General features: G+C 44.7%; 3 protein-coding genes and 1 long non-coding RNA gene across 10 annotated transcripts; 1 reads left to right on the top strand and 3 right to left on the bottom strand.

Annotated features, from left to right (window-relative positions):
• Nucleotides 1-19,093: 19,093 nt before the first annotated feature.
• ERRFI1 (ERBB receptor feedback inhibitor 1) lies at nt 19,094-33,908 on the bottom strand. Of its 3 annotated transcripts, none has more exons than XM_081308464.1 (4): nt 33,479-33,908; nt 22,754-22,885; nt 22,570-22,643; nt 19,094-21,741 (listed from the first exon to the last, which is right to left on the bottom strand). In XM_081308464.1, exons 2-4 carry the CDS (start codon nt 22,873-22,875, stop codon nt 20,558-20,560), a joined length of 1,380 nt encoding a protein of 459 aa, XP_081164590.1. In that variant the 5' UTR covers nt 22,876-22,885; nt 33,479-33,908; the 3' UTR covers nt 19,094-20,557. The 3 variants fall into 3 exon arrangements, with proteins under 3 accessions (XP_081164590.1, XP_081164588.1, XP_081164589.1); XM_081308462.1 differs by having other exon boundaries at nt 22,754-22,926; nt 33,479-33,899; XM_081308463.1 differs by lacking the exon at nt 33,479-33,908 and adding an exon at nt 32,805-33,460 and having other exon boundaries at nt 22,754-22,926.
• An 84,568-nt stretch (nt 33,909-118,476) lies between these two features.
• LOC308657098 lies at nt 118,477-120,775 on the bottom strand. The gene is made up of 3 exons (XR_014023848.1): nt 120,201-120,775; nt 119,891-120,023; nt 118,477-119,394 (listed from the first exon to the last, which is right to left on the bottom strand). It is a non-coding gene; the product is annotated as an uncharacterized lncRNA (long non-coding RNA).
• A 96,001-nt stretch (nt 120,776-216,776) lies between these two features.
• On the top strand, nt 216,777-234,150 carry SLC45A1 (solute carrier family 45 member 1). 2 transcript variants are annotated; one of them, XM_081308555.1, is made up of 9 exons: nt 216,777-216,896; nt 221,050-221,470; nt 221,988-222,080; nt 222,431-222,655; nt 225,530-226,266; nt 228,746-228,899; nt 230,373-230,549; nt 231,598-231,803; nt 233,766-234,150. In XM_081308555.1, exons 2-9 carry the CDS (start codon nt 221,074-221,076, stop codon nt 234,030-234,032), a joined length of 2,256 nt encoding a protein of 751 aa, XP_081164681.1. In that variant the 5' UTR covers nt 216,777-216,896; nt 221,050-221,073; the 3' UTR covers nt 234,033-234,150. The 2 variants fall into 2 exon arrangements, with proteins under 2 accessions (XP_081164681.1, XP_081164682.1); XM_081308556.1 differs by lacking the exon at nt 221,988-222,080.
• Nucleotides 234,151-240,742: 6,592 nt separating this feature from the next.
• RERE (arginine-glutamic acid dipeptide repeats) lies at nt 240,743-546,825 on the bottom strand. 4 transcript variants are annotated; one of them, XM_081305735.1, is made up of 23 exons: nt 546,459-546,825; nt 507,207-507,675; nt 477,877-477,947; nt 468,422-468,547; nt 416,328-416,433; nt 414,417-414,513; nt 401,344-401,448; nt 378,241-378,289; nt 370,253-370,377; nt 368,494-368,593; nt 341,077-341,175; nt 303,787-303,867; nt 251,842-252,004; nt 251,123-251,215; nt 250,494-250,693; nt 249,063-249,224; nt 248,470-248,583; nt 246,853-248,198; nt 246,506-246,728; nt 245,458-246,181; nt 244,228-244,374; nt 243,452-243,632; nt 240,743-243,280 (listed from the first exon to the last, which is right to left on the bottom strand). In XM_081305735.1, exons 2-23 carry the CDS (start codon nt 507,529-507,531, stop codon nt 243,247-243,249), a joined length of 4,671 nt encoding a protein of 1,556 aa, XP_081161861.1. In that variant the 5' UTR covers nt 507,532-507,675; nt 546,459-546,825; the 3' UTR covers nt 240,743-243,246. The 4 variants fall into 4 exon arrangements, with proteins under 4 accessions (XP_081161861.1, XP_081161862.1, XP_081161863.1 ...); XM_081305736.1 differs by having other exon boundaries at nt 245,458-246,178; nt 546,459-546,819; XM_081305737.1 differs by lacking the exon at nt 468,422-468,547.
• Between the last annotated feature and the right edge of the window lie 29,891 nt (nt 546,826-576,716).

Below are 576,716 nucleotides of genomic sequence, written 5' to 3'. Positions count from 1 at the left end.
GCTCCAGGGCCTTGCCCAGGGTGGCTTGGAGAGTTACAAGGAATCCTGGTCTGGAGGTCCAGCCGCCTGCCCAAAGCTCAGCCTCCCTGATTGGAACAAGAAGATTCTGGCAGCACAAGCAGCTCAGGCCTCCAGCCTCCTTGGGGCTGTGGCTTCCATTACCAAATCCAGAGGTCCTGGTCAGAGTGTCCCCAAGGGACCTGGTAAAGGGAGCTGTGTTCCAGTCGCTCACTGGTGTCACTGGGGAGGGGTCAGTGCTTATTGAGTCGCTGGTACCTGGCACCTAAAGGGGCAGGTTTGCATCTTGTGTATTTTCTTATACAAAAGGGATCACATGATCGCTCCACTGCCGCTGTCCACTCTCGCGGTTTTCCGATGGTTAGAGAAGGCCCGTCTGACATGGGGCCTTAGGGGGAATCTGGGAGCCTTTCCTCAGCTGGATGTGGAGGTCTGTGTGCTGCCTGCAGTCACTGGTGTCGTGCGTTGTCAAAAGTCTTTAGAGGTCAGGAGCTTGCCTGTCCTTTGCCTTAGGATTGCCATGAGAATCAAAGGCCATAGTAAAGGGGGAGCACGTCTCTTAAACTGTGAAGCATTAAGTGTGCAGCCGACTGTATCATCTTGGAGTCTGCTTGCCAGGTTGTTGGTTCCCTTAGGAATGAGAACATTGATGTCTGCAGCTTATTCTGCAGAATCATCTGGAAGTTAGAGAATGCCCGGCCTTTGTGCTCACCAAGGGTACAGCAGGAGGGGTCTGAACACACCGTGGCTGTCACCATCATCACCATCTGCACGTCCTGCGGCCTGCAGGGGCTCATTTGGGTTCCCCAACAAATCCTGGGCCAGCTGCAATGCCCAGATAGATGAGATCTCTGCAGGGCTGTGCCTGCCAGGCCTCTGCCACTCCGCTGCCCACAGAACTGCTTTATCTTGCTTTTTCAATTCTGCACTTTCCTTTTTATGAATGTATTTTGTTCTTTAATTCAGCCTGTTCCTAGAGGTTTTTTACCTGACTTCAAAATAACAGGGGGTCTGGGGTTGTAGCTCAGTGGTGGAGCGCTTGCCTCACACGTGTGGGGAACTGGGTTTGATCCTCAGCACCACATAAAAACAAATAAATAAAGGTATTGTGTCCAACTACAACTAACAGAATATTAAAGCAAAACAAAATAACAGAGGGGCTGGGGTTGAAGCTCAGCAGTTGTGTCCGCTTAGCGTGTACAAGGCCCCAGTTCCACCCTCAGCACAACAAAAGAATTAAAAGTAACATTAGAATGGAAAGTTCATTGTCTTTAAAGAATCAGAGTGTGGCGCACAGTCCTGTATTCCCAGTGACTCAGGAGGCTGAATTTGGGAGGACCACAGATTCAGAGCCAGCCTCAGCAACTTAGCAAGGTCTCTCTCTAAAACTCAAAAGGGCTGGGATGAGGCTCAGTGGCTAAGCGTCCTGTGTTCAATTCCTGGTACCAAATGCAGAAAGAAGAAGAGACAAAACTGGTATTAGAGGAGCTGTCCAGACATGGACCTTGGGCTGGTGACGTCAAACCTGAGGGCAGCGTTGTCGGCGCAGTGGGGATGGAGCCCATGCCTCATTACACAGGTCTTTGCTGAGTGCTTTTCTTTAAAGCCAAAAAAAGGACGTGTGCTTAGCTCAGGGCTCTCCTTTCCAAAGGAGAATAATATGTCACAAAGTTTACAGAAGAGAAAGTTGCCCTTTGGTCCGCAACCCAGGTGGACCGTGGGCTTCAGTCCTGTGTTCCTGTCCTCAGGTCTGTCCTCGGCCTCTCCTCCTGCAGGGCGGAGGCCTCCAGCCAGCCTGCCTGGAGCCCGACTGTGTGGTCAGCCTTGCCAAATGCAGACGGCCCTCCACACCGTCGCTGGGTAACCAGCCCCAGGAGGTGGGACGACCTGGAGGAAGCCTCATTGGGTGACTCTCAGACAGAGGCAGGGAGAGGATGGTGATGGGGAAACGGCTGTCCTGCCTCAGATGGGCCCTGCGGCTCAGCCTTCAGAGCAAATCAACGCAGGAATACAACATACAAGTTCACAGGCAGGAATGAGGTCACCCTCTTTTCTAATACTTGGTTATGCTTGCACATCCTTATCCGGGAACGATGGCCACTCAGCACACTTACAACAGAGCCAATTATCTCCGGATGGTGGATAATACTATGTCATTAGTCCGTGAGGCATCAGCTCGGTACCACCTGGGTCTTAAAACACTTTTTAAAAATTTAATTATACAACAAATATGTCAATACCGGCTCCCTGGAAAAGACTCAAACAATACATGGACATATAAAGCAAGACTTGAAAGGTCTCTGTCCTGCCCTCCCTCCTCTGTCCCTCTTCCTATTCTAGGGAAGTCGTCATTGGGGTCCATCTTCCAGTTTAATTTCCATGAATTTACAAACATCTAATGGGACAAAGCCACACAAGTTACATTTTTACATACACAGATGGTACATTATAACTTCATAAGTTACTCTTAAATAAATAGAGGAAATGCGCTATTGTGTATCTTGTTTTGCAAACTGGATTTTGGAAATGGCGTGCCCTGGACAACTGGCTGCGTCAGGTCCACACGGTCTGTGTAACAGTGACTAGAAGGCAGATGACGGAAAGTCACGGAAGATGATCCGTCTGAGGAGACTCATCTGGGTAGTTTCCAGCGGTGATTTACTTTCCTCTTCCTGGTGCAGAAGGGACACTTTCTAGGGAAATTTAGGTCACCGCACAGAATTGATGCTCTGCTGTAGGGAAAAAAGAAAAGGGTAGGGCCAGAGGACTCTTCCTGCGTCTCCCGATCCTGAGGTAACTTCAGCTGCAAATAATCTGAGCAACGTGGCATATTTGGGGTTGGTATGCTGGGACCCCCTTGAAATCTGATCATTTTTCTCTGGTCACGTTTACTCCCTGACTGCAGCCACGAGAGGAATCCACCTCTAGGATTTGTGTGATTGAACTTGGCCTCCTGGATAACCCAGGATGTCCCCCTCAGGGTTCCTCTCCATGACCATATTTGCAGTTCCTCTGCTGTGCCTGCTACCTGTCACAGGTTCTGGGGATCGGAAGGGGACATCTTTGGGGAGGGAGCATTAGTTTACATTTTAGGTTAAGAAAATCCACTTCTGGGTGGGGCAGAGCTCAGTGGTAGACCTGGGTTCAATACTCAGCACCAAAAGAAGAAAGACGTACAATCCCATGTTTTCTGTCAAAGAGTTTTTATGCTGAGTAGAGGTTGGAGTTTATTGAATGCTTTTTCATGTCAGTTGAAATCCTATGGCCGTCTGGCCTGCCTGCCTGCTTTCCTTCCTTCCTTCTCCTCCCTCCCTCCCTTCCTTCCTCCCTTCCTTTCTTCTCTCCTTCCTTCTCCCTCCTTCCTTCCTTCTCCTCCCTCCTTCCCTCCCTCCCTCCCTTCCTTCCTTCCTTCCTTCCTTCCTTCTTCCCTTCCTTCCTTCCTTCCTTCCTTCTTCCCTCCCTTCCTTCCTGCCTTCCTTCCTTCTTTCCTTTCTTCCATCCTTCCTTCCTTCCTTCCTTCTCCTTCCTTCCTTCCTTCTCCTCCCTCCTTCCCTCCTTCCCTTCCTCCCTTCCTTCCTTTTCCTTCCTTCCTTCTCCTTCCTCCCTCCCTTCCTTCCTTCTTCCCTTCCTTCCTTCCTTTCTTCCTTCCTTCCTTTTCCTTCCTTCCTTCTCCCTTCCTTCCTTCCTTCTCCTCCCTCCTTCCCTCCTTCCCTCCCTTCCTCCCTTCCTTCCTTCTCTCCTTCCTTCTCCCTCCTTCCCTTCCTTCCTCCCTCCCTTCCTTCCTTCTTCCCTCCCTTCCTTCCTTTTCCTCCCTTCCTTCCCCTCCCTCCCTCCCTCCCTCCCTTCCTTCCTTCCTTTTCCTTCCTTCCTTCTCCTTCCTTCCTTCCTTCTCCTCCCTCCCTCCCTTCCTTCCTTCCTTCCTTCCTTCCTTTTCCTTCCTTCCTTCTCCTCCCTCCTTCCCTCCTTCCCTTCCTTCCTCCCTTCCTTCCTTCTCTCCTTCCTTCTCCCTCCTTCCCTCCTTCCCTTCCTTCCTCCCTCCCTTCCTTCCTTTTCCTTCCTTCCTTCCCCTCCCTCCCTCCCTCCCTCCCTTCCTTCCTTCCTTTTCCTTCCTTCCTTCTCCTCCCTCCTTCCCTCCTTCCCTTCCTTCCTTCCTTCTTTCCTTCCTTCCTTCCTTCTCCTTCCTTCCTTCTGCCTCACACATGCTAAACACATACTGTTACTGTTGAGCCACACCCTCAGCCCTATATTTGTAGGTTTTCAAACGAACCACTTTTGCATTCCTGAGATAAACCCAAATGGGTCATGTTTTGTCTTTTTTATATATTGCCAGATTCTGTTTGTTAAGTATTTGTTTGGGGGTTTTGCATCTCGTACATAAGGTTGAGCTGGAATTTTCCTTTATATTGTCCTTGAACAATAATGCTAAAGTCATATCTTGAGCTGGGGAAAATCCTTCTTTACTGTAGTAAAATTGTGAAGAGTTGGGTATAAATTGTGAAGAGTTGGGTTATCTTGTTATTTGATGTTTGATGGAATTTGCCTCTAAGTCTGCCTGGTTTGGTGTTTTCTATGATGAGACTTTTTTTAAATTGAGCTGAAATTCATATAACATAAAATGAGCCGATTCAAAGCACGTGATTCAGTGCCTAAGTCAATTCACAGTGATGGAGCCGCCAACACCCCCACCCAGCTCTGCAACATCTTCATCATGCCCAAGGAGACTGTCTGCCCATCTATAGTCACCCTCACTCTCTCCTCAGCCATGGGGACCTCTTACTCTGTATTCTCTCTCTGTGGATGTAGTGATTCCATATATTTCATATTAGTGGAATCCTCGAACCTGGTCTTTGATGTCTGGCTTCTTTCACTTTATCACATTTCAGGATTCATCAACATGCCGGGCACAGTGTAATCCCAGCAGCTTGGGAGCCTGAGGCAGGAAGATCCCAAGTTCAAAGCCAGCCTCAGCAACTTAGCAAGACCCTGTCTCAAAATATAAAAAGGGCTGGGGGGGCTGGGGTTGTGGCTCCGTGGTAGAGCGCTTGCCTAGCATGTGTGAGGCACTAGGTTCGATTCTCAGCACCACATATAAATAAATAAAGGTCCTTAATTTTGAGATTTTCTTCTTTTCTGATATAAACATTCAGGGTCATTCTTTTATTCTTTATGTTGCTGTCAATTTGTGCTAGCATTCAGATTGTTTTCGATTGTATGGTTTTTCGATTCATCTAGTTTTCTTGTGGATACTGGTTTCTAACTTGATTGCACAGTGGCAGAGCCGGGTCTGTGTGATACCAGACCTTCAGAACTGGTTGAACCTTAGCAGTTGGTCAGTGTTTGCAAATGTTCCATGTGGGACTAGGAAGAATGGTTTTCTCACACCCACCAGAATGGCTAAGATGAAGAAGGCAAATAAAACCAAGCACCAAGGAGAGGAGCAACTGGACCCTCAGACATGGCTGATGGGAGGACAAATCTCCACTTTGGAAAACTTTTGGGCATTATCTGCAAAAACTAAACACAAGCAAAACAAACCCAATAGGAATATGTACCCATGGTCACCAAGAGACTACATGTACTAGCCATGGAGAGGAAAAGTCTAACAGAGGAGTGGATGAAAATTTGACATTTTTGTGGATGTGTAACCAACGTGATTCTGCAATCTGCATTTGGGGTAAAAATTGGGAGTTCATAACACACTTCAATCTAATGTATGAAATATGATATGTCAAGAGCTTTGTAATGTTGTGAACAACCAATAAAAAAAATAAAATAAAAAATCAATCAAAAAAAAAAAAGAAAATTTGACATTTGTTCACAGGATAGAATGAGGAAGAAAAGGATTTCTACATGTAGAAATCTCGAAAACAAAACCCTGAATTAAAGAAACCAGATACAAAAGAATGATGCTCTAGGAATCCGTTTCTGTAAAGTTTAAAAACAGGCAAAATTAACCTACATACAGCATTAGAAGGCAAGATGGCGGTGGCCTTCAGCATGAAGGTTGATAGAGTGGAGTTCAAGGAAGGGGATCTGAAAAAAATAAATAAATAAATAAAAAGGAAGGGGATCTGGGGACTGCAAGGCTCCTTCCCCCACTTCTGGGTTGCAGTGTGCTGGTTTTGTGAAAATTAATTGTTATTTGTTTTATATTTGTGTGTTACAGTTCAATAAAAAGTTCTTAAACAAAAGATGTGTGTTCCTTAATTGCTGGGTGCAATGTTTGTGTATTCATTAAATCAGTCTCGTTGATTCTGCTGGTCAAGCCATCCCTAATTTCTAGCCTCATTTCTTGTAGGCAATCTGTCAATCCCTAAGAGAAGTGTATTAACCTTCCCTGATAATGGTGAATCTGCCAGTTCCTTCTCCTAGATCTATAAATATCTATGAGATTTATGCCTGCAAGTTTAGAATCATGTGTCTTCTTGGTGAATATAAGTTTTGCTTTTTTTTTTTTTTTTTTCTTCCAGCACTGAGACAGGGCGAGTGCTGTTCCACTGAGCTACACCTCTAGCCCTGGATCTGTGCTCCCATTGTGTATTCTCTTGGTTTCACCAGGAAGTGACTTCGGCTTCCATGTCTGTGTTGCTGAGGTCTGGGAGCCCTTAGCTGCTACTCTTTATTCCCTTTCTTTGTTTCCAGCTTCTCTGGCCTTGGGTTTCAAGGCATTCCCTGTGAATAGCACAGAACTGAATTCCTGAGACATCTGGCCTGACCCCGTGGTCACAGCTGGGGGTGAAGGTGCGGTCCCCTCCTCTGTCTGCTGCTTCCCCTTTGGTGTCTGTAGTCTGTGAACCTGAACCTCGATGCACGCATTGCCTTTCCCTTCCCTCCTGGCAATTTGTGGACGTTTTCCAGGGCTTCAGGACTGAGCCTGGGTGTGTTTTAACCCTTGGAGGGAACCCCCCTCCATGGCCCCTCTACCTGCTCCTCTCTGCGCTCTCCTCCCGCTCCTGGAACCCTGGCTCCCTGTCCCAAGGTGCTCTCCACCTTCCCTGACCGCTTCTCCCACCCGTGCCCCCGTCGCTGCTGCATGTCGTTCATGATGGGTCCTCCGCGTCCTGTCTGGTGAACGTGCTCCCGTTGGTGTTACCAGTATTATACTTGGTATGTTATATCATTTCTGAGAGGATATATGATTTCATATTGTTATTTTATTGTCCAAATCTGCCTCCCTGTGTGCACATTCATTTCATTACATGAGAACACTGAATCTGTGTCCTGTGTCTGATGTCTGAACTCTGGGGGCTTCGAAGCTCTGTGTGCTGTCTCTGGCTCCGGTTGATCTTACGTACGACACTGTTTCCTGTGGTTTTGGGTGTTTTCTTGGGAAATGTTCATTTCCTTTACTTTTCACCTGGCAGGGATCCTCTGAGGTCTGCACTGGAGCCGATCTTCCCGAGGGCCTGCATCGCTTCTGAAAGTCTCCAAGGCCCCGGCATTCCCGCGCCCACATGAGCACCTGTGTGTGGCTGGGCTGTGTCAGCGCCAGTTCCAGGCAGGAAACCAGAACTGCCCTGTGCAAGTTCAGCAGAGAGGGGTTAGATACAGGGAACTGGGTGCTTATAGAACCCCTGGAGCCCTGGAAGGGGAGTCAGGAGGTCTCCCTGGGATGCCTGATGACCCTCCAGGGCTCCGGGGTCAGCAGCCAGTCTCAGGAGGCCCCTGCTGCTGCTGCAGTGCTGCCACCCTGGCAGGTCTCCCCACGGGGCTGCTGCTGGGGCTATAAGTTGGGTCTGGCCACTGCCAAGCCACAGTCCCTTAGTGGCAGCTGAAGGCACCTCCGCTGGCTCCACTCACCAGACCCCACGCAGGGCCATGCAGATGGCAGCCCCACCCACACCCACAGGCCTGGCTGCAGAAGAGCCTGGGAAACAGATTTTATTTTTCAGCCTTGATGAAAGGGGCTGGAAATGGGCGTTGCATCCTGCTGAGCTTATCTAGCACCAGACTGCCACGCGGCATCCCACTGCCTCTGCTCTGCTCTCGCCGGCCTATGGCTGCCCATCTCCTCTCGCGACTGTCCATCCTCTGCTCTCCACCAGGAGGCCTCTTCACTGGCTATGGAACCCTCATGTCTAATGCCTTCCCTTGTCTACTTTTACTCCAAGATGACCATCCTCTTTTAGCATTAACACAGTTTTGATTACTGGAACAAAAATAATCATGGAGACTCTGGGCAGTTTTTGCTTTCCCTCAAAAAGGGGAAATGTGACCAGCTTTGCTTCTTCCCCTTCCTGCCTTCCACGTGGATGTAATGCCTTGAGCCTTGGCAGCCATTCTGTGGTCATGAAGAAAAAGCCAGGAGAACTGCTGAGGTACTGTCCCTAGCTGTTGGACCAACACCAGCAGCCACTTCCTCCCAGACTTCTGATACAAGAAAAATAAATGCACTCAATTAAGGTACTGTTAGCTGATGCTTCTGTAATTTGTACTCAAAACTAATCCCAACCAATGTATGATTTTCTTTTTTTTCATGTGTCTTTTCTAAATAATATAGATATTTGTTGTTAATCTGAAAATCTCAATCTTTCTAAATGGGAATTTAATTCTTTCCCTTTTCATCATTATTGATATATATTTTTAAAATATGTATTTATTTATTTTAGTTTTAGGTGGACACAATATCTTCATTTAATTTTTATGTGGTGCTGAGGATTGAACCCAGCGCTCTACCTCTGAGCTCAGCCCCAGCCCTACTGATGTGTTTTGAGTTATACTTTATATATGCTTTTTACCATGTTTTCTTTTTATGTTAAATTTTCCCTCTCCTTTGCCATCTACTGGGTTGATAATTATTTTTTTAAATTCACTGTTTTTCTCAAGTGGTTTATAAGGTACACATTCATTTTCTGCTGTCCTGAGACAATCTTCTGATCTTTTTCTCTTTGTGCTATTACCTTTGTCTTCACATCCAAGGATGCTTAAGAGTCTCTGCACTTCCGGTGGCTGGGTTATCTGGGGTGGGCTTCTCCTGGTTGCCCTTTCTCCTGGTGGGATGAGTCCTGCTTTTTTGTGTGCCCTGTGAGCTGCGATGACATCCTGAATGTCTTGGGTGCTGCGCTGCAGCCAGCGGCCCCTGTCCTCTGCTGACAAGTGACGGATGTTGCTCTAACAGGAGTGAATTACTGACAGGTGACCTGACCTGGGGTGGTTTTGACCCAGTGCCAGGCTCGTATCAGGGCCGGTTTATTTCTGGTTTGCTCGTAGTTCGGGATGTGGCTCTCAATGGGGTTTCCACAGAAGCCCGGCATCTGCTGAGCGCCTCTGGCGCGGCAGGGCTGAGCTCCCAGCTGGGCTTCCTCTGCTGGTGGCTGCTGAAAGCTGCCCACGTCCTCTGGTCCCTTCCAGTTGTCTCTTCCCACCCCCACCCCAGATCCCCACCCTGGCAGTCTGAAACCCAGCTCTATGCAGTCAGCCCAGGACACGGCCACTTTCTGCTTGAGCACTCTAGGGACAAGCTGACCACCTGCAGGTCCCCTCATTTATTTTCTTTCTCTGAAGGGCACTGGTTGCTTTCCAGAACCTTCAGGAAGCTGTTGTGGTTTTTAAAGACCCTTTGTCCTCCTCAGGTGTAGTGGTGCAGTAGTGCCAGCCACTCGGGAGTCCAGGCAGGAGGCTCACAAGCTCAACGGCAGTCTGGGCAACTTAGTGAGACTGTCCCCAAAGGAAAACTAAAATAAAAAGGGCTGGGACGTAGCTCAGTGGGAGAGCACTCCTGGACTAAAACTCCAGTGCCGGCCCCCTCCACCCCCCAAAATTATTTTTTTGTCCTGAGTTTGTAACCGTCTTAGGCTGGGTGGTTAATCTGACAGACGTGTCCCTGTTACTACTTGAAGTAGGACAGACCGTCTAAATTTTTAATACTTAATGTTACTAATAACATTAACTCCTGTTAATGTTAATGTTATTAGTAACATTATAAATTAATGTTCCAAAGTGGTGAGTCTGCTCTTGGTCCGTTTTCTCCCTACTCCTCACCCTCTCACCCTCGAGTTAACCTGGGCCTTAGTTCTCCATCGCTCACCTCAGCCACCCGGAGTCGTGACTTACCTGGGAATGACGGGCGCTTGGCTCACCGTTGCCCACTGGACACCTGTCCTCCGACTTCTTGGGTTGCTTGGTCTTCCTGGGCTGTAATGTGTGTTAGCTTCCCATTACCACAACAAACACCTGAGATAAATCAACTCATCAAGAGAAAAAGGTTGTTTTGGCTTACATCTGGAGGTTTTAGTCCATGACTGATTTAAGAAATTCACAGAGTAAATCTAAGTGTGATGAACTTTAAGGTTTTGTATGCCTCAAAGTTCTTTTGAACTAATTTGACCAAGACTTTGGGTTCCAAATAATTTTTTCTTAGAACCTGATGATACTGCTCATTTTCCTCCAGCCTCCTGTGTTGCTGGAGCTCATATAATTCGTTTTCACCTGTAGGTAACTTTTTGTACTTTTAAAAATTTCTTTGAAGGTTTATTCCTTTTATTCTTGGGGGTTTAAAGTTTGGGGAAATGAATCTAGTTATGGTTTCATTTTCTTGTATCTTTCTTTAGATTGGAAAAATTTCTTCTATTATGTTCTAATTATTTATTTATTATATGCCACTATTCCCTTCTTCTCAGATTCTAAATGTCTCTTTTCTTCACACTTTTCGTCGCTTGACTCTTTTACACAACAACCTGTTCTTGTTTTATGGATATAACATTCTCATTTCTAAGGATTAACATGTTTGCTTGGGAAATGCTTGCATGAGGTTTACTCTTTATTGAGCTTTGTGCTTTTCTTGACATTAATCTTCCTTAAATGCTTGGTGATTTTTAATTTGGGGCTTGTATTTGTACCTGAAAATTCCTATTTGTTTACCTACGGATCAAAGTTCGGATTACATGATTTTGCCTTTGATAACCACTGAAGAGGATTATGCTTCTGGACACAGCATGTGATGTGGATGGGTGCCTTCCAGAGGGAGTGGCTTTCCCTTCCACCTATACATTCAGATTTCTTGCTATTCAGGGCCTTACTGTGCTTTTGTCACCAAAAATGCTCTGGCCTAGGGCACCTACTCACAGACAGTTTACTATGAGGAAGATTGGGGGAGGGTGAAGCTGGATGGCTACCAGTGCCCCCAGATAATCACCCTGAGGCTCAGGCTCCTTCCTGCTCCTGATTTCCATAAACACAGAGCTCTCTCAGAACTCAGAGCTACCTTCCCAGAAGCCTTTTCCTGTCTCCCTTTTAGCCTTTCTTTTCCTTTAGTCTTACTTTATTTACACACAGACACACACACACACACACACACACACACACACACACACACACACATATTTAGTTATAGATGGACACAATGACTTTATTTTTATGTGGTGCTGAGGATTGAACCCAGGGCCTCACACATGCTAGACGAGTGCTCTACCACTGAGCCCCAGCCCCCGCCATAGACTTATTTTACTATCAGCCAAACCCATCTGCGTCCGTCTCTCATGTATTCCTGAAGTGGTCTGGTACACCCATAGGCATTGTGGGTTTTCAGTTAGGATTTGTTCTTAATTTCAGACTGTCAAAAGTTTATGACGGGAGGTCATGCCTAAACATCAGATATCAGGCCATGGGTGTAATCCCATTCCCATATCACATTACATTCCTGGCTATGAACTATAAAATAGTTGTTCTGCACCACTCTGAATAATAAAGTACACTTTATCTTGGTTGAGTTTCATATTTATAGAAAAAGAGATCCAGGCTGGGGCTGTAGCTCAGTGGCAGAGCACTCGTCTAGCATGTGTGAGGCACTGGGTTCCATCCTTAGCACCACATAAGAAAAATAAATAAAATAAAGGCATTCTGTCCATCTACAACTACAAAAAAATAAAAATAAAAAAACAAAGATCTGCCAACATCAGGATTTATAACCACAGGAGTTGAAAACATATCCTTGTAATTAGGCTATCATTAGAAGAAAAACTTTCTTTAAATTTTCTTTAAACCCTCTGCTGAGTTTCCAGCTAGACCCAGGTATGGAGCAGTGAAGTGACAGCGATTCCAGAAGATAGAAATGGATTCCAAGTCAGCCACGCTTGTGTTATTACACACTGATGTACACATAATACAACAGTTTTATATGCAACTGAGGGTGGGGCGTTTATGTGTGATTCAGAAAGAATAATATGGGTTTGTAGAGATGGAATGGGCATCGGGGTGGGGATTAAGCAAAGGGCAGAATTATACTGTGTGATGGGTGGGTGGGAGACCTTGTCTGCCTGTACTAGGCTGTTCAGAGAAAACTGAACCCACAGAGGCCACCGTGTGATCAATCACAAACACACAGATCTTTAAGTAGACCACTTAGTTGGGGGGGGGGGGTAAATACATGGACAGAAGTTGCCCATAGACTATCCAAGTTTTAGAGGAAAATATTTTCAAAAATATTTTTTTAGTTGTAGATAGACACAATACCTTTATTTTGTTTGTTTTTATGTGGTGCCAGGATCGAACCCAGTGCCTCACGCATTCTCGGCCAGTGCTCTGCCACTGAGCCATGACCCCAGCCCTAGAGGAAAATATCTTATTTATTATTTATTTAGATAGAAATTTTTAATATTTATTTTTTAGTTCTCGGCGGACACAACATCTTTGTTGGTATGTGGAGCTGAGGATCGAACTCGGGCTGCTCACATGCCAGGCGAGCGCGCTACCACTTGAGCCACATCCCCAGCCCGGAAAATATTTTAAATGAACATTTCATCCGAGTAAGTCAGTTTCTTTATGAGAACCTTATCCATCTCATCCTGCCAGATGACAAACAGCAATCTATTTTAAAAGAAGTCGATAGATTCTTACAAAAGGAACAACAGAACTGATTCAGCATTGACTAAGTTTGGAAGAAAAAAAAAGTAAATTCAAAACAAAAACAAAAACAGATTTCTGGCTGCTGTCCCCAACTCTCCTCCACAGCTGATGTTCTTGGCGGGATCCTGGGTACTGTTCCTCTGTCCCACAGAGCAGTGTGCATCAACACGCCCCTTATGGCAGAGGCCAGGGCATTTCTGGTGCTGGTGACAGTGGCTTTCTTGCTCCACTCTGCATGCACAGGGTCTTTCCCAGCCCTTGGTGCTGGGAACTGCTGGCATGCACCCTCCTACCGCTGAGCCACATACCCGCCCGCCCAGCCTTCCTTTCAGAAGAGGTTTATCCTGGTGCTCAGCTCAGGACTCACAGGACACACAGCGAGTTCCTGACAACTGGGAGCTGCTCACACTGCAGACACCTGAAGCAAGTCCAGTCAGCCACAGCCCATCACAGGAGCCACCTCCCAAGACAAAGCCACATTGTGTGGAGGAAAATGGGCCACCTGAAATCTCCTGCCGTGCCAGCGAGGTTTGAGTTAGAGGGGCAAACAGAAAGCTGTGATGGAGAGACGAAAGGGCCTGAGAGTCTCCAGGAAGATGAAGTGTGGCAACGATCTGAGAGAAAAAGGACTGCGAGATGGAAGAGACTCCTGCTTTCTTTGGCATGTGGTTATCACAATTTGTGTTGACGGACACTGAGGAGCTGAGCTGCCTCTGGGCTGGCAGGGAGAGCCCAGCTGCACTATCTTCAGGGCTCTGGGCCCAAGTGAGTGAGTGCAGGCCACCTGGGCTCCTGCAAACAGCAGGCGTGTAATTAGAGGCTCCTGGGCCAGGACAGGCGGTAAGCAGACAAGTCTCATCCTGTGTCTGAGCCGCTGTGGGTGCTTGGAGCTGCCTCTGCAGCCCAGAGCTGGAGAGCCAGGCTCCCATTACTCACCCAGCTGCAGGAACTGTCAGCTGGCTTCTGCTCAGCCAAGAGCTGTGATCAAGTACAGAGCAGAAACACTGTGTACAAGGACACCAGTTCACCTCAGAACATTAGGACAGCCAGGAATTCAAATACACAAAGTACAGCTTCCTGCTCACTGTGCCCGAGGCAGCTCCGAGCTCAGCCAGAGGAAGGCTCGGCACTTGGGCTGGAAGACGCGACTCACTCGACTTACACAAGAGGGGGCGTGCAGGAGTCATGCAGTCTCAGGGGAAGGCACTGGGCTAAACCCTCATGACTATAACATGAAGAAATCATGTGAGGCGTGTGACTTAGATGCTTATTGACGTGGATCGTTAGTTATTTCTAAGGAATGAAGATGCTGCCTGTCTGTGTAAGAGCAGGGTGCCCGTACATTCCTCGGGACTGTTCCTTGGTGACGACAACTTGGCTACTTAGTGGGGGAGAAGAGCTGAGCCGGGTGTCTGCCTTTGTGCATGCTGTGCTAGGGAGCTCAAGGTGGGGTCACTTGCTTGGAGCTCCTGGGAGAGGTCTAGCTCACAGAAGGAGAGACGACGCAGGAGAGGCACGCCACACCAACAGCCTGACAGCACCCTCCAAGACAGGGGCAAACAAGTACTTGGAGCAGTTTCTTCCCATCCATCCACCCCCTCCCTGCACCCACCCCACCTGCTGCCATGGGGCCGAGGACACCAGGGACAATGATAGTTAAGAGCTGCTCAGGTACAGGAAAACACACAAGCACGTTTGCCACTCTGAATTCCAGGCAGGAAACATGAAAGCAGACGGGAGCTCGTCTGAACGCGTGAGCCATGACAGCAGGTTCCGGGGGCTCAGGTATGAGATACTGAAGTTCTGTTCATTCAGAGGAGAAGCGGGAAAACCCACACCTTCCCCGATCATTCGACTGCCTAGATCACATCATTTCTAGCAACCGCAGCAGTGAGAGAGGAGGCCAACCCAGTGTGCACAATCTGAACTTCTACCAAATTCCATTCTTCTCCCCTTTATCAAAATGAAGTCGCCAAACTTCTCTTAAAAGTTGTATGATTCACACGCAGAGAGTAAAAGAGCCAGAACATTTTGTCAAATGTCCTAGTCTGCAAAGACAACAAGTCCCTGAGTGCATTTTAGTTTGAACAAAACGTTTCCTCAAGGACAAGAAAACCTCGACGCTGTAGGACAGGGTTAAACAGTAGCCCCTTCCTGGCTGGTACAGGTTTCAGATGAAAAAGTGTGGAGCTCAAGTCTGTGGTACCTGGAGGCATTTAAAGGAAAACTCTCATGGATTTTCAAAGTCAGAAGGTCTTTCCTAGAACTAACACCAATCAGTCCTGCGGGAAACCTGGCAGATGGACGCCAACACACATGGGTTTCACCTTCTCTGGTGCAATGAGCTCACACATGTTTACATGGCAACGTCTTTTTAAAGTTTTATTGGCTTTTTACAAAATGCCTGGCAAAATGGTAACATTAATTTCTAAATTTTTAAAAGTTGGGCCAAAATTCATTTTAATAGTAACTTTTTCTCAACATGAGTATTGGACTGGTGTCATTTTCCTAGTTTTAATAATTAGAGGAGATATTATCATTGGGCAGATCTGGGTAACGGGTACAGGGGATCTCTCCTACTTTTGAAACTTCTTGTGTGCCCATAATGATTTCAAGATAAAAAGTTTTATAAAAACCCTTATGTATGAAACAATTGCTAGGAGCTTATTTTTAAGGAAAAAGCTCTAATATATACTGAGACTATGAGTTATGTGATGAAACTAAGAACCAAAATAGAGAGTAGTTCAAAATACATTTCGATTCTTGGGCTGGGGGCATAGCTCAGTGGTAGATCAAGTGTTTAGGCTAAATGAGACCCTGGGCTCAACACCACCAATACCAAAATAATAGTTTTGGGGTTTTTAAAAAATATATATTGGGGCTGGGATGTGGCTCAAGTGGTAGCACACCCGCCTGGCATGCGTGTGGCCCGGGTTCGATCCTCAGCACCACATACAAAGATGTTGTGTTCTCCGAAAACTAAAAACTAAAAATTAAAATTCTCTCTCTCTCTCTCTCTCTCTCTCTCTCTCTCTATATATATATATATATATATATATATATATATATATATATATAAAATGTATTTTTTTTTTAGTTGTAGGTGGACACAATACCGTTATTTATCTATCGATTTTCTTTAATGTGGTGCTGAGGATCGAACCCAGTGCTTCACGTGTGCTAGGCAAACACTCCAACACTGAGCCTAGCCCCAGTTTTTGATTCTTAAACAAGTAGACATATGAGTATTGTTCTCTTTATTCTCATCAACTATGACATTTCTAGCAGCCTCTCTGTAGTCCCTCTTTTTTTTTTTAATGTCCCTAGAAATGAAGGAGTATCCTCTTAAAGATAGTTCTTCCTTCTCCTAACATACTTGAGACCTAGGAAGAAATAAGCAGCAAACTGCATCAGCTTCCATTAGCATGTCTTGGGAATTTAATAAAAACAAGAGGACAGGAGACCCTGGATGACTGTGACCTGGAACCTGACAAAACCCACTGACCACTTGAGCCGGCCTTCTTGACCATGGCTTCTGTTTCCTTCCACGAAAGGTACCTAATGATCAGCCCCTTGGGCCTGTTCTGGCTCAGGCTCACACGTACCAATGACAGACATGAAACTCTTCATAGAGAAAGTGCAAGTCCACCCGGAGCCCAGGGTTCCTGACTTTAGGCCAGTACTTTTGCCAGATGGCACAGGTCTTCTCTGAGGGTATTTGATGATGGCCAGAGCAGCAGCTGACAGACCACGGTTTTCCTACTGGTGTCTGTCTCAGCAACAGCCAAGCATCAGGGGGACTGGAGTTGACCTGCGCGTGGGGACTCTTTAGAATTCAGCTTCCGTGGTGTGTGGTTGGAGAAACGGCAAACGGTTCCAGCAGTGTGCCGTTAGCATGGCGGCTGGGCACACTGGTTTAGCCATGAAAAAACTGCAAAGAAAATATATTCTTGCAAAATCAAGGAAAAATGCAAAGAGGAAACCAGAGATGGAACTAAAGAAAGATAACTACAAGACAAAGTAGTGCCGGGGGTGATGCCCAAACTACAAGAGGCAGATGAGGACCGCCACACAGTGCTGCATTCAGACATTCGACCCACAGTACTTACTGCCTCCCAGGGCCGGGCAGCACTGGCTCTAGGACGAGGACAGGGACAGCTGAGAGTCCCTGCCCCAGAGCTGACCCTCTTTCAAAGGGTGGATACACACCAAGCCTGTGGCCTGGGACCTGCTCCCCACTTCCCTGCTCCCTTTTAGAACACCGTTTTCCTCCCTCTCCACTGCCGGCCATGCTGATCTCTTGTTCTGGACCACAGCAGCTTGAGTCCTTCAATGTCCCCTATACATTATGGTTTCCCACAGTGTTCTCCACGCAACAGCAACTATCATGTTTTCTAAAACAAATTGCCATCAGGCCAGGCGTGGTGGCACATGCCTATAATTCCAATGTAATCCCAATAACTTGGGAGGCCAAGGCAAGAGGATCACAAATTTGAGGCCAGCCTTGGCAACTAAGTGAGACTCTGTCTCAATTGTTTTAGAAAGGGTTTGGGGTGTATCTCAGAGACAGTGACCTGGTGCTTACTCCCTAGTATCAAAAAAAAAAAAAAAAATCACCTTTCTTCCCTATTTGGGATCTCTGGAGTGGCCGCCACTGCTGTCACACCACCCAGCCCCCTGCCAGTGTTCTTCAGCTTTGTGAAGATGCAGCAGTCTCCTACCGCAGGATCTCACGGGCTTGCTTCCTCTGCTGTGGGTGCCCACACCCTGACTCACTATCCACTTCCCTCAGCCTCCACTCCAGCCCTCAGAGCCTATCTCTCAAAGGTAGGATGCTCTTTGTCACCTGTCACCCCCACTGCTTGTTATCTTTATAGCACTTTATCCTAAGTTACAATTCTGAACTGCTTTAGAGTCTGTGGGACAGGGAGGCTTTTCTTTTTCCAAGATCCCCCACGCGGCTGGTTAAGTCTGTGGGATGAACTCCCAATGCTCAGGGGTTCCCTGGTAAAATGTGGGAACTGACACCCAGCTTTCAGGTGACCTCCAACAATCTTCGTGTACGGGCCCTTACCCGGTGCCACTCACTGTGGTTTGTATGCAGCTGTCACAAGATAATTCTGCCACCCTGCTTTATCAAGAACACAGGGTCGGGCTGGGGATGTGGCTCAAGCGGTAGCGCGCTCGCCTGGCATGCGTGCGGCCCGGGTTCGATCCTCAGCACCACATACCAACAAAGATGTTGTGTCCGCCGAGAACTAAAAAAATAAATATTCTCTCTCTCTCACTCTCTCTTTAAAAAAAAAAAAAAAAAAAAAAAGAACACAGGGTCGTATTTTAAGGAATCTGTCCATATACAGCCTCAGAAGAGGGGCTGGAGTTCCGGCCCACACCACTCGAGCCGAGCCCTCACCTTAACTGAAGAGAAAGCAGGCTCAGCACAGGTGCCCAGCTGAGGTCATGGAGGGTGACCACCCCACCCAGGAAAGTGAGGGGGGTGTCAAGGGCACAGACAGTGCCAACAGCTGGTGGACAGATGCTGCCAGGGGCCCCCTGCTCAGTTAAAGCAACCTCAGATGCCAGTGAGCACAGTCTGCAGCTCCCTGCCAGGCTGCGGACAGGATGCTCTCTGGATGGCCCCAAACAAGCAAGAAGCAAAGTTGTGCGCCACAGCCATCCAGACCCAGCCCTGAGATTCAAAATCGGTCAGATTCAGTCTGAATGACAGGGCTTGTTCTTTCCACTGCATCCTCCTGGACAGAGACCCCATGGCCCCCACCTCCCTGGGTATAACTGCTTCGATAGTTAATACCAGACTCATTCAATTTCTTGATTCTTAAAGGTAAATTATAAGCAGCTCATTTCTACTATACATATTTATTTTATTGCAATTCTAGGGATTGCACCCAGAGGCACTCCACCAGTGAGCTACATCCCCAGCCCTTTTGATTTTTTTTGTTTTGAGATAGGGTCTCGCTAAGTTGCCAGGGCTGGCCTCAAACTTGAAATCCTCTGCCTTGGCCTTCTGAGTACCTGGGACTACAGGTGCACACCACTGTGCCCAGCTAACTGTACACTTTTATAATATCTAAAGACATTCAAATGATCATTTTACAAAATGACAGTAAATTTTAATGTATATTAAACTAAAAAGACTAATTCCCTTTTGTTTAAAAAATATAAAGCTATCAAACTGCTTAAGGTATTTTATAAGAGTTTAGGCAAGAAACAGTTTTGACGGTATCATAAATAGTATTATAACTTTATTAAAATGAAAAGACAATATTCAAAATAATGCAACAAAATGAATAAAATCCTTTGTCCAATACTGTACACATAATGCAGAAATCAGTGCATTTTTCTAAAGCATGTTTTAACCTTCATTTAGTTCATACTAAAATATAATAAGCTTTAAATAGCTCAAATAATATCATTCAGCAGTTTAAATTGTAAACAGCTTGTTTAACTGTTAAGAGACCACCGCAGTCGTGTCCCCCTGTTAGCGAGCACCTTCTCCTTACTGCCGTCTACACAAGCAGACACGTCAGAGGATGTGAAAACTCCAACACAAGCCGTGTCTCACTGAGTCGGGAGGCAGCGAGGCACAGCCGGAGGGTTGGGAAAGCAGGAAGGTGCTGACGTGGCCTCTGGCGTTAAGACGTGCTGTGCTATTGGTCACAAGTGTTTTACTTAAAAAGCAAACAATCCTAGGAAATACTGAATAGGAACCAGCAACACAAGGCCAGCTTGTGTTGTATCTGTTTATTAATACAGTCCTAAAAAACCCCCACAACACACCCCCCACACACAACAACTCTCAATCGCACGGCCAGCTGCTCCGCTGCTTTGCGAAACTTCCACCCTGAGTGCTGGTGGCCAGCGTGCCTTTCCAGCTGACTCTGTCCTGCGCCGCCGCTGTCTCAAGGCCACACCACAATGGGCCCTGTCAGCATGTGGAAGGAAGCAGGAGCTGTGAGGACATCACCAATTCTCTTATCTTTCTGTTTTTCAAGATGTGAGACATACACAGGTGACAATGGTTGCCAAATAAACTGCTATCCCTCCCCTAAACAGGACAAGAAATAAAACCTGGAAGTGCCAGGCCTTGGGGTGACTCTGAGACTCGGCAGGTGCAGGCACAGTGCAGCATGCGTGCCCTGCTCTTCCCGGAGAGGTGCTGCAAAGATAACTGAGATAGAGCGTGGGCCTGAAAGCCAGAGATCACCAAGCCGACTACACAAAGTAATTTTTTTATATGATCCTGATCTCAACAATACTGCTTTTTTCTTCCATTTGCTCAATTTTAAGCCCAAGAAGAGCCATTCCTCCAGCTCGAGATTTTATTATTCTGCATATATATTACTCTAACATAGTAACTAACTGGTTAACCTGCAGCTAAGGTCTACGGTTACACCACAAGTTTGTACATAGGTATATAATGTATGCATATCTAAAAGTTTCCCCATCCTTCCCTCCCACCATCACATCTTTATAAATTATAGACTTTTTTTTCAATGTTAACAAAATCAGGGGTTCTCAGAATAGCACCTCACAACTGCTCTAACCCTTTCTCTTTAAGACAGAGTTCAATTATTTCAGTTTACAATCTGACAGACTGTTCTCTGAACCTCGATCAAACTGGAAAACTGAGAACCATCTGCTCCCACGTAACTTCTGCTGAACACGACTCCCAAGCCTAGGGGGAAACCACATAGGACAAGTGTTTCCGCTTCCCGTGGCCGCCCAGGTCTGTTCTTGCCTTGGAGTCCAGCGGTTCTGCGGTGGAAGGCGCGCTGCAGTCAGCGGGCACTGGCTGGAGCCGAGTGCCCGTGTCTGCTTCCTCTGCTTCCCTGAAGAACTTCTCAAATCTGTCCAGGTATGGCGGTCTCTCAGGTAGTAGGTAATAATGCGTTGAACTGACCTTCTTCCCATTTTCAATAATGGGCAGGATGCAGGGAACCTTGTTGGCAGACCCCTCGCTGTTCTGTCTTTGCAGGGCTTTGCTGCTGACGTACTTGGGGTCGGGGGCAAAGCTCTGTGTCGGGGGCATGACCCCATTGAGGTACGATGGAAGGCTTTTAGGACTTGGCGTGCGGGAGTTACTCCTGGACAAAGGTTCTCTTGGTGGCACTTTGGGAGGCCTGTCTTCGTCACTGTAGGTGCTGGAAGTGACCTCTGCAGACCACCGTCTGTAGTCTGGCTTTACTGGCCGGGGAGGTATGGGAACCCTGGGAGGAATCTCAGGTTTGTCTTCATCAGAGTTAGGAGAAGCTCTGTGGTTATAGCTGGATACCCGAATGGCTGGCTTGTTAAAGGACCCAGCTGGGCCCGAATGAGACCTTCTTAATCTGCGGTGGGTTTGAGGTGGAGGAGGATTTGGATTTGAGACACCTCTGATTTGGTCAGATGTGTGGCTAAGATCTGCTGCAGAAACAGCTGGGGTGTCAAAATATGCATAGTTGATCTGTCCACACCCACGGAAGCTTCGCCTACCAGGAACATCATATTTGAAATCAGAAAGTGCACAGTCTTCTAGAAGGAAGTCTGTATCTGAGCTAGTTAGGAATTCCACCTCACAGTCTGTGTCGTCCAGAGAGAGGTCTTCGGAGATGGGCAGTGGTGGGAGGGGCCGAGAGCTCCGCTCACAGGGAGCTGCACAGGGGAAGGGGGAGGGGCAGGGCTTCATGGGTGTGAGTGGAGGCGTGGACGTGCAGAGCCCATTCACCGAGAGCTTCCTGAAGCCACAGACAACTGGATCCTCTTCACGCTGTTCCATACTGTCACTGGGGGGAATGATAAGAGGGGGCAGGCAGGACTTTTGAGATGGACCATTTTCCACAAAGGAGCAGCCATTCATTGGAGCCGACTGTGAAGTGTGCCCTAGAAGGAACAAGGGACGTCCATAAGGATCAATGACCCTGTACCTGCTGAGAGACAAGAGCTCTTCACTGCGACCCTGAGAACACCCATGCAACTGCCATGGGTGTAATTAGAGCCTGAGATGGGAACACACGTGACCTGGTTCAAAGAACAAACTATCTCTTCCATCTCCCTTGGACTTGTGCATGGCACACACCCACACATCTGAGACAAGTTTTGTGACGTGTGCAAAATTCGCAGAAGATGAACAGCATATAATTTACATGAGTACCATGCTACACCGGCTTTGCCATTTAAGACATGCGACACTTCAAGGCAACTGGGCATGAGAGAGAGAAGACAAGGTCCTTATGCCAGCATGTCACAACACTGAGTGAACAGACTCACAGTGTGTTCACCGGACAAGCAGCTCAACAAAAACCCAGGGAGCATAATGTTCACATTGAAAGTACCACACACACACAGTTTTTTATGTTTTAACATTTAGACTACTTTCATTTATTGCTTTCAAAGATGCATTTAATACTACTAATAAAGAGGAAATCTTGTCCAAAGTTCCTAAAGGTTAAGTATGCATCATGGCTGGCGAGAACTCATTCTTGATTTTACAAGATCACACTTCCATAATTTAAGTTCTCCTTAGGGATCAGTGACCCACGATAAAAGCCACTGAGTACAAGAGCTGGAGAAAAACAGTTAGCTCCACATCTGCTGCCACTAGGGGTCAGACCACCGTCGGACACAGCTCAGTTTTCCTCCTCACAAAACCCTGCTGCAGAGCCAGCCAAGGCCACCACTGCTAGCTCCCCTGACTTTCAGAATACGTACCAATGGACGGGAGGTGCTCCTGAGGAGAGCTCAGACTGTAGGCCATGGTTATTGGGTCAATATTTAAGAAGTTACTGAAAGGAAAGGAAAACACTTTGATCGTAAACAAGCAGCAATCACATCCTCTAGGTCACTACAGTCGCACAGGTCCACAGAGCACAGGGGCACTGCATTCTCTACTTACTGTCCAAACTCACTGCGACTGCCCCAGCAGGTCTTCCTGTTCCCCATGGCCTGGCCATTATGCAGAAATCCAGTTTTCAATGGGACTCTGATCTCCTGAGCAGCAACTCCTGCTGTTGACATTGTGTTGTATCTGGAAGCCGGGACTTTAAGTCAACCAGTAGCTTTCATTCCCTGAGGTTGGGTTGTGGGGATGGAGAAGAGTGAGAGAAAAAAGGAAACAACTCAGAAACGCGTTTCTTGGGACAGTCTAAACCTCAGCACGAGTGGGTTCACAGGGAATCTGGGGCGAGTGGAACAGGAGTCGCTGTAGGCGTCTGCCTCATTCTACTCTCAGGAGGGAACCCCAACACAGACACTAAGAATAGCAAGATTTGAAATGTTTTCACAAAAGGAGAAACAATCAGTTGCTGGGAAAACAGACCTTTTACTACAGAGCAAGCCCAGAGCTACACAACCAACCCCACAGATGCCAGGCACACAGCCTCCCTCTAAACCAGCGCACAGGCCTCGCAAGGCACGGCTGCCCCGGGCTCGAAGCTCAGGGGAATCTTGCAGATTCCTTGCAAGCTAAAAAGGTAATTTCAGAAGTCACTATTTTACACTGCAGAGCTAGTTAGCACTCACTAGACCCCCACATGCTTGACAAGGGAGTCTGGGCACCCCACTGACTAGCATTCATGTGGAGTCTGTATTTCAGGGTTGCCACAGAAGAGATATTCTCCAGATATTGCTTGTTCAAAAAAGAAATCATTATATATGAAGACACTAATTTCCATTAGTGAAAATCAAGTTCTGCAAGATGAGTGGCTCCAGCACAGCTTCATCCCTCCCTGTCAAAGACAAACTGAAAGGTACATTCTTTACATTCTCCTTTGTGAAATGCCCAGTAGTTCATGTCCTGCCTGGCTGCAAGGCATGGATTACAAAGGCTAAGTATATTTTTCTTAAAACTAACAGTTCCTAAACTTTAGGAACCCCCTTGTCGTATGTCACAGGTCCAGAGTCCCTGCAGCCTCTTTTTAGTTTTACTTTAGTATTCCGCTGCATCACAAGCATTAAGGAGCATCCGCTGCAGTTCATTTATTCACATGCACTTAGACAAAGAGTTTAGGCCTTTTCCCCTTGACACTGGAATGCTCTCAACTATCTGTGTGACACTTACACACTACAACACTGGCTCACTAAACATCTCTAGTCACTCTCTAAAAGCCTGCACACCTGCCACGCACTACAGCTGTGCTCAGGACGCACTACAGCTGTGCTCAGGACTCAGGATGACGGAAGGTGACTAGGACACCTCTGCGGTGGAGGGGTGCACAGGTTTAACTGCTCAGCAACTTAAAATCCATTATTTACAAATCTGTCACCTCCTATCAGTGCACAGGAGCAGACTGTGCCCCAATCACCACCCCTGCCAATTGCCTTTTAATCATCAGTGTCTGAAACATTAACAAGTGCTCAATAACTGAATGTTGAATGGATTTACAGTGTCCTCTGATTATCATACCAATTAAGTGGATACAGTGTTTAAGGTAGAGGGAATTTTAAAACTAAAGATCCAAAACCATACTCTGCAACATCTATTGTTTTTTTTAACATTAAGAAGGAATGTGGAGGGCTGGGGTTGTGGCTCAGTGGTAGAATGATTTCGTAGCATGCATGAGGCACTGGGTTTGATTCCCAGCAATATATAAAAATAAAACAAATAAAATAGAAGTATTGTGTTCATCTGCAACTAAAAAAAAAAATTTAAAAAAAAGAAGGAATATGGATATTGTAATTTAAAAAATTTCATCGACAAAGGAGCATGTGTCCCAATTCTTCTCAGGATAAATTTTCAGTGAAAATTTATCAATAAATTACCAATATCAATGATAAAAATTTAGAGTTTCAAATTTTATCTGGTTCTAATTCTCTACATTTGACTCTCCCCAATTAGCCGTTTCAATGCACTAGAGAGAGATTTTACCACAGGTTTAAAATATTATTTCAATCAATTTTTCTTTAAATCAGTCTCTAAAAGATATATGATTAAAAAAAAATCTGTCATTTAAGAAATCTAAATCACCAGGGAGTCTCTTGAAGTCCCTTTCAAGATTACTGAAATGAGGCAAATTCGTTATTTACTTACCCGCAGGTAAAGCTCTAAAAAAAAATTTAAAAACCAATTTAAAAAATGGCTAGCCTCTCCCTCTGTATGCTCAGCCCAGTGGTTTATCAGGCTTTTTCTAAGCGTTCTACAAGCACTGGCAGGACTACAGGGAAAGTGTCTGTGGTAACGTAAAAACGAAAGGCAAGATAGGAAGAAGAATATGGTATTTAAGTAGTTTGAAAGCACACGTTTGAAGATTGTTCATCCAGATTACAGGAAAAGGCTGCGGGGGATTCTGGAGGCCCAACCCCCACCTGTCGGCTAGCCAACAAGTACTACTAGTAATTACTGTGTGTCAGCCTCCTAGTGCCATCTAAATCTTAGCTTTCAACAGAATGATTGTGTAACTATCGCCTCTGCCGAAATTGCTTTGGAATTCTGAACCTACGTTTCAGTGGTCACTTAAAATTATTTGTATGTTCTAGAAAAAGTTATTTTTTACTCATTGTTTCCATCACCTACTTGTTAGCTTTCTTAAGAAAAAAATTTTTTTAGTATAAAAAGAATTGTGTTCACTGAGCCAGCTCACTTCTGACCACAATAGTGTCTTTGTGTATTCATAGAAGGTGACCTGCCTCTAAATTTCAATGGGGAATTGTGAATGGGCCATGTTATGAAACTGTCCCAACTGCCTACTTGCTTGCATGGGAGAAGCCAGGAGGGCAATGGAATTGTCACGTTCTCTTCTTTTGGAAAATAACTTCAAAATGTAAACCCCCAAAGAACAACGTGCCTTAGGTTTGGAAGAAAGGTTTTCAGAAACTGTTCTTCAGATGAGAATGAGACCACCTAAAAACCAAGTATCCAGCCTGTATATTCCTTGTGTGTGTGTGTGTGGGAGGGAGTTGGGGGGTATCAACCAGTTTGGTCAACCTCTAGCTAAAAAGAAATAAATTCTGCTCAAGTAAAATCTGAATAATGCTGCAGTGTTTCAAACTTTATCTGGTTCCTCAGAACTGTAAAACTAGTTCTGCTTTACATTAGGAAAGCAATTACAAAAACAAACCTAGGTGGGGAAAATCAATACTAGAATACAAGATGAGCCATTCTGTTATGAAATGCAAAAATAGGAAAGCAATGCTAATCCAGCAGCATGGTTTACACCAGGATCCAAATAACATTCAGCACAACAACTTTTCTTCTGTGTTTATGAACTAAACTTCAGCTTTTTTAGTGGGTCAAAAATTGAGGTAAATACCAACCTCAGATGTGAATTCTTTTTTTTTTTTCCTTTCTTTTTTCTATTAACATCAATTTTTAAAAAATTGGGTTGGGGGGGGACTTAAAATCATGTGTTTTTCAAGTCTCATTTTATTTTCTCTTTACCCTCCCCAACAGCCAAGTTTTGACTTATTTCACCTGACACAGACAGTTCCTGAACAGAGGATTCCAGCCTGGCTCAGGCTTCAACTCTGCATTTCCTATTGTCTGGTGATTATCTTTCCACTTGGATGGTCCCCTGGCATCTCAAACTCTACAAACCAAACTCCTCCTTCCTCTTACCTCCCTCCCTCCCCTCCCCTCCCCTCCCCTCCCACCAGCTCTAGTCCAGGAGGATCACACTTCTCCCAGTTAAGGCCGCTAAGCTCCACATACTGTCTACGTTCTTTCTCAAATTTACCCTCCTTCCACTCACTGGCACCACTATGCCTCCAGTCGGAAAATGCCCAACCCACACTACATACCAGCACCCAGTCAGTGTTCCTTAACTACCTCTCAACCAAGAGCCTCCCCTGCTCAGGAGCCTTGGAAGCTCCTCAGCCCTGCTGGCTCCAACACAGGCCTGCACGCCCCGGCCCAACCTTCCTTTCTAGCTCTGGCTTCTCTTTCCTTCTTTCCTCCAAATGCTTAGAATCCAACTTATGCCTTCAGGCAACTCTTCTTCTGCTGTCTTTGCCAAAAACCCTCCCTTTTATGAAAAGCCAAGGCAGTGTCTCTGTTCCTGGGTTATTTTGTGCTGTGCCCAGATTCTCCTCTCAGCTCCGTCTCCCAGGACAGGAGTGGTGTCTGACTTCTCTTTTCTTCCTGTGGCTCCTGGCATCACTCACTTCTAATACACACTTATTAATGACGCTGAGAAAATATCCACCTCATGCTTTAAAAAGCAATTATGTGAAAGTTTCACAGAGGCTGACTGTCAGCAAAGAACTAGGAAAAAGCAAAGATTTGTAAGAGATAAACTTAACCCATGCTGGAGAGAGAGGCTGCCAGTACTAATTTAACGAGTTTAGATCTCCTCAGTTCATTTCCAAAATCCAAAGCAGACAGTTTGCAGACTGAGTAAAAACGTCAAGCTTCAGTGGTTAACAGCACAGCTTCCTAAATTGGTTCCTGTTACTGTGTACTTGCTTAAAGCAATCAGGGGAGTATTTTCTGAAAACAATGAATTTTACCTTCTCTTACATACTATTCCTTCTGGATTACAATGCATCTACTGTGTTTTTGCTGCTAAATTTAATGTTACTTTCCTTTAAAAAAAAAAAAAAGTCAGGGGCTGGGGTTGTGGCTCAGCGGTAGAGCACTCGCCTAGTATGAGTGAGGCACTGGGTTCAATCCTCAGCATCACATAAAAATAAAGATATTGTGTCCACCTATAACTAAAAGGTAAATATTAAAAAAAAAAGTCAAACCAAATGCACACTGCACACCTCCTTTACTGAGGTGAAATCACTTGCCTTTAGCTTGAGGACAGTCTCTTTGAAACTGCTTCCCCCCCACACACACATACTCTCTCTCTCTCAGGCTACCTTACTGCAGTAACCTAGATATGCTTACCTTGCCACCAGATCTCATTAATAAATCTCAGGAGCAATCCACACAAGGAGGAGGGGCACATTTTTGTCATACAACTCATCCAGTTCTGCCCAGTGCTTCCTTATTTAAGAGTGTGATGTAATTTCCTTCTTTCAATCTGGTTCTAGAACCTGATTTCTGTTTATTCAGGGTGATAAATGGCCTTTTCAGCTGCATTTAACAATTACCTACCTACCTATTACCACAGCCAGGGAAGACATAAGGTAGCTACATTTACAAGTTTATAAAAAGAAACTTATTTAGGTCCTTCCCAAATATACCAATGTCTGCATATTTATGTTCAAATTTTATTATGATTAATGTCTGAAGCACTTGTAATCAGGCTATTGACACATTAAGCATAAATGTTAGCTATTTTAATGGAATTTTATTAATAAACTAAGCTTACTAATTTGATACTCATCTACATGTTCAGTTTTTATGATAGCTACACAGTTGAATAACGTGAATTTATTTGCTGAAAGAAAAAAGACACTTCGTAGATTTTCTAAAAATAAATGCCTCAATTCAGATTTCAGATTTTATTTTAATAGGCTATGATTTGGAGGTAGGGAAAAAAGGAAGCAAGTTAGGAAAATTGCCTTCACTGTACTCTGCTGCCATAGAAAAGCAGAAATAGTCTTTACATGGAAGACCTTTTAAAGTAAAATGCAATTAAAATATTCATGCATGAATTCAAGTAAAACTTTATGGTTTCAGCAAATATTAAAGCGTAGTTCAAAATGATGAGAATGAACATTTGTGTCTGTTTTTATAGCTCCATTCCTTGGAGGTCCTTTAACATCCTCAGCACATAACAGCCCATTTGTAGGTGGTAAAAATGTAGGCAACAAGGAAAATAATTTATCTTCAGACTATCAAAATTAAATGACATAATTTCTTTGATAATTTGGAAACTTTCCAGCCAAAAGAAATGGCCTATTCGTTCAACTACCATAATCAATAGTCTTGATTCACTTAGTCCCATGTGATTTTAATTGGGTAGCAGAAAAATAGAACAGAAATATATTCTTTTGTCCTTTGTACTTTTCCTACAAAGCACAAAAATCAAGTTAGTCATATATATATATTTTATATGTGTATATGTGTGTGTATATATACATACACAGAAGGTGGAAAATATTCTATTTTGACATACACATACAATAGACCTATGACTGTGAAAGGTTCATGAATTCTACTGCAATCACAATGAGAATGAGCACAATGGTCTAAGCTTGGGAAGTTAGTCTTGAAAGCTTCAAATTTATTTAACAAGCATTCAAGTCACCCAGTGGGTAACTCTAGACTGCTGGAATGAATACATAATCATTAGTAATAACTAACATTCACTGGACACTCATCTGCCAGGCATTGTTCTAAGGGCTTCATGTGTATATTAATTTATTTAATGCTCTCATCAACCCTGTGAAGTGGGTCATCTTACTACTCTTATTTATAGATGAGGGGCTTGAGGCACAGAGAGTTAAGGAACTTGCTTCAGGTCAAACATGGTGAGAGGCAAGGCCAGGACTTAGGCCAGGAAGCCCGGCTTCAAAGTCCAGGTTCTGACCACCACACCACTGCCTCTTCCAGTCCTTCAGGCTGTTCAAACTGGCGGGGTAAGATCTGACCAAGCATAACACTTCACCTTTATGGGTAGTGCAGATAAACTTTTGGGGGCATTTTGGTTGATAAATAGTTTTTCTGGGATAGCCTGTAGGCTATGAAAGTTCCTGTTTTTCCTGTAATCCTAGAGACTTGGGAGCCTGAGGCAGAAGGATCACAAGTCTGAGGCCAGACTCAGCAACTCAGTGAGACCCTGTCTCAAATTAAAATTTAAAAAGGGTCTTTTTACCACTGATGTAGCTCAGTGGTAGAGGGACCCTAGGTTCAATCCCTTAAAAAAAAAGAAAGAAAGAAAGAAAAAAGAAAAAAAAAAAAGAAAAGGTCCTGTTCTACTTCAACTCCCCCAAATTTTCCTTATTAAAAGTCATTAATTGTACATCTGGCCTAGCATCTAAATGGGTGGGTAAAGGTATCAGTCTGACCTTCTATTATGACCACGTGCAACAATTCTTTTGAAGCCCTCAATCTTTAATGATAGAGTGATGCCCCATCATGATGTAACCTGTTACAACATAGTATTTGATATAGCACAGGTCTGTTTTTACTCGTAATAGGGGTTACTACATATACCCAACGGGCCTTTTCTAACATACCCCTACAGCATGGATCCTAATGATGGCATTATAATCAGGTTTTATGGTAAAATCTGGAATTTAACAACAATAGAACATATTCGTAAAGCACTGTACGAATTACAAAGCACTTTCTCCAACATTATCTCACTTGATCCCCACAACATCCCTCTAAGAAGAGTTAGGGATTATAATCTCCAGTTTGCAAATGAGGAAACCAAGTGAGGTGAAACCTCCTGCTATGAGCAAAAGGGCTGGCAGGGCTCTTCTGCCCAGCACACACTCACTGCCTCTGCTTTCTACAGCATCTTCATGTCAGGAGCAACTTGCTTCTCTAACATTGTTTATTAATGGGGAAACTGAAGCAAATAGTTGCTAAGTGCAATGCTAAGTGCTAGCTAACTATAGAGATAGGAAGTGGAACTCAGTGTTCAGATCAGAAGCTTTTTTTTTCAGTACTGGGGCTCAAACCAAGTGCTCTAACACTGAGCCACATCTCCATATCTCAGCTCAAATTCTTAGCCGCCATGCATTAATTCTTTTCACAAATACTTATCAAACACTTGTTCTGGACTGGATACTATGCTAGGTGAAAAACAGACGTGGTTGCTGCCTGATGGAAATTTCTGATCTAATGAGGGAGGAAAATGACATATAAGCAATCAAACAATTCCAGCAATTTCAGATTGTGATAACTTTCAAGGAAACAGGGTACAGTGACAGGATAAGGAGGTAGAAGAGAACGTATTTATACAGGTGGTCAAGAAAGGCCTCACTGAGCAAGGGACTTTTCAAATAGAGTTATAAAGAATGGAAAAGCAGCTGTCAGTTGGGAGAAGAGCCTTCCACAGAGGGCTAAACTGTTTCTAACAAGCAATCTGTAACTAGGTAAGTTTCCTATCTGTGGGTCATTAATAAGAGCTTTTGAACAATGCTGTCTAATCCCTGCCATTCCATTTCCAAGTTGAAAAGAAGTCTAATTCCTGTAGCCCAAGTCCCACATTTTAAAGACATATTCACTGCGGTCTAGAAGATTGTGGTCTTTTTGTAATACTGCCCAATTTCTTTTTCCTATAAGTTTTTCCCCCCTCTTCATTCTAATACTAAAAACTAAACTTGGAAACTATAGAGGAATAAACAGAAAATTAGAAAGGAGGACATATCTTTTAGCGGAGGGTTCCCTTCATGTCACCGTGTCACCATTTCAAGTCCTCAGCCCATAGGCTGCTGCTCCTCCCTAGACAGACCTTATGAAGGTTTTCCCTTTGATTTACAAAGGGGCTTTGTAATATACTGCCCAATTTTATGACATAAAAAGTTGGATTTGTCAACGAAGACTCCTAATCTCAAAATCTTTTTTCCTCTCAACATTTGAAATCAGAATCTCACACTACCTTTTCTCTATCTTAACACGAATTCTCTATAAGTTAGCAATTTACATTTAGGAGCCTGAAATTTACCAGTTTTATGTACCTTTACAAAGCATGTGTTTATTCTGTGCAAATAATGCCAGAATACCACAACTGGACTGTGTTTATCTAGTAAGCTGGTTCTTCATTCGCTTTTACAAAGTATGGCCAAACACCTGCAGAGTGTGCTGAGGGTGCCCGGTGATGAGGTACCAATTCATATTTATTTAGATTATCAGCAGAGTTGCTTCTCTGGTAGAGGGAGCCTACGACATTCAAATTCCTGGGATTACCCTGGGCACCACCTTTCCCCTCCTCTGCTCACCTTTCTAAAGCAACTTGATGGTATGTTGACAATCAGGTCAGTCTCAAGCATGTTAGATTGTACCTGTAATTTAGGCAACTTGCTTTTAAAAGCTACTATTAGTATAAGCAGAAAGGAAGTATTATCTAGTTTAACTTCTGAGCAGCAGCAGTGAAGAGTTATTTTCACATAAAAACTCAAGACCACAGCATAATTAAACCTCACAAAAGGGTGAGCAGTATCTGTGAACTAAAAATAGGAAAAAGAATTCATTGAAAACAAACATTTCAACTTCAAATATGAATTTGGACATTTCACAACAGCCATAAAAAATAGATTTGCTTTCCAACCCTTATCAGTGACTAGTCCAATCCTGCTGAGCCTTAAAATGTAAAACATGCTTTCATGCATTTATTTATCAATATCAACTCTGTGCAAGGCTGCCTAAGATAAAAAGCTGTACAAGGCAGAGTTCCTGCCCTTAAGGAGTTTACCATCTAATATAACTGCCAGGTTATAAACTGATAGTTAAGACTTCTCTTGTCTATTAGTAAATGTCTACCAGAACACACAGTGAAAAGAAGCTCTGCAGGAAGTGAGGGAATGCAAATCATGTCTGAAATCCATACTAAAATCTATGTTTTTCTTTTTAAACCTGCTACTATCCAGAAAAGGGATGGGTTGATAATATACTTAGCAGGCTAGCAAGAAACCAGCTTTTAGTTGGGGCTTTGCAAAAATTTGGTCTTCTGCTGATATAGGTACCTGTCTTTGGTCTGTTTAAGTAAAATGTCTCTGAAAATTAATTACAATTATGTTAAGAAATACAACTTAAAAAAAAAAACAAGACTCGGTATAGTGAACTTAGATGTTTCAGTTTCAACAAAGATATATCTACTGCATCCTTGGAGATTTACAAAAGCTTGAAACTTTGCAGAACTCTTGTTCTTCAGGAGGGAAAAAAAGAAGAGCATTTTAAACCTCACCTTTCTTCACCTCTGACAGTTGCCTAGAAACCAGTCCTGCCCTACCTGTGTTGCAGGTGTACCTGAAGTCACCAACACATCTCTTTTAAAGCTACAGTCTCTATTCTGACTGCACTACTTAAGTTCATGACTAACAATCTATTCACATTTTTATCAGGGAAGAGACTGGTTTCTTTCAAGCAATGATGAAATCCTAATAAAGACCTAGGAAGCACCGATACAGCTCCAATCATGGTCAAGGAGTCGTCTAATTTGCACCAGGATGTGATATATAAGTACACGAAATTCCCGGCCAGCTTTCAGGTTCTCAGCACGGAATCCCGCAGTGCCCTTAAAGAGCGCGATTCTACAAGAGGAGGGAAAGAACACGAAACAACTCGGGTCAATTTACAAATACAGACCGAGGAAACGACCTGGGCGCCGAGAGCTCCGGCAGAGGGACGGAGGCCGGCCGCGACCGAGAGCCGGTGCCGCCGCCCACCGGAGCGTCCCCGGCAGGCTTCAGGGGCGCTCGGGTTCGACCGGGCACGCAGCCCCGGCGGGACAGAAACGGGGCGCGGGCCGCACGAGCCCGCCCCGCGCCCTCCGCAGGCACCCGGTGCCCGGCGGGGACGCGTACAGGGCCCCGGGGGCGAGGGGCGCGTCGAGGGTCGCCGGCACCCACGCCCGCGCCGGGGCGAGCTCGGGCCCGGCCCTCCGCACGCCGAGAGAAACGCCCGGCGCGGGCCCGCCCCTGCCCCTCGGCGCGTCCCGGAGCAGCTCGGCGTCGCGGCGGCCCTGTCCGCGCGCCCCACGTCCCGGCCCCGCGGAGCCGCCCGCGCCGGGCCCGAGAGGTGCCGCGCCGCCCGTCCGCCCGTCCGCAGCGCCGAGCGCCTTACCCCGGGGGAGCGGCGGCTGCCCCACGGCGCCCTCCCGCGCATGTCCGGCAGGCCGGCTCAGTGCCGCGGGCTCCGGGGCCCGGACATCGCGCAGGCGCCTCGCCGCTCGCTCCTTCGCTCGCTCGCTGGCCCTCCCGCTCGCGCCGCCTGCCTCGCACTCGGCTGCCGCCGCCGCCGCCGCCGCCGCCGCCGCCGAGTATTTAGCGTAAGCGCCGAGAGTGACGTCAGCCCACCGCCCCGCCCCCGCCGCGCAGCCAATCCGGGCGGCAAGCCGCTTAAAGGGGCGATGCCGGGCTGGAGCTGCTGCGGGGGCCCCCCAGAGGGCATTGCGGGAGGCCCCCGGCTCGCTGGAGGCCCCTGACTCTTCGCCTTCGCGGATCCGGGCAGCCGCCCCCGACAGCCTAGACGCAGGGTTTTCTCAGAAGTCTGCGCGCAGCCGGCCTCGCGCGGAATTTCCCCCAATTCCCCGCCCCCGGGGATAGTGCGTGCCGTCCTCTCCTGCGGGAGCCGGGCGGACGGGACGAGGAGCCGGACGGGGCGAGGGCAGCGCCTGCGAGGCCGCAACTCGGGACGGGGCGGGACGGCGAGGGACTCGGAGGGGCTAGGGGACGTGAGGGGCGGGGCAGGGCAGTAAGGGACAGGGGGGATAGCAAGGGACAGTGAAGGACGGGAAGGGATGGTGAGGGACGGCGGGGAACGGGGAAGGATGACCATGTAGGTCGGTGAGGGGCAGGGGAGGATTGTGGGGACAACACGGCACAGTGAGGGATGGCGCGGGACGGTGAGGAATGGCTGGAACAGTGTGGACGTTATGGGACTGTGAGACAGTGAGGGTGGGTCTGTGTAGGACACAGTGGGACAGTGCAGGACAATGAGGGACGACGAGGGGCAGTGAGAGACAGAGGGGCAGCCAGGACTCCTTGGTGAGAGCAGGGCCTCCAGGGGAGGGCAAGGGCTCTTCTGACCACATATTGGAAAAGGAGCCCGGTCCTGGTGCTGCTGACCTTTTCAGGCCGCCCACCACTTCCAGGGGCAGCCCCTGCTGGGTCCTGGAGGCCCTAGTTCTTCACCTGGTTACCTGTTAGACCCAAGCTGGCCTGGATGTCTCCTGGCACCAGGCAGCCGTGCGACGCCCCAGGACAGACCACGAACAAGCCAGTAGGAGGAGGTTTCTGGGGGCACCCGTGATGCAACTTGGGCTTATAGTTTAACCGTAAAATAAATAATACAAATGATAACAAACCAAGAGTGGCTAAAGTAAGAAAAAAAGCAAACAAACGGAAACCCTCCAGTTTTAACGAGAACAAATTTCCCAAATGGTACTTTATGGAGTAGAGGCCAAAGACTGCTACTGACCTCTTTGGTCTCCATAGAGCCCTTCTTGCACTTCAGCAATAATGCCTGATAGTTATACGTTTAGCACAACGTAATTGAGGTTGTTTAACATATGGAATGAGATTCTGGCCTCATTATCAAGTTAACTATTAACTTTGCACCCCGTGAAATGATCTGCCTTTTCTCCAACATTGTTTACTTACATCCTTTTAAATTTAATTCAAAGGCCTCATTTTGAATTCAAGGCCTTAAGCACCAAATTAAAAACGAAAAAGTATCCCTTTGCCCCCTTTCACTTGCAAGGACAGTTATCCTGTTCTTTCAGCGGTACCTTCTGGCCTAGAGGGCTGTGGGGTCATTTTCATGCCCAGGCTATTTATCAACATTGGAGTTATCCTGTCTTCCCTATATTCTTACTTATTGTATTCATTTAGTATTATAGGAATTAGTCACAAAGAATTGCTGATTTTCTTACCAACTTAACTAGGTTTTTTTGGTTCACAGAAAATCTATCCAGATTCCATCTCCACCTCCCTGTTTTATGTTCACCACTACCCATATGCTGTTAGCGGTGTGGGAAAAAAAAAAAAAAAAAGATCCGCCTGAGAACTTGCCCAGAACATCTTTTCAGACCTCACAGTACAGCATTTACTGAATGTGGACCTAGATGAGCTCCAGTTTCATTCAAAAGGAACCCTAGTTACGCTTTTTCAAGTCACCACAATACAGCTGTAATTTGTGCTTTGGCCTTATTGGCATGCTTTTACATTCCCCTATTCATAAAACAGTGATAATCACCAGAGCAACCATCAAACACACCCCTTCTTTAGAGAAAGAAGATCAACAGGATACTTACTATATAGAGGTGATCTGTATGATGTGCTAATGTTTTGGTAAATTATCAAAAATCACAAAATCATATGACTAACACATGATTCATTGATTTCTCTTCTGATCTATTTTAATCTTGGAAAAGAGACATTTGATTCATTCATTTTTGGGGAAAAACAGTTATAGCTGCTAGTTTACTGAATTTGGTTCATAATTTTGTTCATATAATAAGTCTTTCTCAGCTGTGAAGGATCACATGAGAAAACTTATGCTCCACACATCTTTTATCTAGTAATCGACTTTCTATTTTACAGTAACATTGATATGTCAGTAGTATCATAGAATGTTTGGGGAAGAGTCTGAAAGGAAAATGTGAAGCAACGTGAAGTAACTCTAGCATATTAAGTCTAGCAGGTGACCATTCATTAGAGATTTAGGCAAAATGCTCCCTTTTTACTGAACCTAAGTTTTGAGTAATGTATTTTTTAAAAAATATATTTCTCAGAGTTGATTTAATTTTGAGGCCATTTCTCACGGAATGGACACTGTTTTAATAGAGCATGACATCTAAAACATTAGACTCAACATCATATTGACCCAGATAGTTGTTGTGCAGGCAATCCCTTTTCAGCAAAAGAATTGCTATCCCTGGAGTAAGAAAAAGCTTGAAGCTCTGTCTCAGGAACCTGAGAACCACACTGTTGTCCTGAGGACCTTACTCCTTTCTGTCCTCACCAAGAAATTCCACAAGTCGTGTACGTATAAAGATGCCGGGCAGACCTTATCAAATGTACGACTTATATCCATGTTTTGATATTGGAATCCTGTAGAAGAGTATGCACATTTTGGTGTTTGTCTTTCCTAGCTGTGAAGGATTACATGAGAAAACTTATGCATTTCTCCTTGTTCATAAAGACATATTTTAAAACAAGATCCTTTTTGCATTACCCTTTTAGTCCCAGAGCTTTTATTTCTATCTATACATGATATAAATGTATAATACGCACTTTTTTTTTACTAGTCTGTAAGTAAGCATGCAATAAAATCTACACGCCCAATGGAAGAAATGTATTTCTTATAGGCTGTTTGTTTAGTGTACTGCATTGTTTTGAAAACAATTGTGTGTGTGTGTGTGTGTATATATATAATATCCAATAAATTGCGGATTACTTTAGAATGGACGTGCTGGTAAGAGCCCACCATTCATCTGTGAGTGCCACATCACAACAGAGTCTCCCATTGAGCTTTCCCCTTAGCAATAGTGGCAATACTCCATTTTTCCCTTCCTTTCTACTTGGTATACGTAGCCTGTGAGAAGACGGATGGGCTACTTGCAATTTATTAGTCTGTGTTTTAGGTGTCAGAGGCAGGGCTTAACTAACTTTTGTTTAGTATAGGTTTTGGACAGTCTATCTAGTTGTTTAGTTTTAATTGAGTCACCCTTCAGATACCTAATGTTGCTTTAATAAATATTTGATGCTTTTGACGGATGTTTTTCTAATTCCATCCCACCTCTGGAATCAGTAACTGTTAGAATTTTTTTTAGTATCCTCTGGATCAATTTAATTTAGATACATAGTCGATGTTTTCAAGATAATTTTTTTTTCAAGCAGAAATTTGACTTTACCTTCTGATTTAAATATTTAGACATTTTGTCCCGAGTAAATGCTGTATTTCCTATTAGCTGGCCAGTAGGGTGTGCTCTAGTCCCTTGCCAAATTAATTAATTAAAATTATTAATGTAAACTTTTGATTAAGAGATTTCAGAAATATGTTTCACTTGTTCATTGCCAGCAACACAGGTGAGGTGTGTTCATATAGATACCAGTGCAGATGCATGCACACCATATACAGAAAGAATGGTTACATTAAAAAAAGAGAAGGCTTCGAGATGCCAACTTCTTCAGCCTAGTCCTAAAATAACTTGGTATTGTTTCACCAAATTGGTCTCGTGGCAATGAAGAATGGGAAGAGGTTGCCATGATGAAGAGCTCATGCTCTCACGTGGGAGTGTGGATCTTTCTCTAGCTCTCACCAGCTGGATGGCTTTGGGCAAATTGTTTAACCTCTGTACCTTGTATTATGGGGGTAAGAGTGGTCCCTGTTCATAGGCTACTGGATGGATAAATGTGTGGGACAGTGCTTAGACACTGCCCAGGCCAACCACGGCTCAGTAATATTTTGTTTTTATTATTATTGTTATAAATTCTTTGAGAGATTTTTGAACATCTTTCATTGTAAGATTGTCAATTTCTTGATAGCTTATTACACACCATTTAGTCGTTCAGAATGTCGTTTCATTAAATCCAAAGAGCATAAATGATTCATAACCTAAAACGCCTTGCTTGACTCTGCAGTATTTCCTCTTCAGAGCCATAAAACCTTAAGACAAAAAAAAAAAAACAAAAAACAAAAAAAACAAAACACAAGGTCTCTGTAATAGTGCAGTATCAGTCACCTGCAGTCCTCAGGAGAGGCGCTAAGGGCAGGAAGCCTTCTCTGCAGCTGTGAAAGCCAGCTAGCAAGTACGAAATCTGTGAGTATTTACTTGTAAGCATCCATACCCATGTTTCCTTTTAAAAAATTAGATTTAAAATAAAATAAAGCCCCCGAAGAGCTTTTTGATATGAATAGCTTTACAATTTTCTCTGAAATGCAAGGACAATGGATAATAGTCAATGATTGGATATTGATTTGAAAAAGATGTTTTTTTTCCAATCCATGTCACAGAAGAATAAAACTGTGAGTTTGATGTTAAAATGAACACAGTTGATTTCTCGATTTCTCTTGGTTCTCTAATCCTTGTGCCGATCACACTGACTTATTTTCTTTGAGAAGTTGGTGGGTGCCTTTCCGCCCTACTCATCCTTTCAGGGATCTGGAATGATTCTACTTTCCAGGGTCTGAATGGGAGAGGTGACTGCTTCGACTGGAGTGATCACTAGAAGCTGGTTCTCACAGAAGAGCCCAGTTTGAGTTAGGAACAAGGAGATGGTGGAGTGAAAAGTTTAGGAATGCAGGACATTTGTTCAGAAATGTGTCGTATCTGTAGCCCACGGAGGGGTTGAGTGCCCCAAAGTAAAGCTGGGGAGCATCGGAGGGTTCCGTCTTCAGTGAGGGGGTCACACGGTACCCCCTCATTTATTCAACTGATATTTAATAAGCTTCCCACTGCCTGCCGCTCACTGTCCCAGCACTGGTGTACCCTGGGGAGCACAATGGATCAGTCTTCGCCTTCGTGAAATTTATGGTCTCATGAGGAAGAAAGATAGTAAATAACTAGCAGATATATGTCATTCTAAAAGTCAGTGTGCAATCAAAACTGCTGAGGACAGAGGACAGTGGGACAGTGGCAGGAGATGAGTTTATTTGACTAAGTGGGCGGGAAGGTCACCCTGGGGAGATGACATGTTCTGAGACTGAAGTCTAGGAAGGAGAGGTCCAGGTCAAGCCTGCAGAAAGCACATGTCAGGTACAGGGACAGTGTGGGGCAAGGACAGAGTGGGAGAGAGCTTGGTGTGTTGGGGGAACTGGGGGGAGATCATTCTGAACGCATTCAGGAGGCTGCCGTGTGTCCAAGTGAGAGCTGAGGGCTTGAGAAAGGGTGTGGTAGTTGGAAAGCAGACCAGCAAAAGGACCCCAGAAAGGCTGATCTGGCTTTCCATTGGGATCTAGAATCGACAGGACTTACTGATAGCGTGCACACAGGAGAGAAGGAAAGGAAGAGCTAGGGTGACTTCACCTCGCTGGCTTCGAGTGAGTGGATGATGGCGCCCTTTACGGAAGGGGAGGAGGCCAAGGGAGGAACAGTGAGTGTAGTTTGAAGATTAGATAATGGAAGAAGCTCCAGCTGACCAACAGGGGGGGGGGGATGCAAGATGTTTTCCAAACGATTTGTTCCACTGTGGCATGTGGGTAGAGATTGGCAACCTAGTTTGTGTTACTTGGGAAAGTTTTTGCAGAGATCCCAGCTGTTGGTGACTGGGATTCTAGGGGCTGAGGGCAGCTAAGGCACGGATCCTGGGGCTTTGGGACTCAGGAGAGCAGTCTCTTCCTGGTCTCAGACAGGCTGGTATTCAGAGTTTTCTACGATCACTCCTTTGGGGGCTACAACATTCTAGTGAACTTGAACTCAGGGCTTTGGATTAATACTCCTTTTATATGAGAGGATATGAATTTCAAATCAGTTACTAAGGTCAGATGGATATTAGTTGATACTTGAGTTAAAGGTGTCCATACATTTGTGACCATACTTTCTTTTGAGTTATTTTGACTTCTTCATAAAACTGTGGGATTAAACACATCTTTTTTTTTTTCCAGATTATACTAACCTTAAAATAATGATTGCAAATTGCTGATATCTTAAAGGTGACAGACTTTTTTCCCCTAAAAAAGGCATATTTGACTGTGAAATTAAGACAAATGCCCATTTTTCCTATGTTGTTTTTTTCTATTATGATTAAGTCATTAGTCTTAGCTTTGAGTAATGAAAACTGTTTGGGAAAATATGTGACCAAAACTTAAGTTTCTCTGACTTAGAAATGTGATCAAGCTTGCTCTCATTAAGTACTCCTGATGCTTCCAGACATGCATCAGGACAACCAGTGACTCTACCATTCATTATATAGTGGATACTCAGTAAATATGAGTGTCCACTACCTTTGGTTCTGATGGGTTCTACTCTTTCAAAGTAAAATTCAGATGTATCTCCAGTCACTTGAGGTTTCTGGTTGTTTCTATTTTTAATTTAATACTTCAATGCATTTGCCCCGCTCATTAAAGGATATGATCCTCATAACGATTATTCTCTCTCTCAGAGCGCACTGTACGTGGCACTGTTGTTGACCATCTTGGCCATAGGTGCAACCCTAAATGATGGAAGAGAAGACTTGGGTGAATACAAGCAGCTGATGTGAAAACACAAAGGAAGATTCATTAGATCAAGGCTCCAGATTCTACCACCTTAAGAATCTTTGAGAATCAGACCCTGAGCTCCTCTAAACTCAGAACAGAATCATAAACACAGAAAGCTTTATATACAAGGACCTTTGAGGCAGTGTTATTCAAAATAGTGAAAAACTGGCTTGTTACTAGGGCAAGTATCCAAGTAAAATATGGAATATCTATGCGTAGGCCCGTGATGATTTTATAAACAGGAAAATGTGCTCATGAGATTCTGTAATTAGGAATAGTAGCTAGTAACCACTAACACTTTTACAGCATTTACTAAGAACCAGGCACTGTATGAAGCTGTACGTAAACTAGTTTAACTTCACCATGTTGCAAGCACATGCTGTTGTCACACCCTGGTCACAAGGAAGGCGGAGGTTGCTCATGCACCCAGGGTCACTGTGGATTCCGGCCGCAGCAATGCCAGCTTTCTTTCAACCATGGCAGATTCCTCCCTTATCCTGTCTTGTGGAAAAAAAAAAAAAAAGAACAGAAAATTGAATTTGTGTCACCATCTATCCTCATGTTATCAGGTACATTTTTTTTTTAATTTGCTAGTGGCAGAAACCCAACTCAAATTTATAAATAAAAACAAGGAATTCCATGGAATAGTACCAGAAAAATCTAGGGGTGTAGCTGCAAAGACCACTTTATCAGGGTGTTCAAATGAGATCCTGTCCAGGCCAGGACTTTCTCCAAGATTCGGCTTTGGTCTCTTGTGTTGACTTCATTTTGAGGCTCCAGTGAACCCCAGGGCCATTCAATTAAAGTTAAAAGGAGCTTATTTGTGTTTAAATAAAGCCTTTGGTCTGCTTCTCACTAGTCCAAACTGAAGGCCAGGGGAGTGTAGTCCTGAGCACCAGCCCCCACTGTGGAATGGTGGGCAGAATCAGCCCATCTAAGGAGACTGGGGCAGAAGAGGAGAAATCGTCTCCTGGAGCAGAACCAGAGAACGCACCAGGGAGGAGGGAAAGGAGCCAGGCACGCGGGTGCCCACCTGTGACCCAGCTACTCGGGGGGCCGGGGCAGGGGGACCACAAGTTCAAGGCCAGCCTGGGTTACATGGAGACCCTGCCTTAAAATAAGACAGTTTTTAGAAGGGCTGGGGCTGTGGCTCATTGATGGTGCGCTTGCCTAGGTGTACAAGGCCTGAGGCTCAGCCTCCCGCACACAAAAAATACCAAAGGGGGATGGAAGGTGGCTGTGGTCAGGACACCTCGGCGTCCAAAAGTCCTTTCCTTACCTGCAGCACTCAGTACTTCACCTACACATCGTGGAGCGTCCCGTCCTTGACCTTGAAGGCGTTACATGGAGCACCTCCTCAGTCCTCCACAGCTTCTAGTCTCTTCCTTGTACACTGACGTGGAGGCCTCTCTAGGGCTGAGAGCTTCTTCTTTGATTTTGCCGTCTCATTTAGCTCCTGGGCTTCGGCTGTGAACTCTGTATGAGTGGCTCCAAAGTCTGATTGTCGGTCAGCCTTCTCTCCCACCTGACTCCCCCAGCCCTGTGCCCTGGATGTCTGCTGCAGACTGGCTTCCTGGAGAAGCTGCCTCTCAGGTGGAGATCAGCAGGGAGGACATTTCTCAGAGAGTGTTGAAGGAAGGGGGAGGAAGAAGAATCAGGAAGAGGCGGAGCTGCGTTGTGAACAGGATGGCCCTCCAGTCTTGTCCCAGTATGGATCAGGACAGTAAGGAAAGAGAGACAGAGAGAGACAGACAGACAAAGGGAACAGGGGCTACAGATAATCCCCAAGGGCATGCCCCCACTGACCTACTTCCTCCAGCCACACCCCACCTTCCTACAGTTTCCACCATCTCCAGACGGTCCAGCTATCAGTGGATGAATCCCCTGATGAGGTCAGAACCCTCATGATCCAATCACTTCTCAGAGTACCACCTCTGGACCAAGCCTCCAACACAAAAGGGGGACATTCCATATCCAAATCATAACACATTATTCCACTGTCTTCTATTGTGATCAATATTGATGAACAATTAGTCAGAAGTCTGTTGTCCTTTTTTTGTACTTATATACTTTTTGCCTGTGCCTTTCTCTCTGTTGCTGCATTGCAGTTGACTTACAATGGGACTGTGAGAATCATTTCCATTCTGAGGATTGTTGTCATTCAACAAACAATTTTTAGACATTATTCCTATTGCTTCTGTTTCTTCTTTCCATTCTTTTCTCTTTTTCTATAACTTGGATTAGATGATTAACAGGCCTTCTTACTCTGTCCTTGGTAACTCTCAACTCTTGGATTTTCTACTTTTTTCTCTTTGTGTGCTGGATTTTGTGTAGTTTCTTCAAATCGATCTTCCAATTTGCTATTGCTCTCTTCAGCTGTATCTGCTACTTTAGATGAATTTATAATGTTAATTATGTCTGTCATTTTTAGATGTTATATTTGAAATATACTTGATCATTTGGTAATCTCTTTTTCCTTATCTGATACTTTCTTTTATTTCTTTAATCATGGTAAAGATTTTATGTTTGGTACCTAATAGTTTCACTATCTATAACCTTTGTGGGTTTAATTATGCAGTTTGTTCTGTTTAGTTTTAGTAATTTGTTTCCTCATATGGTTTGTGCTTTTTTTTTTAAGGTACCAGATATTGAACTCAGGGGCACTTCACCACTGAGCCACATCCCCAGCCCATTTTTATATTTTATTTAGAGACAGGGTCTCACTGAGTTACTTAACACCTGCCTTTTGCTGAGGATGGCTTTGAACTCAAGATCCTCCTGCCTCAGCCTCTCAAGCTACTGGGATGACAGGTGTGCACCACTACACACAGCCTGTTTTGTGCTTTTTGATTCAAAGTTTATGTTATTATATTCTTTGGAAAACTTTATCTGTGGGAAATCAAAGATTGTTTTTTGTTCTGTTTTGTTTTGCTAGACACCCAAAGTCACTAATAGCTGAATTGCTTAAATAAAATGAATTTTTGGTTAGAAGATTTTGGGAAGGTCACCCCACAGATAATGTGGAGGATTTTGTGTGTGTGTGTGTTTTGGTTTGATTTGGGTCACCATACAGATAGGTGGGCTTTAACCTGTGTGAGGATGGACTTGTGGAAGGGAATTCTCAGAGGGATCTTTTTTCTTTCTACCAAAGCCAAGATATGAATGAGCAAGACTTTCCTCCATCTCCTTCTTCAGAGCAGACTTTCTCATGGTTCATCTGCTGAAGGTGCTGAAGGGTGCAAGCTGTATGCAGAGCCTTTCATATGGCATCCCATTCTGTGCCGGTCCCAAGTCCCACAGAACCAGCCAACTGTAGCTCAAGCCCAGGCATCAGCAGAGTTCTTCCTGTGAAGGGCCAGACTGTCCCTTTTCAGGCTGTGTGGACCACACGTCTCTGTGGCAGCTACTCATCTCTGTGGTTGCAGCATGAGAGCAGAACACAGGAACGAGTGGGCGTGGTTGGGTCCCATAAAGCTTTATTTACAGAAAGAGTGGCAAGTCAGGTGTGGCCCACAGCCAACATTTGCAGACTCCTGCTCTAGGCAGGCGCTCTCAGGGAGATGCCAGCTCCACCATTTTCTTGCCTATTTGGAGTCATGCTTTCCTGCTAAGCCAGGCTCTGAGGATTTCCAGTCATGCGCTAACAAAGACGCTTTAAATCATCTGCCTGAGGTGGAGGTGCTCTGTCCCAGGAGGGTTTCTCTGGAGATCTGGTCCACCTCATTGTCAGCAGTGGACACCAGGTCCATCTCACTAGTGCAGATTATGTCAGGCTTGCAGAGTGCCCAGCAACCTTTAGTGACCCCACTCGTCCACTAGGCTGAGTCTGGACGTCCATCACTGCAGTCTTGTTATTCTCTGACCTTAGCCTACTTTCCCAGTTCTTAGCACTGACTTCCTTACATTTATCCCATTTTCGGCCAAGTCAACATATTCATCCTGTCCACAATGAGGCTTTCTACTTTTCTTCTCTTTCCTGTTTTTGTCAGCCAAAGACGCCTCTCTCTTCATCTTAGAGGCCTCCTTGATTTTCATCTCCAGGGAGTCTCTGTCCTTCCTCCAGGGTAGCTAGGTGTGAAATTCCTCTGGTCACTCCTGCTGAGTTGCTAGCTCTACTAAGGACAAGTAACCTTCCTCACCCAATTTTATAGACTCCCTTCCTTCCTTTCCTCTTGGGCCATCTTGCACTATATTTTGAATATACCAGGCACCTAAATATATGCAGGAAAATGAATCTGTAGCATTTTGTAAGTTGGGGAAACTCACCGTTTGCCGTGCAGCCTGGTCCCTTCTCAGTTGCAGGTCTTCAGCTTTTCTGGAGGCCCCTCAGGTGCTGGACCCAGCCCCGGCATCCTTCAGTGTACGACCAGCCGCCCTGTGTCCTGCAGCCTGGGGGCCTCCTCCATGGGTGCCAGAAAGATAATGCCAGCAAAATAATACCACGCTCCAAGAGAAGTAGAGTCAGCAGTTGACGTGGGTTAACTTTTCTGTCAATAAACACTTTTCCACGGTGGGATTTCTTTCATGAACACTCAGTGATCCATCATCTGACTGATCCCACTCCTTAGACTTGTGACATAATATTTTTATAGTGTTATAATGAACTAACTGCCTTGTGTGTGATTTTCCATCTCCCTGCTTATTTCCTTAGGATAAATTCTAAGTAAAAGGAAATGTAGGGTCAAAGGGACCGGATGTCGTTAAAAACTTCTATGACCGAATTGCAGCCATATCAGTGGACGAGCTGGGGCACCCAGCAACAGAATCGTGAGCATTTAATGATAAGGTCTCTGACTTTGGAGTTTTTGGTTAGTTTCAGATTTTCCCTTAATTTGTTACCTTACTGTGGGAGGGGCAATTATTAGGGAAGTTTTTATCACAGTTCTTAAAAAGTTTATATTTCTCTCTCTCTCTCTCTCTCTCTCTCTCTCTCTCTCTCTCTGTACTGGGGATTAAGCTCAGGTGCACTTATCCACTGAGCTTCATCTCCAGTCATTTTTATTTTGAGAGTTGCTGAAGCTGGCTCTGAACTTGAGATCCTCCTGCCTCAGCCTCCAAGCCACTGGGATTACAGGAGTGAGCCACCATGCCTGGGTACATTTCTCTTTTGATACTGACATTATATACATATGTGTATATGCACACAAACACATGTAGACACATATATGCATACACACACACTTATATATACATTCACACTTCTATACATATGTCAATTGCCTCTTATGCTTCATTTAAAAAATTTTTAATTTGTTCTTTTTAGTTATACATGAGAGTGACGTGTATTTTGACAATATCATACATACCTGGAGTAGAGCTTCCCATTTTTGTGGTTCTACATGATGTGGAGTTTCACTGTCTCTTATTCATGTAGAAACATAGGAAAGTCACGTCCAGTCCAATTTCCTGCCTTCCCTGTTCCCATCCCCCTCCTTTCCTTTCATTTCTCTTTCCTTACGCTGCTTTTGTGACTTACCTGTTTATCTTTTCCAATGTGCATTTGTATATTTCTTATAATGTACACACGAGATGAATTCATTGTCTGTCACATATATTATCAATATCCCCCCCGCCTTTTAGTAGTAGATATCTCTTATTTTTGCTTATGGCAATTTTTAACTCTAATTTAAAAAAATAATTTTGGTCTAATTCCAGACACACAGGAAGGTTGCAAAATGAGTGACAAAAGTTCTCAGCTATTCCTCAGCCAGTGTCCAAGAGTTGACATTGTTTTCTTTTGTTTTTGACATTTTTTAACATTTTATTCTTTTCCTTATCTTTCTCTGTCTATATAAATTTTATTTGAACCACTTACAATAAGATGTAGATATGAAGCTATTTTATATTTTAAAGACAACTGCATAGGGTTGGGGCTACAGCTCAGCAGTGGAGCGCTTGCCTCCCATGTGTGAGGCACTCAGTTTGACCCTCAGCACCCCATAAAAATAAGCGAATAAAATAAAGGTATTGTGTCCCTCTACAACTAAAAAAAAAATTTTAATGACTGCATAGATTTTAAGATGAATTTTAGTTTTTTTAGAACAGTTTAGAATAACAGAAAAATTGAGATGACAGTACAGAGTCGGCATAGACCCACACCCGGTTTCCCCCACTGTTAGTGTGGCGAATTGGTTACACATAAGGAGCCAGTATGGAGACACTGTTGCTGGCTAAAGTCCTTGGTTTGTTCAGATTTTGCTGAGCTCTTTCCTAACATCCTTTTCTGCTCCAGGATCCCCTCCGGGACACCACATAGGCTTGGTCACCACACCTCCTGTGACGGTTTCTCAGACTTGCTTGGTTTTAATATCTGACAGATTTGAGGAGTACTGGCGGGTAGATTGTAGAGTGTCCCTGGCGTGGCCTGGATGTTGGTGTTTCCCCCAATTCCTGTGTCGAAACCTATCCCCCATGGCGTTAGGAGGCTGGCCTTGGGGAGCTGGGTCTGTCGCCAGGGTGGAGCCCTCACGAATGGGATTAGTGCCCTGGCGAGGGGCTAAAGAAACCAGAGCTCTCTCCTTCCCTCTTCCCTAGGAAGACACAGAGAGAAGGAGCCAGGAGAAGGCCCTCACCAGACTCCAAATCTGCTGGCAACTTGATCTTGAACTCTTCCTCTCCAGAACCCGGAGACATAAAATTCCTGTTTTGTTTACTAGCTACCCAGTGAGGGGGACTTTGTTACAGCAGACGATGGACTGAAACTGGGGTCCGTTGGAATCCATCGGATGTATTCTCATGGTTTACCTGGAGTGGCTGTTGGGGAGGAAGACCACCGAGGAAAAGTGTCACTTTCATTACAGCATTTCAAGGGTCTGGGCTAATGACACGATTTATCACTGTCCATACTGACCTTGCTGACCTTGCTGAGAAACACCGGGCCTCCTAAAGCTTCTATCAACATGACCAGTGGAGTTCAGATCCAGCATTCTGGACACAATCTGGGGGTCCCCATTATCTCTGAATCATCAAGAAAACTACACAACAACAGGAAGACCATTCTATGCATTGCGATTCAGGGATCTGAATTGGTATGTTGATAGGGATTCTGTGAAGGTAGGGTTCACTTTACAAGGTGGGTTTTGGGCAACGTCATCAAATAGGAACTATATGTTAGAATAGAAGGTCCTGAGATCTGTTCTTTAAAAGTGTTTTTGTGTCTGCCGTGAACTGCAAAGTTCTTTGCCTCCCTTCACGGGGAGGTGAGAACATCTATGTCCATATACAAGACGTAGCCTTGGGCTTTCTAGGATTATATAGCAAAGAATGCCTCTTACCAAGAAGTGATTTAGTTGTGTCTTGATGCTAATTCTTGTTTTCGCTCGTTGAATTAAAGCCCTTCGAATGTTTGACCAGTTACATTCCCACACCCTACCTTGGATCTTTTCTAGGGGCCCATAAGAAAATGTAGTAAAATAAATCCAAATGATTTACTTGTACGAAAAGAATGAATTTCCTCTTAGTTGTACATCCGACACCCACACGATACCTCATCTGTGATGCTGGGAAAGGACGTTGCAGGAGAAATTTGATGCCCAATTAGTGTGTTTTAATTTAGTCAGCCGCTTTCCATCTGGCCCTGGTTGTATTCTGGAGGCTGATCTAAAATAGTGTCAAAAGCGTTGTTAGGTTATGCAGTGGGGTCAATGGGAATGAAAAACATTTTTTAAAAAGAAGCATTTTATATATTTTCACAGTGTTCCCCCCCCCTTTTTTGTTACAGGGTAAATGGGACCCCCCCAAAAAAGGCTAACTCTTAACACTAATAGTGCTAACTATTTTGTGATTACACATCTTAATATAAATAATTTTAAACAAGGAAGAACTGTAAAAAAATAGATGGTAAGCAAATTGCCTTCTGTCTAGAGAGACTGGAAATGTATGCATATATGGTTTCTGGCAGATAGGTAAGTGCTGCTAGTTCTAGAACATAAGGCAGAGATTTGACTCTAAGTGCGTCTGCATGGTGAACAAGTAGACTTTAAAAAGTCGCCCTGTTTTTGCAGATAGAGGCAGACATAGATGGGCAGACACAGAGGAGAGAGAGAACTTCTAAACCTTCCCTGTGGTGGGTGCACACACACAATATTGAAATTAATAACTAATTCAAGCACCACAGAAAAATCCAAGAGAAATTAGCCCTATTATAAGAAAGTTCTCACTGAAGGCTCTGATTCCTATTGCATCTAAAATGCAGGGGATTCCAGGTGTGAAACATCTTGAACCAACTGATTCCGTTTTCCATTTGAGGGACCACTCCCTCTAGTCCGCGTCAGGTCAGCACCTACGGTGTTCTGTTGCGTCCTCACATTGGGGGGGGGGGTGCTCTTACCTGACCTGGCTGCTGTCCTTCACCTCCCTAGTCTAGGCTCCCTGCCCGGCTCCCTCCCCGCGGTGGCTTTGTCACACTTTGAGTAGCATCTGTACTTGGTTGTCTCTTAACACTTCCCCAATTCTGTGTGCTATAGTTAGGACCCGAGATGTCCCCAGACGCTTGAAGGTCTGTCCTCCAGCCTGTGGCACTGTGGCGAGGGGTGGGGCCTAGTAGAAGGTGAACTGGGGGGTGCCCTTGGATTGGGATCCCCACCCCTTCCTCTCTCTTTGCTTCCAGGCTGTCTTGAGGTGAGCAGGTCTCTTCCGCCCTGTGTTCCCACCACCATGTACTGTGTTTCCACAGGCCCAAAGCAGCAGGGCTAAGTGACTGTGCACCGAAACCTCGGCGACTGTAAGCCACAATAAACCTTTTTTCCCCTTATTATTTATTATCTTGGGTATTTTCTCACAGTGACAGAAAGTCCACTAACACCATGCACTTTGAAAAAAATTGGGCATTTATTATCTTCTGGGGTTTTTTTGTTTGTTTTGTTGTGTGTATGTGTGTGTGTGTGTATGTGGGCGTGTGGGTGTGTGGGCATCACACCATCTCAAATGATTGTGAAATGTTAAATTTTAATAGGAAAGTCTAAATGTGTTTCTTTTGACCGTTCTTGATTTCAGTTGATTAGGAATTCATTATATTAACGAGAGAAAGGTGATTGTGTACCTATAAAAGTTTTAAGTGTCTGTCTTTGCCAATGCACAATTCCGATTGTGTTTAATCATAACTACTCAGATATAATTGAGCAAGCCTCAGGCACAGAAGTTTACGACTCAAACATTCAGTCCTTCCAGGAACCAAACCAGAAGTTTCTCCATGTGTCGGTAGAACCTCAGGATGTCTGTGAACATTTTCCTGTGTTCCACTGTACCCTCTGGTTTGTTTCCCAGCCATGGAAAATGCCCATGCGAAAAAGTTGTGCAATTGCTAACTGTTAGTCACTTTATATTTCCTGTATTTTCTATTTAATTTCCCTGGTAGCTGGCAATAACATCTAGGATTTAAGTTGCTGAGGGGTATTCGGGAAAACCCACATAAATGTCTAAGATGAGGTTTGGCAGGCTCCGAGTCTTGGTGACCTAACACTGTTACGACCAGAGATCGCATCAAACAGAGGAGGCAGGAAATCCCGAACGCTGCCAGACGCCCACAGGAGCTCACTGGAGGCTGAGGACCATCATTTGTTAAAAATGGACTCTACACAGTTTTCCCTTGATGAAGCTGCTGGGATAGAAATCTGGGCCTGAATTTTAGATGCAAAGAGATTTCTTTAACCACAGGCATCTTCAGGAACTTTCTTTAGGGGGCGGGGAAGAAGGAGAAGAAGAGAAACCTTAGTAAAGTTCCTGTGAGGGGAGCCCCCGAGGAGCAGCTCTGCTCTGCAGCGGGTTTGGGAAGGACAGGCTGAAAGCCTGACCAACGGGGCAGTCCCCGAAGCCGTCTCGACAGCCGGGTTTCCAGCCTCGCTGTTCTCACACCCGGGAATTTAACGGCATAGTTCTTGACCTAAGACAGCTTTTTATAACTTTTTAAAATATTTATCTTTACTGGTTTTAAAAATGGCCTGATGGGTTCTGCCATTGGTCCCCTCCTGGATGTGGCCGAGGGCTTGTGAGTCGGGAACCTCTGCGGGGCCCTCATGTTGGTCTTAGTTGGTTCTCATCTAAGAATGGGATGATATTCTGTCCCAGAATTTGATGACTTTACTAGAGAGGCATGTTCTTGGAAAGGAAATCTCTTGTCCTGCTATTTATTTTTCTCCACTTACACCGCCGGGTTCTTTGTGCTTATCGACTTATGATGGGCTACCCTCTTTGATACTTTCTTCTATCATTTTGCTAAGTATCCACGTCCCTAGCAATGCAGCCGTGTGTCATTTAAGGATGGATCAGCAGTTGGAGGAAGGCGCCATTGCGCAGTTTGACCACTGTGGGGACATCTTGGAGGGCCCTGGCCCTGGGCTGGTGTAGCCAGCCGCTACCCTGGTGAAGGCGGACGTTGGAGCCTCTCCCAGCACAACGATTTACAGTAAATGCTTTTTTTAAATAGATGAGGGCACGCTCTAAAATACTGATTAGAAAGCATTATAAATGCATCCAGCGCAAGGAATGCATTGTGCCACGGTCTTAGGACAGCCGTGACATCGCAGGTAACAGGCATTTCCAGCTCTGTGGAAACCTCTGGAGGCCCTTTTCTTTTCTTTTTTTTGGTACCGGGGATTGAACCCAGGGGCCCTTAACCACGGAGCCACACCCACAGCTCTTTTTTATATCTTATTTACAGACAGGGTCTTGCTGAGTTGCTTAGTGCCTTGCTTTTGCTGAGGCTGAGTTTGAACACTCTATCCTCCTGCCTCAGCCTCCCGAGCTGCTGGGATTCAATCGGAGGTGTTTTCTTTGTGGTCTGTCGTCGACCTCACACTGTGGGGCAGAGCGTGACTGTGTCTGTCTGTCTGTCTCTGTATCGCCATCATGGAAGACATTTTAACTTTACTAATGGGGTCGTGAACCGAGCACTGTGTTTTTGTTGTTTAATGTCCTGCCACACGGTGCTTTAATCAGCTGACACACCCTGCTGTGGCACTGACTCAGATGACACCACGGTGGCCGGCTCCACCTTCTCAGCTTCTGCTCTGTGTCTTAGACCATGGACGTCCCTGATCTGGAAGGTCGGCTCTGTTCCTGGCTCTGTGATCCTGGGCAAGGCAGACGGCTGGGTCTTACTGCACAGCGGAGCCTTGTTGTGTTACAGGGTGTTTGGGTTGAGGTGGTCGGGCACGGACGCCCCCCAAACGCAGCCCCTGGATGCCTGGCAGGCTGACGGAGCCAGGTGCCCCAACAGGGCAGCTCAGGACAACAGTTCCAGAGGCCAGAAACCCAAATCAAAGGGTCAGCGGCCGCTCTTCCCAAGAGCCTGGGTGGGCCCTTCCTGGCCTTCCCCAGGCCCTCTGTGGCTTGGTCCCTGATGGTCTGCCCGCAGCTACATGCCTGCGACCTCTGCCTCCGTCTTCACCTGGTCTTTCTGCAAGGACACCAGTCACATTGGATTAAGTGATCACGTCCCAAGTAATTACAGCTGCCACAACGCGACTTCCAAATAAGGTCCCATTCTGAAGCTGGGGCGTCAGCGTATTTTGGGGGGATATAGTTCAAACTGTAACGTCATTCCTGCATGACGCGCCAAAGCGGGCCTTTCCACTCCTCCCCTGCGAACCTCTCTTCCTCAGTGTTTCCGTCCCAGCAAAGGTGGCATCAGGGACACGGTTGCTCGGGCCACACAACGCGCAGGAGTCCACTCCGACTGTCTTTCACTCACTCCCCACGTCCCATCTGCTGGGCCTGCGGCCCCTTCGGAATGTCTCCCCGTCTCCCTGCTTTTTGCCCCTCTGTCGCCCTGACCCTCCAGGCCGCCATGCTGTCTTGCTGGGACACCAGTCCCTCCTCCATGGTTTCCTGGCTTCCATGCTGGCCTGGAGTTTGCTTGCAGTTGTCCACAGAGCACTTGGGGGACACCCTTGGACGATGTCATTCCCCTGCTAAAGCCTCCCTGGCACCCAGAGCCTCAGGACTCAGCCAGGCTGCTCCCCAGGCCGCACCAAGCAGGGTCCGACCCCACCCCACAATGGTCTTCTCTTTGCTTTGATATGTTTGCTCCTGGCTTCTGGTGTGTGTGTGTGTGTGTGTGTGTGTGTGTGTGTGTGTGTGTTCACTTTGTTTTAAACAGCTTTATTATACCATAAGGTCCACCTACTTTAAATGCTCAACTCAATGATTTTTTAGCAAATTTGCTGAGTTGTGCAGCTATTACCACAGGCCAGTTGGAGAGCAGTTCCGTCACTCCCCCAAAACCCTGTTCCCACCAGCTGAGCCAGTAATTTTTTATTAGTGCCTTATAGTTATTCCTAATATTGGGGATCATTTGATATGATCCACAGTGACTTTTTAAATAGCTTTGAGGAGATACATATCTTCGTGCCTGTGTGTGTGAGTGTATGTTTCTGTGTTTGTATCTGTGTCTGTGTGTGTGTTTGTGTGTGTTTGTGTGTGTGTGTAATGTGTTTGTGTGTTTCTGCATGTGTGTGCGTGTGTGTATGTGTGTGTACATGTGTTTCTGTGTGTGTGTGTGTGTGTGTGTTTAAGACAGAAAGATGCTGCTCCTTCCTAATTACCTGGGTGCAGTTGTTTTGCCTTGGGCCCTGTGTGTTGCCGTCTCTCTGTCCAGATCTTTCTTTCCTTCTTCATGGCTGGCTCCGGTCATTCAGTTCTGCACTCAGAACTCTCTTCTTCTGGGCGGCCTCTCCTGACCACCTGTGGAAACACAGACTCATGCTTGTCCTTACCTGTTGGCTCGTCGATGTTGGTTTTCCTACTAGAACGCACGAGTCCTGTGAGCCAGACTTTGTCTTCTTCTGGCCACACGTCCCCAGAGCTGGAATCTTGTCTGGTCACGGTAGGTGCCCAGTCCCTTAGGGTGGGACCAGTACAGGAGTGAGCCCCGCCGTGACCCCACCCCGCCCCGTCGCCCCGTGGCCAGGCTTTGCTTTCCTTTCATTCTCAAGGCTCCTCTGAGTGACATTTTTACTTGCAGGTCAGGTCGATATTCCTACTCTTAAACTATTTCAGTTACGTGAACCTTGACCTTGCTTCAGGGAGGATACCAGGTCCATCTGTTGCCCTTCCTCCTCCCAGTTGTTGCTCAGTGGAGGCTGCTCCGTTGTGAAGTTCTAGGTACAGTTTATGGTTTTTACGGTCTCGTCCATGGACCGATAACTGGCTGCCGCCGGCTTGGCCTTTTGTTGAGTTAATCTGCTTGCTTCTCTGCACCGTCCATGCTTTTCGCCATCTATTTAATTCTGACTGGAGTCACAGCTGTCACTAGTCTTTATTGATCATGTCACTTGGCCAGTTCTGAAAACACTCTCCAGTGGCCTCTGAAGAGAAGCGTCAGCTTGGTGCTCCGTGGCCGCGAGGCTGCAGCCTCTGTCTTGGTCTTGAGGTCAAGGTCACTCTTATTTTTCATTCTTACATGTTTTCTGGGTTTTTGAAAATGTTTTGATTTCAAAATTTAAGGAATATGTCGATGTTTACATACTTGATCTTTGTGTTGTTTTCTTTTGACTTTAAGATCATTCCTGTGAAAAACCCTACACAGCCTGGCAGTGGTGCCAGGATTTATTTTTACTTAGAAAAATGCGTGTTCTTTTTCTGTCTTAAGTTTCCACATTGCTGACCTTTCCTAATTACCCTGGCACATTTGCTCTTCATAAACATGTTTCATTGACTCATCCTCCAAGTCTTTTAACATCCCTTGCCTTGCTATGGTCAGTTTAATTTGGCAGAAAATTGGATTTGCTATATATCCAGCCTAACCACCCTTCCCTGTTCTCGACCATTGGCTATTTTTAACTTCTGCTGGGGTTTGATTTTAAAACATTGTTTATGTTTAGTGGGGGACAGTGGGGGGGGGCGCAGGCGGGATTTCTTTCCTACACTGAAAGGCATCACTTTGAAGTTCTGTGTTTTCTTTCACACCCTGAAGTAATCTGATGGAACGCAATCTTGAATCTAGAGAGGAGGCTGACCACTTGTTTTAAATTTTGTACAAAACATCTTCTGACTTTTTCCTGACTTTCTCTTATGCTTGGAACCCATTGATTTAAGCATCAATTTATCCCACCAATATTTATTAAAAACACACTTCCTGGGGGCTGGGGCTGGGGCTCGGTGGTAGAGCGCCTGCCTAGCACGTGTGAGGTGCAGGGTTCCATCCTCAGTGCCACATAAAAATAAATAAATAAGGTTTAAAAAAAAAACAACTTGAAGGATTTAGAAGGGGTAAAATATTTTTTTAAAAAGTCCTTCCTTCCTGATGCCTCTCCAGGTGGCAGCGATGTGTGGGTGAGCAAGTGAAGTCCCTGCTCTTGGGGACTTCTGTTCAGGAGACAGAGGACACGTCTACCCCTACAGGGTGGTCAGTAGGTACGAGATAAAGGAGGAGGAGGACAGTGAAGTTGAGGGGCAGGGGACGACGGGGCTCCTGCAGGTGGGATGGTCCCCGACAAGCTGGCGTCAAGCCGAGATCCGGGTCACAGTGAGGGAGGAGCTGCCAGGGGAGGGAGTTGCAGACAGTGTAGCTGTTTGTGCCCAGGGAGCGAGGGCAGAGGTGGCAGAGGCAGAGACCGGCCACCTCGGGCCACCTGAGTAGGCCTCTCCCCATCGGAGCTGGGACACACCCGACTTTGCCACCTCACGCCTCCTAGACCTTGGCTGTTCTAACTGTTGTCTTCTCATTCCTGGGTGGTGGCTTCCAGGTCACGGCCCTCTTCAAGCCCCTTGCAGGCCCCGAGTTTGTCTCCTGACTTGCCTGGCCCACCACCCAGCCACGTGGGTCCAGACCATGCAGGTCTGATGACCGAGTATCCTGGTGCCTCGAGCAGTGCCAGGGGACACTGCGTTCCCACAGGTGTTTGGTTAGTGGCGGGCCAAGATGACCTTTAGCGGTCAACGAGCGTCCCTGACCCCTTTAACTCAGATCATAAATCACATCCTCCTCTTACTGGGAGGAGAGTGAGCAGCCATCTCCAAACATGTCGCCGTCTCTCCTCCTCTTTCCTGCACCTCCCATGTTTCTTAGCAAAAAATAGAGTTGGTGTTGTTCCCGGGACTCCCCTAGCGACATTTCTCTGTTCCCATGACCTGTCATTCCTGTTACCACACGTACCAATGTGTTTTCCCGGGGCTTGATTTTCTTCCCACATATTCTTCAGGACATTCGTCTAACAGGGCATTTGAAGGTTTCTAGCCCGTATTTAAACAAGGAAAAAGGGAAGCTAGTTGGTCAATAAGCTCTGAGTGTTGGCTTAGTCGCTAGCTCTGCTTGTCCTTGAGCGCTTACTGTATACCGGGCATGGCTAGGCCTGGGGGCCCTGGGGGGAGCTGAGCAGGAGAGACCCCACCCCTGGCCTTCCCAGGCTCTAGGAAATGAGGCTGTAACTCGGGGGTAAAGCCCTTCTGGAACCCGGTGGGGCTCTGAGTTTTATCCTTAAACCACAAGGAATCTCATTACATAATAAATGACTGGATGAGATTGTCCTGTACATCCCTTGCAAAGCCGCCCAGACCACTGTGGACGGACGCTGCAGCGGGACCTGAGCGGGCCTGGGGTCGCGGGAAACTTCCTTGCCGGTTCTCTCCTCCGGGACACTCTTCCTTTTTTGGTGATTAACAGGACCAGATTCTGTTTAGATCAGCGACGTGTCCGGCTTGGAAGGCTTTATTTTTGGACCCGTCTTGCAGCAGGGGATGTCCTCGTGGCACGGCTGCTGAGCTAGGGCTGGGGCCGCTCCTGCTTCATCTCTTCCTGCTCCTGCCGGGTAAGCTGCAGTCACGGAGTGACCACAAAGACTGAAGCCCAGGGCCCAAGGTGGGATGTCCCAGGCCTTGGGGCCACCCGGGGAGGGCTGCAGAGCCCGGGCTTTCCTGCCCCTTTCTGGGGTGGGAGCGTCCCCTGTGGGATTCGGCCCCCCAGCTGGCTTTCTGCTGGCTGAGCTGGGCCTCGAGGGGAGGGAGCGGCAGCCCGCTGGGAAAGGGCACCTCTGCTCAGAGTGAGGCCTTCTGACCGGGCCCACAGGGCCGGGCCTCTCTTCAGGGAGTTGGGCGGGACTCCACGCACCTCTTCCCGGGGCCTGGGGGGGGGGAACCTGCAGGAGGAGGCAGGTGGGGGAGAGCTGTCCAGCAGTGACACTGCACTCGCTGACCCGTCCACTGGCCAGGCGCTGCTCTGGGGGTTTGCGCGAGTTCCCCGTTAGGTGCTCAGCCACCCTCGGAGGCTGTGCCATTGGTGTCCCCAGACGGAAGCACAGAGAGGTGAAGCAACTTGCCCAAGGCTGAGGGGCCAGGATGGGCACCTGTGGTGTGGCCTCGCAGCTGGACCAGGTCCTGGAACTGCCCTGTCTCCTCCCTGCATGGCTGGGAGGTCCCCGAGGCCTGGCACTGGCTGCCCGCAGACTCCTCTCCGAGGACTGTGCTTCCAGATTCCATTCCCAGCCGCCGTGGGCGGATGAGGCCGTGGTTTGGGGACACTGTCACGTAGGTCCTCCTTTTAGGGTTTTGGGATCTCTACGGAATCAACTTTGCCCTTTGCCCTCACATCACGAGATGACAAAGTTCTCGCTACGTCTCTCTGTACCTGTTCCAGACGCTACTGGTCCACACAGAGCTGTGTCGAACACCATGTCCCCAGGCTCAAGTAGGGGTCTTCCAGCCCAGGTTCTGGTGGGGTCTCTCTCTTGCTGCTTCTAACCAATGAAAAGTGACCTGTTGGATCCATCTCGGGCCGCAGCCCACTGACCACTGGATTTGGTCTATTTGTTTATTTGAGGCGTGGGGATGGGGCCCATGGCCTCTGGTACGCTAGGCCAGCCCTCTACCATTGAGCTACACCACCCCTTCCTTAAAAACCTGAGACATGACCTCCCTCACTAGGTTGCTGAGGCTGGCTTTGAACTCACGATCCTCCTGCCTCAGCCTCCCAAGTAACAGATTTCTGGCGTGTGCCATGCTCTCAGCTAGTTTTTTTTTTTAAACCTCTTTGTGTGTTTCTGCTTCTGTTTCTGTTTTACTTGTTATTGTTTCCGTGTCTGGCCCCATACATGCCAAGCACGGTGTCTACCACAGCCTGCACACCCAGTCCTACTTGTTCAAGAGGAACACAGAATCCGTGTGTCCCGCTCAGCCACAGGCTGAGTCCAGGCCTGCTGAGAGGTTTGGAGACTTTTCGGTGACTCAGCATCACCGCAGCGTCTGAGCCTGTGACCAGGAGGCCAGTCTGCGACAGGAGCAGGCGCTGTGGGTGCTGCGAACCACGGGACGAGTTCCACGCTTTGCACTGTTACAGCCGTGAACAAGGGCGCTGTGTCGCCTCCCGATGCCCAAGATGAAAACAGGAGTGGCCCTCACCATGGACAGCCCAGAGTCCCGCTCAGCCACACCAGCGCTGTCCCCTCGCGAGTCACCCTGTGGCCCAGGACCTGGCACTGCACCTCACGCCTGCTGAGCTTCGGTCCAGCCGTCTGTCGGTCCATTCCTACTGCAGAACCCAGGAGTGGACGCTCGGGCTCTTCGTTTCTGTTTCTGCCATGATTCAGGTGCGACGAGGATGGAGCAGAAAGGACCGGGGGGCTTTGCCTCTAGAAGGGGAAAAACAACTCCAATATTTCAGTCACAAAGTCAGGAAGAAACTTTAGACCAACGCTTGAGCCCCTGGGTGCCAATCGGGGGAAGCCATGCGCTCTCACACACATTCCCGGGACCAGGGATGGAACTCAGGGGCACTTAACCACTGACCCAGGCCCCGGCCCCTTTTTTGTACTTTATTTAGAGACAGGGTCTCACTGAGTTGTGAGCTGGCTTGGGGATCACAGGTGTCCTCCACTGCGTCAGGCTTTCACTCAATCTCTACACCATCTCTTAAGGTAGGCATAATTAGTGCCATCTCGAAGATGAAGCAAGTGAACTGTCAGAGAGGTTAAGCAACTGGCCCAGTGTCACACAGCTGCTAAATGGGGCCGTTTGTTTGATTTCAAAGCCTGTGCACTGTTGCTTATTCCCATATTACTCAACAGCATTCATCGCTGACGATGAACACTCCTGGATTGAGAAGATACTCTGTCATTTTTTAACAGCGTTCTTCGCCATTGTTTCAGTGTCTTTATTCCCCCGGGCTTTTCCTTTATGTACTTAACTTTGTTACTTCCGAGGGTGGGGGAGGCCACCTCAGACCAGGCTGCCCCACAAATTACAATTCCAGCTTTACTTCCGAGTCTCTTGGGAGAAGATGAGACAAAGCCTTCTTCTTTGAGTCTGGTGGGGCTGGAGTTCAGCCTGCGTGCGTGGAGGTCGGCGCTTGGCTTTGGGGAGACCTGCGACCCGTCTTGGGCACAGTAGGTCTCTCTGTGGCTCTCCGCTGTCCTCTGCGGTTTCTAGCACAGGGTTTTCGTGTGTGGCTCTCTGCTCCGTCAGCACATTTATCTTTCTTTTTTTCTTATTTGGTTCTCTCTATAGTTTTCAAAGAGTTTTATTATTTAAATTATCTAATTTCAACTAAGTATTAGTTCATAATTTAATCAGCCTTTGAAAATTATCTTAACAACTTGCTAAACGGCGGCGTTAGACTTGAGCTGCAGTTTAGACGGGACAAAGTGACATTTACTGTTGAATGGGACACCTGGCTGGGTGTCAACTCTCCTCAGAGCACATTTCTACTGTGACCCTGGGGATGTATTTTTTTTTTAAATCTTTTTTTTAAACTTTTTTAATATTTATTTTTTTAGTTCTCGGCGGACACAACATCTTTGTTGGTATGTGGTGCTGAGGATCGAACCCGGGCCGCACGCATGCCAGGCGAGCGCGCTACCGCTTGAGCCACATCCCCAGTCCCCTGGGGATGTATTTAAAAGAACTGAACCAATGACCTGCAGGATATGAGTCCCAGCTGAGAGTCCTTCCTAGGTGCGACATTTTATATGTAGAACGTAACCAACTTTCCCTTCCCTTCAAGGGAAAACTAAGATAAAGTTGGAAAGAGAATTTTTTTGGTATTTGAATTTCTAAATCAGAGACAGGACTATACCTAAAAACCCTTTTTAATGTTTTCAAAAACAAGGTCACAACATTATCCGTACTCAACGTGAGTTCCTTGGTCCTCAACAAATGTAGAGCTTTTTCTTTTCTTTTCTGCAGTGCTGGGGAGGGACCCCGGGGCCTTCAGAGCTCATTCCACGATGGGAACGTGGTTGGGAGACAGATCCCCGCTCTCTCTGTTTCCCGTGAGGTGATCTCACTGTTAAAGGAGAGACGGTGACCGTGGATGGGGACGCTGGAGAGCCCCAGTGGCTGCCCAAGGCTGCTCCTTCAGTCCCTTGCAGCTAGCTGGTGACCATGGCCTTGGGTGCCAGCCTCCAGGGACGCCAACTGTCCCCTCGACAGCCCCACAGCTACTGTGCCTCTCGCCTCCCCCCGGGTCTCCCTGATCCAGCATCTCCCTTCCTCTTACCCGCCTTCCTCGCGGCTGCCAGCAATGGCTCTTTTGAACAAAACCTATCATGTCACTCTGCCACTTCCAATCCCCCATCTTTTCCCACAGGGAAAACCAACATCAGAGGACATAAAGCCACAGCCCCAGGATGAAGGCAAGTTCTGACCAGCGGCCTCACCTTTGGTCCTGGCTCTGGGTGCAGGCAGTGGCTCCTGCGGTCACCCCCCGGCTCCCCACCTGTGTCCACCGGACGACAATCCCATCGCATTCTGAATACCCCCAGGTTCCCGAGGTTTAACTACTGCACTTGTGTCTAATCATCTTAATGACTGCATGGCCCAGCTGTGGAGACCCAGGCTCCGAACCTGCTGCTGGATCCTGGTTCTGACTCCCGATTCCTGGCTGGGTCATCTGGGCCGGTGACTCAGACTCTCTGTACTTCCCCTCACCCGTCTGTCAAGTGGGGGTGACGATGCCTCCCACCTCAGAGGCAAGAGCGAAGACAATGAATCAGACGGTAGGAAGCGGTGGGAACATGGGCTGGGAGAGAGATTGACGGAGCACTTGACTCATTGCACGAAGAAACCATTATGTGAATGGTTTTATATGAGAAGATACATTAAAATATGTCATTCATTATCGATGATTTATGTGTAAGATAAATAATCGGATGTAAAAAAATGTTAAAAAAAACCAGTTGGAACAGATTGCAATTTGGTGTAGGGTTCTTAGGAAAATGGAAAACTTTTAAAATAAAGGAATTTTATACCCTTGGGCAGAAAATTAGTGCAGTTCTTGGCTTTTAGACATTTCAGTGGAAAGCGTTACTGATTGGTAGAGTCCGTAACTGGCTGATCCTAAGGAATCCAGCCCACGACCGGAGCTGGGGGGGAGAAGCAGAGAGTCCTGTGCCTGGTCCCTTATCACATTGTTGAGGACCACAGCCCAGTTGGGATGACGCATGGCATTTTTGCAGAAGTAGTGGTTGAGAGGTGACGCCAGGAGCCATTAAGATGATGACTTTTGAGTTCTCGCGGAGTTCCCATTGAGTTCCGGTTGAGCTCTCGCGGGGATTCCTGAAGAGTTCGAGTTGGTTGGGGAAGTGCCCGAGGAGGGATTTTCCGGTTGGTGGTTCCTGGAGGAGCCGCGTGGAGTTCGGGAGAGTTCCTGGGGAGCGTGTGTGGAGTGTGCTGGTGGAGTTCAGAAATAAAGTTTGTTCCTCTTGAGTGGCTCGTGATTTGTGCCCAGCCAGACTGCAGCAACACATGAATCAGGAAACTGGATTTGATGTTCTGCCCCTCCTTGCATGATGGATTCTAACTCTGACATGAAAGTTGATGCTGAAGTGAACAACTTCTTGCCTAAAACTTTTTTGTGCATCTTTTATTACTTCCCTCCTTAGAATAAATCAATCAAGGGAGAATCATCAGGTCAAAGAGAATGATTAAACTTTGGGTACTAATTGCTAGCTCACCTTCCAAATAAGTAATACTAATTTACTTCCTCATCAACAGGATTTCATTTCTTCCATATTTTGCTACCGGTGAATGTCTTGTTTTTTTTCAATCCTTTCTAATTTCATAGGATAGCAAAAGATTTTTTTAAAAAGGACACAATGAAGAAGGCCTATCTTCCTCTCTTGTTTGCATTTGTTTAAAATTAACCAGATTTTAGTAAAATATTTATGTTACAGAATCCACAATTTTTCTGATCTCAGGAGTCTAATATCTAAAAATGTTTGTATCTAATGCAATTCAGTTACATGCTTCAGGCATGACAAGAAGAATCACGAGGCCTTGAACTCCAGAATCTAGAGGTGGACTTAAGTAAGGACAACAGGAGCAACAATCAGAAGCAAAGAGACTGCATCTGGCCCTCAGTCTGCGTTCACTGGATGGATGTGTGGAGAGGCCCACGGGAACCAGGGGACCCGAGGTGACCGAGGAGACATCACTGTGAACTGCTGGAAGGTTTCACAGTGCTGGCCTGTCAAACAATCAGAGTTATTCATTTAATCCTTTTGTCACAAAAGATAGAAGAATGAGGAAGATTAGTAAGTGCTTTTGCAGTGGTGGGCTGCGCTGTTGAGCTCTCTCCTCTGGAGCTCTCCAGAACGCTGTCCCCAGGGGTTTATGCACACGTATCCCTAAAAGTAGGCCTGAGGATCTTGGTCAGAGATACATGATTGTCGTGGGTGCAGACAACCTCCATGACGTTGAAGGTAGACTCCAGGCCCTGCAGGAAGGAAGGGGTTAAACCTGGGACTGAGCAAGGTGAGGACCTCTGGGCCAGGCTCCTGGGAAATCTGGTATTTCAGGTTGGACTGGACTTTGACTATGGCTGCTCCTTTGTTCATGAGAAATAGCACTTAGGTCTGGCTGTCCCCAGAAGTGGCTTGTAGACAGAGGGTTCTGGACCTCCCAGCAGCCCTGCAGCCCCTGGAGCAGGCGTCACCCGCCAGTCCAGGGCAGCAGCACCCCACTCCCACCACAGCCACGTCACTGACGGGCCAGCTGGAGGATGTGTGGGAATGTGGTGATGTGGTCCGCAGATCTTTGGATATTTGTCTTTTTTTTTTTTTTTTTTACACAGAATCATTTATTATTTTCCCCATTTACTGTGCGATGAAGCTTAAGTAAAAGTGATACTGAAATTCCATTTGCACTCTCAAGTGGGCCCTCCCTCACCATGGTCACTTGTCTTTCTCCGGTGACAACATCTGCGGGAGTTCCTTTTTGCAACTTTTTTTTTTTTAAGTTCTTCATTGAACCTGTGACTAATTAGTCAAATAGGAACGGCGTGTGCTCCTGCTCCCCGGAGCACATTTTGTTCCTGGTCAGATAAAAGGAGTAGATAGCGCTGTTCACGCTGTAGCCTCCCTTCCCTGCAAAATCACAGACAAAGTCAGCATCAGGGCTCATCCCCTGTGGGGGGCCCACTGCGGGCGGAGCCTGAGCTGGTTATCTACAGGCTGAGCGCTGGCTCCCGCCCCTCCACTCACTCTCAGTGCTCAGGAACTGCGCGAGTGCACGCTGGCCTCAGCAGCCAGGCCGGGGACAGGGGGCCACCAAGCTTCTCTTGCCCCTCTGCAAGGTCAAGCTGCTGAAATAAACAGATGGTAGAATGCTAGTAGGGAAATGACCGTTTTATTAGGTTCCTAAGCACAAGGCTCAAAGGAGAGCCCGGCCATGCAGCCTCCTGGGCCTGACCACAGGAGCAGGCCTGGGCTTCTGGGGAGGGAGGTGGAGCAGGCTGAAGGGCTGCAGGGAGGAGGCGCCCGGAGCTGTCTGGTGACACGGGTGAGGTCCCAGGGAACTGGGGGGCATCTGACTTCTGACTCTTCCTGCTGTAAGCGGATCCTTCCCAGGCGGGGGGGGGGGGGGGGGGGCGGGGGCACTGAGATGGAAAAACCCCTCCCCCATCCGTGTCTATGTTTCTAGCGTTGATGGACATTTGTGCCCGATTCCCCAGCGGCCAGCCTTTCCATCTGCACAGTGTCCTGCGGGCGTCTGCAGAGCTCTGCGGTTCCTCTGAGTAACCAACGCAAAACATGCCAAAGAAATATGTCTGGGGTGGGATGTTCTGATCTCCCTCAATCCCTCCAGTCCACACACCATGTCGGGGAGGAGGAGAGGCTACAAGAGAAGTACCCAGGCCGGAGGGGAAGAGAGAGTGAGCGGAATGTAAATTAAATGAGCAATTTATGATTTCCTGGAAAGAGCCAGGGACCCGAAGTCTGACGACCCGGATGGTGGGCTTAGTTCTCTTCTTATTCACTGCGCGAAATTGCACAATTTCATTTACCACCTTGAGTCTGTTTTCTGTAAAATGAAATAAGAGTGCCCGCGTGGTCTGTTTCCCAAGGGTTTTTTTGAGAATCAAGTGAGATGCTGTATGGAGAATCGCTTGGTAAACGCTGAAGCTCTTCACAAAAGTGATATGAGAATCACTTGGAAAGGAAACCTGGGAGATAGGTGGGACAGGGCAGCCGAATTGGGAATTCACCCTGGAGCAAGGTTCGGCAGTTCCTGGGGAGAGTCTTGGGTAACTTGGACTCAGGCCTCACAGAAGACCCAAGTCTAGGCCCTTGTCCCTTGGACAACACCAACATGGCTGTGCCCCTCTGTCTTCTGGCTTTGCAGATAGGTCAGGCCCTGATTCCGTCCAACACTGTGCCCATAAACCTGATATCGGATACATGCAAGCTGGGAAATTAGTGAATAAATGAAAGCGCTTTTTCATAAGTAAAATCCTGAGTGAGGTATTAAATCAGACAGGGCCATACGTCGGAGGATACTGCAGGACACTTCACGGAGTCTGGGAAAGCCAACGGATGGAAACCAGGCTTGGTATTCGAAGCACTAGGCTTTGCCCAGCCAACGGCACTGTCGCTGAGATCTCAGGTAAAGGGTGCTTTTTCAGCCTTTCCTGACCTCTAGCCCAGACCAAGCGTCCGGTGATGCGCTTCCTGGGCATCCCCTTTGCTGACGCCTGCTATATTTTAATGGCCCCTTGGAACCAGACTGTAAGCTCCTGTGCACCCAGGAACCTGCTGAGCAGGCGCGAGCCATGAGGGAAAGGCCTGCCTCGTGCTGACTAGAGGGGTGTCGCCACCTCGCAGGACACATCCAGTCCTCCCTTGCTCACTGATCCCTTGCTCTGTGCCAGGCTCTGTTCTAGAGGCCGGAGGCCCAGCCGTGATCAACAGCCAGAATTCTTGCCTTCCTGGAGTAGACCTGGTAAGAGGGTAGACTGATGATAAATTAGAATATGTGCATGTTGTGTAAAAGGGCAGTTTTCTTTAGTCTATAAGGAGATACAGTTCTTTACTGTAAGTAAATAAATACTGTACGTTGCACCCAAAGGAATGGATATCAATATTACCCTCTTAGGTGGAGTTCTGCATTGGTGGCTACTTCTTGATGGAGGCAGGCAGAATTCCAATCCTCTTAGAGAAGATGGTAACTCAGAGTCAGTCCAGAGGCTAGGATGTGGCTCAGCGGTAGAGGATATGGTTAGTGCTGCCAAAGAAGAAGAAGAAGGAGGAGGAAGAGGAGGAAGAGGAGGAGGAGGAGGAAGAATTCATCCAAGAACTAATTAAGCTGTTTACATCTGACATTTGCTTCATTATGTAAGAAACTAACTTTATAGAAAACTTTTTGAGAAAAGAAAAGTTACCCTACTTCTAATCATGCCAAATCAAAATTTATATTAAAATCCAATTTCTGTATTTACTGAAGTCTTGGGTCACCATTCAGGTGCGTGCGGATTGAGGACCTACCCCCTGTCACTGCCTCTTCTAGACTGTTGGGTGATAGGTGCTTGAGGTCTCTTGAGTGCTGGACATTTTGCCTCTGCACAGGTTTGCTTTATGTTAGTCTTTCCAAGACTGTCTTTCTCTCCTCCCCAGGTGATCATTGTTTATTTGGGGGCTGCCTCTCCTGGTCTGTGATATCCGGTGCATTGGCTTCGTCCCTTCCATTTTGACTGTTGGAATATCCCTTTGTTTTCCTTCTCTCCTCCTCTCTTAGCCAGGGCAGCCAGAGAAGCAGTTCTTGGAAAAGTGAGGTTTCAATTTATATTTTCCCTTCTTCTGCAGCTTTAAACTGCTCTTTGCTTTGCTGGATTTCCTGGGGTTGGTTTCGGCAAACCTATCAGGGATGGCTGGCCAGCCCTGACCAGAAAATGTCACCAAAAGCCCATGCTCATTACTTAGGTCTATGCAAACCTTAAACCTTCCGTTTCGCGCATGCCCAGCGGGATAGTGCTCTTGACCCGCGATCCCCGATGTACGTTGTCCATGACTGACATCTCGGGGGAAGAGCCAGGGCAAAGTCTCGCTGAAGCTGGAAGACTGTGTGTGTGCCACAGGAGTCACTGTGGACAAAGTCAGATGTGCAGTTAGATCCGTCCTGGACAAAGCTGTTCCCTCCTCGGGGAATCAAGAGGGGCGAATGTTACCTGCATTCTTTTAAGTTTGTAGGCTTCTCTCTCAGGGGAGTAGGGCTTGGTGTGATTTCAGCCACATGGATGACAGGACCTAAGGCCAGGAAATGGTCCTGGTGGATAAGGTAAAACCGAGCCACCAGACGAGCTAACACAAAAGTCATCCTGAATCCTGAGTCTCAGAATCGTCCAATATGCAGGACTCGGAGGATGCAGGAAATCAGGCTAGAATGACACGTGTCGGGCTCTTGATCAACGGCATACTTTTGTCAACTTCATGTTATTAAACAGCCAAAGCAGGGGGTCACCTTTGCTGGGTAGAGGGAATCAAGGAGGGGGAAGGAAGGGGACAGAGATGACCTCGAAGGACGGAACAGCCAGTATCCTTCTAGACACCCGTCTCGGGATGGAAGTGGCTTGGCAGGGGCTCTCTCTGAGCAGCCAGGAGGGAATTTGTTTCCCAGCTGCTCGGGCGAATTTTCCTCGTCAGTCTTTGCTCCCACGGTCTAAAAGCAAATACCGGATCTCAGCGCCTACAGCACGGGTCAAGAACTGCCGCTTCCCCTGTGACTCACGGAGCCAAGAACCACGGCAGTAACTGCTGGCAGGTCCCCCTTCTCCTTGCTGGCTTTGCCCCCACCCTGTCTCGCAACCACACTGATGGGCTGGGAAAGGTGGGCCTGGACCGACACACTCATTTTTCTTTCTTTGGCTCCTGGGATTGAACCCAGGGGCACTCAACCACTGAGCCACATCCCCAGCTCTTTTTATTTTATATTTTGAGACGAGGTCTTGCTAAGTCCTTAGGACCTCGCTAAATTACTGAGGTTGGTCTTGAACTTGCAATCCTCCTGCCTCAGCCTCCCCAGGCACTGGCATTACAGACACGAGCCACCACGCCTGGCTTCATTTTTCTTATGTTGAGCTTCTTGAGTGCTACTGAGAGATCTTGGAAGATACAACTTAATCTTAGTTTCAAATTTGGGATTCCAGCTGGGATTCTGGCAGGCCAAGGCCACTGAACTTCTTGCTTAAAATCCCACCACATACAGACATCCCTCAGTGTATTCTGGAGGGATTGAGTACCCAAATCCACAGACACTCAAGTCCCTTACACAAAATGGCATGGTATCGGCATAGAACCGATGCACTTAGTATATAATTTAAATTTCTAGCTGAACTTCAATGCCTAAGACAAGGTTGGTGCTGTGCAAACAGTTGTCACACTGTCTTGCTTAGGGAGTAACAACAAGGAAAAAGTCCCTGCGTGTTCAACACAGACACGGGTTATTCCTCGGAATATTTTCTCTCTGAGGTTGGTGGAATCCACAGGTGTGGAACCCATGGGTGCTGAGTGCCAACTGTATGCTTTGAAACGGAATGAAACACGCATTCCTGGAAGGAGTGAGGATTACTTTGAGGCTTAGTTATTTGTTACTATTTCATGCTAAAGAGAAGGCCTGTATAAACCCTTGTCCATAAATAGAGTGGCCTCAGTCAGGCATGGGAGCGCACACCTGTAACCCCAGCTGCTGGGAGGCTGAGGCAGGAGGATGGCAAGTTCCAGGCCAGCCTGAGCAAGGGAGGGAGGCCCCATCTCAAGATAAAGTTTAAAAAAGGCCTGGGGGTGGGACTCAGTGGCAGAGAGCTTTCCTAGCATGCTCAGGCCCTGGGCTTAATTCTAGTGCCACCCCCCCAACACACACACACCCACAAGAATGACAACCTCTTGCTTCTAAGGCAGTTGTGAATATGGATTAATAAACGAAAACCAAGAACCCATGAAGGGGAACAAATGGAATGTCATTTCTGAGAAGTAGAAATCCTGCTTTGCTCCAGCTGCTCCTGCAATGTCAGCCTGTGACTTTCCGGCCTAGAATCTTACTTTGTTTCAGCGTCTGAAAGATGCTCCGCTGACTGTACACACTCTGAAGGCAGAGCCACCTTATTGTCCTCTTTCTGTCTCCTGCCTGCCGTGGGGCAGTGCGTGCACCCCGTTGCCCCTGTTGATGGGGGAGTTTGTTGATAAGGTGGATCTCGGGCTCTGCTTTTAAACATGGAAGGGACAGCTGGATGGTGACATGCTACCCAGCTATGAGTCATTTGTTCTGGGCTTTGAGGAAGAATTTAAAAAGTCAAAACAGAGTTGGGAAGAATGCCAGGTTGGCAAAATAACTAGAACAGAGCAAGGTATTAGTTTGTCAGAATACGGGGTTAGAGAGGAGGCCAGCCAGACTGCAGCTGAGGTATTGTTTTGGAGAATAACTAGAAAGTGAAGGTGGCTAGACATGAGGAGGGACTTACCAATGTCACATGAATAGCACGCCTCTTCCCCCTTAGTGCATGATGTGGGGCAGCTGCATCTTCTTCACCCGCTTCTTAGCAAAGTTCCTCTGATCTTGGCGGTGTAGAAGGGCGGGTGGGGGACTGTTAGCAGGATTTCCTCGTTCTTCCCGCTGAAGTGCATAGGTTTTGTTGAGTGGTGATTTTGTTCTGGAATTGGTTTTCAGGAAAGACGTTTGAGTGCATTTTGAAAAACTATTTGAAAAGTGATTAAGGAAATGAAATTGTTCTTCTGTGGAGATGATCTCGGAGGAGTCGATGGAGCCACTGGGGATGAAAAGCGTGAGTTATTTAAAATCAGGTCTCTAGTTTGGGCCCAGTGGAGGTGGGGAAGGGGAAGGTGCAGGTGGGAGCGATGCAGGGTTTATTTATTTTTGCTGACAGTGCCCTGGGACACCAGGAAGGGGGTAGGTAGATACTTGGGATCAGATCTGGAGCGCGTCCCCCCAGGGTCCTTCCCTGGGATCCACCCGGCCCCAATGCTTGGAATTCAGGGCTCCACAAACCAGAGATTGAAAGCCCCACGTACCTGTCCCTGCCTCCCCCCTTCCTTCCTTCTTTCCTATGTAGTCTTGCTGAGTTGTCTGTGGCCTCAAACTTCAGATCCTCCTGCCTCAGCCTCGGGAGCAGCCAGGGTCACAGACACGTGGTGGCACACCCAGCCCCGGACCACACGCGCTTCCGTACGCCAGGCTGGGACGGAGTGGGTCCATCTTCATTTGTTTATTTTTGCATGTGCTAAGCGGGAGCTCTACCGGCGACCTGGACCCCAGTCCTACATCCACAATGTTCATCTTTTCCTGCAGGTGTCCAAGGTCAGGCAGAGAGTGGACGGAATGGGAACCTAGGAGCGAGGTGGTCAGAAAGGGGGGCTGGGGGACCAGCAGTGAAGGGGTGAAAGGAGGGCAGTCGTGAGAAGAGGCTGAGGAGGTTGGGGCAGAGACCTACACCGGGAAGTCGGGGGACGGGAGGACCACAGAGCCTGTGGCCAGCCGGCTAAATGGTGTCTGCAAGTTGGGTCAGCCCTCCCCAAGTTGCTGGGGAGGACACCTGGGGCCTGGGGAGCAGGGACAGGGGCAGCCAGTCCAGCCTCTCCTGGAGGTTAGCATTTGACAAGTGTCGCTGCTCCCTGAGTCGGGACACACTGTGAGCAAGGTGAGTCGCCCTCGTGCTGGTGGATCTGGGATCCCCTGGGAACAAGAGGCACTCATCAAAGAGTGACCCAGAGAGGAGTCGCATCACACCCAGGTGGGTGTTGGACAAAAGCACAGTTCTGACCCCTGCCCTGGCCCGGGGTCACAGAGGAGCCTTGAGGAAGTGACCTTGGAACTGGGACCTGAAGGATGGGCAGGAGTGACGTGTCTCGTCCTGGTGGGCAGAGAGCAGAATCCTCCAGGCCCTGGGGAAGGCCAGGCACAGCCTGGGGAATGAGCAGAGGGTGGGGAACCCAGGTGGGGCCTTGAAATGCCAGGATTTGAGCCTCAGGACAATTCGGAAATGGCTGGCGTGTGCCAGGTCCCTACATCTGCTTTGCATTTTGAAGTCCAGCAGAGGAGCCCAGCTGAGAGAAGGGCAGTGTGGCCATGGCCCTGGCCAAGATGAAAAGAGGCAGGGCAGGGGGCTGAGGGGAGGGCAGAAGGCAGGAGGAGGGACGGGGACCAGGCAAGGTGCTGGACACTGGTGGCAAAGAGCCGCGGAGAAGGCAAGCTGGAAGAAACAAAGCCCAGGAGGGACGACCTGGTCCTGGAAGAGAAGCCTGGTCCTCAGGCTGGGGTGGAGCTCAGGGGCAGAGCAGGTGCCTAGCAGGCTCAGGGCCTGGAGAGGGGGAGGGGGAGGGGGAGGGGAGAGAGGGGGAGGGGAGGGGGAAGGGGAGAGGGGGAGAGGGGGAGGGGGAGGGGGGAGAGGGGGAGGGGAGGGGGAGGGGGAGGGGAGAGAGGGGGAAGGGGAGGGGAGAGAGGGGGAGGGGGAGAGGGGGAGAGGGGGAGGGGGAGGGGAGAGAGGGGGAAGGGAAGGGGAGAGAGGGGGAGGGGGAGAGGGGGAGGGGAGGGGGAGGGGGAGGGGAGGGGGAGGGGGAGAGAGGAGGGGAGGGGAGAGAGGGGGAGGGGAGGGGGAGGGGAGGGGGAGGGGAGGGGGAGGGGGAGAGAGGGGGAGAGGAGGGGGAGGGGAGGGGAGAGAGGGGGAGGGGAGGGGGAGGGGGAGAGGGAGGGGGAGGGGGAGAGGGGAGGGGAGGGGGAGGAAGAGACCACCCTGGTCCTCCAGGGGGAGCAGGAGTGGCTAGAGAATATCTTGGTGCCTGTAGGGTGGAGAGGGGAGAAATGGAGCTCTGCAGCCCTGATCCTCAGAGCAGGGCTCAGATGTGTTGGTGCATGAATGAAATATCCCACCTCAAGTATGTCTTGGGCATGTTTTGAGTTGGTTTTGCAGAGCTCTGCAGACACAGGAGTGATTCTGAAAAGCTGTCTTTCTGTAATTGATCCAATAGACAGCGGATGCGGGCTGTGCTTTTCCATCTGGGATTCCCCGTCTGCCTTGGAAAGAGCCTTCCCAGGAAGAAGAGATGGGGTCTGGCACCCGGCCCAGGCAGAGGCGACCCCAGCTGGCTGCTACCTGGGAGACTCCATCTGCCTCACCAGACAGCCCTGTGGGTGTGCTCCTCCTCCCCCAGAGCCCAGCCCTGCCGCCCCGTCAAGCTCTGTAGAAGCTTCAGCCATCTTGGCCCTCGTGGGCCAGATGTGTGTGACTCCCCTGCTTCTCGGCCAGGTAGTGAAATCTGAATGTTCTGTTCTTGCTGTCAGTCTACCTTATGGACTGAGAGAAGGAAGTAAATTTAAAACCTGTATATTCTTGGAATAAGTCCACGGCCCCCTAAAGGACAGGGTTGAACCAGTTGTTGGAAGAACGAGAGGCTAAGAGATGGTTCATAGAGGGGACATAGTGTCCATTAAAGCACGGGAGAGGAGGACATATATTTGCCCCTCAGTGTGCCTGGCAAAGTCCACATTTCAAGATCACCGTCAGAGACGGTGTTTAAATTCCCAAATGTCAAGGCGGACATCCTGAGCGCCACTAGGCCATCTTCTTCGTCCTGAGTTCGTGGAGCAGTTTGCCCTCCTCTGGGTGCACTGGTCACTGTGGGGTGGTCAGGAGAAGAGATCTGCTCAGAGATCTCTGCTTTATTACTTTGAAAAACCCCATCATTTTCTGATGGACTGGGTCCCTACACGGTCTGTAATTCAAATGGCGTGTTAATCTGCACCTCATTCCAACAAGGTGATCCAGGCACCGGGCTCTCGGAGCAAGCTGTGGATCTTTAACAACAGGCACTTTTTTCTCTTAACTAATAAGAAAGACACACAGAAGGTGTCGGGTCTATGAAGCCAACTGTGCACATCAAATGACCTGATCCAGGGAGGGAGTTAGAGCTCACTGACCTTTTAAAAATGATCTGAAAGGATGAGTTTCCCCCACCTCTCCCTTTTGAAACAAAGCTCTGGCAAACCGGTTTGATGGAGTACGCTCTAGAACTTGGTTTCTTAACACAGCAGATGCTTACCACAGAGTCTCTGATTCGGTTTATAGGTTCACGATGGCTCATATTCTTTTCCGGGCTTCAAGAGTACACTTTTGTCCCCAAATTACTTTCCCCTACCGATGTATCTTCTTTGAAGTTAGGGGCAGGAGTGTGGCATTCTGGTGCCACGTTGAGGTGCCCAGGAATGGCATAGTGCTGACCGGGGCAGCGGCTCTGCTTGGAAATTTTGAGATAAATGCAGCTGCAATAATTTTTGATTCAACCCTTGGCAAACCTCCAGTGTGTACAGAAGGGGGAACCAGCTGTGGAGGAGGCTTCTTCCAGCCCTCTAGGATGGCCAAGGAGCTCATGACCTCTCAGCACCCTGGGACGAAGTCAGCCTCGAGGGAGGAGTCCACCTACTTGTGCAGCCTGGCAGGCACGTAGTAAGCGAGCACTGACTGTGAGCGTCTTTAAGAATTGTTAGTATCTGGAATCATTCATTTCCCAGGGTTCCACTAGAGATGCTGCACTTCTCTTTAACACGCAAAATAATGTGTATGTAAGATCCTGCTGCAGGCCCGAAAGGGCAGGGAGAAATTCTTGGTGCCACTGTGTTTGAGCGTCACGATGGTGGGCCACATTTGTGTCTCAACACACGAGGCCTCTCAGATCTGAGACAGAAAGGTGTCCTGCAGAACAAGTTAAAGAGCTTTCATCATTGAGAAAGAAATTTTTAATTTTCTTTCAGCTTCATATTAGATTTCTTTTCTTTTTTAAAAAATAATTTTTAGTTGTAGACGGACACAATACCTTTATCTTATTTATTTAGATGTGGTGCTGAGGATCGAGCCCAGGGCCTCACATGTGCCAAGCAAGCCCTCTACCTCTGGGCCCAGCCCCAGCCTTCAAATCCGCTTTCTGCATCACCAGTTCTCCATGGTTCAGGGTTTTCTTGGAGAACCAGATAAGTTTAGCAGCTGAGAAGCCCCCACCTCCTGGGTCTGACTCCCCTCTGGGCTCCCAGGAGGATGAGGATTTGGAACTTGCCCTAGATGTATATCCTCCTCGGGCTGCGCTGGACCCTGGCGTTTCCTGTCCTGTACTGGGAACCAGCAGCTTTCTGAATTATCTCACAGGACATTTCCTGATCTGTGAATCTTTACAGCACAGAGATCATGTTTTTCCTTTCACCATCCTCCGATGCTTGGTCTCCAAGGGACATGTGTGTATTTCATTACAACCCCACGGTTTCCCGCGCTCGATGATAAATATGTGGGTTACAGTGTGCACATTCATACCGAACACCAAAGGTCACCAGTCAGATTTATGGCTTGTTACATCATTTTACTGTGGGTCTGATTCATTAGATCAGTTTATTTAGCAATTAAATAATATTAAATAAGGCGACTGTACCAACTTACACCAGCCCTGGGTTGGCTGACTCCACCACCTCCTCCCTCTTCTAATCTCTTCTTGATAAGGGCGATCTGTACTCACAGGGACAGGCCTTCACTGTGGGATGCAGCATGAACTCACGAGAGCCACTGTCTTACCAAGAGACAGTACCCATTAACAGTATTCTATCTCAGGGGGGCCATGGAGCATGCCTATAATCCCAGCTATTTGGGAGGCTGAGGCAGGAGGATCACAAATGTGAGGCTGGCCGCAGCAATTTAGACAATCTCAAAATAAAAACTAAAAAGAGCTGGATGTGGCTCAGTGGTAGAGCACTCCTGGGTTCAATAAAAATAAAAAGGCAGGGGGTTGTTCTATCAGAACCCTGAGTATCCCTGAACCTGGGAACAGGAGAGCCCCTCTTTGGTCAGATGGACCCCTACCTTTATTTAATTTATTTATTTTTATGTGGTGCTGAGGCTCGAACCCAGTGCCTCACATGTGCTAGGTGAGTGCTCTGTCAATGAGCCACAACCCCATTCCAACTTACAGTTTTTAACTTAAAAAAATAATTTTAGATTCACAGAACACTTGCAAAATAGTAGAGTGCCTTCCCACACACCTTTCACCAGCTTCCTCATGTCGCGTGCTAAAGCCAGAGTCCCGTGGTCAAGACCAGCAGCGTTCACACGGCACTACTAGGTTATCTCCCCACAGTGTCCTTTTCTGGTGCAGGATCCAATCCGGGCCCCTTTCACCCATCCTCACATCTCCGTGGGCTCCTCCAGTCTGTGTCTTACACAACTTTGACCCTTTTGAAGCGTACTGGTCATCTATTTTGTTGAATGTCCCTCAACTTGGGGTTTGTCTGAAGTTTTCTTACAATTAAAGTTTTGCATTCTTCACAAGAAAACCACAGAGGCCATACTGTGCCCTCAAAAAGCTGGCCGTGTGGGGGGCAGGGAGGGGAGGCACCAGGAGACACTCATCTAATTAGTTCTGGTGCTGGGTCTACTATTTTCCCTTTGTAAATAATAAATGTTTTATTTACTTGTTTTTAATTTGGTACTAGAGACTAAACCCAGGGCACGTAGCCACTGAGCCACATCTTCAGCCCTTTTTACGGTGAGACGGGGCCTCCCCAAGTTGATGAGGCTGGCCTTGAACTTGCAATCCTCCTGCCTCAGCCTCCTAGTCTCTGGGATTACAGATGTGCACCACTGTGCCCAGCATGAAAAATAACTCTTTTAGAGGAGATATTTGAGACTTTGCAAATATTCTGCTTCTCTTGAACTTTCCCCTATTCTCTTACTATTCAACGCAAGATCTCACTTGCAATGATTTCTATGCTTCTCTCATGGAAACCTTCTCTTGTCCCCCATTATTTCTGTACTTATTAGCTAGAGTTCTATTATAAGGGGGAAATGCTCTTTCTTCCCATTTATTTATTCAGTTATTTGTTTATATCCAGATGGACCCATGAGTAATTATTCTATTTGGGGGGTTAGAAGCCCTTATTATCAGTATTTTATTTTTGCTCAAATTTCTCAGTTTCACCATTGGAATCCCCTTTGCATGGGCTCTTGAGTCCTTTTGACATGACCTTTAGTTTTTTGAGGTTTCCTTATTTACTGGCACTCCAAGATGGTGCGGGTTCATTTTGTGTTCTCTGAGGAGCCCTGGGTTCACTTGTTGGAGAATGGAGTTTATAAACCAAGGTGGGCACGCTGCAGGGCTCGTTGCTTTGGGGCCCTCTGTCCACACATCTTGTCCCTTGTGTGTTTATTCTTCAGTGTGTGTGAATCACGAGCTGGTGCTGAGCCCTTTGAGTCAAGCACAACACTTCCGGCTTCCTCCAGCTTTCTCTTTCTTCTTAGCCACTTCTTTCCCCAGCAGTGAAACCAGGGCTCTCATAGCTGCAGCATATTTACTTATTTGTTCCATCAACATAGGAGCGTGAAGCGGTTTGGAGCTGTGGGTGCACAGCCCTGTGGGGACGAGCCAGCTAACCGGAGTGTGTCTAGTTATGTCCACCTTCCTTCCTGCTCAGCGCTGTAGAGAGCAGCAGCACCCTGGTTCCCAGGTCACTTAAGTCAGACTCTCCTCCGACCCTCCTCGGGGTGTTGTGCTATCCGATGGTGACGCTCTTGGGTATATTTTACTGCTTGTGTCATGTCAGGCTGCTCCACATCTTGGTTGGTGCAAATACTTTTCGGTGGTGTGTTTGGGGAGGGCAACGTAAGAAACTCAGAGCTAGGTGGTGATGTGTGTCCCCAGGATCACTGTTCTCCCTTGCTGCAGTTGGGTCTTGAAAGTCCCCTACAGGCCCATGTGTCGAAAGGCGTGGTCCCCGGAGGTGATGGTGACGGAACCTTTAGAAGGTGGGTCCTGGTGGGAAGGAGTGAGGTCATTGGGGGTGTGCTCCTGAGGGGGCCCTGGGACCCTGGCTCCTTCCTGTCGCTCTCTTCACTTCCTGGCGGCCACGAGGGGCGCTCCTCTGCTACGTGCTCTGCCAAGTCGCACAGCCCTGCCACAGCCCCTCGGCAAGAAGCCATGGCCCGAAACTGAGCCAAGGTGAAGTTCTCCTCCCTTTCCGTGGACGGTCCCAGGGGTTTGTCACAGTGGCGCAGCTGCAGGACACTCTCTCTCCCTGCTCCTCCGACTGTCCCTCTTTCTTTCACCCCTCCACCAATCTTTATGGTTTATCCTTTCCCCCTTTTGTGGTGTTGGGGACCAAACCCAAGGCCTCCCACACGCAAGGCGATGGCTGTTCCACTCAGCCACTTCCCCGTCCCTGTTCATCTTTCTTATTTCTTGAACACAAATTAGCAGGTCTGAAACACTTTCACGGGTCCCTTTCTTTCTTAAATGAAGCCATCTCATTTGGGGCTGCATTCTATAGTAATGGCAGTTCCCGTCCTTCAGCACACCTGTCACTAGCTGGAACTGAGTATTTGTGGGTTTTTTTTTTGTTGTTGTTATTGTTCTTTGTTTATTTTAAAGCAAAATGTACATGTGATAAAATGCATGGGTTTTCTTTTCTTTTTTATTTCTCTTTTCCTTTGGCTGACTTCGTGCAGGCTAGGCAGGTGCAGCATCGGATGAGTGTTGATAGATGTGCACACATGTGCAGGGCAGACCCCTAAAGAGATGTGCATCACACCACGGGTTCACACCCTCCCCTCCTGCCCCTCCCAGTCAACTCCTGCTCCAGCTCCCCAGACGACCAGTGTCCAGGCATCCCTCCCATAGCCCAGTTGTGCCTCTTCTAGAACTTCATGTGACGGCATCATGCAGTTTAGAGTCTTTTGCGTAAAGCCTGGTTCACTGGGCGTGGTCTAGAAGAGCATCCAGGGGTGGAGAGTACCCTAGTCCATTCCAGGTGTTGCCATGCAGGATGGCGGTGGATGAATGCACCGTAGCTTATTACCAACCCGTCTTTCAACTGCAGGGGCGAGAAGCGAAGGTTTTCAGTTTATGTGTAGTTAGCCTGATTCTTTCCACCGACACTTCAGCTTGCTCTGGTGTCGCAGTGACCGTGCGATGTGGACTTTACATTATTTTAAAGAATTTAGCTTTACACACTTTTGCTTACAGTGCTTTTCTTTGCCTGAGCAGAGCTCAGTGTTAGACGCTGCAGACTGTGTCTGTATAGACAAGGAAATGTCCTGTAGATACCGGATGGTGCAGATTCACCCACCAAAGCCGTCCTTGGTGGCCCTTTCTTGAGCCTTTCTGCTGTGCCTGTTACTGGCAGGCGTTTCGGGCATTTGGATAGTTGGGGGCCTCGGCCCTGGAATTCTCGGTGCCGAATCTCCATCATCCTCTCCCTGTTCCTTCCAAATCTGATGGCTCTGGAGGAAGGACCATGGATGGTTTCATGGCTGCCGCGTGGACTTAGGGTGGTGGAGAGCGTCCACAGGGGCCAGGCATGAATGGGAGTAAGATGGAAATAGCCCAGAGCTGCGCTGGCGGTCAGGCTGGTGCCAGCACTCACGTTGGGAGGCGGCTGCTGGCGCAGGTGGGAGCAGCGGCAGGAGCAGCCTGGGTGGGTGAGCCCTGCCTGGCCATCTCGATTGCCTGGGGTGGAGGGTGGTCCACCAGTGAGGCCGCAGTTCACCTCTCACAGGTGCACAAAGTAAGAGCAGAGACCTCGCTCTGCGCTCGGGGTGCATCGTGGCTCAGGGCGAGCGCTGCCTTCTCTGCCTTCATGGCTTGGCTCACCTGGAAGCCCTCCCTCTCCTTTCCGTCCTGTCGGCTTCTTGTTGTTGTTGTGTGCAGTCCGGGGGTGGAAAACCCCAAGGGCTCTGCCACTGAGCTACACCCCAACCCTGCTTTTAATCTGATGGAATAATCTATAAGAAACTTTTTGGTATAATACCGTCGCCTCTAAACTTGCAAATGATTCTTTTTATTTTTAAGTGTGAGCTGGAATGGAAATGACTTTCTTCGGAAACACTTGAAAGAAACATATCATGTGGAATCTCATTTTGAATGAATCAGAGTACAGTAAATCTCAAAATATCCACAAAAGGGCCCTGTGGCTTACTAAACAGGAAGAGGACTTGGACAGCCCCGGCTTTTACAACCCCGCCGCACCAGGCATCTCTTTCTGCTGCTCTGAAAACATCTTCATTCTTCTCCAAGCACCATGTTTCTTGGAATTATTCACCGGAAATTAATAGTATTCTGATTTTTAAAGTAATTCAAACCACAAGTGGCCTCATCATAGCTCTTAGCAGCAGTATAAAGCGCAGCCCGGCAGGCGGTCTGTGAGGGCTGGTCACTTTCCCCTCACCCCGCCCTGGAGAAGGGGATTTGGTCAGTGACAAGAAGCAAGATGAAAACGTAAGTTATGCTGGGCGGCAGGGAGGCTGGGGAAAGCCACTAGGCAAGGGCCGGAACATGAACACGCTGGGTGGAGGCCGCGTGAGATCAAACTAATAAATGAAGTGGTCAGAAGAGGCGTCAGGGAGAAGGTGGCTTCTGAGTAAGACCTCAGCAGGGCGTGAGTCATGTGGACATCTGGGAAGCCCAGGCCAGGCCCAGGGAGGAGCAAGTGCAGGCCTAGGGGCACGAGGACCATGGAGTGAAGTGGGGACCCGGTGCCCAAGGGGGGGCAGGAGGTGATCAGAATGGAGAGGGACCAGGCCACATCCCGGAACAGTTCACACTAACGACTTTGGCTTTTTAAAAATTGGGTGCCGGGGATGGAACCCACGGCCTTGTATGTGTTGGCCCGTGTTCTGAGGCTCAGCCCCACCCCCAGACCTGACCTTGGCCTTCACGCTGACTCGGGGAGCCATGGCGGGTGCTGAGCTGGAAAGCGACATGATTCTTTCATGTCTTAGCACCAGAGCAGAGAGAGCCGTTGAGAGGCTCTGCTGACCCCCAGTGCTGCACAGTCCTGGAGAAGGGAAAGGCCACTCCCAGAGCTAGGAAGGGTTAGTTCTCTCCAGACAAGGAAAACCAAGCAAGGGGCAGGGGTCAGAGGTGTGACAGGAGGGTCAGAGGTGTGACACTGCCTTTGGAAGACAGCACGGTTTTCTTTTCCTACCGATGGCTTCTCGTATCCTCAGGGTCCACTACACTGTGGGGAAGGGAGGGTATGTGGCCTCCCGAGTCTAGTGCTGGATTAGGAGACCTTGTTTCCAGTTTTGGTCTTGACTTCGACCTTGTAATATCCTCGGGCTGGTTACTTCATCTTTCTGGTTACTTCGTTTCCTCCATGGAGAGAATAATTGTTAGTTACATTATGGAATTATGATGTCAATTAATAATGTGGTAATAGCCCGATGACCATCGAGAACTCTGAGTGTCTTTGAAAGAGTCATGACATGGACTTGGTAGTGACATTGGTGTCACTGTTATAAGAAACACATGGTCTTTTACCATGGAAAGCAGTTCACGGGCAGGAAAAGCTGTGGGCGACCGGGAGGAAACCCGGGCGAAGTTGGAGAAAGATGAGTGGCGAGGAGAATGACATTTAGGTTCAGGATGTTTGATGTTTGGGAACAGGGATTTTGTAATGCTGCAAAATGCGTGTGAAGGGGTGGGCCCCTCAGCTGGGGGAGGAGGGATGAGAGTGTAAAGTTAATCACTTGCTGGACCCAGAATCCGGGATACTTGGTTAGTAACTGACTCCAATATTCCAATATACTCCAATACTCCATTTATATATATAAAATGGAGAAACAAGGAGACTATCAAAATGAGACAGCTAGAGGTGTGTGTGTATATATATATATATATATATATATATATGATTTTTTTTTACCTTTATTTAATTTATTTATATGTGGTGCTGAGGATCAAACCCAGGGCCTCACACGTGCCAGGCGAGCGCTCCACCACAAGCTACAGCCCAGCCCCAACTTTACATATTCTGTGCTTCTGAGCAGCGTGTTGAGAAGGCCAGAAGGCCGATCTCTAACCAGGTTCGATTTCAGGTATAATGACATATATGCTATCATCTACTCTCCTTCTTACACATTAGTTAGTCAAACAGTGCCTTGGAATGTCATCTACTGCGGCATCTCTTTGGGTGAAGAAGGAGGTGAACCAGGGTGGATCTTTCTGGAAGATTCAGGATGATGGTGTCCCCACCGATTAAGGGGTGGGCACATTAGAGGTGGCCTCTCCATGGTTCGGGGTTCTTGCTGGGACAGGCCCTGTGACTGCCGTGTGTATCCACCCAGCAGATAGGTGTTGACAGTCGGCTGTGCTGGGTGCTGCGGATGAGTAAGACCAGCCAGGACCAGGAAACTTACAATCTAACAAGGAAATAACTATAAAATCAGGTAGTTGTGACCTGTTTTAGGAGCAGTGACGAAGGCGCTGGGAAGGTCAAGGGGCAGGGGTCCCTCCTGGCTGGGAGGTTGGGGGTGCTTTGTGGAAGAGCTGGCGTCGGAGCAGGGGCAGCAGGGCGTTAAGCCTAGGGACCCACAAAGCCAGGTGGTGGTTGGTGGGGCCAGAGAGGCCTCAAGGCCAGGCAGGAGTTCATTAGGTGCAGAGGGGACACTGGAGGACATTACAGGTCAAGAGCCAGCCCCAAAGTCAGCAGGGAGGTGTCACAGCGGACCCCTGGGTAGATCTGGCAAGGCGGCTTCAGGAGAGAACCGGGGCAGGTTTTGGACTTGAACCTCAGACGTGGGTTTGCAGGCAGTGAAAGGTCCTAAAGACTGCTGAGCAGAGGGGTGACATCTGCAAAAGGGCCCCCAACCTGGTAGTGATGGACAGGAGGAATGAAGGGCAGAGGAACAGAAACAAGGAGACTGTCCAAATAAGGCAGCTAGAGGCAGGGGCCAGGACCCAGGGGGCTGTCCCATTTTAAGGAAAAAAACAAAATAGACACAACTTGGGATCACAAACCATGGGAAGCAATGCACATCAGGACTAGGGAAGGGGAAGGTGGGCAAAGGCGGCTCTCGAAGGCTGAGGCCGCCTAAGGCTGGAGAACGGAGACGCGACCTCCATGCGGCCAATCGTTATCAGCTCATGTGGAGAGGCAGTGGGCACCAGCTGGTCTGGCTGTCAGCTGGTACCTTGACCTCTCTGGGCGTGTGCCCGGTGCATGGAAACGTGGCCTTTCCCAGCACCTCGTCTGCTCTGAGCCATCTAATCTCCAGAACGTGACCAGATGTCTGGCTCTTGTGCTTCGATGCCCTGCCACTGGTTGTCCGTGTCAGCGTGGAAGGGAACGTTAGAGGAGCTCGGTGGGGAATAAAGGTCGGGGAGCTACGTGCTCCTTTCAACACGAGCTGTAATTACATTCACCACCCGGGGTTCTTGACTCACCTCTGCCCTTATTAACTCCACCCAGTGAGCTGCCTCTTGCACTCAAATATGAAGTCACTGCACTCACTTCACATTTAATTATTGGCAGAGCTTTAAAGACTTTTTTTTTTTTAAGGATCTGAGAGTTTGGATACCTAACTCTCAGCAGAGCCATGGAGGACTCCTAGGGAGACTTGTCCCTGCCAATCACTAGCAGTCTTGTCACCGAGCAGCGCCCGTGAGCTCGTCCACCTGGGCCAGCTGTCCCCAGGCAGCGAGTGCCTTGGACACAATGAACTCCAACCCCAGGTCAAAATGCAGAGAGAGACTGGGTCTTAATCTAAGTTGACTGAAACACCTGGCCAGAGGGGAGAAGCGAAGCAGAAGAGCCAGGCCCAGGACCAGGCTATCCATCAGAAGACGCCGAGAGCTTGTCCTGTGGCCGGGCACGTAGCGTTTCCACAGGGAATGGCGACAGTGCTGAGGAAATGTTTACTGAGCAGTCACTGTGGTGGGGAGGTTGTTTTTGGAAGAGGGCTCCTGCTCTTGAAGGTTGACATGCCATAGTTTCTAAGATAATTGAAAGGATTAGCGGGTGAGTACTTGGAACCATCTGTTGGTGTGGGGTGCAGCCTATCCTTGGTGATAATGCTTGAGTATTTTTTTTCCTCTGAATAACTGTGGTTTTTAAAGTACTCTCAACCATCAAATACTAGAGACATAAAATAATGGTTCTCATTGACTTTAAGATTCAATTAGATAGGGCTGAGGGTATGGATCAGGGGGTATAGCACTTGCCAAGCAAGGGTGAGGCCCTGGGTTCCATCCCCAGCACCAAAAAAGAGAAGAAGAAGGAGGAAGAGGAGGAGGAGGAGGAGGAGGAGGAGGAGGAGGGGAGGAGGAAGAGGAGGAGGAGGAGGAGGAGGAGGAGGAGGAGGAGAAGGAGGGAGAGGAGGAGGAGGAGAAATGTTCAATGAGACTATCACACATCAATCCAGCAAGCAAATTTTAAGAGATTTTCTAGGTAAATTGTAAAACTCATCATGTTTACATGGTCTGGAGACATTTTTATTGTTTATTTAGATTCCATTTTTCTAAGTATTGATCCACACTGCCCGTAACTTCCCCTGAACTCTCCTTATCTAAACATACAATAATTCCCCTCACTCCAATAGTGTTTTCCTCCTCTTTCACTCACTCCAGTCTTTCCAGTTAAATCTTATTACCTCTGTCCTTTCTCCTGAACCTGGACACCAGCCCAAGGCTGCTCTGAAGTTAATGATTGAAATCTGAGTAGACATCATTCACAGCTGCTTGGAAGCACCCTTGGGTCACGCATTTGCTTCCAGTTCTTAGACAACAGCATAGCACAGCTTCCCATCTCCAGCCAGCTCACCTGTCCACGGTGGTTTTTGCACAAGGAATCCCTTCCCAGGTCTGTGCTGGTAAACTCTGCCCCTCCCTCTGTTGGGAATCCTGACGGTCAGGGTCCCTTCATCCTGTCTCGGGTTGCTGTTCAACCAGAGCCCTCGTTAGGAATACACGGTTTTCTACTAAAAGAGATTTCTTTATTTTTCTCTAAGGCCTGTTTCAAACAGATTTATCTAAGCATAGTTCTTTTTCTCACCCAGATTCTTATGATTCATTCAAAAGAAATTTCAGAGCCCAGTCTGGCTTTTAAACAAACATTTCTAACAATCTGACCTATTTTAGTATCACCGTAAGGTTATTCCAGGCCAGTGAATAAGAATATGTTCACCAACAGCAGAGACTGCAGTTGCTGATTCCTGAAAGACAACTCAGATTTTTCAAGATTTTAAGTTTTTCTTCAGTGATTCACGATCAGTTTTGCAATTGGAAAGCAGTTTATGAGTCATGCAGTTTATGAATCTGTTGTCACTTCCTTAGAAAAGGGCTCCTTTTCCTTATGGCTCTCAAAGTTTAATTCACTTATCTGAGAACAGCCATTTAACCCCATTTCTCCAAGAAAGAGGACTTTCTCTATCGTTTCACCTTTACTCTCAGGTAGGAAGGTCTAGGCACTGGTCATGTCGATTCCACGAGCCTCCTCTGCCCGGGCTTATCATTCACAGTAGAATGGACAGTTGTATTGAAAAAAAAAAAAAAAAAGAATCCTATAAGGATACCAGTCTTCTTTCCAAGTTCTGAGTATGAATTTGTTTTCAGGACCTGGTTTCTCACTCCCAGGGCCACAGACTCTGCCTCCCATCCTGCACTGACATTCCCCAGGACAGAGCAAAACACAGCCCCCTCAGCTGTTCAGAAGATAAACTCGGTAGACATACATGGACACGGTCTTTGAGAAGAGAAGAGGCCTTCTTTCAGGCCCAGACAGATCATTTACAGTGTTTTTGGACTCCTTTTTTGATCAGGAAATTAGATCAACATCCTTATAGGGAAAAGTTCATGCGGGTCACAGGTGGGGCCCTTAGTTAAAGTGCCTACTTCTTCGTCCATATTAGGTAACAGGAACTGCCTGAAAGGCATTTATTTTTCATTCTGTGTCATTCAACCATAAATGACTCAGTTCTGATATTATTTACCCAGCTCCTGCTGAACTCATAGGAGAGGCCTCTGTAGGGCACTTGCGATTCCAGTCTTAACCCAGTCCCCGTGGGGCGGGCGGCCAGCCAGGCACAAGAAGGGGGCTCTCTCTAAGGCCACGTGGATTTTAATAACTGACTCACATCCCAGGGACTTCCGCCTCCCAAACGCCTCATTTCTAAATGAATGTAGATGTGAACTAAGTGATTTTACTGTCACCTGGTAAAGCTGATTAAAGATAAAGGGGATTTTAAAAAGTCACACTTGGGGCTGGGGATGTGGCTTAAGCGGTAGCGCGCTCGCCTCGCATGCGTGCGGCCCGGGTTCGATCCTCAGCACCACATACCAACAAAGATGTTGTGTCCGCTGAGAACTAAAAAAAAATAAATATTAAAAATTCTCTCTCTCTCTCTCCTCTCTCACTCTCTCTTTAAAAAATAAAATAAAATAAAAAAAAAATAAAAAGTCACACTTGGAACCACATGGGATTAGGGAGACTAATTAGTAGCAGCAATAATATTTACTTTTAAACCTTTTTTTTTTTCTTGTTGTTGATAATTTTGAGGTACTAGGGTTTGAACCCGGGGTGTTCTACCACTGAGCTACATTCCCAGACCCTTTTTTTTTAAATGTTGAGACAGGGTCTGTCTGAGCTGTCCAAGCTGGCCTATGCGATCCTCCTGCCCCAACCTGTGGAGCGCCTCTGTGCTTGGCCAGTTTTTTTAAAAAAATTTTATTTATTTATTTTTGTAGCTGTATGCAAACAGCATGTGTTTATATTTTTTTTTCATTTTTATAAAAATAATAAAAATTAGTGCTCAGGATGGAGCCCAGGGCCTCACACATGCTAGGCAAGCGCTCTGCCCCTGAGTCAGAGCCCCAGCCCCTGCTTGGCCAGCTTTTTAAACACTCAAATGGTCTAGCATTCTGAATGCTGTGAGATCTTATGATTGTTTTCTAAACTAGACTTCATTTTTTGGAGCCGTCTTAGGTTCACAGCAAAGTTGAATGGAAAGTATGAGCCCCCTCCCCCACACAGGCATCACCTCCCCCTGTCCGTGTGCCCAGCCACTATGGTCCCTTTATCACCATCGATGGTCTTACGCCCACACATCATTAGCACCCATGGTCCACGGTTTACATTAGGGGTCATTATTGGTTATATAACACCAATAATGTCGAGTCAATTTTGACCAGTGTAAAAATTGGTTTTATACACAATAGTTGAACTGCCCGAAGAACCTTCTGTGCTCTGCCTGTTTGAAGATAAAATATTTTTAGTTTCAAATTTAATGATATAAATTAAAATGAAAAGTTAACATCCAAAAGCTTTAAATAAAAATCTAAATGTTCAACTTAAAATTAATGGTTGTTAAAAAATCAGTCATGTTTTAAACTATAAAATATAAAATTAGCTATCACCATTAATATTAAGAATTAATAAATTCAGAACACACTTGAAATTTATCTTTGCAGTAGCCATGAAAATTATTGGTCAAATGCATCAAAGTGTACGAGAAGCTACTAGCCAAGTGATAGGTGGAACTCTATTGCCTGTATCCGGATATCATGAACTTAGCTGAAATTAAGCAAATAAACAAGAACAAAGGATATCAAATCTCTTTAAAAACCTACAAATATTAGAAAAATAAATAGCACATTTCTAAATAAGTCATGAGTCAATGAAGAAATCAATGAAGATCAGACAATATTTTGAACCGAATGAAAATAAAAACACGACGTAACAAAATTTGCGACCAGGCGGTTAGAGAAGTGCTTGCAGAGAAGCTTATGTCAGCTAATACAGCTTTTAGGAAAAAAAGGAAGGATCTAGAATTCATGACCCAAGCTTCTGTCTTCAATGGCTGAAAAAGGAAAAGCGAATTAAACTAAACCCAAGTAAAGAGTGAAAACTAACGAAAATAGAAAATAGCAAAACCATGGAGAAAGTTGGAAGTGATAGTTCTTTGAAAAGATCTGTAAGCCCCTGGTCAGAGAAACAGGATGGAAAATACGAATCACAATATCCAGAAGGAAGGCTTCTCACCGTACATCCTACGGGGGAAAGAGATGGTGGAGAGAGATTCTGAATAAACTGATACCAATGAGTTTCAAAACCTAAGTGAAATGCAGAAATTCTTTGAAAGATACAAACTATTGAACTGACTTGAGAAAAGTAGAAAATCTGAATAGCCTTTATCTCTGAAAGAAATTAAATGTCATTTAAAAATTTCTCACAGAGAAGACACAGGGCCTGGATGGCCCGACTGGAGAAAGCTGTGGTTGGAACGCTGTTCCCTGCAAAGCTCAAGTTGAATTTTAATTGCCACTGGGACTTTACTGGGATGTGGGACTTTGAAGAGGGGCCTGGTCACCAGGACTCCGCCCTCCTGAATGGACTAAGGCCACCAGGGCAGGGGTGGGTGTGTCCTCGTCCCCTCTCTCGCCCTGTCTTTGCCCTGTGATGCCTTCTGCCACGTTATGACTCAGCAAGAGGGCCACTGCTAGGTGACATCTCTTGATCTTGGACTTCTGGATCTTTAGGACTATCGGTAAGTTTCCATTCCTTAGACCTGATTTTGTCTGTGTTTATTTGGCTACACAAAATAAACAGTGACAGAAAATTTGCTAAATGTTCAAGAGGGACACAACTCAGTGGTAGAGCGCTGGCCCAGCGTACATGAGGCCCTGGGTTCAATCAGTAGCACCACCAAAATACCAACATTTAAGAAAGAAAGAAGACCCGTCCTGGTATGGCCTATGATCCCAGCCACTTGGGAGGCTGAGGCGAGAGAATCACAAACTTGAGGCCAGCTTCAGCAATTTAGCAAGGCCCTAAGGAACTGAGTGAAACTGTGTCTTAAAATAAAAAAATCAAAGGGGCTTGGGATGTAGCTTAGTGGTAAAGCACCACTGGGTTCAATCCCCAGTTTCAAATAAATAAGGAAAAAGAAAAAAAAAAAAGAAAAGAAAAACACCAATGCTCAATGAGTTTTCAGAATTTAGGAGAGGTAACACTTTCCAGCTCATTGTATGAGGTCTGTGTTGCCCTGATACCTAAACCAGAAAAATTATAATAAGAAAATTACAATATAGAAAATTATGATCATAGATGCAAAATCCGTAACAGGATATTAGCAGATCAAATTCTACAACATAAAAAGAGGATAGTATCCAGTGAGACAATTCAGGAATTCAAAATTGGTGCAATTTTCAAAATCAATCGATGTAACTGACATTAGGAGTTAAGGAGAAAAACTGTATGATATCTGTGCTGATACCTCTAAGACGACCTGTCTATGACTGAGATTTATTACAGTGAATGGACATAAAGCAAAATTAGCCACAGGACAATGTGCATAGAGTGAGGCTTGGAGGAGAGTAGGCATAAGCTTTTAAAATGCCTCTCTCTGTGTTTAATATCCCCAGGAATGGGTTGTGGCAACATGTGATAAATGCTGTCTACGGGAACATAAAAACCCAGAGCCCAGGGTTGTCACTGGGGGTTAGGCAACTCCACATGACACACACATTTCCAGGCTCCCAGAAGGAATGTAGGTGTTCAGCATCAACCACATTGTTTATACAGTTTGCTTGTGATATGTGCTAAACCATTGCACCTCTGGGAATGGTGGGGACCTCCTGAGTTCTAAGTCCCCAGAAGCCAGCAAAAGGCCAACCTTGCAACAGGCTCTCCAAAGTATAGCATTCTTAGCCCTGTTAGATTCAGACTTTTCTGCACAATATCTCAACAGATATGCCCTGTATGCAACCCTGTGTCCCCCAAAAGAAAAGAACTTTTGACAAAATTTAATACTCATTTGTAAACTCTCAACAAACTGGTATAAAAGGAAACCATCTCAAGCTAAGGAGGGACATCTACAAAACACTTACAGCTAACATATCCTTCATGATGAACCACTGACTGATTGTTGCCTGAGAATGGGATTAAGACAAGGATGTGCACTCTCACCTTTCTGACTCAGTGTTATACTGGAGATCTTAGCCCATGCAATAAAACAAGAAAAATAAATAAGTGATATATGTATTAGAAAAATGTAAAATGATTTTTATTCTTGGGCAACATGATCTTAAACATAGAAAGTCCTAAGGAATCTACAAAACAATGTTATTAGATGTAAAGAGTTAGTAGGTTTGCAGGATTCAAGGTCAACTAGCAACGAACAACTGAAAATACAATAAAAATGTATAATAGTTTCAATGGTCACAAAACATTCAAGAATAATCTTAAAAAATATGTATAAAACTTGCATGCAAAAAAACTAAAAAATATGCTGAAAGAAATTTTCAAATTTATAAACAAAGAGACTATGTTCATGGACAGGAAGACTTGAGGTTTTTTTTTAATATATATATATTCTTATTTTTTAGTTGTAGTTGAACACAATACCTTTATTTTATGTATTTATTTTTTTTGTGGTGAGGACCGAACCCAGGACCTCCACATGCTAGACGAATGCTCCATTGCTGAGCCATAGCCCAGCCCAAGACTTGAGTTTTTTAAAAATGTCAATTATCTCCAAATTTATTTGCATATTCAATGCAATCCCAATCAAAATTCCAGCAGGCTTTTTATAAAAATTTAAATTTCATATGGAAATGCAAAGAGCTTATAAAAGTCACAATGATTTTGAAAATGAAGAATATTGGTTCAAAGAGCAACATCACCTAATTTCAGAATTTAATATTCAGCTTTGGTAATTAAAAGAGTGTAGTATTTGTATGAAAATACACAAATAGATCAATAGAAGAGTGTAGAAAGTAGTGAAAACAAACCCACAAACATATGTGGTCAATTAATGTTTGACAAAGTGGCCAGGATATTTCAACTGAGGGAAAGAGGGTCTTTTTAACAAACTGTATAGGAAAAACTGGGTATCCACAAGGAAAACAGGAACCTTTGTGATTATCTCCCATCCAATACAAAATTAACTTGAAATGAATCATATTTCATTAATGTAAAAGTTGTAGATGAATGTTTAAGATAGAAATCTTGGTACCTTGGGATCAGGGAAGATTTCTCACCCAGGAAACAGAAAACATTTAAAAATTGGAAAACGAATCTCAGAGTTAAAAACTTGCCTTTGGTAAAACACTATTATGAAAACAAAAGTCATAGACTGGGAATCAGTATTTTCAGTATAAAAAGCATGTAGAAGATACTCAACGTCATTAGGCATCAGGGAAATGCAAACTAAAACCACACATACCCACTAGAATCGCTGAAGTTTGAGAATATGACAATACCAAGTGTTGACGAGAATGTGGAGAAATGGGAACTCTCATACGTTGCTGGCGGTAATTGAACATGTTACTATCATGGCCTTTTCTCATAAAGCGACTTTAATCAATTCCTAGGCATTTATCCAAGAGAAATGAAAACACAGGCCCCTATAAAGACTTACACATGCACATTCATAGAGCTCTTATGATTAATAATTTCCAAAGAACTAGAAACAACTGAAATGTCCACCCATAGGCAAATTAATAAATTGCAACATATCCATACAATGAAATATCATTTTGCAACCCAAAGGAATAAATTAGGGATTCACGTGGGTGTATTTTAAAATACGGTAAGGAAAAGAAACCAGACACAAAAGAGAAACCGCTATATGATTGCATCTATGTGAAATATTAGGAAAACCAAATTTAATCTAGAAAGCAGATCTCGGGTTGTCTTGGCCAGGGGTGGTTGGTCCAGACATATGGGGAAGGGAGCCAGGGGAGACTTTTAGGGTGACATAAATATTCTAGATCTTAATCAGATGATTGCTACATAAGTCTGCAGTTTTAACTACAGTGGTTAAAACTCATCACAGGGTATGCCTAGAGAATCTAAACGTTTTATATTACGCAAATGAAACCTCAATAAAGTTGAATTTAAGTCCTCAGAATGTTTTTCATTTTGTGAAACTGAAACTCTAGATACATTAAAGAAGGTCCTGTTTCCTCCTCTTGCCAGGGCCGGACAGGGCCAGACGGCTGCCATGCTACTTTCTATCTATGAATTTGGCTCCTCTGGGTACCTCAGATGAGCAGAATCATACAGTGCTAGTCCATTTTGTGACCGGTTTGTGTCACCCAGCACAATGTCCTAGAGGCTCATCCAATCACCCTTCTTGACGGGCCACACTGTGGTCTTCCTGGGGTGATGGTGCCTTCCTCCTCACCGCGTTGCCCTGCCTCTCCCTCCTCCTTCCCAGTCTCGGTATTGATGTCACCCTTTGGGACGCTGGCCCTCACTCCTGTCATTTTTTGGCATCACCATCTATTCTGCTTTAATGATTCCCATCTCGCACTGGGAGCCTCTGCTCCTTCGCCTGGGGTTTGAAATTGGCTGTGGAACAAGGAAGTCCATGGGCCGGGAAGAAAGCGTGTTGGAAGGAGGATTCCTGGCGGCCAGGGAAACTAGTCCTTTCACCAGGGGCAGAGAGAAGGTCACGGTCCACGGAGGAGGTGAAGACACTGCCTGGGGCCTTGTTTATACACTGAGCCCTGCTTGGCCGGCCCAGTAGATCTACCTCTGCAGACACACCTCCAGATCACAGCCTGACGCGCAGCTGAGACACCTGCTCCAAACCCTCCAGTGCCCAATTGTCACGGGCAGACAGATTTCACAACAGGTAATTATAGTCTGTGCTGACCGTACAGGGGCACCTGCTTCATTAATTTTTTAAGTCAGTGATTATCAAGGATGGAATCTGTTGTTATTTCAGTGTTTATCAATGGCCCATAATGTGCCAAACACTATCTTGATCATCAAATAAAGAAGCTGTACGGAAAAGCAAGATGGCCCCGGTTACTTGGAGGCTGAGGTGGGGAAGCCAGCGTGACTAGACCCGCGTCCCAGGAGCACAGTGTGGTAAGTACAGGGAATGTGTGTTTAGGACACGTAGACTAAACTACCTGTAGGAGGAAGAAGCAATCTGAGGGGTTCATTACAGCCAGGAAGGAGAGCTAGACATCATGGCAACCACGTGAAGCAGGATGCTGGAGGTTCCCTGGGGACATTCTGGGGACAAATTATAATGCCATGACATGAAATGAATCCCAGGTGAATGAAAGGACAGATTTAGCTAATCCTTTCTTTGTCTTCCAGGTCCTCAGGACAAAAAAACCTAAAAGCCTTTGCATTTAAAATGTAAGCCTCCCCCCACCACCACCCCGACCCCACCCCACCCCCTCCCCCAGGCCCCAACCAGAAAGGTTCTTAGATTGTGTAGCACATCTTCTTGGTTTTGGTTTCCTGCATCAGACCCCTAAACTAGAAGGGTGTCGTTGATGATTACTTGGCCCAGGGATGATGACCTATTTTGTACAAGGTCAAATCAGAAAAAAAAAAAAAAGAAAAATGTTTTTAGGATATTTTTTCCCCATTTAAAACCAAAATGGGGGGAAATCAAATCAAAATGGATTTGAGACTTATGGAAAATATGTGGACTTTGCATTTTAAAATCATGTTTTCGATTCAGTAATAAAATGTCATTGAGAAACATGGAATTTCATTGTTCATATCTGGGCAAAGCTGGCATGTAGTCAAATGGAAGGTTTTAAAAAAGTCTTTTATCTGGAGTTAGACCTTGGCCTGGGTAATGACCAGAACTGGCCAATGTTCCTTCCTTCCTTCCTTCCTTCCTTCCTTCCTTCTTTCAATTGAACCCAGGGGCGCTTAACCACTGAGTCACATCCCAGCCCTTTTTATATTTTATTTAGAGATAGGGCCTCCCTGAGTTTCTCAGGCTGGCTTTGAACTTGTGATCCTCCTGCCTCAGCCTCCTGAGCAGCTGGGATTACAGGCAGGGGCCACTGAGCCCAGCCAGAACTGGCCTCTGTTTTCTACATTGGCCATGCGGTCCTTGGTGCCTCAGGCTTTTGGCTCTGACCATTGCTAGTGAGAGATGCCCCACACCTCCCCTGTGCCTTCTGTCCCAACAGCAGAACATCCCCAAATAGGACAGCTAATGACTGATACGATATGTAATAATACTTTAGCTGTATTATATGGAACACATGTGACCATAATGGGTACACCCAATACATGCACATAAGAATGAAGAGCAGGCTGTAATTAGGGGGATTGTTACATGATTTGTAATGAAGCGTTTAAGTGCCCGTCATGTGCCTGGCATACTGCAAGAAGATGGGCAAAGGAGGAAGCAGTAAGAAACAGCTGTTGCTGAAGATGGGCAGAAATGGCCACCCCGTACACTGCAGATGGGCTTGCAAGATGGCGCAACTGCTTGGCAAACAGTGTGGCAACTTCAGAGGATAAACATGGAGTCACCAGAAATTCCACAAGGTGACATTGCCCAAAAGAAATGAAAGTGTGCGTCCACAGAAAAGCTTGCATAGAGATATTCCAGAAAAGTGGGAACCACCCAAAAGTCCAGCTGATGGATAGATAAGTAAAATGCACTGTATCCACAGTGAAGGGTTATTTGGCAACAGCAACTAGGGATAAAATATAAATACTGATGATATGTGCTTGCTACGGGCTGAAGATTTGTGTTCTTTCCAAATTCATATGTTGAAACCTAGTCTCCAGGGCATGTATGACATGGCGGGTATTTTGGAGATGACTGAGGAGTAAGGGTGTCTCATGAATGGAATTGATGCCCTTTTGAGAAACCTCAGAGCCCTCCTTCCCCCACCTACACAAGAAGGCACCTTCTGTGAAACGGTGAGTGGGCCCTCACTGCTCACAGAATCTGCTGACACCTTCATCTTGGACTTTCAGCCTCCAGAACTAGGAGAAATAAATTTCTGTTGTTTATAAGCCACCCGGTCTAAGGTATTTGTTATAGCAGCTCAAGTGGACTAAGACACGCTACGAAACAGACCAACCTGGCAAACAGGGTAAGTGTAAGAAGCCAATCACAAAAGACTCTCTTGTGACTCCATTTATATGAAATATCAGAATAAGCAAATCTACCGAGATGGAACGTAGACTCATGGCTGCCTGAGAGAGTCTGAGGGGGAAACGACTGGCGGCCTGCATTTCTTTTTTAGTGTGATGAACAATGTTCCAAAGCTGACTGTGGCCGTGGGAGCCCAACTCTGTGAACATAGCAAAAGCCTTTGAATTCTGTGCTTTAGGTGAACTGCATGGGCAGGCGACTCGTGTCTTAATAAAGCTGGTGTGAAAAAATATCAAAACTTTTTTTTTTTTTTAAAGGAGTAGATAAAATAGCTGAGATCCCTCTCCTAGCCGAGCTCATGGGGACTAGCAACAGCAAAGCCAGGGAACGGTGAGCAGAGTCTTTGGCACACGGAAAGGATCCCTTTCCTGTAGCATTGTCTTGCTAGTGAAAGGGCCTTTCAGGAAGGAGGGTTCAGTAAAGATATGGGTCCACACGGAAGAGCTCAGCAGATGTCAAAGGATCTGTATCATGCCGTGTAAATTATTATCATTTGAGGGGACAAGTACTGGGGATTTAACCCAGGAGTGATTTACCACTGAGCTACATCCCCAGCCCTTATTATTTTTTATATTGAGACAGGGTCTCTCTTAGTTGCTGTGATCCTCGCCAAGTTGCTAAGGCTGGCCTTGGATTTGGGATCCTCCTGCCTCAGCCTCTCAAGCCACTGAGATTACAGGCATGTGCCACCACATCTGGCCCATAGAGTAAAGTATCAACAAAATTGTCTGTAAACGTTCCCATACTTTTGAAATTAAAAGGTTTGATTTCAAGTGTTTGAGAATTAATAATAAAGAGGTTACATATTGGCACTTGCGTTGGTAGAAAACGTATTGAAATAGGACTTAGACCAAGAAGACTGTTGTGGCCTCTGTGCCAAGACGCCCTGAACGCATTCCATATAGTTCAAATAGCTAGAAAAAAGGTTTTCTGCTTTGTTTTTTGTGGTCCTGGGGACTGAGTCTAAGGCAAGTCCCGCGGCTGGTGTCCATCGACAGGTGAATGGATAAAGATAATGTGGCAATATGCACAATGGAGTTTTATTCAGTTATAAAGAATAATGAAACTTGTCCCTTGCAGAGAAGTGGATGGAACCGGAGACCATCCTCGTGTACAGTGAAGTAGGCGAGACCCAGAAGGTCACAAGTCATATTGTTATTTCTGCCCTCTGTGGAAGGTAGAGAGGGAAAGGGGGAGAAAGGGGACATATGGGGCTAGAAGGGAGCCTGGCAGGGTCCGGAAGGCCACGGGGAGGGCAAGGAGAGGCCCCGGGTGGAGGCCCATCGAAGGGGTTATGTAGGCTGGGAACAGGCCACAGTGCAGCCCCCTGTTCTGTAGGATCGTTAGGTACCAATAACCAACCAATCGATCAATAAATACCAGAAGAGGTGCCGTAGAGCAGCAAACCAGACATTCAGCATGACAAGTTGGACGAAGGACGGGAGAGTAAGTGTGAGGAAGTGGAAGGGGAGCGTTATGGTAAGACGCCATCATGAGACAGAAACAAAGGTAGACCAGAGGAGGCAGGCATTCTGTTATCAGAAAGAACCGGAAAAAACAAATACGCACTCCAACCTCATCGACAGAGAGGGGACACAAACGAACAACGCTGAGACCCAGTCGGGACAGGGAGACGGAAACGTAGAACCGTAGCAGAGCTCAGGCAGCAAGAGGACTCTGTGGGCAGCGCCAGGACCGGAAACTGCCCCATTCCTAGAACAGCCGCCTTATCAGCACCGACTCAGGAAGAAGGAGTAAGCCCCACTGTCTCTGCAGCCATTAAAGGAAGATAAAATCTCCCCTCCAGGAAATGTCAAGCGCAGATGATGGTGCAGACAAGCCGCTGAGCTGGGAACCGGACTCCTGCACCAACTCTTCCAGGACGCGGCTGGGCCTGCCGCATGCAGCTCCCGTCCCACCACTCCAAACCAGGCAACGGCGGCCCAGAAAGCAGATGCTGACCAGCTTTGCTCCTGAACAGAGCTGCCAGCAAACCAGCAGGAGGTGTGGGGAGGAGGGGAAGGCCAGGAGGGCCTCTTGGGCTTTGCCCACCAGGAGATTCATCAATAGATTCAAAACTATGTTGATAGGCTTTATCAATCGAGGAAAGCAAAGTATGAAATTTAACATCTGTCCGTGAGTTTAACAAACTTAGACCACAAGGAGAAGAGAATAGCCGTTAACACAATGAAGACCATTTATGTATCTTGTTTTGTTTCTTTTTGGTGGTTCTCGGTGTGAACCCAGGGCCTTGCACATGCCAGGCAAGTGCTCTACCACCTAGTCACAGCCATAGCCAAAATGGCTTATTTTTATTTATTTGCTTATGGAACTAGGGATTGAGCCCAGGGACGTCTACCATTGAGTGACATTCCCAGTCCTTTTTATTTTTTATTTTGAGGTAGGGTCTCACTAAGTTGCCGATGCTGGCTTTGAATCTGCCATCCTCCAGTCTCAGTTTCCCTGAGTAGTCGGGATCACAGAGCGCATCCCTGTGCCTGGCGAACACAGATTATGTTTAAAAATTAACAAAACCATGCTGGGGTGCAGCTCAGTGGTACAGCACCTGTTTAGCATGTGAAAGGCCCCAACACACAAAAACTAATTTTTTTTTTTTGTACTGGAGATTGAACCCAGGGAAGCTTTACCATCGAGTTACATTCCCTGCCCTTTTTATTTTTATTTTGAGACAGAGTCTTGCTAAGCTACTGAGGGCCTCACTAAGTTGCTTAGGCTGGCTTCGAACTTGTAATCCTCCTGTCTCAGCCTCCCAAACTGCTGGGATTACAGGCATGTGCCACTGCGCCCAGCTAAAATAATTTTTTAAAACAACAAACTCAATGGTAGAATATTAAAACATTCTCTTGAAAATTAGGAACAACTGAAAGACATCCAGTCTTACCACTTTGAGTCCATATGATAACAGAGATGCTGGGCAGCTCAGGAAGACAAGGAAGACAAGAACATGAGGGAATTGGAGAGGAAGACATGAAACCAGTCAGAGATGTATTTGAATGGCTTTCCCAGAAAACCCTCAGGAGGCTGGGGCCGGGGCTCAGCAGTGCAAGCTCATCATGCCCAGAGAAGACCCTAGGGAACACAGGATAGGCTATGAAGCACTTTAGATACGTGGCTGCATACAAAATCAGAGTGCTAAGATCGATCACGTGTCTACAGTGTTGTCGCACCAACAGCAATCTGCGAAAATAGGTAATAAACATGGTGCAGTTTGCAATCACACTTAGAAAGAAACACTGAAAAGCACCAAGACCTCGACGGGGAGCACCATACATTTGCCTGACAGATCTTAAAAGAACTGCACAAACGGTGTCCCGTCATGTTTTTGAAGACATAACCTCAAAATAAATCAATTCTCTCCCAGCCAACCTACAGACTCAATGTGATTTCAATCCAGACTCCAATGATTGCGTCTGCTTTGATTTGAATTTGTTGAACCGCATCCTTGATTTGCAGGTTACAAGATAGTGACATAAATAGAATCTCATTTTGTACAAGGCAAACATGAACACGTAAATGCTCTGGGGAAATCCAGGTTCCACTCCGTTGGGTTCTTATCGACTTCTAAGCTCCTTCTTGTTGGCAAAATTCAGATCCTTCTGGTGTGGGACTAAGGTCCCTGTTTCCTTGCTGGATGGCAGCTGGCCGCGATTCTGAGCACCTAGACCGTCCCTGCTGCTTGACACAGGACACATCCACACCAGCAAGAGTGCACTGAGTGCCCCTCATGCTTTGAGTCTCTGACTTCCTTTCCTGGGACCATCTGGAGAAAACTCTCTGCATTCAAAGGGTAGTGTGGTTAGGCGATGCCCACCTGAATATTTTCTTTTATAAGGTCAATGGATTTGGAACCTTCATTATATCTGCAAATCCCCTTCACAGCAGTACCTAGATTAGTGCTGGATCAAATAGCTGGAACAAAGGGTGTCTACACCTGGCGCCTGGGATTTTATTGTGGGGGGACATCTTAGAATTATGCCAGCCTTGCTGAGATTATGGATTGTGTGCATGCTTTTGTGTATTTTACAGTGGTGCTACATGGATTCGGGGTTAACCGGGTGCACTGGTACACACCTGTAATCGTAGCAACTCAGAAGGCTGAGGCAGGAGGATTGAAAATTCAAAGCCAGCCTTAGCAATTTAGGGAGGCAAGGCCCTAAGCAACTTAGTGAGACCCTGTCTCAAAATAAAAGGGGCTGAGGATGTGCCTCAGTGGTAAAGTGTCCCTTGGTTCAAATCCCCCCACACCAAAATAGAGTGAACCCTAATGTACACGTTGGACTTCAGCTAATGAAGTCCATTTGTAACAATGTGTCACACTGATCCAGGATGTTAATGACGGGAAATGGGGGGCAGGGGGCGTCCGGGAAGTCTCTGTACTTTTTTGCTCATTTTTTTCTGCAAACCTAAAATTGCTTTAAAAATAGTCTAGTGGTTAACTACAAAGTAAAACACCCCTGAGTCGGCCTACTTTGTCCACGCTGTAAGTGGTGATTGGCACCGAGGGTGTTGCCCGACTCTTTGTCATCAGCATGTACCTGCCATTGCAGAGCTCCCCGGCAGAGTGGCTGCCCCAGGGCTGAGGCCGGGAGATCCAGGCGGTGGAGACGGGATGGGGGTGACTGGGTTGGCTGTGGGCCTCATGCAGGGTGTGTGCCTAATTTTCTTCATGGAACCCAGATGTGCAGAGCTGGCTGGCCGCGGTGTTGCCCTTGCTTTAGTTGTGGAGCCAAGGACGGCCTGCGGCCTGGCTGCAGGAAGCTCTATCTGCAACCAGCTCCTGCTCCCCCAGCCACGTTCTTGTTTGCAGACCCTCTCAGCTGGCCTCCTGCTGGCTGCAGACCCTGCCTCCTGCATTCCTGCAGCGTGGATTCTCACGGGATGCCTCTACCTCTTTGTGGACCCTTCCTTGGATCCTTTGCAGGATGAGCGGCTCACCCGTCAGGGGGCTATTACTTTCAGTAAGACTGCGCCAACTTCTGTGTGCCTGAAGACAATAACCCTAGAGAACTTAGAGCTGAATCTCAAGGTGCATGGTGGGTGCATCCGTCTCCTTAAAAACCCAGAGCCTTTCTGGTGCCTCTGCGTACCCCGTGGTGAGCTTCGCGTAGATGACGCAGATGGCACAGGTACAGGGCACCCAGAGCATGCTCTAGTGGAAATCTGCACTCGAGATGTCAGGTAAGGTGCTCATGAGGCTGTGACACCAGTTGTCGGAGGTGAGTAGGGCCATCTTTCGGGGCAGGTGTGTCCTCTCCAGCCTCCATGCCCACTGCCTTCCTGACTTTGAATCCCAGGTCTGGGAAGATTCTATTCCAGGCCAGAGTCTTTCTGTCTGTGTAACTCGATCTTCGTGGAGTTACTGTTCCCCAGATTTAGGAACATCAGAAGCAAAGGTGAGGCCAAGTTTCCACCTCTAGCAACACGCAGGACTGTGAGTCTCAAAATACTTGTGGCTTTCCTTTGCCACAAAAACCTCCATAAAGGCGTTTAGCACCTCCTTCTCCAAGCACATGAACACAGCAGAGGCAGTGAAAGACCTAGGAATCCTTTTTGGAGCACAGTCCACAATCTCTTTCCTGGTATATATCTCAGTGGCAAATTGAGGAATTTAAATACTGTTGATATGCAATAGTCCTCCTTCACCGGCAGTTCTGATTTCCAAGGTTTTGGTTACCCAAGGTCAACCACGTTCTGAAATGATGAATGGAGATTTTCAAAAATAAACAATTCATAAGTTTCCAGTCACATGTGTTTCTGAATACCATGGTAAAATCGTGCTCCATCCTGCATGGACTGTGAATCATCCCCTTTGTCCGATGCATCCACAGGGTATATGCTACCCACAGGGTGGTTACTTTCAGTTATCAGATTGACTGTCACGATATTGCAGTGCTTGTGTCCAAGTAACTCTTGCTTTATTTAACAAAGTCCCCAAAGTACTAGGGTAGTGATGCTGGCGATAAGGATATGCCAAAGAGAAGCCATAAACTGCTTCCTTTAAATGAAGGGGTACAGTCAGGCATTTTGAGAGAGACTACATTCATATAACTTTTTATGACAGTATATTGTCTTAATCATTCTATTTTATTACTAGTTATTGTTGTTAATCTCTTAATATGCCTAACTTAGAAAACAAATTTCATTGTCTGTATGCGTATATAGGAAAAACATAGTACACGTAAGGTTTGGTATTATCTATGTTTGGGGCATCCACAGGGGGTCTTGGAGTAGGCCCCTGAGGATAAGGGGGGACCTCTGTATAACAGTCCGTCCCAATACCCTCATCTTGTTTTTATTTGTTTTAGCTCCATTTTCGGGGCTTTGGGTATTCCCGATGTTGCAGGTCATGTATGGCCAGAAATATTTCCCAATCCCAGAGTTTTTCTGAGATCTCCGTTTTCCATGGCTGGGTCAACGTAACCTCTACAGTCTGATTATTTAGATTCTTCTTGTGTACCCTCAGGGTTCTGGAATGTGAAATTCCCTTGTTATTCGCCCTAAAAACACAATGTTGAAACATTCCACCACCATCCAGTACACCCCACCGTGAAGCGGGGCGGGACTTTCTGATCTTGTTGCAGAGTTGACTAAAACCTACAAATTCCAATTCCTTGGAGAACGGGCTGTGTTGAAATCTTCACAGAAGGTCAGGGGTCTCTCCTCCCTCCCAGAGCGAGAAGCAGAGCTGCGGGCCGCAGTGAGGCCGGGCTGGCCTTTCGCGGTGTTTGTTCTGGCAGTCCCTCGGGAAAACGCCGCCTGTGGCTCCCCAGAGCCCCGGAGGGGCCCCCGCGGCCCATGACGGAATGAAAACCAGCGGATGCTCTGCCCTGTTTACAGGATTCATAAAAACAGTCTTTCTTAGAGCTTCCAGACGGACCTGAGGGATTCGAAGGGAACTTGAAAGGTGAGGAAGTCAGAGTACAGAGCAAGACCTCAAAAAACTATTTAACCAACTTCATAACCGGTGGAGACGGTGGAGATTTTATGGACACAAGTGCGCGGAACCCAGGGGTTGGGAGTGGACTGAGGCGTGTGTTTGTTTCCACCGGCTCCCAGTTCTGGGGTGAGGTCATTCCCTGAGGACGGGAGGGCAGCTCCTTCGGTCTGTGCCTGTGCTGCCTTCTGGGTCTAGCAGGCAGGAACGCTCCTGGTCATATCCCAGGCCCACCAACAGATGGGTGTCCATGAACCGCTGGGTGGCTTCAGCCTGGAGGGGTGGCTCTAGGCACTGGCTCACAGAGTGCTGGTCAGGGAGGACAAGGTTCTCCTGCAGCCGCGGCTGCTCCACGGGTGAAGTCTGCATCCCTTTGCCTCCTTCTCCAAAGCACCCACATCCCCCACCTCCCTCGGCCTCCAGGATCCGGTGTGCCTAGGTCAAGGATAATCACTAACCAATCAGAGGCTTCCTGGGGATTTTTCCAGCTGGATCAAGAGGGAAGATTCACCTTGCTCTTGGAATTGTTAGGATGGGGCCCTGGATGCTGGTCCTCTGTGTGGACATGGATCTGCAGGACGATAACCTTAGGAAGCCCCTAGCCCAGGCGCCTGGCTGATGCCATTGCACTGCCCCAGTGAGGGACACTTGGGGCAGAACAAAGTCTGCGTGTTCCTGGTGAAACTCCAACCCTGCCTCTCGGGCAAGTGCGCTCTCCTGGCCACCCTTAGCCCTTCTGCCCTAAGCTGGTTTGCATCGTTGACAGTGGAAAGAGTCTTAAAGTTGCAGGAAAACAAGAGGGAACTCTCCTCTGTGCTCTGGGAGACGAGGCCAGACTTAAGTGCTCCTCAGAATTGTTTGAAACTTGAAAGTGCACATCCTCAGCGTGTGTACAGGTCTGCCCCTTCTGGTGTTTTATATATTTTCCGTATCCGTGTTCTCTCCCCAGCGCAGAATTCTTTCTTAAAGCACTGTGACGATATCACAACGACGAGAGCTGGCAGTTACTGAGTGTTAATTATGTGCCAGGTACTCCCTCAAGAATGTCAACTCTTCATCTTCACCAAAACCTGTCAGGGGTATAAAATCCAGCCCCCTTCCATGGATGAGGAAGCGGAGGCACAGAAGAGCTAGAGGTTTTCCTCCAGCTTGCACAAATTATACGTAGCAGAGATAGAGGACTGAAGTCCAAGCGCTCCAAGGACTCCAACCTTAATGTAGAAATATGTGTTGAGTGGTGAAAAAAAATAACTTATTTAGTTATGACAATCTTGTTGATAACCAAATTATATATTCTAAATTTTTTAAAATAAGTTTTGCAACTGAGGGGTCCAGGACACACCATCTCAAAATACACCTCATGGGTGTGTAGATCATTTTGAGCAGAAGCCACGTGAAAACGTAAACGCAGAGTGTTCTCTCTGAACTCCCCTTATTTGCTGAAAGCCCCCTTCCTGGACTTTCCAACCTGGGAAGAGCATCCTCATCTCAGGAGACAGACCAGAGGACAGGCCCGTCCCAGACAGACCTTGTCACAACTGTCACGTCTTCTCCCTCCGTCCTCCTGGGGCCCGCTGGTCTCTCCTGGGTCACTGCCCGTGTGCACTGACGGCCAAGTCAGCTGAGGGGTGAATGAGGTCTCTCCTCCATCCATCCCGGGGCACGGGGAAAGTTGGAAATGCCCCCTGAGGTCTTTCACCCTGGGATTGGGTTGACCTCTCAGGAGACTCTGGCCAGGGGTGGAGCAGTCCTGGACTCACACTTGCCGTTTCCACTCCAGCAGGACCCTCCTGTGAGTGGTCGGGGAGCACATCGGCATTTTTGGACGAAGAAGCTGGGTGGCAGCTGGATGGCTGTCAGCCCCCAGGAGGGCCTGATGGAGGAAGAGAGCAGGGCGGAGCCCTGGGGCTACTTGCTCAACTCTCCACATTTTTCACTTTTCACTGGTGGTGCTGGGGCCGGGCCTGGGGCCTGCTGCACTGACATGTGACCCTCCCCGTCTCTGCGTCACTCCCTGACCTCCTGACCTTCTTTTTTTTTTTTTCCCCTTAAGAACTGGGGACTGAACCCACGGCCTGGCAATGCTAGGCAGGACCCTGAGCCACATCCCCAGTTCTTTTTATTTTGAGAAAGGGTCTTGCCAGGTTTCTGACCCTGACCTCAAATTTGCGGTCTTCCTGCCTCGGCCTCCCGAGTCGCTGGGATCCCGGCGAGCACCACCTCGCGGCACCAAGGCCGGTCACTGATAGTGCTCGATAGACCAAATGCAACGTGGTAAAATGCTGTCAAAACACAATCGCAAAGAAATTAGTTGCAGGCCAACCCGGCTCTTATTTTGGTTTGCAAATCTGGGTAGCCTCTGCTCCACAGAGAGGGGAGGCCTCACTGGGCCAGCCGAGCCCGAGTGGGATCCGAGACAGGACCATGAGGAGAGCTGGTGTTGACATCAGGCTGCGTTGCTGCGGGGGTGCACGCAGAGGGATTCCTTCCACACTAACTCGGGAAGGCCGAGAAATTGGCCTGCTTTGGGAAGAAAGTGGCCTGTTTTGGGATCTGTTTCCTTAAGGTTTCCATTGATGGAGTGGCACTGAGCACGAGGGAGCCCATTTGGGTTTGGTCTGGTCCGTGGGACCCAGGTACAGGAGCTCAGTCCACAGCCCCGGCCTCCCAGAGTGCTGCTGGAACAAGGCTTCACCCCGCTTTCTAACCATCCCCATCCCTGAGGGAAAGGGAAAGTGGGAGAAGGTTGACAGGGGCCTGGGACATTTCCTGCGATGGCCGGAGGATCTGGTTGAGGCCCAAGGTTGTCTCTGGAGGCTGAGCCGAGTGCTAATTTCCTACCTGTTATCATTTCCCTCTTGAGCAACTAGAAAAACCACTGTCCCTCCGTCCTGACCAGAGGGGCACAGGGGAGTCAGAAGTCCTTGACCCTCATTTCCTGTGCATTGTGAAACACAAAAGCAAACACTGGAGGGAATGCCGAAGCTCCAACAATCGGCCCCATTGTGGCAGGAATGGTGGTTTCTTTTCCTTTTTACACAACTCTTTCCGGTGGAGAAGCCCAACAAAGGGAAAGGCTGCCAGTGGCTGCCTCCAGCGCCCGTTGGAAGCCAGATACGTGGCTGGGACTTGGGGACAGCGTGGAGGTCCCTCCCAGAGTCAAGGCTGAAGTGTCCTTGGGCTGCTCAGAGCCTTCTTCTTTAAAGGAAACCTTGTTAAACTTCAGCGGCCCCAGGATTATTCTACAGCTCCAGAGGGGATGAGGGATTCGCCTAAGGTCCTCCCGTGTTCCTGGGGAGTCTGGGCCTCTGACTGGCCGTGGTCCTGAGCCCGCTGGGCAGCCCTGGCAGCCTCTGAATTTCTGCCCACTGAGAGCCCGTCGGAGAACAGTGTCCTGCTGATCTATGGCAGGGGCTGGGCCAGAACTTTCCTCTGCAAAGACTGCAGAGAGTGGACAGCAGAGCCCTGCGAGCGTTCGTCCCCCTAGGGAGGTCCAGGGGCTCCGTCAGAGCCCAGCCCCTGCGGCCTCGGACTTCACCTCCTCGTTACTGGATCGGAGGTTCCCCAAGGACTGGGAAGAGCCCACCCTTCTTTCCTTCGCCCGGCAAATGCGTGCCTGGAACCGTGTTCTTCTCTGGAGATGTGTGCACAAGGCCCCGCCGCCTCCGACCTGACCCATAGTGGATGGGCAGTTACGGCCACCCTCCCTAAGCGCTGCCAGGGGCCTGGAGACCGTCCAGGGAGAGCTCCTCGGTGGGGCGGGTGTCTGACCCAGTCCGGGGTCAGCCACCGTGGAATGGAGGAATGTGTCCCTGGGCCGGGGAGGCCTCCCTTGACCACCTGGCTCCTCCCAGACGGACTCCCCGGGGTTGTGAATTGCGCTTGGAGACATCAAAAAGAAAATAACACGATGCCTTATTTATATGATCCTTGAGATATTTTTACTCATGACCACAATCCTACCAGGAAGGTACAAGTTCAGCACAGAAACCTCTTTTTCCAGAGCCCACAAGGTCCCTGGCCAGCCAGCGGCCTCCCTGCCGGCAAGCTTCTGCGTGTTTCTGACAAGGACATCCCCCCCCCCCCGCCCCTGCCCCGGGTCCTCTGACAACCATCAACCACGGCCCCTTGTGTCCCGAGACCCTCCCAAGTTTTGTCACTTATTCCAACAAAATTCTTTATGGCGAAAGGGCCCGATTCATGGTCACGCATTGGGCAGGGTTGTCACGGCCCCTTCTCCGTCTTTCCTTTATGACCTTGGCGCTCTTGAAGGACTAGGAGAGTTACATTAGATCAAAATTTTAAGAACCTTCCTGTAACTGGGGCTATGATCTATCTTGCTTGAAATTTTAACTTTCCCGACATTACCTCCCTCTCAAACACTCAGTTGGGAAGTGGTACGTTTTAGGGATTCTAAAAATAGATACCACCCAGGACACCCACAGGCAGCTGGGTGAACCCCGGCTCTGTGTAGGGTCGCAGCCCCATGTCCTCAGCTGTGGCAGGAGCACCCCGAGGTGGCGTCGAGCGCGTGCCTCCCACCAGGACACGTCGCACAGGGTTCTGACCTGCCTCGGCACAGGCATCCGCTGGGCATCCTCCCTGAGGACCGGCTCTTCCCCCTCGCGGTCACGGTGTGTCCTGAAGCCCCTCCTCAGCGACCTCTAAGTGTTCTCTGGACACATCCGTCTAGTCTGCTGCTCAGACCACTCTGCGGTTGGTGACCTCTTCGAGCGGCCCCGGCCACCTGGTCCTTTGCTGTCCCACGTGGAATGAACCTCTCTCACAGGGGCTCTCTCCCAGTGGAGAGTGGTCTTTAGAAGCCAAGGTCTGGGGATGAGGTGAGCTCATCGCAGTTGAGCAGCCACTGCTCCGGGGCCTCCTGGTAGCCAGAGCCAGAGGGAGCCTGTGGATCCACACACTGATTTCTGTGCCTGCTTTTCTTGAAATCTTTGAGTGCCCACCAGTGCCTTCAATTGCATCTGATTCCAACGGGCAGGGCTTCCTCTGGTTTATCCTTTCCTTATTTGTATCTCGTCTCTCTGACATCGAGAGCCCGGCTCCAGTTACTCCAGCAGACTCACTTATTCGACCCAATCCCTGTCGCTGCCCGTCTTCCCCTCCCCCTCCCCGAGGACACCCCCCCTCACTCTGCTGGGCTCTGATGACCTGTCCCGGGTCTTTAATGTGCACCGATAGCTCCTGAGCCGGCGTGGACCCTGAGCCCCCCACCAGCTGGCCCATCTCAGCCGAGCTCTCCTTGCTCACTTGGGGCTGTGAGTCCCCAGGGCTGGGCTGCCCTCACCCTGCTTGAGGTCTGGCACCCCAGGCCAGAGCTCCCCTGGAGTGGACTCCTCCTTCCCTCACTCGGGCTCTGACACTCCCCACAGCCAGGGAGAAGGGAAGAAGGGAAACAGGAGGGAGGGGGACCCAAGGCAGGAGGGGAGGCCCCTGCACCTCCTCATGGCTCCACTGTGGCTTGGAAGCACTGTCACCTGTCCTAATGTCCGATTCTGGGTCTGTGCTGCGGGTGCCCCTGATGGATGCCCTCCCTGCAGGCCCCCTCTCTTTCCACCCACCACACCACCTGTCAGTCCCCCCACCCAAATCCAGCAGCCGCCCACCTTGGAACCGGCTCCAAGATGGAAAAACGGGACGGTCCAGTTTGTCAACATCGTTGAGATCCAGTTACCAGAAAAAGAATGGAGAGCTTTGACTTCTCCCCGGAGCGCTGAGACCGCAGGCACAGGACGCCAGGTATCTCGATGGGATTCCGTGCAATTACGAGACCATCTCTGAGAGAGGGCAAATGCAGATCTACAGCCTTTTGAGGTTTTTGTCCAACTTAAGAAATGAGAATTAGCGTTATCTTCTATCTCGTATTCTGATGGTTTGATCCTTTAAATAAGTGTAGATATTCATTCCTTCCACACTTCAACATGACTAAAACTAATTAAGAAAGTCAGAAAAATCAAACCAAATTAATACTAAGAATACTTAAAGATTAAACTGTACAAACAGACCCTAAACTTAAGGGAAGCTTGAATTAGTACTGTCTGACACATAAAATAAAATTTTAAAAACCTTCCTATAACTGGGGCTATGATCTATTTCACTTGAAATTTTAACTTTCCCGACATTACCTCCCTCTCAAGTATTCAGTTGGGAACTGGTGCCTTTTAGGGATTATAAAAATAGACGCCAGCCCAGGACACCCACAGGCAGCTCTGGGTAAACCCCTGGCTCTGTGCAGGGTTGCAGTGTCTCCATCCCAACCCCATGTCCCAGGTCCCTGGGTCTCTGTATGAGCCCCTCTGAGATAAAACCCCTCCAACATTAGAGGAGCCTCCTTTGGTCATCTGAGGCTGAGTCCCTGTGACAGATGCTACGGTCAGTATCACAGCAAAGTCGCAATGCTGGTGTCTTCATATTTATTCCAAGTAGTCTCCAAACACCACTTCAAAAAGAATCAGCATTGGGCTGGGGCTGGGGCTCAGTGGTTGAGCGTTTGCCTAGCATGTGTGAAGCACTGGGTCCGAGCTTCAGCACCGCATATAAATAAATGAATAGAATGAAGGTCCATCAATATCTCAAAAATATCTTTAAAAAAATCAGCATTTTACTTAAAACTTTTGGATTTCACAAAATAGCAAAATGAGATCAAAAGCAGACCTCTATAAGCACATTACAGAGCACCTCTCAGGGCCTGCTGGTCCTGGCCCTGTTGCTTTTCTCCCCCCAGGCCCCCCAGGGCCCTCCCAGGCCTGATGCAGGGCTCTGGGTTCTGCAGGTGCAGGGCTCAGCTCCCCTCCCAGGGAGGCTTTGCCGGCCTTCAGAACCTCCCGGGGGCTGTGATTGACACCTTCCCCATGGTTCCAGGGGTGCAAGGTTTGTCAAAACTGACCTACATGCTTATTGATGTTCAATTTGTCTTTCAATAAAGCTGTTTTTTTAAAAAAATATGACAGTGGCCGGACGCGGTGGCACGCACCTGTAGCCCCAGTGTCTTGGGAGGCTGAGGCAGGAGGATCGAGAGTTCACAGCCAACCTCAGCAATGGTGATGTGCTAAGCAGCTCAGTGAGACCCTGTCTCTCAATAAAATACAAAATAGGGCTGGGGATGTGGCTCAGTGGTCGAGTGCCCCCGAGTTCTATGCCCGGTCCCCCCCAAACAATGACAGTGTACAAAAAGGCCGACACCCAGTACTGTGGTTGGTAGACCCAGGTTGCCTGGTTGAGTGTGTCCCCTGAGAGTTCATGTGCTGAAACCTTGGTTCTTCCCTGGGCCCAGGGGAAGGGGTCAGGGCCGTGGTGGAGCTCCCCTTTCCTGGGGAGCGTTGAGCTGTCTCAGGAGATGGCTCTCCTTTGTTTTGTGGCCTTCCATTCCCTTCCAGCTTCCACCATGTTATGAAGCAGCATGAAGCCTCAGGAGACTGAGCTGTGAAAACTTCCTTCCTTTATAAATTACTAAGTCTCAACACTCCTGGGACAGCAACAGAAAATGGACTAAGGCACAGGTCAAACTGGCACTGGGCTTCTGCTTGGGAATGAGGAGGGCCTGAGCCAGCGATCGTTTTACTTATTTAATTTTGGGGTGGGCTCAGGATCAACTCCAGGGTCTGCGCATGCTAGGCAACGGCTCTAGTACTCTCCCCAGCCTCCAGTAATTCATCTCTAACTGCCGTGGGTAGCCTCTAGGAGCTTAGCTGCCTTAGGTGAATTAACCACCAATCCCCATTTTGTGTGTTTTTTTTGTGTGCGTTTCAGGAAGGAAAAGCTTTGCTTCTATCCTCTTAAGTTCAATTCTTGGGGGCCTGCAAATTAATCTAGCAAAAGATGGATTAACAGGAGATAAGGCACATGATTTTTTAAAAATATTTTTTAGTTGTCAACGGACCTTTATTTTATTTATTGACAGGTGGTGTTGAGAATCGAACCCAGGGCCTCACATAGGCCAGGCAAGCGCTCTGCCACTGACCCCAGCCTCAGCCCAAGGCACGTGATTTTTATTAGCGTTTACATGCACGGGGTTATGCAGAAAACAGTGAGACTCAATGAGACAGACAAGGGAAAGGGAGTTTGGCTGCATGATGATGCATCATGGGGAAGCCACCAGGAAGCCGTGGGGGACCGTGGAAGACAGGGTGTTTGATGCCTGGTGTCACTCTTCACCTCTGGCCAGGGGTGCCCTCCTCTTCCTGGCCCAGGGTGCAGGGACACCCACCCACGGGTATTTCGTGCCTGGCTTCTGGGCAGTGAAGGGGAAGACAGAGAGCCCTTCCCGCCTCTGTCAATGCTTCAGCTCACGTGACCCTCGTGCCAAGGTGGCAGGCTTTGGGGTGGCACATTCTGCTCCTCCTCCCAGGGAAAGCCACACTGAGCCTTCTAGGACTCGGCTTCCCACTCCCACCCACCCTCAACTGTGTTATTGTCACCTTGCAGTGGCAAGGAGGTACGGGGACCTCCTGGGACTCAGCATTTAGGTATCTCTGTGTCTTCTCATTTTTTTTTTTTTTGGTACCGGGATCAAACCCAGGGGTGCTTAACCACTGAGCCACCCCCCAGCCCTCTTTATATTTTATTTAGAGACAGGGTCTCACTGAGCTGCTTAGGGTCTTGCTGTATTACTGAGGCTGGCTTTGAACTCACGATCCTCCAGCCTCAGCCTCCGGAGCTGCTGGGATCATAGGCGTGTGCCACTGTGCCTGGCTTCTCTGTGCCTTCTAGAGTCTGCATCTCCCCTCTCTTCCCTGGGGGGCCCTCCCTGGCGCCATCAAACTCTGAACCCACTTAAAACATTCTTCTTTTTCCTCTTGATTTTGTCTTTCTGTTGGGTTCATTTTTTTTTTTTCAGAAAATTTGGACCATAAGTTTTTATGAACGCCAATAACTTATTTTTTTAAATTCCAAATACACTCTTCTGCCTCATGATATTGCCTATAAAATGTTCCCGACTTTAAAACCCTTTAAGTAATCCCTAAAAAGAAAGAAAGAAGGAATCTGACTCAAGAGCCCTGAAAGCTGAGGCCACCAGCTGAGGTCCTAGAATGACCCAGATGTGGAGCTGGGAGAGAATGAAATAAAATAAACCCCTTTCCAAGAAGTTCAGCCTTGGAGAAGGGCACTTGTGGAGAGCCGCGGGCCTGCGGCCATCTCTCCCCTTCTGTTTTGGTTGGCCGCAGGCCCTCAGCTTCCCTCCTAACCAAAACAACGGCCGAGATAATGAAGACCTTTTGCATTTTTCCTTAAAAAGCCTCGCGTCTCAGTTCGCATTTAAACTCTTCCTTTACCAGGCATCTTTTAAAAAGTCCGTACTCAGGTCTGAAGACCCTGACCTCTGGAAATCATCTTGAAAACTCCACAGCGGGTGAACCTCAGGATCCAAGGCCCGGATTCCTTGAGCCTTCTTTGTTAGAAGGAGGCAGCTCCCGGCGAAGGCCGAAGGCGGAGGAAGGCTGGCTGGTCTCCCTTTTGCGGCCACCTGGTCCTCTCTCCTCCTCTGGACCCTCCTCCTCCCCAGAAGCGAGGGTTGTTCTGGTTACGCAACCTGGTGCTGGCACTGGGGGTGGCAGGGACGGCGGTGGGTTCTCGGGTCTGTCCCATGGCCCCCAGCACACACTCCTTATGGGGAACATTTGCAGCCAGGACCCGTCACTCCCTTCCCATAGCGGTGACGGAGCTCAGAGTTGTGTTCATTCTCCACACACCAGCGTATTTTTTAATAAGTATTTTAAAGCAGATTGTAGCCTGGGTATCATTTTATCCCTCAGTGCTTCAGCAGGTACCTAAAGAGCCGAGGACCACCCTCGGGCCTCAGAGCTGTCCCGTTGTGGTCCTGATACAGCCAACAGAAATCTTTGAACAGTAACTCCAAAGTTCAGAGTGGACCCCAGCCAAGCATCTGGAGAGAGGTTTGAGGCCGCTGCTGGCCTGCAGAGCTGGTGGCTGGGAGATGGGTGGGACCGGAATGGGGATGGGGACAGGGGAGGACATGTCAGAACCCACTGACCCGTGTCTGTCTGTCACGGCTGCTGCTTCACCAGCCCCCCAGCCCCACAGAGGTCCTCTGGGCCACCTCTCAGAGGCGCGGAGGAAAGGGTTGGGGGAGGAGGGACTCCAGCCCGACGGAGGGGACCCCGTTCTCACGACTGTGTTTGCTGGTGACCAGGGGCTTGTGCTATAGACCCTCAGCCTGACCTCCCCTGGGTCACTCTGGGTTTACTTTGGGGGACCTGCGATGACATTGGTCCGCTCTCAGGGCTCCACAAGTCCAGGGGGTTGTAGACTGTCTTGTTGGGGTGAGCAGGCCTGAGGTCCCCTTGGGCCCCAGTCATCCTCCGACTCAGGCTGATGTGGTGGGGAGCAGCTTGTGGTCCACTGAGCCTTCAGCTCTGCTTTCTTAGTCACTGGATGTGAATGAATGGTCCCAAGCGCGGGCAGTCAAGTTCTTGGATAAAGTCCATGGATAAATAAGTCTTCTCCACCTCCTCCTGAACCGCCTCGCCGTAAGATCTGGTTAAATGCTCCATTCTTTTTTTGGGGGGGGTGAGCAGTGGGGTACTGGGGATTGAACGCAGGGGTGCTTAACCACTGAGCCACATCCCCAGCCCTTTTTATATTTTATTTAGAGACAGGGCTTCGCTAGGTGGCTGAGCCTGGCTTTGAACCCGCAATCCTCCTGTCTCAGCCTCCTGAGCTGCTAGGATCACAGACACGGGTCACCACACCCAGCTAAATTCTAAGGCAGATAGGAAGGAGCCCTTCATGCCCAGGTCGGGGCAGAGGAGACGGGTCAGTGTGCCCTGCAGGCGGACTTCCTGAGGGCCAGGTCTTGGTCCTCACTGTGCCCTGGGATGTTCGTCATCTGGGTTTGTTTCCAGCAGGCTCCCCCAGCCACCCAGGCCTTTCCTACTAGAGAATGTTTATCAAAGCCCCAGTTTCTTGAACAAAACTCAGCTTCCGCCAGGCCGCTTCCTCATCCAGGAAGAGAATCGCCGGGGGGCGGCCTCCGGGGCTCCCCCAGCTCTGCCCCCACCCCCAGATTCCTAATGTTCTGGAAAGTCCATTTCCCGAGGTTGCTCACTCCCCGAATCTGAATCGGTGTGTGCTTGAGATCCAGAATACGGAGCGAGGACACAGGAAGCTTGTGTGGGTTCTCTCAAGATCATCATTTAAAACAGTGGAAACATCTTTAAAAGAGCTCACAGATGGTCAAGAGCACCCGGGGCTGGGCCCTGGTTTGACGGGAGAAGGCGGACTCAAGCAGAGCCACAGCTGGGGAGGGAGGCTCCTGGGCGCAGGAGGCCGCTGGTCTCCTGTAAGCCAGAAGGAATGTTCTGGAAGGCTGGGAGCAGAGGTGTGGTGGAGGCCCTGAGTTTGGGAGTGGGCTGGAGAGGGGCTCTGGGAGGCCAGCAGCTCTGTCCCACACCCTCTGGAGAAGCAGGTGCTTGGAGGTTTCATTTGCTCAGAAGGGAAGAGGCGATTCCATAAAAGGAAATTCGGAGGCTGTGGGCAGGTGGAGTGGACACCAGACACCCGAGACCCTGCATCCCTGGGCGGCAGGCAGCCCAAGGGCATTCCTTTTATTCCCAGCAAGAGACACCAGCTTCCTCCTATGATGAAAAAGTCAGAGTTTCTGGGCTTAAAAAAAAAATCAAATCAAAACAAAACAAAGCCCTGAACCTGGAACATAATAGAATCTACTTTCTAAAACCCAGTTCTGTAAACAATACCCTGAAAGGCCAGAGGGAAGGTTATCAGTTGGGCGTGTTTGTGTTTCATTTCTCAACTTACCACATCCCAAGAGCAGATTTACAGTCCCACCGAGGGACTGCGGGGGGATTGGGGGGATCAGGGAAGTGCGGTCATTTGCATTTTGAAACCCAGAGCCGTCTGTTTCCACAGCTGCCGGTCCCTGCTCTCTGGGGACCACAGGCTTAGTTCATCTTGGCCGAGGGACAGCATGATGGATTCCCTCAGTCTCAGAAATCATGCTTCCGTGGTTCAGGACTGCTGGCCAGAGTCAGGGACCCGGGGAGAGGCAGCTGCAAAAGTTGGTCCTCCACTGTGGGGGCGGGAGACGTCAGCCAGAAGGGACGAGGAAGACAGGTTGTCCTGCTGGACCAGACGTTCGTGTCAATAAAGGCAGAAAAGTGTCGAAAGAAAGGAAGGAAGGAAGGAAGGAAGGAAGGAAGGAAGGAAGGAAGGAAGGAAGGAAGGAAGGAAGGAAGGAAGGAGAAAGAAAGAAAGAAAGAAAGAAAGAAAGAGAGAGAGAGAGAGAGAAACTTCTGTTAACTTCCAGGTCCCCACGCTCGGCTCAGTCCCCCCATCAGTGGGTCTCAGCTGAACCTCCATGCAGCTAATACACACTTGGAAATCACTTTCGTTCCCAGTGACTCAGGAGGCTGAGGCAGGAGGATCACAAGTTGGGCAACTTGGCAAGAGCGTCTCAAACTAAACAACACAAAGGGCTGGAGATGTAGCCACCCGTAGAGCCTGCGCTTAGCGTGCACAGGGCCCTGGTCCATCCGCAGCACCTCTGGTGACAGCACAGTTAAGGAACAGAGACGCTGAAGGAGAAGCCTAGCAAGAGAGGAGTACAAAGTCCTGCAAACTGGCCCCTGGGGCGTTTTCTAAGATTTCTTACTTCCTTGGATCAAAAGCAAAATCTTTCAGTATTGAAAACCAAAAATAATGACGACATCCGGTTTTGCTTGTCATTTACTAGGAACACAGATGACCTCCCACCCTGTTGGTCACCTGCCAGGGGTGCCCATGACTAGCAGTCTGATGTCTTCTGAGCATTTAGTGGCAAAATTCGAGATTTCTGCACAGTGGGTGCTCCACGTTGGAGGGTCCCCATCTCTGGGCTCAGCCAACGACAGGTGGGCAATGCTCAAGGAGATATTTCTTGTCTGTACTGACGAGGCACAGACGTTTTCTGGTCATTAAAAAATACAGTGCAGCAATTAACCCCATGCACTGAGGCTGTATCAGGCACTATCAGAACTCCAGGGATGGTGGGAACCTGGGGGAGGATTTAGGTAAGGGGCTGGAGCATGCAGGGACTTGGCATCCCCTGGGAGGTCCCAGAACCCACCCCCTCAGGCACTAGGGGTGGCTGCAGATATGAAAACCTCAGCCGTGTGGACGCCAGTGTCGGGGCTGGGTGGTGCTCCAAACAGACCACAACAGCTCCACGTCTTGAAGAAACGTAACGTGCAAGCATTCCCCACGGTTCACAGAACCAGCTTGCATTGATTTAATTTAATTTTATTTTTTGATGTCATGTATTTAACTTTGAGTTGACATTCGCCACAAAATACATCGCATTAAAATTTGCTGCTGAATCACACGGTCCCTCACGCAATTGATCTAAAGCCAACTAAACAGTACAATGCGTCTCCTTAAAAGAGATGGGGCTTAAATAAATATTTTTATATAAAGTGGAGGTTTGTGGTCAGGGCAGAAATCAAGCCTCTGCGGCGAGAAGGGAGGGTGTGAGGATAGGGCCTCGGCCCCTGGCCCTCGGCACCTGAGCTCTCTCGTCTCACCCTCCGGGAGAAGGCTTCCCGAGGGTCCTGGCCTGGGAATCGGGTCAGCAAAGGCACAAAGGAATAGGAGATGAGGCAGGATCCCAGGCTCCGAACCTCTCAGGGACCCGGAGGCAGGAACCCGGAGGCAGACTCTTCAGAATGGAAGTCCCCATTTTCTCAAGGGTGTGACAGTGTGGCCAAAGTGCCTTCAGAAAACTCTGCGAGCCTCGGGCCGGGCCCTGGTCCCTCCGCCTCTTCCCCTGTAGCTGCTCCCAGAACGGCTCCCTGAGGGTCTCTCCTCTGTGCTCTCCACCCACCCAAAATCCCACGTGCAGGCCCACCAGAACCTCAGCCTTCCTCTAACCCCGGGGGTAGACACAGCTGCCCCGTCCCACTCGATGGGCCTCACCGCCCGGCCACTCCATCTCCCGGCCCTTGTGTGTGATGGACCTTGCTACTTGCCTACGTGGTGACCGTTCTCCACTGTGGCCTAATTATCAGGGTGGCACAGTGCCTTTGCAGGTAGAGGTGGCCGGTGACATGGTTCCGAGTTGTATAGGAAGGCTGCCAAGGGTTTCTGTAAGTCCCTTGCTTTCATGATTACAGTAACACCTTATCCTCCTTCTCTTGGTCTTCATCTTCCTACTTGGAAATAGGGACATGAGGCTGGGACTGGGGCAGCCATCTTGAGACCATGAGTTAAAAATAGAAACATGCTCAGGAGAGTGGAGGGGCAAGATACTCAATGTCTAGGATGGAATGCCCGGGAGACCCAGCTTGCCCCTAGCCGTGGCGGCCTGGGCAGGAGGACAAAGGACGACCTACAGGGCATGTGTGAATTTTAAAAATCATCAGGCGAGTGAACAAACAGTTAAATGAAATATGTTCTGTCTTCCGACCTTGACCATACACTTCATCGTGATAAAAGGCTTAAAATGTGTGTCGAGCTGTGGCTTTGTGTCTGCAAAATGTTAAAGTCAACTAAATGTTCTAGGGCACTCTCCTAGACTCCAGTGCAGATCAGTTGAACATAAACTGTGACTCAGGAACCCACCGTGCCCTGTATTAGATGAGAACCATCAACAAATAACCCAGGACTGGGCCTGGAAGTTTGATTTTCTACTTTCAGTGAGCCTTAAATTTGGGCTTATCCTGCTGTGACTGATGTCTTCTTCAAGACAGAGAGCAAACCCTGCTTGCCCGGGGAAGCCATGCCTGCGTCCGCCCCGGTCCTGGATGAGGATGTTTCTACTTCATCCTTCATCTCTTCATCGGGGCTCTGGAAACCAGCTCAGCCAAACAATGATGGAAACAATTCCCAGGTCAAGGCTGGAAGAAGCCCTGCGCCCGACATGATGGACGAGCGCCTTCCCTGTTCTCCACGGCAGAGCTCGGTCCCGAGGAGGCAGACTTAACAGGTGCCGTCAGGCCGACCACAGGGCTCTGAATTCCCAGGAGGCCATTCTCTGGCCTCGCCCCAGCCGGGAGACTTCTATCTTCCTGTGGCTTCAGACTCAGACGTGCATTTCCCACTGCCCTTCTCCAGTGAGTTGCCGAGGAGAAGCTTCCAGAACCGTCGTGGTGTGGGAAGCTCTGCTTCAGGAGAGGGGCTGCAGGTTTGCAGGGCTCTTTCTGCGTCCAAGAGCCTGACCTCTCAGGAGACTGTTCTCACGGATGCTCCAGAGCCTAGAGAGTTCCACCAGCCGGCTCGGCCCACCGGCTTCCTTCTGTGCGCTCCAGTATCTCCCCGCCCCGGGGCCACCCCCGGTCCACATGGGGTTCTCGTCTCTCTTGGGAGCCTCCGTCTTCTGCTCTCTGGGTTGGTTCAGTTTTGAGGCAATTCTCAAGGCGCTGCCCAGGCTGGGCTCCAGGGCTCAGTCTCCGAGCAGAGGGGACACGCCTGCTCTGAAGTTGTCTGGCCTCACTGTCCCCCTCGGTCCCCTGTATGTGGCAGGGCCCTGGCTCTGCTGTTGAGGAGGCTCTGGGGCCCTGGGGTCCGTCCAGGGTGGACAGCGGCCGTGGAGATCTCCCGTGGCGCCAGCCCTCCCTGGGTTCCAGGAGAGAGTTCACGGGGAGAGGAGCGTGTGTGCTGGGGACTGAACGGGGTCCCCGCCCCCGGATTCATAGGTTGAAGCCTCACCCCAGAAGGACTGCACTTGGTGACCAGGCCTTAAGGATGCCATGAAGTCACATGATGCTGGAGGGATGGGGCCCCGATTCCACAGGCCTGGTGTCCTCGTAAGCTGAGGAAGGGACACGTGGGCACACAGAGAGAAGGCCACATGGAGAGAAGGGGGCCCACTGCAAGGCAGGAAGAGGGGCCTCCCCAGGACCTCGACCTTGGATCTGCAGCCCCCGGAAGAGTGAGGAAAGTGATTTCTGTCGTGTGAGCTGCGGTCAGTCCAGTAAAGGAGGAGCGCGGCTGGCCCAGAGCTCCCTTCTCGCTCACGTCAGTGGGGGAAGCACCGCCCGGGGTGTCCCCTTGCCAAGGCGGTGTGTGAGGATCTCGGCTGCAGCAAGGTTAAGACAGGCTGTTCCATCTCCCTTCATGCTTTTCCCTGCACCCTGGTCACTGACTGCATTTGACAGTGAATGTGAAGGAGGCTTTTGGGGGGGGGGGGCAGGCGAGAGGCATGTTCTGAGGGGAAGGGGTGAGGAGCGGGGATGGTCTGCTTGGCGGGGGAGAGGACAGTTGTCCTGGCTCATCCGTCCACCAGCGATGACCTCTGGGCCTCACTTAAACTCTCGCAGGCCCAGAGCACAGCGAGGAGCACGTCTGTTCTAGAGGTAGTAAAACTGAGGCTCCGGGGGTTAGAGGCCCGCCAGGATCCGTGGGGAGGTCAGAATCAGGAGTCTGCCCTCCCAGGGAAGGCGGGGTGGCTCCTGTGTGCGGGGTGGTGCCGGGACGTTTTAGGAAACGACTGTGAGGGGCTGAATTATCTCGTGTACTTCACAGAAGCCCCCGGGGACAGCATCTGGGGACCTGTTCCTCCCGAGGGCCAGGGTGCGAGGTCCCCCTGCCCGGGAGGTGGCCCTAGGCCTGGATTCTCGGGAAGTCGATCTGTCACACAGCAAATGTCTTCATAGAACAGACTCATTGTTTTGTCCCTCTGGGTCCTTTCTTGGTGACAGAAGCGGTTCCCCGTGGCGTGGCGTGGCGTGGCTCACCCTGGGTTCCCCGTTGCTGCTTGGAGATTCCCCTCCAAACAAGAAGCACAAGACACAGACACACACGCTGAGTCTAGACAAAGCCCGGGGAGTCCTGGGCCCAGCTCCCGTGGTGAAGAAGGGCTCAGGCAGGGCCAGGAGGAGGAGGCAATGGCTCCCAGGAAGGTTCTGGAGAGGGAGGAAGTCAGGGGAGCTAGGACTGAAGCAGGGGATGAGCCTCCTCCTCCTCTCCTTGGGGCCGGACACAAGGCCGGGTCTCACCCTCCCTGCCACAAGTGACCCCTGAGGGGGTTCTGGCCTGCCCTCACTCTGCCTTCCCAGCTGGGGCGCCGGGCTCCCTCCTCCCCCTGCCCCGCTCTTGGGCTCTGCTGGCCCTAGACAGGTTTTCCCAGCAGCTCTCACCCGGGGGGCGGGCTGCCATTTTCCAGCACTGCCGAGTGGGTGAGGCTGATTCCAGGGTGCAGCAGGGTGGGGTGCTCCCAGGACAGCACCCGAGAAGCACCTGCACAGTCAGACAGCTGAGGTCCGGCTCTGGTTGTCTGATGCCCGTGGCCATCTCTCAGTCAGCCCTGCCTGCCTGTCCTGCCCTGGAAGACAGGGCCCATCGGGACGAGGGGTAACCAAGAGCCACCAGGAACCACGGCTTCCGCAGGGAGCAGCAGGGACTCCCAGGGGATGCAGAAGGGAAGTCTGAGCCCGAGGCCAGGCTGAGGCCAAGGGAGCCCAGGGCTCCAGCAGCAGTGTCCTGGACACACACGTGCACACACGCACACACACACATGCACACACACACACGCACATGCACACGCACGCACGCACGCACACACGCACGCACACACGCACGCACACACACGCACATGCACACGCACGCACGCACACGCGCACGCACACGCACGCACACGCACACACGCACACGCACGCACACACACGCACGCACACACGCACGCACACACGCACGCACGCACACGCGCACACACACGCACGCACGCACACGCGCACGCACACATACACACGCACACACGCACGCACACATACACACGCACACACACGCGCACGCGCACACACATGCGCACGCACACACACGTGCACGCACACACGCACACACACACGCACACGCGCGCACACACGCACGCACACATGCACACGCACACACACGCGCACACGCACACACGCACACGCGCGCACACACGCACACGCGCGCACACACGCACGCACGCACACATGCACGCACACACGCACACACAATGTTCTCAGGTGGTTCAGGGGGGTGAGAGGCCATTCAGGGGTGGGGGGAGACTCATCACAGACACGAGTAACACTAAATAAATCCAAATGGAAGGCAACTCTTTGGGACAAACAAAAACTTGTAAAAGAAGGGAAACAGGACCGTCATTGGCTGCTGACTCAACAGTACCCAAGGTTCTGATAGGGTGAATGTTGAACACCCTCTAACCAGAAATATCAGGGCAACTATATCCGAGAAGACGGGGTGGGGGTAAGAGCCCCAAGCCCTCAACGTCTGTCGGAGGAAGGGGACGTCTAACCTGGGGGAATCCAGACAGGTGGTAAGGCTGCTGCGACCTCACGGCCCCACGTGGGATGGCAGGCGTCTGCACAGAACCCACCCAGCCTCCCACACACTCACCTCCTCCCCAGGTGACCGGTACCCACTCGTGCAGCGCAAGTGGCGCTGTGCAGGAGCTGTGCAGACAGTCATCATACTGTCGTGACGAGGAGTAATGACAAGGAAAAAGCACATTCAACACAGATGCGTTGTTTTCTCTAAATATTTTGAACCAGGGTCGTTTGCATCTGTGGATAGGGAGGGCCAACTGAAGTTAAAAATATGGAAGTCATTTATCAGGATGTTCTGCTAAGAGTGGGAAGTGCTCAGGAGAATTGGCTCCTGAGGGGGCTGGAGACCGTTTTGTTGTTATGTTTCTGCCTTGTGGTAATAAGCCTTTTACCCTACTTGACCAAAAAAATAACAACTTGATTTTTGCTTTGATAAAAATAAAAGTTACAAAATGTTTGCCTTGGTCTGGGGCTGTGGCTCAGTGGTAGCACATTGGCCTGGCATGTGTGAGGCACTGGGTTCGATTCTCAGCACCGCGTATAAATAAATAAAGGTCTATCAACAACTGAAAAAAAAAATAGAAAAATGTTTGCCTTGTGTTCAGATGTTCCCAGCTCTTGTTCAGCTCTTGCGGTGCTGACCCCTAATCCCGGCAACTCTGGAGGCTGAGGCAGGAGGATCACAAGTTCAGGATTAGCCTGTGCAATTTAGTGAGACCAGGTCTCAAAAAAAGGGCTGAGGATGTGACTCAGTGGTAGAACGCCCCTGGGTCCAATCCCTGGAACCAAAACAAAACAAAACAGCCGGGCACAGTGGCACACACCTGTAATCCCAGCAGCTCAGGAGGCTGAGGCAGGAGGACCGTGAGTTCAAAGCCAGCCTCAGCAACAGTGAGGCATTAAGCAACTCAGCGAGACCCTGTCTCTAAATAAAATACCAAAAAGGGCTGGGGATGGGGCTCAAGTACCCCCGAGTTCAATCCCTGGAACTGCCTGCCTGCCCCTCAACCCCACAAAACCAGGATATACATCAAGAACGACGCTAATGTGAATTGCAGGCTCTAGTTAATAATAACGTGTCAGTACTGGCTCACGATTTTAACAAGTGGGCCACATTGTTAACAAGACGCTAATTATGGAAGACAGTGTACCTGGGTGGGGGGTGGGGGACCCTGTGCTGTAAACCTGAGATGAATAAATAGATCTGTCAAGAGGTCAATACCTCAGTGGAAGTCAGTAAGGCGAGAACAAAGTACCAGGTACCGTCACGTCAGGGAACTTGGTAAGGGGACTCGGTGGGACCCCTACTCTGAGTCCTCCGGCAGTCGGGTCGAGGAGGAAGGGTGATGCGGAGCTCCTGGTCTCCAGGAAGGAAACAGACCTGTGCTTCAGGGGCACAGGCAGCTCCAAGAAGAAGCTGTCCTGGGGTTTCCTCCTCAGGGACACAGTGCGCTGGGTGGGGCTTGCCTGGGCCCGGCTGGGGTCCCGCGGTGGCCGTCGTCCTGTATCAGCCCCTGCGAAGGCTGCAGCGTAGCTACCCAGGCAGGCGGCAGGGCCGGAGGACTCGGGGAACCCTCCCAGAGCAGTGCCCCTCGGGCTGGACTTGGTTAATAGCTGTTTGTTCCTCAATTTCAAAGCCGAGGGGAGGCCGGGCCCAAATTGCTGTGTGTTCTTCTGATGATCCATGGACTGATGGGATTCCTTTGTTCCCTTCCTTAAGTTAGCAGAAGAAACCAGGATCTGGTACGTGTTAAAACTGAAGGGACTGGGGCTGGGGTTGTGGCTCGGGGGTGAGGCCCTGGGTTCGATTCTCGGCACCGAATATACGTAAATGAATAAAATGAAGGTCCCTCGACAACTAAAGGGGAAAAAATGAAGGGACGTTGAAGATGAGGGAGTTTCACTCTCTTACAGTCGAGGGGGCTCAGTAAATGCCAAGGGCTTGCTCACCAGCCCGCGGTGCCCCCCCCCCGGGTGCTGGGCTGCTCTTACCAGCTCAGTGATATGTGCCTGCCCCGCCTCTACCAGAGGTCACTGCTCAGGGTCGGCCAGATTCTAGAGCGTTCATCACTGGGCCCCGGAGGGGGAGAGCAGTGCGTGTGTCAGGAGGCAGGCTGGCTGCCGCTCCCCACCACCACCCACCTCCTGGGAAGGCACCTGCTGTCCGGGTTTGCAGGGTTTGTGCAGCCACGAGGAAAGCCCCATCTTACCTGATGCAGGTGACCTGGGAGCAGAGAAGCGCATGCAGGGGTGGAGGTCAGTGGTTAAAAGGACCCGGAATGGGGCTGGGGCTGTAGCTCAGGTGGAGCACTTGCCTCTCACTATGAGGCCCTGGGTTCGCTCCTCAGCACCACATAAAAATAAATAAAAATATTGTGTCCATCTACAGCTAGAAAAAGTTTAAAGGGAAAAAAAAGAGGACCAGGAAGTTCTGACCCCTGCCCCGCTCAACAGCCTCCATTCCCCTGCCGAAAAATCTTTAAAAATTCAGCCTAAAAGGACAGTCTTGTAATGGCCTACCTGCCGAGCTTCTCAGTGGCAGAGGGTGCCCCGAGCCCTTTCTGCAGATTCCGGGGTTAGGTCGTCCGTCCTGCACTCTGGGCCTGTCTGGCTGATGTTCTTTGTGTATTTATTTTGCCTCGTTGGGGAGAGCGCTCGCTGGGGACCCTTCTGGTTCCACACATTTCTTGGTCACCAGGGATGATAAAGAGGAAGCCATCGAAGCTGTTCTGAAGGCGGTGGGCCCTGCTCTGAGCATCGGTTCCCCGCTAGGGGCCTTTGTGGCCGTGGGATGACATCCTTAGTGGTGCTGGAGGGAACCCAGGCCGCAGGCCCAGGCAGGGGCTCTGCCTCTGAGCCGCCCCAATCGGGCAAACCCGGCTGTGCACCCCTTTCTGAGAGCGGCTCCAGAGCAAATGAACGCCTGCACCTTGTCATCCCCCCCCCCCAAGACGACTCGCTCACAAGTATCTCGCAGACTGGAGGTCTGGCTGGCTGCCGGGGAAGATGGACAGGGCCCTGCCCTTGCTCACGCCCCACCCCGCCTCCCAGCAGGCCACAGGACTGTCATGGCTGCACCCAGTGCTGGGGCCTGTCGCTGGAGCATCCGCGTCCTCTCAGGACACGCAGTAAGCGCACACACACACACACACACACACACACACACACACACACCCGGAGAAGCGCAAACCTCCTTTTGTAACTGCTAATCGCATGCTTTTATGAAATAATTCTGTTGTCAGAAGTGAGAAATGTGAATTGCATTTATATATATATATATATAAAAGATGGATTCAGTCATACTTTTTAGTTATGTATTTTATTTATTTTAAAAAATTGGCAGGGGGGAGTACCAGGGATTGAACTCAGGGGCACTCGACCACTGAGCCCCATCCCCAGCCCTGTTTTGTGCTTTATTTAGAGACAAGGTACTGTTGCTTATTACCTCGATTTTACTGAGGCTGGCTTTGAACTCATAATCCTCCTGCCTCAGCCTCCCGAGCTGCTGGGATTGCAGGCATGCACCACCACAACCGGCTTCAATCATCTTTTTTTTTTGAGTTCTAACATTTCAAATATCTTTAGACAGCAAAGGAAGATGTTTCATTGTATCTTGAAATAGAATATATTCTTTTAAAAAGAAAGAGGTAGACATTGTGTACATACGGAACTTCAAAAAATTATATGTGTATTTTAAATTTTTTAAAAGCATTTATTCTTTAGATGTAGCTAGACACAATACCTTTATTTAATTTATTTGTTTTTATGTGGTGCTGAGGATTGAACCCAACACCTCACACTATGCTAGGCGAGTGCTCTACCCCTGAGCTACAACCCCAGCCCCAAATAGAAATGTTTTTCAATAATCATTAAAAGAAAAGGAAAAAAACAGTAAATGACATAATACTCAATTATTAAGAAGAAACCGTCTAGCCTTTCTGACCCTAATCCGAGGAAGACTGTGTTTGGGGAATTTTGCAGCCTGGGAACCAGAAGGGTGGAGGGGCTCCTCACCCTGCCCTTGAGAGCCCCCCACCGTATTCCCTGGTGGATTCACTATGTTCTGGTGGCTTAAACAATTTGAAGACAATGTGGATTTTATGATGAGGTTTATATGCAATTGACCCTGCGCTCTTCCTTTTCTGACGCTCTGCGGCTGGTCTGTGCCCCCAGCCAGGCCTTGGAGGTTCCTGGAGACCCTGGAGAACCCGGGGCTGAGGGAGAGGCCAGTGTGCCCGGTCCAGCCAGGAACAGTTGGTTTGGGCCTCTGCCCCTATCAGAACGCGGTTGCTGGGGGTCGGAGAGGTGGGGCGAGGCCTCTGGGCAGCACAGCTGGGCAGTTTGGCTCAGGAAGGGATGGAGCCTCTCCAGGCTCTTTGTCTTGGGCAGTCACTTCTGCCTGTGTCCCTGTAGCCTTCAGGGTGGCCACTTGCCCTTGTCCTCCTCTTGGCGAGCACACTGCCCTGATCCTTCATGCCCTCCAACCACCCACCTTATGTTGCTTTAAACAAAATCCACTGCGTCGTAGAGGAGACTGGGACTGAACCATCAGGTCGGTCTGCAGTGGAGGAGGCCCGCGGAGGAGCCCGTCTGCCGTCCCAGCCCCTGATGTTGTTCCTTCACCGCCTTCGCGTTCCCCAAGCAGCTGCTGCGTGAGGCCTAGGCCAGGCTCTCTGTCGGCCAGGCCGGTGCTCCTGGTTGACAGAGTGCTCAGTGGGCATGGTCCCCTGCGATGAGGAGTGGACATGGGTGGGGTCCTTGTCCCCGGTTCCTGGCACACATCTCCTGCGACCCTCGGAATCTCCAGAGTGGTGGGGAATGTTTGCAGGCTAAGGAGGGGACTGGGCCCCTGGGAGGCTTCTCAGGTTGGGGGCTGGTCACCTGAAGACCTGGGCATGGCTGAGGGGGGGGCTTCCTCTCCACCACCCCCACCTCTGGGGAGAGGAGAAGGGCTGGACACTGAGTTGATCACCATGGTCGACGGCTTCGTCAATCACACCTGGGTCCTGAAACCACTGTAAACCCCTAAAGCTTCGGGTTGGAGCACACCGAGGTGTGGACCCAGAGAGGGCGGAGATGCTGTGTGACCCTGAGTTGCCTCTCTTCCATTTGACTGCTCCTGGGTTGTGCCCCTTATAATAAGACCGCTGACAGTAAGTACAGGGCTTTTCTGGGGCCTTTCAAACAAATCCCTGAACCTGGGGAGGGGGTTGTGGGAACCCCTGATTTATATTATACTGGTAAGAAGTATATGGGTGGACTGGGACTTGGGGCTGGCATCTGAAGTGGGAGGAATCTGGGGGGACTTGAACCTGTGGGGTCTGTGCTAACTCTGTGTAGTTAGATCAGAATTGAGCTGAATCGTTGGACACTCAGCTTGTGTCTGGAGAATCGGGGGATAGGTTCGTGAAAGGAAAAATAAAAGAAAGAAAGGAGGAACCAACTCCATACATTTGGCGTCAGATCACCTGGCAGTTACGTTGCGTGTCTTCTGTTTTATTAATTGATCATTTGTTTTCCACAAGTTGCATTAATGTGGATCCATCTGAAAAACAGTTTCTGCCCAGGCGCTGAGCGGTCCCAGACCCTGAGCTCCTACAGACGTGCCACAGGAGACCGGCTGCAGCACCTGCAGACCACCCTGCTCTTGGCGTGGCTGGAGGGGGAACCAAGGCTCAGGCCCCGTGAGGAGCTCACCCGGGACCAGGGAGGGGCGGGAGGCTGGGGTGAGAACCTGCATCACTGACGGCTAACCCTGTGTTCTTTGCACACACTGCTTCTCTGGATCAGAGGAAGGTCTGGCCGGTTGGGGAGAGAAAAATGTTGTAGCACTGCCTGTGCACACATTATAGACTGGTATTGTCAACCCCCAAAATGCCTTCTCCTGACCCCGGTCCCCCGACCCCGGTCCCCCTGACCCCAGAGAGGACAGCCGTCCCCAAAAGCTCCTCGGAGGTACTTGAACGGATGAGCTCACGTGCAGCCTTCCGGAGACCCACACACCCAGTGTGGTTGACAAGAACCAGACAAGAGGTCCCAACCCCAGGAGAGGGACACTCAAGTGACTCTGAGTATCAGGGGCCAGAAGAAGCCTCGGATCAGGCTGGCTGGGACAAAGAGCACAAGACTTGACCACCAGAGGTCCCAGTGGGCTCTTGGACGCCACCATAGGGGTCACAGGGATGGCCATGTCCAGGACCAGGTGGGATAGGCCATTCTTAATAGAGGCCAGAAACCGAGGCCAGAGCCGAGGGTCAGGGGCAGGGTGTGCCCGTCTCCATTCACAACACCGGAGGCTGCCCCAACGGCCCCGACTCCAGATCCCACCTGGGATAAGAGAGAAGAGGAGGGCGAGGGTGGGCAGGGTCCAAGCTGGCCAGAGTGTCTCATCGCAGAACAGAGTGGACTCTCCACCAGATGTCCACGGACCCGAGCCAGGGAGTCACGTCAGACTTCCAGTTACCAAATGGCTAATGGCTGAGCCCAAGTCTCAAGACCACCGTCAGTCAGGGTTCGCCAGAGACACGGAGCCTACAGGACAGATTTATCAAGAGACGTATTTTAAGCAGTTGGCTCCATCGTGGTCAGAGGGGCTGCCCCATCTAAAATTGCAGGGCAGACCTGCAGCCTGGGTCCAGGTGGGTTGCAGTGCAGCTCTTTGGCTTGGTTTTTAATTGTGGTTATTTTTATCCATTTGGGCAGCTGTAATAAAGCACCACAAACTATGTAGCTTATGAGCCACAGATTTTTTTTTTTTTTGGTACCAGGAATTGAACCCTAGGGCACTTAACCCCTGAGCCACATCTCCAGCCCTTTTTACATTTTATTTAAAGACAGTGTCTCACTGAGTTGCTTGGGGTCTTGCTAAGTTGCTGAAGCTGGCTTTGAGCTTGGGATCCTCTTGCCTCGGCCTCCCCAGGCAGCCTCCTCCTCCTGCCTACCCTTCCCCACTGAAGCTGTACTCAGTGCACATGAACTCCCTGTTCTCCTCCCCACAGCTGTGGTGACCACTGAGGCAGGATATCTTCCCTGGGGACCTCGGGTTTGGCTCTTAGGCCCCCAACTGACTGGACAAGGCCCACCAGGCTTGAGAGTAGCTTCCTCTCTTTCTGGCCAGTGGATTGTAAATGTGAACACCACCCACCAAATCCTCTCACGGCAACCTCGGCCACATTGACTAAATAACACATGCGATCCACCACTGAGGTGATGTTGCCACCGTACCCAACCAGACATCTAACCAGACTCCAAGGTAGAGGCCGCAGGACTCCAGTGTGAGGGGAGCCCTGCCTGCCTCCACTTCCTTTGGGCCTCGAGCCTGGGTCTTCTCCCCACAAGCAGGACAAGATCAGGCCCCCTGGAACGGCTGACCTGGGGCCGCTCCTTCTCCAGACTCTGGGCAGCGTCCCAGCCTCCTGCTCTGATCCTTCTCCTTTTGATAGGAGATGCTTCCACCCTCTTCCTCCTCCGCCTGCTAACAGGTTGTCTTCCACCTTCCCTCTGCCACCCCACGTCGTGCCTGCTGCTCCAAGGCTCCATCTCCATCTACCTCCTGGTTCCTGCTGCTGCCGCCGCCGTTCTCCTCTGACCCTTGGCAGGTGGGCAGCTTAATTCCCGTCATGACGTGGCCATGGCTCTCGTCAGGAGTGGTGGCCTCTAACCCCAACTGCAGAGGCTCCTTTGGTCCCTTCTTGTCTGAGACGCCTGCCTGGGACCATCCAGCTTCGCCCTCCTCATGAACCTCCTGCTCTGACCTCCCCTTCTCCCCATTCCCTCTCTCCCCTCTCCCTGTCCCTTTAGTGCAGAGGCCCTGGTTTTCCATCCTTGGTCCCCTAAGGCCTGCGGAAGTTCCTCTCTGTGTCCCGCCTGCGCACTGCTGGCTCCCAGGTGTGTCTCTCCAGCCCCCTGGTTCTCTGATCTTCTTGGATTCAGAACATAACTTCCTGCTGCCCGGTCCTGACGCTCTCCACCTGGATGAGGAGGGAGCTCTGGAGGAAGAGGCTCCCTGTTATTGCCCGCCAGTCTCCCGAGCTCCTGGACTCAGTGTGCAGCATGCCCTTGGCGGGAACCAGTGGCCCCTGTGCCTCCTCCCTGCCCAGCCAGTCCCCAGGTCTACGGAGCACATCCTGCTGGTGCTGCTCCCAGGCTGGGACCTTCGATGGCTCCCCGCTGCTGGAGGACCAAGACCAAACCCCTCAGCTCGAGCTCTGGTGGAAACCTCCAGGTCAGCGTCCCCTGCAGCTCCTTGCATTTGTTACCCTACAGCTCCTATAGACAGAGGAACACGACACTGAACACAGATCCAGACGGGGTCCGGGGCCGCAGCACGCACACTTTAAAGGGCGTGTCGTCTAGTCAGGCATGGTGGCGCGTACCCACGGCTCAGCGACTCAGAGGTGGAGGCAGGAGGACCCCAGATTGGAGGGAGACCCTGTCTCAAAATTAAAAATAAAAATTAAGGTCTGGGGACATAACCCGGTGGAGATCCCTGGGTCCAATCCCGATTCTGGGGTCTTCAGTGTCTCTTCAGAGCCGTGCAACCCTCACTACTATCTAAGTCCAGAAGGTTTCAACACCCAAAAGAAACCTGTGCCCATGAGCAGCAGTCCCGCCCCCTCCCCGACTCCTCCGTCCAGGAAGCCACTCATCACGGTCTGTCTGTGGCTTTGCCTGTTCTGGACACTTCACACAAACGGGATCACACGGCGGTGGGCTCCGGGGTCTGCTTTCTTTCCTTCGACACGTTTTCAAGGTCACCCAGGTCGTGCAAGTGGCAGAACTCCTTCTATGAGCAGACACTGTTCCGTTCCATGGACAGACACTCTTCATCCTCACCCGGCCGTTGATGGACATCTGGGTTGTTTCCGCTTGGGGTCGTTATAATGGTGCTGACAGACACCCACAGGCGAGTCTTTGTGTGGACGGACGTTTCCAACTGGCCTGGATACAAGCACACCGGGGAGCAGCGTTGCTAGCAGGAGGGTTTACTCTGGGCTTACTTGGGGGGACCGCCAGGGCCGCTCTCCACAAACCCCGCACCGTCCCAGCATTCCCAGGGCCACGGGTGAGGTTCCATTCCCCCCGACATCGGTTTCCGTCTGTGCTGCCGTAGCCCCCGGGTGGGTGTGCCCTGGCTTGTCTGTGTTTATAGGGCTGCCAGCTAAGAGTGGCTCTTGTATTTTCTACGGGTTGTAAACACACTCACGCACACGGAGGATACGCGGCAGAGTTTGCACGTGGCCCACGAAGCCTACGATGAGTACAGTCGGGTCCTTTAGGTCTGGCCGTCCCCGGAGGTCTCCAGTCCAGGTGACAGGTGGCCTTCTCCTCTGCTTTTCCTACCTGGCCTCCAGTGGGACTGCAGGCCTTTCCTTTCCACCTCCTGTCCGTGTCTTTTTAAGGCCCAGGTCAAATCTCCTTCCTTGGGAAACCTTCCTGGCTCCTTTGTCAGTCGTCCCTCCAGGGGTTTTGTGAAGCTTCCTCCCACAGGGTGGTGGCACTCAGCACTGGGTCTGCTTTCTCAGCCTGGAACCTCCTGGGCCCTTGGGGACAGAGATTTGCCTTGTTTCTTTTCCTCTTCCTGCGTCATGTCGAGTGCTGGGTACGACACTTGCTCGTTGAATGAATGACTGAAGAGTGAGACAAAGCCCCCAGGGAGACCCCCAGCCCTGCGCCAGACACCAGGGCACAACCACCAGCGAGAAGGAAGCTTCCTGCCCAAGGAGCTGGGCCCCTGCCCCAAGGAGCTGCGCCGGCCGTGGCTGTCTCAGCCAACCCTCTGAAGGCCAGGTCAACGGCTGGCAGACCCCACAGGCCACCTTCCTCCAGCCAGGGGAAGTCTCCGGGTGACAGCACTTGGAAGGCTGTGGCCCCTGTTGTAGACAGCATGGCGGGATGGCTGGCTCTCCCCAGTGGCCGTTACTGTCCTCCAAGGAGCTGTCGGGCTCCTCCCTCCCCACGCTCTCTGTAGGGTCCCCCGGTGACTACAGCAGCCGCTCAGCTGGCTTTGACCCATACAGTGTGAGTAGGACCTCGGGACCTCTGAGGGCAGGCACCCCGAGGACTCCTTCCCTCCCCAGTGGCGCCGCGGCTGCAGGGAGTAGATGACAGATGGCACCTCCCTCTGCCTGGGAGACCCTGCCAACCGGAGCTTTCCAGGACACGTTGGCCACGCTACGTAGGAACCGGGACCTGATTTGGCCTGTCCTGTGGGAGTTCACCGGAGGGGAGTGACCCCGATGCTGTAGGAGGTGGATTGACCTGGGTCCTGCAGGATGGGTGGGGCTGGGGGGCAGAGGATCAGGGCAGCAAGGGCCCGGAAGAACTGGCGGGCAGCAGGCTGCCCAAGGAGCTGGGGGGGGGACTCTCCTTGCAAAGACACATCCCCGGTTTTCTTCCAGGGTAAAACCGCTCAGAGGTAAGGGTTCCGAATCCCCCTCCTGGGAGGAGGCCTCCCCAGCGATTCATTCTAGTTCCGGGGACATGCAGCGACCCTCGTCTGTAGCTTTTTCTTTGCTGTGGACAGGGATGAAATATTTCTGCTCTGTTTGGATCACAGAATCATCCAATTCTGGTGCATGGACGAGAGGAGGGCATCAGCGGTCAGGTGTCCTCAGCAGAATGATGGTCAGGGCACCTTATGTGACCTACGTCCTTGTCCAAGAGTCACCTCCAGGTCGCGGTGACAGCATATCACTGTGCTTTGTGCATGAAGACCAAGACCAAGAGCTAACGACCGAGTGCTTCTGGTGAAGCCGGACCAGGATCCTTAGCAGGAGTTTAAAAGTGTCCTTGTCCCCCCAACCCAGGCCACACTCTTCTCTGTCCCTTCCATGGACTCACATCGCCTCTGTACCCATGAGTCAGGGGACCAAACTGGGGCGGCATTTCAGGAAAACACTGAGATGAGCGTCCCCCGTTGCTTGGCCAGGGAAACCCTCGTTGTCATCTGACTCGTGGGGCCCACAGCAAACCAGCGGAGCCCACTCCCAGCAGGCCCCTGCGGCTGTCCGTCCAGATGCCGCTCTGGGCTTCCAGGGACCGAGGGAAGAACAATGGCTACGCTTCACCCACAGATGACTAAAGAACCTTCTCGGGGCCAAGAAGTGCAGGTACAGATGTTTTCTCTGTGTGCTGCGTTTTATGGGCTGCAAACTCCTATCAGGGGTGATAAGAGGCTCCGGGCGATGGGCTCTGCTGACTGGAGACGTATTTCATGAACTCCAGCGTGAGGCGCCTCGGGATGAATCACACACAGGAGCCCGCTCCCCACCAGAGGACGCGTCTGTCGGCCTGAAGACGCACGCGCACACCCAGATCCTAAAGCTGCTCAGGCCCTGAGGAGGAGGTGGCCATCAGACAGATCAGCTGTAGACCCCACTTCCCCACTGACATCAAAGCGCTAAATCCCATCGGAGAGAAGAAGGGCTCCAGGAGGAGCCTGGGGAGCGTGCAGGGGGCCTGGCCCACGGTCCTGGGCAGCCCACCCTGCTCTGTTGAGATTCCCCTGTGGGCATCCTGGGCTGAGCCCTCTCCTCCTACCCTACCCAGAACCCCCCCCCCTGCACTCCGGGTCCCTTCAGAAGGGCACTCCCAGGACAAACTCCAACCATGGTGGTGCGTCACCTTAGCCACGACATGGTGGCTGAGGCCTGGCCTGGCAGGGCTGGGGGTGTTGAACACTGGGAGGTGCTGGATTTCCGAAAGCTTTGTAAGTATCATTCCACAGCCTGCATCTCCTGTCCCATGAGCACAGTCCCTCTAGGGTCTCATTCATCTCTCATCCCCCACTCCACCTGCACGTCATGAGAGAGCGCTTGGGGCGGGAGGTGAATTTTCCACCAGAGAGAGGGTCAGCCTCTGTTATTTCGTCTTCTTTGAAATGGATGAAATCGAAAGCTCTTGGAAGCTCCTGGGACGGACACTCCTGAGAGATCTAATCGAGGCCGTCATGTGAGATGAGTCAGTGATGGGGAATTTTATAGGTAGAGAAGATGAGTCACGCAACACTCAGTGGCCAGGTCACAAGGGACTCCCTGTGGCTCTTCCTCTGCCCTGGAGGGGTCCCAGCTTCCCTCTGAGCCTGGCTGAGTGGTGCCCCCAGGCTCTGGGGGGCCTTCCTGGCCTCTGCCTCCCCCTCTCAGAGCCGTCACCGCCTGGCTGGCTGTGGTCTTTGCTGGTGACTCTTGAAGTCAGGCTGAAAGACTGCAATGGAGATGTGGGGTTTAATGCCATCAACAGCCGGTGCAAAACCCCAAAACCCGCCCCGTCAGGGGGGATGGTTCTTCTGAGCAGAAGAAACAGGAGGAGAAATGACAGAGAGTGTGAGAGAGAGAGAGGAAGCTCCTGGCATGTCCCCAGCATTTCACCCACAAACTGGTTTAGGCCAGTGAGACAGGATGTTCTGCAGAGCAAAGATCATGTGACCACCGTGAGCAAACAGATGGTGCATCATTAACAAACTGCAAGGCGGCGGTTCCCAGTCTCTCCAGGGTGTCAGCGACCGAGGCGATTTAATTAAAAACATAACAAAAATAAAATAAGAAGTGACCAGGGCCAAAGTCTCCTCCTATTCAGACTTAACCTGGTCAAGAATGTGGAAGGGGCGGCCCCTCTGATGCCCGGCCACCACCTGCCCCTGGACTGTGACTGGTCTGCAGACCGTCTGCACCATCAGTCCTCCAGTTAGTTACGAGCATCCTGATGGTCACTGTGGCTGCAGTGGGGGTGGAGGGTGGCTCCAGGACAAGATGGGGACGGCTCCCTGCCCAGCAAACAAACTGAAGGGAGTCCAGAGCCTCAGGACCAGGAGAGGGTGTGCAGGGAAGCCTCACTATGCACTAGCAGTGGCCAGGGTCACCCTGGGTCTGAGCAGCAGCTTCCAGCTGGGCCAGGAGCCTGTGCAGGAGCTGTTGGAAGACCCCGAGCCCCATCGATGGCGTTATCCCAGCAGATCTCAGGCCTCCGGGTCACAAAGCCATGGCCAGAGGTGAGTTGTGGGGACTCAAGTCTCAGCAAAGTCCCTGCTCCACATCGGCCCATGGTGGTGGACCGCTCACTGAAGTCAGTTCAGGTTGTCACCTGGAGTCACCTGGAGGTCTGGCTCAGCACTTCCTAGGGGGAGGAATGAATGGGAAGGCAGGAGAATGCCCAGGATCCCCAGACAGGGCTCTGCGCTGCTCTCCAACCAGGGCCTTCGGCTGAGGGAGCACTGGGCAGGGCCGTCAGTGAGTGAGCCTGGGCTCCCTGGGGGCTGCAAATGGAGGAGCAAAGAGGACAGGGACAGACAGGGGCAGGGAGGAGGGAAAGAGCCCAGACCAGCAGGAAACAGGGAGAAGTTCCACAGAGTCACAGAGCGGGCTCAAAGCTAGTGGAGGGGGGACAGGGGAGGGGGGCAGCTTGCAGAGAACCATGTGGCCGACGTCATGGGCTTGATCCACAGACAACGAGGAGCTGGAACTAAGGCCACGAGAGGGTTGGCCCTCCCTCCATATCCACGGGCGCCCGTCCAGGGATCTACCTAATGCTGGTCAAAAATATCAGGAAAAGAATCGCATCTGTACTGAGTGCGTGCAGACTTTATTTTTTGTCATCATTCCCTAACAACCCAGCGCAACAGGGGTCTGCCAGCACGCACACGGCCCTGGGAATGACACAACCCAGGGGTGACTTAACGTATAGCGGAGGGAACCCGTAGGTCGTGTGCCAACACTATATCCATGAATCCAAGGGACTGGAGCATCAATGGATTCCAGCATCTGGAGCCTGTCCACCCGGCCATAGACAGTGACTGAGTGTGTGTTGAAGTGTCCTTTGGCAACTTCAGTAAGAATCTGGAGGAGCGGTCTTCACTTCGCCATCTCTGAGATCGGCTGCGGTCCGGATGTAACTTGGATACATGATGTGTGCACAGTGACGCCTGCGAGAAGCCCAGAGCTGACCCAAAGGCTGTGGAGAGAAGTACGCACCTGTCCTCGGGAAGGGGGGGCCTCTCGTGCAGGGTACGGGAACACGCAACCCGCTCCGCCGTCTCTCCACTCGGCGGTGGTGCCTCACCTGCAAGACTTCAGGAGCAGCCACCGGTGCCCTTCTCTAGACGTGGGGATGGCAAACCAGACCCCGTCTAGAAGGAGAAGGCACATGGACAAACTAAGAGCTGGACTTTGTCAGTTATGGATGTTTCAGGTTGACAGGGTGGGAAGATCCCCGTTGTTTCAAGTGTAAACTGAATGACTAGAAGATTCCAGGCCCACGATGATTTGAGAAACAGCCTTCCAGGAAGAGGGGCTGCTCGTGCAAAGGGCCTGAGGTGGGAATGAGTCTGGTGTGTTTTAGGAAACAAGGTCAGTGGGGCTGGGGTGTGGGGAACAAGAAATGAGTGTCAGGGATGTTGACAGGAGCAAGATCAAGTGCCTGTTGAGAAACCTGGTCATTATGGGCCTGCGGACAATGCAGCATCGGGGAATCTGTACAAAAAAGCAATTTACCTCCAGTCAGCAGACCCACGAGCAAAGAAAGCTTTGGCCATATTGTCACAGAGTCAAAGGAATATAAACTCACACGTCTGAAGTTATAACAGACTGTCCAGGGCTTGTGTTTCATGCTTTATGGTTGCCTGCTTTAACCAACGTCAGCCAACCCCTGCAGGTCTCACAGGCTTAGATTCTAGGACTTCTGCTCTTCTTAAGTGCTTTGCTGCAAATGCCAACACCAATTAATAATTCTACAGCCACAATTAATAATCCTACGTGCGTTATAAAAAATGGCAGCTTCTTTGCGCCAACATAACACAAACGCTTTCATGGTGTGTACGCACTTGTACGCACCGAGCATGACTGGAATGTCTTCCCCAAGGACTTGAAGTTTAACTCATAATGACCTGAGAGAGAAAATACGCCTTATTTGGGGAAGTTCTGTTTGATCTAGCTGTGGAATCCAGACAGATGGAGCTGTGTTTATTAACCAGCCTCCACAGAAATGCTTGGCCCTTGGAGAGATGTCAGAGCTGTACGTTTCTTGCTGCAGGTGTTCAACCATCCCGGTGAGCTAGACCTCCAGACAGAAGCAAGACTGGGTAGGATCAGCCATGAGCAAAAGCTTCCGTCACAGGGGCTCTATTCCCCCTCTGTGGGCTTGCCAATTGCAGAACTGGGATGCCACCAAAAACTCTGATGCTGATCATCTATCTGTAAAAACCCATGTCCTGGGCTGGGGATGCAGCTCAGTTGGTAGGGTGCTTGCCTCTCATGCACAAGGCCCTGGGTTCGATCCCCAGCACCACCAAAAAGAAAGAAAGAAAAGCTCATGTCCCTTTCCTCTTTTCCAGTAAGGCTTCTTCTAAGAATCCCTTTAAATTTTCCCACCTTAAAGTGATCATTTCCTTCAGTATTTTTAAGAAGATATTATTCAGATAATATTGATATTTGATATATATTCAAATAATACTGATACTTAAAAATATCAAATGTAACACCTACAGGAATAAGAGTCTATAATCGGAGTCCTGGACCCAACACTCAGAGCAAGAGCAACTCACCCATAACTTGCCCCTACATCAAACACTTGGCAAAGAGGGTTCATGAGCCTTCTCCACTCACTCCCCTGAACCCAGAGGTAACTACAAGTTTAAATTTTGTGTTTATCATGCCATTGCTTTTTTTTTTAAGTTGTGTGATTTCTTTCCAAATGTTTAAATTAAAGTATAATTCATATGCAAAAAAAGAGCAGATTTTAAGCATATAGTTTGAGGCATTTTGAAAAATGTTGCACCCCTGGACCTACAAGCTCATGCAGGAAATGCATCATGCATTCCTGTCACCAGGAGCCCTTTATGGCCTCCAGCCATATGGAATATGTATATGTTAGCATATGTATATATTATACATAGATAGAAGATGTATATATAGAGATAGGATATATAGGCATATATTTTCTACATATATATTAATATATATATATATATATATATAAAATATGTGGCAGCCATGCCTGTAATTCTAGCAACTCTGGAGGCTGAGGCAGGAGGATTGCCAAGTTCAAAGCCAGCTTCAGCAACTCAGCAAGACCCTGTCTCGAAAAAGGAAAAAAATGGCTGAGGATGCCCAGGACCAAAACAAAGTAGAGTCATAAAAACGAAGAGCCATGGGGCAGAGTCTGGGAAAGAAAGAGTGTCAAACATGAAGCCCCTGTGTCCTCACCCAAGTCCCCTCCTGGCCTCGGTGTGGGGCAATGTGCAGGGCGCTGCTGAGCCAGGAAGCTTGGCCACGCTCCAGCTCCAGGTGCTGGTGGTGGCCTGAATATACGGGCAAGACTGCTGGGCGGTATGCCCGTCACTGCTCCTGGTCTCCGAGGATGTCAGGTGGCACCAACCCTCCCATGGCTTGGCTGGTCTTGATCACTTGGCCAGCCCCGCCTTAGTCATCTCATTAGCATAGACTCAGATGTGGTCCAAGGGGCCCACCATGAGTCGTTCCATTAATAGGACTATCAGGTGTGGCCCAAGTGGCCCACCAGGAATAATCAAGGCATTCCTGTTCCTCAAGAAATTTCAAGGGTTCGAGGCAACCTCCCAGGCATTGAAACAAAAGGTAGGACATTTTTTTTCCAGTACTGGAGATTGAACCCAGGGTTTTGGGAGCCAACCCCACCTCCAAAGACTAACTTTCCCATCCCTGGAGAAGAGCCGTCCAATGGTGAGCCCTGCTGACTCACATGATCCTTACCCACCAATCAGACCAGCCCTGCTGACTCACATGATCCTTACCCACCAATCAGACTAGCCCTGCTGACTCACATGATCCTTACCCACCAATCAGAAAGCACCTCGTGCCAACTGTCAAACCTTAAACTGTTAAACTGTCATAACTGTCAAACCGCCCCTGGCTCTATAAATAAGCAGAGCTGTTCCTCAATAAAAGGGCACTTTGAGGAGCTTGTCCAGTTGTTCCTTCACAGGGTGCCTACCACTGAGCTACATCTGCGGCCCTTTGTATATCTTGTTTTGAGACTGGGTCTCGCTAAGTTTTTCTGAGGCTGGCCTCGAACTTGTGATCCTCCTGCCACCTTCTCTGGGTCGCTGGGATTACAGGTGGGTGCCACGCCCACAGCAGGAATCTCTTTTAAGTAACTAAATTCTCAGTAACACAGTAACATGGATTTTCCAATGTTTTAACAACACCCTTGTTAAAACGTTGCTGGATCCTTTTTGCTAATCTTTAAATGGATTTTCCATCTGTGTCTGTGAATGAGGTTGCTTAGGACTTTCCTTTCTCTACCTTGTCCTTCACTAGTGTGAGTTCTTAGAATGAGCTGGAGAGTGTTTTCTCTCTCTGTGCTGGAAGGATTCTTGTTAGATTGAGCAATCAGTTCCCTGAAAGATTTGCTGTGAAATCTGACTTGTGTGGTTGTGGCCAGAATTTCAATACCATTTCAATTTCTTTAATAATTCTAGGATCATTCAAGATTTCTATTTCTTCTTTTTTTTTTTTTAAGAGAGAGGGAGAGAGGGAGAGAGAGAGAGAGAGAATTTTTAATATTTATTTTTTTTAGTTCTCGGCGGACACAACATCTTTGTTGGTATGTGGTGCTGAGGATCGAACCCGGGCCGCACGCACGCCAGGCGATCGCGCTACCGCTTGAGCCACATCCCCAGCCCCTCTATTTCTTCTTGAGTCAACATGAATGTTATATTTTTCTAGGAATATTTCTCTTGGATATAATTTTCAAAGCTATCCATGAAATTATTTCTTGTATTTTCTTTTTATTATCATTTTTATTTTTCAGGGTTTTTTTTTTCTTTTTTTCTTTTTTGGTACTAGGGACGGAACAGGGCCTCACACATGCTAAGCACATGCTTTATCACTGAACTACACCTCAAGCCCTCCTATCAGTTTAATCTCTGCTGTGTTTATAGTTAAATATCAAATGCTGTGGTTTGCATGTGTTTGTTCTCCAAAGGCTCATAAGTTGGAAGCTGGGTCTTCAGTGTGGCCATATTGAGGTTGCAGGACCTTTAAGAGGTGGGGCCTTGGGAGAGGCCTTTAGGTCTTTGGGTGTTCTGCTCTCAGAAGGGATGAAGGTGATTTCCTGGGACTCCCATTTGGTTCTCAAGAGAGTGAGTTATTATAAACTTGAACCTGGCCCAGGTGCAGTGGTGCACACCTGAAATCCCAGTGTCCCAGGAGGCTGAGGTAAGAGGATCTCAATTTCCAGGCCAGCCTGGGCAATTTAGCAAGACTCTGTCTCAAAATAAAATAAACATCAAAAGAGCAAGACATGTAGCTCTGTGGTTAAGTGCCCCTGGGTTCAATCCCCACACTGCCAACACCTAAGTGAAATGAAATAATACTGATAATAATAGTAGTGAGCCTGCCACATAAGTCACACTCTTCTTCCCCATCTTTCTCTTGTACATGCTGTTTGTCATGAAATCATCACCAGAGCCTAGCTGATGCCAGCACCATGCCCTTCAACCTGCACAACTGTGAACTAAATCAACCTTCTTCTTTATAGAGCTACCCAGCCTCAGGCATTTAATTATAGTAATGCAAGGTGGACTAATACACCTATTTTCTTCTTTAATATCTTCTCTTTTCTCATTCTTTGATATGAATGGTTCCCCCCGTTTTTAGTTGGAGTTAGCTTATTGATATTCAGCCTCTATTGTTTGCAAATAATATGTGTATTTAAGACTATGGGGCTGGGGATGTGGCTCAAGTGGTAGCGCGCTCTCCTGGCATGCGTGCGGCCCAGGTTCGAACCTCAGCACCACATACAAACAAAGATGTTGTGTTCGCCCGCCCAGAACTAAAATAAATAAATATTAAAAAAAAAAGACTATGCATTTCCTTCTGAACACAACTTTCCCTATAATATAAAAGTTCTACATGGTTTTATTATTGTTTTAGTATTTTTAAGTTTCCATTACAATTTGTTTGTGAAACATGGATTATTTAGAATTCTGTTTTTAAATCCCACAATATGGAAACATCTTAATTTACATTTTGTTGTTGACTTCTACTCCGTTACATTTTGGTCAGGCTAGGGATGTAGATCAGTGGTAGAACATTTGTCAACCAAGTATGAGCCCTGGGTTCATTCCCAGTACCAAAGAATAATTGTTTTAATCACATTTTGTTCAAAGAAGTGATAGGTAAGAAACCTACTGTTATAAAATGGGTTGGGGGTGGGGAGGGCTTAATTTGTGTCCATTTGAAAGATTTTTTAAATCAAATTGTCCAAACATATTCATTATTTTTTGCTCTAATTAACCTACCAATTGCTGAGAGAGAAATAGTCTCATGTCTTTATGGTGAATTGAAACACTTTGCATTATATTCTCAGAGTGTGAGTGTGTGTGTGTGTGTGTGAGAGAGAGAGGGAGGGAGGGAGGGAGGGAGGGAGGTTGACGTCGTCACTCCAGTTCTCTTGCTGAGTGCTTTCCTGGAGTGTCTTTTCCCATCCTCTTGTCCTCAGTGTTTCCGGTTCACCTTGCTGTGTGTTCTCCCAGCAGTTTCTCCTGGTGGGACGGCCTCTGCCTTTTAACTCGTGGGTTTAACCCATGTATGTTTGGTAGGTTGTGAATATTGTAACGTAGGGTTTCCCTCCATCTTAGCACCAGGGTGTTGCACAGCGAGGCCAAGTTTGTCCCTCCCTGCCCCTCACCAGAGCCTGTGCCCTGACATTTGGGGACATTGCTATCTTAGGCCCTCCCTCAATAGTGCATCTATTAACGTTTTTGCATCTTGAGAAAATGCTATTCTCTGGTTAAGTATAGAGAGGAAACCAAATCCTTGGGAAATGGGTGAACTCACATAATCCACAAAGCTTTTCTCAGAAACCCCAACAGGCAGCGTGGTGCTGGGGTCGAGTCCTCCTCTGCCCCTTCCAGCTGCGTGATTCGGGTGAATTCCTTAAGCTCTCCAACTGTTTCTCCTTCTGGAAACCAAGAACGATCATACCTGGACTCTTGGCAGGCAAGAGAGAGTCTGGACACAGCAGGTGCTCAGTGGACGTCCCCCTCCCTTCCCTCACTTCCCCGGCCGGTGGCCCTGACGACAACGAGAACATCTCGTAAAGACCACAAATGAGAGGCAGCGGCACGGGTCTCACTTGGTAGAATCCTTCCTGACTTTGGTGATTCATGCAACACCAAAAAGATTCCCAAGGTCCCAGCTGACAAAGACGTGGCAAATGCACGCTGGCCACCTCTCACCGCCGTCTCTGCTGGTGCTCCCTGTGGAACTTCCCTTCTGAACTGCGCTGTCTGTGAGGCTGAGAGATGGCAAGGCTTGGGGCACTGCTGGGCCTGCTCTCTGTAGGTGGCCATGTGGGTGCAGCCAAGGCCACGGGTTCGAGTTTGACTTGGTCTGTTGACCTCCAAGGGTTTCGAGCTTTATTTGATCTGTTGGCTGCAAAAGTCCTCGGCCCTGGTGAGCTCAGCCAGGACCACGGCCGCCGAGGTGACCCATGGCCCCTGAGGTGACCCGTTCTGCGTCCTCTATCAGGAGTTAAGAGTGTGAAAAGTGGTCGTTGGCCATGAACATCTGCATTGGGAGCTAAATTCCTTCTCCTCTGCCCATCTCTCGGGCGAGGTGTGACTCAGCTGCTGGCTAGTCACGTCACCTGCCGGTGACTCTGGGGCTTGGAGTCGGTGTGGAGGCGCGGAAGGCAGGGTGGGCAGGCGGGGCTGGCTCGCTGGGCTCTTCCGCTGCTCTGTGTGTGGCTGGCGGTCTCCACAGTTATGAGGCCACAGCAGTGTGCTCAGGTCAAGAAAAGACCCTTGAGGAGGACAAAGAAGGACAGGAATCATGACCAACTCTGCTGTTTGAAGAAATCATCTTAACAATCCAGAAGGTTCTCGTGCTCCAAACTTTGTTTCTTGAGGTCTGATTTTTCTCCCTTCATCATTTTGAGAATCGAGTTGCTAATGGAGCAGCCTGTATGTGTATTGCCAAAGAAATACTGGGGAGTAAATGTATAGCTCATTATCTTAGTAGAAGCTATCTTGTTATTCCCACCACCCCGCCCCTCGTGAGAAAAATGTAGCCTCAGGCCGGGGCTGCAGCTCAGTGGTAGAGTGCTTGCCTAGTGTGCACGAGGCCCTGGTTAGATGCCCAGCACCACCAAAGGAAAAATGAAGACAGAAAATTCAGTCTCTACGACTCAAATATAAGGTCTTCAACAAATGTCAAAATCGGCCAATGGATGGATTTAATCTACATTTTAGCAGAAATGGATCATTGCTTCGCAGTTTTAAATGTGTACACCGATGCAGGGTTAAACCAGAACTGCCATTTACACCAGCCTTTGGTGGCAGACGCCTCTGAACCTATGTGAAGTCAAGTTTCTCTCGTTGAAACAGAAACCAACAAACTTGGGCTGGGGATGCAGCTTAGTGGTACACCCTCACCTAGCAGCCTGAGGCCCTGGGTTGGATCCCTGGCACGGAAAACCAAACAAAACCCTAAAATTTTTTTTTAATTAATATTTAAATATTTATAAAATGCAACATTATGTCAACATTGTTAGTTTACAATTTATAATCCATAAAAGTCTCATCACTTTGGAAGGCTACGTACAGGTGACCTCTTCTTCCCCAGCACAAATCCCCAAATTGCGTGCTGACAGCCCACTATAAATGAGTGGTGTGGAGCCTAATAACTTCAAGAGCAAAATTCTCACCATTGTTTCTTGTATTTCCATGGAAAGAAGGAGAAGTGAGTTACGGTGGAGTCTGGGTGCATTTTGATGTGCCTGCTAGGTGTGGGCATGGATGGGGGTCGGGGGCACACCCTGAAAGAGTCCTTAGACTTAGGGGGTTTTAAAAACGGTCCTGAAACAGACAAATATTATATAGATTGTAATATAAATGCATATGTGCATTACATAAATGTATCCTTTTGCATGCTGCCAAAGATGGCACGAGGTCCACAAGTGGAGACTCAGGATGACCCCACACTTGAAGACAACACTGTTAACGTTTTAATTTAAACATACTTTGCTAGATGTTTGCATTAATCACAGTCCATTTTACAACAGTTTTATCCTCTCCCAAAAGAAGGCTTTCCCCCAATAGTCAGGGCCCCAATCCCAGCCCTGTTTGGTATTTTATGAGGAAACCAGGAGCCAGCGGCAGTGGCCCACACCTGAAGTCCCAGCCACTTGGGAAGCTGAGGCAGGAGGGTGGCTCCAGCCGAGGAGTCAGAGACAGGCTGCAGAGGACAGCAGCTGGTCCCCCCCCCCCCCCCACACACACACACACGGCAGGCAGGAGCTCTCAGAGGGGCTCCAGTCAGCCAGGGGACAGGTGGCCAGGCAGGAGTCCACTGCAGAGACCCCAGGATGAGCTGATGGTGGTAAGAACTACAAAAGCCGGGAGAGGGGCAGGTCACAGGGAGAAGGAATCAGATGTGGCAGCAGAGTGGACGCTGGAGGAAGGAGGGAGGGGAAGGGCTGGGGACTGCACTGGGCTTCCTGAGGACTCCAGGCAGTGGCCAGCAAGGGAGAACAAAGGCCTCTGGGTCACTGAAGCGCAGGACATGGTGGGAGGCCAGCAGTTCAACCCCAGTTTGACCGGCATGGAGGGTGGACTTAGCGCCAGTTACCAACCCAGAAATGAGAGGCCAGAGTGGGAGAGGAAGAGTGGACTCCAGGGAGAGCTCAAGAAGGGCCAGCAGCCCTCCTCCCCTCCTCCCCTCCCCGTCCTCCCTCACCCTCCCTCCCTTCTCCTTTCCATCTCTCCACCACTCCCGTCTCTCTTAGCGAACCCTGTTTTTAAAGATTGTTCCATGTCTCCACTTTGTGCTGCTGCCGTGTGAGTATTAGGGGTAACTTTTAATTAGGTGCAATTTCAAGTTCACCGCGAAGCTGCCACCCAGCAGGAGCTCCCGTGCTGGTCCAGAGGCCCAGCTCTCCTGGGCTCAGACTCCCTCACACCAGCACACACATTTGTGCAGGTTCTGTGGGAACCATGGAGGGTGGACGAGGCACCGGGGCCCTGGACACTCAAACACAACCCCATCCCAGTCCCTGTTCCAGTTCCACCGAGCATCCCAGTTCCATCCCCTGTGGCTTCTCCCCTGGGCCCTCATCCAGGAGGGCAGGGCGTTGAGTCACGGGAAGCTCCTCCGCCTGCGCCTTGCGCAACTGGCCTCCTTATCTCCCGGGCCTTAGGTAACCATGGCTCCTGCCTGCTCCCCCGGAAGTGGGCCGTCCTCTGGGCACCTCCCGCAGCCGCCGGCCTCTTCCTCCACACCCTTCTCGCCAGCTGCTCCTGTGCTGCAAGTAAGAGCAGTGTCCAGGGATGCGGCGCGTGGCCCGCTGCAGAGCCTGGGCACGGGGCGACCACGGCGGCCTCTGTACTGCAGGGCGGGATCACCGGGGCAGCCTCACCCTCTCAGTTCGGTCGTGACAAGGCCATCCTATGGCGGCTACCTCTCGGGAGTTTTCTGAGGAGTAAACAGATCTGTTATGAGGATGAAATTTCCATATATGCAAAATGTATGTAAATGAGCATATGCTAATGAGTCCACTAGGAGACGTGCTCGGGATAGTGCCTGGCGCGCAGTGAGTGCTCGGTAATCAGGGCTCCTACATGGGCATCTAGTACTGGGCCTGGCACGTGGGAGACACTGGCAGGGCACTGTGGGATGGCAGGGTTCCGGCGGAGGAGCATTGGGGAACCTCTCAGCAGTGGGAGGGCACAGAGCAAGGGTGATGGGGTCCAACCCAGCATTAGAGACGGACAGGCCACCTTTTCATTCTGCACATTGTGGAGGGGTAGAAGAACCAAGAAAAGACTCATGAAGAAGGAGGAGCTCCAGACACCAGGACACGGCAGTGCTCTGGCCTGACCGCGTGTCTGAAGTGCTGGAGCACAGCTCAAGGCGCAGGCTTGGTGTAGCGAGCTGTGTGTGGACCTGCGTCCCCTGGTGGGTCAAAGGGGAGAACTTCAGGTTGATCCATCTCAGGGACAGTCCACTTTGGGCATCACCATCCTCACCATCACCATCACCTCTTCATGAGGTTCTAGGTGACACGTCTCACCGTGTCCCCTCATCTTTACTCCAGTGCCCACGACTTCCTGTGCAGGGGAGGAAGTGAGGCCAGAGAGCTTCAGGGCTCGGTGGGCAAGGGCCTGGGAGGGCAGACAGCAGGCCTGTGAGGAGAGAAGGGGAACCTTCCCCTGAGAGGAGGCAAGAATGGAAAGGCAGAGGAGCAGCGGCTCAGGAGGCCTGTTCCCCTGGTTTCCGCATGGGTTCCTGAGAAGGAAGATGGACAGGGGATCAGAGGCCATCTAAAGACCTCCCACAGCAGGAGCTGGGAGTTCTGCCAGGAAGGAGTGAGAGGTGAGTGGCTAGAGCCTGTGACTGCGGGCCTGTGTCTTCTAGAGCTTCCTGTGACTTGGGAGCAAGACGGAGAAGGGGCTGGGCAGGAGCCCGGGGGGAAGGGGTGCTGGGTGATGTGCAGCCAGCACAGGTCAGGGGTGCTTGGCTCTGAGGGGGTGTGGGCATAGATGACACTCCACAGTAGAGAGGTCTGCTGCCCAGGAGGTCCCCTGCTGGTGAGTCAGTGTCCTCTGTTGATTCAGGAGGGAGTTCATGCCCTCAGTAAACTGGCAGCAGTTATGACCCAAGGCGGGAGGTCCAAGGCCAGAACCTTTGGACGGGTCCACCTGTGGGGAGGAGGGAGGAGAGGTGGCCGGGAATAGCCCACGAGAGAAGTGTTCAGAGAAGCCGGAGAGAAAACCCAATACCTCTGTGCCCCAGAGGCCCAGGGAGGACAGCCCTGGGAGGCAGGTCCCCAGGTTCACAAAAGAGGTCTCAGGGGACAAGGCCACCCTGATGCCTGAGGTCAAGCGATGAGGGACTAGCACTAGCTAATATTTAAAATGCAGAAAACATAAAATTTGTCTGGATCAAAAACAATGCTTTCTTTCTAAAGAATGGAGGCCAAGCTGTCCCTGCCTGGGTCACATGCCTGACCCCTCCCTGCACATAGAGGAATAGGAAGGGCAGCTGCTGGTCCCCAGCTGACCAACTTTGTGGGAATGGAGCCCTGAGAACCTGCTGTTGAGAAGAGATGCTCAGGCGACCTTGGCTGACCCTGGGACCCAGAGATGGGCTGATACCCTGGACTTGGAGCACCTGACAGGATTCAGTGATGTACATGAAACCAGGTCACCGGGACAGGGCTTGGGAAGCCCGGGCTGTGTCTCCAGTGTGTGGCTGGCCGAGGTCCTGCCCCACATCAGGGAGAAGCACACCGCTTCCTTTCCGATGTGCACCTCCCCATTTTGAAAGTTCTGGGGTCCCAGAGGTCCAAACCTCTCTTTTCTGAGCCCTTCCCCCATTCCCCTCCTGAGCTTTCAGTGACCTGCTTCATCCTGAAAATGTGAAGGGAAAAACTCCACAAGTAAGCAGTGCCTATATGTTAAATCGCACTGGGTCCATCCACCCGAGTCACACACCAGGCACACCCGTCCTGGACATTCACACCGAGGACCTCACCGCCCTTAGTCACCTCCCAGCCATCCCTGTCATCAGATCACAGTGCCTGTGTTCAGGCGGCCTTTATTTTACTTAATAATGGCCCCCGAGCACAAGAGCAGGGACGCTGGCAATCAGATAGGCCATGAAGCGCTTCCTGTGAGAGGAAAAGGGAAAGTTCTTGACTTAAGAAGGAAACCATCCATGAACTGAAGTTGCAAAGATCTGTGGGTAAGAAGGAGCGTCTGTCCATGATGCGGCGAAGAAGGGAAAGAAACCCACGCCCCGTCGCTGTCCCACCTCACGCTGCAAACGCTGTAGCCACTGTAGGGTGTAGGGTTTGGTCAGGATGGAAACGGCCCTAAACTCTCGTGGGTCTAAGCATCTGGGGAAAAACAGCAGGTCCAGGGTTTGGTACTGCTCCCGGGTTCAGGCATCGTCTGGGCTCTTGAAATACATCCCCCTTGAATAAGGGTGGACTGCTGTCATTGGACTGTCCCTTGGTGAGGGAGGGAGGAACGGAGGCTCATGCAAAGTGGCAGAGGGCAGCCTTGGCAGAGTGCTTCTGCATGCCTGAGGGGGAAAGGGTGGGGGGCACACCAGGACTGGAGCGAGGCCTTTCTGCACACGGCACCTGGGCGGGGAAGGACAGAGGCTGCAGACACCTGTGGGTTCTTGACCCAGGGAAGGGCATTTCTGGGGCCAAGTCCTTGGAGCACTCACAAGAGCCTGAGATCCACAGGACCCTCAGCTCCAGCAGTGCTCAGCCCCAGAAGCCAGGGCAGCAGAGGCCTGGCCACAGTGCCCCAAAGTATGCTTCCTCTTGGATGAGCAGCTGGATGGACAAAGTAACCAAATAGTGATTGATATTGCCGGACATCAAAGCCAGATTTAGATTTAGAAAAATAATGCAACCATTCTTTTGCCCACACTCCAGAGACCAAACCCCCCCTGCCCGGCCTGAAGGCACCTGATGCAGGTCCCCCACTCTGATGCTGTGAACTTCAAGTGTACAAGTTGTTTTTAACAAGAGTCATCAGAGAGCCAAGCTATCAAATCAATCTAAAAAAGACAGGTGCATTCCTCCTGTGTCACAGCGCACACACCAGCTTCCAAAGGGCTGCCAGGCGAGGCAGGAAGGGGACTCGCGGGTCATTATTTTACACCTGACGCCAGAAAGGCTCTGTAAACAGGAGGCCTGACGCGGGTGGCTACCTCGCTGGCCCACTCCCTGGATGCTCAGTGATTACAGGCCGGACAGCACGTATTAACTGAGGTGAGGTCATGGCTCCGGAGCCGTGTGACTGTCATCTTTGCACCAGGAGAGTGCCTTTCCCCTTGGCCTCCTGCCAGTCTGGCAGCACGCTCTGGGCTGAAAGAGTGGAGAAAGAAGCTGTTTTATGCTTTGCTAATAGAAGCATCCAAGAACTGAGAACTTTTGGTTTTTCAAATTTCACTGAAAGATCCTTGACTTCAGTCCGGACCTGGCTCTGGGGCTGAGAGCCACGGGGATGGCCGCTGCAGGAGATGCCGCCACCCAGCCCAGTTCCATCAGGACTATTGATATCCTAGGTCTTCTCCTTCAGGACTGTTGTTTGACATTTGCCTTCTGGCAGAACCAGGGCCCATGGGGAGGAGTTGCAGGAAGGTGACTTTTGGCAAAATGTAGGAAGAATTTTCTTAGAGCAGTCCAAAAATGAAACAGCTCAACTCAGAAGACAGAATGGCCCCAGCCTGCATGAGGTCCTCCTGAGGTCCCTTCAGGGTGGCTCTGCCCAGTGCCTCAAGAGATGTGTACAGATCAAAGATGGCCCTGCTAAGATGGTGCCGACTCCTGCCCCACGCGGCTCCATGTGCCTCCCCTCCATGTGCAGGCAGTCATCGAATCTTCAAACAGCCCTGCAAGACGGCACTGCTATCCCTGTCCTTTTACAGATGAGGAAACCGAGGCAGGAAGCAGCATAGGACCCGCCTGTGTTCACACTGCTGGTGTGTGCGAGGGAGTCAGGATTAGGGCCCAGGCATCTGACTGCCCTGCTTGTTCCTCTGTAGACCTTGAGCATCCTTAGCACAAGCCCCAAATCTGAAACTCTTGAATCATGGACCCGACAAGTGGAAAATTCCACACCTGACCTCCTGCGATGGGTTGCAGAATGCAACAAAATTAGTAAGAACATTGTATAAAATTACCTTCAGGCCATGTGTACACACTAATATGAAACATAAATGAAGTTTTCATTTATCCCCAAGATATCTCATTATGTACATGCAAACATTTCTAAAATCTGGGGGAAAAAAATCCAAACTCTACAACACTCTGGTCCCAAGTTTTCGGATGAAGGACACAGCCTGTACCGTGATGCTAATCTTCTCATAAGGTGTTCAAGGGTCACATGACCCTACAGTGACCAGCTGTTCTTCATAAGAGGAATTTAAAACCTGGGGCAGGGAGGGAGGCCCTGGATCCAGAGTCAAGGCAACATCAGTCACTGATGCGCTCAGACTCTTAGAAAGGAAGCCCCCAGATGGCCAGACCCATCTGTCCTGGGCACAGGACAGAGAGCAAGTGGCACAGGAGACCCTGAGGTCCAAGGGCTCCAGAGCTCAGTATCCTGTTGACTGCGCCTTTAGGCCCCAGGTCTGCGAAGTGCTGTCTGCTCGCTCCTTCAGGCGAGTCCGACTTACCCTGCAGGGTCAGGAATCTGCCTGACTTCTCCCTGAGCCCTCGCCTGTCTCTGGCCTCCGGGGGAACAGCAAGAAGCCTGGGGATCTGGAGAAGTTGCTCCCCTCGAGTCCGCCTTCCCCTTGGTTGTGAATAGGAGTCAGGGGCCTCCTCCCTGGGCTCTCGGGAAAACTGAACAAGCTGATGGGAGAAATGGCTGAGTTCTGAGGCCAGTGGTGGATTCGGGCTTTGCCCACCTCTGTCCACAGACTGAAGGTCCCGAGCTCGGCCCTCTGGCATTTGGTCCATGTGGCTACACTGGGCCAGCTGAGAACCTTCTTCAAAAACAACAAAGGGCAGGGAGGAATGCCCTGTGCACATTTTGGGCCTGCAGTGGGAAAAGTGATCAGGGACCACCAGAGACCCTCAGGGCCACTCAGTCCAGCACTGCATATGGGCGTTGTGCTCAATGATAGGACTGTGGGTCCGTAAGGTCATACAGGAGCTGGGAAGTTCCCAAGGCCAGGTGGTGCTGTGGCTACTGCAATGTCTTAGCATGACGCTCTCCTCGGGTCTCTGGTGATCCTGGTGAAGTGAGCCCGTGGCGCTGCCAGTCACACGAGTGTGCATTCAGTAAAGTACAGGCACGTTTTCAAGTCAGACTTGAAAATGAAAACCGACGACTGTTGCTGGTTGATGTATTGACTTACCCTTGATTGTTGTTCTAGAGTGGACACCTACCTGCCTGTCGGGCAGGTGTCTCCCCCAGGAGAGGGCATTGCTGTCACAGATGGCAGCTCCCTGCAAGTTGCTGCCCCCAGACCTTCAGGGGGACAAGACGCACAGCAGAATGGAAGCTCCTGCTGCAGGCTCATGTGGGGTCTGTGTCCTAGTTTTTAACAAAAAGTTGGAAAAGTAGAAAGAGAAGAAAATTTAATAACAGGCAACACCATGCGACCCAGAGGCATGGCGGGCCCCTCCTCTGGGTCTGTGTATGTCCTCATGGTGCCGTTAGGCAACAGCTGTCTGAGGTTGGCTTGAGAGGAGATCTGACTCAGAAAGCTCAGGTCGCGCTCAGCCCCAGAACCTGCTCCCTCCCTAAAATGAGAAACAGCTAGAACATTCCTAAAACTGCAAGCTGCAAAGTGCTCTGAGTCATTGCCGAGGGAGGGAAGAAAATGTGCGTGTAGTAAAATAAAAAGACTTTCTGCGGTGGGCTGAGAGAGGACAGGGGCTTTGGCTGCCCAGCTGAGGCCCACAGGGCTGAGAGCTGGGCTCTGGGGTGAGGACAGGCCACCCGCTCCCCTTACACTTTCACTCCAGGGCCCACGTGGGACATTTACCAATGCCCTGATAATAGATTCTAATCAGACCAGTTGTCCTAGAGGCCACAACTTACACAACATGGGCTTCCCTGGGGCCCGGCAATCTTCCCCAGGACAGGACCATCGGAGCCAAGAGTTTCTTCCATCTAATCCCGGGTTGTGTTATCCTTACAATCCTTCTATAAAATAGGTTGAAATAACTTTTCTGAATTTCTACTTGGGAAAATGGTCGTACAGAACATTTTGGTCATTTTTTCTAAAATGTGCCGGAAAAGTAGGGGAAGTTTTTGACCACAGAATTAGCTAGATCCTTCCTGACTAATCCCTGGGATTGTTACCCAATTGCATCTTGAAAAGGAAGAAAACTTCCTCTTCATCAACTATTTGCATCCCAGTTACTGCACCTGCTGCAAAATTGGAGATTCCTGAGGGCCAAAGAGAGCTCAGGTTGAAGCTTCTGTCTTTCTTTCAAGGGATCCTGGGTCTGACACCAAATCTTCATTCAGAGTAAAGGAGGAAATTCAAGCTGGCCTTGGTGTCTGAGGGTTCTGCGTTTACAGATTCAACCAATCACAGATGAAGGGTGTTTCGGGGGAGAAAAATTATCCCTGTAGCAGACACATCCAGACTTTGTATTGTCATTATTCCCTAAGCAATACAGCACAACACCCTATAATACAGCATTTGCATTACGCTAGGTGCTGTAAGTAACCTAGAGATGATTTAAAGTGTCCTGCAGGCATGTGTAGGTTCTATGCCACACTGCGCCACCTTATATCGGGAATTTGAGCGTCTGAGGGTTATAGTAGGATGTTAAGAGATGACTGCACCTTCATTGCTATTTTCACTGTCTTAGGAAATTGGACCAGAAGGATTTTAAGGTCCCGTCCTGTTGTATGGCCTTCTTTAAAGCCTTTTGTTATTTTTTGTGCAATTATATTTCCTTTACTTTCATTCCCCACACTGCCTGGCCCCTCTCCTGGCCCTTCTCCTGATGATCTGAAATAACAGAATTTCTGAAATCCCTGTCACGCCCGCTCTGCGAAGGCAATTTTGCATCCTGGGACTCAGCACATCAGGTCCATCGCAGTACGGCAAATAATAACGACAAAACAGCACTTCAGCACATGCCCGCCTGTCCATTGCTTCCAACCGCCACTCAGAAATTTTTGTTTCCAAATGAGCACAGGCTCCGCAGCCTGGTCTCAGGGACAAGGAGGAGCCCCTGTTGTTTGAGCACCGGGCTTGCAGGAGCAGAAATCAGACGTGTGGTGCCCCAGGAATCACAGATATTCTCAGAACTAGAAAAGATCCTGAAAATCATGTTGTCCTATCTCTTCTCGTTGGGGAGGGAGTCAAGACTGGGATCAGGTGACAGCTGGCCCTGGGCTCTCATAATACGACACTGACCTGGACTCGCTCCGTTCCTCGGAGTGTCCTTGCAGAACAGGGAGCTCGTCCTCCGCTCTGTAATGCACAAAACCTAAAGTGCAGAACCCAGAGAGTCCACGTGTCTCCAGCAGAGGTGAGCGCGACACAGGAGAGGAGTTAGGCCCAGTCGAGCCAGGTCTTCTCACTGCGTCACTGCTAGTCCCCAGCTGGGGGACGCTTCCAAAGCAGGAGGCAGGCCTTTTTCTTCTCCTCCAGGGTCTCCCTCTTGACCTGTCAGGATTGTTTAGATTTGCTGCTTAATGGGGTGCTTCTTAGGACATGGGGCACCTCACAGAGCTCTCTGGGAGTGCAGACCATCCCAGATGCCCAGAGCCCTGCTATGACTCTGTTTGGGGTACCTGTGGCCACTGCAGAACTTAATATCCTTGGGCAATGTCCCCTCTGAGTTCAGGGTCCCCTCTGAGTGCAGGGTCTCCTCATCTGCACTGGCCACAGGCCAAGAAAGCTGGACCAGAAATGTGCAGCCTCACGTACCTGCGATGACTCCAGGAGTGGCAGAGACACAGATACAGGGGAGGAAGCAAGTCAGCCTCACTCCCTGCAGCCTCTGGGGACAGCCTCCTCTGGGGGCCTCTCCAGTCCCCACTGTCAGGAGCCCCAGGGGGGAAAGAATTTGGAGGAGGACTCTAACTTAGCTGTGATTGAAAGAATTCCCAGGTTAGAAGGCAAATGATAAGAAATGTGTGTGTGTGTGTCTGTGTCTGTGTGTGTGTGTGTGTGTGTGTGTGTGTGTGTGTGTTTCTGGGAACCGAACCCAGAGCCTCAGGCCTGCTAGCAAGTGCTCTGGCACAGAGCCACAACCCAGACTGATAGGATTTCTTTCTACCTATTAATCTGTGTGTGTGTCTGAATAGGTGTTGGTACTGGGGACTGAATCCCATGGTGCTGTGGCGTCTTAGCATAGCAGTCTCCTGAGAGATGAGGAAAGGAGTCCCATCCCCTCGTCATCTGAATCTTTCATTTGGTCCCTGCCCATTTTCCACTGAAGCTGGCCCCTTCTGGTGACAGAGGTGCCCCATTTCATGTCTGCTGAGTCTCCGAGTGACTCTGAGTTCCCCGCTGTTTGCCAGACTGAGCTGGTGCTGAGCACTCAGGTATAGTGGGGCTGACGGAATGAACCCTCAGAGACACAGGGCAAGACTCAAGGCCACGAGCCCTGAGCCTGGGGGTGGGGGGCGCCTACACCTGGAAGCACCACCTGGCAGCAGCCGAGCCTGAGTGCTCAGCAGGCTCGGCCAGATCCTGAGCACAGCCCTAGGAGACGGTGCTGTTGTTACTCCTGGTCCTTGGATGCAGAAGGTGAAGGCCAGAGATGCCCTGGCCGAGACAGCCAGGAAGCAGAAGCAGCAGCCAGCCGAGGTCTGGGGGCCCCGGGGCCCTGAGCTTGGGCACCGCACCTGTGTGGCTTCTGCCCCGCCCCCAGGTGCCATTGCCACATGCCCGTGCAGGTGAGTCACGGGGCAAGATGGTTCAGCGATAGCGAGTGGGAGATGAGGAGATGCGGTGCAGGACTGGAGCCGGCGCCCGCCTGCCTCCTTCCGGTGTCCTCAGCGCGAACCAGTTTTGCTTGGGGAGAAGCTCAGGGCTCTCCAGGGCCCCGGCTGGTGCTCCTAAAAGGGAGGTTCCTATTGGCAGCCTTGGGAAGTGGGAGTTTTCTTTCTGGTGAGTAAACACACGGGGGCATGAATGTGGAGACACAGCCCAGGGTGCCCCCAGCTCAGCCCTGCTTTGGGCTGCGGAGCCTGGAACAGGGCGCACCGACGGGCCAGCAGCGGGAATCCTCGGCTGAGGTGAGGAGGCCTCTGGCAGGGCGGGCTGGTCGCTGGACCCATCTCATGGCTCATTAGCCGGGTGGCCGGGCGCCCAGAGGTGGGTAGAGAGCACCAGGTGGCTTCTCTCTGGAACATCATGAAACCCCTGTAAAGCCTGGGCTTCCCTTTCAGGGATCATGGCCAAATTCTTGCCCTTGAAATTATTTTCCAGGCCTTTCTACCAGGAAAGATGTTTTTCTGCGGGGGGAGGGGGGCCATGAGAGGGTCTGGAGGAAGAGCCAGGGAGAGTAAACTCTCCTCGGAGAAGAGGGATTAGTACTGCAAGGCTAAGTCCAAGCACAGAGGCCCTCCCTCATTCATGCCCAGCAAGAAATCACAACCGTGGTCAGACACTTCCCCTTGTTGGCCCAACACCACCTTCTTTTCCTCCCTGACACATCCCTCTGCAGGACCTGGGGACAGCTAGAAATCTGCAAGCACCAGTGGACCCAGGGCCCTCTCCAGCCAGGAGAAGACCGCTGAGCTGACCTGGTTTGGCCACAGCAGCCCGGGTGGGGGGCACCGTCCGGGCACCTCGTGTTCCTGTCCTCCTCAGCACCGCCCAGGCCCAGCGGTTAGGCTGTGGAAAGTCAGGGACTCTGAGTCACCCTCCTCCTTTCAGCGTGTTTCTGGGAATGTGAAGCACACTGAGCGACGTGACATTCCTTAGCTCCCAGCAGCAAGTCAACCACCCACTTCCTTTCCAGTCATGCTGCACGACAGGGAACAGGACCAAACAAATTGACATGAAAGCCACATGCCTTTAGGACAGGACGGGAGCGCAGGGCCAGGGCCTCCCTTCCCTCCAGAGCAGAGCGCGTACCAGCACCGCAGCTGTCCCTGCCCCTCCAGGGCCAGGAAACCCTCTTCTCAGACATGTGACGCCCGTCCTGCTGTTCCAGAACACACTTCACATCTACAGACACACCCATCCTGGGTGACAGGCTTTGCCATGTGTGAAATTCTTTGTCCTTATCATCTCGGAGTAAGTCACAGGAAGGTAACGCCCATCTCCCTCAAGCATTTGGTCTGGGGGTAAAGTTCTGCACATCTGAATCCTAGAAAGATGTCATCTATTGACAGGACCCTGAGCACAAGAGCTTGGGAAGGGAGCTGGGGGCAGCGGATGATGAGAGGGTGAATGTGGGGACATCTGCCCTCAAGAAGGACCAATGTCACATGGAGACAGAACCTCAGGGGCATGAGGTGCACCAAGGACCAGGCTCAGAGGACAGGGAGTGAAATCCAGGGCACACGTGTGTGGGGGGGAGACAAGCTCCAGGGGCGATGCCTGCCGCCTGCCGCACCAGGTGGGGTCAGCTGGGACCTGGAGAATCAGCCTCTGTCCAGGGTCTGGGCGCATTTCACCAACGGGTGGGAAAGGAGAGGGAGATAGGAGCAGAGCCTGGGGACAGCTGGAAGGTACGGTGGGGTGGGGTGCTGTGAACAAATGACCACATTAGAACAGACCCTGGAGCCAGAGTCACAGGGCCCGGGAACCACGCTAGGACAAGTCCAGATATTAAGCAGAGGGTGACACGCCCGAGACAAGCCTCGGAAAGGTCACCCTGGGGTGATGTTGAAATTTGGCCTGGCACAGGTGGAAGGTGAGGACGTTAGCAGGCCTCCTCAGTGCTGCAAGTGGACAGGACAGGGCTCGAAGGTCAGCGGCCACGGGAGCAAGCAAGATGGCCACCATAACAGCCCCGAGGCTCCTCCCAGCCCCCTTCCCGAGCCCCGAGCCCCGTGTGTGACCGTGCTAAGCACTGACCTGCGCCGTCACATTCCTCCATCAGTCACGACCTTAAGTGGCAGGTCTGCTATCTCTGCTATCGGCCATCTCACAGATGAAGAAACTGAGTCTCAGGGAAGGGAGGTAACAGCACGGGGGCTGCTGGGCCAGGACTGACGCGGTGCTTGGACCCCAGCCACACCTGTAGAGGGGACGCAGGGACTGCTGGAAACCCAGTTAACAGGGAGGTGCTCTGGTGTTTACCGGTGCCTCAGAGGACAGAGGGCATGACAGGGGCCACAGGCAGGGAGCTTGTACCTGGGTAAGACCGGATGGCACTGGACCCCCGCAAACACCAGCTGGGGTGCTGACAGTCCGAGTGGCGCTGCAGGCGCAGGTCCCTGTGAAAGCCAGGCTCCCGAAGACGCCTCGGTTCAGAGGGGTGTGCAGGCATCGTGGAGAAGGAGGGCAGGCGCCAGGCCTGAGGGTTTGCCGTGTGCCCGCTGCTGGCTAAGGGCTCACCATGCCTCCCTGTGACAACCGGTGACATGGCCCTACCCTCCTCTGCAGTTAAAGATGGGGAAACGGAAGTTTGGAGTAGGAAGCCTCACCTAAGGCCAGGGAGCCCGGGGTTGGTCCGCTGCGCGGAGCGAGCCTCACCCCAGCTCCTCGCAGGCAGAGAGCGGCCACAGCAGAGTCCCCGGGCTGCACCTGCCCTGCGGCCCCCACTCCCTCCCTTTGCTCCTCTGTGCTCCCTACACTGCCTGCCATAGGGCGCAGGGATTTTGTAATAGGTGGAAAAGCCAAAAAGGTGGACGTATAAACTGGTGGATGTTTAGAAGATAATTTGCAGCTTCTACTAAAAACGGAAGATTGGGCACATTGTTTGACCCAGTAATTCCAATTTTAGAAAATAAACAAGCAGAGACTAAGGCATAAAAATATCTAAAGCAGGAGGTTAGAGACAACCTGGAAATACATTCCGTGTCCAATCACTTTCAGGTGAATGCACTACATGGTGGCACAGGGATGGGATGGACGTGGTGCTGTGGTGTGAATGTCCCTCCAGAGCTCACACTGAAATGTCATTGTCATTGTGATAGAATTAAGAGGTGAGACCTTTAAGAAGAGATTAGGACTTGGGGGCCCTCAGGAATGGTTGTGGCTTGATGATCTCAGCAGCGGCTCCAATAGACAGGATGAGTGTGGGCTGGTTTCTCCCTGCCTCCCTTGCGCCCTCCGCCTCTGCCTTGTGCTAATGAAGCTGCAGGCCCCTGTCCGAGCTGGACCCTGCTCTTGGACTTCCCAGCCTCCAGAACCTTGAGGCAAACACTACTGTCTATAACTTACCCACTCTGATATCTTGTTATAGCAGCAGAACACAGATGGAGACACACTGCTCGGATATGTGAATACAAGAGGAAAGTGTGTTATAAAACCTTATCTCCCGGGGATCTCGCTCTGGTAAGGAATTCCTTCATCTCAGTACACTCAACTATTTGGCTTTGTAGAGAAAGAACAATGCAAATGTTCGCTTAAGGCTGCCGAGCCCTGCGCCCCTTCACCCAGGCCCTCATCAACAGGCAGACCCAGGCTGGATAACCTGCAAACCCCCAGGCTGAGTCTTATTCTAGAATCTTCCTTCCGCCTCCCTATATACATTTAACGACTCTTCAAACATCCCTTCGACAACACCCTCCCAACCTCAGGCCCCCTCCTCCTTCAGACCTAGGGGCCTCCCTCCAGCCCCACTGCGGTTGACCATTTGATCCACACAGTGATGCGCTACTCCAGCCGCCGCTCAAGAAAGTCTTCTTTTAAATGTTGCAAATTACAGAGCAGCAAACATCCACCCATGCTCCTGTATAAACTCGCTTTTTAAATTTTCATTCGAATTATGTCCTGGGTAGAAATTCCCAGGTAGGGATTCCCGGGCTGGGGGTGGGGTTTCTTTAAGCATCAACAGGGTTCCTCCGGGTTCTTCTCAGACATCAAGACCTTTAGGTCCTGTTGAGGGTAAAAAAAAAATCTGAATTTTTGTGCCCTGATTCTTCTGCTGCTCTCCCACCTCTTAAATTGGGTTGGAATGTGATCTTTTCATCATGAAAATTTATTTTAATTTTAAAACACTCTGCACCTTCTTCCCTCCGTGTTTTTTTTTTTTTTTTTTTTTTTTTTTTTTTTTGTCTTCCTCCATGTTTTATTAGCTCTGCTTCTTACCCGCGTTGTTGCTTCGGTCATAGAGACCTTTTTCTTCTAATTGGCGGGCCCTCCACAAGTTTACAATGTGGCGATTTCTCCACAGTGGACTTAAAAAGAAAGAAGGAAGAGGTGGGCGGGGTTGGTGCTTCAAGGGAATTGAGAACATAAATAAATAACAAAAATAAACAGGGGTGTCATCTGTGTTCATCTGTATTAGCATAATGAGTCATTCCTCTTTTAAAAAAAAAAAAAAAAGACAAAAGTGTAACAGGCACGGGTCCCCAAGTCTGGAGGTATGGAAGACCTCCTTTGAATTGGCTTACGGCAGATTTTGGTGAACTTTGGACTTCCCTGGAATTTTCAGGAAGCTAAAATCATAACTGAACAAGTCCTTGGTGCATATCCCGCCTCTGGGGCATTGCGCCTTTCTCCTCCTTTCTCTGGAATGATTCAAGAACCCTGACCAAAGGTGTCAAAGTCATAAGTGCCTACCAACGTCAGACGGACTGTTTGCTCTCTTTTGAGCTAAGCAGGGAGATTGGAAACTTGGATCTTTTATGTAAACCAACCACTTCAAAATAAAACTTATCTCCAGGCCAAATATGCCTTTCAGCCACAGAACTTTTCCCCAAACCAGTATTATACTGGGAAATGCATTTTTTTAAATGTTCTGGGAAATACATTTTGTATCTTTTTTTGTGTGTGTACACAATACCTCTATTTTATTTATTTATTTTTATGTGGTGCTGAATATCGAACCCAGAGCCTTGCACATGCTAGGGGAGCGCTCTACAGCTGAGCCATAGCCCCGGGAAATGCATTTTTTAAACGTTCTCTCCTCTCTCAACCTTCTGACTTGCTGTCTCATCTTCACAGATGAGACAGAAGTCACCAAGTTTGCCTTGACTTCTGCTACCAAAAAAATCACCCACACTTGCGCCATCCTGCCTTCTTTGCCATCTGCTCAGCAAAGCTTCCTAGAAGGAGCCCTGTTCCTCCTGCCCCAGGGCCTTTGCATGTGCTTTCACTCTGCCCAGAAGGCTCTCTGCCCCACCCCACTCCTTCCCAGTCTCAGGTCCTCAGGGCTGCCTCAAACCTCTCCTTAACTGTGTACCTCTCCTTTAGGTTACTCTGTATCTTTGTTTATTTTCTGTCCCCCCAACAAGACGAATGCAAGCAGAGCCAATGTCTGTAATCCTCCACAGTGATTGCTACTCAAACAGTGAGTATAATCTGCACAGTCAAGATAAGGAGCCGCCTTGGAGGGGCTGGAGGGCCACCTCAAGCTGCAGAGCGGTGCCCTTGGGGAGAAGTCCTGTAAGTGATGAAGTAAAAAGGGAGCGTTAGCGCCAGGGGAGGTGGTAGCTGCCTGGAGAGACCACATCCAGCCAGGCCTGTGGACCGCCCTCGAGATATGGGTCACCCTCTCCTTTCCACCATCATCTCCTGGGCAAAACCTCTGCCAGCTCTTTGGTGACCATTCAAAAGTCATCCAATCATGTCCCTTCCACTGTGGCTCTACAAAAGCACCCAGAACTGCCTAACAATCTAAATAAAGCTGTACCGCCACCCTGCTCAGAGCTCAGCTCGGCTCACCTTCCCAGCCACGAGGGCCCGTCCCTCCTGGTCTGGGCAGCCCCAGGCCACCTGGCCCTGACTGCCCCTCCCCAGCCCTCTGTCCCAGCCGCACTGGCTACTTGGAGGAACCTCAGACTGGCCAAGCTCGTCCCCACTCTGGGCTGGTTCCCTCCACTGGGAAAAGGCTTCCCCAGGTCCCCTGTGCTGTCCCTTCTCCCACCAGGCCTGGGAGGCACAGGATCACTGCGGGAAGAGCGGATGGATCACTATGACTCATTGTCAAGGGGAGAAACTGGGGTACAGTGGTGGGAAACAGAATGTTCCCCTGCGAGGTCCGTCTGGCCCACGGAGGCATCGCTGGTGCGGCTTCCAGACTCACCTTGGCCTTTTGCAGTGACTGAGAGCTACTCACGGCTCAGCAGACACAGGAAATGACAAAAAGGGCCACCAAAGTGACTATCTGCCATGATCCAATGATGGGGCACTGTGTAGTTCCCAGAAGCTCTTTAAGAATCCCTAATTCACTACCTCGCCTCACACTTATTAAGCACACACGAACGGGCAAGGCAGGCGTGTAAGAAGCAACAACCACCAGAACCTATGTTGGCCTGCGGATGGAGTGAGCCCTGGAAAGCAGTCGGTGGTGAGATATGGCTTTCAGTTCCAATTTTCTGCTCCCCGCCAAGTCCTGGCATTGGTAAAATATGAAAATGAAAAACGAAAAGAGGTGGGGTAGGAAAATGACCATGATAATATCTGTTACTTGTTTCCTCTCCCTGGTGACTGGTCCGGCTGGATGCAGGACCACCAGCTGGAACTACATTTCCCAGCCTCCCTTGCAACTTCAGGGTTATCTGGCCAGGTTCTGGCAGGGTGAGGAGCAGTAAGCTGGGCAGCTTCCTGGGAGGGTCTTAAATCTTGAGCATGATCCCCTTTAGTTACTTTCTCTCCTCCTCCAGGGCTGCTTAATGGGGACCTACCTTCAATCACTGACAGGGAACAGGAGCTTCCTGGCCAGCCCACACCCTCCAGCTGTTACAGGAAGTGGAGAATGAATGGCTATCTCAGTTGGGATTGCATTCAGGGCCCTCAGGGATGTCAGCATTGCCTTTTTTTTTTTTTTAAAGTGATTTGAAGCTTTTTTTTTTTTTTTAAAGAGAGAGGGAGAGAGGAGAGAGAGAGAGAGAATTTTTAATATTTATTTTTTAGTTCTCGGCGGACACAACATCTTTGTTGGTATGTGGTGCTAAGGATCGAACCCGGGCCGCACGCATGCCAGGCGACCGTGCTACCGCTTGAGCCACATCCCCAGCCCTCAGCATTGCCAGCTGGAAAGCTTGTCCCAGGTGTTGACATTTGAATTGTGCCTTCAAGGAACAATTGAACTTCTCCTGGGGAAAGGGGGAGAGTTGCAAATCCCTGGGAAAGGCCGGAAGCTCCGTGGCTTATCCTGACCTGCAGGTTCTTGGACTCTCCTGGTGGTAACGTGCCCAGATTCCTGGCTCACACCACCCCTACCCAACACCACCACTCAGACCCTGTGGATCTGAACCCACAGGGCAGGAGCCAAGGAAGAGAACATTTTATTTAGTGCCTCCATCATCCTCATGACCAGCAAGTCTGCTAAATGCTGGGCTGGACCCTCTGACTGTTGATGGAAGATACAGGATCAGAGCTCGGAACACCAGATTGAGCTAAAAGTAAATAGCTTTGGAATTTGACTGTAACACTGGTAAAGTCGCCTTAACAGCAATGGGCTGCTGCTTCTTTTCTTTGGGGAGACAGATGACACAAATTCTTTTAAAATTTCAACAAAAGGTATTTTTTTCCAGAAAGTGCTCCCCTGCCCCCGCATTTGAATACATTTCAAGGGTCCCAATAATCTGTTCTCTGGGCCCAGGGGAAGGCACTCCAGGGCAGCGATTTCAACGGAGCAGGATCTGCTCACGTCAGAGGAGACCCTCATGAAAGCAAGAGGACTGAATGGGCCAACCAGGACCCAGGGAGCAAGTTCTCCAGGGAGCAAGGAGCCAACTCTCAAATGAAGATGGAAGCCCAAACTGGGTAGAGCTCAAGGCTGAGGAAGAGGTGGGTGGGGTACACGTCAAGTGACCAATGAAGGGGACAGAATTCAAGGCTGAGGGAGGTGTCCTGCTCGTTCAGAGGTTTCAGGTTGTGTTTGGGGCGGGGTGTGCAGGGACGACGCGTCCAGTTCTTTGAGTGGTGAGTTCATAGCGGCAAGTGAAAGCACCTTGAGGAATTCCGGTGCTAGTTCCTGGAAAGCCTCGGAAACCCAGGTGGGGTCGGAGCTTGTCCAGGTGCACGGCAGTGGGTGGCAGGCCTCCTCCAGGGAGAGGCCGAAAAGAGACGGGAAGCAAGACCTGACGGAACCCACCTCAGAGGAGCAAAGAGGAGCCCTTGAAAGAGGAGAACGGAAAAGAGAGACAGAGACAGCAGCACCAGGAGCAGAAGGTCAAGCCAATGAGCCCAGAGAGGTCATTGAATTGGGCACCTCAGGGAAATCTCTAAAAGAGTCTTTTCCTAACTCTGCAATGCATACCTTTGTTAGTAAAAACACAACTGAGAAGTTAGGAATATGAGCACGACATCTGCAATTCTTGTGTATACAGCCACCCCTCTGTATGGACGGGGACTGGTTCTGGGACCCCTCCACCTGAGGATACCAAAGCCTGAGATGCTCAAGCTATTTGCATAAAGTGGTGTAGGAGGTGCACAAACCTACACAATCCTCCTGTACACTTTAAACCTTCAGACGGCCTCTCAGACATTATACAGGTGAATGTTGCTTATACCATGGTCCACCTGTATTGGTTAGGGAATAATGACATGCACATTTAGTAGAGATGAAATTTTTTTCCTGAATATCTTGTATCTGCAGGTGTCTGAATCCACAGCAGAGTCCATGGATGCCCACCCATTTGGATATAGTTAGAGTGGCAAAGGCAGTATGGCATATGCTCTTGGGAGGAGAAAAAGCACAAAGGTCCTGACAGCGTTCGTTCTTTTTTTTTTTTTTTTGGGGGGGGGGGGTTCTGGGATTGAACCCAGGGTGGCTTTGCCACTGAGCTCCATTCCAGCCCTTTTTATTCTTTTATTTTGAGATAGCATCTCATTTGGTTGCTTAGAACCTCACTAAAGTCCTGAGGCTGGTCTCAAACTTGCACTTTTCTGTTTTCTTGGTTTAAATTTTAAGTTTGAAATGATGTAAATGCAAAAATCCCCCACTTTTAAAAAGACTACGTTGAGGAGAGTGGCAGGGACCGAGCCATACAGTGGTGGGGCAACCTGGAGGCCCACGCTTTGGAGAAGTTGGAGGGCAAAGAGGAGGAAGAGGCAGGCGGGGATAACATGAGGGAGGGGATACTTGTCGAGATACCTGGAGGGGTGGGTGCTTGGTTGGACGTGCTTGGGGGCAGAAACGACTGTCCCTGGGAGGAAAGTCAGGGAAAGAGAGGGTAAGAAGTGGGAGGGAGGAGATAGGGATATAGTTCAGTTGGTAGAGTGCCTGCCTCACACAAGGCCCTGGGCTCAATCCCCAGCACCACCAAAAAAAAAAAAAAAACCAAGCCGGAGGGGAAGGCCAAGCAGGTTGAAAATGTAGGCTCCCGCCCAGAGGTGAGCCTTGCAGTGAAACGGGGGATGCTCTCTGGAGTGAAGGCAAAGGAGGTGGGAAGGAGGGACATTTACCCCTTGCTGAGAAGGGGCTCCAGCAGAGACCGGGCGGCTGGACCCCCGCCACAGGAACCCATTGCCTTTTTAAGGTGCCCGTCGGGTGGTGAGTCTGGACGGCTGGAGCACAGCGAGCACTGCCCCGCCCCGAGCACCACGCCCACACCGCGCCCCGTCCACGCCCGCTGCCCCGCCCCAAGCGCCACGCCCACACCTCGCCCCGCCCACGCCCGCTGCCCCACCCGAGCACCACGCCCACGCCCGCTGCCCCGCCCACACTGCGCCCCACCCACGCCCGCTTCCCCGCCCCGAGCGCCACGCCCACGCCCGCTGCCCCGCCCCAGCACCACGCCCACGCCCGCTGCCACGCCCCGAGCACCACGCCCACGCCCGCTGCCCACACCGGACCACGCCCCCAGCACCACGCCCACACAGGGCCACGCCCACGCCGGACCCCGAGGCGAGACCGCAGGGGGGCGCGGGCGCAGGAAGTGGGCTTTGGGCGCGGGGCCATTCCTTTCCGCTGAGCCAGGCGTCTTCCCGCGTTTATCAAAGTTATTTTTACGCGTTGGGAAGTTTTCAAGTGAGCACTTGTGCGGTGGCACCTCCTTCCTGTCGCGCGGGTGCCTTGAGGACATTTACAGGCCTATTTATAGTCGCGTTTATTTTTACTCGGGACTTGCGCCTTCGCCTGCGCTAGACCGCGCCGGGCGGCTGGGGCTGAGCCCGCGGTCCGCCCTGGGGAAGGGCTCGGAGGCCAGGGGCAGAAAAACGGGGCTGTGGCCACCGTCCTCTCCCGCGGTGCCTTTTGGTCGCAGCAGAACCTGCTGCTCTTGTGCCCCCGCTCCAGCTGCAAAACCCCAAGTATGGGGGACCAGGGTGAGACGAGGGGGCGCGAAACCCCGAGTGATCTCGATAAGTTACATTTTAGTGTAATGTTTTTTAAAATTAAGATTAATGCAAACAACTCATTCTGAACAAAATATCAAAAATTTGCATGAGACACATGGGTGACAGAAGGCAAGCAGCCGGTTAATTGCCGTCCCCATCAGACCCCACCGCTACACAGGCCCAGGCCGGAAGGGCCAGTGGGTGGTGTCCGTTATTGAGGGCATAGCTTAGAAAAATAGGTTCACCTGGGATTGACCTAGACTGCCCTTGCCTTGCCCTTTGATGGACAGGAGGGGACCCCGGGTCCTGACACCAGGTCTGGGCAGCTGAGACATTTGGGGCTATCAAAAATTAGTGGTGGAAAGGATTTTAACCCATCCCCAAGAATTTGCAGTTTAGGGCTGGGGGTGCAGCGCCGTGGTACAGCACTTGCCTAGCCATGTGCGAAGCCTGGGTTTCCAAACCCAGCACTGCAAAAAAAAAAAAAAAGAGAGAGAGAGAGAAATTTAAAATTGCAGTTTAGACACATTTACACACACCACACACCGTGCCTTGCCCCTTCTGCCCTATTTCCCAAAGGCTCCTGTCTAGCTGTGGTTCCTACTACCATTTTCAAGAAAGACACTTGGGATTTACAGACAATGGAAGTCTAGAATCCCGGCCTTAGACCACTCTACTCGCCCTTAGAGTTCCCCCTCTGTAGGCAGAGCCGCGACGGTAGACTTTGGTGGAAAAGCATGATTCAGATTTTGACTCACCCTTAAGGTCAGGCAGAGACATGGCCTTCAACTTGTCTCTTTGGGTCTCAGTGCAGTGACATGGAATTCCACTTCAGAGAGACAGCCTGCGGCATTGAGAAGGACTTGGACCCACCCCAGGAGGGCCCATGAGGGACCACTCCCTCTCTTCCAACTGTGGCATTTGATGGGACTTCTCTCTGCCTCAGAAGCCTTGTGTGTGTGTGTGAGTGTGTGTGTGTGAGTGTGTGTGTACACACACTGACTCTCCCCTAGCCGCATGTATTAGCCACAGTGAGTTACACAAGTCTCCAGAGGCTGCTCAGAGAGGGCAGAGCTCCTAGTCCTAGAAGACAATTCTGGCAAAACCCCTGGATTCATGTTTGAGTGTTCATTGCCCTGGCCATGTGTCTGGCCTGCTTGGGCCTGATGGAGCCTGTGAGAGTCATTTTGGGGACTCTCGACCGCAAGGCACAACTCAAGACTGAGTACACCCATCTTGGTTTTTTACATTTGCCAGAGTGGCTCAATGCTGTCTGTCCTGTGAGTCAGGGCCTTTTGAACTTACTTTCCAGTTATTCCGAGAGTCCACGGTGGGCGCCTGGCACGCCTCTTTCTGCTCTGTGCTGAAACATCCCCTTGCTAGCAGGATCCCTCAAAAGAAAGGAACTGAGTACGACACCCCTCCGTCTGGTTTTCCTTTCACCCTTTCTGGAAAATGGGTCCGTGGGGGGGGGGGCTGGATCACAAGCCATAATAAAAGATTCTCAGCCTAGGGTGGCAGGCTGGGCTCTGCCACTTCACAAGCACCCGAGGGCAGCCTGTGTGTGTTTGTTAGTGGTTGAAGCGTGGACCTACCAGGAGGACAGGTGGAGAGGCATTGAAAGAGAGGGTTGGGCAGAAAGGACTCATTGTCAGGAGGACCAAGAGCTCCCAGCCAGGCCCCACTCAGCCTGGACACCTCCCACCGGCCTCTGCCTGGGAACCCGGGACCTGCCCACCTCCGCAAGCAGCCAGCCTCAGGTGGTCAGTCCAATCCTCCGTCCCTCCTGCCCTGGAGGAGGAGCAGGGCCACCCTTGCTGAGAGCTGCCTCCTTGTGCTGGCCCTGGGCATCATCTAAGGTGCTGACCCATCCTGACGAGTGGGCAAGGTGGACTCCTGCTGAACCTGGACTCCACCTGGGCTGCTTAGAACAATGCTTCCTCCTCTTGGGGTTGTTCCTTTATGTTTTATTAATGTAGAGTGTTCCTCGTTGAGCAGCAGTAATGTCATAAAACTCTTCAAAGAGAGACAGCAGGTCTGCGCTCTACCTGCCTACTGCAAGGATCTCTGTGGTTTCAGCCTCATTTGCTCAGGTGGGTTATGAAGTTAATTCCACGTTATTGCCTTTACACTTCAGGAGATGGGGTGGGTCTGCTCGAGAGGCCATGTTGCAGACACTGGGCTTTTTGAAGGAGGCCCTCCAAACCAGCTCCCTCCTGGTGTCCTAGACCAGTGAGTGTTGGGGCTGCAGGAAGGGGCCAGGCCTGGGGCCACGCTTCACTTCTGTGCCTGTGTCTTACAGCCTTCAAGGGCGGAGGCCTGGGTGTTGGATGAGAGCCAGTCAGGGACCCTGGGACTGAATCCCCAGACAGGCTGTGGAGGCTGGGGTGGGCGGGGAAAGCCCCTCAAGGGCAGGGAGTCTCATTTCCTCCATCAGAGCACTCAAGGAAGGGCTTTTTAGGCAAACTGGAAATGAGAGATTCTTCCTCTTACATGATTTACCACCTTCCCTGATAATGACAGCCACATGATTTATTTATACACGTACAAATCATCATGTATCTCAACCTTGCTAGTTTGAAGTGGGGAATAATTTACCTTTCTGTTGCATAAAGGGTTTCACGGAGCAAGAAAGATCAGAGGGAAGCATTTAATCTATATAAGAGGAAAGCATGTTTGTCGGGATTTCAGAAGCCCTCGCGTGCCAGGAGGGGCTGCTTCTGCTTCCTCCAGCAGGGTTCTCATACACTTCTAAGGATGATACCACTAAATGTCTTTAAAAGCATTAAAGGGGACCAGAATATGCCCCCTAAAACATTCCCCCAGGGCAGAAGGATTAGTTTAAGCTGAAGGCCACTGAGAGTAAAGCCGGCCCAGGGGAACTCCCTGCCTCCTGCACATCAGCCAGGGAGAAGCCTCCTACCAGGACCGCGCTGGAGCTTCTGCACCAACCTTAGGGTAACCCTGGCTTTCACCAGCTCCCTCACGGGGTATCCTCCCGTATTTACTGTTCCTAGAGACCACACTCCTTTCCTCTCCCCTTATCACTTCTCCATATTCATCTCTCCTTGTTAAAACAATATGTGAGCCCTCCCCTCGGCCCAGTTCAGCCACATCTTTGAGTCTTGGTTTCTTTTCTGTGAAGGCCTCTGAGCATACAAAAATTGAAATAAATATGGAGGCTTTTTCTCTGGCTAATCTGTCTCCCTCATCTCCTTCGCATACCCCAGGGACAGAACATAAGAGGATGGAGGAAGGCTGTCTCTGCTCTGCTATGGTATTCTCTAACTAGAATAAAGATCAGAGCTCTGTAATTTAATCTGATCTATAAGATTTTGTCATAGTATATGCAAATAGGTCGAGGGGAAAACATTCAATTTATTATCATGATCATTACCACACAGTAGATCCATTTGAAACCCTTTAGGTTGTTTTGTTCTTGTTGGGCGTCGAACCCGGAGCCGTGCGCAGGCTGGGCAAGAGCTCTGGCAAGGTGCACGCCCCAGTGCCTGAAGAATTCTTTCTAGACCATTCTGAAATGTCTCGGCATCTGCTAGGATATCCATTTCCCGAGTCTGGGGTCAAACAGCTGAGAGACGTTTCCCAACTGCAGTGGTTGGCAAGTTTCAACAACCCACTTGGAGTTTCCTCCCTTGGAGGGTCTTCCCAGGGGATCACGGCCTGGCCGCTGGGCTGATCCATGCTGAGGGCCAGGCCCTTACTCCTGACCCAGCAGAAGAAAATCTGTGCGTGTGGGAAGAGAGCGGCTCGGCTCCCGGGGTGGGGTCGGGTGGCCAGCCCCCAGGGAGGCCCCCACCATCCCTCACCCTCGCCTCCTCCTCCCTCCTCCTTACCAGGGGCACCGTGCCCAGAGCCCAGGCCCTTCACACCTCTGCACCTGGAGGAGCAGAGCCCCTGGGATTCCATCCTACCCTGGACCCGGGATGACAGTCCCCGGGACCAACAGTGACCGTGGGTGAGGAGAACGACAAGGTTAGCTGTTTCCAGGCCCTACGAGCAGGCACAACAGCTGGGACCAGTGTGGGCTTCTCGAGAGGGGGAAGGGTTCCCAGAAAGGACTTGTTCACTAGTGGACAGATTGTGGAGTGCCGCAGTGTGGCGGCACTGTGTAGGCGCTGAGAGGTGGGGAGGAAGGGCACAGAGTGGGGAGAGCCCGGGAGCCAGCACCGTGGATGCCACGGAGAGTGGGGAAACCAGCACTCTCAGATCCGGGTCATTCTGAGCCCAGGACCAGACCAAAGAGAGCAGAGGACCGCCACAGAAGAAAGAAGAGAGTCTAGCTGCTCCCGGGAGTGGAGATAATGAAAGTGTGAGACCTCTGGGGTACAGAGAATCGTTTCTTGGCTCCTGAGTCCCTTCTGGAGGAAATCTTCCAAGCCAATAGCATTGTATCTGTGGAGGAGGGGGAAAACCTCCTCTACTCACTTAGGTTCAGTGATGGGGGTGTGCAAATTAGACCAAGAAAAGACAGAGTAGCAGGTGAAAGGCATGTAAGTTTTGTTGGATGTTAATATTTTAACCGAAGGTTAAGGGAGTCAAAGTCAGAGTCAGATGAGGGTGGGGTCCCAGAAAGGAAGAGGGCCAGTTTGAAACTGCATCTTTCAGAGAAGCAGGTCCACAGAACTTTCCCTAGGAGAAGGAAATGAGTCATGGGACTCCGTGCTCCCCACATAGCCCTGGAGATGTGTCGACTTCCTGGAGTGCCCCTACCCACCCCACGCCCCCACACGCCGCCTGCCGATTCTGTCCCTGCAGGGCCACCGAACGTGTGGTGTCTCGAGGAGCGGAACAGGAGGGCGGCAGGGTGCAGGATGAGGGAGGCCGAGGAGCAAGCACTAGCAGTTTCCAGAAGGAGTTTCTTGCTGCTGTGTGGAAACTGGGTTGTGTGGGCTTCTGAGAAGATCTTGTCGGCCTTTCGAGCTATTCTATGTTGCAAAAGAACTAGTCCTTGAGAACGGCCGCCTTGCAGAGGGGCTGCGAGCCGAGCAGAGAGGATCCAGGCCTGGGATTAAGGCCACTGTGACCTCAGGGCTCTCGGTGTCGCAGGATAAGGGACAGGCTCGGTGTGTTCTCCTCTGTAGTAGGTAGATTTCAAAAAGCATCCCAGGGGCTGGTGCTGGGGCTCAGCAGTGGAGCGCTCGCCTAGCATGCGTGAGAGCCTGGGTTCATCCTCAGCACCACATGAAAGATATTTAAATAAAGGTATTGGGTCCCCACGTTCCCCAAAGAATCATCTCAGGAGAGCAAAGCTCCGCAGGAGGAGAAGCTTAAAACCCTCAGGGACAGGAGAAGGCCTGTGTGCCCCACCTAAAGCCCGGGACGGAGCCCAGGGACGGAGCTCGGGAGGGCCGAGGTTTCTGCAGGCTTTGCCGTGGCACACCTGCCCCCACACACTGAACAGGTGGCACCGTGGGTATCATGGCGGTGCTTGACCCAGGTGGAGGGCGCGGCTTTCCTCCTAGAGGACTTCTGCCCCTCCTGTGGGCTTTCGAGTGGTCCCAGAAGGGAGCCCAGGACCCAGTGCCCGGGATCTCTGCTTTATGAATGGGTGGAGGAGTCTCCAGGCAAGGGATCTGGGGCTGGCTGGTGACACAAGGAGGGGGCCACAGAGCAGAGTCCTAGGGCCCAGCTGGGCATGGGGGCAGCAGTTGTCCTAGAGAGGAGAATTGGGTCTCTACCAACACTTGAGGAGCAACCAGGTGTAAGAGCAGGGACTCCTTTTGTCTGCACTCACAGTCTGGTCTGTAGTTTAACATAAGGAAGATCTGCCCAAGTGCAGCTGGAACTGGCTGAGTGAGGTAGGGGGAATTCAGCTTTGGCAAGGCACTTGGTGGAGAGCATCCTCTGACCATGAGATTTTATTATGCTGGTTCTAAGTTACGTTCAAATAAGGGGGGGGGATTTTTTATTAAAATATAGGTAAATGAATCCAGTCACTGGACACATGTTTCTAGGGCTCCTACAGTGCACTGGGCATTAGCCCACAGAGTGAAGAGCCACAGATAGAACTCCTGGGTCCCTGTGGAGTTTGGGATGGAAACCTTTAGTTCCCTCATAAGTGTTGGTCAGCTTTCCGCTACTATCACAAAATACCTGAGATAATCAATTTGTAAAGAGAAAAGGTTTGCCCTGGCTCATGGTTTCAGTCTGTGGTTCCCGGGCCCCACAGCCTTTGGGCTGTTGTGAGGCTGCACATCATGTGGGAGGGAGGACTGTGGAGGAGCAAAGCTGTTCCCTTCCTGGCCAGGAAAGAGAAGAAGAGGTGAGGTCTGGGGTCCCACAGTCCCCAGAGGCCCTCCCACAATGACCTAAAGACCTCCCACCAGGCCCCACCTCTTAAATTTTCCACACCCTCTCTCTGGAGCCAAGCTGGGGAGCCAGCCCTTAATTCCTGGTCCTCTGGGGGTGTTTAGGTCCCCACACAGCACTTCCCTGTGAGCACATTCACCTTTATCTGGGAAGTGCCCGTCAGGGATGGGTTCCATGGTTCCCTGTCAGCTGCTGGAGTGCAGAAGAGGGGACTGAATCAGTTTGTGTCACAATAGAGATGAACCGTGGTCTCCAGCCTTTAGCAAACCACCAGAAAGCTGGACAGGTGGGTCCCTGTCCCTTGTCACTGTCCCTGTAACTCCAGGAAAACTTCCCCTTCTGTCCTAAGAAAAGCACAGCCCTGGGTTTCCCGTTGGGGACCCCCCCCAAGGAGGGCGGGACAGGAGGCTGCAGGCCCAGGCCCAGGCCCTCAGGGCTCCCTCCAGCCTCCAGGTGTCTCCCGGAAGCCCAGGCCGGAGTCTATGCCACAGGAAGCAGCAAAACCCAAACCAAAACCACATGATGCAATTCCTAGCCTGGGCGCCGGCCATCACCACCCCATCCCGTCTCGCCGCCGCCTCCTCCTCCACCGGCTCTGGTTAGCGGCTGCTGCTCCTTCTGGAGGAGTGTAAAGGCTCCTCGGTGCAGACAGGAGCTGGGCTGGGGCTGCGTGGGGTAGATTGGCCCTGCCCCCGCCCCCAGGGGTGGAGAGGGCCCGCGGGATTCCCGAGGGCAAAGGACAAAGGACGGAAATCAGCTAAGTAAAGGGGAGGACTGGCTGGGGGGGGGGGGGGGCACTCACAGCCTCTTCCCAGCATAATCTGTCCCGATTGTTTTGTTGTGAATTCTACTGCCCCGGAGCTCAAGGGTCAAATTCCAGAGGGGAGGGTCTGATTGACAGCTCGAGCTCCACCTCGGGGAGGTGGGCATTGACCCACACCAGGCCAGGGGACAGGTCATTCCTCTTCTGTTCTGGTAGGGGACATAATATCCTGGTGGCCACCAAGGAGGAAAGGAGGCGATGTCCTGTTCAGGGTGGGGAGGGGGCGTGGGGGCGAATCTGAGCCTGCGCAGAGGTGGGGCTACTGTCCAGCAAATGCCAAGTGGGCAGCTGGGCTTGGAGAAAGACCGCTTGAGGACCCCTGAGAGGGACGGCTGGGCAGGACGCGATCCAGGGCCGGGTGTTTCCAGGTGCACCGGGAAGGGGTCAGTCTCAGTCTGTTCCCCGAGATGGGGTCACCTATAAGCAACAGGGACCTCTTTCTTACACTCCTGGAGGTCGGGAAGTCCAAGGTGGAGGGACCTTCTCTAAGGAGGGCTTCTTGCTCTGTCATCCCATGGTGGACGGCGGCAGGGCCAAAGAGCATGCGCGCCCATGAGGACAGAAGAGGACCAGACACATCCCTCCATCACGGGAGGGTGTGGGGGGTGTCTTCTCCCACAGACAGATGAGCCCACCCCTCAGCGGGCAGCGTTCACCTGTCTATGGGAGAAGACACCCTCACACCCTCCGGTGACTTTATCCCCACCCCTCAAAGCCATTGCATTGAGAATTAAGTTTCCAATCCATGACTGTTGGGGCACACGTTCAAATCATAAAGCACAGAAAGATCTTTAAAAAGAAAATAGCATGAACTGACTTTCATTTAAAGGATGGCGTTAGCTGCAGGGTAGAAAGTAAGTCAGGGATGCAGCCAAGAGAGCAGGTGCGCTTTGTGGGCTAGTGGGACTGGGTTGTGCGTGGGGTTGGGCCAGCCTGGGGCAGGCTGAGGAGGCAGGTTACTGCAGGAAGGAGGAAATGTGTAAATCAATGGAAGTGTAAATGATGTGATTCAGCAATCTGTATCCGGGGTAAAAATGGGAGTTCATAACCCACTTGAATCAAACTGTGAAATATGATATAATGTTTTGAACGACCAACAATAAAAAAATAAAAAATAAATAAATGATAATCCCATCAAAAAAAAAAAAAAAGAAAAGAAAACGGGTATTGCTGATGGAGACAGACTGACCGTCAGTGGAAGGAAGAGCAGCAGCCACCATGGGTCCAAGTACAGGAGCCAGACTGTCCTTGGCAGTGGGGAGGAGCCCAGGGTACCAGGCACCCAGGCAGGCAGCCCCAGGGACAGGAAGGAGCAGCAGATGCTGGGACCAGATAAGCCATTTACATTGAAAGTCTACAAGACTGTGACAGGAAAAAGACGGGTCCACAGGGAAAGCCCTAGAAGACAGGGCCAGCCATCCACCTCAGGGATGGCTTCTCCCCAGAGGGAGGAGGAGGCAGGGGCCTGAGGATCTTGGTGAAGCAGTTCAGAGCCTGTGTGAGCCTCCTTCAGTGAAGAGCTGGGTGGGGGTCTGGAGCAGGAATTCTGCCGTTTAGCTGCAGCCACACTTGCAAGGCGCAGGGGGCATTGGTAACAGTGGATAACAGACTAATCACAGATAAGGAACCGGCCTCCTGTGAGCAGGGAAGGTGGTGAGGGCATCCAGGGTGGTATGCTGTGCAGGTCTGTGTGCATGGATCCCGAATAACGTCCAAGATACTTTATTTGAAAAGAAAAGAAATCGTAGGATGGTACGAATGGTGTGAGCTATTTGTGTGTAGAGAAAAACAAGAGCATAAAAATGTGAGCTTGTATGTACATTGAAATTTTTAGAAGGAAAGAAAATGTTAATAGTGGGCCAGGTGCTGTGGCACATGCCCATAATCCCAGCGACTTGAGAGGCTGAGAGAGGAGATTGAAAATTCAAGGCCAGCCTCAGAAACTTGGCAAGAATCTCAGCAACTTAGTGAGACCCTGTCTCAAGAAAATAAAAAAAGGACTGAAGATGTGGCTCAGTGGTAAAAAGCACTGCTGGGCTCAATCCCCAGGACTTAAAAAATAATGTTAGCAGTGTTCACATGTGAAGAGCATGGCTAGGACCAGGAAGGGACATTTCTACCCTTTTACCTATTTGATTTCTGCTTCTATGATCATATCTAACTTGTATAATTAAAATATCAATTAGTCAAAAAAATTTTTTTTCAAAACCAGAGCAAATGTCATACCTTGTCATTGCCCAAAAAAATCCACAACAAACACAGACTTAAAGATTAAATGGAAAACATTCCCTCAATGCCGGGCACCAGCCAAGGATCTCATCATCACCACTGTCACATAGCCCCAGGGTCCGGAGCTGACTGGTGCACTGAGCCCAAAGCAAGAAGCAAAGGCCCAAGGAGCAAAGGGAACCGTGAGGCTGCCATGGTTCACAGACATCACGGCCCTCTGCAGAGAAGTCCAGGAGCATTCTGGAACTAACGCACTCTGGGAAAGAAGAGAGCTGGTCGTGGTTGCTGGACTTCAGACAGATGTATACAATCCAAGCGCATTCCTTCACAGGCACAGTGTCATCATTTTTAAACTACCATTTACAAGAACAAGAAAATCTATGTAAACAGAATGAACATAAAAAAGACTTAGAAGACTTTTGTAAGATAAATTATAAAACTAATTACAAGATTGTTGTTTATAAATTATGTGACTTTTTTTGCAACCCAAGGCCTCGTGCATGCAGGCCAGTGCTCTACCCTGAGCTACAGCCCCGGCCCACAAAATTTATGATGTTGTTTAAGATGTAGGTATTAAAACATAAAAGACAGAAAGCTGTACACCATCTTCATGTCTAGAAATATTCAATGTTTTATAAAGATATCAGTACGTCCTAAATGAGTGTTTAAATTCAACATAATATCACCCAAAAGCCCAAATGGACACGTTGATCCTGAAGTTTAGATGAGAGGGCCAACAGCACAAACGAGGAAGAGCATTTGAAGAAAGACACCAAGGAAATAGAGGAGCATGCTCCCTAGATACCAACGCTTACCATAGAGTCACAGAAATCAAGACGCAGCCTTGGTCCAGAAACAGAGCCCAAGTAAATATACACGCGCTTTTACCTGATGTGACAGACACAGCATCAATTATTGACACAAGGATAGGCTGGTTGATAATGGGTGCCAGACAAGTGGTTATGCACGTGGAAAAAAGAAATTAGATCCCTACTTTGTACTTCATGAATTCCAAGTGAATTAAAAGTAAAGCAACATTTGAAAGCATCCTGAAGATAAGTTAGGAGGAACAGTAAGAAAGTTTTCCTTATCCATAGCATGGAAAGTAAAAACCACAAATTAAAAAACGGGCAATTTATTAAAATCTAAAACTTGTGTCAATCAAACAAGAACAACCATGAAAACCAAAGGATCATTCAAAGCACAAATTGGGTTTTCTCCAATCTGTGCAGTTCATAATTAACAAACGATTCACATCTGGAATCTACGAAGAACTCCTACAAGTTAATTAAAGAGAACCCAAAAAGGAATTGGGCAAAAGCTAGAGAGTTCACGAAGAGGAAGCCCAAATGACCCATGCATAAGAAACTCAAGTTTCAAAATAAAAGAGAGATGCACCTCAAAGTCACAGTGAGGCTCGATTTCACACCCATCACCTTGGGGGAAGAGTTGGGTCGGCAAGAGCAGAGCCCTGACCCTTGGGAGGGCCTTTAGCAACAGTAAGGCCGAAGGTGTGCCTTCGTCATAGCAGCAATGCCACGTCCTGGAGACTCCCTCGCCCAGGGACCTGAGGAGGCTGACAAAGCAATATTCTACCCTTCTGTTTTTGTACTAGCAAAAATTTGAGAATGACCTAAATCAAGGTCAGCAAGCCAGGACGGAATCCTGTCACTGCCTGAGTTTGTAATAAAGTTTCATGGGGGGCAGGCCACGCCCATTCCTTGCCTATTGTCCAATTGGAACGTGGCCACGCCCATCTGTTTGCATACTGTCCAATTGGAACACGGTCACACCCGTCTATCTGCATACCGCCCTAGCTGCTTTCCTACCATAGTAGTTGAGCCAAGAACTTAAATCAGAGACGGAATGGACCCCCAAAGCAAAGCTACTCACAGTCTAAGGGTCTGAGGCTGTGGCTCAGTAGTACAGTGCTTGCCTAGCAAGTGTGAGGCTCTGAGTTCCATCCCCATCACAGAAAAAAAAAATAAGATTAACTAATGAGTTAAGATCTATACAGTCTGGCTGTGCTGTGGCTTGAATAATTTCCCCAAAGTTCATTTGTTAGAAACTTAGGCCCCAAATTCAGGCATTGATGGTATCTGGAAGTGGATCCTCACTGCCACCTTGATCTTGGACTTCCAGGAATAAATTTCTGTTCTTGGTCAATTGTCCAATCTGTGGTATTCTATTATAGAAGCAGGAAAAATGGACTAAGATGAACTCTCCATGGAAACATTTTGCTGACCCCTGATCTAAATACACCCTGGGGAATGTAGATAAATAAATGCTGGTGCCTTTTTAAAAGGTAGATACTAAGAAGCAGTAAAAACAGAGAGCCATAGCTACATGTATTGGACATGGATAAATCTCAAACACATGATACTATAAAAAGCAAGTTACAAACGAGACAGCATGAGGCCATTCCATAAGTTGTGAAGTTTGAATACCTGTGTAAAATGATGTGCACCTTTATGGATATGAGTGTTTGCAGCAGTAGAATTAAAATGTAGATGGAAATACCAAATTCTGGAAAGTCATTCCCACTGGGAAACAACGGACTAGCTTCAGGAACCAGGGAAGGGGTACACCTGGGGCTTTAATTATCTTCAACATTTTATTTCTTTAAATGACATAACCTGCAAATATGGAGAAATGTTTAAAAGCTGGGTGGTCACCCATATATGTTCACTCTAATTGTTTCCTGTATTTTTCAATGTGCTGGAAACATTTCTTAATTTGAAAAACCAAGGCTCTGGTGCCAGATATCCCACTCTGGCTGTATCACAGGATAAGTTTCCTCTTCTGTCTTCCACAACTGCAGACAGTCTCTTCTCACCTTTAGAAGACTGAGATTCCCCTAGAGGGTCTACACTATCCCCACATCCCTTCCAATGTCAAAATTTGGTAATATGGATAAACTGACGTGGATAAACAACATGTGGCAGATCCACACGATGGGATGTTATTTGAAATAAAGAAATTAAGTCTGACCTTGCTACAACAGTGGTGGACCTGGGTAGCACGGTCCAAGAGTTCCCCGGTATGGGCCCCAAATTCAGGTCCAAAGACCCCCAGTGAATGCCTGAAACCTGGATGGGACTGAACCCTACATATACACTGTGGGTTTTTTTTATGCATACACACCCATGATAAAGTTTAATTTATAAATTAGGCACAGACAGGGATTAAGAACAACCAACAGTGAAAGAGAGCAATTCTAACAATGTAATGGAGTGAAAGGATATGAATGTGCCCTTTTCTCTCTCCCTCTCTCAAATATTTGCTCAACGTAGTGAGCACTATGTTGCCCAGGAGGACTTCTGATGCCCAGGCTCCAGCAATCCTCCGGTCTCAAGCTCCAAAGAAGCTGGTGGTACATGCCACCATGCCCAGCTTGTACTGTGTCTTGAGCCTGCGGTTGACCCAGGGTGACTGCAACCACAGGTAGGGTGTGGAACGGCGGTGAGTGAAAGAAGCCAGACACACAGGCCCCACAGCACAGGATTCCATTTACAGGAAACGTCCAGGATGGGGCAGGTGTGCAGAGAGTGCAAGCAGTGTGGTAGTTCCCAGGGCTGGGGGCGATGGGAGGGGGGGAGGCCTGATGGCTAAGGGGGGCAGAGGGTTCTCTGCAAGATGAAAATGTTCTAAAGCCATTTGTGGTGGTGGTCGCACAGCTCTGAGTATATTAAAAATCCCTTTACATGAGTGAGCTGTTCATTATATGAATTGTATCTCAACATAACTGCTAAAAATAAAAGCTTCCGTTTAAAAATAACTTGGCAAAGTGTATTCATTCTGTGAATATTCTCTTTGCAGCAGCAGGGTCAGTAACGGATGGCGGCCAGAACAAACTTCTTAAAAGCTCAGGTTAAGCCTTTCAGAGGAGCGAGGGCAGCCGGCTAGACAAGTTGGGTGTTGCTAAGGAACAGCGGCTACACTGAGGTGGCCTTTTCAACTGCCCAGATTTGGATGTGGAAGAGAGACAGAGGATTCCAGTTCCCCCAGGGCAAGTTGATGGAGGGAAGGAGGCGGAGAAGGGTCCTGCCCACTGAAGCGACCAGGTAGTCCTCTACAACTGAAGGCAGAAGAAGCAAAATTCTGCTGGTGGCTGGCACCACCACTCAGAGGAAGGAGCAGCAGGAAGCGGGGTGGCCACGGAGGCCTGGGTTTGGGGCGTCCTCCGTTCCTCTCATGAGGACACAGCAGCTTTGGTTGTCTTCACCTGAGAGAATTTGCTCCCAACTGTAACAGTGACTTGGTGCCGGATGTCAATTTTATGGCCTCTCCTTGGGTGTAACAACTGGAAAGTGCTCTCGGAAATCGGCTGGGAATCTGGCAGCGCTTGGCGTCCGTTCTCCTGCTGCGGGACTGGGAGGTGATGGAGAGCTCGCAAATAATTGCATTATTTCTGCAATAAAGCCTGATACATCCACAATAAAAGTTAATGATTAGGTCCCGGCTTTCGGCCGTTTCACAAGAGTCTAGACTGAAAACGCCAAAGAGATCTTTGTGTTTCCTCTGTAGATTCACCTGTGGGGCTTTAAAGTGAACTCGGGGCCAGCCTGAAGCTGTGGGCTGGTTTGTTATCAGGTTTTTCTTTGGTCAACCAAACAGCCCCTGTTAGAAAGGCTCTGTTAGGACTCTGGGGCCGGTCTGGGCTGTGGACTGTCTTGAAGATTCAAAAGCTACAGCACTGAAACCACCAACGGCTTAGGCGGCACACTCTGGGAATGCGAAAACAGCCCTCTTTCTCTGAGGGGTTGGACTTCTCCTCTCCTTCTCTAAGCACGATAAATGCCTCCTTTTAAGTTCCCTGCAGTCGAGCTTTTCATTTCACAGAAGAGGGAGCCAAAGCTCAGAAAGGTCAAATGACCTGGGCAAGGTCATGGCCCCTGGGGAGTGGGTGCACTGGGGACTGATTTAGGACTTCACATGGCGGTGTAAGACCCAGAACTCTTCTAGTCAAAAAGAGCACTCCAGTGGGTCACTCACTGAGCCCTCGGGCACTCGCCTAGAAACCCGGGGTTCTGGGGTGACGGCTGTAGTGCCGGCCGCCCTCCCGGAGCTGACCACTAGCAGGCAGGAGGCTGGGCGAGGAGCAGCAGTCCACCAGACTGAGGGGCGCCCCGGAGGCTCTTCTGAAGAGGCGACATTGGAACTGAGATGGGACCAGGAGGCAGCCCGGTGAGCAGGAGCTGAGACAAGGAGACTGGGCTGTCCATGTCCAACAGAAAGCCACCAGGGCTCTAAGAGAGACAGTGACAGGCTGGACTTCCCGCTGGCAAAGCCTCCTTGGCTGAGTGGCCAGGGGGACAGGGGGATCGAGGGGGGACTGTGGAGGCTTCTGCAGGGTCCAGGTGGGGGGTTCAGGGAAGCTGGAGAGCAGAGCACAGACTCAGGGTCCTCAGGCTGGGGCTGGTGGAGCCCGCCCAGGGGGTATGCAGAGCAGCAAGTGGTCTGGGGCCTGGGTGGCCTCTTTCCTCCTCAGAGAGAGTTTCTGAGTCAATCAGAGACAGCCGGGGCTCTGCCCAGCTTTTCAGATTGGAACCCATAGGAGGGGACATATTTGACATCAAGACCAGACTAGATGACAAAATGCTTAAGCATTGTATCATAGTTTTTTCTATTTAGTTTACAATCAACAGTGAGAATACCATCACCCTCAGAGGGTCCTTCTGAAGTTCTCCCCTCCTTCCCGACAGCCAAACCTGCGCAGGACTCAGAGGACTCCGGACAACAGGCGCGTGGAGGCCCTAGTTCCTTAGGTCTAGGTTTTTCATTATTCTAAATCCATTTGCTACAGCAAATAAAATAAAAGATATATATCTACCCCAAACTTTCATGAAGCCAAGAACTATTAATGGACCTGCCCCGCAATGTCCCTCTGCTTCCCAACCTTGGCCCGGCCCCACCCCACGCAGCCCACTCAATCTCTTTGGCTGCTTCCTGTCCCCCTGCTCCAGGGGCCTCTTGGCCACCCTTCTGTCCTAGAGGTACACACACCAGTGTGGCCCATTCACTCTCAGAAGGGTGGGTCCATAGGCTGGCTTTGGGCCACTTGGGGTAAGATTCTGGGATCCCACAGAACCAAAGTCCAAGCTAGAAGTGCAGCCTGGGCTCCTTGACCGTGGGATGGAAGAGGGTCAGAGTGGCCTAGGAAGGCATGACAGCCAGGGCAGGGTCCAGCCTGGGAGGTCCATCCAGCCCGTAGGTCCCCCCCACTGTCCTCTGTAATGAGAGGGACAGGTCAGAAACTGCCTTAGTCTTATTGGAAAGCTTGAAATTGTTGCGTGCATAACTGTCACAGCTGGATGTCTGACATTCAGATGTAAAAGCCTTGCTGCTCTGAGATCAAAGGGGAGGCCAGGGGGCCGGCTCTGTCTCCTGCATCCTCGAGCCGCCACCGGCAGCCCTTATCAGCTCCCGGGATGCCTGAACCCTCAGCCCTGTTGAGAGAGTGAGTGACAAAGTGACAATAGGAAGAAGATAAAAATCCACCCCACCCTCTGCTCCCGCATCAGACCCGTCTGGTCTCTTGTCCCCGTGCAGGATGCCAAATGCTGACACCACACATTTGCAAAAAAGTTTATTCCCAAGGTGGCCAGGGGCGAGATGGGAGGACGGGTCTCAAGTCCGTCTATGGGAGGCTGGGGCGGGGCCTCACCGGCTTGGAGGTTGGTTCTGCGCGTGCGCACGGGCGCTTCCGCGCTCAGAATTGTGACCTGGGTAAGGAGCCCCGGGCCTCGCTGTGCAGAGCGAGGGCTCCGCCGCTGAGCTGCTTCCCCAGCCCCTGAGGGGTGGTCTACACCAGGGACACTGGTGATTTTTAAAGTCAACCAGCAGCAGGCAGCTAAGGGCTGGTGAAGTGGGTCGGGGCGGAGGGCTTGCCTGGGTTCCCTGGGCTTTGCCACCTCGCGTCGATGACCGCGGCTCTCGTGGCTCTCGTGGCGCGTCTTTCTGGCCTTTCCCTGTGTGACTTACTTTCTTCCTTTTACCTACCCACCCCATACTGGATATGAGCCCTGGGGCATTTACAACTGAGCCCTTTTTGTATTTTATTTTGAGACAGGGTCTCTATAAGTTGCCCAGGCTGGCCTCAAATTTGCTATCCTCCTTCATCGGCCTCCCGAGTCGCTGGGAGTACAGCTGAGCGGCACTGCACTCAGCCGAAGTTCTGCTGTTTTCTTGGATGAATTAACTCATCCTGGTGGTTGCCTTGATTGGTTCATTCATCCCCCATCCATTTATTCCACAAATATTCATCGAGCCCCCAGAGATGTACAAGTTTTGCTCTGAGCTGCTGGGGCCAAAGCAGTGAGTAAGTCAACCGAGTCTGGCCCTCGGGGACCGGAGAGACTGGCATCGAGCAAATGTGCAAAGACATCAGCTAATCTTAGATCCAGCCAGGCCCTAAGGGTGATTGAAGAGGAAAGAGTGTGAGTCCTACTGCCAGAGCCTTGAGCCACCTGCAGCAGGTGGCTGGGAAGCTGGGTCCCATGGGCCCCTGTGGTTTGAGATCAGGTCTGTCCATCCTCAGAACAACGGGAAATCACAGAGTATTTTCAGCCAGGAAGCTCCCCCTTGGACTTGGCTTCTTCTGCTGAGCACAGTGGAATGGGCAGCAGAGGGGACCCTGGAGATGACCAGAGGCTATTGGGGTGATCCAGGCAGCAAGCCAGGCCTCCTGGTAAGGAGAAGGAGGCACCCCCCACAGAATGGCATGGACGGATGAATGTGTTCAAGAAGAACAATCAGCAAGATCTATTGAAGGATGGGGAGGGAGGGAGCTCAGGGGAGGGAGGGAGCCAGGCTGTGTCCCCAGGTCCTGGCCAGCAGGGCTAAGGAGGGCGCCATCTATTGAGAAAAGAACCCTAGGGCCAGCTCTGGGGCAGACCTGGAGTCCTCTGGCATGTGGGTGCCTGTGGAAAGGCAGAGGAGCATGGGAGACGCGGCTGCTTCGCGGGTGAGACAGCGTCTTGAGATGCACTGGACACTGGGGGTGAGGGAGAGGGGGTGGCGGTGCCAGGCCTGGTACCCCCAGACAGTGGCACTGATTTATGGCAAATACATGTCCCCACCTGTCCTCTGCCTTTTACTTTTGTTTTGGGTGAGGACAATTTAGCTCACCTTTAAGAAAACAGTTTTCCCTGCATATTTGACTAACGCTAAAGTAGGACACATTGAAGCAATATCCTCAAAGTAAATTCTTCAGTTTCCTCAGACATAATCCAGAGCCAAAGCTGGGCTCACACTTCTTCAAACACCAGGGAAGCCTGGGTTTGCTGGTGATGGACTCCCACGCCGTCCCCGTCCCCAGATTTTTCTATTTCTGGTGGGACTGAGAGCAGTTTCCATCTGGACGTCCACACTGTTACCTAAGAGCTGTGCCAACTGCTTGGATCGCTTTTTAAAACAATCACCAAACAACAATTTCTGTTGTTCCCAGTACAGCTCTGAGCCACAAAAATTAATTACATCACCTAGGAAATTAGTCCTGTGTTTTGCATCCAAAGGTCAATGTTCACACTGAGAAGTGGCTTAGTGCTTTCCAACACAGGGCTCAGCACATAAATATTTATCACACAGAGGACAGGAACTCATTGTACGCGGCGTGTTTACCTTATCAGGCAGTTACCTGGGGCAAAGAGTCCACCGTCTGCTTCCTGTCCCAATTTCTCTTGCCCAAGACCTTGGGCAATTGTTTATTTGACAGAGTGTTCTGTCCCATGCCTGCTCTTCTGGGAATCAAAGTATGGGATGCTGAACAAACAGATTACCTGCCCCTGCATACCTGATTTCTGGAGATGGGTGCATTCTAGGCGCCTGCTAGAGAGATCCAACATTAGTTACAACAGAGAAACAACAGGGACCACGCATTTCTCCATCCACGACTTTTGCTCGCGTTGGTTAGTGTTTCTAATGCCGTCAGAGGATTTTATGGAACCATTTTATCCATCTTTGGACAGTGAAAATGAAATGCTGTAAGGGGGGAGACCCGTGAACAATGGTCACAGGCAGGGTTGGTGGCAAAAACACAGGCTTCCCTTTTATTCTTTTTTCTGTGTCTGTGCAACGTGGATGTTAGAGAAACACTGGCCAAGTTGGCAGGAACCTGGCCGCATATTGATTTTGGCCGCTCTTAACTTTTATTTCGCAAAGTCTCATTCTAACTAACTCAGGTCATTGTTACATAAGGAAGCCCGGCCGGGCTGTGCGCCAGTTCAGCTCAGCATTTTCTACCTCCTCACAACGATGCCAGCAATGAATTTCTGAACCTTCAGAACAGAAATCTCAGGTTGGGGAACAGCTGACAGGCCAGGAACCTCTGTCCACACACTAATTTTCAAAGAATCAGAACGTATTTTAAATCTCTTATTTGAGCCTCTTCTACTTGCAAAGTTTTACCAATTCTAAAAGTTTCCTGGCAACTCTGCCTTGTTATACTCTAACTTGAATTTAATTCTGCAAGTATTTATATATTATAACTTAATGCATGTGTTTTGCATTTAATTTCTTAGACCGTTTGCTTCTCCTCTTTTTGAATTGCTTGCTATCCTTTGCACAACCCCTTCCCCCCCATTTTTTTTTTTTTTTTAGTTCTGGGGACTGAACCCAGGGGCCTGTTACCACTGAGCCACACCCCCAGCCCGTTTTATTTTTATTTTGAGACAGGGTCTTGCTAAGTTGCAGAGGCTGTCTTTGAACCTGCGATCCTCCTGCCTCAGCCTCTGGAGTGGCTGGAATTATAGGCATTCACCACCAGGAACGGCTGCAAGATCCTTTTGGCTGTATTCTATGAATTTTTGACCACAGCAAGCTATTGAGCCAATGCCTTCATTGCAACGTCCCCTCTAACTGTGTGAAACTGATACCATAGAGTTTCTTATCCTAATTGGAATTCGTATTTCAATGCCACATTTCCCTAATTCAAGTTGACCAACTTGAAATGAGTTTGGGAGCTTCACAATCCCTACACACGTGGGAAACGCAGGACGGTCACTCTGCAGAGCATAGCATGGAGTTCTGAGCAGGTCGATCCTGCAGCTGGAGCGCTCGGGACCCCCACTGTGCTGGTTCTACGCTGGGTACATTGTGAGGCACCCACCAGTACAGAGGTCTGTGCCTCGGGCCAAAGATTTCCAGGCATTCTCTTTTAAACAGTAGTTCAGACAGGAAGAGAAGTCCCATCAATCACCAGCACCTCAGTATAAATTGGTTTACAGGATTGCCCAAGGTCACCAAGCCAGAGGGTGGTGTCAGAGTTCCCACCCAGGCAGTCGGGCTCCCGTGTTCCAGAAGGCGTCTCCCCACCACGTCATTGTTTGGGGAGGAGGGCACGTTCATTCCAATCGCCCTGCCATTCCCCAAACATGCTTGGAATTACTTTCTTGGGATTTGATAAAAAATTCGAGGAATCTCATTTGAACGCAGTAAGCAGCGAGGAGAGTGCTCATGGATACTTCTGTCCCCTGGCCCGTCTCCTCATTTGGGAAACGTGTTTCACAAGGGTGCCTCTGGCTCTGGCCATCATGACCTGGAGGAGTCCACCCAGCCACTTCCGCCGGTGGGGAGCGTGGCTTCTGTGCGCTTCTCCCTAACGTGGACGTTCAGACTTGCCTGGCCTCCCGGGCAGGGTGGCCGCGTGGATTATGTGAAATGGCAAAGGATAAAGCACAAGGTGGATTGGGATGCGACTTGTCCTTTTATGTCACCCGGTGACACTCGAGGGAAACCGGAACAGCCCTCTGGCCTCACTTGCGCTTACTTGCTTTGACCCCAAGTTTCAGAGCTAAGCAGAATGGTCCCACCCACTTTGCTGTAGATGACACCTCTGATGCGGGTGTCACCATGGTAACGGTTGCCTTGATGGTTTTCCAGGAACTTGAGGCAGCTCAAACCAGTTGAAACCACGGCTCCTTCACTTGGGTGGGCTGGAGTTCCAGGGTCCAGCAGGTGACCTTCTCATGTCAGGAGGTCCCAACCTGCTCTCTCAGAGCACCCAGTGTGGCCACTTTCTGGACTCTCTTGGGAGCCCTGAGGTTAGATTGCACAAGCACAGACCACCAGGGGCTTCCCTCTCGCTGTCTCCAGTCACCTCTCCCACACCTCAGTCGGTTTCTGTACCCAATAAACCTTCTCCCTGGGAGGTGGTTAGGCACCGGGCTCCTACTGCCTCACGTTTGACCGCCTGGTGAGTAAGCTCTTTTGCAGAACTGGTGTCCTGCAGGTGACAACACAGTCCTTGGTGCATAAAGTCCTCACTGCAGCCTGCGGTGCCCCCTCAAGTCCACTCTGCCTAGGCTCTGTTTCTGGAGACACAGGGGTGCACGGGTCCTACACTCAGGGAGCGCACGTCTGGTGTGAGGTGGACGTGGAGACACGTCAACTGGACACAGGAAAAGCACCGCCAAACAAATCTGGGCAGAGCCAGCAGCCAAAAGTCCAGCAGGCAGCTCACCACCTAGGGCAAGGGATGCTGAGCCTAAAGGACACTGTTCGGGGTTGAATTTTGTACCCCCAGAGATACATCCAAGTCCCAACCCCGTGAATGTGACCTTATTTGGAAAGAGGGTGCTGCAGATGTAGTTCCTCATGGTGAGGTCACACCAGGCCCTTAATCTCGTCTCAGCAGGGCCCTTAGAAGAAGAAACGCCTGCGGAAAAGAAGGCCATGTAAAGAGGGAGGCAGTTCCGCCACGTCTCCAGGCCCAGGGCGCCAACCGCGTCAGAGGCTGGAAGGGACGGAGGATCCTCCAAAGATTTCAGGAGGAGCGAGCCTCAGACTTCAGTCCCCAGACGTTGTCTTAGGCCACTGACTGCATGGTACTGTGTTACGGTGGCCATGGAAAGCCCTACCCACACAGGAGCAGCCCCGGAAGGGGAGAAAAGGGCCTGGCCAAAGGGTCAGTATTTGCAGTGGGGAAGAAAGACCTTAGCAAGTGAAGGGATGGAAACAAAGCCCACAGAGTCCAGCCCATCTTCCCCTTGGAGCCTGGACAGGGGCCGGGCCTGGCCAGGAACCTGGCTGCCTGTAACCGTGACGGCCCCTGGGCTGAGGGCCCGAGATGGCCGCTGGGGGGCGGGACCTGGAGGCCGTGCAGGGAGCCCAGGAGTCTTGTGCGGAGGTGGTGACGCCCGTGGGCTGCAGCAGGGGGTGCAGTGGGACGCTCTGGATCTTAGAGAAAACTAACCCGACAGGGTGCCGGGGCTGGCGGGAGAGGCCACGCGGGACGTTGAAGTTCAATAGTGCTCTAATGAAGTCGTTTTTTTAGGCTGCAGGATGGTGACAGCTTCAGACACAACCTGGGAGGTCGGGCGGTGGGGACGGCCCTGGGACGGGGACAGCTCTGTCACTTCTCCCACTCATCAAACTTGGCTCCAGGTGACTTGGCTGTTTCCAAAACCTGACCCCTCATCCTCCTCAAGAGTGTCCTGTTCCCAAAGGAGAGTCACTGTGTCCTTCCGATGGACACACTGGGTGACACGTGCTGCCTTGAGGAGTAGCGCCCGTCGGGAGTGCCAGGGTTCAGGGTGTTGTAGCGCCAACCCCCGGCGTTAGAGTGGAGCCGGCACCCGGGCTTCAGGATGGTGCCAGTGCGCGCCCGCAAGGCGCCCGGCATGGCTGTCGAGGCTGTCGATAGAAATAAACAGTGAATGTATTTCCCCTCCCATTCAACTGGAATTTCAGAAGCTCACCACGAGCTAAGAGTCTCGATATTCAAAACTGGGGCTGGAAATCCGTCCCCGCCCTGCACAGGGCCCTTCTCCCTCATGACTCGGGTTTTCTTGGACTTGGAAGGTCACTGAGAGCAGGAGCAGCTCTGGGGTGGCCGCTTCCATGAAGCGCGGGGGAGGTGACTGGCCACGAGGTGGTGGGGAAGGCAGAGGCCGCCGCTGGCCACAGAGCTTCCTTAGGAACAACCTCGTCCCTCCCAGGTCCCCTCGCCTCTCCCTACCCCGGGTGACGGTCACCCCACGACTTGATCTGCTCTCCACAGAGCGGGACAACCCCAGGCTGCCCGGTCAGCGCCCAGTCCCACTCCTGGGCTTCAGACGGGGACCCTCCCCTGGGGCCCTGCAGTCAGAGGCCGGCAGCTCCCAGCCGGGTGGGCGCTCCCCGGGCTTCTCCTGGGCTGCGGGCACCACCTCCCCCGCCCCTAACCACATGTGGCCCCTGTCCCCGTGCTACGGCCCTGGCCCAGGTGCCACTGTCTCTGTTGCTTTCACGGTGGCCCCAGGCTCACTCTCCTGCTGTCCCACCGCAGCCCCAGGACCTTTCAAGGATGCGAATCTGCCCAGAGGAAACGAACCTTGGACGTGTGCCCGCGAGATCCACTCCCTCAACTCGCCTCTCCCTGCAGCTGCCTGCCTCGGGGTCCCCTGCGCTCCGGTCCTCCCTGAGCCCAGGGCTGAGTCCCACCTCACTGTGGCCGCTGCCTCTCTGTCAAGAGCCCCCTCTGACCTTGGGGAGCCCCTCTCAGAGCGCCTCACCCGCCTGCAGGTGCCCAGTTCTCCGCTTCCTTTTTTTCTTCAGCCAGTTTGACTCTGAGCCCCGTCCTGCCCAGCAAGCGGAGGCTAGTGCCCTTCCTGTCCTGGGGCTCCTGGCACTCTCCCCGTCCCGGGCCAATGTCCTAGACAGAGAGAAATGTGACTCCCTGCGACTAAGGCCGTGCTGGGCGGCTCCCGATGCCCCTCAAGCCCACGCAGCTCCCAGATGGACTCTTGGCCCAGATGGAGCCCGAGGTGCCACCAGAAGGGGGCCCGGGTTTCTGTCCTCCTGGAACCTAGTGTCCCCCACTCACCTGTCTCGGGGACTCTCCCAGTGAGGGGCAGCCAGCTGTCTTCCCCACGAGTCCGACCTTTCCAGAGTCCAGGGAGTGGGTGGCTTCCAGACAACTGCCGCCACATGCACCTCCCTGGGGAGGACCCAGGATGGGAAAGGGGGAAAGAGGGAACCCAGCACACGGGTGTCACGGAAAGTCATCTGAGTCCTTCGTCCCCCCGTGAGTCCTGGGAACAGGCGTCCCTCTCATTGGGTTGACTCCGCAGAGTGCCTGGTCACGGAAAGTCCTGACCTAAGGGAGCCTATCACGGGCAAGGATGTGGCAGACCAGGGCACCGACGCTGTGGCAGGCTGACCCCACAGCGGGGCAAGCACTGGGGACTGTTGAACACAACCAGGGACATTTAAAACGTCCTGCTGTCCAGCCCCCACTCCAGCAGAAGCTGGAGGTGCCTTGGCCCTGGAGCAGGAGACACACAGAGGTCGTCCTCCGCTGTGAAAACCTGGGAAGAACCGAACGTCCATCAGCAGGCAGCAAAGCAAACAGGTTACAGTCGTCCTTACGGGGAACAGCACAGAGCCACCAGCTCCCGGGTTCCTGCCCCTGGACCCCCTCGTGGGATTGTGTAGAGCCGCGTGCCCTGCATACTCTTTGAGTCAACGTCTAGAACAGTTCATCTTTCCTGAAAATACTCGAAGAGGCCATTTCTGTAAAGGAGCATAGACATTTAGAATTGGTCCTTCCATCGCTCTTTCAACTGTGTCCAGCGGAATACCTAAGTTCCTGTCCCCTACACACACACACAAACCCGTTTAACGTGAGAAGTTTTTTTCAATTTCAGGGAATCAGTGGTACAGAAGTCAGGAATGCTGAGATAAATAAATTGGCAAATTGCATCTCTAGTGGATGATGGCAACCCAGGCACACAGAGCTGTGAAATAGCCACAAGAGAGGTGCAGGTGAGCCAGGGCCAGGGGACATGGGACAGCAGTTCATACTGCAGATGAAAACGTCCATGAGGGGGCTGTTGTGATGGACCAAGGAAAGAGAGAGAAGAACTGCAGATGGGTTGCCTGTTTGGGCTTTCTGCAGCGCTGGGGCGGAGCCCGGGCCTGGCCCATGCCTGGCTCATGCTCTACCCAGAGCTACCCTCCAGCCCAGACGAGACTTCCAAGTGCTGACCACTGAGGAAAGCCAGCGGCTGAGATAGGAACAGGGAAGACAGTCGGCCTAGAGGTCGGGTCTTGGGTGGACATGTCAAGGTGTCCGGCAAAGTCCATGAGTTTGGTTCCAGCAGAAGGAAGTGCATGACAGGGCAGGCCACAGGTCCCAGCAGCCAGCTCCTCGGCCCCCTTGACCAGGCCCTCTTCATGCTCTAACCCCGTCCACCCTCCTCAAATCCCTCCACGGGATGAGGAAGCCGAGGCCGGGAGCTCAGCAGCTTCCCCGGGGATCCGAGCCCCTTGTCCTGGACATTGTGCTCATCACCACGCCCCAGTCACAGCCACCAGCTCTCAACTGGGAATCACAAACCCAGCCATAACTGATGAGAGATGGAGAGTGCATTCACTTTCCAAGAAAATGGTTTGGGAGAGTGCGGCCACAAGGCCGAGCCCCCAGGCCACTACCTGGTCAGGGGCGTGGAGAGCCATCCTGAGGAGGAGGTGCTGTCTTCTACGGCCCCTTAGGAATGCGAGGCCCCTGCTCTTCTTGGCTGGCCCTCAGGATGCAGTTTGGATCACCCACCTGTGAGGGAGGAGACCCACTCGCCAGCAAGCCTGCGAGGACCCCTGTGGCCTTCGAACAGCGAGGCCCCCAAGGAAGCAGCTGCTGCTGTGCATGTGCCACCTCCTGGAGGCAGTGCTCTTGGGGACAAGACAGGCAGGAGCCATACCGTGGCCTGCAAGGTGTCCAGGCAAGGCCACAGCTGGGTCTGGGCCGTGTGTCTGGTTCCCATCCCTAGAGGGAGGACCCTCCTCCAGGCCCTGGTCCAAGAAGAAGCCGACCACGGTTCAGCTTCGTCCAGGAGAGAGAGGGGACCCCCAGCTACTCCGCTAAAGCCACCGCCTCTGCCACCTTCAAGCCCAAGAGCCATCTCACCTCTGACCCAGTCAGTCACCCGAGACCCCTGCTGTGCATTCATGCAGAGTTTTTACACAAGCACCCCAAATGCCCCAGCCCCACCCCCCAAAAATCATGTTGAAGAGCCCGTTTGCAATGTCAGAACCTCATTTGAAAATTCTGATTCCAGTAAGTAGTAAAATTTGAGCCCTGATTCTTTTTTTTAATTTTTTCTTTTTTTGTGGTACCAGGGATTGAACCCAGGAGTATTCTACCACTGAGCCATATCCAGGCCCTTTATATATCTATATTTAGTTGTCAACGGACCCTTATTTTATTGATTTGTATTTGGTGCTGAGAATCCAGCCCAGTGCCTCACACGCGCTGGGCGAGCACCCTGCCACTGAGCCCCAGCCACAGCCCTGGCCCTTTGGTTTTCAGACAAGGTCATACTGAGGTGCTCAGGTTGACCTTGAACTTGGCCTCCCAAGTTGCGGGGATCACAGGCAGTGCCACTGCACCCAGCTAATCTGGGGAATTCTTGTTAATTTTTTGGTATAATGACCTTTTGTGGGATTTTTGCTTTGTTCGAGTCCTTTCCTTCGAGAGGTAGATACCGAATACTGCACTGATGCAGTAACATCTGGAATTTGCCTTGCGGTAGGAATGAGGGAAGGGAGGGGTGTCATTCCATAAAAGATCATGATGCCATTTTGTATGGTGGGCATTTTCCACTGTAAAGAGTCTCTGGTGCTTTTCAATAGGTTTTAAAGCAAATGTCTGGTGTCGCCGTCCCTGGGTTGTCTAACTCCCATTGCTTGTCCAGGGTCTGCTTCTCTGTGCCCAGGATGGTTGGGGACGCCGTTGCCATGAGCAGCCCCTCCAGACGGCACCCCCAATCTGCCAGCAGCTTTTCTTCTTTAGGAGAATATTCTTCTCTAATGGCCCCAACTAATCAGATTAACTGGTCTTCTTTCTGTCCTTTCTGTTCTTAACTTTTTTTCCCAACGTGAGAAAGAGCCCAAAGTGGGAAAAATTATAGCCACGTTGCCATGCGATTGCAGAGGCTCATGTGCCAGAATCTCTAGTTGGAAGCAGGGGATTGTCCGCTTGATTCTTTTCTAAAAAGAATGGTCTAAAAAAGGTGGCCTGTCCCCCCTTTAAGAAACACTATCCCCTTCCAGCTGCTCTTAAAATCCACCCTTGCTGGCTACTCTCTGTTTTCCATGGAAACCTTATCTGTGGTCTCAGCTATAAACTGTTTTAGAAACCAGAATCCCTCAGACCTCCAAAGGACCTCATATGTGACCAGCACAAACCTTTCAGAAAAGATTCAGGCAGAAAACTTAAGCAAGCCGTCGGTTTTTATCACAATCTCTCAAAAGGTTCTCATCATGAAAATTAACATCTTACAACCCTCCCATCCCAGAATACCCTCCTCACAAACTCAGGGGCCACGGGACACACGGTTGCCGCTTGTGCTGGGCAGTTGGCGGTGGAGAATGTTCTTGCTGGTGTTTGTGTTTCTCTTGGGAAGGAACCAGCTGGTGGTTCCATGATATTAGAACTTTGGTTTTCAAAACAGCAGGTGTTTGAAATCGTGTTTCCCTTTCTCTCTTTGTGTGATAGGAACAGTCTCACGACGAAGGTGGAGACATGTTCAACACACAATCACTCATTGAAACCTCAACTATTTCAAGAAGGGCAACTATTCCTGAACCTGTAGATTAAAAATTAAAACTTGAGCCAAGCATGGTGGCACACGCCTGTAATTCCAGCAGCTTGGGAGGCTGAGGCAGGAAGATCGTGGGTTCAAGGCCAGCCTCAGCAATTTAGTGAGGTGCTAAGCAGCTCAGTGAGACCCTGTCTCTAAATAAAATATGAAATAGGGCTGGGGAGGGGGCTCAGTGGTCAAGTGCCCCTGAGTTCAATCCCCGGTACAAGAAAAATAAATAAATTAGAACTTGAAAACTGCAGGTGTATTATTACCTGCTGGCAGAGAACAGAGGGGTTAAAGCTCCCGTCTCCTGATCTGGAAACCCAGACGGCACTCAGGGTAGCAGAGCCGCTCCTCTTCTGGGCCACGGCCTCCGCATCCTGATGAGAGGAGTGCTCTGGAGAACAGGAGGGAGAATAAATCTGGCCCTTGGTTTGCTCTGACTGAAGTATGGCTCCCTCCCCGCCTCCCCGCTCCTCCCTCGCAGGAAGGGCCCGCGGAGCTTTGTGAGCACCATGGAGACATTCGGCCATAAAAGTGTCTCCTCTCATTTTCAAGGTAAACAAATGTTATTCCCACCAGGAAACAGACCACATGAAAAGAAGCGCCGGGAAACTGCAGGAGCTGCCCAGGCAGGCATTCTGCTCAGTTTCCAAGTTCATTACCCTCATTAGCCAAAGTCAATGGACAAAACACAAGGCCCACGGACATGGTGCATTCATATTTCAGCTCGGAGGGTAAAGTCGCTGAGCTGATTTTTCTCCTGTTCACAATGCATTTTCCATTCTTTCTCTTCCCGTAAGTGTGTCGGGTAATACAGTCCCCGCACCCTGTGTTCCCGAGCCCTGCTGACCTGGAACTCATCGATGACGGGGAACAGCAGTGGCCCAGAGTTTCCCAGTGCAAGGAGTTCCAGATGAGGACGTGTTATTTACCCCGATTTCCTCTTTACACATTGTTCACAGGTATGAAAAATCGCAATGCACCTCATAAATATGGACAAGGATCATGTGTCAACTCAGCAAAAGGATTCTGTGTAGATGGGGACTGGGGGAAACTTGGCATCCAGGGGAGGTTAACTCCCTTGAAGGTGCAGAGGACGCCGTTTCTGGGAACTCTCTGGGGCTCTGGAGGCCTGGAGTGTACTAGGACCTTCCCTCTAAACTTAAAGGCCAGCTGCTGCACTTGGGGTCACCTGGCATTAGATAAGAAAGGCACATGATCAGGAGGCCAATGGATTTGGAGGCCACATATGCTGCATTCAGAGGACATATTCTGCCCCACATACTGGGTGACACAAGAAAGCCACCAGATTGGAGGGGGCCAGAGAACTATAGTAGACCCTTCAGCGGGACCAGGCTAGAGGGCAGAGGCTCTGACCCTCAGCACTTAAGACCCACTGAGAGGCATGGGTCTCACCAGACCCCACAAGCACTGGTTTGGGAGGATGCTGTGGTTAATAGAGTGCATCAACTTGACTGGGCCTTAGGGTGCCCAGATATTTGGTTCAACATTATTCTGAGTGTTTGGGGAATGAGATTAGCATTTACATCAGCAGAGTTGGTCTGGAGCGTGACCTTGGGTCTCCAGCTTTTGACGGCTGATCTTGGGACTTGTCAACCTCCATAGTCACGTGAGTTTACTCCTTAAAATAGATCAGTCTCTGTCTGTCTGTCTGCCTGCCTGTCTCTCCATCTCTGATTCAGGTGCTGAGGAGCATTCTCCAGGAGCTCAGGTAAGGTCTCGTGTGGTCGCCTGACCAGAAGCGTGTGCAGGAGGGAGCTGCCCTTCAGGAGGCAGGAATGACTAGCTCGGTGCCCTTCTCCCTGGAGCTGAAGGAGGCGTGTCTGGGGACCCTGTGGTGCAGGTGGCTCTGACTCTTCTTCCACCCTCTGACTCTCTGTTGTTTTCTTCCTGTCCCTTCTGCCACCTGCCAACTGCCTTGGAGTCTCCTAAGGACACAAGGAGGCAGCCACCCTGAGACTCCGACCAGACTCCTAACGTGAGACCCGGGATGCGCAGGTTTGTAACATTGGCTGAAATGGCCAACGCTGTGGAGGGAAGGAGGCTGCTGCTACTCAGGGGCAAGACCTCGTCTGGAGCTGGGGCCTCCGAGGCTCTGGTGCTGTAGACAGCCGTCCCTAGCTCTGCAGGCCCTGGCCACTCAGCTCCACCACCTCCACTGTCTCCGCCACATTCAAAGGCGTCCATTCCATGACCCATCTTTACTGCAGTGAGTGTGTGCTGTGCTGCGACCAACCAGGGCCTTCTACGTGCGGGGCCAGCACCCTACCACTGAGCTGTCCCCAGGTCCCTACAACTGAATTTTTGAAGATAGTTTTATTATTTTGCTTTGGATGCTATTATTAATTTCAATTTCCCATCTTCTTTTCTTATTACCAATATTTCTTCCAAATTTCAGTCATGTCCAGACCCTTCAAATGTTTATAGCTACAAAACACTGCCCCAAGAATGTCCCATCCAGGAGACAACTTTGTCCGGGTAGGAGGACAACATGACCACAGGTCTCCCCGGAGTGAGACCTGAGTCACCAGGCCAGCGTGGAAGTAGGAGCTACAGGAGACGCTGTCCCAGGGCAGAACGGGACTGTGCGCAGGTAGGTGTGAGGCGCATCTGCCTTGTTCCTCTGCTTCACTGTTGCGTGGCGCACATGTCCTGGTAGCAACTGACCTGTTAGCCCACGGTGGGCCTCCGGTGGACAGCAAGACGTCTGTCAGGGCCACGGCCGGACCCCTGAGGGGAGGAGCGCCTTCTGCCTGGGGTGAGCCGGTCAGTGGGCCTGGGGAGGAGACGCAGCGGGGCAGTCGCTTTGGGGAAATCATTACTGACTTAATTTTGTTGTCAGATAAAAGCTGCACACATTACGGTGTGCGACCAGCCTGTGAGCACACTCTGGGGTGGCTGGAAACGAATCACCTCTCGTATTTACCATATTTTTTTTTTTTTTTGTAGTGAGAAAACTCAACATATCCCTCAGCAGTTTCCGAGTGCACAGTGTGTCGCTAGCCGTGGTCACTGTTGAACGCAGGGTCCCCTCCCCTCGTCCTCCAGTCCCATGGAAGTCGTATCCTGGGACCATCCTCAGCCACCCGGCCCCAGCCCCTGTCAACCCCCTACTCTCCGCTTCTGAGATCAACATCTTCAGACCCCACACCTGAGTGAGATCCCGTGGAGTCCTGACTGGGGGCCCGGCTTATTTCACATGGCACAGTGTCCCCCAGGCTCATCCATACTGTCACACGTGACTGCGTTTCCTTCTTTTTCTTGGGCTGAATGGCATTTCTCTGGGTATGGGTGCCAAATTTTCTTATCCATTTAGGTCGATTCCACATCTTGGCTACTCAGGACCTGGGAGTGCAGATACCTCTTTGAGATACTAACTGAATTGTGTATGCAGGAGTGCTGAGGGCCATTACCAAGTAGGAATGACGCATCGATTTCCTTGCCAGCGTACCCCATGTTAAATTTGCTGTGACCTTGCATGTGTGTTTGAGGAAGATGACCCTACTCAAGGACGAGGGTGGATCCAGGATTAGGGTGTATCCTGCAGTTTGAGGAAGTATAGTATCCCGGTCCTTGGGTTAAGGGCGTTCCCAGTTTAAGACCTTGGGTTTTAGGGAAGTTCGATGTTGAGGATTATTGCTGCTGGAAATAGGGCGTTCCTGCTACCTGAGCTCCCGTTGAGCTCTCGTGAGATTCAGAGAGCATTTTGGGAAGAAAGCCTCATGGAGTAGGTGAATTGGGTGGCAGAAGAACTGGGATTGCCCCAGAACGTGTGTGGAGGCCGGTGTGAGTTCGGGAATAAAGAATTGCTGTTTGAATCTACAAAGCTGTGTGGTGGCTCGTGATTCTGTGCCCAGCCAAGACTGCGGCACAGGAGCAGGATTGCTGAATCACACTGTAGTTCTATTTTTAATTTTGGGGGAATCTCCATACTGTTTTCCATAATGGTTGTACTCATTTACATTCCCACTAGATAAAAATCTTAATTAATGTATTGACTGGGCCGCTTTCACGTAGACCAGATAACAGGGACCTAGACAAGATGGAAGGCTTAGTTCTCTTTCACACAAAGACCAAAGCATGCATTGACTGGGCTGTGTTGGTCAGCTCTCCATCACTGTGACAAAACACCTGAGATAAGCAACTGAAAAGGAGAAAAGGTCTGTTTTGGCTCATGGTTTCGGAAGTTTCAGTCCAAATTGGTGAAGTGCCATTTTTCTGTGTAACATTGGAAACCAGGACTCCTGTATGATTGAGGGAAGAGTGTGGGCAGGAGCTGGAGGAAGGGATGTCATTTGAAACCATCCCTGTTGAGACTACTGATAGGGAACCTGGTAAGACCACCCACCCAGCTAGTGGAGTTGGGGACCGTGGGGTCACCCCAATGGCAGCAGCCAGGAGCCTCCATCAGGGTGCAAAGCGAGCCAGGTGTGGTTTTGAGAAGGCAGACGGCTGTGTTTTCCAGTGAAGGTCTGTGAGGGCAGACAGCACAGTCCTTTCCACACGGATCTAGAATGTAGAATGGAAGAAAACGCCTGTGTTTGTCCTTTCAGGCCCAGGGCGCGGGACTGGGGAGAACCGGCGCTCCCCAGAGTCTCTCCGACAGGTCTTATTAGAGTTTGTGAATGAACGTGTGTGTTTATTAGAGTTTGTGAATGAACGTGTGTGTTTTTAAAACAAGCATCACTCGGAGGAGGACAGACACGGTTGCTAGTTCAGAACGTCACCCCGAGATGAGCAGATGCCGCTCAGCGCTGTGCAGGGAGGAAGGGAAGGCGGGTCCCTGCAGCGGGGCACCGGAAGGCCACGGCCATCAGTGAGCTTCATGGCTGGTGACGGTTCCTGTGTATGAAGATGGCTCCTCCTCGCGGGGCATCAGCTCCATCCGAGTTAATCTGGGAAAGTCTTATTCATACTAACTGTGACGTGTGTGAGTCAGAGGGTATTTGTCACCCAGAGACTTACACTCTCGTCCGTCAGCCAGGACGGCTCCGTGGCAGTGTGCTCTGCGGCGGCTCCCGCCTCCTTGGCCATCTCTGGATGGGGCTCTTGGGGTCACGGTGGTAGGAGTGGGGTGACCGTTTCCAGGAGGCCAGCCTCCTCCCAGGTTTGGTCAAGTTCATCAACTACACACCAAGCCCAGAGAAGGACGCCCTTTTCCCCGTGAGCATCTCATCTGCTCCTCTGGAACCAGGTTCTTGAGAAGCGATCGTGACCACAGCCACAGCAAAGGCCCTCCCTCTCTGTTGGGTCCCCTCTGAGGCCCTGGCTAATTTCCCGCGGGGAGTCCAGTCGGGGGCTGCTTTCGAATGCCTGCTCAAGTTCAAGCGTGCTCAAGACTGAAGCTCGTGTCTCTGGCACGAGGCTTTCCCCTGAGAGCTCAGAGCCACACACACACACAGTGGCTCTCGCTGCTCCGGTGCAGAGACTCCTGGACGCCCTGCCCAGTGTCCCTGGGAGACCTGCACTCGCAGTCTCCTCCCGAGTGCTGCCGGCTTCTCTGGCGCCCACTGGTCGAGAACAGCAGCACCTGGCACTGACCGAGCCATGGCAGAGCAGGAGTCAGGAGAAAAAAACAGCCTTCGCCACGGGGGAAGTGACCCCAGGAGGAAAAATCGCGTTTGCCACTTCATCACGGATGGAACGCCACCCACCCCACCAGCCACCGCGTTCTCAGGGGAATCAGGCAGAATTGCGACGCGTCTCTGAGGACGGAATGGAAAATGCGTGTCAGCGGAGCCAGGATCTGGCCATTTGTGGACATTATTCATTTCACCAGCTGCATCAACTGTACAGATGAGTCATTCACACCGTGGAGATACGTGAGGTCCCTAAACGTTGGCCCCCAACGTGAAAGGTACAACTAGGGACTCGAATGAACTTTCAGACGCGAGGACTCCGATGGACAGGTGGATACAGGTGGACAAGCTCTGTCTCCTGTTCCCTTCTGTGGATCTTACGTGTTGTCAGAAGGAAAACTCAATGAGGAGGAGCTAAGCGTGGACAGAGACAAGCCTAGCCCAGCTCACGAGGGGCCAGACAGCTCACGGCCAGAGTTCGTTCTGTCTTTCTTTCTTTTTTTGGTACGCGAGATTGAACCCAGGGGCACTAAAGCACTGAGCCACATCCCCAGCCCTTTTTATTTTTTATTGTGAGACAGGGTCTTGCTGAGTGGCTGAGGCTGGCTTTGAACTTGTCTCCAAGTTCAAAGTTGCTGGGATCACAGCGGGGGGCCACCGCGCCCGGCTCAAAGTGGACTTTGATACTTTCGTTTATTTTTGTTCATAACCAGTCGTTGGCTGGTGGCCTCCACTCTCACCCCTGATGAACCCACCCACAGAGCAGAAGCCCACTCAGGTGAAGAAACACATGACCCCCCCCCTGCCCCCGTCATAAAACAGCTGAGCTCATCCGGCATCGGGAGTCTTACCTGTCCACGTGGGGGTCCACCGTTTTCAGTGGGTTCGAAATTTTGCATCAAGAACCATCTTTTGAAGAATCTATTCAAGACTCTGCTGGACCCAAATCCTCTCTGCCTCCTCTCTAGTTGGCTTTGAGGGCTTCTGCCCACTCTCCCCGGGGGGCACATGTCACAAGCCATGCAGGGGCACGACCCACCCATCAACATGCCCAGCCCAGAGGTGGAGAAGCTGAGCCCAGGGTCCACCCTTGACCGACAGAGGACGGGAGCTGGTGGGTGCCTTGCTCACTCTCCTCCTGGAGGAGGCTTTTCAGAGGGTCCTTGTAAACGGAACCTCCTGGCCCGCTGGGTGACACCTGCTCACGTTGGCTCCCACCTCCGCTCCCTGGCTCACCGCCCCCCCCCCCCCCCAGCGTGGCTGCTTTGGAGAGAACCCAGGCAGAGCTATTTGAGTTATTTCAAGAAAAGAAAAATACTTAATTATTACTTCTAACAACATTTTAATTTCCTACCCACAGAAATTAGATTTTAATATTTCATTACGATTGTAGCCGTTAAGCTTCTCTGTCTGACAATGACAGCGGTTGGAACTTTGCCTTCAGTGATTAAACAGCGCATCTCGGTATGAAGCGTCAGGGGCAGGAGACGGGAGCCAAGGGAAATGGACGTTGGGGCTTCCAGTCCTGCCCTGCCCCTTCCTGTGTGTCCTTGGGCTAGTTGCTTTACTTCTCTGAGTCACTCAGACTCATTTGTGAAATTATCTTAATACAATAAAGCTAGAAATTAACAGCAATTAAAAAAAACTTTCAGCTAGAGACTTAAGAACTCTTAAGTAAATAGGGAGATAAAAAACAAAACTCAGAATGTCTTGAAAATGATGAAGACGCATCCAGATGGGTGTTGTGGAGAGAGAGAACCCAGAGGAAGATACAACATCTAATCCCTGCATCCGAAGAAAATGGCGCATCCTTTGAAATGCACCAACACTTGCTCAGGGGCCTAGCATTCTGTCAATTTTTGCCAAAGCTCACGTACATTTGAAAGGACTGTGTGTGTTGCATTTGGAGACAGAGTTCTATAAATTTTCACATTAATAAAATCTCTGATGTTCTTAATACTATTTTTTTTTTTTTTTTGCCGCTGAGCTACATCTCTGGGCCTTTTTATTCTTATTTTATTTTTTTATTTTCAGACAGGGTCTCACTAAGTTGCTGAGGCTGGCCTCGAACTTGAGAGCCTCCTGCCTCAGCCTCCTGAGCTCTGGGATCGCAGGTGTGTGCTGCCGCACCCTGGTGGTAATTGACAGAACCGCACTCTCTCCCGTTGGCTCAGGCTGGCGTGGGACATTCTTCTCCACCTTTTCACTGTCAGTATTTTGGCATCATGTATTTTAGGTGTGCGTCTCGTTAGCGGCACGTGGGACTGTTGTGTTTTGGTTTTTTTCAATCCAGTCTGACGGTCTCGTCTTTCTGCAGGTGAATTCCACGTTTCACATCTGACGCGATCACTAGTATCCTCGTGCTGAGGTCCTCTGACTCAGTGAGTGTTTTTAATATGCCCCACCAGCCCTGTGGCACTTCTCTCCCTGTCACTTCTTCCTTTGGGGGTTAAAATTCTAAAAAAAGAAAAAAAAATCATTCCACCTCCACTGCCTGCAAAAAGCGCCTCACTTCCCTGCAGAGTCCTTGTCGGGGCCCTGGTGACTGTCCTCGCTCTCTGCGTACTAGAAGCACTAACTGGGCCTCTTTTCTCTTGCTGTTTGTACGGTCCTCACCTAGTGTGGTTCTGTACCTGTCATGACGTATCTTTTGACCCCAGTCACGCACCGTGGTTTATTCCTTTAGATCCACCCACGGACTTTGCTTTTGGTTGTTGATGTTGCGGCCCGTTCCATCCTGTATCCCTGAACTTTCCTCTAGGGTCATTTTCCTTCTGCCTAAAGTTTTCTCCTTCTTATTCCCTTAATTTAACCTGAAAGTGTCTTTATTTTGCTTTCATTTTTTGAGACTTATTCTCTCAGCATCTGGAGTAGAACTGAGCACCATCCCTGTCAAAATCCCTTTTTGGCAGGACAAGTCCAATCCCAAAATCCACAAGGAATTTTCAAGGACCCAGAATAGCCAAAGCAATCTTTAAAAGAAGAGCAGAGAGGAGTCTCCCTTCTTGATTTCAAAACTACAGAACTGAGCCAGGTGCAGTGGCACACGCCTGTAATCCCGGCAGTTTGGGAGGCTGAGGCAGGAGGATCACAAGTTCAAAGCCAGCCTCAGCAACTTAGCAAGACTCTGTCTCAAAATAAAAAGTAAAAAGGACTGGGGATGTGGCTCAGTGGTGAAGTGCCCTTGGGTTAATCCATGGTGCAAAAACAAACAAACAAACCCCAAAACTAAAGGAATGAAGACGGTGTGCTACCAGCATACAGTAGGCACACAGACCAATGGAATCCACTTGACAGCTTAGAAATAAAACATACTTCTACTGCCCATCAATTTTCAACAAGGGCACCAAGACAATATTCAACAGGGGAAACACAAGTCTTTTCTTTCTTTATTTTTTATTTTTATTTTATTTTTGGTACCAGGAATTGAACCCAGGAGCACTTAACCACTGAGCCAGATCCCCAGCCCTTTTTAAAAATTTATACATTTTATTTAGAGACAGGGTCTTGTTGAGTTGCTTAGAGCCTCACCAAGTTGCTGAGGCTGGCTTTGAACTTACAATCCTCCTGTCTCAGCCTCCCAAGCCCCCGGGATTACAGGCATGTGCCACTGTGCCTGCCTTCAAGTCTACATTTTAATAATTTCTTTTTTTTTTTTTTAAAGAGAGAGTGAGAGAGGAGAGAGAGAGAGAGAGAATTTTTAATATTTTATTTTTTAGTTCTCGGCGGACACAACATCTTTGTTGGTATGTGGTGCTGAGGATCAAACCTGGGCCGCACGCATGCCAGGCGAGCGCGCTACCGCTTGAGCCACATCTCCAGCCCCTTTAATAATTTCTAGTTAGATTTCTTCCTGCATATTTTTTAGATTATGGAGATTTATTTTTCTACATGATTTAAAATAAACTTCTAAATTAACTATACAATGTTTGGAAAATAAGATCTGAATTATATCATTTCCGAGCAATTTATCAGACTTATCTGTAATCTAATAGTTGGTCAATTTTTAAAGGATGTCCTATAGGTACTTTATATGCTTGGGAAGGGTGTACAGAATTCAATAATTGAGGGGGATGTGTGCGTGTGTGTGATCTTCTTAATCATATTATTCAAAGTTTTAGTCACCCTTAATTTTTTTTGGCCACTTGGCAAAATAAATAAATGTATTCATTTAAAAACTCTTTATTTTAGCTGGGCACAGTGGCACATGCCTGTAATCCCAGCAGCTTGGAAGGCTGAGGCAGGAGGATCACGAGTTCAAAGCCAGCCTCAGCAAAAGCAAGGCACTAAGCAACTTGGTGAGACCCTGTCTCTAGATAAAATACAACACAGGGCTGGGGATGTGGCTCAGTTGGTTGAGTGCCCCTGAGTCAATCCTGGTACCCTATCCCATCCCCCCCTCCAAAAAAAATATCCTCTTTATTTTATCAGCTTGGGTTAGAGAAGGGACACTATATTTTATTCCTATGTAATCAGTTCCTTTGATGCCGTTAACTTTTTAGGATTAAAACCACAGGATGAAGTACAGCCAGCCCTCCGTGGCCAGGGTTCCCACGTCCCCGGCTCCCACGGCTTTGGGGGAAACGTGTGTGTGCACGGGACACGTGGAGACCTCTCCCGCCATCACCCCTGAGCGACTCGGCGTGAGGCTGTTCACAGAGCACGCCTGCTGTGGGAAGGGTGGCAAGCCACGCAGGGGACGTGCAGACACCGCGACTCTAGAAGGGAGGGAGCATCCCCGGGTGGACTCCAGTGCCCTCGGGTTCTGGCACCCTCCCCAGGGACGTGAGGGACGACTGTCCCCATACATGAGGCCTCTGGCTCTTCCATTCTCAAACCAGGTGGCTGAGCTTTCAGCAGGCTTCCCCGGGCCTTGGCCTGGATGGGACCCTGAGGGCAGAGACGCTTGGCCTTTTCCAGCCGGCAGGGACCAAGTCTCGAACTGACCACACGGAAAGCTGAGAGAAGCCCCGGGGGACTGCAGGGCACTGGCCCCTCAGGCGGGTTCTCTGGGCATAAGGTCACGGATTTGTAAGTCGGTTCTTTTAAACATGCTCGAAAAAGAAAAACCCTCAGCCTAACAGGCACAGGATGAAATCTAAACAGAGACTCTGCCTCTTGTCTGCTCGGTGCCCCTGGGCGGCGGGAGAGGACAGGCGGGCTCCTGCAGGGGGACTGGCCAGCCTGCAGCCTTCAGACCTTTCAAGTCATCTTGTGGAGGATCTGCCACTCCAGGGGCCTGACCTCTGTCCTCCGCCACACGTCTGGGTGTCCCCAGGTTTCTCCTGCTGTCCCAGCTGGGCCTGTTCCCCCAGGTGACCTCGTCCCCTCTGCCCACGCTCGTGGGTCAGCTTTGCCACTTGCCGTCTGGCTGGTGTCGCCGGAGCGCTGCTTCACGGGGATTTTTACAAACTTGTTTTGGTCCCAGCTCCAGCCTCCGCCACAGTCCAATGGGAACGGGGCCTTTGATGAAGTTCCCCTCTTGAACCTGGAAAGTTGGCGCCCACAGGGGTTAGAAGTGAGTCGGAAAGTCTGCGCTGGGCTGGCAGCGTCACCCTCCTGAAGATGAGGCTCCCTCACAAGGTTGTTTATGGAACGCGGAGACAGAGCTGCGCTTGCTGGGCCCGAGTTGGACCCTGGCCACACGGGTGGGTGAGAGCTCATCACAGTCCCTCCCGCCGTCCTCCTGCGAGCCACACAGTCCAGGAGCAAGGCGCCCGCGGCCGGCTGACCCTGATTCCATCCTCACCCTTCACCTCCACCCAAAGTTCCTGGGATTGACCCTTTCCAGAAAGATCCAGTACTAAGACCCTCAGAGTGGACGGGCAGCTTGGAGAGAGCTGTCAGAGCAGGGAGGGTGGATTTCACCCACTCGGGCCCGAGCCGGCGTGGACGGAGGGAGACCAACTCCTGAGGGACCACGGGGAGCCAGAGGTGCCCAAGGAGGGGCTGACTGGAGCCCAGACCAGCCTCAGCTTGTCCCAACCCAGGCAGAGGCCAGAGGAGGCCCATAAGGGCCTGGAAACATTATTGTGGAGGGCAGGGGGCAGAGGAGACTCGTGTGCAGTGACGTGACCATCACAGGTGGCCTCACTTCACCAAAGGGCAGACTGTCAGAGGGCCACTTCCTGGACAGGGAGACAAAGTCAGAGGCAGGATTGTTCCCAGGCGTGGCCAGGGAAGCCGTGGGTGGGAAGCCTCTCCAAACCGAGTCACGGTCCCAGACCACGGACACCGGCAGGTCCCGGTCAGGCTCGGCCCAGGAGGCCTCTCCGGGGGCGTGGGTTCTGGGAACTTCGCCCCCTCCGCAGCAGCAGCTCCGGGAGCTTGTTTTCTGGGTGGTGGGGGTTAGGGTCGCGCTGGAGTCGCCTCCGAGCTGCCCTGGACTCTGTAGGCGAGGGGCGTGAAAGCAAGCCACCTACCTGCCCAGCCCAAAGGGACAGAGGGACGGCCAGTCCAGCCACCGCCACCAAAAGGAAGCAGCGCCTCCCGCTCAGGGAGAGGGTGGAAGGGCATCTGCCAAGCCCTCGATTCCTTGGGTCTTCAGGTCACAGGGAAATGTGACCCTTGTGCCCAGCAACCCCCAAGAGCCGGGGGGAGAGCTCTGTGTTCTCATGCGGGCTCCCTGTGGCGGGATCCCTGTGGCGGGATCCCTGTGGCGGGATCCCTGTGGCGGGCTCCCTGTGGCGGGGTCCCTGTTGGGGGTCCCTGTTGCTGCTCCCGTTGGTGTGGCCCTTGAATCTCAGCTTGGGCCTCGAATGGTGAAAATGGAACCTCACTGGGGTGTTTGGGAGGGAAGAGAGACCGACTTGCTTCTCAGCAGGGGTTTGCAGGACTCCTGGGACCACCTTCATAGATACCCTTTTGGCCCACGTCAGGGTCATGGCACCCACAGCAGCTGCAGCCCCAGGGCTTCCCAAGGACAGCAGCGCCTGGTGTTGGGTGGGGGCTCCCGACACCCCACAGGCCAAGGAATGGGCCCCTGGTCAGTGATCTGTAGAGGACAGGGCGCTCACCTGAGCTCCTTCCCACAGCGATCTCAAAACATCAGCCACAGGGTGGGTTAGGCCACCTGGTCTTCACGACTCAGGGCAGAGCTCAGAAGGTCTGCCCTCAGATCTCAAGGGACTACTGTGCGCTGGCCAAGGAGGGGCCGGGACCTGCTCACCAGCTGAACGCAGAGGAGGCTGCGGCCTCACAGAAGCGTGTCCTCAACACCCACATTCTCGAGATGGCTCCAGGTGATGACGTAGTCCCTGCCGGTGGGGGACTCACAGAAGGTGCTCCCTAGTGACATGATGCAGGTCCCTTTGGCCTCTCGTCAGTGGGATAAGATAGGAAAAGGTCACAAACCATCTCCAAAGCTTGGTGGCTCCCCCACCCGATGCTCTCCTCCAGCCGTGACCCAGGGATCCATCTCAGAGCTGTCCTAGATCCCTGCCCGCAGGGACTTGAGGGGGGTCCTCTGCCAGCCCCAGAGCCCCTGGAGCTGACTGCAGTGTGGTCAGAGAGATGGGGAAGGCCTTCCTAGAGCCACGGAAGGTGCTAACTGGGACGTATCAGGCTTCCTGAGACGTAACCCGACTGAGTTCTTACCAACCACCTTGAGTCCCACCTGTTGTCCAGAGAGAATTCTTAGGATAAAGGAGCCGAGTACGTGAAGACTGAGTGCATCTAGGTCACCTGGAGATGACGGTGCTCATTGTTGGGATAACAAGGAATCCTCTGGCTCTTCTGCCCCGGTGGCCAGTCCACCCCTGTTGGCAAAGGTGCTTCCCCTGCAGAGGCCCCCCCCCTGCTTCCCGGGCATTTTCTCGGGGAGCCAGCAGATCAGTTCACAGACTTCTCCAGCCAAGGGGGGACCTCCTGGCGGCAGCAGCAAGAGGCCCCTGGGCCTCACTTGGTGAAACCTGCCGCAGGAGAAATGGCAGGCGGTTTGGGACTCAGATCTGTGGCACGTTGGGCAGGACTCATCGGTGTCCAATAGCCACCCAGAGTGACCTCAAGATTACTTGAGTTGACAGTTTCCAAAACATAGGCCCTGGAGCAAAGCCTCTAATTTTATTTGAAAGAGACAACGGCTGCTAACCAGGTGGCTCCTGAATAGATGAGTCCGACCCATTGAGCTCAGTTGAAAAACAAGTTAAATGGGGTAAAAAAAAAAGTCTCTTTGAGAAAGAGAACAACGTGGGCTGTGTTGGGGCCATGAGCGGAACTTCTCCCAGCGGGAACGACGTTTTCATCAGAGAAAGAAGGAGGTTTCCAAGAAACAGGAAAATAGTCCTGATTCAAGTTCAGTAAATAATGAGGTGTCCGTTGGCAACCTGTGCCCCAGCCCAGCCCAGGGTGGGGGTGGGGGTGGGTGGGGGTGCACGGTGGGAGGCCACTCATGGGAGGAGGAAACTGGCCAGCAGACAGGAGGGACATCACTGTGGGGGACGGAGCGGAGATTTGTGAAGTGGGAGGGTCCCAAAGTCGCCCTCCTTGGTCAAGTTCAAATGAAGACAAAGTTCTCTGCATTCAGGGTCTGATTCTGGATACGGGGCGACATGAGTGCCCAAGACCGAGCAGAGAAAGACCTGAATGATGCTGGGGAGATCAGAGGTCAGGAAGCAAAGCTTTAAGCTGTGCAAAACAGAAACGAGAGCCCGAGTGCCCCCAATTCTGTCAATTCTAGTGCCCCGTGAATTATTGAGGGAGCCCTTCCCGGGCAACATGAAGTACTTAGTGGGACTCTTTTAAGCTCCTAATTATGTCAGAGTCCTTCTTGAGTCATGAGAAGACTTGGGACTTGGTTCTAAATCACAGCTCCAGATTTTAAAACAGTCAAGGCATTTGTGAACCCAAGAGTCCAAAACGGCAGGCTTCCCACGCACGCCTGGCCTCTATCACAGGACACGGAGCACAATGTCCAACACTTTCTTTCAAAAGTCTGTCCTTCCTGGTGGTCTTTAATTCTTTTTTGTTTTATTTTGTTACTGGGGATTGAACCCAGGGGTGCTTAACCCCTGAGACACATCCTCAGCCCTTTTTTTTTTTTTTTTTGAGACAGGTTCTCACTAAGTTACCTAGGGCCTCACTAAGTTGCTGAGGCTGGTCTCAAACTCACAATCCTCCTGCCTCGGCCTCTTCAGCCACTGGGATAACCAACATGAACCACCGCGCCAGCCTCTTTAATTCATTTTTATGATAAAGTTGCCCTTGATCATTGTAAAATCCACATACCCCAAAAAGAGCATCAAAGTGCCTGAATTTAAAAGGTTACTATCACCTTCCCACCCCAATGCCACTGCTCAAGGGTAGCCACGTTTACCGTCCAGCGAGCGCGGTTCCTGAGCACGTCTTTATGTGTAAACAGCGTCCATGAACACGTGCCTCCTTCCCCCAAGCTTCCTATCCAGAAGCAGAACCGGTGTTCAAGCTTGCTGTCTCTTGAGCTCCATGTGATAACATGTTCTTCAGAACCACAGTCTAAACCAGGAATGTTCCCGGGGGATGGAGTCAGAGCCACTTGCCACCTCTCTCCAGCCCCGTAGTTGAGCTGATCGTGGTTGGAGGACCCAGACCCAGAGCCAGCTGGACTCTTCCACTCCAGGTCACTGAGGACGTGTAGGACCCACGTGTAGGGCATAGGCTTAACCCCACCTCTGGGGGGAGCGCCCGGGGGTCCCAGGAGTGGTCATTTCAAACCATTCTAGGGTTTTGAAGATCTTTTAGGAAAACCTGAAAGGATCTATGGAAGAGAGATTTCATTTAAAACCAGTAGGACAAACAGGACTGTGTGGGAAAAGAAGTTTCCAGAACAAAGGAGCGTTCAATTCTGAATCCCCCAACACTTACAGGGGTCGGCTTCTCACACTGTGGTCCCTGGGCCATCTGCCACTCCAGAAGTCACCAAACAGAACCTCCTGGGGACAGTCACAAGCATTTCAAATGCCCCTGAGCTAGTGGTAGGCCACACTGACGTGGGAGACCGGGTGTTTCAGGCCGTCATGATGGGGTTGTCCTCCGAGAAGACTGGATTCCGGGTAAAGGTACCAGGGAGGGGGCTCACAGGCGATCAGGTCGTTAACATGGATTCATGCCTCTCTGTGGAGATGGCGTCACTCTTGAGAGTCAGTGGCTAGACGTCCAGGGTGTCCCTGACCCTCCGTCTCCTCCTCACACACTGAGAGGAAGCAGCACAGATCCTCGCCAGACGTGGACCCTGCCTCCCACTTCCCAGCCTCCAGAACAATGAGCCCAAACCTTCTTTTTTTCTAATGTTTTCTCAGGGCATCACAGTTATACATCATCGTGGGGCCCTTTCTGGCAGAATCACACGTGGAATATTCCTTTTAGGGTGCCAGTCTGCGTGATAAGACATGGAAGAAAGACGTGTGGAGTCTATTGCTGGTTCTGCCGTTAAAGGGCTTCAGTGAACCTTAGGAAGACATCCATCCCCCTTGACCTTCGTTTTACTGGGTGTTAAATAAGGCGTAGGTACTTGTTCTAGACAAGATGGAGGAGACTGAATTCACCTTCCTACACGAAACAACTTCAAATAAAAATATAGAGAGAGGAGCCAATGATTTTTGTGTCATTAAGCCACAGGCAATGGAGAGGGGCTCCCAGGGACAGGAAATGAGGGAAGACACCTTACAGTCGCCCCAGAGCACTGCAGGGAACAGGTTTCCAGGCTGCAGGCAGGGAAAGAAGTTCCGTGAAGATCTGTGACCCCCCAGGTGCCACTGCCCCTGGAACAGGGGGTCTGGGCAGGCAAAGATGGAGGGACGTTTGCAAGAAGTGGTACCAGAGAGGAGACAACCGCGCTAGAGCAGAGCACCCTGCGTCGGGCCCAAGACCCCTCACGTCTCCAGCATGGTATTAAGCAGTGCACCCAAGGTCAGGCAGAGGACCATGTGAAAAAATTAAGAACATTCCAGAAGCTTACACAGGGCCAGTAACAGTTTCTGTTGCATCGTCTAGATGGTTACCCTCGCCAATCACGGTGTATCAGGGAGAAGACCTCCGAAGAGTTCTGTCCCTGGGGTAAAATCAACCTTAAACAAAAATACTGCCCCAATCCCACTTTTATAAAGCTTATAATTAGCACCTAAAAAACTCAATTGTTTCCAAGTAACTTGTCACTTACCAAAGTGACATAACATTGTATCCCAAAAGCTCCTAATATTTTCAGGCATTCAAAAATATCCAGCACCCACAAGATAAAAGACACACAATATCTGGCATTTAATTTAAGAAACTATTTGGCATTCATAGAAGCAGAAAAATCTAACCCATTATGAGGAGAAAGAAAAACCAACCCGTCTAAACCAGTAATGCTCAAGTGAGGCTAATTCCCCACCACCTCTTACCTAGGGACATTAGTCAATTTCTGGAGCAATTTTTAATTATTGTGACGGAAATGCCCCTGGATCTAGTGGATGGAGGTCAGAAATTTGCAAAATATCTTATAATGCACAGAAAAAAAAATAGTCAGTCCGAAATGTTAGTATTTCCACTGTTTAAAAAATCTTATTCTAAACCAATTAAGAAATGATATAGATTATTAGTAAACAGAACCATTAACCATTATAACTTTAGCATACATGTTCAAGAAGCTAGAGAAGAAGTACACATGTAGAGATATAAAAGACCTAAAAAGGACACAAATTGCTGGGCATGGTAGCTCACACCTGAAATCCTAGTGGCTCAGGAGGCTGAGACAGGAGGATCAGGAGTTCACAGCCAGCCTCAGCAACTTGGCAAGGCCCTGTCTCAAAATAAAAAATAAAAAGGGTTGGGGATGTGGCTCAGTGGCTCAGCACCCATGGACTTAATCTCTAGTATTAAAAAAAAAAGACACAAATGCAACTTTTAGAGGTAAAAATTATCATGCATGAGTTGAAAAGTACACTCAATGGCATTATGGCAAATTAGACTTTGCAGATGGAAGTTAAATGGGATGAAAGCACAGCACTAGAAGCTATCCAAACTGGAACAAAGGAAAAAAACTGGGAAAGAAGTCACAAAATGTTAAGTGTGCTACAGAACAACATCAGTGTAATTGGAGTTTCAAAGTGGGAGGAGGGGAGACGGAAAAAATATAAAGGAAATAATGGTTGAATATTTTCAAAATATTGTGAAAACTCTAAGATGAAGTCTAAGAAGCACAAAAAATGTCAAGCACTGGAATCATGAGCAAAACATCAAAGAACATCATCGTCAAGTAGCTTAACACCAGGGATGATGACATGGCCTCTATTCTTTACCACTAACTCAGTCTCAGGTGTTGTGTTATAGTGATGATAAATGAACTAAGACAGATGAGAGGAGGGTCTCACAGCCTTGACCAGCCAAGGCATACGTGCAGAAATCCATGCAGAGGAAAAGAGGATTTCTGAAACTACAATATGTAGTTTTTGATGTTGTAAGGTCAGTCCCATCAGCCAACAAGTGGGGAGTATTCACTGAGAACCGAGTCTTTGCCAAGCATCCAGGGACCAAAGACAGTCATACCCCAACGTTGCATCATTAAGTGCTGAGTCATGTAACACAGACAAGCAAGTTCAAAGTGTAGTCCTAGGTGGAGGTGGGTCTAGGTTATGGGAATCCGCTAGGTTATGGGAAGCGGACGGTGGAGGTGGGTCTAGGTTATGGGAAGCGGACGGTGGAGGGCCTAGAGAAGTAGGCAGAAAGCTTATGCTTGATGATGTGGGAGGTTCCCATAGAACATTCTCAAGCAGATCCTCAGGAAGCGTGGAGCACAGCTCATCCTCTGGCTCATAGGCACACGTGTGCAAAAGCACAAGTTTTCCTTGGTGATCACTGAAGAAGCGGAGCTGGGGAAGGACATCTAGAATTTGGCTTTGGCCATGACAAATTGGAGGTGCCTCTTGGACATCTAAGTGGAGAGGTCAAGGAATGGTGGGCCCCGTCAGCCTAGGCAACAGAAAGGGTCAGGGTAGGAGGTCCCAGCGTTGGTGTGTGGATACAGTAAATGGAAGTGGGTCCAGGACCGTCTTAGGCCTGCTCCACTTCCCTGTTAGCATCAGGGAAGACCCTGAGAGCGTGTCCGTCCCTGACAGAATCCACCTGGACACAGCCCAACCCGTAGCCGAGCCCCGGGCCGCGGTGCTAACTCTCAGCTGTTCTTTTCACTTGGGCATCTCACCCAAATGTTCAACTCGGTGATGATAAAATGAAGTGTCAGAACTGGCAGGACGCTTCTGAGGCTGTGCTTAGAGAGAAATGGACAACTGGAACTTCTGACGTTAGGGCAGAGGAAGGGCCCGGAAAGCTACAACCTGAGCTGAATTCAGCCTCAAGAAGTCAGTAAACACAGCTGACCCCAAAGGAAGCCCAAGGGAGAAGGTGGTACCCGTAAAAGCCGCAGGTGGTGGGTTAGAAGAGAGGCAGGGAGAGGGCCGGCCAGGCTGGCTGGCTGAAGAGCTCTCTGTCCAACCCCGGCATCCAGAGCAGAGTCCCACGGTCAGCCTGGGACTGGGAAACGGTACTTAGTCCTGGTATCATACACAAATGGCATATTGTTTGTGTACACATGATTGGTTGGCTAGGGCTGCCATAGTGGAGGCCGCTGGGTGACTTCAACACAGAATTTATTTTTTCTTGGTCCTGGGGAAGCCCAAGATGAAGATGTGGATGGTTGGTTTCTTCTGAGGCTTCTGCTTCTGTGTGCGTCTCTAATTTCCGTTTTTTTTTTTTTGTTTGTTTGTTTGTTTGTTTGAGACAGGGTCTCCCTAAGCTGCTTAGGACTCATCACACAGCTGAGGCTAGCCTCAAACTTGTGATCCTCCTGCCTCAGCCTCCCTAATCACTGGGATTACAGGTGTGTGTCCCACCACTGGGCCCCTAATTTCATATTCTTATGAGGACATCAGTCGTATCAGACTGGGGCTCACCCTAATGACTTCGTTTTACCTTAATTTCTTCTCTAGAGATTCTTTTCTCCTTCAGTGCCATCCTGAGGCCCTGGAGGTCAAGACTTTGACACAGGGATTTGGGAGTTACAGCACTCAGCCCATGGTAGAGATCACACTACAAACCTTGGGCTGGAGATAGAGCTCAGTTGTGGAGTGCCTGCCTTGTAAGCACAAGGCCCCGAGTTCAATCCCCAGCACCACATACACACACACACACACACACACACACACACACACACACCCCTTGTAGACATAAAAAGGTCATGAAAGGTATAAACAGCTGGGCGTGGTAGTGCACACCTGTGATCCCAGATACTGCAGAGCCTGAGGCAGGAGGATTGTGAGTTCGAGACCAGCCTTGGCAACTTCATGAGGCCCTAAGCAATTTAGTGAGATCCCGTCTCAAAATCAAAAATAAAAAGGGCTGGGGATGTGGTTCGGTGATTAAGGCCCTGGGTTCAATGCCTGGTAGTTAATAAATAAATAAATAAACAAATTCAGGTGCCAAAAAAAATTAAAGGTGAAGTGGATGCTTTCTGTGGAAAACATGTATCAATGAACTAGCACAAAAAGAAATGGAAGATCTGAATAGTCTGGAACTATTAAAGAAACTGAATTCACGATTTTAAACTTTTTCCCAAAGAAAACTCCAGGTCTAGCTAACCCCCTGGTAAGTTCTTCTAAACTTTTAGTAAATACTGTGCCAACCCTACCCTGCTTCTCTTCTGTAATAGAAAAAGAGGGAGGAACACTCTGATTGGTTCCATAAATCTGTCACGTCCTTGAAATGAAAACCCAATGGATGATTTTTTTGTTTTGTTTTGTCTTCTGTGGTCCCTGAGCCGAGCCCAGGGCACTCTACCATTGAGCTACGTTCCCAACCCTCTTGTAAATTGTGAGGTAGGGTCTTGCTAAGTTCCCAGGCTGGCCTTCAACTTGAGATCCTCCTGCCTCAGCCTCCTGACTAGTTGGGATTCTGGGTGAGTGCCATTATGTCTGGCTTATTGGGTGTTTTTTAAAGAGAAGATGAGAGGGGCTGGGGATACAGCTCCGTGTTGAGAATTTGCCTTGCTTGTGCAGGGGAAGAGAGAAAGAAAGAGGAGAGACGGAGGGAGGGAGGGGGAAAGAAGGAAGAAAGAAAGAAAGAAAAAGAAAGTTACATAACTGCAGATGGATATCTGCAAGATACTATCAGGTCAATAATAAATAGGAAGGGGCTGGGGTAGTAGCTCAGTGCTCGACAGGCATGCGTAAGGCGCTGGGTTCGATCCTCAGTACCACATAAAAATAAAATAAAGATATTGTGTCCATCTACAACTAAAAAAAATATGAAAAAAAGAAAAGTATATTACAGCTAAATGATATTTTTCTAGAATGCAATGTTAGCTTAACATTTGAAAATTAATCAGGGTTGGGGTTGTAGCTCAGGGCAGAGCACTTGCCCTGCACATATGAGCACTGGTTCCATCCTGAGTGCCACATAAAAATGAATAAATAAAAATACAGGTATTGTGTCCATCTACAACTAAAAAAAAAATTTAAAAAGAAAATCAGTTAATGCAATTTACTATAATAGCAGGAAAAAAAGAAGAAACTCTCATGAGCATATCAATGAATTTCTTTTGAAGCCTTTGATTAAATTTAATACCCATTCACGAGAAAACTTCTTTTTGAATATTTAATTCTGCCTATCCAATAGCATGGGAGACCTTTCCATCTTCTAAGATCTCCTTCAATTTCTTTCTTTAGTGTTCTATAGTTTTCATTGTACACTTTTAGAAAAACGTCTTTCACCTCTTTTGTTAGATTGATTCACAAGGTTTTTTTTTTGGGGGGGGTTGAGGCTATTGTGAATGGTGTGGTTTGCCTAATTTCTCTTGTAGTGGATTCATCGCTCATGTGTAGAAATGCATTTGATTTATGGGTATTGATTTTATATCCTGCTACTTTGCTGAATTCAGTTATTCTATAAATTTTCTGGTGGAATTTTTTGGATCTTCTAAATATAGAATCATGACATCAGCAAATAGTGATAGTTCAAGTTCTTCTTTTCCTATGTGTATCTCTTTGATTTCTTTCATCTGTCTGATTGCTAGGATTTCAAGGACTATATTGAATAGAAGTGGTGAAAGAGGGCAGCCCTGTCTTGTTCCAATTTTTAGAGGGAATGCTTTCAGTTTTTCTCCATTTAGAATGCTGTTGGTCTGGGCTTAGCATATGTAGCTTTTACAATGCTGAGAGTGTTCCATGATCCCTAGTTTATCTAGTGTTTTGAACACAAAGAGGAGCTATATTTTGTCAAATGCTTTCTTTTGCATCTATTGAGAGAATCATATGGTTCTTGTCTTTAAGTCTATTGATGTGATGTAATACATTTATTGATTTCCATACGTTGAACCAACCCTGCATCCCTGGGATGAACCCCACTTGATCGTGGTGCACTATCTTTTTAATATGTTTTTTGTATGCAATTTGCCAGAATTTTATTGAGAATCTTTGCATCTATGTTCATCCGGGACATTGGTCTGAAGTTTTCTTTCCTTGATGTGTCTTTGCCTGGTTTTGGTATCAGGGTGATACTAGCCTGGAAGAATGAGTTTGGAAGGGTCCCTCCTTTTCTATTTCATGGAATAATTTGAGGACGATTGATATTAGTTCTTCTTTGAAGGTCTCATAGAACTCGGCTGAGAACCCCTCTGGTCCTGGGCTTTTTGTTGTTGTTGTGGGTAGGTTTTTGGTGGCATCTTCTATTTCCTTTCTTAAAATCAATCTGTTTAAGTTATGCATGTCCTCCCAACTCGGTTTGGGCAGATCATGTGCCTCTAGAAATTTGTCGGTGTCTTTGAGATTTTCTATTTCACTGGAGTATAAATTTTCTTTTTTTTTTTAAAGAGAGAGTGAGAGAGGAGAGAGAGAGAGAGATTTTTTTAAATATTTATTTTTTAGTCATCGGCGGACACAACATCTTTGTTTGTATGTGATGCTGAGGATCGAACCCGGGCTGCATGCATGCCAGGCGAGCGCGCTACCGCTTGAGCCACATCCCCAGCCCTGGAGTATAAATTTTCAAAATAATTTCTAATGATCTTCTGAATTTCAATAGTGTCAGTTATGATATTTCCTTTTTCATCGTGAATTTTTGTAATTTGAGTTTTCTCCCTGTGATCTTACCTTGATAGGAATAACTACAAAAAACCTACAGCAGGTGCCATGCTTAAGTTTTCACTAAAATTAAGATTGACAAAATCCTGTCCACAACTCCACCTCTATTCAACTTTGTTGGGGTAGCCCTACACAGTGCAATAAAGCAAGAAAGAAAGGAAAAAGAAAGAAGGCCTAGAAACAAGGGGGTACATTATTTCACAGACATGTCTATATATAGAGAAAACATGAAAGACTCTATAAACAAATTGTGAAAATCAATATGTGAGTTTAGCAAGTTTGCTTGATATAGGGTAGATATAGAGTTGCTATGTTTCCCTTATCAGCCACAAATAATAAATAAATATTTTGACAATGGTACCATTTCCAATTGCAGCAAAAAATATTAAGTACCTAGGAATAAATAAAAGATACATACATCAAACTACAAAACATTTCTGTTAGAAATTTTTTTAAAGAGAGAGAGAAACAGAGAGAGAGAGAATTTTTAATATTTATTTATTTTTTTTAGTTCTCGGCAGACACAACATCTTTGTTGGTATGTGGTGCTGAGGATCGAACCCGGGCCGCACGCATGCCAGGTGGGTGCACTACCGCTTGAGCCACATCCCCAGCCCCTCTGTTAGAAATTTTTAAAGACTATGTAAATGGAGATGTATAGATAATGTTTATAGACTGAAAATAAGCAAAATGTTCAATTCTCCTCAAATTGATCTATTGTTTTGAAATTTTAAGTTTAAACGAGTTGTTGTTTTTTTTAACATGTGTATCATGAATGTTGAAAGACTGATTCCCAAACATACAGCCAAGGGCCAAGACAGTCAGAAACATTTTAGTAAAGTATGGAATTTGGGGCCTCACTGTACCAGACATACCAAAGAGCGAGGTACATGTGGGCAAAATAGACCCAATTTAGGGCCCTCACTTATGAGAAGGGGGCACTGTGGAATAGTGGGGAGAGGGGACTCTCCCCATGAGGGTGCTCAGCCAGGGGGGTATTCGTGTGGAAAAAGACAACTTGACACCTCATACCCCAAACAAAACAAAAGTCAGTTCTAAGGAAATCATACATCTAGCACGATAGGTGGAACAGTGAGACTTCTAGAAGGTAACCCTGAGTAAGGAAAGATTTCTCCCCCACCCCTGTCCCCTGGCCCCCGATTTCTTATTGGTGTGTTATAATTACACACACTGGTGGGATTGGTTGTTATAGAGTCAAACGGGTGCACAACATAACGGTATAATTTGGCCAATCCTCTTCCCAGTGTTTCCCCCTCCCTCACCTCCTCCCTCCCCCGGCTCTTTACTGATCTCCCTTGATTTTCATGAGACCCCATCCAGGTAAAGAAAGACTTCTTAGGGAGGACACCATGAAATACCATAAAGAAAACAATTCGTTGGATTTAATTAAAATCAGGGACTCGCCAAGGCTCCATAACTGAATACACATCAGATCTTAGGAATCCATAAGACAAACGACAGCCCCACTAGCAAAGGCTCCATCAGGCCCGTCCCAGAAGAGACACTGAGCGGGCAGCGAGCATGTGAAGGGTGCTCGCCCTCCCTGGCCACAAGGAAATGCAAACCGCCGCTGCCCGGGTACCCCTGAGTAGCTCCACCAGGTGCCCAAGAGCAAAAGACCACTCGGAACTGCAGCCAGGGAGCGGCCAACGATGGGGGACGCCACCTGGCACTTCCTACTAGAGGTGACCGCGTGTTCACTGCCCAGTGCCACTCTGGCTACACACCAACAGAAACACCTGCGAATGTCACCAAAGGCATGGGCAGAGCTCCACCGAGGCTGTGTGGGTCTTAACTCGAAGGTGGGACGCCCGGTGCCTGCCAACAGACAGGTATCTCCATCTAAGCCCGTTCACCTCGGGAACACACCGCTCTGCACACAACACGGACGCAGATACCTCAGAACCAAGAGAGGGACCAAGAAGCCAGACGGAAGAATGCATACTCGGTTTCATTACATGAAGATGAAAACGGGGGGGGGGGGGGGGGGGGGCGAAAGCAAGTCCTGGAGTGGGGACATGGTGGCACACGGCTCCTCGGGGCTGCTGGCACCAGGAGGCAGGAGTTTGAATCCGAGCATCACCGAAGCACTGCTGGGGCCTGCAGGGGCTGGGCAGCAGGGCCAGCAGATTCCCGTCTCAAGCTCCCAGACTTCCGCCAGCACCTTTGGTTATAGACAGACCGGTGTGCCCCAAGTCCTGTGTTGAAGCCCGCCCCCCAGTGTCCCAGCACTGCAGACAGGGCCTTTATGGAAGCCATTCAGGTTAAGTGAGGTGACAGGGCAGGGCTCTAATCTGATAGGGTGAGTGTCCAGTGAGGACCAGAGTCTCTCCTTTCTGCCAGGTGAGGACCCAGCAAGGAGGCAGCCATCTGACAAGCCAGGAAGAGAGCCCTCACCAGAGCCCAGCCATGCCGGCCCTGGTCCTGGACATCCAGCTCGGGAACTGTGAGAAATGGATTTGTGTTGCCTAAACCTGGCTCCCTGGTGTGGTGCTGTGGCAGCCTGAGCTGGCTAGGACAGCCACCAAAGAGGCACCTGCAAAACCCAGCTCTGGGCACCCCCAGGACAACCCTCAGCTGACAGTAAGCAGATGCCAAACCCCGTCCTCCAGGGGCAGATTAGAAGGTGCTGTGAGCCGAGAGTTTGTGCTTTCCCCAAATTGTGGCTGGAGCACAGTCCCCAAAGTGAGGGATTTGGAGATGTGACCTGGTAGGGTGATCAGGTCACAAGGGTGCAGCCCTCATGAAGAGGATTATCACCCTTACCAAAGAGACCCGAAGATCTCCCTTCCACAGCCAGAGGGTGGCTGTCTGTGGGCCAAGAAGCAAGACCTTACAAAGCCAGACACTGTGATCCAAGTGATTCAGGAGGCCGAGGCAGGAGGATCCCAAGTTCAAGGCCAGCCGGAGAAAATAAAAAACAAAAAGGTCTGAGAGTGTAGTTTAGTGGTAAATATACACCCTAGATTCAGTGCCAAGAACCACACACACACACACACAGGCGGCAGTGGGCTGGGGCTGGTCCATGCGTGGTGAGTGCTGATCTTTCTCTCAGGTGAGGAGCACGTTCCGTGAAGGCTGGCAGAGGGTTGCTCCAGGCGCCAGAAAGCCGTGCAACCTGGGAGGGGGGTCCCCATGGAGCTCCATGGTCCTGGAGGACCTAGGCTCCTGGCCGCTGCCTCTGCGGTTCCAGGAGCTGCCCCATAGTGTCCCCAGATGGGGCAATGCAGAGCGAGGCGTGGAGCACCCGTACGCCTACGGACGATCTGTTCCCTGAATCGCCAATCCAGGTGGACCCTGTTTTACCTGGCAACACTGCCTCCCCGTGAGGCCCTACCCCAGCCCACAGACAAGGAGTCCCCGCGCCAGGTGCCAACCACTCCGGGTTCCCCTGCCTGGGTTCTGGAACCTCCCCTGCCTGTGGAGGCTGAGGTCCAGTTGCTTTAGTCCACCCCAGCCCCATCTCCCAGCCCTCTGCTCCTGGAGAGCAGGCGTCCACCCACCCGGTTCTCACAGGAAGACTGGCACGTTGGCTCGTGGTCACCTCACCGGAGGGCGCAGGCCTCTGCCCTGCGGTCCTGGGTTCGGATGCCTGCTCCATCCCTGGTGGTGGCATGGCCCACCCCTCCCCACGCCTGGTGGGGAGGACACCCGGGCCTTAGTTACCATGAGCGCGTGAGGCGCAGGCACCGAGAACCTTCAGCCCAAGCCGTGGCGCGAGATCCGCTCTTGAAAGTAATGTCACTCACAAAAGCCCAGGCGCCCGTGGTTTGCAGAAAAAGCTTCACAGTCTAAAGAGACCCCAGCTTCAGACCCGAGTGCTTCCCTCTGGTGTCGGAGGCCAGTGCAGCCCAGGAAAGGCGGGCCTCTTCCACCACCTGGTGGCCGCCCGGGGAAGGAGGAGAGCAGCCCGTGGCCCTGAACGCCCGGCCCAGCAGGTCTGCACAGGCTCCTGGGTCTGACTTGGTCTCTAGGGTAAAGCTCTGTCTGTCCCAGTCTCCAGGATGGGCTGGGAGAGTGACCAGGGGTTCTTGGGGCCTGCAGGTTGGTGGGGTCCCCTGGTACACTGGGGCCTCTGCGATTTGAGAGACCCTCCCTGCTTGCCTGGGGTTCTGAGAGGAAATTGGCGGGACTCTGCCGGGCCCCTGAGACCCTGACCTCCTGGCCTGACTGTCCTTCCCACATTAAGGCTAAGGGTCCCCCATTGGGTCAGCCCCCCGCCCCATGGGTCCATTGTTCTACCTCTTCCTTCAACTCTGGTCTCCAGTCCAGACCCATCAGCAGGACAGGGGAGGCCTCCTCCATGCAGGGGAGAAACCACTCTCATCTCTCCTTGAAAGAGTTAAAAACGGAAGGTTCTGGACTTGGAAGGTTAAAAAAGGCCAAAGGAATTTCACGACTCTTTCCTTTCCCAGTGTGCCTCCATCCGGGCCCTTCTCTTACTGCTTCCCGGGTGCTTAGCCTCCTCCCTCCCTCCCCCCTCCCACGGCCTCCCTCCCCCGCGAGAGCTAGGAAGCTGGCCCCTCACCTGGGCGCGGGGGCCTCGTTTCCCAGCCTCCCTGTGGCTGCGTGTGGCCCTGTCACCCACGGGAGTGTGGATGGCGCAGCCTCCTGCCCTGCCTGCTCCTCCCTGACCACCAGGAGCCTGAGCTCCCCGCCCATCAGGGGCACCCTGGAGGGCCACCTGAGCCACAAGTAGCCTTGAGCGCTGAGGCCCGTCAGTGCTGCTGTGAGCTGCCCGCTAACTGCTCAGGGTGGAACTGGTTAGCACCAGCTCTGGGCAGTCTCAGGCACCTTGGGCCTGGGCCTGTCTCCCCTGTGGGTCATCATCGGTTGGACCCAGGGCAGCAGAGTCTTCAAGGCCGCCTCGGTGTCTCCAGCAGCCAGGGTGCCCCAGAGGCCCCTCTGACCCAGGCACCCCGTGGCTCCCACAGCCCTCAGCCCCCGGCCTTCAAGCCGCCATCTTCCTTCATGGGGTGTCAGGTTGGCACCTCCCTCTCTCCTCCCCTCCCCTCGGACCTACCACCAGGTCCTGTGGGTTCTGCTTCCTAAACACCCAGACAGCCCCCATCCCCGGCCCCCCACCATCCGGTCCTCGCCCACCCGGCCACTCTGCAGCCCCCACCTGGTGCAGCCACCTGGTCCCCAACAGCCTCCGCTCTGAGCACGATGACCTTTTTGAAGTAGGAATAGGACGTGTACCAGCAGCGTCCCCATGGGAGCCCCGGGGCGGCTTCTGGCCCTTCGACAGGACCACAGGGACCTGGTCCAGTGGCAGAGCACTTGGCCCGCCTGTGCCAGGCCCTGGGTTTTGATCCCCAGCCCCCACCTCCCCAGTGACTGGGGCCTCTGCACCCCCCCTGGCTCCCTCAGCTCTGAGCTCGCCAGCCCTCTCCCAGCAAGCTCTGTGCACCTACCCCTCGACCTGGAACCTGCTGCTGTCCCTAGTCAGTCTTTAGTGTGCCCCTCAAGTGACACTTCTTCAGGGGCCCTCGGCCAGCCCAACAGAGTCAAATCCCCCCACTGTAAAATGTCCCTCGGTAGCAATTCCTGTGGCAGTAATTTCACTGCAAGTGGCAGAACTACTTGGTGTATCCTCATCTGATCAGCCCCCCTCACTCCCACCCCAGGGCCTTTGCCCTCGCTCTGCCCTCTGCTGGCAGGACCTCCCCTCCATGTTAGTGGGCTGGCCTGTGTCACACCTGTCCTCCAGTGTCAGGTGAGGACTCGCTGACAGCTCAGTTTAAACCACGCCCTCCCTTTCCCAGCCCCCTGCACCCTAATTCCTTTCTGTGGTGAGTTATCTTTTAAAAAAAATGTTTTTAATTGATAAACACATGGACATTTCATTATTGTGACACATCATGACATTTGGATATGCGTCCACACTATGGAGTCGCTGGATCAACATGTATCACCAAACGTGGTTTTGTTCCTATTTGTGATGAGAACACTTAATTCCACTCAGTGGTTTCCAGGTGCACAGCACGTTGTCCCCACAGTCACCAGGCCCTACAGCAGCTGTCCCCACCTCAGTCCTCCTGTCTCGCCAAAATTCTGTGTCCTGGAGGGACTCGCTAACTTCGGGGACAGTATTTATTTTATCTCCTTTAACTTGTGTCTTCACCTCTGAATGTCCCCCACAGGACAGGACTTATTGTCCCCCCCCCCTTCCTGCTGAGTCAGCCGCGGTGCCTAGAACAGGGCCTGGCCCAGCCGTGGGCACTGACGGGTTGAGTGAATGCGGTGCCAGTCCGGGCCGCCGTGTCGGTGCAGTGCAGCGGGCACTGTCCGGGGACCACGGTATTTATTTGCCATATTTATTTACGGGATATCCGTGAAAACCGGAGAATGTGTGGACTCATTTTAAAATCAGAAGAAGTGGAAAACAAAAATCCACGTGCCCTCCCAGGCCGGGAAGGTGTCCTGGGACCCCGGCGCCCGCCCTCACACCCACCCCGCGGCGAAGCCGACTCCAGGGGCGCCGCGCCGCCCGGTTGGGGCGCGGGTGCGGACCCGGGCCCGAGGGCCGGCGCGGGCGCAGCCGCCGGGCGCTTTAAGGACGCTCTGCGGCCGCGGGCGGCGGGATGCAGCCGTGACGTCACGGCCCCGCCCCGCGGGGTGATGCTGCAGCAGCCGCGGGCCGGGGGCGGCCGGGCGGGGACCCGCGCTGCGCCCGGGCGGCCAGGAGCCCAGCCGCGGAGAGGGATGCCCCCCGTCTGACCCCAGGTACCGCGCCCGCCCGCGCCGCGCTCGGTCCCGGGCGCGCCCCGGCCCCGCCGCCCGACGCCGCACCTTTGTTCTGCCCGCTGTGGCCGGGCGCCGCGGGGACCGCAGGCCGGCGGAGCGGGGCCGCGTGGCGACAGGCTCGTTCCCCTCGCGGAAGCGGGGGCCGGGATTTGCCGGGGCTGGTGGCGGTCTCCAGCCGAGGCCTGTCCTGTCACCTGGGCAGGTGTCGCACTCGGCCGGGCCTGGCCACCTGTGCTGACCAGGACACCTGCCCCCTGTGACTGTCACCCACCTCCGCAGACACCCGCGGCCTCGCAGGTGCCAGGTGCCAGGAGCTGGCCCCGCGGGGACCAGGGTCAGGTGCCCAGCGGCCGGTCCAATGAGCTCTGGGCCAGGCTCAGGGACAGGCGCCCAGGCCGGCCACTGCTGGAGCTGGAGAGTGGGAAACGGGTCAGCTCAGAGGCTGCCCAGCACCGGTTGCAGGGTCCCCGTGGTCAGGGTCCCCACCGGCCTGGGCGGACCCCAGCACCTGAGAGAACCGCGGGAAGAGGGGGCGGGGGGCAAGGCCCCAGGCCCAGGGTGGGAGCCCATTTTCCCACAGAGAAGGGGAGAGAAATGGGGGGAAAGGGTTGGGGCTCACAGTGGGATGACTCCAAGGGTCTAACTTACATAGGTATTGCTTTTTGGAGGGTGGGTACTGAGGACTGGACCAAGGGGTCCTTAACCACTGAGCCTCATCCCCTCCCCTTTTTTTGTAGTCGTAGATGGACAGAATGCCTTTATTTGCTTATTTTTATGTGGTGCTAAGGATCGAACCCAGTGCCTCACACGTGCTAGGCAAGCGCTCTGCCACTGACCCCAGCCCTAGCCCTCCAGCCTTCTTTATTTTTATTTTAAGACAAGGTTTTGCTCAGTTGCTGAGGCTGGCTTTGAATTTTCGATCCTCCTGCCTCAGCCTCCTGAGTCACTGGAATTATAGGCATGGGCCACCACACCCAGTGCATGTTACTTATTTTTGTTAACCATGTGCCACTTAAACTCCTCATAACAGTTTGAGGGATTCATTATTAACCATCCTCTGTACCTGGAATCTCAGTGGGCTGATGTCTAACATTTGGGGAGTTCAGGGATATTATGCATTTTCTTCTGACTGAACAAATGGTCATTAGTGGCCTAAAGATCGTAAGGTGGATGTTTGTATTATTGTGATAAAATTCTATTTCATTATTTTAAATTGCATTTTCACTCATTTTATATAACGTTCAAAAATGAATTTTTAGCAGTGTGCAGTGGTGCATGCCAATAATTATCCCAGTGACTCAGGAAGCTGAGGCAGGAGGATCACAAGTTCAAGGCCAGCCTTAGCAACTTAGTGAGGCCCAAAGCAACTGAGAGAGACCCTGTGTCAAGATAAAAAAAAATAAAAAGAGCTGAGGACATGGCTCAGTGATTAAGCACCCCTGGTTTCAATCCCCAGTACCAAAAAATTAAAAAGGGGGTGGGGGGGTTAAAAATTCTTCTTAGGATAAACTTTTATGAACAGCTTTCATTAAATATATTTTTTTAAATAAAAATGGTAACACCCAAAAAGAATGGTAATACCCTCAAATTTAAACAGGAGCAACGCTTAGGGAAGACTTTTCAAGTTCGGGGTGACTCTGTTAGGTGCTGGCGGGTTTATCTGGTCAGGCTGCTGGCCTTGGGCTAAAGCTGGGGATGGTGCCGTCATCTCGAGCAGGTGGAGAAGTGGGCCGTCTCCATAGTCCATTGTGAGTTGGCAGGAGAGGTTTCCCCACTTATTTCAAAATGTACTTCTTCCACCTGCTGTTTAAAGGGAAATTTTTCCCAACTGGGACCTCGGTTCCCCATCCCAAAATTAAGCACGTGCAGTTAAGTTCTATTTATGGGGTGAAACACTGACACAGAAGACCCAAACCAGACAACGAGGAACACAGTCAGCTGAGCCTTCAGAACATCTTGATCTTGAGTCAGTCTTCATGAATGAAATTTTAAATGAAGTATTGCTTGCCTACACATAGTTCTTAGTTCCCTCTATTCTTGTTTTGTAGGACAGCCTGGCATTTTTCTAAGGTCACAAGATGAGTCATTTATAGAAATGAGAGTGGAGCCAGTTTCTGGCCATGTCACTCCCAGCCACCTCAGTGCAAAATCCCTCTCTTTGCAGACTTCACGGCCCCTCGTCGCCAGCTAATGGCTTCCTCACTCACCATACCCCATTGTGCCCAGCAGTTGATCTCCTCTCCTCCCCGCGAACGAGTCCCCTGTTTAGGGATCCTTCTCTGTGCTTTTTTACCTAACTCGGGACAAGAGCGGTGTCTGTGTTTTATCTCTATAACCTCAGTATCCTCAGTGTCAGTGCTCAGTCAGATGGAGAGGACGGGTGAATGGCTGGATAATCGGATGTTCGGAAGGTTGAATGGGTGGATAAGTGGATGGAGGGACAGGCAGGTGCATGTGTGAATGGTTGGGTGGGTGGATAAACAGATGAATGGAAGGGAGGATGGATGGATGGATGGACAGATAGATGAGTGGGTGGGTATTGAATGGATTGATGGATGAATGGAGGGATGTAGGGAAGAAGGATGAATGGGTAGATGGACGGTGGATGAACGGATGGAGAGATGAGTTGGTAGGTGAATGGATATAGGATGGATGGATGGGTGGATGGATGGGTGAAAGGGTTTCTGGGTCATTGGATTAGCTCAATGTTCTGAATCCTGCTCGGGTGTCTCTAGGTCCAATCACGTCCACCACTGATGTCTTCTGAAGGGAAGAGAGGTGATCCCTGAGTGTGTTGATATCAATCTGGGGTGAGGAACTTCAGAGTGACTCACAAAGAAGTTATCCACTAGCGTAGGGTGATGGGAAGTGGTATAGTCACATTAATGTCAAAAATAAGGGCCTTCTTTCTGAAACTTAAAACTAATTTTGGAAGAAAGCCTGTAATGTCTTGGTAAGTGACAAACATTGTCATCAAGAAACCTACCAAGGTCGGGAAAGCTGTCAGGGTTGGGGGTTACTTCTCAGGAAGAACTTCAAAGGAAATGAGGTCCCCAACTTTTCAGAGAGGCCACAGGGGGCCTAGGACTCATTCTGATGTCCATACCTGTCTCTCCCTCTGACCTCGGTAGCCTTCTCCCTGTGACTAGCTAAAACACACGTCAGCCACAGGAGTCCATTCCTTTAACTTGTAAAATCTAGATTCATTTCAAAACAGTGAACAGCATCTGGATGCTCAGGGGAGGGTCTCTGTGCAGTACAGATGGTACTCCCCTGGGCGGCTGGAGGACAGGAGGGGGGAGTTGGGGGGTGCCGATCCCCTCCCTACCTCGGGGACACTGTGGAAACTGTTCTCAACATAAACAAATCAAAGATGGGAGTCTACCTCTCACCCCTCCACGGTCCTTTATTGTTTGAGGTGCTAGGGATCCAACCCAGGGCTCACACACGCCAGGCAGGTGCTCTACCACGGAGCGGCACCCCAGCCCTCCTCCTTCGAGAGCATTTGAACCCCTGAATAGAAGTCTCCAGACTTGACGGACAGTTCTCCTGACTGACGAGTTGGTGCTGAAAGGACATGGCTGTGTTCGCTGGTCCAGCTGCTTGGAGTGAGAGGCCCCTGGCCTCCTACAGGGACTGAATACAAGGGTTTGGGAGCAGAGGGCACGCTTGTGACTTTCCGTCCTGTGAAAGAAGGCTGTCCCCCCTCTCAGAGTGTCCGAAGGTGGCTCCTGTCCTGGGCTGGTCTGCCCAGCTCTGGTCCCCTGGAAGTGGGCCCTGGGTCAGGCTTCCCACGGGGCCTTCAGGTAGCCACCAAGCCGCTGGCTGCCCTCACCTCTGCAGGAGGGTCCTGGCGCGACTGTCCTGGTGGAGCCGTGGGGTCTCCTGTGGGGCTCAGGCTTTGTCCCCCCCGGGCGGCTGAGCTCACCCACAGGATCCGGGGCCTGCACCATCCTCCTGGGCAGGCGGCTCTGCTGGTCGGGGTAAATGGGGTGCTCAGTGTGGACTCAGATTCTCCCGAGTGCAAAGGACCAGTGGGTGGGGAGACAGCCACCGGGGCCACGCGGGAAGTGGACTCCTATAATCGAGGCCCCATGAAGTGACCGTCGTGCCCCATGGGCTTTCCCCACAGGGACGCCCATCAGCCCTGCCTACCATGATCCCCCCCGTAAGCGGCACCCCTCCGGGAGAGGCCCTCTTCCCCAGCTTGGCGCCTCAGGACGTCTGGAGGTCTCAGATCTCTGGCTACTCGGGGTCTGTGACTCGCCACATCAGCCACCGGGCCAACAATTTCAAGCGACACCCCAAGAGGAGGAAGTGCATCCGTCCGTCTCCGCCCCCACCCCCCAACACTCCGTGTCCCATTGAACTCGTGGACTTTGAGGACCTGCACCCCCAGAGGTCCTTCCGGGAGCTGCTGTTCAACGGCTGTATCCTCTTTGGTATCGAGTTCAGCTACGCCATGGAGACCGCCTACGTGACCCCCGTGCTCCTCCAGATGGGCCTACCCGACCAGCTGTACAGCCTGGTGTGGTTCATCAGCCCCATCCTCGGTGAGCCCCAGCCAGCCCTGATGGCACATGGCCTCTGGAAACCTCTGGAGGCTTCCGGAAGCCTTGGTTCAAGTAGCTGGAGGTTCCAAAGGGAGAGCAGGAATTACGTTCCTCTCATTAGTCTGGGGCTGTAGAAGGCCAGCGTAGCTGATCACGTCCCACATTTTAAGTTCCTTCATCTAAATCAGACACTAGAACAGGAATTAGTCCACCCCAAGAACGAGGCCCTCTTGGACCAAGCTATCATCGGAGAATCCAAGCAAAAATGCGGGTGGCATTTGGGTCTGTGTGGTCCAAGAACTTCTTGGATCCCCAGTGGAAATTTTAAGGACATTCTGAGCGATTCCCGGCATTTTTCTGTCTTCCAGTTGTAGCTCCGGTTCTGTGGCCTCCTCTGGGCTCCACCCTTTGGCTCTTTGGGGACATTTGAGTGCAGGAATGTGACCGGCCATCCCCGGTGTCCCTAGGTCCCGGAGGGGGGGGGGGACAGCGATGACACTGGCCTGCTCTGTTTCAGGATTCCTGCTGCAGCCTCTGCTGGGTGCCTGGAGTGACCGATGTACCTCAAGGTTGGGAAGGAGACGTCCTTTCATTCTTGTCCTGGCTCTAGGTCTGTGGTCTCGGCATGAAATAAAATGACACCAGAACCAAACCAGAGCCCAGCAGCTTCCCTCTAGGAGAATCTGTAAAAAGTCTCTGCCAACACAGTCCCTAGTGGCTCCTGGCCCTCAGTGGTGTGGCCGCCGAGAGCCCCGACCCTGATTCAGTCAACCCTGAGGATAAGTCACTGTCACCTCATTCCAGGGGCAAAGTCACCTGAGTCTGCAGCTGGCCCGTCCCACCAGCTCTGCTTGAAGTTTGATTTTTGAAATTCCTCCTAGGATTCTGGACTTAGATAGTGAACTACAGGGGACAGAGCTGGTGGGTGTCTTCTCTGGGTGACTTTGTGTCTCTTTCCAGGGGCGTTGCTGGGCCTCTCGCTCTTGCTAAATGGCAGGGACATCGGTACTGCCTTGGCCGACACGGCCACCAATCACAAGTGGGGGATCCTCCTGACCGTGTGCGGGGTGGTGCTGATGGACTTCAGTGCAGACTCGGCGGACAACCCCAGCCACGCCTACATGATGGACGTGTGCAGCCCCGTGGACCAGGACAGAGGCCTCAACATCCATGCCCTCCTGGCGGGTGAGTGCCCCCTGACTGCGCGGAGCCTGCGGAAACCTGAGTCAGACTGTCCACTCGGGGGCCCTTCTTCACTCCCCAATTTCAAAATAAGTTGGGGAAATTCAAATATAGGCTAAGCATTTAAGTGACTGAAAATATGTATCTGGCGGTGGGGGTAGGGAGCAGTGGCACATGTCCGTAATCCCAGCAGCTCGGGAGGCTGAGGCAGGAGAATCTCAAGTTGAAGGCCACCGTCAGCATCTTAGCAAGGCCCTAAGCAACTTAGCAGGTCCCTGTCTCAAGAAATAAAAAGGGGTGGGGATGTGGCTCGGTGGTTAAGTACTTCTGGGTTCAATCCCTGGTACTAAAAAAAGAAACGAAAATGATATATCTCAAACAACATGTAACCACAGTAGCATACCATGGCGACACACGTGTGTGTGTGTAGATCCATATCTCCAGTCCTCCTAAGGGGTCCCAGGAACCCCTGCCATACCCAAATCCACTGCTGCTTAGGTCCTTTGTATAACCGGCACAGTAAGGGCTGGGATGTAGCTCAGCCCTGGCCTGTGCAAGCCCCTAGGTTCATCCCCAGTAGAGCAAAAAAATAAAATAAAAAGGCACAACGTTTACATATAACTTCTGCACATCTCCCTGTCAACTTTAATCTTCTCTCAGTTGCTGATGGTGTTTTACACAATGTAGGTGGTAGGTAAATAGCTGTTATACTGCATCATTTAGAGAATGATGAAAAGAGGTTTATTCATGTTCAGGACAGACACAATAATTCTCTGAATATTTTGAATCTGAGGATGTGGAACCAGTGGATATGGAGGGCGGAATGTATCTGTGCCTTTAAATGTAGACACATAAGCACACATGGCAGTCCATTTTCGTGATTTGCAGCAACTGTGTTCTTACAAAGTCAACGCAAACGCTGAATTAGCAAATACTGGATCCTTGCTCCCGGGAGGAGTACAGGGCTGGACTCCTGTGAGCTTCCCCTCACAATATTTTCATCAAATCGGTCAACACGTCACCTAGTTTTTCATGTTTCTGTTTCAAGACGCTTTATTCCAGCGCTGACTCACTCACATTGAACTTGGGGCCAACAGCCCTGCGACGCACGCACGAACACTCATGATCACCTGGGAACACCAGGCCGCTCTTCAGCAGTCCTCTTGGGGCCTGTTTTAAACAGAGCAACAGCAGGGAAAATATAAATCACAAAAATGCAAACCCTGTGGCACCGAATGCAAGAGACGCTGTCCACGGGTGTGGGCCCACCCAGAGGTGAGGACACCCGCTGCACCGCAGCTGGGACCTCACGGTTCTGTGCACATCCTCGATGACTGCAGAACCCCGACGAGCGGTGCTTCAGAGTCTGTGAGTCCACGAGAACACACCCCACAGCCAGGGAGGCCCGAGAGTGTGCACGGGCACCGGCCTCCGAGCGCTCAGTGCTAGAGCAGGAAACCCTTCCTCTGGGCGTCAGGAGGGAGGTGCTGACCCCTGCGGCAGTTGCCCTGGACAGCAGTACATGTCAGGAGTCAGCATCGTTGCTGGTTGCCTGTGTCTGCACCCCTGAAGACTTCCTGGGCCCTAACACAGTGACCAAGCAGGCCGCTCGGTCATCCAAGCAGCATGTGGGCATCAGCGGGGCTGGTGGTGCACACCTGTGATCCCAGTGGCTCAGGAGGCTGAGGCAGGAGGATCACAGGTTCAAAACCAGCCTCAGTAACTTAGCAAGGCCCTAAGCAACTTGGTGAGACCCTGTCTCAAAATAGGAAATAGAAAGGGCTGGGGATGTGGCTCAGTGATAGAACCCAGGTACCAAAAATAAATAAGGGAGAATAACGAAATACCAAAAAAGGGCAAAAAGCAAGACAGAGGCAGAGGAGGGATGGAGAACACCACCTGGAATGTAAAAGTCAGAGGGAGGCAAATGGAAGAGCTCAGCTCTGTGGCGTGTGGCTCCTAGCACGTGTGCAGGGCTGAGCACGGGAGCTCACACTTAAAGGTAATGAGGCCAGACCCCAAGAAGCCATGTTCCAGATCGCGAGCTGGAAGAAACCAAGGGAACTCTCCTCCCAGCCAGTAGATGGTTCAAAATTCAGCTGAACTCAAAACAAAATAATTAACACTTCCCCGAGATTTGGCGGTGGAGGGGCGGGGTGCTGGGGCGGGGCAGCGTCCCTTGCTCTTGCTCTTGGGCTCAGATGCACAGAGCCTGGCTGCAGGAATCCGCACTTCTGGAGGTCTCTGCTGCTGCCGCCGCTGCCACTGTACCCCTCCACCCCACCCCCGCCGTGGCCTGGCTCACATCTTCATGCTGGGCTCTGGGAGCCTCCTGGCCATCTGGCCATGCCCTGGGCCCTGGACTGAGACCTCCACACCCCTCTGTTTTCCTGTGCTGGAAGATCCTGAGAGCCAGGTGGAGGAGAGGTGGGGCCGTGACAGGTGACTTTCCTCATGGTGACCATGTGCCAGGACACGGTCAGGGAGCACCTGAGCAAGCTCGTCTGTGTCAGCCTCCTATGACTCTGAGGCCAGAGGGGGCTTGAGGGAAGGCGTGACCTGGCGACATCCACTATGTGGCCCTAACAGCTCGTGATGAGTGGGGCAGCAGGAGGGCAGGGGCCATGTGCTGCCCGCTCCGGAGCCAGGCCCCAGGATACCACCAGGCAGGTGACCCCAGCAGGCAGAGGAGGGAGTGTCCCTGAAGAGCCACCTGGCAATGCCACTGCCACCTTTGTTGGGGTTTTGTGGGACAGACACTACGTCTGGGTGTTTGGGACAGACGGTGCTATTTCAGTGTCCCAAGAAATGGGACCCCGTCCTCAGGGTCTCCCTTGCCGCTGGCAGGAAGCAACCAAAGCCCCCTTTCTCTCCCAGGTCTCGGAGGAGGGTTCGGATACGTGGTCGGGGGAATCCACTGGGACAGAACTGGCTTCGGGAGAGCCCTTGGGGGCCAGCTGCGCGTCATCTACATCTTCACTGCGGTCACCCTGAGCATCACCACCGTGCTGACCCTGATCAGCATCCCAGAGAGGCCCCTGCGGCCCCTGGGAGAGAAGCGGACCGCCATGAAGAGCCCCAGCCTCCCTCTGCCCCCCTCGCCCCCGCTGCTGTTGGAGGAGGGGGCTGGCGACGCCCTGCCCGCCCAGGCCACCAGCTTGTACGCCAGCTTCTCCAGCCCCATCTCCCCGCCCAGCCCCCTCACGCCCAAGTACGGCAGCTTCATCAGCAGGGACAGCTCCCTGACGGGCATTAACGAGTTCGCCTCTTCCTTTGGCACCTCCAACATCGACAGCGTCCTCATCGACTGCTTCACGGGCGGCCACGACAGCTACCTGGCCCTCCCTGGCAGCGTCCCCAGGCAGGCCATCAGTGTCAGCTTCCCCCGGGCCCCCGACGGCTTCTACCACCAGGACCGGGGGCTGCTGGAGAGGAGGGAGGGTGCCCTGACTTCCGGCTCAGACAGGGACGTGCTGAGGGTGGGCTCCCTGGACACCCCCAAGCCCAGGGCCTCCGGGATTCTGAAGAGACCCCAGACGTTGGCTCTGCCGGATGCAGCCGGAGGAGGTGGCCCCGAAACCAGCAGGAGAAGGAACGTGACCTTCAGCCAACAGGTGAAAGCTAGCAGTGGGAAGCCAGGGGTCAGGTGGCAGTGGGGGTCCCCCTCAGCAGTTAGATGACAGGAAGGGGAGCTGATTTGGAAAGAGCTTCCCGTCCGGCCAGGCGGGTTTCCCAGGTCCTCCTGTCTGCGTGGAGGAGCCTCCAAGTTTCCTATCTTCACTTCGCATGTTGCTGCATGAACCCCAGCCTGACGGGGGTCCAGGTGAGACCGCAGGGTCCCCACTGCCAGGTGGCTTAGCAGGCTGCGAATTCCACACACTGCTGGGTTTGTGCAGAGGCCACGCAGGGAGGACGCCCCTCTGGTGCGTGAGCACAGGGTGTCTTCTGCTGGTTCCTGGCAGTTTCCCTCAAGCCCAGCCCCCCGCCCATCTGTGCCCCGTGAATGTGGTACCAACAGGCTGAGTCTCCAGATAAGATGACCTGGAGTATCAAACAGGGCTCGGAGACTCACCGACTGCAGCGCTAGTCTCTCCCAGGGTCTCGTGTTAGCTAACCACCAGGGGTTGCAGAAGCTCTGGACTCCCCAGGGCCATGACATCGTCTGTAAAGGCACAGAATGTTCCAGAAGGTGGTTTAGGTTGCCTTTAGTGTATGTTGGATTGGCCTCAAGCCCACCAAGTGAGACATGAGGTTTTACCAACTTTCAGAATCCATGATCCTAAGCCTGGTGGTGCATACCTGTAATCTCAGCGGCTGGGGGTGCTGAGATAGGAGGATCTCAAGCTCAGAGCCAGCCTCAGCAACTTAGCAAGACCCTGTTTCGAGATTTTAAAAGGCTGGGGATGTGGTTCGGTGGTTAAGCACCCCTGGGTTCAGTCCCTGGTACAAAAAAGAATCTATGGCCATGACCCTGAGGAGGCTACTCCAAGCCAAGGGAGGGAATTCTCTTATTTAAGTGGACACAGGGCTGCCCACTGGCCTTGGGCGTTACGGGAGGAGAGGTCAGGAACTTGGGGTTTGTGGACTTGAGTCCTGTGAAACCATCTAACCTGCACTGGGCCAGGTGGGCTGGACGCGGCCCTGTGAGAAGCTTGCTCAGGCCACAGGGCCTGAAGGGAATCCAGGCCGACTCCACCCCATCTGGGTCCACATGGGACCAGGACCATTGGTTTCTTAGGCAGCTTCCCCCAGGAGCCCAGGTCCCTTCCCTGATCCCAGGAAGGCTTCCCTGGCTTAGTCAGTAGTTAACTGGACACACCCGAGGGGGCCGCCCACTCTCTCCTCCCAGTGAAATGCTTGGGCCTGACTGGGCCTCTCCGGGCTTCCTCTGCTGCATTATGGCTCTTGGGCCTTAAAGCCGTTGCTGGCTGGCTCGGTCATTGTCCCGTCTGGGGGAAGAGCCCTGCAGAGGCAGGGGCAGTCCTGGCCAAGTCCTCCCTGTGGGCAGTGTGGGCAGCATTGGGAGCACCATTTGAGCCCTTGCATGGAAATGGTTTGAAGGTCCAAAGGTCTCCAGAGTCAGGAAGGCCTGCTGTTAGCCAAAGCAAGGGGTTTCCTGATTGCTCCCATCAGGGGTGCTGTCACCCTCATCTCTGGTGACTTCAGAGTGACGAAGCCAGTCTTATGTCAATGCCGGGGCCTCCAACCTGTCTCTCCAGGTTGAGCGTGGCTTCTAAGCACAGTTCCTTGGGTGCGCTGGAAACTCCTGTTGAAATCCCTTCCCTCCTGAATCCCTTCTCATCCTGAATCCATTGCCGTTGATGCCCCAGCTCTTTGAGGAGAATAAAAACCAGGAGCTAAAATAAACACATCCAGGCTTAAGGGGGGACATGGTATACGTAGCCGTCTTCCTCGGGCAGGTGTGGGGGACAGGCTCTGGGAACCAGTGGTGTGGACGCCCCATGTCCTTTCCCCACTACAACCGCTGGGCGCAAACACCTGGACTCCCCTGTGGAGCCAGAGCAAAACGGCTCAAGTTCAGAATGATCAGTTCTCCTGGCCGGAGTCTGTGCCCCCAAACCAGGCAGGGAGGGGCAGGCGGAGTCAGTAAGCAGATGCCCCCCGGGAGGATCGTTCTTGGGTCCCAGAAAGAAACTGTCCCCCATTCCTTCTGTTTCCATCGTGTGGACAGGGGGCACCTTAGCCGCACAGCGAGTCCCCGTTGAAGGCTGGGGCTGGGGGCAATGTGATGTGCCCGCCCTGTGCTCAGGTCGGGGACTCCCTCCTGTGCGGACAGGGTTCGGAACAGGTGTCCCCATCACCTTGAAATAATGGACCTCCTGGAAAAGAAAGGCCTCGAGCTGTCCTGGGTTGATCAGATCCATGTTTTCTTAAGTGGACTCCGTGTTTTCCCAGGGCTTAACCCCCCCCACCATGAGGCACAGAGCTCGCATGCTGCGGCACTCTGGGATCAGCTTCGGGCTCTGTGGCACACTGCGGGCCTTGAGTTCCTTCCTCTGGTGGCTGGTGCTGGGCTCGTGCCCTGTGCCCAGGGCTGGCCCACTGACCCGGGCTTCTGCGGCTCCGTTATAGGTAGCAAACATCCTGCTCAACGGCGTGAAGTACGAGAGCCAGCTGACGGGCTCCAGCGAGCACTCAGAGCGGCCTCTGTCTCTGGGCAGCCTCTGCTTCACCATCTGCCACATGCCCAAGGCGCTGCGCAACCTCTGCGTCAACCACTTCCTGGGTGAGTTCTTCTCTGCCCCTTCCCAGGAGGCTCTTCCCTCATTAGCCCACAGGCGACAGCAAGGGCAGAGCAGGGGGCTTTTCTCCAGGGTGCTGCCCTGCGAGGTCCCCATCAAGGTCCCCATCAAACCTGGTGTTTGGGTCACACTACTTCCCCAGGGCAGGGCTGGACACCTGGGTCTCCACAGAGCCAAATCCTCATTCCCAAAAGCTCTGGGACAACTCAGAGTGAAACGACGGGCCCCACCTTCCCACAGTGTCCTCCTCTGCCCTCCGCCTGCTGCATCAGCCTGGTCCACCCACAGATGCTCTTAAACCCACAGGGCTTGACCTTGGAGCAACCGTGGACTCGCCTTTTATTCTGTTTGGTGTCTCTTTGCTGTTGAGTTGTTGGGCATCTGAGGATGATTAGGAGCTTGAGGATGGGACATGGATCAGCAGGACCTTCTAGAAGGCCATCTGGTCATGGGCAGGAATCATAAGAGTGTCTATGACTTTGTCGCAGTGACCTCACTGGGTGTCCTATGCAGCCAAAGATGGCATCAAGTGTATGTGCATGAGCCCTTTTGCCCAGTGTGGCTTGCAATAGCTGAAAACTGGCCAGGGGACAGAGTGTCCAGCAGTTGGGGGTGTGAGTATGTCACAGTGTGGCCATGCTGTGAAGCATCTTATGGCATTAAAATGAGTCTGTCTCACAGTATTTGAAGATTTAGGAAGTTGTGGAAATTTCTTAGGGTTCGAGAGACCCAGTAAACACCACCTTCCCCCACAAAGAAGGGATGACACCGAATCAGAAGGACAGAGCTCTTAAGTTCTATTGGTGATGAAGCACGGGGTCCATGTCACCATTTGTACTTCCTAACGTATTTCTCCCGGTAGCCAGAGCACCCATGGCATTGACTTGCGTTATAAAAATACACATTCATCTGACCTTCGAGGCCACAGGGACTCCTACAGAGCTTTAACAGAGGTGGTCCCTGGGGGTGAAGCTATGGTTTTTTTTTAATATTTATTATTTTTTAGTTCTCAGCGGACACAACATCTCCGCTGGCATGTGGTGCTGAGGATCAAACCCGGGCCACACGCATGCCAGGCGAGCGCGCTACCCCTCTTGAGCCACATCCCCAGCCCTTCTGTAATTCTTGAGTCTATAAAAATTGCTTGTTTTGCCAGTCACGGTGGTGCACACCTGTAATCCCAGCAGCTCTGGAGGCTGGGGCAGAAGGATCACAAGTTCAAGGCCAGCCTCAGCAATTTAGCAAGTTCTTAAGCAACTTAATGAGACCCGATGTCAAAATAATAATTTAAAAAATGTGGAGGGGCTGAGGATGTGGCTCAGTGGTTCAATCCCTGGGACCAAACAAGACACAACAAAAATCACTTGTGTCTTTTGTCATCAGTAAGAATGGCCTGGTTAAAGGGCCAGGCCGCAGCTTCTGCAATCCAGGGCCACGGCCCTCTCTCCTCCTCCCAGGCTGGCTCTCCTTTGAGGGGATGTTGCTCTTCTACACGGATTTCATGGGCGAGGTGGTGTTCCAAGGGGACCCCAAGGCCCCGCACACGTCAGAAGAGTATCAGAAGTACAACAGCGGAGTGACCATGGGCTGCTGGGGCATGTGCATCTACGCCTTCAGCGCGGCCCTCTACTCAGGTAGGCGGCCGCCACTTCCCCAGGGCAGACATGAAATCCAAACTCGGGGCGCGGGGCGGGTGGCACACGCTGTCTCTTTTCAGTCCCTCCGTAACTGCTGGACCCGCAGGCCATACTGTCCTGGGCACTGGGGGGTAGAGGCCAACCTGCGGGCAGCCCGAGGGGACAGGTGCCTGGCTAGCCCTGACTAAACCCAGGGCCAAGGGCCAAGTGGGGACCTGGGATATGCCTGGCCGCCCCAGGGCTGTGCTGCACAGACCCATGTCCTTCCGAGGGGCAGCAGATGGAGGGGCGGTGGGGCTGCATCAAGGAGCCTGTGGGCTGGGCAGGGGACACTGGTGGGTGAGCCCTGGGACTGGGTGGCATGTTGATTGAGTCGAGGACAGTGCCCACCCTGTGGGGCCTGGCTGCAGTGGCCACCGGAAGTGTTCTCTTAGGGTCGGCTCCTGTCTGCAAAAGCCACACACAGGTCATCCCAGCTCTTTAGCCAACATCTGTGCCCTCTTGGCTCAGAAACTGCCTTCAACGTTCTGTAGCTAAATGGCCAGGGTTCCATTCCTGGCCCAGAAAATGGATAAATCTCACTTGCAAGTCTCTGGGCTGCAACCAGGGTGTTGGTGCCCCATAGCCAGGTGGCCTCAGCTGTTTAAATAAAACAGACCCTCGTTGTCCTGCCGTCTCTGGGTACCTTGTGGCAGTCATAAAGATGGTGGCCAGCCAGGGGATGGGCTGTTGCTGTCCCCGTTGTAGGAAAGAGACAGCAAGGAAGAACATCCACGCACGCACAGGCTCAGCTTCAGCCCGAGTCCCTGAGTCTCTGCTGTGATTCCGCCCAGAGACCCCTTCCCCTGCAGAAGCCCCAGGGGTCTGCTGCCAACCATGTGACAGTCCTGCCCTGGGAAGCCCCCAATGAGTGCTTTCTGGTTGGGGCCAGGTGACCAGCCACCCGGGGTCCCTTCTCCACCACCTCAGCTCAGCCCTGGCGGTGGTGCAGGACGTGGTCTGTGGGGCCAGCACACGGTGGCCGCTCACCCTCTCCCACCCGCAGCCATCCTGGAGAAGCTGGAGGAGTGTCTGAGCGTCCGCACCCTCTACTTTATCGCCTATCTCGCCTTCGGCTTGGGCACCGGGCTGGCCACACTCTCCAGGAACCTCTACGTGGTCTTGTCCCTTTGCATAACCTACGGGGTCCTGTTCTCCACCCTGTGCACACTGCCCTACTCGCTCCTCTGCGACTACTATCAGAGCAAGAAGGTAAGTGCTTCTTTGCTTCTTGGCTATGCTGCCTGGGAAATGTCCCCGGGATGGGTACACGATCTGCAGGGCCATTGCTTGAAAATGGGGACCATCAAGACACTGGCGGTGGGAGGGAGTCCTTCCCCGTGTGCTCGGCCTCCATGACCCGCCCAGGTTGCACCGCCCCGTGAGCCGTCCCTTGCTTCCTTAGCAGGGGCCTCCACATGACCCACACTCTGTGCAAGGACCCTGGGAAGGACCCTGGGTCTGGGAGACCCCGCCCCCTGTCCCCTTCATCAGGCTTCCAGGTCCCCCGTTCACACAGCAGTTCACAGTCAGGCTCACGGTGGGAGAGCCCAGCGCCCAGAGCTAGCCCCCCAGGACCAGTGGCAGGTGATGGCAGGATTTCTAAAAATCTGCAGAACAAGGTGTCGACATCTACAATACAGACCAGCTGGGGATCACGGCCAGGCCGCCCCGCAATGGTGTTTGAAGCCAGGGGGACGAGGGCAGCCTGAGCCGTCTCATGGGGGTGGCTGCTGGCTTATTTGGGCAGGGCTGAGGTGTCACACCCAGTGGTTTTTAAAATCCTCACAGAACTGTGTGCCCACGACCACAGCCAACCTAGACCATGTGTCACCCTCAAAGAAACCCTGTAGCCATCAGTCCGCTGGCCTCCAAGACCACCACTGGTCGGCGTTCCAAGTCGATGGTCTGGGCTCCCCGGGTGTAGCAGGAGTTGCTGTGTCACCCTCTTTTATGGCCACAGGACGCTCCCACCGTGGTGTTTTTTGTTTTTGCAGTAACTTTGAAAATTTTAAATACTGCATTAAAAATACTACCTGCTCACTGAGTTCCTGACGCCCCTTTAATTTGGGGCCCCAGTCTCTGGCCCACCCTGGTTTGTTTTAAAGGTTTTGAGGTTTCTGACAAGTTCGGCCAGGGCCGCCCCAAGCACAGTGCTTTTTACGAAGAGTGAAATCCCCCAGTATCGGGCTCCCAGGAACCACAGAGGGGAGGCTGGTGTCTTCGGGTGGTGGCTGCGACAGCTCCCCGTCAGCTTAGTCATGCCACACGAGCTGAGCATGACAGCCCTGTCCCCTTGTCAGGCCCCTGGAACTCTGAGCCCCCTTCACTGGAGTAAACCATGTACCAATTTTGGGCAAAGGACTGCCCTTCCTCTCAGGCAGGGGCACCAGGGTCAGGGGTTGCCCTGATGGGATTCAGTCACAGTTGCGTGGATGCGGAGCCTGCGTGGCCACAGCCTCCAGGGGGCTCCTGTCTGGGCTGGAGTCCAACCCAGCACCCAGAGGACCTTCTTTGCAAAGACAGGTGTAGCCCAGGGAGCTCCAGCCTTCCCCAGGACACAGTGGTGCTGATCACAGAGCACCTTGATGTGCCTTGTCCGTCGTCCCAGAGTTGCCCATCGGTGCTTGGATGCTGTCTATAATGTCACACACCCCTGTCCAATGGGGAGGCATCCATCTGGCACACAGGTGGCTGTTGGTGGCCTGTGCTGCCCGCAAGTGTGCGGCCCCACTGCCCCTCCTGCTCTGCTCCTCAAAGTCCACCTCTCACCTCCCCAGGTACAGTGCTAAGGTGGGGAGGGAGGGGGAAGGGCCCCTCCAAGCTGCGGCCTTGGGGACCTCCAGACCAAGGCCAAAGGCCACAAGGGACATCTTAGGGCGTGTTCAGGCAGGCTTCGTGGCTGAGGAAGATGAAGGGGGCGCAGGCAGAGTGGCCGTGGGGCTGGGCAGTGGTCCTTCCTGGGGAGAGCAGGGGGCACGCTTGGCCTGTGGGAACTCAGCCCTCCACCCATTAGTACTTGTCCTGTTCCCGGTCGCCATCCGTCCACATACGCTCAGCCTTGAGCACTTCAGCCTGAAAAACGTGAGGTCGCAGCGGAGCAGGCGCGGGCCTCCTCACCGCCCTGCGTGGCTGGCTGGGGCGGGTCTGGCTGATGCGTCCCTCTCCGGTCAGTTTGCAGGGTCCGGAGCAGACGGCACGAGGCGGGGCATGGGCGTGGACATCTCTTTGCTAAGCTGCCAGTACTTCCTGGCCCAGATCCTGGTCTCCCTGGTCCTGGGGCCCCTGACCTCGGCTGTGGGCAGTGCCAACGGCGTGATGTACTTCTCCAGCCTGGTGTCCTTCCTGGGCTGCTTGTACTCCTCCCTGTTTGTCATTTACGAGATTCCTCCCAGTGACTCGGTGGATGAGGAGCACCGGCCCCTCCTGCTGAACGCCTGACACCCAGGGCTCAGCTTTGGGCTTCCTGCCTGGGCCTGGACGTCTGCAGTGGGCTGGCCACTAGACACCAAGGGCCTGGGAGCACGGGACAGGCTTCCTGTGGGGGTGTAAATATGTGGTCCAACAATAAAAGACAGCAGCAAAGCTGCAGTTTCTAGTGGCTCTCTGAGGGTGAGAGGTCACGGGGACCTGGGCCACTCTCCTGGGGACTGGGGGGGGAGGGCGGTTATTGAAAGTTGCAGTGAAACTCAGTGGTTCTCAATCGGGGGTTCCCCCCTCCTCGTCCCAGGAAGACCCTGGAGACAGCTACAGCTCAGCTGGGTGCCACATGCTGGTCAGGGGAGCTGTGATGTCTACAGGGCACAGGAAGCCCCAGTGACAAGTCCTGCAGCAATGCTGAGGAAGATAGCGTACATTCTGCGATCCGGTCGCGCTTCTTTGGGGTCAGAGGCCTCAGTCCCTTCATTCACCCTTCCATTCGTCTTCTATCCTCTTTCTTTTTCTTTCTTTCTTTCTCTCTCTCTTTCTCTTTTTTTTTTTTTTTTTTTTTGTATCAGGGATTGAACTCAGGGATGCTAACCATTGAGCCACGCCACAGCCCTTTTATATTTTATTTAGAGGCAGGGTCTCACTAAGTTGCTGAGGCTGCCTTCGAACTCGTGTTCCTTCTGCCTTGGCCTCCTGAGCTGCTGGGATTCCAGGCGGCCACCGTGCCCTGCTGGTTATCTGGACCTTAAGTGTTCCCCAAAGGCCCCTGTGTCAAGAGCTTGGACCCCAATCCTGGGTGCAGCTGGGGGGGTGGAGCCTCTAAGCGGTGGGGCCTCCTTGGAGGAAGTGAGGTCACCTGCCCTTGAAGGGGAGCTCTGGGACCCCGCACCTTCCTCTCTCCCTTTGTTTCCTGGCTACCAGGAGGTGAGCAGCTTCCCCAGTGGCCATGACGTACTGTGCCATCACAGCCTAAAGCCACAGGGCCAGCTGGCTGTGGACTGAAACTAGGAACCAAAATAAAACTTTGCACCTTTTAAGGCATTCAGCAGTGATGGGACGCTGACCCAAGAACACACCCCAGCTGTCCAGCCAGTGCCCTGGGTGTGGGCAGGGCGGGCACTGGGCTTATGGAACTGCCCAGGGGAATAGGAAATGCCATTCCTTCCAGGTTAGCATGAGGTCGCGGGTTCAGGGATTGGCAGAGCAACAGATCCCCACCTCTTGGAACTGATGTGCAAGGACCAGGGTCACTATCGCACTGGGCTCCTAGGCTCCAGGGTAGTGGTACATGCTGGGAGACGCATGAGCAGTTGCGGGTGGGTGGGCCTGATAGCGACATCTCTGATGAGATGCTGATGAAGAGGGAGCCATCCCTTGAGCGGGAACTTGCTTGTCACATTCGAGGGAACATAGGCACCAAGATGCCCCCAAAGTGGGAAATGCACCTACTCAGCACCCAAGCTTCCTCTGCCTTGTTGGTAGGGCTGAGGGCTGGGGTACAAGGGCAGGCCCCTCTCCCCGTCCATCCTCCAGTGCCTGGGTTGGTAGGGAGAACATGCAGGCGGCACCCTCTGGAGCTCAGACAGTTGTCCTCCATCTGGCCTCTGGTCACCTCTTCACATCACACGCCCAACTTCCTGAGGCTCCTCCCCAGACACCCTGGGCAGCCTCTGCTCCCCACACTGTGATTACTGGCTGTGAGAGGGTGACAGCCAAATCCTGGTGGTGCCCAGGGCACTAGAACTGGGCCTGGCATAGGATAGTGCAGCCCCTGGCACCCGAGGGCACGAACCTGAGGTTTTACACCCACACACACAGGGGGCCTGATCCTGTGGCCCAGCTCCCAGGAGTCTGGAGTTCAAGGAGGTGCTCCGTCACCTTGATGTGACCAGGTTGGTCACATCCTGCAGCCAGTCATATGTGACCAATCAAGCGGAAAAGCCATAGCCACAGACTCCCGGCTTGTCAGGGCCTCGATACCTCAACCATGACCTCCTCACCTGGCCCACAGCCTCCCCCAGGCTTCTCCCTTGGTGCCACTGCCTGTGGACCCAAGGTGGCCCACCACTGTGCCTGCCACTCCCTGGCCCCAGTCTACCCTCACACGCAGCCTCCACCCTGCAGCTGGGAGGGGGACCTGCAGATAGCTGAGCTGTCCCTTCCCCCTTGGCCCCTGGGGAGCCTAAGCAATGCGGGGGGGGGGGGGGGGGGGGAGACGACTCCCCTCACTGCGCTCGGCCTCTGCCAGGCCCAAGCCTCAGCAAACACCCGCCTCTCTGCCCATCAGGGTCCGATTTTCCCACCTAGACTGTCTCAACCGCCACCTCCGCAGGCGCTTGCTGGGTGGGCAGCTTGTCCTCTGGCCCTCGCATCTCATAGTCCTGACTCCCCCCACACACACTCCCCAAATCCCCTCCCCCCTGCCCCTCAGGCGGGGCCTCCTGTTAGTTGAGGCTTTTCCTGGAAGCAGGACGCAGCCTCCCACGCCTATGTTGCCTAGAAGAGGACAAGGCTTTCTGGTGTTGGGTGGCTGTCCTCTGGGCTGGTCTGTTTTTGCCCACAACTGGTTAAACCTGCAAGAGAGGAGTAGGAGCCCCCGACCTACTGTCGGCATTTCAAATCCTGAGTCCTCTTCCTAGAACTTTCTAAGTAAACCAAGATTTTTCCACGTGGGAATAAAACAAACAAACAAACAACAACAACAAAAAAACCAGCCTCTGTGGTGTACTTTGGCCACCTCTCCGTCTGGGTCATGGCCTCCCCCTGCCACCACCACTCCTCCCCATCCTGGGCCGTGCCCACCCCTCATCCCCCACCTGGGCCAAGGCCTCTCCCTCCAAGCCATGCCCACCTCAGTCCTGGCCACAACCCCTGCGGTCAGGCCCCTTTCTGAGAGTCTAAATGTGGGGGGTGCTAGGGAGGCAGCACAGGGCCACCTGCAGAAAGCCGCACTGGACCTTCAGGCTGTTCCGGGACTCTGGGCAGCACACTTGCTGGAGTCCATTGTCACAAGATTGCCCTCTCCCTAAAATCAAGCTGCGACGGGACAGTTCGTAAGTCCTGACTACAGGCCCGTGGCACGTAGTTTGCTTCATGCTCCAACCATGCTGGGAAGGGGCCTCGCCACTCCATTTCATAGACCGGGACCAAGACAGCACACCAGGTTCCACGGCCCCCATCACATCACGTAGGGTCACTTGCTCATGCCTGGCAGGGCTGGGATCTGGAACTGAGGGTGCTGCCTGCAGACCTCACCCTGCCACCAGCTCCCGGGCAGCAGCCCCCTCCCCTGGGCTGCCCACCAGGTCCCTCAGCTGGGGGTCTGGGCACACCATCAGGCTTCACTCAGAGGCTGCTTCTCATTCCATGGAGAGCAGGGAGGGGAGGGAGAGAAGCCTCCTTCTCTGTCCAGTGGCCCTAAGGTTCGCCTTCTCAGGTGGCCAGAAACAAAACCAAAGCCGCACCCACAAAACAGGAAGCTGCTCCTGGCCTCCTCCTCATCAAACCTGAGTGCCAGCTGCTCCCCAGAACGCTACGCTGCCTGCCTTGGAGCCCCCCGCAGCCCACATGCAATGGAAACTGAGGCCACAGGCTGTGTCGGCTTTCTGTTCCCACCTTCCCTCAGCCATAGTTGGGATCCTGGGGCCGGGTAAAGCAGCACTCGATGCTAAGAGGCTCTGAGGGAATGGAGAAGGCCCCAGAAGACAGGCACCCTCAGACAGCAGGCACCCAGGCTTTGTAACCACTGCCATCTGGTGGCCAAGACCGGGAGTGGCCATTTTTGTGTCCCAGGACCAGTGGCAGAGCCTTGTGGATGACTCGGGAGTGAAGGGGACCTGGGAATGACCTCCAGTGGCAAGGCACATAGAAAACCATGGCCTTAAAACAGCCTGGTGGCCTTAGGAAGTGTCCCTGGTTGAACAGTTCTTGTAATAAGTGCCTTAAATCTAGTTCACCACCCCAGGCCTTCATACCCAAGGGTTCTCCAGAGGCCACGCCGACTCTCCAGCAACTCAGGTCCATCCCAGGAACCACAGGGACCCCGAGGGCAGCTCATCCTGCAGCCTGAAGCAGGCCAAAACCGAGTCACGGGAGCACAGTGGAGAGGACTGCTCCAGGGTCCACTGTGGGACAGCCACTTCCCCTGGCTTGGGGCCTATTAGCTTGCCCCCCAGGGGTCTGGGTAACAGCTCCTATTCTGGCTCCAAAACTGAGTTTAGAAACCTGGCTGGAGCCTTTCGGATTGGCCAGGGAGCCCCTGTATGTGCCCCGATATCACACATCCCTGGGTCCCACCCGTGTAGTCAGCACCATGGGTGGTGAGGGGTCCTGTGGTGAGAGGTCCCCAGGTTTCCTCTCCCTTCCATGCAGCAGGGCCCTGGCCTGCCCCTCACCTCAGCAGTTTGCATCCCCAACTGTAAAGAGCTCTGTGGTGCAGACCCTGGAGGGCCCAGAGGCTCAAAGCTCCAAGTCTATCTGGGACGCCATTGCTAATCTGCGTGGTGCATCCCTGCCCTCTAAGTGACCTTGTTTTACTCAGGGCACCCACACATAGTGCCACAGACATTTATTAACAAAGCAGCCGTGCCCTCATCTACACTCCTAAGCCATGGTGGGCTCTGAGCCTCACACCACGCCCAACCAGGCACCATTTCCTGAGCCTCCGCCTGCAGAAACAAGGGGGCTACGGAACTTACAATCCCAAGCTGAGGACCCACTCCTAGAACAAAGGAGCCGAAAGGCACAGAGGGACCAATCTCTTGGGCGACCAGAGGTGAGGACTGGCCTGCCTGGGGCAGGTGCTGGGTGACAGCAGCACCCTTTACCTCCTCACTGGGCCAACAGATACCTGCCCTCTTCCTTAGACTGAGAGTGTGGCTGGGTACTGACAATGGCCTGAGGAAAGGCCATGCCTTTTTACTCGGTTGGCAAGATATTTGTGGGAGTTTATGGAGCACAGTATGATTCAGTCCTCTTCTGACTCCAATGCTGAGTCTCGGAACCTGGCTGGAGCCTTCCAGATTGGCCAGGGAGCCCTGGTGATAACTGTGAGACCCTGTGTGTGCCCTGATCACACATCCGTGGGTCTCACCATGTAGAGAGCACCACAGGTAGAGAGAGGTCCCCAGGTTTCCTCTCCCTTACGTGTAGCAGAGCCCTGGCCTGCCCCTGATCACATCAAGATGATTAGCATTCCCATCTCCTCAAACATTCATCATTTCTCTGCATTGAGAAGCTTTGAACCCTTCTGGTTATTTAAAATAAGGCTCATAAACTACCGTAAACCACAGTGTCCCCGTCATGCTTTCGAACCCAGGAACTACTCAAGTCTGTGGTGATGCTATCCAACCTCCCCTCCCCTAGTCTCCAATGAGTCTCTCTACTCTCTGCTTCTTTTTTAGCTTCGATAAATCAGAACATGCAGTGTTTGTTTTTGTGCCAGACTTATTTCCTTTCACATCAGTTCCATCCATGTTGCTGCAAATGGGAGGATTTCATTCTTTTTTTATGGCCAAATTCCATCCTACAGGTGATTTTTCTTATCCATTTACCATGAGTGGACTCCTGGGTCAATCCTCTCTTGGCTACTGTGAACAGTGCTACAGTAAACATGAGAGTGTGGGAATGTCTTTGCTACACTGAGTTTATTTCCTTTTGATGCATACCTAGTGGGGACTGCGCAATCACCTGGTTCTATAAAGAGTTTGGAGAAACTTCCATGCCGTTTTCTGCAATGCCTTTTCAAGCTTCAGTCTCACCATCGGAACCACCTTGGCAGAGACTGGCAACGATGCCACCTGAATTCTAGCTCCACCCCCACTCCTCGGCAGCCCCCCCAATTCCACCAGCTTATGAAGACCCAGGACATCATCTGCTTGGACCTCCCAAGGAAGCCAATGTACACAGCATCCAGGCCCATCTGGCAACACTTCCCAATGTCCTGAACTGCGCAGCACCTGACACCTGCTGCTTCCCAAGCCTTTCCCTTTACGCCACAGAGCCTGCCTGGTTGGAGAGCAGCTTGCCAATAGTAAGTTCTCTGCACTGCTCTTGCCACACCTTGAAGACCACCCAGAAACCCATGGCCATGTCCCAGATGGAAAGGCATCCATGTAGATTTTCAGGGATAGGCTGACTTCAGGAAAATGCCCCAGACAGGCTCTGAAACCACAGCATGAATCTATTCTGACAACTCCTGCCCCCTCGTGGCCACAGCTACCCACTGCACCTTCCCTTCCCTGGGCAATACTCCCATAGGGAACTAGAATAGTCTTCTAACCTGGAGCTAAGACCAGAGCAGGCAGGGCACGGTGTAGAGAGAGGGATCTAGGCAGGATAGGTCCCAGCAAGAGGTCCTGGTAGATAGTTCGCTCTCCTAAGAAGGTAAGCAATCACATGTCCATACGCCTTGGTGGGTGTCCGCAAGTTACAGACGTAGGGGTGCACGGCAGTGGCTGGAGACAGTGGTATTCTTGATCCCCATCTTCCTGCTAGGGAAGCATTTCCCAGATAGCAAGGGGACTCATTAGAGAAATCCTTCCTCCAGGCAGCACAGACCTGGACCTTTCTGGAAGCCTCTCTGGGAAGTGAGAGAGTCCTTGGCAGGAGAGACCAGCAGACTCCCTCCACCCCTTCCCCACCCTGTGGTTAGGGCAGGGCCACAGCCAGTACCCCCACCACCCTCCAGGAATGAGACACGGTGTGTTGCTGGACACTTGGTGTTGTAGTGTAGCTTGGTTTTATTTATGTCCACAAATATTTCAAAAAAATTACAAAATACTCAAATGGAGAGAACACAGAAGTCACGATTTCTGGGTGTCTACTCTGTATACACTGTGTTATCTCATGGCAAACTACTCATATATACATTTAGCTTCAAGATATATATAAACGTAGCAAATCAGAATATACACTCTGTTCTGCTTCTGCTGCAGTGAAACGTGAAGCTCAACCTTGACGACATTGAACAAGACACATACAAAACACAGAAAGCAAAACCGAACTTCAAATGAAAGGAAGGAAAATCCAAAAGGAAACCAAGCGGTCGGGCTTCAAAGACACCACACAGGTCTGGGGCCTCCTAAACAAACTCTAGGTGATCGGGCAAGGGCTTCAGATTGTGGGTTTTAATGGAAGAATTGCAGTGTTCCACCTTGGGATATGGGGAGAAACCCGAAACATAACAAGAAAACACCTTCAGACAGTTTTTAAGTACAGACTTCAAAGTACTTCACTCTTTCTCTTCTTTGGAAAAATGGGTAATACAGGAGATAAACAAGTTAAACCGAATGGTAGGAGTTAGGTTCTACCAAAGAAAGGAGGGTGTGGGGGAGACAAGAGCAAAAGAGGAGTGTCAAGGGAAGGGGAGGGCACCCAGCAGGAAGAGGCCTCTCAGAGCCAGAGGAAGCCCACAGGGCAGAGCGCCTGGGTGGTGTGTCACCCACCCAAGAAGGAATAATGCCTGCGTGGCAGCCAGTCGTTTGATGGCAAAGGGTTAATTTGAGTTTGCCTCCCCCTAAGGAACTAAAATTGAGGCAGAAATGGAATGAGAGAATATGAAACAAAAAAACTACAAATATTTAACAGTTAAAACAATCCTATCTGTCCCGACTCAACACCCAACAGGGTTTTTGATAGAAACTGGAGAGGGCCTTGCTGCAGGTCTCAGTCAAGCCCCTGACCCGCCCCTTGCGGCCTGGGTTCTGGGTACACATTGTCCACTGACCCACAGGCAATTCTGAGATGTGCACCACACAATGGGCCTCGAGAGTTTGAGAGGATGGGAAGGGGTCCTGCCCTGGCAGGGGTGTGGTCCACAGATGCAGGTCTCCCACCCTCTGTCTTGCAGGGATGGCTGTGCTCTGGAAGGGCCCAACCTTCTACCAGTGGTACCTCCGGGCGGAAGCCTGCTTTCCCAGTCTGATGTGAGTCACCCTGCATGGGGCCAAAAGAGGCAGGCTGCCACTCATAATCATGTTAATGGCCCCCAGTGTTCCTCACTCAAGCAGCCTCAGTCTGCAGTAATGACGACTTGACTGGATCCTCGCAAGGACATCCAAATGGTGACGTCACAAAAGGGCAGATTTTGAACAGATCCCATTGGGAGGCATATGTCCTGGCTCTTTCATGTGCTAAGTTATATGGAATCATTTTCTTGGATTTTCTAGAATGTTTTTGTAATCTTCAAAGTATTAAAAAGGCAATTTATCCAGAACAAATGTGTGTGCATAGAACTCTGTAAGGAAATCTACCATCGGACACATGTAAACATGTGCTTTCTATCCCACAGAGACAGGACGATGATGACACCAGGGAACAGAAAGCCAACACAGAACTCCCACACTCCTGTACACAATGAAAGAGGCTCGCTGTCAGACGTCTGCGCCGCTGGCAAAGCACGTGCGGGAAACAGACGGAAGTGAAAATCAAAGCAGCAAAATAGTCTGTAACATTGTCCCTGCAAACCCCTGGACGCTCACTGCTGTGACCAAACCTAGTCCAAGCTTCTGCCTGTTTGTAATTAGTTAACGCCCATCTGCTCCCTTTAATTAAAGGGATAATTATATATAACTTTTTATTAAAAAATCAACTCTGTATTCTGTCAATAGCTGGTAGGAATTCACAATTAGTGACATGGCTGGAAAAAATAGATCAGAATAGTAGTTTGTGGAAGGAAAAAAAGGCTGTTCTAAAATTATTTATTTACAGACATAAAAAGCCATGCTGCAGAGCTTTCTCAAATTATGAAGATTTCCTACAATGTATTAAAATAAAAGATTTTTTAAAAATTATAGCTCTTGGATTCCAAACTCATATGCCACCTCTCTGCAAGCCCCGTGGGTTCTGGCACCCACGTGTCCATCGTGTCTGCACGCACAGTGAAGGGTGTGAACGGATTCTAGCACCTACTGAGAAATCAAGGGAAGAAAACTAAAGCCGAACCCCAGGACGGCAGGGAAGCTCTCTGGACGCTCAGTCCAGTCCAGGACTCACTAAGTTTCTGGGGCACTGTCATGCAGGGAGACCCGAACTGGTCTCAGGGAATCCTCTCAACAAACAACACTATTATGCAGATACATTTTAGTTGCGGGGTTTTTAAATATATAACGAAATCTTTAGAAGATATTCTTTTTGCTTTTGTAGCTCCTATTGTATGTAAAAAGTTCTGTTTCTCCCCCCCCCCAAGAACTGGGGTTTCCACAGCCAGCGTTAACAAATAAATAACTTATAACTGCTTGTCACCTTCTTTCTTCAGTCGACTGGAAAGAAGAAAAGAACACTGGAATCAGGCCTGGGCAGTGGCAGGCAACAGCACCTCACAGGCCATAGGCAAGTGGCTGGAGCCCGCCTGCCTATTCACAGGAACCCCCATGGAGGGAGCCTGGGCTCAGACACAGCACCCCCCTCTTCCCTCCTCCTTCCCACCTCACCTGTAATAATCTTCCTGACTTGGCAGGTGGCCACCATGCATGTGGGGGTGTCCATGCAGCCACTGTTGCTCCATGGCCAGTCTCTGTAGCTCGGCCGACTGGGCATGCATGGCCTGTAGCTGATGGGCTGCTGACATGGGGGGTGGGATGGCCCCAGGCAAGTCTCGGGGGTACGGGGTGCCTGCCAAGCACAAAACAGTCTCCACTACAGAAACAACCAAAGGAGTGGCCAGGATAAAGGTGGCACAGACAGTGACCAGCAAGGAGGTCAGGGAGGATGAACCTGCCCAGCAGCCTCATGCCACTGGCCAGGGACAGTCAAGTCGGCCCTTTCCAAGCTCTGTAGAAAGTACTTCCCAAGGTGTGGGGCAAGAGGCTGCTCAGCAGTCTCGGAGACCCAGGGAAATAGAAGGCCCTTGGTCTCCTGTCAGACCCTGCCAGCCTCCTATACTTCGCTCCAGACCTCAGTCGAAAGCATCTTCCAAGAGGCCTTCCTTGAATCAGCCTAAATTAGGGGGTCTCGGTTACTCTCCCACCAGCCCAGCAGTTCTGGCTCCCTCCTGCAAGACTGAACTGGCACGCATTTATGACCTCCTCCACCCAGAGCCCCCTGAGAACAGAAGTTTGCCTGCCTTGTCCCCATGAGGATGCTGTCCACAGAGGGTGCAAATCCAATTTGTTCAATATATAACTGAATGAACAAGCAGGGACAGCTGATCAGACTGCTACTCCACTCTCCAGTGGAACCCATATATCCTCCCCTGGTGAATTCTTACCAAACACTGGATGGCGCAGCATCTCGTGCTCATGGGGAGGCTGTCCCAGCAGGGGGTTGGGGAGGGTGCCAGGGGGATAGGGGAAACGAGCCAGGTGAGGGCCAGCAGTCAGGGGGTCAACCAGGGGGTGAACTGGACCTGCCGAACCTAAAGGAAATAAAGGATACAAGTCCAGATATGGGTGATGTGTGGCTCCTGGCTGGTAACCAGTGACTTCTCCCTCACCCAAGCTGGCTCCTGGTCACCAAGGTTGGAAGCACCACTTGGTGGCACATGATTCTGACTGAAGGGATTGCCCCACCATCTTGAGGGTGAGCTCCAGAGAGGAGGAGAGCAGGGACAGGCCAGCCATTCAAGCATACGTTTCCTCCCCTGCTCCCCAGCACCCTTCCAGCAACACCACATGTTCTATTCAAGACCCAGGACCTACAGAGCCCACTGGTCTGGAGCCTCCCCTGTGAGCCTGTTAGGGCTACAGCAAGTCACTCCTGTCCCACCTGCAGATGGGGTGTGGTTGGACACAGCACTGCTCCATCTCCTCTGCCGGAAGCGCACGCCATGGCTCCCTTACTCCCTTAAAGGCAGTCTCCTGACCAGACCCCTCTGCAACACCCAGCAAGGTTGTTCCTCCTGCCTGGGTTCCCTGGCAGCTGGCACTCACCCTCGTGCTCTCGGCAGCAACTTCCCTCTTCTACCTGCCTTCAAGACTGCTCTAAGCCACCACTGCTCCAGGCCAGCCTCTTCCAGGTGGAAAGAGGCAAAAGGGTGGGGACCGGCACTGTGCTGGGCGAAGTGCTCCATGGGGTTGGGGCGGGGTGCAGGGGGTCCAGAGTGGCCTTTCCAGAAGCAGTGCCCCCAGCACTCTTTCCCTCTCCTAGACTTACTTTGTACCCAACACTGACCTGCTCAAAGACAGCAGAAGCCAGGTCCCATGGGAATGTTCTGCTTGCCAGCAAGTGCTCAGGGAACCCAGACAGCTTCCCTCCATCCCAGGCAAAGGGGCCAAGAACCCAGACTTTCCCCAGGAGGCCGCAACAGAAGGCCTGGGTATGGAGCAGCTCTGGAGAGCCAAGGGAGGGGCTGAGCTCAGCCAAACTCCTAGGTGGATGCTGGGAAGTCGGGATCCTCCAGGAATCATGGCCTCACTCAGAGAACACTCTGCTCCTAGACAATGACTCCCTTCTTTGCTGAGACCCTAGGCCCTCCCCATGCCCCGGCAGGGGAACCCACCTTGGTGGAGGGGGTCCTGCTGGTGGAGGTGGAGGTGGGAGTGGATGTGTGAGTGCTGGTGATGGTGTGGAGTCACGTTGAACATCTGAAGTCGTGCCAGGGGGTCGCTGGTCAGTGATGCCATGCGCTCAGCATGGATGCGCTCGGCTGCCAGTCTGTCAGGGTAGCTCATCTCGGGCCGCAGCTGGGGGCCTGCTAGGGCCAGTCTCTCCCGCTCCAACGGGTTCAGGCCGGGATGGAAAGAGGCAAAAGGGTGGGGACCGGCAGCAGGTGGGATGGTGAGGGCACTGTGCCGGGCGAAGTGCTCCATGGGGTTGGTGGCGGGGTGCAGGGGGTCCAGCTCTGGGGGCTTCACCTCAAAGCCTGGCTTCATTCTCTCACGCAACTCGCGCTCCCGGATCTCGCGCTCCCGGATTTCCCGCTCCCGGAGCTCGCGCTCCCGGATGGTGGGGTCCACATTGTAGAGGCCGGGCATGTGGTAGGCCAGCAGCGGGTCAGTAGGATTGAGGGGCATGTAGAAGGGGTGGTTGCGGTTGGTGGGTGACATCACGTGGGGGCGAGCATACTCGCTCAGTGTCCGGAGAGCAGGTGTGTCGGGACCAATGTATGGGGGTACGGCAGCTATGGTAGTCGGTGGTGGTTCAAAGGAGGGCCGCATGTGGCCAGGACCGCTGAGCTGGGGGTCGCCAAGGCGGCCTTCATGTGCTGAGCTGGGTGCCTTCTGCTGAAGAAAAGAGGGCAATAAGGGGTGGAGCCACGTTGTTTGGGCGGCAAGCTGCAGGGTCAGATGGGGCATCTCCTGTAGAGCCCTGGCAGGCGGACACCAAGTCACTGCTGAGTCAGCCTGGCCTGCAAGTGCTGGGCTACCTGAGGGGCTCCAGGACAGGCCACATCACCAGAACTAGGGACGCTGCTAATAGCACTTGTCCCTCCAGCTGCAGGAGAACACACCAGGCAGCACTGCATACAGCCAGGCTGCCAGGGCACAGCGGCCATGGCACAGCCACCCATTGGGCCCTCCCCGCCCACCCAGCCCTCTGGCACTCACAGCAGCTCGCTCTGCCTCCCGTTCCCGCTCGCGCTCGCGCTCTCGCTCCTTCTCTTTCTCCTTCTCCCGCTCACGCTCCTCCCGGGCTTTCTGTTCAGCCTCCCTCTTGGCCTTCTCGATGGCCTCCTCCCTCTTCTTGGCCAGTTTGGACCCAGCCAGGGGCATGAAGTACAAGTCTGTCCGCGCACATGAATTGTAACCTCGGTCCAGGTGTTTGTAGAACCTACGAGAGACCACATCTTTAGTCAGGGGATTGTCAAGATCTCTCCCCGTGTGGGGGGCCTTTGCAAAGTCCCTCCAGATGCTTGGCTGGGCCCACTCACACCCTGGTTCCTGGGAACCAATACCTGGCAGACTGGCTGGCATGGCTGGGGGTGTCCACCACAGTGGGCTCAGGGGACGGACTTCTTGGGGGAGGAGGGGGGCTCTCAGGCTCCTCAGCATCGTCGAGAGCCTCCTCTTTGATCTGGACAGTGGGAAGTGAGCAGGGCGCCCCTCCTGGCACACTGCCTCCTGAAGAAACTGTAGCAGGGCAGGGTGGCTGGGTGGACGTACTAGGTCCTGCAGGTGGGGTTGAGGTGGGGGGGCAGGTAGGTGGGGTAATGGGAGGAGGGCCACCAGGGACAAAGGGGTGCTGAACAAAGGGGGGCTGGGTGGCCACCTGGTGGAGGCTGGCAGGGGGGTGAGCAGCAGCAGGAGGGGGCAAGCTCTGGCTCTGGGTCAGCCCAGGGGGCTGGGCAGGAGAAGAGGGCAAGGGCTGGCTCTGAGGCATGAGCTGCAAGGGTGGGGGGTGGGCTGAGGGTGGGTGGTGTGTGGACAGGGAGCTGAGGGGCTTCAGAGCCGGCGGTGGTGGCAGGTTGGCATTCAAAGAGAAGGGTGAGGGCCCTGAGAGGTGAGGTGGGTGCTTGTGGGCCTGTGGGGCTGGAAGCTGGGGGATGGGTGTGGTAGGTGGGGGCTTGATGTGAGGCATGGCCAAGGGTGCTGGTGGCAGAGGCTGTTCCCTTGGGGGCTGCTGAGGTTGCAGTGCTGACTGAGAGGCTGGGAGCTGCAGGGTGGTGTGAGGGTGAGCTGCTGCTGGGGAGGTCCCCAGAGGCGTTTGTCCTTGGGAGGCCTGAGGAGGGAGGCCAAAGGGCTGAGGAGGGCCTGGGTGCTGTAACAGGGATCCAGCCTGCAGGCTGTGAGGGCCAGGCGGACCCTGACTGTGCAGGGGGGGCTGGGTATGAGGTGGTGCAGAGGCCTGGCCGGCCGGCCCCGTCAAAGGCTGCAGTGTGGGATGTGGTGAGGGCAGCCGTGGCGGGTGCAGGGAAGGCGCCTGCTGGATGTGGGCATGGGCCACAGGTGCTGCTGGAGCCTGTGGCTGGTTAGGAGGCTGCGAGGCTGCAGGGGAGCCCTGTGGAGGAAGCGCAGTGGCAGAGGGTGTGGGTCCTGGGGCAGGAAGCTGGGGTGCTCCTGGAGGGGCTGTGGGGGTGGCTCCACCAGGCGCCTGCAAGGCTGGAGGCTGAGCCTGCAGCATCTGCTGCTGGGCTGATGAGTCCGAGTCACTCTCATTGTCCTGAGGGCTGGGGATGCTGGGGGACGTGCTGCGATTGTCCTGGTCGATGTCTTTGGGGTCACTGCTGCCCTCATCATTGACGCTGCGGCTGTCTGAACTCTCTCCTTCACCCTCAGAGGGCGAATTAGGCCGGCTGATCTCCTAGAGTGAAAAAAGGGAGGGATGGAGACACTGGGAAGGCAGAGCTCTCTGCCCCACACAGTAGCACCTGGCACACAGCCTGGCATATGATAAACAGCAGCAAGCTTGGCCTCAGGGCAGTCCCGTCCTGGCTGGGCCAGTGTCAAGGGCCATTCTAGCACTAGCCCCCTCCCCAGAAGGCACTGCCTCTCCACCTGGAAAGCCTGGGCTAGAGCTTCTACAGAACTTCGGCTGCAAGCTAGAATTAGCAAGGCCTGGCTGCCAACCTCACCTGTGTTTTTGTCTTCTTGGAGCTGGTCCTCTCGGCCTCCTCCGTGTCAGAGGCCACCTTTTCCCGCTGGCGCTTGGCACTCTTCAGAGGGGACGATGCTTCTTCCTTTACCTTCTGCAGCAGAAGGCCCATGAGGGGCAGTCAGGCCAAGGGAGAACGTCCCACTGGCCTCAGTATGGAAATGACCAGTTTGCGAAAACTTTGTTCCCTCATTTTGGGTTCTGTCTCCAGAAGCAAGAAAGCTCTGGAAGGGGCAGCTTAGGACCAGGAGGGAATAAATATCTAGGGATGGGAATACTAGGCTCTAGGGGCAGGGAGCCTTCCCAACAACTCAGCATCCTCTGCCTGAGGCCTTGGGGAGCTTGAGGCAGAGATGACTCCAAAGGTTGATGCTGGGAACTGAGTGGGACATCCCCTTCCTCCAGTCCCCGGGCCTTTGTGTGCAGCCTGTAGGCTAGGGCAGTACTAGTGCCCAGAGGCTCCACACATGAGCTGCAGCCCCAGGTCTGAGGAAGCCGAACGCAAGCTCCAGCAGTCCCATTTCAATGGAAGGGAGGGACTACGTAGTTCCCCTTCTACTCCCAGCTCCTGACCTTGGCTGACTTCTTCACTGTTTCTGCTTTGCTGTCATTGCTGGAGGTGCTGGCAGCGCTGGGAGAGTTCCGGCCACTGGAGCGAATGTCTTCATTGATGGGCGAGGCACGACCATCAGGGCTGGCTGGCTGCTTCTTCCGACCACTGCGTAGTGTAGACATCTGTCCTCCCAAGACAGAGGCCAGTGAGGCTGGGATACCCAGGCCTCTGGATACTCCTGCCACAGGCAGGAGCCTGACAAGCAGGCCTCACAGCAAACTCTTGCCCCTGGCATATGACAGGCAGCCCTCCTGTCCCTCCACTGCACAGTCAGTGTGGAGCTGAGGAAGCAGGAGGTGTGAGTGGGTGGGTTCACACAAAATTGAAAGGAGAGTCATTCTCAAACCCAAAGCATCCCAGGGGCTCTCCTGAACTCCTTGTGCTAGAAATAAATGCTGGGCCATCTACTTTGACACACAAGGTCATCTTTACAGCACCTCACCTTTCCATTTATTCCAAGTAACTGCCCACTCTCCCAAACAAACCAAAGGCAAATCATGTACTTGTGGAGTTAATCTGACAGGCTGGAAAGTGACCCAAAGAGATGAACTGTCATACTGCAGCTCAGCTCCTATGCCTGCTGAGCACTGCAGCATGTTCCCGTAAAGCCAGGAGGGTTCAGCAGGGATTAGGGTGTTCGCCTGCTCCCTTCTGGGTGCGTAGCAGCCAAGCTGACTGCTCTTGACAGAAGAGGGTGGACAATCCCACACGCCAAAAGGGTGCCTGGGGAGGCCAGTGCTAGAGGGAAAGACCCTTTGATATCCTTAGTCCTAAGCCAAAACACCCTCTCTCCCACAGCCCCAACCACATTTCTAACCCAGGAAACAAAGCTTCTTTATGAAAGGGCCTATGCAGTAGGTAAATATACCAGAGTAGGAAAATATAGCAGAAGTTTCCAAAACTGGATCAAACATTTAGCTTTAAAAAGGAGAAGGGAGAAGATGGGAGGGGAGAGGAAAGGTTTTTCAAAAGTTTAAAATAGGCTTGGGGATGTAGCTCAGTTGGTAGAGTACTTGCCTCACATGCACAAGGCCCTGGGTTCAATCCCCAGCACCACCAAAAAAAAAAAAAGTTTAAAATAGCAGAGCTATGTCACACTGGAAGTGACTGGACCATGGGCCAGTGAAGTTCTGAGGTACTTGGACAGCTGGCACTGAGGCACAAACCAAGACCAAAGAGCTCTCTGTAGAGCTAAGCTCAGGATGAGTCCCCCAAAGCCCCAGCAAGAGGACAGAGAGCTCTTCCTACTCCACAGGCAAACCTACTGCCTTCAGCACAGGCATTACCACAATGGGTCTGTTTCTCTACCTAAAATAGAACTACATTTGCTCTCACAAGGGGATAAGCCCACAGCGCCCTTGGCACTGGAGACACAGGTGAAGGAGACTCACCGAGCCCCGACTCCGCCGCGTCCTCATGCTATGCTTCCCGCTGAGCCCATCGTCCTCCTCCTTGACGGGTTTGAACATGAATGGTGGGGGGTCCACGGGCTTCTCAATGGGTGGTAACTCACCGTACTTCTTGAAGTGGATGCGGCACTCAGTGCAGAGCAGGATGTTCTCCCGGCCCCCGTGGTGCCAATCTTTGGATGCTGTGAGGGAAGCGGGTTAGGGGTGACAATCCTGCAAACTACCTCACCCATGGTGCCACCAGAGCCACACAACACAGGACTGTTACTCAGAGAATCCATGTTCTGGGGCATCCTCTGCACCTGGTTTCTGGGGCACCCAGGAGGAGGTAGCCTCAAGTTACCAGGAGCCAGAGCCCCCATCATGCACCCCCGGGACCAGTCCTTCCTACCCACCATTCAGTACAGAACTCCACAATGACTGCTAAAAATACAGGCAAAGTCAAATAAGAGTTTCAAGTTTCTCAAGTACAATACAGACATCACATCAATCACTTCCTCTGGCAGGTTTCCAATCTGATGCATGAAACATTCAGAACCCGTGAGTCTGGCCTGGCCCGGCCCAGGGAAGGAGCCCATCCCCTGCCCCAGGGGCACAATGAGGCCACTTACTGGTGGTGAAGCAGTGGCGGCAGGCGTATCCCTTCAGCTCCTGTTCACTGTCCTCACTGTCGAAGTCATCCTCACTGGCTGAGCTTAGGTCCACTGAGCAAGGCAGGCGTATGTGGGGAGAAGGGAGATGCCATCATGCTCCACCAAGCCTGGGACCACCCTGGAACCTCTGTCCAGCCCTGGGCTCTGGGCTACCAGTCAGAGTGGCTCCACAGGCTGAGGTGAGACAGCATTCATGAAGGATCACTTTGAATTCCTCAGGGTCAATCACCGGAACCAAGACTTGCATGTGAGGGGTGGTACTCAAGGGCCTGCCCTGCCAGGTTTTTGAGGGCTGATGTCACACCTGAATCCTGGTGTGGCAGGCACTGGTGTCCATACTGGTGAAATCTAAACATGCACACAATGCGTTCCCTGGCACAATGGGACATTCTAAGGCATTCTGTCCCACTGAGCCCACACCAATCCTACTAGAGAATTTTTGGCTGTCAACATGTACAACATGGTGACCCCTTGCACAGGTGTCCTGGACAGGGACATAACTGCAAGGTACTGCTGCTACATCCTAGCTTTAGAAGAGAGAAGGCAAAGCCTCACTGTCACATCAGCAAGGGCTGCACACACACTCAAGCACATGCCTCCCACGGCTGCCTAGGCTGTCAACTCCTGCGGGTGCAGAGCTGAATGCGCATGTGAACAGTCTCTCACTATCCACTTACAGAATTCACTGGACGGGGGTCTGGAGGGTGTGTTGACTGGGGTGGATGCAGTGCGAGTCTTGATCCTCCTGAACACAGCCTGCCTACGGTGCCGACGATGGGCTCGGGAGCTGGCTGCTTCAGGGGTTTTCTTCCAGTAGTAGTAGAAGGTGATCAGCTCCCCCTGCAGGAAAGAAAGGCCTGCTGTGAGGGTAGCGTGCAGAGGGTGACCTTTCTCTGCTCAGTGCAGAGACAGGATGGCAATGGCTCTCCTGGAGACAAGAATGAAGACCAGTCTGCCCCTGGAGCTGGGAGGAGGACCTGGTATGCTCTGGGAACACAGCTACCAAACGGCCCAAAGGCTGCACTGACGGGGATTGTCTTCCTCAGCCCAGCAGAGCACAAGTTCCAGTCTTGCAGAACACCCACTCTGGAAGTGTCTGCTGGGTATCAACTACGGGCCAGACGCCACCACAGTTCTACGTACTGCAGACAAATAATAATGAGAGACAAAAAGGGAAGAAGGCTCCTACCCGTGTTCACGTGTGTGTGCGCATGAGTGGGTGTGTGTCTGGGTGTGTACACATGGAGATGTTTTCTGTGCAGCATTTCAGTGGAACCACACAGGCAAGTGTGTGAGGAAATGCCTGGCTGGTTAGAACCAACCAACCAACCAAAGAAAACAGCACGTCAGCTGGAATGCAGGCCAAGTAGATGGTCAGGAAGAAGAGAGACCCCCAAAACCAGGGAGGCTGCTCTTCAACCTCCCTCCACCATCTGCAGGCTCACAACTGGGCAAGCTGGCACAAAGTCCTGAAGGCCAGAACTGGGGCTCAACAAAGGAGGACAGAGGACAAATCCAGTGGTGCTGATGCAGAGATAAAATGTCACCTTCTGCAAAGTCAGCTTTTGTGGTAAAAAAGAGCTTTCCGTCTAAGGCCCAACAGAAAGGGAAGCAAAGTGTCACTTTGAAACAAAGCTAATCCAACTTTTTTGAAAAAAAAGGGGGGGGGGACTTGTGGCAGCCCCACTCCTTCGGAAGTTCTGCAGGTACCTGACTCACACACACACAAATGGCGCATGGAGCCAGCCAGCCCTGGCTGACTAAAGATCAATTTTAGAAAACAAACATCCCAAGATAGTCTCTTTACCTGGAACTTAAAAAAAGAATGGCAGTGAATAAGCCTATATCACATGCTCATCTCCCATTAAATTAAAGTTGTAGAAATTTGGTTAACTTGGCAGACTCCCAGATAATAGGAAAGTAGGAACCTGGGCCAAAGCCCCCAGCACCTCCCTAATGCCTGCATCCCATGAGCAAGGCGCTGAGAAAAAAGAGAAGGCAAAGCTCCCGATCTCCAGTGAGCCACGGTCTACCTGCAAAGACACACGTTGGAAAGACCAAGACTAAAGACGAAGTGGCAAACCCAACAGCGAAGAGTGAAGACCACACACAAACTCCTGGGATCTACAGAGTACTCAATCAGACTAGGTTTCACTCAATACCCCAGAGTGGTCTTCGAACACAATCCAAGAGCAGTGGGCAGATTTTAGGCAGGGAATGGCTTCTGCAAGGCAGGTAATCAGTATATGCTGAGCACTTCCTCCCCAAAGCTGGGTTTTATGCCCGCACATTTTCTTAATGGACCACAGCTGTTTAAGCCTCTATAGAGCCTGTATCTCTTGGAATTATGAGTGTGTTCCAACCCTCAGAGCACTTAACTCTAAGCAAAATGCTAGGGACTGCCAATACCTACCCAATGGTACACTACCCCAGATCAGGGAGGCCAGGGACCAAGCCATCAAGGACAATCACACTTGTGCACATGTGCCCCATGCTTTAGTCTTAACAGTAAGGGAACTGGAGAAGCTGCCCCTGAGGTTCCTGACTTGTGTCTCCACTACATGTTACTGGACAAATGCTGGTTCCAATTGCCGTGACCCCAGAAGATGGTGATCTGTGAACCTCCTGGCTCCTGTCATTTGCTCTCTAAGACTTGGAAATGCATTTATCTCCAACAATCCCTTGGTGTTGCTAGGAGATTAAGGGATCTCTGTTGACAGAAAACTGACCTGACTCTGGTTTTCCTATGAGAAAAAATGAAACAGAAGTCCAGGCAGGTCACAATCACCCTTCAAACACTGTGTGAGAGTGGCACACTTCATTAGTCCAAGTGGGCAGCTGGTCCAATAGATCAGCTGATTCCACAGCTGGAAAGAGTCGTGAGAAAAACCCTGAGTGGTTCCTTCCATCTCCTCCTTTAGCTCGATCACGTAAGAGTCCAGCAAATGACAGAAGCCAGGGATGCAAGGAGGAAATGGAAAGCTTTAAGAAGAGGAAGAGAGTAAAACGGGAGGCAAAAACCCAGGTAGGCAGGTGCTGGCTGGGGTGGCCAAGCCTCTGAGTGCTCCCTGAAGGCTGGAAAAGCAGCAACTTGCCTGGACTAAATACTGCATCTCACAACTGATACAAGTGATCGCCTCTACTTCTCAAATGTGAGTGTTCTGAAAGAGTCTTGAGTGATTTTAAAAGACAGCACAACCTGCATATTAAAAAAGAAGGCAGCGTTCAGTAAGGCTAAGAAACTGGCCCAGCGACAGACACCAGGCAGAAAAGAAGGTTCTAAGAAACCCAGCTTGGAGCCAGCTCAGCACTTGCCACCTGTACTTCTGTACCATGTCCCACTCACAGGTGAGGCCACCCCGACCCAGAAAGAAGAAACACAACACTGGAATGAATTGCAGCTTCTTGTCAACATGTAAGCAAAAGCTCTTAAACAAAAATCAGGATGCAGAACAGACGTCAACATCTGAGTGCCAAGGATCAAAATGACCAGGCAAGAAGGACCCTCTTCCACAGGTCTGAAATCACCAGTGATGAGAAGAAGAAAGAATATCAACTTTACATTTGGGAAGAACTTGCGTACACTGTTGGTGGGAACATGACATGGTCAAACCACTTCTGGCAGTTCCTACAAAGTTAAGCAAATGCCCATCATGTGACCCAGCAATTCCACTCCTACCCATTTGCCCAAAAGATATAAAAACATGCTCACACAAAGACCTTTACACATATCTTCAGACAGTTTATTTCTAAAACAGTTCCAAACTGGAAACCACATAAATGCCTGCTGACAGGAGAATGGAGGCCTGGATTATGGCACAGCCACTCACTAGAATACTATGTGGTGATTAAAAAGGAACACTGCTGCTAACAGAGATGATTTCAAAAACACCCTGCTAAATGAAAGCAGCCAGACAAAAAAGGGGGCTTGCTACAGGATTCCACTCTAGATAAAGACCATGAAAAGCAAATCAGTGGTTGGTTGCCTAGAGCCTAGAGGGAGGGGGATAAGAAAGTGCTGGCAAGGGACCCAAGAAAAAACACTTATAGGGTGACAAAATAGTCTATAAATTGATGGGGGTATAACAATGGATACAGTTGTAAAAATTTACTGAACTGTGCACTTAAAATGGGTGCATTTTTAATGTAAACACACCATATATGGCACTTTATCAATTATGTGTCAACAAGGTTGATAAAACAACAAATCCAGGCCAGGTTTTATTAGCAGCCTCTCAGCCACTGTAATGTCTACCAAGGGATTAAACACTGGAATGGAGCGAATCTGGGAGGATTAGAAATAGCATATTGGTGACTGCATGGGTGGCTAGGTCTTGAGCACAAACAAAAGAACATGTCGGAAAGCTTGGGTTCTCCAAATAGGGAGTGAAGCAGCTCACGGCCTCACCAGGAATGAAGTCAATTGAACTTTAATCAAACATGCATAGTGTGTGCTGCAGAGACCCGCTGCACATAAATTCAGGGAACAAAAGCTGTTGCAGAAATCAATAGCTTACTGAAACATTAACACAGGCAATCATTGATCAAAAGGCAGCTCCACAAAGGCAGCCTTGCAAATTAGCCCTGCTTTTGCTTACAAGCAAACACTGAGGTCTGAACATCGTCCTCGACACCAGTGGCCTATAATGATCATTTTGTTCCAGACACTCTCACCTCATTGCACAACAAGCACTCGCAGCCAACACATCTGACACCTCCGTACCAAGTGCACGCAGCACAATGAACTGAACTGGCAGAACACCTGGGGGAAAAGAGAAGCCTGGGGCACAGCACCCTGCCCACAGGCACTGTAGAGCCACTCTGCCAAGAGAAGGGCTTGAACCCCACTGGCCTATGTTTAGTGCCTTCTTCCTTTCCAGCTCCTTGGTGGGAAAGTGGATTGTCCCTACAGATCATATGTGAAAGGCCACTGGCAAAGGTCTTCCCAGAACCCACAAGGAGGTTAGGGAAATAAGTGCCATTAGGTTCCTATGATCTTTCCATAAAAAGAAAAATGAAGGGAGTGCCGCCACACAGAAGGAGAAGAAGAATCGAAGGCTAACGGAGGCAGCACCTTCTGGGCAGGCCAGGGCTTGAGGAGAGAAGCAGAAAGAGCTATCGAACTCGCGGGACACAGTCAGGCTGAGGGCTGACTCCAGGCCAGTGGGGGTAGCTCAAGGGCAACTGCTCCAGTAATCCACAGGCTGCCTCCTCCTCCCACCTCTTGCTGTGCCCTTCTGGGCCAGGCTGCAAGTCTACCAAGGTCACCCACCAAAGCATTCAAATGACAGTGCTCCCTTGGCTGCCTGGGCAATCTGGGCTGCAGCAGCAGGGACCAGGGCTGCGCATCTTTCAGAGGCAACCTATACCTGTTTCAGGCACAAGTCTATTGATATGGCTCAACCTGGTACAGCCTGACCTTGGGTAAGCGACAGGCTGGCAGTACATTCCAGTGGCAAGACAAGTGTGCACCTGGCAAGACAAGCATGGAGGCTGAGTAGGAGCTGCCATCCCTGCTACAGGTATAGGCCCCACCGGTGTCCTTCTCTTCTCTTAAGCAGGTCAGTTTACCTGCCTGCACTTGGTAAGCCACACTGCCCACAAATGCAATTGCTATTTAATCTCCCTCAGGCACTGCAAAGCTAAGAAAACCTATAGATTGTTCTGCCCAATTAAAAAACAATTGCTTTTAAAAATAAGATATATGTCTTCTCTCTCTGAAGGGACTGTGAGTAAGGAAGATTGTAGAACAGACTACCCAGGAGGCACTAGAAGTATCCCAAGTATCAAAGGCGAAGAGCTCCTGTCCCCAGCAACAGGCTCAGGGAAAAAGAGCTTCCCTGGCCCCTGGCTGTCTTGTGCCTTAGGTTCAGCACTAACTCCTCAGACAAGACCCTTTGGCAAGGCTGATGAGACTTGAGTCTAAATTTTCTTTTGTGGAGATGGGGGAAAGAACCCAGGGTCTTGTGCATACTAGACAAGTTCTCTATCACCGAACAATATTATACCCCAGCCCAAGCCTAAATTTCTTTTTTGGTAATAGTATAACAACACATCACTATTACCACACCATGCAGAGAAGTATGGAAATTCCCAGAGGAAGAACCCAGGAGTGGTGGAGGCGGGGCCTGGGACCCCAGCAGAGTCCTAGGTGTTTACAGCCCGCCATCTAAGTGAGGTCTCCTCTTACAGGCCAATGGGGGAATCACACTGCACACACACTCTCCTTTCAGTTCAGTGTTCACGGCCTTGTTCTTCACGCTCCATTCTCACAACATGGCTCTGTGACAACGAGGAGGAGGAAGAGGAGGAGGAGGAGGACGACGACGAGGACCACCACCACCACCACCACAACTGCGGCTGCTGCTGCTGGCTCATAGCTCAACAGGAAGCCCTCATCCTGTCTCCTTCCAGGTTCCTGCACCTTCATGCTGAGACACAACTGCAGCCCATTTCTTCACTACCAAAGGGCACCCACCTTTTCTGGCCAAGCACCACCCATGCGAAAGGACAGGACAAGAGAGGGAGGGACAGGCCTGAAGGCTGCTGTAACAGGATCATGAACATAGCTTTTTCATAATGCTATTGCACAGGTTCCTCAAGCCCACCTGCCCTTGCCAGCTGTGCAGACTGATTCTGTGATGGGACAGGACCTACTGAAGGGCAAGGCTGATGAATGCACACCTTTGCACACATTCACATTAATATACTCCTTGGCACAGGTTGGAAAATACGCATTGGAAGAAGTTATCTTAATTCCTTAAGATGTGGTCATGTGTTCCTATGCTAAATTAAGTACTTTATTTTTTTTTTAAAGAGAGAGTGAGAGAGGAGAGAGAGAGAGAGAGAGAGAGAGAGAGAGAGAGAGAGAGAGAGAGAGAGAGAGAGAATTTTTAATATTTATTTTTCAGTTTTTGGCGGACACAACATCTTTGTTGGTATGTGGTGCTGAGGATCGAACCCGGGCCGCACGCATGCCAGGCGAGCGTGCTACCACTTGAGCCACATCCCCAGCCCCTAAATTAAGTACTTTAATGTGAATATGTAGAAAGAGCAGCTAAATGCAGCACCTTAAATCTCAGCACTCACGTGCAACTAGTTAGAACCCAAGTGCTGCTCCTGTGCTAAAACCCTATTGATTGATGCCAATGCCCCCTGGGTGCCAAGTGGCCCCACTGCATATGAATGGAGTGGTAGTCCACCACTGTTTCCAGCTGTGTTTTTCAGGGAGATGTTCCAGCAGGCAGTGACTACAAAGTTACTACACAGTGATTACAAAGCAAGGCCCCAAACTAAGCAAGGAGGGGAGGCAGGAGAAAACAGGGTGCAGAACTCTTCCTAGCCTCAGACCCAGACCACAAAGAAATGAGCTGGCTCCGGGAAAGGTGCACAAAACACTCTCCTCTGTGTGAGCTGCTCCAATCACAGTGCTCCTCTGCTCTCCACAACCATCTATGCCTGGGAATTTTAGCTGCTTTGTTTCTTGGTAAAAACTACTAATTTGAATGTAGTGAAGCAAGCCAGTAATAGTTCCTGGCAAGAGTTTTAGGCAAGTCATTCTTTCCTTCCACTCCCTGACCCATTCAAGGGCTGGGTCTGACAACTGTTCACATCTGAGGTGAGAAAAGCTGGGTATGGGGTGGAACCAGCAGCTATGGCCTGGAGCAGCCACCTTTTATAGATCTTTTTCCCGCATGCAACCGGTTGTCTTCCAGTAACAACTCTAGTAATTAAAGCAGAGTTCTCCTGGGCTCCTTCTTTTGTTAACCAACTGAATCGAATCCCCTAATCCCTAAAGAGCCCAATACTGTCAGTGGCTCTGCTGCTAATAGTTAAATACCACCTCTGTGGTCTCCAAGTGCATTTGGGAGAATGATGATCTGCTTGAAGGCACACACAGAGAAGTGGCACTCTAGAATCAAAGCCTCCTGCCTCCAAGAGACAGGAAGGGCCACTGATATAACACTGTTGAACAGGCAGCCCAATATTGGTGAGGTAGCCTGCTTCCAGGCCAGGCAGACCCTCCTCACAGCCTTCTGGGGGCAGGCAAAGAGAAGGGAGAGAAAGTTTCTTGTGTTTGACATGTTATAGACAAGACCAAGCTAGGGTGCCCACAGAGATGTTCCTGAACCAGGTGCTTTTTTTTTTTTTTTTTGGTAGATAGACACAATTTTATTTTATTTACTGAATATTTTTTGTAGTTGTAGAAGGACAGAGTGTCATTTTATATGTTTATTTTTATGTGGTGCTCCAGATTGAACCCAGTAATTCACACTTGCTAGGCAAGTGCTCTGCCACTTAACTGTGCCCTGCCCATTATGTATTGATTGACATTTTATGTGGTGCTAGGATCAAACCCAGTGCCTCACATGTGCTAGGCAAGCGCTCTACCCCTGAGCCACAACTCTAGCCCTGCAGGTGCCCTTTTGAAGAACTCTCCCTCACTCACTCCAGCAACCAAACAAAACCTAGTTAGGGCAGGTTTTTGTTTTGTGTTGTTTCTGCAATCATTACCACTACATTTATACAATGCAAAGGAACTGAAACAACCCACCTTATAATTTTAACCAAAACTTCAATGAGATTTCCTAAGTTCTCTCGTCTTGGACACCATCCTACTTCTGGCCTCACACCTCCAGGCAGACTTAAGGTCCTACCTACAGCCGTCCCCTGGGCTGGCCTGACCCTCCTGCAGAGCTCAGTCTTCCCAAGGCCAGGTCTTACCCTTCATTTCCTCTCCAAATCACTGAAGCCTTCTTGGGTCCTAATAAACAAAATGCCCAATTGCTTCCCCACTTCTTCCAGACCCTTTCCTCTGTTCGAAGAAGACCCTGGTAATGAATTCCCTACCTTTCCAGGCCTTTGGCTTATGGCAAACACCTGGACCAGTTAATAACAGCACTTTCCTTCTGCTGGCAGACTGCAGCCCAGTCACCCCATCTCCTCAAGACCTAGGCTCAACTCCCAGCAGACAACAGCAGATAACCACCCCTCCCGCAACCACTGGAGGTGATCATGGTGACATGCTTCTCCCTATACTTGTCACTCTTGTCTCTGACTGGGTATATACAGGCTTTCCTCTGGGCCATAACCATGAATGAGCTGTCAAACTTCCCATAGTCAGTATCTATTTCACCTGTGAGTCCTCACAGTTCTAGGACAATAAGTAAACATTTGATGGAAAGAGTATTTCCTGAGGATCAAAATTCACCTGAAATTAACTCTAAAAGGACAAATTTGAGAAATGGACATAGAATTGCCAACTTACCTTGCCAAGTAGGAATGACTGCTTTCTAGCAGGCTGTGATGGTATGAGCCTGAAGCCCCAGCCCTGGGGGGCCTGGGCAACAGAGTAGGTGGAAGGGAGGAACAGATTCCTGATCTCATATTATTTCATAAAAGAAATATCATTCTATGTCTCCAAAAAAGCAGAAGAAAATAGACTTAATCTCCAAATAAGAGCTTTTTAATTTGACTATATGAAGTGTTACCAAAAAAAAAAAAAAAAAAAAAAAAAAACACTACTTTTTGTTTATTTCTCATGGGCCAGTGAAAATGTAATCCATGCCAAAGTGCTTGGAAGCAGTGTTCTGAAGGTGTGGAATCACGGGTTGTGAGTGTGGGCTGGTGGGATTGGGAACCCTCTGCCAGCACCATCTTCACCCAGTACCTTTATTTGCAAACAAGTAAGCAAACCACATTTTACTGGGCTATAAAATCTACAATGATAAAAGCTAAGCACTATAAGTATGTACTTTCCATGTCAATATGCTTAGTCTTCAGAGACACCTAATAGATAAACTCCTGCTTTACAATGAATGAGGCAACCAATGCACAGAGAGATGAAAGTCACATGGCTGAGCTCATACTGTTTCAAGTGGCAGCCCTGGGCTCTGGTCCCAGAGTTTGTATGCTCTTGACCACTCTGCTGTGCTACTTCCTGTAAAAGGTTAACCATAACATTTTGAAGTGCCAAGGGGAAAGGGACATCCTGATTTTCTTCAAGCCAGAGTTCAACACAATAGCGTCTTAAATCTCTTACCTGGGCCTTCAACAGTTGCAGCTAAAAAGCACAAAAGTCCATTCGCTGTGTGTCCCCGACTGTGACAGCAGGCTGCCAGCCTTCCCACTGCTGGGTAAAGTCCTCCACTATAGCACTTAAAAATTACAGAACTGTACCTGCTTAAATCAACTTTGAGGGTACCAAGATTAGAAGCACATTTGGTATACACTGGGCAGGATAAAAATTATGCACAAGCCTGGGCTCTCCATATCAAGAAAAAACTCTATGGGCATTGAGTGTGGACAGTCAAGCAAACTCCAGAAGCCACCACCAAGAGCAGCCCCACAACCTACTCAGCTCACCTCAAGCCAGCTAGCAGATCATGTGACAGGAGAATGCTCTGGCCTCCTTTTGGCTCCAGGTAACTTATGCTCCAGAGGTGTGCCAATGAGTGAGTATCTGTTATGGCTTAGACATGTGGTGTCTCCCCGCCCCCAAAAAACTCGTGTGTGACAATGCAAAAAAGTTCAGAGGTGAAATGACTGGGTTATGAAAGCCTTAACCTAATCAGTGCATTAATCAATCTGTTGATAGGGAGTTCTCGCTCTCTTTCTGCTTCCTATTGCCATGTTCTGAACTGTTTTCCTCCACCATACTGTTCTGCCATGATGTTCTGAATTGCCTTGGCCCAGAGCAATGGAATTGGCATAGACTGAGACCTCTAAAGCCATGAGCTCCCCAAAAAACTTTTCGTCTTCTAAAATTGTTTCTGTCAAAGTCTTTTGGTCACAGCAGCAAAAAAAAAAACTGACTAAAACAGTAGCTCACTTGCCCCTAGATCCAAAAGCAGTGACGCCCAAGTTTAGAAAAGGCACAGTTCAAACACACACACACAAAGCCTCTTTTCAAATTACTTCCTGCTCAGAGTATAGATCTACCTACCTACCCACCCACCCATCCATTCACCTACTTACTTGTCACTGGGAATTGAACTCAGAGGTGATTTACTACTGAGCTATATTCCCAGCTCTTTTAATGTTTTACTTTGCTAAGATCTTACTAAATTGCTGAGACTGGGGGCTGGGGATATAGCTCAGTTGGTAAAGTGCTTGCCTCGCATGCACAAAGCCCTGGGTTCAATCCCCAACATCACTAAATACTTATTTATTTATTTACCATCATCTGTTTTAAACCGATGATGGTAAATAAATAAATAAATAAATAAATAAATAGATTGCTAGGGTTGGCCTCAAACTTGTGATCCTCTTGCTTTATTTAGCCTCCCAAGTCACTGAGATTATAGGCATGTGCCACCGTACCCAGCTTAGGAGCATTTATTTAAAATAGTTGACTTCAGGGCTGGGGATCCTCAGCACCACATACAAACAAAGATGTTGTGTCTGCCGAAAACTAAAAAATAAATGTTAAAATTCTCTCTCTCTCTCTCAAAAAAAAATAAAATAAAATAAAATAAAATAGTTGACTTCAAATAGTGCTCAAAACCACAGAGGTGTTTGGGAGCCACTTGGGTGGGTTCCCTAAATCTCTGCACCCTTGCTGCCACCCCCTTCAAACAGTTCCATTAAATCCACTTGTCAAGCTATAAACAGAATTTTTTCTACTTAACATATCCCAATCAAGGCTATTGCAGAAATGGTCTATACTCCATGCTGAAACAAAGGTCTCCCACCAAGAGTGGCAGTCGTCCAAGCCCCTCACATGGACACCCAGGGCAGTTCTGACATAGAAAAAGACAAAACAGAACTTCACAAAGGGAACACACAGAGGCCTTCATTTTTGGTTTTATCAAACTGTTTGTTGAAATAAAGACTGTTAACATTTTAAACGTAATAAAGCCAATCCTAGGAATCTCATTTTCTCAGAAGACCTCCCAGACCCCAAGAATTCATTTGTTGACATCAGGTTTTTCCCACATCTGAACACTTTATTATTTCCTGAATTCATTTTATTGGAGTTCAGTGACAGGGCAAGAGGGATGTCACTGCCATTGGCTCCATCATCACATCACCTTTCTTAATGCCTTTTTGTTCCTGTTAAAAAAAAAACAAAAAAACAAACAAAAAAAAACCCCACAATTCTACCAGCGAGAGAGAGAAGAAAGGAAAAAGAAAAGCCATAAAACTGTTAAAACCACCCTTCTCCATCCCGTAAACACTATTCTATTTATTGGCCTTTCATTATATGTGCAATCTTATTATCCCTGCACAGCATCAAAGTGACATCCGTCAGGGTCACCCTATAAAATATACATTGGCAATGTAACATTTAATGACGAGAGCGGGACGAAAGATGAAGGATGTGTGCCGGCGGCAGGACGTGTTAAAGGGATCATCAGTTATATCTGTGCATTTCCCGAGGTGATAATTGAATGACAAGGGCTGGAGGGAAATCCATTTTTGAGCTCAGAAAGGATAGTTAGGAGAAAAATGTTTTTGTATTGGAAGCATGTAATGACTGCCAGGAAATGAGAACAGCTACTCCAACAACATTGCTTCTTATATTTTATGGTTTTTATGGATGCACAGCAAATGATCATGTACAATTCATTTCAGCAAGCTGAATTTTAAAATAAAGGGCGGACTTACTCATTATAAAGAAAGGTAGGAAAGTGTACTTACTTTTTGTCACAGTATCACATTTATTTAATAAAAAGAACAGAAGCAAAGATTACTCTTCAAAGCACAAAAACACAATCATGGTACCACATTCTCCTTCTCAGATGAAAAACATCTCTTTTGCCTGAATTTGGGATTTAATCTAAGGCAAACATCTTATGAAAATATAGGTAAGCCTGCAAACCAAACATGATCTTGTCTCATACAAGGGGCCAGAACAATTGTTTCATAGGGCCCTTTAGCACAGAAACTCCATGGAAGAGGGTGAGGGACAACAGCCATCTTCACACTACTTTATGGGCTGTACTGTGATCCTCAAAATTAATGCTGCTGTCCTAACGCCACTACTCCAGAATACGATCTTATTTGAAGACAGAGTCGTCTTCTTTTTTTTTTTTTGTACTAGGGATTGAATCGAGGGGAACTTAACCCCTTAGCCATAGCCCCAGCCCATTTTCTATTTGATTTAGAGACAAGGTCTTGTTAAATTGTTTAGAGACTTGCTAAGTTGCTATGCCTGGCTTTGAACTAATTTTCTTACCTCAGCCTCTCGAGCCATGTGCCACTGTACCTGGCTGAAGACAGGGTCTTTAAAAAGGTAGCTAAAATAGCTGGGCATGGTGGCGCATGCCTGTAATCCCAGAGGCCCAGGAGGCTGAGACAGGAGGATTGCTAGTTCAAAGCTACTCAGCAAGACCCTGTCTCTAGGGGGCTGGGGATGTGGCTCAAGCGGTAGCGCGCTCGCCTGGCATGCGTGCGGCCCGGGTTCGATCCTCAGCACCACATACCAACAAAGATGTTGTGTCCGCCGAGAACTAAAAAATAAATATTAAAAAATTCTCTCTCTCTCTCTCTCTCAAAAAAAAAAAAAAAAAAAAAAAAAAAAAGACCCTGTCTTTAAATACAAAAAAGGGCTGGGGTTATAGATCAGTGGTTAAGAGCCCCTAGATTCAATCCCTAGTGCCTAAAAAAGGGAAAGCTAAATAAAATGTGGTCATCTGGATAGGCCCTAATCCAATCTGACTAGTGTCCTTATAAGGGAAGACCATAAACAAAACAAGAAGAAAGCCATCTACAAGCCAAGATAGAGGTCTCAGATGGAATCAACACTGCTAACACCTTGATCTTGGACTTTCAGCCTCAATAACTATGAGAAAATAAATTTCTGTTGTTGAAGCCCAGCCGCCCCCCCCCCCGCCCTGCTTCTGTGTATTCTGTTACAGCAGCCATGGAAGGCTAATACACAAGCCCAAGGACAGGGGTTCCTGGTTAGCATCAGGACAGGAGGTGTGCAGAAGAAGTCATGCCCACTAGGGATGTTGGTTAGCTGCCTCATCTGGAGGAACATGGTGAGAATGTTATATACAAACACACACACCATGATTTAGAAATCCATGACATAAAACCTTCAGAGCGTTGGGTTCTAGTTTATGGAAACATGTGTGGACCCTAATCACAGATCATGATTCGGACTTTGAGGTTCTCTCTGCTTGGACCATGTCTAGTCTCTTGAGGTTCTTGTCCGGCTGACTGGCTCCCCATGTAACTGTGTGGTTGGCACTTTCACCCCATGAAGACTGCTATGGAGAAGGCACCCTAAAGGGACACACAGATGGTCACTTTCTGGGGACTCTGTAGACTCAGCTTATCCCTTAGCAATACCCTAACCCCAAGGAACTTCGGAAGATGATTCTGCCACTTTGGAGCTAACTGCCCTACCCTCTTGGCCACTGAATATATCTCAAAAAAGCCAGATGGTTACAGATCTCTGAAACAAACTGAGCCAGGGAAGGCTCTAGGGCTGACAAGAGTCACTTCTAACGCAGTATGCTACAAACATCAATTCAGCACAGTTTAGGCTTGCACCTTAACTACTGGCTACTCTTGCTCTACTGACAAGTCACTGTTGTCAACACAGGAAATGAACCCTCATCTGCCCTGGCTGGCATGGGGCATGGTGACCCGAGCCCTCCCATCTACTCTGCTGTGTGGAGACTAGTGTTCCTTGTAAGGCAGTCTCGCCCCCTTCAGGCCACGCATGGTGAAAGGTTACTCTCGGGAACGCCATCACCAGGAGCTGCTGCAGAGGGAAGGACAGTGGCAGGTGAACTCTGCATTCTTACTGCTCAAACTTGAGATCTCAGCAGCAACTCTGAGAAAAACAACAAACTTCATTAATTTAGGAGCTTTAAAAATCTTAACGAGTTTCCAGTTGCAAGAAGACTCAGAGTCTTGTTTTTCTTTACTTCCTAACAGAAGTCAAAGCCCTTTGCCATGAAGGAGAACAGGAAAGTAGATATTTCCTTTTGAGGCAACTTCGGACTTATGCCTGTGGCCAAAGAACCCCATTCTGCTGATGAAGAAACACGAGGCAGGGCAAAGAATAGATCTTCCAGAGACATCTTTCCTACAAGCCCCCAATGCTACGTTGACATCTGCCAGGACTTTGGAGTTGCTGCCAGTCCACTCCTCCAGCTCCATCAGTTGTCCTCCTGGCCAGCTTGTGGGGCATTCAGTGATAGAAGCCCATCTTCTATCACTTGTGCAGGCTATCTTTCCTTAACCCAGATCTGAGAGTTTCTGCAAGCTTTTTCTCATGAGTAATTGCCCTCACTTAGCTTTTGGTGGCTCATACATTATCTGGTAGAACACTAAACTATATCTACGTCTCAATTATCCTTCTCTTCTTCCAATTGGACACAAGCTGCACATTATCAGGAGATGTGACCCCTCTAAATCCAGCATCCTGAGCAATAATTAGAACAACATCAGATGCCAGATGAGCACATGAGATGTATCACAGCCACAGATATCCATGAGAATTATAGTTCACAGGAAACGGATTAAAACTGAGAAGTCATGGATATTCATAAAAATGATAAAATTCTAGAAGATAGAAACTTGGAAATCTTTTAGTGATGTTTTCCAAAACTGAGATAAACGTAAGTAGAAGGAATTTTTCACTATGAACTAAAAGTCTTCAAGATTATTGTTCCCAATTTGCCTTTCGGCACACTGAAGACAGGATCCCTTGATTCACCTAATTGCTAAGGGCTACTCTCAAAGATGAAAACGAGGGGCTGGGGATGTGGCTCAAGCGGTAGCGCACTCGCCTGGCATGCGTGCGGCCCGGGTTCAATCCTCAGCACCACATACAAACAAAGATGTTGTGTCCGCCGAAAACTAATAAATAAATATTTTTAAAAAGATGAAAACAATTTCCCCACCCTAAGGGATTTTGAGGTGTGAAGTGACAACAGGTGCCGTACAGGCAGAGCTGCTCTGTGTGTTTGTGTGTGTGTGCACACGCACACACTGACCCACACTCCACACTAGCCCTGATTTGACACTGCTGCAGGGACTGCATCTTCATTTGAATTGACAAAGCTACTCGAGTCTAATGAAACTTTGGCAATAAAAGACTAATGTTTTCTCATTTTCTGCTCTGAGAACCTTCTGGACCTGACCTAAGTATTCTCAAGAAGGTGGTTATAGTCAAGTCTTACTCTAAGAGTTTGTGAAAAGACAGGCAGGCCCAACACTCAAAAGTAGGAGGAAGAAGTCCACATTCCTAAGTGGGCTCAGGTACACACTGGCACTCTACAGGGGACAGCTCTGAGGGATGCTGATAAGCTAGCTGTCCTACCAGGTTAAACAAAGCAAAACAAAATAAGGACAGTTGACTGGGCTGTGGCCTAAAGTACCAGTAGTGACACACCTCTGTCCCTGGCAGTGTCAGTACTCCTGCCAGCTTGGCTAGAGCAATCGGTACCCACCGCTCTACCCACAAGTATCCTGGGTGGCACTTACAGCTCCTTCTACAGAGATGAGGAAATTCTCTTCCCAGCTTAGGCCTTATGGCTGTGTGTATGTGTGGTGGGGCAGAGGACAGGAGCAGGTATGCTACTGGGGAAGACAGTCCCTGATGTCTAGCCTTTCTCAACTGGAGTTCTTCAGCTCAACCACAAGATTCAGAAAATGACTCAGAAGATTCTCCCAGGAACAGAACAAACTTAGCACCATTCTAGATACATAGGAATGGATGTTACTATGTTACATATAACAGATGCTTTGTGGTACTAGGCCAGGCTTTCAACCAGTGTGGCCAAACAGGAGTCCACACATCCAGGTCAGCACTTAGTGCTGCAATAACTGCCTCTCATTTGCACCCAGTAACTGTGTTTAGGACAGATCCCAACACTACCATGAGCTAGAATCCACTTTTGGAATCCAAGTTCTTCTTTCCAGTCTTCCGCTCATTGTATATCCACAGAAGGACCACGAGCCTCTGTGAGGCTCCTTCCTCATCTGTAAACTAGAAGTAGTTCAACATTAGCTCCCTCCTCTAGGGGTTGTGGTAAGGATTAAGCTGTCTCAAAGGGTCTGGCACTTATACGGAATAAACAACTGATACTATTTTTATTCTATCTCCATTTGGGAAAAGTACCAGATACTCAGAACTGAATTCACCTTAAAGGGCTATTTTAATTAACTGATTAAAAAAAATGATATATATATATATATATATCAAAGAGCAGTCTCTGCATCTACATCCTTTCTCTATCATTGTTGAGAGCCACAGCCAGGTCAGAGGAAGGAGGCATCTCAGTAAAATCAAGAACAGTTAGGGCATACAGTAAGACAATACAAAGGTGTAGCCCATGGTTCATTAAAGAGGGGTTGTTAAATATATCACAATGGAACCATCATGGGTGAAGATTTTAAAAAGATAGAAAAGGAAAGCCCAGGAACTCTACCAGTTGGCACATTACCATTATGGACGTTGGTACAATCTTGTTTGCTTAGTCTAGGAGAAGACATCTTGACATCAAGTAAAAGAGGAAGTCTCTCGAGTTCGTCAGACAAAGGAAAAACGTTTAGAGGAGGAAGGGCTATCAGGGGAGAAATTACAACGGGAGGTTGCTACTAACCCCTTTCTATCACCAGGTGGGGGCGCGCATGGGTGTCCAACCAACAGCTCCGCCTATGGAGACAACATATGCTGAGTCACCGTCAACCGCCTATGGAGACAACATATGCTGAGTCACCGTCAACCCCCGTAGTTGATAGATGGAATCCTGAGACAGGACCTCAAAAATAGCGGGCACCCGAGGCAGCAGGAACCGGTCCTGCAAAATGCCAGGCACCATCTTGACCTGGCCGTGGCTCTCAACATCTCATGTTTCCCCCAAAATTACAGGTATATCATATGGTCAAAGAAGAAGGGAATGAGTCAAGACAGTGTATGATTAAGGTCACTAACTGAAGGATCAGCATCCACTCTAAAGAGCCCACCAGAACCAGCAGAATGGTGTGTATCCAGCAGCCTCATGGATGCTCTCTGATCAGCTCCAGCTTCCATTCTGACCTCAACAGCAAAGAATGACATACAGTATCATTAAACATTTCAGTAAGAGTAAGAACAAAGCCAAGAAAATGCACCTGCTAATCTGTAGCTGGCTACTCTGAAGTTTGCGAGCCGCCCGCATACTTCAACACAGAATTAGCTCTGATGCACAAATTGGAAAGGCTTAACACAAGGGATTCATATCATCCCATAATTTAATTTTGTGACACAATCATTTCACTCTTTAAAAAGTGTCAAAGCCTGGTACTGTGGTACATGCCTATAATCCCAGCAACTCCAGAAACTGAGGAAGGAAGATCACAAGTTTGAGGCCAGCACCAGCAACTTGGCAAGGCCCTCAGCTACTTAGTAAGACCTTGTCTCAAAATTAAAAAATATAAAGGGCTCAGTGGTAAAGTGCCACTATTCAAATCCTAGTACCCCATCCCCCCCCAAAAAAAATATCAAAGAAGCTAGGCATGGAGGAGCATACCCTGAGGACCCCAAGTTTGAGGCCGGCCTTAGCAACTTAGCAAGACCCTGCCTCAAAAAAGTAATAAGGGCTGAGGATGTAGCATGCTAGTAAAGCACCCCTGGGTTCAATCCTTAGTACCACCAGAGGGCGGGGGGGAGATCACAGAATACATACTCATGTTAAAAATCATGCCTAACTGCAATGAATTCCACTGTCACACTTTAAAAATGTTCTCTTTTGAGAACGGGGGACACAGTAGAGTATCACAAACCCCAGAATGAAAATGCTGGCTTAGATTACTAAATCCTAAGGGAGAGAGATGGTCTAAAAGACTCTTCAGGAATTTAAGTTGAAACTACCTATATTTCTGATGCTAAGGTGAGGATGGGAAATACACACAACTTGCTGCGTAAATCCAGCTGTTGCTCTGTGACTCTCTGAGTGAGCATGGCTCAGGTGAACTAGCAGGCATATAGAATTCGGTCTCTCCCTGAGTGATAGGTATCCTCCTGCTGCTGCCCCAGCTTTTCCCTCAGGACACGATGCCAACTCTGTGAGGTTTCCTCAGTGGCAGACAGACTGTGCTGATGCACCCACGTTATCATGCTGCTCTGTGCGCACTTTATATGGCACCTATGTCCTAACACGAAGCTGACAAGCTGAGTCAGGATCCTTTCCTGGGAATGCAAACAATAATTTTAACACTGACTCCCAGATGGCAGAGATAAGAGGCTGTATACTAATCAGACAAGAGAACTGGCCTGATGAACCTCACTTAAAAATACTCGTCACATATGATTTGGATCAAAAGGCTCTGATGCTACACTTGGCAACTCTGAAGGCATCTTCTTTGCTCCCTCTTGTCACAGAGAACCAGAGTGTTTGACACACTCGTACCACCAGCTCCAGAAGCTACTAATAAAGACATCTGGTCCATGCTCAACAGCCTCTTAGTTCTAAGAAGTCCAAGCTAAACTTTATGCCTCGTGCCATGGGCAGGACGGAGAGTGGAACGTGAGCAGGCCTCCTGGAATAGAGGTAATGCCATCGGCCGCTGATGCGCCAGTCAGGGCACATTTCTCCATCTGCGCAAACCACAATCCCCCAAATAGCAGTCTACAAAGGAATTCACAGCATCATTTGAAAAGGCCCAGTTGTTCCACCTGGTCACCTCTACCGGCCATAGAGATCTCTGTCTTTTGTCTTCCTTTCCTGGAATTCCTAGCAAGACTTGGTCAAGTGTGGCCTTGGGCTATGCTACTCTTTAGAGGTGATAACAATAAAAATAGGTGACTGCCTAAACAACCATGAACAGATTTCTTTTTTTTTTTTTTAAAGAGAGAGAGAGAGGAGAGAGAGAGAGAGAGAGAGAAAATTTTTAATATTTATTTTTAAGTTCTCGGTGGACACAACATCTTTGTTTTTTGTATGTGGTGCTGAGGATCGAACCCAGGCCGCACGCATGCCAGGCGAGCACGCTACCGCTTGAGCCACATCCCCAGCCCATGAACAGATTTCTTAAGCAATAAAAAGATTAAAATAAAAGACAAATTTAAACATTAAAATTAAGGACATGCTGGGCATGTCCTATAACCCCAACAATTTAGCTTGGACTTCTTAGAACTGAAGAGGCTGAGGTAGGAGGATCAAAAGTTTGAGGACAGTCTCAGCAACTGAGCAAGGCCCTAAGCATCTTAGCCAGACCCTGTTTCAAAATTCAAAAAATCCCCAGTACCAGAAAAATGAAATCTTGCATATCACTTGCATTTGTTTCCCTGAACAGATGGATATGGACAGCATCATGTTAAATAAAGCGAGCCAGAGAAGAACTACATGTTTTCTCTCATATATATATAAAATCACGAAAGAAGAGGTACCAGTAGAACAGAAGAAGGGGGCAGGGGTGGGGCTTGGGCTGTAGCTCAGTGGTAGAGCACTTGCCTAGCACATGTGAGGCGCTGGGTTTGATCCTCAGCACTACATAAAAATAAACAAATAAAATGAAGGTATTGTGTCCATCTACAACTAAAAAATTTATAAAAAGAAGAAGAAGAGGGAGGGAGGAGGAGGGGCAGGGATTGAGTTGGGGAAGGTAAGTACTGAGGAGTGAAACTGATCAAATCACACTATGTGCCATACCAATATACCACAATGAACCCACCAGTCTGTATAATATGCAACAATTAAAAAAAAGTTTTAAGGGAATATCTAGAAAGTAATCAAAAAGATAGACAATGCAATTGGAAAAGGTACAAAAGATGAAGATGTGGAGCCAGAAGGATATTCCTGTTCTATGATTCTGTTTACATGAAGTTCAAACCCATGAAAAACTCCACAATAAAGCAGTGTGTGTATGCATGTGTGTACAGATACAATACGTATAACAACGTGTATAGACACAAAAATCTGAGGCAAAACTGTAAGGAAGAGGAAGGGCAGTACAGCAGAGGGCGCAGGAGGACAGGGCTCTGGGGCCTCAGTGGTGTGGCAGTGAGGGCAATCCCTCATGCTCCTGTTTTCATACCATCCACAGCTTTCAAGAGATTCCTTTGTAACTCAATATTTACTAAAAAATTATTTTTTAACACCTAGAGATTATCAAACATTCCAATTCTGTCACTGAAAAAGTGTTTCTTGTCTATACAGAGAATATAAAAATTATACTCAAGAGATAGCAGATTAAGGGGCTCCAGCTTTCCTTTGTGACCTCACTTCCTGAAATGCCTGCCCTTCTTAAGGTGCTTTCTAAGTCCCCACAGCAAGTCCACTGCAGACTCACTCAGGCTTGGGTTTCCTGTACCTACCCGGGTGCATGCGAGCTCCTCTAATCCCAGCGTGAGTTTAGGTCTGTCTGAGACTTCCCTTCTCCTTCTCAGGAGCACTGTATTATCTTAAAGAAGCACACATGCTTACTAAATAAAGCAAGGTGTGAGCTGGGAGGGGTGACATGAGGCCCTGCCCACAGATTAAGTCCTCCAAATTATCACATCAGCTTAAAAATAAGCAGAACTGTACTTCTAGATATGGCCCCAAATGACAACTTTACAGACATCAATAGTATTCAATTCAACTATAGGACAAGCAGGCGCAAAGGGTAGGAGGGTGTCCGCACACTAATGTCAACTCACACTTACTACTCAGTCCAAACCCTGGAAGGCTAAGTGGGTACTGGGAGAGACAGGTGCCCCCCTCACCGCCTGCCTCTGCTGCTGTGGCATATGACATGTGGCTCCTCCCTCACAGTAGTGGCAGAGGCCTCCAGCCTCTCCACCCATTCTCTTTCAGACTGTGGCTGGGTGCTCAGTGGGTACAGCTGCGTGGGTACAGCTGCTTACAAAAAGCCAAGTGGGGGGCAGACCAGCACCAAGGGCAAAGGACTCCCTGGCTCCTGACCTATCATAACACCGAAGCCTTCAGAGCCTCTACCACCCCTCCTGCACCTGTGCTCACCCGCCATTGCCAACAACCATGAAGAACTTTTGTTGGTAACTGAGGCTTTTGCAGTTAGTTGCAGGGTTCATGCCCCTCGTGAAACTGAGGACACTGACCCCTTCTGGGGCCAAAAATCACTAATTTTGAGAACTGTAATAAAAGCTGAAAACTTGTTAGAATAAAGGAGCCATTCACCTCCTTGGTGAGCCAGCAGTCTATGTTTTAGGTTAAAAACAAGTCTTCTCAAGCCAACAGGGGCTCCCCTTCAGGTGGCAGCTCTCCTTCAGGGGCTCCCCTTCAGATGAGGGGAAACTGCCAGGGAGGGTCCCAAACAATCTCATGGCTGGGCTTCCTCTCTAAATGGAGCCCCAACTGTACATCCAGATAAAACATCCCATCAGCTGAGTGTGCACACAGGCTTCTACTAGTGAGGAGTAAGTCACAGCTACTTCTGCAAACAATCCCCCTCCTCCAGCCTTTCAATGGCACAGGGTGTCTGTCCCCCAAGATCTTATTTCACCCTTCTATAAGCAGGCCTGTCAAGATACAAGCCCAAGGCAACTTGCAGGGTGAGGGTACACCTAGAGCTAAAGACAACAGTAGTTAGACGACAAGGATATAACAAAACTTGTTGAGCATGCACAGAAAAAAGGAAATCCAGTGCCAGACACTGAGACCCAAAAACTCGAAAAAGCTGCCCCCAAGACCTGCAGAGCCAAGGCATAGACAGCGGCACTTGCACAAAGGAGCCCTCCCCACCCCACCTTAGCATGACCTCTGACCCTCCGTCCCCTGCTCCAAGTGGGGGATGATTGAACACAAGCCAGGCAAGCTGAGCTCAGTGCCACCCCTAGTTTTAAGAGGTAGTATGTTCTCTGACCTTCTTCCCTGGGTTAGGCTCTTCCTGGTCCCCTGCACAATAACCACAGTTACTGCAGCCTAAACTACTGTAATAACTAGAAATACTGTTTTGATTCCCAGCTGCTATTCTTCATTCAGAACCTGGAGAAGGGAGGAGAGGTACTACTTCAATGGCTCCCCTTGGAAGCCCAAACGATAGTGAAGCTAGAACCCCAGAAACCTAAGTCTAAAATCTTACAAACGAATTCCCTTCTGCCTAGTAAATACCTTGAACTGTTAAAAAAAAAAAAATACATATATTTACCCAACTAAACTAGGTACAATTTTGAGTTTAATTTTCACAGAAAATTAGCTTGTCCATGAGGGAACTCCTGGTCTTCGTTCCTATCTCCCAAACTTACTTCCCCAAGTTAATAGCATTTCCACCCACCCAGTGGTACACACCCAGACCAGGAATTTTCTCTCTTAACCAGCTACATTCAGACACTGAGGATCCTACCCCTAAACCTTCTCTTGGCTACCTTCTTGAAGCCTCTCCAGTCACACCTTAATCCCATTTTTAATCACCTCCTACACTGGGTATCTCAAATTCTACTCTTAGCCTATCACAATCTTCATTTTCCATATTGGTCTTAAAAATAATTTTTTTTTTAAAAAAGCACAAATCTGACATTACTTCTCTATTTGAAATTTTTCAGTAGCTTGTGGTGTTTTAGCATAAAAATCTATTAAGGTCTTGAAGAGCATGAACCTTGAAGCCTGGATGCCTGAGAGCAAACAGGGGCTTGGCTATTCCCACTTTTGTATGTTGGGGTAAGTTACACATCCTCTTATCCAGGCGGGCAAAGCTTCCATGGTGGCAAACAGAGGTCCCCAGGGCATGGCCATTAGTGTAATGCAGCTTGCAAGGTTACTTGGTCTCACCCCTGCCCCCAATACTGATACTTCCCTCTGCATTCTCCTTTCTGTTCAATATACTCCAGCCACATTTATTTTCTTTTAGCTTTACTGGAGTTTCAAGCTCATCCTCTCTATATAGGACTGACCCTTGGCCTAGGGCAATGGAGACTCTTCTGATTCTGTATCTTCTGGCCTCACCTGAAGTCAGAATTTAAATGAAATCTCCAGGTATACCTTTTTAGAAGTCAGGTTCTCTTGTCGTAACCGCTCATATCACCTACCCAATGCTTTGTGTTTGCATTTATATACCTGAGGCATTGTTCACTTTACCTTTGTCACAGATCTGAAATCTCATAATCAGAGATTGTTTACTGCTGAGGTAGGAGCATTCTGTAGACCTTCAACAAATATTTGCAAAATGAATGAGTATAAGGATATCTAATACCAACTTGTCTATCTTTTAAAGAAATAACCTAAAAATCCATTTACATATTCAAGAGCACAACATCTCATTTTTTTGAGGTTAAAAAAAAAAATCTCATGGGACACTGTAAAAAATACAAATCAATGAAATAGCATACAATTAAAAAATCTAACCAAATTATTTTTAAAAACATCTTTTTAGTCTCATATTTTTACCTAACTTAGGTGCTAAATATAAGTAACAAGTTTAGAAAAGACTTCTTCCTCTCCCCCTGGAGTGTTTATTCTTACCTTTCTGAAAATTCAGCTAAGATATAACATTCAATCTTCCCCTTCTCCACTGAGCACATGCTTTGAACACAGTTGACATCACCTCCATCCTTCCATTTAGCAGCTTTAATGATGGCCCCAGGTATTCCTAACTCCAACCAGCAAGGAGTCTGTCTATAAGGGATGTGGAGGCCCCACAGTCATGGCATTTAAACCAGCACACCAGAGCCAATACTTGCTACAAGGGTGTGGTGAAAGCATTTCTATGAATTGGGCCTACTGCCTGGAGAATTACCACCTGAAGAGATGTTTGCAATGAGCTTCACCCACTCGTGAAGCAGTGAAGCAGCTCTCCAACCAATGCCAAGCAACACTAACAGAATGACGTAACATGAAGCACCACCTCAAGGGTTTCTATTTCATAGGAAATGACAGAAGAATTTTAAACTACATAGAACATGGTAAAAAATACAGTCTGGAAGCCAGATTGTGGTGATGCACATTTATAGAGTTCCAACTATTCCAGAGGCTAAGGTCCAGGAGATCCACACCAGATAGGGCAACACAGTGAGACCCTCATCTTTAAAAAAAAAAAAAAAAAAAAAGTTTGACACTATCCAATGAAGTTGTTCACTAAAAAAAAAAAAATATGGTTTATCATCCTAAGAAGGAGTATATGGTGGATAATTCATTAGCACTCCTGGGATGGAACCCAGGACCTTGGCACTCTACCACCAAGCTGCAACACCAGCCCTTTTTATTTTGAGTCAAGGTATCAGCAAAGTTGCCCAGGCTGGCCTTGAACTTGTGATCCCCTTGCTTGATTGAATAGCTGGGATTACAGGTTGTGTGCCACAGTACCCAGTTGTTAGATTTATTCTTTTTTTCTTTCTTTTTGGTCCTGGAGGTTGAACCCAGGGACATTAAGCTTAACCAGTGAGCCACATCCCCAGTCCTTCTATTTTCTTTTTTTTTTGGAGACAGGGTCTCGCTAAGATGGTGAGGCTGGCTCCGAACCTGCGATCCACTATCACACCCAGCTGACTTATTCTTAAAACAGAACAAAAAGTTCATGCTCAGAAAGGATTTCCATAGGAATTAGTCCAATGTTCTCAACACTCCCCCTATCCAAATGGGTACTGTTTTTCCAGATACTGTCTTATACTTTATGTATTACTTTATTTTACCTTTCCAAATATTTCTGTGAATTTTTAAAGTATTATACTCCTTAGGTTTACCAACAGTTCTAGAAGGATCCAGCTATGCATTATCTGCTTTAATAACACCAGAACAGCAATGGAAGATCAAACAATAACTCTCAACTCTGATGTACCAAAAACTTGACAAATATATAAACCAGAGACAACTTATAAGTTTACTGGCATCAAATTAAGTATGGATTAGTGGTATCCTGATAAAAGTGAAAACTGTACGTGGTATTGTGAAATACATATTTGGTTTTAGCCTCCATATGACTACTAAAAACCTTGAAATTTTTGAAAGGGCATTGCCTGTTTCTATGTTAACAAGCTTACTGAAGGCCAGAAGCCCTTAGGTAGCTTCCGGATAGGGGCTGGTCACCAGAAAGACTAAGGAGGGATTACAGAATTGGGGCTTTCAGTCCCACCCCCAACCTCCAAGGAAGACACAGGGTTGAAGATGAAATGGATCACCAATGGCCAACAATGGGATCAATCTTGCCCATGTAATAAAGTCTCCACAAAATCCCAAAGAGGCAGGGATCTGAGAGCTCCTGGATGCACATGTACATGTAGAGGCTTGCAGGAGTACGAACAGAAACCCACCCTTGTGCCAGGAGGGTGGTGCACCCAAACTCCAGGGGGACGAGAATTCATAATCTCAGGATTGTTCCAGACCTTGTCCTGTGTATCTCTTCATCTGGCTGCTTATGTGTCCTTTAAAAATTTAATTAGCCAGGCACAGTGGCACATGCCTGTAATCCCAATGGCTTGGAAGACTGAGTCGAGAGGATTTTGAGTTCAAAGCCAGCCTCATCAACTTAGCAAGGTCCTAAGCAACTTAGTGAGATCCTGTCTCTAAATAAAATACAAAAAAGGGCTGCGGATGTGGCTCAGGGGTAATGCACTCCAGGTTCAAACCCCAGTACCAAAAAAAAAAAAAAAATCATTTAAAATATCCTCTTAAGGGGCTGGGGATGTGGCTCAAGCGGTAGCGCGCTCGCCTGGCATGCGTGCGGCCCGGCCCGGGTTCAATCCTCAGCACCACATACAAACAAAGATGTTGTGTCCGCCGAAAACTAAATAAATAAATATTTTTTAAAAAACTATCCTCTTAAGAATAATCAGTAAATATAAGAATAATGCTTCCCTGAGTTCTGTGAGCCATCCTAGCATATTAATCCTAACTGAGGAGGGGGTTGGTGGGAACTCCAATGTGTAGCTGGTTGGCCAAAAGTTTCCCACATTTGTGACTGGGTTTGTAATGCGGCAGTGTCGGGGGCTGAGCCTTCAATTGGTAGGATCTAATGCCATCTGCACAGAGACACTGTCAGAATGAAACTGGATCAGGATACCTAGCTGGTTTCTGCTGCTGCAGTACTGCTTGCTTGCTTGCTGATGAGGAGAACCGCCTTCCTCCCCCAATTATTGGAGGTCACAGAAGTCTCTGTAAGAGGTCTACTTTTTCTACACATGATATACACTGGAGTTTAAAATATCTCAATAAAAGGTGTTAAAATATAAAAATAAAAACTTTCTTCATTTTCTGTTTACAAATCTGAGGCAACAAGAAACTTCAGAGAACAGGAGCTCAAGTCCCCTCTTCTCCAGTGAAGACTGACAGCCACCCATCTCCATTGGGGACTTCTGCAGCAATTCTGCAGTGCAGTCCAGGAAAAACTCTTGGTTTCTCTATGAAGGCCCCTGAGAGCTTAGAAGCAGCAAGATGAGGCTGCATCAACAGAGCCAAATCCAGTGTAAATCCAATGTGAAGCCGCACATCCTCCCTTGAGCACAATGCTGTAAGCTTCCCATGATTATCTAAGGAGCTTAACAGAAAGTTCCACATACACTGTCCACAACTACAAATCATACAACTTTGACTCTTTTTACGGGGTGGGGGGTGGGGGGGTGTACTGGGGATTGAACCTAGGGATACTTAACCACTGAGTCACATCCCCTAGTCGCTGAAATTACAGGCATGCACCACTGTGCCCAGCTTCCCCATACTTTTTGAGATAGGGTCTCACTAAGTTGCTGAGGCCAGCCTCAAACTTATGATCCTTTTGCCTCAGCCTCTGAGTTGCTGGGATTACAGGTGTGCGCCACCATACCCAGCTTGACTAAAAATTTTTGCTTTTCCGAGTCTCAAAATGTTTAGAGTTTGAGCCAAGCATGGTGGTGCACACCTATAATTCCAGGAACTGAAGAGGCTATGGCAGGTGAATCACAAGTTCAAGGCCAGCCCAGGCAACTTAGTGAGGCCCTCAGCAACTTAGTAAGACCCTGTCTCAAACCCCAAAAATAAAACAAAATACTGGGGATATCAGTGGTAAAGTACCCCTGGATTCAATGCCTTCTGACCAATAAATCCTCAGAGTGTCCTGGTAATTAAGTAATGCTATCTCTACTTTATAGATGGGAAAAGTAAAGCGTGAAGAGATCAAGTAACTTATCCAAGGGCAGAGGGAGTAGAAAAAGAACTTACATGCATTCCCATTTGCTGGTGACGTAAGGTAAGAGTGAAGGTAAGGTGAAGAGGCTACTGCAGTAAGGACCTCCTCCTTCGTCACAACTCTCCCCCCACCAGTGCCCGAGAGCAGGAAAGAACAGTTAAAAAGTGAGAACGGGTCATGAGCCCTGAGTCTCAACCCAGCCACAATCACCTAGACTGTCACCAAGATGGAAGAAGAGAAAATGTCAACCTGCTCTGTAGGCCATAAGACCTGCTTCAAGTGTATTTATCAGAGTGCCAGTTATTGTGCAGTTCCACTTGTTTCTGTTTGCTTTTCTTAGTAGACCATGAGCATTTCAAAGATAAAGAAAATCTCATGCATGTTTTTATATCCTCCCATCTACCTAAAATGTCTTTCACCAAGGAACTCAAGTATCTAAATAAGTAAATGCAAATTAAAAAAAAACAAAAACATAGTTTTAAGGGCCAGTTCACAAGCATTCTATGTGGGAAGTCTGTTAATAATAGTTAATAATATTAAGCCGATAGATAAGGTGTCCAGTATGCTCCAGACAGAGGCTGCCTATTTACCCCTCCCCCAAAGAAATGAGAGTATTAGGAAACTAAAAATAAGCTTAATAATACCAAAGAATGAGCAATTTCCTCTTTGGCCCTGTTTGCATTACTAGTTTAGGAAAAAAAAGGAACCTTTCCGGCTCAGCTGTGCAGGCATCTGAGGACACTGGAAGCTGAGGGAGGAGGGAAGGTGGAGGAACAGGCTTCAGAGCTAAGGACTTTGAACAAGGTGTGTTGAGACAACGCCAAACCCGTGTATGCAGGTGAACTTCGTAAATTCTTCTGTGGAGATTTCAGACCTCTGAGCTTTTAAACAGGGAGGGGGACCATCCTGTCAGTACAAAGCCGGGGATGAGCAGAGCAGGAGGCATTAGGGGCTCAGCTGGCTGAGCTGACAGGGTGTGTGGACAGAACTAGATAGAAAGAGCCCTGAGAAAATGGGGTGGCAATGGAGAAGTGACACTCAAGACAACGAACGTTTCCAGTATTTATTATTCTGTTCTGAAAAAAGCCAAGGGGAGGACTGCCTCCCTCTTCATGCTTAAAGATAGCCATTCTGTTAACTCCTGTCCAGTGGGCTGCAGGGAAGAACTGCCTGCCAAGAGCGAGCAGAAGCCTTCAAACCAGTGTGGAGTCTAACGACGAATGAGAAGGTACAACACAACCCACAGAGCCAGCCTCTTGGCAGCAAAGGCAATTCTCTCACCCCTCCCCAAGGACACACCAACTACCTCACCACAAAGGCCTCAGGAGAGGGGCACGACTATGCTGCGAGTGTCTATTCGCGGATAATATTTCCATGTGGAAGCTGAACCCCAGCTTCAAGAGCTAAATTTGGTGTCTCGTTTGCTGTCCATGACAAAACTGAAAAGCTGAAGAAGCCAAACAAGAACATGCCTTGGGCGCTAGGAAAACTCTGAAGAAGCGCCTGTCCTTTTGGAACCAGCCCCCTATTATCAAATCCTTACTCTTGACTAAAATGATGAAATTGGGAAAAGCACAACAGAATTCTAAGGAATGCACAGCTACGGGCTGGATTTTCACTTCCTTTGTAGTTGTGTGTAACAATGAGAGCAGGCAGTCTAATAAAGCTAGCTTACTGTTAACAGTATGCAGTCTTGCCACCACTCCACTTTCTAATTTTACTCCCAAAGCTATAGCCAAACTCAATTACTTTAAAATTGTGAATTGAGGTGAAATTCACATGACATAAAATTAAACACTTTCAAGTGTACAGATCAGAGACACTTCATAGGATTATGATGCACACAGCATTGTGTATGTCTAACATCTCTAGCACACACCCTATACTCTCCATTACACAGTCCAAATTCATTTTTTTAAATGACATCAATTGTGATAATATCATGCTTTCTCTACACACCATCAGTTTTCTCACTTTCAACAGCACCTTCACATCTCAAAGGTCATGGAGACCATTACCACAAACACATTTTCCAATCAATCATATGATTTTATTTATTTATTTTTGGTACTGGAAATTGAACCTAGAGGCACTTAACCACTGAGCCACATCCCCAGCCCTTTTTATTTTGAGACAGGGTTTCACTAGGTTGCTTAGGATCTTGCCAAGTTGCTGTGACTGGCTTTGAATAATCCTCCTGCATCAGGCTCCAAAGTCACTTGAGATTACAGGCATGGGCCACCATGCCCAGCCCAATCATCTGATTTTATACAAACCTAGTAAGAGCGCCATCTTGGGCAAAATATGCTTTCCCTGGGAGGAAATACAAGGAACTTACTCTAACTCAGTGTCTGCTAGGTGAAAGACACCATATCAGAAACACACAACAATGTGGCCAAGGTCAGGAACTCTGTAGCCACAGCGCCCAAGTTCAAGCGTGGATTGTGTGAACTGTGTGCCCTTTAGGCAGGTCAGTGTGACCTTTCAGGCCTCAGTTCCCTTGTGTTCAATGTAAAAACAGCAATAGTGCTTGCCTCATGGAGATGAATGAAGGATCAAGGAAGTGTCAGTGCCAGAATGTCTTGCATGTGGCAGGCACTTAATTAATGTTACCTACAATGATTACTTGTTTTTGCAGTGCTGAGACTGAGCGCAGGCCCTGGTCCACAAGAAGCAAGCCTTCTACCACTGAGTTGCAGTCCTATCCCACACAGTTACCGTTCTTATTGTGGGGGAGGTTGTGTATGCCCCCATTTCACACTGAGAGAGCGAGTGGGGCAGCTGAGCCTTGAACCCAATCCTGAGTTCTGTTTGCTCAGCAACTGTGCCGCTACCACAGAACAAGGCCTTACTAGTCACACATACCAAACTCAGCAAAGGTGAAAATGTGAAAAACCTCATCACGACTGAAACTCTGTCACCCAAACGATGGCTAATCCAACTTGGCTGTAGTTTTAATCACTACCAGCTCCCCAGTTCTCCGGGCCTTGAGGTTCATCCTCTCTTACCCACCCACTGCCACTGTCCTGCCATCAGTGGTGGCTCATCGCCTGTCCTGCCACCCTCCCTAAGCATTTCCCCTCCGATAGACATTCAATATCCAGATCCGGAGCTACTACAACTGCTGTCATTTGTCCATTTTAAATCCAGGCTCTCGGGCTGGGGATGTGGCTCAAGTGGTAGCGCGCTTGCCTGGCATGCGTGCGGCCCGGGTTCGATCCTTAGCACCACATACCAACAAAGATGTTGTGTCCGCCGAGAACTAAAAAATAAATATTAAAAATTCTCTCTCTCTCTCTCTCACTCTCCTCTCTCACTCTCTCTTTAAAAAAAAAAAAAAATCCAGGCTCTCTGTTGTCTGACAGGTGCTGCTGCCAGAATAATCTTTTAAGAGACTGACTTCAGCCTTCAACTTTAATTCGGCAACACAAATATTTTTTGAGCACTAATGTGCAAGGCACTATGAACTATGGTGGAGAGCAACGTGGGCAAGAAAGTTCTCGCCTCTAGGAACTTGCTCCAAAGGAGAAGGCCCAAGAAATGACTCTGAAAGACAAAGCAGAGTCACATGAAAACCTCAGGAGAGGTTCCTTGTTGTTGTTTTTTTTTTTTTTTTGGGGGGGCGGGGGTGCGGTCTGGGGGAGATCATAGGAAATTACACCCCCTTTAGCTAAAAAGGATTAATGATGGAAACAGATGTGGTTTCCACACAAAGAACAGAAGGACAGGCTTCTGGACAGGGAACTGTAGGAAGAAGTGGAAGGACAGGAAGCCTGAGAGTGTGGTAGAGGAAAACAGCAGGAAAGAAGGCCTGGAAGACTGATTTGGGCAAAGGCCACTGGCCACCAGAGAGTTAGCTCTGACTGTCAGAGCAACCTCTACAGCTGCCCTCTGATCCAAGGGCAGCTGCACTCAGTCTCTCAAAAGACCAGGCTCTCCCGTCGTCACAGCGCTTGCCCAGGCCCTGTGGACTCTGCTCTGCTGGTTCTCAACACCCCACCCCCCATCACTGAAAACCAGCCACACTCCTCCTGGACTCAAGACTCACCTTCTCCCTCAAGTGTGCCTCAACCACTCAACTCAAAAAACATCTCCTCTCAACAACTGCAGTAAATGCAGTTTATCTACAATTTATGTAGCAGTTAATCATCTACTGCCTCTAACGGGTTATCAGCCATAAAGTACTTTTCCTTTTTATTATTTAACATGTATGTTTCTGCCTTGACTCCCCAGAAGTACTATTTAGAGTATTAGAGTGGAGAGGAGGTGCTTCCCAAATCCGGATGATCACCAGAAAACACCAAGGAGCTTAAAATAGATTTAAACAGGTAGCTTTGGTCACTAACTGGATTGCGAGCATCCACCTCAGGGAAGCTAGCACAGAGCCTTGCCATCCCATGAATAATCCCTGTCACTAAAGATATCCATGATTTGCACTTCAATATCCAAACATCAATACCAACATGCACTGAGGAGTCCCCATTCTCGACAACCTCACCTCTACTTAACACTGTGAGACATTCTGTAAATGTGATGGGTTCACGGGTGCTGTAATCTGCACCTATCTTTTTGTAAGCAAGACTGTGCGACTTTTCATAACATTTTCAGATTCCCTCGGATGGGCTGCCCATTTTCCTACTGAATTAACTGTATCTATTATAGATCTATACAAGTTCCTTGTGTATTTTAGATACTAATCCTATTAGGTGGTAAATATTTTCTGCCACTCCTTCATCCCATTTATGGCTTCCCGAAATTTTAAATCTTAATATGGACAAATATATTATAGTTTATTTTTATTTATTTATTTTTTAGTTGTAGATGGACACAATACCTTTATTTATGTCTATGTGGTACTGAGGGTTGAACCCAGTGTCTCATATGTGCGAGGCAAGCACTCTACCACTGAGCTAAAATCCCAGCCCTCGTTTATTTTTGAACTATATTTTCTACTTCCTTATGAATCCTTTCCTACTCTGAGAACATCAAAATGTTCTGTTTATGCTTTTAAAGTAATCTTTCCCCTAGTTCTAATTTATCTAGGATTAATGATCTAAATTTATTTTTATTCCATATGCTAAGCCACTCACTCCTGAGAGTCATTTCGATTCATTAGTTCCCACTGATGCCACACAAGTCTGCCTCCATCCCACCATTTCCACCCTGCTAGTCAATAACTTCACAAGTCTCATGTCACAGGGTAAAGCCTACCTCCCATGTTCTTTAGTCCACATTTCCTTCCTATTCTAGGATACTTATTCTATCATACAAGTCCATCTTGCTAAGGGCTAGGGTGTAGCTCAGTGGTAGAGTGCTTACCTAGCATGCTCAAGTACCTGGGTTCCATCCCCAGTGTTGCAAAATGAAAAATTTGCCAGTTCAAAAACAAACAACTTAAAATTGTGACTGAAATCACATTGGGTTGGGCATGGGGTAGTGCACACCTGTAATCCCAGTGGCAGGAGGACTGCAGGTACGAAAATCAGACTTAGTGAGACCCTGTCTCTATGAAAACATAAAAAGGGCTGGGGATGTGGCTCAGTGGTTAGGCACCCTTGGGTTAAATCCCTGATACAAAATAAAAAAAGAAAGAAGAACTCATGTTGAATTTATACAATAATTAGTCTTTATAATGTTGAGTACTTTTACCTATCTATACTAGCCCATCATCTTTCCCTTTATCCTGGTCTTTTCCTTATAAGGCCTTTTATTTATGTTTTGTTTTGCTTTTAAATTAAAAACATCATTTCCTATGCTTAACTGTTTGGTTTTTTTGTTGGTATATTTTCTACTTGTCCATAGGAACACCACTAATTTTTTGGAAATCTTTCAACTACAGCAATTTTTCTGTTTCCATTTTTCTTACTAATAAAGCCTCTATGATTTCTACTTGGTTAAACCCTAACAAATTTGGTCCCCTAACAAATCACAACCTTGTCTCTTCAATATTTATTTTTTAGTTATAGGTGGACACAATATCTTTATTTTATGTGGTGCTAAGGATCGAACTCAGAGCCCCATGCATGCTAGGCGAGCACTCTACACTTGAGCCACAACCTTACCCCCTTCCTTTTCATTTCTTATGTGTGTCACACACACACGATTTATGTGTTACGTCTATACAGAAGTTGGGAAGTGCGGACTAATAACACCAGTTATGACATCAAGCATCCTTATTTTGTTCTTTATTTTAAATTAAGTACTTCTAAAGTTTTATCTTAATAGAGATCTGTCTCCTAGGCTGAGTCTGCTACAAGTCACCGTTTATGAAGAGCACGAACGAGATTTAACGATACAAACGATCATATTTGTTCCCCAGTGTACTAAATTATGTGGCAAATGCATTTCCAAAGACACCACAATGGAATCTCTCTCCTCACATTTTCTTCTTCAATGGATTTTTCTGCTCCTCATTTAAAGATGGGACTTGTCCTTTCCCTTGAATTTGAACCTGCCTTAGTGACTCAATGAAACCAATACAATGTGGGTGGAGCAATGCCGATTTTTTCTTTTTTTAAATTATCAGGCCAGGTAAGAAATTGCCAAGGAACACAGACGGCCATCATAGGTTTAAAAAAAAAAAAGCCCAAGTATAGATATTCCAGAACTTAACACTTGCTGTGACCTGTTCAGAATTCCTGAGCCACAGGATCCATGAGCAGAATCAAATGGGATGCTTTGCCACTAGGCTTGGGGTCATAAGTCACTCAGCAGCAGAGGGTTGGAAGACATGTTGAGAGCTTTTGACACACACCATCCCTGCATTCCTGGTCAACTCTGTAAGTTCTGTTAATTAAATATTTGTCACAGTATATCTGTAAAACTGCCTGGAGCTGGTGCAGGGAGAAGAGTACATGAATTATGGATCAACTTTACCTTTGAGCAGTTATATAGAATCTCCATCCTTGAGTAAGTTTTGCAGATTCTTCTTGTCACCTTTTAAAATTTCCTGCCATAAAATTTTTCATAGTAGCCCTGTGTGTGTGTGTGCGTGCGCGCAGAATTCTGCCTGATTGTCTGGGCTGGGTCCTCTGTTTCTCTTACAGTTACTCTCACTCTATTATGCTGGCATTTTTGAAAATTCAGCATTTGGCAGGGGTGATGGTAAATGGGGACTGAACATAGAGGTACTTAATTACTAAGCTCACTCCCAGCCCTTTTTATTTTTTGTTTTGAGACAGGGTCTCACTTAAGTGCTAAGGCTGGCCTAAAACTTGCAATCCTCCTGTCTCAGCCTCCCGAGTCACTGGGATTACAGGCATGTGGCACTGCCCCCCTCACCCATGCTTAAATCTCAGCTTTTGATGAAAGGTGGGTCTCACTAATGTTCTTTCTTAGTTCCCTTTATTACTTCCTTTAGCTGTTGTTCTTTTTCTGTTAAAATTTTTTTTTCTTAATAAAATAGCGTTTTTACTTCTAGTTTTTAAATCGGAGAACCCTAGAGATTCTAAACTGAGAATATTAGTATTTAGCTCCCTCTCTTCCACAGTAATGGTTAACTATACTACTTCACTAATTATGGAAACAGCTAACCTTAGATTCACAGGAGTAAAGGGAGAGGAAAGAAAAGCCCATGGATAACCCCAGTCAGTCAAAAATGAAGCATGGTTAGTGATGCACTAAGCTACAACCCAGGGCACAAGGAGGGCAGGGCATGAAGAGGGCTCCAGTCAAGTAGATATGGCAGATGCTGTCCCTAAAACTTCCTCCCCATCTTACCCCCCTGGAGAACGGTAACCAGCTCTGGCTAGTGACCACAACATTGCCAGGGCTGGGGAGATGGGGGCCCTATCCTATCAGTCACCTGCTTCTTTATTATTTTTGTTTGAGGGGTAGTGAGGGGTAGGTTTTTTCAAGTTATCATTAGGTTTTCTAAGAACAAGGAGAGCTACAGGTTGGGTGAAGACATTGAAAAGACTGAAAGTGGGGTCAAAGATGAGTGGGGAGCACGAGGTGGGTGGGCACTAGGTGCGGACTTCAGAAATGCACCCACCCTGCAAGAGACACATCTGGGAATGAAAACTTAAATGTTCAAAAATAGAAGTTGGCTAGGGGCTGGGGATGTGGCTCAAGCGGTAGCGCGCTCGCCTCGCATGCATGCGGCCCGGGTTCGATCCTCAGCACCACATACCAACAAAGATGTTGTGTCCGCCGAAAACTAAAAAATAAATATTAAAAATTCTCTCTCTCTCTCCCCTCTCTCACTCTCTCTTTAAAATATATATATATATATATATAGAAGTTGGCTAGAAACAGTTCAATGTCTTTTTTAAAATGTTGATAGAAGCCAGGTGTGATGGCACATACCAGTAAACCCAGCGACTGGGAAGCTAAAGCAGGACAATCTCAAGTTCAAGGCCAGCCTGGGCAGAGACCCTGTTTCAAAACATAAATAAGGCTGGGGATGTAGCTCAATAGCTAAGCACCTGAGTTCAATTCATGGTACCAAAAAAAAAAAAGGGGGGTGGGGGTGGGGGTGGTTAGATATACATGCTTTACAAAAAAGGCCATACACAAGTAAGTCTAAAAACTTACACAGCAGAATGAGGTCTGTTTAAAACATTTACTGATATATGCCTGAAAACAGTCTAAAGAAAAGAATATGGACCACAAAGTTAAACTCGCAGGCATCTCTTAGTGTGAAATTACTAGTCAGTTTAATTTTCTGCCATGTAATTTCCTATTCTCAAATGGGAAAATAACAAAAAACATACCTCTCTTTCTTCAATACCTACAAAAATTAAACTTCAGTATAGAGATTTTTAATAGCAGTGGGCTGTTAAGTGAGTCTGTAAACCAGGTTAGTAATTTTAGTTTATTTATTTTTGGTACTGGGAACTGAACTATATATTTCCAGTCCTCTTTATTTTGACATAGGTTCTCACTAAATTGCAAAGGCTGGACTGGAATTTATGAGCCTCTTGCCTCTGCCTCCTGAGTTGCTGGGATTATAGTCACGCATCACTAGGCCGGGCCACATAAATATTTTAAAGGGACTACTGACACAATTTTCAAAACAAAACAAAAACTGCATGTTGAGGTTTCTTTGGGGATAAAATCTCAACCTACCTTCAAATGATTCAGGTGGAAACCACCAACTCCCACCCCCACAAGAAAAAGAAAAAGTAATGTGACAGTGTTAACATCTGGAGAAGCTGGGTAAAGGACACACAGAATGCTTTACACTATTCTTGTAGAACTGAAGTTTGAAATTATTTTGAACTAAGGACTAGGGCTACGCACAGAAAAGCCCAAACTTTTTATTTTTTAAAGAAAGAGAGAGAGAATTTTTTAAAATATTTATTTATTTATTTTAGTTTTCGGCGGACACATCTTTATTTGTATGTGGTGTTGAGGATCGAACCTGGGCTGCACGCATGCCAGGCGAGTGCGATACCGCTTAAGCCACATCCCCAGCCCAGAAAAGCCAAACTTTTTAAAATTACAGAACTACCCATTTAAAGATGTTAGTATGTCTGTGTCTATGTGACAGAGTACAGTTGGGAATAATTTGCAGAACTTGAAATTTCTAGTCCACTTAGTCCAAATGGACTCTTTTAAAACCTAAGAGGGGGCTGGGGAGGTGGCTTATGGGCTGGGGATGTAGCTCAAGCGGTAGCGTGCTCGCCTGGCAAGCGCGCAGCCCTGGGTTCGATCCTTAGCACCACATACAAATAAAGATGTTGTGTCCGCCGAAAACTAAAAAATAAATATTAAAAAATTCTCTCTCTCTCTCTCTTTAAATAAAATAAAAAACCTAAGAGGTACTACTTACATTTAATTTTGAACCAAATTTTCAGCTCAGGCATCACACAAGTCTGTGGGAGTATGGCTAAACAGAACCGTGCCACAGATGTTCTAAGAGCCTCCTCCATTTTCACAACAAGTTAAAAAATAAAATCTGAAACCCCAAGATGTGAGCCCCAGAGAACGATGTCTGCAGAGCTGCCATCAGGAAACCCACTTCACAACAGGCTCTTCTTTCTGGGGCCAATTTCTGTTTGACGATTTGCATATTTAGCCCCAAACCTAGAACTGACAACACTGTGCTGGTGGTTACAGAATTCTGTCTTTTTGTGTGATCAAATTGTGGCAGGTTCCCAGGACATAACCCAGAAGGAAGCAGGGCCACATTTTTCTCAAGAAAAAAAAGACTGAACAGATTCTTGGAAACCAATCAAACGGAAGTTCTAATCCCAGCTCCCTCTGCTAGTTTCTGAGCTGGCTCTCAACAGCCAGGACACACACCTGTATGTGTAAGGGACTTCAAGGAGTCCCACTGAGAATAAAGACCTCCATGAGAACAGAAACTCACTTTACTCTCAAAAGAAGCAATGAGCAAACACTCAACGTTGCCTCACCCCCAAGCAGGCCCCTGACCAGGGCAGGCCTGTGCAGGAGCCACTTCTGGTATCATGGTGCCTCAGGTTCTTCATCTGTGCATGTGCAACAATGCCAGCCAGCCCCCTCACGGGCCTGTCAGGAGGACCAGAGAAATGATGTCTACAAAGTGTTCTCAATTGCAAGGATGAAAAGAGCTATAAATACGAGGTCAAAGCAGTATTAAAAAAAAAAAAAAATTAAAGCTGTAACCACTTCTTTCTTTTGAAATGGAGAACCACAGGAAGATCAAAGGAGAGCCACTACCTGCTGACTGCTGCAGGCCTTCTCCCTTCACCTGGCAGAAGCCCCAGAGAAAGAGATCTACCATGATTTTTAACTGGACTAACAAAATCTCCAGACAAGCCATACCATGGTTTCCTGAACACCTTAAGTAGAAGCACTGGAAAACCAACACAGCTTCACACAGCTTGTCCCACTCTGCATTAAAGTTAAAAGGCAGCCTGGGAGGAAGGGACAAACATTCGGGGAATGTGGCTCCCGTGCTGCCCTCTGCAGAGGCCTGGCACAGTGACTGTGCCAGGCTGTGGCAGCTTGTGCAACAACATGTTTAACCTTGGCTCTGCCGCCCTCCTTAGCCCTGAAGACTGGGACAAGAAGAGAGAAATTAAACGTATGGGAAATAAACCCAATCAAAGCCCAGCACTGATAACAAAGGGCACCGAAACATTTCTACTGTATCACATCCCACAGGCTGGCCTCGAGCCCAGAATTTTCATTACAACTTTTCAAAGAGAGGGAGACGAGGAAGAAAAAATATTTCATAAAAGCATTATCAAGGCCCCAACCCAGGATGCTCTGCTGTACAACTAAAATTTGTGAGAGGTCAGCTTTTCAGGGAGTCAAAAACCCAGCATGTGGAAACCTGCCGCCTTCTATACAGTGGGAGGGGCTCTTAAAACGACTACTGTTCTGCACTGAAGTCTGGCTTCACAAACCATTAAAGGTTTCTGAACCACAGAGAAAGGAGGGCAGAGTTAAGGAAATAAATCAAAAGTTCCTCTGGGATGCACAAATGCCTACTTGGACAGGCTTTCAGCACAAATACCCCCCACGTTAAACAACAGGGAAGATGCTTCAAAATAAAAGCAGGAAAGAGATTCTTGTTATAAGCAATATACTTTTTGATGTAAAGGTTATGTCTGCTATAAAAAACGACCCCTGCTGTGAGTGCGGGGGGGGGGGGGGGGTGGTTCTGGAGCAAGGCAGGGGTGAGGAAAGATTTAAAATAAGGGTAAGTGAACAAAAAACCAGAAAAATGTTCTGTTTGGGGGTGCCCAGTGCCCAATGAGTTAAAATGCCTGTGATGTCTCGCAGGTAGGATGTGAGGCAGGAGAGCTATGACACTTGTCCCTTGCCATTCTTGTCTGAGAATGGAAATCACTTTCCCATGGCCAGAAAATGCTCTTTTTTCCCTTGTGCTGCACACAAGGGAAGACCTGGAGAGGAATCTTGCCTTCTTGAAGAGGGGCCTCCCATTTCCTCAGCAAGTACCTGTGATCTCAAAGCCAGCAGAGGGAGTAGCGCTGAGAGCAGGAAGGGGCCAGTGACTACGAGGTAGACTGTGCGCATCTTCTCACCTGCACAAGACTGCCTTAGACTGGATCAGCTTGTGACAGCAGCCAGGTGAGCCAGCAGGGAGGAGAGGAACTGCCCCATCTCTGCCAGGATTCAGTGGGGTTCAAAGGCTTGGGGATCCAGAAAGAAGAAAGGCTCAGGGAAAGGGTGAAAAATCCAGTGTGGAAAACTGTGCACTCCAGAGCAGTGTTTCCACCTTAAAATCCAGGGCTCTAGGTTGGTCAGTGACAAACATTTCCAGAGAGTTTGTTGGAGGTGCGGAAGAAGGCAGAAGAGCTTTCAAGAAGGCATTCAAGCTTTTACTTTCAACAGCTGTTTTAAAACAAAAGCAGCAAAGAGATGAAGACATATGAATCGCTGCTGTATTCTGCTTTGGCTGTAGTTTACCAAAACACACAGGACCAGAGGAACCACCTAGTGCCAATATCATCATCAGGGACAAGGGTCCTATGGTGCATCTGGGGTCATGACTGAAGCAAATGGTCTCTGCCTGCAGGAAAGAGACTACTATTTCAGGCATGAGTATACCCAACCTGGGCACTGCCAGCCTTTGCTCAGATCTGCTCTGGGTGTCAAAATGGCAAAGTCAATGGTCAGTCTAGGTATGTACGACTGTGCCAAATCACAACTTTAATTAAATCCTAACGTGAAACTTTTCTCAAGATGTGCTCAACTCATCTTGGTAGATGAGTAGAGCGCTTGCCGAGCATGTGTGAGGCACTGGGTTCAATTCTCAGCACCACATAAATAAATAAAATAAAGGTCCACTGACAACTAAAAAAAAAAAAAAAAAAAAAAAAAAAAAAGATATGCTCAACTCAACAGAACAAAACCTCTGCTGAAACTCAGGTTACCCTAGAAGTATGCCCGGATGCACAGCAGGTGCTGAATTCCTACTGAATTCCTGCCTGCCAATCTAGTGAAGAAAAAGGCCAAGCAAGGGATGGGCGTGACCCTGGCTCTGCTGAGACCCTCTCTACCACTTTCTCCTTTCTGTGGATGCCAGATTTCACAGAGGGACAAATGATAAATGTCTCAATCTAGGACCTAGGCTTACCTAGACTGATGTTGCAGGTTCCTGAGGCATGTGTGGACAAGAGAGAGCCAGCGGGGCGGGAGATGAGCCAACCATCCTGATCCACAGGTAGAGCAACTTATGTCCAAGGGCATTGTATGGAAGATGAAGTAAATTCGGATTTCAGCTTATTAAAAAGAAAACGCTTCAAAGAATGAAACTGACCAAAACTACCAGGAGTTCAGGAAAAATAGGAATGCCATAGAGGATTAGGCACTGGGAAGCAGGCAACAATACTTTGAGGACATTTTTGTCAAGGCATTCAAACAAGTTTTTTTTTTTTTTTTTTTTTTTTTTTGGTACTGGGGAATGAACCTTGGGCACTTTACCACTGAGGTACTTCCTCAGCCCTTTTTATTTTTTGAGGCAGGGTCTCCCTAAGTTGCTGAGTGTTTTGTTGTTAAATTGTTGAGAACGGCCTCAAATTTGCAATCCTCCAGCCTCAGTCTCCCAAGTTGTCGGGATTACAGGCACATGCTACCATACTCGACTTCAAAAAAGTTTTAACATTTTAAACACTTGCCCTTCAAAAAATTTCAAGCCACAACTCCCTGAACCTCCCATTACCACCTAATGTCCACACCACAGAGTTCAGAACTTGGTTTCACTCCAACTTGCACTGTGGCAATTAAACAGCCAGAGATCCTCAAGGAACATAACCATCCCTCTATCTTCTCACCATGCTCCACAAGCACAGGCAGCGTCTGATAACTGACCAGTATAAAGAACAAACTACAAGCTTCTTACATTCACAGTATCCAAACATTCTAGCTCACTGATTTCTAGAAAACTTTCATAACAAATAAGCATGACTTGCCAAATATTAAAAGCAGAGTAAATAGTAAAGAGAACACAGTATTATACAAAAGAAAATAGTACAGTGGAATTTAAATCTAAGAAAAATACTCTGGACAAATGAGTCCATATCCCTATTTGTAAACTCGTAATCTCTTTTTTTTTTATTATTATTATTTTTTTAAAGTCATAGACTGACAGAATGCCTTTATTTTGTTTTTATTTTTATATGGTGCTAAGAATCAAACACAGTGCCTCAACATGTGCTAGGTAAGTGCCCTGCCACTGGGCTACAGCCCCAGCCCCCTGAACATGTAATCTTTTTTTTTTTTTAATTGTTGGTTGTTCAAAACATTACATAGTTCTTGACATATCATATTTCACATTTTGATTCAAGTGGGTTATGAACTCCCATTTTTACCCCGTATACAGATTGCAGAATCACATCAGTTACACTTCCATTGATTTACATATTGCCATATAGTGTCTGTTGTATTCTGCTGCCTTTCCTATTCTCTACTATCACCCTTCCCCTCCCCTCCCCTCCCCTGAACATGTAATCTTAACACAAATACAGAATGAGCACAGAAAGCAGCTTTACATCCTTTAGATGTATCGCTCCGCCTGATATCTGGTGGACAAGAAATGGTCCAGAGAGTTACATGAACTTTTCTCCTGAGTCATCTGGAAGGTTTACATGGCCAAATAAAATAAGAGCTTTGGGTTTTGTTAAGCAAAATGTAGGTACTCTAGTCAACAGCACAGAAAGAGTACAGCTTCCCACCCATGCCCACCAAGTGGCAGATGGGAGGGAAGCCATCTTGGACCTTCAGACCAACCCATCTGGCAATATGAAAACAGAGGCCAGATGAGTCTGGCCAAATTCCTGATCTACAAAAATCATGATATATAATAAAAATCTTTGTTGTTTTATGCCATCAAATTAATATATTTAGATGTATTGAGTTTTTAGAGGTGTACTAAAGATGTTATTTAAACCCCACATTCTGCAGAAAGCACCCAGTTAGTTCATTGACTCTCTGCTTCGTTTTGTGAAACCAGCCACAATCTTCTCATTGCTCCATAAATTCCAGATTCTTTAAAACCATAGCACCTCCCTTGGTAACTTAAGGCCAGCAAACCTCTGACCTGGTTCCATGTGTCTCATTAGAACATTTCCGAAACAGCATTTGTGGGAAGGAGAACCAAGTTCTGATCTTCAAGGGGATGTGCCTAGATCAATAATCACCAAATCCCAAAGGCACTGGATATATCTTGCTCCAGCCAGCTGAAATAATCAAACACATGAAAGTCACCATATCTCGCCAAACTAAAAAACAAATCGAACTCATATACAAGGACAAAGAGGCATGGCAGCGGCTGTACATGCAAAACCAAAGCCTCACTAAAGAAAATCCTCACCTTAAGACTGTTCAGAACACGCTCAATGATGTTGCACTCATACAGAAAAGACACAGGAGAAAACATTCCAGAGACTGTTCTCAAGATAATAAAATGGCATATGATGGTGACTCACTAACAGACTGAAAGAAAAAAAAATCCATAAACAGTCATAGGAAGCTTACAAAGCTGCAGAGATCTGGCAACCCTGAGCTTCTCCCCCTTCCCTTCTCTCTCTCCTCTAATTATTGTTTTGATGTCAAGCCATTAAAGACAATATTTTATTCTTGATCGGCTCAATAAAACTGCTAAGAAAAATAAACAGGTTTTAATCTTTAAATAATCTACAACACAGAACCGCTATGCAGAAGTAGAGCTGACAATTTCAACTCTTTACACTTAAGTGGAATCAGTTATTACGAGACAGAGTATGGCACAGAACAGGAAGGCCCAGCATGGCAGAGTGAAACCCCAAGTTCTAGTCTTAGCATCTTGGGACACTTGAGTTTAACAAGGATTTTCTGTCTATTACATAAAGTCAAAGTCCTTTCATTGGTCTTAAAAACGATTATATCAGGCCTGGAGTTGTGGCTCAGTGGTAGAGCCCTTGCCTAGCAGGTGTGAGGCACTGGGTTCAATTCTCAGCATCACATGTAAGTAAATAAATTCAGGGGCTGGGGATATAGCTCAGCAGGTAGAGTGCCTTGTATACACAAGGTCCTGGGTTCAATCCCCAGCACCACCACCAAAAAAGAAAGAAATAAATAAAAGTAAATAAGTTTAATAAAGGCCCATCAACAACTAAACAAACAAACAAACAAAAACAATGATATAGCCCTGCAAACCAACACAATGAGCCAAGGATGAGGAAATCATTTCCTTGAACACTAGGAGTTAGTTTTACCTTAGGACTGATTATTATATCTCTGTGGTTATGATGTACTCCTAAACCATTAGTATCAAGTGTGAATACACACATATTTCATTTTTTCTCTTTCCACAACACATAGTTCATTTTTAACAAATATTAAGTAAGGGCCTGTTATAGAACACTAAAAGTAACACAGAGGCATAAAAATGCAGTTCCTACCCAGAAAGCCTTGTGCTCTACTTAGTTACGTATATGCATCTGTGTGAATAGAAATGATTGGACAAGAGGAAGCAGAGTCAAGTCCAAGATAAAAATTAATAGGTAAAGGGCAGAACAAATTGAAGAGATAAGCTGGCCCTCTGTGTAAACAGCCAAGTGGCCCGCATAAGGGTGCATAAGACTTTCAAAACTGTGCAGCCCCAGCAAGACTTCTGTAAATGAGGTGACTAAGAACCTTCCAGAGAAGCACCCAGCCCAGCTGGCCCCTTTCCTAGCTGTGAGCTCCATGAGAGACCGCACTCTCTTACTCATGCCTATCCTAATTGGCACAAGTCTGGGGTTATCAAAAAGCTCCCCCCAAACTCCCAACTCTGCCTACTGTTACGGTGCAAACACCTCAATAGTTAGATGCTGGGCATCAGGATGCCACAACTGAGAGGATTCAGAAGATGATTTAAGACAGTTGCACAAAACAAAGATTCAAATTTCCAAAATGGGAAAAAGAAAATAACAAGGGCTGTTAGTAGTAAAACTTACTTGGGGGTGGGGGTGGGGGGTATGTAGCTCAGTGGTAGGGCACTTGCACAAGGCCCTAGGTTACCTCCCCAGCACTGCCCCTCCCCCACACAAACACAAAAGGAAACGGGACATCTTAAAACAACTACAAAAAACAAAACTTAGCTTAAAGGATTTCTGGTGTTTCAAGAAATTTCTTTCCCCCTTGTTTTTCAATTAATAGTTTTCAAACTGTATACAATGGGAAAATGTTTAATTTGAGGTGGAGGGGATGTTTTCAGACTGAGGTTCAAGTTTTACTTCTCAAAACAATAATTTTTACTCCAGTCTCCTAAGTATTATCAAGGACATAACTTCAAATGAGATTAAAATGAACCAATTATTCAGGGATGATCATTTCAAATATATTTTAAAACTCAATATTAAAGAGTTTTCTAAGACAGATTTTTTTTTTTTCAAACTTAGTTTGCAAACTCAGTTTTCAAAGTCAATATGTGTTCACAGCTCTTATAAGGCTTAAAACAAACAAACAAACACACACACACACACACACAACAAACATCCACCTAAAAGTCATCCAGGTAAACAAGATCCAGGCAAATAGTAAGAAATACCAACAACAAATAACAAGAAATTTCTTTCCCCCTTGCTTTTCAATTAACCTTGTACACATGCTGTTCAACAGCACCTTAAAAATCCAAGGCATTCTTCATATGGGTGCAATTGCCACAAGCAATAAATTTCACATAATTACACGCCCACATGCCATTTCCACTAGTCCTCATATGTAGGATGAAGCCAATACATGCCTACGACCCTGCCACAGAAAACAGCAAATATCCAAAGCCCTTGGTTTACAAAACCACAAAACATTTTAGTATCTCCTCTTCTTTCCAACATCAGCACCAGGAGTTTCTCATATACAAACTATTTAATCGGTTCACTTATATAAGTCACCTCTCTTGGATCACCTTAGTTAAGACTGGACCCCCACCCAAAGTATCCATATAGCTTAGACTATCAGAATTAATAGATTCAAGCCTGTGTCCCTCAGCACTGCAATTTCTGTAAGATCACAGTACTTGCTGCCAAAATGCAGTGCCTGTTTCTACTGGTAATCACGTTTGCCTTTAGTGGAATATTCCAACTCTTTACATTTAGGTAGAATCAGTTATTACGAGACAGTATGGCACACAAGTCTCTCCTTCTACTCATCTTGTTAAACCCTCAAAGTGCTTACATTTCTTCTCACATGGAAGGGGTGGCAGCAAAAGAAAGCAACACCTTAAAATACTTTAGAATTAAAGCACACGAAAGCTTCTTATTAATTAATAAGAGAACATCATCCTTTCCAATAAAAAGTTTTGTTGGAAACTGAAGTAAGGTCTGACATGGTCTAACACACTGTCTTCATGCTACAGAGTACTGAGAAGTGCCAGGGTTTTTATATGAAATAAGACAGGAGTTCTGGGCTGGGGATGTGGCTCAGGCGGTGGCGCGCTTGCCTGGCGTGCGTGCGGCCCGGGTTCGATCCTCAGCACCACATACCAACAAGGATGTTGTGTCCGCCGAGAACTAAAAAATAAATATTAAAAATTCTCTCTCCTCTCTCACTCTCTCTTTAAAAAAAAAAAAAAAAAAAAAAAGGAGTTCAACTGTGTTTCTAGGGGGAAATGGAATAGAGATGGGAAAATAACTCCATTAAATCTAGGGCTGGGAATGTAGCTCAGTGGTAGAGCACCTGCATATGCAAGGCCCATTCTTAGCAGCACAAAGAGAAAAAGAAAAAAAGCCTTAAAGAAATTCTATTATGGAGAATGGAAATAAGCCCAGATATTTTTGAGATACTTTGTAATAATTTGAAAAACAAAAAAAAAAAATCAAAAAACCAACCCCTAACAGTGATACAATTTACAACTTAAAAGAATGAATGTGCCATAGCAGATACATACTGGAAGTCTGCGTTACTGTAAACAGCAGCTGCCCCTTTACTTTTACAGTAGATTTGAATCACCTGGGGAGCTTATTAAAATGCAGATTCTGGCTCAATGGTCATGGACAAAGGGCCTGAGAGTCTGCAATTTTCACAAGCTCCCAGGTGATGGTGATAATACAGCCCTGAGTACCTCACTGGGGGCAGCTAGGATTTTCAGTTGTACTAGAGGCAGGAGATTTAAAACCAGAGATCTTCTAAAGCATTGTTAAGCAGCTGTAACACTTGTGTCAGTTCTCAATAGTGTCAACTTCTTCCATACTTTGTTATGTAACATTAGATTAAGCATTAATGAGGCTGGAAACTTGTTTATCTAAGGTTATAATCTGAAATTAAATAAATTTTATGCTGTACACTCACAATGAATGCTAGAATCATTTTTAACCTCTCAAGATTAACAGAATCTTGATTACTTGGTCTTAAAGCCCTTTCTCAACAGTATTTATTCTTTGTTGGGGAAATATGCTCTATGTAAATGACATTTTTGCCTGGAAAAAAGAACAATTAATATCCAGTAGTTATGCACATATTTAATAGAATTCGACTCACAGAAATATGGCTGAGAAAGATGGTTGGTTTTCATGTTATTTCTCAAATTAAAAATCTAAATCTGTAAAACTTTTCATCCCATGACCCAAAGTTAATAAAAACATCAAAACCAACTGTCCCTTCACTGGGCTTTCATTAGGGAAAAATCAAGATAAAAAGTAGACTTCCATTCCCAGAAGTCAATTTTCAAGTCACCATTTTTACGCCTTCTTCTAAATCTGAATCATTACTGAGCACCCCCCCTCTGTCCTTATCCGTAGATGTTGCTCATCCTGTCCCTGGCTCCACAGCTCAGTGGTGTTGCCCTCACTTCTCTTCTCAAAAAGCCTTCAGAAATGGGTCCTGTTTCCACTCTTTGGAGGTTGTTCAAGGTCCCCCAAACTCTACCTCCAAGCCAAAATTTTGGCCCAGGTTCTCCTGAATCTGTTTATATAATCTCCTCTGCACATGTGCTGTCCCTGCTGGGCATGTTTTACAATTTCCTGCCTCTGTGCTTTTGCTCATGATACTTCCTATGGCTGCACAGTTGCTTTTCCTTCACCCTCCCAAACAGAAGCCCATCAAAAATGAGCACCACCATCAAAGTCCACTTTCAACATCTTGTTCTGAAACTAGCCCTTCAGGAACCCACCAAGGCCCTGACATTCTTCCAAGCACTGCAAGATATGTAAGAGGTCCACCTTCCTCCTGCAATGCCAGCTCCCTGCAGGGCAGGGGGACATTCCACCCATTAAAGCACTTATCCTAAACTTTAGAAATAAACAAACGATATAAAATGTTTAGTTCTGAAAATGGAAAGTGAATGAAAATGAATTTCTAGTAAATATCAACTGTCATCAACTGAGCTTACAAAACCTAAACTTAATCGCTACTGGGTTAAGTGCTCAGAAATAAAGAGGAGAGCCAAGGCGCACACTTCAAGTCTTTCTTCCCCTCAGGAAGCTAGCAGTTTAGGGCACCTCTCCCCTGCCAAATGGGCAGATCAAACTGTTCACTGCACTGGTGTTCACTGCATCTGAGACAAGAATAACAGCACTGAAGAGAGGTGCTCCCAACTACACCCCAACGCTGGAAACGGCACACAGCGCTGTAGACAAAGGTCATCATCCAACCTAGGTGACAGACAAAGAGAGACCTGTTCTCAAGAGTAAGAGAAGGCCTGAGAAATACTGATGGTTTTGCAGAAAATGGCAATAAATGCTAAAAGAAAAAAAAATAGTACATATGTGTGTGTGTGTGTGTGTATTTTTGGATCATCCATGATTTTTTATTATTCGTAATATTACCCTCTAGGTTTAAGATCTGACCCTATCAGACCTCCTATGTTTTCAGGTTTTATCTTAACATCAAAGGCCATGTAACTCATCTACCCAACAAAAAAGCAGCAGTGCTCAAAGCAGAATCCAGGAGCCTGATTCCCCAGGGTCATCTTAGAAGGCCAGTGAGAGAATACTCACCCTGATTTAAACAAATATACTCACACCCAAAACTGAGATGTGGTTTAGGGCAAAAGGTGCCTTGAGGGAGAATTATGCTACCAAGGTGGACCTGAGATGTTCAGCTGGCTCCTTACCACATTCTGCTACTAATTATACATTTTATAAGCATATGAAAGGGAAACAAACGGCCATAGAGAGGAAGAAACAGCGTGGGTAGAATAAACTACAGGGTATCTGTATAACCATGATACTAAAAGACCTCAACTGCAGCATTCCCTTGGGTACCATGAGGTTAACTTGCAATACCCATCCAACTAAACCTCCATAAACAGTTGGTTTTCCGCAACCGTGGCCACTATTCCCACTTCAGGGCATAGCAACATTCGGAGAAAAGTCAGATATAGTATCTGTATAATAAACACCAGAAACCAAAAGAGCTAGGAAACTGTTTATGGCCTTGCCCACCAGGATCCCTCCTCTAACCTAACTGTATAAGATGAACTGGCAGAAACCCAGTCCCTTCAACCCAGCTTCAAGGGTGAGGAGGAATGTTCCTAAACTAAGGAGGGCCCTCTCCACTCCTCCCAGCTTTTCAATTGAAAGGGTTTGGCAGAACAGATTAACGAAAACAAGTAGCTGCTTTTCTTATTCAGACCCAACATGGAAGAACAATTGCTTTCAATTGTTCTTATACATTTTTTACAGACATTATCTCACTTACATTCTCCAAACAATTCTAAGGAGTAAGAATTATCACTTCATTTTATACATACAAAAATTCAAGGACAGAGAGGTTGAATAACCTTGCTGAGGCTCACAAGAAGTCACTGGCAGAGGAGGCAAGAACCATCACTTTGTTCTCAGGCACAGCAAACGCTAAAGGTGTGCAAACATTTTGATAAAGATGGTAGCACCTATAAAATTCTCATGTACAGAACTACAATTTCAGATAAAATAATTTCCCAGTCCTTGTAGGGATGTGACCTGAACTTCCCACTGCCCTGCTCCAAGCAGACTGCACAGTTCAAAGAGATCATCAAGTACTATATTTTCTGGTAAGGCCAAGAATAGCACACAGGGCTGCTGGCCCTGCTCCATGCCAGAACAGGCATGTTCTTTTGGATGTTGATGCCCTTCTGAAGTTTCAAGTCACTTGAGAATAGCAAAGAAATGAGTTAATAATTCTGGTAGACAGAGGTGAATGTGGGAAGTACCTAGATTAAAGGGATTTACTATAAAAAAGAGCAAGACCATAAAAATTCTACAAAGGAAATTTTGAACCAAGAACACTGGTATCTTCTGGTTTTTCTCATCTTCTAAAGCAAAAATGAAAACCACCTTTGACCTCCCCTCCCTGAGGGCTGTGAATGATTAGCCTGGCTACACTGATAAGTAAGGAAATAGAAGATGAGTGCCTCTCCCAGCTGATTACTAACTATACTTACAGACTTCCCCTACTACCAAACTCCTCCCTTGTAGTCCAAAGAGAGCAGGACACTGAATGCCTAGCACATCAGCCACAGTAAACCTTCCATTTCTGCAAACCACTCTCCCATTTACTCCACTGATGATGCCCCCTGAGTAAGACGAAGGGGCCAGAAGGGAAAGGATCGGTCACCACCAGTGAGTAATGGGGAAAGGTCTCAGGAAAGACAACCAGAGAGGCAGCTCACAAGGCTGGTGTACCAAGAGCAGCTAGAACAAGAAAAGGCTGTTTGCTGAGTAGGGTGTCATCAATGAAAAGGGACACCCAAGAGTGAGAAGACAGATTAAAAAGTTAACTTTATAATTTCTAATTAGAAAAACAGATCAGAAGAGCCTTATCTAGGTTAAAGGTTAGTCAGGTCTATTTCCACCACAGAGATAAAATGCTAGATAAAACTGTCTGGCTTTATTTTTTTTTAATATTTTATTTTTTAGTTGTAATTGGACACAGTACCTTTATTTTACTTATTTATTTCTTTTTATGTGGTGCTGAGGATTGAATCCAGGGCCTCACGTGTGTTAGGTAAGTGCTCTACCCGGTGAGCCACAACCCCAGCCTGTCTGGTGTTTCTTAATGATAGATGTAGACTTTTGATTTAATGTTTAATTGTGCCACTCTAAGTACTTTTTAAAACCAGAAAGATAAAAACGATTTTCAAGAAATTTCTTGTATAAAATTCTTCATGGTTTACAACTTTAAGCAGAGCATAGGGATATATAAAACTTGACTTGAGAGGGGACAAGCTGGCTGTTCACAACTTCAGGACAAATTTACTCGAATGGACTCCTTTTCACTCAGCCAAACCAAAACTCCTACACTTAACTCAAGCCATTTTAAAATTTAAAAGTATGTATGAAGCACAAACAACTAAAATCCCCAGAAAACTTTATTTCACTGTCTCACAGTAATTAACTCTTTCCAACCTGTTTTGGAAAAAGAAAAAATAAGTTGATTACAGAGATTGGTTCCATAATACATTTTATTTTAATACTTATAAATGGTTCTCTCTCCCAACCACTCTCAATGACCCATCCCAGCATATATAGACGCACAAAAATAAAAATAAAAGTTTAATCTAATTGATGTAGCCATCAATTGTAGTAGGCTGTACTTAAAATCTCAGAACCTTTCTTTCCCATTATGCATCATCATGAGGTCATCAAGGTACTGTATAGTGAAGTATCCAGAAAGAGTTCTTAAAAAAAAAAAAAAAAAAAAAGGAAACAGAAAGAAAGAAGAAACAAAATTGAGTAAGAGAAATTGCTAAAGGATACCAATAGACAACAAAAGCAGACCAACAAAAATTCTACTACCCACTTTAAAATGGATATTCTTCCTCTATCTTCCACTTATTAAAAAACAGCCCAGTGTATATGCAGATTAAATATCAACTCCCCTCTGTCCAACCCTACCCCCAATCCCAAAAAAAGTCCTGAAGAATACTTCCAGTTATTGGGTCCAATTGGGAAGGAATAGGAAATGGGAAAGTGGCTGGTCCTGTTCCTTCCTCAATGGACCCTATTCTCTGACCTAGCCAGAAGTCCACTCTCCCTTCTCAACCCCACTTATATTCAGGAGGGTTGCAATTACAGGCTAATGAAACTGAATTCCTTCCAGCATTACCTTCGTACAATTTCATTCTGAAGTTTCCTTAGCAAAATCTCCTCCCCCGAGCTTATCAGGAGTATTGTCAGATATGATCCCCAGCTTTGTGAAATACCAAAGGAATTTTTTAAAAAGCTCCGCTTAAAAACTTATAAAAACCCTTTGCATTAGTCCAATGAAAAGTGCATACTTTTAGGGCTAAGAATATTAAGAGTTAAAAACTACTCTTCAAAAGAGCAACTTTATAAGAAGGGGGGGAATCCTAACAGAATTCAAATTACAGGGAATCACAAACCCCTTAATTCTCTTGTCTGGCTTGGTTGATGAACTTTGCCAATTACCAAATCCAAACTAGTGATAAATGGCATTTCCTATCCCAGCCACTGTGGTTAACATTAGGCGTGGTAACATGCCACAATCCCTCCTCCAATTCACCCTCTGCTCCCAAAGGCTTTTCTGTTGCTGCAGTTACAACACAGTTCTTGCGGGTGATGAGCATAAATATGTCACCTTACCATCTAAATTCACAAGCTAAAATTAAAAGGAAGTGGGACCAATACAATTCTAGATGCCAGCCCGAGTCTGAGCACCGCACAGGGTTAAAGGAAACCATTTCCTAAGATCAAATGCAGAGAAGCAGCAGGAGCAAAGAGGGAAAAAAATCAAGTTACATAAAGTCCGATTGTACTCACTGTTTCCTTATTGGGAAGCAGCTCCTTTCTAATTCTGAAGAAGTTCTTGCCGTACTGCCTGAGTCCCTTAACGAAGCGCTTCTGTGATAAAAAGAAATAAATGGGATGTAAAATCAAAAAAAAAAAAAAACAAAAAAAAACCCAAAACAGGATGTCAGCAAAGCAAAGATATCTGCAATCAGCAGAATAACCACCACAAAAAAGTCTCAGCTAGGGAATATTGACTAGGCTGGAAGAATATTTCGGCAACACAGCTGGGACCCACCCGCGAGCGCGGGCCTCGGGCAGCCACCATCGAAACCCCAACCCGGGCAGCACATTTAAGAGAAAGACATACTCTCTATATAGCTAAGATTGTCCCCCATGCTACCAGACGTAGTCTGGCCCACGAAGGTCTAAACAACAAATATGCCCACGTTTCAATAAAACACCACAACTGCTTTCTGCTGGAGAACGAAGCTTCCTAGAAGTGTTGGGCAGAAGGGAAACGGAACCAAACCTGGTGACTCTTCCAGAAGGGCACCCTAGGTGGTTGAAAGGCCCGGTTCCTTAATCCAGGAATTCACCAGGAAGGCACCGACATCGCGGAAGCCGGCTGGGAGCCCGAAGCCCAGGCGGCCTGCCCCGCCATCTCCGACATTAAAAGCCACTCCAAATAAAGAATCGCAGCACCCCTTCCTTCCTCCAGACGCCCCTCACCGCCCCCCTCCATTTTCACAGCAGTCTCAGACCCGTCCCTGAGCCCAGCCGGGAGACTTTCACTTTGTCCCATTCCTCCCGAGCAGTCCCTCCCGCCCCGGCCCCCACCTCAGGGCTCCGGGCCGGTCCCGCGCGGCCGACCCCGGCAGCCACAGGTAAGCGCACGGGCCGGGGGCGGCGAGGGGCCGCTGCCTGTCACTCGGCGCGGCTCCACAAAGCGCAGGGCGGAGGCGGCCGCGGGCTGCTCGGCGTGTGACCGCGGCGGGGCCGCGCGGCGCGGGGCGCGGGGGGCGCGGGGCTGGGGCCGCCGCCGCCGCCGCCACCACCACCACCGGGGGAGGAGGCTGGAGCGCGGCGCGCAGAGCCCGGCGCGGCCGCGGGCGGCTGCAAAAGGCGGCCTGGATCGCCGAGCCGCCCGCCGGGCCCCGCGCTCTGGCCCCGACCCCGCCCCCGGCCCGACCCCCGCTGGGCAGCCAGAGCCTCCTGGCGGCGCGCGGTATCTCAGTGTCCTCCTTCCGAGCAGCAGAACGCCAAGGCAGCAAAGCACAGAAACTTCCTCCGACCGCGGAGAGCACAGGGACCCGGCGCCCGTGGGGCTGGGGCCCTTCCCAGGCCGCTGGGTCTCCAGCCCACGCTCGGGGAGCACCGGGTCGACAGCGCCCGAGCCGCACGCCCACAGAGCCTTGGCTGCCAGGCGCGGGCCGGCCTCCACGACCCCCGCATCCCCTTCCGGCCGGCGGTTGTGGGCGGCCGCTCCCCGCCGGGGCCAGGCATTGGCCTACACTTCGAAAGGCGCCCTTCCACAACTAAATCACCACGGAAGCTTCCCAGCCAATAAATCACCTGTCCACTGAGGAAAGAGGCCCTCCCACTCCCGGTGTTTGAGACCTGCCGGGCAGATTCAGGGAAGAGCTAGATTTCACCTGTAAGACCCATTAGCAACCCCCTACTCCAGTCCCCGAGGCTTTGCGTTTTCTTTGCCAAGATATGACTCATCATTGTCAATTTTCAATAAAGTTCATATAGTTCGAAGGAAATATCTGTCAAGGAACCAGAAAGACGCACGCTGTCCTCTTAAGAGGACTAGATGGAAGTATTATTCATATGATCAACAGGCATTCCCGGCCTTGTGCATACAGCATCTCCAGGGAGATGAGGCAAGAAAAAGATGGCCCTGCCCTCAAGAAGCCTCCAGATTTGGGCCTACAAGGAAAGCAACTCAGGAACAATAGGGTGGTGGGTGGAGCTGCGAGAAGGAGGCAGCACCTTATTCTGCTTTAGAGGAAGTGACAAGGAAGAGCTTGAGCTTGCCAGGTGGGCTCCAGCAGGGCTCTTAATCAGCCAGGAAGGGCACACAGAACACTCCAGGAACTGCAAGGACGAGGAGTGCAGAACAGATAAGACCGAAAGGCAGGGAGGATCGGGATGCAGGCAGCCATTTAGAGCTGTGGTCCTGTCAGAAATGTTGAAGCACAAGCTTTCCCTGAAGAGAATGGATAAGAAGCGCTCCAGTGGCAGTGTCCTAAATCTGGATTAGGAACAGTCTAGATTAAGAGACTAGTGATATAAATCCAGGTGTGAGATTAGGACTTTAACTACTGTCATCACAATTCCTGCTTCTTCATCCATTCTTTAAGAATTTGTTGGGTCTGGGGTTGTAGCTCAGTGTAGAGTGTGAGGTACTTGGTTTGATCCTTAGGACCATATAAAAACAAAACAAAGGTTAAAAAAACAATTTAAAGGGCAGGGATTGTGGCTCAGTGGTAGAGCACTCACTTAGCACATGCGAGGCCCTGGGTACGATCCTAGGCACACATAAAAATTAATAAATAAAGATATTGTGTCCAACTACAATTTAAAAATAAAAATATTTTTTAAAAAACAAACAGGGCTGGGGATGTGGCTCAAGCGGTAGCGCGCTCGCCTGGCATGCGTGCGGCCCGGGTTCGATCCTCAGCACCACATACAAACAGAGATGTTGTATCCGCCGAAATCTAAAAAAAAAAATAAATATTAAAAAAATCTCTCTCTCTCTCTCACTCTCTTTAAAAACAAACAAACAAGCAAACAAACAACAGGGCTGGGGATATGGCTCAAGTGGTAGCACGCTCGCCTGGCACGAGTGAGGCACTGGGTTCAATCCTCAACAACACATAAAAATAAAATAAAGATATTGTGTCCACCTAAAGATAAAAAATAAAAATAAAAAACAAACAATAAAAAAAAAGAATTTGTTGAGCAACTAGCATGGGGGTGGGTTTAAAAATAATAAAAATACCATGGACCTTTATTAAATTCTTTTTTAGGAATTTCTGAAATATGTGAAGTTTATCCAGGCCAACAAGCATAAAGTAATGAGCAGCTGATCTGAGTAGCAAGGGGAGGGGGCCTGAAGTGGCCTGTGGGGGCCCAAATGCCTTCACCAAAACACGGAGACATAGGCTAGATCCCTGAGGAGAGACAGCATATAGAGGCATATAGAGGGTCCCTCCTTGAAGGACAGAAGTGGCAAATCGAGGTGAGTTATGGAGTCAGAGTCTACATGGAGTTGAGGTGGGTAAGCTTTTTTTTTTTTTTTTTTGTACTCGGGATTGAACTCAGAGGCACTTGACCACTGAGCCACACCCACAGCCCTATTTTGTATTTTATTTAGAGTCAGGGTCTCACTGAGTTGCTTAGCGCCTTGCAATCCTTCTGTTTCAGTCTCCCCAGTGGCTGGGATTACAGGCATGTGCCATTGAGCCCAGCCATGGTGGATGATCTGGCACGAATCAGGTGATAGAATCCCAGAACCACGCAATCAAATGTGGGCTTGATGCCAAGGGACATATAACAGGTTCATCAGGAGAGGCCAAGACAAGGAAAGTAAAATGTGAGAAACACTGATTCTGGAACATCAAGGTAATGTTGGAGAAGTGGACAAATCAGAGTTAAGATCTTGTTTCTTCCATTTATTAATGATGTAATTCTCTGAACATCATTCCACTCAACTAGTCATTCAGCACCTTCTATACCACCAAGCCTCATGTATTAATTCAAAATCCTCCCAATTTAAAAAGGGGGTTCTGGGGCTGGGGATGTGGCTCAAGCGGTAGCGCGCTCGTCTGGCATGCGTGCAGCCCGGGTTCGATCCTCAGCACCACATACAAACAACGATGTTGTGTCCGCCGATAACTAAAAAATAAATATTAAAAAATTCTCTCTCTCTCTCTCTCTCCCTCTCCCTCTATCACTCTCTCTTTAAAAAATAAAATAAAATAAAAATAAAATAAAAAGGGGGTTCTATTATCAACCTCATTTTATAGACAAGGAAGGTGAGACATAAGATAGTTAAGTAACCAGATCAAGGTTACCTAATTTCTCAGAGCTAAAGCCAGAATTCAAACTCACCTTCCTAAATCCATATGTGTCATGCCACACTCTGTAAAATGCAGACAATTGTGGTGACAATTTCCTGTCATGGCACCATTATCTGAAATGACACACTTTCCAGGGTTCCAACATCAACTCAACCAACGGCTTGGTATTCTTCCTAAGAAAGGCTGCACAAAGCCCCACTGTTCTGTCCATCCTAGTGCTGTTCCCTGGCCAGGCCTTGATCCCCATTTCCTAGTGCCATGCCTAGCCCATCTCCCCTATTCAGTTACAATTCTCTGCCCAGGAACTTTGCAAAACAACAGTACCACACTATCTTATCACAGCTCCTACCTAAGAATAGCACTTTGACCTCTCAGTAGGATAGTGTTTACATTCCTGAAGCCCTGAATTCCAGCCCCTCCAGGACACTGTTCCTGCCTGCCTTTCCAGGCAGATGTCCACCCAATAATGTCAACTGACTACAACGCAGGTACCTTCAAAGTTCATCTCAAACTAAGCTCAAATCCTTCACACTCTAAAATTAACACCGTAAGCCCTCCCTTTTATTTATTTGCATAAGATTTCATTTACTCAGAGTCCATAAAATCTGCAAAGGCAGGAATTATATCTTATGCCACTTTGCCTCCCTTGGCACCAGGCAGCTGGTGTTCAGTGAATTTCTGAAACATAGTGAAATCAACAATGAGATGAAGAGGGCCTGGTCTAGGGTAGTCAGAGTAAAACTGCACTAGTAAAAGCTGAAGGATCCAATCTGAACCATGATAACAGAGTGATCTCTTGATTCCCTGGCATCAAACAGTCCTGATTTTCCTCATACCACCTGCCTTAGTTCTCTACTCAACCTCTCAATGTTTGAGTCTCCCCAAAGCTTTGGGTTAGACTTCCTCAATATGATTTCCACTGTTCCCAAGGCTCTAAACATCATCTAGGATATGAGCTAGTATGTCTATGGCCAAATCTGTGACCCAAGCCCCTTGGGAGCACTCAACTGTCTCATAGGCGTCTAAACGGATACTTTCAGAAATTTTACATTTGACATCTAGTGGTGAGCACAGTCCTGCCACAGCTGTCCATACATATGAAGGACTATGCTACCAAATGCACAACCCCCTTGGCCCCAGAGCACAGGGAGGGGGGTGGGGGGGAGTGAAAGCTTCATGTGGCTGGTACTGTTACTTGTCTATGGAAAGCCACAAGGCCTCAAAACCTGCAAAACATCTGCTTCTCAGAGACCAGCCTTTACCTTGTGGTTTACCAGAAATGCACAGTAGTTGCCTTTAAAATTGAAACAAAGACAAGCCCTCAGAGCGTCAGTGATTGGAGCAGACCAACATCTGAAATAGGCTTCTATCACAGCAGTCTCCTTCCCTCTGTGCATTCCTCACTTCAAATGAAGACCTTGCTGTTTTCAAAACTCTTAATTTATACCATCAGCTTATGAACAGGCAGGTACTACATGCTTCTAAATGGAAGACCAGTGTGTTTCTTAACAGTTTTCTTAAGTAGTCGGCTGGCACTCAGTATTTCCAACACTGAAATTGAAGGCCTCATGCATTATTTCTATGTCTATTAGCTTCCCTTGCCCTAACTGTGTATAGATATTAGAAGGCCAGGATGCCATGAGTAAAAGAAAAAAGAATGTGAGCATGGAAAGGGGGCAAGCCAACCAGCTTGGTCACCTGCCGGGCTAAGAAGCCCTGCTTCATGCTCTGCAGTCTACAGCTCTCAGACCACAAGCAGAGGGCCTGGAAAGCTGGCCCCTGTTTTTGTGACATGTTTCATGTCCAACCAATCTGAAATGTGGACACAGTGCAAGTCCTTTTCTATTTCTTATCCCCATAGCCAGGTAAGATTCAAACAGATATATGTATTTATTTATAGCAAGGTGACATTCTTTATGTTACAACTTAGTTTATGACTGTGCTCCAAGTCTCAGAAAAACTGATACAGTATTCCACTACTGAGCTGAAAACTGTCACCATCTGAAGTTATCTACCCATCAGTTTTCAGTAGAGAAAATTTAACTCCTGGCTTGTGGGGGGGAAAAAAAACCAGCAAGTATCTGAATCCTGTTACTCTAGGATTTTAATATAATGTATCTGGAAAGCTCTAATCCTTGATTTTTTTGGTAGAGTGGAAAGTACATGAGGTTTAAACTCAGAAGTTATGGAATCTGGGGCTGGGGATGTGGCTCAGGCGGTAGCGCACTCGCCTGGCATGCGTGCGGCCCGGGTTCGATCCTCAGCACCACATACCAACAAAGATGTTGTGTCCGCCGAGAACTAAAAAATAAATATTAAAAATTCTCTCTCTCTCTCACTCTCTCTCCTCTCTCACTCTCTCTTTAAAAAAAAAAAAAAAGTTATGGAATCTAGTCCGTCCTCTGTTTCATAAAGGAAATTCTGACATGGCTGTTTAGACACAACCACTTTTGAAATGAGAAATACATAACGGGAATAAAAGTCATTTGGTCAAAATGCAGGAATATTATCTCTTATAGCTGCTAAATTCAGAGGCTCCCGGTGCTGCTCCACTCCCCCACCCCACCCTGAGCTGTGCCTGTGGCCATGAGCCTCACTGGCCCAGCAGCTGCTAATTCTTCTCTCTGCCTTGGGGAGCAGGTGGGCCTAGACTACTGTCCATTTTTAATGTGTCATGATATGAAAAAGTTAAGGAAGAGCTGCCCCATACAGCAGTAAAAGTGGCTCAACACAACAGTGTCAGGCTTTACCTGCAACTCCCTGTCTACCATCACCACCACTTTATGAGCTGGGAACTACTGATATCTCCATCTTACATATGGGAAAACTGGCCACAGGTCACAAAATCCTTGGCCCAGGGTGGAAGGATCAGAGGTGACATGTGTAAACAAATAGGGACTAGGGTGGTGCCTAGGAATGGACTCAAAGGTACAGATTGGGGGTGTGATTGGGTGACTGGTGTTTGTATTTCAAGACATTGTTTCTCATAAATGGACAAATAAAGGTTAGATTGTCATAATAATTTATTCTCATTTCAATTTATCTTTTAAATTAGACATAAAATAAGTGCTCTGTGTAACTCAGGAAAATTATTCTGAATTACAAATTGGACAGCAGACGGAAGAAATGCGAGGCCAAGAGTAATCCCTCCAATGGGTAAATGTGCCTATGCCCCTTGTCCATCCTAAAACTCCCAGCATGGCTCATTCTGGTGTCATTTGAGGTGTGGGATCCCAACCCTGACTGCAGTGGGAAGAGAGCAGAAGAGAGCAGGCGAGACTATAAAAACAGCTAAGAGATGCCTCTGCATTAACCCCTGGCTGAGAGCTTTCAAAATTAACTCCCTCTGGTGAATTTTAACTAGTGTATCACAGTCAGAAACTCACCGGGACTTCTGGAGAGCGACGTGCACTCAGTCCTCTTACATAACTGTTTAGAAAACACTGTAGGTATTAAAATGATTCCCACTGCGAAAATGGCTCCTTCTGCTCTGCCCGTTTTCTGCACAGAATTTATGTTAATGACTTATTGGTTCTTAGGGGACCAAAGTACAAGCAGATCTGCAAGCAAGCAATCTCCCGTCCCCCCACCAACAGACACACACAAGTGTAAGCCCAGCAGCCAGGCGCTGAGGAAAAGTAATACATCCATGGCTCTCTGAAGGCATAGAGCAGCTGAAGAAAATACAGATGTGTCCTAAGTGAGGACCTGTGTTAAAGAGGGATGGGGTGGAGAACGAGAGCCCTGAGGTCAAGTGGAAGAAATACAAGCCCTTCCAAAGGGTGTGTTCACGATGCCTGCTTGTTTACCAGAGTGGCAACCCACTGAATGAAAGCCTGCTACAGCTCTCCCATATAATCCTGTTTGTGACAGACTCCCATCATCTCCTGTCGAAAACACATTTCTCTCTGGAGGTTACTGTTGATACTGCTTTAAGATATATTGTTTGATTTTGGTTCTAAATATTTATACACTATGGGGACCTGCATGAAGCCCTACTTTTTCAATAAGCAGCACCAGAACTGGTACAGGAGGAGACTGTTGCTCCTGACTTTTTTCTTCACTTTAAACACACTTTTTACTTATTAGTGTAATTGCAGGGCAGCTAGTTAATAATTCAAATGAATTAGAGGGCTGGGGTTGTAGTTCAGTGGTAGAGCACTTGCCTAATATATGCAAGGCCCTAAATTCATTACCAGCATCACAAAAAAAAATAAAATAAAATAAAAAATAAACCAGTATTATGATGGTTTGGACATGAGGTGTCCCCAAAATCTCCTTGTTAACACAGGAGTATTCCAAGGTAAAATGGTTATATGTAACCTAATCAGTTCCTCCTACTTTGAATGGACTAACTGGGTGGTACTTGTAGGTAGGTGGGGCATGGCTACAGGCGGTGAGTCACTGGTAGTATGCCATGGAAGGGTGCATCTTCCCTGCAGCCCCTTCCCTCTTCTCTCTGCTTTCCAGCCACCACATCCTAAGCTGCTTCACTCTGTCATGCTTCTTCCCCATGATGCTCTGCCTCACCTTGGGCCCACAGCAATGGAGCTGACCATCCAGAGACTGAAACCATAAGTCAAATTAAACTTTTCCTCCAATTTGTCCTGGTCAGGTATTTTGGTCACAGCAACAAAAACCTAATTAATATAACCCATTAGAATTTTAAACATAGCAAACAGGATCATTTTAAATACTCAGTACAGTCTATTGATGATTCTCAAATTTCCCTTTGACCTGACATCTTCCCTTAGTTCAGACTTGAACCCACACTTTGTATTCAGAGTAATATCTTCCCTAATCCCAAGGACAAAACAATCTCAACGTGGACACCAAGGGGTCCTAGACCACATCTTCTTCAAAGCAGCCTGGTCATAAACCCAGAAAACGGAGATATTCAGTGTTTCTCAAGTTCCCCACGCTCAAGCCTCAGTGCAGAATGATAGATAGTCCTGGTGGCAACAGATGTGCTTTCCCAGTACAAAAGAGAAGTCACTGGACCCATTCTATTGATAAAGAAACTGCAGCTTAAATTGAATATTCTGTCCAAACCCACAGCTTGTCATCGCTAGGGCCAGGATTCAAGTCCAGGTCTAATAAGAAAAGCCATGCCAATTATCAAAAGGCTGTGCCCGGCACAACACATGCAGCTATTCAGTGTTCTCATGTCCTCTCACTGCTAGACCTTCACAAATGCCCTTGGGCTGAGCCGCTGCAGCAGTGCCCAGGGCCCTCAAGGCTTCCCTTATCTTCCATACTCACTGGGCTGCAGGTTATTACCCTTTCTTCACCAATGAACAGAATAGTCGCCCAGTGCTCACTTGCTGTAGAAACCCAGAGATCACCCGTGTGGTCCTCCTACACCCTTTCTCTCAAAAGTTTCCCCTCAATTGCTGAGTTCTTACAAAGGACGCTCTCCTGGAATCTCCATAAATGTTCTACCCACCTAACAGCCTTAAGGGCCCCATGCCTGCCACCTTGGTCATTTTCAGGCCCATAGAGATATCCCATAGATCCTGACCTCATCACTCCCCGTCAGAATCTATGATAGAATGGGGGCCCATGCACCTTGCCATAATATCTCACAACCCTCACACCCAATTTAGTGTGTCCTTTCTCAGCTTCCTGTGTCCCTAATACTATGAGATGCAGCAGACTTCTGCTGAAAGAATGCCTGCCTTACTCTGTCCCTGTTCCCACACCCTTTCCATTACTTTCACAAGTCACCACATCCTCTGGATTCATTGTTTTTTTGGGTCTTGTTCACCATGTTCCTTTCTGACACGGTGGTGGGACAGGACGTGACTTTGCCAACTGCAGGACCACAACATTCCATGCCAACAATTGCACTCGTCTCCTCTCCAGCCTCGATGTCTCTCCATTCACCTCCCCCAATATCCCAATTTGGGGCATCCAGTATATTAATGTGTCCTTTTGTTTAAAGACCTGCAGGGACTCTAGTGGGTCTAAATTATTGGTTGGTAGGTAACAGCTTCCATCACTGGGTTCCCCACCACCTCTTCAACCTTGTAGTGAATCTGCTGCAGTGCCCCATCCTAATTTCAGTTTCTAGGTTCTTATTATTGCTGTTCTCACTCACCCAAACTAGAATGTCTCTTCTTCACCAGGTGCAGTGGCACATGCCTATAATTCCAGTGACTCAGGAGGCTGAGGCCCTAAGCAACTTAGTGAGACCCTGTCTCAAAAAAAAAAAAAAAAAACCAAAGGGCTGGGGAGATAGCTCAGTTGGTACAGTGCTTGCCTTGCATGCACAAGGCCCTGGGTTCAATCCCCAGCACCTAAATAAATAAAAAATGAAAACTTTAAAAAGGACTGCAGATGTGGCTCAGTAGTCAGGCACCCCTGGGTTCAATTCCTGGTGCCAAAATAGATAAATTAATTAAAAGTCCCTTCTTCTTTTTGTCTACTCAAATACGTCAATTCAACAAATGCTTAATAAGCACTAATGGCAGTGAAAACATTGTATTAAAAGAATGGTACACAAGCACTTTGTAAGAGATAATCCAGTTTAAATGCTCCTTCCTCCATGGGCTCCACTGGGGTCCACTCTCTCCCTTCTCTGGACAAAAACCTGTGCTTAGTTATGAATAAATACTCTTATTATTCAAATGCCTTTGCATTGCCCACCAAACTATAGATTCCTTTGCAGAAAGCGCAAAGCCTTCCATGTCTCTTGTGAATCTCAGCATGCCTAGCAAATAGTAATCAAGCAATATGATACCTGCTGGAAAACTGGAAGTGATTTTGGCCCTAGAATCTTTACCCAAAACATGAATATGTACTTGGTATGATGGAAACTTCAAATGAGGTTTCAAAATAGGATTAACTGCCTGGAATCTAGATGCAGAAAACACTTTTGGTACCTACTACATATGAGAGGAATTATAGGATGTTCTTTTCCTTTACAAAAAAAACTTTAAGGGAAATTTTACACACACACACAATCAGTCTCTCTCTCTCTCAAGCTATTCAAGCAGAAGTACCTATCAAACTGTGTGCTGTATCTGTATCAAAATTTTCCCAAGAAATGACTTGGTTCAGAGTGCATCATCCTGCCACCCTGGCCTTGGTCACCTCCTACAGTGCTTCCCATCCTCAAATGTGAGACAGACATCTGGCCTCCACCATCTTTCAAGCCCACCTTTGTGCCTCCAGTTCTCCAAAGAGGGGAAAAGCAGCAGTGAGGCAGGGCAGCCTCACTCCTATGTGAGATAAGAGGACATCCAAAGAGATCTTTCCAAAGAGGTCCTGTGTGTTTCATCAATTGTCTTACATATTTTAATACCCACAAGATTATGTGCTACTTAATGACAGTGGCCCAAATCCAAGCCCCTGGGTGAGTTCTTTCTGGGTCGGTGAGAGCAGATGCTTAACCATCAGAGAGGAATAATAACAAAGAGTTCTCTTCCTTCCTTTCCTTCTTAATCTTCGAAAGGCCAAAGAGTACAAAAGTAACAAGTAGGATTCGGTAAGACTCCTCCCCTCCTTGACTCCGGAGCATACCCACAGTGCCTGGTTCCTGGCTGAGACCCTTGTTTTATGGTCCCACCAGATCGGATTAGCAAGAACATGAACACAAGGGGTAAATGAAGGTGAACACAAGGGGTAAATGAAGGTGAACAACAGTAGCCCCTTCCCTAGCCCCCAGTTGACCCCTGTGGTAATGTGCCCAGAAATTTCTACAAAACTGAGCAGCTCAACTCCACACTCCCTCCCTGCCGCACCTGTGATATTAGTAGATTCAGAGAAAGAACAGGAAGGGAGCCTTGCAGCACCTGAACTGGTCAAAACTCTGGTCTTACAGATGAGGACCATATATTATTTAAAACAAAACAAATGGCTGGGGATGCAGCTCAGTGGTAGAGTTGCTTGCCTGGCAGGTGCAAGGCCCAGCACTGTGAAACAAAAACAAGTCCACAAATTAAAGCACATTTACCCACAAAATCTTTATTATATCTGTGAAAACGTACTTTCCAGAGGTGGCACCACAACACCAATTACATCCCTATGCTGCTCTTATGTGCTGATGCCAATGCTCTTCCACTGTCAGGAGGGTGTTTCCTCCTCTGGAGTCTGGGTGGGTCTTGTAACTGCCTTGGCCAGCAGAATGTAACAGAAATGATTCAGGGTGACTTCTGAGGCTAGGTAAGCAGCAATGTTAGCAAATGTAGAAATTCCACTAGCTAAATACTCAAACAGGCAGAAGCCCTAGCGACTCCACATAATTGCCCCTGTAAAGGGTATTACAAATAGTGAAAGTTCACCTTTCTTTGACAAAGATGATCTTAGCACACAGGAAAGAGGAATAAACTAAAAAAGGAAACAAGGCCTATCTGTAAGTTGCAAGGAAACAAAAAATGTAGAAATCTTTAGTGAGGACGCCTTTTGTAAAAATTGTAATTAAAAGAATATAGCCAGGCGTGGTGAGCACACCTGTATTAGTAGTGGCTCGAGAGGATCATAAATTTAAAGCTAGCCTCAGCAGACCCTATCTGAAAATAAAAAGCAAGGGCTGGGGATATAATTCAGTGGTTGTACACCTGTGAGTTCATTCCACAATACAAAAAAAAAAAAAAAAAAAAGACTACAGATGTCAATGGCTGCCAAGCAGAATAGAATGTGAGCCCCAAAATGTGGGCAAAATATTTAAGTTTTAATTTTCTAGTAGCCAGATGATCAAAAGAAACAGCTAAAATTAATTATCTCTGCATGGACTACCACATTCCAGGCGTTCAACAGGCATATGTGGCTTGTGGCTGCTATGCTGGAAAGTGCAGGTCCAGAATAATCCTAATTATTTAATAATTATTAAATAAAAAAATTAATTTAATAAATTATAAATAATTATTTAATAATCCTACTTCCTTTTTGTAGACACCTAAAGACTCAAAGCACCAAAAGTCTTCTTTTCCTCCCCCCTACCTCCCCTGTGTGGTGCTGGGGATTGAAACCAGGGCCTTGTGCATATGAGGCAAGCATTCTACCAACTGAGCTATGTCCCTAAAAGTCTTCTTTTCTAAAGAGGTAAATTAATTAAACTGTTAAAATTATGGGCAATGATATAAATAAGATAAATAAAACCAATCAGGCCAGCTATTTCAAATTAAGTAAAACTTGCCTTCCAGAAGAACTTGACCAAATATAAAAGTTCTCATGATCTACCCACTTCCCAAAGCGAGGAAACTAGGACGCTAAAACATGCCACAGGCTCACTTGAGCTCCTGGCATAGAAGGGATTCAAGGACTTCATTTCCCCTTCATAACCATATGACTTGGACGGCGTTCTTGGCTGAACTCAAATCAGTTAAAGAACGATCTCCGAAAAGAGAGGAAAATCAACTGTCCCTTTAGGAAACAGTGCAGGGTGGGAGAGGGAACAGTAGCTCAATTACAAAAGGTAAAGCTGAAGAGGAAGATCCCTGTCCAGCCAGAGGTGGCTGTTCCTTGCCCATTACCAGCACCCTGCTTTGGTCTCATACTGTCTCCATTCAGGAAGGCTATCACATTCAACAGAGTCCCTGGGAACCTTGAGGCTGTTCTTTTGGCCTCTGTTTGGAACAACAGTGCTCCCATAATAACCTTGTTCTTGCTGAAAATATTGGTACTAAGGGAGCATGAACACAGCTGTGTGTAAATTATACACAGATTAGATCTGTATATTTGTAAAAATACAAACATATTAATAGAGCATTTACATATACAGTTGGATACACTGGGCTGCACACATAGCAGAGTTTGAGTTCCAAAGTATTTTCTTAAAATTTAAAAAAAAGGAATGCTGGGGGCAAGCTAAGTCAGGCTAAGACTTTTCTGCTCCCACCCCACTTGCTGCAGAAGACACCCCCCCACCCAGAAATAGATTCCTCTTCATCCTCATTTGCAGTATTGAAAAAATTATTTTAGACATCTGAAGTAAAAACCTCAACAAGAACTGCTAGATCTCACTTTTACATAAAAAATAAACCAATAAGATAATTTTTACTGTGAAAAGGTTATCATTACAATTGGGAGAGGGGCAAGAGAAGGTAGTCTAGACAAGAGCAGAAAGTGAGAAGAATGTGAAAGAATCAACAAATGGCAGCCCTCTCTTCCCCTTGCACAGATACACACATGTGAAAAGGAAGACCCACTACACCTGTTTAACACAGGACAGTGAAAGGCAGAGTCTTTGAATTAAAAAAAAAAAATGTCTTAATAGACTATTTTTTGGAGTAGTTTTAGCTTCACAGAAAAAAACTGAGCAGAAGAGATTTTCCAAATACTGAGGTCTTTGGATTTTTTAACAAATTTTGAAAAACAGGGTGAAGAGAAATCAGCATTTTATACTTGTTGAATTAAATCAAGAAGACAGGCAGACAGCGGGAAAGCCTGCCTGTCTGTTGGGCTGCAGGCAGACCTTGGGCCACGAGTTTCTTTTGGAAACACAGTATCCCAAGTACCCCAATTTATCACAAGAAGGACTAACTTTTAGAATATTGAGTGTGCCAGTACAACAGTTAAAGGGGGAGGATGGTAACCATTCAGCCAGGTAAAAGTATCAGCCTATACATATGTGGACAGAAACATAAGCAGCTCATTAAAGACTATTCTTTTCGTGTGTGTGTGTGTGTGTGTGTGTGTGTGTGTGTGTGTGTTTTGCTAGGGATTGAACCCAAGGCCTATGCATGCAAGGCAAGCACTCTACCAACTGAGCTATATCCCCAGTTCTCTAATTCTATTTTTAATAATTTTTGCAAGGAAACCCTCCAGTTGATATTCCTTCTCTCTTTATTTTTCTCTTGATGTGGTTTCTATAAACTCCTAGTTTAAAAAGAAATAGTAACAGTGATAATAATAATAAAGGTTATTTCTGAGGCTTGGGTTTACTGTGCTTACAGTTCCACCAATAAATCATCTCCCAATCTGGACTTGGAAAAGCACTGGCCTCGGTTTGATTGCTCCAGCCCCGGGTTGCCAGGCAACCAACACAAGGGGGAAGTCTGAGAACCGCTGACAGATAGCCAAGTGGCTGAAACAACAGACTTCTCTCTGTCAAAAATGTGTTTCAGAGAGCCACTTGCCCACCTCTGCTCTCTGCTAAACACTACATGATTGTAAAATCAAAATCAAAAGACCACTGTAATAAAAACACACTTCCTGCTCAATTACAAATTGTTAAAAAGCTATGAAGAGGTCCAGATCAGACAGTGTACGGCAACAGAAACATGATACTGTAAATGAGATAGAGTCGGCAGCATGTAAGAAACCTGATCTAAATGTAGCTCTGTGGTTTCAAGTCAGGGAACCTGGTGCATGGAGGAAATGAGCTGCCTGAGAAAGCACCAGAAAGAAAAGAAAGAATGTTAAGATGTTAAAGACACAAATCAAATTCTAAGTAAGTAGCCACAGGTCAAGATTACTTAACCATAAAACCAATAACATACTGAACTGCTGTGAAAAGCAATCTGGAGATTGAAGATTTTTCTCTCTCAGAGGGACTTCAGGGGTAGAAGGAGAGAGAAGATCAGGGACCTTTGGGAGACATGCACCCCGGTAGTTCCAGGTGCCTTCCATAATGCTGAGCTGTACACTGGACTACAGGCAACATTGGTATCCCTATAATAATTCCTGATAATAATCTCACTCTGAGATCTGAGTCTAAGGTAACAACTGAATCACCTGTGGCATGTACCTTAAGCCAGGAAAAGTGTTATAGTCTCTTCTGTGCAGTGTCCTTTCATGAAACCACTGTATTGAACTTGTCATCTTGGATGCTTTGGAAACTATCTATGGCATCTGGAAGAGGCATAGTTCTTAATCTGTTTTCTACTGCGGACCCTTCGGTATTCTGGTAAAGCCTAACCCATTCTAAAAACAGTTTGTAGATGCCTAAAATAAAACACATGGAATTGCCAAGGAAGTCAGTTATATTGACATATCGTTATCAAAACATTTTTTAAAAAGTGCTCTAGAGGGGGCTGGGGACGTGGCTCAAGCAGTAGCAAGCTCGCCTGGCATGCGTGTGGCCTGGGTTCGATCCTCAGAACCACATACAAACAAAGATGTTGTGTCCACCAAAATCTAAAAAATAAATATTAAAATATTTTTTTAAAAAGTGCTCTAGAGTAACATATGTGCTATATTAACATTTAAAGGTAAGACCTAGGGCTGGGGATAGAGTTCAGTGGTAAAATGCTTGCCTAGCATGCACGAGGCCCTGGGTTCAATCAATAGCACCACAAAAATAATTCAGTAAAAAATAAACAAAACAAAAACAAGGTCTAGCAAAGGGTTCCCCCCCTCCCCCGATGTTTTATGTGTTCTTGGGGGAGGGAAGTTGTTTTTGTCTATTCTTTTTCAATAATGTGAGCTCATATGATGAACTCCTAGAGGGCAAAAGCAGTAGTCTGTCATCATTTAATCACTAAAAAATGTACAGCCCAGTTCCCTGCCTTGGCTCCCAGGATGGTCTTTGCCATACCACCGCCTACCCCAGACAAAGCCTGCTCCCTTGGGTTCCCCTAGGGCATCCACAATTAAACTTGGCATGCAGGATTTGTAAGTACATGGTCTGAAAACTAGGAAATGCAGACATGAGAGACTTATTTTAAGGGTATAAGGAGTCAAATCGTTCTAAGAGAATTTATTTCTAAACTCTCAACTTTCATATGTACATTCACTTTCCTAATATCACCAAGAAAGTACACACTCTTGTGAGAGGATACTATTCCATCTCCCATCTATCTCTCCAGAAACAAATGCAACCCCTTTCCCCTCTCCCAAGTGGAAGCTACTAAGGAGCACTGTCCCTGGGTCACCTCATGAAAGGGCACAATTTAAAGCACTGGTGTTGGTTCCAAAATGCCTAACTAAGGTCTAAATAAGAAAACCTATGGGCTGGGGATACAGCTCAGCTGATGGAGTGCTTGCCTTGCATGCACTAGGCCCTAGGTTCAATCCCCAGTACCTCAAAAACAAACAAACAAACAAACAAACAAATAAATAAACAAACAAAGAAATAAATAAGAAAACCTAGCAAGTCAGAAATCTTCCACTTCTTTGCTATCAACAAAACTGAAAAAGGTCACAGTGAAATGATATCTGATAGATTAGTGAAAATAATGACTTGATGACAAGTTATATTTTGACATTATTATGGAAGGAATTCAAATAACTGAATGGCACTAACAAAACCATGTTTCCCATCTCCTTATTCACATAAATAAGATAAATGAACAACAGAAATAAATTTGACATAGAACATGACCTCATTCTAAATATAAATAACATTCACCCAAGAACTAATGTGTTTTAAATAACCCATCCATCTTATTTCCAATAGATACTGAGCAAAAAGTGAAATCATATCAACATTTATAATATTTTGTTATTTTGATCAACTGTGCACTAGAAGGTATTATAACAATATAATATGAAATTTTTTTTTCTAGAATTTACAACTGTATTGTTCATTTACAGCTCTCCTGCTAAAGGAAAGTATAAGCACGTATTTGACACACACATATTTGTTGCAGGGAAGTATAAAAGGATGATCTGACACAAGACTCCCAGCATAAAATGCACTGCCCTAAATAGACCTCTGGATGAACTAGCAGGGAAATGGAAGTTCAAGGAAGGAAAAGATAAGATGCATAATTTGACTGCTAAAAAACAAAACAAAACCTCATTCATGTATTTTAAAAACAGATGATAATGGGTATAAATCCCTATAGTATTTGAAATTCAATGGATATATTTAAAAAGAATGATTGGATAGTTATTTTATTTACTTTTTAATATTTTATTTACATTTTAGTTTTCAGCAGACACAACATCTTTGTTTGTATGTGGTACTGAGGAATGAATCCGGGCTGCACCCATGCCAGGCGAGCGCGCTACCGCTTGAGCCACATCCCCAGCCCCTGGATAGTTTTTTTTTTTTTTTTTTAAGATGTTGATGGACCTTTATTTTATTCATTTATTTATATGCAGTGCTGAGAATCGAACCCAGTGCCTCACACATGTTAGGCAAGTGCTCTACCACTGAGCCACAACTTCAGCTCCTCGATAGTTTATTTTTAAATGTCAACACTGATCATATATTAGGCATTTCATCCTTAGGAAAAATATTTTAACTTGGGAGTGGGTATGTTACTTTAGAGAAAATGCTTTCAGGAGCTTCATGGGAAAATTTTTTTAAACTTTGTATTTACTGAACATTTTCTGGAGCCCCACATATGCTTCCATGCATCAGCTACACCATTAGAATGTTTTTACCTAAGCCAAACAAGGGTTAAACCTGGCATACTTTCTAGAACCAAGACACTGCCCAGGGAAGGCCCTGCACCCAGCTGTTGCTCCACCAAGGCATGGCTGTTCTCAGTCTGAATTCTAAAACTGATTCTGGGGCTGGGGATGTGGCTCAAGCGGTAGCACGCTCGCCTGGCATGCGTGTGGCCCGGGTTCGATCCTCAGCACCACATACCAACAAAGATATTGTGTCCGCCGAGAACTAAAAAATAAATATTAAAAAAAAAAAAAAGCTGGGGATGTGGCTCAAGCGGTAGCGCGCTCGCCTGGCATGCGTGCGGCCCGGGTTCGATCCTCAGCACCACATACAAAGATGTTGTGTCCGCCGAGAACTAAAAAATAAATATTAAAAATTCAAAAAAAAAACTGATTCTGGTACTTCTCTGTTTAAATAAAGAGCTCAGACTCCACAGTGTGCTAATCAAAGTGCTTTATCACGCCAACCTCTACTCTTGCCACCACAGGCATTTGGATTAGAAGGCCAAGCTAAAGTGGATTCAGAGGTCACAATTCAGCTCAAGAGGAAATCAACTGGGGCTGGGGATGTGGCTCAAGCGGTAGCGCGCTCGCCTGGCATGCATGCGGCCCGGGTTCGATCCTCAGCACCACATACAAACAAAGATGTTGTGTCCGCCAATAACTGAAAAAATAAATATTAAAAATTCTCTCTCGCTCTCCCTCTCTCTTTAAAAAAAAAAAAAAGAGGAAATCAACTGTCAAATCGTGTCTGCAATGGACATAGAGGAAGGAGAGAGTGGCTCTACTACACATCTGCCAACCCTGCTCCACATGTACTCAAGGCTAGGCCCCTGCTGTTCCTGGGCATGACCTGTCTGCTCTGTACCTGTATTTCCTTATATAAGACTTCTACTATATCTGGGAACCTTTCTTGGGTGGGACTATCTGACTTGGATTCCTGCATGCTGCACTTACCAGCACTGTGACCCTGAGCAAATTTACTAACTGTCTCCTACCCAAGTTTTCTCTTTTTCCTCTGGGTTTCCATCCACTTTTTTTTTTTTTTTGGGGGGGGGTGCAGGAGGCATACTGGGGATTAAACTCAAGGCCACTCAACCACTGAGCCACATCCCCAGCCCTATTTTGTATTTTATTTAGAGACAGGGTCTCACTGAGCTGCTTAGCACCTTGCTTTTTGCTGAGGCTGGTTTTGAACTTTCAATCCTCCTGTTTCAACCTCTAGAGCTGCAGGGATTACAAAAGTGTGCCACCGTACCAGGCTCTATCCACTTCTGTACCTGCCTTGGAACTTCCCACATTCCACCCTCACTGCCATTAAGGTATCATCCTCTTGTGGCAGAGAGGTCTTGCCCAGTGCCATCTGGCAGAGAGAGGCCTTTGCACTGACAGTTATTTAATACATGTTTCTTCAATGACACTTCCTATTATAGTATGAGTACCCAGGCCTTGGAGAGCTGGAAGAGCCTGCCTATTTAATAACACTGTTACTTCGTAGAGAGAGGATCAATACTTCCCCAAGGTACAGCAACTGGTCGGAGACACACAGTCCACCAGATTTATCAAGGTTTACCACCACTTCTGTCTTTCTGTCTTTTCAGCCTGAACACTCTAAAACAAAATAATTACATTTCTGTGATGGGAGACATTCTACAGACAGATGAGGATTATTGAAGAAAAACAGACAACAAATGTTCTAAAGGACCCTCACTCCAGCAGTGCATTTCTTTCTTTTGGCTAACCTGGGGACAGCCCAAAGGAGTCAGCCTTCTCCGGGACAGACCCCAGCTGTACTAGCTGCAGGCAGGCTGGGGACTGTGTGACCTGCTCAACACAAGCTAGGCTGACTAATGGCAGGAAAACAAAACCTTGTGGCTTATTATAGAATCAAAGATATGTTCCTTACAAAGACTAAATGAATTACCCACACATTAAGCTACTTCATGTCTTCTGCGTTTTAGACCCTCAGCCTGCTTGATAAACATATCACCCTGAGAAAAGAAAGTGAAACCAGTTACATTCAAAGGGAGTTCCCTGGCTGCAGAGCCCCATTTTGGGTTTAGTCACAGCCTCTCCCTCTCTTTCTCCTTCCCAGAAGAACACTCACTCACTCACAGCTACCATTAGATTATCAGCAAAGGTATTACCAAGAAACAGATTCTTCACTTTTAACCTTTTTTCCCAAATCTATATCCATGAAAAAAAAGCACCTTATTTTGCTGTTAAAAATATTCTAATGTGATGCCCTTCATGCTGAAAAAGGTTCATTTAAGCATGAAAACACATATATGCCTATGTCAAAAAAAACTACATCATTTTTATTTCCATAACAAAGTCCCCATTTCTCCTTGCAGCCAAATTCAGCCTGTTCTAAATTCTTGAAAGTTCTTGAATACTAAAGCCATTTATTTATCTGGTCCTGACAATGAGCAGTTTATAGCCAACTGAGACATGACCCCAATGGGGGGGCAAGTAAACTGAATTACTAGAAAAACACCTATTTGACTGACTTAGCAGTGATATCATTTGTGCAGACACAGAAATAAAAGTCATGGAACAGAAGCTGCTGCTACCTGGAGGAGGGCCGAGCAGCCCCAGTGAAAGCAGCTTGTCTTCCTCACAGCATCTACTTGAATGCACCCTACTGAGGTTGTTTTGTGTATGTGTCTGTGTTCCCCACTAGAATGCAAACTCCCTGAAAACAGCATGTCCACACCTGCCTCTAGTCTCAGCATTTAGACAGTGCCCAGGATTCAGGGCAAGCCTGGTCACACTCAGCACAGCCAACATCACACCTTCAGTCTTAGTTCTGCACTCAGTTCATCAACTCAAAGAACTCTGTCTCCTTCCAACATTCCTCTACCTTCCGCCTCTGCCCCTTCATTCAGCGCATCTCAATTTCACACTTAATGAGTCCGCTGAGAGTAAGATCTGTGGGAAACACACAGGCCCTCAGGAAGCACATCACCTGACAAAGCAGCAAGGAGGGACCACTCTGTCTCTACTCATAGCACAGGTTTCCTTCCTTCTCAACCCTTTCCCTGCACTCCCAGCCCAATTCAGACCAGAACTGTTTCTGACAACGTGGCAACCCCTACTGGCTCTTCACTCCACAGCCTCTAGGGACATACTGTCCTCTCTCTGATCTCCAAAACCCAACAACCCCCCCCCCCCCACCTTGGCTTCCACACAGTATCCTCCTCAACTATAGTCACAGGGCCGGAAGTTCAGTTCTGTCAACAGCAGCAATCCAGGGAGACCAGGTGGATCCTAGCTAGAAATCTCCCTCTGCACCCTACCTTTTGACATCAACTCTCAGGAATACAAAAATCTTGCCAGAAGCCCTTGTGATGCTTTGTCTGTGGCCACCATTCTTGGGGCTTTTTATTCCAGCAGAACCACCTACTAGAACCACACCTAAGACATAAAACTAAAGATTCCCCCTACCGCCTAGCAACCACTAATCCCACAACATCCCTTCTTGCCTCGGACCTCTTGTCCTCAACTCCTTTGCCACCTGGGTCCTGATTTCCCAAGTGCTCTAAGCAGCCTCTGTGTGGGACTCGGGATCAATTATGCCAACGGTGTGATCAATACTCAGCTTCGTGGCATCCTGAGAAGGCTTCACCACCCTGATCCAGGACAATCACACAGGCTACATCAAGGATGGCCCAGTCTTATCATTCATTCCCTACATGACTACTACATACACATGTGTGTATGTATACTTACTCTTCACTTCCTAAAATTAAGCTATATTGGACTCAAACTTTCCCCCCTGCCTTCTGGCATTCCTTTTTGTCTTTGTCACTGGCTAATGACCATGTTCTGCCCCTCGATATAAGCATTCCCTATGAGACTAGTCTCAAGGGACCTCATCTCATCCCTGGTCACCTCATCAGCCCCCGGCTCTGCAATTAACTAGCTCTAGGACCTTGGGCAAGCTAATTACCCTCTTCAAGTCCAGTTTTCTCAACTGTGAACTTCCCTTATAAACCAGAAAGCTTCTATTTTGACAGCTTCATTTCTAACTGCTACAGCTTCTAAATAAGTTCAAATCCAACACAAGCTCTGTTGTTCTCCCCTAAAGTCAGCACTTCTTTATTTCCCTTCTTGTGAGGAAGGCCCAGCTTCCTCCCCATCCAGCACTGGAATATCCTCTCTTTCCAGCTTCTGTGCTGCTACCCCATTGGATGGCCTCCTCCAGAAGCCACATGATACTGAAGGTCTGCAGTGGGGGGAAGACAAGCTCTACCAACCAGTTGCTCTGTGGCCAGGAAAGATCTCTCTTCTGCCTGTGACTGGCTTCTCCATCTTTAAGATGGCAACATGTAAGTCAATTCAAGTCACATGCTCAGAACAGTACCTGGCACATAACAGATACCTCATGGCTACTTGGGAGAGCCTCTCATCTTCATCCCTCTTCTTATTTCCTCTACCTTAGTTCTCCTCCACCTGGGCTGCACATTAGTACCCCAGCATCTCAACCACACCCCAGATAAATTAAATTGGAACCTCTGGGGTGACCCAAGTTCACTTTGTGCATTTAAAGTTACTCATGTGATTCCAGTGCACAACCTAGGAGGTTGTGAGCTGCAGGGAAGGGGTTGGAATCTACATTAAACATTTAACAGGAAATGAAGAATAATTATATACATTGTTTTGAAAACATAGGGAATGGCAGGACTGTGGCTGTCCTTGACACAAACTCAGTTGAAAAACTGAGGTAGCAACATGGTAGTAAAGCAAGAGCTCTCTACATCTCTCTCAAGGATCCACAGTCCTTATCCACTCCAATGGTCCCCACCAGAGCCTGTGATCTGACTGGTCTGGAGGGCAGCTAGGCAATGAAACATCTTCAAGTTCTGAGAGTGCCTCTAAGATGGCATCAGGTTTGAGAGTCACCAATTCCCTTCTCCATCCACTGCTGAGGGCCATTGCCAAGTGGGAATGACGCATCGAAATTTCCTTGCCAGCGTACCCCACGTTAAATGGACTTGCCTTGGAAATTCGCTGTGACGTTGCATGTGTGTTTGAGAAAGGTGACCCTGCTCAAGGACCAGGGTGGATCCAGGTTTAGGGTGTATCCTGCAGGTTTTAGGAAGTATCCCACTCCTTGGGTTTAGGGCGTTCCTGGTTTAAGTTAAGTTTAAGGCGTTCTGGTTTAAGACAATCTTGGGTTTAGGGAAGTTCCAGGTTTAAGGTGTACCCTGCGGGGGAATAGGGCATATCCTGCTGCCTCAGGCACGCCCGATCCTTGAGTTCCCGTTGAGTTCTCAAGAGATTCAAAAAGTATTGGAAAAAAAAAGCCTCTTGGAGTAGGTGAATTGGGCGGCAGGAGAACTTGGATTTCCCCAGAACGTGTGTGTAGAGGCCAGAGTGAGTTCGGGAATAAAGAATTGCTGTTTGAATCTACAAGGTGTGTGATGGCTCGTGATTCTGTGCCCAGCCAAGACTGCGGCAATCCACTTCAACTCATCCTAGCTGCCAGACTGATCTTCAAGGACAGACCCAGTCCTGGCACTCCTTGTCCTCAGATCTTTAATTTGCCATTTCCCACAGACTGAAATAAATGCCCTCTGTCAAGAGTGGGAGGTTCTGGAATTAGCCGTCTTCTACACCTGTTGCCTGCAAGCTCCATTTAGAAGTGACAACCCACTCCAGCCAACTACCTGCATTCTTTCATGCCTTTGTTTTCCCACTAGCCTCTGTATCATCTGTCTGGTGAAAGCTTATCCACCCTCCAAGGTTCCTCTCAACTAATAACTTATTTCATGGGCAAGGTTAACCCCTGGGGACTCCAGCATTCCTCAAGGAGTAACAAACACACAGAAGTTTCCATTATGTGCTGCCATCTTCCTTCTGAGTTATCTGTGGTGACAATGACCAACGTGAACACTCATCCAAGAACACCACAGTTGGGCAGCTAGCCTCCTGCCATACTGACAAGCAATGACAAGCTAGTGGCAATTCCTTCAGAGATCTAAGCAGAACAAACCAGCCAATACATTCCCTTTCTTTTGTATGAGGGATCAGTGTTTCTTTTTCTTTTTGGTTTTTTTTCTTTTTTTTTTTTTTTTAACCAGGGATTGAACTCAGGGTCACTCAACTACTGAGCTACATCCCCAGTCCTATTTTGTATTTTATTTAAAAGACAGGGTCTGTCTCAGTTGCTTAGCACCTCACTTGTGCTGAGGCTGGCTGTGAACTTGTGATCCTCCTGCCTCAGTCTCCTGAGCTGCTGGGATTACAGGCATGTGCCACCCACCGCACCCGGCTCAATGTTGTTGTTGTTTTCAAGATTTTTTTTTTCAGTATCTTTATTCTATTTGTTTCTTTTTAATGGGCTGCTGGGGATCAAACCCAGGGCCTCACACATGCTAGGCAAGCACTGAGCTACAGTCCCAGCCCTTAAGATTAAAAAAAAAAAAATTAAGTTGTAGATGGACACAAAACTTTTATTTGTTTATTTTTATGTGGTGCTAGGAATAACCCAGTGCCTCATGCGTGCTAGGCAAGCGCTCGATCACTGAGTCACAACCCCAGACCCTCAATGTTGTTTTTTAAATCTTATTTCCAGCCAGGTGGGCTAGGGAAATAGTTTAGTTGGTAGAATGCTTGCCTCATATGCACAAGGCCCTGGGTTCAGTTCTCAGCAACACCCACACACACATACACACACACATACACAAAGCCAAATTAAAAAAAAAAGTTCACCTGGATAACAGAACTAACAAAAACAGGAACAGAAAATTCATTTAAACTGGGCACAGTGGCACATTCCTGTAATCCTAGTGGCTTGGGAGACTGAGGCAGGAGGATCACAAGTTCAAAGTCAGCCTCAGTAAAAGCGAAGCACTAAGCAACTGAGTGAGACCCTGTCTCTAAATAAAATACAAAATAGGGCAACTGTGTTTCCCCCACCACCGCCCAAAAGTCAACTAAAGGAAGAGTTCTGATATGAAGAGTGGAACAAAAGTCACAATCAGTCAGCAGAGTTTTACACACCACAGGTGTAGAAATGCAACAGATTTAATACATTTAGTGTAATTTGAAAAATGCCCCCCACTCCCGTGTATAATCTAAAGTTGGTCACCTAGAAAAAAACAAAAATGTTTAGTTTTTCAAGTCAAGCTGTAAAGACACTCAGGGGCAAGGAGCAGGTCCCTTCCACTCAGAAGGCTGGAGTATCCAACCTGAGCTTGGAGCAGCACTGAGCAGCACTGGGACACAGCACAGCGATTGCCAACTTCCCGAATGGGGGAGCAGCTGGCTCCCACATCTCACAATGTGGCCTGAGAGCAATATACACCTGATAGGACACTGGACATGTGTGACAGGGATTTTAAAAAGAGAAGGAAAGGGGGTGGGCAAGAAAGAGGAGGAGGATGGGGAGAGAGAGAGAGAGAGAGAGAGAAAAATGTGGGCTGATTATGAAATCTGAGTTCTACAAGGGAGTCCAGCTACCAAGGTCAGGCGGCTCTGGGTCATAGACTTGGAAAGTAACTAAGCTGACATGGAAATCAGGCTGACTCAAAGGATGATCTGAAAACATCGCCTTAAGTTCGGCTATTGCTAAAGACTGAAGGATTTCACTTCCATGGACTAGGGATTACAGGCATGTGCCACCATACCCAGCAACTTTTAAATTTTTATTATTTTTTGCCTGTCCCTTCCATATTAGTTGTTTGGTGTATTTACTAGTTAGTTCTTGCATTCCTGTTGCTGAGATTGCCTACAAAGATCAGTCCTTTGCAAGGGAAGAAAACCCTAAGAAATAGTATAACATAGTAAAACGGGCGCAGGGAGCACACTGGCTTTTTGAGGAAACTTGAGAGCAGAGGTGTACTGCCTGTGTGCCACAGCCTAAGACACAGAGCCTTAAGAAACAGGTTAGCAGACTGCTCTGGGAAGAGTGCATCTGTCAGGCTAGCAGCCAGATCACCTGCAAAGCACCTGGATCACCTGCCAAGCACCTTCACACCCTCTCTCCCCTCACTCAGTCTCTCCCAGCAAAAAATGAGGTGGGGATTTTTTGGTTGTTATTTTGTTTTGTTTTCTTTAATTGGAATCTAGAAAACAAACCCAGACAACTGGGAGGGGTTGGTTGCCCCTTCCAAAGGAAGCTACTGAGAAAAAACAAAGAATTAAGCCACAGATCCCACACTCAAGACTTCCTAGTGGGAAGCATCCAAGCAAACCCAGTGAGCAAATGCCCACACAGGACAAGAAGTACCCTGTTGACCAGACTAACTCCCAGGCCTTCCCCAGGAAAGGGACACTCTTCATTCTAGGGCACCTGTGAACACCAGAACAAGGGGGTTGGGGAGAGAACAAATCAACACTGCTGGGGAGCATGAAACCTGGCCAGCATCTTGCTCAGCACATGCACGGTCCTCCAGATGTTAAAAATAACCACCAAGGCCTAAACCAAGTGAATGCCAATGGATAGGAACATTTGGCCTACTTGGTCAAACAACAATATTAGAAGGCCTTTCTTAAGTTGATCCTCAAAGCCAGGGTTTTGACCCAAAGAAGAAAGACTTTTAAAAATACCTTCTCTCAGAGTATGTCAGCTAAAGTTCTCAATTGTCCACCCTTTAGTTTCTGAATTAAAATTTGTCAGGAAATGTCTAATGACACAGCAACCGCTATTCCACAATACAGGGACGGTACCTGCCCTTATCTGTCCAAGTATTTTTCTTTTGCCTATGCAGGAAAAAATGTGCTCCTCTCACAAATGTGAAACTTACAACAAACATATGAGGCAGACACTGACTACGCAAGCTACGGAAGGAGTCAGAATCCCACACAACTAAACCATAAAAATGCCACTGGAAGGTATTCTGGGCAGAGGACTCAGCTCAGACCTCAAGGCCACCTCATTAATTCCATAACAATAATGTAACTCTGTGGCCTCACAACTTCCTCTGCTCATCCACAATTGGGCCTCCATGTGCTTCTCCTGAGGGCCTCTACATCGAGGTTCCCTTGCTCCAGAATGCTCTTCCCTGTATCTTTTTAAAGCTAGCTCTCTCTTTCGTTTTAGGTCTTTACTCAAAAGAGACAAGATTTGGAGGCTATCTTGCCAAACTAATACCAAATACAAGGAAAGCAGAGAGACAGACCCTGGGTCTCCACCCTCAGTTGGTAAGATCTCTTTCTACGGACATCAAGCATACTCTGCTTCCTAATACCTGGTACCTGGCTTTATAAATGCGGAAAACAGGTCTGGGGCGTAGCTCTGTGGCAGAGCGCTGGCAGAGAGCGCTTGCCTAGCACATGTGAGGCACTGGGTTCAATCCTTAGCACCACATAAAAATAAACAATAAAATAAAGCCATGCTGTTCATCTACAACTACCAAAAAATAAAAAATAAAAACTTTTAGGGGCTGGGGATGTGGCTCAAGCGGTAGCGCGCTCGCCTGGCATGCGTGCAACCCGGGTTCGATCCTCAGCACCACATACAAAGATATTGTGTCCACCGAAAACTAAAAAATAAATATTAAAAATTCTCTCTCTCTCTCTAAAAAAAAAAAAAAATGTCTTAAAGCAGTTCTGAAACATCTGTCCCAAGTATCTGTCCCAGGGCGACATTAAAATGTATTGTGGGGGCACTGGGGTTGTGACTCAGCAGTTCAGCACCCACCTAGAAATAAATAAATTAAAGGTATTGTGTCCAACTACAACTAAAAAAAAAAATGTATTGTGACAGGAGGCATGACAAAATGTCACTGGGGAGGATTAAAACAGAAAAAAAGGCTGGACTTCAGTGAAGAAGGGGGCTACCAAGTCTTTTACTATTTCTACCTAAGAGAGGCTTCAGATTTAAGGCTTAAGTATGCCAGAAGAGAGGAGGGAGGTTAAATGAATAACATCATCACATGCTAGGCTCCCACTCTTTTTTTTTGGTGGGGGCGGGGGGCAGGGAGGGTGGGAACAGGGATTGAACTCAGGGGCACTCGACCACTGAGCCACATCCCTAGCCCTATGTTGTATTTTATTAGAGACAGGGTCTCACTGAGTTGTTTAGCACATTGCTAAATTGCTGAGGCTGGCTTTGAACTCAAGATCCTCCTGCCTTTGCCTCCCCAGCCTCTGGGATTACAGGTGTGCTCCAGGCTCCCATTCTTTATGGCCTGTTTCTATCCCCACCCCACCCGTTGAATATGCCAGTCTAATATGTCTCACCAGTGAAGATGGAAGACTCCAATGCCACTATACATAGAAAGTTCCAAGCACACACATTAAAACTGACTTTCTGTTGCTAAGAAACTGCAGAAGAAAAAGATTTTCCATCCTCTTCATTTATAAAATAACCACTTTGTCTATGGGAGAACAAATGCAATCTTTCAAGTCCTCTTGTGTTTTGTTCACATTTTTTAAATGAACAGAGAAAGAAGACCAAGTGACTTAAAGTATATGCCATCCCCATTTTTTTACATGCCTTGAAAATGAGATGGAAAACATGGTTTCAACAACCCACTGCCTGACTATTTATGAATCTTTCAAGCTGAAGATTCCCTCCCCCATGTACCCCCCTCAAGCAAAATGAAAAAATATCCCATAAAAAGTAATCTTTGATTTAAAAAGATTATCCTGAGCAGCAAGGAATAATTTAGGGCAAGCTTCTATTCAATATGGAGCTCCTTCCCAGCTCTCTGTTCTGCTCTGCACAGCCCCAAGGCCTAAGCACACACACATGCGCAAACATGTACCTAGTAATTCTGTGTGAAGCCTGGGAAGTGGCAAAAAGCATTGTGGCTTTAAGAAAAACATAAGGATGGTAATAATAAATTTTTAAAAACATTACTGGTTAAAAGAAAGCAAAAAAAAAAAAAAACGATCTTGTTTAAAAGAGAGAGAGAAATGGTCACAAATATTTCTTTTTTTTTTTTTTTAATATTTACTTTTTCGGTATAGTTAGACACAATACCTTTATTTTATTTATTTATATGTGGTGTTGAGGATCGAACCTGGGGCCTCACATATGCCAGGCAAGCACTCTACCACTGAGCCACAACCCCAGCCCGGTCACAAATATTTCTTTGACCACAGTATGGAGAGGTTGCCTGGAATGTCACAAAGCCACATATACGAACAGCAAGGTCACAGCTGAACTGTAGGTTTAACCTAGGGGCAACTTCTGTTGAATGAAATACTCAAGCAAATTCTTAAAATACCTCATTCCTTCTAAAGCTTGGCCTATCTCATTTACACAAGGATTTTAAAAATACATTCTCTTTCCAGCTTGTTAAACAGTAGAATCTTTCTGCAAATTAATGGACAGAATTAATAGCCTTACACCAACTTTTCTGCACATATAATTGATTTTTAATTCGCTGTCTCATTTCCTAAAGAACTTGACAATAAACTCCACTCTATCTACACCATCGACTTCTTTAAGCAAGGGTTTGGTTCAAAGGCTGATGGGAGTTAATCACAGCAGAGATGGTCCCGTTTCTTTCTTTTTTTTTTTTGGTCCCGTTTCATTAACACTTGAAATAACAGGCCATATTACCTGGATCTACATTTAAAAAAAAAAAAAAAAAAAAACACCAAGGACTGATTTTTACCATGAGTCACAATAAGAATATATAACATGGAGTAATAGATGTATTACAAATGTTTTAAGTAATAGATCAACATTTATACTTCTCTTAATTTTTCCAACTCTCATATATAAGAATTTAGTTCTTCTTTAAAAACAGTTATCAATTTCATTTCGAAGAAGGGTAGGAGTAAAGAGAAAAATCTACTTTGATTCATTTTAAAATTTACGAGGGGCTGGGGATGTGGCTCAAGCGGTAGCGCACTCGCCTGGCATGCCGGCCCAGGTTCCATCCTCAGCACCACATACAAACAAAGATGTTGTGCCTGCCGAAAACTAAAAAAAAATAAATATTAAAAAAAATTTTTCTCTCTCTCTCTCTAAAAAATAAATAAATAAATAAATAAAATTTACTAGGTCCTGGGTTAGTGTGTAGGTCAGTAGTAGATGAGTTTGTCTGCCCTTCCCCCAAAATTTACTAAGTATCTATTTCCTGATTCATGGAATATGTATGTCTGTCTTTCAGATTAATAGCAAAGTTTCCAAGTAAAGTTGCAAAATTTTTCACGCTAAAATTTCTTTAGCAAGATTTTAATTTAGGGCTGGGATGTAGCTCAGTTACAAAGCATCTGCCTTGCACTTGAAAAGTCCTGGGTTTGACATCTCCCCACCCCACCCCCCGTTCCAAAAAATAAAAATAAAAGAAATGTTATGCTTCAATTTTCATGTATGCAAACCTGTACATATAAAATAAATTTACAATAACAAAACCATAAACAAAGATCCGATGATCACAAGAAGTAGTAAGTAAACCGTACACAGTGTGTTAAGGGTGATGTTTTCATCTTCAGTGTTTTTATAATGACACTCTTAACAATAGGGGAATTTTACAAAAAATTTGTTAAAAGAAGAAAATAAATGGATTCATCTCTTAGATGACCTATATGATAGGATCCCCTTATCATCAATGTTTTTTGTATGACTATATAAAATGGCCAAAAACAGTTCCTCAAATAGATATCATACAACTAAGCCTTTTCCCATATGATGGACGTGAAATTTTAAAACAAAACATCAGGGCTGTGGGGATCTGAAACCCATGGAAGGCTGACTGCAGGTGGTGAAAGCCTCTCTTCCCCTTTGTCATCCAGCTCCTCCTCCACATTCACCTCTACACCCTCCTGCTGCTCTACAACCTTAACTTTGATGTTACTGTGAATTATATTTTCTTTGGTTGCCACACAAACAGTAAGTAAAATTCACTGTATTTTTACTCCTAAGCAGCTCTGTCTTTGAGCATGTCCAGATGCCTGGCCTAAAAGAGTGAACAATGAAAACAATGTTTTCTCAAGCAAACATTCCCAAAAGGGTACAACAAAGGCACTGAGGACCTTTGGGGAGACCCCTTTCAAATGGCTGTGCCACTCTGCCTGAGTAATTCCCCTACTAGCCACACTGGTTCACTGGATTACAAATACTCAGGAAATTAGTTCACCATGTCATGTCAATTTTGAAAGGATTTTCATTTATATTTATGATAAACTGAGCTTTAAACTGAAGGAAGGTTTAGATGTTTTAAAATTTATGAGCTTGTAAATAAATCCATGTACATAGCCAATTAAGGTTTATCACCACTGTGGATTACTATTTTGGATAACAATTTCAGAGTTGGGCTGGGGATGTGGCTCAAGCAGTAGAGCGCTCGCCTCGCATGCGTGCGGCCCGGGTTCGATCCTCAGCACCACATACCAACAAAGATGTTGTGTCCGCCGAGAACTAAAAAATAAATATTAAAAATTCTCTCTCTCTCTCACTCTCTCTCCTCTCTCACTCTCTCTTTAAAAAAAAAAAAAATTCAGAGTTTATTTTTACCTAGGTTGTTCACCTCAATGTATTACATCAAAAGTAGTATTAAAATATTTAATGGACGGCATATTTCAAGATAAAAGCTACTGTTAGCCAAGATGAAATGGAAACAGTTTGCTTTATTATTGTAAGCAACAAAACCTTCTGAATCTTTTTTGCAGCATCTGAATTTTTTCTGAAAGCTAAAACAACATGAAAATATTTTCAAAAACCAAGTAACAGGCAACAGGACAGGAAGCAAAGGGTGAAAAACCCGCACAGCTCAATGGAGCACCCAATCTTACATCCTTGCAAGTCAGGCCAAACTCCACAAGGACAGTGCAGGTCTTGAATTTTAAAAAGAATTCAATTAGCATCCCTAGTATTCCCCTAATCAACAGCTGAATGCTAATTAAGAGCACAGCATCAAGCAGCAGTGGAATCCCAGTGCAATAAGCAGTAACACAACAGCAGCCAACACTACCTTCAGCCTGCATGCATAAATAAACAGAATTAATAACTATCCAAGTATAGAAGGGTGACTTAATCTGTTTCGATTAGGTGCAGTTCAGCCCAGGGCCTTTGTGTTATATTTAAAAGTGTGCATCATGTTTAATTAAAAACCTAATAATCTAATTTCTGGATTTTTGCTTTTTAAGTTCTGATCTGCATTTCGTCCTTTTTCTTAAGTTCTACCAATTTGGATGGTTTTCTGAAAAGGAACAATACTTTATTTTATTTACTTATTCTTTTGATAGCACTAAGCCACTATCACTGAGTTACATTCCCCCCAGGTAGGCCTCAAACTTGCAATTCTCCTGTCTCAAGCCTCCTGAGTAGCTAGGATTACAGGCATGTGCCACCATGCCTGGCTGGAACCATATTTTTAGCATAAATGCACGTGAAATTGGTTAACTACCAATAATAGAACACTTAAAGGCAGCATCTAGCCATATCTTCTGGCTCTATCCTTGCCATACCCTAGCATTTGAAAAGCTTCATGAATTCCCCTAGGGTTTCTTCCAGAATGTTTCCCTGGTCTGACCAGTGTATTTAACCTGAAATATACACTACAGGCTAGTTACCAAGGTATTTCTTGCAGTCACTCCACAAAAGCAGAATTGTTTTGCAGTATCTGGTATAGAATCTGACAGAAATTAGCACAAATTTGGCTTCAATAAAACAAGATTTAAAGAATCTTCGCCCCAAAGCAACTTCAATTAGAAACACCATATCCACACACACACAAACTGTCAGAGCAGTTACTGAGAGAAGATGTGAGATGAAAGGCTTCCCCTTGTGTAGTTTTGAGTCTCAGACGACATAGTAGTGATCTGAGAGACTTAGGAAGAAACACTTGAGTGACGTTATGATGATGCTCACAAAAATAACAATCATGATGGGGCTGGGGTTGTGGCTCAGCGGTAAAGTGCTCACCTAGCACTGCGAGGCCCTGGGTTCAATCCTCAGCACCACATATAAATAAATAAAATACAGGTATTGTGTCCAACTACAACTAAAAAATAAATATTTAAAGGTCCCTCTTTACCTTGGTAAAGGTGGGATGATGAGTAATTTGAAAAGCATTTTCTAAAAGTCTAATTTTTAAGGTCAGTTTCGGCTGCATGTAAAAGTTTTTGATGTTAATTCAATAATATTAACTATTACAAGTTTTAAAATGCTGAACTGAGGAAGACCTGAGTGAAGAAATTTTAGGAATGATAACCTTAAACAAAGTGCCACCACTATTCTTCAAGCCCCTCAGAGGGAGAGACATTAACCTCACCTTAATAAGTCCTTACCCTTAATAACTTTATAAACTAACAACCAGCTCATGACCGTGGCACAAAAGTTGTCATGAGGAAACGGGGATAAAGGGTCATTAAAAACAAGAGGCACACAGCAGAAGAGAGAGTGACAGCCGCAGCGGGCCGATCCAGCTAGCAGGAAGGGTCAAGCTCTAGTTTCTTCCAGGGGCAGGGCCCTGCCTGTCAGGAGGCACAACTGGCAGGCTCTCCTCTCACAGGGCTGGCTGTTCTCATACAGGTTCTCACACAGGCTATGGGAAACAACCTGTGGAGGGCTTTGCTGGTGCTGGTTAGCTAGATCAAATTAACACACCAGAGGCAACAAAGTCTAAAAATAACTAGGACATCCAAAGTGTATAGAAAACTGTGAGGATAAAAGAAGATAGGTAGGCCCTTGTACTTACTTGGGTGGACACACTTGTTTATGTCTGTGATTCCTGGGGTAAGAAAATGTGGTGAAGTCATCAGAAGGGGCTGCAAGAACACAGCAGGTGTTTCTTCGCAACCAAGGTAAAGAGGGACTGCCTTGTTGCCACATAAATCTATTCAAAGATTTGGATATATTCATCAGAAGCCTCCTTCAGCCTATCAATTATTTAATCACTCCCTCTCATTCACTGTGGAGGTTTTAAAAAGCAAGCTTAACTTCCTTCAAATAAGAGAATCATTTGATCCCCAGGCTCTGCAAGGGCTGGGTAACTGCCAAAACATTTCTCAAAACAAGAAGCAAACATGATAAAAATAAGCCCAAACCAACTTGAGTTTACGCAGTTAGGGATCATTATCCCATGCTTGGAATGGTTGCCACTTTGGAGTCCTGTTTTGTTTTTCAAAATAACACTGAGTTCTTTCTGGTGCCTGAAGGGTCCTCCCAGCCCCCCACTGCTAAGTCTGTGCACAGCTGCACTGGGGACTCGGTCAACATCTTGGCCTGATATTAGCAAGTGCTGGAAGAAAAGGAAATCAGCTTTCTCTAAGCAGGAAGAGAGGACTTTGTGCTGTGTATTTAAAAAATTCCAGAGGGAAGGAAGGTCATGAGAAAAATGGCGGAAGGGAGAGGACAGAGTCAGTACAGGAGGCCAGAGTACGAAGGAAGGGACAGAGAAGGGGCAGGGAGGAGGTGCATGAGAAGATACCAAAAAGACAGACTGACCGAAGTGAGAGGACGCTCAAGAACTAAAGGTGAGCAGGCAGGGGAACAGCTGTTGTGGTATCCAAGCACCAACAGGATGACCAAGGCAGGCCAAGAGGAGAGGCAGACATCCTTGAAGTATTACTTACACACTCATTCCCTCCTTTTCCTTGTATCTTTCTTCACAAAAAATTTTTGTGGAGTTTAAAATCTTACCAATCAAACTTCTACCCATGTAAATAGGTTTCCAGAGAAGATGTTAATATTAACTTCTCAAAACATCTGAATTTAATGTTTTCACTTTGGTCATTTTTGAACATTAAAAAATGTTCAAGATGTTATAATCTCTCTACTAATCATGTAAGGCTTGTAATTTTAAAGCAGTTACAAGGGTTTCACCCAAAGTATGATCAGATTTCAATCACAAGGGAAAGGGGCTCTATCACCAAAGCCTCAGTCCATCTCTGCTAGTCTGTCCCCACTCCTCTCAACCTTCACCAGCACCACTTACTGAAGTCACTGGATGAACACATTCCCTTGGCTCTACCTTCCCTATACATCCCAGGCCCACCCCTGCTATCCTGCTCGCCCTCCTTGCTCCCTGGAACTCAACAGTCTCAGAAACTGCACATGCACAGCAAAAGACAACACCCTGCCACGGCCTACAGGCCACACGTGATCTGCCCCTGGGACAGCCACCCACTCTTCACTGTGCCCCAGCTACCTTCCTGCCCTTGTTTTTTTAAGTACCAGAGACTGAATGCAAGGGCACTTAACCACCCTTGAGCCCCATCCCCAGTCCTTTTCATGTTTTATTTTGAGACAGGGTCTCACTAAGTTGCTTAGGACCTCAATAAGTTGCTGAGGCTGGGGTTGAATTCGTGATCTTTCTGCCTCAGCCTCCCAAGCTGCAGGGACTGCAGTGGCCGCATGACACCCACTGCACCACAACACCCAGCCTCCTGCTTATTTTAAACATACTCCAAGCATGCTTTCCTCTTGTGAACCAGAACTCTCTTCTTTCTGACATCCAAGAGGCTTCCCCCCTCACTTTACAAAGGTCTTGCCTTAACTTCTTTTACGAGGCAGTGCCTCTGCCCAGTTGTTCCCCATCCTCATTACCCGACTCTATTTTTCCTTTGTCCTTTTCTACCACTTGAAACATACTGAGTTAGGATGGTCTCCCCTCTTAAAACATAAGACTCTTGAAGAGGGACCTTGTGTTCTTCTTGACACAGCTCCCAGCACAGCACCTGGCACATGATATGCACTCTATAAATATTGCTGCATAAATGAAATGAGCAGGATCAAGAAAGCATACACACAACTTCTAAATACTCTTCCTTACCATGTTTTATAAAACAGGTGAGGAACTTGTAGTCAATATGTCAATCATGGCCAGCCTTCATTTTGATTGCATTTACCTGAAGGGCAAATATCAAGCAATAACACTCCCACTGAAGACCATGTTTGCAAAAGCACAGGAAATCTCTAAGCCTATCACAGCAATACCTTTGAAAAGTCACAAGATGGGGATGTAGTTTCATGAGTACTGTCTGCCAGGCAGGAATTAAGGGTTTGCAAGTCTGTGTTTGTGGACACATTTCTTTCTCTCCAACTCCTTTAATAGGCCACAGCAACAAAATGGGTACATAAAATCTAGTGTATTTCTTTCTTTCTTTCTTTTTTTTTTTTAAAGGAGGAGGAGGAGGAAACAAAGGGAGGGAGGGAGTAAAGCCCAGGATTTATTTTTTTTTTTTAAGAGAGAGGAGAGAGAGAGAGAATTTTTAATATTTATTTTTTAGTTCTCGGCGGACACAACATCTTTGTTGGTATGTGGTGCTGAGGATCGAACCCGGGTCGCACGCATACCAGGCGAGCGCGCTACCGCTTGAGCCACATCCCCAGCCCAAGTGTATTTATTTCATTGAGTCTATGCTTCCTTCTTTTTGGGAGGTGGTGGGGTAGAACTGGGGATTGAACCAGAAGCACTTAACCCCTGAACCACATCCCAGCCCTTTTTTGTATTTTATTTAGAGTCAGGGTCTCATTGAGTTGCTTAGTGCCTTGCTGTTGCTGAGGTTGGCTTCGAACCCGTGGTCCTACCTCAGCGTCCCAAGCTGCTGGAATTACAGGTGTGCACCATTGTGCCTGGCTGGTCTATGCTTTCTTGTTTTGATGAATGACCTTCAGTAGGTTAGGGGTTCTGTAAGCCCTCAAAATAAAACCAAGTCACCAGGGCCACTACTCAAATTAGATTCTGTATCACCTGGTTTTGACATGTATGATCTTAGAATACGGAGTTACTGCCAGTTGGCTTGCACCAACACCAACAACAAACCATATTAACTTTTATAAAAGTAACAATTCATTTCTCCCCTCCAAGAAGCTTGGGGCTATCTTTCCCAACATCTGTGGAACCTAATCTTAGTAAAGTCAAGTCTTCCTGTGTAATTGCAAGGCTTGAAGGCTCTTCCCTTTGACTGATAAATGCCATGGGCAGTCTGTCTTCCAAATAAATCCCTGTTCCCCGAGCAGCAGGCAGGTCACACATGGAGGAGAGAACACCCTGATGGCCCAGAACCAAGGGAAATGCAGGTCCATGCTCACCACTTCATCCTCAGTCCAGCACTTCTCGATCAGCTTGGGCACAGGCTTCTTTACCAGGCGCTGCAGGGCTTTGCCAGCATCATAACCACTTTCATGTAGCTAAGAAAACAATAATCTTAATTAGTTAAGGGAACTAAATAGCAGAATTGAATGCAAATCAATAAAAGGCAAGTCCTGTGTTTACTCCAAAAGAAGAATCATGGAAGGGCCACAGAGACTTTTTTTTTTTTTTTAATATTTTTTAGTTACAGATGAATGCAATATCTTTATTTTATTTATTTTTATGTGGTGCTGAGGATCGAACCCAGTGCCTCACATGTGCGAGGCACGCGCTCTGCCACTGAGCCACAGCCCCAGCCGCCCACAGAGACTCTTGAGCAGTCCATCAGCAGGTAACCTGTTCTCATCCAACCACTGCTCACTGCTGTTCTTCAAGGGTACTTTGGTTTGGATCTAAAAAGTAACTTCCCCCAAGACCCAAGTGTTGAAGACTTGGTCCCCAATGTGGCACTTCTGGGAGGTCGTAGGTCACTGGGGCATGCCATGGAAGGGGACTGTAAGACATTGGTCTCTCCCACCCTCTTTCACTTCCTGACTGCCACTGGGTGAGAAGCTTCCTCCACCATGCTGTGCTGCCTCCGCACAGGCCCAAAGGCAATGGGGCCAAGCAACCATATACTTATACTTGAAAGTATAAGCCAAAATAAACCTTTCCTCGTATTAAGTTGATTTATTTCAAGTAATTGTTACAGTAATGAAAAGTTGACTAATAGGGAGAGAAATAAGGCAATAATATGAATAGCATTAAGAAGGACAAAGCAAACATCTGATAAACATGTGGCCTTGCAGAGTGCTTGGCACATTCCTTGCACTCACTGTCTTCCTTACACCCAAAGGAAAAGTATTTTCTTATTTAAGTTTATGAAATAGGAACTCTCACCATTTCATTTGATAGCTGAGAAAAGTGAGGCATAGAGAGGTTAAGAGGCTCTTCACTCTGCACCATTAGGTGACAGTCCCAAGACTCAGATCCAACCAGCTGGGACTCCCACTCTTCTCCCATTTTCCCTAAAGCAGCCTAAGGACACCCTAGATTATGTTCTTTACTTTTAGCATTAAGTTTTTCAACTGCAGTAATTCATTAAAAAGCATTTAAGGTGCCTAAAATATAAAAGTTTTTGAAGAAAACAATTTTGTTAACAGTATGCTAATTTTTTAGCACCGATGAATAAAGATGCTGGTATATCTACTCATGGCCTTTAGACTTTTGCAAAGACACTCCTCCCATGGCCTGTAAGCCCCCTTCTGTCCTACTTGCCGACTCCCAACTTGCAGATGATGAAGGGAAACAGCAGGTAGAAAGATTCTCTTTTTTAATCTACACCTCCAAACTGTAGCTGCCTCCAAAATCCTCACTAGGAATCTCCTTTTCATCATGCCTCTAGCCCTCTGCCGCCAGAAGCAGGTGGGTTTTGTTTTTGTTTTTGTTTTTTGGTGGGGGATAGACTCGTACATCCAGTGCCTAATACAGTCTGCAACATAAGGTGAGCCTCCTGAAACAATTGCCAAACCAAGAAATGAAAGAATAAGTAAGTAAACACCTCTGACTATTGTACCTAGGCAAACTCTCAATTCACTGGAACTCATTCACCCACTAGGATTCAGGCAATGTAGTGGAAACTAGGATATAGCAGTGAAAAATCTACTTTCAGAGGTATGCAAACTGGAAAAAAACCAAAACAAACTCTATGCCCAATCAAATAAATAATAAATAAATTGGGGGAAGGGGTTGGCGCCTGGGGATGTGGCTCAGTGGTTAAGCATCCTTGGGTTCAATCCCTGACACCACCATCATCACCACAAACGCACGTGTGTGTGTGTGTGTGTATTTGAGCCAGGCATGATGGCACACACCTGTAATCCCATCAAACCAGAAGGTTAAGGCAGGAGGATCACAAGTTCAAAGCCAGCTTCAGCAATTCAGTGAGACCTTGTCTCAAAATAAAAAAGGGCTGTGCCCCTGGGTTCAAACCTCAGTGCCAGAAAAAAAAAAAAAAAAGGAGGCAGTCTTATCTCAATTTTCATCATTTTCTAGATTAGAGAGTAACCTTCCAGAGATACAAAATAATTGATTAAGTTCTAAATAAAACCATTTATGTTTCACATAATTACCCACATCAATACTGTAATTTGTAAAATCTGATTAAAACTATGGTATAGTTCACAGGAAAATTTTTAAATTTTAGGTGCTTGATAGCAGGAAATTTCTAATATAAGTCCCACTCTAAAAGCAAAGTGCTGAGTGAGTGAGTTGAAATCACATATCATTATCAGGAGGAGCGGCTGTGAACTTTTTGCTGTGCTGCTGCTAATGGCCATCAGCTGGAGGGTGGCTACTGCCTGCATAACCCCCCAGCTGAATTTCTGGTGAGGTACTCAGTGGAGAAAAAGGTATTTCCCTTAAACATATCCCAGTATTCACATTTTGTCTACAAAACTCTCCCCCGAAGAAGCCACTAAATTGACGTGATAACCTGAACCTCCTTCCTTTCCTTTGGTCCACTGTCTGATAGCACTCTTAAAATATTCCTGTTTCTGACCTCCCCATGATATAAACCTAATAAACACTTTCCCCCCTACCCTAACTCAAAGATGCATGTGCAAAGTACAAGGTGGGATTACATACCAAAAGTGAAGGATGTTTCTGGAATGAGTAGGGCTGGCACAGCACTGTGCTACATCAGTGTTTAGGAGGGCTGGTATAAAAGCTCAGAGAAGCAGCTGTGCTATGGCCACATGCCCCCTTCCCAGGAGTGACATGGACCCTGCTAGAGGGACACCTTCTTACTGTTAACATACACCAATTTCTACCTGCCAGGAATCCTGTCTGAGAAAACTCTGGCCACCGAGCTTTATAACTTTAAAGGAGTAACAGTATTTCCCCCTTATCCATGGAGATTGTGTTTCGAGACCTCTAGGGGATGCCTGAAACCTATATACACGATGTGTTTTCTCATACATCCACACCTATGTTAAAATTTATTTTTAAAATAAGGCACACCACCAAGAGATTAGCAATAACTAGTAACAAAATAGGACAATTATAACAGTGTACCATAACAAGCTGGGCAAGGTGGCATACCCTTGTAATCCCAGACTCAGGAGGATCAGCTAGCCTCAGTAATTTAGTGAGGCCCTAAGCAGTTTAGCAAGACCCTGTCTCAAAGTAAATAAAAGGGCTGGGGATGTGGCTCAGTGCCCAGTACTGATGATGATGATGATGATGATGATGATGCTGATGCTGATGGTGATGGTGGTGGTGGTGGTGGTGATGGTGATGTTATTTAAAACCTGTGAATTTTTTATTTCTGTAATTTTTCACTTAATATTTTTGGACTACAATTAACTGTGAGGAACTCAACAGTGGAGATCGTAACTGCAGGGGTGTAACTACATTTTATTAAACATGCTGGAAGCGCCAGGGCCTATGCAGCTCCCAACAGCAGTCAGTCTTCAGAACGCACTGGGACAGTGCCTGCAGGCCAGGGCTTCCTTCACCCTGCAGCACTGGTTGTGCCATGCTGGCCTGTGCTAGGCACTCTTTCAATGGCTGGGGCAAACACAGATGCAACACCAAAGATAAAGAACACAAAAATGTGAGGCCAAGAAAAGTGTACCCTCTGAGAATCAACAGGAAGGACTGTGCTACAATGACACATGGTTCTAAATGCCACACCCAATTGGAGGGTCCTAAAAGGTTGGGTTCTACTATTTTTGCTGGGTGCACAGTAGGCCCTTCTCAAAAAGGCTTTCTTTTCTGAATGACTGTGAAGATCTCCTGTCTTCAGAGAGGGACCAAATTAAGGTCAAGGAAGAACTAAACTGGACATTTCAACTTTATTCCTCACATAAGTTGGTACACCTACCAAAACACTAGCTATCTTATATCTTCAAAGAACTGGCATTAAAAACATTTGTTCTACCAATATAGCATCAAGCTCTAAAGGATTTAAATTTCACTTTGTGAAAAATATTAGATTGGTTTTCAATTTTAAACATCTGCTCAAGATCACAGAGATGATCTGTTTCATCAGGACATTTGATGAAGGCATCTCAGTACAGCTAAAGTCAAAGGTTCTTTAATATGAATAAGACTTTCTACCGTTTCCCAAGGGAAGACTATTGCAAGAAATTACAAGGAAGATACTGGGGGGCTGGTAGGGGTGCTTCTTATAGCTTCACTTTCTAGCCATGGAAAAGCAATTAAAGCAATACAATTAAACCTTTCTGCCTATATTGTAGCCAAGTCAAGCTGGGAAAATCTGAAACACAGTTTGTAGAATGTAGAGAACTGTACATATTTAGGAGCTACTGAAAAGATCACTGAGATCTTACACCATCCCCATCACTCCACCAACCACTGAAGAAAGATCTCATTTAGCAGAAACTGCTTGCAACCTCATTCCCCTGGGTGTGCAGTGTTTTGTTTTTATCCAAAGAACAAACACGAGTAAATCTCTCTGCAGCTTTTTAAAGTTCATAACTGTACTTCTATACTTGTGAAACCCATCTTCCCTAAAGCAGGGGTCAAGACCTGGGATTTATGACTGGGGAATATAACAAAATGGTGATTCTTCATCAATCCACTATCATTTCAGGTGGTTGCATCATAGAACTACCCTGTTTTGCTGTTTTAGCAATGTGTTTTATGGCCCACAGGCTTGCTCCACATATTGCAATGAGATGTTTGTTTCCTACATTTTTGTTTGGTTCCTTGTGAAAGAGCACAGGTGAACTCTTCCCCTGTTAGGGTCCAGCCTTCTTTTACCACATCTTCTGCTCAGAAGTGCTGGGACCATGAGATCAAACAGGACAATCCAGCTTCAGTGGCTTTCCATTCACTACACAAACAGCTACTGAGCAACTCTTTATGCCAATAACTGGGCTGGCCAAAGGGCTACAAGGGCATGCAAGGACAGGCATGCATGAACTCCACACAGTGGACTCAGGAGGGGATTTGGGGGCTGAACACAAAAGCAGCCTCTGAAAAACACCTGGTTTGGTTCCACTGTGAGGACAGTAACCACTCCACTGATTCACTGTGCATCCAGAAATGGACACATTTTTCTAGCTGCACAAAAAGCTCTCAAGGACTCCAAGCCTTCTGCAGCCTGACAAAAAAGGCAAAGGACTGGAGGCAGGAGGCAGACTCATTGCCAGCTTTGTCCCAGATCAGCTGCATTCCATGAGACACACGTGCCAAACACTCTCAAACATACAACTGCTCTGAACCCTGCAGTGGTGCATCGCGGCGTTGGTACTATAGATGCACAACTCCTACATAAGACAGATCAAACAAGTAGGGGGATCAATGAGCCAACAATGCTGACTGTCACTACACATCCACCCTGTCTTGTTCTAACCCCTGACCTGAAGGAAGGATTAGCATTAAGAGAGGACCATGCCATGAGTAGAAAAACACATTTCTGCATAATTGCCCAAGTTAAATCTGCTACTTTCACCCTGCCTGACAAATCATTCCCTGCTTATTACTTTCCATAATTTAATATATATAAGTGCTTTACTGGCAAGTTTCTCAAAAGAATAAATAATATTTAATGACTGCCTACAGTTTAATTAACTCATGATTGAACTTCTCCTGAATTGCCATAAACATTAAATTATATCCTTCCTCAAAGCTGCCATGGATAGAAATCTTGTTTCAAGCTTTAACTCCCCTCTAAACAATTCTGAAATTTCAGCAAATCTGTATGTTGGACAGAAGGGTGAGATAACTTACCGTAATGCCTGGTTATAAAGTATGTTATTTTATAGAGCAAAGACAAGGTCTTAATTTAAATAAGATTGAAAATGTGCACATGTCCGAACACCTCATTTATATTACAGCAGTCATTAAACATCTCTGGACCTCAGGCAGTCTTATTAGCATAGACTCTGTGTTACCGCAAGGTTTCACGTTTCTACTCCTGCTTCTTGTCTGAGCTGCTGTTTTCTGTCTGCATGATGTTGCACATAAATTTTCCTTTTGGCGTGGCTCAGCTGTCAGGCGCCTCTGTTCTGTAATGAACCCATGGATTACATCTCCCTGCTCTGACATCTCTGGTCTCACACATCAAAATATTGTTCTTCAATTGTAATTTATAACTTAATTTAAATGTCCCTTTTCCTGTGACCTTTTTAGATCAAATGGCACTGCACCTGGCAGTCTGTTTCACAGAAGCATCCTTCGCAATCGTAGCTATTGTAACAATGGCAGAAAGCCCCAAGTCAGCCTGCTTTCAGGCTGAATATCAAATAATTAATTGTAGTCCACTAAGAACAAAAGGATATCTCAGTCTCCTACTACACAAAATGTTGCTTAAATTGCTAAAATAATCTTGAAAGGAAAAAAGGTGGGATTTGGAATCCAGTTCTTACAATTCTTCATGTGCTTTTAATTATTTCAATTATTTACACAAATGAGAAAGACTTTTGTCAAAATCTGTCAAAGACATAGTTTAAAAAAAATTTCTCCTAAACCATAATTCAGAGATATAAATACATTTTCATGCATACCCACATCACCAATGACCTAGCACCAAGTACAAAATATGATACTTGTATATGTTAAAGAAATGACAATTAAAACTACAAACACAATGCTGATTTTTGTTTGGCCACTGCCACACCAAATAACACTATTTATGCAACAGAGAGTGCCCTTGGGAGACTGAGGCTAAAATTGAATATTCAGTGGAAGCACATTTCACAGACAATGACAAAAACACAGAATTTACTAAGCGTAAAACCTGGGGGAAAGGTCTGATTAATTTTCTGAAGAAAATACACAATCACTGAACTAATCTTCCCTCTCCATCACTTTCTATGTACCAACAATGTTCCAAGAATCATGTTGGCCCCTGAAGCTGCACAGAAGAGAGGCAGGAGTGGGGAAGGGTCTGCTGGGCAATGCAGATTTCATCACTCTGTAGCTAGAGTACCAAAATAAGAAATAAAACCCAGAGATTTAGTGTCTGGCTCCAGGCCCTTTCCTAGCAAGCAGCAGAGCACAGATTCTACATAAACCCAATGTTCCATGAAGAAGTCTGAGACACAGTCTCTGCTCCACAACATCTGAACTTGCAGCTGTAGACAGGCACTCAAGTGGGAGAGATGGGCACAAAGCCTCTCACCTGTGATGACGCAGCAAACACTCAGTTTTCTTGCATCTTGGAACTGAGGCGGGGCAAAGAAAGGAGGAAACTAGCAGCTCAAAAAGGAAAGACACATGTAAACCAAACAACAAAAACACACAATGAACCCTGACGGGGATGATATTTATTTAGTCTGGAAAATCATCAATTAAATCTTGAAGACCACCAATCAGGGCACGATGACCAGCTTTGCCTTCACTTCATGAACAGCAATAACCCCAAAACACAATATTTTTGGAACTAACCAAAATAGGTTGTGACATGTCCAGGCCACACCTCACATACAACTCAACTCTTCAGACTGCCCTGAATCCTCCTCAGTCCCAGGCTACCCCTGTGACATTGCATTAGAACCCCAAGCCACTTCAACCTGGCAGTGGGCTTCCTCAAGGTGCTTTAGACCCACAGGAAGAGAGCTCCAGTCAGCAAGATTAGAAAGGAAGCACCATAGATGGTACTTCCACAGAGGCCAGGTAAGCCACCTAGAAATCAGGGGCCAGACCAAACTCGAAAGGGTTTTTCTTTTCTTTTCATTTATTCATTTATTTGTTTTTTGTTTGTTTCTCTTTACCAATTTCCACCAGCTGTCTTTTTCACACTCTGACACTGTCTTCACACCAACACAAACACCAAGAAGAGCCTGGTACCAAAGACACAAGTTAGGAGTCTTAAAAGTTGAAGCCTTGGGGCTGGGGATGTGGCTCAAGTGGTAGCGCACTCGCCTGGCATGCGTGCGGCCCGGGTTCGATCCTCAGCACCACATACCAACAAAGATGTTGTGTCCGCCGAGAACTAAAAAATAAATATTAAAAATTCTCTCTCTCTCTCTCTCTCTCTCTCTCTCCTCTCACTCTATCTTAAAAAAAAAAAAAAAAAAAAAAAAAAGTTGAAGCCTTGGGGCTGAGGCTGTAGCTCAGTGGTAAAGTGCTTTCCTCGCATGTGTGATGCACTGGGTTCAATCCTCAGCACCACATAAAAATAAATAAGATACTGTGTTTTCATCTACAACTGAATAAATATTTAAAAAAGAAAGAAAAAAGAAAAATTGAAGCCTAACTAGAACTAGCTCTGGGTTGGACTGATTGACTGACTGACTAACTGACTGATTGATTTTTAAATATCTTTATTTTTTAGTTGTAGATGGACAGTACCTTTATTTGTTTATCTTTATGTGGTGCTGAGGCTCGAACCCAGTGCCTCACAGATGCTAGGTGAGTGCTCTACCACTAATTATCTTGCTAAGTCTCAGTTTTCTCAGCCTCAGAAAGGGAGGAGAACCTACTTTGGAGGACTACTTGGCATGAACCAAGATCTGTGATAAGTGCTGTTATTAGTTAATTGCAATTAGGAACAGCTGACTAAAAAGGGAAGCAGTAGACAGATCACCAGGAAGCAGCTCATAGACAGAAGCAAAGATACAAGAGCTTGGGACAGATTTTTGCTTAAGAGACTCCAACAGCCACATAGAAGAGCATTGGTCTGCTACACCAGAAGACGCGTTCAGGAAAGAAAACAAGCTGGAGAGCAGGGGCAGCATGGATCCCCTCTGTTGAGACAGGATGAAACGGGGAGTGAGGTAGGAAACCACAGAGAACTTGGCATACTGTTGGAAACCCAGAGAAACTTGAGTCTGGAACTCAAGTGACGGGTAGAGAATTCACGAGCTGCATTTGGCAAAGCAGACTGTGGCTCTGCATTTCTTCAGCCCTAACAGAAAGGGCAGAAGCGGGTAATTCTTCAAACTTTCCAATTTACAACATTCCTTCACTTTATAAAGATTTTTAAAAGGCAAGATATTATAAGACATCTTAATGAATGAAGAAATGGTAATGATATTGATTCATTAATTCAGGAAAAAAATAGCCTCTGGCCTAGGCCACTTCCCCCAAACACTTAACAGCTACACCACTTACCTGGTTTGACTTAAGACAACAGGGATTCACCTTGTCATATTTTTAAAGTCTCTATGAAAACCAGGTTTATACCAGAGGTCTTTAAATGAAATTATGGATAATTAATCAGTTAGCCAGTTAGCACGGGAATAACCTCTCTTCTTAAGTTCACAATCCTTCCTTCTACCTTTGAATGTGATTCAACCACAGAACAAAAGAAAGCAGGGGCAGTGAGGACACAGGCTGCAGCAGTGCTCCTAAGGGGAGGAGGCAGCTCAGAACTGATCAAGTGGACCTGCTGACACAGCTGCAGCTACAACACAGGAGTGGAACTCTGGCCACAGACAGAAAAGCTACCAGCAGGTTCATAAGTCCATTGTTCATATGCTTTTCTGAAAGATATTATCAGCTGAGAAAGACCACCAGAGGAAATTGTTCAGGGCCACAAGCAAAAACTAAAACATATTTTCATTGACTTTAGCATCTTCACCATTTTGAGAACAGAAACAAATATGTAACATGAAAATGGGCACAAACCTAGAGGGTAACAACAAAACCACAGCTGTATCCATCTCCTGTAGGAACTAGGAGTCGACTCATAAATGATGAATTGATCTAGAGAGTATAAAAAAAGGTTTTGACTAGACCCCTTCAAAGTTAAATTTTAAAAAAACAAAAGCACAAAAACATAGAAAACCTAAGTCAAGACTAGCTTCACCAGGATTAAGAAACATTTATATGGGGCTGGGGCTCAGTGGTAGAGAACTTGTCTAGCATGCATAAGGCAATGGGTTTGATCCTCAGCACCACATAAATAAATAAAATAAAGGTACTGTGCCCATCTATAACTTAAAAAAAAGAAAGCTTTAAAAAAAAGAGAGAGAGAAACATTTATAGAAATGGCTTTACATCCTACCTTGTGAAATTCACATGCAGAATTAACTGATCCCAATCCATGGGGCTTAGCAGCCTCAATCTTGGTAGTTTCTGACAAGGGATTTTAAGGTAGTGAAAACAATATTCCATTTAATCTTTGTAACTGCCTTGACAAAGTTATGAACAATGACCAAAGTGGCAAATACCAAAGCGTGTAAAGCACTGGAGTTAAGAAAATTTCTGTGTGACTCATCTGTTACCTGGGGATTTTAGCTAAGAACAGAGGTAAGAAATAAGCAGAAAGCCTCTGGGCAAGAAAAACAGTGTTCCCAAGCAATGGCCCTGTGGAGGACCAAGAAGTCCCTCACCCTGAACCACAGAAACCTCGCCACTTCATGATACTGATTTTCCCAATTTAATAAGAGGTCTCAAAATAACAAATCAGAAAGACTGTATGATTTCAGAGAAGAGCAGCAGCAAAAGACTGCTTAATGATGAGGACTCAAAATTTGGAAAACTGTGATGCAAGCCAAAGATTTCAAACTCTAATGGTAACATGTCATTTTGTGTAATGGCCACTAGCAATGGTCACTCAGAGGCATCAAGAAAGGTAGATTTGGTTTGAGACTAATTGAAAAAAACTACACCTCATTTCTGAAGGAGAAAAGAAGGAGGGAAGGCTACAGGGAAAGAAAGAGCAATCTTCCTAAAATGCTTGGGAAGCTAGGACACGCAGCCCAACACTGTGGGCAGGGTGGGGACAAGCCAACTAAGAGATAGGGAAGTGGGGGCTGACAGTGCTGTCATCTAAGAACCCAAACAAATGGCCAGGAAGGGGCAAAGAACATCGAGTCTTCTGGAAGAGAGGTCTACAGAGCAAGGCTGTAGGGTAGGAAACTGAATTAGTAAAAAGCTATGGGGTCAAGGGCAGCATGGGCTTATTCGGGGACAGCTTAAAGATCAAGTTGACAAACATATAAGACCTTGTCCATAAAGCCACCAAGAAACAATACCCTAAGGAAAAGGGTGTAGAAAGGGAATTTTTTTGTGATTAAATATTCATAATATTAATCATTTAAAAATGTTCACTGTAAAGGTATGGTTTAGTAATTAGATTGCATTCCTTTACTGCAGTAAGGTATGACTATAGATGTTTCAGTGTTAGTACATACAATGCTCAAGAAATATTAAAGGAAAAAAATCAAAGTGCAGAACTCTATGTAGATGTGAAAGACAAAAGGTTCATAAGTACTCATAAAGATACTTTATAAAAACATACACCCAGAAATATCAACTTTGCTGATCTCTTTGTAGAAGAAAATTTTTATATTTTAATTTAAAACTTAAATATATGAATATAAGACTGTAAAATTTGAATTCTCATTTGCTAATAAAAAAAATTAAAGGATCTGTGTCATAAAATATCCTCTCACCCACATTCACAGACAAATATTCACATAAGATTTTATATTCTGGTTGAAGACATTGTATAGAAATTTTTCAAATTTTTAGGCTAAATACAAAAGTCAAGGAAATGCTAGGAAGGAAGGAAGGAGAAGAAACAATTACAGGATATGGCGGCACACACCTGTAATCCCAGTGACTAAGGAAGCTGAGGCAAGAGGATCAAAAGTTGGAGACTAGCCTTAGCAATTTAGTGAGACCCTAAGCAATTTAGTGAGACCCTGTGTCAAAATAAAAAATAAAAGGGCTGGGGATGTAGCTTATTGGTACAGTGCCCCTTGGTTCAATCCTTAATACAAGGGGGAAAGAAGAAGAAGAAAGAAGAAAGAAGAAGAAGAGGAGGAAGAAAGGAGGAAGGAGGAAGAAGAAAGGAGGAGGAGGAAGGAGGAGGAAGGAGGCAGAAGAAAGGAGGAGGAGGAAGAAGAAAGAAGGAGGAAGGAGGAGGGAGGAGGGAAGAGGAAGGAGGAGGGAGGAGGGAAGAGGAGGAGGATAAAGGAAGTCTGTCCTGGGCTATCATTTTTTAGTAGTTCTCTATACAATAGTAATTGTAACTGTAATAGGCCAAGAACACCACAAGATATCCACATCAAATTTCTCAGAGCCTACGAATGTGGTCTCACTTGGAAAAAAAAAAAAAGTCCTTGTCAATGTGACTAAGAACCAAGAAAAGCTGAAGCAGGAGGATCACAAGTTTGAGGCCATTCTCAGCAACTTAGTGAGACTATCTCAAAATTTAAAAATATAAAATTAAAAAAGGAATCATGAGCCAGGCAGGGCAGTGTACATCTGTAATCCCAGCAGCTTGGGAGGCTGAGGCAGGAGGATCACAATTCAAGGCCAGTCTTAGCAACTAATCAAGGCCCTAAGTAACTTAGTGAGACCCTGTCTCAAAATAAAAAAAGCACCCCTAGGTTAAATTCCTAATACCAAAAATTTTTTTAAATGTAAAAATCATGAAATAAGATCACTGTAGATAATCCAGGCAGGCCTCAAATTCAATGCTACCATTCAAGTGAGGATGATCAGAGAGAGAAATGAGGCTGCAATCAAAGACTACCAGCAGCACTAGCAGCTGGCAGAGATGAGGAACGGGTTCTCCACTGGAGTGTGGTCCTGCTGATGTTTCCTATTCCTGGCCTCCAGAACCATGAAAGAATATATTTCTGTTGTTTTCAGCACCAGGTTTGTGATAATTGTTAACAGCAGTCACAAGAAACTAATACACCAACCCTCAAAATTTAGGGGTAAAAAAATCACTTAGGAGAACTATAAAAAAGCATTCTGAAGTATACTTCAAGAGAGAATGAGAAACACATACTAGGACAAATATTATAAATGCCAGCCTTTTATAGTACTTGGGAGAAGGCACATTAATGCATGAGCCCCTCTGAGACTCATGGCTTGGTTTGCTCTAACAATGAGGCTGACACTTAGGTCATCAGCATCTTCATCAGACGTTGTCCCACATGGTATGCAAACAGCAAGAACTCACATGTTTTTATTACTGAAAAAAATAAATAATGAATGGTTTTTCCCAAAGACTTCAACAAGTGTTTATTTGTTGTTGTCATTCTTGTTTTTGGTATGGGGATTAAACCATGGTCCTCAAACACTGCATCACATCTCCAGCTCTTTTTTTGTTCTTTATTTTGAGACAGGGTCTAAGTTGCCAAAGCTGGTTTTGAACTTGTGATCCTCCTGCCTCACCCTCCTGAGTTGCTGGAATTATAGGTGTGTGTGCCAGCAGGCCGAGCTCTTAGAGCCTCTTTGTAAATGTAGAAAGGATAATTCATCCCAATTTGCTAAATACTGTTATGAATGATTGATACAGGCTCAAATATATTAAAATGTTAAGATTGATATTAAATATTAAATGCACATTTCTTTTCTTTTTTGTACTAGGGATTGAACTCAGGGGCACTAGACCACTGAGCCACATCCCCAGCCCTATTTTCTATTTTGTTTAGAGACAGGGTCTCACTGAGTTGCTTCGTGACTAACCATTGCTGAGGCTGGCTTTGAACTCTGGATCCTCCTAACTCAGCCTCTCAAGCCACCAGGATTAAAGGCATGCTCTACCATGTCCAGCTTAAATGCACATTTCTCACAATATCAATCATTACCAAGAAAAAGGTCCTTATGTTAACAAATGAACTTTCTAATTTTTGCAAAACAAAAATGAAAGAATCACATTTCTCAGCCCCTGCTGACAGCCAAGAAGAAAGGATGGAGACACAGGAACACGCATGAAGCATGAGAAACTTCCAAGTGGCTAAAGAGCAAATCCTCCAAGACATTTCAAGAGGACTGCTATAAAGCCCTGCCTGGCCTCAATTCTGTTCTGTCCCCAAGGTTAAATTATTATGTTTCTAATTATAAGACAGGTACATTTATTAATTTGTAGATGATACCACACTTACTTTATAAAATTATTGTGAAGATTAAATTAGTTCATAAAAAGCACTTAAACTTGTGTCTAGTATATAAGAACTCAATCAATAATAAAAGTTACAAAAAAATAAAAATAATAATAAAATTTACTTTTATTATTGCTATTAATGGCATTAGGTAGCTAATAGTTGAAACCTAATAAGTTGAAAACAACAGTGATAAACTTAAGGTCCTGTGCCTGGATCAGAGTTCAGTGGAAAAGCTCAGGGCAGGGGAGAAGATGATTAGCCAAGGCAAACATACAAAGAAAAACACAACAAGTAACAGGAGACTAAAACAAGACCAAAAAGAATACAGCATGCAAAGTGGCATGAGCTGAAGCTGTACTCAGAGATGAACTGTGGGAGTGCCTGCCAGCACCTCCTAGCACCTCACAGTGCTCAGACCTGAAGAGCACTGTTCTGGTGAAGGGGCCCCGGCTTAGAAGACATGCAGCAAGGCTGACCAGAGGAAAAACAAAATGGTCATACACAGAAATGGCTAATATCACAATGTCAGATGAAACTTGAAAATTCCACCCTTAGAAAAAGAAACCAATCATGAAAGGCTGGTATTATACGACACCATTTATGTGAAATCTCCAGAACAGTCAGGTTCAAAAACACAGAAAGTAGCTCAGTGACTGCCAGGGGCTGAAGGAGAGGGGACAATGGGAAGTGACTGCTAGTGAGTACAGGGTTTCTTTGTGGTGTAACAGAAATGTTCTAAAATTAATTGTGGCAATGGTTGCACAAATCTCAAACATACTAAGAACCATAAAACTGAACACTTCAAATGGGTGAACTAGATAGAATTTGAATTATATCCCAATAAAGCTTTTATATGAAAGGAAAAAAATGGCTGAAGAATCTTGATGGGGTGGCTCATAAGGAAAAGCAGAGCCCCGCCTGTGAAAGGCTGTGTTAGGAGCAAGACAAATTAAAAGAATCTAGGATAAACTATTCTGTTAAAACTATAAAACAGGGCTGGGATTGTGGCTCAAGCGGTAGCACGCTCGCCTTGCATACATGCGGCCCGGGTTCGATCCTCAGCACCACATACCAACAAAGATGTTGTGTCCACCGAGAACTAAAAAATAAATATAAAAAATTCTCTCTTTCCTCTCTCTCCTCTCTCTCTAAAAAAAAAAAAAAAAAAAAAAAAAAAAAAAAAAAAAGATAAAACTATAAAACACAAGTCACGAAGGTTTCATCATCAGAGGTTGTAATATAAGTGGCCTTTATCTCCCATCCACGCCAGAGAAACCAGATAATGCTCTCCATCATCTCAGGGAAGAAGAGAGTGGGGCATGAAGCTTTAAGCAAAGCTACAGACCACCTGAAAAGGAACAAAATAGTAAGACAGTAAAACTTAAAAGCCATATGCATCCAAAAAAACCAAGAAAAAGAAATAAATCAGGTGATTTCTTACAAGTTGCCACCTGGAACTTGAGAATAGAGGGAGTTTATGAAGTTCTTATCGCAAAGAAAGTAAAACTGGTAAAATTTTGTAACACTTAATTTTCAAAATCTAAGCTCAAAATGTTTCCAATTGGTCAAAACACAATAACTAAAAGTTGAAATTTATATATTATTATGTTAATAATCAGTTGAAAAGGTAAATTTTACCAGAAAACCTCAACTACATGGTGTCTGCATCTCCACTAACAGGACTAATTAACAGCACAGCATGCAGCAGACTCCAATAGCCTGTTATTACACAAATAGAACACTAACAGCAGTACTTGTCAAGACTGATTTATATAAGGTGCAGCTCTGAAATTTATTGGATTTCCATAATAAGAAATCATGAAGCATATCAACTTATCCCATTATTCTTTTTCTTTTCAACAACAAATCAAGAACCCTGAAAAGACCCCACCACTCTTCCTTAAACCAAATCAGCAAAGATTAACCATTTAATGTTAATTCATTTGAATGGAGAAATACTTAAAAAAGAAGAATATGACTAAAGAGTGTGTGTGTAGAATGAACATCAGAATATTTCTGACCACAGGCTTTTTGTAGACTCCACAAAAGGGCACCCAGCAATGCCTAATGTAGGAGCTGAGAAATACACCACACATCCCATTCTTGTCACAAGTGCTAAAGAGCTAATCCAGTCTGGAGGCCTTGGTGACTTTTACTAAAAGATCAACAAACAGCTATCTGGGCACATGGTGCATAACCTATAATCCCAGAGGCTTGGGAGGCTGAGGCAGGAGGAATGCAAATTCCAAGCCAGCTTCAGCTATTTAATGAGGTACTAAACAATTCAGTGAGACTCTGTCTTTAAATATAGCACAAAATAGAGCTGAGGATGTGTCTCAGTGGTCAAGTGCCCCTGAATTCAATCCCTGGTACCCCCCATAAAAAAAATTAAAAACGGGGAGGGGCTGGGAATGTGGCTCAGTGGTTAAGCACCCCTGGGTTCAAAAAAAAAAAAAAAAAAAGGAAAGAAAAAAAGGTGAACAAAAAGAAATCTATAACAAAAATCTATCAATTTAATATTTTTTAGAATAAAACAAAGATGAAATTGATCCTTACAGTAGGCTAATCTGCATATTCTGCTATAGCAACCTCAAAAAACCAAGTTCTGGATTATCAAATATAATGGACTTGAGCCTTATTTTTGGATTCCACCTTTCAATAAACATTTAGGACCTTTCCACCAAAAACCAGATATCAAGTCAGGGTAGGGCTCAGGAAATGAAGATGACTAATATCAATGATTAACAAACAGTGGTATTTACAGGTCACAGATGAAAAACCATTAGGCTACTGGAAGACTTGAATTCTTTGTTGAAGCAGATGTGGGTGTGCATAAATAAATAAGTAAACAGACACACTGTTGAATATGTAAAAAGCTTAATCCAAATATCTAACAGCCATCCATATTTCAGGGAATAAAGCTGTCTCCATTGAGATAAACTCCTTGCTGCATGATTAAAATTTTACTTTTATAAAGTGTGTATATAAGTGTGTAACACACACACACACACACACAGAAAAAGAGAGTATTGGTGAGAAAAGGTAAACATAAAAATGGTAATAAATTACTACAAAAAAGTTGTTTAATCTTATTAGGAAATGGAATAGATGCCCGAGCGCCAAGAAGGAAATCCAGTATCAGGGTAGCAAAAGTAAGTGAGCATGGTTTTTCTAGAAAACCACAGTCTCAGGCAACAGGGCTTTTCTTTCTGCTATAGTTTCTAAGCATGAATATAAGGGTCTTATTGTAAACAGAAAAAAAGATTGTAAATAACCCTGTGAGGAGAAGACAGGCCATCTGTACATTGCATAGCATCATGTTTACAACTCATGCAAGCTAAAAGTGAATGGGGAGCCTCTACCAACTGCACACACAGAGACATTTCAGACAAGATCTTTCGGGGAAACATTATGCCTCTTCATATTTGAACATAATTGTATTTTAACATAACACATCAAAATGTAAATAATTTAACATTTACAATTACCACAATTTAAACTATTAAAGTAGAGCTGGGATGTAGGTCAGTGACAAAGCACTTGGCTCACAAGCCCAAGCCTGGGTTTGATGTCTAGTTAAAAAAAAAAAAATTAAAGTACTATAAAACATATTATTATTACATACATAAAGGAATATGCCCATTATCATTAAGAGTACCTTCACCTTCCAATAAGACAAGAAGATATTTCTTCTTTCTCCACAGTAGTACAAAATTGCTCTTATATAAAAAGATAATACATGTTAACATGTATGAGCAAAGAAAAACTGTCCAGAACTACTCTGCAAGTTGCCCACTGGACCAAAACAACAAGTCATGTGGCCATGAAAATAAGGTATTTACCACAGTCCTCTCTTGCCCTCAGGGGATCATTCTAAGACTTCCAGGGAATATCTGAAACCACAACGGTGGTATCAAACTGTTTATGTTTCTCTGATACCTACATACACATCTTCAATAACATTTAATCTATTAGGTACATATAAGATCAACAATAATAAATAATAACAAAATTTTAAAAATCATGTCTAATTTCAATAAAAGCTATATGAAAGTGGTCTCTCTCCCTGTACCATACTTGCCCTTCTTCTTAGAGTAATGTGAGATAATATAACTGCCTACAGATGAGATGAAGCAAGGTGAATGACAGACACTGTGATTCAGCATTAGCTGAGTATTTCAATGGGCACTTGAATACAAGCACTGGAAGACTGCTTCAGTGGATCCAATAACTGAAAGGCTACAAAGTGACTAATTGGCAGGTAGCATATACAGTATGGATGCACTGGACAAGGAGAAAATTCCTAAAATTCACTCCATCCAGGTGGGTGGAGTGGGACAACAAAAGAACATTACTCAGAATGGCACACAATTTAAGACTTATGAACTGTTTACTTCTGTAATAGTCCATTTAATATTCTCAGACTACAGTACATAGGATATGGAAACCACAAAGATACAAACCACTGATAATGGAAAAACTACTGTATAAATTAGTGTCTCCACCTTTTCCAATGAAGGCACTTATATTAAAAATGTGGGGCTGGGGTTGTGGCTCAGTGGTAGAGTGCTCACCTAGCATGCAGAGGCACTGGGTTTGGTCCTCAGCACCACATAAATGTAAAATAAAGAGACTGTGGCCACCTAAAACTTAAGAACATTTTTTTAAAAAGTATACATGTGGCTCAAGTTTTATATAACCTACGAACCACAAGCATTAAATTAAAATAAACAACTCCCAATAAAAACATCTCAGACTGGATTAAAAAGTAGGGAACAAATGCAGTACACAACAGATGCATTTTATTTTATTTTTTTTTAAATATTTTTTATTTATTTTAGTTTTTCGGCAGACACAACATCTTTGTTTGTATGTGGTGCTGAGGATCGAACCCAGGCCGCACACATGCCAGGTGAGCGCACTACCGCTTGAGCCACATCCCCAGCCCAATAGATGCATTTTAAATACAAAGAAAAAAATAAGATTTAAAATAAGAAGCTGGAGAAAAGATATACCACAAAAACAAGCTAGAGTGGCTATGTTATCACCAGATGTGAAGAAAGACATAAATGTACATGTGTCATGTGTCTAATGATACAACTTCAAAAATTCATGCAGCACGCTGGGCATGGTGACACACACCTGTAATCCCAGCAACTCAGGTGGCTGAGGCAGGAGGATTGCAAGTTAGAGGCCAGCCTGAAAAACTTAGCAAGACTCTGTCTCAAAATTAAAAATATAAAGGGCTGGAGATGTGGTCCAGTAGTTAAGCACCCCTGGATTCAATCCTCACCCCCAGTGGAGGGGACGACGGTGCAGTATGTAGCAAAAATAAACAGAACCAAAAGGAGAAATAACCAAGTCCATACTCTTGGATGAGGGCTTTAATACACCTCTTTCAATAACTAAGAATACAACTAGATAACAACAACTTTAATACAATATAGAAGAGCTGAATAATATCAATCACTTTTTAAAAACTAACAATATAGCCACACACCCAATAACTGCAGAGTAAAAATCATTACAAGTCACATGAAACATAAACCTAGATAAATCACATGCCAAACAAGAAAAAATTCTCAGTATATTTGAAAAGACTGAAACCATATGGAGTGCACTCTGACTACTACAAGGATGAAGTGGAGCCCAGTGTGGTGGCACAAGCCCAGATGCTGAGGAAGGAGGATCCCAAGTTAAAGGCAAGCCTCAGCAACTTAGCGAGGCCTTAAGCAACGTAGCAAGATGTTATCTCAAAAAAAAAAAGAGCTGGGAATGTGGTTTAGCAGTTAAGTACCCCTGGGTTCAATTTTGAGTACAAAAAAAAAGGGGGGGGGATAAAAAATAAATTGGCAATATATCAAAAATTAAAATTTAGAAATGCTACAAGTATCAGAAAATTAAACAATTTAATTCTAAATAATTCATGGGTCAAAGAAAAATATTTCAAAAAATCTGCAAAACATTTTAAACAGAAAGATAAAACAACTCAAAATTTGACATAAGATGAATTACTAAGATCCCACTTTAGGAAGCTGGGGGAGGGGGGGACATCAAATTAAACCCTCAAATAGGTAGAAACACTTTTTTTTGGGGGGGGGGCGGGGGGAGGGGGTACCAGGGATTGAACCCAGAGGCACTTTAACCACTGAGCCACATCCCCAGTCCTGTTCATTTTATCTTTTGAGACAGGGTGTTCCTAAGTTGCTGAGGCCGGGTTTGAACTTGTGATCCTCCTTCTTCAGCCTCCCAAGCCACAGGGATTACAGGTTTGTGCCAAGGAGCCTGGCTAGAAACAACATTAATAAAGAGAAAACCAATGAAACCTAACTCTGGCTGCCTCAACAGATCAATAATGTTGATAAATTTCTATTAAAATTGGTCAGGAAGAAATAAATTAGCAATTTTAGAAACGAGAAGGGTCAACATTAGCAACTATAAACATAGGCCTATATCTATTTGTAACTTGAAGTAACTATTCATAAATAAGTACTTAGACATGGATGTACTGTGAATTCTAGCAAACATATGGCACCAAAACAAAATCATTAAAACTTTAGAAACTCTTTAAGAAAATAGAGAACGAAATACTAGCCAATTAATGTTTGAGGATACTATTACTTTGGTATCAAAACAAGGCAAATACATATATATACGTGTGTGTGTGTGTGTGTGTGTGTGAGAGAGAGAGAGAGAGAGAGGGAGGGAGAGAATGAGAATATGTCTGTGTGTGTATTTGGGTGGGGGTACTGTAGATTGAACCCAGGGATATTTTACCACTGAGCCACATCCCCAGCCCTTTTATTTTTTTTCAGACAGGGTCTCACTAAGTTGCTTAGGGCCTTGCTAAATTGCTGAGGAGGGCCTCGAACTTGTGATCCTCCTGCCTCAGCCTCCCAAGTAGCTGGGATTATAGGTGTGCACCACTGCACCCAGTTACAAATAATTGATTTTCAAAATAAGGTTGTCAAGGCAATTTAATGAGAAAAGACATCTTTTAAGAAAGGTTACTCCAATAACTGGCATCTGGATAGAAAAGAAAAAACTCTTGGAGGGAGGAGAAGGGAGGGGGCAAAGGGGTAGAAATGATGGTGGAATGACTTAGACATCATTACCCTAAGTACATATATGAAGACATGAATGATATGAAAATACTTTGTGTACAATCAGTAACTTGAAAAATTATGCTCTACATGTATAATATGAAATGATTGCATTCTGCCATTGTGTATAACAAATAAATTAATAATAAATAAATGATTGAATAAAAAAAGAAAAACTCTCAGCCCAACAAGCATCATATACAAAATTAACTTCAAATATAAAATCCAAGATTTTTAGAAGGAAGTACAGAAACAATCTTTGATGTCTTTGAATCAGAGATACTTATACAAAAAGAAAACAATGATTTATTGGACTTGAGCAAAATTAAATATAAAAAATAGCATTAAAAGAAAAAAAAAGATCACTGTATGGAAAAATATTCACAATATAGCAAAGAGGGTCACAAAGAAATTCTATCTTTTTTTTTTATTTTTTTGGTACTGGGGGATTGAACTCAGGGGCACTTGAACACTGAGCCACATCCCCAGCCCTATTTTCTATTTAATTTAGAGACAGGGTCTCACTGAGTTGCTTAGTGCCTCACTTGTGCTGAGGTGGGCTTCAAACTTGCGATCCTCCGGCCTCAGCCTCCCGAGCCACTGGGAGTACATGTGTGTGCCACTGCACCCAGCAGAACTTCTATCTTAAAGACAAAAAGAACTCTTACAACCAAATTATAAAGGACAAATAGTCTAATTTTTTAAAAATTGGACAAAAAAATTTAAACGGATACATTATAAAATAGTATATACAAGTGGGTGATAAGACTTGAAAATATGTTCAACATATCTAGTGATCAGGAAATTAAAATTAAACCTTCTATGATCTATCACTATACACCCCTTAAAGTGGCTAAAATTAAAGAAACAGACACAACTGAGTCTTGGTTAAGATTATAAAGAACTGAACTTCTAGGGGCTGGGGATGTGGCTCAAGTGGTAGCGCGCTCGCCTGGCATGCGTGCAGCCCGGGTTTGATCCTCAGCACCACATACAAACAAAGATGTTGTGTCCACCGAAAACTAAACAATAAATATTTTAAAAATTCTCTCAAAAAAAAAGAACTGAACTTCTAGCGCACTGCGTATGGAAGTAGAAACTTGCAATCACTGTGGAAACCTGTGGGATGGTTTCTTGAAAAGCTGTCTACTCACAGGAAACCACTGCCCCACTCAATCTGAGAGAAATGAAATACAAATCCATACAAAGACTTGTACAGCAATGTTCATCAAAGCTTTTTCCCTAATTGCCAAAAGCTTGGAAACAACTGAAATGTTCATCAGCAGGTGAATGGCCAAAAAAAAAAGAAAAAAAATTGGTTAAACACATACATATCCACTCAATGGAATTCACAAATGAAACAACATAAATGGATATTAAAATTATTTTGCTGAAAGAAGTCACACCCAGCCAGGCGTGGTGGTGCATGCCTGTAATTCCAGCAGCTCAGGAGGCTGAGGCAGGAGGATGTGCCCCTGAGTTCAATCACGGTACCCCACTCAACCCCCCCGCCCCCAAAAGTCATACCCAAAATATGACACACAGTATGATTCCATGACACACAATTCTAGGAACTGCCAACTGCTCCACAGTGACAGACAACACTAGTGGTAACCTGGGGCAAGAAGCAGAAGTAGGTTATAAAGGGCAAGAGGCAGCCCTGAGGGCTGCTACAAATACTTTCATCTCTTGATTATCACAGTACTTTCAAGATACATACAACAGAAGAAAGGGAAAAAAAAAAACATACATAAATTACAACCCATTAAGTTGTTTTAAAAATTACACATTAAAAATCTCATTTGTGAGGGATGCAAAAAAAGGAATCAAAATAAGTAATCCAAGATTTTACACTTAAAAATAGGTCCATATGAATGTCATAAAAAACTGACAGTTCAGGGGCTGGAGATGTGGCTCAAGCGGTAGCGCGTTCGCCTGGCATGCGTGCGGCCCGGGTTCGATCCTCAGCACCACATACAAACAAAGATGTTGTGTCCGCCGAAAAACTGAAAAATAAATATTAAAAAAAAAAAGAAAAAAAACTGACAGTTCAACCAGGCAGTGGCTGTATTCTCAATGATTCAGGAGATTGAGGCAGGAGGACTACAAGTTTGAGGCCAGCTTCAGCAACTTGGCAATAAAAATAAAAAATAAAAAGGACTAGGGATGGGCTGGGGTTGTGGCTCAATGGTAGAGCGCTCACCTAGCATGCACAAGGCACTGGGTCCAATCCTCAGCACCACATAAATGTAAAATGAAGATATAAACATTAAAAAAAACCCCTAAGAAATAAACATTAAAAAAAAAAAAAAGGCAGGGGGCTAGGAATGTGGCTCAGTAGTAGAGCACATCTGTGTTCAATCCCCAGTGCCAAATAAAATAAACACACACATTAACTATTTTAAAATATATATTTAAATAGTCTGACTGAGATGTTTAACAAACTCTAATGTGGCCACACAGATTTCATATACGTTGCCTAACCACTCATAGGTTAATTCCGTGGTATGTATACGTGTGCCAGAGATTTAAACCCAGGGGCACTGAACCACTGAGCCTGTCCCTAACCCTTTTCTTTCTTTCTTTTTGAGATGGAGTCTCGCTAAGTTGCTGAGGCTGGCTTTGAACTTGCAATCCTTCTGCTTTAGCCTCTCTAGCCACTGGGATTTCAGCCATGCACCACCATAACCAGCTACCTTGTTTTAAATCTATGGTCTACTGAAGAAAACATAAATCTCATACAATGTATATATCTTTCAAATTTAAATTAATACAGCTCAAACCTTCTACTATTCTAAGGTAACCAAAACAAACACTAAGGCTGGTGATGTGGCTCAGTGGTAAAGCGCTTGCCAAGCATGCATGAAGCCCTCATTCAATCCCAAATTTTTCTAAAATAAATAAATAAAAACGTGTTGCCTGGCACAGTGGTGCATGCCTATAATTCCAGCAACTCAGGAGGATCACAAGATTGAGGACAACTCATCAACTTAGCAAGATGCTCTCTCAAAAAAGAAAAAGGCTGGGAAATATGGCTTAGTGGTAAAGTATCCCGAGTTCAATCCCCAGAACCAAAACAAGCAAATAAACATTAACGTCTCACAATATTTTTTCATTCACTTTATTTTATTTCCATTAATAGATTTAATGAAGATAGAAAAATATTGAACTTTATTGCAATTATCACAAAAAAATTGGTAGATCCTTGATTTCCTAAGTTGCCAGTCATTACTCTGGCCAGTTCTGTGATTCTCTGATACCACTTACCTAATTTTCCTACACCAGCTGGGGATCCAACAATCCAACTGAATTCTGAAGGTATCTACCTGGAGTCAGTGTCAGGTCTACATGACTGTCCCCATTTCAGATACTAGTTGCAAGACATATTACTTCTTTTTTTTTCAATTAACATTAAATTTTTTAAACTTCACTTTTCATTAAGGAAGTATCTATAACCAAACCATCAGCCAGTAAAATAAGGAAGCACAAAAACTATAACACTAACCTTTTCAACTAATAACAAAACAAGCACACAGTGCACAGCCTTTCAGTGGCCAAATGCATCAGTTCTGCACAACACAAGACACGGGAGACATCATGGGCCAGTCAAGACAGGAAGAACGTCAAGTGATGGCAAGGCAGCTTCAAGGAAATAAAAACTCACCAAATCAAAAACTCTCTAGCAATGCTAATGAAATCTTCAAAAAGAACATGTCACAAAGGATCATGGACAAAAATAGCTAGAATTCTTTCTGAATAAAATTATACTCTACAGAATCCTTAGAGGGTTTGGATAAGAATAGGAATACAGTGCCAAAAATAGACATTTAATTAAATACAGAAAAATCTCCATCACTCAAAACTCTCAACTGATCAGCAGTTATGAAAGCAGAATTTTTCATACCCTTTTTATTTTTTTCCCCTGGTAGGACTGGGATTAGAACCCAGGTCCTGCACAAGCTAGGAAAATGCTCTACTACTGAGTTGCACCTCTGGCACCCACCCGCTCTTCTCTCTAAGGTGCTGAGGCTGGTCTTAAACTTGTAAACCTCAGCCTCCTGAGCAGCTGGGATTATAGACAGGTGCCATGACACCCAACTCATAAAGCTTTTATACAAAATTCTAAACAGAAAGAAGTTCATATCAAAGTCTTTCTTTTAAGAGTTTATGGCCCTTGTGAATTCATAAACACTTCTACCTAACCCACAAGAACTGTTTGAAGTATCACCAATCTTTGAGTTTCAGTTAACCTCATCTGTAAGATAACTGCAAAGGTCTCTTCTGGCTCTGTTATTATATATGTTCAGGGAAAAAAATTCTTTAAAAGCTGGGTGCAATGGGACACGCCTGTAATCCCAGTGGCTCAGGAGGCTGAGGCAGGAGGATCACGATTTTGATGCCAGCCTTGGCAAAAAATGAGGTGCTAAGGAATTCACTGAGACCCTGTCTCTAGATAAAATACAAAATAGGGCTTGGGGTGTGGCTCCAGTGGTGGAGTGCCCCTAAATTCAATCCCTGGCACCAAAAAAAAAAAAAAAAAAGACAAAATCAGTGAGAAAGTATACAAAAGTCTACTTTAAAGTACACAACTGTATTTTATGGAATGTGAAAGAAAATGCAGTTATTTAGAACACAGCACATTCTCAGAAAGTTCCAAAATACAAGAGGCTATTATAGCTTTATGTAACAACCACCTAATTAAACCAGGAATAAAAATCAAAATCAATCAAATTTCTGTACATTTCCTCAACAGCAAGCTGTGTGGTATAACTGTGCAGTAAAAAGATTTACAGCCAGGCTTGTTGGTATATGCCTGGAATCACACGGGCTCAGGAGGCTGAGGAAGGAGGATTGCAAGTTCAAAGCCAGCCTGAGCAACTTAGTGAAACCCTGTCTCAAAATAAAATTAAATATATAAAAAGGACTAGGGATGTGACTCGGTGCTTAAATGCCCCCTGGGTTCAATCCCTGATACCAAGAAAAAAAAAAAAAGCAAGCAAACATATAAACTGAATTGGGAAGGAGGATATTTTCTTTCCTATGCTATGATCTTTTTGGACTTCGGACATTTAAAAAGTCATCTGACCCTTCTAAAACTTGGATTCATATTTAATTAGAGACAGGACATATGAGCTCTAAAGTCCCTTCCAATTATAGTGACTGCTCAAGGAAAAGGGGGTAAGGGGTACTTAACTAAATTATATTTAGTTAACCATTGGAAGAACTGCTAAGCCTCATGTTTAATGTCTTATGTAAATATACATAACCAGGCAGACTATCGTATCAAACTTGATTCCATAAATATTCATTATTACTTATTTGGATTTGATGATTTCATATTTGCAACCATATAGACAGGGATTATTTCAGGTAACTTCAAGATGTATTAATCTACCTATATAGCTTGCAGAATAGTCCTTAGAATATATTCTAAGATTAAAATGAAGTGTCCAAAAATAATAATAAATTGCTTTCAGTAATCATATTGTTTATAGCAGTATAAACTGCTATTCTGAGCTGCTGTGTAGGTATTATGGCATTAAAGCAAATGAGTAATTATGGTGGCATATCATGCAACAAACTCAATAAACTCAGAAAGGTTAGGCTCACTGATTTCATTTTACTTTCCATTTTTCAGTTTTTTTCAGTTTTTTTTTTTTTTGGGGGGGGGTGGAGTGTATACTGGGGATTGAACCCAGGGTTGTTTTAACCCTGAGCTAAATCCCCAGCACTTTTTATTCTTTGTTTTGGAAAAGGGTCTTCCTAAATTGCCCAAGCTGGCCTTGAACTTGCTATCCTCCTACCTCAGCTTCCCAAATATCTGGGACTAGAGGCTTGAGCCACTATTCCCAGAAGGGTTGTTATTTTTAAAACTTAACTTGTTTTATTATCATGTGAAATTTTTAAATGGTCCCCAAGTAAACTTTAAAAAAAAAGAAAAAAATGTTGTTATCCAAGAAGCACAGCTTCTTCTGTACTCCTCCCTGTACTTTCAAACACGGTTTCAGACACAGTGGAGGAGGTTAAATGCATGAATATATGACCTTGGACTGTGATTTAATTGTTTTCTTGTGTCTAAAAAGGTGCTAATAATAGAACCTACCACAAGTGGGTGCGTGAGGATTAAATAAGATTATCTACACACAGGGATCAGGTTCATGAGATTTCAGTGAGTATCAACCACTATTACCAGGCCTCTTTTGAGGCTCATCACAATCCTGGAGAAGCCAGGTCACTGGCCTGAGGATACACTGAAGTACAAAGTCTGGCAACTGGAACAACTTGAGCCCAAGGGCCAAGACCACATCTCACCTCCCTTTCCCAACAGCACAACACTGCACTTACTTCTGGAATGACTAGCTTCTTCACACTCCATGGTCATCACATCTTCCCTACAGCTAGCACAGGGGGAAAGAACTTTCTGCCCAGGATGACTTCAAAGACTTACAGTGTTCAGGGCATTCAGGGTGGTATCATCGCGAGATGCTGCAACACAGCCATCCTCAGTGGAACCTCCATCACACATCCCTGCAAATGCAGCCATGCTCCTTGGGAAGAAAGGAAATTCTTTGCTTCATCAGCACATAGCAACACCACAGAGATCTTCAGAGCTCATGTTCAGCCCCTCCAAATTCCACTATCACATGCATGATAACCTACCTAACATGCCTGTTATAACCCTTCACCCCCCCAGCAACCCAGCAACAGAAATGTTACTTTGAGTTGGATTCATTTGTTGTTTCTTCCCCAGCTTTAATAGTACTAAGATTTCAGATCTGAACACATGAATAATCTATTTGTCACAATACCCCACAACATTACAATCTTTTTTTTTTTTTTACTAGACGATTAAACACAGGAGTTGGAATCATTTTGACAAAATCATACATGCAAGGAATTTGATTACAATTACCATTCCCCCCTGCCACTTTCTCTCCCCTCCTCTAGGGATCTTCCTTTCACTCCTTGATTTGCTTGCTTGCTTGCCTGTTTGTTTGTTCTGGTACCCGGAGTTGAACCCAGGGGTACTTAACCACTGAGCCATATCCTTAGTCCTTTTTATTTTATTTTGAGATACAGTCTTACTAAGTTGCTGAGGCTGGTCTCGAACTTGTGATCCTCCTGCCTCTGCCTCCCAAGTCTGGGATTACAGGCATGCTCCACCATGCCCCGCTTTATTTATTTTTAATTGGTATTTGCTATATATACATAAAGGTGAGACTTCCTTTGGTGCAATTATATATGCATATAACATGATTTGATTAAAATCTTTTGAAAGCAAAGTATCCATATGTACAATTAAAAAAAAAAGACTTGAGAAGGCATGCAAAATTGATTCCTATTAAAAGTGAGAAGTTGAGAGATTAAAGAACCCTTAGTAGTCATTTACTCCATTTACACATTTTTATCTCTACCTTGGAACACCATGCCTAGCACTGTTGAAGTATCTGAAGTATCTAGAAGTATCTGAAGCAGAATTCAGGAACCTGGAGCTGTGCTTTCCAGTACTACTCACTGGCAACACTGCAGCGTCTCAGAACTTAGTGCAGACAATGGAAGGCTCTCTGCCTGTTATGTACTAAGAATGGATTTAAACTGCCCTTCTCCAATTTTTATGTTATCAAGTTCTACAGAACCACAGGTAAATGTTTCATGTAGATAAGCCACAAAAACCTCAGGTTCAGGTCTGGCATTAATGAACAACTACAAAGTAGAGAGAACATGAAATCTGAAATGGAATTGTCAAATTACTCAACTGGAACCAGGGGTGGTGGGTGATGATTACATGTAGGGCTTAAAAATGTTTTCCTGGGGCTGGGATTGTGGCTCAGCGGTAGAGCGCTCCCCTAGCATGGGCGGGACCCGGGTTCGATCCTCAGCACCACATAAAAATAAAAAGCATTGTGTTGTGTCCAGCTACACCTAAAAAATAAATACATATTTTAAAAAATTAAAAAATAAAATAAAAATGTTTTCCTTCTGAAGAACTCAAAACCTGATGTGGAACAAAACCAAGTAAGAAGAATAGTAATAGGGTAAACTATTTTTCTCTGGTAAGATCAGGGCCCTGATTATAGAGGGCTTAAAACTTAAAGTTAGAGAATGCCCTATATATAAATAAAATTTCAGGGAAAGGAGAGTTTGTTCCCTTCTAATCAATTCATATGTCCTAATTCAGAAAGCAGGAGGGGGCAGATTCCTATTACCTTGCTGCTCTCAAGTACATAAGGAGGTCACAGTCATTAACACCAGGCATCCAGACCAGTTCCTCATGTTGGGTCACAGTATCACCATCTGGAGAAGGAAATGGCTGCAGCTCTGGAAGTTTGGCCTGCAAGACAGGGATGTAGAGGTCACAACTGAGGCATGTACTAGAAAGAGCTGTTTCAGTAGGCAGTCCCTGGGACGGATGCAGTGGTTTACTGAGCCTCTTTCTTCAGGCAACAGAAAAGTAACAGCAAAACCACGACTCATTTAAAGTGGCCTACACCACGTCAGGACCATTTCACCACAAAACATATTATGAAAGACTGCTTAATCTCTGTTTAGGAAGCAGCAAACACTGTCAAAGTAAACCTGTACCAACACAATCCAAAGAGAAACAGAAATGGACATGTGTAGATAAGTAAAAAACAAAACATAAAATGTTGTAGGAGATAACAGCTATGTGATAAAGAAGTGAAACACACATTCATTTCCAACATAACAAGTCTTCAAAGATATATGCAAATAGTGAAAACTCATTTGAGGATATTTGCTGAAAAATTAAATTAGGTGAGCCATCCTATTAGATTAATGTGACTAATGAGAGAGTTAGTAGCAATACTGGTCAACAATATATGGTTAACATGAGAAAACCATGAAGTATTAAGGCTAACATTAAAAATCAACATAGTAGGCTGGGAAAGGTGATGCATGCCTGTGATCCTCAACAATTTAACGAGGTGCTAAATAAGCAACTGAGTGAGACCCTGTCTCTAAATAAAATACAAAACAGAGCTGGGGATGTGGCTCAGTGGTCAAGTGCCCCCGAGTTCAATCCCTGGCACCAAAATTAATTAATTAATTAATTAATTAATTAGCATTGTAAAATGGACCTACGATGACAGAAACAGAGTGGGGGTGGGGTGGGGAGGGGGCTAGGGTGCTTGTGAAAAAGAAAAAAAGAAATTTCTGGCATAACAGAATTGTCCTGTACTTGATACGAATCATCAGCATTAATGGAACAGTATACTTAAGAACACTTCACTGTACTGAAGGTAAACCTCAAAAACATATGAAATATTTAACAACAGTGTTCAACAACCAAAATTCTAAGTTGTCAAATTAAAATACCTCAGCCACTTTCTCATCCTCTCCCCGTTGGGGCAGAACAAAAGTAAGCAGGTTTTTGTGACTGTACATGACCATCAGAGACCTGCGAGAAGTTAAATGTTTGTAAGACATACACGTTTTTTGGGGGTTTTTTTAGAGAATTTTTTTAGTATTTATTTTCTAGTTCTCGGTGGACACAACATCTTCGTTGGTATGTGGTGCTGAGGATCGAACCCGGGCCGCACGCACGCCAGGCGAGCGCGCTACCGCTTGAGCCACATCCCCAGCCCGACATACACGTTCTTAACTCAGCAAATGGTGAACTTGGGCATGTGAGTCTGATATTTTAAATAAGAGTTAAAGTTAAGAAGCTCTTGTGTACACAGACTGCACGCAAAAAAAATCTAAGCAAATGAAGGAGGCAACAGTACTGTCCAACAGCAATGAGAACAATATATTTAATTTTAAATTGTCTACTAGCCACATTAAACAAAACAATGCACACCCGTTTGCACTAGCCATGTTGCAAGTGCTTCACAGTGAAGTAGGACAGTGTCACACAGGTGTTCTGCACCGAGAAGTAAAGTGTGCCATGATGAGATGAATGCAGGAAACAGAGCTGTCCTATCCAGAAACTGCTCCATGCAGGGACAGGAATCAATATTTGAACACCCTCCACTTTCTTCCAAACTCCAGAATCTTCACTTGTATGTGGAAACTCATGGTTTCAAATGTTTTTAAAACAACTGTGTGGCAAAAAACAACACCAGTAGGCCACATGGCTCTCGGGTGAGGCTGTGACCTCTGCCTTGTTTGCACTCTTCAATGTCCACAAATGTGGGTGAAGCGCTGACTCTCTCTAAATAAGGATACTCTTGTTTGACACAGTATTGACATTTATAATATTCCACTGTGTGCCATACTATTTCTGTTTTAACACTTAGCGAAAATATTAAAATAATACTAAAACACAATAAATACTGGTATCAAAAGGTCTTCAACATGACTACTGAGCTCTGCTTCCCCAGCACCAAGGACAGAACTTGGCATGTAGCTCCCCAATGGCTATTTATTAAATTAAAAGTCTTATTGTTGGGGAGCAGGACCAATTCCCCCAAGAGAAATGGATTAGAAATATAATTAGACAGTAAGCAGGAAAAAAATAGAAAAAAAATTAAATATTTTTAGTTGTAGATGGACAATACTTTTATTTATTTACTTATTTTTATGTGGTGCTGAGGGTGGGACCCAGTGCCTCACACATGAGGCAAGTGTTCTACCACTGAGCCACAACCCTAGCCCTAGCAATGGTTTAAATCATATTATGGAAATCATAATAGGAAATGGTCAGCCTTGCTGAGAAGAGAAATGCAAATTAGTAACAAGGATACCCCCTTGCTCATCTATCTCAGTAATGACAGAGGAGAATCAATATTACCCATTTGCTTGCCCTCCAGGCCAGCTACCCAACTTTTGAGAACAGATGCAAAGACACAATGGCAAATATACAAAAGTCAATATGCAGAGGCTATTCACTACAGCACCAGTTATAACAACAGATGACTTAAGTAGCACAAATAACCATCAACAGGGACTGAAGAATGAACTGTTCTATCCACTCAGAGTTCTACAAAATGGCAGAGGGAAGAAAAAGGAGCTCTAGATGTTGCTATGGAGGAAACAACAGGATGTAATGCTGAAAGAAAAAAAGAAGGGGAAAAAAACGTGTGCATATTATGCTATCATTTACCTAAATAAATACATAAAAATAAGAAATTTCCAGAATAACAATCTCAGCCCAGCGTGGTGGTCATGCCTATAATCCCAGAGGCTGTGGCAGGAGGATGGCAAGTTCAGGAACAGCCTAGGCAACATAGCAAGACCCTGTCTCAAAATAAAATTTAAAAAGGACTGGGTTGTAATTCAGTGGTATAGCACTTGCCTAGCACGTGCAAGGTACAAACCACGGGACTGCAAAAAAAAAGAAGAAGAAGAAGAAGAAGAAGAAGAAAGGAGTAACAATAACTATGTATTGAATTATTTCCACTCTAAAATTTACTTCAAGTTGATTTGCCTATACAGCACTAGTGGGATATATTCTATAAGGGCAAAACAAAATTTAACAGTACACTGATTATAAGGGGCTAATGGTTCAGCTCAGTGAAAACTCATGCGCTTTGCATATGAAAGGCCCTTGGTTTAATCACCAGTACCAAACAAATAACAAACAAACCTCTTTCCAGTTCTCTTGCCAGTACAAAACTCAAACAAAACTGTTCAATATTGTTGTAGCAGTGGGAACATTGCTATTCTGAGCTATTCATACTACATATATATTATACATGCTGGGAAAATAGCAAATAATTATGTCTTTGGCATTAGAAATGGGATTTAAGGCACAGGAGAAAGATACAGATATAGATCAAAGAACAACAGAATTATATATATATATATATATATATATATATATATATATATATATATATATATGTATACATACATATATATATATTTTACATATATATATACACATATATATGTATACATATATACATATATATATTTTACATATATATACACATATATATAAAACACGTTGTGTATTCATATTAATGTTTCTAATTCAAATCCAGAAATACACACACACACACACACGCGCGCAACATATACAATACTTTATAATATAAATTCTGGATTTAAATTAATGTATATATAAAATTCTGGATTTGAATTAGAAACATCAATATGAATACACAATATTTTATTTCTAAAAAGAAAGGGAAAACAAACAAATAGCATATTTTCTAGCTCTGTCTACTGAAATCAGGCCTAGAAATAGTAACCAGCCTAAAAATACCATTTTCCATTATAACAAACAAGGGCTCCATTCAAAAAAGTATAACTCCAAAACCAGAAAAGGAAATGTTCGGATGAGGCATTAAAATTATTTCACAACCAAATAAAAAGGACCCACCCCAAAACCACCAGGATCAAGTCCAAAGAACACCAGTGGCAGGAAGAAGCTCCAGTAGGCTCAAAATGGATCATTTAATCATCAAAAAGAATTGATTAAAGATAACTAATTTTTGGGCTGGGACTGTGGCTCAGCGCTAGCGCACTTGCCTTGCATGTGTGAGGAACTGGGTTCGATTCTCAGCACAACGTTTAAATAAATACAATAAAGATCTATCAACAACTAAGGGAAAATATTTTTTAAAAAGATAACTAATTTTATTTATTTACTTAATTTTTTTTTTGAGAGAGAGAGAGAGAGAGAGAGAGAGAGAGAGAGAGAGAATTTATTTATTTTAGGTTTTTTTCCCCCCCTGCGGACACAACATCTCTGTTTGTACGTGGTGCTGAGGATTGAACCCAGCCGCTCGCATGCCAGGCGAGCGCGTTACCGCTTGAGCCACATCCCCAGCCCGATAACTAATTTTAAATCCACTGGTAACCTCTGAAGATGATATGAAGTCAACTCTGTATTTTGAAAACTGGGACAAGGGAAGGAATCAAGCAGTTGATAAGGAGGAAGTTTTGTGTAGTTAGCAAATAAATGAATAGACAGAATTAGATGATCACCATTTTGAAAGTCCCTAATAAAATAATGGATTTAAGAAATAATCAATAGCCTCCTGGTAAAAACACTTTTCACTATTCATTATGTATTCGTGCAGAAGGCAGGTACTAAACTAGAATGTGATTAAATCTCTAGATTCAACTGCTAATTATCAAGAATTGCAAAAGACAAAGGAAAAAGTTAAATGGTACAAAAACAATGACTCAAATCTAGACTGTCAGACATCATATAGAAAACCTATAGTTTTTCCAACATACACCTTGAGAAAGGAGATGGGAGGGAGAACCCTGTGGATTAAAGAGATTCAAGAGACATATCAATCAATTGCAATTAAAGCAAATGGCTCTTACTTAGTTTCTAATTTGAACTAAAAAAAAAAAAAGAAAGAAAGAAAGAAAAAGACAAACAGGGACACCTGGATCCAGTAGACACCTGCATTTTAAGAAACTGATCATTTTTATTTGTGTAATATATTCTGATTTGTCTTTTAAAAGAGCCCTTCTCTTTGGAACATCAATAATTAAGGTATTATATTTGTGATCCATTTCAAAATACTGGTAGGAAAAAGGTGTGAGAATAAACAAAACAAGTCTGACTAGGACGTAGTCCGAGTCCCAAGTAATGACAGGAGGGCTTCATTGTACTATTTTTCCTCTGCTTTTATATCTGTTAATATATTTTAAAAGGTAAAAAATTTTAAGAAGGTAAAGGTCACCAATTCCTAAGTGTCCTGTTATATTGGTGTTTCCTGAAAATAAAGCATATAGAAGGGGGGCCAGGATGTGGCTCAGCGGTAGAGCACTCACCTAGCAATGCGAGGCACTGGGTTCGATCCTCAGCACCACATAACAATAAATAAAATAAAGATATTTTTAAAAATCATATATAATATATTTAAGATCTGATATAAAGGCTGGGGTTGTGGCTCAGCAGTAGAGTGCTCACCTAGGTCCAGGGTTTAATCCTCAGCACCACATAAAAATAAACAAATAAAATAAAAGTATTGTGTCCATCTACAACTAAAATAAATGTTTACAAAAAGATCTGATGTAAAATAAACATCTGATTTTAAATGAAGTATAAAAAATAAACTCCATTATACTAAATTTGCTTCTTTTGTAAGAGCTCACCATCTTTCACTTAGAAATCACTTTTTCTGTTATAGCAAGAAGTCTATAAAATAATTTTACTACAGAGATGTCTCAGTGCTGGCAATACATAGTGGGAGAGAATGCACGAGAAAGCAAAGACAGGGAGGTCACTGAGTACAGCCAGTCAAGTACTGGGTCCCCAGTCACCCGAACAGGCAGTCACTGCCAAAGTGTCCTCCTGCAGCTTCTTTTTTGCCCTCTCAGTTATTACCCCAGTTCAAGGATGAGAAATGTCTTCTAAAACTTATATGCCCCAATAGTTTCTGTGTCTGGGTTTTTAAAATTTCTCATTATATCCTTGAACTGGATTCTTTGAAAAAATGTGAATGGCATACCAAAAAAAAAAAAAAAAAAAAAGCTCAAAATCAAAACCAAAAAATAAATAAAGCAGGAGACACTTGAAATCTCTATACCCTCTGCCTGTATCTCCCTTCCCTAAATATGATGGGCTGGCTCCCCAACATTACTTCAATTAAGCCATAACCATGGCATTCCCATTTCCTCCTGCTTTAGAAAGAGGCACATGACCAAATCCACAGCAATGAGAGGCAGGCCACTCTGAGGAAACTGTTCTTGCTCCTAAGGGAAAAGAAGAAAGACCCTTTCTTCCTCTTAACATTTGCTGTGTTTCATTTATGCTAAGAATGACTATTATTTTACGTGCTAGAGAAAGGACAAATGCAGCCATGAAACTACAATCACACAATCCAGTGTACAATGACATCCAAAAGCAGAGCTAAAATGTGAAGGAAAAGAATGCATCTCAGAATCAGTACAGTTACCAGCCTGAGGACCCAACAAACACCATGAGAACTGCAGGGAAGCCCAACAGAGCCCACATCTGCATTGCCCAGGACATGCTGATCCATGAGCCAGAATCCTGCCTGTCAGAGCACCCTACTTGATATTAGGGTTGAAAGCGGAGGAGTCTCAGTGAACTATATAAGACATACTATATAAGACTATATAAGTGGCAGAGTTCACAACACAATAAGCTGCCAACTGAAAAGAACTACCCATCCTGACTTATCTGCAGAAAAAGGTATTGAAAAAACTCTTTTCAGGGGGATGGGGAGGAATGTGGCTCAGTAATAGGGTATTGGCCTAGCATGCCCAAGGCTCATGGTCAATCCCCAGGGAAATCAAACCCAGGGCCTCCTACACACAAAATCTTTTTATGTAAATGTATGTGGTAATCAAATGTTCATCAATGGAAGAATGTATAAACAAATTGTGATATGCACATACAATGTATTATTCAGCCTTAAAAGGAAAGAAATTTGGTTACATGTTACAACATGGATGAGCCTCCAGAACATTGTGCTAAGTGAAATAAGTCAGTCAAATAAAGACAAGCATTGTATGACTCTGCTTCTACAACTCTGCTTCTACGACTCTGCTTCTACGAGGCAGAGTGGTCAAACACAGAGACAGGAAGTCGAGGAGCAGCTGCCAGGGACATGGGTGAGAGAGGAACAGGGATTTACTGCAAAATGGGCCTAGAGTTTCAGTTTTGCAAGGTGAAGAGTTCTGGAGATGGATAGTGGTGTGGCTGCCAACAATAATGTACTTAATGTTGCTAAACTGCACACTTAAAAAATGGTTAAGAGGGCTGAGTCTATAGCTCAGTGGTAGAGCACTTGTCTCACACATGGGAGGCACTAGGTTTGATCCTCAGCACCACATAAAAATAAAGATATTGTGTCCATTTACAACTAAAAAATAAAATTTTAACAAAAATGGTTAAGATGGTAAATCTCCTATTTTTTTTTAAAGAGAGAGTGAGAGAGGAGAGAGAGAGAGAGAGAGAGAGAGAGAGAGAGAGAGAGAGAGAGAATTTTTAATATTTATTTTTTAGTTCTCGGCAGACACAACATCTTTGTTGGTATGTGGTGCTGAGGATCGAACCTGGGCCGCATGCATGCCAGGCGAGCGCGCTACCGCTTGAGCCACATCCCCAGCCCGTAAATCTCCTATTATGTATATTTTATCACAATTTTTTTAAAAAGTAGGTGAGGATCTGAAAAGAAAATTTCTGTATTTGAATAAAATCCCACATAGCAGTTTGACCACTGCTCAAAAAATAAAGTTCTAGCAAAAATGTAAGGACTAAAAACCCTCTAAAAGAAGCTACTAAAATGTATTTTACCTGATGGCTGGGTCCAACACGAATCTCCCCTTGTGTACTGTTCAGCCTCCTGTCATGAAAATAATAGATTAGATTAGATATACACAATGACATTTTGACATAAACATTCACATATCTTTCAAGGAAAGTAATTTACTTCAAATAAATGAGGAATAACTTGAGGAATTCACTTTCCCAGTATTTCTAATGTTGCCCCTACATGCACCTCCCACCCCACATCTCTAACTCCTTTTCCTTCCCAAGACCTGACTGCTGCAGCTTCCCGACCTGAGTATCTTTCTGAACTGTCATTATCTCATGTCTCATACACAGACATTCCTACGGGCAAACATTTCTTCTTTTCAACACACTCTGGGTGCCCTACCACAAACTTCAAGGAACACAAATGAGATAACTGATAGTTCCTACAACATGCCCTGGATCATTCGGTTATTCACTTATTCAGTAATTATTTGTTTAATACCTACCATAAGTCAGGATTTGTCCTGGATGTTGGGGATAAGGCAAATTATAAAACAGTATCAATATGTTTTTGGAACTTATATTGTAATTAGAGAAAATGAAAGCATAGATCAGGCAATAGTGCCAACAAATTAAATAGATGGCAAAAGATAAAATATTTTTATACTCCTGTACAAAGAAAAGTCAGAAAAAGCATTATTCATAAAGTGAGATTTGAGCAAAGAAGAAAAAGAAATGAGGGACTGAGCCCAACAGGTGAAGATGGTAAGAGCACAGCTCCCTTTAACCTTGGCCACTCTCACTACCCTTGTGACCTCTCCCCCATTGCTCCAATCCAAACCACCTGGGCTTTAAAAAGGCTGCTACTTCAGTAAAGCATTTATTTATCTTCTGCCCATTTAGCCCCATGTCACCTCTTCACACAGCATGCAGATGTCTTCTTCTTTCCATTCTTTCACACAGTATTTGGTTTTTGTTTTTATTGTTTAGGGTGCTGAGGATTGAACCCAGGGTGCTACCACTAAGCTACACCCCCCAGTCCTTATGTTATTTATTTTGAGACAGGGTTTTGGTAAACTGCTGAAGCTGGTCTCTAACTTGTGATCCTCCAGCCTTGGCCTCCCGAGTAGCAGGCTTACCAGTGTGTGCCACTGTGCCCAGCTCTTCATAAAGTATTTGCTGGTATCTTTTTTGTCCCAGGCTTTACACAGGGCACTGACTGTGTGTATACTGGTAGATAAGGAAACCCTGCCCTCCCCAGAGCTCTCTGGAACCTGCAACCTGCGATCACGACTATCTGTGGCCTATCTCAGGAAATCCCTTTCCATGCCAGTGACAAGGCTCTGTTTTTATAAGAGCCACTGAATTTTCAGCAGAATGAAAGAAAAGGCTTTTTAAAGAGTAAAAACTGCTTGTTCTCACTTGCTGCCCTGAACTGGGCTGAAAAACACAATTCTACAAAGAACCCAAGAAAGAGCCCAGTCCCTTGTTTTCCCCCCATGGATATGATACTCATCCCCATTGTTTTAACTTGTCAAAATGAATTTTGGAAAACCACTATTTCCTTTAGGGTCCTTGGGTCCAGTACTCTCTTCTTTTAACACAATAATTTTTTTCATGAAGATCTTTGTTTTGGCAGCAGACATGACAAAAGAAGAGAAGAAAGAAACAAAGAGAGGAAGACATGTGGACCAGTCCTGAATTACATAGTCCAGTCAGCTAGGGAAGTAGTACCCATCCCCCAAAGACCAGAACAGGCCCAAACCCTCTAATTACAAACATAAGACATTTCAGGAGCAACAGTATAAAAACACTAAAGATTGTTATGAAAATTAGACATTAAGTAGAAACAATCTCTAAAGTGGCAAAGTTCTTAAGAGCTCCTGGCCAAGTGGCAGGCCAAGAGGAAGGCCCCACAGTGGGAGAAGAGCCTGTACCAAGGGCTGACTTTGTTACACCAGCCACCTTCCTTTCTTTAGAAGATAGGCATGCTGGAAGAAAAAAAAAAAAAAAAGAAGCTGGAAGGTAGATTGTTTACTAGGTATGTGCAGGAAATTAGAAAGTTTTATAGCAGAGGATATAACAATTTTATTTGCAAACATGATTAGAATCTGAAGAGTGGACATTGGCATGCCCTACTGTAACCAGGGACTACAGAATACAGAATAAATGTTGAAATATTTCTTAGGCCAAAGTTATTAAAAGGCAGAAAGCAACACATCCCATTAGAGAAAGCTGAATGCACAGAACCCTTGCAGTTCATGCCTGTTAGAAACTGCTATTTCTGGGGACAGGGGAAGGCTCTGTGGCAGGGTCCTGCTTTACTGCAGGAGGCCTCCAAGAGGAGGGAGGGATGCTTTAATTTGGGCATTCCTAATTCCACCCACTATGGGACTATTAACTTCTAGAGATAAGTGCTGAGATTAAATTCATACTTTGTGTCCTCACAGTGTGGTAAATTACCTGCCTGCTACTATTTATCCCCTTAGAACAAATTAAAAGTTCCTTGGCTTCATGAACATTTCTAGACCACTAAACTGTAAAATTTAACAACATCAGAAAGTAATACTTAAACATAATAGCAACAGCCTGTAGGAAATATTCTTTTATTGTCTTCTTTTTGGTACCAGGGATTGAACCCAGTGGCAGTTAACCACTGAGCCACATCCCCCAGGCCCCCACCTTCTTTTATATGTTTTGAGACAGGATCTCACTAAGTTGTTGAGGCTAGTTTTGAATTTGTGATCCTCCTCCCTCAGCCTCTCTAGCCGTTGGGATTACAGGCACGTCACTATGCCTGGCTTGCAGGAAATATTCTTAATCATCATTATGATGAACTCACTACATTTTCTCACATACTAACAACACAGCAATTCTTTAACATTTTGATCTGAGGACTATTTTACACTCATTAAATTACCAAGTATACCAAGGACTTACGTTTTTTGAGAAACTACAAATATTTGTTAATAAAAAATCCAATTAAATAGTAACAAGGATAATACATATTTATGAAAAGTAACTGTACTTAAAAAATAGAAAAAACATAAGCATTGTTTTACAATGTTGCAAATCCTGTTACTGACTTCCCAGGAAAGCAGGATTCACTTTTTTTCCTTCAATTTGAGCAAGTAAATTGTTTTATCTAAAGCATATAAAGAAAAGACAACCCCATACAGCTACTGAACTGAAGAAGGGAAGAATCTACCTTGACAAATTTTTGACATTACACCAAAATTCAACAAGAGATTTTCTTAAAGGCCTATGTACAATGTGATTCTAAAAACTTAATAACAGAAGCCAGATGTGGTGGCACATGTCTATAATCCCAGCTACTCAGGAAGGCAGGAGGATTACAACATTAGAGGCTAGCCTCAGCAATTTAGTAAGACCCTGTTTCAACACAAAAAATAAAAAAGGATGTGGCTACAGCTCAGTGGTAGAGCACCCCTGGGTTCAATCCCCAGTGCTGTAATCAATCAGTCAATAAAACCTTAATAATTTTCTTATAAATCCAAGGACTCTTTTGCCCTCTAAATGGATCTTCTAACTCAAACATGATTTTTCAATGTCATGAATTGTTATATAGAAAATATTGCTTCAGTGAGTTTTATAGACCTTCCATATATTGACAGTTCATTATATAATATTTTTTTTAAATTACATTCATTAATATCACCATCCATGTCCTAAGAAAAGCCTTTAAAGCACAAAGAAAATTATGAGGCTCATGGTAATCACAGCAGATTTTTAAAATTTCTAATTTTTACTTCAAAGTTCAAATCTTAGCACTGGGAAACACTATCAGTTGTTTTCTTTTTCTTTCTTTTTTTGGGGTAGCAGAAGTTGGGGACCCCCAACCCTGAACTTGGGCACTGGACCACTGAGGAACACCCCCAGCCCTAATTTGTATTTTATTTACAGACAGAGTCTCACTAAATTGTTTAGTGCCTCACTTTTGTTGAGGCTGGCTTTGAACTCTGGATCTTCCTGCCTCAGCCTCTGGAGCCACTGGGATTTCAGGCGTGCAGCACCGTGCCCAGCCAGTTGTCTTCCTTCAAACAACAAAGTAAATCTCCACCAAATCCACAAGTCTAAATGACCACAGTTTATCAGTGGTTCTTTCAAACAGAAATGGGTTCCATGAAAACAATGTTCAGCTTCTGACTCAAATCACACAAGAGCTTCCTCAAAACAACTGTCAGCCTTTAGTCTGTAGCAGAACATATTTACACCCCCTCCCATTTCCCTGGAGGGTACTGAAGAGACAGGAAGTCAAGGATGGGAATTTTGATAAAAATTAATAATCATCAGGCGTGGGTCACAAGTTTAAAGCAAGCCTCAGAAACTTAGCAAGACCCTATCTCAAAATGAAAAATAAAAAGGGCTAAAAATAAATGAATGAATGAATAAGGAGGTCCAAAAACCATACTTTGGGAAGCACTAATTATGATTGAGGCTAAAATTCAAAAGGCCCACTAATCTACAAAGTGCCAGGTTTATTCCTCCATCATAAAGAAGAGTAGCTAACATCTAGGCAGTTACTACCTGCTGAATGTGCTCTATGGCATTCTCCCATTTCTAGGCATTATTTACGTTTTGATGTTACAAAAAGCATGAGTATTGTTATTCTAGAAATCCAGATCTCATTCTATTCTGTATTCAAAGCAACAAAACTGCGGAAGCAATTCTGCATGGATGTACAAAGCTGCACGACCAGCACAGGGGGGCAGGGCTATGCCTGACTGGCCATCAACATAAGGAGGAAAATCCAGAAAATCCATTCCAGTCACGACAGAGAAACGGTACTACTGAACAAAGAGGTGAGTCAGACTCCAGGATGATGCAGGACACCCACGGCACACACACCTTTCCCCCTGCCTCAAGGTCTTTACGTATAACCATCCCAAATCCAGGTGTATTATATTTATATGATAAACACAAGCATTAAAAAAAAAAAAGATAAGTGTTATGGTTTGGATGTGAGATGTCCCCCAAAAGCTCACAAAATGATTGGGTTGAGAGTCTTAACCCAATCAGTGAATTAATCCCCCAAAAGGGATTAACTGAGTGGTAGGTTGTGGCTAGAGGAGGTGGGAATTAGGGAGCAGCTTTGGTGTATATATTTGTATCTGGAGAGTGGAGTCTCTCTCAGCTTCTAGATCATGGTGATGAGAGCTGCTTTCCTCCGCTACCCTCTCCCACCATGATGTTCAGCCTCACCTTGAGCCTTGAGGAATGGAGCAGGCCTTTCATGGACTAAGACCTCTGAAAACCATGAGATCTCAAATAAACTTTTCCTCCTCTGTAGTTGTTCTGGTCAGATCCTTTAGTCATAGTAGTGAAAAAGCTAATTAAAACAGGGAGCTATCACTCATGAAATACTTTTGTATGCCAGACACACTTTATTTCCTTATTCCAATGACAATCCTATAAGACAATATCCCCACTTCATAGATAATAACAATACTAACTGTCACACTAACAAATCAACAGACTTAAACACTGAACACTTATACTATGTACTAAGTGTCACAAGCTAATTTCCTTATATGGGACAGGTAATGAAGCTCAGCAATACACTGCTTGCCTACCAAGCGCAAGGCCCTTAGTTCAATCCCCAGAACTAAAGTTTCTTTTTCTTTTTTGGGGGTGGGGTGGGGGCTGTACTGGGGAATGAACTCAGGGGCATGTAAGCACTCAGCCACATCGCCATCCTTTCTGAGGTTTCATTTTGAGACAGGATCTTGCTAAGTTCTTAAGGCCTTGCCAAGTTGCGGAGGCTGGCCAAGAACTTGTGTCCCTCCTGTCTCAGCCTTCCAAACTGTTGGAATTACAGGCCTGCACCATCAGGCTTGGTTCTCAGAACTAAATTAAAAAAAAAAAAAAAAAAAAAAAAAAAAAAAAAAAGCACATATGTAAATAGTTTCTATCTACTCACAGATGATCCTGTAATAGAGAGGCTACTGTAATCAGATGAAGAAACTGAAGCCTTATACAGCTGTCCAAGAGCACATGGCTAACAAGTTGAACTTAACTTTAATTGACTCTTATATCAGAGCTCCCAATAATACTCCCATGGAGACTGATTAAGTTATCAAACCAAACCACATGATTACAAATGAAAGTATGAGAATCCAAAGACTTCCCAATTTTTGATTCTATGTTATTACAAAATAATCAAAAAGTTTCTTTAAAAACATTGAAAATCATGTTGAAACAGAAACAGATCAAAGTTAAGGGCTCAGATTTGTGCAACATTCTTGAAATGACAAAAATCATAGAGCTAATAAAGAAGAGCCAGGGCTGGGGATGTGGCTCAAGCGGTAGCATGCATGCATGCAGCCCGGGTTCCATCCTCAGCACCACATACAAATAAAGATGTTGTGTCCACCGAAAACTAAATAAATTAATTAATTAAAAAAAAAAAAAAAAAAAAGAAGAGCCAGTGGTTAGAGAGGAGGTGTGCTAGGAAGTGTGCAGTGCCAGGGCTATGGTGGCTGTTGCACAAAGCCACATGGGTGACAAGCTGGCACAGAAATATACACTCACTGTGTACTAATGTCAATTTCCCACTATGATACGGTATTCTACTTGAGTAAATTGCAAGTTCTTATGAATCCAAAAAATTTTAGGTTTTAATTTTAGGTTTTTAAAGTCACAGAAAGAAGTAGATATGAGAAAGCTGGGTAACACAAAGACTCTGTCCCCAATCTCCTGGAGACATCTGAGAGGTGGGGGGGGGGGGGGGGAAAGAGTGCCATGGCTCTGGGGTGATGACATTCAAGGAGCGACTCAAAGTCCGCACTCCCTCCTTCCCTGTTTCCTAAGGTCCTGGACACAGGGATATCATTTTGAAGACATCCTTATACTGTGGCTCATACTACACACAGTGAATTAAGAACTATCGCCATCCTTGCCAGCAATAGGCGGCTTTCTTCTGTGTAGCTAATATGAATAATATATGTTTTTCAAAACAGCTGAGATTCAGCCTCCATTAGTCTACAAATCTTCACTTTGGAATACGTTAAAAAAAAATAGTCCCAGAAGCCAATTACAACAATAATGGTAAGTCATTGTGTTTATTTCTTGAGCACAAAAAAATAGAAATTCATTGTATATGAAATCTGATACAAAAGAAACTGATGTAACAAAGCAGTATCCATAGCAACTACAACTTAATATTTCAGTCCTCTTCAGCTGCAGTGGATTAAATAAAATGACAAGATGTTCCCTTTGAAAAGTAACCTGTTACCATGGAAACGTTTTAGTCTAAGAAGTAAACAGGGAATGGACAGAAAGGAACGGAAAGCCTGCAACTGAATATCAAAAAGGGAGCAGCTCTCTGCAAAGGGATGAGAAGGCTAACAGCCAGACACAGGGGCCTGCCCTAACCCAGGCTTGCCCAAGGAACCTGACGCCATCACTTCATCACCAAAGAGAGGAAAGGTGCACAGAGGCAACAGTCTGAGCGCTCACTTAAGATGCTAAAATGTCTTGAATCTCCTGGGAAGAGGAGGGACAAATGGTTCCAAAGACAAGACAGAAGCAAAGCACTGGCATGAATGATCAAGAGCAAGAGCTAAAAGAACTGAGGCCTTTTCACAGGCAGTTGGCATGACATCCCACTGTAACCCAGAACTGACCCCACCCCCAATCCTAGGGACAGGACAGCAGTGTGCCCTGTGGCCCATTCCCAAAGGACTGGGACTGACAAGTCACAGGTCAGAGACTCCTGTTCTGTAAATGGTGTCACAGAGTGAATGAGGCCACTGGGCAATTTTCCCTGTTCCCATCCTTCAGGTCTTCAGTATTAGATAGTAAATAATTCTTATCTTTTCCATAGGATGTTACATTGAGCAGGAAGACTGACATGACATCCAAAGAAAGAAGACTAGAAACTCAACTTAATAGCCCATTTAGAAAGTGACCACAGAAACAGTCTGTGGGTCCAAAGCAAAATACAATAGATTTTAAAACAAAAAAGCTATTTATTAGAATCACTTATTTTTAGGAGAAAAAAAAATTATTTCAGGGGTGAAAATGAGGATTATAGGAAATTTCTTTTAAAGTCTGATGTAAATCTTTAAAACCCACCCAAATTTTGTATTCTATTCTACAACACATTACCATTCATTAAAAGATAAAGAAAAAGTCCATGACACTGGCACCTCACTGCTGAAAACTGTTTATATATGAGCCTAGAAACTAAGGTGCAAGAAAAGAGCACAGACTTCAGAGTCAAATGAATTGACTAGATTAAATTGTCAGTACCAAGATTCTGTTGGCTCCATGAGTAATGTTGTGGTACTGGGGATTGAGCCCAGAGGTGCTCTACCACTGAGCTGCATCCCCAGAACTTTTCATTTTTATCTTGAGACAGGGTCTCTTCAAATTCTCCAGACTGGCCTTGAACTTGCAGTCTTCCTACCTCAGCCTCCTAAATAGTTTAAGTATGATCTTGAGGACATGATTCAATTTCTCTGAGCCTTGAGTTCCCTCATCTATAAAATGAATTTCATAATGACTATGTGAGGTTGCAATAAAAATAAAAGACAGGGCTGGGGATGTGGCTCAAGCGGTAATGTGCTCGCCTGGCATGCGTGCGGCCCGGGTTCGATCCTCAGCACCACATACCAACAAAGATGTTGTGTCCGCCGAGAACTAAAAAATAAATATTGAAAAAAAAATTCTCTCTCTCTCTCTCTCTCTCTCTCTCTCTCCTCTCTCACTCTCTCTAAAAAAAATAAATAAATAAAATAAAATAAAAGACAACCTACAGAAAGAACTAGGCACAGTGCTTGCTGTGTAGAGGTCATGGCTATGAGTAGCTTTGGGCATTGGTAATAAGCGAAAATGGGAGCTAAACTCTCCATTCTGTTCTCAGAGCACCGCCTCTCTCTCCTCCCACAAATACCACAGTCATTGATTCTCTATTTTGTGTAATTATTTCTTTCAATGGCTATGTTGCCCTCCAGACAAAAAGCATCATGAAGGTACAAAGCAAGCTTGGCTTTGGCTCACTACTATATTTAAGAGCCCACGCTTCTCTCTAAAGATATTTTGAATAAACAAAAGACTCCAAAAATCTAAATTTACTACTGCTCAGTCATAGATAGCAACTAAGGTATTTGTTGTAAAAATTAAGACAAATTGTTGTGACACAAAGCTAGCCCTCCAAGTAAAATTAAACTGAAAATAGCACTGATAGACTAACTGGCAGACAGGGGGCTGGAGTAGTAGCTCAGTGGTAGAGTATGTGTGAGGCACTGGGTTCAATTCTCAGCACTGCAAATAAATAAATAAAATAAAGGTCCATTGAAAACTAAAAAAAATAAATAAATAAAAAATAAAAAACAAAAAAACTAACTGGCAGGAACAACAGCCTTCATTCAAAAGCAAAAACAAAAACAACAACCAAAAAAAAAAAAATCAAAGATAATTAGTCAACAACTGAGAAGTATAAATGTTTCTAACTCATACACAACTACAAAGGTCAACACAGGTCAATTTACCCAAACCTGGAAATCACAAAATTCTGAAGTTTCTCTCATAGAGCTGGGGTTGTATTAGCTCAATGATAGAGCCCTTGCCTTGCACTTGTGAGGCACTGGGTTCAATCCTCAGCACCACATAAAAATAAATGAATGAATGAATGAATTAATTAATTAATTTTCTCTTTATATATAAGTTTCCTGAGAGGCTAGCTAATTCAATCTAATATCTTTATAGAAGAAACCAAGGCCTGAGGAAATGAGAGTGCTTTTCTGAGAGGTCACACTGAGTTCAAACGAGGACTCCAGAACACAGAAGCAGCTCTCCCACAGGCTCCTCCTAAATATAATTCAGAGGCTACTCCTAAGAAACTAGGCATTGGCTGAGGAATAATGAGAATTTCCATGTTGATAAAAAGCTGATAATAGCCTCCATACACAATAATGTGTTGAATAATTTCAGGGAAAAATGGTTTTAAAAATTTTAACAGGTGAGAAAGATCTTACAAAGTGCTCTAAGAATCTTACTCCATTGTCTGCTTTTCTTATCTATCTTATTTCTCCACCACTGCCATTCTGTAGAAATATTCCAAGTACTTGGCAATGACATATAACTCAAGTTATCTCAGGCTCCTCAGGGTTTTCTTTTAATCACCTGCTACAAAGATGAAAATGGCTTAAGGACTGCAGAGCTGCATGCATACAAGTATCAAGTTTTAGTATATGAACTTACAAAAAAAGGAAGGAAGGGAGGGAGGGAGGGAGGGAGGGAGGGAGGGAGGGAAAAACCTCATCACAACTGAAAACAATTTATAAAGCAGCAGTCTTTGAAGATTAAGCTGATCTTCTAACCAAAGATGTTGCTGGCTTTCTGTGCATTGAAATCAAACTCCATTATAAACCTGAATAGAGTGTCCCAGAAAAAAGACTTTGGACCAAGTAAGCATGTCTACAACACAAGTCTAAAGGTCTTTTTGTTCGCACTGGGAAGACTCTGAAATGCTATAAAAAGTATAACACACACACACCTCTCTCTCTCCCTCCCTCCCTCCCTCCCTCCCTCCCTCTCTCTCTCTCTCTCTCTCTCTCTCTCTCTCTCTCTCTCTCACACACACACACACACACACACACACACACACACACACTTATACTGGAGAAAGCATAAGAAAAAAATCGTATCACGCTGATACACCAAATGTAACAAAACTATGAAAGTACAGTTTCTTTTAAGAACAAAATTTCAATAAATATAAAGACATATAATCAAGAATAAAAAGAAAGTAGACCAGTAAATTGTGGTTAAAAAATATTGGTAACTAACTACTTAATTCCTAAAACAATTTCTAATACTGTCTCAGTTGACCATGAACAATAAAAATACTATGGAGGTGATCACATATACAAGAGAGACTTGGCTTTTGAATGAATAACAATAACATACTAAGCAACTATGTGCCAAACACTTCTCGTTTTTCATTTCATCTTTACAACTGAGAAATATTTATTTCCATATGATCCATGAAAAAACACAGGTTGACAGGCATCAGAAAGTTTGTCCAGTGTTGTGTGTGAAGTAGAAAGAACAGTACTACCTGACTCCCAATCCAGCCTTTTCTCATTTACTCATGAACTTATTTACATGTCAGAGACTTATTTGCCAGGCACTCTACTGGGAACCAAGACTGCAAGAACAAACACAATCCTCAGAAACTTCAAATCCAATGGGAAAGAGAATCAAACCATTACAAATAAATGTAAATAGTTCAAAGACCTCTGATAGATATGATCTCTAATTATCCTAGCTGAATTAAAATGAACTGTTATACTTTGGACTCCAGGTATCACAGAGCATACAAAATGAGAAGAGTTTTCAGATTTATCTTAAACGTATCTCCATGTGCCTGTATTGCCCACATCAGAAACTGCTCAATTCAGATGATTAGCAATTGACTGTACTCATCCAAGAGAAGACTCATGAATATACACATCATTTCAAATATTCCTTTAGTATTTAGATAGTATTTCTCGCTTACAAACCGTCAGGACATTTGTTTCATAGTGTTCGGAAAAATATCTTTTGATGGAAAGATAGCTTGGTTCACTAATGACCAAAAATTAAAATGAAAAGGAAAAATGAATTCAGAAGAAAAAGGATCAGGAACAAAAAACAACTGGAGAACCACAGACGTACTAACTAAGTGAGGTCTTGGGTGCCTCAGAGTCCTCTAACTCATCAGTTAGCCCACGAGATGAGAGTGGAGGAATTATGAGAGCTATGAGATTAGGAATGAAGTGGCATGGAAACACAGCGAAGGGGGCTGGGGATGTGGCTCAAGTGGTAGCGCGATCGCCTGGCGTGCGTGCGACCCGGGTTCGATCCTCAGCACCACATACCAACAAAGATGTTGTGTCCACCAAAAACTGAAAAATAAATATTAAAAATTCTCTCTCTCTCTCTCCCCCCCCCTCACTCTCTCTAAGAAAAAAAAAAAAAAAAAGAAAGAAACACAGCGAAGTGTGTCCCAGCTTTCCAGCAGTGACCACACCATGTGTGCTGATGGAGGAACATTTTAAGCAGAAAACTCTACTGTGGTTCTGATTCAAGATTCTACCAAAATGACATGAAAAGCTAACAAGATAATAATTTAGTGCACTTCTACATTCCTTCTGAAACAACCTTCTGTACTCTCCGACATTTCCTGACAACTCTGAATTATCTCAGGAAGGGAACAATAAGCCAAAATGGAATGACTAGCATCTTTTCAATGTTCAGCTTACACAGACCCCTGACCAAGACAGTAACTTCCATGTGCTGGTTCCTTCACCTCTGCCACATCCACACAAGCAATGAACCCCTGAAGCAAGAGATGAGTGGTCGGCAAAAAACATGCCAGAAATACAAGAAATACTGTGGTGACTTACTTCACTTACAAGGTGAAACAGAAAAAAAAATTGACTCTTAGCCACAGAGGGTATCCACAGATCAGAGCCAGTGACTTTGTGTCTTTACCAGCAAAAGGGGCAGCTGCACACAAGATCCATGAACACAGGTATGTGCCAGGCCCAGTCAGCCATCCGTCAAGCAGGAGGAACCTGAGCCAGAGCTGGTCAGCTATGAGTATAGCTTCCTGCTCACATTTTATTAGCTAAATTGTAAAGAAAGTTTAAGTTAAAGATACAGCAATAGAAAATCAGCACTCTCAACTCCAACGCTGAATCTTCTCTTCAAGTCTGAAACAGTAGGCTTTCATGGACCCCACATGTACATGACCAGAAAGTGCTTGTGTCTGGTTTCTGTAGGCTAGAGAAAGGATAAATTTTTTAGAGAAAGAATGCAAAGGAAGAGCAAACGGTGCAAAAGATATCTTTTTTACCTTTTAGCAGTACTCAGGATTGAACCCAGGGGAATTTTTGTTCTGAGCTACATCCCCAGCCCATTTTTATTTTGAAACAGTGTCTTCTTGCTAAGTTGGGGAGTCTGGACTTGAACTTGCAATCCACATGCCTCAGCTTCCTGAGTAGCTGGGGAAAGATGCTTCTAAATAGAGTAAATAAGATAAGTTCCAGAATCAACATTTCACGGTATGGGAAAAAGTGGGAAGCTGCCTCAAACCTCCAAATGCAATGTTCAAATAAAAAGGTTCGTAATAGGAGGAGAACCCTCACATGATTGGAAAAATAGATCTGAAGACAGCAATAAATGTCAACCTAAATTATTCCTCTTTAATTCATCTCCTTAGTTTACAATCCCCAAATTTAACCTATAAGAATACAGATTATATACCTCAGGAATATTTTAAGTGTCTAGAATTCACCACGTTAAGCCTTAGTTTAAAACCTTCTGCTAGACTCAGGGGCTTTCTCTGACTAAAGCTGATCATGCAAAGGTCATATTATACAACTAAGAGCTTACAAATCATTTCTCCTTTGTATCAATATATAGTAAATTTCTTCCCTTACCTATGAGGATTTTTCACATTTTTCTTTATTGTATATTTTCACCCATCCCCACAAATACACAAAACTTAATGTCACTTCAATTTCTTTTCCAAAACCTATCAGCAGAAAAAAAGGAGAGGAAGCAATAAGAAGCAACTAACATAATTCAAGATCACTGAAAATCTGCTTGAGTAAGAATTCAACTAGTCCTAAATCTGCCTATTCTGACTGGCTCCCTAAGTTTACCATGGAGAGAACCATCTGCCTGAGCCTTCTCTGTGAGCAGGAGGCACAAAAAGTATAGCTTTCCCTGGGTAGGAAAGACTAGTGTTGGACGTCAAGCCATGGGCACCCAATGTGGCCTTGTTAACACCTCTGCCTTCTCCAGCACCCACTACTCCTTTCACTTCTCTTCTATAGAATTCACCAGTCACACAGCAAAATACATATGCACACAACAAACATTATCCTATTTAAAATGAACATACAAAAATAAGCACACAGAATACATGGAACCTCAACTTCTAACACAAATGTCAATGCATACAGTTTTCTGATAATTGTGAAGAAATCTTCCTAAACTCCAAAAGGAATAAGGATTTGCTTCCTTCTGAACAACACAGTACAAACTGATGTGACAACCTTTCACTTTTTAAAAAGCCATTTTAAGGTGAAACTGTTGCCACCATAATCCACAACTATCTTCTGACTATGTCAGATTTCAGAAAAAGATGACAAGAACTGTAATTTGCTCTGGCAAACAGGCTCTCAATCAAAACAGGTTCCACCCACCTTCAAAGCAACCAATAGCTACCCACCTACCACCATTCCTAAAACATCCAAACAGAACTGCTCTCTGGCCCAGGCGATCCTGGCCAGCCACAGGCGCAGCAAGGGGGGGGGGGGGGCTGCAGGCTTCCTCTGCAGGGCTTGAAGAGAGACAGCTTGGCAACAAGCACCCAGCGCGCCTCGGGTTACAACCATGCCAAGGGAGGAAGAGGTGAGGAGAAAGGGGGGAGGACAGGGACAGAGGGACCCGAGAAGCTTCACATTCCTCATCTGCTTAACGCAGCCCTGGGTAGAGCCCTTTCCCGCTGTTCCATGTCGCAGCACCACCTCCACGGCCAGCTGGGCTGAACCAAAGGCTCCGGGAACAGGACTCTGAAGGATGAATGACTCAGAGACATCTCCAGAAGTGAGAAGGAGCAGCCAACCATCACCCGGCCAGGGAGGCCAGAGGAAGGGAGCCTACCTGCAGGGGCCGAAGGGATCCTCCATGACTAACAGAGCCCCGAGTGAGTCTAGCTGATCCCTGCACCTCTCTTACCGCTAAAACTCTGCCCTTTTCTACTCTAACTGCTCAAAATGGAGGCACATGCAGTCTGAGAGACCTCACAGAGCTTTCACTGAGCTTGTGCTATGACCTAAGCCTCCACGCAGAACGCAGAAACTTCCCCTCACACTGACAGGACTGAGCATGTGCTGTGACCCTCCCTCATCCACACACTGTCTCTGCACGACGCAATCAATCTCAACCCTGCTGTTTCCGTAAATAAAGCCCAGCCAACAGACGCTGCAGCTTCTCCCTGCACACCAAGCTAGTGTGCAGGGAAGTGGGGCCTCAGGAAGGGGATCTGAGACAGCCAACGCCACAAGCTCTGCAAGCCCTGCCTTCAGTCCATGCCTGCGCCTCCAGACAACAGCAAGTTCTGTTTTGTCTATTTTTTTTTTATAAAGGAAATGGTGGTCTTAAATAGCAAGATTTCCAAGAAAGAATAGAAACAAAGGACATAAACAACTATGTGTAAGATTAATTAGCAGAAATATTCCAACACATTTAAAATCATAGTAGTAGCTACTTAAGAAAACCAACTCCATACATCTCTCTTTGAAAATCTTCAACATTTGGAAAACAAACAAATACACCACGGTAAACCTATGGAGTGCATGGTACTGTCACATAGAAACAGACACAGTGTCTGGAGGGCATGACAAGAAGGGTAACTCCCAGTGACTCTGGAGGCCAAGACAGGATTACAAATTTGAAATCAGCCTCAACAACTTACTGAAGCAAAAAAAAAAAAAAAAAAAAACATCAACCCAAAACTGTACTGTATGCAAAGATTTAGATCTTCCTTAAAGAAGCTAAAAACTCTCTCAATACTAAATTAAAAGGTTCCCTAAAGTAACACTAGCCCAATCCAATATGGTTTGAAGACTGGCTTTCTCACAGTAAGAAGAGCATGGAAAATTCAAGTTAAGAGTTCAAAGAACACCATGCCACAAACACCTGAGCACCCCCGAACCATATTTGAGGATTGGGCTGGGGATGTAGCTCAGTGGTAGAGCACCTGCCCAGCACACATGAGGTCTGTGTTCAATTCCCTACACCACAAAATAAAAAATTCATTAAGGTCTCTTCAGAAAGATTTCCAAATCCATAAGGTCATCCCCTCTTAATGTAGTGAGCATTAGGAAAGCACTCTCACTGTCTACACCAACAGTGGAGACATTTTTCTATTAATACTCAGTTTAATTAAAAACACAGTGTATGCCCTCTCTCCCAGTCTCCACCTCCCAATGTCCACCTTATAAAGAAACTCTATAGATAGACTTAGTTTCCACTTGCAACCTCAGAAATAATTGCATGTATTACTTAGTTAAAATTAAGAAAGAGAAAAAAAAGGAAGACCATCAATCTCCCCAGAAACCATAAAGAACAAGACAGGATGGCAAGGCAGTGTGAATTCTGTTTCCCAGAAATGTGAAGAAAAGTCAGCACCACAGAATCAAGTCCATGCCCACTGTCTCCTATCCATGCTCGGAACCAAGACCATGAGTCAATAAATCTTACCCTGCTGCAAACATGACTTGTAAAGTACAAGTCCTGCCAAATACACTTAAATAAGTTTTCCTTTTGACCCAATGCATGAAATAGGTTCTCCTCGTTGGTTTGTGAAACATGTCTACAGAACGGGTTTAATAAGGAATAATCTAAAGAAAATTACTTTCTGAAAACAAAAGTAAAGGAATTAGAATCTGGCGGCCAAGTAATATGAATATGACCAGAAAAGAATTCCTCTCAGAAGGATCCATTAAAATAAAACAAAACAAAAAACCCCTATCAAACCTTTTCACACAGAAAAATGTTCATTGGGAAAAATCACTAGAAACTAATAATTTAATATATTCATCACTACTCCGAGAAACCATGGGAACGATTACGTGAAGCACAGTAGAAAGTTACTTTACAGCAAGTCAAGCAAATTACATTTTCAAAATTGTATATTCCATCTCAATAGATACCTAGGAAACACCACAGGCACTTCATCAGAACCTCTGTTACACTGGGTCCCAGGAGTAACAGCCACTTAACATCAACATCCTCTTCACTGTCTTTCCTTACACGGGCATCTCACAGGTATTCTTTACAGGCCACCAAGACAGAGGCCCCTTTTTCCTGTCACCAGTGGCTCTCCAGACCTCCTCTCCTTCACATCCTGTCTCCCACAATTCCAACCACTCTCTACCTCCCCTAACCCTCTGGCAGTCCCCCGTCTCCCAGACGGGGAGCTCTTCTCAGGCAAAAACAATGTATATCTCATCTGTTTAGAGCCACCCAACAATTTCATTTTATATCTCAACAAATACACTTGAAACACAAAATCAAAACCACCATTTTTTGGCAAAAACTTCATAACTCATAACTAATCATGAGGAAAACATCAAACAAACTCAAATTAAAGATCATTTGGTAAAACTGGCTCCTACTCTTCAGAAAAACCAATGTCATGAAAAATATAGAAAGGTAAGGAAACATCAGGAGAATAAAGACAGGCAAAGGCCAGTAAAGAGACACAGCAATGAAAAGGTGATGCAGGAAGGATCACGGGGGGAAAATTACTAAGAAGACCACTACTGGAAAAACTTGCAAAGTCTGAATATGGACCATGTGGTACTCCAGCAATGTTAACTTTCCTGATTTTAAGAACATTCTTCTTCTTGGAAATATATACTGAAGCATTTGGAGAAGAGAAGGCTGCTGTCTGAAGCTCACTCACAGATCATTCAGGAAAGAATAATAGTGTGTCAGCAGGGCACAGTGGTGCATGTTGTAGTCCCAGCTACTTTTGAGAGGCTGAGACACGGGAGGATCACTCATACCAGAAGACAGTGCCAGCCTGGGCAATGCAGCAAGACCCCATCTCCAAACAACAACCAACGGAAAGTACTATAGAAAGTGATGAAGCAAAGATGGCAAACACAAAGATGAATATGGCAAGAAAAGATATCATAAAGTAAATGTGTAATGAAGTTGAAAAGGTAGTAACAAAAAATATATAAGAAAAAAGGAAATAGGACAAAATGTTAACAAGTGGTGAGTGGGTAAAAGATATATTCTATTCATAACTCTTCTTTATGTATATAAGATTCCAAATTCAAAATTTAAGTATATCTAAAGCAAACTAAAAAATACCTTTACAGGCCCTACACATCCGTATCTCATGGCCTCTGCTGCACAGAAACACTGGGCAATGAGTGACTTGCCTAGCTACTTTTTGCCCATGGTGCTCTGGTTCCCAAGTTGAAGCCACCTAACACCCAGTCCAAACTCAGAATATGGCGACAGCTCTCCTCCTCAGAGAATCTCAAGGAGCCCTAAAGTTAGTGACCAGGAATCAAATACACCACTGTGTCCCTTTTATTCTTAAGTTCCAATTCTAGAAATGGGGCTATGCTTCCTCTAACCAAGCCTTACTTTACACAGAATGTATCTCAAACCCAGGGCCTCAGGAATGCCAAGCAAGTGCTCTATCATTGAGCTGCATCCCTAGGCCCCTACTGATACTCTGGAACATTAGATGTCTGTTTCCTGATGCTGACCACACTCTGGACCTCATTCCTGTACTGTTGTTCCTAATCATCATCCGCCTGCCCACAGGGACATGCATATATGCATCCAGGCTGCTCCCAAGTGTTTCTGTCTGTGGCCTATTTCTGGAGTCTTCCCAGAAGTTATGTGAACCCCAGATGCATCTATACCACTTCTGAATCCCACACATCCCTCCTTCTTCCCATTCACCCCACTGAACAACAGGTGAAGGATGCATGCTTCTGAACAGAAGGGATGGGAACAACTAAGACGAATACACTGCACAGATGGGTTCTTTCTACAACTAAAAACATTTACACTATAAAAACTGATGGAAACATCACTTGTCCACCATGAAGGGACCTTTTCCCAGGAATAGAAGACACACACCCGGGGCGGGGGGTCAGGAGTATAGGAAAAAGGCACTGGCCTATAGTGGAGTACTAGACCTGAGGAGATGAGAAGGTAGGAAAAAGGACAGATGAGTTCAGCAAAATCAAAGTGCTAGCAAAGGTAAGATCATTTGCTATAAAAACTTCAAATCTATTTTTCAATAATTTTTCTTTCAATTTTGGTTCCGATTTTTCATTAAAAACTCCAAATATAAAAATTATATTATTTCACATTATCTTGTTTATATACTCAGTAAATATTGTTAGGTAGGTTTCACTATGGTCAATGAAGAAACTTAGCAAATGTTGCATACTTTGCAAGGGATTCTAGAATCAATATTCCAGACAGACTTGAGAATCCATGGTACTCAGACTTCCTTGTGAGCATTATCAACCAGAGGGTCAATGGTCTACCAAAGGTTTTTCAGAATTCAAAATTTTTTAGACTTTTACTTTTATGTGAATATATGACAGGAATGTCTAAGCTATAACCAATATACTATCATATTTATATTTTTACCACAAAATTGGTGCACATTCACATGAAGTATGCTAAATTAAAAAGAGAAATAGCTTCAAATGATTTCAGGCCAGGTTTGGTCACCAAACGAGTTGGGTGCTATATTTAGTATACAAAGTTTTAGATTTTCAGAGCTTTCAGATTTCAGAATGAAGAAATCATGGATAAGTATTTTCATAGGTCCTCTATTATATTAATGATTAGCATTCTAAAGTAAAAATGAAATATAAATTCATACTTAATAATACTAAAGTAATTTTATGCCACTTATCAAGAAATCCACTATCCCCAAATTTTAAAGGCATAAACCACAATCACAGAGCAAAGAACAGTTGGTTTGAATCACACTATAGTACATTAGTTCAACTAAGTAGTAATACAATCAGGATCAAAAGTTCAGAAAGACCAGGTCCCTGACAAGACACATCATTCAGGAATATAAAACCAGATTAGGGGAGAAATAAAAGGGGAACTGAACTCTTGAGATTTTAAAAGGATCTATGAAAATGAATGTGAAAAAACTTCAAAATTTTAGTGCTGATATACTAAATTACAGAAAAATACATACATTAACTTTTAACTAGTATCTGAAAGTTTGTTCTGAGAAATAATTCCATCTTAAAGTTCAGTTTCAACTGCTCACTTAGTGTTAAACTCCTGCATTATTAAAAGGGAAGGTAGCAGTCATCACTTCACAGTCACAGAATTCTTAGCCCTCAACTTCCAGTGGTCTTATTAATACATGTGCCATCTCAGAGGAGCATTCCACAGTAAAATACATACATACATACACACACACACACACACACACACACACACACACACACACACCTTGACATTTCCTTTCCACATGAACTTCCACTTACCTAAATGGCACAGGGTGTCAAGGACTGGCACATAGCACTATGTAGCCAGGACTGCAACCCTAGTCCCACTCATTAAAGTGAGGAGGAAACTGCATCAGAAACCAGTTCATCACACAGCTTCATCCCTCACAAACTTGAAACCAAGTCAGAAGCAGGCAACTCCTACAAGAATACACACCCATTTATCAACAACTGTTCAAAAGATCACAAGAATGTGTGTGATTTAACAAAGTATGAAAAGACTTTCTGCATTTCTTCCATCTGATTTATGTACAGGCCGATTCTTAGAATGCCCAGGGTGTGTATTCTTGCTAGGTTCCTGAGAGTGGCATTGAACTTGCAATCTTCCAACCACAGAGTCCCAACTCCCCAGATTAAAGACATGCACCAACCATGCCAGCACTGTACCAAATTTCTATAAGGGCCTTGACTCTTGAACTGTGAGAAGTTTGATGTTCCTCAAACTTTATTTGTAAGTAAACATTCAAGTATTTGCTGAATGTAATTCAACCAACATCTCTCAAGCACTTAAAATATACATAGCACAAGCGCAATGTAGAGAATACAAGTGTAGAACTGAACAAACAGCAACTACAAATTTCAAAATATTATGATTCAGGATGCAGACCTTATAAAACTGCATCATTATGTTCTTTTTTTGTATACAGAGACAAACAATATGCTTCTACTGCATATTTAATCCACATTTTCAAAATTGAGGGACAGAAATATAGCCCAGTAATAGAACACCTGGTTAGCATGCAGAAGGCCCTGGGTTTGACCCCCAGCACTCTTCAGTGTCACCCCATATAAACACTACTTGATGAGAAATATCACCCTGAAAGACTGCAAGCAACACACAATGAAAAAAAAAATAGAGAGACATCTGTGTACCTCTCTAGCTTACAGAGAAAAATTACATAGTGCTTTTAGTAAGCATTCAAGGAAAAGGGCTAGGGATGTACTCAGTGGTCAAGTATCTCAATTCCCAGTATAAAACAAAACAAAACAGATGTACAACTTAAACTAGTAAAAAAAAATAAATTTGATTGTTATGAATTTTAGAGCTGAATATTTAAAAGAAAAAAACTATTTTAGTTAATTGCTGATGCACTCTTAACTTGTACAACATATTTATCACAGTTAAATAAGTATGGAATCACTAAAATAATGACCAAGTCAGGCACAGTGGCATATCCCTTATCCTACCAACTAAAGCAAGTGGATCACAAGTTGGAGGCCTGCCTGAGCAACTCAGCAAGATCCCGTCTCAAAACAAAAATAAAAGGACTAGGGAGGTAGCTCAATTGAACCCTAGTAAAAGGCTCGAGCACCAAAATAACAACAATAACAAACTGCACTGACAACAACATGACAACCACCAACTCATTTGTCTCTATACAGAAACTCGCCTGGGCAACAGAATGACATGACAATTCACATATAAAATAAACATTTCGGGGCTGGGGCTATAGCTCAGTTGGTAGAGTGCTCACCTTGCATGCACAAGGCCCTGGGTTCAATCCTCAGCATCACACACACACATACAAAATAATAATAATAATTAAAAAAACATTTCAAAATTTAAAAAGAAACTTCTGAAATATTTCCATCAACCATTTTTCTTTAAATCATTAGAATGTGGCCTTCTTTTGAAAACAAAAAGCTCAAGCTTCACTGTATTATAAAGAAAAAATAAGTATTCTTAAGAGGTAAGCAAAAATAGATGAGCATAATCCTCCTACTCTCACAGCTGCTGTCTAAGACAAAGAGGAAGAGACAGAAAACCAGTGTATACTATCCCCAATGATGCTCTGTGCAACCTTGTGCAATCACAATGAAACATGCTCCCTTTAATCAACTTTTCAGTGACTGTCCTAAGAATACTCTAAATTTTGTATATCATTTCTCAACATCTTCTAGAAAAAGTTTTCACTAAAATAATATTTGTTTTGCAATTATATCCAATGGATAATAAAGTAAAATTCCTTGAGCCAAGCTAAATCTTTTATTTCTTTCTAAATCTTCACATTTGTAAACAGGTCTTGGGTATCCGGAGCATGAATTATTTGACCACCTGCTAATACCCTCCACCTTTTTCCCAACCCAATTCCCAGTACTGGAATTGAACCCATAGCCTCCTACTTGCTAGGCAAGTGCTCTAACATTAAGCTACACATTCAGACCCTTTGTTATTTATTTTGAGATACGATCTTGCTGAATTGCTCAGGCTAGACTCTTATTTGCCATCTTCTTGCCTCACGGGGTGCATAATCATGCCCAGCTCTTTAAAAAAAAATTTTTTTTAATTATAGGTGAACACAGTGTCTTTATTTTATATTTATGTGGTGCTGAGGATTGAACCCAGTGCCTCATGCATGCTAGGCGAGCGCTTTACCTCTGAGCCTCAATCCCAGCCCCTAAAAAAAAAATTAATAAATCATATAGTCACATGATTTTTCCAGGGCACATGTATAAACACACTCTTATGCTATGTGAAGAGTATTACAGACATAAACCAAAAATTCTTTTTGTGAAATTATTTTGACCCTATTGCTTTTTATTTAACAAGTCATAATTCTTTTACATAGAGCTTAACAAAATAGTTGAGAACAGGAAGTTTCTGTTTTGTAAGAGTAGTCTCACCAAGGATACTTACTTCAGTGAGTGTTCCTGGGATTTTTATTACCAAGAATGAACAAAACAAATGAGTTACCAACAAACAAAACAAATGAGTTAACACACATGCCAGGCAAGTGTGTTACCGCTGAGCCATAGCCCCAGCCCTCAACTACATTTTTTAATCCCACCCAGGTAACACCCAAATTTTCCCATCTTCCCTTTCCCTAACAAAACTAAAGAAAAAGCAACAAGCTGATTTAGGTGCCAAAGACATTAAATATTAAATACATAGTTTACATTCAGGTGTATAAACACACACATGCATGTTCTCTCTCTCTTTCTCTCTCACACACACACACACACACACACATACACACACACACAAGTGAGAAAAGGAAAAAAGTTCTCACTGAGTGGACACAAGTGACTCACTTACCTTGTCTCAGGGTTGTAGCCTAATATGTAGAAAAATGAGTCCACTCGGGCTTTAAACTCTCTAGCAGCAAATATGTCAGAAAAATGGGAGATGTTACACTTCCCTCTGGGGGGAAAAAGACAAAAAATACATTAGTAATACCCTCTTTTTTTTTTTTTGGTACCGGGGATTGAACTCAGGGACACTCAACCTGCGCCACATCCCCAGCCCTATTTTGTATTTTATTTAGAGACAGGGTCTCACTGAGTTGCTTGGTGCCTCATTAAATAGCTGAGGCTGGCTTTGAACTCGAAATCCTCCTGCCTCAGCCTCCCAAGTGGCTGGGATTGAGAAGCCACCGCGCCCAGCTCCTCAATTGCCTTGCAAATCAAAATGCTACTGGAGAAATAGAGAAGAAAGCAAATGACTAAATTCATGGTACCTGTTGAATAAGGTTACAAATTCCATATTTTTCTTATTTCAAGACTTCTTCAATATACAACTTTTTAACTCAGGTGTTTTTGTTTCATCATTTGGGCAATAAAGTCAAAATTAATAAACTGAAGACAGGACTGTGATAAAAGAATATTAAGCAAATTAGAAACGAATGGGGGAGGATTAAGACCATAGGGAAAATATGGACGGAAAGTTCAGTCTAAAAACCTTTCTAAATCATCAAAGCAAAATGGGCCTTTTCTTAATGCTGCATATTAAACTGTTAAAGCTAAAATGCATATCAGACATTCCTTTGCAATATAGCTTCAGGCCAGTATTTTTCTTCTTCTTTAACATGCAAGAAATAAACTTAGAAATTAAAACATAAATTTGAACTTTTTTACATAAAGATGGGCTCCAATGTGTAAACAGTTCCCCTCAAGTGTTCAGGTAAAGTTAACTGACTCTAGGTTGGAAATCACTATCCCACAGAAATATTGCAATAAACAGCAGTAAGCTTTCTAGTTTCAACTGACAACAAAAGTCAAACCACCTTGTAGCTAAAAACTATAATACGACAGAATCGTTTAAGTATGTTTTAGGTACCAAGAACCCAACACAAAGATACTAGAAACATTAAACCATGCAGCAGGGCCCAGCCTTTCACTAACAGACAGACACACATCACACACACACACACACACACACACACACACACACACACACACGCGTAATATAAAGGTTTCCAAGGAGGCAGATGATTGAAATAACTTGAACTCACTTGGTGGTCACAGAAGGTAACTTTAATGTCAAGTGGAAGCCAAAGCCTGTGATGCAATTAGATGGAAATCAGAGGATCAAAAAACCCTGTTTCGGGCTGGAGATGTGGCTCAATCGGTAGCGCGCTCGCCTGGCATGCGTGCGGCCCGGGTTTGATCCTCAGCACCACATACAAAGATGTTGTGTCCTCCAAAAAATAAATATCAAATAAAGTTCTCTCTCTCTCTCTCTCTCTCTCTCTCTCTCTCTCTCTCTCTCTCTCTCTCTCTCTCTCCCCCCCCCCTTTAAAAAAAAAAAAAAACCCTGTTTCACATCAAGGACATCTAAAGCAAGCCTCCAGGATTTCCCATCCTGTCCCCACCCCCCATGCTCACCCCAACCCCCAACCCCAGCAGGCTGTCTACAGAGTCTAGAATCCACTCCATATGCACCTTAACAAAGGACTCAACAGCTAGGGAGAAAAGTGGCAGAGGGATACCAGAGGGGGTACCTTCATTTCCTACAAAGAAATTTTAAAACTCTTCCTTTCCCCAAGGACTTAATTATGACCAAAGCCTCAGTAATGAACAGAGGCTAAGAATGGCTCAAACCACCTCCATTTTTTAAATTAAATAATGACATTGTTGGCTTTTTTTTTTTTTAAGAGAGAGTGAGAGAGAGGGGGGCAGATAGAGAGACAGAGAGAATTTTAACATTTATTTATTTTTTCTTAGTTCTTGGCGGACACAACATCTTCATTTGTATGTGGTGCTGAGGATCGAACCCGGGCCGCACACACGCTAGGGGAGCGCGCTACCACTTGAGCCACATCACCAGCCCCACATTGTTGGCTTATTAAAGTTCCTTTAACTACAGAGGAGAAAACAATTCAGGGTGACTAGGCACTTAGAATTTGATAAAATTTAGAGGAAATTAATTTTAAATTTTACTTAATCTTAATCAATATAAATTTAAATAGCCACACATAGCTGGTGCTCCTACTGAACAGCACAGATTCATAGAACATTTCCGTCACCCAGGAATTTTTACTGGAAGCACTATAACATTCCTACTGTAAGTAGATATCAAGAGTCAATTCAAAGAATACACAAAGCAGATGTCAGCTTTCCAGGCCCAGAACCTATCCTCTGATTTTTAAATAAAGCTAACATAAGCTTCTGGAAAAGCAGCAGCAAGTAAGGTCACTGAGCTGGAATAGTGAGCTCACCCTGAGACCAGCTACCCATCCATCAAAAGTGATTTAGACACTGGAGCTTAGAGGAGGCAAATAAGGTCCTTTCTCAGTTAAACAGGATACTGACACCTATTATACCTACCTTGAAGACAATCACAGAGAGAGAGTCTATGAGCCCAGTGGTACATGCCTGTAACCCCAGCTCTGGAGGCTGAGGCAGGAGGAGGGTGAGTTCAAGGCCAGCCTCACCAATGGCAAGGCACTAAGCAATTCAGTGAAACCCTGTCTCTAAATTAAATACAAAATAGGGCTGGGGATGTGGTTCAGTGGTCGAGTGCCCCAAGTTCAGTCCCCAGTACTCCCCCACAAAAAAAGAAAGTCTATGAAACTCTACATACTACGATGCTAGGAAGAATAAGTTATTATTACCATCACTGTTCAATATCAAAGAAAACAATTCTTATTTTATTATTCTTTTGATTTTTCACCTGGAGTAATTAATTAAACAAATAAGAATCCCAGCAACATACAATTCTAAACATAGGTACTACAAATCAAACATGTTTAGGGCAGAGTTTATCAATTTCAGTGTTGCTGACTAATACTGTCAGGGGCACTCCCATTAATATTAGGACATTTAGCTACATCCCTGGGTCCCCCACCTAGCAGCATAATCACATACATTTTTTTTTAAGTTGTAGGTGGGCACAATACCTTTATTTTTATGTGGTGCTGAGGATCGAATCACACATGGCAGGCAAGTGCTCCACCACTGAACCACAACCCTAGCCCCTCATATACATATTTTAACAATCAAAAATGTCTCAAGACATTGTCAGATGTTTCCTGGGGAGGGCAAAATAACTAGCTAGGAAAAGTCAAACATTAGGAATTGAAGCATGTCATCTGATAAATGGCTATGAAACTGCAACCAATGGGGTTCTTCTCTACCATTATGCCCTCTATTTGCTTACTGTTTGTGTCTTAAAAGTTTCTGCTCTTTGTATGTTTATTTTATATCCTGCAACTCAACTGAATTCTTTCATTATTATATTACATAGGTTTATTTTGATTTTGGTTTTGGTTTTTGGTTTGTTTGTTTCGTTTCTGAGACAGGGTCTTGCTATATTGCTCAAGCAGGTGTAGATTTGCCGGCTTAAGTGATTCTTCCTTCTCAGCTGCCACACCAGGTTCACAGTTTCACCATTCATTCTTTAAGTCTTTCCAAGTATGCTATTTGCAAAGAAACACAGTTTTACTTCTTCTTTACCTTTCTTATGCTTCTAACTGCACTATACCTCTGGTACAATACAGAAAGTAATAAAAAGAGTAAACACTGTTATTTAGTTTCTGATCTCACTGGAAATCTCTTACGTGTTCCCATTAATTATGATACTAGCTCTAATCAAATCAAAATCCTAGCTTTGGAGAAAATCATATGATTTCTTCCCTAAGATATATTCTTATGGCATAGGATATTCAGAGTCTGTGACACTGAACCAATACGCTTTCTTTGAAAAAATTCCAGTTGTTCATATATGTATTTTTAAATGAGACATTAGAATTTTTAAAAACAGGATTTGATTAATTACCTCTAATGTCATTTCCCCTTTAATTTCTCCTTTTATCTTTATTCCCCTTATTGTACTTTTCTCTTACTGCTGTTATTTAGAACAGCTTTATTCACAGTACCTGAAAAAGAACTCAAATGTCCATCCACATGAAAATAAAAATAAATGGTGGGTTGGGATGTAACTCAGTGGTAAAGTGCCTGCTTCATATCACCTTTTCTGGAGAGCAATGCAAACATTTAGAAATATGTGCATAGGTGTGCATGTAGTATAGGTGCCATTTTAAACTTTGCATTTTGTTTTTCACTCCTGAGTCCTCTTCTCTATCAAAAGCAGGATATAACTTAAATGTTGTTTCATGAAATGGATAAGGTGGGACTGTTAAAAGAAAACTGCCCCCCCCACCACCTTGCTGAAACATCTGTCCCAGAGCTTATAAGGTTCTGCCTTCTCCCCACCTAAAGCAATGCTTCACTGTCAACAGCAACATAACTAAAGACAGGGAAGCCCTTCATCCCAGTATCCTGACATTCACCAGTACAGAAGGTGCCCTAGGTACTGTGTTATTGGAGGAGTCCTCTGGCAGGCAGAGCGGGCCACGTGACAATGAAGGACACGAAGATAATTTCACCATGCAAGGAGGCAGTGCAAATGGGAACAATGAACTAGATGTTCATTCCCACAAGCCACCAATAACTAAGAGTTTTCACAGGCAAACCACCAAAAAACTTGTGAAGAACATGCCAGCATACACGGAATGCTCATGGTAGAGGTATTTCTGTACTCTTACCTGACCATGAAAACAAATAAGGAAAAATACTGAGGAAATCACTATCTTGTCTAGATATCCTGAGCCACTGGGATTAGAAACAGGTACAGAAATTTTTTAAAAATTTACTTCCTCAGTTTTGCATTCTTCCTTGTAGTCCTCCTGTGGGGTACTTTTTTCAGAATCCCATCTTGATTTATATTTACTGTTTTTGATCACATACTTGGCATAGTTTTCCTAAAGTGTGCTCTAAGTATAACAATACATACACATAACTTGTAACATCCACTAGTATCCATTCTTATCAGTTCTAGTAAAGTGTAGAAATCTTTCACTTAGGTCCCTTCTGCCTTCTCACTTTTCAAATATAATTGACTTATGCATCTGCTCTACACACATTCAGCAAAAAACACTGCATTGTTTTGACTCCATTGTTGTTTTTATAATTTAATCTTGGAATTTCATTCATTTAACATTATTTTCAATTTTTTTGATGTGTTTGATGCAAATAATTTCCCTCTGATCACCACTGTAAATGAATACTGAGAATCTGAAATACAACATTAAGTTTTTTAACTTCCTTAATTTCAGCTTGTATTTCCTCTTACACCTAGGAGCTACTGAAAAATTTCCAGGTGAAACAGTCTTGCTCATAGTAAATAAACTATAGGCTTATTGCATCATTACCAGATATTTTCTCTATTGTACTGCAGAAAAAAGAATGTACACTGTCTATTATTAAGGATTAATATATTAATGTATGTCTGAGATTAAGTGCTTAGGAAGAAAGTAATCAAAATGTGTAATATCTATATGAAGAAAATTTTCAAACATTCCTAGAAGGCACAAAAGTCAGCAGGACTTACGGAAAAACACAATTTGCTCTTAAATAGGAAAACCAAACACTGCACCTCTCCATAACCTCATTAATAAACTGCATACAATCCCACCACTAATGCTAACACACTATTATGGACTGCAGTAACACTAAGGATCACATGGAAAAACAAATAACTAAACAACAGGGCAACTAGCTATATCAGATATTAAATCATACTATAAGGCTTCTTTAGTTAAAGGAATATAGTGCAAGCATATAAATAGACAATGGAATAATAAAACAAAAAAGAAAAAACAAAGAAAAGAAAATCCAGATTACATATGGAAAATAATTCAGACACAGCTGGTATTTCAATCTATTAGGCTAAAGACAAATAAGTGGATGTGGTGGCACACGCCTATAATCCAATGACTTCAGAGGCTGAGGCAGGAGTTATTGCAGGTGCGAGGCCAGCCTCAGAAACTTAGAGAGGCTCTAAGCAACTGAGTGAAACCCTGTTGCAAAATTAAAAATTAAAAAGGCTGGGGATGTTGCTCAGTGGTAGGGTATGTCTGGGTTCAATTCCCAGTATGGGAAAAAAATTAAAAATAAACTTGACTAATGGTGCTGGGACAACTGAGTACAATTCTTCCTTAAAAATGTTATAGGAAAAAACTTTTTAAATATGGCTTAAATTCCAGAGGCATTCATAAAAGAAAAGACTGATTCATCTGATTAAATAAAAGTGTTGTTCATTTAAAAAAAAAAAACAAAAAAAACCTAAGCAAAATCAAAAGAAAACTGGCGCTGGTTGAAGAAAATGTGTCATATATATAACATACACCAGACATATAAAGAACTTTTTAAAAATGAAAGACAAAAACCCAACAGAAAAGACTGATCATATTCTGATCATGTTCAAAATCACTGTGAAATAAAGTAAAACAAAACTACCATTACACTTCTAACCTGACAGACAGTAGTGTATATAAGTGTTTATTCAAATATATACACACACACTAATTATTTTTATTTATTCATTGGTCTTGGGGTTGAACCAAGAGGTGCTTAACCATTAAGCCACGTCGCCAGCCGCCAGCCCCCCACCCCCACCCCGCTTTTTTTAAAATTTGAGACCCTAAGTTGCATAGGGCCTCACTACCATGCTGAGGCTGGTCTTTGAACTTGTGATCCTCCTGCTTCAGCCTCCTAAGTCATTAGGATTACAATCATGTGACGCTAGATCTCGTGTAAAATTTTTTAAAATAAAACGAATGTTGAGAAAACAAGCAGTTTTGTACATCATCAGAGGAAATGCAAATTGGTACATATCTTCTGGTGAGAAATTTGGTAATAGTTAACAAACCACATATACATAAACCATTCCACACAGCAATCCCACTACTATAAAATTTACCCTGAAGATATGCACAGTCAATAAGAAAATATGTTTGCACAGAATATTCACTGAAGCATCACTTACGACGGCAAAATTTACAAACCACCTAAATACCTATACACAGGAAAACAAAGGAATAAACCATCAGAAATCCATCTCATGTAAGGAGTACTGTACATGTTAGAATGAGTGAGATCTCTATGAACTGATATGAGCAATTCCCAAAACATACTGTCAAAGTGAACAATGCAAAGGACAAAGGATTTCAACAGCATTTTGCCTTTATGAGAGAGGGGATCCTAAGAAAATGTATTGCACATCTGTGAAAAGAAAATGCAGAAAAGATAAACCAGGGAGTAAATTACTCAGCTCCTGCTACATAGTCTGAACCCCAAAGGCCCTTGTGTGAAAGCCCTGGTCCCTAAGACAGCACTAGGGACCAGGGAAGTGATGCATGCTATCTTTGAAAGAAGGAGCGCTACTGGGAGCCAGGCCCCTTTTTCTTTTTTGGTTCCAGGGATTTGACCCACTGAGCCACATCCCCAGCTCAGACACACTATTTCTGTGGTATTCTTGCCAAACATGTGTTATCTTCAATGCAATTGTGTGAAAACACCAATTTGTCTTAAACTGAGGAATGTGTGGCAAAATAATTAATCCATACTCTTTACTTAAAAAGTATCAAGGTTGGCCAGGTATGGCAGCACAAACCTGTAATCCCAGTGGCTTGGGAGGCAAGAGTATCAAAAGTTAAAAGCCAACCTCAGCAATTTGGCGGGGCCCTAGGCAACTCAGTGATGCCCTGTCACTAAATAAAATACAAAAAAGGGCTTGGGATGTGGCTCATTGGTTAAGTACTCCAGAGTTCATCCCCAGTACAGAAAAAAAAAAAAAAAAAAAAAAAATCAAGATTATATCATGACAGACAAGAATGAACTAGGGAATCATTACAGAATGCAGAGCAATGCGGGATGCCAAGTATGACCCTAAGACAGGAACAACAACAAAAAGCATACTGTTGAAATTGAAAGAAAATCCTTAGTTCAATGGGTTGCATTAAGGTCAGTTCCCTGGTTCTCATCATTGCACCATAATTAAAAGAAGATGCTCCCATTGTGAGAGGTTAAGAGAGAATACATGAAAAAGTCACTACTTGTACCTTTTTTTTGTGTCAAAAAGTAGCTCCAAATAATTTTTTAAATGACTCTGAAGTATCCAAGGACATACAGAGTATCTTTTTCATGTTCCCAGCACCTGACAGATAACCCTCAATTGGCCAGTAGGACAATAAGGTGGTTAAATAATGAACTGACAGAATGTGGTAACAGTGAAGCACTAAGCCTGTGAAGACAACACAATGAAAATGTAGTGAAAATTATTTTGCATAAACAGGGTATGGTGGCACACGCCTGTAATCCCAGTGGCTTGGGACGCTGAGACAGGACAATTGAGAGTTCAAAGCCAGCCTCAGCAACTGCAAGGCACTAAACAACTCAGTACCCTGTCTCTAAATAAAACTACAAAATGTGGCCCAGTGGTTGAGTGCTCCCGAGTTCAATCCCTGTTAGCAAAAAAAAAAAAAAAAAAAATCACATATAAAACAACTGTAGAGTAAAGCCAGAAAATAAGTCCTAAGCTACAAAACTAAGAGCTTGGTGACACCATGAAACTCCTAAGAACTCACGGGAACTAAAGTACATTTTTAACAGGCAAAGAATGGTTGAAGAATAGTCCACAGATGTAATTAATCTGTTTAAATTCCTAAATATACACACATTTTAAGGGATTATATATATGTAATACATATATAATATACATAATGCATAATATGTAATATTATGACAAATGTGGGTTTAATATAGATAAGATATTTATAATATTATGATAAACGTAGGTTTAATATAGATAAGGTATTTATATATATTTATATGTATTTGGGACACACACATATATATTTTTCCTAGTTGCCCATAACAAGATAGGAGATGAATTAATTCAGGATTTAATAAGGAGATTAGAAACCCAAAATAGTTTTTTAGGGTGTCTTGGCCCTGTGCTTCTAGAAAACTCACCCTAAGACATCTTCCTATTGTATGAATCACAGGTAAGGTGATTACTTGTGCCTGACCTACCCTAGGACTTCTTCCTCCTGGCTACTTGAAGTTAGGAAGCACATAATCAGAAAGCTGGAAAGCAGCCTGCCACCCACAAGCCACTGCTGAGCTCCTGTACTGTCTGTCCGCACAACCAATACTTAAGAATGCACTGGAAGAAGCGGATAGTAAACCTGAGGCTAAAAAAAGTTTTAGTCCCGCTGCAAAGCAACTGCCTCAGATCCCTGGATCACCAACAAAACATTATCCTCGGGGGGAAATTAGTGACATAGCAAACAAACTGCAAGTTTTGAGGTGTGTCTGTCCATTTTTGGAGAATCTCCAGATGGCATCATCTGGAGACATATCTAAAGTAATCTGAAAACTCAATGAACCCATCCAACAGGTCACCAAAAAACAAAATCAGTGGATGCTGGGTTCTCACATCTTCACTAACTCAGCACAAAATTAATTTCACTTTTATTTATTTATTTATTTTTTTTAAGAGAGAGTGAGAGAGGAGAGAGTGAGTGAGAGAGAATTTTAATTTTCTTCCTTTTACACTTTCACAAATCCAGGTTCAATGAGCAGAGTACTGTGAAAGAGAATACTAAGAAAGTTTCTGAGTATGAGCTGCTCTGTGAGGGACCTCCACACACCTGATGCAGTGAGTATTGAATCAGAAGGTATGTGTTTGGTTCAGGATGCTGTGACTCAGACATGCCACCTTAAACAGGTCTATCAAAATGATAATTCAAAGGTTAACAAACTTTACACTGGTCACAAAGCTATGTGGCTGAGTCACAATTCAAACTAAAGTCTTCTAATTTCAATCAAGCATTTTTCCCCCCATTACTCACAAGATTGGCCAAAAATACTTACCTGGGAATAAGTAGAACATACGAAATATTCTACTCAAGATACTAGCTTTGTGGCTGAGGTTGTAGCTCAGTGGCAAAGTGCTTGGCTAGCATGTGTGAAGCACTGAATTAGATCCTTAGCACCACATAAAAATAAACAAATAAAAGCATTCTGTCCATCTACAACTACCAAAAAAAAAAATTTTTTTTTTTTTTAATGCTAGCTTTACTAATGGTAGCTACTGATAAGTGTAGTATAATGAACTATGAAAGTAAGCAGCTGTAGGAACTTTGCTGAAAGGTAGATGAGGGCCAGCTCAGGCTGCCTCATCACATATTGCTACAACCACAGAGGTCCACAGTCACTTCTAGAAATGAATACGTAAGAATGCACTGGAAGAAGCGGATAGTTTAATTTTGGTAAGGAAAAGCTTTAGCCTCACAATTCACATAGAGGATACAAAGGAATTTTGTTTTCCTTTTGATTCATGATGATGACTAAAGGAAAAAGCTTTCACTCCTCCTTTATAACCCAGCTTTAGTAACAACTTGAAAGAAAAAGGTGTACCTGTTACCTTCCCAGTGAATGGAATGGCCAGAGCCCCTCAAGAGTTACTCTGAGCCCAAATAAATCCATAGAACTGAGCCTCTGACACTTGAAGAGAAGGGTGATCAGCACAGTGTTATCAACCTTTTCCTTTGTCCTTGTAGTTTTCCCATTACATTCCTTCCACTACTTATTTATTTGGGGCAGTATTGGTTTATATGTGTATGAAGAAAGAAAGAACTAATCTTGGTGAGTAAACTGTGAAAAGCAAAATTGGGAAAAAAAGGTTAAATCTTAATACTCAAATCACCCCCAACCCAGGTTTAAGTTAAAGTAATCTAACCTTGGTGAGGAGAAAAGGGATGACAGACATTCCTGGGGGCGTTGCCATTCCATTCTGTTTTCTTGGAGGGGAGGTGAAGGGCCTGCCAAAGCTCCTCTCATGGGGAGCACACTACTGCTGAGAAAGTGATGGGATTGCCATGCAGCAGTAAGAACCCATGTGTGAGGAACAGATGCCAGTCAAGCCCACGCATCAACAAGTATTACTAAGAATCTACTAGCCAGATTGTTCAGTACCTTATCACTTTTTTATCTGGAAAAAAAAAATCCAGTTCAGGAGCTGGAGTTGTGGCTCAGTGGTAGAGTGCTCGCCACACATGTGTGAGGCCTGGGTTCCATCCTCAGCACCACATAAAAATAAATAAATTAAATAAAGGTATCATGTCCATCAATAACTTAATTTTTTTTTTAATCCAGTTGACAAAGTGGCAAAGAGAGGCTTTCTTTTGACGGTAACAAAACAAGATGAAAATTTTAAAACAGAGCTACCACTTTTCATGACAACTTTAAAGAAAGTGCCACAGGAAGGGGGGGAAAAAATCAAACCCAGGAAAAAGAATCTCTACTGTCTACTGCAGTGGGCCAATGTAAGGACAGTGCTTCCATTACAGATATTCAGAAGGTATCTGAGTGTAAACCTACTTAGAATAAATTTATCTGGATCCAGCTGGAATTAGATGAGATAAATGGCTCTTCTAAAAATGCTACAATGAAATGAATATTACTCTACAAATCTGACCAGCATTGATAAATACTCATATGTATCCATTTTATGCAATTATGTCAAAATAGGTTGAATAGTAAGAGTTACATATCTAAATCTCTTAACATCATTTACATTGGGAAGGGAGGGGAGGGGAGGGGAGGGCCAGATAAGAGCTTTGTTACCTATCTTTGCTAACAATCTTAACTGTTCCATCAATCAAGCCAACCTTCTATTAACTTGCTTTGTTCAGCAAACAGGCTTAAGAATGGAAAGCTACCTCCCAAAGAAATAAAAAAGCTTGTACGGATTTAGAAAAAGTTCATAAACCACCACAGGAATTCTCTAAATATGTTAATCTAAAGTCCTGTTAGAAGTCAAATCTAACTACAACTACTCCTTCCTCTATCACAAGGGTCAGCAAACTGCTGGCCAGCAAGCAAAGTCTGGCCTACCACCTGTTTTCATATGGTCTGAAAGAACAGTTTTCACATTTCTAAATGGCTGAAAAAAGAAATCAAAGAAACATGGTATTTCCTGATGTGAAAAATTAAATGAAACTCAAATTTTAGTGTCCATAAATAAAGTTTTATTGGAATATAGCCACCTCATTTATGCGGATATTGCTTATAGCTTTTGTGCTAGAATAGCTGAGCTGAATAGCTGAGACAGAGGCCATGTGAAATATATCTGGTCCCAAGTTTGCCAGAATCTGCCCTAATTTGCCTTGAAGTAACTGGCCTTAACTGTGTAGCTGTGCACAAGAGATTTTAGATGTTTTACTGAATACCTTGAGAGCACTGTAAAACAGAAATTACCCCACTGTAGTGAAGCTAAAAGCTGGCAAATCCCAGTGAGTTTTTTAAAAATCATATTCCTTAACAAAGAAAATAGTTCTTTTACTGCACTATTATTATTTTCAGCAAGGAAGGGACTTTAAGATTATTAGTAGTTATACTTCTTATGCTACCGAAGAAGTCCAAAGTCTGCCATGTATATGCAAAATGTATCTAGACATATGGGTGTATTCTTGAATAGGATATTAAATATACAGGAAGAGTATCATGGGCACTTTTATGCTAAATTACCTAAGATATTAAGAATAGCTGCAATGTTAAATTTTGTCTCAAAATAAAATCTTCAATATATTTTCCCTACCCCCTACAGCAAACTTTTTGGTAGGAAATTTTTCCAATATACATAAAATGGAAATAATAGCTGAATGAAAATCTATAAATTCTGCTGAGAAAATTAATTAGTATACTGCCATATTTGCTTCACTCATTTTTTCATTTTTTATAGTGGTAGGGAATCAATCATTAGAAAGTAAACTTCAGACCATCAAAACATTTTACCTTCAATATCAAATAATATCAGAATATTCAATTTCAAGGAGCTAAAGACACAATAAAAGAGCAAGGGTATAAAAAAATAAATTAGAACAAAAATATAGAGGGAGGTAAGTCAGATTAATGAAGTCACTGGCAACCTCTGAAATCTCAATTACTTAAAGTGTTAGCTTACTGAGACCATTTACTAAGAGTTGTCTGACCAATAATAATGGTCATCAAAAGAGATAATGAGAGACCTCCAGTACTTACCTAAGGGCAGCAGCATGGTATGTGTCAACATAATCAGAAATGAAGAGCTCTCGGTTCTTGATAACTGGGTCTGTAATGACAAGTTCTCTTCCAGAATCTGTCCAAAAAAAATATATAGTAATAATAATTAATTACCTAAGAGCATATTAAAGCCAATTTTCCCCAAAAGAGAAAGAAAGTTTTTGTACAACATTTTTTTCAGGTTCACCTCCCACTGAAGAAAGCCCAATAAATAGCCAGGTCTGGTCAACGTCTTAAGTGTGCAAAACAGTGCAGAGAATAATACACAAAAAGAACAAAGTATACAATTTGAGACAATTGACAAATTATCTTGTTGGCTGTGTGTTATACCCTTTACTAAGTCCCTGATTTGCCGAAATGAATTAACTGAATTAATTTAATAAGTAAAAACCTAAAGAAGGAAACAGAAACAAACAACTAACACATCCTAGCAATTTGTGAATACTTAAATATTTAGTGATCCTGTCCTTCCCTCTCACCCTCAAATATTCCTGAATGGAATAAAGCCATACAATGATTCAGTTGACAAGAATGACCAAGATGGGCACAGTGATGCACACCTATAATCCCAGTGACTCGGGAGGCTGAGGCAGGAGAATTTCAAGTTTGAGGCCAGCCTGGGCCTCAAACTTAGGGAGACTGTCTCAAAACAAAACATAAAAAGGCCTGGAGATGGTGCTCACAATAAAGCAAGCCTGGGCTCAATCTCTAGTACCCCCTCCCTCAGCAAAAAAAAAAAAAAAAAAAAAAAAAAAAAAAAAAAAAAGAATGAGTAAGTCACTATCTTTTAATAAAGAGTAATGATCTAACTGCGTTAACAAAATTTTTATTATTTCAAAGATGGGGGGGGGAGTGGAATGAGTAGGGTACCAAAAACAACATTATTCTTCAAAATCATTTTGATCACTGGTTTGTGGACTCAAAGACTATCAGCAAAGACAATCAATGCAAGAGCAGAAGAGACCAGACATCATGGTCAGACAGAGCCTGCTTCCACTCCAGCACCACCACTGAGAAGATGTATATCCTGGGCAACTCCCATAGCACCTCTGAACTCAGCTTTCTCATGTGGAACTACAGGGACAAGCCTGCCTCACAGGATTCATGGGTAACTAATGTCAATCATACAGCATGACGCCTAGCGTTTCTTGAGAATCAATTTTTAAAAGCACTATTATACACCTATACAAATGTAACATACATTTTATGTATGTATCTTCTGTGCCAATAAAGTTACTACAATGTTTGGGAGAAAAGAAAAAAAAAAAAATCAGTTGCCCAGAACTATCTTCCTTCCTATTGTTCTCAAAGTCAGTATCACACTGAATTCTGAAAGATAATTCTGAAAACTTTGCTTTGAAAACTGAAACTCACTTCCCTGAAAATACAGGGAACCTCAATAACACAAATTGGGAGGGTGGGAGGTGGGGGAAGACAATCCTATAGGATTTTAAAATAGTACTTGTTGACTAGGAGGTGAAAAAGGGGAATTTAAAGAATGAAATTACTGATATTTCCAAAGAAGAATTATCTTTAGTCCAAGTTTAAGAGGAAGATACTATGGGCACATGTTCAGAAGTTTAAGAAAAGTAAAAAATAATGAAAGAGGGCATTCCAGCAATGTTCTTATTTATTAAAAAAAAAAAAAGTTCTTGGGGCTGGGGATGTGGCTCAAGCGGTAGCGCGCTTGCCTGGCATGCGTGTGGCCCGGGTTCGATCCTCAGCACCACATACAAACAAAGATGTTGTGTCCGCCGAGAACTAAAAAATAAATATTAAAAAAAAAATTCTTTTTTAGAGAAAATTTACATAGTGACTATTAACGATTTTTAGAAAGAACTTTACTCAAACCTAAGATTTATAAGAAGCAAACCAGAAGGACATACTTACCATTTTCATTATGTCGATCCTGAACCAAATGCTGATACACAGAATCTGGAACTTCAGACTGACGGTAGTACCATTTGACGTTCATGAGTAGATGGTCCCTCTTACTCTGAAAAGGAAAATCTAACAGCATTAGAAACAGGATTTCAGGTGTCTAAAAATGCAGATCACACCCATGATTGAAACCCTGTAAGGAGGCGGGCAGCAGACAGGGACAAACAGTTACAACACCCAAGTGTATTTTTTCCAAAATCCCCTCTGACTCTACTCCTCAAAGGGATTTATTTCAGAAAACAAAAGAGATCAATTCTGAAGCTGTATCTCCCCAGTTTGAATAACTATTTCATTCAATATCGTGTTTTCATTCAACAGTATACAATATTATAGGAATACATCCTTCTCAATCGTCTTGGTAAGTAATTATCATTGGAGCATACTGATAAGGCTCTTTAAAAACAGGTGACTAGAAAGAACTTACCTAGCAAGACATGACACTAAGTCACCCTATCTCCAAGGTCTATCATGCAGACTATACCAGAGTCAACCTCTACTTTGTTTTGCCACAGAACTTTGCAGTTATTGCTTTATGCCAAAGTAGGGGTGATAGGTAGTGACGAAGGTGCTGTGAACCCAGAGCACATGTCTTATTTGTCTTTGAATTGTTATAGAACCACTTGTACATAATTACTGGTTAATAATGAGAATTTCAGTGTTGACCATCTTCCTATAAATGTTTGTAGGACAATTAATCATGGTATCTCTAAAAGTCAACTTTATTCCAGTTCATTCAAACAATAAGGAATCAAAGCTGGGGTGTAGCTCAGTGGCAGAATAATTGCCTGTCCTACAATGAGGTTCTGGGCTCCACCCCAGCACAGAAAAAAAAAAAAAAAAAAAACAGAAAAGATGGGGATAAAATTGTCCTTCCATTTGAAGGCTATAGGGCTATAGCTTAAGTTAGCCTTAAGCTACAGTTAGTCTATGTTCCTGGTCATGAAGCGGTTCAACAGGGAATGAATGAAGATTTCCTGAAGCTTCATAAAATACTTTTCAACCCAAGTGCAGCACCTTACTTCCCCAAGGTAAATGCAATATGGCGCCTCTTAGCAGCCTCTACCTTCTCATTACAGGGCCCACTGGTCAGAAAGGAATGAGTGATGGTTAAATCCTAAACTATGTTAAGTGCCCTCATTAATGAAGATGCTTCCTGCTTTAATGGGAGATCATAAATATAGACCACAATTAAAGACCAGGAAGTTTCCAAACACCCTTTGCTAAAATAGTTAAGCCATTAAAAGAACCAGAAAGAGTAGGGAGAGGGGGACCTGCCATAAGTCTCTCAGAATTCCAATGTGAAGAAGGTCTATTCCAAAATATCATATACAAAAAGAATCTTACTTTGCAATTTTCTTACTTTGCAATTATCTTACTTTGCAATTAACTGCGTCAAATAGCATGCCTTTTAAATTTTTTAATAAAATAGACAATATATACAGAGAATAATCCTACATGATGCACGGTCTTTAGTCTTTAATCCCTCTTGTACTTCTATAGTGAAAAATTTAATGATGAAACTTATTCTGGGGCTGGGGATGTGGCTCAGTAGTAGAGCTCTTGCCTGGCATGCAACCCTGGGTTTGATCCCTACCATCACAGAAACAAAACAAAACAATTATTCTGCTCTGCCTATTCTACAAGGGGTGGGGGAAAGGGGGTGGAAAGAGGACAAACCAGTTTGAGAAATAAGTAGGATAAATGTTGTGGGTAAAGGAGTAATTATTTTCAGCAGAAGAGTATGGAGGAGGTAACATCTGACCCAGAAAAACTCTGAAACAGTAGGGAAAGGGGGACCTGCCATAAGTCTCTCAGAACTTAGAGATTCCAATAGATTATTTTTTAAACAAAGGAGGAGACCTGAGAAATAAATAAAAACAGACAAAGTAGAAGATGTATTCACACTTCACATGGTCCACCTGCATGATGACAGCACAACACTGAGAAGAACCTAATCCTCTCTGTGGTCTAGCCTCTAACTGCTGAGCACACCGGGAGAGAGGCACAAACACCAAGGCCTGAGGAACGCAGATAGAAGGTCTAGGAGACCAGAGTATGACACCCAGGAATATTCCTGGCAGGCATAAGGATTGTTTTATGATACAGGAACAATTATTTTTCCTTCTCCCAAAAATCTGCAGCTTCCCTAGGTTGAGTGATAAGCAGCAGGATTAGGATGAGATTACACGCTGTGGAAAGAAAAATAAAAACCCAGGGAAAGAGCAAAGCGTGCTTGAGTACTCAAAGCTAAAGCCATTAACGTAAAATATACTAATACCTGCGTTCTCACCTCTGCACCCACTGACATTTGGGCCAGATGATCTTTGTTGGGGGTCTGTCCAGTGCACTGCTAGATATTTAACAACATCCATGGTTTCCAACCACTAAATGCAATGGCATCCCTCATCCAGTTGTAACAACCAAAACTGTCTCTGAACACCGACAGATGTCCCTGTGGGAATAAAACTATCTCCAGTTGAAAACCACTGGTCCATTTTTCATTTTGTTTTGTTTCTTAAGGAGAATAAGGCCAGGATGATAAGGATAACACCTGGCTGAAACCTGGCTCCAGTCCGACAGGCTAGGGAACACGGACTCATGGAAATAATACAGTAAATCTTATTGTAGTTCAAACCCAAGTGCCATAACTCACCACTGTGGAACTGTGGGCACTGAGATTCTCTGAACCTCCCCTCTGCTGTAAAATGGGGACAGTGACACTAACCCAAAAGAACTACTGGAAGAATTTAAACATACCTTCTGGAACTGAGTGAGTGCTCAAAGAAATACTGCATCCTCCACAAGCAGGTAACTGTAACCATGGCTTCACAGAATAATTTCAAGAACTTTGCTGAGAAATGTTATTTCTCCACCAGAATACTGTTTTATATGGAGGATGGTGCTGATCTCTCATAATGAACTTCCCAGCTCATGCTAACTACTACACAGAGCATAGAGGAATTGGGATCTACTAGCAGTCCTAGCAACAATGTTCTAAAATCTATATATCTAGTGCAATTGTACTACTGCCTCTCTTTTTGAACCAAGTTAATAACTCTGGTAACCTTGTGAAATAGTTTTTAAGTTGTCATCTGACCCACCAATGCTTATTAATAATTCAAAAATATAATGCTTTGGGGTTTTTTGGATCTAGATTTATGACTCCTAATAGTACACTTTTTACAAGGCAATTGAAGGATTGTTGAATTTCCTAATGTAGTACTACCACATAACCAGACAGGGGCAGCATTGTGTTAAAAAAAAAAAAACAACAGAATCATCTTTATCCACAGATACAACACAGAAAAGATAGACAGAAATTTTAAACAAATTTAAATCTGCAATAAGCACAATATTTCTAAACAGGCCAATAACTTAAATATTAAACATCTATAAAGGAAGGCAATGTGTTGTTACAGAAGGTACTATACTGCCACACCTCCAGTGAGTTTCTTTAGTCATGTCAAGTGAAAGGACTGAACCAGATGATTTATGTGATCTAGATTTCTTGCTCAGACAAAACCAAACAGATAAAATGATGTGAGAAAATACCTCATGCTTTCCCTTCATCTTTTCAATGTATTAGGCTAACATTACCATCCTAAAGGTTGACAAAGTGAAATCTTTAGAGGAAGCCAACTTCTGAGGCACTAAGCACAGCTAAGGGGTCCTGGGAGTACCCCTCTCCCAGTGTGAGATCACCTCTACACTGGGCTGGTACAAAAGTTATCCACAGGAAATTCGCACATATCTTACTCCTGCCAGGCACAGTGGCACACACCTGTAATCCCAGGGGGTTGGGAGGCTGAGACAGGAGGCTCACAAGTTCAAAACCAGCCTCAGCAACTTAGCAAAACTTTGTTTCAAAATAAAAAAATTTTAAAAAGGGCTGGAAATGTGGCTCAGTGGTTAAGCACCACCTCGGGGTTCAATCCCTGGTACCAAAATAATACTAATGATAATTCCTACCCCTAACTTGTCAAATATTTGTTCAAAATCACAGAAAACTAAAGCCAGAAATAAACTTAGGATCATCTCATCTAACCCAAACCACCTGGGTTTTTGAATTCTGGCTTTGCAACTTACTAGCTATGCGAGTTTGGGTACGGAATTTTTCTCAAACCTCAATTCTCTCAAATATACAGTGTGGGAGAGGGCTGGGGATGTAGCTCAGTGGTAAAAGCACTTGCCTGACATATGAGGCCTTGAGTTCGATCCTCAGCACCACCCCCCCCCCAAAAAAAAAAAAAAGTGGGAGAAAACTCATGGTCCCTACCTCATTAAATTACAAGGATTAAACAAATTAGTATCAGCTGCATGGATTGGCTCTCAATGGCTGGGCATTACTAACACTGTTTCACAAATGAAGAATCAGTCAGGAAACATCAAGAGGCCACTTACAGGCTTTGCTCCTCTCAGATTCAAATCATGCTAGTACAATAACAATATAAAAACAAGCCATGTTGGCTGTGGGGATGGAGCAACTTCATGTCTTAAAAATTCTAGAAGCCTATCAAGTGAAGCATAAATGTAACTCATTATTGACTAGTGATGTAACTAAATGATGGCGTAAAAGTCAAGGGTTAATAAATGACATATTTTAAACAGTGCTGAACCAAGAGGGAAGGCAGGAGAAGCTTCCTAGGTGAAAGGATCTTGGGGAATATTTCCAGAGAAAGAGAAGAGCCCACCAGGAAGTAATCTCCCATCATTTCACCTTCACAATAAAAGAAAGATTACAAGTGCTGGGACACCCAGAGCCAGAGACAGCACCTCACAGGAGAACATCTCCCAGTGAGGTTTCAAGATGGCAGTTCTGTACGAAAGGAGGGTCAAACCACTCCAATTTTAACTAAGGATTGTACATCCCAGGCCTGGGTCTCACTGGAAATGAAAACTACACAGGAATTTAAGGAAATGAATAGAAGACAAAACCCACGCTTCTTTCCCACCAGAGCTTGGGGAACAGTATTTGGGAGAAGAGGGATGATTTCTATAGGGCTTTGATTGACAGACAAAAGTGCTCAAATTATCCAATTCAAAAGTCAGAACTGAATTAAACATTCAAAACTGTAACTAACTCACAAAGATGACTAACAAGAGCAGACCAGGAGAAAGAAAAAGGAGACATTAAGGGTCAACAGGAGACTACTATTCAAGGGCAACCGTGCTCATTTTATCAGCCACACGGCTCACTCAGTGGATCCTTCCTTTTTCCCTTACACAGACACAGACATTGAACGAATGTGTTTTCCAAGAGAGCTTTTATGATTATTAATACAGTACATTCATTGACTTAAGCAGTCAGTCTTTTCCAGGAAAGGTCTTAATTTCCTTAGGAATGTCTTTCTGCAAATTAAAAAATAATAGTAGGGGGCCAGAGTTGTGGCTCAGGGGTAGGGCACTTGCCTGGAATGTGTGAGGCCCTGGCTTAATCCTCAGCACTGCATATAAATAAATAAATAAATAAATAAATAAACAAACAAGCAAACAAACGAAATGAAACATCCATTTACAACTAAAAAAATATTTTAAAAAATAATCATCATCATCAAGAAACTAAGAGGAGGGCTGGGGATGTGGCTCAAGTGGTAGCGCGCTCGCCTGGCATGCGTGCGGCCCGGGTTCGATCCTCAGCACCACATACAAAGATGTTGTGTCCGCCAAAAACTAAAAAATACATAAATAAATATTAAAATAAATTAAAAAAAAAAAAAAGAAGAAGAAACTAAGAGGAGGCATTCATTGGTGTCCAACACAACTCAGAGGCAGCCTGAAAAACAAATGAGAACCAACAGCAACTTAAATTCACCTGGTTAAAGAAAAGGGCATTTTCAATCTCCGTGCTGCTCCTGGAAGGTACCATCAAGCCCTCACATCCCCAGAGGAGGCCACTCCTGTCCCTCCAGTGTTGCTTAATGGACAAACACTGAAGCAAACTCAACTGCACACAGGGGAGGGGGAACTGGGAAGCCCAGTGAGATTCCCCCTCCTCCTGCCAAACACAAAATAAAAATCTCTTGTACATCTCCTGCCTTTTGTCTCACTTATCTGCCTCTTCTCCTTATTAGCCTTCAGAGATTTTGAAGATGTAACTTTGGAAACAATAAATTTCTTCAATCTTCTTTCAAAGCTGGCTTCAAATAAAACGTATTTCAGGAGCAAAACTCGTTTTTGAGCAACTAGCATTGTAGCCTAGCCTCTTCCTCCTGAGTGATGCTGGTGCTGCCCCATAACAAGGTGCCAAGAACAAGCTAGCCAGGCTACAAATCTGGATGTTATCAAATGAATAATTATCAAGTAAGAGTAATCTGCTAGAGATGATAGGAGTATCTCCCTCAAATTTTTCTTGCTTAGTGAATGGGGGACAGGTCATATTTCAAATAATGCAAGATCTGGTTTCAGAGTTGGGTGAAATAAAAACAAAATTATTGTTTCATAAGCCAATATAACCAAGATTTTCCAGAAATTAGAAAAAAATGGGGGAATATAAGCAGCTGACATTTGAATATGAAAAGCTTATAAAGACATCTTCTGGAGAAACTTCTCAAGTATTTCCACAATACAGCAAAAGGAAAATGAAGAGCTAGATGATTATTAGAGGTTTACTACAAAATTTAGAAATGTGCACATAAAATCTCATCTGATAGGGACACTCCACATACAGAGGAAGGGGAAATTCTACAAAAATATTACGATGTCCCTTTGAGTGTGCTGCAACAATTGCTACAGCCAAGGACTGTTGCAACCATCAACCTCACTAAGACCTTGGGGAGACAGTCAGTGGCTTCAATAATCCCCAACATTGGGGAAGAGCAAGTCAGTGGAGTCAAAATCACTATACTTCCAAAGTCAAAGACAACTCCAAGCATATCATCATCTACAAAAAAAACAATCAATCTAAAGACAAACTTCCCATAGGTTCTATCTAACTATGGGGAAAATGAGACCAACCAAAATGAAATCAGATCCAGCAATCCCTCTCCTGGTTGTTACCCCAACAGATGTGACATCAATTTGGTAGAGATGTCTCTATGCCCATAGTGACTGCAACACCAAATTATGGAATCAACCTAAGTGATTACCAACAGATAAACAGACAAAGAAAATGTCCTATCTACATAGGATGAACACCATTCATCTTCAGAAAGGAAGGAAGGAAAGTCTGTCATTGTGACAATGTAGATGGAACTGTAAATTATACTAAATGAAGTCAGTCAAGCACAGATAGTCAAATACTATCTTTTAACTTACTTTTTTCAAATACTAACTTTTCACATTTCACAGCATGTGGAATCTAAAATAATGAACCACAGAAACAGTAGAATGGTGGTTACAGAGACTAAGAGATAGAAAAACGGACTGGGATTGTGGCTCAGTTGTGGGATCTGAGCACTCACCTAGCACATGTAAAGCAATGGGTTCAATCCTCATAAAAATAAAATAAAATAAAGGTATTATATCCATCTACAACTAAAAGAAAAAGAGAGAGAGAAATGGGGAAATGAAGAGACAACAGTTAAAGGACACAAAGTCTCAGAATGGATGAACAGGGTTTAGATCTACTGCACAGCTGGTGAACAGAGTTAAAAATAGCGTACTGTACACTTCAAAACTGCTCAGAGGAAATTTTAAATAATCTCAACACAAAAAAAGATATGTATTTGAGGTGATGGCCATGTTAATTAGATTCACTTAAGAATTCTTCATTGGGGCTGGGGATGTGGCTCAAGCGGTAGTGCGCTCACCTGGCCCGGGTTCGATCCTCAGCACCACGTACAGAGATGTTGTGTCCGCCGAAAAAAACTAAAATAAATAAATAAATTCTCTCTCTCTCTTTCCCCCTCTCCTCTCTCTTAAAAAAAATTCTGCATTGTATGTACATGTATGACATGTATCTACATTGTATGACATCACTTTGTACCCTACAAATACAGGCAATTATAACCTCCATTTACAATTTTTAAAAAAAATTTAATTTCTTTCAAAACCTATGAGTGGCCGGTGCAGTGGCACACACCTGTAATCCCAGCAGCTCAGGAGGCTGAGGCAAGAGATCGCAAGTTCAAAGCCAGCCTCAGCAACTTAGTGAGCCCTAAGCAACTCAGTGAGACCCTGTCTCTAAATTTAAAACCAAAATGGGGAGAAAAAAAAAAAAAACAACTTCTGTGAGTGGTTCTCAATCCAAAAGACTATTGTCAAGAGACGACAGCATCTGAGCCATCCAGAAGGATGTGAGTCATCATAATTCCAATGGTGAAGCATGAAGGTGGAATTCTAGGAAGGTAGATGGCTTCTTAAAATGCTTACATCCAAGATGGACACATAACTGACTACACACAGTTCCCCAGAAAGATGAGGCAACCCAAAATGTACTGAAACATAAGTTCAGGTATGTCAGAAACAATTTCAAAACCACTGTTTCTTGAAGAAGTCTTGTTTGTTTGCCTTTCTATAAAAATTATTTTTAATTCGACCTAGACAAAAATCAATCAATATTTTGGTAGGACCAAAAAGATGCATGAAAAATTAAATCATATCTTAATTGCTAACTTAATGAGTCAAAACTCATTAAAACATGTTCTATCTAGGATTATATTGTGTATAAACACTAGCATTTTCAGGAAATCCCTGTATACTTTTGCAGTGGAGAGATCAAAATTGAGTGAGTACATGGGTAGCCATAGAAAAATCACTCCTTCTTGGCCTCCACTGGAAACAAGGAGGCTGGGTCTAGATAACCAGTTGTCCTTAATGTTGCACACACACAAACTCTATTTAAAGGGAGGCTTCAAACATGGGACAGACATACTAAACTAATGAGCATTCCTGTAAATACACATGTGTACCATACAATGTACACCATCATCCTGTCTGTGATGGTCAGTGTCAGTATTCTGGCTGGATTAAGAAATACTAGAGAGGGAGCAAAGCAGTATTTCTGGGTGTGTCTCTGAGAGTGCCTCTGGAGAGAAGACTGGTGTATTAGTTTGGGAAGAACTTTCTTCAATCAGCCTTGGGCCAGGACAGAATAAATATGCAGAGAAAAGGAAAATTTGTTCTCTTTTCAAATCCTGACACCCTTCTTCTCCTGCCCCTGGATATCAGAACTACCTGTTTTACAGCAAAGCTTGGACTCTGTGACTCAAAACAGGGATCCCTCAGGGTTCTCAGGCCTTTGGCCTCAGACTGGGAATTACACTGTAAGCTTCTCTGATTCTTGGACTGAGCCAAATGATCAGCCTCTCTGGGTCTCCAGTTTCCAGATGGCCTGTCATAGACTTCATCATCTCCATAACTGTGTGAGCCAATTCCTTAATAAATGCCTTCGCATCCACCCACCCACCCATCTTTTTTTTTCATCCACCCATCTATCTTCCTACATCTACCCACCCATCCTTCTAATTAGTTCTATCTGATAAACCCACAAAAACATTAAACACGAAATTCAAGCTTTTAAAAGATCCAAAGTAAGGATGTGAAGAGTCAATTTAGCATGTAAGATCAAAAACTTGAATCTCCAAAATTTGTAGACTAAATGAACTCTCTTCTAAAACCTACTTTCTATCCAGCAACTATGGTTATATCAGATAAGCATATAACCACAAATTTTTTATTTGGGCCAAAAGATTTCTCTCATTAAAGGAAGAGAAAATAGCTATTCATAGCATAGTTAGAAATTGTTACTGTTAACTCTGCCAAGGACCAAGGCAGACTGGATGGTGCTTGCCCGCATTGAAGATAGTTCTTCTCCACTCAGGCCTAAGTTCTTACTAAAGCTTTAAACATTCTTATAGTTTTAAAAATCAAGCTCAAATATCATAAAATTAGACATTTTAAAATTATTTTGATTACTGTTTGGTGGTGATGGTGATAGTGTTGGTTGTGTTTCTCATTCAGGACGAATCCAGGAAAGCACAAAGCCCTGCTGCCACACACCAATCACAGGTTGAGATGTCACAATAGTGAGCAAGATACTGGGGAATAGGAAGATGACTGGACAGCAGACTACCAAAATTCTCTAGGAGATTCACAAACTAAACATCGAATAAATTTGACACTGTATTTATTGTTTTAAAAATAAAAAATCATTAATTTGTGATTAAAGATTATCATTGAGATTTTGTAATTAAAATCCTGAAAAGATTTCACTGAGTCAATTCATGTTTTACAGAAGTGGTTCCCAAACTTCTTTGATTCAGGATTCCTTATCTTTTTTTTTTGGGGGGGGTGGGGGGTGAGGGGGGAAACAGACGGACAATGACAATGACACAGGGGGATTACTGAAGCACTCTACTACTGAACCACATCCCCAGCTCTTTTTTTATTTTGAGACAGGATTGCCATGCCTGGCCTCAAACTTGTGATTCTCTGTCTCAGCCTCCCAAGCCAATATAGGATTGCAGGCATGACACACTGCACCTGGCTAGGATTCCTTGTGTTCTTAAAAGCTACTGAAGAATCAGAAGAACTTTTTATGTGGGTTATACCTTGTTCACATTTGCTATTTTGGAAAACAAAAATGTAAAGAGTTATCAATTCATTTAAGAACAACAATAACAAACTTACTACATGTTCACATTAACATAAATAACATCATAACTATAAATTTTAAACAAACAAAATTTTGTAAATAAGTAATTCTTTTATTTTTGTAAGTCTCCTATGTCTGACTTAAACAGATTCTCACATCTGTTTCTAAATTTAATCTCTTGAGTTATCACACATCATTTCACCTTTCGAAAATGCACTATATGTTCTTGAGAGCAGAAAGGCACATGATGTCTTGTTATTGTTATAAAAACAATATGAACCTGCAGACTGCTGAACCATACATAAGAATGGATGCTCTAAGCCAGGCGCAGTGGCACACGCCTATAATCCCAGTAGCTCGGGAGACTGAGGCAGGAGGATTGTGAGTTCAAAGCCAGCCTCAGCAACCATGAGGCACTAAGCAATTCAGTGAGACTCTGTCTCTAACTAAAACACAAACTAGAACTGGGGATGTAGCTTAGTGGTCAAGTGTTCCTGAGTCAATCCCTGGTACCGCCCCCACCCCCACCCCCCCAAAAAAAGAAGAAGAATAGCTGCTCCATCAGATGAACAAACTGCACAGATAGACCCCCTTTCAGACTCTAGTAGCTGAAATAAAATAAAGTTTTGTTTTGCAGTGTTGGGGATGATCCAACCCAGGTCCTCCTCACACATGCTAGACAAGTGCTCTGCCACCAAGCCACATCTCCAGCTGAAATAAAATAATGTAAGAACATTCCCCAAGTAGAACCATGACTGAACATTTTAAAGTACAAATTCAATTAGATATGAGACACTATTTAACAATACAAGATTTTCCTGGGTCTTGACACCATAAAAACAAAACAACCACCACCACCACCACAAAAAACAAACAAACAAAAAAAAACCCCAAGATTTTCCCTTTATTTATACAAACATTCTAGTAAATAGCAGAAAGTTAAACAAGAAAAAGTGGAAAATCTATATAAAAAACTCCATTTCAAATTTAAGGCATTTTTTCCCCTAAACATTGAGCTCATAAACTAGGAGTGATGGTGCATGCCTATAATTCTAGGGACATCACAGGTTGAGGCAGGAGGATCACAAGTTCAAGGGCATGGCAACTTAGCAAGACTCTGTTTCAAAATAAAAGAACAACTCAGAATGTATCTCAGCGGTAAATAAAGCATCAGTGGGTTCAATCTCCAGTAGGACAGACATGTGCATCTATTTGAGCATGCAGATTGAGCTCATAATATCAAGAAATATTTTAAGTTTGATTTAAACAAGATTGGACTTTTAAAACAACAGTGAACCTATTAAAGCTAAAAGCATGCAGAAAATAATATCCGGGACAACTTTGTTCAGTAATGTACAATTTCAGGCAACTTTGTGACCATTTCCAAAAAAATGATACTGCTTCCTTCCTGAGAAAACTGACAACATTAAACAAAATCAACTTTTTTGTAGTTGTAGATGAACAGCATGCCTTTATTTTATTTATTTATTTTTATGTGATGCTAAGGATCGAACCTAGTGCCTCACAAGTGCTAGGCAAGTGCCTCACAAATGCTAGGCAAGTGCTCTACCACTGAGCTACAGCCCCAGCCACAAACAAATTCTTTTAATTCAAAAGAAAAAAAAAAAAAAGACACTGGTTAAAATACTAGTCTGGATCATGTTTTATCATAATGACAAACCTTATCTATTTTGTGTGAATTTAACAAACTCCCTCCCCCTCCACATGATGAGCTCCTGGCACACACTGCTTTCTGCATGAAACTGCAAGAAGGCTGAGCTGATAACTACATAAAATAAAAACTTTTAGCAGCATGGGTATTTGCAGTATTAAGGAACACTAGTGATACAGGTTTAGAAATTATTATTGACTTAAAAACTGCATAAAAATCAGAATTACAGGGAGAAAATATTTCCAATTTGCCAATAAACAAATTCAAATAGGTAAGAAAGAGGAAAATCAGTAGAAACACTGGAAAGAAAAAAAATCACTTTCACACTTTTCTATTTTATGTAAATTTGCTGTCTTTGTTTGTTTTTGTTTTGCTTTAAGCCAAAACATGTTTTGTAACCTTTAATATCCATCTGTTATAATTGTTCATTCCCACATAAACATGCCCTGATAGCTTATTTCAGTCCACATGCCAGACCAACAAAAGGCCAATGACATGCTGGAGAGAAATGGAAAGCCAAATGTGAGCTGAGCTGGGAAAGTGCTGCTGTACAAAACAGGAAATCAAGGAGTGTATTGATCACAGCCAACGCCTATTTATTTATTTGTTCATTCCTTCATTCAATCCTAGGGATTGAACCCAAGGACACTTACTACTGAGCAACATCCCCAGCCCTTTTTTATATTTTTCTTTTGAGAAAATTGCTGAGGTTGGGTCTCAAACTTGCTATGCTTCTGCCTCAGCCTCCTGAGTCTCTGGGTTACAGTCATGCCACACCAGGCTCAAAATCCATTTTAAATTAAGTTAATTTAGGTTAAAAAGATTCTCCACTATGTTCAAGCACCCAAATCAACATATATGTAAATGTCTTTTGAAGTAAGTACTTTTCCTTTAAAATTTTTTTGGTCATATATTCCCCACCCCACCCCACCAAAAAATCAAGTATTACCTTTTGGATTTTACTTCTTGTTTGAGTTCTTTTTTTTAATACTGAGGCATAATTTACCCAGAATATAATTAATTCACTCATTATTTCAATTAGTATTGACAAATGTATACAAGTTGTATAACCACCACTACAATCAAGGTAGGGAACATTTCAATTACCACAAAGAGACAGCTTTTAAAATCAAGATCTGCTACGATGAAAAGGTGCCGGCTGCAGGGACTATTAGAAAAACAACATTCTAATCTTAACTCCTTCCTCCATTTTTAACACACTGAAAATTTGGACACCCTACACACTCCCACAAAAAATGTCTAAGCAAGCTGTGACACTTCTGCCTACTGCTAGAGACTATCACAGAGAAAAAAAATCAAATTTTTTACTGGGTAAAATTTCTAGGTCAAGATACAATATGGTCTCTTGAAATTCCCAGAATATGCATAAATGTTATAATAATGACAGTAATGAAAAATAAATGAATAATAATTTCAAATTAGTTTTAAGATACACTTGTCTCAAATCATGTACTCAATATTTACCAAACATCTACCACGTATTATGCTGGAGATGGTCACCAAGAATGACAGAGAAGCCCTAAGACTGCATTCTGAGAGGAATAGGACCTTTCCCAATCCCTCAAAAGCCCCGCCCCCGCCCCCCAAATAAGTCATAAATGTTAAGTGCTTCAAAAAAAAAAAAATGTTCCAAACACTGAAATCACCCATTACTTAACCACATACCCTAGGCAAGTAACATCTGTTTACACTGGTATTTAATCCCTTTGGTATTATTTTCCTCAAAATTAGTGGTTGTCTAAGAAGCACTGAAGACAGTGGGAAAACACGTATTATGACTTGGGTGCTTCATATACAGAAGGGTATAAGTAACTGGCAAATTTGTACACCTATTTCCCTCCTACAGGAACAATGAAGAAACCCAAGTGTGCTTCTTGCAATTCCCAGTTCTTCTACCTTCTACTTTTTATTTCTTATTTTCTTCCCTCCCTTTCTCCATTTCTTTCTTTCTTTGGTATCGCTGGGGATCCAACCCAGGGCCTCATGTGCCAGGCAAGTGCTATACCACAGAGCACACTACTAGTACAATCTTCTTTCTTGATTTTCATTATTTTTCTTTAAAAATCGTTATCATGGGCTGGTGCTGGGGCTCAGTAGTAGAGCACTTGCCTGGCATGTGTGAGGCACTGGGTTCGATTCTCACCACCACATACAAATAAATAAAATAAAGGTCTATCAACAACTAAATATGTGTGTGTGTGTGTATTCGCATATATACATAAAATCTTTATTATAAAACATTTGACATTTACAAACATAAAAATTATATAACCAGGGGCTGGAGATGTGGCTCAAGCGGTAGCGCGCTCGCCTGGCATGCGTGCGGCCCGGGTTCGATCCTCAGCACCACATACCAACAAAGATGTTGTGTCCGCCGAGAACTAAAAAATAAATATTAAAAAAAAAAAAAATTCTCTCTCCTCTCTCACTCTCTCTTTAAAAAAAAAAAATGATATAACCATGTACCAAACTTTACAAAGAATTCAACTTAGGGGTGCTCTACCAATGAGCTATACTTCACCCTTTTTTCTTTTTCTTTTTTTTTAAAGAGAGAGTGAGAGAGGAGAGAGAGAGTGAGAGAGGAGAGAGAGAGAGAGAGAGAGAGAGAGAGAGAGAGAGAGAGAGAGAGAGAGAGAGAGAGAATTTTTAATATTTATTTTTTAGGGCTGGGGATGTGGCTCAAGCGGTAGCGCGCTCGCCTGGCATGCGTGCGGCCCGGGTTCGATCCTCAGCACCACATACAAACAAAGATGTTGTGTCCGCCAAGAACTAAAATAAATAAATAAATATTAAAATTCTCTCTCTCCCTCTCTCTTAAAAAAAAAAAAAATTATTTTTTAGTTCTCCGCAGACACAACATCTTTGTTGGTATGTGGTGCTGAGGATCGAACCCGGGCCGCACGCATGCCAGGCGAGCGCGCTACCGCTTGAGCCACATCCCCAGCCCCACCCTTTTTTCTTGAGAGACATGTTATCCCTAAGTTGCTGAGGCTGGCCTCAAACTTGTGATCCTCTTGTCTCAACTTCTCGAGGAGTTACGATTGCAGGCAAGCATCACAGTGCCCAGTCAGACCTTTTTTTGTGTGTGTGTGGCGGGGAGTCGGGGATTGAACTCAGGGGCATTGACAACTGAGCCACATTTCCAGCCCTATTTTGTATTTTACTTAGAGACAGGGTCTCACTGAGTTAGCACCTTCACTTTTGCTAAGGCTGGCCTTAAATTCATGATCCTCTTGCCTCAGATTCCCCAGCCGTTGGGATTATAAGTGTATACCACCGTGCCTGGCCCAAACATTTCTTAAGTAATAATAAAACATTACTGGTAGCGCATGCCTGTATCAGCTTGGGAGGCTGAGGTAGGAGATCACAAGTTCAAAGCCAGCCTCAGCTACTTACCAAGGCCCTAAGAAACTTAGCAAGACCCTGTCAGAAAATAAAATATAAAAAGGACTGGAGGTGTGGCTCAATGGTTAAAAGCCCCTGGGATCAATCCTGGTAATACCCCCCCACGCACCCCCCAAAAAAACTTCAAACTACAGATGTATAAAGAACCATGACGGGCTGAGGCTGTAGCTCAGTGGTTAAGTACTTGCCTCGTATGGGTGAGACACTGGGTTCAATCCTCAGCACCACATAAATATAAATAAAGATACTATGTGTTCATCTACAACTAAGTAATCATTAAAAAAAAGAACGATGATAATTAGATATAACATCCACTTCTGAACAAGATCGTCTTCATAACTGAAGATAATGGAAAAACTTAACGAAAGTGTGGGACCCAAGACTAGACAGAAATAATGCATCAATGTTAATTTTGAGGTGTGATTATTGACTTCATGTTACACAGAAAATGTCCTTGTTTGTTCCACATTTTCTCAAGTGATAGAGAAAAAAGGTTGTTGTTGTTTTTTTTTGTTTTGTTTTGTTTTGTTTTGTTTTGTTTTTACCAGACTTCTAATTTTCTATAACATTGGGGTTGGTCAGAAAAAAGACTGGGGTAATAAATTCTAATGTCAAGTATATTTATACATCGCACTAAAAACCACTGTGACACTATTCAGACTTAAAGCTGGGAAGATGTGCAACATGTAATTTTAAGGATAATTCATGCTACTGTCAGTTTACAAATCATCTTCAGAAATTTAATATATGAGGAAAAATGGCATTCAAAACAGTAAGAAAAGCTTAAGTATTAAATAAATTCCACTGAGATTACTGGGAAATCAGCTGAGGGGGAAAAAAAAGTTTTATTCCTATTTTATTATACTTTATGCAAAAATGATTCTAAATAAATCAGTCAAAGATTAAAACATGAAAAGTAAAATCATGGGGTTGGGGCTGTAGCCCAGTGGTATAGCACTTGCCTAGCACAGGTGAGGCACTAAGTTCAATCCTCAACACCACATAAAAAATAAATAAATAAAATGAAGTTATTACAATATCAGTATTTACCCATACACAAAACAATGAACAAGTTTATTCACTGCAGCAAATCCAATATGGATTAATAGAGCACTAATTATTTAATTATTTTATTTAAACTACAAAACATCTATATAACAGGATACTATCCATCTGTATATTTTTAAAGAGGAGAAGGAAATGTTCTATACATTCGGGGCAATCTACAACATGAATTTCTTTGGCACCAGCTGCAGACCAATATGCCTATTTTGATACCTTTGTATTTACTTCTACAAGCATAGAGTCACTCGGAATGAAACATATGAATGTATTAACAATGATTACCTATCTTGGGTGAGGTTTGAAAAAGAATTTGGGCAAATAAAAATCCAAGAATTGGAGGCTAACTTGTCTGTGTACCTTCTAATATATTTTGGTTACTGAATCATGTAAACATATTATCTATTCCATAACAATTACACAAAAAAACAAACCCAGGCTGCTTTGTGTCACAAGCCTTGGCACAATGGGTATTGTTCTCTCACCCTTTCTTTCCACCCTGGTATGTTTCCACTGTTTCTTTTCCATATACGTAGCTTTCCAGTGGATGACAAATGTCTAAGAGAGTCAAAACCTGCACCCATCATACATAAAACTAACAAGGAACAAGCCAAAATAATTATAGTTATCTGTGCCAACAGTCTGGTGAGCAATTATTTACACTTAAAAACTTCTAAACATATAGAGCAGTCACACATGTCCTTAACTGCTTGCAAGAGAAAGTCACATACTCTTTTTACCTTCCATTCACATCATATTATCCCTACACAAACCTTGCCTCAAAAATGCTGAGTGTTCCTAAATGTAAAGAGGGACAGAGTACTGAAATATGGAAGCTGAAGAGTCTCGAACTGATCCTAAGATGTTCCACTCAATGCTACCTTATAAACAAGTCCTGAAATGCAGAGTATTAACCAAATCCCACCCATACTGTAACATACCACTGAGGCTGTGTACACTTAAAAAGGAAGGAAGAAATTCATTAATACAGTGTAACTGAAGCCAGGAGAAAGCAAGCAATAAGCACTACTTTTTACTATAACATTTTTTCTATCTGTTTGCTATTTTCAGAAACTCCTCTTTGATTACAGACTATGTCTTTCCAAGAAGACTACCTAGCAGCAAACTGCTGACAAGGTATTGATGGTGGCCCTCTTTACAGGCAGCCTTATTAGCATTTCTATTGCTGCACTGCACACACTAGCAGTGGAAATCACACATATTCTGTGTCATACACAATAACCAAATAGTCACCTAACAACTAAAGGCACTACAAATGCATCCCACTAATCTTTGAATAAATGTTCTGATAATTAATTCCATTACAGGTTTCTGCCTTTAAACCTAAAGGCAGGCAACACCAAAAATAAGTGCCATCGACAGGGTCCTCACATTTGCCATGAAATGTCATTTATATTATAGAACTCACATCCAATTACTGAACTGGAATAACCACTGTATCTATCACTTACATTAAAACAAGCAAACCCAGCAGTGGGACTGTGTTAGAAGTCATCATGTAATTTAAATGGATTTCTTACCTTTCAAATATCAAGGGGTCCTCTTTCCCAGAATATCTTACTAAGGGTGTTAGCCTTTTAATACAGAAAGCTGCCCAAGTTGGAAGAAATATTCAAAAGACATACATGCTGCAAAGCCCAGCTCAGTGCCAGAGATATATGCCCCTTGTGTTAACATACAAAACAGAAGAAGATCCTTTATAGGAAAAATAAATATATATTAAAAAGGGAGTTTTGTCAAGGTTACTAACAAATATTATATTCCTGTCCCTAAAGACTCCCTGGTTTCCCCCTTACACCCCCGCAAGTACCTCCTCAGAAATTAGGGAGCCCTCATGTTGAAGATCTATTAATATTTCAATTCTTACCAACAAAGAAACCTTTCTTAAATTCTTGCTTGGAGCCCTAAAGTCAAAGCGGTGATCCAGCACAAAACTCTGCTCCTCTGTGCCCATCTTAGTGATTCATTCAGTCACAAGGGTTAGTACAAACGAAATTTCACAAGTTTGTAGAAACACATTTAGATTCTGCCTACTTCATCAACTGAAAATCTTCAAAACAAGGATCAAGGTAATTTTCCTAATCCTTTGTGTTCAGAAAAGCTTTTACTGTCAAAAGAAAACTTTAATAGCAGATTGCTGACAATTAACATGTAATAGTGCCCCCATTTACCTGTGTATAATATTACCATATTCTGTAACTTGGTGGTGAAAATAACCATAGAGGAAATTGTAAGAAATAATTTTCTAGCTCTACCATCAATGTTATGTCAAAGAGACTAACAAGAGAAACTTGTCAGAGTTCTAATAAGCTATAATTATTGGGATATGAAATGAAACAATTGCCCCTCCCCCATTTAATCTGATCACCCATCAGAGGTTACAATGGAATCAACTACCTAGGGAATTCATAGAGTCTAATGCCTCTTTGCATTTACATAGAAATCAATACCCATTTCAAGTCAGGCTCCAGAACAAAGGTTCCTAACCTCTCCCAAGATCTGAATCTCTCTCAAGTATGCAAGCCATTTAAACCATGGCCCAACTGTCTTTAGCATTCCTAGGCTCCCAGTTTAAGAACCACCATATTTGATGCAGCCTTTCACAATGGGTCATTTGCTTTTTACTGTCTGTATGTTTACCCAGCACCCTAAGAGAACCTTGCTCATAGTAGACACTTAACTAAAAGCAATGAATGAGTGATTAGCAATAAAAAATAAAAATGTGATATAACCAGTTGGACATGGTAGCACACATGTAATTCCAGCAACTGGGGAGGCTAAGGCAGGAGGTTGGCAAATTCAAGGCCAGCCTCAGTAACTTATGGAGACCCATCTCAAAACAAAACAAAACAAAAAATTGCTGGGGGTATGGCTCAGTGGTAAAACATCCCTGGGTTCAAACCCCCGTACAAAAAAAAAAAAAAGAGGTACTCTAACCTCCCAAAACAACAAACACTAAGTTGCCATAGTCTAAAGAGATAACATAATATTAAATTTAAAACCCTTTACCTGGCTCTACCCTAGTGAAGTCTGCTGCCTCTGCATCAGATGCCCATCCACCTATTCCCCCACTTTTTAATAGCACACAAGCAAGGAGGATTTCTCGAATGTTACACTTTCAACAATTCATAAAAAAAAAAAGTAGATTACCCACTAGGCAATTGTTAACACATGTGAGCTCCAACAAAGTTTTGTTGTTGTTTTCCCTGGGAGGGAGAAAGAGAGTTACCAGGGATTGAATTTAGGGCACTGAACCACTGAGCCACACCCCAGCCCTATTTTGCATTTTATTTAGAGACAGGGTCTCACTGAGTTGCTTAGCACCTTACCTGTGCTGAGGCTGGCTTTAAATTTTCCATCCTCCTGCCTCAGCCTCCTGAGCAGCTGGGATTACAGGCATGTGCTACAGCGCCTGGCTCCAACAAAGTTTTTAATAACCAGTAACTTTAAAAGAAAAGGATTCAATTATACAAGTTCTATTTGTATGCATTATTTATAAATCTGTTTACCATATCACAAAGTCAGACTGGACTGTTTTTTTTTTTTATTTTTAATTCAGTATTGTGGCTCTGTGTTCGAGGTAAAAAACAAGAACCATTTGTTCAAGGTAAAAAAACAAGAACAAGCATCTCTCATTATAAACCAAAAATTAATGTCTTCTTGGTCCCCTTTCCCAAAAGTATTGAAAACAGAGCCTACAATATTTTTATTTAGTCCACTGACAATATTCCAAAGAATAGTCTATCTAGATATATTTTTATCCATATTTATATATCACAACAAATTCAGTAAAAAATGTGAGACAAATTTCAAGAAAACAGATGTATAAAAGATCATACTTTTCATAAGCATCCGTAAAAGTTATAATTTTATCTTAAAATCTCATAAAACTGAAAACTTTACATAGGAAAACTTCTTTTGTCTTTAAAAAGCTGGCCCCAGTTTGGTTATGATGACCAATGCACCTGTAATCCCAACAACTTGGGAGGCCAAGGCAGGAGGATCACAGTCCAAGGCCAGTCTCCGAAACTTAGTGAGATCCTGTCTCAAAATAAATAAAAAGAGCTGACATAGAGCTTAGTGATAGAGCACCCCTGAAATCAATCCCCAAGAAAGAATAAGCTGCATTTCATATTCAAATGAATTTTTTATATAAACATTAACAAAATAGCTAAGACATAAAAACAGCTCTTCCACCATAAAATAGGACAAAGGATATTTGAAAACTAACCAAATATTGGGCTGGGAACATAGTCCAGTGGTTGAGTGCTCCGTCTAGTGAGCACAAGGCCCCAAGTTTGATCCCCAGTGCCATAAAAACCTAATCAAATATAAATGGTAAAATGGAAGGATGACCCCTTGGTGGGGGGAGGGGGGAAACGTTCATGAAAAAAAGAGTTTCATTACTACAAGCTATTATGAAGATATCTTGAACATCTAGAAAAAGCCATCACTGAGTGGAGGATTTTGAACAGTTCATAGCACAACCATACACCCTTTAGTTATATTTATCTCATAACCAGTGCATGTTCAGGGGAACTCATCACACATGCTACAGTAATGCCTGTCAGACAGTGAGCAAAAGCAAATGTAAAACCTTTGATTATAGTTCAACTCTAAAGAAAAGTTTATACTTGCAAAAATACATTAAATGTTTTCTAATCTGCATTGTATTTTCAAATTTATACTGATTTACACATGAAATGTGGAAATTTTAATATACTCAATTATATGTTCAGTTTTTATAAAGTTATATACCTTCTTTAAATCCAATCCAAAACATTTCTACCACACCAGAAAGTTCTCAACCACTTTCCCAGCTAACTCCCAACCCACCTACATGAAGCGACAATTTTCATTTCTCTAATAGATTAGTAACAGGGAGATACATATTTAACTTTTAAGAAACTGTCAAACTGGGGTGGGGATGTGGCTCAAACAGTAGCGCGCTCGCCTGGCATGCTTATGGCCCGGGGTTCGATCCTTAGCACCACATACAAACAAAGATGTTATGTCCACCGAAAACTAAACAATAAATATTGAAATTCTCTCTCTCTAAAAAAAAAAAAAAAAAAAAAAGAAACTGTCAAACTGTCTATAAATGTCTGTACTATTTTCATTCCCACAAGAACTTAAAAGATTCTCTTATATGTGCTGACATTCTTGATAGCACTCTGAGTTATCAGCCTTTTCTCTTTAGCCACTTTTAGTGGCTAGGAGGTAGCTTACTTTAATTTGCATTTTCCTGAGGACTAACCATACTAAGCACTTTTTCATGTGTTAATCTGCCATTCACATCTCTGCTTAACTCTGTCCACTTCTTAAAACTGATGTGGCTTTGGGGCTGGGGTTGTGGGTCAGCAGTAGAGCGCTCGCCTCGCACATGTGCAGCAGCCCTGGGTTCGATCCTCAGCACCATAAAAATAAATAAAATGAAGGCATTGTGTCCAACTATAACTAAAAACTAAAATTTTAAAAAACTGATACGGCTTTATTATTGACTTATATTGTAAAGGTAAAATTTCTAAGCTGATTCTAAGCTGCAAAAGTCTGAGTTAAAGTGTAAAAGACTAGGACATTGTAAAGCTTCTAGATTGCAAGGCCTGGGCTAAAAAGTAAACAATTCCCCTGCTATCCCCGGAACCTGTAATGTCTGTAAAGTTGTTAGGACAATGCAGGAGCTGCTCAGTAAATATCTCCATTGATTCCCTGGTTGTTTAATAGCTAAGGGTTCCAGGTAGCATGGCACGTAGGCATCCAGGCCCCAGAACCAATCAGTTTGAATGTGTACCCCACTTAGAAGTGACCAATCACCCCTGCCCAAACTGTTCCCGCCAATGAATGGACTAACCATGTATCAGAATTGTTGTTCAATTTCCCCACGCCTCATGATGATTTGTTCTGATGTATGCAAAGCCCCCCCCCCCCTCCAAAAAGTGTACTTAAGCTCTGCTTGACCTCTGCTCTGGGCTCTGGGCTGCTCTCCCTTCTTGAGTGAGCACAGAGTCCCAATGCGTTGAACGGATCCCTAATAAAAATCCCCCTTGCCATTGCATGAAGCTAGTCTCGTGTGGTCTTTCCTTCTCCGACGTTTCGCCGGACCCTTACAATATGAGTTGTTGATTCAGGTTTATTTTATGTATTCTAGATTAATTAATTTTCATAACTGCCTAAATCAAGACTGTAAAATATTCCCGTTTTCTTCTAGGAGCTTTATAGTTTTTAGTTTATGTTTAGATCAATGATCCATCTTAAATTAATTTTTATGTATGGCACATGGTAGGGGTTTTTTGTTTGTTTTTTCCATAAGGATATCCAGTTGTTAGAGCACATTTGTTGAAAATATTTTCCTTTTCCCATTGAAAATAACGATAATATATTTTGCATTCATGAAATAAAGGGTACATCTTAGTCCATAGGTTCTTTGGCATTTTATTCTTACTTCTGTTGGTATTACCAATATTGGAAAGTATTTTTTCCTACTGCAATGCTTTATATTTAAATAAAATAAGCAGTAATAGTGACCCAATGGTTACACATTGAGATTTTTCCCCAACTGAAGTATGCAATTACATCTCATAAACACTTATATTTAGAATGTATGCACATATGCTGAAACTGTCATAACACCTAAAAGAGGTAAAGTTTATGTTTGTAATATGTAAAAATTCAGATGTAATTGTCTAAGGGTATATTACATCAGACAAACATATGCAACAGAAATAGTACAGAGTAACACATTTCCTCAAATATCCAAGCCTACCCACTAATTTAGTTGTTTATTTTTCCTGAAAAGCTAACCTATTTCAAGCTACCTGTAAAAAACTAGACATACTTTTAACAGAAAAGGAAAACTCAAACCTGACACAAGCAATGGGCTGGGTGGTGGTGTAGAAAATGCCCTCTCACCAATGGTAACATTTCGCAGGTCTGTCAGGGCATCTATAGAAAATGGGACCAGGGAGTCTCTTGTAAGAATCTAAATGTGGCCTAGAAACTATTAAATAATTGTGCCTCTGACACAGGCTTGACCAGTATGTGGAGAAATTTGTAATGGGATTAGGGGATAAAAGCCAGTGATAGAGATAAAATATTCCTTTGTCTGGACATGCCTTTTATACCAACACCTCCCACCAATCACACCATAGTTTATGCTAGAATAATGGCAGCCATGACAGCAAGTCAGGATTTAATAATTAGCATTTGTGGTCCAGAGCTTAGTATAAAGGCATCTGGGAAGATGGCACTTGGCAGCATAGCTGATGGATGTTCCTAAATCCTCACACAGCAAAAGAGCTACTAGACGGTCAAAGACAATGCAACAAAATTAATAACACGGTACCTTCACAATCTCAAACTACAAACAGATGGGAAGGCATAAACTACCAATAACTACAGCCTAAAGGTCCAAGCATTTACAAGGGAACAGAATACAGCACTGTGGAGAAAGAGAATCCCAAAACAGGTACTAGGCAAGGACATGGGCTAATGTGCTGAGGGCTATAGGCACCAAGAGGTTAGCACACAGAGACCAGGTAAGGTTAGAGAGGCTGGATAGCCTAGTCACTTGTGAACTCTGAAAAACTGGACCACCAGACCTCCCTGCCAGCACAAGTTACTAGCTGCAGAGGAGGTTCGATCCTCAGCACCACATAAAAATAAATAAAAAAAATAAAGATATTGTGTCCACCTAAAAAATAAATAAATATTTTAAAAAAAAACAAGCAAAAGAAAAATACTGAGGTTAAACTTCAAATAGTGTTACTATTAGGAAAAAAAACAATAAAGAGCAGAATAACACCCTGGAGACCAAAAAAAGCATAGCACACACACACACACACACACACACACACACACCCCTCTGAAACAGAACTATAATATACTATTTCAAAACAAACCAAAGATGTTATTAAATAAATGATACCAAAAATAAATCAAACAGGAAAATTCAGAAATGAAGCAACAGACAAAAATCACTCTAGAAATGAAAGCTAAACAGGGGCAGGGCAGTGAATAAACATAGCTAACAAAGCCTAAGAAAAACAAAGCCAACAGAAGAAAAATTTAAACAGCCAAAAGAAATATAAAGTATTAAAAGGATTCAAAAAGTGGCCAAAAAGAAAGTGACAGCATGGTGGCAAGACAGAAGGATTCCAAGTTGGATACCAGCCTTAGCAACTCAGCAAGACCCTCTTGTCTCAAAAAAATAAAATAAAAAGGGCTGAGGATAAAGCTCAGTGGTATAGCAACTCTGGTTCAATCCTAAGTAGCCCCCACATGAGTGTTTTTGTGTACATATATATATTAAAAAGGAAAGCCTGACACTGTGGCACACATCTGTAATCCCAGCAGCTTGGGGTGATGAAGCACAAGAATTCTGAGTTCAAAGCCAGCCACAGTCATTTATCGAGGCCCTAAGCAATTCAGTGAGACCCTGTCTCAAAGTAAAAACTAAAAAGGGGTCTGGGATTGTAGCTCAGTGTCGGGAGCGCTTGCCTAGCACGTGTGAGGCAATGGGTGTGATTCTCAGTTTTTAAAAAATAAATTAAGGGGCTGGGGATGTGGCTCAAGCGGTAGCGCGCTTGCCCGGCAGGCATGCGGCCCGGGTTCGATCCTCAGCACCACATACAAACAAAGATGTTGTGTCCGCCAAAAACTAAAAAATAAATATTAAAAAATTATCTCTCTCTCTCTTTAAAAAAAATAAAAATAAATGGGATGAACTCAAACTAAAAAGCTTTAAAAAAATAAAAAATAAATTAAAAAGGGCTGGAGATGTGGCTCACTGGTTAAGTGTCCCTGCATCCAATCCCCAGTACCTAAAATGAAATAAAAAGGAGAGAGCATTGTATACACTCTGAATATATAGATATACTGCTGTCATTTAAAACAGGGAGAAAATATGGAGAGTGCAAGAAGAATTTTTTTCTTCCTTTACTGGTTTCAGAAATTATAAATGATGGTGGCAGTAGTATTATTACTCAGAAACTATTATATGGGTAGATGAGATAAGACAATAGAAATACAAAATATTCTAATTTTACCATCCCCCAGTGTCCTTGGGAACCATGAGTCTCTGAGTGAAAGGAGATACAGGTAGAATTCCGTTGAAGTTAAATAAAAATTCAGTGATCCTAGATTTCAATACAAAATATAACTAGGTAAGGTATAGTATATATTTCCCAGCTTTGTCCACTGAAATTGTAGAAACATTTTCACATCATTAATAAATAAATCAAAAAGTTTAGAATAAACAACCCAGCAACAATAAGATCCAAATGTCCTAAATTATGCTCCGTAAATATCATTTCCCATTAAAACCAGAGGTTCTGCAGAAAATGCAGATTTTCAGTCTGATGCAGGAAATGTACACAAGGATGCAAAATCTGGACATCACAAGGAAACACCAGAGATTCCAAAATCATATCAAAAGGACGCAAGAATCAACCTACAGGGCTGGGGATGTGACTCAAGCGGTAGCGCACTCGCCTGGCATGCGTGCGGCCCGGGTTCGATCCTCAGCACCACATACAAACAAAGATGTTGTGTCCGCCAAGAACTAAAATAAATAAATAAATAAATTCTCTCTCTCTCTCTCTCTCTCTCAAACAAAAAAAAAACAAACAAAAAAAAAAAAGAATCAACCTACAGAGGTGTCTCCACTAACCAATGGTTGGACAATGTAGCATCTATGATGGTTAAGAATTACAAAAGTTAGCTGGAGCCCAGAGGATGACAAATTTGAGGCCAGTCTGGGAAATTCAGCTAGACCCTGTCTCAAAATTAAAATAACAATTTTCAAAAAGGACTGGGGATACAACTTAGTGCCCAAGGAGTTGATGCCCAGAATCAGAAACATGGGCATGTACACAGCACATGCACGCATGCACATACAAAGAGGAATTTAAAAATTTAATTGAAATCCATCCAATATGTTTAGAAGTACTCATTATTATTTGAAAACTGCATAGCAGGAAAGAATTATGCCTTCTTCAAGCTTTTCCTATATATGCAACTGGATAGCCAGAGTAGGTGACAGAAAATACAGTCATATAAAAATTATTCCAGTTAACAAATGAAAATGAAATGACAGAATTTGATTCTTATAAATTCTGCAACTCAGGGCTGGGGCTCAGTGTTAACGCACTTAGCTGGTATGTGTGGGGCACTGGGTTCAATTCTCAGTACCACTTATAAATAAATAAATAAAATAAAGGTCTATCAACAATTAAAAAAAAAGTTCTGCAACTCCAAGGAATTAATATATATAAACTAAAAACATTTCAAAAATAAAATGAGACATGATGCACCTCCTTTAAAATTGTAGTTATCACATTATGTTCTTGTCCACATAAATTAGATTTAAGTTTCATCTAACATCTGGATCCAGCTACTAATACACTAGAAATGCAGAGGACAAAGGCATATCTTTTAACGGAACTTTGCAACCAATTATATCTGAAGACATTACAAGTCAAACAGTTTGGGTACATCAACTAACAAAATTTAAGTAAATAAATGAAAAAATGAAGGGAAAAAAACCTCTAGATTATTATATAATAATAATGTAATGTAATATAATATAATATAATATAATATAATATTTAGAAGACATATCCTAGACAAAACTATAGTGTCCTGGGATCCACATCTCGGTGAGAAAACTATAATGGAACAAAAAAAAAAAAAAAAAAAAAAAAGATTTCTATAAAAGTTACAATAGTGGTTATTTTTTTTTTTTTTGGGGGGGGGCTGTTCTTACAAAGAAATTCTAGGATTAGTTTGCAAAGTCCTCTTTCTTGACCTGGGTGGTAATTACACATTATAATAATTCATGAAGGTGTATATATATGCTTTGGATAATCATGCATATCTTTGTTTTAAAAAACAGAAAGCATTAATAACCTGCCTTACTTGTATTCTGCTTCTAAAAGGCATCAGCTAAAGCTCTGATAACCACAGAAGGAACCCGGGAAAGGGGGAGTGCACCTAAAAGACAAGACCCACCAGGACAAAAATGAACTTCATTCCTCAGATTTCACAAATGCACTGTATGCAGCAGATAAAGATGTTTTACCAATGCTCACAAATTTATACACGAAGTTTCCAGTTAAAAGAAAAAAAATAGCAGCCAAACCAAAAGAACTACAATAGAAAATATATGCATGAAGATAGTGACATAATATATTAAAAAGCAGCTGGAAATGTCAATAGGATTCTACAAAAGGAATGAATAGCTGCTTCATAATCAATACACAATCCTTAGGTTAAGAATGCAGCTCAGGCCAGGTGCTGTGGTACAGCCCTAAAATCTGAGCAGCTCTGAAGGCTGAGGCAAGAAGATCCAAAGTTCAAAGCCAGCCTCAGCAACTTAGCATGGCCCTAAACAATTTAGAGGAACCCTGTCTCAAAAATAAAAATAAATAAATATATAAAAAGGGCTGGGGGTGTAGCTCGTGGTTAAGAGCCCCTGGGTTCAATCCCTGGTTAACTCCCAAGCCCCCCAGGAATGCAGTCCAGAAGGCTGGGCATAGTGGCACATGCCTGTAATCCCAGTGAATTAGGGGGCTGAGGCAGGATGACCACAAATTCAAGGCAAGCCTCACCAATTTAGCAAGACCCAAAGCAACTCAGTAAAACTGTCTCAAAATTTAAAATTTTAAAAAGGTTGAGGACCTGACTGGAATGTAGCTCAGTGACAAAGCACCCCTGGATTTCATCCCCAGAACCACAACAATTAAAAAAAAAAAAAAAAAAACACAGCCTGGAAACCAAAATATAAGGCTACTCTGAAATATAAACAAGAAAACTTATGGGAAGACTTGTACTGGTTGGTTCTCTCACTCATAATGAATACAGTAGGCAGGAACAGCATTCTAACCAATCCTATCTTTAACCTCTCCTCGACCATAGTTCTGATCATATACTCATCTGCCAAAAAGTCATCCACGAGTCTCCAATGACTAACAAATAAAATCCAGGTTTTCTGCTTTCAGAGCTCAGTGCTGCATTTCAATCCCATCTGGAACCATCACTTCATTAAATCAACTTAATTTCCATATTCAACAGATACAGTCTACCTCCATCCTTTGCCTAAAAGGCTTTTTTCTGCTCTCCAGTCAAAATCCTTCCAGCCCTCTAAGCAACACCTGAGAAGTACCATCCTCAGTTGCAGTCCTCCCGGTGGAACTCACCCTCAGCTTCTTCAAGCTCCATTCTCTGAGGATTTGGAGAAACACATGACAAGCACACTTCTTTTCTCCAGCTCACCTGGAACCTCTCCAAGTACAACATCATATTTTATTCATATTCTTACATTTAACAAATATTTATTAAGCTCCTAATATTTGCCAGGCACTGTAAAGCCCTGGAGCTGCAGGAATGAACAAAGTATGCAAACATCTCTCCTCCTAAAGCTGGCCATTCTTTTTTTTTTTTTTTTTTTTTTTTTAAGAGAGAGAGAGAGAGGAGAGAAAGAATTTTAATATTTATTTTTTAGTTTTCGGCGAACACAACATCTTTGTATGTGGTGCTGAGGATCGAACCCGGGCAAGCGCGCTAAGGCTTGAGCCACATCCCCAGCCCTAAAGCTGGCCATTCTTGAGGCGGGGAAGACTAATTCACTTCTCTTTGCTCCTGCACAATGGACTGTTCTGCACATAATAGTCATTTAATAAATGTCAGCAGAACTTAAAGGAGACATTTTAAAAGACCAATGAATACACTGGGAAATTTTAAATCGGTGAATACTCTCATCTAAGATCTAATCAGCAAGTGTGGCATATTTTAGAACTGCTTCTTTCTCAAAAACATGTTTGCCTCTTTTAAATTCATCAGAAATCCCTAAAAGGCACCTGGGTTAAGAAGTCCTTAGGTCCACCCTCACCAGGACTCCCTGTCAAGGTTAAGTTGCTCAATGCACTCTCTTTTGGTGGCTACCCTTTCTTTTATATGGCTCTGACCTAGAAAATACACTAATTGTATGAGGAATGGCCACCTAACCCAAGGAGGCAGCCAAATCCTGGGCAATAAAAAACATCCCAGACCCAAGATGATAAGACAATCATACTAAATTCCTTCAGCAACATGAAACAATGGCAACTAAGTAACATCAGTTAAAGCAGAGCTCAAGAAGCAGAGATGCCATAAGGGTTAGAGACCAGCTTTTTATCTTTCTTTCCAAATCCCTTATTTATCGTTAGTTCTAACAGTGTACTCATCAGTTAACCTTCCTTGAGATAGGAACATGGGCCACAGCTGCCCTCATGGAACCACCCTCTGACCACCTTCCACAGGCATCACCTCAATGTAGCTTAGCTTGGGAAAACATGGACCCAGCCAAAAAACTAAATAGGGTCTGCTACACTGCAAATCTTTATTCACATTTTCACTTATGAATTCAATGCCTATTTATCGACTATCCGAATGCTAGGTCCTATGGGAGGCTGTCGCACTGAATTTTCCTTCCCATGATTGGAAGAGGCTCTGTCCGTCACTTTCATAGTAACCTGGTTATTTTCCTAGTGGCCTGGGATCCTAGAAGTAGCAGAATATGTCTTCAGACATGTATGTGTGCCTTCCTGCAGCCCAATGGGCCGAATTGCTCTCACCTGTTCCTTTATGATATTACACCTTTGCCCTGTTTGGAACAGAATGTTCCAGGGAAACGCCCTTTGTGTATCCCCTTCTCTTGCTTTGCCTTTGGGTGTGGCCTTTCTAGATGTCAATCAACCTGCTAACAGCAGACATCAGGAAGCTAGACTCAACTCCCTGAAACCTGACCCCTTGCTTCATTGGAAAGGCGGCTTCTCCTCAATTAAAAGGGTATGCAGGTGCTGGCTCTCTTTTTTTGGACCGTTAAGGTCAGAGGAGCTGTCACAGGACCCCCAGAAAAAAAGGTATCTCTGTCTCTTGTGTGGTTATTTCGGGCAGCCCAGTTCCCCTGGAGTGACCCTGAGGTCACGTGACAGTCACAGAATAAGAGCTTTTATTCTATTTGGGGAAGGTAAATAGGAGCACAGTCTCTCAGATCCCATCTCCTCTCTTTGAACTGACTAGGAATCCAGGGTGCCCGCCAGCTCTTTGATCCTCCCAGCTGCATATTCTCCCTTCAGGTTGAAGCCCAAACTGGTACCTTTAACATTTCAAGTTTGTTTAGGTTGTTACCTCAAACACTGAAGACCAAACATGTGACTAATTCAAAGAAACTAGCTAGCCCCAACTCTAAAGCAAATTCCCTAAAACCTCAGATAGACTCTATGATCTACCCCTCCTTATGGACACACCTGTGTAGGCCACCTCCCCTGCGTTCCTACTGTGAAGACAATACCACACAAAGCTCCTCTGTAAATCCCCCAAAGAAATGCTTTGGCCTGACCACCCTTGGGATTTACTGACTCTTTCTTTGAAATCTAACCCCAATTAAAACGGTTTGAGTCAAAGTTTGAACTTTGTTACTGCTGCCAGTTGTGGGCCGAATCCAGCTGCAAGTTTGGCAAGATAGAGCAAATGAGCAAATCTGCCAATAAGATGATTTTCAATAGTGGTCAGTGCCATAAAAACAACAAAGAAAGGATGAGGATATAGCTCAATGGTAGAGTGCCTGTAGAGTGCTCAAAGCCCAGGACCAAAAAGAAAAGGAAAAAACCACCACCACCACCACCACCACCCCAAAACAAAAAGAACTAAAACTAAAACAAAACAAACCAACCAACCTGTAACAACCTGGACAAAATCTAAGATGACGGAGAAGGTACTTCGGACCCACAAACAATGTCAGAAACCTTTAAAACGCAGTTTTCTTCCTCAAGGGGTTCAAATTCCGCAGGGCACAGTGGGGCACACCTGTAATCCCAGCGGCTCTGGAGGCGGAGGTAGGAGAATTACAAGTCCAAAGCCAGCCTCAGCAAAAGTGAGGCACTAACCAACTAAGTGAGGTCCTTCTCTAAATAAACTACAAAATAGGGCTGGGGATGTGGCTCAGTGGTTGAGTGTCCCTGAGTTCAATCCCCAATACCCCCTCCAAAAAAAATTTCAAATTCCATTGGAGTGAGGAGTAAATTAACTCATGGAACAATTTTATAAAACTTCAGAATCAAGCAGAAGACCAGAGATGACTGAGGACTGACAGGGAAATGTCCCTCTTTGCAGCCTACAGGTAAAGTTCATCAAAGGCTGAACTAGTTGATTTAGTATTATTTTGGTATATAAGCTGCTGGGAAAAGTACACAAACTATGCCTTTAAGCTTTCCAAAATGGAACCTGGAATTTTTTAAATCTAAGGAAATATGAAAGGAATCCTTCTCAGCACCAGGGTAAATATAGTCTCAATATTCCATTTTGGAAAATCTGGTCCTTGAATTGCATTTCCTCCACTTAATCTTCACGGTTACTTAACTTCCATCCCACCTTTTTTTTTTTTTTTTAAACTGGTTCTAGTAGGAATGAGGTGTAGAAGGAGGTCCTTTATTTTTATTTTTTTTAAAGATAGAGTAAGAGAGGGGGGAGAGAGAGAGAGAGAATTTTTTTTTTTAATATTTATTTTTTAGTTCTCGGCGGACACAACATCTTTGTTGGTATGTGGTGCTGAGGATCGAACCCGGGCCGCACGCATGCCAGGCGAGCGCGATACCGCTTGAGCCACATCCCCAGCCCCCACCTTTTTTTTTTTTTTCAGAGGTGAGTGGTGGTTCTGGGGATGGCACCCAGGACCTTGTGCAGGTGAGGCAACTCTATCAAATGAGCTATAATACCCCAGCCGTCCCTCCTACTTTTGCAACCTCCTCAGCCATGCTGATTCACAGATGTTACTTTCCTCAGAGAGACCACATACCTGGGCTCATCCAAAATCCTCTAGCAGTTTCTTTTTCTAGAAAGAGCTGAAGAACTGCTGAGTGGAAAGAGCTGTCAGCCAATTAATCTACAAACTGTCCTGACTCAACTGTATGCTTCAGTCAGTGCACAGAGTAACTGAAGGTGATTCAGCTGTTTCAGATGTTAGGAACTGAGCCTGAGCTTCACAAATGTTCACTGTAAGGAAGAAAGCCAGTAAACCTCTTCCCGCTGAGACTCTGAAGGGAGAGCTACAAGTTTTCTGTGGCCAGTCATCAGATCCACTATGTCTTGTTCCAACCTCCAAAAGGAAACAAGATAAACATCAAGTCACCTGTGTTGGCAGACAAGGTATGTTTTTCTCTCTGAATAACCTAGTGGTAAAGAGGACTTTTATTTAGGATAAAATAAGTGGAAAAAAAATACATATTCAACAAACCAAATGGTCAAGAAAAAGATGTTCTGAAAGCAAGAAAAGCCTTAACCCTCTTAGAGGCCAATGACCATTGGGACCAATTACATTGGTTTTCTTTCTGACCATGATTGTAAAACAGCCAGCACTGACTTTGCTGAGTGGCAGTAAAAATAAAAATGTCAGTTTAGGCCTTCAGAAGAAAATCCAAGCACCACCTATTTTCAATGCAAAACTGTCTACATAAGTCTATCAATGAGCATCTCCCACACCATCTTCCCATACTCTAAATTCAGTCACTATGACTAAAAATTGTCCAAATGATGATAACTCCAGAGGACAAGAACCACTGTAAACCAACAAGTTCATAGGTAACAGATTCTCTACCTAGAACCCACTTTCTTCTTTTCCCTTGCACTGCTCTGATCTGTCTAAGCCAACTCCAAACTCACCCCCAAATCCTCCTGCGTAATATATCTTTTTTGAGAGAGAGAGAGAGAGAGAGAGAGAGAGAGAGAGAGAGAGAGAGAAACTTTTTTTTAAATATTTATTTTCTAGTTTTCGGCGGACACAACATCTTTGTTTGTATGTGGTGCTGAGGATCAAACCCGGGCCACACGAATACCACTTGAGCCACATCCCCAGCCCCCTCCTGCGTAATATTACCAAGTGATACACTACATGTGCAGTGGGTGCGGTGGCACACGCCTATAATCCAAGAGGCTGAAGCAGGAGGATCGAGAGTTCAAAGCCAGCTTCAGCAAAAGTGAGTCACTAAGCAACTCAGTGCAACCCTGTCTCTAAATAAAATACAAAATAGGGCTGGGGATGTGGCTGAGTGGTTGAGTGCCCCTGAGTTCAATCCCCAGTACCAAAAAATAAAATAAAATATAAAAAGGGCTGAGGAGTAGCTCAGTGGTAAAGTACCCTTGAGTTTAATCCCTGGTGTTAAAACACACACACACACACACACAAAAGGCTCACGCCAGTTTCAAACTAATGAAAAGGTACCTTTTAAAAATCATCTTCCAACATCTTTTTGAGCACTCTACCTCTGAGCCACACCCCAGCCCTATTTTGTAATTTATTTAGAGACAGGGTCTCAATCAGTTGCTAGCTCCTCGCTTTTGCTGAGGCTGGCTTTGAACTCACGTTCCTCCTGCCTCAGCCTCCTGAGCTGCTGGGATTATAGGCGTGAACCACCACACCCAGTTAATCTTCCTACATCTTATATAGGACAATCAGATTTAATCATATTTGCGTGAAGATAACCCATGTTAGTTCAAGAGGATGAATGATAATTCAATTCACAAGTTTAATTCTAAGTCATTAAAACACACATACCACATCTGTTGAAAATGTTCAACTGTACGAGCAATAATCACGTCATCTCCTATCTACTTTTACTGGATTTGGATACTCTTGGCCTATTTTTCCATGTGAGATAAGCAATAGTTCTCCCAATCCCAAGCAATGGGCCCTGAGGTCATTACTACTCAGGAGATGGGCTGTATTTTTGGATCTGGCTCTGTGATGGAATAATGCTGACTGGTTTCAGACATGTCCTACTGTGGCCCAGACTATTCACTACCTACTCAACTCCATTTTCCCCAACAACAGAGCCCTTATATTGCTGGAGTATTATCTCCCCTGAAGATGGAGAAGCTATGGAAATCAGAGCTGTTAAATACAGCCACCGGAAAGCACAGCAACAGACCTACCTAGCTCTTGCCTGAGGGCTGGTACCTTCAGCGGCCTGGCTATGGTGAAGGATCAGTATCCCCTAATCTACCTTAGAGCAGTATTTTTATAAAATACAATTAAAATGTTGTGGAAATATCAAACAGCTAGAAGTTTCAGAACAGGGGCTGGGATGTGGCTCAAGCGGTAGCACGCTCGCCTGGCATGCGTGCGGCCCGAGTTCGATCCTCAGCACCACATACAAAGATGTTGTGTCTGCCCAAAACTAAAAAGAATAAATAAATATTTAAAAAAAAAAGAAGTTTCAGAACAATCTCTTTCCATTTCTGTACTTCTCTTACAGTGGACTAGTGACAGCTGAGTTTGTGAACCATGATCTGAGTCACACTGACCTCAGCACTGAGCACACTGCATGCGAAGTTACAGCACTCCACTCAGAGGAAAACATGCACCTGAGGGTCATGTTCACTCTCCCACCATATGGAACCTGGAAGACACCTTCTTTTATTATGAGAACAGATATTTATCTTAAACCACTGTGACTTAGGATTTTATTACATACAGCCAACCCTAACAACTGATAAAGTTACGTTTGAAAACCACTGCAAACTTTTCAAAACAGTGTATCACAGCTTTTTGCTCTTAAATGAGAATAACCCATGAAGTAAGCAGGATGAGTATTATCTTGATTTGACAACTATGGAAATAATGTCCTAGAAGATTAAATAGCTTGTCTCAGTGTCAGCCAGCCAGTATGAAATGGAAAACAGAAGCCAGCTGGGTACACGTTCCACAGGAACAATCTACACTTCAGTGAGGTGAAATTACCCTATCAGGATCATATGTACAATACAAAGATAAATGATTAGAGATTTGTACTCACAACAATTGGCGTGAAGGCCACAGTCAACTAGTGAAGACAAAAATCAGATTTAACAGCTATAGTGAGATTATCCCACATTTTACAATACTAACAAAGCACTTTGGAAAAGGAGAAGGAGAGCCAGGAACTGCAAGCTTTTTTTGTTGTTGTTTTTAAGGGGCCCTCCCTAGAGCCATGTTTGTTAATAACTCACTAAGCAACACAGCAACTGAACTAAGAGTAAAAAACACAGCACATTAACTTAGCCTGGGACACAAATCCGCAAATTCTTACTGGAATAAAATATGAAACACTAATATTGGATCCAGATACAGTCTGTTAGTAATAATGTTGTTTCTAAAAACCAGTCTGGAGAATAATGGCATGTTAATAAATATGTATTGTCCCTTGTCATAAATAAGATTTCTGAGAACCACTGTCAGATGAGTTCTGAACCATACACTCCCCACCATGTCCTTATGATCAAAAATGTGCTATTTAAAAGCTGCTGGTTCACATCAGCCATGTCATTTGTGCCTCTGGACTAACTTCTTTGGGAAACTTCCTTTGCCTCTGTGGGCATCAAACATTTTATTTCACCTGAAAAAATGCTAATGATTTACCCGTATTAAGACTTATCTATTAAATACTAAATTAGAAAAGTCATACTTATCATTAACTTTTTCTGCTGTCACCAACATTTATTTTCTTACATTTTTTAAAAACAAGAAAAATCAGGAAATGAATTTCATAATTTTATTTTGCACATTTAACCTTTCATATTTTCCCTGAAGATGTAAATTAACTGCAAAAGAAAAAATGAGCTGAAAAGACATATTTAATTGCTCCCACTATCTATAGGTGGTATTTAAAAATCTTCAAAGATCATTAATAAGAATCAGTGCTTGCATCTGCTAGCTCACTATACAAAAACAATTAAGTGTGATGGGGTGGGGAGAGATAGAGGCAGGCACAGGTGTAGATACAGACATAGAAGAATTCACCAGCTTAAAATAATACAGGTGGAAAAAATACCTAATTCCCTACTAACTCTGCAAACCACACTCCCTCACCACAGGGATGTGAGCTAGAGTGGGGGAAAGCAAGCTGTGGAGGGACTCTGGCAGGGAACTAATCCTCGACAGTTTATATTAGCTCAGGGCCAGCAAACCAGGGTCAGAGGTCACACCTGGGCTACCATCTATTTCTGTAAATAAAATCTTGATGAAAGACAGGCACACAGTCATGCACATGTGTTTGAGGATCAACTGTGGCCAAGTGGAATCATTACCACAGAAAAGATAAAGGTGCAAACATGTACTACCCAGCCCCTTACAGAAAATGTTTCTGTACCAGATGCAAAAAAGCATCTGTCAATAATAAATTACTGATGAGCTAGCTGAACTCCTCTAGAAACCAACAAGAGCCTCTTTTTGGCAGCAGCAGCAGCAGAGTGGGTTAAGGGGTCGCCAGGGGCACTCAACCACTGAGCCACATAGCCACATCCTCAGCCCTTTTATTTGTGTGTGTGTGTGTGTGTGTGTGTGTGTGTGTGTGTGTTGCACGCGCGCATACAAACATTTGGAAGGGCAGGGAGGCAAGGTCTCACTAAGATGCTTGGGGCCTCACTAAAATGCTGAGGCTGGCTTGGAAGTTGCAAACCTCCTGCCTCAGCCTCCTGGAACACTGGAATTATAGGCATGTGCCACAGCAACCGGCAGGGAAAGCCTTTTGTCTCATAAACACCTTGGTGGGTTTGTGTATGTAGTCTGGGCTCAAAAGAGATAAGATTTGCCTAGAAAAAAAACTAAACCTAAGCATAACCAGTTTTTCAGACACAAGTCATATGATGAAAATCTAGTGAACTGCACTTGTATTTTTCCTTAGAGAAAAATGCAGTTTGAGTAAGGAAATACATTTTCCAGATTAACAGATTCATGTCATGGTGGAAACAATGACGACACTGAACACCTGACAGTGCTCAAGCAAGCCCTCTATGACCTGAGAGAAATTTCAGCTTCAGCAATCCCTAAGATCAAAAGCATTATTAAACATGACAGATGCCTAAGGCATAAGGCGATAAAAGGAAAAGTTCAATGCTTCTCTTAGTAGTTAAAACAGCAAGTGCTTTACCATTTAACTTATATTGACCCTAACCTCTAACCAGACATTTGAATTTTCAAACAAATTCATGTTGCCTCTTGCTAAACCAAGTCTCTATAATGACAAGCCAAATAAGAGCGAATAAGAGGAAAAGACAGAGGATTGAAAGAGTGAGAATAACAATCAGTGTGTTAAAATTCCATGAGCAGAAGATCTAAATAGGAAGGAATTTACCCTGCAATGTAACAAAGACAAGACCCTCCCCTGTGGTTAGAGTCACAAGGAAGGAAGGAGGTCTGCAGCACAGGCCTTTTCCCTTAAGAGTCAGAGCCATGAGCATGCTACAGGGACACTGCTACATCGATGTTCATAGCAGCACAATTCACAATAGCAAGACTGTGGAAGCAACCTAGATGCCCTTCAATAGACGAATGGATAAAAAAAAATGTGGCATTTATACACAATGGAGTATTACTCTGCATTAAAAAATGACAAAATCAGGGCTAGGGATGTGGCTCAAGCGGTAGTGCGCTCGCCTGGCATTCGTTCGGCCCGGGTTCGATCCTCAGCACCACATACAAAGATGTTGTGTCCGCCAATAACTAAAAAATAAAAATATTAAAATTCTCTCTATCTCTCTCGCTCTCTCTTTAAAAAAAATGACAAAAATCATAGAATTTGGAGGGAAATGGATGGCATTAGAGCAGATTATGCTAAGTGAAGCTAGCCAATCCCTAAAAAACAAATGCCAAATGTCTTCTTTGATATAAGGAGAGTAACTAAGAACAGAGTAAGGAAGAAGAGCATGAGAAGAAGACTAACATTAAACAGGGATGAGAGGTGGGAGGGAAAGGGAGAGAGAAGGGAAATTGCATGGAAATGGAAGGAGACCCTCAGGGTTATACAAAATTACATACAAGAGGAAGTGAGGGGAAAAGGAAAAATAATACAAGGGGGAGAAATGAATTACAGTAGAGGGGGTAGAGAGAGAAGAGGGGAGGGGAGGGGGGATAGTAGAGGATAGGAAAGGCAGCAGAATACAACAGACATGAGTATGTCAATATGTAAATCAATAGAAGTGTAACTGATGTGATTCTGCAATCTGTATACGGGGTAAAAATCGGAGTTCATAACCCACTTGAATCAAAGTGTGAAATATGATATATCAAGAACTATGTAATGTATTGAACAACCAATAAAAAAAGAAAAAAAAAGAAACATATGACTTAACTAAAAAAAAAAAAAAAGAGAGAGAGAGAGAGAGTCAGAGCCATGATAGAGAGGAAAGGATGCACACAGGAAGACCAAATTTGATGTGGACAATAATCAGGTCTATAAAGCAAGGGAATTTCAATTAACATTTTAAACAAAAATTTTACCATTGGCGAGGTAATAGAGCCAATGAGCTGTATCCCCAGTGCTTTTTATTTTGAGATAGGTTCTCAATAATTTACTGAGGCAGGCCTCCAACTTACAATCCTCCTGCCTCGGCCTCCCCAGTCACTGGGATTACAGGCATACACTACTGAGCCAGCTTTTTGTTCATAAAGATCGATTCTTGGGGCTGGGGATGTGGCCCAAGCGGTAGCGCGCTCATCTGGCATGCGTGCGGCCCGGGTTCGATCCTCAGCACCACATACCAACAAAGATGTTGTGTCCGCCAAATACTAAAAAAAATAAATATTAAAAAAAAATTCAAAAAAAAAAAAAGATCGATTATATTGGCCACTTTCTGGGCTGTCTTGTAGAAAAAATATTATTCCTCTGCTCAACTAACTGCCTTGTGTATTCCACAGTCAATGGAGGGGAACTATATTTCCTTAAGAAACAGAAGGAAAGTGACACTTGATTCAAGCAGGAAATCAGACCAATGGTTGTCTTGGTTTCAGTCCTTCTGTCTTCTTCCCCAAAACATAAAAATGTAATTTGTCCCTTTTATTTTTTTATTTTTCAGATAAAGATGCTCAGAAGAATTTCAAATGCATTCAGAGCAGCTAAATAAAACAAGCTTAAACTTTTGGGTATGTACCCCAAATTACTGTGACAGAACACAAGTATGTATCTTAGACTTCCTCACTGGGGCTATGAAGTGTACAGCTAGGCAGCCTGCTATGAGACCACCTCTCTTTCACTTCAGACAGACTACACAGCCTGTGTCCTTCTCTTATTCATTCAACCAAAATGCATTCAAATTCCAAAACAAACCTGGTAATGCAAACAGGAAGAATCCACTCACAATATCCTTCAAAAAGCAGCACAACAAATGAACAGTCAGGCAGAAAGGCAACACACACACACACACAAAAAAGATTATCTGCAGGAAGACAGGGCTGCATGAAGCAAGTGACAGGTAAGACAGGAGGGACATTCCCAGCCCTCCAGCACATGCAACATCAGGGAGCGAGCATGGAGGTTGCATTATTCAAAGCAGCACAACTCTTTCCAACTGCCACAGGAGTCACAGGGATTACAGGTATGTGCCCCAGTGCCTGGTGTGAAGTTCATCTATGTCTCCACAAGAAAAGACCTCCAATTAACTTCCCCAGCCTGATGGGGAGTGACAATGCCAGTATCAAACAATTCAGTGTTAGTCCTCCCCTTAACCCCTGCCCCTAGTGTCTCTCTTTGGTGCCGAAGCAGGGTGGTGGATGGAACTCAGGGCCTCTTGCATGCTGGACAAGCACTCTCCCACTGAGCTACATCCCCAGCCCTGCTTTTCTTTTTCAATGTTTGGCTGACATACTGCTATCTAACAAATTAATACCCCCACACCTGCCCACCAAAAAAACAAAAGTCAACCCAACTTCTCACAGAACTCCCTTCATAAGAAAAGAACGTAAGGCTCAGTATAGGTTAATCAATGTGCTAGGTTAACATAATACACCAAATGCACTCAATGTTTGCTAAGGCTAACATTAGAACAATCTGCAAATCAGGCATCCACAGTGAGTAAGACACAGAAAACAAAGAAAAAACAAGATAAAGGAAAAAAAATATGTATATGTGCTCAACCAATAATTCAAAACAAAACAACCCTCCCCAAAATCACTTATGCAAAAGTAAACCACAAATCTATTGAAGAGCACTATGAAATGGAAAGGAATTATCCAAAGGGATTCGCCAGCTACTAATTTTAATACAAAATGCCTCACAAATCTCCCTATGCCTCAGACAATCACCAGCTGAGGCAAATCCCAGATAATAAAACGCTGTAAAGAAGGGCTTTTTTTCCCTTTCTTCTTTTCTAATAATTTAGCCCATCAAGGAGAGGCATTGATCCTTGTTCTCGGCAGCAGGAGAGTGCTGTCTTCAGCCTTACAGCTCAGTGACAACATCAGGGAATTTAATCCCAGTGCCTTTCTTGCCACACAACTCTCAACTGTACCCTGGGATTCTCTGTCACTCTTCATCCATTTCTAGAAAATCCCTGGTCTCATGGATGTTCTTCCCTACTCAACCCACAGTATTCATAGCAGCATTTCAAGTTCTACAGATTAAACACATCTGTCAATAATAACTTGCCAGATCTTTTTCTTTTTCTTGGGGGGTTGGATACTAGAAATTTAACCCAGGGGCATTTTACCACTGAGCTACATTCCCCAGCCCGCACCCTCTTTTTTTGAGAGGGGCAGGTGTTTCTAAGTTGCTTAGGATCTTGCTAAATTGCTGAGGCTGGCCTTGAACTTAAGATCCTCCTGCCTGGGCCTATGGAGCTACTGGGATTACAGGCCATGTGCCACCATGCCCAGCAAATAGCCAACTGTTTTTCTTACAAGTAATTTTCACAATGCAACAGCTATTTTGTGATTTCCATCTTGTTAACAAATCTGCTTGATATCTCAAGAGCACAGTGATTAGGCCAAACCTGAACACCTGTGGATATTTTAAAACTATCCAAGACAATACTACTAACAAAAGGAAAAACCATGGGCAAGAAGTAAGTATCAATCAGTATTTCTCAATTCCAACATAGAAGGTTAAAAATTCCCTCAGCCAGGTGTGGTGGCACACACCTGTAATCCCAGCAACTCCAGAGACTGAGGCAGGAGAATAGAGTTCAAAGCCAGCCTCAGCAAAATCGAGATGCTAAGCAACTGAGTGAGACCCCTGTCTCTAAATAAAGTACAAAATACGGCTGGAGTCGAGTACCCCTGTGTCAGTGGTCGAGTACCCCTGAGTTCAATCCTCAGTACACAAACCCAGCCCCCCACAAAATCCCTCAAACTTCAGGAAAAATTAAGCAAATGTTAAATTTAGCTATAATATGATGAGTATCCCACCTTTTTAAGTACAAGAAAAATATTTTTAAAGAAGAACTGGTATGTGTGTGTGTGTGGGGGGGGTTGTGGCTCAGCAGGAGAGCACTCGCCTAGCATGTGCAAGGCCCTGGGTTCGATTCTTAGCACCACATAAAAATAAATAAAATAAAGGCATTGCATCCAACTACAACGAAAAAAAATAAATATTTTTAAAAAAAGAATTTAGGGGGCTGGGTTTGTAGCTCAGTAGAACACTTGCCTAGCATGTGTGAGACACTAGACTCAATCCTCAGCACCACATAAGAATGAATAAATAAATAAGACAAAGGTATTGTGTCCATATACAACTAAAAATATTTAAAGGGGGGAGTAGAAGGAGGAGGAGGAGGAGGAGATGATGACGACAATGACAGTGAGAAGGACTTAAGACTGGAAACAAACTTGGTGTGCTTTCTGATTCAACTCAAAAGTCAAACTATTGTCATCCCTCCCAGAATGTTCTGCACTCCAGTCACATTACCCTAAAACTCTAGTACTTTCACCTTGTTGTAACTGGTCCCATTCTGCCTTGAGAGGCTATTCCCAAACATCCTCCTAGGATCCTTTAGATCCTAAGCCCCAGTGTCTTCAAGGTCCCTACACAAACATCTTCTACAATGGGGCACCAGAGGCATTTCCGGTTGCCTCTTTAGGTCCTTCACATTTCCACCCAAACTCTATCCTGCTACAGGGCACACAGCACAGTCCATTCTACACTCCATTCTGATCGGGCATCAAAGAAAAGCATCACATTCTAGAGGGTGCAACCAAGGGCAGCTGTCTGTGTGGCACATGCCTTTCTCCTATGAAAGAACTCAGTAAACTTGTCTCTAATGAAAATTTAAAAGCCCCAAAACCAGCACCATAGGCAAACATAAAAACATAAAAAATAGAAAGCAAAATAACAGAAGTTTCATATATTAAACAGAAAGTAAACATGGCTTATGCTTTATGAGCTACACAAATCCACAGGAACTCTTAACAATTCAGGAAAAACATTAAACTGAAGCAATGTACTGACACTACAGCCAGGAACACTGTTGGTTCCACACTCACTTCCTTTTTATGGAGGTGGAAGGCAGTGGAGAGATACTCAACAGTCACTATCTTTTAAAAAATAAACTAAAAACAGCATCTAACTCTAGCTAGTACTGGCCAAGATTTCTCCTGTTAAATGTTACACTTTGTGTTGATAGTCTCTGACAATGGTATTTAATTTTTTTAAAATTCACTTGTCTTTTTAAAATCATGTTTTTATTAATGAGGTTTTGTTTTTGGTGGCGGGGGGCGGGTGTCTTATAAATGAAACAAACTATTAATCCAACCTATCAGAGCCAGAAACCATTTTAGGAACTGCAAACAAAAACATAAAGCACAGTCTCTTCTCTTAATTTAAGTGTGTATCTTAACATTCATTTGTTTGATTAGATATTTTATAACTTCATTAACACAGTTCAAGATTTTGATTTTCAATAAGCTTATATACAGTTAAATAAATACTATTGTAACTATCAAAGGCTAGTAGGTAAATAAGATGAACCCTACATGGCGTTGTCAGATAAAGGCAAAGCCACTTCCTACACTGACAGGTTTCTCAGCAACAATAACAAATAAGAGAAGTCAAAGAAAAACTGAGTTATCATAAGAAAACAAGTGATCTACACATGCCACAGCCTGCACCAACTCCCAAGAACTTGGGCTGGAAGCAGTCAAATTTTTGCCATGTGTGGCTATTTTATTTCAGAAAAACATCACCATCCATCCTACTGAATAACTGTTGGTACTTAGGATGTTAATGCTTTTTATCATTTTGGGGGGCTTTGCTTTTTTTTGGTACCAAGGTTTGAACTCAGGGTCACTTAAATACTGAGCCAAATCACTAGCCATACTTATTTATTTTGAAACATTAAGTTGCTTAGGGCCTCACTAAACTGCTAAGGCTGTCTTTAAACTTGAAATCCTCCTGCCCTAGCCTCCCAAGTTGCTGGGAATCACAAGCATGTACCCCCGTGTCCGGAAGGATTTTAATGATTTTGCAATTTGGTTTTTAAATTAATTAGTAAACTGTCTTTTACAGCTATTCTAGGGCTATAAGTACACCCATTATACCTAACTGGGGAAGGAAGGAAATGAAGTAATACAGGAATGCCACAAAATAATTTCTTTCTTGAGTCCATGATATTCTCAGATTTGAGAAGCATAAGAAATCCTAGAACTGTATCAGTAGTTCCACATCCCACAAAAAAGGACAAGACTAGAAGTGTTTTCACAAGGGTTCCCTCCATTTCGTAAAGTCACTGCCCATCAGAGTCTCTTGGGAAAGGTTAGGCAAGAACATGGGTGGATCCCTGGGCCTGACTCCAGAACAACTGAATCCCTATCCTGGTTTTACAGGTGAACTGAAACTCAGAGAATTAAGCCTCTGATCACACAGCCAATGAATATTGCCAACACAATTCAAACCAACACCATTATTTCAACAGTAAAATATATGGCTTCCAGCCACCTCCCTGACCTTAGGGAGGGTACACAGACAGGCCTTCATACGGTTCCTTCAATTACTCAGTAAGATCAAAACTATTTTAAATTTTAAAAATTAGAAATCAAAAATAAGAACAGATAACAGGCTGAGAAGAAGTGAAAGTAGGACAGGAAATGTAAAGCACTAAGCAGCACAAGGAATGCAGGCAGGCCTCTAGGAGGAGGGTGGGGAGGTTGCTACAGAGGAGGTCCCAGGCCACAGGATGGCAAGTGGGAAAGCAAAGGAAAAGGAAAGGGAGGTGGGAGGGGGGAGGGGGAGAGAGGGAAAGAAAAGTCTAGAAGTGTTTACAATGGAGGATACAGAAAGCAGTCTTTCAGTATTTTGATTCATTAAAAACTCAAATTATCATTTATGAATTTGCCAGAAAACCTACTTATGTGGAGAAAGCATACTGAAGTATGAACAACTGATCACACATTTTTTAACTTTTCTTTTACCATATAAAACACATATTTCTATGTTAAACTGTTATGGCAGAGTTCTAATAATGTCTCCAGAAATTCTGTGAAACTCAAGACAAGTGCAGTGGTGCATAGCTGTACTCCCAGAGGCTCGAGAGGCTGAGGCAGGAGGACTGTAAGTTCAAAACCAGTCTCAGCAATTTAGTGAGGCCCTAAGCAACTCAACAAGACCCTGTCTCTAAATAACATATTTAAAAGGGCTGAAGATGTGGGTCAATGGTTATGTGCCCCTGGATTCAAGCCTCAGTAAAGAAATTCTGTGAAACTCAGAACTTGAGGGGGGTTTTTTGTTTTTTTGGTTTTTTGTTTTTTAATTAAAAAAAAAAAATCTCAAGAACAGTACATGCCATCCAGACACCTGACACTTTCTGTCATGTTAATGAATCAATGTGAAATTGTCTCAGGAAACCACTTCTACCATTTTTCAGACTTCCTTTTAACACTGTCTCTAAAAAATTTCAATGAGTAAAATCTACTCATACTCCTTTTAAAAACAGGGTAAATCAATCCATTCAACTTATTTTAAATGAAACACTAAAATAAAATGATCAAGTAAACTGATCTATATCACTAGCAGCAAGAAGTAACTTTCACATTATACAGATTAAACTGATTGTCAACTATTTCCAAACCAATTATAACATAATATGGTTGGAATCAGAAATTTAAAATAATTCAGCAATGTCTGCTGGCAAAAGAAGAGGTAGGCTATGCCAAAACATCTTTCTTACTCATGGAAAAGTGAGGCCAATATTCTTTGGCCTACAAAACCTGATATAGGGCTGGGAATGTGGCTCAAACGGTAGCGCACTCGCCTGGCATGCGTGCGGCCTGGGTTCGATCCTCAGCACCACATACAGACAAAGATGTTGTGTCCGCTGAAAACTAAAAAAATAAATGTTAAAAAATAACTCTTAAAAAAAAAAAAACCTGATATAATCACAGCACTGAAAGACCTTCCTGTGCTTTCAGTACAGGAAACATGGATATTATGAAACGTCTTTACAAAGGGCTTTTACTAACCCTAATTAATCCAGATACATTTTGACATAAATTTCTATTTTCAAGATTCAAGAATTCTACCTGCTTTCAAATCTATATTATGTGTCACGTTAATAATTTCAAGATAAGCCAGGCACAGTGGCCATATCTTCAATCCCAGCAATTCTGGAGGCTGAGGCAGGAGGTTAGTCTCAGTAACTCAGCAAGACTCACAGCAACTTTTAAGACTGACTCTCAAAATAAAAAATTAGCCAGACATGGTGGCACATCCCTGTAACCCCAGCAACTTGGGAGGCTGAGGCAGGAGGATCATGAGTTCAAAGTCAGCCTCAACAAATTGAGCGAGGCCCTGAGCAACTTAGCAAGACCCTGTCTCAAAATAAACAATAAAAAGGCTGGGGAAGTGGCTCAGTGGTTAAGTGTCTCTGGGTTAAATCGCTGGTACCAAAAACAACAACAACAACAAAAGCAGTCTGACTTCTGTGGGGATAAATGTCTTTGGCAATTATGTCAGGAAAAGCAATTTTGAAGAACCTGCAAAGCCTGGAATAAACAGATAACTGTTCAGATACTTTTCCAGTCCAGCAGTAGGAAAAACCCCCAAAAGGCAGGGTTGAAAGGCCTGAGAATGCCCAGAAATGATAAAAGGCAATGCACTGCCCTTAAAGAAAAGACGGCTCAATGAAACTTGGATGGCAACATTAAATTCAACACTGACCCACAGTAAAAAAAAACAAACAAACAAACAAACAAAAAAAACACTGTACTTACGGCAGTTAATAAAAGAGTAGGATTGTTGAAATCCATTTTCTGAAAATGTGACTTAATGCCCCCTTTTGGGTAAAAAGGATATCAATACCAATGGCAGCCTTCAGAGAAATTAGCTGACAATTAGCTTTTATGAGAGAGCAGGTTATGACAACCAACTGTTCTGGTGAAAACAACTAATGTGTGCTCTCTAATGCCACCATCAGTGGGCTTTTGCCGTATACGTCATCTAGGTATCTGAGAATTTTTTTTACAATTTGCTACATTAAAATTCAATAGCTAGTAATAATCTTTCATTTGGGTTTGTTGGATTAATTGCAGCTTTGATATTAGCAATTCTTCCGAAAATTCAGTCATATCAACACTTTTCACTATACCGAGATATAAAATACAGCGTGACTTATGATTTTTCCCAAGGTTATTTTGCCATACTTGCTGTCAACTGGGGCAGCCACAGTAAATAATGAGAGAGTCATATAGCCTCTGAAACTCCTGCACAGCTGAACAGGCAGATTAGAGTTTTTTCTAAGCAATGAGTAAGTAACAAACATAGTCAGCTTCAATTTTTTTTTTTTTTTAAGAGAGAGGGGAGGGAGGGAGGGAGGGAGAGGGAGAGGGAGAGGGAGAATTTTTTTAATATTTATTTTTCAGTTTTCGGTGGACACAACATCTTTATTTTATGTGGTGCTGAGGATCGAACCCAGCTCCCCGCGCATGCCAGGGCAAGCGCATTACGGCTTGAGCCACATCTCCAGTCCAGTCAGCTTCATTTTTAAGACAGTGTTTTATAATAAGTTTTCATTCATTTTTAATTATTACGTGGTACCAACTCCCAATATGAAAAGCAGTAATATCAAAAAAACAACAGAATGCCTGGGCACAAAGTAAACAAACTCTCAGTCTGTTTAATTCCTGAGAAAACAGCTAACTGATCTGAAGTTCTAAATGACCCATTACAGAGTCTTTCCACAGCGGTTCTATTAGTTTGTTGTTTTGTTTCTTTTAAAAAAACATTTTTAGTTGTTGATGCACTTATTTTATTCATTTATTTATATGCAGTGCTGAGAATAGAACCCAGTGCTTTACACATGTGAGGCAAGTGCTGTACCCCTGAGCCACAACCCTAGCTCTACCCTATCTTAGGAATATAATGATGAGTACTCATGAGAAAATAAATATAAGGATAGGGCTGTAGCTCAGTGGTAGAGTGCTTGCCTAAGCATGTATGAGACACTGGGTTTGATCCTTGGCACCACATAAAACATATAAAAAAATAAAGGTATTGTATCCATGTACAGCTAAAAGTATTTTAAAATACATATATGCATATACATATATTTTACCTCTCAAATTCTAGATCCTCTTTCCAGAAAAATGCATATACACGTAAGACTTTGCAAACAATTTCAATAAGTTCACAGATGCTTTCAAACTCAGAAATCAGAAGTCTATATGGACATCAATTAAGGATGTCTAGAAAACTATTAATTTAATTTAAAACCAGAATTTGTATAAATCACAAATATTATGTAATGTAAAAACAGATAATGATTAATACATGTTTGTTGTATGCTAAGTACAGCCATGTACCAAACATTGGACTACATATATGCTGACAGTCCTGTAAGATTACAATACAACAGGATAATTCTTATATAGAATCTTCATCGAGTATTTCTACTATACCTTTTCTATGTTTAGATACACAAACATTTACTATAATGGTACAGTTGCCTACAGCATTCAATACAGTAATATACTGTACAGGTCTGAAGTCCATATAACCTAGAGCTGGGTATTTATATTCTATGATATTTTCACAATGACAAAATTGCCTAATGATGCATTTCTCAGAACACATCCCCAACATTAAGGGGACATATAGACTGCAATGTGCTCAAAAATTTTATAAATTATTTCATGGGCTGGGGCTGTAGCTTTGTGGCAGAGCACTTGCCTAGCTAGCATGCATAAAGAGGCACTGAGTTCCATCCTCACACCACATAAAAAGAAAACGTATTAAAAAATAAATTATTTCATTTAATTTTTGCAACAACCCTCTGAGGTACATAATATTATATCCATTTTACAAATGAGAAAATTCAGGGTTAGAAATCCTGTTTATGTATGTGTTACACAGGAATCTGTCAAGAAAAGGAAAAAACATTCCCCAGAGGAAAATGCACCCAAAACAAAACTATAGGAGTTTGGTTTTGTTTTTGTTTTTTTAAGTTACTAAAAACAAAGCAGTTCAACCCACTATTAGAGTACTGCCTTTAATTAGCCATACTGGAGAGGTCTTATGCACTAGCCCTTCATCCCCTAGTGAGGAAGCGGAAAGGCACCACCCACATGGCCTGCAAAAACACATCCATGACAACAGAAAGAAAAGAACATTTTAAGTCCCCTTGAAATGGCAGCATCTTTCCTTCTTTAGCTCAACCCTCTGCCATACTGCCAAATAGTTTCTATTCAAATTAGCAGGTGGGGGGTGGCCACCTCTAACCAATCCAGGGAGGATCCGGCCATGTTGTCTTTGTCTTCCTCCCTCCCTCCCCCACTGCCACCTCCAACCAGTGAGCACAGTACTTTTTGTTAGATAAACATCCAAGTTAGCAAATTCTCAGTAACAAGTAAAAAGGTTGCCTCTCCAGAACTGATACGAAAATAAATCAAAGCCACATACTGTGGCACTTGTCTGTAATCCCAGCTTCTCGGGAGGCTCAGGCAGGAGAATCACAAGCTCAAGGCCAGCCTTAACAACTTAGGCCCTGTTTAAAAATATAAAGGGCTGGGGATATAGATCAGTGGCAGAGTGGCCCTGGGTTCAATCCCCAGTACTGGTCCCCACCTTTCCCCACACTTATAAAATTAAATCTGATGAGTTTATGCTACCATTAGTATAGAAATTCAGGTATAGATCACATATAACTGAATATGCAAAGAAAGTTAAATTATGAAACAATCAATGGTATCCTATAAAAACTAAATTAACAACGATATTATCTGCAACCCTGTAATCAATTTTTTTTCCCCAGCAGCTCTCTCATTACACCATGTTAGATCTGTGTGCCTGCAGAATTTATGAGAGTTCCACACATAAGGGTGAGGGAGCTCTGCCAACTGGATCCAATTCAGATCCAGCACAAATGACTTTGGCAGCACAAAGCATCATTAAGAAATAATCAATACAGTTGCTTTATGCAACATCATCTTGACTAACCCACATAGGATGGTATCCGAGAGTTCCACCAAGCGCGAATTTATTTAAATCCTCCGTGGACATGAATACTAAAAATAAATACCGGCAGGCATAGTGGTGCACAACCATAATCCCAGCTACTCAGGAGGCTGAAGCAGGAGGATCACAAGTCAAAGGGCAGCCTTAGCAAGACACTGTCTTAAAATAAAAATGCTAATAAAACAAATGGGGGTGTAACTCCGTGGTAAAGCATTTGCCTAGCACATGGGAGGCCCTGGGTTCAATTGCCAGTACTACAAAACTAAATACTGGTCATCGCTAATGCTAATATAGAAAACTCATTAAATGTTATGGGCAAAATTTAAAAGCCTTTCAGTGCTGAGGTCAGTGGAGCACACCTCTAATCCCAGCAGCTCAGGAGGCTGAGGCTGGAGGATCACAAGTTCAAAACAGCCTTAGCACTTAGTGAGGCCCAAAGCAAATTAGCAAGAGTCTGTCTCTAAAGCATCAACCTGAAAAATAAACCCATTCTTTAGATACACATATTCCAAAATTAGTAAAGGCTAAAGTTTTAAAAGTAAGCAGTCAAGACTGGACTAATTTGCCCCTTAGAATGTCAATATACGGCTCCAGGGATCATAATCAGATGTTTACCCCTATGTTGGGTTCTATCTACCACTATAAATGATTATTATTTCAACAAGTCAAGTGTTCCATAATGTGAACCCTCTTCTGGGTCCAGTGCTTGAGGAATTATGGTAACTATGTTTGCTGCCATAGTGATACAGGTATTACTCCCCATCTCTACTGTCTTGGTTGTCTCCATCTTAACACAGGGACGTCTATCCTAATGTCTGCATACTAGTGTCCAGGGAATATTCTGAGGCAGTGGTCTGCAAAATAGCTTGCATGCAATTAAACAAAATAACTACAAAAGTTCTCTATTGCCCAAGCATAAAAATTTCAATTTGTTTAATCTATAAGATCCTCTGTGAACCAGCCCCACTTTATATTCCCACCTCTACCTCCCAAGACCTACTAACCTGCGCTCTTCAGTGACATTCTGTAGATCATCTTCTTGCTCAGACTCACCAGGCACACAGCATGCGTTGTTTATACACATAGGAAGGCAGGTGCACCTGGAAGCCTTCCACTCTGCCTATCTACACCTTACTGAAGTGTCAAAAAACATACCCAGCTTCTCAATCCAACCTACCTTCACAGAACTCCTCCACAAGTGCTATAGCCCATCTGGAAAACTCTCCTTTCTTAGTGCCAAGATGCTAATATTGTACACTGCAGCTGAACAACTCATCATGTATCGATAGCACCTTGTACTCTGAGTATGCTGAGGTGAGGAGAAGAGCACCGAAGGCTATAATTTTCTAATTCAGTACAAATTTAAGTTCTACACTTGGATTATACTTCTTTAATGATTAACAGCAGTCTTAGGTACCCAGTTTAACAATAAACACCTCTTGTTCAGAAAAGTAAGAAGGGAAAAGAAGACAAAAAAAGGAGGGATTGCTGAACACACAGGAAGAGCCTTTATGATCTCCATCAGGAGATCCCTGTGCTCTAGGGGTGGATCACGTGAGTCACTGCATCTTGCTGCATCTTACACCTCCTGTGTAATCATCAAGACAGCAATTATCAGAATAAGCAGCTGGGAGAGGTAGAGCTTTATCCTATATCTAGCATTACCATAAAGCTTTACTGCTTCTGAACAGCCTTTTACAAAACATCCTCTGAGAGAAGAACAATCAATTTATATCCGTGAGCCATGAGTCCGAAAAAATGCACATTCCACACTTGCACTCAAACTTACCCCCTTTTCCCCCATTTCAGTTGCCAACATCCATACTCGCTGCTGATTGCCAGCTCCTGCTCCTTGCAGCAGCCCAGCATGCTCTCTGCTGGTGCCAAAATACCCTTCCACCAAACCCCACTAACTTCTGGAACTGTCCTAGAGGGGTAAGGCAAGTCCCGTATTTTGCTTCCGCTGTGCATGTACTTGTTACTCCTTTAAAAACACATATGATACAGCACATTTTTAAAGGGGCTCTGGGGAGGGAGGTAATATTCCTATTTTATACCCTATGGGATATAAAATACTGATAGCTTTTAAAAACGGGATTCTCCTTACCCCTACAGGCCCTCTCCCGGCTTCAGAAAGATGCTGTGGTGGCTGTGATGCCACCGGCAGAGAGCATGCTGGGGGGTCACACAAAGCAGGAGTTGGAGATCTGCAACAGGCCTGGGAGTTGTGGACCTAAAAAAGAAAAGAGTTTTAAGTTAACGTGCCCAATGCCCCCTCATGCCCTGGTTATTGGGGGCACTCAGCACACAAGCAGGTATCTGCAAAAATCCTTTAGCAGATGGCCTCTGAAATCTCAGAGACTTTGTTCTGTCACATTCTGCATTAATCAAAGCTGTTTCCTTATTTCTGTGTGAACAAACTTCTGGCTCCAGATTTCAACTAGGTCCTTTCATAAAAAGTATGGTGTGTGCCCCTCAAAATAACCAAGTAAAGATGTGACACAGTGCAATAGCACAGTAATAATGGCATGCTTTGCTTATAATAAAAACAAAATATTCAGTGCTATTATGTAAATACAACAGTGAAACTAAACCACATGTAGACCAACCCAGCTTTCAGAAGAATTTCTAATGCAACATGCTGAAGCCCATATATTTAATAAACAGTCTAGGCATTACAGCAGCCAAAGAGAGATCCTGTCATTTTCTTGAAGTACTACTTTAATTTTGTAAAGATGAAGGTAAGATAAATAGACATTGGCTTAAAAACAGAGAAAAGAGGAGGACATTCAAAGTGAGATTTAATTTTCTCAAAATGCCCACAAGGTGAGGCTAATGAACAGGCACAGAGCACAAAGCTCAAGACAGTTATTTCTTCTGGGGGCAAAGCCAGTTAAACAGGTACCACCTCTCTCTCTCTCTCTCTCTCTCTCTCTCTCTCTCTCTCTCTCAACATTGAAAACGGTTAAAACTAGGAAGAAAAAAAAAAGATTAGAAAGCACTTCTGAAAGCTAGTATAGTCCTTCTGAGTATCAGGAAAGATGTCACAATAATAGTTTGAATATGTTCCCTTTCAAATATTCTAGAAAGCATATAAATTTTTTTTAACCAACTAATCCAGTTTCATGTGGTGGTTTATAAACTTTAGAAATCTGTAAGCCAAATCCTTATACATATAAGAATCTCTGTTCTTAAAGATGGTTAAGTAACAGAAAGTCAACTTTTTAAAATATTAAATCATCAATAAGGTTCCCTGTTACATGTGATCCTTTTTGAGAAACCATCATTGTCTAAAATACTTCTGCGAACCAAGATTTTCATAAAATCCACTAACTACTATTTTTATGACTCTTAACACCACCAAGACAAATCAAGAAAATAAGCTATTAGGAATGTCTTTATCATGATCATGCTCTTTTCCTTTCTTTCTTTACAGATCACCATGTACAGTGTATCTTCAGTTCCTCATAGTAAACCTCTGCAGTTGGTCTCTGATCACCAGAGCCTCTATGACAATATCAATGATTGTCTTGTGTCATCAGAAATAGCCTCCTCCATCATACACCTCCCTCCTCCCCCTGCTATAATTCAAATTCAAGTAAAAACTCAAGTGTGCATTTAAATGTACAATATATTTAATATTTTTCACCATAAGCATCAAAACAAAGATGAATTCCTCTTTAATGTCCTGACTAGGAATTCAATGAGCCAGAATTTAAATTCAAATAAAACATTCAAATTAAAAGTTTCAAAATTTTAACACACAGTGAAGCATTTCTAAACACTTTGGCATTATTTTAAATATGCAAAAGTTCAAGAAATGATTAAAACATTTTAGGCCTTAAAATCAGAGCCTTTTCAAAGCAAATCATTATTCTTATGAATCAGAAAACATTGACAGTATCTCAGTTTCCTAATTTTCTCTCAAGCACTCTTCCTGGTTTTTTCTGGAACTATTCTGAGTTGGTTCTTAACACAAACACCCATATATACATACACGAATTACCAATTTCCAGTTCTAAGGAGTCAAGTTTGAACAAGACTTCATCAATATTCTTGCATAGCAGATATCTTCAAAATACCAGACTGTCCCAACTTTCTTAAGTGCATTGAAAAACAAAAATTAGAATATCTATAGTTTTCTGCATAAAGTTTCACATACATATAATAAGTAAATAACACTTTCAGATAAACATTTTATAGAAATATATATAATTAAAAAAAACTAAACGACTTCTTGGAACCCTAAAATCTAAATGAATCAGGAGAAAATTAATCACCCAAATTCACAGTTTTTGTGTACCATTAAAATTTAGATTCCAGGGGCCCATCCTGCCCTGCAGCCAAGAGTAAAACCAACTGCTGAGAAACAGAGAAAAACGGAGCTTTAAAAAAAAAAATAGAATGGTCTGAGATTATTTACTCCCAAAACCTCATTTTAACTTCCAGTTAAGTGAACATCTCGCTATCTATTTCTAAATTGATATCTATGAAATGCAGAAAGGATGTTTTAGTCAAAGACTCTATCAGCACTGCTCCAGTAATTGAGAGGGTATGAGGTTCAGATATCCAACAACCTTACCTTAACTATACATCCATCCAAATCAGAGCTAAGAACTTTCATTCCAACTTGTGCCTCTTAAAAGATTAAATGAAACTATAAACTTCAAATTTACAAATACAAAGAATGTTTAGTCCTTGCACTTAATAGTCTGGTGTAAACCTAGTATCCCCTTCTATTTTTTTTTTTTAAAACAAGGCTAATATAAGCAAGAATGACCTTTATTTCAAACAAAGAAAAATAAAAGTATGGCCTCTAAAATTCTGGCACCAGTTCAGTAATGGACACCATTTCTTACCTTAGAAACCATGGCATACTGTACCCTATAAGTATGTACAATTAGTATGCAACAACTTAAAAAAACAAATGAAGGAAAAAAAGAAATCACAGTCTAGAGTATAACCACATGAATGCACTCACTTCTGACAGATGAGAGCAACCAAACTGAAAGGACCAACTTCTTTGAAAGAAGCATCCTACTGTCCATTCATTATTTGTTTTTAAATGACAGGCAGGTCCACACCCCACAAAATAGAAACAGTAACAAATGTGGAAACTGTTGCTTCATCATCCAACACAACACACATACCACAAAGCTGTAACTGAGTGGTACTGAACTTTTTATAAGGCATAAAGCAAGAGGGTAAAGGGAAGGAACTACAGAAAGAAACATGGACTTCAGGCCTGTCCCAGGGATGTCAGAAACACAATCCAAACCACCACTGACCCTCAGAAGCTGTTTCTCCACCCTGAGGCACTTCTCACACCAGGTGGCCTTTTCTGGAATGTTCACACAAAGACTAAGCCTCATTTAATTTTGCTAAAAGCCAGTCACATTGAAAACTTAAAACAGAATATAATGACACCTAAAATATGTTATGGCAGTCATTTAAACTCCCTGAGGAAAATAAGAAACTACTTTTTAAAAATTAGAGAAATATTTTTAAAGGAATAGGTTCATCATTTAAATACATTAAATACTACTACAGGCTAAGTAAAGGTAAATGATCAAATTTCTTGGGATTAGTCTTTCCCCCCAAAACTCTTTCATTCAACTAATATTTACTGAGCATTTACGTTTTACCAGAAACTCTTGTTGGCCACAGACGAGATATTCAACAGACACAGCACTAATGCCTGAATTTTTTCAAACTACTACTACTGAAGTTTTTCAAAACTTACCCAGGGAATTTTTTTTCCACTGAAATGTTACTCAGTCAATGTTTAGTATTTAGGATGGATGTTATAGTCAAGTTAAAGTGCTAAGCACACAATATTGATCACTGAACAGAACAGACAAAGAGCACCAACTAAATATCAACATCATGATTACTGTTATCCTTCAGGGAAGGCCCTGTGCTATATGATTTGTAAACAGCCTACCTACCTGGTGAGGTATGTCTTTTTACCCCAACTTCATATGTAAATAAAGTAAAGTAAAGTTGGTTAAGTGTCTTGCCCAAAAATCATGAAAGATAGCAACTCACAGGACGGAGCATAAGAACCCAGACAGCCCAATGTTGAGTCCATCAGTCCCAGAGTTACGTATCCCTGATTAATTCTGAATTAGTTATATTCGTACTAATGCAGATCTTCTCCCCCACCATTGAAAAAACACTCCGATGCAAGATTTACCTATTATTAAAATGAATGCCCATTTCATAATATGCATATAAACCGTACAATCTGTGCTCCACAGTCACAATAACAAAACTGCAATTAAACAACTGTAATAGGTAATACATGTGTCTAATAAATCATTATGTATACATGTGAATGTGTACCCAAAGAGTGCTTGTTAATGAAGCCTCTAAATGACATCTCCTATGTTCCTTAATTACTAAGTTTTCATTTTAAAAGAAGTAAAACAGCTTCTTGTTGCTTTTAATCCACTTCTGAGCAGCTAAATTTGGTGAAGGGAGGGCAGTTTCCATAAGCAGTACCTAGGCTGAAGATAATTTTTCTGCAGCCTCTCTTCAGCTGTACTATCAGGAAACACATGAATAAGAACTGACAGGTTGGGGCTGGGGATGTGGCTCAAGCGGTAGCGCGCTCGCCTGGCAAGCATGCGGCCCAGGTTCGATCCTCAGCACCACATACCAACAAAGATGTTGTGTCCGCCGAGAACTAAAAATAAATATTAAAAATTCTCTCTCTCTCTCCTCTCTCACTCTCTTAAAAAAAAAAAAAAGAACCGACAGGTAACGATCAACTTTGGAGTAGGGTTGTGAGTAAAGACCAGAGATCATGGAGAAATGTTCATGTTCCCCACTCCGGCTGCTCATATATGGCAATGAAACATAGACAGGGATATGGTATTAAACCATGAATAACCTGGCTTCCACGTTCATGGCAGAAATGGAGATGTGTCTCCTCCAAGGTGACTAGTGAGTGGTATATATTCTTAGCTATTCCATACTCACAACCAGCAATGAAAATGTACTCTCTTTTAGGATGGACAGTGTAACAGCACACTCCTCCATGCATCACTGTTAACAATGTACCCAGGCAACTCACAGTCCACTTTATAACATCCTCAATGACCTTTCTTCACTCTAAGTACTGTTTAAACCAAGTTCAATCCGAGGGATGATTTCTCCAGTTTTAATAAAATGAATCAATTGAATCTTAAATGGTATTCAAATAATTACATATTTTTCCTGAAAACTCATTTGGCCTAAGTAACAGCTGAAAAACCCACTAGGAAACCAAAATCATACTTCCTTCTAGTGTAAGAGTGATGGCAACTCAAGAATCCACATAAAACCCCATGCAGAATATTAAAGAAAGAGCTTTGATTATTGATCTATGAATAAAGAATTAGGCAGGAACTATTACAAGGAACTCCTTGATATTATACGGAATCATTCTCAGACTCCATGCTCATTCCTAGATAGCAAACTAGATCTCTATTATACTTAAGACTTGAATTTTTATAAAAATAGAATTGTAGTTTTTAGTAAAAGAAAGAAATCTTTCTTTTAGAACAAAAAGTGAATAAATGATTTTTTCTCCACCAATCCTGTTGAGTAGTCTCTTAAAAAGAACAATATTTTATACTTCTTCACTGCCCTTTATGGTCACTCAACAAAAAACACAAAGCAGGTTTTCAATAAATGCCAGTCCGAGGCACTGATGATGACCCAAAACACTCCTAATTGCATTCTGGGATAGAATACTCCTTGATGATCCTGACTCTTTCAGGAACAAAACCCTCCAATCAATCAATCTAAGTCGCATGGCAACCCAGAAACATAGGGGAGGGCAGCAGAAGAAAGGGTTGAAGATGTCACACCAAGCCTTCAGTTGCAGTTAATGGAGATCCACTCAATCTAGTCCAAGTAAAGAGTCCTTTACAGACAGGGAGCAAAAGGATGATCTAAGAACCCAAGACAGAAGTGTCAGCCTCCTTGGGTGGTCCTCTGCTTTCACAGATGTCCTCTAGCTTACCAGTTTGCCATCTAACACTCAAGCAATTCTTGATTCATCCTTTTAGCCTGCAACCCTGCTAAATGCCTTGGTTTTCCAAATCTAAACTCTTTAAAAAACAACAATAACAAAAAAAGTTCAATTCATCTTTTCACGTCAAGCCACAAAGATCACAGATTGCCACTCCAGATTATTGTTCTAAAGAACTAAAAATTTTGCCAACTGTTTTATTATTTATGAGACAGGTGCAGAAACCTACTTTCTTGTTGATCCTTTTTTCTTCCTACTTCCCAATTAAGCACATACTGCCATCTGCTCTCTTGAGCCCCTGCTTTTAAAGACTTGTTCCATAGATAAGTTTGGTCAATGTACTCAAACAGAACCAGATCTCCTGGTTTGGAAATAAGCCAAATCAAATGAATAATTTCTAAGAGTAAGAAAGCTTCCTAATAGAACACATGATTCACTTCCCTTGAAAATGCTACCTTTAGAAACCTCTGCACAGTTAGAAATTTAATTACTCTGTACCACCATAGCCTCCACCCTCTCTGAAAATGAGTGCTATAAATATGCCTGGCAGTGCCTGGTGCCTGTATTCTGATGCTTAAATATGAATAAGGCAGGGGCCATGGGCCCTACCCCAAACAAAAGGCCCACATCTTATCATCCAAACTGAGACACTATGGAGAGTGAAAGGGGAAACTGTTTAAACAGTCTGGCTGGGCCACTAAGTCATAAGCCAGGACAGAAAAGTAGTTTTGTTCTGTACTATAGACCCAGATTCTAAGAGAATGTAATAGCAGAGTGTAGAAGACAACCCAGATCCCCACATAAAATCCAAAGGTTCTTCTTACCTCACATGTAACTAGTTGATGAAATGTTACCCAAGACCCTCAGAGTTCAATAACTTAGTAATACCCTACTGTTATGACTGGTAGAAGGTATCCCCTCATCCCCACTTCAACTCATTAGCTTTTATTCTATTAAACACTGTAAGTTTATCTTAGACTAATCTTACCATTGGAATACTACCATAAAGAACAATCAGCAAATTCTTTTTACAATCCCCTTATACTCGAAATCTTAATCTCAAAAACCCACAATTGTAAAATGATTAAGTCTCATTTCTGGTATAAACAAACACATCTCACATCTCTCAGTTACAACCTACAAACCAAATTTTTGCTTTATAATAGCTAAAAAGATAAAATATCTAATTACAACATTTCAAAGCTATTGGATTTTTCTTTCATTTTCATTGCTTCATTTGCCATGTTATTTGCTATGGGCAAAACCAACTCCAATCTTTAAAATCTTGCAAAAAACAAAAGCATATTTCCTTCTGTTCATCTTTTCCCCTTATTGCTTGGGTGAAGTGAGGGGAGGGAAATTCTCATCTATTTATTTATCTTTTCATAAGAAGTATGCAGAACTACAAAAATAATAAAGTGAACATAACTACATTTTTTCCAGGAGCAATACTGCACCATCTCCATTATTCTCATGCAACAATCACAAGTATGTACTAATACAGAACCTCAAACAAAAACACAAAAAATAGCAGTGTGTGCATCCAAAAAAGGTGTCTAAACACACTACACCATACTTTCCACTTGTTTTTGCAGACAGCTTTACATGTGCTGTATTATACCAACAGCGACAACAGAAGCTTCAGCTTTTATTGCTGTTAATACCCTGAGCAATTACTGTATCTCAGCAGAAGTCTCTGCCCAGAACAGCAACTATCACACAATAATCAGCCCTTTGTAACGGGCACTGCTCAAACATGAAGGCACCTGCTAATGTGCAAAAAACTGTACAAAGGAGCTCAGAATCTTAACAGGTAAGAGAAAAAATCTTTACAATTTTATTTCACAGCCATGTACTTTCCATGGTACACAAGCATTTGGTTTAGTAAAAATCACACACAGAGATAATAAGCAAGAAGAGAACAGTAGCAGCAGCTACTACACCAAAATAAAACTCTTCTGGAAACAAGTCCACCTCCCAAAATTTCGGTGTCAGTGCAGTATCTGTGAAAAAAAAACTTTGTAAGGAAATATACAATAAAGAGCAAAGACCTCCGAAAATGGTAAAAAGTCATCCTGGCATGAAACTGAATATAAAACATTTAATTTCCAAGATTAAATTGCAATGCTCCTCTGCAAAACAGCAAGGGAAGTTGTAAGCAGCCTGCAAAGAGTCAATAAATCTTAGAAGTAAATGGCACAGTTGACTCTCTTCAAAATCAGTCTGCATGTGTTACTTATGTAATAACTTTTTAATAAGGAAAAATATAACACATATTTGTTAGTAAACTAGATGTTTGGGTCGCTGAAGATGATAAAAAGAAACAAGGGAGATGAGGGGTTAAAGAACTTTTCAGACTATATTACTTTTCTTTAGACTGAAATATCACATGAAATGTGTGTCAGAACACAAATACTGTTAAATTTCAATGGGTTTTGGAAATGTGGTAGTCACAGGTACCAATTGATATACATCCTCTACAAAGCTAAAGAATCAGGATATTTCTCTACCTAACAGTGCAGACAGTGGTCTACAACCTTTGCGCAAAAGGATCCCATTCTAAGATCAAAACATTTCAAAAGATTCCCAAATGATACTACTTCCATAGCATTTTCATTTATCAGGCTTTTGAAGAAAATACATAACGGTGATTTTTAACTGCATATTGCTCATAAATTTTGAAATATCAAAATAGCATATTAATATACGTGAAAAATAAGATATATAGACATGTGAAGTGCATTTATATACACAAGATTGAGGATACTTAATTTGCAGACATGTGCAAGGATCCAAAAACAAAATTGTGGAAACCACCAGGCTAAACCCAAGAGACTTCATAATAGGGAAGAGGCGCCCAGGTAACTTTCTTAGTGGGAAAGTCCCCATTGAGAAAGGACAATAGCTGGACCAGGCATGATGCAGACTTCCTTCTAACAACCTTTGGGAGGGCTGGGGATGTGGCTCAAGCGGTAGCACGCTCGCCTGGCATGCGTGCAGCCCGGTTCGATCCTCAGTACCACATACAAACAAAGATGTTGTGTCCACCGAAACCACTAAAAAATAAATATTAAAAAATTCTCTCCCTCTCCCTCCCCCCCCTTAAAAAAAAAAAAAAAAAAAAAAAAAAAACAACCTTTGGGAAAGCCCAAAACCAGATTCCAGGTACACTCCAGACCCACCAAAATGTCACAGAAATATATAGTTCTTCACAAGAAACTTGTCTCTGGCTCATTTGTATTCTTTTTCCTAGTTGTTAATTCCTAAATTTACCTCAGACTCTTAATAATGGCAAAAGCAAACTATTCCAGAAACTCAAAGAGTATCTCTGAAATTGTCAAAACAGCTACTAAAAGAATAAATACTTCAGACATATTGTTTACAATATAAAAACATGATCACACCATGTCTCAAAACTGAAAAGATGAAACTAGCAACTGCCTTGTTGACTGCTTCCTGTCAAGGGTGAGGGCAAAGTGAGAGAGCAGTGGGGCTGGCCACAAGAGGCTCAGAGCAGAGGAGGCACAGTAAAGCATGCTTACCAGTTTGAAGTCTTGAATGCTACAGATGAAATACGGTGTGTTTGGCCTCCGACTCTCGATATACACACAGTCTTTAAAAGAAAAAGAAAATTTAAAACAATGGCATTTACCTTTAAGGGAATAAAAGACAGGGCCCATAAAAGGCACTGCATAAATAAATGACAAAGCGCATACCTTTCATAGTAAAAATTTCTTTTCAAAGGCAATATTAAATTATAAATAACTTCAAGCTAAAGGAAAACTGCCCTTTGGTTCTTTTTGACAACCTTCTTGATAATTTAAAGAACCTGATTTTTTTCAGGGAAAGGGGGATCCATAGGACTATCCATATCCACATGAAGAAGTTTAGTAAAAAAGGAATTACTTGCTCAAGATTACACAGCAAAGGGGCTGGGGTTGTGGCTCAGTGGAAGAGGCGCTTGCCTCACACATGTGAGGCACTGGGTTCGATCCTCAACACCACATAAAAATAAAAAAAATAAAAGATATTGTGTCCATGTATAACAAAAAAATTTTTTAAAAAGATTACACAGCAAGTCAAAATTGCAAATAACTTATTCAGATGGATGTTCTCACATTCACAAAAATGACTTTGCCAAGAGCTACTTTTTTCTCAATAAACATTTTGAGGAAAGAAAAAAAATTTCAAAGAAAACCACTTGAATATGCTATTACAATGATCTTTTCATTTAAACCACAAAAAAGAAAACTAATTTAATCTCTTGTGGATAACTATTATATATTAACCTAAACATAATTTATTTTCTAATTGTAAAGAAAACCATGGCCACCAATCAGAGATGGAATACAGTAAACCAAATTACATTTTCTTCAGGGAAAAAAGAGCACTTTCTTAAACTGCATTTGATATGGCAATGGTTGGGTAATTATTTACTCTCAACAGCTAGAGTAGACCCGGATCCAAGATGGTAGGCTAGAATGAGGTTGCATTCTGTGTCTCTCTGTGACCTAGGATTCTGGTAGAGGGGATACTCTTTCTCTGCGAATTATTAGAGGATCCCCCCATCCCGAAAGCTGCTCCATCACAGGTCTCCAGACCTCAGCTCAGAGTCAGCACAGGACTCCCGGCCGCCCACCCACCCAGGACCGCTGGCATCAACACCTGTGTGGGACTTGGCTGCCCACCGATGCAGGATACATGGCCACTGCACACACGCAAGGCCACCACTCCTGTATGAACCCCCATCTACCAACATGGGGCTCCCCCAGTCGCCTCCATCTTGGAACCCTGCAATAACTGCCATACTGCCCAACTCGGGGTAGCCTGCACCTAGGGACACAGGACAGGGTCTGGAGAGAGCTGCCAGTGACAATACTTCATGCCACAGAGCTACATCTCTGAAAATGCCACCCAACGCCACAACCCGGCTGAACCCCACCCAACAACCCATCTCTGAAAACAGCCACCTCCATCTTGGGACACCTTTGACACCATCTTTAGTTGGGGCAACTCCCAGCCTGGGATACCTGCTGGGGCCTAGAAGCAATATCAAGGTACCTCTGTAAAGGTAAAATTTCTAAGCTGATTCTAAGCTGCAAAGCTTGAGTTAAAGTGTAAAAGACTAGGTATTGTTAAAATTCCTCTGCTACCCCTGGAACCTGTAATCTCTGTAGCTGTTAGGACAATACTGGAACTGCCCAGTAAATATTTCCATTGATTCCCTGGTTGTTTAATAGCTAAGGGCTCCAAGTAGCTCGGCACGTAGGCATCCAGGCCCCAAAACCAATCAGTTTAAATGTGTACCCCGCTTAGGAATGACCAATCACCCCTGCCTAGACTGTTCCCGCCAATGAATGTACTAATCATGTCTCAGAGTAGTTGTTCAATTTTCCCGCGCCTCATGATGATTTGTTCTGATGTATGCAAAGCCCCCCGCCCTCTCCAAAAAGTGTACTTAAGCTCTGCTTGACCTCTGCTCTGGGCTCTGGGCTGCTCTATCTTCCTGAGTGAGCCTGGAACCTCTCAGCATGCTGAATTAATAAATCCCCTATGCCAATTGCATGAAGTCAGTCTCTTGTGTGGTCTCTTTCTCCGACGCTTCGCCGGACCCTTACACCTCTAGTCCCCAATTCCTCCCTCTCCCTTGTAACCGCTAACCTGGAACAGTGTTTGCGGGCCACCAGGCTAGTCCATAGCTCGAAAAGCCCAGCTGTGAACTGCCCAATACAAAACAGCTCTCCGCTGCAGGTGTGCAGCCCCCAGAGCGCAGCCCATAAAACCTCCAGAGAGAGAGATTCATGATAGGGAAGCAGAAAGGAAGGTGGTATAAGTGAGATACAGTTTAAAGAATAAATGAGAGACCAGGAATTGTGAGGTCTACAGGCAATATAACGAGGTAAGACCAGGAACCCATATCACATGAGCAGCCCCAAAGGAGATCCTTGGGGTGTAGCCTCCCAACAGGGACCAGCAAGTGCTATATCCCACCCAGGAGCTCCGCCCCCAAGACCAACCCTCCCACCCTAATAACCTTCACCATCCTGAGGGTGGAGATAACCAGCAAACAACAGACAACCCCACCTTTAGATAAGAAGGGAAGCAAAAATCAACAGCTAGAGTAGAAAAGGTTTTTTCTTTTCTTCTTTTTTTTTTATGGCATCTTAAGATTTAAAAAAGGAAAGCAATACCTATAGAAAGGTAAAATCCTTCCACATTACAACTGACAATCATCATAAAGCTTAGGACAAGAAAATTTACAGAGTATTTACTGAGAAGGAAAGGTATGAGAGTCAATCAAACCTCCTAGGGAGACTGCTCATAATGCCATGATGAAAATACCATTTGTTTTATCCTTTCTCCTGACCCTTCAGAATGTTCTTGACAATTGGCAGATTCCTCTACTGCCTCACTGTTCACACATGTTAGGAGCCAACCCTCGTCCAGTGGAGAGTTCAGTCCACCAGAAAATCCACAGAGAGTCAGATCACGAGAAAACCCTCTCTGTAGAACACACCTTTCCAGGAAACTATGTGCAGGACTTCAGGATTTTGTATCCAAAGGTGATTTGCGATGACAACATGGAGAAGGATGTTGATGTGGTGGTGGTGGAGGAGGAGAGAGAAGAAGAAGAAGAAAGGAGGAGGAGGCGGAGGAGGAGGAAGGAGGGGGTAAGAAGGAAGACAAAGGAAGAAGGAGAAAGAAGAAGGAAGAAGGGAGGAGGAGGAAGAAGAGGAGAAGGAAGGAGAAGAAATAAAAACTGAACGTCAACTATTGTGTTTTTTTTGTTTTGTTTTGTTTTTTGGTACCAGGGATTGAACTCAGAGGCACTGGACCACTGAGCCACATCCCCAGCCCTATTTTGTATTTTATTTAGAGACAGGGTCTCAGTGAGTTGCTTAGTGCCTCACCTTTGCTGAGGCTGGCTTGATCCTCCTGCCTCAGACTCCTGAGCCACTGGGATGCGCATGCATCACTGTGTCCGGCCCGAATTCCCCAACTGATTTCTCTCCTCAGAAGCAAACTCAACAGACTTAATCCCTGAATCCATGCACACCATCAGCTCAGAAATGAGTTACTGAACTTTCTATCTTAATCTGGGTCCCAGAAGTTCAAGAAAAAGAAAAAGAAACTCTGCTTCAACATTCAGTCAACATCTTCTTAGCAAGCCAGAGGCCTCTTCCCACCAGGGTAAACTTTGTCTTCACACCCCAAATATAATATTCAAGTAAAAACAGAATTCCCTAGATAAAAACTGTAGCTCCAACTTACATGACATCGGGATGACCCAAGTTCTTCATATCTGTGCCCCTCTGGCCCCTCTTGTACCCACTCCCAGCATTTCAAATCTCTTGGTATCAGTTATATAATTCTTACTCAACCTAAACACAAACCACAATCTACAATGTCCTCTTCTTCCAAGCACTTCCTATGGAAAGCTATCTTTTTCAATTTCATGACAGAAAGTCATCCTAGCCTAGCTACTATTCACTGGTTTCAACATGAATAATGAATAGATCACTTTCAAATTAATGATTTCCACCTTTTAAAGTTCAAGTGACAAAAGTAATTTGCAGGGATTTGGGATACAGCTCAGTTGGAAGAGTGCTTGCCTTACACGCACAAGGTCCTGGATTCAATCCCCAGCACCACAAAAAAAAAAAAGGTAATTTGCTGATTTCAATGACTCAGTCCCATGCAAATAAATGCCACCCTCTTCCCCTGGGCTACATTCTCCAAAAGAACCATCAACTCCCATGTCCCATCTGTGCCAAACTGTCTTTCATCCTTCATTCCACCACCTTCTGGTCATACCAACCTCACAAATAACACCTCCCTTTTTTATATAACATTAGCAATTCACATTCCCTGTTTGTTCAGTTATTTGTTCACCATAATGTGGACAGTGAAGGGCATACAACTCTGATCTCAATCTTACAGAATCTGAAAACTCATGTTTCCATTCCCTATACCCACCAAGAAGCCATTTCTAGCATTAGCGTGAGTAAAGTAAGACAGAACTGAATTAAACAACAGATGCTTAAATAGTGAGGACTAGGTACAAATTTGTCATTATTTTACACAGGAAAAAGCTTTATATGTTTTTTCATAATCAAGAACCTTTTTTTATCTTATTTCCCCTCTATTGTGAGACATAAAGCAGCTATTAGCTGGTACATAAAAAATCTTCCAGAGAAGCTATATTCTTTAATTTCTTACTGCAAAGTGACATTCAAGGGAATGATTACCTGTAAATTATACCAGGGGGTAAATTCTGTTAAGAGAAGGAAGGAAAGTAACCTGCTGGCCTATCAAAGGCAGCCCCTGATCTCTGCTTGCTAAACTCTTCTCTGCACTCTTACACATGGAGGACTGCTGCCTGGAGAACAGGAAGAACCTTACACATGGAGGACTGCTGCCTGGAGAACAGGAAGAACAAGAGCCGATCCTCAAACCTGGCATTTTGAATAATCACAATGACTTATCAATGCCTTCCTTGCACCTAGATTTAAAAACTATCTTTTTTTGTTTAAAAACTACCATGGCAACCCAAAGTGATCCAAAAGGATGATCTCGTGAGATCTCAATATACAATATGCAAAAACAGTATCTGTGTCAAATCATATCTACCAGTGCTTTGAAATATTAAAAAAAGTCAGATAACCTCACTACAAAATTAAGTGACAAAACTTAAAGAGTTTATTTGACATAAATAGTACTAAATCACAGATGAGAGACGGTATGAGCTAAAATCTTTGAAGCCATGCCAACATACCATACAAGGCTGGGAAAGGAGGCTGCACTGTTTTGACCTGATTTCTCTCATTTACTTTTTAAATAAAAATACGAAATTACTGTAGAGACATATTTTTCTTCCCACAACCTTCCTACAAAAATTAGGGTATGGTGGGGCTCACCTATAATCCTAGTGATTCTGTAGGCCAAGGTTGGAGGGTACCAAGTTCAAGGATAACCTCAGCAATTTATAAAAATTAAAATTAAAGGGGCTGGGGTTGTGGCTCAGTGGTAGAGTGTTTACCTAACATGTATGAGGCCCTGGGTTCAATCCTTAGCACCACATATAAATAAAGTTAAAAAAAAATCCATTGGCAACTAAAAAATATTTTTTAAAAATTAAAATTAAAAAGGGCTAGGGATGTGGCTAAGTGGTATAGTGCCCTAGGTTCAATCCCTAGTACAATACTGCAAGAGAGCTAGGGAAGTGATTCATCTAAAGTAGACTATTTTCTTTTCCCTCCTTCCCTCCCTCCCTCCCTCCCTCCCTCTCTTTTTTAATTTGGTACTGGGGATTGAACCCAGGGACACGTTTATCAATGAGCTATATCCCCAGAAACACAGGGTCTTGCTAAGCTGCTTAGGGCCTAACTAAATTGCAGAGCCTGGCCTTGAATTTACAATCCTCCTATATCAGCCTACTAAATAGCTGGGGATTACAAGACTGTACCACACCATGCCCAGTTTTAAAGAGAATACTTTTTTTGGTGGTGGTGCTGGGGATTGAACCCAGGGTGTTGTTAATGTAAGACAAGCACTCCACCAACTGAGCTATATCCCCAGCCCTAAAGAGAATACTTTCTAAGAAACAATTCGGAATTCAAATCTCACCACCCCTATTCCCCCTCCCCCCCCAATATATATATATATATATATATATATTTTTTTTTTTTTAACTTTTCATTTTTCTACATAGTAAACACAAAAATCATATGAGGAATGAATGAACGAATGAATGAAGACAGATGCTGACTGGGATCCCAAAACGCTGCTATATTAACAGCACTATGAACGAAAAGAATGCTGTTTTCTAATATTTATTTAAGCAATAACTTGACTAGAGGCAGGCTCACTTATAGTTTTCTGCAAATAAGAAGAAGCCAAGTATCTGGTAACAGTGGAGAGCTCAAAGGGAAAAGGAAACAGGCATGAAAACAGGACCTCAGCAGGGAACACCTTCCCAGCACTGCCCCTTATCTTGTTTTGACTCTTATCAGCTGTCACCAAAACTGGCTGTATCATCTTGAAGATGATAAACTCACTGGGGAAAAAAAGTTTTCAGGAAACATATGTCACCAGCCCCTTCCTTCTTCAATATCACGAAAATTCAGTCACATGCACTGAAACATTGATGATTCTTACTTAATTAGGGCTACAAAGCTTACTTGGGCTTTTGTCTAAACAGAATATCATGTGCTTCTAGGCAACATTTATCTGTCTTTACTGCTCACAGGGAAAATTAAACCATGAGAACAACAATGCTGGAGAGGAAGGGTGGGAAATAGGGTTATAATAAACTAACTAAATGGAATTTTGTTCAAATTCCACATTTCTCTTCTAGAAGCATGGAAAACTTTCAATGCATCAAAAGCTTAAAAACTGACCCTAGGGGCTGGGGATGTGGCTCAGGCGGTAGCGCGCTCGCCTGGCATGCGTGCGGCCGGGGTTCGATCCTCAGCACCACATACCAACAAAGATGTTGTGTCCGCCGAGAACTAAAAAATAAATATTAAAAATTCTCTCTCTCTCTCCTCTCTCACTCTCTCTCCTCTCTCACTCTCTCTTAAAAAAAAAAAAAAAAAAAAAAAAAAAAACTGACCCTAGCTCATTATCTCTCTGGCATTAAGAAGTGGATGTTTTGGTATAACTGCTACAATATGACCCTTCCCAAGTCAATCATGATCAATAAAACAAGACACAGCAAGATCACCCTTCCAGCATCAGAAAACTTGTTATACTGGTGCACTCAATTATCAGCCATAATTTTACATCTGCACTTCCCAAGCAAAGAACACTGTAAGCACCCTCTTTTCCATAATTAATTAGGGAAATGTTACTTTAAAAGCCCCTGTTATAGCTGGATGAGGTGGTATGTGTCTGTAATCCCAGTTACTCAGGAGGTTAAGGCAGGAAAAGTCTCAATGTAAGGCTAGCCTGGGCATAGTAAGACCCCCCATTTAAAAAAAATAACATATTTAATGGTTTTTTAATGTAATGCACATTTAAAGCTCTACATTATACCTAGCACAGCAAAAATTTAAAAAATAAAAGCCCTATTATGAAAATGATTCTAACCCAATTTAACAGCTAAATCCCAGTAGAGTGATGTGGACCTCTATTTTAACTTGTGTTTATATAGTGTTTATGTCAAACAAAAATAGATGCAGACAGTCTAAGGGGGAAAGTGTGTTTTAAAAATTGGTGATGGGTCTGGGGTCTCAAAGCTCAATGGTAAAAAGCTTACCTGGCATAAGAACTCTGAATTTGAGCACCAGCACCGAGTAAAAAATACGAATAAGATGGGCTCAGTGGCACATGCCTGTAATCCCAGAGGCTAGGGAGGCTGAGGCAGGAGGAACACAAGTTCAAAGCCAGCCTCAGCAACTTAGCAAGGAACTAAGCAATTCTGTGAGACCCTGTCTCTTAAGTATAAAAAAGGGCTGGGGATATGGCTCAGTGGTTAAGGACCCATGGGTTCAATCCCTGGCACCAAATAAATAAATATTAAAAATTTTTAAAAGGTGATGATGGCCACCTATCTATGGAAGCAAAGCATTTATATATATATATTTTTTAAATTCTGCTATAAAAGCCTTATTAAATAAAGGGTGATCACTAATGAAAATGTTAACACATCTTTCACTCTAAGATTAAAAGTGGAACATGGCTGACATAATGTACATTTAGGAAAACAATGCAGAACACTATGTCCAGTGTTCATAGGAAAAAAATCATCAGTGACAGGTAGGCTGGTGGGAAGATTCTTCTCTCCCCATATGGCTGACAACAAACAAATTGCTTATCTGATCTGGTGTCACATCCTGCAGGGCAGATTTCAAGCAACATGGCCTGCTCTGTTTTAGAAAACAACACACTGGGAGCCTGGGCTTTGCAATAAATGCTTCGAACCAATTTGCAGTGCTCACTGGAAATACACAGGAGAATTCACAATGCCTGGGCTATAATTCTTATTTGGCAAATGATTCTGTTATAAACTGGTATCATACTGAATCCATTTTCTATACAGATTTTCTGCTACTGTTTAATGGGCTGTCAGTATAATTTAGATTTCATCTATTTAAACTCATTCAAGCCTAGACCTGATTGTACAGTAAATGAAACAGTTTTATTCAACAAAATTAATGACAGTTAATTGCAGTCTTCAGTTTTCAATTTTGTAAAAACAACTGTTCCAAGTTCAAGCATCAAAATTTCCCATACCAATTATTTCTCTGTGCTTTATAAGCATCCACATATTTTGGATGCCTTTCTTATAACACTAATGTTCAGTTAATAGTTCCTTCCATTCAAACATTTACTTTCAACTTTGCATAAGAGGTAGAACAACTTGAATATAACCAAAGTGTAGATAAATAAAAGTTTCATTGTCAGATTCCCAGACAGTAGCTCCAATACTATGGATTTCTTAGTAGCTCTAATACTATGGATTTCTTAAAGTTATCAAAATTGAAGCTTACATTTTTTTTCTTCTTTTGTGCTTTACTATTGGATGTTTTTCTTACACATTCCAAATTAGTCACAATGTCAACTTGAAACAAAATGAAATTTATTATGAAGTAGACTAAAAATAACAAATTGGATCTGGACATATGAAGCACATGGCACATATTAATATACAGAACTGAATTGCTTCTGAGACTAAGAATCTGCTTGTACAAGAAATTTTCTTCTGTGTTTTATTTAGCAGCCAACACAATGCTGTGAGTGACTTTTCTTCTTAGGTGATTTACTCTTTCACCTAAGTATCCATCAGCTGCCCATGGAATGCAAGCAGATCTGTACTACTTTAACTTCTAGAAACAGAATCTCAGGAAACTCTGCTCTTCCTACCCTTCCTGGAAGCCTGAAAGGAAACATACAAGCTGGAGGTGGAGCAAGATCCTAATGGAGCCTGAGATGACAAGGAAGGAAGCCACGCAATGGGATAACAAAAAGGTTCACTGTAGCTAAAGAAACAAGCCAAGAATCCACATCTCTTGATCCACAATTCTACATTTTTGGATGCTGTACTCAGATATCCTTACTTTAAAAAAAAAAAAAAAAATAGGGCAAAATATTTAAACTACATTCATGAATAACATCCAGAACACTAATTTGGAGAAAATACTCCGTGCCTCCATAGTACTTGGGGTGCTCAGCAACACTGAGCTAATTTTAAATTTTAATTTAAGACAGGGGCCTCACTAAGTTTTACAGGCTGACCTTAAACTTTCCATCCTCCTGATTTAGAATCCCAAGTAGCTGGAAATACAAGTGTATGTCACTGAGCCCCGGTTGGGTTTTTTTAAACAGGGAGAGCTAACATGCCAAGCATAGTGGCACATGTCTGTCATCCCAGTGACTCCAGAGGTTGAAAGAGGAGGATAGCAAGTTTGAGGCCTGCCTCAGGAACTTAGTAAAGCCCTATCTCAAAGTAAAAAATTAAAAGAGCTGGGGAGTCTAGCTCAGCAGTAAAGGACTCCTGGGTTCAAGGCCCAGTACCTACCCACCTAGCCCACACCACCACAAAAAAGAAAAAGCTAGGGACAGGTGGCCCTAGAAAGTATTCTTAAAAAACAACACATGGTACAACATCTGTAATCCCAATGACTTGGGAAGCTGAGATAGGACAATGGCAAATTCTAGGCTGGCCTGGGCAATTTAACAAGATTCTGCCTCAAAAAGTACTGGGGATGTGGCTCACTGGTAAAGTGCCCTGGGTTCAATCCTTAGTACCAACAGCTTCTCACTTAAAATGACTGGAATAGCTTGATGAATAGCCTTATCTATTACTTTCAGCATAGATTAAAAATCAACCCCTAGAGGCAGATGAAAGCGAGTTCACAGCTTCCTCCCTAAAGAGACTTTACAGCTAAGCCAAGTTCTAGCCCAATTCCATACCAAGATTTTTCAAGTAGCAATAGGGGACCATAGTTTCTCTTCCTGCAAATTGGCTGGCAGAGTGGCTGGCACAGGTTAATTGGCACTTGTCTCCCTCTATTTTTCCACTTCTGTATGGATTTGATTTTACTACTTGACAGGAAATTCATGGATACTCCTTCCAGAAAAACACAGAGACTACTGATAACCACCTTTTCTGGACGTTACAACACTTCTAAGTTAAAGGTGACTATAGTCACAGCTGCTCAGGAGTTCACAGAAGGATTGCCTGGGCATAGAAGTTCTAGCCCATCATGGGCAACAGAGTAAGACATTAAAAAAAAAAAAAAAGTTTGTAAATGCACAGAAATAATATGTTGAGATACTTATCACAATAAGAAATACAAATATGCAATATATGTACTTAATTAATTAAATAACAAAATTTATAAGAGACTATTCCCTAATAACCTCCCTAGTTTCAAAACAATGAAGCATATGAACATTATTTTGAAGTGTTTTTCCTCTATATGATGTGACAGATGTGCAACTGATATTGGTGTCACAGATACCACCAATATCACTGTTACTGCCTGCCTTCATAATTACATGAAATGCTGAATGTCGCTTGAAAATTAATCAATTAATGAAAATACATTTTTTCCCCACTCAAGTAAACAGTTCCCTACATTCTTTCATAGTTTGTTTGGTTGGTCACATATTCCAGATTATGAACTCCCAGCATTAATGGTATGTAAAGCTGCAATAATGATTCAAATTTATAATTATTGGCATGGCAATAAAGTCAGGACACACTAAGAAGCACATTATAAAGCTGCAAACAGCATAACTCCACATATGTTCACTAAGCAGCCATACAACAGAATGTGAACAATGGGATTTGCTTCTCTGAATTTTAACTTTTACTTTTGCTTATCTAAATTTTTCAGTTTTCTTTCTTAAAAAAAATGCATTATTTGTTCACTAAAAAGGAAAACTACAAGAAGGAAATGGAGGAGGCATATTTTTTAAAAAAAAGGTCTATTCCCAAATATTATAAATGTACTTCTAAGGGTGGCAGGGGGAGCAGTACATGAATTCAAGGGAGAGAACATAAAAATGAAGACCCTCTCATCATTACCAAATTACAAAACAATACTGAAAGAGGAAATGGAAATCCATATGTCCATGTATCAGACACCTTAACATTCACAGTCCCAACTGCTGGGAGTTAAATATGTGACAAAACTGATGATCTCTACAAATAACTAGCCTGGTACTAAACCTGTGACAAAACTGATGATTTCTACAAATAACTAGCCTGGTACTAAACCTGACTTGAACATCAAGAGCAATTTTTTAAAAAGACTGTACTCCATATCACCAGTATCTGTTTTCTGGATAGTTGCTACAGACTTCAAAGAAATCATTCTAATTCGTAGTCCTGAAAAAACCAAAATTTTTCTTCCTTAAAATGATTTCCAGCTAATAAAAAGAACAAACAGGAAATCAGGTCTCTATAGTCTCTTTTTTTTTTTTTTTTTTTAAGAGAGAGGAGGGGGGGGAGAGAGAGAGAGAGAGAGACAGAGAGAGAGAGAGAGAGAATTTTTAATATTTATTTCTTAGTTCTCAGCGGACACAACATCTTTGTTGGTATGTGGTGCTGAGGATCCAACCCGGGCCGCACGCATTCCAGACAAGCTCGCTACCACCTGAGCCACATTCCCAGCCCTCTATAGTCTCTCTTGAAAGGTGAGACATAAAATACCTCCTAAGGAAAAAATCATAATCCAAGTTCAAGTGTTGCTAGAATAATTCTCAAATGCAAACTTCAAAACCTTAAGTGCATTTTTACTCTATGGAATAGTTGATTATTAAACCACTATTTTTCAGTTAAACTATTACAGATGATATACAAATACAACACACCAAGTAAGACCTTTTTGTGACAATTCCCTTCCCTGTACCAAAGAAGAAAAATTACAATTATACACAGTATTAACATTCTCACAACTAATCTGGCAACTGTACAATGCCTGTTTTATAATACCAACACAATGGGATGCCAGGTCAAGTAAAGTCTGAAAACTAAATATCATCTAATAACAACGATAGCCTGCCTGAGAGCCAAGAGCTATGCACAGCTTTTACAAACAGAGCACAAATTAAAATGTTAAGAGCTGGGGATGTGGCTCAAGTGGTAGTACGCTTGCCTGGCATGCGTGCGGCCTGGGTTTAATCCTCAGCACCACAAACAAAGATGCTGTGTCCGCGGCGGGGGGGATTAAAATGTTAATCTGAAAATTGAGAATGAAATGCATACTTAAATATTTAAAATCTATATTATAAACTCACTCCATTTACCCATAATAGCCATAATCAATACTTTCCCTTTTTTTTAAATTACTATCAATGCCTATTGATCAGTCTGAAGTGAGATACTAACACTCCATCTGTCAAGCAAGGACATGGGCCTAGCACACAAAGAAAGCCTGAACAGTGCGTGCAGACTTCTAAGGCATTAAAAAAAACACTATTTCTTAGCCTTTTACAGTACACTTTACACATTACATACAGTACACTATTACACTGGACATTACTGAAAAAGGCCTTGGTAAGGCAGCTGACTGGGGAAACTTACAGATATATGGGGAAAAATTAATGTAGGGGCTGGATGAGTGCATTGTGGAATATCCTTTACATGTAAAATGCACTATGGCAGTCTCTTGAGCACATTTTTAACAGTGAAATAATGAAAAAAGATTAATACAGGCTGGGTAGTCAATACATACAGACTGATAAATAGTTATTATATATGAATTTAAAGACTTAGTAAATTTTAGAACTCTATTCATTTCTAGGCATTTAAACATTCACTTAGAAGAATCAAAAAGTTAATATATCTTCTTCCATCTATTTTTTGACATTTAACATACCCATTACAAAATCCATACTAACACAAACATAGGTAACCAAAGAAATAAAAACACATGTATTGGGGCTGGGGATGTGGCTCAGCGGTAGCGCGCTTGCCTGGCATGCATGCGGCCCGGGTTCGATCCTCAGCACCATATACAAACAAAGATGTTGTGTCCGCCAATAACTAAAAAATAAATATTAAATTCTCTCTCTCTCTAAAAAAAACAAAAACAAAAAAAAAACACATGTATTTATTTTGTCTAGTATTTAGGGTTTTTTAATATCTCCAAAGCAAAATTCACGTGCATAAGCATCTAAGGTGCTAGGCTGAAATATTTCTTTAAGAGATATCACTCTGGGCTGGGGATGTGGCTCAAGCGGTAGTGCGCTGGCCTGGCATGCGTGCGGCCGGGTTCGATCCTCAGCACCACATACCAACAAAGATGTTGTGTCCCTCGAGAACTAAAAAATAAATAAAGATTAAAAAATTCTCTCTCTCTCTCTCTCTCTCTCTCTCTCTCTTTAAAAAAAAAAAAGAGATATCACTCTTAGCCACACATCTGTTACATAATTGAACAAACTAATATACTGCTCCATTTTTAAATTCAGAGACAAATTTTGGAAAGTCTAATTTTCTTTTAATATTTTCTTAGTTGTAGATGAATATAGTATCTTTATTTTATGTACTTATTTTTTGTGTGTGGTGCCTATGATCGAACTCAGTGCCTCACACACGTGAGGCAAGTGCTCAACCACTGAGCCACAGCCCCAGCCCAGAAAGTCTAATTTTCTAAGCTGGTGGAGCTGTCTAGAATACACAGAAGACAATATCTGGAAACACATCAAACACATGGGTCAATATCAAACACAAGCCAACCTCTGTCAAGAATAGTCAAATTCTTGCATTTCAATTTAAATTATGTTATCCAACTCAACAAATACCACCATGTCACTTCAAACCAAAATCAAAATTGTTTTCTTCTAAAACGAGCTTTTTTTTTTAAACAAAACTAATAGTGTATAACAGATTAAACAACTTTTTTAAGCAATTTCCTCAGCTATTACAAAACAAGGCATCAATGTATAATTATAATAAAGGGAACATTTAACAATTAATTGAGCCAGCAAAAGCTAAACCCCCAGAGCTTAGGAGCTCAACGATTGCTCACTAAGCAAAAGGGCAGAGGATCTGAACATAACTGTAGGAAATCTCAGTCCAATTAGACTCTAGGTAAACATAAATCTTGTTCCACTGTGATTGGGACTCTATTCGTCACAGTCCACTAGACTGAATCTCTAAGCTGGATACTAAAATCAAACAAAAGAACTGCCTACTCCCTCTGTGGTCTCTCCCCCATTCCTGTGTATTAATCACAAGTTCCAAGCTGAACAGAGAAGGCTCCCAAAGGTTGTCAGATGGCTTTTACAACTGCCAGAAGACCCACAGAAGAATCACTGTGAGGCAGTACCTTCTCCAAAGATACACTCATGATTTGCCACAGTTGTAATACTTACAACATAATTCACTTTCTTTCATTAGTTTCTGTTCAGAGTCTAGGTAGAGGATATATATTTATACTCTACTGTAAGAAATACAAAAATAAACATACAGGATTTCCAAGAGGCATTTTTTGGAATGGCAAGTGTTTCCCTGGGTTTCTTCTCTAGCCAGCTTCTTATGAAGAATTTATGCTAAATCAATCAGGGAAAATCCCAACTGCCATAAGAATAAGGCACCCATTCTATGCCTCGTAGAGCTTGAGAGGAAACAGAACAGGTTGTAACTTAATACCTAAATGGGCTTATCAACACAAACATGTAAAAATTATTTTTAAACAATTTACTATATAGAAGACAGGGTTCTGTATTTCTTGGAAAGAAAGAGAAAGAAAAGACGGAAGGAAGGAAGGAAGGAAGGAAGGAAGGAAGGAAGGAAGGAAATCAACACAATAATATTTACTGACAAATGAAAATTACATACAATTAAAATTCGGTGTCTATAAATAAAATTTTATTGGCACAAAGTAATGTCCATTCATTATATATTATCCATTCTTGTTTTCTTGCCATAAGGGAAGAGCTGAGTAGCTGCACAAGAGACTACCTGCCCCCAACAGAAACGTGTGCTATTCTGGCAATGCTGACTAAACAACAAGCTCAATTGATAATGTAAAAATCTACACCATAGAAGACTAATGATGTAAAAGATACATTCTCAGAAACCGTCTGTTAATAGATTGCTTAAAAACGTCTCTACATGGAGAGGCTGGGATTGTAGCTCAATGGAAGAGCCTAGCACATGTGAGGCCCTGGGTTGGATCCTCAGCACCACATAAAAATAAATAAATAAAATAAAAGGCCTGTGTCCATCTACCAAAAGAAAAAAGAATTTCTTTTCATGTTAAAATTAGGCACACTGGCCTGAAGCATACAAAATAGACCTTTTAGCTAATGCCTTCACAAGGATTACAGAGTACCTGCAATATCATGTCTCCAAGGTTCTTGTCACATTCGTCATTTGGGCTGAAAACTCAATACATTTTATGAGATCAGTGATGACAAATATTTCCAGAACTGCACATTAAAAAAAAAAAATACTGTCAATAAAAGTACTTTTTCCAAATGGAACTATATTCACCCAGGAAATGCCATATTCTTCCAGAAGAACCCTATGAGATGACATCACCAGTAAGACAAGACTGAGAACTAGCAAGCAATCCACTGAAGATCATTACAAATATCCACAAGGATTAGACAGTTCTAAGAAAATGGAAGAATGCCAGCCATTCTGACAGGTTCAAAGATCTCTTTTTTTTTAAGAGGAAACAAATATCTTATGATTCCATCATGCTCAAAAGTCTTTAGAATCAACCATGAGTATCACAAAATAAATAAATAATTTAAACCAGGGCATTAACCCCTAAGAGAGTTTCAGGCTTTTGGAGTCAAAGAATCAGATAATGTGAGGTGAGAGGTCATGTGGAGTTTTGATAATGAAGACCCTGGAACTGTGAACATCTTTCTTTAGGAGGTACATATCTTTTAAATCTAAAAGAATTAAAAATTAAGTAATACTCATTGGGTGAGGCTGAGGCAGGAGGATGGTGAGTTCAAAGCCACCCTCAGCAAAATCAAGGCGCTAAGCAACTCAATGAGACCTGGGTTTCTTAAAAAATAAATAAATAAATACAAAATAGGGCTGAGGATGAGGTTCAGTGGTCGAGTGCCCCAGAATTCAATGGCCAATACCAAAAAATTAAATAAAATTAAAAATCAAGTAATTCTAATCAACTGGGATGGAACTAGCTACCTTAAATTGATATGCATTTTCTATCCCTGTGAAGATTTAGAAAAGAAGTCAGGTACAGTGGTACATACCTGTAGTCCCAGCTGCTGGGGAGGCTAAGGCAGGAAGATCACCATTCATCCTCAGCCTGGACAACACAGCAAGATCTTGTGTCTTATAGGAAAAACAAGGGGGCTGCGAATATAGCTCAGTGTTATAGTACTTGCCTAATAAGGCACTAAATTCAATCCCTAGCACAGGGGGTATTTTTTTTTTTTTTTTAAGTTTCACATGATTAATAGTGGGGCTGGGGTTGTGGTTTAGTGGTACAGCACTTGCCTAGTATGTGTGAGGTACTGGGTTCGATTTTCAGCACCACATAAAAATAAATAAGGTTCATCCACAACTAAAAATATATATATTTAAAAAAAAAGATTTAACAGAATTGAAAGTATCTTAGAAACATTTCCAGGTTATAAAGAAATCGGGCTGGGCACTGTAGCACACGCCTGTAATCCCAGCAGCTCAGGAGGCTGACAATTTCAAAGCCAGCCTCAGCAACATAGCAAGGCCCTAGGCAACTTAGTGAGTCCCTGTCTCTAAGAGCAAGGGATGTGGCCCAGAGGTTAAATGCCCCTGGGGAGAAGAAGAGGGAGAAAGAGAGGGAGGGAGAGATAGATAATGGGGAGGAGATGACCTGTACAAAGAGAGGAAGAGAGAGGAGAGGAGGGGAGGGGAGGGGAGGGGGAAGGAGGAGAGCGAGGGGGAGGGGAGGGAGGGGGAGGAAGAAGAGGGAGGGGGAGGGGAGGGAGGAAGGGAGGAATCCGGCTTGGAGTAGTGGTGTAATTCTAGTCTCAGCAATTTGGGAGGCTAAGGCAGGAGGATCAATTCAAGGTAGGATAGAAGAAACAAAAAACAGAAAGGAGACTGGAGGAAAGAATCAAAATAACAGGATTTTTATTCAGAAGTTCCACATATATTTCCAGGCCTATCACTCCCTAATCTCTTCCTTCCAGGCCTAAATCCTTGAGAAATCTGTAGATCTATCTGTGCACTAAACCCCTCAATAATTAGATTGTTCGTTTATTTTGAAGAACCTATAAATCAGGAGACTTTCCAGCACTATCCACTGATCATATAACAAAGACCATGTCAGTCTACGGATCCTGAACCTGACCAGCCCAATAGAAACCATTTTGAGATCACCAAACTGAGGGCTGGGGATGTGGCTCAAGTGGTAGTGCGCTCGCCTGGCATGCGTGAGGCCCGGGTTCGATCCTCTGCACCACATACAAACAAAGATGTTGTGTCCGCCGAAAACTGAAAAATAAATATTAAAAAAAATTCTCTCTCTCCCCTCTCTCTTAAAAAAAAAAAAAAAAGAGAGATCACCAAACTAATATCATTCCTACATAGCTGTCCATACTAAACCCCCAAAACAGCATCTCTTACTCACCAGATGGCCACATTTTCCCTTGAATGTACATCTACTTTCCTAAATAAACCTCTGTCTATGTTTCTGGCTGGTGCTGATTTTTTTTTTCCTTCACATATTCTAAGCACCCACTGGTCCTAAGTCAAGTTCTCCTTCTCTTTGGGAACTCTTTGGACCCTTCTTCAGGACACCTGGCCTCTGTGATAACTTGAGCCCAGGACTTGGAGACCAAGTCCATTATTTTTGAATGGGGGTCTGGGTAACAAAGCAAGATGCCCATTCAAAAATAAACAAAAAAGAAATCAGGATATATATGATGTTTCTGTTGTTTATAAATTAAAATAATTTGGCTTGTAGAAAACCTCCATTACAGCCCTTGAAGGTTCTTTCACCCGTTTAACTGATGAAAGACAAATGCACAGCAGATTATACTGTACTGCCTCTCTGTATGTAACTGACTCAAATTTGTGGTCAAGGTTGGAACTTAGGTTAGTTTAGGCACAGCACTAAAATATCTTAAGAGAATGTTTTAGGTTCACTCATTTACAGGTTCAATTAATTTATAACAAGAGTTAAGTTTTGGGGAAGGTTTGTATTAATAGACTTTTAAAAATTAAAAAAAACCAAATTATTAAAAGGAAACAATAAACAGGAAAATTTAGAATATATATTTTAAAATAAGTGAAAATTAAATTAAAAAACAAATCTTATAAAAAACAAATATTATGTTTATAAAGATAAATACAGAACCATATGATCTAGTAAACACCACTACTGGCTACACATCCAAAGGCAATAAAATCAGTATGTTGAAGAGACCATCCGAAGTCCCATGTTATTACACCATTATTCATGAGAGCCAAGATATAGAATCAACCTAAGTGTTCATCAACAGATGAATGTGGTGTGTGTGTGTGTGTGTGTGTGTGTGTATAAATAATAGAATACTATTCATCTATTAAACAGAAGAAAATCCTGTCATCGCAATACCATGATGAACCTGGAGAATATTTCTTGGTGAACTAAACTGGGCACAGAAAGACATATACTGCATGATGACCTCACTTGTATGTGAAATCTAAAAATACCGATCTAATGTAAGTAGAAAGACCTAGTAGTAGTGACCAGGGACAGAGGTAGTTATGGGTGAGTAGTCCCTGACCAGAGATGCTGGTCAAGGACCACAAAATGTCATCAAGCACAATGGTGCATGCCTGTAATCCCAGCTGGGGATGTAGCTGAATGGTAGTGCACTCCTGGGTTCAACCCCCAGTACTGCAAATAAATAGGTTTATATAAACTACAGGGTGAAGGGCAGACTACTGAAAAGCTATGCAACTCTGAAATCAAATGGCCATTATTGTTGTTGTTGGTTGTTTGTTTTAAATCAGTAAATACACTTACCTTCAGGGCAGGTACCCAAGAATGATTGAGATGCTGGCTTGAAGGCACCAAAACAATGCAGATAAAAAGTGGGGTTTGGGGGCTGGGGTTGTGGCTCAGCGGTAGAGTGTTCACCTACCACATGAGAGGTCCTGGGTTCAATGTTCAGCACCACATATAAATAAATAAATAAATAAATAAATAAATAAATAAATAAATAAATAAAATAAAGATGATATTGTGTCCAACTACAACTAAAAAATAAATATTAAAAAAAGTGGGGTTTTGTGGAGGTAAACACAGCAGTTTGGAGTGCACCTCTCTAGGGAGGGAACTAAGGAGTAGGTGCTCATTTTTCATGTAATTTTAAATAGAAATGAAAGGGTCCTTGCCTGTGCCATGGTCAGACTGAAATTTTAAATTCTTTCTTCCTTTCCTGATAAAACACAATCCCACATTATGCCATGTTATTATATATCATAATTTTACCTCCTCTACCCACACTCCTCTTGACCAAGAAAGCTACATATGAACCAGCACAAACTGCACTGCATGTCTCGATGTCAGTCCTCGATTTACCAATCTCACACACATAGCAAAACAAACTATTTCTAAACATCTGTATGTGATAACAAGTTCTCACACTGGGCTTTAGTGCAGTGTTCTGATCAAGCGAATGCAACGGGGACCATGTGTCCATTTGCAAACTGAACTGTTCCCTAATTTTGTTGTGGGGAACTACCTGAGCTCCATCATGTACAGGTTTATAGGAAACAAACTGGGGTGATACAGACATGGAATTCAAGCTGAACCAACTGAAATTACTCTTCTGGGACTGTGTTCACCTACTACATGTGAGTCCTGGGTTCAATCCAGTTGACTGACAGCAAGGGCAGGGAAAAACTGAAGGGCACCTATTCCACGGGAGCATCCAGGTACAGTGGTCAGTAGTTCCCACTAACCACAGCACTTTTTATTTTTGAGAAAGGGTCTCGCTAAATTGCTTATGGCCTCACTAAATTGCTCAGGCTGACCTTGAACTTGTGATCTTCCTGCCAAACGGATGGGATTACAGGCAGGTACCACCATGCCCAGCACTATCCCCCTTTTTCATATGTGTATTTTGTATTTATGCATATGTACAGTCACTCTTGGTTTTAACCAGTTCTCACAGGTCTGTGCCATTTTACACACTAGCCATATAACCCTGGCCTCTGAGCCTTTGTTTCATCTATATATTAGGGAAAGAAAGCCTATGTCTTACAGGGATATTTTAAGAACTAGAAACAATATGTGAAAAGCAAGGCCAGCACTAGAAAAAATGGTGATGAGTACCATCCATGGTTGATACTCCCTCATGACTTTCTACTTAGACCCAATAAGCTCACAGTTCTCTTTGCAAACAAACACAACACTTAATTAATCAATCAATCAATCAATCAATTAATTAATTTGCAGTGCTAGGGACTGAACCCAGGGGACAAATACTCTACCATTTTTTAAAATTCATTTTAAGACAGGATCTCACTATTTCTGAGGATGGCCTTTAACTTGCAATCCTCCTGCCTCAGCTTCTCCAAGTCACTGGGATTATAGGTATGTGCCACCACACACCTGTCACTTTAGTAGAAGATCCAAATCATTTCCAATTAACTAAGTTGAAATTTAATTCCTCTGCTCCTCCTGTTGAACTGTAATGCATTATACATTTCACATCAAACTCTCAGGCCAGGAAATCACATTTTCTTTTTCCCTTTAAAAAAGTTTTTGGCTATGCAGAATGACACATGCCAGTAATCCCAGTGAGGAGGAAGATCGCAAGTTCAGACCAGCCTCAGCAACTTAGTGAGACCCTGTCTCAAAATAAAAAATTTTAAAAAGCTGGGGTTGTAGCTCAGTGTTAAAGTGATTCCTAATATACATTAAAAGGGAATTTTCCCTGAGTTCAGAAAGAACATAAAATATCAACAGAAATTAAAAACTGGCACACTATGATGTACTGAAAAATAAATGCAATTTCTAAGGGAACATAAATAAGAGATAATGCAGTCACTTGGCCCTGGGTAACTCAAACCTCAGTCCACCCAGCAACAAAGGTCTGCCTGCCTATTATACATTGAATTTATATAACAATATCCTGATCCCCATTACCTCAGAAAGCATCTCGGAATATTGGTAAAATAGAGTAGTTGCACATTTAATAAAGTCATAATTATGCTACAGATGTAATGAGTTAAATGAAGTAGAGTAGACCCTAATCCAATACTGCTAGTATCCTTATACACAGGAAAAATTTTGAAAAGACAAAAGAGATATGTATATAAGGAGAATGCTAAGTGAAGACTAAAATCATGCCACCACAAACTTTAAGACAAGTGAGTGTCCCTAACAGCTTCTTCCCCAGCTCCTTCAGAGGGAATATGACCCTGCCAGTCTCTAGGCTCCAGAACTACAAACTAACATATTCCTGTTTCCCACACCAGTGTTTTGTTGTAGCAGCCCTGTCAAACTATCACCACCTCCCAAATAAAAGACCTGCAGATGACTGTGGAAATGAATGACAGCTCACAGAAGGTTTGGTGTGCTGGACAGAGACCATGGGCTTTCTCCTGCTGGCAATTCACAGGAAGGCTTTGCCAGGTTGACATTAGGTCTCTCAAGTAATAACAAATTATAAGCAGGAATTCAGTTTCCTTTATGCCAAAATTCAGGTTCCAATCATCACAAAACTTTTACTGTACCCCAAAATAAGACACCTCAAAATAAGAATGTCTCAAGGAGATATGCATGTCATATCCACCTAAATTCCTTCTAAATATTAGTCCTGGAAAACCAAAATGCCAGGGTTTTGTTTAACTTTATCTGGAGGAAGAAGTGTTTGAGTGATTTCTTTAAGACAAGCTTTCAATGCCTCAGAGAATGAAGACTAAAACTAAATGCAGCCTCTAAATCACAGAATAGCGCATCAGTGAAAAAAAAAAAAAATCAGTAGCTAAATGTGAGGTTGCACCATTTGGTAAAGGCCAGGACTCCCTTCCCTCTTAAAATAGGAACTTTAAAGACTGAAAGGGAAATTATCCATTCAGAAAAGTTCCATGTTTAACTTTTCTTTTCTAGTAAACTTTTCACTGAAGTACAACACGTACAGAGGAAAGTGCAAAGCATGGTAAATGTTCACACAGTGAACAAACCCATGTGAACAGCATCACCACAGCCTGCTTTCCCACACTGCACTCGGACATCTGGCCCACAGTCCAGCCTCTCCTGACTGTCAAACACCCAAGATTAGCCATGCCTGTTCTTAAATGCTATGTAAAAGGAATCATATACTATTAGACTCTTTTGCAACCACTCATCAATTTGGTAAGTCTACTTTTAATAATTTTTTAAAATATGTATATTCCATTTTAATTCAAATTAGACTCACAGGTCTCATTTTGCCTAATTTGGATTTTTCCCAGATTAAATTCAACATGAATCAAAAGAAATTAACCCTTTAGTATTCAATGTATAATCACTTCTACTTTCCAGGTCATTATCCAGTTCAAGTCCCAATTCCTAAAAACAGAAAATTTTGCACATAAAAAGGGGCAATGCCAGGGAAGTGAACAGGAGAAGTCAGGTGTACTGGGCTGAGCTCCAAAGAAAGCCAAGAGGTGAGGGAACTGCTTTAATAGCATTGATCCTGGGGAATGTGCCCAAGTGCAACACAAAAGCCAGTGGGAAGCCAGTGAAAAATCCTGGTTTATTATCTCCTCAGAGCAGTTTAAAAACAAAGCTGTTGGTAAGCAAATTTTTGTTTGTATTGCCTGTGGGGGGCGGGGGGGGGATGTTGCTTAAGGAGAAAAAAGGAAGTACAGAGACACCTGCTGAATTCTGAGAGGCCTGTTAACTCAGGGTGAGCCAGTTTGCCCTCACAAATCCTGGATTCTATTGTTTTCAAATTCCTGGTTTTTCCAGAAGTCACAGCCAATTTAATTTTCCTCAAAGGCACATGGACTGGTGTCTTCGAGTGGCCCTTGGGCTGGAATTCCCCACAGGGTCCATGAACCCATTCCTAAAATCTATGGTAAAACCTATACTTGTGCAAGGGTAGGAAGAGGTAAGGAAAAGGACCTGAGCATCTGTGACAACCTAGTTCAGGTGGCACTAGAAACCTTCCTCCTATCAGGGGCTCATGATTGAGTTATTCCTAGCCACAAGATCTCCCAGTCTGAAATTGGTAGAGCTGGTATTGGGGCCCACACTGTGGCCCCAAGGGCAGAATGCCATTCACATTCTGGTATCTGTTTTGCAATCCTAGAACTTCTGTTTGTCTGCTATTGTGATACCTACCTTCCTGTGTTTCAATTTGTATTTTCTTTGATTTATTACAAAGATTAAATATCTTTCATTGATTGGTTATTTGTATTTTGTATGAATGGCTCTTTGCCTGTACTTCTAGTGAGGTGTTACGAGGAGCAGGCCGTGCCCTGCTCTGAGTTACTCCATGTTGTAGAGAATAGTAGTTTGACATGAGCTGCTGTATTTTGAATTCAAGTGAGAAGGCAGAGTGATGTGATAACCCGACAATAGATGACCACTAGACATTGGACACATAGAACTTACTGAACAACACCCAGATGCACAGCACAATCATAAATTATAAACTGATACAGTAATAATGCTAACAAAAAATGACCCCCTGTGAGCTTAATAAATTAAGTCAGAAGCACACAGATCCTGGGCATATCAAACACAATATCAGAGAAACCACACCTGACTCTGAGCTCATCAAACACATCATACCACTGAATGATGCAACTCTCTTCTGAAACACATAAAAGGAAGGACACGTACGATAGCGGTACAGCAACACACTGACCCTGTCTCCTGGTCACTTATCAGAACCTTTGCCCAGGACCAATGCCACAGCAACTCCAACTCTGTATTGGGCTTCAGTTCAATGAGATTTCTCCTGTGACAAATGGACCATTTTGAATTGACACTTGCAGCTGGCACTGTGAAACCACTTGTTCCTAGGACACTCCCTCTACTCTGCCATGTGAACTGGTGGGCTAAAACCCTTATGTGACCACCTGCAGTGACTCTTTGCAGTTGTACCTGCTCCTTGCCTTTGTTTCAAGGGTCTGTGCATGACCCTGAAACCCTGTGGCCATCTTAGCCTTTCTGTAACTTACATATATATAATTGTATGAAACAAGATGTGTGACTTGTTTTAGATATTAGTAATTAAAATTGAAACAGAGTAAAATAACTGTGATTGCCTCAGTGATAACACCTATGAATATTTTCAGTGAATTAAAGCTGATAAAAAAGTGATAAAAAAGGAGGCAATGTTCTAGACCAAATTAAAGTTCCATAACCACAAACTTCAGTTCTTTGTTTCTTATATATAAAACTTATCTTCATAAAAAATTAAATTTCACACTTTGTTCATGAAAAGGCAGAATTTTCTAATAGTTAGTGCCACGGCATTCTATGTCTTTCCTTCTAGCACTTATACCAGTAATCATTTTCCATTTATTTCTATTATTTTAGAATTGATATCTGTAGATGCATATAGATGATAAAAACTTGAAAAACTCAAATTTGGGGCTGGATGCCATGGTGCACATCTGTAATCTCAACTACTCAGGAGGCTAAATTAGGATTACGAATTCCAGGCCGGTCTGAGCAACACAGTGAGACCCTGTCTCAAGATTTAAAAATTACAAGGGCTGAGTTGGGGGAACATATAGTTCAGTGGTAAAGTGCCCCTGGGTTTAATCCCCAGTACCTGTAATCCCTCCACCCCCACCCCCCCAAAAAAAAACCCTGAATTTTGACTTTTTTCCTTTCCCTCTCTTGTATGCACTGCAGATTTCTGTCATCCAAGGACTATATCTAAAGTAACAGCAGTCACAAAATTATAAGCTGATATGACAGAATACAAGCAAGAGAGAACCAGCTTAACAGGAAGCATGTTTCAAAGAACATCTTCCTTTTTTTTTTTTTTTTTTTTTTTGAGAGAGAGAGAGAATTTTTTAATCTTTATTTTTTAGTATTTTCGGCAGGCACAACATCTTTGTTTGTATGTGGTGCTGAGGATCGAACCCGGGCCGCACGCATGCCAGGCGAGCGCGCTACCACTTGAGCCACATCCCCAGCCCGTCTTCCTTTTTTTTTTTAAAAAGTCACTTATATTACAATTAACTGGTTCTGCAAGAACTTGGTTCCTTATCCAAATAACAGACAACACACATGCCAAAATTTTTAGTGCCCCCCCCAATAAGAATTTAACTTTCTGACCACTTCTACCTGGATCAGGAATAGATGAATGAAACTCCCTAGTATTTACTGAAAGTAGCAGAAAGAAATTAATACGCCACCTACAGTAAACTAGAAATTGATATCCCATGCTCAGGAAGCCCAGAAGGGAAATCTGGCAGCACACAGCCGAGTAATAAATCAATCCATTACTGTGACAGTCTTCTGAACAGTAGAGTTACAGATGAAAGATGACAAAGAAGTAAGATCACAAGAATGGTACATAGCCACACAATGTTTTGGGCTTTTTGATATTGTTGTTGTTGGTGGTGGTATTGTTTTTTGTTGTTTTTTGTTTTGTTTGTTTGTTTTTGTTTTGTTTTGTTTTACATTTATTTTTTAGTTGTAGTTGGACACAATACCTTTATTTATTTATTTTTATGTGGTGCTGAGGATCGAATCCAGGGCCTCACGCGAGCTAGGTAGAGCACTCTACCGCTGAATCACAACACCAGCCCGGTGGTGGTGTTTTTTAATGAGTCTGTTAAATCATTCACTGGGAAATAAATGATTCAAGACAGGATTTCAGGGCTAACATCAGTAATAGTAAGTTTTTTAAAAAATGTTTTTAGAAATTATGTATTCCACAAGTATTATGCAATACCCACTATGTATAAACTTCTGTCAAAGATGCCTGAAATTCTATGATAAGCAAAAACAGATTTGCCATTCTGGAGGAAGGAGACAGATATTAATTCTAAAATAATGAAAATAAATAAAAAATTATTACTGCTTCAAGTGCTAGAAGGAAAGATATAGAATGCCACAGCAGTATCTATTAGGAAATTCTATTATTCCCTGAACAACAAAGTAGAGCAAACTATGTACATAGCATTTACAATGTATTATGTAAGTAATCTAGAGCAGTGCATAATCAGGAGCATGTGCATAGGTTATGTGCACATACACCATGTTATATAGGGCCTGAGCATCTGCAGACTTTGGTAACCAAAGGGGACTGAAACCAGTCCCCCATTTATATTGAGAGATGCCTGACTGTACACATTACTTCCCAAAGCACTTCATTTGATATAACTAAAAAGAACCAATTAAAAGTTGTTTGTGTTGTGAGGTTTTTTTTTTGTTTTTGTTTTTGTTTTTTTTTAATTTTCAAAAAAGAACCATTTGAGGGCTGAGATTGTGGCTCAGTGGCAGAGCGTTTGCCTCACATGTACGAGGCACTGGATTCACTCCTCAGCAAAATAAACAAACAAACAAACAAATAAACAAATAAATAGTGAATGAATAAAAGTATTGTAAAGAACTGTTGACAAATGCTCCTTTAGCAATGTACTTCCACAGATTCTTGGAAAGGTCAAGAAAGGAAGACTTCCTGTCATTGTGTAACATGTGCAAGAAGAATGTACAACATTTCCCAAACTCGTCTTCTCAAAACTAGTTTTTCTTAGGGAGAAAGCCACAGAAACAGGGTGCCATGATCCCATAAATGGGGAAAACAGCAGGTGATTTTCATATTAAGATGTTTCCTTAACTGCAGGGCTTCTCGAGTCATTGATTATACAACTCATGAGGGGACAGTTTGGGGAGCATTTCCTGCACATATCTGACTACTAACATGTTGGTGAATGGTCTACACTACACAAAACTAATGTCCCAGGACTGGGGATATAGCTCAGTTGGTAGAGTGCTTACCTTGCACGCACAAGGCCCTAGGTTCAATCCTCAGCTCTACCCCCCCCCCAAAAAAAAAAAGGAACATCCCATCTTATACAAGGTGAGAAAGGCTGGCATTGACACTAAATGCAGCAACTGGTATTTGGACAAGGAAGGACCACATATTAAATGTGCTAACACGTTATATCAAGAGAAAAGGAGCTGGGTGTGGTGGCACATGCCTGTTATCCCAGAGACTCAGGAGGCAAAGGCAGTACTGCAAGTTAAAGACCAGCCTCAGTAACTTACTGAGGTCCAAAGCAACTTAGCAAGAGCCTATCTCAAAATAAAAAGGGTCGAAATGATGCTCAGTGGCAACAGCTTCCCTGGGTTAAATCCCTACTCCTCAGGGCAGGGGGTGGGGGGTGGGGGGTGGGGGCTGGCAATGACTTCCCTTATTTTTATCACAATGTAATAATTATCTGAATGAGTTTAAACATATTCTGTTCCTTTCTCAGGATTTAGAAGTAAACAGGCCCTTAGTGAACAATGTTGAAGCATTCTTACTGTCCAATATCTAAATACCGATAGTACAACCTACATGAGATTAAATCTCCATAGCAAAACTCCAACTTCTCTAAAACCTTCACCTTTGTTTCTGTTCTTGTTTCTCTGTGTTTTTTTGCAGAGCTGGGGATCCATCTCAGGTCCTCATGAATGCTAGGCAAGTGTTCTATCACTGAATACCAGTGATAAAGTACTCTACCACTAAACCTCCAATTCGATGTCACATACATATCTTCTTTGTTGATCTTCAACCAAGAAATCATAGCTGTGAATACAGGTTTGTCTGTGTAAATTCTGATACTGGTTATCTTTTGAAAATCAAAACTAATTCCAATGGTACCAAAATATAGTTTGGAACTTTTTGTGAAGTTCAGACAGCTACAGCACCATTAAAATGACTGTGGCAGGTTAATGACATAACATAGTTAAGTCCTTCAATCCCTGTCTTGGAAAAACATTAGACTGAGTGACCTATTAATTAAATCTATGCAACTGTTGTCACTACTCAGCAGTGTAAGTAATTCAAACAAAATGACTTTCACTGTTTTTATGGCTCCTATATGAAAAATGTCTTCACTGGTGTCCAACACATTCCGAAACACTCACTTCCAAGCATCTCAGTTAAAAGCTGGGTCTGCCTCCTTGAGCAAAGCCATAAACTTCAAAACTCTCAGGGGTCAAAATTTATTTTCTAGAAAACCATGCAGGTTAGTTAAACTACATGTATTATCACTTATTAGTGAGCCTGAAGCTCAATTATTTGGGAAAGGAGGTCAAGGGGAACAATAAACCTTGGTCAGGCCAGGCACGGTGGCACAGTGGCACGTGCCTGTAATCCCACTAGATTGAAAAGCTGAGGCAGGAGGACTGCGAGTTCAAAGGCTGCCTCAGCACTCAGTGCGACCCTGACTCTAAATAAAATACAAAATAGGGCTGGGGATGTGGCTCAGTGGTCCAGTGCTCTTGAGTTCACAATCCCATGTACCCACCCCACCCAAAAAATAACAATAAATAAATAAATAAATCTTGGTCAGGAGGCCATTAAAAATAACTTTCTAGCTCTGGTCAATGTTGTTCCCATGTAAAACTGTGATTTCAAGCATCTTCGGGTTTACTCAAGTTTGCCATGTATGTTTTTCATTCTGCAGGGTCATCACAGCCCAATTTGTAGTTGAAGATGAAAAGCAAGGATGGATCCAAAAAGACAAAAAATACTAAGCATAGAATTAAATGAGAGAGCAAGCAGCATGAGGAAAACAAGGGAAGAATTTATAAATGCACAACCAGGACAGGAAGCCAAATCAATAAAGACACAAGCAAGAAAGTGGCTCCCGCGTTCACTACCCAAACTACTGTCTGCTTGCCTAGTTCAAGGCCTCCTCACCATAATGCAGGGTTTACCTTCTCTCCACACTGTGGTTAACCTCTCCCACAAGCACCCTGGCAACTCAAGGGCTCCTTACCTCCTGGCCTGTAGACCACATCGTCCTCAGTGATGTAGGATGTTATCTCTCCTGTATCTGTCCTTTCATAACGAGATTTTTTTTTTGGTGGTTTCTTTTTGTTCTTCTTTGTGGACTCCTCTGTGGTGGCACTATTGTTGTCATTGTCCTCATCTTCACTGTGATCACTCTCAGCATAATTTTTGGCTCCTCCTTCCAAGGTACAGCTCCTACGTGGCCTTGAATTCTCACTCTCTCTTGCTTTGTCTCTTTTTTCTCTCTCTCGGTCCCGGTCTCGGTCTCGGTCCTTGTCTTTGTCTTTGTCTTTGTCTTTGTCTGCTGTCATGATTCTCCACGTGCCTTCTTCTGTCCTCTCACGGCTAGGCCTCCGTGAAAGGTAGACAGTAAGCCTGGGCTTCAGTCTTCTGAATTTCTCACTCAATTCCAGGGAAAATCCAACCACTCCAACAACCCCGACGTTTCAAAAATGCTACCAGAGTGGGGGGGAAAGAGGGAGAAATTGGTTTTACTTTAATGTTTCCTCTTATTTCCTCCTTTAAATAATGTTTTGTTTAACAGTTCTATCAGTCATGCTTTAGATCTAACTCTTCCCACAGGCCATCGTTAGGAACTAGAACAAGTGACATGCAGTTTCAACATACAGCTTTTGGGCTCAACTAGCAAGTGGTCAGGGGATTTCTTCTATCAAGAATAAAAACTGTCTGTACATATATGAGTAAACTATATTTCTGTACACCAACTGTTTTCTCCTTTTTAAAGAAAATGTAAAGTATACCCCAGTGGTCAATATATAACAGGAATAATTTCCAAAGGAACTTCATAACCCACAATATAAAGAAGGAAAGAACATGCAATAAAATTATTTCCACCTGAAAAAATAATAATTTGGACAGCTGTGGGGAACATTCCAGGATGTCACATAGTGCACTATCTTGTGAAGACTCAGCCTACTACTCTAAATTTCCAGAGCTCCTTACAAGAATAAACACAACATCTGGCTCAAATGAAAATGACAGCTTCAAAACAAGGGCCTTTCAACTACCTTTAATTATATCTTACACATTTTCTCAGTTATGTCTCAGAAAATTGGTTTCTCAAAAGATTTATTATTTCTGCCTTAACAAAACTAACTGCTTCTAAAAACAACCTTCTAGCTTTAGGGACTATTATGTGGTTTTCACATTCTTCCAAATTCCCACTATTAATTGCTTCCCCAATAAATTCCTCTAGAACTAAACCTAACAAGAAAAGTCTGAAGTTTTTAAGGGCCTGCAATGAGAACAGAGAATTCCCCAAGTCCCAACTCAACATACTTCTTATAAAAGTTGTATTATAAGTTAAAAAACACTTTTTGTTTACAAGTCAGTTTGAGACTCCTAAAAACCAATAATTTATCTTGTATAATTTCCCACCATCTTCCCTGATAGCCTATCTCTTTTTCTCAACAATCTTTATTAACACTATCTAGATGCCACACGTTCAGAACTAAGAAGAGCTTGGGATTCTTGTGCTCAATGCTCAAATGCAAAGAAAGGAGGCAAGTGATCAATCTGAGAACCATCTGTTTCTCATGCCATGAAGGCCAGATAGGAAACACCACATGCAAACAAATAAAAGATCAATCCTGTTTACTTATACAACAACAGAAATCCATTTGCCTTAGATGCAGAGAAATTCTCTTGGATCATGCCAAAACCATAAAAATTATCACAGACTTCCCAAAATTTATGGATCAAATCTAACATCACACCTACCCATAAGCAAGTCAAACACCCTTAAAAATTCAGAATAAAACAATGTTAATCAACACCTTTGGATGGTATCAAGGAAGGGACAGTCACACCGACCAACTATAAGCAGGTCAAAAGACCAGAAGCATGCAGTACAAACCAGATCACTTCTTTTCACATCAGAGACTTATTCTCAGACAGGCCTTCAGTTTCCTAGGCATATTCCATTGCCCAAATGAAGCATCTGCTAAACAGACAGGCACGCCACTGGTATTAGCAATTTAAAATACACAAAGAGACATATTATTTTTTTCCATCAGGCGTAAGTTTAGAACATGAACAACTCAATCACATAAGAAAAATAACTACCAGATTGATTCATCCATATTACTCTTTGACATTCTAAATCTATCAAAGTCTACCAGGAGCCCAAAAAGGATGAGAATTGTAAACTGAAAGCTCCTCTAAGTTGCAGTTCAGAATGGAAATACTTCTCATAGGTTTAAAAAAAAGATCATTCTCCCTAGGATTAACAAGACAACCGTTCCAGAAAATTCTATTTTAAAATGTTATTTTAGCACTCAGAGAAGAAAAAAATAATAAATCCAATTGAACATTAAATACTATTCACTATATAAAGTATACATCAATTTCTATTCACAAAGAAAAGAGTTCTTTTTGCCAAAAGTGAGCAAGAAAGTTAAAAAATTCAAATTTGGAAGAAGAATGTGGTTTTTACATTCTTCTAAATTTCCGCATTAATGGAGAAGACACTCACAAAATGAAATCCAGCATATGGGTTAATATAAGATCACTGTTTCTGTTTATGTAAATGTTGGCTATATTTATACAATAGATATATAAATTCATATTTAATATATATTCTTTTTCTTATTGGGGGTTACTGGCAATTGAATTAATTTACCACTGGGGTAATTTACCACTGAGGTATACCCCAGCTCTCTTTTTATTTTCAGACAGGGTCTCACAAAGTTGCTGAGGCTGTCCTTGAACTTGCAATTGTCCTACCTCAGCCTCCTGAGTCACTGAGATCACAGGCCTGCAACCACCACACCCAGTTATATTATGTTATTTATGTATAAATTTACAATGTGTAATAAAGATACATTATAGTCAAGTTTCAGATAATTAAGAACATGGGTAATACAAAGCCAAAGTAAATCCAATTACCTCTTTTACCTGGCTCTAAAATATAGCTCATTAGAGATATATTTTTTTTCTCCTCTGCACTTAACATATTAATCAAATTTTTTCCAAGCCTCAGTATACAGTGACTCATAATATTGCTATCTTTGAAAAAAAAAAAAAAAAAAAGAGACCCAGAGAGGAACCAAATGATACCAAGGACAGCTGTGGCTTCTACTTGATGATAATGATCTACAGGGTAGCAATACAAAAACAGTCATCATTATAGCAACCTAAGGTTTATGAAGCAGATCCCTAACTTGATTCTTTCAACAACTCTGTAATGTGACTTGGACAGAAGCTGTCATCTCCACTTTACAGACTACAAAGCAGCTTGCCTGCACAAGGCTACACAACCAATGAGCAAGGCAGGATTCTACAGCAGCTCTTACAATGTGAATCCTATCTGGTCTGCTCCCTGGGCTGCTGGGGATCCAACCCTTCACAGGCACCCTCTTTCCTACATGTTAACATATGCTGATAATTCACAAACACATATTTGGGAAACTCACTCTGCCTTACTTCTTTCCCCTGTAAAATGATGTTTTTCTTCAGTAAGAAAAGCCAAAAATATGAAGATGTATCCATCTCCTAGTGAAGCAGGAAACACAGTATAACATACTTTAAATAACAATAATAGGAAAGCAATCCATAATCTAGAACACAACTCAGATTCATGAGTGTCAGGCATTTATTGAATAAATGTCCAGTGAATGCTTACTCTGTGCTATTTATTGCTCTTGGTGTTAGGAAACAATAGAGAAACATAAGAAAATCTCTGACTTCATAGAGTTTATATTCCAGGGAGTGAATAGAGGCCATAAACAAAAGAGATCCACACACCTGTGTCAAAGGTTTAATTTTAATTTGATTTGTAAAGCCATGAGACTAAATGAGATGGATCACCAAGAAATTAATGAAATAAAATTTCTGATAAAATTTTTAGCACTCACAAAAACATTTATTCTTCATGTTTGAGTAGGACTATACATAATACAAATTCATAAATTATACATTTCCAAAAGCAGTACTCCAGGGTTCACTGAAATAAAAAGGACATTCCTTTTACTAGTTTCCTGATTACCAAACTAAAGTATGTGATTTTATCTTAACTGATAAAAGTTAGCCAGCTGACTTAATTTAGTTTTAATCTAACCAGGGTCAAGGCCTTCAACAGTCAATGATGCAGCTTTACTTTGGGTTAGTTCAACCTCTACAAACATCTTTTTACCTCTTCAAAATGAAGAAAGAAACACCTCACATACTTCTGAAAACCAAGACAAAGTACCAAAACTTTTAGGCATGCTCAATTCAAACCTCATTTAAGGAAACCACTTCCTGTCACCACTGAAGCTGTCCCAGAAAATGCGACCCTATGATAGAAATGCTTAACAATGGACTGGGAAGGCAAAATCCAAGGTCTAAACATGTGCTGTGTGCTTTAGGTAAATCACTCTACCTATCTTGAGTCACACTTGCACTGCTGTAAAATAAGACAACACCTGGTTAACTTCATAAGGCTACTGCTAAGAATTAAGTATGCCATGTGTACATGCACTTACAAATTGCAAACTGCTTCACAAATGCAAACTCTAGGTAATATATACTTACTTTAGCCATGACTTCTGATCTGCCACAGATGGTAACAGTCAATAGCACACTGTGCTATGCAAGAAAGAAAGGTTGCCAAAACATCTCTATCTGCAGGAAACTTATCTTTCCCATTACAGGATTAAGAAATGAATCATGCAGAATTAACTATGAATGAAGTAAAAATTCAAAAATAACTTCTTTTAGATCATGTTTAAAATTCACTTATCAAAAAAAGCTTGACCCTCCCTCCCTCTTGAGCTTTTGGTCCCTGAGTTCTAATCATCTCAGTTCATCAAGCCAGCTTCTCTGAAGGACACCTGGCTTCTACACAAAATACAGTGAGTGAAATCTGATCAATTATTCCTCGTTCCCCATAGCAAGAAATCTTTGCATTTTCCAAATGCCTAACCACACACCAGCCATCTTGCTCCTGATCATCTTTAGCACTTGCCCAGTGCTCCATCCTCACGTGCCTATTTCAAGTCATCATTCTCCCTCCAGATTCATATAACTGCTTTTAAGAAGTTCCTGTGATTGCACAACTTTCCTTCTGCCTTCATCCCAATCTGTCCTCCAGAGCAGCCATCCAACAAATGCCCCCGCCACGTTTATTTTGTTTTGTTTTTTATTTTGGAGAGGGCAAGGGTAACAGCTTTATTGAGATATAATTCATATACCAAACAATCGACCAATTAAGGCGTACAATTCAAAGCCCACCATTCCTTTTCAAAGATTACAGGTCAAGTCCTGACCACCCTGTCACCTCTCTAGCCTCACCTTTCCCCTACTGTTGTCACCTTTATCCCTCCTATAGGCTAACACCTCCAGATACTCCTTGGGTGCCTAGAATCACACTCCCTTTAGCCTAACTTCTGTTCACCAGCAGTCTCAGAACTTCTGCTATCCAGATCCAGAAAGCCTTCCAGGTCCACCCAAAACCCAGCCTCTCATTCAGCCCCATCCTGCCTATACTACAGTCCCCACAGATCCCACCACTGATACCAACTGTCACTTCTCCACCCACTGCAAATCCATAAAGACAGGGACACCTATCACATCATGTTCTACAAAACAACTCCCACAGAAAAAATCTCTCCCTGTCTCAAATCCAATTCACAGTCTGGAGCCCTCTTCTCATCCTCTACTTTTTCCTGGTCATCATGGGCATCCATCAGCCCTCAGATACCACCCAAAACACAGGTGATCCACAAAGTACTGGTTTGCCAAACTTCTCGTGCTCCAGATGCATGTGAAAACCTGCTGAGAATTTTTTTTTAAAATACCACCTCCCCAGGCCAGTTTTCTCAGGGCCTGTCAACTCCCAAATTTCTGGGAAATTTACAAATATTCACTCACAATCTTAGAAGTTCACCTTCTTATGAAATTTTTCTTTAAAGGGTACAATATAGGGCTGGGGTTGTGGCTCAGCGGTAAAGCGCTTGCCTAGCACACGTGAGACACTGGATTCAATCCTCAGCACCACATAAAAATAAAATAAAGGTTATTGTGTCCACCTAAAAGTAAAACAAATATTAAATAGATAAATAAAGTGTGCAATATGGGAGACCATATCTATTAGATAACAGAAAAGACATCAGCCTAAGCATCCTAAGAACTGCCATATCACCATAAATTATCTATGATCGCCAGACTGATGTCATCCCCACATATCTTCCAATACCTGTCCCTTACAAAGTTTCCTTTTAAAACTTTGAGTAAGGTGCAGCAGTATACACCTGTAATCCCAGCCATTTAGGAGGCTGAGGCAGGAGGATCACAAATTCAAGGCCAGCTAAAGCAATTTAGCTAGATCCTGTTTCAAAATAAAAAGGGCTGAGGTGGCTGGGATTGCAGCTCAGTGGCAGAGCACTCACCTAGCATGATCGGGACAACATAAAAATAAAGGCATTGTGTTGTGTCCATCTACACCTAAAAAAATAAATAAATATATTATATATATATAAATAAAAGAAAGGGCTGGGGATGCAGTTCAGGGATAAAGCATCCACAGGTTCAATCTCCAATACAACCCCCCCCCAAAAGAGCTTGAGTCCCCCCAAAGCACTTCTCACCCTTCACCCTCAAAATTGTCTACATTCTCCTATGCTTGTGTACTCCTTGCTTTTCTAACAAAACTGTTTGTCTCTGCCATGTCTTAAAATTCCTTTCTGCTGGGTTTGACAAGGACCCCAATTCATGAGTTAAGGCCCCCCTCTCTAGGCCCTCCTCAGAGCCACTCCAATGATACTCTCTTCAAATCCAGTTCTACAGACCCCACAATTCAGGGTACTTTCATCAAAAGGCTAATGGCATTATGTCAATCCCCACCTCCAATACTTTAGTGACTTTCCCCCTAGATAATTACCCAAATCCTTCCAATGTTCTGCAAGGCCTTTATCTCACACTCCTCTCCTGCATTATCTGCTAAGCCAGCCCCCGCAATGCTTGCTCAGGTCTCTGAACAGTTCCCGAATCCTCTGTGCATACTTGGCCTGCTGTGTCCCTGCTCTGCTTCTCTCCTAGCCTATGTACCTCGTACCTCTTCTCTTCCTTTAGGTCATGGCTCACCAGCAGCTTCTTCAGGATAGCCATTCTCATCCAGATTACAATGTTAGACTCCCTTCAAAGCACATTCACCGTCTGTACCTTTTACATTTATTTCTGTGACTTGATTAACTTTTCTCTCCACCTCAAGCTAAAAATTTCATGAGGAATAAGCCCTTGGCCATCTTGCCCTCTCCTGTATTTCACATCCTAACAGCACACAAAGACAAGGAATCTTCCACATCCTAACAGCACACAAAGACAAAGAATCTTCCTTTTCTCCCTCTCACACATTAGCTAAGTCAATAAAAATGGCATTATGATGAGACTTTAATTTGGGAAAGAAAATATTTCATTAATTACTAAAGTGGTACTTGAGTCGGCTCATAAACCCTGACTAAGACAAGGAGAAGCAAAGAAAGGGAGAAAGCCATTTGGTGGGAGAAACTTCAGCACTCATTTAGACAGCTATCCTGAAAGGGTGGGGTAGGGAGTAAGTTTAGTAGAGAAGATAGAATGGATAATGGAAGTGCCTAAAATCATAAAGCTCTGACACTCACTGGGCCCATAATACACACTAAACACTCTGCACATTAGCTCACTTCATCTCCACCACAAGGGTGACAATATAATTTATCATCTAAAATAACACATCTGAGAGTGAAAGACAATAACAGGAAAAACATGCAAACCAAACCAGACCATATTATTTCCCCAACTCTAACCCCTATTCTGTAGGTACTGCTATTATGTGCACGTTACCAACACAAGTGTAAAGCACAGAGAGAGGCTGAGCAGTTTAACCAAAATCACACAGCTAATGTGTTACACTTAGTTTATGAACTAAAACTGCTGACTCCCGAACCAAGACCTCATGCATGCTAGAAAAGTGTTCTACCACTGAGCTACATCTCCAAATACAAGAGCCCGTCCTCTCAAGGATAAGTCCAAGTTACCCAACACAAGGCTAAGCAAACATGATGTGGCAGGTTCCTGGGTTCAATCCCCAGCATGGGATGGAGAGAGGGCTTGGTATCACTGCAAACAACATTGCAATCCACTATCTCTGAGGTCTAAGTAAGGAGCTGACACATCTCCAGTGCTTCCACCTTGTCACTTCTGCACTGACAAAAAGCAGCAGCTCACCCTGTGGGTCTTGCCTACCAGAGACAGCTACAGCCAGTACACCACAGAAAGCCAAGGAAGCATTCTACAGCTGGGGAACTCGCTTTCAAGGGTAAATCAATTTTCTTTTCCTCAACTCTTTCATATCAACATGCCTGGGAAAGAAAATGTAATGACTTTTGCTCTGGAAAAGGAAATGTCACTCAACACTTGTATGCACTGCTTAAGAAATAAGGCATTCTTTCAACAGCAACCTGCTGTGCAGAACACATCAAAACATGCCTGGAACAACGAGTAAGGTGCAAAGTGACACTGAAATGTGGAGTCAGCAGACCTGCAGGCCCATGTGGAAATAAAGTGTTGTTATCTGAAACTTAACGTGGTACTGAGAGTAGTCTGTTCATGCTTAAAGTCCTTCCACTTGACCAAATCCAACCACAGAAGCAAATGACTTCAAGAATCTCTGCATTCTTGGTTCTTGAATTCTCTACATTTATGGTTTTGTGAATATTCAAACACAATCAATCCTGTTTATATATTTATTCTCAGAACACATGCCTTATGGAAGGAGCCTGAACAGCTGTGATGGGACACAAGTCAAATTCAGAAAGCAGCCTTTGTGGTAGCAGAGCAGGAGGCACAGAGTGAACACTCTCACCCTAAATAGCTTAGAGCTAGAAGGGGCACTTGCTAGTCTCCAGAGGCCTTGGGAGAAACTGAGAACCAAGATGGGGGACCCTGACAACTACAAAAGCTCACTTCTTTCCATAAGACATAATAATAACATGGAAACACTGGAGAGAGTAGAAAAGTACCCAGTACAGCAAAACTCTAGGTTACAATTAACAACCAAATTAAATTAAATGAACAATATATTATCTTTATTATTTGAAGAAAGAATCCCCAAAGATAAGGTTGCTCCAGATTTCCAGTAAAAATTAAAAGTCCTGCCTTTCAAGAAAACACACACCCATTCATATAAGCAATTACTTTCCTATATTGTGGCAAGGGGGGGTCCTGAAGATTGAGCCCAGGGGTGCTTTACTACTGATCTACATCCCCAGCCCTCCCCCACCTCAGACAGGGTCTTCCTGGTTACCCAGGCAGGCCCTGAACCTGCAATCCTCCACCCCAGCCCAGAGTTGCTGGGATTACAGGAGTGCACCAACTCACCCAGCTCCTTCCTATACTTTTAAATGCAAACAAACCTTCTGACAATAACATGCAGATTCTTATAATCCTATACTTGGTCTATAATTATGTCTCCTCTATTCAGTTAAGGAAAACTCACTGCTCACTCTAAACAAAGGCTTCACAACTGTGGTACATTTAACAATTAGGACCAGAAATATTCTTGTTGTGGGAGACTGTGCTGTAAATTATAGGACTTTTGGAAGCATTTCTGGCCTCACACAAGTTGATTCTGGGAGCACAATACACTCTGTCCCAATTAAATACACAAAATGTCTTCAGATATGGCCAATATATCCTCTTGGAAGCAAATATGCTCACAGCTGAAAACCACAACTTTAAACAAGTTATTTTTCTACTGAAGGTATTTTAAAGGGTTAAGCATCTGTGTTGCTTTATTTCAAAATTATGCCTAATATGGAATCCATGAAACTAACACTATTACAAAAACTATAATGTGCCATGTTCTTTGTTCTCTGAAATAAACTGGATTAATTCAAGCATGGCCTGAAACAGTAATTACACAGATGTTTGAAGCTGAATTAAGAAAACAGAAGCAAATATACCAAGAATCCTGGTGTTGACTGGCAAGCCTTGAAGATTACAAAAAGCAATATTAGGTGACCTGCCTTGTTCACAAGGCCAAGAGAAGATTTCTACTGTGCACAACTAAAGAGAAACCTGTGTCCACAATACCAAGAGCAAGGGATAAATGCCTGAAAACCCAAGTCTCTGGCATAAAACAGGAAAAGGATTCTTAAACTTACCTAACCCAGAGCAAGGCAGTAAACAGGAAATGAAAAGCAGAATAAATATAAACACCAAGCAGATGGATAAATAAAACGTGGCAAATTCACACAATAGAATATTGTTCAGTGACAAGAAACGAAGTACTGATACATACCACAACATGGATGAACCTGAAAAACATGCTATTTTAAAAATTGGTCACAAAAGCCCACATACTGTGTGACTCCATTTACATTAAATGTTCAGAGAAGGAAAATCCATAGGAACAAAAAGCAGATTCATTGTTTAGGTCTAGAGTTTGGGGGAAGGGGTAAATGGGGTTTTCTGCCATGGTTATGGGGTTTCTTTTAGGGTTAATAAAACAGCTTATGATAGCTGCCAGTTATCTGTGAACATAGTAAAAGTCATGTACATTTCAAATAGATAATATGTGAATTATATCTCAATAAAACTGTTTTTAAAACATATGCACATAAGCAAGCAGTATCCTTACAAACTAGTAAGAAAAAGTTCAAGCTTTGCTACAACAAAACAAAGATGCAGCTGGCTATAAAATTCACAAGGATGAGCTCTACCTCTGTGATTGAAAAAAGCTACCTGGGGTGAGGGGCGTGGCAGCAGAGACTGGGGATTAAACGCAGGAGTGTTTTACCATTGAGCTACATCCCCATCCCTTTATATATTTCCTTATTTTGAGACAATGTCTTGCTAAATTGCCAAGGTTGGCCTTAAACTTGTGGTCCTCCTGCTTCAGCATCCCAAGTGGCAGAGATTATAGATGTGCACCATGAGAAGCCACCTTTTAAAGCTGCAAACGTATAGTTGATTAAACACATAAACTCTTATTTCATGTAATGCCAAGAATGAAAGAGAACCATTTTTGGACTACATTAATCTTTAATATGCAAGAATTTTTGGTCAGGCTTACTACCTCTGCATACCATGTTTAAAAGTAGATAAGGTGGACAGAGTTTCTTTCAGTTTGCAGAGCTCTAAGATTCAAAGCAATCTGTAACCATGGCACATAAGCTGTCAACATTTAATGAAAGGAAATGACAGGGTAAATTTTTTTTTATACTTAATACAACTACACTTCACACATATGAAAAAATCAAAAAGCATTCAAAATGTACTTCTAATCCATGAGTATAAATTATATCAAGGGAAAAATGGATTCATAAAACTTACCAGAGCAGTCCTTCTAAATACTTAGAATTTCTCTAACTCTTAGATGAAAGAGAAAAGCAGAAGCCTTAGCCAAAACTCAATTTGCCATTTTCTATGAGGCATTCTAACTGGGTGTGATTCTAAGTTGACCCAATTTATTAACCCTGATGTCATTCAAGAAGAAAAGCAGAAAGGCCACTGGAACTATTCAATTCCAGATGCCAGTAATTAGTAATGTGGCAGAAAATACAGAGGTGAGGAGGGAAGGCCCAGGGCTCAGATAGAGCACAACACCTAGAGGTTGTAGCTGTAACTCATCATCAAATAAATATCACCCCGCAAAGCAGACTTTCTGTCAATTCCACCATTATTTCAGCATACCATATTGAACACATACACTAGGTGCTGAGCGCTGCCCAAGAAGCTTTAGATAGGGCTGGGGATGTGGCTCAAGCGGTAGCACACTCGCCTGGCATGTGTGCGGCCCGGGTTCGATCCTCAGCACCACATACAAACAAAGATGTTGTGTTCGCCGAGAACTAAAAAAAATAATAAATGTTGAAAAAATTCTCGATCTCTCTCTCTCTCTCTCTCTCTCTCTCTCTCTCTCTCCCCTCTCACTCTCTCTTAGAAAAAAAAAAAAAGAAGCTTTAGATATATGCATGTCCAGAACACAAGCCTAACCTCAGAACCTGCAGTGTAAGGGGAGGCAAAAGGCAACAAGTAAGTAAACGTATATACAATATAACCATGGGTGACAGTGCTATGGAGAAAAATAAAGCTTAGTACAATGTATGAAGGGTCATTAATGTACTTAAGACAATTACTGACAAGGGAGTCACTTGACCTAAAAGAAGTAATGGTGCAAGTTATGTGGTAATGGGGGAAAGGCATTCTGGGCAGAAAGAAAAGTGCAAAGGCTGAGGCAGAAGTGGGCCTTGCATACCCTGGCAGAGGCAAGGTGCCAAGTTGGATTAAGCAATGAGATGAAGACGGCAGCTGGAGATGGAAAGGTAGATAGGTGGCATCTACTCAAATAACAGAAAAGTTGTGGCAGTTTTGCCTATAAGGAACCCCCTCCCAGCAGCCAGTAGGAGGGAGGTGGTCAGCAGTAGTCATACTGTGAATACATCTGGGGGAGAAGGCCATCAGATGTGTTAGGAGAATAGAGTCAGGGAAGATTTGGTCTGACCAACTAGAAAAGCAGAGCTGCCAATGACTGATCTGAGCAAGAGAGGGAAAACTCAGAACTGTGTGGAATATGTTAAGTTTGAGATGCCTAAAAGGGATACAAGCATGGGTCCAGAGGTCGGACAGCGCCGGGCCAGGTAGAAACCCAGCATAGAAGCAGGACCAATAACCATGAAGTCAGTCAGTATCAAAACACACTGCCAGGGAAGAAGCAGTTCAGATAGAAACACATGCTCAAAAACAAGCAAGATGCTATGGGTCAGACACAATGTGTGAACTGCAGATGAAGCTGCACTGACAGGAAGACTTATCAGGTAGCCTGAGATGGAAACAATGTACCATCAGCTTCACAGAGAAGTCTTCTATATATCTAACAGGTGCCCAAGGACAACCTCCATATTAATGCTGCTACCAAATGCTACATTTAATAAAACCCAGGCAGCCCAGGTCCTGGCTGGTTTCCACTAGAAGAAAATAACATAGGATGGTAACACCTCCCCCTGCCGTTTCCCAGGGAAATACACAAGCTGTCCAAAATGAAAGATTCTGTCACACTAAAAGAACTGAGGAAAACACCGAATGATCCTCATACCTTGCAAATTAATGGAATAGTATTACTGGATTTTAAACACAACTTTCTTTTTTTTTTTTAATATTTATTTTCTAGTTGTAGTAGGACACAATACCTCTTTTATTTATTTATTTGTTTGTTTGTTTATTTATTTTTATGTGGTGCTGAGGATCGAACCCAGGGCCTCACATGCTAGGCGAGTATTCTACCACTGAGCCATATCCCCACCCCTATTTTGTATTTTATTTAGAGACAAAGTCTCATTCAGTTGTTTAGCGCCTCACTTTTGCTGAGGCTGGCTTTGAACTCCTAATCTTCCTGTCTCAGCTTCCTGAGTCACTGAGTCTTCATGTGTACATTTTTGTGCTGACTCAACTCTTACTCTCTATAACACAAATGCCACTTACCCTTGTCTTAATTTTTAATACCTTTATTCCACAGCTTGTGAGGAAAGCACATCAAGTCTAATTTATTTCTTAAAGATATAACCACTCCAATTCTTCCTACACTATTTTTGTACTAAATGTATTTTTTGACACCAGGGTAAGAGGACAACATCATAGAAGTTGGGGTTTGGGAAAGTTAGCTGAAGAACATAAATAAGTACATATATTAGAAAATGGATTACTCAGCCTCCATCCATCTGATTACAAAGTCTTTGTATTTATCAATTGAAATTAAATATCCTCTTTAGCTATTGTTTTAAAATACATTTTAAAAAGAGAAGATAACACATCAGATTTTTCACATCTTTAGAATCCCATAGCTCCAGGCATTCAATAAACATTTTGCAGAAAACTGATCTAAAGCATCTAGCTAATCCTAGGAAAGCTTTTTTAGCTTGCATTGCTAGGCAGGAAGAGCTGTCCAATCTCCAGATGCTTGCCTTGATTCCTCTAAAAGAAGACCCTCCTCCAAAGGGCCTCACCACCCACTGGGAACCAGCTTTCCTCAGGCCAGCCCTCCTCAGGCTTCAGAACCACAGGCTCTTGCTTGGATCCACAAGAGCAGGCACTGTTCCGTGTTTATTCTGAAAGCAATCAAACATATGATGAACTCAATCTATTCATTAGACTTCATTTTTTATTATCCACTAAAAAATTCTTCTCTTTTATAATCAAACAGCACAGGTTCTTAAGGCAAAAATGATATGGTTCTCATTAGTGTTTTCCCAATGCATTTTAAAAACAGACTACGTTTGGGCATTTGGTTTTAAAAATTAAATTCTAATTCTCCATCTCACACACAAATAGTGCCTTTATAATCCCCTTTTCTTTCCAGTTTTCTCTTAAATGAAGTATAGGAATAAAAGTTGTGGCCATAAAACTATAAAATGTCTATATGTTAGAGAATGCACTCAGATGTTCATTTTACAGCCATGTACATCTCTTACAGCTTTAATCCAGGACTGTGCTATCCAAGATGGCTGTCACCACTCACATGGCTACTTAATTTACATTACATTTATTTTTGTACGTGGTGCTGAGTATCAAACCCAGTGACTCACATGTGCTAGGCAAGCACTTTACCACTGACCCACAATCCCAGCCCTACTTAATTTAAATTAAATAAGAATTTCAAATCTTCGGTCACACTGGCTGCATTTCAAGTGCTTACAAACTGTATGTGGCCAGTAGCTACCACATCAGACAGGGCAGGCACAGAACATTTCCAGCACCTCACAAAGTGTGATTAGCACTGATCTACTGCTAAATGCATATATGTAAAAATAATAAGAATCTAATTTTATCAATACAACACTCTCTTTTAAATCTGTTCTAATACTGTCCAGTAACAATATGCATAAATGTGAACCCAGGGGCTTCATCCTTGACTTTCACAAAAGCAACAGACTACAGTTCTTAGAAAAGATAGTGAGTCCCAGAGCAATCCAAGGCTTTAATTTATTCTTACATTTTTTCAGCAATTTATACAACTTGACCTGAAGGGAAAAAGGAGTAAGAAAGCATTTTTCTCCACTCAGCCTTTATCAACATAGTCTGCCAAGTTTTTAGAATCACAGATTCCATTACCTTACACTGTCAGCACTCTTTCTTTGTAAATTCCCACTCTCACATCAATCTCTGACTCACTGGACATATTATACCATCTCTCTAAAATCGTGGCCTGGAGTCTCTGGAAGATAAGTCTGCAATGATATGCAATGACAGTATGGAAAAAAAATTTTTTTTAATATTTATTTTTTAGTTTTTGGCGGACACAACATCTTTGTTTGTATGTGGTGCTGAGGATCGAACCCGGGTCACACACATTCCAGGCGAGCGCGCTGCCGCTTGAGCCACATCCCCAGCCCGAAAAAAAAAAAAATCTTAAGTCTATCTGCTCTCAGAAGACTTTTTTTTAATTCTATGCAACTGTCATGCAAATATGTAGAAGACTACACATTTTTTTCTTCATAATCAATGCACAGTCCCAATTTCTGCAAACTTGGTAAGTTACCCCTGTGTTTATGAAACACAATGACAAGGGGAGTTCTCTTTCTATATAAAACTAGAGCTCTTAGGAACACGTTTTCAATCACTTATTTCTCAAGAATGACTGAAATATCTCAAAGCACTCCCTCCCTGAGCTCTTCTGACCTTCCACTTGCTATCACAAGCTGCTTCACAGTAAGAACTCATGACTCTGAGCAGGGATCATTCATAAAACTCCTCTCAAAAAATCTGAACCCTAAATGCTTTCCCACAATGTAATATTATGGTACTGTCTTTAAAATGATCATCAGGGGAGACCTATTTTCTGAGTGATGTTTGAGAAGAGAGGTGTGATTACAAGGCCTTCCCCACCAAGGGAATGGCAGTCACATGACACCAATTCCCTTTTCATGGGGGCCTAGGGCAAGGTGGGGAAAGCCAGATGAATTTGTTCAGTGGTTATCATTCTGACCTTTTGGTCTTTACAAGAAGAAAAACCAAAAAACACCTTGAGTACATGAATATGTTGGATTTCTCTGGGGCACTTACTTCCTTTCACCCTTAAAGTCCCAGGTAACAATAATCTTTGAGGGAAAGGTCTGCCATTTTTGGCGAAAATAGAACAGGCCAAACCATGAGCAATGACTCCATTCTGAAGAACTTCTGGATTTGGGAAGATAAGCAAAAGTGTGGTGATAGTCTATGACACAAGTTATCCCCAGGGAATTCTAGGATTCCCCCAGAAATGTTCTCAGAAAGACTCTGACAACAAAATAAATAAATTCAAGAATAAGTCCATAAAGTCATATGGATGGAAGAAAGAAAGGAGAGTAAGGGAGAATGGGGGTGGGGGTTCCTTTGCTTCTGGGGCTTCATAATCAGAACCGTGAGCTCCAAGGCAAAAAGGAAAGGGGGGTCTATGAAATATAACAACTATGTGTAAAGGGGTGCTTTGGAGAAAACAGCACTGCGCCAGGATGGACAGAAAGAATGCCAGAATGGAAGGAAAAAAATGCCAAGGTCCCGCCAGTGCCCCCAGGGTATACATACTCTTCCCTTATAAGAGCACAAGCCCTTTCCCAGTTCCATCCAGCAGAACACTACCACCCAATGCAAGTGCTAGGGAGGAGTTCAGGAGCACTGAGATGGCAGAGGCCAGGCACGCACAAAAAACATGCACTTGAGGGCCAGACCAGCAGAGGAGTCATCAAGTCCCTGTTCTTGTTGAGTCCCATTCCTGCCACCAAGCCTTTATTCCCCTTAAAACTCCTCCACAGATTGCATGTTTTAAAATAACCAATGAGGGTAAAACAGGCAGTAATCTGATTAGGTATTCTAAAGTAACCAATGGGGGTACAGTAGGTAAAATATTCTAATTAGGTATTGAAAAGTAACCAGTGGGGGTAAAGCGGGCAGTACTTTAATTAGATGAAATAACCAAAGGAGGAAACTTAGACAATATCCTAGACAATGGGAGCAAAAGTGGGAAGGTCTTCAGTCAGGTCCACCTTTCAGCTCAGTATATATAAGACAATAATTCCCAAACAGCGGGGCCTTGAGTGCCTTCCTCTCTCTAGGACCACTGTGCTCTATCTTCTGAAGTGCTCCTTTCACCTTCATCTTCAATAAATCTGAGTTTTGCCTGTTACTTCTGTTCTTGTTCAATTCTTTGGGACACCAAAGACCCAGACACCAAGTAGAAACCCCAGTGATAACAAAAGGAGACAGATAAATACATGCAAGAATGAGAAAACTGCTTGTCCCACTACACACACCAAAACAACAACAACCACCAAAAAAAAAAAAAAAAAAAACAAAAAACAAAAACCACTGTGTATATTATACAAATGCTAAATAAATAACAGGCCAAAATTTCCAAAAGGCTCAACCTACCTGGGTGGAGGGCCAAAAAAGGGAAATAAAGCATGTTTAAGTGAGAAAATAAAAATTTGAAAATTCTTCATAAATAAGCACTCAGAGAGAGAAATGCTAAAAATAAGAAAGTTCCTAGAAAAAAAATTTTTTCCTTGGCTTTTATTTTTAATTTTTTTTTCTTTCTCTTCATTTTTTTTTAAGAGAGAGTGAGAGAGGAGAGAGAATTTTTAATATTTATTTTTTAGTTATCGGCGGGCACAGCATCTTTGTTTGTATGTGGTGCTGAGGATCGAACCCAGGCCGCACGCATGCCAGGCGAGCGCGCTACCGCTTGAGCCACATCCCCAGCCCCTTTCCTTGGCTTTTAAAATCATTTGCCTTTTCTAACTTACAAAGAAAAAAAAAACCCACTAACAAAACCACTCATAAAGAAAACAAATGGGGAAGGTAAGGAATGGCAGACAAAGAAGCTACTCTTCTAACAAATGCTGGGACGGAGGTGCAGGCACTTCCCACAACCGGGCAGGCATTCCATACATAAGGAATAAATTATAAGATTTCATAGACAACCATTCATATACTAAATTATTTAATAATAACTAGGGGTCTTCCTCAAATATTTTTGTCAGGTGCTTTGAATCTAAGGTTTCAGAAACCACCCCTTAACTGTTCATTTTAGAAGGTAAGATGGCTGGTTCTTCAGTTTAAGCTTTAATTTCTATAGTAAATATTTTACTTTAGAACATCTAACACTGTGGCAATGGGCAAATATTTACTTAGCTTAATCATTCTCTATATTATCCTTCTTTCCCTGAAAATACAAAATGTGAGATGAAACCTAAAATCATTAATGCCTAAATTTAGTCACAGGTTAAAATGTGCTATAAATGTCAACAAATTTTGAGTTTAGGTAATACTTTATAGAGTCAGTTGCTCTTTTGTATCAAGAAAACAAAACAGAATTTATCTATAATACTATATACCCACACAGTAATTAACCCAAAATAGATACTCATATGATCACCACAGTTTTTCTTTTTGTGCATTGCTGGGCTGGAACCAAGGGCCCTACACGTGATAGGCAAGTGCTCTATCACAGCCTCATCACCAGTCCCTGTTAAGCACCACAGATTTTCACAGAGCACAGTAAAAACAAATACAGCCCTTAAGTGGGATTTTAAGGGCAGCATTAGGGAATAATTTGCTTTAAAAAAAAAAATCATACTGAGAGATCTGGGCAAATATGGTAACTCAATATGGTTTTAGGTTTGACAAATAAGCACTTAAGTATAATAAACTCCACAGCAAAAATATTTTGTACTCTCTACTCTCATTTCAGTATAATCTTGCAAAACCCTAAGACTTGGGCTAGGTAACCACTCTGCTTGACTGTGCATCCCAGCCTAATTACTAAGTGACAGGGATTTCTGCTTCCCTCACTCAGAGGCTTTTCCCCTGCATTGAAGCTCTGCCCTATCATAAGATCAACTACATTAAGTCATGGGTGAAATGGGGGCTTACCCCTTTCCTTATATCATGGGCTGTCTAGAACAAAGTTAAGCTGTACATTCTGCACAATTCCATGACTAATAATTTAAGGAATCTGATACAATAAATTCTTAACATTTCAATATAAATCTTGCTGACAGCAGAGACTAAAGTTTACTTAAACTCAAAAGCTACACTGTTTCTGTTCTGAGTTGCTATGTATGTCTTTGCTTGATTTTGGTATTTAAATGAAACTTTCCAATGCGCATTTTTGTCACAGCACTTTTAATATAATCCATCCAGTGGATTTTAGCCGCCATAATGTATCTCAAAACCATTTCTTATTTTATGAGTATTTTTCCTGGTTTAGGATTAAAATGTTTACTACATACTAGCAATAAGCCTTCTAATCTACAGGTGATAAAAATTGTTATCTACAAAATAAAGATAACTATACCATCTCACTACTGTCTCCATATACAAGACTGTGGGGCATGTATGATTACTTTACAAGAAATGCTAGCTTTAGTAATATAACCTAGAATAAAAATTAGACCAGAAAGCAATGACTCATATATCACAGGTATGCCAACATCAATCAGGTTTTGCAATCAAGTCTTGCACTCTACCAACTAAACTATACCCCAGCCCACAAGTGTTCTTTCACACAGCTTAATTCAATTCAAACTGAAACCAAGAATCTTAAGTCTTAGGAAGATAACGGATTCAATGATAGAAAATAAAACTGTTCAAGGCTGTGATTTGGTAGAACAAACAGCACTAAAGCCCACAGCTGCCAATCACAAACTGGACTAACTGTGTCCCACTTTTCTTTGCCTTTAAACAAAAAGGATGGGCTAGGGATATAGCTCAATTGGTAGAGTGCTTGCCTTGCATGCACAAGGCCCTGGTTTCAATCACCAGCACCACAAAAAATAAAGGATGAATGAGACTAAACTCCCATTGATATGCTCACCAAACTTCATAAACCAAATAAAATAATGTTACGTGTTAGCAATATTTTAAGTTCAAGTGTCTGTAGAGTTAAGAATACAAAAGTTGGAATATTCAAGCAACAGAGGGCAGATCCACTGAGGTCAAGCCACACTCCGTGCACAGCCACTCCCAGGCCCTCTACAGCTCAATGTCATATTCTTTTCTCCTTCTTATCCCATCCCCACTCAGGCTTGTTCTTCATTTTTTTCCCTAATTCACTGCTAGAGAGTGGCAACAAAGAGTACCACTTAGATCTAATAATGCTACTGAAGAACTAAAGAAAGTAAATTGCTAGGCCTTGAAGAAGAGAAAGAGAAAAAACAAGAAAGAAAATCACTTTTCTATAAACTACTTGCTGTAGATTACCTCAGGGAAAGCCATCCCCAGAATTACTGGTGATGCTTTTGACAGAATACCAATAAATGTATAAAATATAGAAAATGATTGTATATAGCATAAATTTAAAACAAAATATATATACCTATATGACTTTATTTTTTAATAACAACTATCAACCTAATGTTAATATTAAAACAAACCTTACTGCATAGGCCCTCTTTCAAAGGTGGGTTAATAATACTATATTTTATCTTTTTTCTTTAACACTGGCCTTAAATAAAATCATTACATTTAGAACACTAACAGGCTCTTAGTAAATGAAAAACAGATACTAAATAAAATTTCCACTTTCAGCCCATGCTAAAGCATGACTTACATTTTTCATGGATCAAAGAGTACCAAAAGCCTTCCTTTTAGAATACTTCAGTAATCAAATACATTTTCTATTGATCCATGTACTAAACAATACATTAAACTTATTAAAATGTCCACTTTGATTACAGAACTGAAACTGCTAGAAAAGCCAGTTTCATCAAGCCAGTATCATAAGCCAATAAATAATTTCTCATTTTTAAAAACTGAGCTGGAGGGCTGGGGCTGTGGCTCAGTGGAAGAACACTTGCCTGGCCCATGTGAGGCACTGGGTTCAATCCTCAGTCAGCACAACGTAAAACTACAATAAAATAAAACTCCATCAAAAACAACAAAACCAAATTTTCATATGTGTGTGTGTGTGTGTGTGTGTGTGTGTGTGTGTGTATTTATTTATTTATTTAAAGTTTGTTGGCTTAAAAAAAAAAAATGGACTGAACATATGAGGCCCTCCTTCCCCTGCAAAGAGATTAATCCTAAAACATATTTATGAACAGTTTTGTCAAGTTGTTGTGTTAGTACCCAGTGTCATGGGGCAGGGGCGGTAACTACCAACGTATTTCAACTGGGAATATTTTTTAAAACAAATAAAAATTATGAAGTCAGCAATAATCTAGTTTGAAATTTTTGATTAAATAATCCTGTGGCTCCAGCAGAAGACAATCAAGACCAAGAGCACTGGGGCTGGGGATGTGGCTCAAGCGGTAGCGCGCTCGCCTGGCATGCGTGCGGCCCGGGTTCGATCCTCAGCACCACATACCAACAAAGATGTTGTGTCCGCCGAGAACTAAAAAATAAATATTGGGCTGGGGATGTGGCTCAAGTGGTAGCGCGCTCGCCTGGCATGCGTGCGGCCCGGGTTCGATCCTCAGCACCACAGACAAAGATGCTGTGTCCGCCAAATACTGAAAAATAAATATTAAAGTTCTCTCTCTCTCTCCCTCTTTCTCACTTTCTCTCACTCTTTTTTTTTTTTTTTTTTAGAATTTTTAATGTTTATTTTTCAGTTCTCGGCGGACACAACATTTTTGTTGGTATGTGGTGCTGAGGATCGAACCCGGGCCGCACGCATGCCTGGCGAGCGCGCTACCGCTTGAGCTACATCCCCAGCCCCTCTCTCACTCTTTCTTAAAAAAAAAAAAAAAAAAAAAAAAAAAAGACCAAGAGCACCATGGTGGCCTCCAACCCTCCCCCATTTTGAGAAGTTAAACATCAGAGTTGGATCAGAAACCCCTTACTAATTCAGACATTTAGAGCTAACCTCCTGAGTTCCTAGTAACAATTACACATGCCTTCAGTCTAAGCAAATAGTTTTCAATTAAAGGTCCATTTTTTCCAAATCTTCAGATCCCAAAGATAAATTTAGCTACTACAAATTTAGCTTATTAGTTTCTAAGTATATTTTTATCACTCTAAAAATCAGAATAAATTATGCTTCAAAAAAAAATTTTTTTTCCAAATGAGTATTATAAAAGTTAAAAGAAACTGAAACTAATTATAGAGCATCTGGGTAAAACATGTCAATAAGATCTGATTTTTCATCTTAAAAGAAGAAACATTAACAAATGAAAAAGAGGGCTGGGGTTGTAACTCAGTGGTAGAGCACTTGCCTGGCATGTGTGAGACACTGGGTTTGATTCTCTCCGCACCATATAAATAAATAAAGATATCGGGTCCATCTACAACTGAAATTTTTTTTTAAAGAAAAAAAAATTTTTTTTAAAGGGGGTGGTGAGGGGGAGACACACATGATCAATCTAGGTCAAATATTAACAACAGTTAAAGCAAGCTAAGCCAGGCGCAATAGCACACGTCTGTGATCCCAGGAGGCAGAGGCTCAAAAATCCCAAATTCAAGGCCAGCCTGGGCAACTCAGCAACTCTTTTCTCAAAATAAAAAGTGAGAAGGACCATATAACATGGTGACAGAATGCCCCTGAGTTCAATCCAATGTGGGGGTGAGGGTGGGGGTGTCAAGCCCTATCAACAGAATTAAAGATATCCGTAAGAACTAAAAATAATCTGAATCAGATTAAATCTTTTTCTTTTTTTAAAGAGAGAGAGAGATAATTTTAATATTTATTTATTAGTTTTCGGTGGACACAACATCTTTGTTTGTATGTGGTGCTGAGGTGCTGAGGATCGAACCCGGGCCGCACGAGTGCTAGGCGAGCGCGCTACCGCTTGAGCCACATCCTCAGCCCCATATTAAATCTTTTAAAGATACATTCTTGTGGAAAAGTCCACTTTGTCTTTCAAATACTTCTCTAATACACCCCCAAAGAAGAAACATATATTTAGATATGTACGATATATGTCCAAAACCAAGTTTCTCTGAATCCTCTCTAAACCATCAACCCAAATCAATCACAAAATATCAAGTAAGATAGTCATGGTGGCCCACAACTGTAATCCCAGCTACTTGTGAAGTTGAGTCAAGAGGATTGCAAGTCCCAGAGCAAGAACCCATCTCAAAATTAATAAATAAGGGCTGGGGATGTGGCTCAGTGGTAGAGTGTTCACCCAGCACATATGAGGCCCTGGGTTTGAGCCTCAGCACCACATAAAAATAAATAAATAAAATAAAGGTATTGTGTCCAACTACAGTTAAAAAATAAATTTAAAAAATTAATAAATTAATTAAAATTAAAAGGGGGGGCTGGGGTTGTGGCTCAGTGGTAGAGTACTTGCCTACAATGTATAAGGCACTGGGTTTGATCCTCAGCACCACATAAAAATAAATAAATGTGTATCAACAACTAAAAAAATTAAAAAAAAAATTAAAAGGGCCAAGGATGTAGCTCAGTGGTGGAGTACCCCTGGGTTCAATCCCCAATACCAAACAAAACAAAAACAAACAAACAAAACACCTACTGTTAAGCTTCCCCTTCCTCCCTCTCTACCTTTACACATCACATTTGGTCCATGGAAATTTCTTTCCCACTGGTCCACTTTTGCTTTGTCTTTCTTATCCCTTTCAACTATTCTAAAGGCTGTGGTGTAGAAGAGATAGCACTGGATGTGGAAATCATACCAGAGGTTGAATGAGACAGAGCAAGGCAACTATCCTTGATCTCACAGAGCTGTTTCTTCCTTTGTTAACAGGAACTAGATCCTACCTCTGAAGATTATGGTAAGGATTGAAGTTTCAGATATTTTAATGTTACAAAACGAAAAAGTCTTACCAGATCTGTAAACAGAAACTGTGTCTCTATCTTAAACAACTCATATCTATCTCATATCTATTCCATACTGAACATTTTGCAAATGATTATGAAAGATAAACCTTGAATAAAAGAAACTCAATCAAAAAGAAAACATTGGGCTGGGGATGTGGCTCAAGCGGTATCGCGCTTGCCTGGCATGCGTGCGTCCCGGGTTCAATCCTCAGCACCACATACAAACAAAGATGTTGTGTCCGCCGAAAACTAAAAAATAAATATTAAAATTCTTTAAAAAAAAAAAAGAAAACATTCAGGCAAATTCCTCCATTTTTCCCCAAATACCAACCAACTTTTTCACAGATCAGCCAGGTTATCTTGGCACAGTCTGGTCAAACGCTTGATTTCCTTTTACAATACTAACACACTAAATTAAGATAAATAGGATTATTAAGCTGGTTTCCTGGTTATAAAAAAAAAAGAGAAAACATCATTACAAATTTCTTTGATCCTCTATCACCTAGTAAAATCTAATACTTGATTAGGCACATGTGTATGTTAAATAAGTCTCTAGTAATTTTCCCATCTAACAAGACTGCCTATAGTGCCCAGACACAGTCCTGGAAATGACCAACACATATATTAATCTACAAAGACAGGATTCTTTGAAACACTTTCATGGGCAAAATGAAGCAAAAGAAATCTATTAACTGGGCTGGGGATGTGGCTCAAGCGGTAGCGCGCTCGCCTCGCATGCGTGCGGCCCAGGTTCGATCCTCAGCACCACATACCAACAAAGATGTTGTGTCCGCCGAGAACTAAAAAATAAATATTAAAAATTCTCTCTCTCTCTCTCTCTCTCTCTCTCTCTCTCTCTCTCTCTCTCCTCTCTCACTCTCTCTTAAAAAAAAGAAATCTATTAACTACTGGTAAATATGAAACTTAATTCCCCACTTCAATCCAATTTGAAGAAAGCTACCTCAATAATTTTGAAGCTATCTCTGAAAAACATTTCAGCATCTCTGAAAACCATGTTCAAAACGTCATATCTTGTCAAAACCCCAACATATCAAGTTTGGACTCTGAAAGGGTTAATCTGATATTCCCAGAGAGAGCAATGCTACATATTTATTTATTAATTTGACAGTTTGCCTACTACATAAATCTCCTTTTTAAAAAATATTTTATATTTCTTAAGTGTATAACAAATAAAATACTTCATAAATCAAGCCAGTTGAGGAGCTGGAGAGGTGGCTCAAGCGGTGGCACGCTCGCCTGGCATGCGTGCAGCCTGGGTTCGATCCTCAGCACCACATACAAAGATGTTGTGTCCACTGAAAACTAAAAAAAAAATAAAATAAAATATTAAAATTCTCTCTAAAAAAAAAAAAAAAAAAAATCAAGCCAGTTGTACTGGTACACACCTTATACATCCAGAAACTTGGAAGGCAGAGGCAGAAGGACAGCAAATTCAAAGCCAACCTGGACAATACAGCAAGGCCCTATCTCAAAATGAAGGACTTAATAACATGAGGGTGAAACTGGCTCCTGTCAGACCACTATAAACAAAAGCTGGGTTTGAATGCTTTAAGCCTATTATTTACTGCAGTAGTGAAGCATAAATCTAGTTATATTCTTAGCCAGAGAATTGCAAATTTACACACAAAAGATTATCTAGGAGCATTCAATTAATCACCAGGAACTGCTATGTAAAAATCTATTCCTGATTATATGGTGGTAATGGCTGCACTACTATGAATATACTCAAAAACCTTTAATTTGTACACTTTTTAAATGGATAAATTATCCTGTGTGGGAATTTTATCTCAAAAAGCAAATAAATTTTTAATCTCAAGTAGTTTTTATTATCACAAAGTAAAATCTGACTATTTCCTAGTTTCTTGGTTAAAATTTCAATGGGAAACAGAGAAAATATAGCATCTTCTGATAAACTTTATAGAGACTCAGAATTTTTTCAGAGTGAAGGGCAATGTGGACTGGAGTTTGGGGATTTATTCCTCCTTTAAAATCTTAAAATTTCCACCTGCCTATTTCATTCATTTGATGAAAAGATCCCCAAATCACTTGGGATAAAACAAACAACAATCTTCTGAGGGTAGATAGTTACAAACAATTCCCACCACCACAGGCACTCATCAGCAAAACTGGAAAACCAAACCAAAATAAAAGGATAATATTTCTTAGAATTATGACTCTTTTTAAATATTTTTTTTTTAGGTGTAGATGGACATAACACAATGCCTTTATTTTTATGTGGTGCCAAAGATCGAACCCGGGTCCCGCCCATGCTAGGCAAGCACTCTACCACTAAGCCACAATCCCAGCCCCTAGAATTTTGACTCTTAACAGAAATTTTATTCTTCAAATCTAACCATCAGGCTGAAGAATTTTAATTCTGATTTTTTCCTTGAAATAGAAAAAATAATTTCAACAATTTCACCTGTGAAGTTTCAGCTTCCATGTTGAAAGGTAAAGTGGGAGACTTTACCTTAAAACTACTACTACAGGCTGGGCATGGTGACACACACCTATACTTCCAGCAGCTTGGGAGGCTGAGGCAGGAGGATCACAAGTTCAAAGCCAGCCTCAGCAATTTAGCAAAGTTCTAAGCAACTCAGTGAGATCCTGTCTCCAAATAAAATACCAAAAAGGGCTGGAGATATGGCTGAGTGATTGAGTGCCCCTGGGTTTAATCCTCAGTACCAAGAAAGAAAAAAAAAAAAAAAAAAAAAAAAAAACTAATACTATAGTAACCATTTGAACCAGTTATCCCACTCCTCAGTTTATACCCAAAGGACTTAAGATCAACTTACTACAGTGATGCAACCACATCAATGTTTACAGCACCCCAATTCACAATAGCCAAGCTATGGAAACAACCCAGGTGCCTTTCAACACATAAGTGGTAAATAAAATGTAGTATATATACACAATGGCTTATTACTCAGCCATTAAGAAGACTGAATTATGACATTTGCCAGTAAATGGATGGAACTAGAGAATATCATGCTAAGTCAAATAAGGCAGTCCCAAAAACCAAAGGCCAAATGTTCTCTCTGAAATGTGTATGCTAACCCACAACAAGGAGGGTAGGGAGGGGAAGGACCCTGAGCAAACAGGTTTCCTCAGGTCACATGGGCTACAAATCCTCTACTCTCTCCCTAATTTGCAAGACAAGAGGAAGAATTCAAGAAAATGAAACAATGAAGTAGTACATAAATGTACATAGATTTCAGATTCATTTTATACTTGTGTTAAATATGACCAAAATTTTATGGGCAAACTGCTCAAAGGAACAAAAGAACTTCATCAGTTATGGGATTCTAAATTCTTTACAAATTACAAGCTCAGAAAGTGAGTTTTTCTGTAACCAAAAGTTTCTCCTCTGGGTACTCATAAGAAGAGTTGGGGTTGTAGCTTTGTGGTAGAGCACTTGCTTGAATGTGGAAGGCACTGGGTTCCATCCTCAGCACCACATAAATAAACAAAACAAAGGTATTATGTCCATTTACAACTAAAATAAAAGGAGGAGGAGGGGGAGGAGGAGGAGGGGGGAGGAGGAGGGGGAGAGGAGGGGGAGGAGGAGGGAAAGCAGTGTGACATGGTGCAGGACAGAGTGGGAATCTTCTAGGAAACCATTCAGTATAAGGAAATAGTATATTCTGCAAGTCTCCATACAAATCAGTACTGCCATAGATCAAGACAATCCAAGTAATGTAAATCGGCCTAAAATAAGAATTGCAAAGCCTCCCCAGAAATTCAAACACAAACTGGAGGCTCACTAGAAAAGTCTCTTGATGATGGGTCCGTGGAAGGTATTTAGGGGTTCCATAAACCACCTGCAATGAAGTATTGTGGAGATGGATCCAAACAGCTACAAATTTCTCTTCAGGGGGGAAATCATGTTTTTCACCAATACTCAAAGTTAAGAACCCCTGACAGGAATTAACGAAACACATAACCATCAGGAAAAATTATCCAAATCATCCTCACACCACAGCTTTGGTTACTAGTAGAGCACAGTGGGGTTGACTTTAAATTCCAGTAAGTAACTAGTACTGGATAACTGCAGAGTCAAAATGTTCTAAATAAGCATGGTTGGGACTAAGTTCATTTTAGAAGTATACAATATCAGGGCTTGGGTTATGACTCAGTAGCAGAGCGCTTGCCTCATACTTGTGAGGCACTGGGTTTCATCCTCAGCACCACATTAAAAAAATAAACAAAGCAAAGTTATTGTGTCCATCTACAAAAATATTTTCTGAAAAGCATACACAACATCTGCAGCACAATAAACCTTTCAATAGTCAACTGCCCTGATCATAAATGATCCTCATTTATGAATGCCTTAATCATACAAATAAATGGCACTCAGATATACAACCCTAAGTCTACACATAGGTAGCAAATGAAGACCCTAACTGTTCTAAGTACAGGATCCTACTTTTTTAAAACAAAACCTCTGAAAATGAAGAACACTAGGGAAAAGACATCTACACAGAACCATTAACAAATTAATGTTACTACATTTTACATGAACCCTAACCTAACAATACCCTAACAGAATAATACATTAAAAAATCCAATCAGATTATATTATTCCTTTTAAATTTATACCTTTATGCTTTCTTCCTACAGGATAGAAAATGAGGCACATGTACCACATAAAATTTATTATGATCATTTCTCTATAATAAAAGTAGAGAAAATTAAAATTGTAACACAGCAGACTCCAGAAATTAGTAGTCATATAAAAAAAGTTAATAACTAAAAGGAGCCAAAATCCACAATACCAAATGCCCACAAGCACTCTCATTCACTGCTAGTGAAAATGCAAAAATGGTGCCAACACTTTGGAAGACAACAGTATGGTAGAGTCTTACAAAACTAAACATACATACGACAGCAACCTCACTTCTTGGTATTTACACAAAGTAGTTGAAAACTCATCTCCACACAAAAACCTCATTATAAATATTTATAGCACCTTTATTCATAATCACCCAAACTTGAAAGCAACCAAAATACTGCTACCTTCAGTAAGTAGATAAACAGAATAAATAAACTAATGTATCCACACAATGGACTATTATTAGTTAAAAAAAAATGTAGTGAGATGTTATGCCCCAGAGACATGGAGAAAATGTATTGCTAAGAGAAAGAAGCCAACCTGAAAAGGTTACATACTATTACAAGCCCAATTATATGACATCTAGAAAAGCAAAATTATAAATACATTTAAAAGATCAGTGGTTACCAGAGGTGTGAAGGGAGAAAAAGTAGAATAAATACATGAAACACAATATATATTTAGAGCAGTGAAACTATATTCTGCATGATATTTGTCAACCATCAAACATTTGTCAAAGCCCACAAAATGTATAACACAGAGTGAAATTTCAAAGTGAACTATGGGCTTTAATGATAAAGGGCTGGGATTGTGGCTCAGTGGTAGAGCGCTTGCCTAGCATGTGTGGGGCACTGGGTTTGATTCTCAGCACCACATATAAGCAATTAAATAAATAATAAAGGTCCATCAATAACCAATAAAAATATTTTTAAAAGTGATAAGTAATGTATCAATATTGGTTCATCAACTAGAACGGTGCAAAGCATTTGGGGGTCAGGGGCATATACAAACTACTTTTGAGTCAATTTTTCTGTAAACCCAAAATCATTCTAAAAAATAAAGCCCATCTTAATAAAGTCATTAAGCTTTTTTATATTTTTAGTTTTGTTTTATTGGGGGGGAGGGGGGTTACAAAGCATTGAACAACTGAGCAACATCCCCAGCCCTTTATTTTTTAATTCTGAGACAGGGTCGCTCAGGCTGGCCTCAAACTTGCCATCTTCCTGAGTCATAGGAAGGTATGCACCATTATGCCCTGCAATAGTCGTTTAAAAATTTAAGGATGCTGGGAGCGGTGGTACACACCTGTTATCCCAGTGGCTCATAGGCTTAAGCAGGGGACTCTCAATACAAAGCCAGCCTCAGCAACTTAGCAAGGCTCTGAGCAACTTCACGAGACTCTGTCCATAGACAGACAGACAGATAAATGGTACTGGGAATATGACTTAGTGGGTTCAATCCCCAATACCAAATATATATATATGTTTTTTGTTTTTTTTTTTTTTTTGAGAGAGAGAGAGAGAATTTTTTTAATATTTATTTTTCAGTTTTTGGCGGACACAACATCTTTGTTGGTATGTGGTGCTGAGGATCGAACCCGGGCCGCACACATGCCAGGCAAGCGCGCTACCGCTTGAGCCACATCCCCAGCCCTATATATATGTTCTAATGTACTACAAATAATAAAATATTAATAACTGAAAAACACTGATTTTCTTTCCTTTTTAAGCCATACTTATAAAAAAAAAAAAAGGTGGGGCCGGAATTGTGGCTCAGCGGTAGAGCACTCACCTAGCATGTGCGAAGCCCTGGGTTCGATCCTCAGCACCACATAAAAATAAATAAAATAAAGGTATTGTGTTCAACTTCTACTAAAAAATAAATATTTTTTAAAAAGGCATATAAGACAGGGTTTATTTTAAAAGGGGTAACAGACTCCTCCCAGGAGGGAGAAGGAAGGGGGCAATAGCTGGTATCCTAGTATCCCAAGAAGTGAGCACATTCTGCCTTTTTTATATGTCCTAAGCTTCCTTTGTTCTCTAACTTTCTTCCCCTTATCTCCTCCTTCCTACATACTATGTACTAGGCCCAGGAGAGGCTCCATGGGATGGCCAAAAGGTGGGAAATATATGGGCAGGAGCCATACTGTTTTAATGATTACATTTTGCAGCACACTTTTGTTCTTTTCCATCAGACATCAACTCTGCACCTGAGGCAGGAGCATCGAAAGTTCAAGGCCAGCCTAGGCAAGAAGCAAAACCCTGTCTCAAATTAAAAACATAAAAAAGGGCTGGGGATGTAGCTCAGTGGTAGAGTACCTCTGTGTTCAATCCTCAGAACTGCAAAAAAACAAACTAAATTAAAACAAAAGTGTCAGATGCAGTAGTGCACACCTGTAATCCCAGCAGCTCAGGAGGCTGAGGCAGAAAGATCATTGAGTTCAAAGCCAGCCGCAGCAATTTAGCAAGGACCTAAGCAAATCAGTGAAACCCTGTCTCTAAATAAAATACAAAAAAAAGTATTAGGGATATGGCTCAGTGGTTAAGTGACCCTGGGTTTCTATCCACACACACATACCCTCCCCCTTGCAAAAAATAATAAATTAAAACAAAATTCTTAGATAGTACTATATGGAGCAAAAAATTAAAATTTAATAATTTGAGTCCTCCAAAAACTTTTTCCATTAAATCTTTGTAACAGAAAAAAAGCATTCAGGGGCTGAGATTGTGGCTCAGTGGCAGAGCGCTTGCCTCTCACCTGTGAGGCAGTGGGTTCAATCCTCAGCACCACACAAAAAAAGTAGAGATTATGTCCATCTATAACTAGAATTTAAAAAAAAAAGAAAAAAGAAAAAGAAAAAAAGGATTCATTATAGAGAATAGATTTGGTTGAAGGTCCTTGGTTGGTAGGTAATATAAAAAACTTCAGAAGGTTCATCATATATTATACCACATATATGGGAAGTATCAACCATACATAACATTTTTAAATATTTTAAATGATAAAAATGGGTGTGTTGATACATTCCTGTAAGCTCAGCTATTCTAGAGGCTAAGGCAGGAGAATCACAAATTGAAGGCCATTCTGGGCAACTCAATGAGACCCTGTCTCAAAATGAAAAAATAAAAAGTGCTGGGTGATACAGCTCAGAACCCCTGAGCTAAATCCCAAGAACCACAAAAAATAAATAAATAAAATTATCAGTAAAACAAAAACACTTTGGAGTGATAAATCAATAAAATTTCTCCAGTCTCACTCTGAGAGACAACCACAATAGAAAAGAACCTACTCAACTGCCTCTGTTGTTTGTGCAAAGCATAAATTGGTTCAACTAAGAAATCCTGAAGGCCATGCCAAAGAATAAATTTCAACTGCCATTTTTACTAAAATACATAAAAGTCAAGTCACTACTGCTGTTGAGGTTCAAAACCAACAGAGATTTGAATATATTCTTCTAATCAGCTATTTTAAAATTATAAGTAAATAATTTGCTGAGCTAATGGTACAAATAGGTGTGTACACAGCAGCAGACACCACTTGGAGATTTTTGAACCAAAAGTAGTTTTCAAATGCAGCACTATATGCGCTCTATTTTGTTCCTCTGAAGCCCAACAGTCATATATAAACTGGTCCTTTCTTAAAACTACAAAAGCCCATTCACTTTGTGGAAAAGAAGACAGGAGAACAGATCTAATTGTTCACCTTTCAAAGGTTAATGGGATACTTTAATTTCATAGAGCTCTCCTATACATACGTACCTACCATACTCTTAATAATCTTAACACATAAGGCTGGGGCTCAGTGGTGGAGTGCCTACTTCTTACTTCGATTCTCAGCACTGCATGTAAATAAATGAACAAAATAAAGGTTCAAAAAGGTCCATCAACAACTAAAAAAAAAATTAATATATGGCAGGCACCTTGGCACACGCCTGTAATCCCAGGAATTTGGGAGGCTGAAGCAGGAGGATTGCAAGTTCCAAGCCAACCTCAGCAACTTGGTGAAACTCTGTCTCAAAATAAAAATATAAAAAGTACTGGAGATGCGGCTCAGTGGTTAAGTGCCCCAGGTTCAATCACTGGTACCTCTCCCAATCTTAAATCTTTGGGGTGGGGGGCCAAAACTGAGGATTGAACTCAGGGGTACTCAACCACTGATTCATATCCCCAGCTTTTTTTTTTTTTAACACATTTTATTTGCTGGGTGGTGCTGGGAACAAACCCAGCGCCTCACACTTATGGGGCAAGCGCTTTACCACTGAGGTACAACTCCAGCCCCTCCCAGCCTTTTTTGTATTTCATTTAGATACAGGATCTCATTGAGTTGCTTAGTGACTCGATTTTGCTGAGACTGGCTTTGACTCAAAATCCTCCAGCCTCAGCCTCCCAAATTGCTGAGATTACAGGCAGGCACCACCATACCTGGTAAAATCTTAAATCTCAACACATAACTTTCAACTAATACTCTAAAACGTTTCCTATTTTCTTTTTTTATAGCCAAAGACACATATTTTAATTATAATCACTTACATTCATTACCTTATTTTATCCCAAAAACCTGAACATAACTGTCATATTAATCACCATAAAATCCTACCTTCAGAATGTCACTGTTGTTACCCTCAGCATTCAATGCATTAACCAAGTCAATGCCATTCACCTGCAGTGTCTTCTTACCACTATTCTACTATTCCTGCTCCCGAGGCCAAACCTCTAGCTTCTATTACTACTACTCACTGGCCATCTGTGACTTTTTAAACTATAACCATTAGCTTTAAAAGAATGAGAACTTTTAGCCCAGTGCAGTGGCACATGCCTATAATCACACTGACTCTGGAAGCTGAGGCAGAAGGACTGCAAGTTCCAGGCCAACCTCAGAGACTTAGTGAGACCCTGTCTTAAAATAAAAACAGCAGAAATGTAATTCAGTGGCAGAGCTCTCTTGGGTTCAATCACCAGTACTATAAATAAACAAACAAAATGAGAATATTTAAACAATCATCCAATTCATTTTAGGTGAGGGCATGTTTTAAATTTTTTTAAATAAATGTTATCTGATTTTTTTAAAACCTCAGGTGTCTTCAAGGAAACCTGATTTGTTTATTTATCTTTTCAACAAAACTTAAGAAACAAAAAAGACCCAGCAATTCTATATCTAGGAATTCACATAAAGTTATAAATAAGGAAACAAAGGTTTATGAACTATTTCCACAGATATTCTTTGTAGTACTGCTTATAATGAAAATAACAAAGAATAAAAGAGGCCATAAGAATAATATCACATGTATATTTGTAACACCAACACTTGTTTGTGTTTGTAAAGAGGAACAGGGAGGAGCTATTTTCATCATATACCTGTTTGTAATGTTTTAACTTCTTAATAAGAAATTATTTCTATAAAGCAAATATGTTCACATAAAACCAACTCTGTTAGTGACCAGAGTATCGGACTCATTTTGAAGAAAATGACAATCAGACTCAAAATGACAAAGCTTTCCTGGAGCATTTCAAAAACACAGAATGAATGTAAGCTCCAAACTCATCAGTATAGAACCTAAAGATAACAAGAAAACCACTCTCGAGCTGGGGTTGTGGCTCAACAGTATAACGCTCGCCTGGCATGTGGGAGATGCTGGGTTTGATCCTCAGCATCACATTAAAATAAAATAAAGGTATTGTGTTCAACTACAACTAAAAAAATATTTAAAAAGAAAAGGGAAAAAAAAAAAAAACCACTCTCCTTTCAATTGCATGGAGTTTTGCCTGAATATAAGCTGTTCTTTACCAGAAACAACTTATATGAGGAGCACTCCTCCCATTTGGGAATTCAGTAAGCACCTCTTGGTTAGCAACAGGCAAAGTGGTATAGGCTACCAAGTCACCAAGTCACCCACAGGGTGGAAGAAAGCCTTTTCACAAAAGTCACTTCTTGTACAATGGAAGATGAACAACAGGGGGATCAGGACTTGTCGTGGAATCCTAGCCTCACCATTCACCAGCTGGGAGGCACAATAAAAACATTTAACCTAAGACTCAGTTTCCTCACTTCTACCTCAGTGTTATTAAACCTGCAGAGATTCAGTAATTCTGAAAAGATAAAATATTAAGAAAATGAAATCATACATAAGCTCATCATCCTGAGATTAGCACTGTTAAATTTTGGTATATTTTATTACAATCTCTCCTCAGTCTCTGCTGAGGACATGCTGGTATGCATATTATTGGAATCATATTGAATAAACAATGTCATCTATATAGTTTTTTCATATAACTTTACATTATTTTTTAATATCATAATGATTTTCCCCCATTGATGGGGATGGAACCCAGGACCTGGCACGTGCTAGACAAGTGCTCTACCACTGAGCTACACCTCTATCCCCTATATCACAATGATTTTTTAATAGCTGCATAGTATTTCTTTGTATAGATGAGCCATGATTCAAATATTCCCTGTCTAATCTTGAATACTTATACTAACAAATCATTCTTTAATCTCTTTTTGGTTTCTCACCCCACCACACACCTTTTTTCAGGAAAAGTCCCTGCCTCCTCCTCCACTACACATGAACCCCAAACTGTTAACATTAGCTAATACATCCTCCCACCAACAGTACGAAGAATGCATTTGTTATCATGGAAAAACTGATGACTTATAGAATGATGTTAGACTTCTCATGTTATAGTTCTAAAAACTGCTGACATGCCCAGAAGTTCTCTTTGGAAATTTCACAAATCATTATGCTCTCCTTTTTGTATTATTTGTTTTGCTTTCCTCCATTGCAATGGAAGTGCTGGGAGGGTAGGAACTTTGTCTTTTTTATGTTGTCACACCTAAAATATTAGAGCACATAGTCAGTTGGTGCTCCCTAATACTATGAATTTGCTGTTAAGTGCCAGGCACAGTCCTAGGCACTCTGTCCTGCCATGGTTTGAATATATCCCCCAAATTTCATACACTGTAAACTTTTAATCCCCATACATCAGGGTTAGGAAGAAGAGCCTAGTTAAGAGGTAATCAAGTTGTCTAAAATGTGGGTTAGCTATCATGAGAAGTTACCCTCTTGCCCTTTACTTTTTGCTATGGGATGAGGCAACAATGAAGCCCTCACCAGATGCCTGTGCTGTACTCATGAACTTGCCAACCTCCAGAACTGTGAGTCAAGACCAATCTCTACTGCTGTCAATGAGCTTGTCCCTGGTATTCTATAAGAGCAACACAAAACAGATTAAACACGACCCAGGCCCCACAGGTAGTCATCATTTCCTCATGTTAATTAAGGAAGCAGCCACAGAAGGTAAGCAACTCAGAATCTCAGAATAAGCAGCAGAACTAAAAACAACTCTTTGCATAGCAGTTGACTAGCAGGCTACACTGAATAAAATGACCTAATTACATCAGAAAAGCCTCCCTGTGACAGTAATAAAAACTGAATGAGGGCTGGGAGTATAGCTCTGAGTTGGTGCCCACCTAGCAGGTGCAAAGTCACAGGTAGGATTCCAGCATTGCGCTTAAAAAAAAAAAAAAAAACACTGAGCTAGATTACAATTAACTTGGCCAGGCATGGTGGCACACACCTCTAATCCCGATGACTCTGGAGGCTGAGGCTGAAGGATTGCATTCAAAACCAGCCTCAGCAACTTAGCAAGACCCTGACTCAAAATAAAAAAGTTTAAGAAGGACTGGGGATGTGGTTCAGTTGTTAAGCACCCCTGGGTTCAACCCCCGTAACATACATACATACATACTTACATACATATGTACATACATAAATAAATAAGTACACTGACTTTTTTTGCTAAGTAAATGTCAACACTAATGTTTTTCATTTTCATTACAAATGTATGTGGACTATATCATGGATTAATTAGAATTCAGTGGGCAAGTCTAAGACCCAAATCACCATTATTTGGAATCAAATAACATGGTCACAACAACAACAAAAGACTTAAAAATGAACTTTTGAAATAATCTGTTTGAAATGGACATAGGATACCTCTTTATTTCCCTCTTTTTTGTTAAAGTCAGCACTCTCATGGCCAAACTAAATCTTTTTATTTTCTATAACTAGAGAAAATATTTTCCCACATCTTCTACACATGTTGTACTCTTTTTTCCCTCATTTTAGGTTAAGAAGGATAATTTTATCCATTAAATTAAAAAAAAATAATATCCCCACCTAAGCTAACTTTCCTTTCCACCACACACCAATCCCCTATACCACATCCACCAGTAAAACAGTACCAAACTAGGTTTATTTATAAATATCAACCCATTTTTGTTTCTGTGACTTCAGCTCCTTTTTAAAAGTGTACCGTACAAAAACGCTGGAAGCCTGTGATAAAGACAGCTCTAGATAATTTTATCTCCTCAAAAGCAAAGGGGACAGTAAGGAGACCTTACCACTGAGAAAACAGGTTATTCATAACATAATCTGCTTCACCCTGCAAGGCCTGACTTTATTACAGGTCTGTATCCAATGATTTAAATCCAGCTAGTGCAGTGGTACACACCTATAATCCCAGCTATTTGGAAAATTCAAGGACAGCATAGGTAATGTAGCATAGAGCCTATCTCAAAATTAAAAAGAGCTGGGTATGACATATCTCTGTGGTAGAGTGCCCCTGGGTTCAATCTCCAGGGCCTAAAAAACACAAAATTTCAAATCTTTCCTCTGTGTGTGTGTGTATATATACACGTTGGAGACTAAACCAGCTCAAACCAATCCAATTGGGGGGGGGGGGGAAGAACATGCCTTTATTTTGTTTATTTTTATGTGGTGCTAAGGATCAAACCCAGTGCCTCACACATGCTAGACAAGCGATCTGCCACTGAGCTACAGCCCCAGCCCCCAATCCAATCTTAAAGTACATACTTTCTAATAACTTGGAGCCAATAACATACTTTAAAATTTAAGGTTGTCCACACATGCTCCTGGGCAGAGACATTTCTAAACCCTTTAGACATTTCTAAACTCATCATCCAGCCCATGGTGTCTCTCGATCCCTTTGTACACTCTAAGAAGAAAGAAGGGGGAAACATTCTAACCATGTTATGCCATTACTACTAATGTTTATTTGTTCTGAGTTTTACAAACTAACTCTAGACTAGGAAAACAAAGACCTATCCCCTTTTTTTAAGCAAAAACATTGGTTTCCTATTATAAGTGGATGGTTCTATTGGCTTCTTGGACTACACAACTGCAAGCAAAGCCCTTTGATGATGGAAAAACCCCGTAAATGTAATACTTATTAATAAGGTACATCGTTTATCAGAATGCATCCAATAAACTATAAACACACACACACAACAACGTAGACTGGAACATATCCAATAAACTATAAACACACACACACACAAAGGAAGTGGTTCAGCTACATCACACTAGTTCTCGCCTCAATTCATAAATGGAAAACCACAAAAACAAGACAAAAATCTAAAGGCCTTTTTCTGGAAACCTTACAGTGAATGGATGTGGGTTAAGTCTTTATGTTATTGAACAGTTCTCATTGATGCATCACTTTCAATGACCACAGGGAAGGAAAAAGTGTAATCTTAGTCAATTCTATCATGCAAGGAGATCAAATAACATTTCAAACACAGCCAGTCAAGCCCCAGCGCCTGCCAGAGTACAATGAGCACTCAAGGGCTCTGGACTGAAAACCACCTTTCACTAGTCCCAGAGATCTTTATAAAATAGTTTAAACACAGTAAATTACAGAGTTGAAAAAAATAAATACAAGCACCTAACTGGTGCCCTCACACTACTGTGAAACTGCTGTTAAGCAGTCCTTGTGTTGATTTACTAGGCAATGTAAATATTCAAAAAGGCAACTGCCTCTCGGGGCCCAAATCCACATGCTTTAAAATGCAGAGTGGGTGTGCTTCTGGAAACAATTGCCCACAGAGCAAGGGGCCTCCATAGGATACTGTTCCCGTGTGTAAGGCTTCAAATTTAAAGTTGGAGTTTGGGGGGGGGGGGGGGCGCCTCAGTACAGTATTTTGGACACAGAATTTTCCAAGATTTTGTCACTGTTTTCTACTTCTACTCAGAAATCTCAATCTTTAAAGAACACATGCATACAATTTCAAAGGGAACATGTAATCTACTGACCCCTGTATTCTTTCACATACCACTTTTTAGATTTTCCATATGGCTGAAAGGAAGACTCTAGTCAAACAATGCCCCACGGAGTGCAATGGCACATGCGCCAGGGAGGCTTAAAGACTGAGAGTAAAACAAAGTAACCTATTACGTGAGTTTTTCTCAGCAAACTGAAAGTGGTCCAGCAGGTCTCCCCAAGGCCTCAGAGAAGGAGATTCTGAGTCAACAAGGGGAAGAGGAGAGGGTAGCGGGGGAAGCCACCACACATACATCTCCCTTCCCTCCTACGCCACCCCCCCAACACACACATAAGCACACAATTTAAACTTGAAGAAATCTTCAAGACTACCCCCCTGCATTTTGGCTATTCTGGCAAAATAACCCTGTTTTGGCCAAAAAAAAAAAAAAATTATATTTGGGCTTTAGTAGCCCCACATTACTTCATAATCGAATCGAATCTTATTTTTAAGCTTCAATTTACTTCACTATAAGCAATGAGATTTTCAAATCAAATAACTACTTTAGCATTATACAGGCTTTCTTTTCAGAAGAAAATGTATATACACATTCATATAGTGCTTTCTCTGCCCTAGAGACATTTTCTGGTCAATTTAATTGAAATTTCCAGAGTTTGAGGCAACTAACATGCTAGGAATCCAAACGGAGTCACGATGAACCCCCGCCACCTATTGCTGGAAAACCACTGACATTCTCGACACTCGAGTTCATCTTTCTGGGGTCAGCTGGACACTGGAACACCCACCTCCGAGAGCGCCCGCGCCCACGCTTGCCCAACTTCCTGCCCCAAACCGCTTCGCCCTCCCGGCACGAGGCCGCGGGCCACTTGCCAGCTGCAGATCGGCAGCAGGGGCCGAGCCCTCCCGCGCTCCTCCTCTGCTCAGGGCCAGCAAACTCCCTGCGGGGGCAGGGGCAGGACGGTGGTGCGGGGTGGTGAAATTCACTCGCCAAACAAAAGGAGGCCCGCGCGGCCGCAGGGCAGCGCCGAGTGCCCGCAGGTCCCGGGGCTCGAGGAGGGGGTGGCCGGGCCGGGCTGGGCTCTGCCCGCGGCTGGAGAATGCAGCCGCTCCGGCCCACGCCTGCTGCCCGTGGCCACCGCGCTCTGCTCCCGCACCTACAGCCCGGGCAGCCGGGCCAACACTGCCACTTGCCTGTGACCCAGACACAGAGGGAGAAAGAACAGCCTCCCCGCGACAGCGGCGGCCAGCAAAACCCGGACTGGAGGCCGGCCGGCTCCGCGCGCGCCTCTGCCCGCCACCGCTGTGGGCGCGCAGCGCGCGTACACACACAATACCGGCTGCAATTTTATCTCCTTCCTTGCTTAGCCAGCCTCGGTTCCCCTCATTCTTCCCTCCCTTCCCGACAGCCGGAACTGGGAGGCTGTGTGATTGATGGCAGCTCTTAATAGCGTGGTCAGCTAGAAAATGCATCTGCAAGCAAGATATTAAAGAGGCAGCGCATCCCCGTGAGTGATCAGTAGTTCACACATCCTAGAACTGCCTCTGCTTCTGCCAGGAATAATAATGCCAACCACTTCTGACGTCTAGCAAATGCAGATGAAACCAACAACCATAGACAAGCCAAACATTTGTTTCAATGATGCACAGGAGAAAGCAGCATTGGTGTCAAAACAACATTTCCGACCTCAATTTTCTTTACAGTTTAAGAATTCTTTGTAAGTCATTTGATATAAAATCTCTCCAAACCCTTTACTACACGAAAATAAAGACCCATCTGCTAGACAAGACACAGCTTAAATTGGGCTTGACTGAAATTCATCTAATAAGGAAGCAAAATAAATGCACATTCCGTACCATGTGGCTTTAAATAAACATGTAACTCACTGGCTACTACATTCCAGACTCCCTCATTAATTCCATTTGTATATGCATGTAAAGACAATTTCCAACTGTTAACTCCCCCCCATTAAGTCTTAAAAATTCATCAATTTACCATTATATATAATTATAATGCACTAATTTTTTCAAATGTAAAACATCAACATGCTAAATTTCATTAACATTAAATTAAATCGCATTTATGTATTGCCTAGTAGTAATAGCCAAGGTGTTTTGTGTGTGTGTTGTTGGGTTTTTTCTTTTTTTTTTTTTGGTACCAGATATTGAACCTAGGGATGCTTTACCACCAAGCTACATCCCAGCCCTTTCTTATTTTGAGACAGGGTTTCTCTAAGTTGCTTAGAGCCTTACTAAATTGCTGAGGCTGATCTTTAACTGGCAATTCTCCTGCCTCAGTTCCCCAGTTGCTGGGTTTAGAGGGTTGGGCCACCATGCCCAGCACCCCTTTGTCCTCTTTAAAAAAATTTTTTTAACAAAAAATGATTCTCATAGAATATGAATTCAAAATACTCAGTATCAGCCCAAATTTAAAAGTTACAAATTCAACATTTGAATGATCGCTTTGGGTACCTTTACTGTATATTATACCTTGGACTTTGCAGGCAAGTTTCAAGGAACTCTCAAATAGCTTTATAAATGTTAATTAGACTTTCCAAGGTCCCTGAAAGTTGTTGAATTATTGGGCACCCTCTAACCAATAAGCAGAGAGATTCAGACAGATTAAAGTGATTTGTCTAAAGTCTCTCAAAGAGGAAGCCCACAGGCCCTTCCTCTTTGGCCCAAATAACCAAACTGACAGGCATGTGTGCTATTTAAAGACCATTCCTGCATTTTTAAATAAAGATCAAGTTATTCTACAGAGACTGGAATATCTAAAACTAATAGCATATGTCCTGAGAGCAAGAGTGAATGAAGCACTTCTAAGCCATCCTGAAAGGTGGCTGTCATTGATACAAACAAGGAGGTGTCTATAGTGCAAATCTAGCCGTATCAACTCTACTAAACACTGTTCCTCAATGAAACCATCCTGAGGTTTAAAAAATATGCTTTACAATCAAGTGGCTTTGAGATCACTCCACATATCTAAGAGATGAAATTCATCCTAAGGCTTGCCTACAAAATCTCCTCCTGTACCTGGACTCACTTCCATTTTCTTACCAACTATATTCAGGCTTGTAGCAAAGTCTGAGGAGAGTTTGTTTGGGTTTGTTCGTTTTTCCTCCACAAACCATTTAAAAAGTGCTGGTTTATACTGAATTGAAAAAGGCTGGTAAGAACTATCAAATTTCTAAATTCAGAATTCATACTGTACTTAGCCTCTGAGGGAGTCTAAATGCTTTGATGGCATTTTATTACACAAAGTCTTTTGTTCTTTCTTGCATCTTCTGCTGATCTGATCCACCCACATCTACCACCCCACCTTCCAGCTATACCAGTCCTTCTATTCCCCCCAGGTATTAGAATTCCTACCTGTGGTCTGCATTGCTTCTTCCCACTGAACAGGAATAATCTCCTGGCCTCTCTACCACATACACAGACAAGTTAAAGCCTGCTCCCGCCTTCAAATCTCAGGTCAAATACCATTTTTTCAGAAAAGTTTCCCCTGAGGACATATTCTGGGTCAAATTCCTTTATTATAAGTCCTCACAGAACTGTGTTCCTTTCCTTAAGAGCATTTATCTCAGTTTGTAATTCATTGGCGTGATTTTCTGATTAATGTCATAGCTCCCTCTAGACAGAGTTCCATTAGAGAAGGTTCTATACACTTGCTATCATCAAATTCCAGTGTCAAGCACACAGATCTATGGAATGATAAGTGAACTGAAGGCAACGACCCCATTTTACTCATTTTGTATATTCTCTGTATGTTTCTTGGCATGAAGAAGCCTATCTCAAACAAGCAGTATAGTATCTCAAGTAAGTAGCCTCTATGCAAATACATATGTCTTCTACTAATCTTCATAAGTCTAGTAAAATAACTTTTATCCCCAATTTATGGAAATGTAAATAACTGTGCCTAGGATTAATCATAAAAACCCTGAATAATTTAACCAGGGTTCTATTTGCAAGCTATGTTTTTATAAGAGTTGATGAGGTACAGAAGCCATCATTAATGTACTCAAGTCAAGCTTTTCCTACTTATTGGCATTTAAACAATATGTAGACAGAAGCAGGTAAACTGGCAGACCAATAAATTTTGCACACACACTGAGTAATACAAACAAAATATAAAACTTGGAAAGCACTTGTACACCTTGTACACTAGTTTGTCTTCAAGCTTCTTGGAATGCAAAAGTACTACCAAATTCTTCTCCAAAGAGAGGAGTTAATCTTCACCCCTCTTTGGCACTGAACTTTATTTGCATTTTTCTCCTCTTCAAATAAAAAGCCTCTATGTTCCTGAACATGGAAGCTTACATAAGAGCTCTTTTCACCTGGGGGCTTCCAGTCAGTGGTAACAAACCGTTCCAAACCCCACTCACATTCTTCAAAGTGAAGAACTGATTTTAAGCACCATTAGAGTTAATCTGTAAATTGAGGGATCTGCAGAGCAGAAATGGAAATTAATACAAGAACTACAATTTTTTCAGGTGTTTTGCATCTAAGAATATTAAAAATGAAAGAATAACTGTGTAAGATGAAAAAATATTAGATTTAACCCACCCCAACCCCCTAATTAATACACATTATTGCTGTGAGTATTTCATTTGGCATTGCTTGGCTACTACATGATCTCTCCCTGGCCTTGTCTGGCATTGCTAGCTTTTGTCCTGCACTCCATTCCATACAAAGTCCACCTCCTGGTTTCACAACTCCCTTCATTTATCAAAACAACCCTGTCAACTTGAGTACCAGTAACAGGTAATGAGAGGAGACAACAGATGCAGTTAGGAGCAAAGCACTCCATATTCTACAGGCCTCAGCATGCAGCCAAGTGAGCTGACATCTGACTTTATCCTAACAAGTTATAATTAAATCGAAAGTCTAGTTAAACTAACATTATAGCTATGACCAGAACTACCAACAAGGGAAATGAGAAGTATAACCTTAGCACTAGGTTTACAGGGCCCAGGTTTTTCCAGATCCTGATCCTAAAAAACCCTGCATCTACTCTGTCCACCACTGTCACAGTAAGGAGAAATCTTGGCCACATCTTCTTAAGATGGCCTCATTTGGCCACTACCCAAGACCACCAAAGGGAGAAGAGTACATATTTATGTGACAGTTTATAAACAGTAATATTCATCATAATAATAACAACCGAAGTCAACCAATTGTAACTATCTAGATGAGACAATCAACATTCTAATGGTGTTATCTAATGCATTCAAACCTAGCAACTTGGCTCAAAAGTGTCAAAATGTCAGAATACCCAAGTAAGCAAACAGTAACTGAATCAAGATAGCCATGTTTGCACAGTACACTAGAAGGTTTTATGTTACTATGCAGAATATGGATATAGAATTTTATGCAAACTACCCTCTCCTTTCCCTTTGCACTCACCAAAATGTCACCAGAAAACAAAAACTTTAAAAAAAAAAATCTTTTAGAAACCCTTTTAAATTTTTTAAACTAGAGCAGTATATGCCCCATAGAAAATATAAGCAATTCCACTTAATACAATGAAATCTCTCCAAGTTCTCTTCTAGAATGTATGTAACATGCACACATATCTAAGAACACACATACTCATTTGTCTGAAGGTTCATCCTGTTAGTTTTTATTTCACAAAAATTCAGTCCCACTATTAATGCTATAAGGCAAATTGTTGTTTCTCTCAATTCATATCCCATTCCTGTGTACAGAGGCACAGAATTCTACAATGGGAAAGTACTAAAAGTACCAAGTCCCTAATTGAAATTGTTGCCACTGGTTTTTGTTCTCAAGATTGTTAAAACAAATTTCTGTGAGTCTTTATGTATATTATTTCTACAGCATAGGAATTTGTAGTTCAATAGATTACACAATGATGTGATCAGAGAGATTTATTCAAACTGCCTTCCAAAAAACTGCATCAATGTATATTCTTTTTTCCCCCATTTTTTTTACTATTTATTTTTTAGTTGTAGTTGAACACAATACTTTTATTTATTTTTATGTGGTGCTGAGGATCCAGCCAAGGGCCTAGGACATGCTAAGCGAGCGCTCTACCGCTGAGTCACAACCCCAGCACCACCACCCCATTTTTTTTATTGGTGCATTATAGTTGTTCATAACTAATATATACTTTTATCAACATGGGTCCTATACCCACACTTTCAATCTGGTTTATTGCTCCTCTGATTTTGGAGTATGTACTCTCCTAGATCCCATTATCTTTCTGGCCATTCTCTGTTTCATTCAATGATTCCCCCTAAATATAAGTAGTCCTGAACATGTCTAGTCTCTTATCACACTCTGGCTTCTCTCACAAGGGAGGAGACTCACTTTCAAGCTGCATCTGTGTCAGTGATTCCAAAATTTTCTTTTTCCAGCTGAGTTTGCTTTTTAGCAACAGACCCATGTTTGCAAATGCCCTGTGGGGTCCACCATAATGCTATTCTACATACACTCTCCAATCATCTCAAATCAAATCAAATGTTCTTCTTCATAGTCCTGTTTTCTCCAACAAGGTCCCAGGATAAAAGGAAATTGTGATTTTTTATCCTAAAATGGATGTGAAATCAGAATTAGCATATGAAACATAAAATACTTCTTTAGCTTTTCGGACTATCACATGACTCACATTATTTTGACAACAGGAATATAACCTTAGGTCATAGTTCACAAATTTTAAATGCAAATTACAGTCAAGCATATACAATCTTTAAAACAGCCTAATTATTTATCCATTCATTTATCATATCATTTTCCATAGAATCAATATTTAAAGATTAACTATGCCTTCTTTTTATTTATTTATTTATTTGCTGGACAGAATCTTTATTTATTTATTTATTTTTATGTGGTAGTTAGGATGAACCCAAGGCCTTGCACATGCTAGGTGAGCACTCTACCGCTGAGCCACAACCCCAGCCCAGCTATGCTTTTTTGTAGGTAAAGGTGGTACAGAGATGAAACATATTAACTCAATTGAGTTGGTGATGATAATTAAATTCACAGAAAAAGATTTTCTCAGAAATCCATTACCATATATAACAATTAGGCAAACACTCTAAGAAATGAATATTTATATCCTTTACATCAGCATCTTAATATTTACTTTTCTATTTATCAATAAAACTTATGAATTAATTTCAACCTAGATAAATAATATTGTAATCTACAAAATAGACTCTTGAAAAATAACCAGAAATAACATAGGATTTTAAAAATCAGACAAAATGGTCATCAGAAATCTATACAATATATAGTCCAATATTAAATATCTAAGTACAAAATTAAAGCTGAGCATTAATTAAAACTTTCCTTTTATGTTTTATACTTTCCAACACAGTCCTAAACATATACTTAGGAGCAATAAATTGCTACCAAGTATTTATTTATTTATTTTTTAATATTATAGACTTTTTTTTTTTAAAGAGAGAGTGAGAGAGGGGAGAGAGAGAGAACTTTTTTTTTAATATTTATTTTTTAGTTCTCAGCGGACACAACATCTTTGTTGGTATGTGGTGCTGAGGATCGAACCTGGGCCACACGCATGCCAGGCGAGCGCGCTACCGCTTGAGCCACATCCCCAGCCGCTACCAAGTATTTAAAATATTACTTCACAAAATAAGAAAGTATTGCCATTACTAAAATATATTGGGGGGGGGGGGCAGCTTACAGCAACCACTTGTCAATTTCCAAGAACAGGGGGCAAAAGTATGCCACTCAGAGGAAGACCTCTGAAGAGCAAAAGCTCAAAAACAATGAGGGTGGAGTGGGGATTGGATGGACTCAGGTGCACTTAACCCAAGAGCCACATTCCTAGCCCTTCCTTATTTTGAAACAGGGTATGCGTTGCTTGGGGCATCACTAAATTTCCTGAGGCTGCCCTCAAACTTGTGCCTCCATTTCTAGAGTCTATGGGATTACAGGCATGCGCCACCACACCCAGCAAGCTTTAAATATCTTTAAGGACATATTCATTTTAAATTCACCAGGGGTCTCAGAATAATGCATAAATGAAATTATAAAATACCAATAAGAGATATACTTGTCAAGGACAAAATACAATTAAGAGAGATTTCTCATTTGGAAAAGTATTATAAATTTAAAACAAAACAATTTTATGAAAAAAGAGCTGGAGGACTCTGAACCCTATTGGATGTTTAGAATGAGGACCTTCATGTATCTTGAGCTCATAATATGTGATAAAATCAGTTGGGAGATTCAGCCAAGTTTATTTGGAAGCAAGCTTAAGACAACTCAAAAATGCCAGTTGAAATCACTATACCAAGAATTCAAAATATTAACTAGGTAGGTAGATTTCTATGTAACTAACATAATATATACAATTTCAAAACCTTGTTTTGCCCTTTTCGTTATTATTCTGATTGTGTTTTCCCTATGCCTTCAATAGACCAACTTTGTGTGTGTGTGTGTGTGTGCGCGCGCGTGCTGGGGATTGAACCCAGGGCCTAGCATTCTACCAACTGAGCTATATCCCCAGCCCTAGACTAACCATTTTAAAATAAAATCACACAAATCTTTTTCAGGAGAAACATTTTTAAGTGTTTTAAAAAATTAGATGAGTACCATTTGCCAGTAATGCAACCACAGGTAGCATTACTGATTCAGCTACTAATTCAGTAATTTCCTGCCAAAAACCAATCATTTCTCTCCAGAAACGGTCCTAAGACTAATTCAAAATATATACTCACACACAGCATAAAATTTTGGTTAAAACAAAACTCAAAAGCCAGAGTTTCGAGAATGCCCAACCTAAACAACTCAGGGTGGTTTCTTTCATGTTCCTCTGCAACAAGGCGGGGGAGGGGGATCAGAGTGAGACTGTCACAAAAGACAAATGCTAAACATCCAGTTCTGGAGTTTAATTTCAACTGGCCAAAAAAAGCAAATATTTAGATTGCAGGAAATACAATTTTGTACAAAATAAGAGTCAAGCTAACTTCTAATGTTTATACATCATTTGATTAATTCCAACAATAAAATCTAAACACGGATCATGCCCTCCAACGCTTACAGTGCAGCACATGAAAGCCCTCTCATGGGCCTCTGCTAAGTTTAAACGATTATAATGTAAAGCATGTTCATTCTCATAAGTGAAAGGAAATGACTGCCAAATGCTTCCTTTACAATCTCTCCAGAATAGGGCAGGTCCTTTAAGTGAGATTTTCCTGACATTCCAATTGTAGCAGACATTGAACAAACAGAGGCACATTAAAAGCTGACCTGGTTCTATTATCTTTTATTGAAGGCCTGGCAAAGATCAGACAGGAGCCCTGTACTATTTACATTTTTTGGTGCATTAATCACTTTTATACTCGAGGGCTTTAGAAGAATTCAAAAGATTTTTTTTTTTTTAAATGAAAATAACCACAGGATATAACCGTAGCTATGTTGGGTCTTTTTCTCAGGAAGGTCAGAAGAGCTTTAAAAACAGGAAGTCTTTGCTATAAGGTTGAGAATGTTTGTTTTAACAGTCTAAGGTGTTATCATTACAGTTTACAGTCAGATGTTATGGAGAAGTGCAGTTTATTCTTTCCAGCCAAGAATTACTGTCCCTCAAGAAAGGGTTAAAACAGTGCCCAAATAACTAGAAGAGCACATTATCTTATTTCAAGACTTGTTATAAAATCTGAATCACATTTGTCTTCTATAAAAGTTAAATAAAAACCATACTAATAAATACTAAGAAAGCCTGGAAAAAAATTACCAGTGGGGTTAAAAACTGACACTTGTCATTTTATACCTGTTTTCAACCAACTGCCTCATTTTTAATCATTATACTAATATTAATCATTGCAATCAAACATTAGAATAAGCAGGGCGCAGTGGTGCATGCCTGTCATCCCATTAGCTCCTGAGTCTGAGGCAAGAGGACTGCAATTCAAAGTCAACTTCAGCAAATTAGCAAAACCCTAAGCAACTTAGGGAGACCCTGTCTTAAAATTAAAATAAAAAGAGCTGGGATTCTGTTAGGTGGTTAAGCACCCTTGGGTTGAATCTATGGTACAAAAAAACACATAAGAATGACAATCCTGGGCTAGGGTGGTGGCTCAGCGGTAGAGCACTTGCCTGGCATGCATGAGGCACTGGGTTCAATCCCTAGCACCACATTATTTAAAAAAAAAAAAAAAAAAAACTAAATAAGAATGACAATCCTTGCTGAATACAAATTCTTGCTTTAAAAAAAAAAAAAAACACTAATTCAGAGCTGGGGCTGGGGCTCAGTGGTAGCTGCGCACTTGCCTGGCATGTGTGAGGCATTGGGTTCAATTCTCAGCACCGTGGTAAATACATAAAGGTCTAACAGCTAAAAAATATTTTTAAAAAAGCTAAAATCAAGGGGATGGGGTTATGGCTCAGTGGTAAGGTGTTGGCCTAGCATATATGAGGCGCTGGGTTCAATCTTCAGCACCACATAAAAATAAATAAAATAAAGGTATTATATCCAACTACAACTAAAAATAAAAAATAAGAACACTAAAACAACCAGGCAGTGGTGGTACACACCTGGAATTCTACCTACTCAAGAGTACAGGGGCAGGAGGAACAAAAGTTTGAGGCCAGCCTAAGCAATTTAGCAAGAGCATATCTCAAAAATTTAAAAAATAACAAAAGGGCTGGGTGAACTCAAAGTCAAGGGTCCTATGTTTTCTCTCATATATGAAGGCCTAAGAGGAAAAATAGGGGAAAGGCAGCTGGAACAGGTAATGGAAATCTCATGAAAACAGAAGACCATTAGTATAGTAGAGAAAGGAGAGGTACTAGGTAATGAAACTGACTAAATGATATTGTTCTATTGTTTGTATGCAGGAATATAAAACAACAAATCCCACTATTACGTATGATTATAATGCACCAATAAAAATTTAAATTAAAAAAATTGTCAAAGATAACAAAGAAGAAAGAAGTCTGGGGATGTAGCTCAGTTGTAGAGTGCTTGCCTAGAATGTGCAAGGCCCTGGGTTGGGGTAGGGGGGGTGGGGTGGGGACCTAAATCAATGCAGATTAACTAAAAAAAAGAAGAAGAAGAAGAAGAAGAAGAAGTTTATCCCCAACAAAAATTATTGATTTCTGCTTTTAAAGAAAAATTTGAAATTAATTTTAAATTTCTACTAGAATGTTAAGCATTTCATAAAATATCCAACATTAAGGATGTTTTATTTCAAAAAAATACAATTCCTTTTTATTTTTTGTTTTCACAGGCAACCAAAAAGAATGGCTTTCTCACTCATTAACTCCATTTTATATGAAATTAATTGTTATAAGCCAAAAATCTAAGTATTAAAATACACATATAGCAATTTAAAATTCAGGGGCTAGGGGTATAGCTCCAAGGTTGAGTTCAATCCCTGCCTTCTCATATATATATGTATGCATATACACACACACACACATTAGTTTGAAAAACCAGAGCATCACAGAATATTGAATTACTTTAAAATACAAATACAAGGGGGCTCGGGATGTGGCTCAAACGGTAGCACGCTTGCCTGGCATGCACAGGGCGCTGGGTTCGATCCTCAGCCACATAAAAATAAAAGATGTTGTGTCTACCGAAAACTAAAAAAAAAAATAAATATTAAAAAAAAATACAAAAATACAAAAAAAAAAATACAAATACAAAAAGCTACTGCCACAAAAGTTTACCATTTACCCCAAGGTATGACAAAAAGGAAAATAAGTCAAACTAATTTTCTATTTGATAGTTACATCAACCTTAAAATGTTATTAATGTTTTTCCTCCAAAGCACCTCTAGGGGGTTGAACTGCCTTCATTTAGCATGAAGGAATAAATGACATCTTTTTACTTCTGGTCAGAAGGCATCGCTAGAATAACCTTACCTTTGCATCACTCTTTGCATAACAACTAATTCCAAAAGGATCCTACTAGTTTTCAGTTTAGTGTACACTGTGCTATGTTCAGATTTCTTTCATGGATACTGGAAGACAATACAGTAATGCCTTTTGACATTTCTGAAGAAAGATAAGTCTCCAACCTAAAATTCCATACCCAAATTGTGAATCAATTATGGGTAGAAACTAAAGATATCTTCAGACATACACAGTCTCAAAACACTTCCCATGTGTCCTTCTCAGGAAGAAATTCAACAAACAGTAGAGGGAAACCAAAACCCCATCAAAATGAGCTCTAAGGGAATGCCCAAAGGCATTATAGGTAATACCCCTTCCAAAAGCTACTAGCTCTAGACACCCAACAAGAGATCCTAGAAAGTTATCAGAGAATGATTTATAGATTACCTAATGTTTTCCATTAATTGAGAGGCTTTTACTGAGGGGGGAGGTGCAGAGTATGCTGGGGATTAATTCCAGGGCCTCATGAGTGCTAGGCAAGCACTCTACAACTGAACTACACCCAAAGCCCTTTCTTTTTTTGAGATAGGGTGTCACGAAATTGCCTAGACTAGCCAGGCGTGGGGGCACATGCCTGCAATCCCAGGGGCCCAGGAGGCTGAGGCAGGAGAATATAGAGTTCAAAGCCAGCCTCAGCAAAGGCAAGGCGCTAAGCAACTCAGTGAGACCCTGTTTCTAAATAAAATACAAAATAGGTCTGGGATGTGGCTCAGTTGGTCAAGTGCCCCTGAATTCAACCATCGGTAACCCCACAGGCAAAAAAAAAAAAAAATTGCCTAGGCTAGCCTTGAACTTATAATTCACTTGTCTCAACCTCCCCAATAGCTGGGATTACAGGCATGCACCAGTGTGTCCAGCTTGATGCATTTTATTTACTTCTGTTGAAAACATGAGACTTATTAAGAGATAGGCACATATAAAACTAAAAAATTTAAAAAACAATTATTAATTCCAGGAAAAACTAAAATAGAAGAAACAGAATTAAACCATAATAGAACATGTGTTTCATAAATACACACACACACACACACACACACACACACACACACACACACATTCCTACAAAAACAAAAGCATTCAATACTGATTTAATTGCAAACTGTGATGTAACCACAATCCACATGGGAAGATGGAAGACGAGAAAGTAGGTGACATACAAAAGCTAAGTCCTCATCTCTCCTTGGGTGAACTCACCAAGTAATGTCAAAAACAAAAAACACATGTATAAGCATGTCCTTTAGCAACATTAAGTGGGGTGGGAGGGGTGATTTTAAAAGTTAAAACAGAGTTAGGGGCTGGGGTTGTGTGGCTCAGCGGCAGAGCACTTGCCTCACATATGAGAGGCACTAAGTTCAATCTCCAACACCACATAAAAAAATAAAATAAAATATGGGGCTGGGGCTGGGGCGGTGGCTTAGTGGTAGAGTGCCTGCCTTGCACATGTGAGGCCCTGGGTTCGATCCTCAGCCCCACATAAAAATAAATAAATAAAGATATTGTGTCCATCTACAACAAAAAAATAAATATTTTTTAAAAAGGTTGAGGCAGGAGGACTGCAGGTTGGAGGTCAGCCTCAGTAAATTAGTGAATCTCTGTTCAAATTAAAAATGAACTAGAGTTGTAGCTCGGTGATGAAGCAACCTTGTGTTCAATTCTCAGGGTCAAAAAGAGGTTGCCTCTAAGAAGTAGAACTCTGGTATAGGGGGACTGAACAGGAAACTACTAAAATAAACAAACTTTAAACACCATTTAATTCTTGAAGTTCATACACACATATTATCTATATTAAATTAAAAAGTAATAAAATTAAGACCTTAACTACCTCTTCAATTTACTGACGTTTACTGTTGGCTTTCTAGAATGTGCTCAGTCACCTGAGGGAGAGACTAAGTAATGGGGCACTAGCCAAGGAGCAGGCATCAGACTGAACTTTGGTTTTCTTCATAGACCAATCTGTACTACATTTTGCCATCTGCCAGCAAAACTCTTCAAATTTAGGATCTCCAATCATCATCATCATCATCATCATCATCATCATCATCTTAAACAAAGGAAAAAAAACAGAATAATAAGAAATTTTAAAATAACTGCTACAAATAACATTCAATCACCATAGTTTTAGCATACATGAGAAACTTATCACTGACATAAAGGCTTTTAAAAGCGGGGCTCAGTGGGACATACCCATAATCCCAGCAACTCAGGAGGATAAGGCAAGAGGGTCACAACTTCAAAGTCGGCCTCAGCAACTTAGCAAGGCCCTAAGCAACTTAGTGAGACTCGTCTCAAAATAAAAATAAAAAGGGCTGGTGATATGGCTCAGTGGTTGAGCACCCCTGGATTCAAACTCTGGTACCCAAAACAAGCTATAAGACAAAATACAAATATATACCATCTAATTTCAAAGAACTTAATGTGAATTTTTTAAACAAGTCACTTGTCAATTCATGATTATGTTCCATAATCAGCTAAAGATCTTTTAAATTTTTTTTTCTAATTGTAGATGGACAGCATGCCTTTTGTTTTCTGTGGTGCTAAGGATTGAAACCAGTGCCTCACACATGCCAGGCGAGCACTTTGCCACTGAGCTACAGCCCTAGTTAAAGTTTTTTGTTTTGTTTTGTTTTGTTTTAATTTATTTTTAAGTTGTCGATGGAAATTTATTTTATTTATTTATATGTGGTGCTGAGAATCAAACCCAGTGTTTCACACATGCCAGGGAAGTGCTCTACCACTGAGCCACAACCCCAGCCCCTGAAGATTGTTTTTTAAAGAGAATAAGGTGGATTTTAAAAAGGGAAATTTGAGGATATTTTAAATTAATCATTAGGTCAACAGCAGCAGTTTTCAATATCAAACACAATGGTTTGACTTGGAGAATACTGCTGAATTTTAATGCTACTGTTTTGTCAATAAACAGGGCTTTTCTTGACTTCACACATTCTCTAATAGTTCTCTAGATCCAAGTTAAAGGTTGGCAAGCAGTTTCTCGTGACACAAAATTTCCTTTAGTTCTGGTTTGTTATAACTAAATGTGCCAAGTGGCAAATTAAGATGTGGAAACACTTTAAAGGTTATGCTTTCAAAGTATTCAATGACTCAAACAGAGGTATCATTAGGCAGTAGCAAAACAAATAATTGGAATACCTATTTCATTTGCGATCTAGTAAGTTTCAGATGGTTAATTTTACAATGACCACCAAGAGCTATTAGGATAAACTTTGAAAGGACACAGACATATATACAGCCTAGATTTCCACTAGAAGCCTGGAAAGTAACCAGAATGTGTCCTGTTTGGGGCATTAAAGGCGATCAAAACAGCCCAGTGATTCGCATAGAAAGCACTATTGTGCTGTCTGCACTGTGTATGCTTAGTGTCCATGGGAATGCTGACATGTGCACTGCGAGTGGTGACTGAAGAGTCAATTAAGCAGTGGGAAAGGCTTGCAGCAGAAATTCAAACTAAAAATAATCCATTTACAGGACAGCAGTACAAGAAAAGCCACTAAACTATAATCAGTCTGTATTTCCAGTTTCAATAGTAAACACAGTTGTTAAGAGTGGTTAACAGACAGACCATAAGTGCATGCAATTTCAAGTAAGAAACATCTGTTTTACCAATAGTATCCTCTGTTATAGTCCCAATTTCTCTGCTCCGGGAGAATCTGAGAATGAGAACAAGAGCAAGAACGACTTGTGGAAGAGAACAGTCAGTTCATTCCAGGTGATACTGTGTCTTTCATGTAAATTCCCAAAATTATTAACTTTAGATTTCTAGAACTTTAGCAATTTCCTTTAAAAACAAGGTAGATGAGGCTGGGGATTGTGGCTCCGTGGTGGAGTGCTTATCAGGCATGCATGCATGAGGCGCTGGGCTGGATCCTGGCACCACATAAAACAAAATATAGGTACTGTGTCCACCTACAACTAAAAATATATATTAAAAAAAAAAAACAGGGGAGATAAGGCTCTAACCTCTCATTCTGCTGTTTCTTCGTCCCCACCAAGCTGAGACAGTGCTCCTGTTTCTGATGGGTATTAAAATGAAGAAAATCAAGCAAACTACACAGGAAAAGAGCTTCTGTTTCAAGAAAAAATATGGTGTGAGCCCAATGGATCTCTGACATCATGCAAAGCACTAGTTAATCAAGGTTCACACATGTGCATGCATGCGTGCGTGCGTGCGTGTGTGTGTGTGTGTGTTGTCTTCTGGAAATAAAACTGTCATTTAACTTTACCACTGTATTACTCTGGGTGATTTTAGTGGTGAATGATGCTCTCCTTGTCTGGTGTCCTAAGAGGAGGCAGCCCATCTCGACCCTTACTAACAAAGTAACCTTGGCAAGTTTCTGTAGGCTCACCTCTAAGACTCCATATGCTCTTTAAAGTGTAACTAATAACAGTCTCATAACTCAAGTAAAGCCTTGTTTTGAATGCCCAGCCCACAGGAAATGCTGAATGAATGTTAGGCGTTTATTAGCACTGAATTCATGGACTCTGTCATGCACTTATTGCAAGGACCAGATTAAATAAAAAACCATGGCTTCCTAAATTGCCCCATCAGTAAAGTTAGTGATTCATTATTTGTTTACAAAGCCCATCACTCTGTAAAATAAAGAGGGGGAAAGCAAACTCAGCATTTTGTTTTTCATTCTTGTTATCAACACTACTACATTTTTATATTACTAAGGGAGAACATGTCTGGACAGATGCTTTACTGGTACTGCAAGCTGAGCAACTATCACGAAAGGCAGTGCCTACCTCAGCAGTAAAACAGCAACTGCTCTATTGATTTGCCTGATTCACACTCCAGACAGTGCAGTGGAGCCACACAGTGGCCAAGCACCGTCAAGGCACTGTGAACTAAGCATTCCACCCAATGCTTTTGATGAAATGCAGTGGGGTCCACTAATGTTCTTAAAATATTAAATATCCAAAGGGGCTCAAGGTATATTACAAACAAAGTGGGGGGAATCACGAATTCATTTTCAGTAGCAACCTACTATAAATTTACTAAATTACTGAAATACCACCAATTTATACGACATAAAAGCAGAACAAATAATGGAGATTTACCATCTGTGTAATTTGAGCTATAGGAAAGGCACACTCCTATCAAAAGAAAACAAAAAGATTTCTACAGTCACAAGCACTATATTCAAATAATTTTCCTGATTTCTATTTTCTCTGAACTAGAAAAAAATGGTACTACCAACAGTTTATGGGTCCAAAACTGCCAGTCTTCAAAACCTATTTAAATGACTACCATGTCTACTACCACTCCCAGAGTTAATCCTACCCTTCTTCATGCCACTTCTCTATCTTCCACATAATTCTTCTTTGTTACCTTTCTCACATATTTAAAATTATTTTCTTGAGCAGGGTTTGTAGCACACACCTATAATCTCAGCTACTCAGGAGGCTGAGGCAGGAGGAACATAAATTTGAGGCCAGACTGGGTAGCATACCACAACTACATCTGAAAAAAATGTTTTATAAATTGGTCTTCATGGCTACATGAAGCCACTTCACAGCACAGAGCTGTTTTATTCATTTCTGTAATCCCTAATCTTCGTAAATAAAGTATTCATCATTTACAAAAACTTACTAGGCCTACTATGGCCCAGATACTTTATTCATTTAACAAAAATTTAAAGAACAAGCACTGTTCTAAGCAGGAGGAGTAAATTTATAAACACAGGAGAAAGAATCCTGGCCTCATGGAACTTGCTTTCTGTAAGGAGAAACAACCTTATCTGATAATGCCTTAACCAGCATATCCAAAGGCAATGGATACTAATGAAAAAGAAAACACAGGGCAATATCAGGAGGACTTAGAGCCTGCACAGGGTAAAATACTAGTACAGAGCTAAATGAGCGGTCAGAGAAGGCCTCACTGAGACATGAAATTGAAGCAGACCTTTCTAAGGATGTGGGAAAGTTAGCAAGATTGTCAAGTAGGCTTCTGGGGAGAGCATCCCAGGCAGAAGAAACCAGCAGGGCAAAACCTTGTTTAAAAAACAGCAATAAACCGGTATGGCAGTGCACGTCTGTAATTTCAGCAGGGAGGCACTAAGCAACTCTGTGAGGCCATCTCTAAATAAAAATACAAAATAGGGCAGGGGGATGTCCTTCAGTGGTCAAGTGCCCCAAAAAGAAACAGCAATAGCTGGCTCTGTGGTGTGTTCAAGGAGTCCCACCCACTCTGGATGCCGAGACAGAAGGATCACTTGAGCACAAATATAAAATATATATATGTATGTGTGTATATATATATATATATATATATATATATATATATATATATATATATGAAAAAGCAGAAATATCAGAGGGGCTAGTACATAATTAGAATGGGGAATTAAGACACTAGCATAGATGTGAGAGGTCAGCGAAGGTATTATAGGCCACCGTAGGGGTGTTATTACAACTATATGACCTCAAGAGTAGGCAAGAAATTTATGCATGAAATATATCCAGGACCTACCAAAGTTTAAAAGTGAGTTTTACTGTCTCTCCTGCACTCCACTGAGTCAAGGTGTATAACATGTTCCTTATAGAAGCTCCTCGCTTTGAATTTCAATGCTCTTTGGGGTCACGGCTTGGAAACTAGCACTGTATTCTCAGCCAACTGGTTGCCATGCAGAAGTGTGCTTCCCTAAGCCCTTCACCACAACCTGGGACTTTCCTACAGACCTAAACACACAGGGTCATGATGTACAAAGGTAGAACTGGAAGAGCATATGAACCTTTCCATTCACAAGATTCTCTTACGGGTATAACTGAGGCACCTGACCAGGACCAACGGGATTTGGAGACTTGAGTCTCACACCTGCTTTCTCTCTGCTGTATGGGCTAGTGGCTTCTTTTAGAATTTTTAATTACAGTCTGGCAAATATGTCCTTTCTGACTGCTTAAACATGTGAGATGGATCTCCTGGTGCTAGTTAATATCAAAATTCAAAGCTAAATCATCTCAATAATGTAAATCCTCATATCTGTCTTAATAGCAGTGACTTGGAACTGAATAGTCACCTATTACTTAGTGATTATAAACAGCTTTATTTTCCATGCTAACTTCTTTCTACAAACACATTTTAAAATTTTGAGGCAGGGTTTCACTAAGCTCTCCAGGCTAGCCTCTAACTTGTGATCCTCCTACTTCAGGCCTCCTCAGAAGCTGGGATTACAGGAATATACCGCCACACCTAGCTATAAATGTATTTTTTTAAGATGTTTCTTTTTTAGGCCACCTTTTCTTTAGCATCGATTGCCTTTGAATATGCTGAAATAAGGCATTATCAGATGTATTGGTCTTGTTTCTCCTTACAAAAAGCAAGCTCCACGAGGCCAGGACTCTTTCTCCTGTGTTTACAGATTTACTCCAGCTGCTTAGAACAGTGCTTGTTCTTTAAATTTTTGTTAAATGAATAAAGTATCTGGGCCATAGTAGGCCTAATAAGTTTTTATAAATAATGAATACATTATTTAGGAAGATTTGGGATTACAGAAAGATCTGGAGGGGCACTAGGAAATTAACCCAGGGTCCGTCTACCACTGAGTCACATTCCCAGTACTTCTTTTGTTTTTTAATTTATTTTGAGACAGGGTCTTACTAAGTTCCTTAGTCCTTCACTAAATTGCTGGAGCTGGCCTGGAACTTCTGATCCCCCTGCCTCAGCCTCATGAGTGCTGGGATTACAGAAGTGCCACCAAGTGCCACTCCCAGCTTATTGCTTCTATTTCTACAGTTACCCTCTACTTACCAAACAATGCAGACAGGCTACATTTCAGAATTTTAAAGGAAATACGTTTAAGTACAAAAAGTTAAACGACAGTGCAGGTGCTACATAGCAAATGAGAAGAAATCATGATAGTCTGTGTAGTGAACTGATACTGATGGCTCCAAAGTGTGGGCACCAGGAGGTACAGGACAGCTGTCTTAAACCATCTATCCCAATAGCACCATATCTGGCACGTGGCACTTCCCCAAAAGTTGTGAAATAAAGAGGTAGAGCCAGTGTTTGAACCTGCATCTCTCTGCTGCTATAGTTCACGTTCTATTCTATTACTAGTGAGTCTCAATCTTGGTTGCAAGAGCTATGAGCTTTTGTAAACCATTGCTACCTGGAGTCTGAAAATAGGTGTCTCAGTACTTGGAAAGGTCCTCAGGTGACTCTAATGTGGGCCACACCACAGCACCAATCTACACTGTCTTCCAAAGAACAAAAGTAATCAGTAAGGTATGCTCAGGGATATTATGCTGGGGTACATGGGTACCTAGAACCAGGCAACTTCACCAAGTCTAAAAGCCATTGGGACCACTTACTGAGATTTGAAAAACTGAAGAAATAAGTCAAGTTGTATTCTAGACAGAGGGTATAGCATGTACAGGGACCCAGAGCTAAGAGACGGCTGATAAAAATTTAAAATTCGCTTTCTTCATAGCTCTCTCACCTGGGTGACTAACTGTCCCAGTTTCCCAGAACTGAGCTATCCCCAAAATATAGAACTTTCCGTTTTAAAACAAGGAAAGTTCAAGAAACAAATTGGTCATCCTAATACTCTTGATCAGAGAAAAAGAACTGCTGATATGATTGCTCATATTTTCAGACACTGATTATACCAATTTATTCATATATCAAAGAGGTTCACCCTCTCTGGCCCGTATTCTTTTTATAAGGTACAATTCACAAGACACACTAAAGGTCTCTGCTATCTTGGACTCTCCCCTTCTCTTCCCACTGGGGAAAGGCTTAAGCAAGGGAATGAGAATCATATTGGCTTTTGTAAGATCACTCTGCCTGTCAAGTGTGGAAACGAGGCTGTGGAAATGAGGCTAAGGATGCATTAGCAGAAGCAACTGAGACAGTTTTGAACCCAACAGCATTTAGTAAGAGACTGTGGCCTCAACTGGCAGCAATGAGGATCAGATCATATTTTAGAAGGCAGAATAAAAAGAACTGGATAATAACTAAATAGGAAGGTACATCAGAGAAGAAGTAAAAACATGATGACTTTTTAGATGTGTCTTATGAGACACATGCTTGGTAGGATCCTATTATTTAAAATTCACATTTCACCTAACTTTATAAATTACAGTTATATTTTTCAGGTTAGATCACTAAAGAGGTTGACGTTTTTCCAATGTAAAATTATAGAAAACAATATTACTGAATATCTAGAAAATTCTTTAAAAGAATAAGAATCGTTTATATTTTGAATGCTGGAATTTGAGCAAAAACAGATAATTTTTTTTTTAAAAAAGGAGACATTCACAGAGGATTTAAATAGATCTTCTGAGAATTTTCAAGGGTTATGAAGAGGATTTTTATGACATCTGATTTTACTTTTAAAATATGCACCTTTCTCTGGCTCAATGCAGACATTATAGCTTCACTTTCTATACTTAGCCAATCGTGATAAGAATCAGGTGTGGGGGTATTTTCATGATAAAACAAAGGATTAAAAGAAAAAGGGTAGATATTAACTAATGCCTGATATGAAATAAAGAGGGAGGGAAAGGGAGTCTCACTACCTGGGTTGAACCTAGCAAAGGTCAAAACAAGGGAGCAGGGGAAACAATCGTCCCTGACACTTTCTTGGGGCATTAGCTGAAGACAGAGGTGACAGAAGGATCATGCTGCAAACTGCACAGCTAAGAGAGAGAACACAAGAGATCAACAAATTCTGTCTCAATGAAATAATTTAAATTCCCCCACTCCATCCCACAGTTCTGAAGATTAAACCCAGGAGTGCTTTACCACTGAGCTATAGCCCCAGTCCTTTTTATTTGTTTGAGACAGGGTCTCACTAAGTTGGGGAGGCTGGTCTTGAACTTGTGATCTTCCTACCTCAGCCTCCAGAATAACTGAGATTAAAGACATGTGCCACTATGCCTGGCAAAAAAAAGGAAAAAAAATTTTTTCATAAAGTACAATTTTCTCATCCACTGTCTTTGAGAATGAAACAAGCACCAGAATTCAATATGAAAATGATCAATTCTTTCTAAAGGAGTCATTCAGGCCAAAAAGGCAAATGAAAAGTGCTTGCATACATTTGCATATTATTTAGCACTTTAGAGTCTGTATCACACTGAGTAATGGGGTTGTAGCTCAGTGGCACAGTGCTCGCCTAGCACATGTGAGGCCCTGGGTTCAATCCTCAGCACCACATGAAAATAAATAAATAAAATAAAGGTATTATGTCCAACTACAACTAAAAAATAAATATTAAAAAAAAATGGCCAAGAGCTTCCTACAATTGTAGAGAGTACATTGCTAGAGAATAAAGTTTACCAAATGGGGGCCGGGATTGTAGCTCAGTGGTAGAGCACCTACCTCACACTTGTGAGGCCCTAAGTTCGATCCTTGGCACCACATAAAAATAAATGGATGGAAGGATGGAATGGAGGGAGGGAGGTTAGTTTACCAAGTGGATAAAAAGTTAAAATCCACTCCCTTCTCTTCTTCCTTCTTAAACAGAATCAATGAGCAAATCTTCATCATAAACACAAAGATAGAGATTGGGTGGACAAGACTGTATCAGTCACCTGGCTTGTCCTTCAACCAACTGCATACCTCCCCCAAATCTATCCTTGCATACAGAAGGAGGGAGGGAAGGAAAGGAAGGAAGAGAAGGAAGGGGGGGGGGGACAGAAAATAAGGCACTTTAATTAGGAAGCCATGGCATCAGCATGACCCTAGCACAAGGAGAGTCCATGCCTCATTCTCCAAAGTAATTTTTCTTAAGTAATACCTTAATTGTCATCAGGTAAGACACAAAGACCTAGGTTCCAGCCTGTCAATCTGCAGGCTCAGGAGACTAACAGATACTGTACTCTTGATTGTGGGTCATAGCATCACTGTACAGTCCAGGAATTTGGCTGGTTTATGGAAGAAGGCATCTATTTGATTAGATCTGGCCAACTTCATACAAATGAACTAATTCTAGAGAGTCATCCTATCCATCTTCTTCTGAGACTCCATGAAAGATGTTAACAAGCCAGACCTGGTGGTGCACGCCTGTAATCCCAGCAATTTAGGAGGCAGGAAGATCACAGGTTCGAAGCCAGCCTCAGAAACTTTGCAAAGCTATAAGCAAACTAATGAGGTTCTATCTCAAAATAAAAAATAAAAAGAGCTGGCTGGGGATGTGGCTATGTGGTTAAGCACTCCTAAGAAAGAATGTAACAAACAAACTGGGAACTAGACATCACAATGCAAGTAATACTTAGAAATAAAATATCTTATGTATCCCTTAAAGTCAACATGCCACATAACTCCCTCTTTTATTTATTTTCAGTATTAGCTGATGATGACACCACATCCACTCAAGTGATCTCCTCCTGCCTCCTCAAATCCAGTAAGTGACTGGCTATTGATTCTGTATTCCCAACATTTTTCCTTTACCTTCTCTTCAAAAGGCAGTGCCTCAGTTCCAATTTCACCCTCTGCCTAATTTCCTAGGACTTCCCTCACAAAGTGCCACAGCTAAGTGGTTGAGAAAAAGAAACTTCATAGTTCTGGACAGTAAAAGTCCAAGATTGGTTGTCTGCAGGGTTGATCTTTGAGGATTATGAGGGAAAGATCTATTACAGGCCTTTTTTCTTGGCTTACTAATGATCCCCTCACTATATTTCTTTCATTCACACCATTTTCTTCTATTGCTTGTTTATGTCCAAATATCCCTTTTATAAGAACAACAGTCATATTGATATGATTAGGATCCACCCTAAATACCTCATCTTAGCTAATTATATCTGCAAGACTATTCACAAATAAGGTCACATTATAAGGTACTCAGGAAAAGTATTTTGACATACAGATTTTGGGGAACACAACTCATCCTATAACACTAGTCTTGCTGCCTCTACCTTTGCCTACCCAGAACCACATCCAATTTCCCCTTTGCTATCAAACCAATTTTTCCAAAACTCAATTCTAATAATGCACCTTCCTACTTAAAACATCAGCTACTTTTCAATCCAACAGTAAAATGATGATGATAATACTAATATTTATGAGTTGCTATCTAGGTGCCAGGCACTGCTCAAAGTATTTTATATATGACAATATTCTTACAAGATTGAAACTATCATTCCTCCACTTTACAAGCAAGCAAACTAAGGGAACAAAGTTGTTAACAGCATCTGTCCGATGAAGCCAAGGCCTAGTTAATTTCACAACCAGAATTTAAACTCAAGTTCTGCACTCCAAAATAAAAAGCTATCTGACAATGGAAACCCAATTAATCAGTCAATAGAGTATTCCCTCTTTGACACTTCACCCACCTATCACAAACCACCCACAGCACAAATCAATTACTACTTTCAAGAAAGAGAGAGTACTTAGAAGGGAATGCTGATCTTACCTTACACCACTATTAAATCCTGAAAGTCTCACAAACATCAAATTAGTCATCCATTAACAAAATTGAGGAGGGGAGAGGATAAAACTTCAGAATAAAAACAAAAAAGAAAATTTAACTCAGCCACAACATACTCTCAGGTTAGAAATGAGGATGAAAGATGAATAAACAATTAGGTGTGTCAAATGCCTTTTGCCAAGAAGAGATTAGTAATTAGTTTATATTGAACCACAAGCATTCAATCTAAACAAATAACCTCCTCCACCACCCCCACTATCCCCACCACCCCCACAGATCCAAGTCTAAACAGAGCATATAACCATAGAAGTATTTATGGAGAATTTTAAAAACAGGAATATAAACTCTGAAAAATGTTTTTAAACACTAACTTTTTTTTTGTTTTATGTTCCTTGAATCTGCTTTAGGATGCTACCTGACAAGGTCTTTCTTGGCCTAATGTGTTTGAGCCCTATTAACTCAGATTCTGTGTGTACACTTATTTGTTATATCCAACAGAAGTAACAGTTCTTCAAATCAAGCAAGCACCTAATGTTATTAGGAAAAATGGGTCAGCTGTGAAGTACCATGTTCACAGACTATTCAGTGCACACAGAAGCTGGCACATAGGCTGTGCTGTCAGCAGATGAAGGAAAGTCCTCCATGAAAATAATTAGGCTTTCAGTCTTTCAGATAAACAGCAACCATGTTAAGAAAGGACCAAAATTTGAGACAACCTACATTCTAGGTTTTCAATTATCATGATTACCTTGCATAAATCAAGTGGCTGGGAGAGAATACAACAAAATAGTAATCATCAGCTGAAATAGCCTTGAGGGCAGGTTTTTGTTTTGTTGTTGTTGTTGTTTTCCTTTTAATTAAATTCTTAAATCAAACCAATCCCTATAGTTCCAGTGTATTCTAGCCTTTCCTCAATTTGTAAATCAAAGGTTTTGCTCCACAGCCCTTGGCAATTTTCCACACTTATTATCTGACAAAGGAAATGCTTTAGTAAAAAGTATTCTATCACTAGACCTTAAAGTTACCATTAGAAATCATATAATTTATGGTGCTGGGGTTGTGGATCAGCCGTAGAGCACTCACCTAGCACATTCAAGGCCCTGGGTTCGATCCTCGGCACCACATAAAAATAAATAAAATGAAGGTATTTAAAAAAAGAAATCATATAATTTACATTGTCAATCACTAACAAATACATTCATTCTAATTTTAGTAGTAACAAAAACCACACTGGATATATGCATAAATTAAAGCTGTAGATAAATAACCACTTTTATGTAATCCCTTCTTTGGGTTTCTAGTCCAGAGGTTGGAAAAAATAAGGCCCATGGGTCAACCCCAGCCCAGGCCTGCTTTTGTACAGCCTACAAAAGAATGATTCCTATGTTTATAAATGGTTCGCAGAGTGTGTGTGTGTGTGTGTGTGTGCGCGCGCGCGGGGGCAAAAGAAGAAAGATATTCTATGACGTGAAAATTACATGAAATTCAAGTTTCAGAGTTCATAAATAAAATTTCATTAGAAACAGCTAACATCTATTAATTTACAAATTTTCTATGACTGCTTTTGTGCAACAAAGGCAAGGCTGAATAATTACAACAGAGACTATATGATGTCCCACACAGCCAAAAATATTTACTATCTGGCCCTTTTCATTATAAGCTGTCCTGTTCCTGTTCCAACTATGGTAAGGGAGTAAGAAAATGTGATTAAAGAGGCATGGACAGCAACTTGACAATAAGGGGTGTAATTACTGAAAAGAAATGTTCTCTAATGGGTAACTCTGGAGCTGGAAGTAAATTCCTGCTAGTATCGATCAGCTGACATCTTCATTTCATGAATTAACCCAGATTTAAAACTGGGAATTAACACAAGAGCACGTGAGCCAGGCACAGTGGCACATACCTGTAATCCCAGCCAATCAGGAGGTTGAGACAGGAAGACTTCAAGTTCAAGGCCAGCCTAGGCAACTTAGAGAGATGCTGTCTCAAAATAAAAAGGAGTGGGTATGTAGCTCAAGAGTAGAGCACCTCTGATTCAATCCTCAGTGCCAAAATACAAACAATAACAAGTGATTCTCTTAAGTAAAACCCAAAAGTGTACATCCAGATAGAACAAGACATTTACCAAAGTAGACAAATTCAAGACATTTTATAATCAGAACTTGAGAACAATATTTTTTTCCTGAGCAAAAGGGGCTAATGCCACCAAAGAAAACAAAAAACTCAGCAAAATGGAAAATTAAACAGGTAAACTGGAAAAATGTACACTGGTGAGACCAAACCAATACATTTAGGTAAAATAGGAGAAAAACTGTAAAATTTGTTCTGAGATGAGATATTGTACAAAGTTTTCCAATGTATGAGGAGTTGTACATATTGAACAGAATACATTTAAATCTAAGGTTAAGGAAAATTTCTCCTATATAGTTCAAAATTCCAGATTTTTGCAGTTTACATTCAATTTAAAAAAAAAATTAATACAACATATACCAAAACAATGTCACTTGCTAGAATAAAGAAACATCTAGTAAGTCTGTTAATTTCAAATTTAAAAATTAAGCTAAGTTCAATAATCAAGCAGATGTTTTCCAAATCCCCTGTAAAATCGAGGAATTATTTATTTTCTGAACATACTACATGGCTGCTTAAAATGTTTACCTTCTGTTTCTGGATACTGTGTAAATAAATATTCAACTTATTTTCACAAAAACATTCCAACTGGTTTCCTAAAAAAATTCCTTTGATTTACCCACACCAATTGGGGTGGAGGGGTGGGAGGGAGGATCTCCTCCTTCAGTACTAGGGATGGAACTCTACCAGAACCACATTCCCCATCCCTTTTTTGAATCAGGGTCTCACTGATTTGCCCAGGCTGGCCTTGAACTTGCAACCTTCTGCCTCAGCCTTCTGAGTAACTCGGAATTCAGGCATGCCTCAGTCATCGCACCCAGTTTATAAAACTTTTTTTTTTTTTAACCAGGGATTGAATTCAGGGCATTCAACCACTGAGCCACATCCTCAGCCCTATTTTGTATTTTATTTAGAGACAGAGTCTCACTGAGTTTAGTGCCTCACTTTTGCTGAGGCTGGCTTTGAACTCATGATCCTCCTGTCTCAGCCTCCTGAACCGCTGGGATTACAGGTGTGTGCCACCGCATATGGCTACAAAAACTTCTTTAAATATTCAATTTCACGTGAAAGTTCTCATATGTGCTGTGTACTTCATATACATTAACAGCCACTTTGTATTATTCTATGTGACTAGAATGGAAAACACACCAGATGCCCAGGTGTGTAAAGCTAATATCCAATACCAAAAACCAAAACTAACACAAAATCTTTTTTTTTTAAACTCATGATTTATTTTTTTCCTAAAAAGAAATAGTTGTAATTAGGTCAAATACCTATTTTACCCAACTACAAATAGAAGTAACAGGCAACTGGAGTAAATAAGTCTTACATAATAAGAAGAGATAATTCACTCACTTTAGTTGTGCACATACCAGAAATACAATCTCCATATGGTATATTTCTTTTTTATGGGGTGGGGGACTGAGGATTGAACTCAAGGGCACTGGGCCACTAAGCCACATCCCCAGACCTATTTTGTATTTTGAAACAGAGTCTCACTCAGTTGCTTAGCACCTGGCTTTTGCTAAGGATGGCTCTGAACTCAGATCCTCCTGCCTCAGCCTCCCAAGCCACTGGGATTACTGTGCCCAGCTTATAGTATATTTATAAACTGACACTATTTACACTTGTATAAGGCCTTTTATCCAAGAATTTAAACATGCTTTTAACATGAATAGTAAACCTGAATTATCCTAGATCAGATATAGAATATGAAAACATAAGAAGAACTACATTTTGTTTGAAGTCATTCTAAAGTCAAGATTAGAAAAACTCAAAATCCCAAATGTCTGTCTGTTGCTCTTAATCACTAGAAATACCAATTCCCACAACACCAGAAAACAAGTCACAAAAATTATTTCCCAAACTTACAGTTTAGAATTTAAAATCTTAAACTTAAAGATTCTAAGAGATTCAATAGTTTGCCTTTGTGATTCCCACTTTCTGCTGATGAGGGAGAAAAAATTTAAAGACTCCAAAAACTCCTTTAGACTTCTAACCAGTTCTTTCCAAACCACATTTGATGACTTATGCATAATTGAGTCAAAAATATACAAAATAGATTCCCATAGAAATACACAGAAGTTTACGAATTAAGGAAAAAGTGATTGGCATAATAGGCTTTGTATTCTGCTGAATACACATTTGAAAAGCTCTGAAAGGTACAGAACTGATACACATCAACCCATTCAGCATCTGGTTTCAACCATTTCACTAAGAGTTGTGGAGAAATGCATCAGAATTTGGGTCTCTAACAAAATACATTTATTTCCTACCCGAGAAGATTGAACACACAGGATATACCATTCCTTTTGCTTAATGTTCCACAAATGCCTGAGAAGCAAACTCAATTCAATTTAGTCAAATCAGTAAAAGACTTCCAGTTTCCTAATCCAGTGTGTTTTAAACCAAGCAAGGATATTCCCTAGGGCCAAATAAATTCTGAAGTATTATCTAATCTTTTGAAGCCAAAACAGATCATTTCTTTCCAAAACTCACATTTCTACCACTACTCACTTTAGATATCGTGTGGTAAGGAATGAGCTCAGAACACCTGGATAATTTTTTCAAAACAAATAACCTGGATTATTTTTCCAAAGCAAAGTTTTAAGTGCCTGGAGAGGCATGAACATGCTGAGCTATACTGCCCTCTAGAGTCTCCTTCTGATATTCTTTTAAGCCTGAAACAATTAAATTCTAATTATAAACCTCTTGTAATTACACAAGCTTTCAGTATTCTAATATTATAGACTAACCTTTTTTTAATGTATTAGTAGTTATTATTAAAATTTATAATATTTCAATTACCACTATTACCAAAGGTCAGTAGTATTTCCTCAGAAGACATGGATAACCCTAAAACAAAATTTTCTAATTTGCCTTTTTAAAAAAGTTTTAAAGAGCTCAACTACACACTATAACATGTATTAATTAATACTTATGGCCAGGAGTGCTACCTAGCAAAACCCCAAGTTCATATATGATGACGCCCATGGGTGTGCACACATGACGGCCAATACAGCTAGTGATCCCCAAGGACTTCTTCTGCAATCTGCATCTGTCCTCACAGCAACCACCAGCTCTTCTCTTGCCAGGCAACCAGAGCTCCAAAGGGATCTTAAGAAGCTAATAAGAAGCCATGGCAACCAAGACCTGTGGTAGCTGCAAAGCACAAACACCACTATCTACTTTTACCAAGCATGCAATTAGCAACCTGATAAGGACTCAAAGTAAATGGAAATCACCTCTCTAATAACACTGCAGGCACCAAAAACACATCACAACTTGAGTCTTTCTAGTCTTTATATTTAAGAGCTAATTAACACATGCTTTACCATGCACACCAGTTATATAGTTGTGTCAGCAGTCACAGTAAGTGACCAGAGTTTCTTTTGTTGTCTTATTGTTCCTTTTAATCTAGACTTGCATAAGACCATAAGAAATCAAGCCTGCTCAAACTTTTATTTCAATGTGGGGAGAAAACATCTACATTCTTCAATGCCAAGAAAGAATGTCTCCAAAGGGAAATCAAAAGTAAGATGCAATGTTCCACATCCAAATATCTAATATTACTCTTGAAAGCAACCTACAGTTCCAATCCAATAAATAAAAATATCAACATCCTTTGGGGCACAGAGTGAAAATAAGATTTCCATAGACTCCAGAACTGGGCAAGCAAACGAGGGCCCATGGGCCAAGATGTTTTTGTAAATAAAGTTTTACTGGAACTGAGCCTCATTCATTGGTTCACATATAGTCTGTGGCTGGGGCTGTCCCACAACAGTGGCAGAGCTGAAGAGCTGCAACCAAATAGCCTGCAATGTCTAAAGTTATTTGCCATAGCTGGCCCTTCACAGAAAGTCTGGTCTAGACCCGAAGCAAAGATCCCCAGCTTTATTCAGATCAAAACATGGAGCAGGGCTAGGGATGTAGCTCAGGGGTAGAGCGCTTGCCTAGCACTTGTGAGGCAATAGGATCGATATTCAGCACCATGTAAAAAATAAATAAATTAAATAAAGGTATTGTGTCCATCTACAACTAAATTAAAAATTATTGGAATGTTTGAGGTGTATTTAAATAAAAAACATGGAGGAATATCAGTCTATGAGCTCTGCTCTCCATTCCACAAATTTAAGGAAATGAAATGATGAGAATTCCTGGAAAGGAAGCGCTGACAGGTGTAATTTTCTCATACGTAGTTTTAAAAAACTAACTTCTGCAGTAATCCCCCTTTAATCACGGAGGATATGTTCCAAGACCAGAGTGGATGCCTGAAACCACAGATGGTACTTAAACTTACATATACCATTACTTTTCCTATTCATATGTTATGGTTAGATCTGGAATATTACCCAAAAGAACTGTTCGATGCAACAATGTTCAGAGGTGGGGCTTTTGGGAGGTGACTGACTCATGAAAGAGTTCTAATCACATCAATGGAGTAACTGATTGAGGGGTTCATAGCTTAATGAACTACTAGAAGGTGGCAGAAACTGTAAGAGGTTGGTCTGGGTCCTTAGAGACTATATCTTGTCCTCGGCCCTTCCCCACCCCACCCTACCCTCTCAAGATCCCCTCCTTCCTAGATGCAATGAGGTGGGCAGTTTTGCTCCACCATGCCCTCCCCACCATGATGTTCAG

The sequence above is a fragment of the Spermophilus citellus genome, assembly GCF_964194105.1.
Source record: "Spermophilus citellus genome assembly, chromosome: 9".
NCBI lineage: Eukaryota > Metazoa > Chordata > Mammalia > Rodentia > Sciuridae > Spermophilus > Spermophilus citellus.
The sequence above is the reverse complement of the archived record's forward strand: the minus strand, read 5'-3'. Positions and strand labels throughout refer to the sequence as shown.

Bases quoted from the DNA above. Each gene is read 5' to 3' on its own strand.
- ERRFI1 (XM_081308464.1), bottom strand. From the start codon at position 22,875: ATGTCAACAGCAGGAGTTGCTGCTCAGGAGATCAGAGTCCCATTGAAA. The intron at 22,644-22,753 runs GTAAGTAGAGAA...CTTTCCTTTCAG, and splicing joins AGTCGCAGTGAGTTTGGACA to TAACTTCTTAAATATTGACC. The intron at 21,742-22,569 runs GTACGTATTCTG...TGTTCCTTCTAG, and splicing joins GGAGCACCTCCCGTCCATTG to GGCACACTTCACAGTCGGCT.
- SLC45A1 (XM_081308555.1), top strand. From the start codon at position 221,074: ATGATCCCCCCCGTAAGCGGCACCCCTCCGGGAGAGGCCCTCTTCCCC. The intron at 221,471-221,987 runs GTGAGCCCCAGC...GCTCTGTTTCAG, and splicing joins GTTCATCAGCCCCATCCTCG to GATTCCTGCTGCAGCCTCTG. The intron at 226,267-228,745 runs GTGAAAGCTAGC...GCTCCGTTATAG, and splicing joins ACGTGACCTTCAGCCAACAG to GTAGCAAACATCCTGCTCAA.
- RERE (XM_081305735.1), bottom strand. From the start codon at position 507,531: ATGACAGCAGACAAAGACAAAGACAAAGACAAAGACAAGGACCGAGAC. The intron at 401,449-414,416 runs GTAAGTACTGGA...TTTTCCCCCCAG, and splicing joins TACCATGCTGCTGCCCTTAG to AGGGAAGTGTAACATCTCCC. The intron at 252,005-303,786 runs GTGAGTACAATC...TCTTTCCTGCAG, and splicing joins TGCTTCCCAATAAGGAAACA to GGGGAGCTGATCACCTTCTA.